Source organism: Manis javanica, chromosome 8 (assembly GCF_040802235.1).
Source record: "Manis javanica isolate MJ-LG chromosome 8, MJ_LKY, whole genome shotgun sequence".
Classification (NCBI taxonomy): Eukaryota; Metazoa; Chordata; class Mammalia; order Pholidota; family Manidae; genus Manis; species Manis javanica.
The window spans coordinates 98,224,474-98,654,352 of record NC_133163.1 but is presented as its reverse complement, the minus strand read 5'-3'; the positions used below and the strand labels follow the sequence as shown (position 1 = coordinate 98,654,352).

At 39.9% G+C, this 429,879-nt stretch overlaps 2 protein-coding genes and 2 long non-coding RNA genes across 11 annotated transcripts; 1 reads left to right on the top strand and 3 right to left on the bottom strand.

Annotated features, from left to right (window-relative positions):
* Nucleotides 1–99,353: 99,353 nt before the first annotated feature.
* On the bottom strand, nt 99,354–109,747 carry LOC118973104 (uncharacterized). Its single transcript, XR_005062337.2, has 2 exons — nt 109,608–109,747; nt 99,354–99,658 (listed from the first exon to the last, which is right to left on the bottom strand). It is a non-coding gene; the product is annotated as an uncharacterized lncRNA (long non-coding RNA).
* On the top strand, nt 108,192–344,604 carry FBN1 (fibrillin 1). Of its 4 annotated transcripts, none has more exons than XM_073211771.1 (66): nt 108,906–109,101; nt 109,727–110,071; nt 138,305–138,387; nt 140,534–140,632; nt 157,346–157,441; nt 161,131–161,226; nt 223,517–223,714; nt 227,233–227,358; nt 234,454–234,579; nt 240,089–240,247; nt 244,587–244,766; nt 245,400–245,540; nt 247,190–247,309; nt 250,192–250,317; nt 253,448–253,570; nt 256,699–256,821; nt 257,608–257,760; nt 261,343–261,396; nt 262,954–263,079; nt 265,966–266,091; nt 266,652–266,771; nt 266,995–267,132; nt 267,984–268,034; nt 269,596–269,721; nt 270,699–270,926; nt 272,389–272,514; nt 272,634–272,762; nt 273,509–273,634; nt 273,749–273,874; nt 275,068–275,190; nt 276,299–276,424; nt 278,403–278,528; nt 286,445–286,567; nt 286,719–286,841; nt 288,235–288,360; nt 290,442–290,564; nt 292,254–292,376; nt 292,678–292,842; nt 294,948–295,016; nt 295,110–295,235; nt 296,435–296,557; nt 297,144–297,302; nt 299,660–299,731; nt 302,975–303,100; nt 306,397–306,519; nt 310,173–310,298; nt 312,211–312,327; nt 313,146–313,274; nt 313,916–314,035; nt 316,365–316,490; nt 320,360–320,509; nt 320,905–320,970; nt 321,242–321,358; nt 323,075–323,194; nt 324,806–324,928; nt 326,237–326,368; nt 328,639–328,764; nt 329,341–329,547; nt 331,175–331,300; nt 331,605–331,727; nt 333,170–333,286; nt 333,568–333,696; nt 334,450–334,569; nt 339,157–339,388; nt 341,907–342,081; nt 343,299–344,604. In XM_073211771.1, the coding sequence occupies exons 2-66, from the start codon at nt 109,908–109,910 to the stop codon at nt 343,686–343,688; spliced, it is 8,616 nt and encodes a 2,871-aa protein (XP_073067872.1). In that variant the 5' UTR covers nt 108,906–109,101; nt 109,727–109,907; the 3' UTR covers nt 343,689–344,604. The 4 variants fall into 4 exon arrangements, with proteins under 4 accessions (XP_073067874.1, XP_073067872.1, XP_073067873.1 ...); XM_073211772.1 differs by lacking the exon at nt 108,906–109,101 and adding an exon at nt 109,170–109,612; XM_017680284.3 differs by lacking the exon at nt 108,906–109,101 and having other exon boundaries at nt 109,170–110,071.
* A 34,489-nt stretch (nt 344,605–379,093) lies between these two features.
* LOC140843286 (uncharacterized) lies at nt 379,094–391,798 on the bottom strand. The gene is made up of 3 exons (XR_012120912.1): nt 391,552–391,798; nt 390,981–391,080; nt 379,094–379,333 (listed from the first exon to the last, which is right to left on the bottom strand). It is a non-coding gene; the product is annotated as an uncharacterized lncRNA (long non-coding RNA).
* Nucleotides 391,799–406,699: 14,901 nt separating this feature from the next.
* DUT (deoxyuridine triphosphatase) lies at nt 406,700–419,015 on the bottom strand. Of its 5 annotated transcripts, none has more exons than XM_073211767.1 (7): nt 418,857–419,015; nt 417,706–417,844; nt 415,641–415,732; nt 413,909–413,953; nt 407,658–407,732; nt 407,428–407,498; nt 406,700–406,983 (listed from the first exon to the last, which is right to left on the bottom strand). In XM_073211767.1, the coding sequence occupies exons 1-7, from the start codon at nt 418,879–418,881 to the stop codon at nt 406,927–406,929; spliced, it is 504 nt and encodes a 167-aa protein (XP_073067868.1). In that variant the 5' UTR covers nt 418,882–419,015; the 3' UTR covers nt 406,700–406,926. The 5 variants fall into 5 exon arrangements, with proteins under 5 accessions (XP_073067868.1, XP_073067867.1, XP_073067870.1 ...); XM_073211766.1 differs by lacking the exon at nt 418,857–419,015 and adding an exon at nt 418,355–418,703; XM_073211769.1 differs by lacking the exon at nt 418,857–419,015 and adding an exon at nt 418,229–418,369.
* Nucleotides 419,016–429,879: the final 10,864 nt, after the last annotated feature.

The following is a 429,879-nucleotide window of genomic DNA, read 5'->3' as shown; positions in this document are numbered from 1 at the left end:
CTATAGAATCATTACTTGTCTTCTCTGTATATACTGCCTTTCCAGTGTCCCCCCTCCGCACATTATACTTGGTAATCATAATGCCCCCTTTTCACCCTTATCCCTCCCTTCCCACCCATCCTCCCCAATCCCTTTCCCTTTGTTAACTGTAAGTCCATTCTTCGGTTCTGTGAGTCTGCTGCTGTTTTGTTCCTTCAGTTTTTTCTTTGTTCTTATACTCCACAGATGAGTGAAATCATTTGATATTTGTCTTTTTCTGCCTGGCTTATTTCACTGAGCATAATACCCTCTAGCTCCATCCATGTTGTTGCAAATGGTAGGATTTGTTTTCTTCTTGTGGCTGAATAATGTTCCACTGTGTATATGTACCACATCTTCTTTATCCATTCATCTACTGATGGACACTTAGGTTGTTTCCATTTCTTGGCTGTTGTAAATAGTGCTGCGATAAACATAGGGGTGCATCTGTCTTTTTCAAACTGGGCTCCTGCATTCTTAGGGTAAATTTCTACGTGTGGAATTCATGGGTCAAATGGTATTTCTATTTTGAGTTTTTTGAGGAAACTCCATTCTGCTTTCCACAATGGTTGAACTAATTTACATTCCCACCAGCAGTGTAAAAGGGTTCCCCTTTCTCCACATCCTCGCCAGCATTTGTTCTTAAATCTTTTCTGTGTTGGCCATCCTGACTGGTATGAGGTGATATCTCATTGTCATTTTAATTTGCATTTCTCTGATGATTAGTGATGTGGAGCATCTTTTCATGTAGTGATGTGGAGCATCTTTTCATGTGCCTGTTGGCCATCTGAATTTCTTCTTTGGAGAAGTGTCTGTTCAGCTCCTCTGCCCATTTTTTAATTGACTTATTTGCTTTTTGTTTGTTGAGGTGTGTGAGCTCTTTATGTATTTTGTATGTCAACCCCTTATCAGATATGTCATTTATGAATATATTCTCCCATACTGTAGGATGCCTTTTTGTTCTACTGATGGTGTTCTTTGCTATACAGAAGCTTTTTAGTTTGATATAGTCCCATTTGTTCATTTTTGCTTTTGTTTTCCCTTGCCCGGGGAGATATGTTCATGAAGAAGTTGCTCATGTTTATGTCCAAGAGATTCTTGCCTATGTTTTTTTCTAAGAGTTTTATGTTTTCATGACTTACATTCAGGTCTTTGATCCATTTCAAGTTTACTTTTGTGTATGGGGTTAGACAATAATCCAGTTTCATTCTCTTACATGTAGCTGTCCAGTATTTTCAACACCAGCTGTTGAAGAGGCTGTCATTTCCCCATTGTATGTCCATGGGTCCTTTATCATATATTAATACCTCTGGCGATATTTTTTTTTTTTGAGAGGGCATCTCTCATATTTATTGATCAAATGGTTGTTAACAACAATAAAATTCTGTATAGGGGGGTCAATGCTCAGTGCACAATCATTAATCCATCTCAAGCCTAATTCTCGTCAGTCTCCAATCTTCTGAAGCATAACGAAAAAGTTCTTACATGGTGAACGAATTCTTACATAGTGAATAAGTTCTTACATGGTGAACAGTACAAGGGCATTCATCACAGAAACTTTCGGTTTTGATCACGCATTATGAACTATAAACAATCAGGTCAAATACGAATATTCGTTTGATTTTTATACTTGATTTATATGTGGATACCACATTTCTCCCTTTATTATTATTATTATTTTTATTTTTAATAAAATGCCGAAGTGGTAGGTAGATGCAAGATAAAGTTAGAAAACATAGTTTAGTATTGTAAGAGAGCAATTGTAGATGATCAGGTGTGTGCCTGTAGACTATGAGCTAATCCGAGCTGGACAAGGGCAATAAAACATCCACGGATGCAGAAGCTTTCTCTCAAAACAGGGGGGGGGGGAGGTTCTAAGCTTCACCACTGTTGTTCCCCGATTTCTCACCTGATGGATTTCACCCCCTGCGACTGTGCCTGTCTTAGGTTGTTCCTCCCTTGAGGAATCTTACCCGTCTCTGGCTAACCAGTCATCTTCCGGGGCCATACAGGGAAATGTAAAGTTGGTAAGTGAGAGAGAAGCCATATTGTTTGCAAAGGTTAGCTTTTTACTTCTTTGCAGATTTATGCCCTGTGGCTTCTATGCCCAGCACTTGTCTCGAGGTATTTTTACCACCTGGAGGAATTATGATACTCGGTAAATTCGATATGAGGCACATTCTATTTAAGGGTTGTAATTAGGAATGAAGAAGAAAAGCTATAGAGGTAGCATATGGAAGAAAACATGGGAGGATTGATTATTTCTTTGACATATCTTCTTGTAGAGTACCTTAAGCATGTATAGGTTTTAAACTAACTAACTTACGCACACATATTAACATAATAGGAATACGGTGACATAAACAAAGCAAACCTATAATTACCAGCCATCTCCAGTGAAGCCAAGAAAACCATTTAGGCACCCTAGGCATTTGTGAAAATTTGTCTATGATATGATGGATATTGTCCAACTGTACTTGAACAGTCTGAGAGAAATCAGACAAATTAAAGCAACCCATTTCTGGGATCTGTTCACATCCCATATGTTCTTTTAACCGTAGATAGTCTATAGTCGTAAGATTTTGGAGAGCTACAACTTGCACCCCTCCCAACTCCTGATTGAGTTCCAACAGTACAGATCCGGTCAAATTCATTGTCTCACTGTATGCACATGCCAGCCTAGATATCTCCCTCCTCATTCCAATGGCAAGTCCAGGAAATGGTGGGGTGGACGCAGCCACAACTGCAGCATCGCCTGGATCCCTGTGGAGGCTTTTTGATGATCATCCCCTGGCACGCGTCCTCCAGAGAGTGCTGATGCCGGAAGCTCCTCCTCATATCGTATCTTAGTTCATTTTCTGGGTAGCCAAGCTAGGCCTTGATCTGCATAGAAACAAACAGACCCTTTGCCCACACTTTGACATGCCCTCTATACCACTGTGTAGAACTCATTGGAGGTCAGCACACAGGAGCTGCTTTTTTTTTTTTATTAAAAGAAAGGCATATTAGAAAAGAGTACCTCCATACCTGATCATCTGACACCCTTTAAGTGATCAACATTAAGTATATTTAAAGCATGTGTTAATCTTTGATATACCAATAGTTTTATCCTATCAAGGAGTAATCCCCCTTTTCTTTTTTTTTTAATCTTTAATCTACACTTACATGAAGAATACTATGTTTACTATGCTCTCCCCTATATCAGGTCCCTCCTAAAAACCACATTACGGTTACTGTTCATCAGCATAGCAAAATGTTGTAGAATCCCTACTTGTCCTCTCTGTGTTGTATAGCCTTCCCTCCCCTTTCTCCCTCCCCCCCATGCATGCTAATCTTAATACCCCCCTTCTTCTCCCCCCCTTATCCCTCCCTGCTCACACTTCCTCCCCAGTTCCTTTCCCTTTGGTACCTGTTAGTCCATTTTTGGGTTCTGTAATTCCGCTGCTGTTTTGTTCCTTCAGTTTTTCCTTTGTTCTTATACTCCTCAGATGAGTGAAATCATTTGGTATTTCTCTTTCACCGCTTGGCTTATTTCATTGAGCATAATACTCTCCAGCTCCATCCATGTTGCTGCAAATGGTTGGATTTTTCCGCTTCTTATGGCTGAGTAGTATTCCATTGTGTATATGTACCACATCTTCTTTATCCATTCATCTACAGATGGACATTTAGGTTGCTTCCAATTCTTGGCTATTGTAAATAGTGCTGCGATAAACATAGGGGTGCATCTGTCTTTCTCAAACTTGATTGCTGCGTTCTTAGGGTAAATTCATAGGAGTGGAATTCCTGGGTCAAATGGTAGGTCTGTTTTGAGCATTTTGATGAGCCTTCATACTGCTTTCCACAATGGTTGAACTAATTTACATTCCCACCAGCAGTGTAGGAGGGTTCCCCTTTCTCCACAGCCTCGCCAACATTTGTTGTTGTTTGTCTTTTGGATGGCAGCCATCCTTACTGGTGTGAGGTGATACCTCATTGTAGTTTTAATTTGCATTTCTCTGATGATTAGCGATGTGGAGCATCTTTTCATGTGTCTCTTGGCCATCTGTATTTCTTTTTTAGAGAACTGTCTGTTCAGTTCCTCTGCCCATTTTTAAATTGGGTTATTTGTTTTTTGTTTGCTGAGGCATGTGAGCTCTTTATATATTCTGGTCATCAAGCCTTTATCGGATCTGTCATTTTCAAATATATTCTCCCATACTGTAGGATTCCTTTTTGTTCTATTGATGGTGTCCTTCGCTGTACAGAAACTTTTCAGCTTAATGTAGTCCCACTTGCTCATTTTTGCTGTTGTTTTCCTTGCCCAGGGAGATATGTTCAAGAAGAGGTCACTCATGTTTATGTCTAAGAGGTTTTTGCCTATGTTTTTTTCCAAGAGTTTAATGGTTTCATGACTTACATTCAGGTCTTTGATCCATTTTGAGTTTACCTTTGTATATGGGGTTAGACAATGGTCCAGTTTCATTCTCCTACATGTAGCTGTCCAGTTTTGCCAGCACCATCTGTTGAAGAGACTGTCATTTTGCCATTGTATGTCCATGGCTCCTTTATCAAATATTAATTGACCATATATGTTTGGGTTAATTTCTGGAGTCTCTAATCTGTTCCACTGGTCTGTGGCTCTGTTCTTGTGCCAGTAACAAATTGTGTTGATTACTATGGCTTTGTAGTAGAGCTTGAAGTTGGGGAGTGAGATCCACCCTACTTTATTCTTCTTTTTCAGGATTGCTTTGGCTATTCAGGGTCTTTGGTGTTTCCATATGAATTTTTAAATTATTTGTTCCAATTCATTGAGGAATGTTGCTGGTAATTTGAGAGGGATTGCATCAAATCTGTATATTGCTTTGGGCAGGATGGCCATTTTGACGATATTAATTCTTCCTAGCCATGAGCATGGGATGAGTTTCCATTTATTGGTGTCCCCTTTAATTTCTCTTAAGAGTGACTTGTAGTTTTCAGAGTATAAGTCTTTCACTTCTTTGGTTAGGTTTATTCCTAGGTATTTTATTCTTTTTGATGCAATGGTGAATGGAATTGTTTTCCTGATTTCTCTTTCTATTGGTTCATTGTTAGTGTATAGGAAAGCCACAGATTTCTGTGTGTTGATTTTGTATCCTGCAACTTTGCTGTATTCCGATATCAGTTCTAGTAGTTTTGGAGTGGAGTCTTTAGGGTTTTTTATGTACAGTATCATATCATCTGCAAATAGTGACAGTTTTACTTCTTCTTTACCAATCTGGATTCCTTGTCTTTCTTTGTTTTTGTCTGATTGCCGTGGCTAGGACCTCCAGTACTATGTTAAATAACAGTGGAGAGAGTGGGCATCCCTGTCTGGTTTCCGATCTCAGAGGAAATACTTTCAGCTTCTCGCTCTTCAGTATAATGCTGGCTGTCGGTTTATCATATATGGCCTTTATTATGTTGAGGTACTTGCCCTCTATTCCCATTTTGCTGAGAGTTTTTATCATGAATGGATGTTGAACTTTGTCAAATGCTTTTTCAGCATCTATGGAGATGATCATGTGGTTTTTGTCTTTCTTTTTGTTGATGTGGTGGATGATGTTGATGTACTTTCGAATGTTGTACCATCCTTGCATCCCTGGGATGAATCCCACTTGGTCATGGTGTATGATCCTTTTGATGTATTTTTGAATTCAGTTTGCTAATATTTTGTTGAGTATTTTTGCATCTACATTCATCAGGGATATTGGTCTGTAGTTTTCTTTTTTGGTGGGGTCTTTGCCTGGTTTTGGTATTAGGGTGATGTTGGCTTCATAGAATGAGTTTGGGAGTATTCCCTCTTCTTCTCTTTTTTGGAACACTTTAAGGAGAATGGGTATTATGTCTTCTCTGTGTTTCTGATAAAATTCTGAGGTAAATCCGTCCGGCCCTGGGGTTTTGTTCTTGGGTAGTTTTTTGATTACGGTTTCAATGTCTTTGCTCGTAATTGGTTTGTTTAACTTTTGTGTTTCTTCCTTGGTCAGTCTTGAGAGGTTGTATTTTTCTAGGAAGTTGTCCATTTCTTCTAGGTTTTCCAGCTTGTTGGCATATAGGTTTTCATAGTAGTCTTTAATAATTCTTTGTATTTCTGTGGTGTCTGTCGTGATTTTTCCATTCTCATTTCTGATTATGTTGATTTGTGTTGATTCTCTTTTTCTCTTAATAAGTTTGGCTAGAGGCTTATCTATTTTGTTTATTTTCTCAAAGAACCAGCTCTTGGTTTCATTGATTTTTGCTATTGTTTTATTCTTCTCAATTTTGTTTATTTCTTCTCTGATCTTTATTATGTCCCTACTTCTACTGACTTTAGGCCTCATTTGTTCTTCTTTTTCCAGTTTCGATAGTTGTGATGTTAGACTATTCATTTGGGATTGTTCTTCCTTCTTCAAGTGTGCCTGGATTGCTATATACTTTCCTCTTAAGACTGCTTTCGCTGTGTCCCACAGAAGTTGGGGCTTTGTGTTGTTGTCATTTGTTTCTATATATTCCTTGATCTCTATTTTGATTTGTTCATTGATCCATTGCTTATTTAGAAGCATGTTATTAAGCCTCCATGTGTTTGTGAGCCTTTTTGTTTTCTTTGTAGAATTTATTTCTACTTTTATACCTTTGTGGTCTGAAAAATTGGTTCGTAGAATTTCAATATTTTGGAATTTACTGAGGCTCTTTTTGTGAGGTAGTGTGTGGGCTATTCTGGAGAATTTTCCATGTGCACTTGAGAAGAATGTATATCCTGTTGCTTTTGGATGTAGAGTTCTATAGATGTCTGTTAGGTCCATCTGTTCTAGTGTGTTGTTCAATGCCTGTGTGTCCTTACTTATTTTCTGCCCGGTGGATCTATCCTTTGGAGTGAGTGGTGTGTTGAAGTCTCCTAAAATGAATGCATTGCAGTCTATTTTCCTCTTTAGTTCTGTTAGTATTTGTTTCACAAATGCTGGTGCTCCTGTGTTGGGTGCATATATATTTAGAATGGTTATATCCTCTTGTTGGACTGAGCCCTTTATCATTATTTAGTGTCCTTCTTTATCTCTTGTTACTTTCTTTGTTTTGAAGTCTATTTTTTCTGATATTAGTACTGCAACCCCTGCTTTCTTCTCACTGTTGTTTGCCTGAAATATGTTTTTCCATCCCTTGACTTTTAGTCTGTGCTTGTCTATGGGTTTGAGGTGAGTTTCTTGTAAGCAGCATATAGATGGGTCTTGCTTTTTTATCCATTCTATTACTCTGTGTCTTTTGATTGGTCCATTAAGTCCATTTACATTTAGGGTGACTATTGAGAGATATGTACTTATTGCCATTGCAGGCTTTAGATTCGTGGTTACCAAAGGTTCAAGGTTAGCTTCTTTAGTATCTTACTGCCTAACTTAGCTCGCTTATTGAGCTGTTATATACACTGTCTGGAGATTCTTTTCTCCTCTCCCTTCTTATTCCTCCTCCTCCATTCTTCATATGTTGTGTGTTTTGTTCTGTGCTCTTTTTAGGGGTGCTCCCATCTAGAGCAGTCCCTGTAGGATGCCGTGTAGAGGTGGTTTGTGGGAAGCAAATTCCCTCAGCTTTTGCTTATCTGGAAATTGTTTAATCCCACCATCATATTTAAATGATAGTCGTGCTGGATACAGTATCCTTGGTTCAAGGCCTTTCTGTTTCATTGCATTAAATATATCATGCCATTCTTTTCTGGCCTGTAGGGTTTCTGTCGAGAAGTCTAATGTTAGCCTGATGGGTTTTCCTTTATAGGTGACCTTTTTCTCACTCGCTGCCTTTAAAACTCTTTTCTTGTCCTTGATCCTTGCCATTTTAATTATTATGTGTCTTGGTGTTGTCTTCCTTGGATCCTTTCTTTTGGCGGTTCTGTGTATTTCTGTGATCTGTTCGATTATTTCCTCCCCCAGTTTGGAGAAGTTTTCAGCAATTATTTCTTCTAAGAGACTTTCTATCCCTTTTCCTCTTTCTTCTTCTGGTATCCCTATAATACGGATATCATTCCTTTTGGATTGGTCACATAGTTCTCTTAGTGTTGTTTCATTCCTGGAGATCCTTTTATCTCTCTCTATGTCAGCTTCTATACGTTCCTGTTCTCTGGTTTCTATTCCTTCAATGGCCTCTTGCATCTTATCTATTCTGCTTATAAATCCTTCCAGGGATTGTTTCACTTCTGTGATCTCCTTCCTGACATCTGTGATCTCCCTCCGGACTTCATACCATTGCTCTTGCATTTTTCTCTGCATCTCATCCCATTGCTCTTGCATTTTTCTCTGCATCTCTGTCAGCATGTTCATGATTTTTATTTTGAATTCTTTTTCAGGAGGACTGGTTAGGTCTGTCTCCTCAGGTGTTGTCTCTGTGATCTTTGTCTGCCTGTAGTTTTGCCTTTTCATGGTGATAGAGATAGTTTGCAGAGCTGGTACAAGTGACCGCTGGAAGAGCTTCCCTTCTTGTTGGTTTGTGGCCTTCCTCTCCTGGGAGAATAGTGACCTGTAGTCGCCTATGCTTGGCAGCTCTGTGCAGACAGGGCTTCTGCTACCTGCGCATTTGCTATGGAGTTTATCTCCACTGTTGCTGTGGGCGTGGCCTGGCTGGGGCTGCTCCTCCAAAATGGTGTAGCCCCGTTGAAGAGGGAGTGGCCGGGAGGCTATTTATCTCTGTAAGGGGCCTCTGTGCTCCTGTTGCCCAGGGGGTTAGAGTGCCCAGAGATCCCCAGATTTCCTGCCTCTGATCTAAGTGTCCTGTCCTGCCCCTTTAAGACTTCCAAAAAGCACTCTCCAAACCAAAAGAACAGCAACAACGAAAGAGGGAAAAAAAAAAAAAGGAAAAAATGTGTGATTTTCTTTGTCCTCAGGCACTGGTCCCTGGCACCCACTCACCAGTCCTGCTGCCCTGCCTCCCTAGCACTGGGGTCTCTGTCCCTTCAAGGCTTCCAAAAACCACCCGCCAAAAAAATAAATAAATAAAGGGGAAAACGTGCGATATTGCTTGTCCTCAGGCACCGGTCCCAGGCACCCACCCAGCGGCCCTTCCGCGCTGCCTCCCTGGCACTGAAGTCCCTGTCCCCCTAAGGCCTCCAAAAAGCACTCGCCAAAAAGTAAAAAAGGGGAGAAACGTGTGATTTTCTTTGTCTGCCATGCATCTGCCCTCTGGTCTTGCTGCCCTGCCTCCCTGGTATTGGGGTCCCAGTCCCTCCAAGGCTTCCAAAAAGCACTCGCCAAAGAAAAGGGAAAGACGCGTGATTTTCTTTGTCCTCAGGCGCCGGTCCCAGGCACCCACTCACCGGTCCTGCAGCCCCGCCTCCCTGGCATTGGGGTCCCTGTCCTTTTAAGGCTTCCAAAAAGCACTCGCCAACAAGAAGAAAAAAAAGGGAAAAATGCGATATTCTTTGTCCTCAGGCGCCGGCCCCAGGCACTCGCCCACCGGTCCCGCCACCCTGCCTCCCTAGTATTGGGAAAAACGCACGATTTTCTTTGTCCCCAGGAGCCGGTCTCAGGCACCTGCTCACCAGTCTTGCTGCCCTGTTTCCCTGGTATTGGGGTTCCTGTCCCTTTAAGTCTTCCAAAAAGCACTCGCCAAAAAGAAAAAAAAAGGGAAGAACGCGCGATTTTCTCCGTCCTCAGGTGCCGGTCTCAGGCACCCTCCCACCGGTCCCGCCACCCTGCCTCCCTGGCTTTGAGGTCCCTGTCCCCTTAAGTCTTCCAAAAAGCACTCGCCAAAAAAAAGAAGGGAAAAACGCGATTTTCCCTTTCCCCAGGCACTGCTCACTGGTCCTGCCGCCCTGCCTCCCCAGTACTGGGAAAAATGCGCGATTTTCTTTGTCCTTCAGTGCCGGTCTCAGGCACCCGCTCACCAGTCCTGCTGCCCTGTTTCACTGGTATTGGGGTCCCTGTCCCTTTAAGGCTTCCAAAAAGCACTCGCCAAAAAAAAAAACAAACCGCTCCTGTCTCTTTCCACCTGCTGGGAGCCAGGGGGAGGGGCGCTCGGGTCCCACCAGGCCTGGCTTGTATCTTACCCCCTTCACGAGGTGCTGGGTTCTTGCACGTGTGGGTGTGGTCTGGATGTTGTCCTGTGTCCTCTGGTCTCTGTTTTAGGAAGAGTTTTCTTTGTTATATTTTCATAAATCTATGTGGTTTTGGGAGGAGATTTTCACTGCTCTACTCACACTGCCATCCTGGCTCCGCCCCCCCACCTCTGGCAATTTTTATCAGTCTGAAGATTGATACCAGAACAAAGGAGGAGCCCCATAGATTTCCTGGTCATGTTAATCCCACTTCCTCGTGGTGTTTAATCTTTTGTATGTGTTTCTGTGTCTCATTTGTTAATATTGTGTTAAAAATTTTCGTGTGCATGCTCATGAGGGATATGTCTCTAGTTTTCATGTGATATATTTGTCTTGTTTTGGTAAAAGGGTACTACTGGTTTCATAGAATGAGTTGAAAAGCCCCCCTCTCTATTTTCTGAAAGAATTTGTGTAGGATTGGTATTATTTTTTCTTTAAATATTGGATAGAATTCACTGGGTGAAGCCATCTAGCCCTGGCTTGTGTATATGTGTGTGGTAGGAGGGGAGGGGCCGATTAAGTAATAGTTCAATGTATTTTTTCTTTTAGATTTTCTATTTTTTCCTTTGTCTTGGTAGTTTGTGGTTTTTAAGGAACTTGTTCATCTAATGTGTCCAATCTGTTGACATAAAATTAGTCACAATATTCTCTGGTATTGATGTCCACCCTTTCATCTTTGATTTTGGTGTTCTGAGCCATCTCTTTTTTCTTTTTCAGCCTAGCTTAAGGTTTATCAATTTTGTTGATTTCTTTTCCCCGAAGAACTTGCAGTTCTTTAATTTTTCTCAACTGTTTTTTGGTTTCCTATTTCCTTGATTTCCACCCCCACCCCCCCTTGGATCCGTATTTCCTTCCTTCTGGTTGATTTAGGTTTAATTCGCTCTTCTGTGTCTATTCTTAAAGTGGAAGTGTCGATTATTGATGCGAAACCTATCTTTTCTAAACCTCTGGATTTCCCTCTAAGTGCTGTTTAAGCTATACCTCATGCATTTCCATGTGTTGTGTTTTTGTTTTCATTTAGTTCAAATATTTTCAAATTTCCTTGTGATTTTTTTTTTTTTTGACCCATGAGTTATTTAGAAGTATGTCATTTCTCTTCCAAGTACTGGGAGTTTTCTGAGTTTCTTTGTAGTTTATTTTTAATTTGTTGTTAGAGAATATACTTTGAATGCTTTCATTCCTTTTAAATTTCTTAGGACTTGTTTTATGGCCTAGCATAAGGTCTGTCCTGGAGAATGTTTCACAGGCATCTGAAAAGAATGCATAGTCTCTTCTGGTTTGATGGGGGTATTAAAAAATGTTGGATCAAGGTAGGTGATAGTGTTGAAGTCTGCTATAACCTTGCTGATTTTCTGCCTATTTTTCTGTTTTAAGAGTGGGACATTGTAATTGTCAACTGAAATTGTTGTTTATTTCTCCTTCCAATTCTGTCAGTTTTTGCACCATGTATTTTGGTACTTTGTTTTTAGGTGTATATGCCTTTGTATTTGTTATATCTTTCTGATGTATTGACCTTTTATTTTTATAAAATACTTCTCTCTTTCGCTAGTAATGTCTCTCGTCTTCACATCCTTTTTGTCTGATATTAATACAGCTCTGCCAGCTCTCTTATGATTACTATGTGTTCATATCTTTTTCTGTCCTTTAACCTTTTCATTTGAAGTGGGTCACTGGTAGACAGCATATTGTTGGATCTTGCTGTTTTTTAAATACAATCAGACAATCTGTGCTCCTGGATTGGAGTTTTTAGTCCATAAAATTTAATAAAATTATGGTTGGATTTATATCTGCCATTTTCCTTTTTGCTTTCTCTGTATCTTATGTCTTTTTTGTTATTGCATTATTCCTTCACACAGCCCTCTTTTGTGTAAACAAATTTATTAGGGTACCGTTTTAACTGCTTTTGACTTTTTACTATTTTTTGAGATACTTTCTGAGTGGTTGCTCCAGGTATTACAACAGGCATCTTAGCTTTTTACAGTCTACTTCAGACTAATATTGACTAACTTCTGGCAGAATGTGGCAACTTTGTCCCAGTGTAGCTTTATTTCCTTCTGTTTCCGTTATGCTATTAATTGTCATGTAAATTACATCTATATATTATGACATATATATAGCAATAATTACTAATGCTTTATATAAGGATACAGTGTCTTCTAAAGAATTTAAGTGAAGGGGTTTGGGGGAGCAGAGGAAATAGGAAAGCCGGGAGGACAGTGTCCTGGTAAAGTCAGGCAGGAACAAGGCCAGAGCCAGGGTAGAAATGGTAGGGATGAAGAAGTGACAAGATTGAGAATATTACAGCAATAGGTCTGACAGGATCTGCTGCCTGAATGAATGCAAGGTCAAGGGTAAGAGAAGCACCAAAAGCGGCTTAAAGCCTGAGTGATTGTGAATATTACTGTGTTATCAACAGGTATTGAGCAATCAGAAAGAAAACAGGACATGGTGGGTGCCCTCCATCAACTACCACAAAGCCTGGTCCTTTGATGGGCACGCATTAGTGATCACAGCTAATTTACAGACACGAACTTCATGCTGAGGGTCGTGCCAAGTGCTTTATTAGCTAAGTTAATCCTCAAGTCTTTTGAAATAGGCTCCATATGGACACTTTTTGGGCAAATGAAGTTGAAGCTTAGAGGGGTTAAATAATTTGCTCAGCGTTAACACTGCTAACACGTGGCAGAGCCAGAAGTCCCATCCAGGTCTTTTTTTGTTATCCTTAATGAGCTTTTTCACTTAAAATATTTTTGGATTTGTAAAAAAGTTGCAAAGATAGCACAGGTAGTCTCCATATACCTAATACTCAGGTTCCCTGTTGGTGACATCTTACAGCACTGTGATGTATTTGCCACAACTGAGGAATCAATTTCGTTTGAGTCTTTTTTTTCCTTTTTCTTTTTTTTAACTTCAGAGCCCACAGTCTTAATCCCTGTGCTGTCTTTGTTTGGCTTGGTTTATAGGTGAGCTGGATTTCATTTTAAAATGGGGTTCTTTCCTATTTCTTCTTCTACTTCTCCTCTTTCCCAAGGGGGCAAATGAGTTCAGCAGGCTTCTCCAGAGGTGAAATTGACCCAACTTGCTTCCTTGGTAGGATGTTGGGAAAAAAAACAGATCTTACTCTTTAGAGAAGGTTTATAGAACAGGCAACTAGGAATTTACCAACACAACTGGAAAACCTCTAATACAATAGAATCAACTTTTGTAATTTAAAATTTAACCAGTAATGGTTTATCTAAAAAGAAAAATTAAAAGACATTTATACATTCCTAGTAGTAAATAAGCCTTTCTAAAACTCCCTGCTAGTCCTATAGCAACATTTTTTCTTAAGGGCAGAACGGAAATCAATTAGAAATCAAAATAGTAAATGTCATTAAAGAGAAAGTTCTTTATTTTTAAAAGTAACATACATGGAATGGCTTCTTTCATGAAGTCCAGCAATAATTTGACTTTGAGATCAAATTAAATCTCGCGCTGTTAAGAATGTTTTCTGATGAGTACATTGAATAGAACCAACAAAAGCGTGGTTTTAAAATTTTTCTTTGAGTCAGGCATGGTTCTTGTCTGAAAGGTTGTTTCCTCACAACAAATTTGATCTCACAATTTTGATGATTGTGTTACACAATGTACTGGACAAGATTTTGCTTTCCTATACTGGCCCAACCTTATGAACCCTAGAAACACAGCTCATTTGTATAAAAACGTAGGGTGAACCCAGTTCTTGCATTATCACAGTGGCCCTGGAGAGGTTAACAGTCTTGTTGGCTGTAGATGAGTTTTCCTGAAGATTTTCTAAAATGTGTTACAGTTTCACAGTCTCTTCTGCAAAGTCTCCAAGACTTTGATTATTAAACAAATAATCTTTGATATTTGGATGCTCAAGTAGTTATGTATTAATAGTTTCTAATATTCCCATGAATTCAAATTTCCATTTTAACTGGTTAAACATTTTTCAAAGTTCTTACCTGTTAGGCTTCCCCCCACAAAATATACATAGATGCTATAGTATCATTAATAAGAGGCCTTCATGCTGAAAATAGGAGTTGCTGCCCTGTCCTAAAGAAATGCCTTCCTAAAACTGGAATAGGTCTGTGCTGAACAGCTCAAATCCAATTAGTACAGACCAGATTTTTTTCTCAGGTTAAGAGACCAAGGAAGTGGCTAGGATCAGATTTTGGAATCAAATAAGGTTTGAATCTATCCCATCACTTACCAGTGAGCATATATTCCATATCTGAAAAATGGGGTATGTATATATGTAGATGACACTGTTGGTTGTGTACCCAACATTATTACCTACTTGTTGGTAAAGCAAAGAGGTGAGTATATCTGTCCTTTCCCCTTACGACTCAGTTCCAACTCTTGTTTGTCATTAGCCAATCATCATGGTCCCAGTTCTTGTTGCCAGTGATTGGTTTAAGGGTGCGCATATGACTCATCCTTGACAATGTGATGGGAGGGAAGGGATGGAAGCCTTCTGGAAAATTTTCCTTCCTAAATAGTGTCTCCTTCCACCCTAGAAAGGAGAACTGACCTACAATGATGAATGTGTAACTTCTAGATCGGTAGCCACTGTCTTGATGTCTCACCCGTTGAACGCAAAGTGTCTTCAAGTCATTTCCTGAATAAATATTGTAGGAAGTTTGCTTTCAAAGATCTCTTCCCTGGAGCAAATCGAGTGCATATTTACATGCATTTTCCCACGCCAAAGCAAAAATGAACACCAGAAGAATTCTGAACTTGCTCAAAATCAAAGTATTTAAGATTAACTAAAGAGGCTTCTTTAGGAGAAATGAAAAGTTTTGTTGCGCTTGGAAGAAGTCTTCCAAGATTACAGAATCAAACACATGGATATGAGTACCATAAGATTTTAAAAAATCCCCCCAAAATGAGGACGTTTTGTCTCTAAGTCCCTCAGAATAATATGTTGCTGTAGCTGACAAAAATCTATGGCCAAATAGATAGAAACCTGCAAGTTGAGAAATTTGGGATCCTCTGACTTTGTACAACTCCAAGACCATGAGCAAACAGCTGTTCTGCCCCTTCCCATCAGCCTGTGTAAAGAGGTCGGGTCATAGTCTCCCAGAGAAGGTGCAGAGATAAGTGGCAGAGGGACCAAAGCCTAGTGCCTGACAGCTTCCAAAATGTTCCCTATAATGGAGGCATGCTCGGAACTCCAGGTGGCGAAAGAAAGGCTTTTGGAAACAGCAGAGTGATTGACATTCTTCGGTGCTCATTTTCCAGCAAGGACAAATATTTGATTGTATAATGAAGTTATGTCTCCTGGCACCCAAAGAACCGACCTACAATGACAAATGTGTAACTTATTAAGCAAATTCCACTGAGCCTGCAACACATACTAGTTGTTTTCTCAAGACACGTAGTTGCTTTACCACCAAGAACCCTTTCCTCTATGGTTCCAGCTGGCAAATCTCACCCTCATTCAGATCCATTACTTTGTAATCACACAAAGCTTCACTGTGGGTTTTTCAAAATACAAAATAATTAGATGTGCTCTCATTCCCCTTTGCTGCCATCATTCTAGAGATCATAGATAATTGTTTAAGCCCAAACCCATCATACAAGTTTCTGTTGGAGACACACTAGAGAAAGAGGCCCTCTGTGATGTAGCTCACACAGGCTGTCTTCTCTGGGGTGGGGGCGGCTTTGTTTCCTTGATCGAGGTGCCCGTCCTAAGCAGAGATACCTGGTTTCCATTTAAATGGGTACAAAATGTATTGCCTTTGTTCTGGAGTGTTCACTAAAGCTAGTCCAGAAAAATTGACTCTATATGTTACTGGAGTTTCTCTTTTTCCCACAACGCTCACAGGATGGGTGGTTGTGCCAATGAGCATAATCACTGCAGCCCGTTAGGTTAACTAATGTAAATCGCGTGTTTGCTGAGGAGGAATGGAATCAGGTGGAAATAACGTCCAAGAGTGTCACATCGCTGTCAACAGGTTGAGCTTCACAGAGGTTTAGGAAAGAGGTAATAGCAGTGGTGGCCCACTACTCAGTGCGTTTCACTTACACCTGTGTAACAATGATAATCTATATGGTGAGAATTCATTCACAAATGAATTGGTATTGTTTTTTAAATTATTGATGTTAACAATTGGTAAGTTAAATGTTACAAGATGATGTGTAATGAAAAGCCTCTTTCCAACCTCTGATCCGTAGCTCCCTAGTTCTCTACCCTTGAAGTAATGTGTTACTCTGAGTCTATATAGGTACATATGGCCCTTATTTTACATAAATGGTAGTATATTACACCCACTGTTGTATACCTTACTTGTACATCAAAAAAATTTAAAACAAGCATATGAACAAAAAATTGTCATGCTTTTTTAATGATAAAAATTAATGAAAACCAGAAAATAGTGAACACTGGATTAAAAAAAGATCAGTCATTTTTAAGTATGGGGTGGTGTTTTACAAATAATTTGTAATTGAAGTATAGGGTGACCTTCTAGTGGGGACAGCCTTCCTCATGCCAAGGAGGGGATGGAGGCAACCTGGCAAAGGAGGGCACAAACACAGGTGTCCGCTGTCAGCCTCCTTCTCCTCCTTACTGGCCCACTCTGTCCCTTCCTCCAGATCCCTGTGCCTTCCCAGGCTGTCATCATCCTTCCCCAACCCTCTTCTTCCCTTTCTTCCTCTCCCTTCTGCAAATCACTCCCTCAGTTGTTTGTACCCAGTCTTTCTATTGCCATTCCTTCTACCTGGCCATTCTTCTGGATTCCCAAACTATTGTCCTGCTTTGCCTTTGAGATCTTCCTTCTTTATTTGGAATGGATACCTGTGGTATTGGGGGTCATGAGTAGGACAGTAAAGGTCACAGCAGGCTGGGTCTGGAGAAGATGACCCTGAGATGGTGATGGTGATAGGGAGGTGACCCAGGGGCAGGAGTCAGGACTGTCTTCCATTGCCTGCTCAGCTGGGGGAAGTAGTGTTATCAGCCAATGTTCAATGAGAGGCAGAGCCAGTAGGGGAGAGAGAGATTAAAGGGTTTATTACAAGGAATTGCTTATGCAGTTGTGGAGGCTGCATAATCACGTCCAAAGTCAATAGGACAGGCAGTCATGAAGAGAAGAACACAAGTGGGCGGGAACCTCATGGGCACAGGCTAAGCTATTGTCTACAGGTAGGGTCTTTCCTGTAAGGCTTTGCAACCTATTAAGTCAGGCCAACCCAGGATAACCTCCCTAATTTAAAATCATCAGATTAGGAACTTCACTTAAATCTGCAAAATCCCTTCATGGCAGTACTTAGCCTAGTCTTTGATTAAATAACTAGAAAAAGCCATGTGAATACAACATTCTGCTATTTTTTCTTCCATCTTCCATGTCTTGCAAGAGAATATTTCTTATGCCCACCTTATCCAGAAACATGTTAAGAAAGGGAATTTTTTGTAATAGTTTAACCTAATCAAACTGAAGCACTATAAAGTCATCACAAATAATGTGCTGGGCACTTGCTGGGCAAATGGCCCAGTCCTGCCAGGCCATACTCATCTAGAACTTGCAGCTCTGTATTGCCTCATGCTGACTTTGTGGTGTCCTCAAGAAACAGCACAGATGGAAGTAGGACATTCCATGTGCCCGTTACCCTGTCTCAAAGAGCTCCCCAGCCCTTTACCATAGTCCAAGGAGCACCTATTTAAGGGGAAAATACTTCTGCTAAGAAACATAAACTTCCTCTCCCATGCCAGAATTGGAATCTAAGTCAAAGTAAAGACAGCGGAGACAGTACAGGAATAAATTTGGTTTCACTTGTACTGGATATCTTCAGTTTGCTTCTCCAGACCTTCTCCTGGCCCTTTTCCACCCTGTTCTTCCTTGGGACCCTGAAAAGTTTGGGCAGGTTTGGACTGCATCAGCATTATCCCCTGGCTTCCAGCTGTGTTTGGCTAAAAATGGCTGGTACTGGCAGGAAATAGGAGGAAAGGAGTGACGTCCAGGCGTTTAACTCCCTGGTTCCACCCCTCAGATCACAGAGGCTGCCTGTGTCCCTTAACTAAAGGGAATGCTAACCTCAAGGCAGCTTCTCTACCCCACCACTCCTCAAACCATGCCTGGTGAGGGATCAGGTTTTGTTTTCATTTTCAGTTTATCATGGACTCATCTTCTATGACAACGTATCTCAGCTTAGATGTTTCAGGGATGTCAAATTGTTATAAAAGTTTTGAAATACTTACTCTCTGTTTGTGCTCTCATCTCATTACAGACTGATAAGTTTACAAACTGGAACCAGTTCACAGGCCACACTTTGCGTATCATTGTTTTCCATGACTCTCTGGGTCTGAGTAATCTCTCCTCTTCTCTCTCACAGCCTGAGGGTTATTCTTTTGGGGTTATTCTGTTTTCTCTTATGGATACAATATTTTTTAAAATACAAAACAGTCAATACTTTAATCACATTAGTAATAAATCACCACATGCACCTCACAACTGACCCAGACACACTGGGCTCTGGACACCCCAGAGGACAGGTGTTGCTGCAGATCTCCATACTTCTATCAAGTCAACCATTTTTCATTCAATAGTTAACTTACATAGCTTATTAAATTGATATGTTGTTCTTAATATACACAGTGTCATTGAGCCTTTTAGATCATCAACTGGAATATTAAGACCATGCCCTGAATAGACAGGCTCTAAATCTGAGCTCTCTAGAGGAGAGTGGCTTTCCTGAGGTCTGTTTGCAAGAGGGATCTAAGTGCCTTCTAGGAGAAAACTCATCCTGTTGGAAGAGAGAGTCACCATGGCAGAAGAGAAATTCTGGATATGGCTTGGTATTTGTCTCTCAGATTGGTCTCCGGGCTAATGCCTGAGGCCTTTAGAAGGGAGTATAGATCTATGTGATGACTAAAAGTTGATTCATGAAAACCTCTTCAAAAATCGGCAGTACAAGCCAGCACACTTAACTACTCCCTCTAATAATATGCAAAGCAAAGGAAGAAGTAGATTGCACAGGGGTGTGGTGCCATGGATGCTTGAAGTTCTGCTGATGTGATACAAACCATGTAGGCATTGGAACAGTGTAAAGAAATTCATCTAACATGCATGTGAGTTCCTGGGTTGTCCTATGTTTGCTCACATGCAAGTCCCATAAGTATATTCCAAATATCAAGTGGTATAATTAGAACTATTATCTAATAACAGATATGTCCCAAATATTGGACAGCACAGACACTAAAAAATTATTTGTTTTTCATCTGAAATTCAGATTTAGTGGGGTATCCTGTCTATTAACTGGCAGTCACAGCCACTAATCTCTTCCTGTCCATAAAGGCTGGAAAATGACAGAGGCCTGGATCGAGATGGGCAGAGGACTCAAGTTACAGCATCCAGAGTCTGTCTCTAGGATTTTACAAGTAGTTATTGAAAGACAGAGATGCTGTCTTTTGGGGATGATATCAGTTTTGAAGTCCTCCTCCATTAGCTAAGTGACAGAAACAGTGTTACTAGAATGAAATGCAGGGACTCCACAAACAAGACATAGACAGATGACAGGTGACAAATTGATAGGCAGATAGATAGGTGGTAGATGATAGACTCACGGATAGGTAAGTGATAGATGATAGATAAGTAGACAGACAAACAATGATAGACAGACATAGATAGATGATAAACAAATGATTGATAAATAGATGATAGATAGGTAGATGGTAGACAAATGGATAGGCAGATAAATGTTAGACAGACAGACAGGTGATGGAGAGAGGCAGACCTGATAACGTTGTATACTCAACCTAATTTTAATTGGATTTCTGCCGCTTGGAACCAGAGTCCTATTTCATATATTGTGACTCAGAAAAGGTTACACAAATAGCTGCAGGTCACACAGTTAAAAGTCAATTCATCTATATAAGATGTGTCCAATTGACTCCAAAGTTAATGCCCTCTCTACTTTATCATTATGAAACTACTAAGAAACAAAAAATTAGAAAAACCTTCCAGAAACAAAACTCAAAGAACAACTATGTGACTGGATTCTCCTAACACCTGGCCCTCGAGGTGATCCGTAATGGAGCCCCCCCAGGCACCATGTCCCTTCTCTTGCCTCTGTCCCCCCTGAAATTGGCTCCCAGAGAATAAGAACCCAAGGCTCAGATCTCTTTTGAAAACTTCACTCTGAAAGAAAAAATGAGCTAATTATGTTAAAATTGTATTTCTTCCAAGTACAAGTATTGAACCAATGGGCCTGGGGTCTCTAATCATCTTAATGTGAGGGGACCTCCACTTAAGGAATCTGATCTTTCAGCCTTCGGGGTGCAGAGGACTTGGAACACAGACAAGATTCCGAGGTCTCTTTAAATATTGAACCATTTAAGGGTTGGGAATACTGCGGCTGTTCTGGTCTTTCAATAAGAATTAGCTATCAGAATGGAGAAACTCTTCTGAATTAAGGATGAGGACATCTTTCTGGTCACTGGGAATTCAGCTGTACATAGAAAAGCTAGAAATAGAATAGGCATGCGCATTCTAAGGGATTGCTCTCGTTCCATCAGTGAGCAGCCTGCAGGAGTACAAAGACTCCCAAGCCCCAGGTTTAAAGCTTAATTCCACAGAGCAGAAGACTTCCACATGGAAATGGTATTTCCCTCACATCTTTGTATTTTAAGGCAATTAAGTGGGATTGATTGAAAACAATAGACATTAGGCAACAGCTGCAAATATAAGTTATGCCCGATACCCAAGTTGAGCTGTGGTATGCTCTCATCTAATGTTTTACTCCCCTCTAGTGGATTTTTATATAGCACATGATACCCCAAGTATTGTATAGGATAGATCTTAGAAGAAAAGTAATTTTGAAATGTATTTAAACCATGTTCATGTTCTGTAGAATTTCGAAGATAAAAAAGTTAAACTTAATGTTCTATTGGTTGACTCTCCTTATTTTGCAGGTGAAGAAACCAAGACCCAGGAAGGGGGACATGACTCACCCAGTATCACAGTTGGTTTCTAATAGATCCTCTCATCACTAGCGGCAATACTGAACGTATAAACCTGTGCTTCCCATAGAAATAGAAAGCCTATCTGTTTACTTAGATGCTTATCAGATGAGGAAAGAATTTATGCCATGGTGGAAATTGGAAATCAAATTCAGTAAGGATATCATGGGCTAGGGGTATTTGGGGAGGGTAAGTGGGGGCTTGCACTGGGAAGGGTAAGTGTTATTAAGGATACCTGGAGATGAAAATATTGACCAGGCAAGCTCTGGTTTGGCTTTTTGTTAGCTACTGCTGATGAGTGCAATACCTGCTCAGAGGTGTCCATTGGCTTGAAGACTGTTTTATCGTCTGAATTCTTGCTGAGTAATTTTCAGCTCTGCTTCATTCTCCTAAAACTTTCACTATCATTCTCCAAAGAATTTCTACTTTTCCCTGCTCTCCACATAAATGTAAAGATTCATTTTTTTTGTAAGTAAGGCTTTCATTTATGATACCACACTAATATAATTTTTAAAATAAATTATGATTATTCTCGATAATTCTTGTTCAATGAAGACAATATATTAAACAGGTAAGAAAATTAAAATCTCCCACAATGGTGGTTCACTGTACGAATATCTGCTTAAGCTTCTACTAGACTGATCCTCGCACAGATAACAACTACAAATGTTGGGCAAAACAAAACAAACAAACAGAAAAACAACTATCTGGAGCAATAGGCTGAACAAAATTAAACAGATAATGGGGTAAAGTTGGCACTTGAAAGAAGAAAATGACAAAGGGTAAGTTTTCTTTCTCTTTTTTTTGTTAGGATATCATTGATATGCAATCTTATAAAGGTTTTGTATGAGCAACATTTAGGTTACAACATTCACCCATGTCATCAGTTCCCCACCCCCACCCCATTGCAGTCACTGTCCATCAGCGTAGTAAGATGCTATAGAGTTACTACTTATCTTCTCCGTGCTGTACCTACTTACCTACCTACCTATATTATGTGTGCTAACCATAATGACCCTTAATCCCCTTATCCCTCACTTCCCACTCACCGTCCCCAGTCCCTTTCCCTTTGGTAACTGTCCATTATTGGATTCTGTGAGTCTGCTGCTATTTTGTTCCTTCAGTTTTTGCTTTGTTGTTATACTCCTCAGATGAGTGAAATCATTTGGCACTTGTCTTTCTCCACCTGACATATTTCAGTGAGCATAATACCCTGTAGCTCCATCCATGTTGTTGCAAATGGTAGGATTTGTTTTCTTCTTATGACTGAATAATATTCCATTGTGTATATGCACCACATCTTTATCCATTCATCTACTGATGGACACTTAGGTTGCTTCCATAGCTTGGCTATTGTAAATAGTGCTGCGATAATCATAGGGGTGCATATGTCTTTCTGAATCTGTGATCTTGTTTCTTTGTATAAATTCCTGGAAGTGGAATTCCTGGGTCAAATGGTATTTCTATTTTTAGTTTTTTGAGGAACCTCTGTATTGCTTTCAACAATAGTTGAACTAATTTACATTCCCACAGCAGTGTAGGAGGGTTCCCGTTTCTCTGCATCCTCGCTAGCATTTGTTGTCCCTTGTCTTTTGGATGTTGGCCATCCTAACTGATGTGAGGTGATATCTCATTGTGGTTTTAATTTGCATTTCCCTGATAATTAGCGATGTGGAGCATCTTTTCATGTGCCTCTTGGCCATCTGAATTTCTTCTTTGAAGAAGTGTCTGTTCAGGTCCTCCACCCATTTTTGATCTGATTACTTGCTTTTTGGGTGTTGAAGCATGTGAGTTCTTTATATATTTTTGATGTTAACCCTTGGGATGCCTATTTGTTATACTGATGATGTCCTTTCCTGTGCAGAAGCTTTCTACTTTGATGTATTCCCTTTTGTTCATTTTTGCTTTTGTTTCCCTTGCCCGAGGAGAGGCAGTCTGGAAAAAGTTGCTCATGTTTATATTAAAGAGATTTTTGCCTATGTTTCTTTCTAAGAGTTGTATGGTTTCATGACTTATATTCAGGTCTTTTTTCCATTTCAAGTTTACTTTTGTGTATAGAGTTAAAAAATAAACCAGTTTTATTCTTACATGTAGCTGTCCAGTTTTGCCCACACCAGTTGTTGAAGAAGTTGTTGTTTCCCATTGTACGCCCATGGCTCCTTTGTCTTATATTAATTGGCCATATATGTGTGGTTTTCTAACTGGGATCTCTGTTCTGTTCCATTGGTCTATGAGTCTGTCCTTGTGCTAGTACCAAATTGTCTTCATTGCTCTGGCTTTGTAGTAGAGCTTGACTTTAAGTTGAGGAGCATAATTCCCCCAGCTTTATTCTTCCTTCTCAGGATTCTTTTGGGTATTTGGGGTCTTTTGTGGTTCCATATGAATTTTAGAACTATTTGTTCTTGTTCATTGAAGAATGCTCTTAGTATTTTGATAGGGATTACATTGAATCTGTAGATTGCTTTAGTCAGGATGGCCATTTTGACAAGATTAATTCTTCCTATCCATGAGCATGGGATGTATTTGCATTTACTGTTGTCTTCTTTAATTTCTCTCATGAGTGTCTTGTAGTTTTCAGGTTTTTCACCTCCTTGGTTAGGTTTATTCCTAGGTATTTTATTATTTTGATGCAATTGTGAATGGAATTGTTTTCTCTTTCAGCTAGCTCATCATTAGTATATAGGAATGCAACAGATTTCAGTATATTAATTTTGTATCCTGCAGCTTTGCTGAATTCAGATATTAGTTCTGTAGATTCGGGGTGGATTCTTTAGGTTTTTATGTACAATATGATGTCATCTGCAAACAGGGACAGTTTGACTTCTTCCTTACCAATCTGGATGCCATTTATTTCTTTGTGTTGTCTGATTGCCATGGCAAGGACCTCCAGAACTATGTTGAGTAAAAGTGGGGAGAATGGGCATCCTTGTCTTGTTCCCGAACTTAAAGGAAAAGCTTTCAACTTCTCGCTGTGACATATGATGTTGGCTGTGGGTTTGTCATATATAGCCTTTATTATGTTGAGGTACTTGCCCTCTATACCCATATTGTTGAGAATTTTTATCATGAAAGGATGTTGAATTTTGACAAATGCTTTTTCAGCATCTATGGAGCTGATCATGTAGTTTTTGCCCTTCTTTTATTGATGTGGTGTATGTCAATGGATTTTCAAATATTTTACCACCTTTCCATTCCTGGAATAAATCCCACTTGATCATGCTGGATGATCTTTTTGGTGTATTTTTTAATTTGGTTTGCTAATATTTTGTTGAGTATTTCTGCATCTATATTCATCAAGGATATTGGTCTGTAATTTAATTTTTTTGTGATGTCTTTGTCTGAATTTGGTATTAGAATGCTGGCCTCACAGAATGAGTTTGGAAGTATTCCCTCCTCTTCTACTTATTGTAAAACTTTAAGGAGGATGGGTATTAAGTCTTCTCTAAATGTTTGATGAAATTCAGTGGTGAAGCCATCTGGTCGAGGACATTTGTTCTTAGGTAGTTTTTTGATTAACAATTCAATTTCATTGCTGGTTATTAGTCTGTTCAGATTTTCTGTTTCTTCCTGGGTCAGTGTTGGAATGTTGTATTTTTCTAGAAAGCTGTCAATTTCTACTAGGTTATCCAATTTCTTAGCATATAATTTTTCATACTATTATCTAATAATTCTTTGTATTTCTGTGGTATCTGCTATGATTTTTCCTTTCTCATTTTTGATTCTGTTTATGTGTGTACACTCTTTTCTTGATAAGTCTGACTACGGGTTTATCTATTTTGTTTTCTCAAAGAATCTGCTCCTGGTTTCATTGATTCTTTCTATTGTTTTATTCTTAATTTTATTTATTTCTGCTCTGCTCTTTATTATGTCCCTCCTTCTACTGACTATGGGTCTCATTTTTTCTTCTTTTTCTAGTTTCATTAATTGTGTGTTTAGACTTTCATTTGGGATTTTTCTTTTCTTTTTTTTTTTTGAGAGGGCATCTCTCATATTTATTGATCAAATGGTTGTTAACAACAATAAAATTCAGTATAGGACGGTCAACGCTCAATGTACAATCATTAATCCATCTCAAGCCTAATTCTCGTCAGTCTCCAATCTTCTGAAGCAAAACGAACAAATTCTTACATGGTGAACGAATTCTTACATAGTGAATAAATTCTTACATGGTGAACAGTACAAGGGCATTCATCACAGAAACTTTCGGTTTTGATCATGCATTATGACCTATAAACAATCAGGTCAAATATGAATATTCGTTTGATTTTTGTACTTGATTTATATGTTGATCCCACATTTCTCCTATTATTATTATTATTTTTATTTTTAATAAAATGCTGAAGTGGTAGGTAGATGCAAGATAAAGGTAGAAAACATAGTTTAGTGCTGTAAGAAGGCAAATGTAGATGATCAGATGATCAGGTGTGTGCCTATGGACTAAGTATTAATCCAGGCTAGACAAGGGCAGCAAGACATCCATGGATGCAGAAGATTTCTCTCAAAGCAGGGGGGGTGAGGTTCTGAGCCTCACCTCTGTTGATCCCCAAATTCTCACCTGATGGCCCCCCTGCGACTGTGCCTGTCTTAGGTTGTTCCTCCCTTGAGGAATCTTACCCGTCTCTTGGTAACCAGTCATCATACGGGGCCATACAGGGAAATGTAAAGTTGGTAAGTGAGAGAGAAGCCATATTGTTTGCAAAGGTTAGCTTTTTACTTCTTTGCAGATTTATGCCCTGTGGCTTCTATGCCCAGCACTTGTCTCGAGGTATCTTTACCACCAGGAGGAATTATGATACTCGGTAAATTCGATATGAGGCATGAATTCTATTTAAGGGTTGTAATTAGGAAGGAAGAAGAAAAGCTATAGATGTAGCATATGAAGGAAACATGGGAGGATTGATTATTTCTTTGACATATCTTCTTGTATAGTACCTTAAGTATGTATAGGTTTTAAACTACTAACTAATTTGCACACACATATTAACATAATAGGAATACGGTGACATAAACAAAGCAAATCTATAATTACCATCCATCTCCAGTGAAGCCAAGAAAACCATTTAGGCACCCTAGGCATTTGTGAAAATTTATCTATGATATGATGGATATTGTCCAAATGTACTTGAACAATCAGACAAATTAAAGCAGCCCATTTCTGGGATCTGTTCACATCCCAAGTGTTCTTTTAACCGTAGATAGTCTATAGTCATGAGATTTTGGAGTGCTACAACTTGCACCCCTCCCAACTCCTGGTTGAGTTCCAACAGTACAGATCCGGTCAAATTCGTTGTCTCACTGTATGCACATGCCAGCCTAGACATCTCCCTCCTCATTCCTATGGCAAGTCCAGGAGACGGTGGGCTGGATGCAGCCACAACCGCAGCATCGTCCAGATCCCTGTGGAGGCTTTTTGATGATCATCCCCCGGCACGAGTCCTCCAGAGAGTGCTGATGCCGGAAGCTCCTCCTCATATCGTATCTTAGTTCATTTTCTGGGTATCCAAGCTAGGCCTTGATCTTCTGCATAGAAACAAACAGACGCTTTGCTCACACTTTGACATGCCCTCTATACCACTGTGCAGAACTCATTGGAGGTCAGCACACAGTAACTGCTTTTTTTTTTTTTTTTTTTTAATTAAGAGAAAGGAATATTATCAGAAAAGAGTACCTCCATAGCTGATCATCTGACACCCTTTAAGTGATCAACATTAAGGATATTTAAAGCATGTGTTGATCTTTGATTTACCAATAGTTTTATCCTGTTAAGGAGTAATCCCCCTTTTCTTTCTTTCTTTCTTTTTTTTTTTTTAATTTTAATCTACACTTACATGAAGAATACTGTGTTTACTATGCTCTCCCCTATATCAGGTCCCCCCTAACAACCACATTACGGTTACTGTCCATCAGCTTAGCAAAATGTTGTAGAGTCACTACTTGTCCTCTCTGTGTTGTGCAGCCCACCCTCCCCTTTCTCCCTACCCACCATGCATGCTAATCTTAATACCCCCCTTCTGCTTCCCCCCCTTATCCCTCCCTGCCCACCCATCCTCCCCAGTTCCTTTCCCTTTGGTACCTGTTAGTCCATTTTTGGGTTCTGTAATTCCGCTGCTGTTTTGTTCCTTCAGTTTTTCCTTTGTTCCTATACTCCTCAGATGAGTGAAATCATTTGGTATTTCTCTTTCTCCGCTTGGCTTATTTCACTGAGCATAATACTCTCTAGCTCCATCCATGTTGGTGCAAATGGTTGGATTTTTCCACTTCTTATGGCTGAGTAGTGTTCCATTGTGTATATGTACCACATCTTCTTTATCCATTCATCTACCGATGGACATTTAGGTTGCTTCCAATTCTTGGCTATTGTAAATAGTGCTGCGATAAACATAGGAGTGCATCTGTCTTTCTCAAACTTGATTGCTGCATTCTTAGGGTAAATTCCTAGGAGTGGAATTCCTGGGTCAAACGGTAGGTCTGTTTTGAGCATTTTGATGCACCTCCATACTGCTTTCCACAATGGTTGAACTAATTTACATTCCCACCAGCAGTGTAGGAGGGTTCCCCTTTCTCCACAGCCTCTCCAACATTTGTTGTTGTTTGTCTTTTGGATGGCAGCTATCCTTACTGGTGTGAGGTGATACCTCATTGTAGTTTTAATTTGCATTTCTCTGATAATTAGAGATGTGGAGCATCTTTTCATGTATGTCCATGGCTCCTTTATCAAATATTAATTGACCATATATGTTTGGGTTAATTTCTGGAGTCTCTAATCTGTTCCACTGGTCTGTGGCTCTGTTATAGGTCTTTCACTTCTTTGGTTAGGTTTATTCCTAGGTATTTTATTCTTTTTGATGCAATGGTGAATGGAATTGTTTTCCTGATTTCTCTTTCTATTGATTCGTTGTTAGTGTATAGGAAAGCTACAGATTTCTGTGTGTTAATTTTGTATCCTGCAACTTTGCTGTATTCCGATATCAGTTCTAGTAGTTTTGGAGTGGAGTCTTTAGGGTTTTTTATGTACAGTATCATATCATCTGCAAATAGTGACAGTTTAACTTCTTCTTTACCAATCTGGATTCCTTGTATTTCTTTGTTTTGTCTGATTGCCGTGGCTAGGACCTCCAGTACTATGTTAAATAACAGTGGGGAGAGTGGGCATCCCTGTCTGGTTCCCGATCTCAGAGGAAATGCTTTCAGCTTCTCACTGTTCAGTATAATGCTGGCTGTGGGTTTATCATATATGGCCTTTATTATGTTGAGGTACTTGCCCTCTATTCCCATTTTGGTGAGAGTTTTTATCATGAATGGATGTTGAATTTTGTCAAATGCTTTTTCAGCATCTATGGAGATGATCACCTTGCATCCCAGGGATGAACCCCACTTGGTCATGGTGTATGATCCTTTTGATATACTGTTGAATTCTGTTTGCTAATATTTTATTGAGTATTTTTGCATCTACATTCATCAGGGATATTGGTCTGTAATTTTCTTTTTTGGTGGGGTCTTTGCCTGGTTTTGGTGTTAGGGTGATGTTGGCCTCATAGAATGAGTTTGGGAGTATTCCCTCTTCTTCTATTTTTTGGAACACTTTAAGGAGAATGGGTATTACGTCTTCTCTGTGTGTCTGAAAAAATTCCAAGGTAAATCCATCCGGCCCGGGGGTTTTGTTCTTGGGTAGTTTTTTGATTACTGTTTCAATTTCTTTGCTTGTAATTGGTTTGTTTAACTTTTGTGTTTCTTCCTTGGTCAGTCTTGGGAGGTTGTATTTTTCTAGGAAGTTGTCCATTTCTTCTAGGATTTCCAGCTTGTTGGCATATAGGTTTTCATAGTAGTCTTTAATAATTCTTTGTATTTCTGTGGAGTCTGTCGTGATTTTTCCATTCTCATTTCTGATTATGTTGATTTATGTTGACTCTCTTTTTCTCTTAATAAGTTTGGCTAGAGGCTTATCTATTTTGTTTATTTTCTCAAAGAACCAGCTCTTGGTTTCGTTGATTTTTGCTATTGTTTTATTCTTCTCAATTTTGTTTATTTCTTCTCTGATCTTTATTATGTCCCTCCTTCTGCTGACTTTAGGCCTCATTTGTTCTTCTTTTTCCAGTTTCGATAATTGTGATGTTAGACTATTCATTTGGGATTGTTCTTCCTTCTTCAAGTGTGCCTGGATTGCTATATACTTTCCTCTTAAGACTGCTTTCGCTGCATCCCACAGAAGTTGGGGCTTAGTGTTGTTGTTGTCATTTGTTTCTATATATTCCTTGATCTCTATTTTGATTTGTTCATTGATCCATTGATTATTTAGTAGCATGTTGTTAAGCCTCCATGTGTTTGTGAGCCTTTTTGTTTTCTTTGTAGAATTTATTTCTACTTTCATACCTTTGTGGTCTAAAAAATTGGTTTGTAGAATTTCAATATTTTGGAATTTACTGAGGCTCTTTTTGTGAGCTAGTAAGTGGTCTATTCTGGAGAATATTCCATGTGCACTTGAGAAGAATGTATATCCTGTTGCTTTTGGATGTAGAGTTCTATAGATGTCTATTAGGTCCATCTGTTCTAGTGTGTTGTTCAGTGCCTGTGTGTCTTTACTTATTTTCTGCCCGGTGGATCTATCCTTTGGGGTGAGTGGTGTGTTGAAGTCTCCTACAATGAATGCATTGCAGTCTATTTCCCTCTTTAGTTCTGTTAGTATTTGCTTCACATATGCTGGTGCTCCTGTATTGGGTGCATATATATTTAGAATGGTTATATCCTCTTGTTGGACTGAGCCCTTTATCATTATGTAGTATCCTTCTTTATCTCTTGTTACTTTCTTTGTTTTGAAGTCTATTTTGTCTGATATTAGTACTGCAACCCCTGCTTTCTTCTCACTGTTGTTTGCCTGAAATATGTTTTTCCATCCCTTGACTTTTAGTCTATGCTTATCTTTGGGTTTAAGGTGAGTTTCTTGTAAGCAGCATATAGATGGGTCTTGCTTTTTTATCCATTCTATTACTCTATGTCTTTTGATTGGTGCATTAAGTCCATTTACATTTAGGGTGACTATTGAGAGATATGTACTTATTGCCATTGCAGGCTTTAGATTCGTGGTTACCAAAGGTTCAAGGTTAGCTTCTTTAGTATCTTACTGCCTAACTTAGCTCGCTTATTGAGCTGTTATATACACTGTCTGGAGATTCTTTTCTTCTCTCCCTTCTTATTCCTCCTCCTCCATTCTTCATATGTTGTGTGTTTTGTTCTGTGCTCTTTTTAGGGGTGCTCCCATCTAGAGCAGTCCCTGTAGAATGCCCTGTAGAGGTGGTTTGTGGGAAGCAAATTCCCTCAGCTTTTGCTTGTCTTGGAATTGTTTAATCCTGCCATCATATTTAAATGATAGTCGTGCTGGATACAGTATCCTTGGTTCAAGGCCCTTCTGTTTCATTGCATTAAGTATATCATGCCATTCTCTTCTGGCCTGTAGGGTTTCTGTCGAGAAATCTGATGTTAGCCTGATGGGTTTTCCTTTATAGGTGACCTTTTTCTCTCTAGCTGCCTTTAAAACTCTTTCCTTGTCCTTGATCCTTGCCATTTTAATTACTGTGTGTCTTGGTGTTGTCCTCCTTGGATCCTTTCTGTTGGGAGTTCTGTGTAATTCCATGGTCTGTTCGATTATTTCCTCCCCCAGTTTGGGGAATTTTTCAGCAATTATTTCTTCAAAGAGACTTTCTATCCCTTTTCCTCTTTCTTCTTCTTCTGGTATCCCTATAATATGAATATTGTTCCTTTTGTATTGGTCACATATTTCTCTTAGTGTTGTTTCATTCCTGGAGATCCTTTTATCTCTCTCTCTGTCAGCTTCTATACGTTCCTGTTCTCTGGCTTCTATTCCTTCAATGGCCTCTTGCATCTTATCCATTCTGCTTATAAATCCTTCCAGGGATTGTTTCACTTCTGTGATCTCCTTCCTGACCTCTGTGATCTCCTTCCGGACTTCATCCCACTGCTCTTGCATTTTTCTCTGCATCTCATCCCACTGCTCTTGCATTTTTCTCTGCATCTCATCCCATTGCTCTTGTATTTTTCTCTGCATCTTTGTCAGCATGTTCATGATTTTTATTTTGAATTCTTTTTCAGGAGGACTAGTTAGGTCTGTCTCCCTCTCAGGTGTTGTCTCTGTGATCTTTGTCTGCCTGTAGTTTGCCTTTTCATGGTGATAGAGATAGTTTGCAGAGCTGGTACAAGTGACCGCTGGAAGAGCTTCCCTTCTTGTTGGTTTGTGGCCTTTTCCTGGGAGAATAGCCACCTCTAGTGGCTTGTGCTGGGCAGCTGTGCGCAGACAGGACTTCTGCTTCCTGCCCAGTTGCTTTGGGGTTTATCTCCGCTGTTGCTGTGGGCTTGGCCTGGCTGGGGCTGTTCCTCCAAAATGGTGGAGCCTCATTGGAGGGGGAGCAGCCGCGGGGCTATTTATCTCCGTAAGGGGCCTCTGTGCTCCCTGCTTCCCAGGGGGTTAGAGTGCCCAGAGATCCCCAGATTCCCTGCCTCTGGACTAAGTGACCTGTCCTGCCCCTTTAAGACTTCCAAAAAGCACTCTCCAAACCAAAACAACAATAGCAACAATGAGAGAGGGAACAGAAAGAAAAAAAAAGGAAAAAACACGCGATTTTTTTTTTTTTTGTCCTCAGGTGCCGGTCCCAGGCACCCACTCACTGGTCCTGCTGCCCCGTCTCCCTAGCACCAGGGTCCCTGTCCTTTCAAGGCTTCCAAAAAGCACCCACCCACCGGTCCCGCAGGGAAGGAACGCTCGATATTCTTTGTCCTCAGGCGCTGGTCCCAGGCACCCGCTCACCAGTCCCGCCGCTCTGCCTCCCTAGCACCGGGGTCCCTGTCCTTTTAAGGCTTCCAAAAAGCACTCGCCAAAAAGAGAGTAAAAAAGGGGAAAAACGCGCGATTTCCTCCGTCCTCAGGCGCCGGTCCCAGGAACCCGCTCACCAGTCCCGCCGCCCTGCCTCCCTAGCACCGGGGTCCCTGTCCCTTTTAGGCTTCCAAAAAGCACTCGCAAAAAAGAGAGAAAAAAAAGAGGAAAAACGCGCGATTTCCTCTGTCCTCAAGTGCCGGTCTCAGGCACCCGTCCCCTGGTCCTGCAGGGAAAAACGTGGGATATTCTTTGTCCTCAGGTGCCGGTCCCAGACACCCGCTCACCAGTCCCCCACCCTGCCTCCCTAGCACTGGGGTCCCTGTCCCTTTAAGGCTTCCAAAAAGCGCTCGCCAAAAAGAGAAAAAAATAAAAGGGGAAAAACGCGTGATTTCCTCCGTCCTCAGGCGCCGGTCTCAGGCACCCGCCCGCCGGTCCTGCAGGGAGAAACGTGGGATATTCTTTGTCCTCAGGCACCGGTCCCAGGCACCTGCTCACCGGTCCCGCCACCCTGCCTCCCTAGCAACGGGGGCCCGTCCCTTTAAGGCTTCCAAAAAGCACTCGCCAAAAAAAAAAACCGCTCCGGTTTCTTTCCACCCGCCGGGAGCCGGGGGGAGGGGCGCTCGGGTCCCGCCGGGCCGGGGCTTGTATCTTACCCCCTTCGCAAGGTGCTGGGTTCTTGCAGGTGTGGATGTGGTCTGGATGTTGTCCTGTGTCCTGTGGTCTCTATTTTAGGAAGATTTTTCTTTGTTATATTTTCATAGCTCTATGTGTTTTTGGGAGGAGATTTCCACTGCTCTACTCATGCCGCCATCCTGGCTCCACCCTTGTTCTTCTTTCTTGAGTTGTCTGTTTTGCAGTATATTTCCCTCTTAGAACTGCCTTCACTGCATCCCTCAGGTTTTGTGGTGTTGACTTGTTTTTTCATTTTCTCTATACATTGCTTAATCTCTGTTTTTATTTGGTCATTGATCCACTGATTACTTAGGAGCATGTTATTAAGTCTCCATTTTTTGGTGGGCTTTTCTGTTTTCTTTGCATAATTTATTTCTGGTTTCATACCTTTGTAGTCTGAGAAGCTGGTTGGCAGTACTTCAATCCTTCTGAATTTACTAAGACTCTTTTTGTGGTCTAGTATGTGATCTATTCTGGAAAATGTTCCATGTGCACTTGAGAAGAATTTGTATCCTGCTACCTTTGGGTGGAGTGTAGATGTTTGTTAGGTCCATCCGTTCTAATGTGTTGTTCAGTCTGTGTCCTTACTTATTTTCGGCCTGGTTGATCTGATACAAGTATTGCAACTTCTCCTATTTGCTCCCTATCATTTGCATGAAATATCTTTTTCCATCTCTTCACTTTTAGTCTGTATGTCTTTGAGTTTGAAGTGAGTCTCTTGTAGGCAGCATATAGATTTGTCTTTTTTTTAAATCCATTCTGTAACTATGTCTTTTGATTGGTGCATTCATACCATTTACATTTAGGGTGATTGTTGAGAGATATGTACTTATTTCCATTGCAGGCTTTAGATTCATGGTTACCAAAGGTTCAAGGGCAGCTTCTTTACTATCTAACAGTCTAATTTAACTTGCTTAATGTGCTATTTCAAACACAATCTAAAGGTTATTTTTTTCTCCCTTTCTTTTTCTTCTGCCTTCATTCTTTGTATATTAGGTGTCATATTCTGTACTCTTTGTGTGTCCGTTGGCTGACTTTGTGGGTAGTTGATTTAATTTTGCATTTGCTTAGTAATTAATGGATCTACTTCCTTTACTGTGGTTTTATTTCCTCTGGTGATAGCTATTTAGCCTGAGGAGCACTTCCTTCTAGAGCTGTCCCCTTAAAATACACTGTAGAGATGGTTTGTGGGAAGTAAATTCCCTCAATTTTTGCTTCTGTGGAAATTGTTTAATTCCTGCTTCAAATTTAAATGATAATCTTGCTGATGAGAGTATTCTTGGTTCAAGGCCCTTCTGTTTCATTGCATTCAATATATAATGCCACTCCCTTCTGGCCTGTAAGGTTTCTGCTGAGAAGTCTGATGATAGCCTGAGGGGGTTTCCTTTGTCTGTGATCTTATTTTTCTCTCTGGATGCTTTTAATACTCTGTCCTTGTCCTTGATCTTTGCCACTTTAATTATTATGTCTTGGTGTCATCTTCCTTGGATCCCTTGTGTTGTGAGATGTCTTCATTTCCATGGTCTCAGAGACTGTTTCCTTCCCCAGACTGGGGAAGTTTTCAACAATTATTTCCTTAAAGAGACTAACTATCCCTTTTTCTCTCTCTCTTCTTCTGGTACCCCTATAATGTGAATATTGTTCCATTTGGATTTGTCACACTTCTCTTGTTATTCTTTCATTTCTAGAGATCCTTTTTTCTCTCTGTGCCTCAGCTTCTTTGTATTCCTGTTCTATAATTTCTATTTCATTTACTCTCTCCTCTATCTCATCTAATCATTTAAATCCCTCCATTGTATGTTTCATTTCAGATTCTGTATTTTTCAAATTTTCTAACTCTTTCTTGAAGCCCTCCCTGAGATCTTGAATATTTTTCTGTAGCTCTGTGAGCATGTTTATAATTTTTATTTTGAAATCTTTATCAAGAAAATTGGTGATTTCAGTTTTGCTTAACCCTCCTTCTGGTGTTTGAGGAATTCTGTTTGTACAAAATTCTTTTGCTGTTTCATATTTCTAATGATTTCCATGGAATAATAGGTGGTGCCCTCTAATGCTCAGAATCTCTGCTCTATGGATCTTCCCAGCACCTGGAAGGAAGGCAGGGTTGCAGGCATGTGACACTGGCATCTGCTGGGAAGAAAGAGCTCTTTTCTGTTTTCTGGCTGCAGTGCCTGCCTCCACTGCCAGATCCAGTGGGCTGATTATGCAGGGAGGAGCTTATGCCCCTGTAGCTGCCATAGACAGGGCTGCCTTCCAGCTTGCCTGTCACAATGACAGGGCCAGCAGGTGTGTGGACTGGTGTCTGCTAGGAGAAAGGAGTGGTAGGCTGCATATTGCAGTGGGGGACCTCAGTGTTGTGTTGCCAGCCATGGAATGGAGCATCTGTAGCTCCTGAAAATTTCCAACCTGTTGGACTGAGTGTGCCAGGACAATATTTTCCACCTGTCCTTTCTCCTGACCAGCAAGCTCTGTGTAATCCTTGCCCCTTCAGTACCCCTCTCACTATTGGGAATTGTTTCAAAATGCCTGCCTTTCTTTTGTCCTGGAGCCACTGGTGTGGGTACCTGTTCTCCACAAGTGACTGGAATCTCAGTCTCTCTGAGTATTCTGCCTGTCTTTGCATTCCAACCCCTTTAATCTCCAGAGCACCATGTAATGTGTGTTTGGGTTCCCAGAGCAGATCTTCAGAGGTGGGTGTTTAGCAGTCCTGGGCTTCTACTCCCTCCCCACTCTGTTTCTCTTCCTCCTGCCTGTGAGCTGGTGTAGGGGGAGGGCTTGAGCCCTGCCAGATCACAGCTTTGCTATTTTTTTCCTTTTCTGTGAGATCTTCTCTTTTCCCTAGATGTAGGCAGTCTGTTGCTATCTTTGGGTCGCTCTTTCAGGATTAGTTGTATTTGCTGTATTTTTGTGTTATGTGTGATTTTTGGGAGGAGGTTTCTGCCTTACTTCTCATGCTGTCATCTTTTCCCCACTTCAAAGTATGTCCTTTTTTTTTTTTTCTTTTAACAGTTTTTAGCCTAAGGCAGACCAGATTTGGCCACATGGGGCAGCTGAAATGCCTATAGAAAACCAATAGTATATCTGGCCTAAAAAATAAGAGAGCAGAGTTTAAGACAACCATAGCCACTAGAAAGTGTGGGAAGATTCCTGACAATGTGAAAGCCAGACAGAGAAACTAAAAATTCTGTGTAATAATTCTGCTAAAATTTATGCTGATCCCTCCACTCTACATGGTTGGGCCAAAATCTAAGTAGCTTAACTAAGGATAAAATAGCTGAACTGAGATTTGGGATGGTGCCCAGAAGACTAGAGTCAGCAGTTTAAGTCCAACTGAGTTACCTGTTAAACCAAAACAAACAAAAAACAAATAAAAAGTAATGGTCTTCAGAGGAATGCAACAGAATATAGAGTCTCCCCATAATGGGATAATGCTCACAATGTTCCGTAACAATGCAAAGTCACATAACATAAGAGAGAAAAAAGTCTACTCTTGGTAAAAATTACAATCAACAGACATAAAATCCAATATGACCCAGCTATTGGAATCAGCAGACAAGGATTTTAAAGCAGCTATTATAAGATGCACAACAATGTAAAAGAATATATGCTTACAGTAAATGAAGAGATAGGAAGTTTCAGCAAGGAAATAAACTATAAAAAGATCAAATTATTAGACTGAAAATTGTTTCCCAAAATACTAATTTACTTAACAGCAGAAAGAGATGACAAAAAGAGCCAATGAACTTGATGATAAATCAACAGAGTTATCTGATCTGAAGTACAGTGAGCAAAAACACTTAAAGAAATTACAACCTCAGGAATTTGTGGTACAATACCCAAAGTACCAATATGTATAATTGGAGGTCAAGAAGGAAGAAGAAAAAGGGAATGGGATATAAAGAAGAACTGTGGATAAAGTGCTAAGAGGTATATAAAAATTTTGAGAAAATAAAAAAGAAGAAACAATGTTTAGTAAGGGCAGGCAGAGTATATGAGTTAAATCTTTATTTTCCATAGTTGGAAGTAAATACATAAAATAAAAACCAAGAAGTAAGAAAAATCAGTATAAACATGTTATTTAGAAATATGGAGGTAAATATTAAAAGACACATCTAAAGGAATTGAAATTTGTTTTACTTGGAGGTCAAGAATTAAGAGTAGGTAAGGATGGGGTAGGATGCTTCTGTTTTTCTTTTTAAGTTTTAAAAACTCTCAATGGAATATGTGTATATATTTTGCTAGTCCAAGCTGAGGTACATCAGGTTGCAAGAAGCTCTGAGTGGGGTTTACATAGCCTGAGCACATTATCCTGAAACTCCATATAATTGGCTTGTATAATCACATAACTGCTTTTAGTAAGCCCTATCTCCTACACGTGGGTTCTGGGTAGAATTACTTATGTCATCACCAGACTCATCTTGTCACATTGTCGACAGACTCTAAGACAATGACCAGTTCTCTCAGAGGTACAGTTGAATTGCTGCTGTGAAAAAATTATTCATTTGCAGGCATGTCAACTGGTTAAAGGCTGGGAGGGGTTGGATATAGTAGGGCTGTCCAGGGACCACCAGTTTCTCATCATGGAGAAGTTTAAACAGAAGCCAGATGAAGGCTTTAGGGGAATGCTGTGGGGACTTTTATATTAGGCATAGAGTTGGAATAAACAACTCTGGAGTCCCTGAGATTCTGTGAAGGAGTTTCTTTTTTATTTAGAATGGCTACTAGTTAATACTTAGGGTAAGGAGTAACACCCAGGAAGAGGTGTTAAGTATTTTTTTACTTCTTTTTCTGTCAGCATTTATTTACACTCAATATCTTCCCATTTTTTTGTCAAATGTTCTTTGTGTGTTGTAAAAGAATGTATATTCATTTTGGAGGTCCACATTCCATATGTGATTTTGATTAAGTTTGACAAATATGTTTATTTAAGCCTTCTGTGCCCTTACAATTTTTTGCTCACTTAGTTCCTCAGTTATTTTAAGATGTAAATGAAATTTTTCACTATGATAGTGAGTTAATCAATTTCTCCTTGTAGTCATCTCCATTTTTCTCTATCTATTCAGAAGCTACCTTAGTATGTTCATACACATTTAGAATTCTCATTCTTTCCTGGTTTATTAAAACTAAAAATCTACCCAGTGGCATTCATTATTTTTAGTAATGTTTTCCTCCTCCATTTAAAATTAATATATCTATGATTAATTTTTTCATTGGTATTTGTCTGGTATATCTTTTTCATCTTTCTGTTTCATGCTTTTGTGGTGCAGAACTTTAGTTCAGTTAAAAGGTAATCCCACAAGTTAGAAATTATTATTATTGTTTTATGCAGCTATTGTTTGTTGAAATTTATCCATATTCTTATTATTTTTCTTATTAATATTTCTTCTTGTATTTAGACTTTCCTTTAGAGATTATCTTCTTTCTTCCTGATGTACTTACTTTAGACTTTCGTTTAGTAAAGAGGTTAGAAGTTAATTCCTGCAGTTTGTTTGAGAATTTTTCCTTTTGATGTATTTTTTATTTCAATATTAAAAGATAAATTTTCTGGGTATAGATTTTTTAATTAATTAATTTCATTCAGCATTTTGAGACATTATCCCATTTTTTTGCTTTTATTGTTATTGAGATCAACTTTTGGTTTAATTGATGTTCTTTTGAAAGTAATCTGTTCTTTTTTTCTCCCTAGCTGCTTTGTTTTGGGGAAAGTAATTTTAAGATCACCTTTTAAACTTGCTGTCTTACAGTCTTACTACAGTGCATCTAGGTGAAGATTTGTTTGTGTTTACTTTGTTTAGGATTCATTGGAGTTCCTGAATATGATTATTCATGAGTTTAATAGATTCTGGAAAAGTCTCAGCTATAATAGCTTCAAAATGTTTTCTCTCCCCATTACCTTCTTCTGGAAAGAACTCTGATAAGGTATAGTTCAAACTTCTCAATCCATGATCTGTGACTCTTGACTTCTTTTTCATACTTTCTATTCCTGTATCTCTTAAGTTGTAGTCTAGTTAATTCTGTCTTTCCTGTTATTCACTTCACAAAGTCTTTTCTCAGCTGTGTCTAATCTGCTGTTTAACTCATCATTGAATTTCTAATTTCAGTTTATAAACATTTTATCTGGTTTTCAAAAATGATTTCTAGCTTTTTTTGGTAAGCTTATTCCTTGCCATATTTTTGATGGCTTCCATTATTTTCTTCAAATATTAAACAAGTATTTTATATTAGTTTTTGATTGTCCTAAAATATCCAGTCTTTATAGGTATAATTCTGAAGTCTATTGTTTCTTCTGTCTCTGAGTCATGGTGTTTTGTTTCTCTAAGAATTTGGTGATTTTTAAAGTGAAACACCAAGTTCTTTGGAACTTTATCCTTAGGAATTCACCAAAGCCTGGCTTTAATTAAGGTGTGCTACTCTGCAAAGAATTGTGTTTGCTTCAACAACATGTCTGAGGCCAGCGGGGATGCGTGCTTTCTAACCTGAGTTTAAATTTTAAAAACTTTGTTTGCACTCAATAAAAATTCAACTACACACCATGGTTTTGGTTAGAAATTTCAGGAGAGAATTTTTATTTCCTTTTACCTAAGGCAAGTATGAAGTAGGCAAGTGCCTTTACAATTTGGGGCTGTTGTTTCTTAGTTGTACATTTTGCCTACTAAAACTGTTACCTTCCAGGGTTATCTCTTTATGTGGGAGTCTCTGATCTGCCTCACTTCACATGGACCCTGTGCTGTATCTTCTATACTCCCATAGGCCACTAGGGACTGACAGATGTTTTTAGTGCAACCTTTGACTTCAGTGCTGGCTCACCCTCTCAATCATACTTTCCTGTGATTTGGGGCCTTTGAGGCTTTTCCTAACTTTCTTGTCATAAAAACTATTCATTTAATGAATTTCTTTAAAAATTCCAGTCTTTTAAAGTGTATTGTACCAAAAGAAATTTTATAGCTATTCAGTTCAGCATGTTGAGGGAAATAGAAATATCTTGCTTCCTTTCATTTTGATTTGTTTTTTACTTTTTCTTTCCTCTCTCCTCCTTGCTCTCTTCTCTGTTGTCTCTCTTGTTTTTTTAATTTCTTTTTCATTATTCAGTTTTTCTTTTTTGTCATTCTAGTCACTTGTCCTTGACATATTCTTTTTCCTCTTTATAGTGTCTTTATTCTTAAGTTTCTTTTCTTTCTTTGTTATCTTTCTTGCCCTCCCATTCTTTTATTTTCCTCTCCTTTTTCTGTCATTTATGAAATTTTTCAACAAACGTCAAAAAATTATTCTTGGTCTAACAGAATAATACTTTAATACTGTCTTTAGAAAATTAGTTTAGCCATCACTAATTAGAAAAATAAAGTTCTAAGTCATTGGAATGAAATCAAAATTATAGTGACTTTCACATAGTAGGTGCTCAATAAATGTTTTTGTTTTTGATTGAAACTTATTAAATGTTCTAACTCTACTATGGTTAGCACATTGTGAGATCAAAATGTTGCCAAGTAGACGGTACCTGTGACTCAGTCAAGCCTAATCCAAGCTGACAGAAAAATTGAAAGAATGTTAATTGATAGCAGCTGGGTGACTGGCATGCATGCAGCTACAGGGAAGGGCCAACGATCTCTCAGGGAGCATAAAATTTGCATTTAGCGAAGACCCCGGAGGCTTTTTAATGAGGATGACCTGTGGTTAAAATTAGAGTAAGGGAAATAAAGATAATAATTTGGGGACTAAGTCTTAGCATATTTTCCACTTAATAGCTCCTGACTTAAGAAAATGAAACTCATAGAATTCTCATAATAGTAATGACTTTACCTTAATGATCTCAAAACCCTATTCATGACTAGTTGGTTAGCAACATTATACTAAGTGGAGAAAACATGAGTAAGTCCCCAAATTTAAAATACTCTCATCAGTGTCGTGGCTGATAGAAAACAGGCTGTGATGATTGGATTTGCTTCTTAGAGTAAGCTGAGAGGGATTGCTTACGCATTGGAATTGAAAGATATTATAGATGGGTTTGAGCAGAATAGGAACAGAGTTTTTATAGACCATTAGCTAGCTGTATAAATGTAATGACCTTCCACTATATGAAAAGTCCTAAGTTGATACTGCAATAAAGCGACAAGGCTAGATCTAACTACAGCTTCTAAGATATGCTTTGGTGGGGGGCCCTGGGCAATTTCCTTTTGGGGCTTGGATTCCCCCAAAGTAAATTAGTAATCACTCTGTCTACTAAATGAGGCCTCTGGGTCATAGATATAAAGCTGGTTGATGCAACTAGATTGTAATACACTAATTTGACTTTGGGCATATTTGTAATGTGAAAATATGATTAGTGTTTATATAATGGTGAGTTGTTTTTATCTATTTTACCTTCTTAATACACACTTTTATTTTCTGGAACATTTAAAGCAAATCTTGACATTTATAGTATTTCATCTATAAATACTTTAGAATCCTGGATACTCCTGGGAAGGGTCTGGGTTATTCCCAGCTGGTACAATAGAGGAGGCCACAAGACATGAACTTGGTCTGTGGTACTTCCTCCTCACCTGCTGATTTTCTATGTATAGGTCAGGATGCTTTATATTTTTTAACCCATTTAATGTCATTGAAAAACTGGAGGGAGTTGATTTCCTTGAGGACCTACAAGCTGTCAGACCGACTCTGCCACCAAATCCATCATTAGTGCATGCCCTCTAGGTAAGAAGTGCTGGGAACTGTGACCCCTTGGGCCCCTGTAAAGCTAGGGTTTCTTCTTTCTTTCTCACTAAGCCTCAGAAGGACGGAATTAACCTTACTGCTTGCTAGTGTTTTACCCATATGTGAAACTCCATTTTTTCTCTGAGTAAAAGACCATTTATTCAAGAGACAAAGAGCTACTTTCACCCTTGGAACCTGAAAGGTATTCCTTCATCAGACTAATAGTCAATGTTATCTTTACATTTTTACTATTAAACTGTTCATTTCAGTATGGATTCTGCTTCTATGTGACGTTTATGAAGAAATGTAAGAAAGAATATTGAACAGTAAAACTTACTTTGGAGTTAACCAGCTTGCTTCTCCTCAGAGGCTGCAGGAACAGTAAATAAATCAATAGGGTATATTACTATATCCATTTGCTATAATTATTATTAACTATGATAATCTTTCAGGTGGGAATATTTTAGGTTGAAAAAAGGAGTCTTTTCCAACCCTGTAACCCAAGGAAGCTTTACTACTTGCATTTTGACTTAAAAATACATTTTGAAAGTTATTTGGGTGTTTTAAAGGGTCCAGATGAAGAAATTGTATAATGTTTCAATATATTATTTCATAGTTTACAAATTATAAATACAAAGTCTTGTCTCTGGGAATTCAGGTGTACAAAAGAATTTTTTCATTAGGGAGAGCCCCTAGCAAGGTTCTTTTTCCAAGGTTATGTAACCATTTTCATAAACAACTATTTGTGTGTATGTATATCCTTTTAGCACCCTTAAGGTTCCATTTTAATATTTAATTTTTAGTCTTGGAAATGTTTTTGGTCAGTACATTTCCAAGTAGTCAGACTGTAGTCACAATGTTTTATACTGAATAATCCATCCTTTCTCCAAAGGTATAAAATCCTGCTCTTTTTATTCTGTTCCATTAGGGTCTATACTTCTGGTACTATTATAATTCAGATAATTTTAAAATAAACTTTCATGTCTGATAAGGAAATTCCTCTGCATCAAAAGTCCCTGGAAAGTTTTGAAAAAATTCTGATTCCCAGGCATATTCCAGACCTACTGACTCAGACTCTCAGGGGATGAAGTCCAAGAATATGTATTTTTGGAAACCTCCCCTGGTGATTCTGATGTTCAGCCAGTTCATACACAGCTATATCATGATATTTAAAGGCCGTGTAATATTCCACTATATATGCATATATTTTGCTTTTATAGGCAATATTGTAACAACCATTCCTGACCTATAGACACTTGCCCAACTATTTATTTAGAATAAATTCCCAGAAATAAATTTTCTGATTCAAAGGGTGCATATATTTTTATGCATTTTGATGTCTAATTCCTATTGGCATTATAAAATTGAACAACTTAATATTCTCTCCCCTTATTATTACATGAGAGCACCCATTACTTCAGATCAGTCCCAATTCTGGGCATTATGTTTAATTTTTGCTAGTTGTATAAGTAAACGTTATCTTTCTGTAGTCTTAATTTGCATTTATTATTACACATATTTATATGTGGACACACACCAGTTTTAGATTGGATTCTAATAATTATTTCTCCTTGGAAGATGTGTGTGTGAGTGGAGATTGGAGGACCTTAGGCAGAATGAGGAGGAAAAGCACATCTTCAATTCACATTGATATGTAACGCTGAGAAAGATGGGATTTAGAGCAAGAATACCCCTGTTGCACTGTTTTCCTAAATCCTTCCATGTAGGGGAAAAATACTTCTGGAAATTACTGAGGCCTAGAGGTTATTATCCTAGGGTGGGGTGGGGCTAAGGATGGAAGTCCTGTATATAGTAAGTGGAATTTTCTGTAAACATGTGGATATTGTTCTGAAATGGATAGGACATCTAGGAGAAAAAACTTTTATGATAAATCCAGATTTTCCTGTGCAAGAAACCATACAAGAGTACATTTTTTAAAAAATTCCAAGAAATATTAACTATAAGACTAGCTTTCTTATAATTACCTACTTTTACAATTGTTTTTATCATAATTATAATTATATATATTATAATATATAAATATATAATTATAATATGTATTATAATTATAATTACCTACTTTTAACAGTCTGTACTTTTACAATTATTTTATTTGTACAATTATTTTATTGTATATACTGCAAATATTTTTCTCAGTTTGTTGTGTACCTTTTTAATATTAATGGTGGTTTTTTTTTTTGACATCTAGGCATGTTCTTTTCTTTTACAGTTTCTATGTTTGGTGCCTGGTTATTATTACTACTTTTCCAGATGAAAGTTTTAATCATTTGGTTAAGTTTCTTAAATGACTAATTTAGGTAAAATTGGCATTTTCAGTTTCGAATTTTCAACTTGAAACATACATCTGTCCTTTTAATTTTTTATGTTTTCAGAAAATTTTTCTTGTATTACTTTTGTTTTTTTGTTATGGTCCTGCGTATTCTGTAAGTTATTCCTAGACATTTTGTGTCTATAGTATATTTTTGTTGTTCTATAGTATAATTTCTAGTGAACTAATATTAAAATATAGGGTACTTATTGATTTCTATGTATTAATTAGTAAAATTCTGGTTTCTTACTAGTTTTAATAGTCTTCCAACTGTTTTTCATGCCTTGGCAATCATCAGCAGAAATAATGATTTTTGTCTTTTGTTTTTCAAAATATATATCCCTTGTTCTGTTAGCTTCTCTTATTGTATTGGCCAGTACCTGTAGAATGATTTTAAATCATGGTGGTGAAAGAATCTGTTCTTGTCTTCTATCTGTTTGAAAAGAGACTGTCTTTGTAGCAGTTCTCAAAGTCACTTCTGATATTCTTTAACAAAAGAACTCAATACTCATATATGTTTCAGAAACAGATATTAGTAAATTAAAGACTCTGAAATATCTATTGTAAACGTACTTGTTTAAATTAGTTTAATATATACTTACCATTTCCCAGAAGTATTTGATAATGAACCATAAACCCCTCATCTCTTTTTTTTAAAGCAGTAACTATAATCTTACCCACCCAGTGCTCTACGTGTTTGCACCTGCTATTGGACATTGGCTTGAAACAACTTTAAGAGAACTTTACATGTTTCTTTTATTCTTACTTTACTAGTAATTAAGTGATAAATTTTACCAAATACATTTTAGCATTTAATTAAGATGATTGAAATGTTTTCTTGTGATCAATGTGATAAATAATATCAATAGATTTTTGGCATTATACTATCCTTCAATTCCTAAAATAAACCATTGCATCATCATGGGGTTTCATATTTTTGGTGTGTTCAACTGTATTTGTTTGCTAATGTTTTATTTAATATTTAATATTTTATTTTTGGATCTTTTGTCAGAGATCCAAATTAGAGATATTCACCTCTAATTTCTTTGATATGTTGGTATCAGCCTTATTGAGCTTAATAAAATGAATTAAAGCATTTCCTACTTTCATTACAATCCCTAGCTAGTACTATAGCATAGAAATTCTCTTTCTTCAATATTTGAAAGACCTTGCCAGAGGAGCATGTTGGGTTTGACACATATTTTGGGAGCAGTTCTTTGACAACCCTTTAAGTGTCTTTCGTGATATATTAAGATTTTCTTTTTAGTCAGTTTTTGGGGTACCTTGATTACATGGATGGACCCAGTTCATGGCCTTTTTGTATCCATTCCCTTTGCAGTGTGGCTTTGTAGCTCTTCCCATCAAGACTTAGATTCCATTTCTCTGAATCATGAGTCTGGGCTGGCCTTGCTTTGGCCAATAGACTCTGTTAGAAGTGACAGTGCATCATTGCGAAGCTTGGGCCTCGAGTCAACTTGCATAATTCTGCTCTTGCTCCTGGAATCTGCTACCTCTAAGTGAATAAGCCCAAGCTAGCCTGCTGGAGAATGAGTGAGCACCTAGAGGAAACTGAAGTCACCATCCTAGACCAGCTTATGACCAGTCATCCCTTAAACATGTGCAAGATCCCAGGCAAGATCAGCAGAGCTTACAGCTGACTTCAAATTAATGAGTGAGCCCAGCAAGACCAGAAGCACCATCCAGCGGACACACAGACTCATGAAAAATAGTAAATTGTCTTAAACTCCTGCTCCTGAGTTTGTTCTGGAACAAGGTTAATAATACAGTTGTATTTCCTTAGAAAATCATCCTTTACAAGAAGATTTTTCCATTTATTATAAGTTTTATATGACATTCTCCTATGGATTTTTTCTATTTCCTTCCTTTCTATAGTAATACTTCCCTTCTTAATCCTAATGCTTTTACTTGTTGCCTTTTATGTGTAAGTATGTATTTGGTTAGTTTTCCCAAATTTTTGTCTATTTTATTGGTCTTTTCAGATAATCTACTCCTAAATGTACTTAACTCTAATGATGTTCTAGTATATAATTTTCTTATTTCTTCTTATATTTTCTTCTTTGTGCTTTCCTGAAATTAATTTTGTTGCTTTTTCTCTGAATTTTGGGGTTAAATGCTACTTCAGTTTTTTGTTATTTTTATATTTAACAAAAATGCATTAAGACTATGAATTTTCCTCTTAGTTCAGCTTTGGTAGAATCTCATGTTTAAAGGTATAATGTTATTACCTTGTAACATCATATTATATCTAGGTTAGTAATTATAACCAGTTTTGTTTCTTGTACTACAAAATTGTATAAAAAATGAACTTTTAGTTTTTAAGTATCTGACTTTTCCACTTACCCTTTATTTATAAGCTTCCAATTTTATGGCATTATGATCAGAGAATATGGTCTTTACATTTTTGAGAACTTGAGATTTTGTGTGTGTATGTGTGCGAGTGTGTGTGGCCTGGGACAGTATTATTTTCTGAAAATAAACCCCTTGATTTCCAACCAAAATTAAACTTTGATATTTTGCTTATGGATCAGTAAAATGTGAGACGTTTTATAGGTTGGGCGTTCAGGGATACTTTGAGTAATTATAGAGAAAAATTATAAAACAAAAAGAGGTAATGGGCAATGAGCACAGGAAATATTGGTATAGAATTCCCAGGAGAGGCAGAAAAAGAAAAGAAGTCCTGAGTAGCCTTAGTCTCAGTTGATAATGTTGCCTTATTGTTTTAGTTTAGTTAAAGGAGACAGAGAGCAGGGGTTTTTTTTCTTTGAGTGGGCCTTTATGTAGAGAGCAGACTTGGGATTGTGTAAATCAAGACATCTGGAATGTTTTTCCATCACTTGTCCCTCCCCCCAATTCATCCCTAGTCCATGGGAATATAAGGAATATAATTTTCATCACCTGGGGAAGGGCAACAGTTTTGTCAGCAGGTATCAATAGGTATAACAGTCACGGAGTGGATCTGTGTTGACTTCAGTCACATAGACTGTCCTGGGGAGAAAGCTATGGGATTCCCCCATTGGGTGGCTAAGTGCGAAGTCATGGTTTTAATGAGAAGAGCCAGGCACTAATGATCTAAGATGCCTAGATATGAGTAACCTGCCAATGCTTTCTAATGATACTACCAGCAATAAACAAGATATCCATGTCTAAATTCAAGCTACTGCATTATATTCAAGTTATGTTCTTGATATATAGATAAGAACCCAGCTAATATTTTTTGCTGCTATATACATCTTTTTCAGCCAAAGACTGGAAGTGATTTTTTTATCAGAAAATCAAAAAGAATTTAAATTCTTTTCACTGTCAAAAATATAAGTACTTTCTTTTTATCTTGGACATTAAAAAAACTACATATTCCTCTGATTTTGTTAAATTTTAAAATTAAAAGGAGAAGAGGAGGGAATTAATTATGGTTTTTTAATCAGCTGGGGTAGACCAAGCTTGTGAAATTGGTATTTTGAAGAATGAAAAGTACTTTGGGAGAAATAAGTATTATGTAACAATAAATCCTAACTAGACTGAAATAGATAATGGGAAAGTAAAATAATTCAGATTTCTTTTGGGGGTTGAGAAGAAACACTGCACATTCAAGGAGGAAACCATGAGGGGGCATCTAAAAAACTGGTGTCTGGAGTTGTAAGGGATCTTCGCATCCTAACACATGGTGGAAGGATGAGGCATATTAACCTCCATGTCCAATTTACCAAGATTTTCATTGTTTTTATTTTTTACTAAATGTCTATGAAAATTAACACAAAAGCCAACACATTTTAACAAAATCCTATATCTGAGATAGAAAATCTAAAGTCCTAAGTGCTGAACCTAGACTTTTGCTTAATAATGATTACATATATGATGCCAATTCTGGAAACAATCTATTGTAGTTACGGGTTCAACTTCAGTAGCATTATTAGTGCGGGTGACAACAACCTAAATGACAATGAATATAAATGAATAATTAGTAACTTGTGAACTTTTTGCTGATTTTATTTGTCATTGATAGCTGTTACAGAAACATTCTATAGAGGAACTGTCCTCCATGTACCTCCTAGGTCTCTATGGGTCCCTTTTAATGTTTCTGTGTACCTGTCCCCAGTTTTCTATAGGCCTTTGCTTTTAACAACCTACACCTCTCCAAAGGACTGCCCTCATGTTCTTGGAGGCACTTTGTCTCCTCCATTGCCCCGCAATGTGGCCCAGAGCCAGTAACAGGCAGAATGTGGATATGAAAGCCCAGTTGCCTTGCCTCAGTTTAGGCCAATCTCTGAGATGTAATTTACCCCAGAGTATTTCTGTGAGATCTGGGTGAGACTGGAACCATACCTAAAACTGCATCCTCACTTAGCTACATCCTTTCCCAGTTCCAATTTACCTACACCCGTAATGGTTTCTTCTGGAAACACTTCCTTAATAAATCACTTGCACACAAATCCTCATCTCTGGGCCTGCCTCTGGGAAACCTGACCTAAGACACAGCTTAAGTATTTAAAGGGATTTAATGCAGGGAATTAGCTGTTTTCAAAATCATGGAAAGGGAGCAGAAATTAAGAATATAACGTCATAGCTGCTACCACCACAGGCACAACTACCTCTCAGCAGCCAAAGTTGGTGACTACATAGCAGAACCCTGTGCCTGGCCACTGTCATGTAGATTCCATGTTCTTAAGACCTTGCTTCCAGCCAGAACTATCTAAAATCTAGAGCAAGTTGAGTCTGACTCAATTCCAATTCTTTAATCATGATACTGCAGCTAGTTTGCAGAGCCTATTTCAAATGTAGAACTTAGCTGCAAGAGAGTCTGGGAAATGGAGTGTTTACTTCCCAGTCTCAGCAGTACAGGAAGGCACCCTAGAAGGAAGTGGAAACAGGAGTTGGTTGCCAACTGACCGTGTTCACAACTCGAGGAGTGAGAGGAAATGAATTAACGTACATTCACTTCAGGGACCTTGTGCATTGTATTTTTTGCCTGGAACATGTGTCTGCTACTCTCAATCCCTATTGTACCCCAAAGCTGGTTAACTGATACTCACCTTTTGTGTTCACTTTAGATCAGTGTTTTTCAAACTGCAGGTTATCACCACTTAAAGGGTCATAAAATCAATGTAGTAGGTATTTATTAAAAAGGGAAAAATATAGAATTAAATGAAATAGAATACAAAAATTGTGTTGTTTCAAGAAATGTCAGTTTTGGTTTTGTGTAATATGTGTGTGTGTGTGTGTTGGGTTGCCCTCTAAATTGTGTTCCTTAGTATAGGTCATGGTCAAAAGGCTTAAGAATCTTTCCCTTAAATGAAACTCCCTCAATTCTCCAGTACTGAAGTCTGAATGTGTGTTTGCAGAGAACTCTGTAATTCACTCTTAACAGTTCTTATTAGACACATGCACACACACACATCAAGGTCTGTGTTCCTCATTAGGCTCTGGCTCCCAGAGGAGAGGTCGGATTCTGTGCTTGTCTTGCTTTCTGTTAACTTGGCATGAGGTCTGTCACATAGTAGCCTTTTTGCACATCTGTTGAATGAATAAAGGAGAAAGGGATTGTTATGGACTCATGTATCACTTAGCTTCTGTTAGGATTACTAAGACAACTCAAGACTCAGAGAAGACTCTGAAGAATTACATAAGCTAGAAGTAAGATTAGTAACAAGAGAACTGAACCAAAGTAAAAGATATCCCAGCACAGATCAACCAATAATACAGAGCAAGAGTTTCACTGAACCAACCGAGGAGAAATTCTGACCAGATGAGCATAGAGACTCTCTTCTAGCCTCACTGCAAAAGCTTGTCATCAGCTCCTTGGTGCAGGGGAATAGGAAGCATGTGGGAAACACTTTCTAGTGGGTATGTATAGTGCATTGAATAAATATCTCATATGAATGTGGATTCATTTATTCTCAAAAAGTCTTCATGTACTCCTCAGTAAGTCTTGAATTAAAAAGCCCCTAATAGTATATGAAGATGCCTGTGCTGGGTATACTTATCTAACCATAGAGTGAAGAATCTTGTGAGTAAAGCTAGTAAACAGTCCCTTACCCCTTAGAGAATTCTGATGGAGCACATGTGTGCACGACTGCTGTTACTTAATGAAATATACTGGTGGTGAGTTTAGTAGTAGTAGTATATAATAATGTATTAAAAATAATAAATGAATAAAGCCAACATATATTAAATGCTTATTCTGTGCCAGGGACTGGTTAAGAACATTATGTCTTGTAATTCTTAGAGCTCTGTAAGGTTTTAGCCATATTAAAAAAATCAGAACACTCAGAGTAACTAACTTGCTCCAGGTGGCACAGCAAGTACGTGGAAGTGAGGACGCAAATCCAGATCTGTCTCACGTCTAAACCTATGCTCTCAACCACTCTGGCAAAGCAAGTGGTAACTAATTGCCAGATCCTTTTTCTGGCCCTTAATTATTGCTTTCTGCTTATTTTTGGCCAGGCAAAATGACTGAGAAAGAGTGGTCAGTGATGGACAAGGAAAACCAAAAAGTGTGGCATTATAGCTAGAGCCACATGAAGGAAGTGTTCCATGAAGGAGCAAGGGACTAATCACATTAAATGTGGCTGAGAGATTGAAGACAATGAGCTAGATGATTGAGGGTTAACCATTGGATCTGAGGACGTTGAAATCACTGACAATTCTGACAGCTGTTTAGGGGAGTAGTAGCCTTGAATGAATGAAATAAGAGGGCTTGGAGATAGTAAACAAAGATAGCTCTTTCTGGGAGTTTTGCAGAGAAATGGGCCAGAGAAGGATACTGTTACATGAATTTTTTAAAATTTGGTTCTTAAAAGATGGAAGATATAACAGCATTTTCTTTAAATGGAAATGACCCAGTATAGAAAAAAATTAGCCTTAGGAGTGCAATTATCCATCATAGGAATGGGAGGGGAGGCAATGTCCAGGGACAGAGGTAGAGTTAGTGGAGGGACAGCCATGGAAATTTGCCCTTCTGACTGCTTTTATTTTCTCTGTAAAATAATAGCCATATAAAGGTTGACAATTAAGAATTAAGGAGGAAGGCAGGGGGTTGCAAGTTTGCGAAGAGGAGAAAGGATGAAATTGAGTTGAACAGGAAAATGTAGGTGTTCCAGGCAGTACTGAGGGCCTGCTCAAGGTTTGTTTGCTATGAATTCAAACTAAGACAAGTCAACATTGTTGTAGAAGTTTCTCCAGTACTCAGCCATTTGGGTGCAGGCCTGGGGCAATAGGTGGAGAACTGGATTTGCCAGGGTTGTGGTTAACCAGCACAAGAAAGCTTTTTCAGGCAGAAAACTTGCAGAGCAACAGAAGGGGAAGGGAGTTGGGTAAATGTAAGGGACTAGTTATAATGATTATTCACAGTGTCTAAACTGAATAAGAAAGGAAGTAAGATTCAATAGGATTTATAAGCAGTAAAATGGTGAAAGAATCAAATGGATGATATTTTTGTAGATGATACTTTTGTGAAAGAGGTTTTCTCTGGTTTTCAAGGATTTTTAATTGCTCTTGAAATTAGAAGATAAAGCAAACAATTGTTGCTATTTTTAAAATACCACTTTTGGGAGTAACCCATATCTGTTAATAATTATGGTCTGTGTATTACTTGGTTCTTCCCTTAAGCTTGAACAGAACAATTTATCTTGTTATTTTTAGTTTGATTAGGGCTCCTAGGTCTATAGGTAGCTCAACTTTATATTCTTAGAACAGTTTTTAAGCTTCTATTTCACCTGATAGATTTTTAATGGCCATAACTTTTTTACTCTTCTATTTCTATCTATCACTTCACATGTGGCTGGAAAAAATAGTGAAGCCATAAAGACGTCAAGTAAATTTAAATGGCATATCTAAAGTAAGAAATCTTCTTGCTCCTTTTCTAATCATAAAGAGATATCTTCTTCTTTAAAAAAAAAACATCTTATTTTCCTCTATCATCAGATATTTAGCTGATGAAATCTTCCTGATTGATTTCCTGAATGTGAACACAACTGGCATCTTGCCAACAGTGATTGCAGACTTCCAGATCATTTGCAAATTGGACTCTTTTAAGAGATCTGTCTCACTGTCTTTTATGGAAACAAGCATTTAAAAACCATATTTAATAAAAAACCAACCAACCATCATTTTATTTTCCATTTAAAGAAAAGCTAACAATTTCTTAACAATCTCATTGGGTTGTCATAAGGATCCACCAACTTATATTCAAAGGTCTTGTTTGTTTCTCATTCTCCTATTGCTTCATGTCCTGGGGTATAGAGCCAACTGCATGTTTTCAACACTCAACTATTTTCTCTACACCCCAGGAAATGTGCAGTGTGTGCTAAATGTCCTGAAAGATGGTGCCTTGACCACGGATTTTTCCTTATTTGAATATCTACTTTTTGTTTATTAGTGTTAAAACTCTTTATTTCCTTGCCCAATCTAAGCAGAGTAAGTAGACATTTTGAGTTCTTTATTCTTTTTTTTTAGATAATTATTTTTTATTGAAGGGTAGTTGACACACAGTATTACATTAGTTTCAGGTGTACAACACAGTGATTGAACATTTATATACATGATAATTCCAGGTACCAGCTATCACCATACCAAGTTGTTACAATATTTTGACTATATTCCTTATGCTATACATTACATCCTGGTTACTTATTTATTTTACAATTGGAAGTGTGTACTTTTTTTTTTTTTGGTGAGGGCATCTCTACTATTTATTGATCAAATGGTTGTTAACAACAATAAAATTCTGTATAAGGGACTCAATGTTCAATGTATAATCATTAATCCACCCCAAGCCTAATTTTCGTCAGTCTCCAATCTTCTGAAGCATAACGAACAAGTTCTTACATGGAGAACAAATTCTTGCATAGTGAATAAGTTACATGGTGAACAGTACAAGGGCAGTCCTCACAGAAACTTTTGGTTTTGATCATGCATTATGAACTATAAACAGTTCAAATATGAATATTCATTTGATTTTTATACTTGATTTATATGTGGATACCACATTTCTCTCTTTAATATTATTATTTTTAATAAAATGCTGAAGTGGTAGGTAGATGCAAGACAAAGGTAGAAAACATAGTTTAGTGCTGTAAGAGAGCAAATGTAGATGACTGGGTGTGTGCCTGTAGACTATGTGTTAATCTAAGCTAGACAAGGGCAATAAAACATCCATGGATGCAGCAGATTTCTCTCAGAATGGGGTGGGGGGCGGGGAGGTTCTAATCCTCACCTCTGTTGATCCCCAATTTCTCACCTGATGGCCCCCCTGTGACTGTGCCTGTCTTAGGTTGTTCCTCCCTTGAGGAATCTTACCCGTCTCTGGCTAACCAGTTATCTTCCGGGGCCATACAGGGAAATGTAAAGTTGGTAAGTGAGAGAGAAGCCTTATTGTTTGAAAGGGTTAGTTTTTTACTTCTTTGCATATTTATGCCCTGTGGCTTCTCTGCCCAGCATTTGTCTCTGCCCAGCATTTATCTTTACCACTTGGAAGAATTGTGATACACGGTAAATTCGATATGAGGCACGAATTCTATTTAGGGGTTGTAATTAGGAAGGAAGAAGAAAAGCTATAGAAGTAGCAGGCGGAAGAAAACATGGGAAGATTGATTATTTCTTTGACATATCTTCTTGTAGAGTAACTTCAGCATGTATAGGTTTTAAACTACTAATTAAATTGCGCACACACATTAACATAATAGGAGTACAGTTACGTAACCAAAGCATACCTGTAATTACCAGCCATCTCCAGTGAAACCAAGAAAAGCAGTTAGGCACCTTAGGCATTTGTGAAAACTTATCTATGATATGGTGGATATTGTCCAACTGAACTTGAACAGTCTGAGAGAAATCAGACAAATTAAAACAACCCATTCCTGGGGACTGTTCACATCCCATATGTTCTTTTAACAGTAAATAGTCTGTAGTTGTAAGATTTTGGAGCGCTACAATTTGCACTTCTAATTCTTGGTTGACTTCCAACAGTGTAGATCCAGTCAAATTTGTTGTTTCACTGTATGCACAGGCCAGCTTAGATATCTCCTTCTTTATTCCCATGGCAAGTCCAGGAACTGGTGGGATGAGTGCATCTACACCTGTAGCAGCATGTGGATCTTTGTTGGGGTTTTTTGATGATCATCTTCTGGTATGAGTCTTCCAGAGAGTGCTGATGTTGGAAGTTCTTTTTCATATCATATCTTAGTTCATTTTTGGGGTAGCCAAATTAGGCTTTGATCCTCTGTATAAGCACAAACAAATCCTTTGCCTACCCTTTTATATGCCCTTTATACCATTGTGTAGAACTCATTGGAGGTCACCACACAGGAACTGCTTTTTTTTTGTTGTTGTTATCATTAATCTACACTTACATGATGAATATTATGTTTACTAGGCTCTCCCCTATACCAGGTCCCCCCTATAAACCCCTTTACAGTCACTGTCCATCAACATAGCAAAATGTTGTAGAGTCACTACTTGTCTTCTTTGTGTTGTACAGCCCTCCCCTTTCTCCCAGCCCCCCATGCATGCTAATCTTAATACCCCTCTTCTTCTCCCCACCCCCCTTGTCCCTCCCTACCCACCCATCCTCCCCAGTCCCTTTCCCTTTGGTACCTGTTAGTCCATTCTTGAGTTCTGTGGTTCTGCTGCTGTTTTGTTCCTTCAGTTTTTCCTTTGTTCTTATACTTCACAGATGAGTGAAATCATTTGGTATTTCTCTTTCTCCGCTTGGCTTATTTTGCTGAGTATAACACCCTCCAGCTCCATCCATGTTGCTGCAAATGGTAGGATTTGCCCTCTTCTTATGGCTGAGTAGTATTCCATTGTGTACATGTACCACATTTTCTTTATCCTTTCATCTACTGATGGACATTTAGGTTGCTTCCAATTCTTGGCTATTGTAAATAGTGCTGTGATAAACATAGGGGTGCATCTGTCTTTCTCAAACTTGATTGCTGCATTCTTAGGGTAAATTCCTAGGAGTGGAATTCCTGGGTCAAATGGTACATCTGTTTTGAGCATTTTGATGAACCTCCATACTGCTTTCCACAATGGTTGAACTAATTTACATTCCCACCAGCAGTGTAGGAGGGTTCCCCTTTCTCCACAGCCTCACCAACATTTGTTGTTGTTTGTCTTTTGGATGGCAGCCATCCTTACTGGTGTGAGGTGATACCTCATTGTAGTTTTAATTTGCATTTCTCTGATAATTAGCGATGTGTAGCATCTTTTCATGTGTCTGTTGGCCATCTGTATTTCTTTTTTAGAGAATTGTTCAGTTCCTCTGCCCATTTTTTAATTGGGTTATTTGTTTTTTGTTTGTTGAAGCATGTGAGCTCTTTATATATTCTGAACGTCAAGCCTTTATCGGATCTGTCATTTTCAAATATATTCTCCCATACTGTAAGGTTCCTTTTTGTTCTATTGATGGTGTCTTTTGCTGTACAGAAGCTTTTCAGCTTAATAGAGTCCCACTTGTTCATTTTTGCTGTTGTTTTCCTTGCCCGGGGAGATATGTTCAAGAAGAGGTCACTTATGTTTATGTCTAAGAGGTTTTTGCCTATGTTTTTTTCCAAGAGTTTAATGGTTTCATGACTTACATTCAGGTCTTTGATCCATTTTGAGTTTACTCTTGTATATGGGGTTAGGCAATGGTCCAGTTTCATTCTTCTACATGTAGCTGTCCAGTTTTGCCAGCACCATCTGTTGAAGAGACTGTCATTTCGCCATTGTATGTCCATGGCTCCTTTATCAAATATTAATTGACCATATATGTCTGGGTTAATGTCTGGATTCTCTAGTCTCTTCTGCTGGTCTGTGGCTCTGTTCTTGTGCCAGTACCAAATTGTCTTGATTACTATGGCTTTATAGTAGAGCTTGAAGTTGGGTAGTGAGATCCCCCCTACTTTATTCTTCTTTCTCAGGATTGCTTTGGCTATTCGGGGTCTTTGGTGTTTCCATATGAATTTTTGAATTATTTGTTCCAGTTCATTGAAGAATGTTGCTGGTAGTTTCATAGGGATTGCATCAAATCTGTATATTGCTTTGGGCAGGATGGCCATTTTGATGATATTAATTCTTCCTAGCCACAAGCATGGGATGAGTTTCCATCTGTTAGTGTCCCCTTTAATATCTCTTAAGAGTGACTTGTAGTTTTCAGAGTATAAGTCTTTCACTTCTTTGGTTAGGTTTATTCCTAGGTATTTTATTTTTTTTGATGCAATTGTGAATGGAGTTGTTTTCCTGATTTCTCTTTCTGGTGGCTCATTGTTAGTGTATAGGAAAGCCACAGATTTCTGTGTGTTGATTTTGTATCCAGCAACTTTGCTGTATTCCGATATCAGTTCTAGTAGTTTTGGGGTGGAGTCTTTAGGGTTTTTTATGTATAGTATCATGTCATCTGCAAATAGTGACAGTTTAACTTCTTCTTTACCAATCTGGATTCCTTGTATTTCTTTGTTTTGTCTAATTGCCATGGCTAGGACCTCCAGTACTATGTTAAATAACAGTGGGGAGAGTGGGCATCTCTGTCTGGTTCCTGATCTCAGAGGAAAAGCTTTCAGCTTCTCACTGTTCAATATAATGTTGGCTGTGGGTTTATCATATATGGCCTTTATTATGTTGAGGTACTTGCCCTCTATTCCCATTTTGTTGAGAGTTTTTATCATGAATGGATGTTGAATTTTGTCAAATGCTTTTTCAGCATCTATGGAGATGATCATGTGGTTTTTGTCTTTCTTTTTGTTGATGTGGTGGATGATGTTGATGTATTGTTGAATGTTGTACCATCCTTGCATCCCTGGGATGAATCCCACTTGGTCATGGTGTACGATCCTTTTGATGTATTTTTGAATTCAGTTTGCTAATACTTTGTTGAGTATTTTTGCATCTACATTCATCAGGGATATTGGTCTGTAGTTTTCTTTTTTGGTGGGGTCTTTGCCTGGTTTTGATATTAGGGTGATGTTAGCTTCATAGAATGAGTTTGGGAGTATCCTCTCCTCTTCTATTTTTTGGAAAACTTTGAGGAGAATGGGTATTATGTCTTCCCTGTATGTCTGATAAAATTCTGAGGTGAATCCATCTGGCCCGGGGGTTTTGTTATTTGATAGTTTTTTGATTACTGCTTCAATTTTGTTGCTGGTAATTGGTCTGTTTAGATTTTCTGTTTCTTTGTGTGTCAGTCTTGGAAGGTTGTATTTTTCTAGGAAGTTGTCCATTTCTCCTAGGTTTCCAAGCTTGTTAGCATATAGGTTTTCATAGTGCTCACTAATAATTCTTTGTATTTCTGTGGGTTCCATCGTGATTTTTCCTTTCTCGTTTCTGATACTGTTGATTTGTGTTGACTCTCTTTTCCTCTTAATAAGTCTGGCTAGAGGCTTATCTATTTTGTTTATTTTCTCAAAGAACCAGCTCTTGGTTTCATTGATTTTTGCTATTGTTTTATTCTTCTCAATTTTATTTATTTCTTCTCTGATCTTTATTATGTCCCTCCTTCTGCTGATGTTAGGCCTCATTTGTTCTTTTTCCAATTTCGATAATTGTGACATTAGACCATTTATTTGGGATTGTTCTTCCTTTTCTATATATGCCTGGATTGCTATATACTTTCCTCTTATGACTGCTTTTGCTGCATCCCACAGAAGTTGGGGCTTAGTGTTTTTGTTGTCGTTTGTTTCCATATATTGCTGGATCTCCATTTTGATTTGGTCATTGATCCACTGATTATTTAGGAGCATGTTGTTAAGCCTCCATGTGTTTGTGAGCCTTTTTGTTTTTTTTGTACAGTTTATTTCTAGTTTTATGCCTTTGTGGTCTGAAAAGTTGGTTGGTAGGATTTCAATATTTTGGAATTTACTGATGTTCTTTTTGTGGCCTAGTATGTGGTCTATTCTGGAGAATGTTCCATGTGCACTTGAGAAGAATGTGTATCCTGTTGCTTTTGGATGTAGAGTTCTGTAGATGTCTATTAGGTCCATCTGTTCTAGTGTGTTATTCAGTGCCTCTGTGTCCTTACTTATTTTCTGTCTGGTGGATCTGTCCTTTGGAGTGAGTGGTGTGTTGAAGTCTCCTAGAATGAATGCATTGCATTCTATTTCCTCCTTTAGTTCTGTTAGTATTTGTTTCAGGTATGCTGTTGCTCCTGTTTTGGGTGCATATATATTTATAATGGTTATATCCTCTTGTTGGACTGACCCCTTTATCATTATGTAATGTCCTTCTTTGTCTTTTGTTACTTTCTTTATTTTGAAGTCTGTTTTGTCTGATACCAGAATTGCAACACCTGCTTTCTTCTCTCTGTTGTTTGCATGAAATATCTTTTTCCATCCCTTGACTTTAAGTCTGTGCATGTCTTTGGGTTTGAGGTGAGTCTCTTGTAAACAACATATGGATGGATCTTGCTTTTTTTTCCATTCTATTACTCTTTGTCTTTTGATTGGTGTATTCAGTCCATTTACATTTAGGGTGATTATTGAGAGGTATGAACTTATGGCCATTGCAGGCTTTAAGTTTGTGGTTACCAAAGGTTCAGGGTTTGCTTCTTTACTATCTTACTGTCTAACTTAACTCACTTGTTGAGCTATTATAAATGTGGTCTGATGATTCTTTATTTCTCTCCCTTCTTATTCCTCCTCCTCCCTTCTTCATATGTTGGATGTTCTGTTCTGTGCTCTTTTTAGGAGTGCTCCCATCTAGAGCAGTCCCTGTAGGATACCCTGTAGAGGTGGTTTGTGGGAGGCAAATTCCCTCAACTTTTGCTTGTCTGGGAATTGTTTAATCCCTCCTTCATATTTAAATGATATTCGTGCTGTATACAGTAGTCTTGGTTCGAGGCCCTTCTGTTTCATTGCATTAAGTATATCATGCCATTCTCTTCTGGCCTGTACGGTCTCTGTTGAGAAGTCTGATGATAGCCTGATGGGTTTTCCTTTGTAGGTAACCTTTTTTTTCTCTCTGGCTGCCTTTAATACTTTGTCCTTGTCTTTGATCTTTGCCATTTTAATTATTATGTGTCTTAGTGTTGCCCTCCTTGGATCCCTTGTCATGGGACTTCTGTGTACCTCTGTGGTCTGAGAGGCCATTTCTTCCCCTAGTTAGGGGAAGTTTTCAGCAATTATTTCTTCAAAGACACTTTCTATCTCCTTTTCTCTCTCTTCTTCTGGTACCTGTATAATGCATATATTGTTCCTTTTCGATTGGTCACTCAGCTCTCTTAGAATTCTTTCATTCCTGGAGATCCTTTTATCTCTCTCTGCATCAGCTTCTCTGCGTTCCTGTTCTCTCTTTTCTAGTCCATTAATGGTCTCTTGCATCTCGTCCATTCTGTTTTGAAGTCCTTCCAGAGCTTGTTTTATTTCTGTATTCTCCTTCCTTAGTTCTTGCATATATCCCTGCAAGTCCATCATCATGGTTATGACTTTTGTTTTGAATTCTTTTTCAGGAAGACTGGTTAAATCTATCTCCCCAGGTTCCTTCTCAGGGGAAGATGTAGCAGATGCCAAAGCTGTCTGGGTTATTCTTGTCTGGATCATATTTTTTTGCCTTTTCATGTTGACATGTGCTATTGACTGTCAGCTGGGAGGGCCAAACTTTTCACTTGCTACTGGCCTTTCTTTACTGGGATAACTGCGACCCCTAGTGGCTTGTGTTGGGTAATTGTGTGTAGACTGGGTCTTTTTGTCTTGCCCAGCCCATATGGAGAAAACTCCCTTTCTGAGGGCGGGGCTTGCCTTAGGCTGCTTCTCTGCTTTAGCAGTGCCTGGAGGGGTAATGGACAGGGGCGTTTGTTTAGTTGTTTACCTCCGTGAGGGGTTTCAGAGCTGTTGCCCAGGGGGTTAGTGTTCCCGGTTTTCCCTGTAATTTCCAGCCACTGGACTGTGACCTTTGTTGTTTCTGTCCAGCTGTTATGTCCCTGTCCCTTTAAGACTTTCAAAAAGCACTTGCTTTTCTTTGTCATAGGGGCATCAGCTTCGGAACCCGCTCAGAGGTCTTGCTGCCCTGTTTCCCTAGTTTCCAGCCCTCCACGCATGCACTGTGTCTGCGCTATGGTGCGGGTGGCTGGGGCTGGGTGTTTAGCAGTCCTGGGCCCCCTCTCCCTCCTGCCGGGAGCTGGGGAGAGGTGTGCTCCGGTCCCACCTGGCTGGGGCTTGTATCTTACCACTTTCACCAAGCGCTGGGCTCTCGCATTAGTGGATGTAGTCTGGCTGTTGTCCTGTGTCTTCTGGTCTCTCTTTTAGGATTAGTTGTATTTGTTGTATTTTCAAAAATATATATGTTTTTGGGAGGAGATTCCCACTGTCCTACTCACGCCGCCATGTTGGCTCCACCTCGAGTTCTTTATTCTAATACTGGATTTTCCATACCGAACTTCTTACCAATGTACTTATCTGTATTTAAATATGATGTGAAATTTTTACTGTCCTTGTTGCTTGGTTTGACACATTTCCTGTATTATAAGCAAGATTGAAATGGATGTGCGTATGTCAGATTTGTTTCACATTAATGGCTTAGTGGACAAAAAGAATGAAGTAAAATTTGCACACACTTACTGGAAGGCCATCTATAATAAGACAGAAGTTTTATGAACATGGTATTAGATTAATAATTCTTTTATTTGATTTGACTAACTTGTGAGTTTCTTTGTGTGTGTGTCTATTATTTCTATCACCAGCTGTACATGCTTCCATTTTTTAAAATAAAAGAATTGTTAAGGCAATAGTTTCATTTTTCTGAATTCCCTTCTACCCAGATGTATTAATTTGAGCAGAGCTATAATCATACACATACACCTTTAAAATTAAATATATACTATGTCATCACAAATGAAAATGAATTGTGGAAAAGACAATTGTGAATGAGTGGAAAATTTGAATTGCAGAATATTTAAGGAACTTGTTTCAGAGACATTGAATTAAGTCTGCTTAGTGATGTTCCCCAGGGGTTTTGTTTTACTGAGCAACCAAGATGAGTTAGTTATAATAAATTTCTCAAGTGTTTGTTGGTTGTTGTGAAAGTGAGGAACAGTGCTTTAAAAACTCTGGCATTTCTTCAGTTGGAATCTGTTGGATCTGTGATATACTTATTAAAATTCAGCTTCTACTTCCAGTTGTAGGTCTGGTAAAGAGCTTGGAAGTTGTCACTTCTGTCTTTACAATAAGAAAAAGCTGAAAAACTAAAAATCATTGTTTCTTGGGCCCACTGGAGAACTGAGTTTGCAGGACACATCACCACCCTGAAATCTGGAGAGACAGGCAAATCCAGAGAGTCATAGCTGGAGGCTGATTGTGGACTAGTTTGAGAGTGAAAGCCTCCTGTGGGCTGTAGTGTTAGGGGCTGTAGTGCCTTTATATTTGGGATAAAACCCATGAAATGTAGAGACACTATAGGGGAGAACAACTACTGTGAAATGTGACCAAGCTTTCTCCATTACAAAAGCCTACTCTGGAGGTGGGGGACATTACCAGAGTCTTAGCCCACCTGGGAGAAGAGTATTTCTCTGACAACAGACTCATGATCCCTCCAATTTCATATAAGCGCGATAGAGGATATAAGAAACAAACACTGATGAAGGTTCTAGCCCAGGGACACAGACTCACTGAAAGACAGATTAATTATCTAGCCACAACACCAATGGGATTCCAGTGGATTCCAGTGGAAAGAGCTGCAAGATTCCAACTTTGAGTGGAAGTTCTTAGGGAATCCAAAGACAACAGGGGAGACATAAACAAGGACACTAGAGAAATTTGAAGCTGTTGGCACATATAGTTACAGAAAACATTATACAGCCTGATTCCTAGCCAGATAAGCACAAAACCTCACACTAATGGCCTATATACCTTAGTTCCTACTACCCAATACTGTATGCTTTCAACAAAAAATTACAATGCATGGTAAAAGGCAAGAAAACCCACTACCTGAGGAGGCAAAACAAACATCCAAACCTGACGTAGACATGACACAGATTTGAGATGATCAGATAGTGTATTTTCAGTACTATGATTAATATGTTAAAGACTCCAATAGTAAAAGTAGAAAACATGCAAAAAGAGATAATGTAAGCAGAGAGATGGAAACTCTAAGAATAAAAAAGAAATGCTAGATGTCAAAAACATTATAACAGAAAAGAAGAATACCTTCCATGAACTCATCAGTAGACTAGACACAGCTAGGAGAGAATCAACGAGCTTGAAGAGATGGCAACAGAACTTTCTGAAACTGAGATGCAGAGAGAAAAAGGAATGAAAACAAAAAGAAAACCTAACTTGAACAAAACATCTAAAACCTGTAGGACAGTTTCAAAGGGCATAAATGTAACCAGAATATCATAAAGAGAAACAGAAGAAATATTTGAAGTAATAATGTACAAGAATTTTCCAAAATTAATTACAGACATTAAACCACAGAATCAGATGCCCAGAAAAGAAGCAGGATAAGTACCACGTGACTGCACTTACACAAATATTCCAACTACAGGAAAAGAGAAGATCTTGAAAGAAGCCAGAGGAGAAGAACTCTAACATATAGAGGAATGAGGATAAGAATTACAACAGATTTATCAGAAACCGTGCAAGAAGAGAGTGAAGCACTTAAAACAATGAAAGGAAAAAAACCTACCAACCTAGATTCTATATCCAGTGAATTTATCCTCCAAAAGTAAAGGAGAAATGAGGCTTTCTCAGGAAAAGAAAACAGGGATTCATTGCCAACAGACCTGTCCTGCAAGAAATGTTGAAGAAAGTTCTTCAGGGAGAAGGAAATTGATATTTCAGCAACTGGGATCTACATAAAGAAAGAAAAATCGTCAGAGAAGGAATAAAAGAAGCCATATTAAAATAATTTGTTTTTCTTACCCTTAATTGATTCAAAAGATAGCTGTTTGTCTTTATTAATGATAATAATGGTGCTTTGGATGATTATGTCATATGGATAAGTGAAATGAAAGACAGTGATGTCATAAGGAACAGGCAGGAGAAAGTGGGATACTCTGTTTTCCTGTACTACATGTGAAGTAGAATAATATTATTTGAAGGGGGACTTAGATTAATCATAAATGTGTATTTCAAAGTCCAGGCCAACCATTTAAATTTCTTTTAGAAGTATATGTTAAGAAAAGATAAAACAGAATTATTTAAAATAGTCAATTATTACCAGAAAAGGCAGAATAAAGGAGGAGAAAAAGAACAAAGAACAAATATAGTGACTAGAAAACAGTTACTAACATGGTAAATAAGTTTACATTGTATTCTTCGATCAAAGTAGAATGTTTAGAGGAAATAGAAGATGGCGGCGTGAGTAGAGCAGTGGAAATCTCCTCCCAAAAACACACAGAGCTATGAAAATATAAAAAGAAAAATCTTCCTAAAATAGAGACCACAGGACACAGGACAACATCCAGACCACATCCACACCTGCAAGAACCCAGCGCCTTGTGAAGGGGGTAAGATACAAGCCCCAGCCCGGCGGGACCCGAGCGCACCTCCCCCCGGCTCCCGGCGGGTGGAGAGAAACCGGAGCGGTTTTTTTTTTTTTTTTTTTTTTTGGCGAGCGCTTTTTGAAAGCCTTAGAGGGACAGGCCCCTGTTGCTGGGGAGGCAGGGTGGCGGGACTGGTGAGGAGGTGCCTGGGAACGGCGCCGGAGGACAAAGAATATCCCGCGTTTCTCCCTGCGAGACCTGGGGGCGGGTGCCTGAGACCGGTGCCTGAGGACGGAGGAGGTCGCGCGTTTTTCCCCTTTTTTTTTTTTTTTCTCTTTTTGGCGAGCGCTTTTTGGAAGCCTTGAAGGGACGGGGACCCCAGTGCTAGGGAGGCACGGTGGCAGGACTGGTGAGCGGGTGGCTGGGACCGGCGCCTGAGGACAAAGAATATCCCCCGTTTTTCCCTGCGGGACCGGTGGGCGGGTGCCTGAGACCAGCACTTGAGGACAGAGGAAATCGCGCGTTTTTCCCCTTTTTTTTTTCTCTTTTCTGCGAGTGCTTTTTGGAAGCCTAAAAGGGACAGGGACCCCAGTGCTAGGGAGGCAGGGCGGCGGGACTGGTGAGCGGGTGCCTGGGACCGGCACCTGAGGACAAAGAATATCCCGCATTTTTCCCTGTGGGACCGGTGGGTGGGTGCCTGAGACCAGCACCTGAGGACGGAAGAAATCGCGCGTTTTTCCCCTTTTTTTTCTCTCTTTTTGCCGAGTGCTTTTTGGAAGCCTTGAAGGGACAGGGACCCCGGTGCTAGGGAGGCAGGGCGGCGGGACTGGTGAGCGGGTGCGTGGGACCAGTGCCTGAGGACAAAGAATATTGAGCGTTCCTTCCCTGCGGGACCGGTGGGTGGGTGCTTTTTGGAAGCCTTGAAAGGACAGGGACCCTGGTGCTAGGGAGACAGGGCAGCAGGACCAGTGAGCGGGTGCCTGGGACCGGCACCTGAGGACAAAAAAAAAAAAAAAAAAAAAATCGCTTGTTTTTTCCTTTTTTTTCCTTTTTTTTTTTCTCTTTGTTTCTGTTCCCTCTCTCATTGTTGCTGCTGTTGTTTTGGTTTGGAGAGTGCTTCTTGGAAATCTTAAAGGGGCAGGACAGATCACTTAGACCAGAAGCAGGGAATCTGGGGATCTCTGGGCACTCTAACCCCCTGGGCAGCAGGGAGCACAGAGGCCCCTTACGGAGATAAATAGTCTCCTGGCTGCTCCCCTCCAACGGGGCTCCACCATTTTGGAGGAACAGCCCCAGCCAGGCCAAGCCCACAGCAACAGCGGAGATAAACCCCAAAGCAACTGGGCAGGAAGCAGAAGCCCTGTCTGCGCACAGCTGCCCAGCACAAGCCACTAGAGGTCGCTATTCTCCCAGGAAAAGGCTACAAACCAACAAGAAGGGAAGCTCTTCCAGCGGTCACGTGTACCAGCTCTGCAAACTATCTCTATCACCATGAAAAGGCAAAACTACAGGCAGACAAAGATCACAGAGACAACACCTGAGAAGGAGACAGACCTAACTAGTCTTCCTGAAAAAGAATTCAAAATAAAAATCATGAACATGCTGACAGAGATGCAGAAAAAAATGCAAGAGCAATGGGATGAGATGCAGAGAAAAATGCAAGAGCAGTGGGATGAGATGCAGAGAAAAATGCAAGAGCAGTGGGATGAAGTCCGGAAGGAGATCACAGATGTCAGGAAAGAGATCACAGAAGTGAAACAATCCCTGGAAGGATTTATAAGCAGAATGGATAAGATGCAAGAGGCCATTGAAGGAATAGAAGCCAGAGAACAGGAACGTATAGAAGCTGACATAGAGAGAGATAAAAGGATCTCCAGGAATGAAACAACACTAAGAGAAATATGTGACCAATACAAAAGGAAAAACATTCGTATTATAGGGATACCAGAAGAGGAAGAAAGAGGAAAAGGGATAGAAAGGGTCTTTGAAGAAATAATTGCTGAAAACTTCCCCAAACTGGGGGAGGAAATAATCGAACAGACCATGGAATTATACAGAACCCCCAACAGAAAGGATCCAAGGAGGACAACACCAAGACACATAATAATTAAAATGGCAATGATCAAGGACAAGGAAAGAGTTTTAAAGGCAGCTAGAGAGAAAAAGGTCACCTATAAAGGAAAACCAATCAGGCTAACATCAGACTTCTCAACAGAAACCCTACAGGCCAGAAGAGAATGGCATGATATACTTAATGCAATGAAACAGAAGGGCCTTGAACCAAGGATACTGTATCCAGCACGACTATCATTTAAATATGATGGTGGGATCAAACAATTCCCAGACAAGCAAAAGCTGAGGGAATTTGCTTCCCACAAACCACCTCTACAGGGCATCCTACAGGGACTGCTCTAGATGGGAGCACCCCTAAAAAGAGCACAGAACAAAACACACAACATATGAAGAATGGAGGAGGAGGAATAAGAAGGGAGAGAAGAAAAGACTCTCCAGACAGTGTATATAACAGCTCAATAAGCAAGCTAAGTTAGGCAGTAAGATACTAAAGAAGCTAACCTTGAACCTTTGGTAACCACGAATCTAAAGCCTGCAATGGCAATAAGTACATATCTTTCAATAGTCACCCTAAATGTAAATGGACTTAATGCACCAATCAAAAGACATAGAGTAATAGAATGGATAAAAAAGCAAGACCCATCTATATGCTGCTTACAAGAAACTCACCTTAAACCCAAAGATAAGCATAGACTAAAAGTCAAGGGATGGAAAAACATATTTCAGGCAAACAACAGTGAGAAGAAAGCAGGGGTTGCAGTACTAATATCAGACAAAATAGACTTCAAAACAAAGAAAGTAACAAGAGATAAAGAAGGCCACTACATAATGATAAAGGGCTTAGTCCAACAATTGGATATAACCATTCTAAATATATATGCACCCAATACAGGAGCACCAGCATATGTGAAGCAAATACTAACAGAACTAAAGAGGGAAATAGACTGCAATGCATTCATTGTAGGAGACTTCAACACACCACTCACCCCAAAGGATAGATCCACCGGGCAGAAAATAAGTAAAGACACACAGGCACTGAACAACACACTAGAACAGATGGACCTAATAGACATCTATAGAACTTTACATCCAAAAGCAACAGGATATACATTCTTCTCAAGTGCACATGGAACATTCTCCAGAATAGACCACATACTAGCTCACAAAAAGAGCCTCAGTAAATTCCACAATATTGAAATTCTACCAACCAATTTTTCAGACCACAAAGGTATGAAAGTAGAAATAAATTCTACAAAGAAAACAAAAAGGCTCACAAACACATGGAGGCTTAACAACATGCTACTAAATAATCAATGGATCAATGAACAAATCAAAATAGAGATCAAGGAATATATAGAAACAAATGACAACAACAACACTAAGCCCCAACTTCTGTGGGATGCAGCGAAAGCAGTCCTAAGAGGAAAGTATATAGCAATCCAGGCACACTTGAAGAAGGAAGAACAATCCCAAATGAATAGTCTAACATCACAATTATCGAAACTGGAAAAAGAAGAACAAAGGAGGCCTAAAGTCAGCAGAAGGAGGGACATAATAAAGATCAGAGAAGAAATAAACAAAATTGAGAAGAATAAAACAATAGCAAAAATCAACGAAACCAAGAGCTGGTTCTTTGAGAAAATAAACAAAATAGATAAGCCTCTAGCCCAACTTATTAAGAGAAAAAGAGAGTCAACACAAATCAACATAATCAGAAATGAGAATGGAAAAATCACGACAGACTCCACAGAAATACAAAGAATTATTAAAGACTACTATGAAAACCTATATGCCAACAAGCTGGAAAACCTTGAAGAAATGGACAACTTCCTAGAAAAATACAACCTCCCAAGACTGACCAAGGAAGAAACACAAAAGTTAAACAAACCAATTACAAGCAAAGAAATTGAAACAGTAATCAAAAAACTACCCAAGAACAAAACCCCGGGGCCGGACGGATTTACCTCGGAATTTTATCAGACACACAGAGAAGACATAATACCCATTCTCCTTAAAGTGTTCCACAAAATAGAAGAAGAGGGAATACTCCCAAACTCATTCTATGAAGCCAACATCACCCTAATACCAAAACCAGGAAAAGACCCCACCAAAAAAGAAAATTACAGACCAATATCCCTGATGAATGTAGATGCAAAAATACTCAATAAAATATTAGCAAACAGAATTCAACAGTATATCAAAAGGATCATACACCATGACCAAGTGGGGTTCATCCCAGGGATGCAAGGATGGTACAACATTCGAAAATCCATCAACATCATCCACCACATCAACAAAAAGAAAGACAAAAACCACATGATCATCTCCATAGATGCTGAAAAAGCATTTGACAAAATTCAACATCCATTCATGATAAAAACTCTCAGCAAAATGGGAATAGAGGGCAAGTACCTCAACATAATAAAGGCCATATATGATAAACCCACAGCCAGCATTATACTGAACAGCGAGAAGCTGAAAGCATTTCCACTGAGATCGGGAACCAGACAGGGATGCCCACTCTCCCCACTGTTGTTTAACATAGTACTGGAGGTCCTAGCCACGGCAATCAGACAAAACAAAGAAATACAAGGAATCCAGATTGGTAAAGAAGAAGTTAAACTGTCACTATTTGCAGATGATATGATACTGTACATAAAAAACCCTAAAGACTCCACTCCAAAACTACTAGAACTCATATCGGAATACAGCAAAGTTGCAGGATACAAAATCAACACACAGAAATCTGTAGCTTTCCTATACACTAACAACGAATCAATAGAAAGAGAAATCAGGAAAACAATTCCATTCACCATTGCATCAAAAAGAATAAAATACCTAGGAATAAACCTAACCAAGGAAGTGAAAGACTTATACTCTGAAAACTACAAGTCACTCTTAAGAGAAATTAAAGGGGACACTAATAAATGGAAACTCATCCCATGCTCATGGCTAGGAAGAATTAATATCGTCAAAATGGCCATCCTACCGAAAGCAATATACAAATTTGATGCAATCCCTCTCAAATTACCAGCAACATTCTTCAATGAATTGGAACAAATAATTCAAAAATTCATATGGAAACACCAAAGACCCCGAATAGCCAAAGCAATCCTGAAAAAGAAGAATAAAGTAGGGGGGATCTCACTCCCCAACTTCAAGCTCTACTACAAAGCCATAGTAATCAAGACAATTTGGTACTGGCACAAGAACAGAGCCACAGACCAGTGGAACAGATTAGAGACCCCAGAAATTAACCCAAACATATATGGTCAATTAATATTTGATAAAGGAGCCATGGACATACAATGGCAAAATGACAGTCTCTTCAACAGATGGTGCTGGCAAAACTGGACAGCTATATGTAGGAGAATGAAACTGGACCATTGTCTAACCCCATATACAAAGGTAAACTCAAAATGGATCAAAGACCTGAATGTAAGTCACGAAACCATTAAACTCTTGGAAAAAAACATAGGCAAAAACCTCTTAGATATAAACATGAGTGATCTCTTCTTGAACATATCTCCCCGGGCAAGGAAAACAACAGCAAAAATGAGCAAGTGGGACTACATTAAGCTGAAAAGCTTCTGTACAGCGAAAGACACCATCAATAGAACAAAAAGGAACCCTACAGTATGGGAGAATATATTTGAAAATGACAGATCCGATAAAGGCTTGACGTCCAGAATATATAAAGAGCTCACACGCCTCAACAAACAAAAAACAAATAACCCAATTAAAAAATGGGCAGAGGAACTGAACAGACAGTTCTCCAAAAAAGAAATACAGATGGCCAAGAGACACATGAAAAGATGCTCCACATCGCTAATTATCAGAGAAATGCAAATTAAAACTACAATGAGGTATCACCTCACACCAGTAAGGATAGCTGCCATCCAAAAGACAAACAACAACAAATGTTGGCGAGGCTGTGGAGAAAGGGGAACCCTCCTACACTGCTGGTGGGAATGTAAATTAGTTCAACCATTGTGGAAAGCAGTATGGAGGTGCATCAAAATGCTCAAAACAGACCTACCATTTGACCCAGGAATTCCACTCCTAGGAATTTACCCTAAGAACGCAGCAATCAAGTTTGAGAAAGACAGATGCACTCCTATGTTTATCGCAGCACTATTTACAATAGCCAAGAATTGGAAGCAACCTAAATGTCCATCTGTAGATGAATGGATAAAGAAGATGTGGTACATATACACAATGGAATACTACTCAGCCATAAGAAGTGGAAAAATCCAACCATTTGCCGCAACATGGATGGAGCTGGAGAGTATTATGCTCAGTGAAATAAGCCAAGCAGAGAAAGAGAAATACCAAATGATTTCACTCATCTGAGGAGTATAGGAACAAAGGAAAAACTGAAGGAACAAAACAGCAGCAGAATTACAGAACCCAAAAATGGACTAACAGGTACCAAAGGGAAAGGAACTGGGGAGGATGGGTGGGCAGGGAGGGATAAGGGGGGGGAAGAAGAAGGGGGGTATTAAGATTAGCATGCATGGGGGGGGAGGGAGAAAGGGGAGGGTGGGCTGCACAACACAGAGAGGACAAGTAGTGACTCTACCACATTTTGCTAAGCTGATGGACAGTAACCGTAATGTGGTTGTTAGGGGGGATCTGATATAGGGGAGAGCATAGTAAACATAGTATTCTTCAGGTAAGTGTAGATTAAAAATTTAAAAAAAAAAAAGAAAGAAAGAAAGAAAAGGGGGATTACTCCTTAACAGGATAAAACTATTGGTAAATCAAAGATCAATGCATGCTTTAAATATCCTTAATGTTGATCACTTAAAGGGTGTCAGATGATCAGCTATGGAGGTACTCTTTTCTGATAATATTCCTTTCTCTTAATTAAAAAAAAAAAAAAAAAAAGCAGTTACTGTGTGCTGACCTCCAATGAGTTCTGCACAGTGGTATAGAGGGCATGTCAAAGTGTGGGCAAAGGGTCTGTTTGTTTCTACGCAGAAGATCAAGGCCTAGCTTGGATACCCAGAAAATGAACTAAGATACGATATGAGGAGGAGCTTCCGGCATCAGCACTCTCTGGAGGACTCGTGCCGGGGGATGATCATCAAAAAGCCTCCACAGGGATCCGGACGATGCTGCAGTTGTGGCTGCATCCAGCCCACCGTCTCCTGGACTTGCCATAAGAAGGAGGAGGGAGATGTCTAGGCTGGCAGGTGCATACAGTGAGACAACGAATTTGACTGGATCTGTACTGTTGGAACTCAACCAGGATTTGGGAGGGGTGCAAGTTGTAGCACCCCAAAATCTCATGACTATAGACTATCTATGGTTAAAAGAACATATGGGATGTGAACAGATCCCAGAAATGGGCTGCTTTAATTTGTCTGATGGTTCAAGTACAGTTGGACAATATCCATCATATCATAGATAAATTTTCACAAATGCCTAGGGTGCCTAAATGGTTTTCTTGACTTCACTGGAGATGGCTGGTAATTATAGATTTGCTTTGTTTATGTCACCGTATTCCTATTATGTTAATATGTGTGTGCAAATTAGTTAGTAGTTTAAAACCTATACATACTTAAGGTACTATACAAGAAGATATGTCAAAGAAATAATCAATCCTCCCAAGTTTCCTTCATATGCTACATCTATAGCTTTTCTTCTTCCTTCCTAATTACAAACCTTAAATAGAATTCGTGCCTCATATCGAATTTACCGAGTATCATAATTCCTCCAGGTGGTAAAGATATCTCGAGACAAGTGCTGGGCATAGAAGCCACAGGGCATAAATCTGCAAAGAAGTAAAAAGCTAACCTTTGCAAACAATATGGCTTCTCTCTCACTTACCAACTTTACATTTCCCTGTATGGCCCCGGAAGATGACTGGTTAGCCAGAGACGGGTAAGATTCCTCAAGGGAGGAACAACCTAAGACAGGCACAGTCGCAGGGGGGCCATCAGGTGAGAATTTGGGGATCAACAGAGGTGAGGCTCAGAACCTCACCCCCCCTGCTTTGAGAGAAATCTTCTGCATCCGTGGATGTCTTGCTGCCCTTGTCTAGCCTGGATTAATACTTAGTCCATAGGCACACACCTGATCATCTGATCATCTATATTTGCCTTCTTACAGCACTAAACTATGTTTTCTACCTTTATCTTGCATCTACCTACCACTTCAGCATTTTATTAAAAATAAAAATAATAATAATAATAGGAGAAATGGGGGATCAACATATAAATCAAGTACAAAAATCAAATGAATATTCATATTTGACCTGATGGTTTATAGGTCATATTGCATGATCAAAACCGAAAGTTTCTGTGATGAATGCCCTTGTACTGTTCACCATGTAAGAATTTATTCACTCTGTAAGAATTCGTTCACCATGTAAGAACTTGTTCGTTATGCTTCAGAAGATTGGAGACTGACGAGAATTAGGGTTGAGATGGATTAATGATTGTACATTGAGCATTGACCCCCCTATACTGAATTTTATTGTTGTTAACAACCATTTGATCAATAAATATGAGAGATGCCCTCTCAAAAAAAAACAAAAAAAAAACAAAACAAAGTAGAATGTTTAGGACTGTACATATCATTGCCTGTTTTAACAGACTTTTTCATTACCCTCCACCAAACAGCTCCAAACAGGTCAGATGTGAGGGCTCTCATGGTGTTTGTGGGACACAAAGCAATACGGTCCTCAGTTTGGGTTCCTTTGCCTATTTCTGAACCTCCTTCTCCTTTGCTGCCTCCTTTGTGCAATTGACCTGAATGGAACCCATGGAATGTCAGACCAGAGGAAATCCCTGGGCCAATTTGGGGAGTGTTTTTCCTACCAGAAGGAGACTGTGCTGACTGTTCTGCTCATTGCTCTGCCTGTAGAGCCCTCAGGAAAGAAATCTTACTTGGAATTTTCTGATAAGCAAATGTAGGTATTACTGACAACAAACCCTTAAGGAAATAATTATACACTTTATACCCTGGAATTCCATGACACCATCAACTCATGAGAATAACAAATTCTGGCTTCCCACCTCTCCTAATGGAGTAGTCTAATTTCCAGATACATTTACCAAATGTTAGTTTTGCCTTAAGGCACATAATAAAGCTTCAAGACTTGATATTGATCTAATAAGTATCATTGGGTAAATCTAATCAATTGACATAATATTAAATTTGGAGGTTCACACAGAGTAAGTAGAAGGGCTCTTGCCTGTGCATGGTTTTCAAAAATATTTCCATGCTTTTTCTCATCAGGCATATCCTTCCCATGATTTGTTTCCATCTCATCATCCTCTACTAAAATTCCATTTTAGCTTTTATTTTCAATGTGAAATTGACATGCGCTCACTTTGTCACAAAAAATATGCAAGCAATTCACTCTCATTTTTATTTATCACTGATTTGGGTCCATTCTGCATGTCCTATATAGAATTAGCACTTAACTTGATCACAATAAATATGCTTTCTAGTACTAAATGATGATTGCCTAGGGTTACAACATTCCTGAGTCACAAAAGATCCAGCTTTCACCATTCAATTTTTCTTAGGGATTTCAAGAATGTCTGTTAAACAAAAAAAATAGTATCTACTTTTATTTTCCCCACTCATCAAATACTGGTCAGTTTATTTGCCTTCAGGGGTCCATCAAATGTTTATCATTGTAAATAATCACTTAAATTACTACAGCTTCAAGTTCCCAAGAGGACATTTAAAATATTTTCCCTATTTTAATGTATTTAGATGCCTTAATACAATTAGACTAACATTTCCTGAATTGGTGTTCCATGGATGTCAATAGCTTGCCATAAAACTTTTGTGCTGAAATATTTTTGAGAAATTGTATTAAAATAACTTTGAGAGATTTAAAATATACTAATATACATAATAAATTAATTTAGAGTGGTATGTTATGAAATGCTTGGATGATGTTTAAAAGGATACTTCCTAAAAGTCCCTGCATGATGAATTTTACTGTAAACAGAATTTTATTAATTTTTAGTAGACGTTTTCAAGGGAAACCATGATGATGTATGTCTTGCCAATGGGTTTCAGCCCCAAGCAAATTTGCTGTGGATTCAATGTGACCAAAGAAATTAACAGAAAAACGTTCTTTGGGGTGAAAGGGTTTATTACCTGGCTTGTTCTCCTGGCAGTAGTTTGAGCACTAGAGTCTCTGTGCTCTGGGCCAAGCTCTCTATATAGTGCAATAATAGCTTATTGCCTAACGGTGTGGAAGCAGTAGCCTAGCAACAGGCCAGTTACATCATCAGGTGGTTTAAGTTCAGTGAAGATCCTGGCCATAGGAACCCCAATTTCCCCACAATGTACTAAAAATCAGGAAGTCCAAACACACACACAAAACCACCTTAGTAATATTGTTTGTGTTGTGTTTGTTTTTGTGCATGAGGCAATCACATAGGGACTGAGTTTGAAGATAAGATGATAAGGTTTATGATACAACCAAAACTGGATTATTAGAAGAGATGAAGAGGCTCTTAGGAAAGATCAAGCTTAGAGTGGGAACTTGGTGAGGGGGCGTGGAATCCTTGATTAAGAACTTGGGAGTTGGAAATATATCAAGAAGTCTGTGAAAGGAAGAAAAGAAAGACTGACATCCCTGAAGCTATATGAAAGATGAGAGAACCTGGATCTATAAAGAAAACATCCAGATATGAAGTGGTAGCATCCACTTCTTGCTCTAAGATATTAAGAAGCCTTCTCAGGTATTGGCAGTTTATGGAATCCTATTATCCCAGAGGAGGAAGAGTGTGGGGAAAATGGAAGTTCCTATGGCCAAGATCCCCACCTAACCCTAAACTACTTGATGATGTAATTGGCCTGCTGCTAGGCTACCACTTCCACACCTGAGGCAATAAGCTATTGCTGACTGAGTCACTATATAAAGAGCTCTGCCCAGTGCTCTGGGAGGAGGCAGAGATGGAGGATGATTACAGACCTGCAGACTGTTGGATACAGACACGATTCTAGTGCTGGATCTCTCTCACCAGGAGAATAAAGCCAGGTAAAAAGCTTTTTGCCCCAAGAACATTCCATTGTCATTTCTCGGCCCCACTGAATCCATAGTGAACTTCCCCAGGGCTGAAACCCACTGGCAAGACAAAGAGAAACATCCATGGCTGTTGGTGCAGACTACTTGCTGAGTAGAATGAAGTCAGCCAGAAAGAATATGCACGTGGTGAGTAGGAAAGAATGCATTTCTCTTGGATTACATTTCCAAAACAAGATGGCCAGTGCTAACCCAAGTTGCTGCTATACTCTTCTGCAGGTTCACGTGGAATGAATTATGTTGCCTCAGGAGACATGGACTATTGAACTAGTGGTTACATTCCTGAGGAGGAAGCTAAAGGGAAAATAATGAGCTTTGAAGTAAAAAGTCTCGGTCCCAGTCCTAAGACTGTTGCTCACAAGTAGTGTGATTTGGGACAAGTTATTTAGACTTCCTAAGTCTTAGTTTTCTTCATTTCTAAAACAGGATGATGTCTGCTGCTTCAGAACATATTAAGACATTTAGGATAGAATTTTGCACATATAAGCCACTTACATAAATATATTTTTGAAGCTCCAAACATATTTAATTCTGTTTTGATTAAAATTTTTAAAAGAGACCCACAAGTTATTTCAAGCAAGAAACTTTAGAGACTAAAAAGCAACATGTTTAAAAAAATAATAACACATGACGTTGTCAGAAAGGAAAAACTATGGAGACAGTTAAAGATTAGTGGTTGCCGTGGGTTAGGTGGCAGGTGATGAATAGGCAGAACAGAGAGAATTTTTAGTGGAGGGAAAATACTCCTTATGATGCCATAATGATGAATACGTCATTATATATTTGTCCAAATCCAGAGTGTACAACACCAAGAGTGAACTGTAATGTAAACTATGGACTTTAGGTACTAATGATGTGTCATGTCAGCTGTAATGAAGGCACCACTCTCAGAGGTAGAGGGGGTGGGTGCTGTTAGTGGGAGAGGCTATGCATGTGCTGGGTGGGGTAAAAGGATCTGGCAAATGTCTGTACCTGCCCCTCAATTTTTCTGTGAACCTAAAAGTGCTCTAAAAAGAGTCTTAATTAAAAAAATTAAAGTACTAGGTTAGTCACTGGACTTTGTTTAGATAGAGAAAAGATAGCAAATATTTATGAGATAGCAAATACATATATATCTTAAAATGTAATTTAAATCTGTATCTTGTCATCATAATGTTGAGTTTCTAATTAAATCTGTCTGCAAAAATATGTTTAATACTTTAAGGACTGTTGATTGTGACCATGAATGCTTATATAGGAAACCACACTTGTTAAAATGTACATGTGGAAAACTATTCACTTAAACTGGTAACTATATCTTAAGAAGCTGATTTATCCTGCCAGCCTAGTGAAAATTAACCCACTAACCATGCTTTGTTTGACTGGCTTATTGTATGAATTAACTCAACCAGTAAAAAATACTATACAGACTCTCTTAGATTTATAAACAGATTTAAAGGGATTTCCTTCTTGAAAAATCTACCTTATAAAATAAAAGTGGCTAAAACATGTTAACTTTAAAGTATAATGCAGAAACTCAAATTTCTCAACACATGTAAATATTTGCCCAAATCAGTCAAGTCTGCAAACTCCTCCCTTTTCCTTGAAAATTCATATTCCATATAGCCTATGGTCTGGCCAAACCAAAAAGAATTCCAAATTAAATATTTTAAATTTGAGAGATAGGATAACCCCAAGTTTCCTCATTATGCCAGCCAGGTCCTTGCCTTCAAACCCACCAGGCTGGCATCGTCACTGGCTTAAGAGAGGAAGGACAGGGGAGAAGGGACATGCAGATTCTGGGAAGTCATAGCCAACCTACCTCTACGTAAAGTTTTCATTATCTCTGGGGGTGCTGCTGACCCTGTTTGACAGAAATCTTCTGTATTGATGTGTGTGTGTATGTGTCTAGAGTGAGAGCAAGAGAATGATAAGGCCAATTGGCCAAAATGTTAACAACTAGTGCATTTCAAAATAAAAGATTAAAAATGAAAAAGAAGCACTCCCCACATTCCATATAGGTATCTCCCCAAACACTTCACTCTGGTTGAGAGGTTGGTTTGCACACAGATCTCTGTGGGATGCTACTGCCTAACTGCCTGTCGTCAGCTCTGACTCGGCTGACTTGCCATGGTATGTACAGATGACGAATTAGTAACCCAGAAAGAGAGATGACTTACCTAGGAAGACATACTACATCTCTGGTTTTAAAAACAGTTGGGGGCATAATCTAGGTTTCCTGATTCTGATTCTATGAAGGTAATAACAGACTAGAAAGATCTGAGAAATGTGCCTCTGCCACCCAACTTCAAACCCTGGTAAGTTTTCTTACAGGGAAGAGAAAAATTGTGTGTGTGTGTGTGTGTGTGTGTGTGCGCGCACGTGTGTGTAGGGGGTGGGCTGACCATTTTCCCACAATGCCCAGCCTCATTGTCTTAGTTCACAGTCCCTCATCCCTGCCATACTGGCTCTGGCTCTGGACAATTCCACACCAGCATAGCTCAGGCCTTTATACTCTGAGAAGCCTCAAATTTCACTTAGAAGGGAGTCAGCAAGGACACAAGAGTGAACACATGTAGCAGCCCTGATGCCAGAGCCTGGGCACAATACAGGGTGTGAGATGGCTGTGCAGCAGGGGAGGCCTGATGGATGTTCTCCATGGCTACATCGTTCTCAGAACTCTGCCAGGGACACTTTAGGCAGAACTCTCTTATTTCTTTAGGCAAGTCTATTGATTGGCATCAAACTTGGGCTCATATTTGACCAATGTTTTTAAATATAGTGTATTAACAGAAAATCTGGAATATAATAAGACCAATATATCAGGAAGTGATTACCACTGAAAAGATAATTCATTACTCACAGTTCCCAAGAGGAGGGGGCAAACCATGCCTTGGCAGAGGTGGGGTGAGGTGACCTATGAGGAAGCACCAGGCAGAGGAAAAGGGAGGAACTGTTGGCCAGAGCCTTCATTGCAGTTTCCACAGGGATGTAATTTATAACTTGTATAAAAAGCATGGTCATATCCTCCACCTAACTGGACTATTTGTATTACATTCCCATTGCATCATTGGTTTCTTGATGCACTGTAATATTAAAAATGATGTAAAAGATTCTAATTAGAGTTAGCATAATCTGCATAATGGCTGACTATGAGGAGAATTCTGAGCTTACTGTGGAGTTATAAGCAGTTAGGGTTCTGAGATTTCAGATGATAGGCTTGACACATTTGCGGTCTCCGGAGAGGAAGCCATACATGAATGAGAGTTTGAACTTAATAAATTCTATGCATCATAAGATAACAGACAGAGCAGCTCCAGGAGAAAAGACAATAGGCCAGCAGGGTCCCCAGGTCAAGTCTTAGTTTCCATGTCATGAGTTACCAGGCCAGGCCACAAAGAGTGAGGCACCACTGTGGTCACAGCAGAGCCAGAATGTTTGCTGTGTCTCCACAGAGGTAAGCTGCTGCTGAAGACAACCCCAGCATGCCTTAAATAGGGTGGCCAAAGGGCCCCAGGACAAGACTGGGGAAACTCTGTGGAATGAGCCACAGCAGGAAGTGAGCAGAGGCAACGGGGGAATTCTGTGATAGAACAGAGGGTCTTAAAACAGTGCAGACAATGTTCATGTTGGTATCCCCAGCATGGGGCGTTGCCCCATGGCTTTCTGGTATTTTTGTCACATGGATCCTCCTGCAGCACTTTGCCATGAAGAGAAGGCTGAGTGGGTGGGCTCCAGTCCCAGTGCCTGCAGGGGAGGTCTCTTACTTCTGACTTTGTGAGTCCTTGCCGTGGATCCTTGTCATTTTGTCTTCTGAGGCTGCCTCCCAGTTCCTCATATTTCCCTAATAATATCTGACTTGTAACTGGCCCTCTAGAGAGTTTCAGAAACATTTTATACCAAGTGCTGGTATGAGTCTGTGAGATCAGCCAGGGGCTTTGCAGTAGGGGCTCACTTGTTTCCATGCTGGGCCACCTAAGAGGGCACCAGCCATCTTGATCTCTAAGTTTCCACTTTCCCCGTGGTGTGTGGCTCCAATCTTCTTGTGATACCTCAGAGTATATCCCCTTTAAATTTGTTTTGACCACCCAACTGCCAGCTAGAACCAAGACTTAGACATCCTGAGTGGCAAGACTTAATGAGTAGATTTTAATTCCTAGGTAATAAACTTTAAAAATAAATCTTCAGATGCATTTAAAAATATGTCATATATTATTTTAGGCATGTGAGCTGTGAAATAATGGCAATAATGATGTGTTCAAACCCATTAAATCATGTAGCTGGCTGAAAGTGTTCCATAAAATAGAGTGAGAGGAATAACTGTCGGTGGAATTGAATTCTGAAAGATGACCACACAGGGCCAGGCAGGATCAGGAACATGAATATCCTCTGAGGCAGAAAGGGATTTAATGGGCTTTCCTGAGGTTCACACGGAATATATGTAGTTTATAAGAAAAAGATAGTATGAAGGTCCAGATATTCACTAATTGAATGCAAAAGTCAAATTGGACAGCCTGTCCATTAGCCAACAAGTGCTCGACCAGTTCTGTGTGTGCAGGAACATAGAGGCACTAAGGAATCCACAGCTGACCTGCTCTAAGGTGCTTTCTGCATCCCATTCAGTTCTCTCATGAAATTTACTGAGGTAGTGGAGCAAATAGATGTCTTCCCTTCTCACAGATGAAGAAACTGAATGTGTCTTCTCTCAAATTTTAATGAACATACGATGCAACTGGAGTTTCTGCTAAAACATAGATTCTGCTGCAGGAGGTCTAGAATGCAGTCTGAAATTCTGCATTCCCTACAAGTTTCCAGATGAGACTGACACTGCTATGTGGGCTGAGATCTTACAGGACATCAATGATTCCAATTGGTCTGGTCGGGAAAATCAGAAAGCTTCAAGGTATAGTGGAGAAGTTAGTGGGCATCATGTTTGTGGAGTAAGTTGGAACTCTGATGCTATTGGCTAATAGTTGAAAAAAAAATTTTAGTGCAGACCTCCATTACAACTTGCCGTGATGAATTTTACCTTACTGAATCCTGGGCAGCTCCCTCAAGCAGCCTGTAGGTTCCCTGAGAGGTACTAATAGTGCTGATGGTGGTGGTAAGGGGATGAGGTGGTAATAAGTAATGACAGGTTTACAATCCTGAGAACAGGAGCTAAAGTTCATGTAGCACTTACGTCGTGTAGGACATTGCATAAAGTCCTTCACATTTCTGCCCCAACTTCTATCATGGGATAAGTACTATCAAGTCTCTAACTTACCTAAGAGGAATTAAAGGGCTAGGGAAGACACATAGCTTAGAGCTGGTCATTAAATCCAGGTCTGTTTCATTCAAAACAGGGGCCATATCTTACTGGGCTTCATCTTTTGACAACTGACATAGAACTGGCAAGAGGTGGCTTTTGTTTTGTGAAAGGGATGTTTTGGGACCCAAAGCGTTTGGGCTTCCTCATAACCATCACACCAGTAGAACAGGCTGCCCTGGTGGAGTGAGTGTCCTTATTCTAGGGATTCTTGAACTCAAGTGTTTTTTTCATTGATATACACTCTTATGAAGGTTTCCCATGAAAAATAATGTGGTTACTACATTCACCCATATTACCAAGTCCCCCCACATTCCTTTGCAATCACTGTCCATCAGAGTAGTAAGATGCCACAGAGTCACTACTTGTCTTCTCTGTGTCAAGTGTTTTTCAAAGTGTGTTTTAGAGTTGTTTCAAAGGTGACCTGAATGGGGTGAAGCATAGGCCTAAAGGGCAGGCTCTGGACCCCCCTCTGCTTTATATCTGACTTATATATTCAGACACTGTGTAGGGCTATGTTTGAATACAGGTTTCTTATGCTATTAGCATGTTCAAAGCCTTCAGACTAGGACTGAAGAGCTTATCTTAAATTAACATTGTATAATTTGGTCAAGTCTCATGCCAGTGAGTGGTCTAACACACTTATTCTACCTCACTTTGGACTAGACACTTTCTGGTACATTGGGAATATGATGGTGAACAAGGCAGACAGAATCCCAGCTCTTGCCAAACTCACATTTAAAGTGTTGATACAGAGGACAAAAAAAAGTAGATAGAAAAACAAAATAATTTCTACTGCTAAGGACCACCACACACACAAAGATAAAAAGGGCAGTATCAGACAGTGGAAGTGAGCGCCCTGGAACAAGGGTTGATCTTGGGCTGTAGCAGTCTGGCTCATGAATTAGCTCTTTATGTCTCCACTTTCCAATATGAGGGAAAATTCTCTAAACAAAAACAGAAGGAAAAAAAAAAGAAAAAGGAAATCCATGTCTCTTCCCAGATGGCTCCATCCTTTCAGTGTTGGCTGACCCTTACTCAATGGAAGGATCAGATATGCTTGCCTCTTCTGAGGCACCTCTTCAGAAGGCCTGCCCAGGGACATGGAGGAGCTCAACAGACACTTGAGTAGGACCAAGAAAGCCCCTTGTGTGGTGTTGCAGGTCTCCGTCCCCTCTGGGTTACACAGCCTGCTCAAGCCACGAGCAAATGTCTTAAGAAGCAAACATGGCTTCCCGGTGTTTCTGCTGGTTCTTCCTTTTGCCTTGTCTCGGAGGGAGTTCGCTTTGGTGAAAAGCATACTCCACCAGGAAACCTGAACTCCAGTCAGAGATTTGTCAGTAACTAGTCGGGTGACCCAGGGACTCCTAAAACTTCAGGAAACAAAAAGACCTTAGGTGAATTCTTCATTTTGCAGACAAGGAAATGAGATTCTAGGTCGTTTGGTGCATGCAGTCAGGTCTAGGACCTCTGGTTCATGATTTCCAGTGCAGTTCTTCCTACTGCAAAATGGCCTCCCTCCTTTTCTGGGCCTCAGGTAAAAGGAAGGGAGTGACTTGGCTCAGGCACCTGGTCAGGGCACAGATGCGCTTTGTCCAGCCAGCACGGGATTGTAAAGGCCTTCACTATGAGTCCTTGGGGTGGGTCATCAAGCCTACAGTTTGACACAGACCCTGTCATTCCCATTCACCATTCTCTGTCATCTGCTCAACCCCAGTTTGCATGAGTTTAAGGCCTTGGACCATAGGACCTGTACAATCCCTTCTAATCTTGAATGTCTGATCTCTCGTCTTCTCTCTTCATATTTTTAGACAGCAGGCACGGTTTCTGATGGGAAAAGAGAATCCTTTGGACCAACTTTGTCCCTTTCTGGCAGAAGTACCACCCATCATATCAGAGCAGAGTGAGAAATTACAAAGTTTAGTCATCTCAACTCAGGCCAAAGTCTGACTAAAGACAGCCTCAGCTTATTCAATTTAACTCACAGAAAACCACCCAGCAAGATCAAGAGGGTGGACCCCTCAGAGCTTAGGAATAAAGGGCCCCTTGTAGCTGAAGCTCCACCCTTTTGGGGAGACCCCTGCATCACACATGCAGAAAGTATGTGAGACTAGAGCACCGTGTTTCTGGGATGGCAGAGTCCCAGTGGATCCAGTCTGGCGCTTAGGGCTGGGAGGAGTTGTTGGCTGCAGATATTGGCTTCAAATGAAACAATGACTATGCATGCTTCAGGGAATTTTACTAAGTATGAGCTCACCCTGGCTGTATTGGGGTTTCTTCACACAACCTATTATCTCCAGCCGGGGAGTTAGAAATGGCAATGACTTTAAATATCCCAGGGAGCCTCTCCCTGCCCACAGACTGAAGCTCCTTCTTCAGTCCTGTTATACCCCTGTTCACAGAACACTAGTCTCAGATCCAGGGAGGATTTTACCTCACATGTCTCTCAAGCAGAGATGCAAATTGCCATGTGCCTGGCTCTGTCAAAGGACCTGTGTGCCCCGCCCCACCTTTTGTCTCATCTTCCTGATCTCTTCATGCATTCATTTACTCAACAACTATTTATTGAACACCTACTATGTACCAGAGATTATTCAGTGCTTGGGCTACAAGAATGAGAAAATCAAGAAAAAAGTTTCTTGTGCTTACAGTGTTTATAGTCTGTCTATGCAAAAGGTGGTTATTCTGTATGGATACTAAAAAGAGCTAAAGTTTTATGAGCATCTTCTTAGCTACCTGACAGTCTCTTCAACGGCATTTTAAGGGATACTAAGTAACGGTCTAACACACTTTTTCTTCATTCACTCTTCTCCTTATTCCCACATTGACTGTGAGGAACAAAAATACAATTTCCCAGATTTTATGGCTCTTTTTCTTCCTGCAATCCTATAGCCAGTAAGAGCCTGAGGCTTAATTATCATAGCCTCAACTTCCGTCCTAGATTTCTGAATGCTGAAAATGGGCTTTCCAAACCCATGGTTTATATCTAAAGTTCAAAGACACTTCTTAAGTGTCCATGTGAAAACTCAAGATGTCTACAGATGAACTAGTCTGTCTACAATGAGCTACCCATGCTGGTTTGGATATCTCTGGCATCGACCTCTGGTTTCCTTCCCTCCTCTCATTTTCTAGGTTTGAAACTCTGTCTTCACTCACTTCAGTTAGCTCTGATACTCAGCTACTCTACTGACTTCTTTCATCTTGTTCCTTGTATCTGTTCCTGTCTTTTTGTTGTCAATCCCTCTCCCCCCAGCTCCTCTCCAACTTATTCTTGGATCAGTACATCAGCCTCCCAGGGAACCTCCTTGACTTCAGCCTCCCCAAACTCCAATCTCTCCTGCACGTGGACACCAGACAGATTTTTATTAAACATTGCTTTCATCTCACCACTCCCTACTCCTATCAAACATAAATCCCTTGCCAGGTTTCTGGGGCCTTTCATGGTCTGACTCCCCTCTACTGATCCAACGGCTTTTTCCATTTTCCTCTACATGGACTCTCTGCTCTTAGGCAGGTGGACCTCTCAATGTCCCTCCAGCACACAAAACTCATTCCATTTCCGTTCATACTTTCTCTCCTCAGCCTAGGCAGTCTTCTCTTCTTCCCTTAGCCTGAACAGGTCACACACCTATCATCTGGAATATAACTCATATGGCACCTCTTCCATGAAGCTTTCACTTGACCCCCTTCCTGTGAGCCTTCACAGGAACTACAGACTGTACTGTAACATATAAACTCTATTTTGTACCTCACAATAGCACCCAGCACTACACTATGCTATAGGATTTTGTACCCAAGCTTTTGAGACTAAGCTTTTTATTTAAATAGACTCTACCTACATTTTCCCCATGAAATAAGAAGCTGTTGCATTTCATTGTCCCCTCATAACTCTACTGTGTCAAAGATAAATTAAAGTTGATTTTTTATTAAGAAAAAAATCTACAACTAGACATGTTTATCCATCTTTAAGAATATTTTTTTAATGCACAGTTACATTAAAAATTTTCAGGCAGGGTTTATTCTGGTGTTTTTGCTGCATCTTTCACATTCCATTGAAAATATCTAAATGAGAGTTAACTAATTAAACTCACCACTTTGTTTTAATCCCCTAGTGATCTGATCACAAAGGAGAAAAATAATTTAAAAATACTGCTGGAGAACTTCACTCATCTTTGAAACAGGTGTTTTCCTGTTAAAGAGCTAAGCTTTTACCATCATTCATGTAGAAGAGAAATCATTTTATATCTGTCAACATGAAAAAATAATTTTCCTTCATAAAAGGGGGTTGTGTATCCTTTGGCAATACATGCAGTTTCAAATTCAATTAGCTGAATATCTGTTCCTTTCAGAATATAAATTGACTGTAAAGAATCTGTGTACCAAATGATAATGTGCTGCATAGCTCTCTTAATTCACGCACACAATGTACTGTATAACATTACCTCATATGCTGTAATCATCAGGTCACATGCAATATACATAAAATGTATGATGAATGTCCCACTAGATACCAAACTTCCCAAGTCTTATTTTATAGACCCTTTGTAGTTCTTGTCCCAGAACATACAAACATCAGAAATCAGAAGTCAGTCTAAATGTTTGAATTTAGCTCTATTGTAGTAAATCATAATATCTTAGTTTGCTTTTCTTTGGTTATCTGTACATTTAGTCTAGATTTCTTTCAAGTGTACTTCTTGTCTTTTAACACCACTTTGGAGCAATTAAAAAAAATGATACAACCAGGAATGCCTTTGCATATTGAACAGGCTCAGGGACTGTGAATCAGTCACAATTTTAATCTAATGTAGGTTTTATCACAGTCAGAGGTTATATACTGTTTCACTACAGAACAAAAGTTATACTGCTTTTCTCAGGAAGGTCCAGAGGTGATAGAAAATTCTTCAGAAGAGAACAGAGCTAATTTTCTTCACAAATCTCATGGAGATATTAAAGTTTTCTAGCCATTTGGGATCTGCACGACCTCAGAAGAAGATATTCCTCAGAACCTGGAGGGCACAGAAGGAAAGTGCATAGTGCAGCTTGGCCTCAGAAGACAGTCTTCAGGGCAGGGTGATTGTATCCACAAGCTCAGACACAGAGAGTGTGAACTCTGACCCATGGCATTGTGCATGTCCCTGTTACCAAGGGCACAAGCCTTATAAACACATTTCTTCATGCCACCTCCATTCCCCTCTTCTTCTGACACATACTTATATACCCTCTCCTTTGCCCATATGCATCAGAGTCTGTAACAACATTGGGGTAGTGTTGGCCAGGCAGGTTGGAGAGATTCTTGGTCAAGAACAGTTATGTGCCCCTTGCTGGCCTTGGAAGAAATAGAAATTTTTCCTCTCAAGAAAACTTGCTGTATTCAAACAAGAGAAGTAAGAATAAGAAGTAGTCATTACTCCTTAGTGACCGTCATCCGTTCCTATTTTAAAAAGCAGGAGCTTGTGCTTCTTGAAATAAACTCTCAGGTCAAGAGTTAAAAACTGGGGTTCAAGCAGTCTGTAGTTCTGAAGTTCACTTAGATACGTGTTGCTATCCAGGATCAGTGGCTGCGTATCAGGTTCACCAACCATCTTGCCCGAGATAACCGGCCGTCTCCATATTCACCTGGGTCAGGCGTGCTAGGAGGATCCCGTCTCAAGGTAGAGGAAGCCCTGAGCCTTCCCAGAAGACCACAGAGGAAGGGAAAACTCTTAAGAAATTTTGCCAGCTTTGATTGTAATTTCAGGATGATTTTAACAAATTCTTATAGTGTTTACTCATTTCCTTAATTTTTTTTCCCCAGAAAAGGGTATACATCTCTGCCTCCCAGGGTTTGTGAAGTAATGCTGACACATTTTTGTAGCAGCTATCATTAAACATTATTTACTTTTCTCCTAGTTTTCATCATGAAGTTAAAATTCATTGAAGTGGGACATATGAAGCAGTTTTTCTGTGGTTTTGAGACCATATGGAGACAGCAGCAATAAAGGAAATGGGTGGGGAATCCTACTCTATTGAACTTGAGTTCTCCCAAACTGAACACATTGTCTTTTCAAGAAGTTACTCTGAGCTCCCTAAACATGAAATTCTTTTTGTAGTCTCCAAACTTATCTCCTCTCTTTTTAGTCAATTTGAACTGTGAATTATTTTTCCTAGTAAATGACAGAATAACTTTGGAACAGTGCCTTGCAACTATTATAAGTAGTCAATAACTTGTGTCAAAATGAAAGAATTTCAATTGTGGTTTTAACTGTCATGCTTAGGAGAGATGAATTTCAACAAATCATTCTTTTTCTGCCCTTTACTTTTTTTTGATGCACATTCTTTGTAGTAAATTACATAATATAAATGAGAAAATAAAAGATCACCCATAATCCCCTCACCACAATGATAATATTTTGATATCTTTTTTCTTTTGAGGAAGAGCTTATTTTCTGTTTTTTTAGCTTTTCATTATATTGTCAGCCTTTTCTCACATCATTAATGCCATGATTTTTAAGAAGAATATTATATCACATCACATATTCATATGAATATATCACAATATATGTAATCCTTGACATTTTTAGAAATGAACAAGATTATTTCTCATTACTATAAATATTGAAATGAAGATGTCGTGACCATTCCGATAAAGAAACCTGGTTTTAGTTCTGACTGGTTCGGTACAGCTGATTTCTGGAACTGAAATTACTGGTTAAAGGTACATTGGCATTTTAAGACATTTTTATTATGGGCAATTTAAAGCATAAAGGAAAGTGACAGAATATAAAGTGAAACCCACGTATTCATCACTCACCTTCAATAATGATCAACTTAAGAGCCATTTAGCTTCTTCTTTACCACTACCCACCCTCCACCTCCTGCCCTGGGGTATTTTGAAGCAGATTCCAGGCATCGCGTCAGCCTGAAGCTCATCCTTTGACTCCTTTCCCTGGTTCCACACAGTGAGTCCAATAGCATGTCTCACTGGTTTTATCTCCAAAATGTAAATTCTTTGACTGTACCCATTCTTCTCCATCCCGTGGGAGTCACTCTAGTCCAGGCCACCATTATCTCTCACCTGGGCCACCCCAATACTCCCTTAGTTGGTTTCCTTGCTTTTATTCTTTGCCCACTCATCTTAAGGTAAAGATCCAATACTTCTAATAACTATTTTAAGACTATTTCTGATAAAATTCAAATTCATCTTGTCTAATTTTTAATATTTTTCTGTTGAGCATATTATTTTTTAAAAGGACTGCAAAAAGTTTCCAACCTATTTCAAAGAGATCATCCTAGGTGTAGCTCCAGCAAGTAAGCTCTGGAGAGAGAAGGGAATGGGGAGATGGGGAGTGACAGGTGGGATGCGCAAGAGAGATGGACCATTTACAACGGCTGTGGAAATCTGTGCTAATTCTTCATACTAGGAGACTCAGTTTCTATCTCTTCAGTATTTAGAGCTTAGACTATGTCAGACGGATCTTATGCAACACTTTCTGCCTCTCTTGTCTCACCAACTCTATGGAAACTCCCTCCAGCTTCACGCAGGTGCAGTGGTATAGCCTTTCTCTCAAGGTGGCCCCGTGGCTGCTTCACACACCTCTCACCTCCCCCACACACACCTCTCACCTCCCTCACACACCTGCATCCCACTCTAAGCCTGTGCTTGGCAGAATGAGAGTTAATAACTTGTAGGGCAAAACTTCAGTGCATAAACTCTCCTTCCCTTCTTTTCCTGGATAGTTCTGAGGAGGATTTTGTAGGGCTCTGTGTCTACTTGCTAAAACATACTGACTCTCCCCCTTTCTCTCTGCTGTGCCTCCCCCCCTCCTGCACCCCCTACTCTCCCTCATTCTCCATGATGTGCACCCCCATGCCAGTCTCTAAACATCTCTGATGTCCTGTCTCATGGAACTCATGTCTGTGGGTAATCCTCTCTCCTTGAGTGTGAGTTGAACCTAGTGACTTTTGTAAAAACATAATATGGCAACAATGGTAGAACGTCCCTTCTGGGATTAGGTTATAAAAAGACTTTGACTTGCTTGCCCTCTTTTGCTCTCTTTCTCCTCGGTGCCCTGGTTCTGGAAAAAGCAACTGGCCCTGTTGTGAGCCCTGTGGAGAAGTTCTTATGAGAGACCCTGAGTGACAGGCACTCCTCTGTGCTGCTCCTGGATTCCTGACCCACAAGAACTGTGAGATAATAAATGCTTTGTCTTTCAGAGTTTTGGGGTGTAGCAGAGTATTTGTGTACAGTAGTAGATGACAAATGCACCCATTCACTGCATCACCCTATTCTTCACACCTGTTTCCTGGGATCACTCTCCCTAACAAAGTGCCCACAGATGGCATATTGTCTCATGCTGTGCTTTCTGGGGGAACCTCTGCTAAGACACATTTTCATCATGCTCTCTGGTATTTATTTGTTCATTAGCTCTTTCTTTATATTACATGCAAGTTTATTGATTTAGCCTAGAATAAGGTTGATTTGCTCACTCCCCTCTTTCCTCAGCTCAGTATAATTTTCCTCAGTGGTGTTTTTAGTTATTGTTTCTGTATCAGGTTTTCTCATTTCTCTCTAGGGAGAGTGTACAAGGCTTGGGCATGCATCTCCTTGCCTTTGCTGCATCTATCTTTTCTTTCAGCTCTCTTTTTAAATTTTCCTTTGTATTCTGAAGTTGGGTTTTCACATTTCTGATTCAGTTTTCAACTCATTTTCATTACTAGCTCTGAATGATAGTGACTTTTCAATTGATAAAGATACCACTTATGAAAACTTTAGGTATTTCTAATTAAGTTTTACATTGCCCTTGGGTTCATAAATCTATTTTTGAGATATAGAAGATTATGATAATAGCTTAGAACCCTGGGGAACTCAAGAGAAGGGCAAACCAGTGCAGGACCAGGGGTATGGTGATGACTTGTGGACCATGTAGAGAGTGAAGTGGGTACTTTTAGCTTGCTGTGGTAACAAACATAGCTGTATTATGATCAGCCTACATGTTTCTCATGAAATATCACCGTGAGAAGCGCCAGCCAGACAATAACCATCCTCTATGTGTTCTAGCTGCAGGTCACCTTTCTGCGATTTCTTACCTCCTTCAAAACTACACTTGATCTTCACTTGAATTAGGTTTCATTTAGGTCAGAATACTTAGGGTGAGACCACAATACTATGATTTATTAGGTCAGAATATTGAGGGTGAGACCACAATATTATGATTTATTTCTCTCTCAGGAATGGCCTTGGCAGTAAGCAAGCTGTGTCTTTATTTCATAGCTGGTAAAAACTGGTTTATAGAGAAATTAATAATTTATCCAAGGTCAGAAATCTGCAGGGATAGCAGAGAACTTTATAACATTCTCCTATTTGCAGAAATTATTCATTTTAATAATGGCCCTGTTTTGAAATCAGGTATTTATGAGTTTTTTGTTTTTTAATTTAACTTGGGGCTTTCTTGTAGTGACATCCTCAAAAGTTATCTTTAATACGATTTTCCATATCCGTGGTCTTTTCCTCCTTCCTTTTCCCCAATCTCTGCCTAGTTATAATATTTTAACCAAGGAACACTTACCAAAATTTAGTCTCAGAAAAGGAACTGAATCTATGCCCTCATGCAACAGATATATTTATTAATGTTAAAGGTATTATTTCTCCGTAAGAATTACACATAAATGAATCCTTAATCATGGAATCTGAGGACTCCAAAAGTTAGGGTGGAGGGTTGGAGAACCAAGGTGAAGAACGCAGAAGGAAGTTTGGAAAAAATTGCTCTGCTTTGGTCTTACAGGTCACTATGTAAGTTCTGCTACTTTTCCTATTGTTGGGATGTGCCTGGCAATGACTGGCAGGATGTACCAGAGTACATCATAGTTATCCTACTTGCTCAGGCTTACATAGTAAAAAAAAAAAAAAAAAAAAGACTTTATTTTCGAGAGCAGTTTAAAGTTCTCAGCAAAACTGAATGGGAAGTACAGTTCCCATGTATCTCCTAGCCCCTTCCACTCCCCTCCCCTACTATCAACATCCTACTCCAGAGTGGGACATTGTTACAATTGATGAGCCTACACTGGCATATCATAACCACCTAAAGTTCATAGTTTACACTAGGGTTCACTTTTGGTGTTGCACATTCCATGGGACTGGAAAAAAGTATGACATGTATCCACCACTACAGTATCACACAGAATAGTTTCACTGCCCTAAAAGTCCTCTGTGCTCTGCCTGTTCTTCTCTCCCTCCTCTCAATCCTTGGCAACTACTAATCTTTTTACTGTCCCATAGTTCTGTCCTTTCCAGAATGTCATATGGTTGAAACCATACAATACATAGCCTTTTCAGATTGGCTTCTTTAACTTGGTAGTAGCATTTAAGGTTCCTCCAAGTCTTTTCATGGCTCAATAGCTCTCTTCTTTTTAGGGATGAATAAAAGCTCCTTCCCAAGGGACTATACTCAGTATGCTCCACAGTTTATTTATCCATTTCCTACTGAAGGACATTTGGTTGCTTCTAACTTTTGGGCCATTATGAATAAAGCTGCTATATATAATATATATAATAAAGCATGTGCAGGTTTTTGTGTGGAGTAAGTTTACAAGTGGAGCATGACTGCTAGATTGTATGGAAAGAGCATATTTAATTTTGCAAGAAATGCTGAACTGTCTTCCAAAATGGCTCTACCATTTTGCATTGCCATGAGCAATGAGAGTTCCTGTGGCTCCACAACCTTGTCAGCATTTGGTGTTGTCAGTATTTTGGACATTATAATAGGTGTATAGTGGTATCTCATTTTGTTTTAACATACAATTTGCTAATGACTTATGAAGTTTAGCATCTTTGTGCTTATTTGCCATCTATGTATCTTCTATGATGAGATGTTTGTTCAAGGACTTTGCCCACTTTTTAATCTAGTTGTACATTTTTCTTACTATGGAATTCTAAGAGTTCTTTGTACATTTTGGATAATAGTCTTTTATCAGATAGCTCATCTGCAAATATCTTTTTCCAGTCTGTGGTTTGTCTTCTCATTTTCTTGAGGCTCACAACTTTTATGCAGGCATCCTCTGCTTTTGAAAGTTATCTTACGCCACTTCACTTTTATGAAAGAGTAGCCTTAGTACCTGTTTTTGCTGACTCAAAGAAATCCAAAGAGGATTTTCACTTTTATGAGAAAAGCAAAAACAGTGTTCCATGTTCGTTTTGCAGTAAGCCCTTACAGAGGCAGCACGTGTGGTCCCTGAGCAGGGAGAATGCCATCGCCAAGCTCCTCCCAGGAACTATACTCAGTATCTCAGCATCAGGCTGCCATACCTTTGAATTGTGTCTGTTAGCATACGTGATTCATCTTGAATTATTTTGTGTATTGATAAGCAAGATATGTCCTAAGGTATCAGAAAAACCTCAGAGAGGTTATATTTTGGGTCTGGGAATGCTCAAAATACTCTTCATATAAATTAATGGTAATTGTTTCTTTACTTTCACCATTTCAGCTTAGGAAAGGGCTCACAGGAATGTCTCTACTGTTGGATAGCAGGGGAAATCTGTACATGAAAAGTGGTTTCTTTTTCTCATTTATTTACTTCCTGGTTCCTGAGAAGCAGCCAACAGAGCTCAGGTGATGTGAAAAGAACATTATGGTTTGGTATCATGGGGTAGGGAGATCCTAAAGGCATAATTTATTTCTTATCTATTTGTAACTGCTGGATTCCAAACATCTCATCACTAGAAGCTTGTACAGAGGGACTAAGGAAAGGAGTTGGTGGCACTTGGAACCAAAGTCACCCCTGGGGATTCCTGCTGTACTGCTTGGAACTTAAGGACTTTGTTGCTCTTGGTGGTTTCAGATCCCTGATCGGTGCCTGTATATCATACTGGCTGCAGGATCAGCCCAGTCTCACAAGGCTATTTATCAATGAAGTGGGTTAGTTCCTGCAGTGTGTAGTGATCTCAGTGTGGTCTTAATTTGCATTTCCTTGGTAACTAATGATGAACATCTTTTCATGTGCTATTTATGTATCTTCTTTTGTGAAATTTAAATATTTTGAAAGTTAAAAAAATGGGTTTTGTTATTACTGAGTTGTAGGAGTTCATTATAAGTCCTATGTCAGGTATATATATATATATATTATATATATATTATATATATATATATATATATTACAACCATCTCTCCCTTTGCCTTGGCATTTTCTTAAGTGTCTTTGATAAGCAAAAGTTTTTAATTTTGATGAAGTTCAATTTATCAATTTTTTTCATTTTTTTTTCTTGCATGATTACTGTATCAAAAATCAATGGCTCATATACCTGTGGATCTATTTCTGGGCCCTCTTGCTTATTCCATTGATCTATAGGATATCCTTTAACCAGTACCACACTATCTTGATTACTGTATTGATAACTTAATTATAGTATAAATCCTCTAATGTTGAGATTTCTGTTTGAAGTTGTTTGGGGAACTTCTGGTTCATCCAAGAATGGGTAGCCCCATTTCTCCCAGCTCCTTTCCCTTACAACTAAAAATCCCTGGACAAAGTACAACTGGCAGCACAGGAAGTCTCTGAATGGCAGAATGGAGAACATGGGCTGCCGTAAGACCTTAGGACTTAAGGATAAGGCGGGGAGTTTCTGGTTTTCCCTGTAGCCACTTGTACATCTTGAACAGGTTGCTGCAGAAAACTCCAATCCAGCACTGCTAACAGGCACAGACAAAAAAAGCACCAAAAGAACCTGCCAAATAAATGACATTATCTCCCCTTTGTCAAAAAAATGGGGAAAATGGTGGCCAGACAAAAAAAAAAGCATTTTTGGCAATACTAGTCCTATTCCATTCAAACATCAATGAAAAAACCACAGCCCCTCTCACCCCACAAAAATAGACTCTGTGCTTCAATTCCCCCCAGTAGGTAAGCCGGGCTGAGCAGGAAGCCGATCTTCATTCCATGCCCAGGGGAAGCAAACAATGCTCTGACTTCAATGCCAGGCTAGTGCCTGCAGAATCCAGTGGTGAGCCAAGCATTCATGTCCACTCAGAAGCAACAAGAATTAAGGAGACAGTGAGAGGCAGTGATAGTCTCTACTAAGTTAAAGAGGAGATAGACAACTCCACCATTATAGTTGGAGTCTTCCACATCCCTCTCTCAGCAGTTGATAGAACTGCTAAACAGAAAATTGTTTTGCCTATTGTTAACAACTTTTTCTCTACAAATTTTGAATCAGTCTTCCAATTTCTGCATAAACACTCTATTGAAATTTTAGTTGGGATTATATTTATCTATAGATTATGTATCCACAGATCAATTTAGAAAAAAATTGACTTCTTAACAATATGGAGTCTTTGGATCTGTAAAATAATATCTTCCCATTTATTTAGGTCTTTAATCTCTTTTAGCAATGTTTTATAGTTTTCAGTGTGTAGTTTAGTTTAGTGTATAGATTTTTAGTGTACAGGTTAGTGTATAGTATTTTTGCACATATTTTATTGACTTTATTTCTATATATTTCATTTTAAGTAGTATTTTAAATGACTTTTAAAAATAAAAATGCCTTTAGCCATCAATTTGGAAGATATTTTTGCTGGATATGGAATTTGGAGCTGACAATGTTTTTTTTTCAATTCTCTAAATGCATTGTTCTACATTTTTCTTGTCTCCATTGTTTCTGATAAGAACTCAATATTCATTTGTGTCATTGTTCCCCCATATATTGTTTGCTGTTTCTGTATCTTATTTCAGGATATTCTCTTTATCTGTGGTTTTTATCGGTTTCAGCAGTTTTCTTCATACTTATTCTTCTTCGGGTTTGCCAATCCATAAATATACCTTTCCTTAATATGTAAATATAACTTTCTCCAAAAAAGGGAAATTTTTGGTCATTATTAGTTGAAAAATGTATGCTTTCTGCTCCCTCGCTCCTTTCTTATAACATCAAATACATGCATGTTAGACTTTTATATGGCCTTGTAAGTCCTTGAGGCTCTGTTATTTTTTCCATCTTTTTTCCTGTGTTCTTCATATTGGATAATTTTTGTTAATCAATGTTCAACTTCCCTGTTTTTTTTCTCTATCCGTTCAATTCTACTGTTAGTCTCATTTGGTACACTTTAAATTTCAAATGTTATATTTATCAGTTTTAGAATTTCCCTTTCGTTCTTCTTACAGTTTCTGTTTCTCTGCCTTTTCATTCATTATGGGCATATTTCCTTTACTTCACTGACCAGAATTATTACACCAGCTTTAAAAATTCTTGTCTGTTAATTCCAACATCTGTATCATATTAAGGTTTGTCTCTATTGATTATCTTTTCTCCTGAAAATTGCTTGCATTTTTCTTTTCTTCTTTTTTAATGTTCAGTATTTTGGATCATATCCTGGCCATTGTGCACGTTGAGTGGTGAAGACTTTTGATTTTGTCATATTTCTCCAAAGAGAGTTGCGGTTTTGTTTGGTCAAATAGGCAATTAACTTTTGTTGGATTCAAAATATGAATTCTGTGTCTTGGGAAGTAGTTCAAATTACAGTTCTTATATCCTTAACTGGGTTGACTGCAGTCTGTCCACCTATGCAGATTCAAGGATTAGGCAGATATTTCAGCAGATGGGTTGCTTCAAACTTTGTACTCTGTTTCTTTAGTCCAGAGAGATTGGATTTTTCTCTCCAAGTTTTAGTCACCCTGCACAATGCTCATTGCAGCCTGTCTTCAGGCTTAAAGTTATAAGAAATGGGATGCACACTCTGTGCCATTTCCTTCCATTCTGCATCAACTCCTCTCCACAACCTCCCTTCTCTGGTTCACATTCTACTCCATTAGATAATTTTGATGTTACTGTTTGTTCTGCCAAGGAGCAAACAAGTAAATCTGGAGATGTGTTTTTCCAGAGTTTATTGTTACTGGTGGAAGGGTAAGTCCAAGAGGAGACTATTCAGTCAAACTTAAAGTAAAAGACCCAATAGTACTGTTTAAAATTTTTAAAAAAATTCATTCTATAATTTTTTTGTTTGCAAATAGAATTATATTGGATTTTTGTATAATGACTTTGTATCCTGTGTCCTTGCTGAATTTACCACATAGTTTTAATCACTTTTTTTGTAGATTCTTAGTGTATTTTGTATACATGATCTGTCAATGGCAGTTTTACTTCTTCCTCTCCAATCTGTATGTCTTTTATTTATTTTTCTTACCTAATAACATTGGTTACAACTGTTATCAGTGTTGATAACAAGCAGTGAGATTAGTCACCCTTTCCTTGTTCCTGATCTAAGGGCGACAGCATTTGGTCTTTCATCATTAAAGGTGCTGTTAGGGTAGATTTTTTTCATAGATGTCCTTTATCAGGATATTCCCTTTTATTTGTAGTTTGCAGAAAGCTCTTATTATAATTTGATGTTTACTTTTGTCAAATAGTTTCGCTGTATCTCTTGAGATGATTATAGGGGTGTTCTCTTTTAATCTGTTACTATGGTGAATTTCACTGATTTTTGAATGTCAAAGCAACTTTACATTCCAGGGATTAATTCTACTTCTTCATGATACATGTTCCTTTCTATATGCTGTTTGGTTTAACTTGATGAAGTTCTGTTGAAGATTATTGTCCCTGTATTTCTAAGGGATATTAATCTGTCCTTTCTTTTCTTGTAATGCCTTTGTTTGGTTTTGATATCAGGACAATGATGAGCTTATAAAATAAACTGCTAAGTGTTTGCTCTTCTTCTATTTACCTAATGAGTTTTTGTGGGAGTATTATTTGAGTTAATATTTCTTTCATAAATGTTGGACAAAGTATACCAGTGAAGCTATTTGAACTTGGTGTTTTCCTTGTGGAATTATGTTAAATTCTGAATTTAATTTCTTTAATAGTGATAAAGTCTCTTCAGCGTTCCTATTATTTTTGTGTCAGTTTGGTAATTTGTGCCTTTCAAGAAATTATTACATTTAATTTACATTGCCAAATTCATTGGCACAAATTTAATCATAACATTTCCTTAACCTTTTAATGTCTGTAGGATTTTTAATAATTTCTCCTCTTTTATTCCTGATAGTGGTAATTTACACCTTCTCTCATTTTATCTTGAAGAGTGCTGAACTTATATTACACATAACAGGCTTTTAGGAACATTGAAAATATTGGACCACACTCTGGGAAGGGGTGTCACTTTGGGCTAGGCGTTTCTCTGTGGCCAAGGGCAATGCTCAGTTAGGGACACAGCTGCGAGCTGTTAGCAGTTAATTCCCAGCAACAGGGGGATGGGTGCACTGGCCCAGAAGAGGAGATCTTGGCAAAGAACATCATTATCCACTTTGGAAACACATTTTGAGTGTGAGATAAAGTTTGAGCAAAAGCAGTGTTAAATAGCAAGAGATCTGCAGAGACAATATGGAATTTGGCTTGATGGGGGCCAAGGGGCAAAGAAGTAAATGTGGAAATAGCCCCAGACAATGCCACCAACTTGGGTTCCCTGGGTTCCTAGAGGTCTAGGAAAGCAGTAATGTCTATCCTAGAAACAATGGTAAGTCCACCCAACTAATGATATTAACTTTATTTTCTAATGCTGTTATCTGGTGCTGATGATCACCTAAACCACTGGAAATGGATATTCATTATTAGTCAGTAAATACAGAATAAAATCTTTCAAAGCATGGGTCTCTGGTGAAAAATTAGTATAGGAAAACTTTGGTGGTAATGGTAAAAAGTTGAAAGTTACTGGCCTAGAGCATCAGGTGAAAGCATTTTCATTTAAAATCAGCAATAGGCATGTATTTCTAGGTTCTTAGGTTAGGGAGGTTAGGTTAGAGAGTAATGCAATTCTCAAATCTTAAGTCCAGAGCTGCAAATTTAGCTCTAGAAATGTAAATTCATGATTGCATATTGTGGACAGCTTTTAAAGAAAGAATTCTCTTTTCTTAAAAGTACAAAAACTCATTTCATAGAGCTTTCTTGATGTGATTTGAGTATCCACAATGCAATTATTCACAAATCAACCAGAAGTGAATACATGCGTGGAGTTTCTTAATCATCCCCCAGATTCTGCCCACCATTCTAAACGGTTATTTGTACATCTTTTTGCTCCTGGTGTTTGCCAGGAGCAGAGCCCATTTCTAGTATTAAGAGGGTGTCCTTGCTTTCCTCTTTAATTAAAATTCCTACGCTTATTGTATCAGAATCTGTTCACAAGAATATATGTTAAATTCAAAAAACAAATAGTTTAAAAAGATGGTCATCTGTTCTAGGTTGATTTGCAAGTTTATTAGGAATCATAACTTTAAACTATAGGAAAATGCAATTTTAATTAGCTGATAAATATAATTTCTTACAGATATTTACCGATCTAAATTCCAAGTGTCTTCAAAACAGCCCTCTGCCTCTCTTTTGCCTACTGGCTACTCCACCTCCACGGAGCTGTCTTCAGCACTGGCACATATAACAGGTCAGACTCACCACTTTCTCACCAGTCGCCGGGGATCCGTCCATGGAGTTCCTCCCAGAAAGGGCAGGCAGGAGAGGAGAGTGTGCACCATGGAGGCAGGGGCTGAGTGAGAGACTGAGCTGTGAGCAGTAAAACCCATTCTCCCAACCTGCCCTTTCCCTTGTCCTCCTTTGGTTCCACCAGATTCAGAGGGAACTTGTCCTGGGTGGGGAGCCTCCTTACTCTCGGAGCTGCACTGTAAATACATGAGAGGTTCAAAGGCAGGAAGGTAAAATGAGGCATGTGCACCATCCTGAGCTAAGGAATGATATGGAGTTCGAGGGAAGGAGGGCAGGTTACAGGGCAATAAGCAGAGCAGATGTTTGGTAATTAGAGATTTGCCCTGCCACACAGATGGGTCTCTCAGATAAAACTTCTCTCTGGTAATAACTCTTATTCTGGGAAAGATCTCTAATTTAGATTTTTCTAGGTAGTTAAGGCAGAGGCACACGTTTCTCTTGAGTCTGCAGGGTCTCCACTGCCTTCAGCTTGAAATAGTCCACATGCCAAAGTGGCACATTTTGGGGCATTGTTCTCAACACCTTCAAGGTGCATGCATGCCAGTGATTATGCAAAGAGATCCATTAGGGTTTGGGAAGAAGATAAAATGGAAAAAAATAAAAACCACTATAAGGAGATATCCTGATTTATAAGAAATACATATTTGGTCATTCTGGTGACCAAACTATATTTCTCATATATATTTAGTTTTGGCCACAGTTCCTGGCTCACTGCTCCCCAAACCCTTGGAATTCTCTGAGCGATAAGAGAAAGGGGAGTGTTTTTTGTTATAATATTTTGCCTATTGTCCTCAGAGCCATAAAGGTCAAATGAGTGTCTTGCTATCCCTAACAAGCTCTTTCTCACCATGACTGGGTTTATATTAATAAGGCAGCTTTGGGACACACCTAAGGATGGGGACAGGTTGCCAGGGAACCAACCACAAATAGAGGGGTGGAACTTTTAGTCTCTCCCCCTGATTTCTGGGGAAGGGAGTAAGGATGAAGTTTGAGTTAATCAGCAATGGCCAATGAGTTACTGAAGCATGTTTATATAATGAAGCCTCTGAAAGTGCCAAAAAGGAGGGAATTTGGAGTTCCCAGATTGGTGAACATGTTTAGATCTGGGTAGAGAGGGATGCTTGGAGAGGGCATGGAACTCCACACCCTTTCTCCATACCTTGCCTTATGCATCTCTTCTGTCTGGCTGTTCCAGAATCAGATCCTTCTATAATAACCTGTGTTTAGAAAGTAAAATGTGCCCAAGGAAGGGGTGATGGGGTCCTCTGATTTACAGCCATTTGGTCAGAAGCACAGGTGACAACCTGGACTTGGGACTGGCAACTGCAGGTGGGGAGCAGCCTTGTAGGAGGGGATTGTTGGCATCTCCAGTCTGTAGTTGGTGGTCAGAAGTGCAAATGACAACCTGGGCATGTGATTAGCATTTGAAGGAGAGAGCAGTCTTTGTGGGGTCTGGGTGCTACCTCCAGGTAGATAGTGTCAGAACTGAGTTAAACTGTAGGACACCCAGCTGGTATCAGAGAATTGCACTGTGGGGAAACCCTATGACCACAACACACACACTGGAAATGATGCTCAGATCCCCTTTACACATACATGTACGCACACAAAATCATCCCTCAAAATTTCAATTTTTGTATCTTTTTTAATGTACATGCAAAAAAGAATTAGCATATAATAGGAACTGCTTGGCAATTATAGCATTTGAGTTGTAAATATCCTTTAAGAGGATCTAGTTCAGGATTTCTATACCTGGATATACTTCAGGGAGCTGGTCACTTTAGAAATACGGATTCCTAGGCCACATCTCAGACCTCCTGAATCAGGACGGCATGAGAGTCAGGGAGAGGAATCTGATGTTTAACAAGCTCCTTAGTTCATCCTGAAGCAACCCACCCATGACTCTTTTCCACTGAAATTTAACCCCCTCATGTTCTTGAATAAGAAATCGAGGCCCTTGCAAGTAAGGTGACTTGTCAAGAACACAGTGCATAAGTAGCAAAATCCAGACTAGGCCTATGTCTTCTGTCTTCTAATCCCATGCTCATTACATCCTTATTTATATGGTTGATTTTCAAGCTACAGGAGTGGTTTTCTAGAGTTTCCCAGACTCTCCCTCCTCTTATTCTATCACTCCAGACACTTCCCAGGGGTTTATTATCTGTGGAAAGATATCCAGTATGATGTCATTAATATTGTTGCGAGCAGAATCATGCTGAAATTGAGAAGGTTCAAGCTGTAGCATGTTATGTTGCACGAATGGCTTGATTTCCAGATGGATCTCACAGGAGCAAATTTCAAGCTTACTAAGTCATGTCAATTGTGATTGAAAAATTCAAACTCATTTGGGTTTTTGTAGATGTAAGAAACACAAAGGAAGGACCTCTAAGGAACCTATTGTCAGCATAGATGAGTGGACACATGGTGGTCCTGGCAATAAGAAATAGAGCATTTTGGGGAAGGAATAGATTGAGAGAGTTTGCTGATAGAGTCGTTATTTATTTCTGTGGAACAAATCACCTCGAAATTTCGTGACTTCAAGCATCACACCTTTATTATCTCAGTTTCTGTGGGTCACTATGGGTACTGCTTAGCTGAATGCCTTGGACCCCATGCCTCTTGTAGCTGCAGTCAAGGTGTTGGCTGGGGTTGTGGTCTCTGCTGACTTCCGAGTTTACTCATATGATTGTTAGAAGAGGTGAGTTCATGCAGGGCTGTTGGACCGAGGGCCTTGGGTCCTCACTGGCTGCTGGCCTTCCTCAGCTGCTTGTAGGGGGGCCTCTCTGTGGGGCAGATCAGAACATGGGGATTGGCTTCCAGCAATGTGAGCTAGAAGGACAGAAGGAGAGCAAGAAAGGGCAGGCGAGATGGGATCCAGGGTCTTTCTGTATCTTAATACCAGAGATGACATCCCATCACCTCTGCCACAATCTGTCTGCTAGAAGTAACCAGTCTAGCCCACACTCAGGTGGGGGGTTATCCACGGGTGTAAGAGCCCGGAGGTGGCAACCCCTGGGGGCCCTCTTGGAGGCTGCCGACCATGCTTGGGGGAGGCCTAGGTGGAGACACCCAGCAGGAGCTTGGACATGTGAATTCCAAGCTCTAGGGAGATACCTGGGGCTGGAGATACAGATCTGGGGGTTTGTAGCATTTTATGAGCAGGAGGTAAAATCATGGGACTAGGTAAAGTCAGCCAGGAAGAACATTTTTAAAGATATCCACTAATCAGTCACTTCTTAGAGAAAATTCAGATTGAAAGTAAAAACAAAAATGTGTAGAAAAAGATAAATGTTACTAACCAAAGCCATTTGTTACCTAACTCAGGGTCACAGACCGACCATGAAAATTTGGGTTAGGGCATGTGGCATTTTCTGGTATGAGCAGAATATTATTAAGATCCTGGAAAAGCTTGTTCTCCACAAAAATTCCTTAAAATAGGCCACTAATTAAAACCCAGAAAGTCTCCTGATTAAGAAAAATAAAAATAAAGTCTAGTTCGCCCTCCATCAGCTTTAAACTACAGATCCAATGGATTTCACCATTTCCAGTAATTTTTGGGTGAAAAGTATTATAAACATTCATAGAATATGATTAATCATAGTCATTTGAAGGCCTACTCCCTTAGGTCCATAGTACCCCTCCCCTCCGTAAATACCCAGCCCAGGGTGTGTCGGAGAAGCCTTGGGAACTAGGAGTGTGTCACACAGAAGGATGGGAAACACCTCATATGTCTCCTTTGGCCTGTGACCTTTCCTCCCTCTGTGCCTGTGCCTCATGTTCGTTGCTTCCACCTGGATGTTCTCCCCAGATTGTTCTACACAGCCAAATCCTACCCTCCCTTCAAGGCTCTGCCAAATCCCATCTCTTCCACCAAGTCTTACTGACTGGAAAAGACCATTCGGCCCTGCTCCACCCCACCTCTGTCTTCTCTGGAGTCCTGTTGTAGTGCCATCCATTTTGGAGACTAATCCCCAACTATTTTCTGTGCTTGCTCTTCTTACTCAGAAGTGGTTGGCCAACTACGGCCTGTGGGTCGAATCTGAGCCCCCTGCCTATTTTTATACAGCCTGCAGGCTAAGAATGGTTATTGCATTTTTCAACTGTTGATAGAAACTCCAAAGGAGAATCATATTTTGTTACACATGAAAAATATATGAAATTGAAGTTCAATGTTTGTAGATAAAGTTTTATGATTATCAATAAAATACTTGTGAAAATTTGTTCCATTTTGCTTCTCGGCCCACAAAGCCTAAAATATTTAGTATCTGTCACTTTAGAGAAAATTTGCTGACCCCTGCTCCAGGCACTTGATTTCTTTTTCCTGAGAGAGGGCAACCCTTCGGGGAGGACACAGTACTGACACCTCCCCGGTGGCTTCAGTGTTTGGTAAATACTGTTGAATGGAGCTGAGAGAGAATGTGTTTTTAATTTGTGATGGCTACAATGTTATGTCCTTTCTTGCTGTCCAGACCTTTTCTTCGTTCTCCTCTGCTGTTGGGCTGGTATCTGTTATGTCTGGTAGGACAAATGACAGGGAATACCAGGGTGGGTCACACAGCTCATGGCAAATATGAACAAAATGAAGTCTGGGAACCAGAGCTTTTGTTTTGGGTGGAGAAACCAAAGCTGTTTGCTTTGGGGGATTGAGGTAATGAAAGTTATTTCAATAACATAATTTAACAGTTGTACATGCTTTCTGCCAGAAATACAGCTAGGCAAACCTCACCCAGGGGCCCTATCTGCAAAATGCAAAGGTTAAACACCACAGCACCAAACAAATTCTCTTTCCTCTTCAGTAGAACACAAAACCATACACACACCTTGATTAGACTACATAAACTGTACCATATGGACAGAGACGAGGGGAGAACAGAACACGTAAAGGTGTGTTAGGGTGGTAGGATACGGCAAAATTCTTTTTTAAGAAAACTTTTCTTTAACATTTCTGCAACATATTCTTACATATAAAACTTCTGAAGATTAAAATTTAAAAAAACCTTATTCCTTTTCTAGCATGTATAAATCTTTACCTGTTTTATTTTTCTCTTTTTCACCTTTCCAACTCACAAAACCCGAATTTCACATTGAAGTGGAAATTTCTTAGGATTCTGAGTATAAAAATAGGCAAACATGCACAACTCTTCCCTAAAAGGAATAGCTATTATATCATTCTAAACTGCTCTTCCTTAACTGTTAAGCTCTCTAAAACTGTAAAATGGAAAGAGTATTGCTAACCTCCCCCTTAACACAGCACCTGCACAGCCAAGGCTTAATAAACGGCAGGTGTCACTGTGTGGCTCCCTTCCAATGCCTTAGACCTTCTTATTCTACAGCAGGAATGGCCCCTCCTTAATAGTTGAAACCTCAGCTTCTGGCACAGTATCTGGCTTACATAGTGCCTGGCTTACAGTTAAAATTAGTTAAATGAGTATGTGAACTAAACAATAGTGGCAGTTAAAAAAAGAATGAGACTTTCATAGAGGCATTCCACTATCAAGCAGGCAACTTAATTCTACCTTCAGTTCTTTTTCAAAGTGAAGATCCATTGATTCATATCACCTCCCAAGAGGCACACCCAGGCAGCGCAATGTACCAGGACTCGGCTGTGGCTGGGGTGATTTAGGCCTTTCCTTCATACACGGAGTGATAAGGAAGAATGGGAGGAGGTTTTCATGTTACCACCATATGCCATCTTGAAAGGAAGTTTGTTCATTCATCTTGGCATTCAACAAATACCCTTTGGGCACCTGTGATGTACAAGGAATTGTTTTATGTGATGGGATGTGACTGGGAACTAGAAACTGAAGCAGAGAGGCAGGGAAGTTGACTACAACAGCTGTTTTGATCCCTTATTTCTTGGGGAGATCTTAGTGACTGCAGCATGAAATAAAGGCAGCTCTCAAATAGGAGGCAATATAATTTCAGCTTGCAATGACACTCAGAAGATGAAAGCTTAGTTTTCCAGAACACACTAGAGAATTGTTTTAGATACTGAGAGTGGCTCCAGTCTATACCAACCCTAGATCTTGACTGAGATTTTTGTGACAGATAGATGGCTTAATGGTGATGCAATGGAAGTGTACTTGACTTGTTAAGGGCATGGTTTTGAATCCAGCCCTGGCTCTAGTACTAGTTTTATGAATTTGAACAAGTTTCTGGACTTTTCTGAGTACAAGTTTATTCATGTGTAAAACTGAGACAGATGTATTTTCCCTCAAGTATGTATTAGTTATCTATTTCTGAAAAATAGATCACCCTAATAATTAAGTGATTTAAGACAATAATGATACATTTACTCTTGTGTGTTCACTGCGCAATTATTCTGCTGATCTGCAGGACTCACATATGTGGCTGTATTTAGTTGGTGGCTAGGTGAGAGGCTCACCTTAGCTGGGACATAATTTTTCATTCTGGACGTCTTCAAGGCATGGTCAGCTCAGGGCTACATCTACAATTCAGGGCTACATCTTCAGCCAACAGGGGCTGGAGAAGGAAGCTGCCTGGTCTTTTAAAGCCTAGCTTTGAAAGCCACACACTACTCCTTCTACCCTATTTCTATTGGTCACAGGAAGTCACAAGACCAGTTCAGATTCAAAGGGTTGGGAAACAGATTTTACTTCTTTATGGAAGATGATGGGAAATATTGTGGCCATACATCAAACTGAAAAGCTTCTGAACAGCAAAGGACACCAACAGCAGAACAAAAAGGCATCCTACAGTATGGGAGAATATGTTTGTAAACAACATATCCGACAAGGGGCTAACATCCAAAATATATAAAGAACTCACACACCTCAACACCCAAAAGACAAATAACCTGATTAAATAATGGATGGAGGATCTGAACAGACAAATAATGGGTGGAGGATCTGAACAGACACTTCATTTTTGGAGTGTGAACACACTCCAAAGAAAAAATTCAGATGGCCTATAGGCACATGAAAAGATGCTGCACATCTAATCATCAGGGAAATGAAAATTAAAACCACAATGAGATATCACCTCACACCAGTTAGGATGGCAAACATCCAAAAGACAAGGAACAACAAATGCTGGCAAGGATGCAGAGAAAGGGGAACCTTCCTATACTGCTGGTGGGAATGTAAATTAGTTCAACCATTGTGGAAAGCAGTATGGAGGTTCCTCAAAAAACTAAAAATAGAACTACAATTTGACCCATAAATTCCACTCCTAGGAATTTACCTTAAGGAAACAAGATCACAGATTCAAAAAGACATAGGCACCCCTATGTTAACTGCAGCACTATTTACAATAGCCAAGATAGGGAAGCCACCTAAGTGTCCATCAGTAGATGAATGGATAAAGAAGAGGTGGTACATATACACAATGGAATATCATTCAGCTATAAAAAGAAAATAAATCCTACCATTTGCAACAACATGGATGGAGCTAGAGGGTATTATGCTCAGTGAAATAAGCCAGGCAGAGAAAGACAAGTACCAAATGATTTTACTCATTTCTGGAGTAGAACAACAAAGCAAAACTGAAGGAACAAAACAGCAGCAGACTTAGAGACTCCAAGAAGGGACTATCTGTTACAAAAAGCAAAGGTTTGGGGAGTGTGGGTGGGGAGCAAGGGAGAAGGAGATTAAAGGGCATTATAATTAGCACACACAATATAGATCGGTCATAAGGAAGGCAGTACAGCATGGAGAAGACAAGTAATGACTCTATAGCATCTTTCTATGCTGATGGACAGTGACTGTAATGAGGTGGGTGGGGATTATATAATTTATAATCAAATTATCATTGATAATATGGGTGAATGCTGAAACCACAATGTCGCTTATGTGAGACCTTCATAAGATTATATATCAATGATAACTTAATTGAAAAAAATACAGCTAGGAAATAGAAAATTAAAGAAAAAATTATCCAGAAGACCAACTGAAATATGGATTAACATGAACCAGCATCAAAATGGAATCTCAGCTAACGTAGGGATGTTTTAATATTAGCTACAGCCAGTATAAAGCCATCATAATTAACAAGATTAAGCAATCAGAACTATAATTAATAACCTTTCTTAGCAAGGTAAAGAAGTTCTGTGCTGTTAATAAAGAAAAAAGTGAACTGTTAAAAATACATATTGTGGCCATATTTTTCAATATACCATAAGGTCATGGTGAGGATTAAATGAGATTATATATGTGAAAGTATTGTTTTCTGATATAAGTAGGTATGGTTTCATATACACATTATATTTTTGTCTTTGCAAAATTCTATAATACTTGCTAAGAGTCAAAGCTAGTTTTCGATGAGCTAGCTGGCTGTATTATGAACAATCTATTTGCCACCATCAATGGAGGAAATTGGGGCTATATAAGAATCTAGTTTACTCATTTCATGAAGTAGTGTTTTAGTTTGCAATGAAAGACCTGATTTTAGGGTATGCTTCTGAAGTTTTGGGAATGTTTTATCTCAGGAAATTCTAAGCATCCTCGTAAGTTCTTGAAGTGATGTAAGGGACATCCGGACATCTTTTGTGTGTGTCTGCATTCATGCCTTCAATTTTTGGTGATAGTGTTTGGAGCATCCTTTTCAAGGCATGCATTCTTGTCAGGACCATCCATCAAGACGCTCTGTCATTCCCTGGCCAGGATTGTGGGCAGGTTCCTTAAGTTAGGCAGGTCAATTGGACCCTAGCCTTTGGGTTTGAACCCTGTTGGGTTGGTAGAAGGACCAGAATGGTTAGAATCTATTCACCCAATAGTATCACCCTGAAGGAGTTCTCCATTTGTTTTTGCTGCCTCTACCCAGAACTGCACGAGTCCCACTTTATCCCAATGGCATCTCATAATCTGATAATGCTTCAAGCATTTTTTTTTTGCTTAAATTTCCGAGAGTTAGTTTTTTTGCTTGCAGAGAACCCTTGCTGATAGAGACATTTATTCAGTAGATAAAAAGTAATTGAGAGAGTAATCTTGAAGCTAAAATGCCAGAAGATTCCAGTTGATTAAGCAACAGACAACAGACTAGTTATCTTTTGTTAAGAGTTTTCAGGTCACTGTACAAGTTTCCTTGAACAAGGAATGCAACCTTGTCCTTAAGGATCCATAATCCATAAGAATCCATAATCCAGCAAGGGAGAATAATTTTACACTAAATCTAGAAAAAAAAAATAGTTTGCCATATATAATGAAATCCCAATCATCAGTGCTTAACATAGGACTTGGCACATAGTAGGTATACTATAGTTATGTATTAAAATTAATAAATTTATTAAATGGATGATTCAGTTAATACGTGCAATGAAGTTCGAAGCAGAGAGAGGCATCATGAACAAAACTCATGAACGAGGAGAAATTTGAAGCAGATCCTCTTAGGATGGGTACAATTCTTTGAAATGAAGAGGAAGAACAAGGAAATTCTAGCCCGTGGACTTATTTGATAGTGTTATAAACTGTGGTAAGTTTAAAGAGATGCTCTTGATGCTTATGGATCATCTGGCATCAATAAAATCTTATTGCAAAGACATGGATTTTTTTTATTTGTTACTGAAGATTGTTTACAGGTAGGCACACAGTTTTAATATATGTTGATGGCCTACATAATGGGAATACTTCCTACATATTTGGAAGTACATTTCCCTCTCAGCAATGAGGTCTCCTTTCCATCCCTTAAACTAAGGCTAAGCCATGAGATTTACCGACCAAGGAGTGGAGTATGTGGCCTAGAGCTCCCTGCAGTATGAAGAGGAAGTAGAAAGTCTTTTCTCTGTTGCAGTAAGGGACTAAAGAAAAAAAGAGGAGGAAAAAACAAAGGGGGCAAAGGCCAGAATCAAGCCATTTAATTAAAATTTCTTCCTTGGATGTGAAAACCTGGAACCCAGTTGAGGGTTGCATTAGGAGGAATAGAAATGTTCTGCAGTGCTAGAAGGGGACTTGCAGGGCACCAAGGTTTGCTCTTTGCTTTGTGAGCAAAAGCCTCAGAAAAAGCCCTGTGTTCAGTTGCTGCTGCCCAACATGATACTCAGAGAGAGTACAGAGGGTCTCACATGCTGCTAGAATATAGGGAAAGCAGGCAGTGTTTCTGGGCTCCCCAGAGGGTGCAGAACAGTCCAGAAAACTGGTGTGGAGGACAAAGCCTTCCTGGGTGTCTAACAGCCTGGCTTCTCCTGAGTCATGGTCCCTCTTCTTAGGCCCTTTTCCCAATGTAAAAGACCCTCTTACCTCTGCCCACCTGGGGAGCTTTAAAAAATGGCCACAGCAAGGCTTTCCTCCAAACTATTTAAGTCAGGACCTCTGAGGGTTGGGTCCTAGTGTCAGATTTCTTTTAAGCTCCCAGGTAATTCTGTATAGCTAGGAGTGGAAACCAGTTCCCTAAGTAAAATCCAGTCATGTGTTTGGACTTAAGTTAAATCACTTCCTCAGGATCAACCCCCAACTTAGGTCAAGTACTGCCCTTATATATTCTTGAAGCAAGCACACAGTACTTCTCCTTGGCATTTAACAATTGGGTCATACTTTCAAGTTTGCCTTTCCCTGGAGTCTATCAGCTGTGTGAAGGAGAACTATTTCTGCCTTGCTCACCAAGGAGCCTGCTTTAATCATGCACCAACTTAGACGTAATTGCTGCTCAGTAAATACATCTTGCATGAGTGATATCCTTTACTCAAGGGAAGGTGTGTGATGGAAAGCTCCAAGGCATGCATCTGCTAAGAGAAGTTTTGCAGGTGAGACTTTAAGGTAGACCACTTACTTATTGGACTATGGGTTTAAATGGGTTTTTGTTTTGACAGTTTCAATGTTTTCAGGTATCACAGAAGTTCAGCAGGCTCATTATCACCATGTAACCCTGTGTAGTCAACATTAGTGCTCCCGTCTTGCAATGGGAAAGAAGTTAGATAACTTGCACAGGTCCCTATACCGTATTATCTGGCCACAAACAATTGCAAACAAGGAAAACCCCTTCAACAGGATTCCTGTTTGTGCTGGGCGCTTATCTTATTTCTGCTTGATAGCTGGTGGTTGCTCTATGGGGATTTTCTGGGGGTCTCCAGATCCAGCGGCCAGGGCGCAGGGTGCTATTTCCTGCCCCCCTAAACCATTGCAGGGTGCAGACAACGCCCACCTTATCCAGATAAGGATGCCATAAAGACTATATTCTCCAAAGTCACTGTGCCTTGCTGGTCCTGGAGAAGCGGCCGTGTGTGTGTGTGTGTGTGTGTGTGTGTGTGTGTGTGTGTGTGTGCGCGCGCGCGCGTAGGGTCGTCTAGGAGTAGCCCACTCTTAGCTGTGGGTTGGGGAAGAGTACCATCCCTTCACCGCCCGCATCCCATATCCCAGGTTCCAACATTCACAGGCCTTTTGGTCAGAATCCCACTCAGACTCTTCGAGCATCTGGATTCAGCCTGGGTGGCTTGAACCGAACCTCAGAAGAACTGCGCCTCGAGTGGGCTCTCGACGGCCGGGCGGTGAGCGGCAGGGCGCAGACGCCCCCCCGCGCCCGCACTTCAGCCCGGGCCGCGGCTGCAGCCCGCGACGCGTCCTGACCCAGCCCCCGGCCTCCCGCCTCCGCTCCGTGCCGGGCCAGAGAAGGGCAGTGAGGCGGCGCCGCGGAGGCGCGGGCAGCTGGGACGCGCTCCTCTCGAGCCGGGGCCGCTGGGGCCTCCGGGGCCGCGGTCTCGGCGCGCGTTCTGCGATCTCGGGGCAGGTGGCACAGCTTTCCGCGCCTGCCGGGCTTCCCAGATCACCGGGAGGCTAATCTCGGGTCTAGACCGCCAAGCCGCAGAGCGGGCGAAACCGCTCCTCCACCTCTGCCCGTCCCCTCAACTCCTCACCCCAGAGCGAGAAATGCCCGGCCGGGCAGGACCGGAGCACCTCTGCCTCCTCCCCCTGCGCCGGTCCTGCGAGCGAGGGAGGCCCCGCGCCGAGGCGGTGGCTGGCAAAGGGGAGTGGAAACGAAGGATGGATGGGGCCGAGGGGTGGGGTGGTGATGAGGGGGATGTAGGAGGGGGTGTCATTTTCTTTTTCTTTCTTTTTTTTAAAAAAGTATTTCTCTCGCGAGAAACCGCTGCGCAGACGATATTTGAAGAGGTGGGGAAAGGAGGGGGCCGCGGGAGCCGCCGCAGAGACTGTGGGTGCCACAGGCGGACCGGCGGCCGCAGCTGGGACGGCTGCGGGCGGAGCGGGGCAGCGGCTGCCGCGGCCAGGAGCGGGGAACAGCTGCCGCCGCCTCGGGAGCCGGAGCCGCCGCTTCTCCAGTGGGTGCAGCCGGGGTCCCGACGGGGGTCGGGCGGCCGCCGGCGCTGGAGTTCCAGCCACGGAGGCTTTGCGTTTGCGCCGCGCCGAGGGCAGGGACAGGGACTGGGGTGAGGGGCTGTCCCGGAACGTCCACAGCTGGCGCCGGCCCTCCCCTGCCTGACAGCTTCCTGGCCCGGGGCTCCCGGTGCCGGGCTCCGCGTCAGATGCTCCGGGGGTGGTGGCAGCGCCCGGAACCGGCCGGGGACTGCGCGGCGGGCTTCCAGCCCCGCGGCTTGGCGGAGAGGACAGGCTGGGGAGCTGGGGCGTTCAGAGCGCGTCGCGCGCAATTCGTGCCATTAAAAAAATAGACCCAGCGAACTCGCCGCGGGGTTTAGAAGCGTTCGGGACATGGATACTTTGCGCGGCGCTTTTCAGGAGACGTCGGGAGGCCGAGGGGTTGGCAGGAGCCGCTGCTGCCGGGCCCTGTGCTTTTCAGCCAGCTGGGGACCAAACGGTCTTCACTTACCCAAAGTAACTGCGCCACGCGCAGGCGGCACGCGGGTTGGGCTGGGGCTGGGGACCCCGAGGCTTCAGCATCCCGAGGTCCTGAATGCCTCTCCCGCCTCGGCGATTTGTCTGTTGCAGCTGGCAGGGGACGCCTGAAGTGGGAGCCGCGCCTGGAGAAGGCGGGAGGAGCCCGGCCCGGGGGACGGGCGGCGGGAGAGCGGGACCCCGGCGGCGCGGCGCGCTTCAGGGCGCAGCGGCGGCCGCGGACCGAGCCCGGGGCGCGGCGAGAGGCGGCGGAGGCCGGCGGCCGCGCGGCATCATGCGGCCGGGGGGGCTGCTGGAGGTCGTCCTGGGATTTACCGTGCTCTTAGCGTCCTACACGAGCCATGGGGCGGACGCCAACTTGGAGGCTGGGAACGTGAAGGAAATCAGAGCCAGTCGGGCCAAGAGACGAGGCGGCGGAGGACACGACGCGCTTAAAGGGTAATGGAACGGCCCAGCTCCTTGGGTGCGGGTCTCCCCTCCCTCTTCTCCCGACTGTCAAGATCCAGATTCTCGGCAATAGAGGATCGTTGACAAGACTTCCCGGGGGCACCTTAAAGGCGCAAGGGTTGCAGTCCTCCTCGCGTTCTAGGCTAAACCACCTCCCTCCTGTTCTTGAAGGATTTCTGCCCCAGAGGAGAGGTCATGGTTAAAAGGAATCTTGGGCCATTGTCGAGGCAGATTTTGGGAGGCAAGAAAGGTTTGAGGAAGAAGGGGAGGAGCTGCGACTGAGAGAAGAAAAACCCATTCCTTTCCTTCAAACCAATTCCGGTTGTATTTAGGGAAAGTGCTTGCCTTGCGGGCATCTTTGCGGACGCGCTCTTTGTAAGGGAGCATGGAAAGAAGGGATTTCACTGACAGTCAAAGACACAGTCACTGGTTGCCTCTCCTCTAAATTATGCTTATTAATACTAGGGACTGAGTTTTTGGGTGATACTTTCAGATGTCTATGCTGGAAACAGCAGGACAAGTGCTTCTCAGCACTGGTTTCTGGGTTGTGAGGAGCTCTTCATTTCATGGGGGCAGTAATGCTGCTTGGCCGAACTTGGGTGTTTTAGCTAGTGGTTCATGTGTTATTTACACGCAGCTGAACATTTCACCAGCTTCCTATGCCCTGATTACAGAAGGTGTTTCAGCAGGAAATATTTAAGTTAGGCAGGTTGGACTGTATGAAGATTGTCAGTTTCTTGAATGAAAGAAGTGTGGGGATACACTTCCCTTAAAACTGTTCGGACTGAAAGAGAAATTTCTCTTTCGGAGACCTTTTAAATTCAAGCTTCCATAGAAGCAGCAGGACGGACTGTAGATGACCCATTTTATCCCCTTGGAAGAGCCTGTTAAATGAACCCGAAGAGTAAATATACAGAGGTTTCCTATAAAATTCTTATGATTCTCATTGTTGCTCTTCTTTGAGTAGTTGTGCAGCTCGGTTACATGGCCCTGAGTGATCAAGTGATGGTGTCCGCGAGGATATGTGTCTGAACATTTCACTTGCTCCTTTTTGTTTTGGACTGTTTTGAACATATATATATATAGTGAAATTTGTGTTTGTATGGCCCAGGTATGGGCAGAAAAAGGACCAGTTTTTGAGTCCTGTGTAGACTCAGGGACAAGATGATCGCCAAAGCTGGGCACTTAGGCTGTGGTAAAATATGTATGGTTTTCTGACCTCAGGAAATAGTTATGCTTACATTTAGTTCCATCTTGGCCTTTTGGAAAATAAATCCGGTATTCCGACACTGCTGGAAAGGAAATTTGCTTATGTTAAGCCTGATACTGATCAGGCACCAGACATTTCTTGCCCTGTGTATAGGCCCATGTCAAGGCCCCTAGATGAACTGATCTCTGATTTCCAACTTCATCAAAAGGACCTGATTTAGCCTAGTATTTTTCCTTAAAAAATACATTTCTGCCACATATGTGGTCTTAATAGCTAAGCTTGATGGCATTGCTCCTTTATATAGAGAGACAGGAGTGGTGGTTTAATTCTGTGAATGAAAGTTTGCAGGGAGACATTAGACCTGGCCATTTGTCTCATCTCTGTGTGCTATCACCAACTAGAATGTTTCATCCAGAGGCACAAACTGTGAAAACAGGAACTGAGCTTTACATTGCTGCTTAACAGGATGTCCATACTTTTACTTAATACTACCACTTATTTCTGTTCGATTTTACTTTTTTTTTTAGTGATTATAGAGAAACGCCTCTCTGTGTTCCTCATAATATTTGGTCACTAACACAGATATTAACCAATTGCAAACTATTTATAAAGCCTTCCTAAAAGCATGGAATTAATAGAACAGTAATTATGAGTGTTCCTAATTCTCACGTTACCTATACGATTTTACATGTATAAAAAAAGGTTAAAATTAATTATGTTAACCTTTACAGTATAATAAATTATATGCTAATATCATGTAATAACCTTTATAATATAAAGCTTTTAATTTTTATATTCCCATATTATCTGCAGGGTTTGTTATATGTATTTAGGGAGGTAAATAATAATTCAAAAATATGTAATTAAAAGTAGCTCACTCTTACTTCTTAGAGACCATTTTTTTGTGTATTTTTCTAGAAATACAGGCACATATATACACATATATTCATAATATATATACCCATGCATATATATACACATACGTTTATCCTTTTTAATACATGGAATATACCATACATACTGTTGTGAACCTTGATCACTTTTACATATTGTTAGTGCATCCATCATCTTTAAGCTCATATGGATCTACCTCACGCATTCTCTTGGCATATAGAATCCCATAATGAGACTGGAACAGTTCCCGAATGATGCTTCTTTATATTATATTAAATTTTTAGCTATTGCCAATATTCTTCTAATTGTCTATGTGTGCACATGTGCAAATTCACAAGTAGGATAAATTAATAAAAGTAAAATGTTTGAATCAAAGGTATTCCCACAGAATTTAAACAAATGCTAATTCTGATTTTAAATTTAAAGAGCATTTAAAATGTATTCTTTCTGCACATTCCTATCACAGTCTCACATGAGTAAGTCTTTTAACCATGCCCTGCTATATAAATCATTGGGAAAAGCAATTGTGTGTTAACATGTTTCCAGTTATTGCTTACAATTTCTATTTTTTGCTAGTTAAAATATTACCAGCTTCAAAACTTACCTCTTTGACTCCAGTAAAACCTGTTCTCCATTTTGATGGAAATGCAGTTTAGGAAGTGAAAGTGATTTGTAGCACCTAAGTGCGCCTGATGCCCAGTTGATGGCAGCAGCTTTCAGCACCTCACTAATATTTCCTCGAGTTAAAAGGTGCTTTAAGCTCTTCAGTGTCTGCCGTGGACTAGTCTAGTCCCTCCCACAGGTACTGCCTTCTTGTCCTCCTGGTATTGCTATCAGCTCCCTTGCTTCACAGACTAGAGACCTGCTTAGTGTTTCCCTCTCTGGGAGTGTAGGTCCCAGCTTGTCTTCCTCTCCTCCCATCCTACTGCAGGTGTTTTTTTTTTTTTTCTTTTTCTTCTTCTTCTTCTTCTTCCAACAGGCAGCAGCAGTTGTTCCACAGTGGAAATTTAAGCATCCTCAAGTTTCTTCCCAGCTTTTGCTGTGTTTTCTTAGATTAAGTTGCCAATTTTTGTTTTTACAGGAAATCCTCTTTTTTTATGTAGTGAGTGTGCTCCCCATTCACTCTGCAAAAATGGCATTTTTCTCTACTTAGAAATGAAAATTTTACAAGTTTCGAAAATGTTTTCAAGTAGTAAATGTATAGTAGTTTTCCTTTGCCTGGGCATTGCTTAACATGTGTGAAATAACTTTATGAGAAATAATAAAATTCTAGCTTTATTGTTTGAATTTCAGTTCACAAGACTTTTTCTCAGCTAAATTCTTAACTTCCGTGATGAGACAAAAAGTGTGGGAGACGGTCCAATTTAAAAAAAACACACAACTCTACTTGAATAGCAGTAGTTATGCACAATTTATGATAGCCTTATTGTTTTAGCGCCCAAATAAGAAAATATAACAATTTCCTGTCGAAGGAAAAAATCCTCCTCCCAAATTTCCGATAGGATGGATTGAGAATTTATGTCCTGAATTTATGTCCTTGTTGCCTGGTTTATAAGTTTATAAGACCAGTTGTATTTCATATAGTTTGTCCCCTTGTGCATGATTCCTCTTGGCCTTTGTTTATTTGTTTATTTTTTTCCAGAGGTCTTGTTACCAGAAAAATACACACGGAACAGTTCACACACAGGGTAGATTATGTGACAGCAAACTCCAAGGGATTAATTACACAGAAGTCTGTTATTAAAGAACTTTAACAGGGAACACAGTAAAAGTTCTGTAGACTTTATAAAGTCCATTTTACTTTACAAAGAGAACTTTTAAGACTTCATCTCAAGTCAGAAAGGGTAATAATTAAATATGGTCACTAAATATGGAAAAAAGGCTCCTGCAGGGGTAAAGTTTGCTCTTGCATTTATTGAAAAGACTAAGCTAAAATATTGCAACACATTAAAATAGATATATTCCTAAATAGGAGGTTGCATCAATTCTATATTTTAAAGAAAAAGATGGCAAAAAATGTTTATTTATGTGACTCTATAACATTTAAGATATAGAGGTTGTTTATGAAAATGCCTAAGTTGTTGGTATTACGAATTAAAACATATGTGTACCTACAATGAGATGAGGTCAGGGCTGATGGACATGGAAATACAGACATCCCTCCAAGCTTATTCAGAATTTTAAAGGATATTGAAACATTCCTTTGCTGTCTTGTGTAGCAGATTCTTAAAAAGATTGTAGTACTATGCTAATGATTATAATCAAGCAAAATACCAAACAAATTATTAGGGTATTCATACACAGTTTGTTTGCATTTTCCTATAATAAACCAAACAGTGAACCTAACCAATCTGAATTTTAGCCTTAATTTTTAATGTACAAATAAGATTTTAAATGTTTTCTTAAAATAGAAATAAGCTATATGAATGTTTTTTCTAGAAAGTTACTCAACAAATGGGCCTATTTAAACACTTAGAATTTTTTTCCATGAAATTTTTTAAGAAAGCTGAAATCAATACTGTAACAGGCCAGAGTTATGTGGCAGGCATATGAGAGTTTAAAGTTTCAAGTTTGTTAAACTTGATTTTCCCATTAGATTGTAAAGTCATCAAAGGCAAGAATCCTATCATAGGCGTTTTAACACTAACTTATCATCAGATGTGATTTCAAAGAGTTCATTAATTCAGAAGCCTGGATTGAATGCCAGCCTGCATTTAGCTCTGTGGAATGCTAGAGTCATACAGCTAGTAGCCTCGGGGGGCTTAATATTTGGTAGGAGAATCATATGCATTACAGGAACCAGGAGACAGCAGAGGGCATGGGGTCTGGGATTAAGTAAAAAGACATAATAATAATTGTAGCAGTGGTAGCTGATGTTTCAGTGACATTTACATGACATGCACTTTTCTGATTATTTTACATGTGATAACTCATTTTATGCTCACAATGTCTCTGTGAGGTGGGTCCTTTTATTAGCTTCCTTTTATGCTGTGAGAGCTGAGGTATGCAAAGGTTAGATTTTAAAGACAAATTCTTAATATTACGTTTTCTTTCTCCATTCATTTTGGTTATGGGTTTGGTTTTTCATTCCACTGGACAAGAATGCAGGACTAAGACATTGGTAAAATTCCACTTAAAATTCCTAATATTCCCTCATGCTAGTTCCCAAATCCCATGTATAGTTAATAACATAGTAATATTTTGTCAAACAAGAAACTTTTTCTAACATTTCTGTAAAGAAACTAATAAAACAAAGAATTATAGAATGCTAGAGCTGATGGGATCTTTGGATGGCACATCTGTTATACTTTAGTTTTGTACTTGGAACTTTTATTGAGGGTGGTAGGTGACCATCACAGGTACCCTCCTTCTGCATTGCCCGTGCTTCTGAGCAGGACATGTTCCTTTTTATGTCATTCAGAATTTTTTGCTCTTTTGTCTTATGTGAGAAATTTCTCTCAGAACAGAGTTGTGAGAGATGTTTCTCTTTCCAGGGGAAACTGGTGTGTGTAACTTAAGTTTTTACCATATGACTGACAAGTTATTGTTTCATTTTTTCTGTTTGTTTCATTTTCATTTTTTCTATTTACTTCATCTTTAACCTGATTGACTGTAAGCTTATTATATTTAGTGAAATTTTTACATTAACTTGCAGCAGATATGGTAAAGAATAGCAAGCTCTGATCTGTCATCCACTATTGCACTTTACATATATTTGTTCATTTGATAAATAGCTCCTTTATGAGGAAGAGGATATCTAAATGTTCATTTAACAGGAAACTGAGAGATGCAGAGTTTCAGTAATTCCTCCAGGGACATACACTAGTGAGAGAATTGGGAAAGCTGGCTTTGTAATAAAATAAGTTGGCTCCTTATTTTTTATTTTACTATTTTACTGCTTCTCAATTATAATAAATCTTATGCCTGGTCAGTTAATTTTTTTTATCCTATACTCTTTATACCTTCATTCTCCAGAATCTTCTCCTCCCATTTCTATGGGGAAAAACTGAACATTTACTGAAGGCAGATACAGTCACATGACTAGGGGAGCATCATATGGATTGGGATTAATCAGAAAAGACTTCACAGCAAAAGTTTGCCAGAGGTTGGCAAACTGTGGACCCAGCTGCCTGTTTTTGTAAATAAAATTTTATTGAAACAAAACCATGCCCATTTGTTTACGTATTCTTTTTGTCTGCTTCCACCTACAGCCAGTGGCACAGTAGTTGGGATACACACTGAATGACCAGCAGAGCTGAATTGTTTACTATTTGGCCCTTCACAGGAAAAAGTTTGCCAACCTCTGGTCTATGTGATAGATAAGTGACTATCTCCTAGGACTGAAAATTTTTTGAAGTCAGAGGTGTTGTTTGTTTTATTTATCACGGGGCATACCTAGGAACTGGGCACATGGTACATGTTCAATAGACAATTTTTGATTGACCAGTTTTGATTAAGTGACTGACTGGGTAAGATAAATTACATCAATTAGAGCTTAGAGGAAGTAACAGGAGAGAAAGAAGGAAAAGTATTAGTGAAAAAGATATGAAGTGTTTGGGATTGAGAGACATTGGGTACAGTTGGGAAGGGCCTGAGGGGCACAATTCATGTGTAGCCTGTGTCAGTAGAGGTCCTGGAGTTGTGCAGTGTACACCGTGTGTGCCTGTCCATGGATAGTGATGTTGGCTGAGAGATAAAGGACACATAACATTACTATCTGATTGTTGCAAAAGATGAGGACTCCAAGGTGGGAACATTACATTATCAGATCTTTGGATCTTTGCCTCTCTGGCAGAGGGCTGAATGGTGTATGCTTTAGAGTCTGGAGACTCAAGGCAGAGAGATTTGGGAGGCTGATATAGGAGTCAGGGTGTGACTGCATCATGGTCTGAGCAATGTCAGCGTGGGGGTGAAGAGGAGCTCAAGTGAGGCTCCGGCATTAACACGAGCAATATTTGACCACTTGGTTGTGAGATGCAGGGGGTAGAGGCACCTATGCTGACCTCACTCCCATATATATTAAAGCCTGCTATACATGAAAACATTATGGCACCATCAATGAGAAGCTAAAGAAAAAATTATTCCTAGTTCCTCTACTGCAAGGAAACAGGCTATTTTCATTTGTGAGTGTTTTGGTTAACTTATTGCTATGTAACAAATTACCCTAAACGTAGTGGCTTAAAACAACAACAATTTTATTGTTTCTTATGATTCTGCAGGCCAGGAATTTGGACAGGGCACAGTGGGAATCTTGTCTCTGCTTCCCACAGTGTCTGTTGGGGCTGGAATGGGCAAGATGACCTCTTTACGTGCATTTCTGGTTCTGTGGAGGGGCACCCTCAGCCCTGTTTACTTTGGTGTGGTTGATATAAATGGTTGGGTAGAGGCTGGGAGTAAAGGAAGTAAAGTACCACTTGTATGGCTCTGCTGGGGACCTTCCAGGTTTTAGAGCTCTGTGCAGTCTCCTGCCTGGGCCTGCCCTTGGGGATGGAGCCATTGAGTGTGTTTTTTCAAATGAGCAAAATGAGCCCCAAATGCAGTGACTAGGCCTTATTCAGGGTAAGTGTCTCCTGGGGCTGGGTCTTAAACAGTAGCCTCCTGACCCATCAGTTGACCCCATCAGTTGACCACAGAAATAAGTTCAATGGCTGAGGGCTGGCTGGAAGGGCTCGAATGGGCTCCTGTGTTATCAGTGTTGGCTGGAGAGCTTGGTTCTCCTCCATAAAGTCTCAGATCGTCTCTCTCTCCACATGGCCTCTCCACATGGACTCTCTAGCAACACAAGCTGACTTTTCACAAGGCAGTTCAGGATCCCAAGAGCACAAAAGTAGACACTACCAGACTTTTTTTCAAATTCAGCCTGGAATGACATGGCCCAGAATTCCATGCAAATCACAGGCCTCACACCAATTCGAAGGCCTGGACTAATGAGCCCTACCTCCTGATGTGAGGAGGAGCATTTATCTGCAGGGAGGGGAGGGATGTGGGGGACATCTTTGGAGACCAGCTATCACAGTGAGGCAGTGAGTGTTTGGGAAGGATAATCATGTTTTAATTATAACTTGATCAAGTCTGATTGACATAGTTCCTGGTGGAAGATGCTTCATTGTATGTTGCTACTCTGACCCCAGAATGGTAAGTGCTGCATGAACAATGTGTCTCCATGATCTTTTAGATTAATGTTAATGGCGTTGACCTCAGCTTATCCACAGCTTCTCATTTAAAGAACTTGCAAACCCCAGGATAAGATGATAGTTCCTAATAAATCAGCATATTTTGTTTTTCCAAATGTAAGAATTATAAAGCTCCTAACTTTCCACCCTTTTCTAAGAGACTCAGTGACAAATTTAATGCACAATCATTTTATTAACTGAGGTATTTGGTATGTTTTGCCTTCCTTCTATATGGGACTTTTCTTTCAGTTTCTAATAATAGCCCCATTTCTACATATCTGTTGGTGTAGTTCACCTCAAAAACATTCTTTTTGCATCAGGGATTATACTTAGTAAATAAAAATAGATGTGCGATTGCCAAAAGAACTGGTATTGTAGTGAACTGAATTCTATTGTTTTTGTCACCGACGGAGGATCCACATTGTTAATAGAATAAAAATTGGATTAGGAATACATTAGAGTTGGGATTGTGGTTCCAGTACTCTATTATATCAAACCCCAGTTTTAAATTCTTGTGACTTTACCACTTTCTCAAGTGGCTTTTTTTGTTGAAGTTATCACTGAGTCTATTTATTCAGCCCCCTCAGAGCGGAAGGGAGAGAGGAAAATTCCCTATCTCCACCATTCCCAGCCGAAGATGTATTCCAGACGGCAAGCAGTCTCAGAGTGGGAGAATTGCTCCATTAGACAAGTGATTTGATTCAGTGTTTTGAAGGGTTGTGAATTCCTAGACCATCAGTCATACTTACATTCAAGTATAAGTATCAAAACACATCTAAGTCCAAATATAGTACAACCATTTTATGATGTTGGTGTTGGGAGATGGGATTTATGTGGGCCCTATGGACACATTATGTCTACTGTTAACTGGTTTTGAACTGAAATATAGTAATATCTATATTAATAAAGAGAATGTATTCCAGAGACAGGTTTTTTTTGTTTTGTTTTTATGTTTCTTCTCCTTTTCCTCTTTCCCTTTCTCTTCTTTTTCTTCATCTCCATTTTCTCCTTTTCCTTTTTCTTCATTGTTGTCTTATTAATTTCTTCTAATAACTTCATAAGCTGAGCTACAAACAAAATAGGGATAACAGGAGTATCAAATAAGGGTTAAAACACTAAGAAAAATAAATTCCAAGTGGAATGTTAAATTTTTACCTGTAGGTCTTGGGATGTCCAAAAAGAATAACCAAAGTAAGGTTTTTGTTAGGGGAGGGAAGGAGAAACACTGAGGGAGGCAGGGGGAGAGAGTGGAGAGAAAGCTCTGGAAGGGAGTCCTGTCAGCCAGTGGACCTGGGTTGGATAGAGGAGGTGCCAGTTTCTGACAGATACTAGTAGCAACTTTCTCCCCTGGAAGCATTGGTACCAGTTGACCTATGGCCTTAACCAGCCTTTTCAGGGAACCCAGGGCTCTGGGAGGAGAGTCAGGGCAGGAAAGACACTTGTATACCTGAAAAGAGTCCTGTAAAAACATTTGGAGGCATTCAGTTGGGAAGCAGGCTAATCTATCATTTGTTATGAACCGAGGTATATGGCATTATGTAAAGTTTGGTGCATCCCTCTCTCCTCATTGATTATGGTTTATTATCTATCGTTTCCTCTACCCATTTGTTGGTAATTTCTAAGAGTGTGTAGTCAGACCCTAATAGGTTGGTGCCCTTTGATGAATAACTTTTAAAGACTTATTATTTTTAAATGCTTTTTTTGCAAATGAAATAATGACTCAGCTCTTTCTCTATAGTCAGACCATCCATCTTTACAAAAATAACACAAATTAGATTTATAGAGGGACAGACTTTAGAAATGTATAGATTTTGAAACAGGCCCGCAGACAGTGCATTAAAAAGTGTTGCAAGTACTTATTTTCTTCTCTACTTCATAAGTGCAGAAGCCAAGAAACAGGGTGGCGAAGCTGATTAAGTGGAAGTGTGTTTTGGGGTGAGGAGATTGTGCCTCCTCTTTGTCTTCATGCCCTAGTAAGGGTGACTGGGATTTCTTAAGTCCTCAGCTGTGCTGCAAATGAGCAAACCTCCTGTGCCATGCCAGCATGGACATTGCCTTTGTTCTCACTTATTTGGTCCTAGGCAGTGCAGTCAGTGTCTTGGTGGTCATCCCTGATGGGAAGCTGGCCTCTAGTTTTAGCCTTACGATCCTACCTTTAGAGGCAGCCTCCAGATAGGGGGGTTAGCAGGAGGGGCTTTTAAAGGGAGATACTGTTGTCAATGAGAGTAGCAGGGAGTGGGTGGGAGAACGAGAAGTGGGAGTCGTGTCTGGGAGTCTGAAGGGCAACAACCCCATCCCCTCCCCACCACCACTCACATACATTCACACACACTCACATTTCTAACTACAATTAGAATGTCAGATGGCCTGGAATGGGCCATGGCAATTCTAGTTCTGTAAACTCGGGTACTTATCTTGTAACTTGCCTGACTCAGTGATCCGAACTACTCATTTATACATTTAGATCCCACGTAAGAGGCATGCCAATGAAGAAAAAATTTCTCAAACTCTTGTCTTTTCTCCTGTGTTATCTACCCCAATAATGTTGCAGCACATCTGCCTAATCCAAGTGACAACTATTTTTTGAGCATTAGCTGTGTTTGAATTGGACCTAGTACTTAGTTCTCAGAATGAACAGGCTCAGGCCTGTTGATGTTATTATCTTCTTTCTAGTGATTCTGGGCAGAACTACATTTGGAATATCTTTCTCTCCCTTTGCTGATGGGGTTAATGTCCGAGGTAATGTGGACAAGTGCTTTGCAAGGAACGACTGGATATGCAAACCTTCAAGTCGACAAATATTTTTTAATCTTTCATGGACTGCTGCTGCTTCACACCCCAGAGTTTGAGGCCACTGACCTCAACTTTGCAAATTTTATATCCCATTACCACCCTGTGAGCTCTATACTCCCCAGAGCCACATAGTTGATGTTTTAGCTGGAATCTGAGAAAGTGTCTGAACATTTCCTGAAGAGTTGGCTAGGAGCAGTTTGGCAGCTCAGTCATAAAATCCCAGAGCTAGTGGCTGGGGTATACGTTATAATTACCTCACACTGTTTCCTCTCTGAGCCTGGTTGTGGGTAGCTGGGGTAGAGTGGTATTGCTTGTGGGACTATCATTTAAAGGCCTGAGGAGTCATTTTCAATGAACACTAATAACCGTTGGCCATATTTTCAGGGAGGCTTGGAAGTGTGGACATAGACATGCTTGGGGGCAAATCCTGGCTCCACCGCCTACTAGGAAGGAACCTAGTGGCTTGTCTTGTGTGAACCTCAAGTTTCCTCACTTGTAAACAAGATTCCAATATTCGCTTTTCTTAGTGCTTCTCAGATTTAATGAGATAATACATTTGAAGTTCCTAGTACAGTACCTGGTGTATTTAGCTATGGTGATGAGGATGATTCTAATTCTGCTACAGATAAGGAAAATGAGGGGGTGGATCATACTGAGAGGCTGGATTTTTATGGCTGAAGCAGAAAGTCAGATAATCTTTACTACTGGAGATGCAGTCTCTATTTTCTCATCTTGGAACCAATTATTTTCAGAAACAGGAAGCAAGCTTGAACTTCAAAAATTATAAAAATATAATTTTAATTAATTATTTTTATTAAAATAGAAACTCCATAGAAACTCACTTTCTATGGAGATCTGATCATACCCAGGCAGGGTGCAGGTAATATTTTTATTTTTGAGTTTCTCTATCCTCTCAGTTGTGTTGCCTTTATTTGGAAATAACTTACCGAGTCCTTATTAATATAACCCCTCAACACCTCCAGTGAAGTGTGCATTTTTTTATTGAAAGATGTGGCAAACAGGCCTTGTCTCCTCCTGATGGGCACTTTTGGGGGCACTGCTTCTATCACTTGCCCATCACTGTGTCCAGAGAAATGGGGCACTTGGCTGGCCAGGCCTGAGCCATGTGGAATGAGCTCATCTGAGGAAAGAAGAGTTTTACTAGCAAAGAAGCAGAAGGGATGCTGGGTGGTTAAACACGGCAGATCTGCAGCTGAACCAGAAAAGCTCCCTTTCTCATAGACCCAGTACTTCTTCAGTTCCTGCTGTCATTACTGTTCTCTCTGGATGCCCTGTGGGCAGGTCTTGCTCACGTGATTTAGAGCCAGGCTGACTCAGATTGGCCTCCTTGGAGAAGAGCCATGGCCTTCACTTTCCACCCGAGCAGCCCCTTCCTTTGGCTCCATGCCGCATGGCAACGCAATGCTCATTTGGCACAAAGGGATTCTTATTTGTTGTTGTTTTTGTCTTCTGTGCCCTATTTCTCTTGAGAAATTCAAAATCTTGATTTTTTCATTTTCTTTTAATGATTCCCATTTCGATTTTAATGAGAGTTCACTTTCAAGAGATCTTAAACGATTGAATATCCGGGAAAGTGGAACAAAACATACATTATCTTAATTTAGGTAAGGCTGTGGTAGTGTTCCTAGACTGCACTATTACATGCCGACCTGGTTAACTGATTGGCAATAAATTCTAAGAAGTTGTGGTTGCTTCATGTTCATTCACAGCCTATAAAAATGAGCATTCTTTAAATAAGAAACAGTTTAAATGGATAATCGTTATGTTTCTATTTGTCATTAAAATTTTCAAATCACCTAATATCTCTCATCTCCTTGGGCTATGTCACACCACTCACTACCAATACAATCAAAGTTTACAAAAGAGCAAAAACATAAAATCAAACAAATACTAGGTACTTTTTTCTGCTCTACTAACTTCCCAGGAAAGAAAGAAACCTCCAATAACAAAAGAAAGTTTTCTTTTTAAAGTTTTGAAAACCTTTTAGAAATTTTACAAGAATATTGAAACCATTCTTTCTTTCTTCTTTTTGTCAGTAATTCTGACTTAAGATAGATATTGTAAAACATATGACAGAATCTAGACAACAGGGTCCAACTAGATTTGGAACTAATTCATCTGCTCCTTTGCACTGGGGCTCTTCCTTGGCAGTAGGTTGTTTAACACACATCTTACACCTTGAGGAGTCAGAATACTGAAGAGGGTTCTGGGCTAAATGATTTGCTTCTTTTGTCTCATATTTCCCGTGACTGTAAGAATTCTTCCATTTATGAACAGAAAAGCCAGAATTCATCTCTTTTATGGACCTGATACAAATCAACCCCTTTTTCATCAAACTCATCTTTTATTCACTGATGTGTTTATGTGGGTCATAAAGAAAGACGACCCATGAAAATGCACCATGTCAAAAAGTACTTGTAATGACCAACTCAACCCAGCTCAACCCATACTTACTAAATGGCACATGTGTGGTTAAGTCATTTATCCTTGGATCCCTTGTCTAATGAACATTAATCTTATGTAGTACCAGCCTACTTGTGATTCATAGAGACACTTTGATTAGTTCTTACTGCTTATTTAAGTTGGTAAACATGTGGGGACTAGACTGTTAGTATTTCTAAATGGGAGTCCCATCCGGCTTAAGAATGTTGATTAGCATAACAGATAGAAGTGGTTCTTCCAATGAATGAAAAGAGAAAGGTGAAGTGTGGTGTCATGACACATGTAGGAGAATAAGGCTATCAGAATGAACTAGACCAGATGCTGCTGCAAATCGTTGTTTTTAACTAGAGAGAATATACAATCAAGTTGTAGCAGTTATCAATGAATGGTCACTCTTGTTTGATCTTCTTTCCCCCCACTGAAGATTATTTTAAAGTAAATACCAGAAAAATCATTTAATTTGTCATGAAAATTTTGGTATGTATCTCTAAAAGATAAGGACTCTTTAAGAAACGTTAACACAATACCACGATTATGTTTGAAGTTGCATTAGTTCTTTTTAATATCATCAAATATTCAGTGAGTATTTACATTTCCCTAATTAGGTTATACATTTCATTTATTTTTTAATAGTTTGCTCAAGTCAGGATCCAAATAAAGTCCATGTTTTGTAATTGGTTTATGTCTCTTAAATATTTTAAAACATGTATGTTGTCCCTCTGTATATAGATTTTTTTCCTTGTAATTTACTTATTGAGGAAATTGGCTCATGCTACATGAAATCACTTATATATAGAATCTAAAAAAGCTGAACTCAGAGAAACTAGAGTAGAGTGTAGGTTACCTGGGGCTGGTGGTTTAGGGAAATGGGAAGATACTGGTCAAAGGGTACAAACTTCTAGTTGTCATATAAATAAGTTCTGGGATCTAATGTTTAGCATGGTGATTACAGCTAATAATACTGTATTCTATACTTGAAAAATATTGCTGGAAGAGTGGATCTTACATGTTCTCACCACAAAAGGAAATAGTAATTATGTGATGGGGTAGAGGTGTTAGCTAATTCTATAGTGGTAATCATTTTGTAATGTATAAATGTATCAAATCAACATGTTGTCAACCTAAAACTACACAGTGACATATCTCAGTTATATTGCAAGAAAGCTGAAAAACAAAAAGAAATTGGTTCATGTCCTGTAGAACAGTACTACTTAAAATGGCAGTCCATAAACTGTGTTAAACCAGTCTGTGATGAGATGAGAAACACATAGCAGAATGTAAATCCAGTTTGTTGCTAAATATGTTATTTTGCTCAGCTGATATTTTCTCATAGCAAGGCTTTCTAGACAAAGGAAGCAATGAGATGATTATATCCAGCTTAATAAACTCCTTATCTTACCAGTAATATAGAGTGTTATGGACCAACATTGGCCAGTCCTTGTGCCACACTTGGAGTCCAGTGCTGTAGAATTTCTCAATCTACTAATGACTACATTCCAATGGTGGTGGTGCTTATCCTGCTCCTCTGTCCCCAGTATTGTTGTGAGTTGCTCTTTAGAGCTAGAGGATTGATTCGATTCAGAATTAACTTTTTGGTAAGAAGACTTAATAAGTGGTATGTGTACTTCCTTTAGGAGGCTTATCATGCCTGCTAGTATCTCTTGTGATACTACTAACCACTGATGACCACTATGTAGATCATTAATTTATTAGGGTAGCAGAATGGGAATATTTGAATTCTCTCATTTCTTATTAATGCTATAAAGTTTTACACCTACTTCTGCCCTGACACTCCATACTTCACAGCCAGCAATGCCTGCAATGCTGCCAGGTCCACTTTCTCCACACTTGTCTAAACTGATCCACCACTTTGAGAATTTTGGGAAAATTATTTAATATCTAATACTAAGGATTAGCTATTATCATGTATAAAGTTATGGAAAATTTACACAGAAGGAGACTGGCACTTGGGGGCAGACAAGGAAAGACAGTTCTGCAAGGATCCATTCCCCTCTCCTCATCCCATGATCTTTTCTGAGAGTCCAGATGGATGAACAAAGTTAGTTATTTTTATTTTGCAGTAAGAGTTTCAAGCAAGGGCCTGTGATAAGTTGGTAAGATTTTGTACTATAGGTGGAAAGATGATATTTGCAGATATTTTAAGATTCAGAAGTTAATGTTGGTACTCACGTTTCAGCTTTGCTTCCGTGGGGCATGCTTTTTACAATTTAAGAAATAGAAGTCAGGCAACTTTAGTGATGATTCTAATGAAAGATTCTAAGCATTACTGGTATATCCAGCTCCCCCTGGGAAAAGAATGTAGGGACAAGAGGTACCCCAGTAGCTTCACCTAAGTGGGTGTGTGTGTGTGTATGTATATGCATGTATGTGCATTGTGCAAATTGCATCTCCTGTCTGAGTTTCATTTCAGTGAAAGCTGTATGCTGTTCCTTGGGGACTGATGTATTTTTACTACCTAGTGTCAAACTCCTAGGTTAACTGACAGGCTTTTAGAACAGAGGCTTTGTGTTTGGGAGCTACTGCAGAGATTTGGAAGCCTTTTGAGTATGGGTTGGATGTGTTTTACTCTGTTTTGACAGCATCATCTCCTTCTCAGAGGTTGTCACTATGTTGAAGCTTTGTGCTCGAGTCAACTTAATTGTAAATCTTGAAACTCAAATCCTATCACACCTTCCCCAGAGCTCAAAGGATGTTGAGAGGCCACTGCTGGCATCACAAAAGGGAAATCTTTTGGATTGAATTTCAGGGAAGAGCTGTGCTGGCAGGTGGAGTGAGAGTTGCCACTTTCTCTGTGTAATGGACCCTGTGCCCACAGCCTCTGAATTAAGCCATAGAGACATGAATCTGGAGGGTGTTTTAGAGCATCATCTGGATCACCCTGGCCTTTGTGCTGCTCATTGTCCTCTTAAGTGGCTCAGATAGTTGCCTGCAGTACCTAACGGTTTTGCTTGAATTTACTTTTTCAAAGACAAGACACAGCCATGTTCAAGTGCATGTACAAAACATATTCTGATGGAAGCTGTGAGCAGGTTTTGATGTACCCAGATTTTGAATCTTTATATTGCTCTCCACCCATCCAGTCACTTCTCCAAACATGGAGCATGTTAAAAGCTGACATTTTTACCAAAGGGAAGAGGACAAGCTATTCACCATGCAGAAGTTATGTCAGAAACAGAAGTAGCAATCTGTAGGAGTGTTCCGCAAATGCATTCCTGTTACCATTGCTTTTCTTTTGCACTATACCTTGTAAGCTCTAATCTCAATTTTTTTTTGAAGACCTAAGAAAGAAAAACCAGTGCACAAAAAATTATGCACAAATTACTTTATGTGAAGGGGCACATTCTTTCTGGGGTATTTATGGAAATATCTTTCTCATATCTAATCTAAAAATTTTTAGTACTAACCTTGAAATTCTTATTGGAATTAGAATATTAATATTCCAATTCCAATAAGAATATTGGAATATTAATAAATTCTTTGGGTTTTTAATTGATTTATAACGTGTTTCTATTGTGTAGTGTTTGAACAATTACTTCTCAGAATTTCAGTTTCCTCATCTGAAAATGAGCCCAGCAATATATTTTCTTGATTGGATTGTGGGGAAAAGTCATGTGACCACTTTGTAAAGAATAAAGCTCTCTGGAAACTGCAATTTACTGTTTTGATTCTATAGTGTGACTTCACATGGATTAAACTCCTGACAGTCAAATTCCCTCAAATTTAAATTAGACTATTTTTATTTAAAGTTTTCCAGACATCTAAATATTTAGAAATAGATGCTTATAACTTTGCATCAGTTACAAAGTTTAAAAAAAACTTCTCAAGTTCTTGATCCCTAATGTTGCAAATTGTTAATCTCATCAACAACTGTATACTTTTAGCTAACTTCTCTGACTTTTTAGAAACCTAAACTCTATCAGTGATTTATTTTATATTTTTTGTTTCTTAGCAACAATGTTGTTTCTTTTCTGATAAAAGAGTTTGGAAGAGAAATGTTTTAAAAGACTCATGGCATGTTGATTCCTATGAAATAGATTTTGAGATACAAGATCTCTGAAGCTTTTGTAGCTATAAAATGTTTCTAAGTGGTACATCTGAAAGATGGAAAAATTTTATTCTCATTCCCCATGAATTCCATTTATAGGTAACTTTTGTTATGTATTTAACTTTTCATTTATAATTTAAAAAGTTTTTTAAAGTAGATGAAATGATACTGATTTCTTAGTTTTTTTATTTTTAATTCCTTTATGCTATTATCTAATTTCTTATGAACATATTTACCTTTTCAATAAATTAAATATTCTCTACTCTGACAAAATTCTCTCTAACTTATGTTGTCTTGCCTGGAAGTACATTTGAAACACTAAGCCTTCATTTATCATTCAACATTCAAGTATTGTGCTAGGTGCTGGGGTTGGAAGAATAAATCTGAACTTCCTATCTATCTTTAAGAAACTCACATTGCAAAAAAAAGTAGTAAGTATTGGGGTCTAAGGGATCTGAAATGCTCCAGTAACTGAAGTACGAGATTGAAGCCGCCAAATAGAGTTCAAAACTGACCTTTGTCCGTGCTCCATGTAAAAGCCATTCTTTCTGGAAATAGCTCACTGAACCCTCGATCTGTGAACCAGTCCTGGGTGCTGATTTTATATTACACTTGTTGGTGGGGTGGGATCTTATGGTCTCAAAAAGAAATCTGGTACTTTGAGCATTAGAATATCCAATCAATCCCCAGTTTTTAAATCCTTGATTTATGGACTTAAGGATATCCCATATTAGCTTTAAGGGTCCCATGCTGAGGGTGGGGGCAGGCACTGGGCCTGAGGCTGGGAAATCTTTGGTTCCCACTGCCATCTCAGGCCTGGGTAGAGTGGCCTCCGTTTAGGTGTTCAGTTCCCACAGCCCACTGGACAGCTTACTGTAGCTACAGGGACCATGGGTTTGAGTGGCCAGGTTTCCCTCGGTTGCCTGCCGTGGAATGTGTTTTCTCACTGAAACAACATTTTCAGTTGTGGTCAGGTTCCCAGACCAGCCTACAATAGCCTGTTTAGCTAATAGAGACTGCTGTTTGAGTAGCCTGGGGACCAAGCCACCACCTATTAATACTCTTTCTATTGGAAGAGCCAGTTCTAAATACCAATATAGAAATGACATTTTGGAGCCCTACCTGTTTGTCATCTGGGAGCTGCCAGTACTCCAAGCTAGAATATCCAATCACTCTGCACTGCAGTGCCTGAAGGACCCCATTCTTCCCCCTAAGCCTGACCCCACTGGCTGGTTTTCCCGTCTTTCATGGGACTGCCAGTACATTCAGAAGATATTATCTCCCTGGACAGAGCTCTTGATTTAAATTTCTGGGAAATTGTGAGACTCATGGTTTCTTCTGGTGGTGATAAAGAGGAAGGAAGGGAACAGCTGGAGCTGATGGGATGGTGAATTCCCTGGACACCATATGGGCCTGCATCTTACTATGAAGGTTCTGGATCTTTAGTTTACTTGTTTGCATTTCAGTCATTCCTATAATTTTGTTTACCCCTTGGAAAAGTACAGTGTGGCTTTGGCTTGAGTCAGTGGAGTGAATATCCCAGTTGAAGAAATGTCACAATTGCCTTGAACTCACAGGTAAAGCCCAGGGTTTGCAGAGTTCTGGGAAGCAACATGCGTTTTCACTGTGTTGTCGGTTAAATCCTCTAGATGCTGGGGAAATGCAAATTTGAGATGTGCTAGATTTTCTGTGTTGAGGAAACACCTCCTCATCCTTATGGAGTCAGGTAGTAAAATTCCAGCTTCATAAAAATATATACTTTCCCCATGTTTAGATGGGAGCACCTATTATACAGCCAACTAGGGATATGATGGCAGGAGGCCAGGCACAGATCCAGAGCAATAAGTCTGGTGCTGTGACAACTATGACAGCAAGTTGGTCGAATCATTGCCTCCAGATGCAGAGGGCTGGCCTTCAGGTGCTTTGGTCATCTCAGCAGACTTCTGCGTCCTCAGTGTTGCTTGATCCAGAGTACCAGAAGCAGAACATGCCCCGTGCCTCAGTGGGATCCACATAGTGAAGTGCTTCTGGTCTTCCTGGCTCAGTGTCTAGGTTCCTGTTACAGTGCACCCCAGGGCTTCAGGTTCTTCCTTATATTTTTTTCAAAAAACATGTGCACATGCATACATACACAAACACACACATTCCAGTCAACTCTAAAGGATTCTGACAGGATTTAAATCAGCTGCCAGTCTAAAATGACCCCCTAGATTTGGGGAACTGCCTTTACAGTTTTCTATTTCTTTGGCTTTCTTAGGCTGTGTGTGTGTGTGTGTGTGTGTGTGTGTGTGTGTGTGTGTGTGTGTTCCTGACATGGTGACTTAAATCCCTTGACTCTGAAGTTCTTGGGTTTTTGCTTTTGATCAACACAAAAACCCCACCAAACATAGTTTAGGGTACACAGCAAATGAAACTGTGGCTGCAACACCCTCCCTGTCCTGTCTGTGCTGTGAGGTACCCCACTCAGTGTGCAAAGAGTGTTCACCTGAGCAACACGTGCAGACTGTGATTGTCATGATGGTCGTCTTTAGGAGCTGGCACACGTGTCTGACTCCATCATGGCCTTGATCAGTTGCCACAACCTGCTGTAATAAAATACATCCCAGTGTGTGAGCTGAAAACCTTTGTTTAGTTGCTCTTGGATATTCATGTAGGAATATTTTGTCTACAAATATTTTGTCTACAAATATTTTCTTGAAGAACTGTATTGATCCCTGAGTCATAAACACTGATAACTTCACTATCAGAATAAATGAATGATCAGCATGTCTGCAGAATGAACCAAGGCATGAAACCATTATATAGCTTACAGTTTAACTGCCTATAGATCTTCAAGTAGGCATGAAATATTCTTCCTTTAAATTGTTCAATTTATAAGAAATAGTTCTATTAGTTTTCCACATTGGTGGCATTTATGGCTGGCTTATTTATGACATCAAAGAGATGGCATTAATCTTTGCTAATTGTACGTTGTACTTCCTAGGGCATTTAGTCAATGTTACCCTGTGTACCTTGTGTAATGCCAGGACATTCTCAGGCATTACAGACATTTTTCTCTGCTGGGATCAGCGGGGATCGGGTAGGTTTCAGGGATGAGCATCTGGACATAAAGGTTTTTAAAACAAATAATTACAATATAGTATCTTTAGGTTTTTGAGAGGTATGTCTGGAATTGTGTTGGAAGGTTGAAAAGTGGGTGGGATTAATCAAAGAGAGAGAGTTAACACTACAGCAAGTGTGGATTACACCTGTAAAGAGAAAGAAGGAAGAGCTAGTATAAAGATGGAAGGAGAGTCTGGATTTAGCATGTGTGCACGGGGGAGGGGCGTGTGCAGGAGTGAGGCTGAGTCAAGGGAAAGGAGGGTGGATGCTGGTGTCGGTGGAGATGAGAGCGGCAGGTAGGGTGGGTCTGCGTGGTAGAGATCTGAAGCTAACAAAGAGATGTTTCACATTTTGTGGAGGGGAAGGTCTGTCTCTGTAGAACAATAGAATTAAGCATGATGAACATGAAAAGATACTTAGCTGCATTGTCCTAAGGAAGAGAGAAACTACGAAGCCAGGAAGAAAGAAGGTGGTGTTAGTGCCACAATGAAACACTAAGATTTGGGTGAGGGATTTGGTAACAGAGTTAGAGAATCTAAGAAGAGTTGCAGCAGTGGGATGAAATAAAACTAGTGAATCTTCTCAGCATCTGGTGAACATCAAGTCACAACTCAGAGAGTGCCCTTCTGAGCCTACCCTGTGCTGGATAATGGGACTAAAAGCCGTTGCTCTGGACTCCCCGGGCTCCCCAGGCTATCTTTGATAGGGTGTTTTACCTGTTGTATTGACACTCTTTTCATACATGCCTGTCTTCTTTCAAGAGCAGAGACTGTATCTTAGTCACTTTTTAAAAAATGCAACTGTTTATTGATAATTGCATGGTTATAGTATTATTTTACCTGTAATAAACTTTTTACTTTAGAACAATGTTAGACTTACAAAAAATCAAGAGGGTAGTACACAGTGTTCCCATATACCTGAACAGTTTCCTCTGTTCTTAGCACCTTATGCTAGTAGGATGCATTTATTACAATTAATGAATCAATATCAATACATTCTTATTAGCTAAAGCCCATTCTTTATTCAGATTTCATTAGTTTTCAACTGAATGTCCTTTTAATGTTCAGGATCCCATTCATGATAACCATGTTATACTTAGTTGTCAGATCTTCATAGGCTATGGCAATTTCTCAGACTTTCTTTGTTTTTCATGACCTTGACAGTGTTGAGGAGCATGGGTCAGGAATTTTATAGATTGTCCTTTAATTGGAATTCCTTTGGAAGGAAGTCAGTATGCATAGCCCTCATTTAAGGAATGGGGAGTTACGTTCCACTTCCTCAAAGACAGAGTATCTACATAAATTATTAGGAATTTTCCAGCACAGGAGATTTACCTCTTCTCTCCTATTTTTTAAATTTATCCAATCGTTTGTTTATCAGTATGAACTTGTGGGCATTTATTTTATACTTTGGATTATAATCCAGTATACTTCTGTTATTTCTTTGCTCACATGGAGCACATCACAAGCTCTTTCATTTGGCTCCCGTGTTCCTTGACATGCTTTCTTGACTGTGGGTAGTGGTTCAGCATGTCTTTACTTTCTTATTTTCTATCACTATACGATGCTCCAGGCTCATCTTGTATATTTCTTGCCCAATCCTAGAATCAGCCATGGATCTCAGGAGCCCTGGTTCCGTTTATTAGAGAGGGTATTTGAAACCAAGATTTGGGATTTGGTGTGCTTGTCTAGTTGCTTTTCTTTCCTACCTAACAGAGCGCTTGGCACATGCAAGATTCTCACTAAGTATTGTTGAATGGCTTTGTGTTTATGGGTGAGGTGATGACTCATGTGCCCTGTTGTGTGTCCAGTAATGAAGTTACTGGCTACACAGGAATATGAGCTGTGTGATCTTGGATAGATGGAGTTTGAGGTAGTAGTAGAATGTTTGATTCTAAATGCCTGAGAATAGAAAGTGAATAGAGAGAAACAGAAGGATAAAGGAAGAAAGGGAAGGAGGGAAAAAGTAGGGAGGGGAGGAGGGAAGCAGGGAGAGAAAAACAGGCAGAGACATTTTCCTTTGGAGGAAAAGACAATGAAGTCACTAATCTACTAGAGATGAGAGAAAGCAATAAGCTCTTGCAAACCAGAATACAAACTCTTTCTTTTTGAGATTATTTTTAGTAAGAAAAACTTCATGAAGTGGGTTAGCAAGATTGGCTGGCTTGTGTCTTCCAAGGAGGAATCAGGAATGTACATGTGCCAGTCAGTGTTGACGCAGACAATTCAGAAACCGTCCCCGGGTCTGGAGAGCCCAGCTAAAGCTTGAGGAGGCCATGGAAGCTGTTTTCATTACCAGGGTTTGAAGTTTCATTACGTGAGTTGTTGTGACTGGCAGATGGACTGGAACAGTCACATGTGGTATTCAGATCACCGCTGGGAGGTGTGACCTCTGCCTGCAGTGATGAGGGCCAGAATAAAGGCACTCTAATAAGGGAGGGCATGTTTGCAAAGATCGTCGGAGCAGTAGTGAATCCTTCATCAGATTGTACTCATGGTTTTTCTTTTTGTTTTCATCTTGAAAAAAATTTATTGAAGATGTGAGAAGAGCATGATTTGTAGTTCACAGTGTATGTAGCTCATTTGTGTAGTTTAGTTTTTTCATGATCTCACATTTTTAAGAGTGAAAATTGTTACTTTTTAAAATTCTGGAGCAGTGGGGTATCGGGGTATTGCCTTGAGGCATGCTGCATGGGCAGTTGGGCACCCTTCATTATGTGGGGGCATATGCCTTCTGATACCCCTCCACAATTATGTTCAAGAGGACTATATCATAATTTTGTCCCCCAAAGTTCATAAATGCAGGCAATTCATGGAGCAGGGTCAATGTCATTAACCTTTTCCTAACCCTAGTATTGTCCATGCCTGAGGATTTAATCACTCCACAGGCTGAGAATCTCATGCATATGAAATAAGAGCCCCTAAACTTATTTTTATTATCCCAGTCTTGTCTGAAAAGAAGTTTGCACTTAGGATAGGAAACAGAAAGGCTATCCTGCTATAAGAGAAGCCAGACTCACAGAAGTGGGCTCCGGCTAAGAAATCTGGATGCACTGCAGACGTCTTGCACAGAGGCCAATTCCTGCAATGATGTGGTCAGATGTGGTAGAGCCCAGCTGTTTGCTTCATTGAGAGGGGCTCTAGCTAGCCCACACAATCTCTGAATGCTGTGTCTGAACTGGATCCAAATATTTAGCCTGCTGGGGCTCACCCATCCCCCAGAGTGATTGGGGTTGGACCACTGTAGATATTCAAAGCAACTGGTAAGAGAAGTTGCAGATAAAAACTCAACAATTAAAAAAAATTGTAATATACAGCGGTGAAGTAGAATATAAATGTGTTTACACTTTTCTCCCCTGAATTATTAAAAACACTTTGTGCTTTTTCTTTGGTCCATTGATACACATTTTGTGAATGCTGTTGGGTGAAATACCATCTTGTCATCTATATGCATCCCTGCCTTAACATAGGGGTTAAGAGAGTGTACTCAAACATCAGGCTTCCTGAACTCAAATCTCAATCTTTTACTTCCAAGCTGTAGGACGTTAGTAGTTTAGTTAACCCTCTTAAGTCATAGTTTCCTTAATGTTAAAGACAATAATAATAGAGTTAATCTCAAAGGGTTGTTATGGGGATGAAGTCAAGAAATGTGTCTTTGGCACTTAGCACAAAGTTTTTTCCTTTTGAATTTTACCTCTAATTTGCTGAATGGTACTGTCACTCGCATGGAGCTTTAGCTGACTTTTTTGTTGGTGGGTTGGTTGGTGGGTATGGCTGATGTAGTGAAAAGGAAGAGAAAGAGGTATGAAGGCTACACTTTCATTTGCACAAAAAGCAACTTCATTAAGGATTTATCTTCTTTGTTAATACTTTTTGGTCTAAAACCTTAGAATAAAATCTTTTATAATTTGGAATAGCCCAACATGTCTACTTTAGACTTTACATGTCTTAGTGCTTTCCAACCTAAATAAGCCACTCATTTGTTTCTAGAATTAGAGCTGTTTTTCCTGTGCGTGCAGAACAAATACCACCCAGCTTGTCTGAATGAGTTCTGTTAGTTTGTAGTTCTCAGAGTCAGCAAGGAGAAATCTTACATCTTTCCAATATCTTGCCATAAATCATATAACATAGTATTACTTAGTGTGGTTAAAGAAAGAATGTTTTAACAAGATTAAAACAATCCAGTCATCTGTTTGGGGATTTTGAAATTCTGTAATATATTACCTATTATAAAAGATAAAGTTATTAAACTAAAAAAAGTAGGAGCACGCAAACAAAATAAATCCCCATTCAACGTGATATAGAATTTTAAGAAATTGTGATAAGTAATGAAAGGGAACTGTGAATAAATGAAACAGCTCAGACTGTTTCATTTTAATCTAGCAGGAAATACCCTATTTAGGAGATACACTGTTCTTACTTTTAATGTAAACTTCTTGCTTTTAATAAAAGATGGTGATCAAAGTATAACAGCACATATTTTAAAAATGAACACTATGGATGGACATTAAGTGAGAAACCTCCCCAGATCCTCATCTCTTAAGGTGACCTGTTTTAACCATTTCTGTCTTTAGTTCCTCTCATATTTATCTCTGTGACACCATCTACTGTGCTTGTATCTCTGGGTCTAGATTTAAACAGTATTATTGCCTCCTTGCCATGAGAGCTGGGGACATAGCTTACTTAGATATCTATACCTTTTCACTCTCTTCTCCTTCCCATTTTAAAAATAATTATAGTATGACTTTTAGTTGTTGTTATTTTAAAATACCATGTAATATACTTAAATCTATTTCTTCCATCAACTGCTTTATTTCTCTCTCCACCTTACTTTCCCAATTTATAACAGTTATACCACTACTCTTACTGAAGGTTTGAAACATTTACATTATTTGTTTTGTAACCATTGTAAATTGTAACGTCTTCCATGTTTTGTCTGTAGGTTGATTCCAAATGTGAAAAAAACAATGAAGACTGTCTGTATTGCTATGACTTTTCAAATACCTCAGAAAATCCTATGAGTATCTTGCTTTGTAGCGCAGAAATTACTGATTCTGGACTCTTTTTTTCTTTGTCTTTTCCCTCTGTTATATGTGTTGTTACTCCATAAATACACTCATTCTTGTCAGACAATATGTCCTGATTTTTGTTTAAAAAACATAGTTACTGCAACCGCAGGACACTCTACAAAGGCTCAGGGGTCCTCTGAAGCTATTCCAGGGTTTGGTTTAGGGTTGGACTGGATCCAGTGGAGTTGTAATGGGCTGTTGGTGGGGAAGGTTTGGGGTGGTTGACTTTGGCCTTGATCATCGTTTTCAAATGAGATAACTTTTATGAAGTTTGGAAAGTATGAGGGTTGCCCCCACCCCTGCCCCCTAACCTATCTTCTTTCAGCCTTTCCAAGATTCTGAGTTGCCCTAGGAAGTTCTGGGGACTCTGAGCTGAAGTTTTGGGCACGACTTGGCCACAGGAGAGACAAAGGATTGAGAGCCATTGGCTTAGACTGCCTAATAAAACTTTTCTCTCTTTAACATCTTATAGTTACCATGGCTTGAGTAGCTAATTTAATTCAGAACATGATTCCATCAGGACAGTAATGCTGTTATGCTTCTGTTGTCCTTTTCCTGTGTGCTTTTACTGTCATTATTTCATCATATATATATATATACACACACACACACACACACACACACAATGTGGTCAAGGCAGACATTGCCTTATCTCAATGTGTAGAAAAATAAAATAGGGCTTAAAGAAGCCCTAAAATCATGCACATATTGAGTCTCTATCCAATCAATTCTGTCTAGCTTTGGAGAAGCCCAGGGTTGCTGAATATGGATTTAGGGCCCTTTTGTTGGCTCCTCCATCCTTCTTCCTACCTCTCTTTCTGACCTCGGCATCAGCAGTCTGAAGTATGCATTTTGCCCTGCAGAATGTTCCAGTTTCTCTGGGGCTGTGCAAGGAGTACAGGACAGGCTGAAGACCTGACCTTGGTTTCCAATCCTAAATGTGCTTGAAGTACTGAATTCACAGGAAATATAGGAGGGTTTTGTGCTGTTACATACATATGGTCTGTTTATGCAGGGAGAGTATGTGAGTATACCCAAAGCAAAAGTACATTTTAGCTTTGCAGTTGTTTTTAAAGGGTTATACTTATGCGACTAAGATTTATACCAGCAAGCCTTAGAATAGCTCCTAGTTTGTGCAACTGATTGCAAAACACTTAACCTTCTTTCTCAGCCCCTGAACTTGAGGAACTAGCATCAATGTTTAGGCTCTCAGATGTGGCAAAATAAAATGAATGGTTTCTTTGGGTTCTCCTGTATGTTCTGACTTCTGCCTTAGTTTCCAGTGTAGATTTCCCTAGATCCTTACCCAGTTGCTTCCTTTAACTGTTAAATATTGATCATGGATTCTGAATGGAGGTTTTGCTCCAAGAAATGGGATGAACTGTCTGTAAATAAGAAACCCTAAGTGACACTGATGTTATTTTCCTGCAACTGCCGCTATCAATTGTGTTTCCAAACTTTGGCTACAGAAATATTTACATGTTTTGGCTTTTTTTTTCCTGACTCATGTCAGAGTTGCATTCCTTTAATGCTGGTGAAAGGAAGAATGAGATCACATTTGAGAGGTGATTGAGCCATAGAAAAGAGTAGACACAGTGTCAGTGAGTGAAATTTAAAACCTTATATGCAGAATTTCTTTTTTATTAAAGTATCATTGATATACAATCTTAGGAAGGTTTCACATGAACAACATTGTGGTTTCAACATTCACACATATTCTCAAGTCCTCACCCCCACCCCCACCCATTGTAGTCACTGTCTATCAGCGTTGAAGATGCTGTTGAGTCATTACTTGTCCTCTCAATGCTGTATTGCCTTCCCCCCGTGACCTACCTGTATTGTGATTGAGAATTACTGCGCTCCTTAATCCCCTTCTTCCTCCCTCCTCACCCGACCTCCCCAACCCCTCCCCTTTGGTAACCACTAGTCCCTTCTCAGAGTCTGTGCGTCTGCTGCTATTTTGTTCCTTCAGCTTTGTTCTGTTTTTATACTCCACAAATGAGTGAAATCATTTGGTACCTGTCTTTCTCTGCTTGGCTTATTTCACTGAGCATAATACCCTCTAGCTTCCTCCATGTCGTTGCAAATGGTATAAAACCTTATATGCAGATTTTATCATGACCTTTGTCAACTAGATGGGTAGGAGGCTTATTGTTTAAATTAGACTCATATGGTCCCATCAATTTTTATGTCTGCATTTTGATAGAATACACTACATTTTGCATCTCTGGTTTACATTATTCTGATGTATGCAGAGGTGACATTAAAGGACATCCTTACTGGTGTCGTGTTAAGGTGTGCGAAACGCTAAGCCGTTGTCTCATGAGTTCACTTGTTTCTGTTTGCAAATATCCATCCTGTTCTTATAACTCAGGAACTTTTCTCCTTTTATTTGGTTATATATTCTTTTTTTTTCATGGAATTCTTGTGATCAGATTTCCTGTTTTTGTTGCAGACCCAATGTCTGTGGATCACGTTATAATGCTTACTGTTGCCCCGGATGGAAAACCTTACCTGGTGGAAATCAGTGTATTGTCCGTAAGTAAAAAAGACAACCTGTCATACTTCATGCCCTTCTTTTGTTGTTTTGGTTGCATGGTGATTCTTACTATTTGTCCCTTTGTGACTGCGTACCACTGATATGTTTATAGCAGAGCCTTCCAGCTCTCAGATTTTTCTGCTTCCTCTGAATCCAGGTTTTGGGAAACACACCAACTTGGTTAAACCCACTGTCTTACTTTCATTTAGAGTATTTCTGAGATACAGGGACTAGAGCCACAGGTGTACTTTCCTCAGAGTTACATGTCCTCACATATGTTGTGCCTAGGTGCATAGACTATGTCATCACTTCGATGTGATTTTGAAAAAGGATACCATTGCTGCTTTCTTCTTGTAATTTCTAACTTTGTTGCCACCCACAAGCTCCACCCACACCTTGGAGGCTGAATTTGGGTAGGCTGAACTCTGATATGTGCAGAGGTGATATTAAGGGATCTCCTATTGGTATCATTATGTTAAGGTGTCCCAAACAACTAAGCCAGCATTGAATCTTGTGAGTTTACTTTTTTTCTGTCTGCAAAGATTCATCCTGTTCTTACAACTCAGGGATTTCTTGTGTGTTGAATGGGGGTGGTCAAGGCCAGAGGCAGACCCAAAACTTAGACAAAGAGAAAAGTAAGTAGACAGAGCATCCAATGCAGGTAAGTGGAAAGGCTATGGAAGAACTGAAATGGTACCAGAGATTCCTCTGTTGACTCTGCCACCATGGCAAACCTCCAGATTCTCATCATATCCTGTAAATGTTGAATGACAAGCCACATGCCAGACGAGGTACTAATTAATGGACATACTAAGTCATGTTAGTTACAGCGTCTGTCCTCCATGAACTTTTACTGTCAGACCTATGAAATAACTTTCAGTTTTCAGAAAACTCAATTAGTATAATGAGGAAATTTAGAGCTGAGAGGACCTGAAGGAATCATTGAATCTACCTTCTCACTTGGCCTAGACTGGTCTATTCAGAAGAATAGAATATTTCAACCAATATTCTCTTGGTGATCTGAACAAGTTAATCCCTTTACCCATTCTTGATTTTGACCAAAAGCAGCTTATTGATTTGTCACATTGTGGTGTATTTCAGGATCAAAACTGAATCCCTAAGAGAGGGGTGTAATGATATTTGAGGTTTTCTAAATGAACTTGACAAGAGAGCCCTTTCCCTGGTGTTCTGTAGAATCTCTGATAAATGCTGCCTTCAGGTATTTAAATAAATGTTTATAGGATCCTTTGACAGCTTATTTCTTAATAGTTTTCAATCTCCATCCTAAGCTTTTCTGATGTTTCAGTGCACTTTCTATCAGGTGTATTATTTTTAGCTTTGCACATCTTGTTTGGCTATTCCAAGGTTATAGGGGCATTCGAGGAAAGGATCATGCCCAAGTATAAAAAACAGTGACCAAATCCTAGTCTGCTGATTAATACAAATCATTTGTCATTTAAAATTACTCCTCTGGCCACTAACGGAGCATATGGTACCAGTAAGATCTTAGTCTCTGGTTGGCATGAAAGTGTTAATATTTCCCTGAAAGATGAATGGCTTCCTGACTGTAGAGTCAGTATATCCCAGTAGATTCCAAACTTCTCCTCTCAGATGTCAGTGTAATTCAGAACAGGACTAAAATGTTAGTGAAAAGCTGCTCCACAGACCCTGTGTTCTCAACTGGCAGGATCCGATCTAGACAGAGTCTTAGCAGGGTACAGTCTCTTATAAAAATGATTAAACAAGCATTGACAATGAAATAGTCTCCCAAGAATACTGCTGCAATTTTTATATCATTAAATCTGAAAGTTAATATAAAAACCAAATGCTTGTAGGCATAGAAATATGTTTAGATCCAGGACTTTTGTTTGTTTTGTTTTCCCTTCATAGGCTGTCCTGGGCTTTTGACAGATTGGGTGCTGTGGAGTGAGCAGAGAGAGGCTGAGAAGCACAGATAGGAATAAGGGAGTTGCCAAATTTTATAGCCAGAGCTTGTGTAGTCCAACAGATTTTGTTTTGCAAATGAATAAACTTGAGGCCTAAAGTCACATAAGTCATGCTGGGTTTCCTCAATTGAGGATTGGGCACCTGTAAATCCTCATGCTTGGAGGCCATGTACTAACAGACCTCTGGTTTTATTCACAGCCATTTGCCGGCATTCCTGTGGGGATGGATTTTGTTCTAGGCCAAATATGTGCACTTGCCCATCTGGTCAGATATCTCCTTCCTGTGGCTCCAGATCCAGTGAGTATAACATGTCATTATATATATAATATTATTTTATGTGGTTATGCCCTATTTTCTCCAAAATTTGCTTTTGGCTTTTCTCTTGCCTGCAATACATTTTATCACTAGAACATCTGCCTTCTCTGTTCTGCCCAAAATACTTGGACTGTCTTTCCCCAGTCTGGCCTCCCATTTCTCTTCTTCCCTCTTTATGGGGAAATTAATTATGGGACACAGTTACTATGAATAATACAAAGATTACCTCCTGTGAAGGTATCGCTTTGTTCATCTTTCTATCTCCATTGTAAACACCATAAAAGATGCTTAGTGAAATGATTATTCAGTGAAAATTTTTGGCTCAAGAAAATTAGGCATTCTTCCTTGTATTAATGCAATATGAATCTGATTTAACCCTTTTTAAAAATTCAAGGCTGTGCCTTTGCAAGAAGAAAATATAAGGAGTTGTTAAAGATAGTTTCTGGGGGCAGTTGATCATGAAGCACAAACATATTTTCCCTTTCAGAATGTTGCCACTTTGTTTGTTCTGTGGTGCCAAATAAATATCCACAGTTTATTCTTCAGAGCCATTGCTTGCTTGGTCTATCTTTTTTTTCTTCCATATGGGGTCCTCAGCAATGAATTAAGAGAAATATGGAGGTTGGAAAGGAGATGAGTCATCAGTGGTTTTTTAAAAAGTTGAGGTTCAAGTCTTTATAAACACCCCTCAACACCTTGATCATCACCAAGGCAAAAAACTGAGACTCCTTTTCTACTTCCCATTTTGGTGAGAAAACGTACTCCCCTTACAGTGTGTTGTTTTTGACAAGGTTTTAAGGAAAGGTATGAGGAATAAATGCATTCTCTTTTGTCTGTTCCAAGTAGAGGCTTCAGTGGTGTCAAGATTGACGACCTGTCAAAGAGTCCTAACATTTAACTGCGGCTGTCATAAGCCAATTAACAGGATAGGGCATGTAGTCCTGGGCAGCAGAGCTCCATGGCACTCACTCATATGCCTTGGCATTGTGTGCCTGAGAGCTCTGTAAAACTTTTCTGGCCAGGGAGCATGCAGATCTGCATGAAAGGCCAGCTGAACATGCTGGTAGGCTAGTAGCCCTAGTAGCGATTTTTAACTGACTTTTAACTGGTGTTGAATAACTGCCCCAGTTTCCAAGCCTCCTGGTTGACATAACTGTGAGGTGTGTTTCACACTGTCTCCGAAAATTCCCTAGTGGATGGAGCCCTGGCTGCCCACAGTGGTCATAGGCTTGATCATGTGTTTATCAGCTTCCCTCTCTGCTGTCTTACTTCCTTACTCTCCTATTAGTGTTTTATGAAATTACTTCTAGAACAAACTACTTGCATTTAAACTATTTTCTCAGGATCTGCTTCAGGTGGACAGTCTAGTACTAAATACGCCAGTTGTAGGCTGGGACAGAAACCTGCTCATGCACTGGAGTATTTGCTTATGGCACAAAGTGCAGCATGTTCTTACTTGATCTCAGCTTAGTTTAATGTGCATTCTCTAAGCAACAGCAGGTTCATTTTACATGTCAAGGGCACCTGAGCAGGAAGACTAGCAAGAGGCAGACAGGTCAGCTGTTGGATATCTCCATCTCCATCAAGATGACCCCCAGGCTGCCACTAAGGAGTGAGAGCCTGAGGGGTGGGGAAGGAGTCTAAATATGAAGTTGGGAACAGATCACATGTTTCATATTGGCTCTTGAATCAGCCAGCGACACTGCACTCCTCCTGCAGGGAGAAAATATAGCCAGATGGCAAAACTAGGTTTCCAGCTGGAAATGTCTTCGATGATAGTGTGAACTGCTAATGATTTCTCTGTCAAGTAAAAATCATGAGATGTGTAGATAGGATGTTAGCAAGTTGGTCCAAGTAGACTTCAGGATAGCAGTGAGGAGGGAAGAATGTAGGACATGTCCTGTTTCGCCTAGAGACTGAAGTCCAAGATTTGTGGTTGGTACTTTCTGAAGAAGTTTGGGTACATCTGTGGCACCTGGACATTGGACAGAGTCCCTAAGGAGCTTGTGGATGTGAGTAGTGTGAGGAAGAGGTTCTGATTTCATCAGAATCGTTGAGGCATTTGGAGTCTTTGAAATCAATGGCTTGGACTCTCCTTGCTAATACTGTCTAACAGCTTGCAAAATGAAAGATGGCAGAATGTTGTACACTAAGGGTAGCTGGGGATCATCAGAATTCATTTCTGATCTTTTGAAGTGATGTCCTAGGGAGCACCTATGCCATCCTGTAGAACTTCCTGCCACCGTGTGGTAGACAATACATGTAGATAGACCACTTTGCTAACTTTCCCACTAGTGGAAGGATACATAACCCAACTCCATCAAATGTTTGCATTTGTTAACTGTGGTTCTACTAAAAGGAGTAAATTTAGATCATTTCACCAGTAATTTCTTTGTTTTTTTTTAAGGTGTCCCTGCTTTATTCAAATGAGGAATATGCTTAATGAATTTTAAGATGTGGAAATGTAACATGTTCCATGACTGTGCAGGCAAAATATTGCAGTAGTGCTGGTCTCGAAAACGTGGCATGACACTGGGAGAATCCAGGGTGAAGAGTCTGTTAGAACCACTGAGTCTAAATGGTGATGATAGGGTCTTTTTGAGGATCAAATGAGGAAATGTATATAAAGCACTTAGGACAGTGTTTGGCCCATGATAGGTGGCCATCATTAAAGGCTGCTTGCTGCCCGATCTTTTACACGGTGGCCACAGAATGTGGATCCTGATAGCCTGATAGGGTGCACTCTGTCCCTCTTGATGTTACGGCAGGCTTACTGTTTTCCCTATGCTGTTCTGCTTTGCGGGATATTTCACTTGCATTTGTCAGGATAGTCTTTGTATAGTTGTCTTGATTGAGGTTTTGTTTCCCCCAACACACCCTCAATCGTCTGCGTGTCTCTCTTTTGTGTGCTCTGTTTGCCTCCCCTGGGATACTGTGTTTCTTGCGTGGTGCCTGTATCATCTTCCTGGATGCTGTTAGGCTTTTGGTGTTTTACTGCTTGACCATTATCAAGTACAGCTATCATTAGAATCTCTACTATTATGACTTGATACAATACGGCATAGGGTATGACTTTGATATTATCCTGTCCTGTCCTTGTTAAAAGCTGATTTGCTCATGGTCTCCCATGCAATACAACATTAGGATGATTTGTCGATCTTTACTTGCTATATCATTATTCTTTCCAAATAATCAGAAGAGGAAGAAGTTAAGGATGTTACCTTGAATATCTGGCGTCCAAGACAATTCTTTTAAGACACAGTTGAAAAATGATGACTACAGTTTTGCAACTGCAATTGTTTTTCTGTGTATGATGAACTTGGGTAGCTGTTCGCTCCATTTTAATTATATCTCAAAAGTTGGTGTCTTGGATATTTAAAGAACTAATATACTTCAGATTTAGGAAACCCTCAATACATTAAATCTTTGGTTATACTAGAGTCAATGATGAAATTATCCTTCTCTTTTGCCATTTGTGTTGTCATTCTCATGCTTCTTTTGGACAAAAGATTTCTTCTAATATACTTCTCTCTAGAAATGCCTCTTCCAAATGGTCTGGCAGAAATTATGGTGAAAAGCTTCACTTAATGTGAGTGTCTTCTCTTCAAGTTAAAAGAGCAGCCATGCCAGAAATAACTCGGACTTTTGATGCTGACTGTAGTTCCTCAGTGAAGTCAGTCTTCACTGTTTTTTAAATTTTTATTTATTTATTTGTTTGTTTGTTTATTTATTTATTTTGGTATCATTAATACACAATTACATGAGCAGCATTGTGGTTACTAGATTACCCCCATTATCAAGTCCCCACCACATACCCCATTACAGTCACTGTCCATCAGTGTAGTAAGATGCTATAAAATCACTACTTGTTTTCTCTGTGTTATACTGCCTTCCCTGTGCCCTGCCCCCACATTATGTGTGCTAATCGTAATGCACTTTATTCCCCTTATCCCTCCCTTCCCACTCACCTACACCCAGTCCCTTTCCCTTTGGCAACTGTTAGTCCATTCTTGGGTTCTGTGAGTCTGCTGCTGTTTTGTTCCTTCAGTTTTTTCTTTGTTCTTATACTCCACAGATGAGTGAAATCATTTAATACTTGTTTTTCTCCTCTTGGCTTATTTCACTCAGCATAATACCCTCCAGCGCCATCCATGTTGTTGCAAATGGTAGGATTTGTTTTCTTCTTAGGGCTGAATAATATTCCATTGTGTGTATGTACCACATCTTCTTTATCCATTCATCTATTGAGGGACACTTAGGTTGCTTCCATTTCTTGTCTATTTTAAACAGTGCTGCGGTAAACATAGGGGTGCATATGTCTTTTCCAAACTGGGATGCTGCATTCTTACAGTAAATTCCTAGGAGTAGAATTCCTGGGTCAAATGGTATTTCTATTTTGAGTTTTTTGAGGAACCTCCATACTACTTTCCACAATGGTTAAACTAGTTTACATTCCCACCAGCAGTGTAGGAGGGTTCCCCTTTCTCCATCCTCACCAGCATTTGTTATTCCTAGTCTTTTCTATGTTGGCCATCCTAACTGATGTGAGGTGATATCTCATTGTGGTTTTTTAAATTTACATTTCCCTGATAATTAGCGATGTGGAGCATCTTCTCATGTGTTGTTGGCCATCTGAATTTCTTCTTTGGAGAACTGTCTGTTCATATCCTCCACCAATTTTTAATAGGGTTATTTGCTTTTTTAGTGTTGAGGTGTGTGAGTTCTTTATATATTTTGGATGTTAACCTCTTGTTGGATATGTCATTTACAAATATATTCTCCCATACTGTAGGATGCCTTTTTGTTCTGTTGATAGTGTCCTGTGCTGTACAGAAGCTTTCTAACACAATGTAGTCCCATTTGTTCATTTTTTATTTTGTTTCCCTTGCCTGAGGAGATACATTCAGGAAAAACTTGCTCATGTTTATATTCAAGAGATTTTTTGCCTATGATTTTTTTCTAACAGTTTTATGGTTTCATGACTTACATTCAGGTCTTTGATCCGTTTTGAGTTTATTTTTGTGTATGGGGTTAGAAAATAATCCAGTTTCATTCTACATGTAGCTGTCCAGTTTTGCTAACACCAGCTATTGAAGAGGCTGTCATTTCTCTGTTGTATGTCCATGGCTCCTTTATTGTATATTAATTGACCATATATGTTTGGGTTAATGTCTGGAGACTCTATTCTGTTCCACTGGTCTGTGGCTCTGTTCTTGTGCCAGTACCAAATTGTCTTGATTACTATGGCTTTGTAGTAGAGCTTGAAGTCGGGGACTGAGATCCCTCCCACTTTATTCTTCCTTCTCAGGATTTCTTTGGCTATTTGGGATCTTTGGTGTTTCCATATGAATTTTTGAACTATTTTTTCCAGTTCATTGAAGAATGCTGTTGGTAATTTGATAGGGATTGCATTAAATCTGTAGATTGCTTTGGGCAGGATGGCCATTTTGATGACATTAGTTCTTCCTATCCAAGAGCATGGGATGAGTTTCCATTTGTTAGTGTCCTCTTTAATTTCTCTTAAGAATGTCTTGTAGTTTTCAGGATATAGGTCTTTCACTTCCTTGGTTAGGTTTATTCCTAGGTATTTTATTCTTTTTGATGCAGTTGTGAATGGATTTGTTTTCCTGGTTTCTCTTTCTATTAGTTCATCATTAGTGTATAGGAAAACCTCATGTTTCTGTGTATTAATTTAGTATTCTGCAACTTTACTGTATTCTGATATCAGTTCTAGTAGTTTTGGAGTGGAGTCTTTAGGGCTTTTTAGGTACAATATCATGTCATCTGCAAATAGTGACAGTTTAACTTCTTCTTTACCAATCTGGATTCCTTATATTTCTTTGTTTTGTCTAATTGCCATGGCAAGGACCTCCAGTACTATGTTGATTAACAGTGGGGAGAGTGGGCATCTCTGTCTTGTTTCCGATCTTAGAGGAAAAGCTTTCAGCTTCTCGCTGTTCAGTATGATGTTGGCTGTGGGTTTTTCATATATGGCCTTTATTATGTTGAGGTACTTGCCCTCTATACCCATTTTGTTGAGCGTTTTTATCATGAATGGATGTTGAATTTTTTGAATGCTTTTTCAGTATCTATAGAGATGATCATGTGATTTTTGTCCTTCTTTTTGTTTATGTGGTGGATGATGTTGATGGATTGTCGAATGTTGTACCATCCTTGCATCCCTGAGATGAATCCCACTTGGTCATGGTGTATGCACCTTTTGATGTATTTTTGAATTCAATTTGCTAATATTTTGTTAGCAAAATATTTTGCTATATATAAAAAAATATTTTGAATTCAATTTGCTAATAATACCAAAACCAGGTCTTTGCCTGGTTTTGGTATTATTGTGATGCTAGCTTCCTAGAATGAGTCTGGAAGTATTCCCTTCTCTTCTATATTTTGGAAAACTTTTAAGAGAATGGCTATTATGTCTTCCCTAAATGTCCGATAAAATTCAGCAGTGAATCCATCTGGTTCAGGGGTTTTGTTCATAGGTAGTCTTTTGATTAACAATTCAGTTTCCTTGCTGGTTTTTGGTCTATTCAGATTTTCTGTTTCTTTCTGGGTCATCCTTGGAGGTTGTATTTTTCTAGAAAGTTGTCCATTTCTTCTAGGTTATCCAGTTTGTTAGCATATAATTTTTCATAGTATTCTCTCATAATTCTTTGTATTTCTGTGGTGTCTGTAGTGATTTTTCCTTTCTCAATTCTGATTCTGTTTATGTGTGTAGACTCTTTTTTTCTTGATAAGTCTGGCTATGGGTTTATCTATTTTGTTTATTCTTTTTGAAGAACCAGCTCCTGGTTTCATTGATTCTTTCTATTGTTTTATTCTTCTTGATTTTATTTGTTTATGGTTTAATCTTTATTATATCCTTCCTTCTACTGCTTTGGGCCTCATTTGTTCTTCTTTTTCTAGTTTCAGTAATTGTGAGTTTAGAATGTTCATTTGTAATTGTTATTCTTTCCTTAGGTAGGCCTGCATTGCAATATACTTCCTTGTTAGCATGGCCTTCACTGCATCCCACAGATTTTTGCGGTGTTGGGTTACTGTTGTCATTTGTCTCCATATATTGCTTATCTCTGTTTTTATGTGGTCATTGATCCATTGATTATTTAGGAGCATTATTATTATTAAGCCTCCATGTGTTTGTGGGCTTTTTCATTTTCTTTGCATGATTTATTTCTAGTTTCATACCTTTGAGATGTGAGAAGCTGGTTGGTACAATTTCAATCTTTTTGAATTTACTGAAGCTGTTTTTGTGGCCTAGTATATGATCTATTCTTGAAAATGTTCCATGTGCACTTGAGAAGAATGTGTATCCTGTTGCTCTTGGGTAGAGTGTTTTGTAGATGTCCATTAGGTCCATCTGTTCTAATGTGTTGTTCAGTGCCTCTGTCTCTACTTATTTTCTGTCTGGTTGATTTGTCCTTTGGAGTGAATGGTGTGTTGAAGTCTCCTAGAATGAATGCATTGCATTCTATTTCCCCCTTTAATTATGTTAGCACTTGTTTCACATATGTAGGTGATCCTGTGTTGCATGCAAAGATATTAATAATAGTTATATCCTCTTGTTGGACTGACCACTTTATCATTATGTAATGTCCTTCTTTGTCTCTTGTTACTTTCTTTGTTTTGAAGTCTATTTTGTCTGATAGAAGTACTGCAACTCCTGATTTTTTCTCCCTATTAGTTGTATGAAATATCTTTTTCCATCCCTTTACTTTCATTCTGTGTTTGCCTTTGGGTTTAGTGAGTTTCTTGTAGGCAGCATATAGACAGGTCTTGTTTTTTTATGCATTCAGTGAGTCTATGTCTTTTGATTGGTGCAGTCAGACTATTTACATTAAGGGTGATTATTGATAGGTATGTACTTATTGCCATTGCAAGCTTTAGATTCATGGTTACCACAGGTTCAAGGGTAATTCCCTTTCTATCTAACAGTCTAATTTAACTCACTTCATATGCTATTACAAACACAACCTAAAAGTTCTTTTTTTTCCCTTCTATTTCTTCCCCCTCCATTCTTCATATATTAGGTATCATATACTGTACTCTTTGTCTATCCCTTGATTGACTTTGGGGGTAGTTGATTTGATTTTGTATCTGCCTAGTAAATAATTTTTCTATCTTGCTGTGGTTTTATTTATCCTGGTGACAACTAGCCCTACGAATACTTCCATCTATAGCAGTCCCTCCAAAATGCACTGTAGAGGAGGTTTGTGGGAAGTAAATTCTCTCAGCTTTTGCTCATCTGAAAATTGTTTAATCCCTCCTTCAAATTTAAATGATAACCTTGCCAGGTAGAGTATTCTTGGTTTGAGGCCCTTCTGCTTCATTGAATTAAATATATCATGCCACTCCTTTCTGGCCTGTAAGGTTTCTGTTGAGAAATATGATGATGGCCTGATAGGTAATCCTTTGTATGTGATCTTTTTTCTCTGTCTAGCTGCTTTAAAGTCTGTCTTTATTCTTCATGTTTTCCATTTTAATTATTATATGTCTTGGTGTTGTCCTCCATGGGTCCCTTGTTTTTGGAGATCTGTGCACCTCCACGGCCTGAAAGACCACCTCCTTCCTCAGATTGGGAAAATTTTCAGCAATTATCTCCTCAGTGACACTTTCTATCCCTTTTTCTCTCTTCTTCTTCTTCTGGTATCCCTCTAATGTGAATATTGTTCTCTTTAGATTGACAGTTCTCTCAATATTTTTTCATGCTTAGAGATCCTTCTTTCTCTCTGTGCCTTAACTTCTTTGTGTTCCTCTTCTCTAACTTCTATTCCATTTACCATATTTTCTACTACATCGAATTTGCTTTTAAATCCCTCCATTGTATGTTTCATTTCAGATATGGAATTACTTAATGATTGAATCTCTGTCCTAAATTTGTTCCTGAGTTCTTGAATATTTTTCTGTATCTCCATGAGCATGTTTATGGTTTTTATTTTGAACTCTCTTTCAGGAAGGTTGGTGAGTTCTGTTTCATTTGGCCCTTTTTCTGGTGTTTCTGAGATTTTTGTTTGAACCAGGTTCCTTTGATGTTTCATATTTCTATGTGGCGCCCTCTAGTGTGCAGAAGTACTAGTCTCTGGAGCTGCTCAGCCCCTAGAGTGAGGTTGGGGATCTCAGGGGAGCTGCGCTGGTGCCTGGGGCAAGGAAAGAGCTGTTTCCTACTTCCCAGCTGCAGTGTCTGTCTCCTGTGTCAGAGCCAGAGGGTCGAGCACACATGTGCAAGCCTTTGTGCTTTGCATCTGTAGCTGTCGTAGACGGGACCTGCCTCTGACTGGCCTGATGCCAGTGCAGTAACTGTCAGTTTGCAAGCCACTGCTGTCAGGCCAGGAGGAGGGCACAACTAGCTGCCTATCACAGTGGGGGTTTCAGAGCTGAGTGGCCAGCCAGGGGGATGGAGTGCCTGAAGCTCCTCAAAGTTCCTAACCTGCCTGGCAAAGCATGCCCAGACAACTTTGTCCCCCTATCCCTTCTCCTGCACAGCCAGCTCTGTGCAAACCCCGCCCCTTCAGCAGCCCTCTCACTGCTGGGAAGCCTGTCAGACTGCCCACCTTTCCTTTGTCCCAGAATGGCCAGTTGTGGATCCCTTCCTCTACAAACAGCTGGAATCTCAGTCTCTCAAGTATTCTACCTGTCTTAGCTTTCCAACCCCACTAATCTCCAGAGCAGCATGCAATGTAGGTTTATGCTCCCAAAGCAGATCTCCAGGCCTGGATGTTCAGCAGTCCTAGGCTCCCACTCCCTCCCCACTCCATTTCTCTTCCTACTGCCAGTGAGCTCTCATGGGGGAAGGGCTTGGGTCTCACTGGATCAAGGCTTTGGTATGTTACCCTGTTTTGTGAGGTCTGCTCTGTTCTCCAGGTCTATGCAGTCTGGTACAGCTTTCATTGCTGTTGCTCTGTTAGGATTAGTTGTATTAACTGTATTTTCATACTATATGTGGTTTTGGGAGGAGTTCTCTGTCTCACCTCTCACATCTCCATCTTGAATTGATCTCTCACCAGTATTATAAGACATTTTGTACTTGTTAGGTGATAGGGGTCAAGGAGGTCTAGGCAACTTGTGGGACCTCTGAGGCCTTAGGTTATCATTTGAAAATGAAAAGAATAAAAGGTTTCCTGTTGTCTTGTTTTCTTCTTGAGTGTCTTGTGACTCTGAGAATAGAAAATGATCTCTTAGTGGCCCAAATGAGACAAGGCATTTTCAGAAGGTCCAAACTATCAGCCAGCAATTCTTTTGGGTGCTAGGAAGACATGGCTTCCCTTAACCTTTTGGGACTCTTGTCACTGGCCTTGGGACACCAGGGCAAAATAAGAAGATTGGTTAGACAGGGTCAGAACAGTGGGTTTTATAGACTTTAATTCTAGCTCTCTTAGGACTGTTCTCACTCTATCAGTCTCTGAGGCAAGAGATGGATCCTGAATAATCCTAATTCTTATAAAGACCTGTCATGGAATTTGCTCAAACTCTTCTTAAATATGTATAAATATAAAATAGATCATTATCTTCTTAAGTAACATATAATGTAATATTATAAAAGTTGTTCATAAATTTCAGAATTTGGAGATCAATTTCATGCTCATCCAATTTCATTCATTTTTAAATGAATTTTTAAAGGATTTTTAAAACACTTCTTTTTTGAGATAATTATAGATGCATATTCAGCTGAAATAATAAAAGGACATGCTGGGTGCCCCATTTTTCCCATGTTAATATCTTGTGAAAGTGCATTATAATATCACAACCAGGATATTGACTTTGATATAGTCACAGTACAGAAGAGATCCATCACTACAAGGATGTTTCTCTTTTCCTCTGGCCCCTATACTCCCTTTAATCCTGACAGCCACTAGTCTATTCTCCATTTCTACAATTTTCTCATTTCAAGAATGTTATATAAATGGAATCTCATAGTATGTAACCTTTTGGGATTGGTTTCTTTCACTCAGCATAATTTTCTGGAAATTCATCCAGGTTGTTGCATTTTGATCCCTTTTATTGCTGAGTAATATTATATGCTATACCACAGGTTTTTTAGCCATTAGCAGTTGAAAGGCATCGAGGTTGCCTCCAGTTTTCTTTTGTTACTTGAACAAAGCTGCTCTGAACTTTAATGTACAGGTTTTTGTGTAACTTTAAGTCTTCCTTTCTCTGGGATAAATACCCAGAAACACAACTGCTGGGATGTATGGTAGTTATATTTCTAAAAAGAAACTGCTAGGCTGTTTTTGGAGTTTTACATTGTCAGTAGCAAAGTATGAATGACTCAATTTCTCTGCATCCTCACCAGTTTTTGGTGTTGTCACTATTTTTAATTTTGGCTCTTCTGATGGGTATATTATAATACCTCATTGCGGTTTTAATTTGCATTTTCCTGCTGACTTGTGATGAACGTCTTTTCACGTGCTTATTTGTCATCTGTATATCTTCTTCAGTGAATGTCTCTTCAGGGTCTGTGCCCAGATTCTCATTGGATCGTTTGCTGGTTTACTATTTTGAGAGTTCTTTATATATTCTAAATAGTAGTTCTTTGTCAGATATGTGATCTGCAAACATTTTCTCCTACTCTTAGCTTGCTTTTTCATATTTTTAATAGCTTTTCACAGAGCAAATTTTGAAAATGTGATGAAGTGCAGTTTTTCAGTTTTTCTTTTAATGGATCATGCTTTTGATGTCAAGTTTAAGAATTCTTTACCTCACCCTAGATCATGAAGATTTTCTCCATTTTTTTCTTAAAAGTTATATAGTTTTGCATTTACATCTGTGATTGCTGTTAAGATTTTTTTTTTATAAAGTATGAGGTTGAGGTCTAGGTTCAGTTGTCATATATAGATGTACAGTTGCTCTAGCAGCATCTGTTTCTGAAAAGACTACCCTTTGTCCATTGAATCACTTTTGCTTCTTTGTCAAAAATCATATTTGTGTAGGTCTGTTTCTGGTTTCCTGTTTTATTCCATTGGTCCACACATCTGTCCCTTCTCTAACACCTACAGCCATTATTATTTCAGCTGTATGATTAAGTCTTGAAAATAGAGTAGACCAATTCCTCCCACTTTATTATTCTTTTTCAAAATTGTTTTAGTTATTCTAGTTCCCTTGCCTTTCTGTATAAGCTTTAGATTAATCTTGTCTATATGTACAAAAACCCTTTCTAGAATTTTGATAGGAATTATGTTAAAATCTTTAGGTCACATTGGGAAGTACTGATATCTTTACTATGTGGAACTCATGCACTTTGATAAAATTTCATCACTTTATATTCCCTTGAATTCAATGAGAATTTGGAATTGCTTCTTCTCCAACAAATCCAAGCTATAGGGTGTAAGAGGGCCATGGGAACAATTCTAGAACAGTGTGTTAGCAAGTTTGAGAGTGTGGTACAACCACATGTTCAAAGTATGAGTACATGGGAGAATGGGAAGGTGATACTGTTTTGGAAGAAGTGACCCTTGGAAAGGTTTCTCAGGGAAGTGTGGGTTTTATATGGACAGAGAGGAGAGGAGTGTTTGAAATCTGCTCAGGCTTGTCCTTAGAAATAGTTGAGTCCTTTTCTTACTAGTCTGTCCTCTGTATAAGCACGTTTATCATTTAACTTATCTTTCTTTGAACCTTTTCCAACCCTGCTAGGGTTTTTTTTTTGTTGTGGTGGTAATATGTGTTATTTATTTATTTATTTATTTATTTATTTTTGAGATACTTTAGTGAAGTCGTTCTTCTGAGTGGTTTATCTTCAGGCACCACAGGATATTTATGCACTTAAGGAACCTGTCATTGTTATCTCTCCAAATGAAAATTATTTTTGTCCTGCAGTGACACAGGCTTCTCCTGTGGACTGTTGTCACAGGTGTAGAGTCCAGGAGTTTGTTTTTGCTTTTCCTAGTGCCTAACTTAAAAGCATGTGCTCGCTATACACATGCTTATTTGCAAATTGTTCCCCATGTTCTTTCTGCCCTTGTGCCTACCAAGACAAGGGCAGGTCTTTAGAATCATTGCCAACCTAGCAGCCCAAAGACAAGCATTGCCTGAGGTATTCAGGCCCAAAGCACAGCCCTGCATCTCTCATTCCCACAGTGCGCTCACTTTGTGCTTTTGTGGTTGGTTTTTTTAAGAATTAATTTGTACTGGGCTGTAATCTAAAATTTCTTCTACTCTTCCTGATGCCTAGCAAATGGAATGCAATCAAAAAGTATTTGTTGAATAACTGAAATGACTGGCTGACATCTAGAACACAAATCAAATTTATTTGGGATCCTGTATGGATAGAGGTATATGGTAACACTTTTCTGTTAGTTCTAGGGTGTTGAGCCTTACTTGAAATCCTTTGAGGCTGTCTTTCCATCTTCAAGGGAAGTCCTTGTTGGGCCTTTGGGTTAACTACCTGGGCAGCAGAGACGCTGACTCTTAGACTCTCCTAGGATTTTCAGTTCCTGGTAAAATTTTAACACAGATTGAGTTAGTAATATATTCTGACTTGAGGTATTTAGACATCTAATAAATTTAGCGCATCTTAATTTTTAGCTGGCTTTTGCTAGAGGTATAGAACTTGTCCTTGTTATGCTGGATGCCAGAATTTCTTTTTTAAATCAGTGTTAAGTTTAGAATATGCAACAATGGTCAGACTCAATAAAAATAAAACCAGTTGGTGTATAGATACTCTCTGAGCTGTTCCTAATGTGTTCGTGAAGCTGCATATCTGGTTCCTTTATTCCCCCTCCAGACATCCCGGGTGATTTAAAGAGATACATTTTTCCCTTAAGATCTGAGACTCACAAAGAATGAGAAGTTTCTCTGGTAAACATGTTTGTGGCAGAGCAGGTGATTCAGATCCAATTATCTGTTGATTAGCTTGCTCCCCAAGCCCAAGGATTCATAGTTTCTCAGTTTATTTGGACTACCCGACTAATCATGCTTATTGTTTCATGAGTCTGACCAAGTGATTTTGTATTTTTGAAGAAGAAGGAATATTTTATGCTGGAAAAGGTTCACCTGAAAGAGTAGCAAAAATATAAAAGCATATCAGGGAGAGTTTTATTATATTGTAGTTAAGTGTAGACATCATTCTTCTGGAAAGAAAAATTCGTTCTATTTTTCAATTTGAACAAATAATGTAAAGTCATTATTTAAATTACCATTAGCTTTTTAATCTCAAAGTGACCAAATGGCTTTGTTGCACATGTGGGAATGGAAATTAGCTTTTGGCATGAGCCACTTTAATTGAAATCAGTTTGTGGGTTGAGTTCCTATGCTGCTTGACAGATGACATCATTTCCTGTGCTTTTCCCAATCCTTACTGTTTTTCTAAGATAGGATGAAGCTAAGTTTAACTTCAGATTTTAAAGCAACTGTACACCTATTCCTGACCTACTTAGAATATTATCCATGTTTTTCACTAAATCATGCCTTTTGTATACTTGTAGTTTTTTTAGTTTAAAAGCATTTTAGCTGAGATGTTTTAATAGAAACATGGGAGCCTAAAATAATAGTTTGTTTTAAGCAATTTCCTGGGCTGCTTGATTTCTATAACAATGCTCCAACAAAAGGGTTATTTCTGCTTTTATACGTGCAGAAATGAAGATAAAATATTTTTAATAATCTACTTAGGACTGTGTAAGTGCTTAGGACACAGTGAGCAACTTCTTAGTCTCAGTTTTTGAGCCTGGATTTTGATGTCCTTATCAGGTAGCAGGAGTTAAATAAACAGAAAATAATTTAGCAAAGTTTTTTACAACACCTACAAGTAAGCAAGGTGCTACTCTGGGCACTTAGGGGGGTAGAATTAATAACCATGATGCTCCCCACTCTCAAGGAGCTTTTAGAAAAATGGGTTGGGGGTAGGAGAAATAAGTAACTGAACAAGTAGGTTAGATGATGTGGTATACATTTCCAAAGAGAAGTATAAGGTACTCTGGAGTCAGAGGCAAGAGGGCTCCTATCTAGTGGGGGAGGGAGGAGAGAACAGAAATCAGAAAAGATCAAAAGAAAGAAGGGACATTTGCAACAGGTCTTGAGATAGGCAGGAGTTCAGTGTTTGGTAAAGACGTGTGTGTTTTGTATGGGAGCAAAGAGACGAAGAGATGGATTAAAGAGGAGACTCCAGGAAGAGACAACATAAAGTTTTTGGCATTTTGTATGGTACATAATAGGCACTCAGAAATATTTGTTGAGTAAGTGAATGACTGATAAGTAAACGGGGGGACTGAGTCACAGAGCATACAAGGAGTATGCAGGGAGCCCTGAAAGGCCTGTGGGGCCATGCTGAGGAGGGCTTTGAATGCTGAGAGATGGAGGTAGTTTCTTAACATAGCAGAGACAGGGAGCCTTGATGGTGTTTCAGAAAGTGTGTGACTTGTTCTTGAAAAGGGGCATCGCTTTCAATGTGACTTAACTCTCGAGTACTCTGTGTGGGCATAGTTAAGTATTGAATTCTGAAGCCTTTCATTTACTGTTGTCCTGCTGAGATTTGTGAAGCTCCTTGTGAAGGCAGCCCCTTCTCGTGAAGTCAGCAGCCACTTTTTAATACTATACAAAGAATCCCGTCCAGAGATACTGAAAAGGGTGGCCCCTGGGAGGAGTCTTCTCTCTGCTCATAGATTTGTCCCCTGTGTTCAGGAAGACTGAGGCGAAGAGCAAGCACAGCAGCTGATTTCTTCTGTGGCATGGAAGAAGGGGTTCCCTTCTTCTTATGCAAAATTGCTAAATGTTTTTCCCTAGGAATTTTCCTCCACAGCTTGGAGGGCAGGTGGAGTAAGACAAACTTCCAAAACCTGTCCTGGCCTCCTCATATAGGGATGTGCAAACAAGGACTAATGATGAACTCATTTAGACAGGATTAACTCAGTTTAGCCTGTAGTCTTTTCCAAATAGGGGAGTTACTGTGTCTGTGGCACTAAGGAACAGCCTGGGATTTTGAAAGTGTTATTAGCATGCCTAAAATAGTGAAGTGGAGACAGCCTTAACACTAGAGAAACGAGAGCACACTCTGTGCTGTCAGTCTGTTATGGGTGTGTTTATTCTGGTTTCCCATCTTGGGTCTAAGTTGTCCTGCCCAGGGTCCTGAAGCTCACACTTCTGTAGGTGACAATGTGATAAAGAGTGGAATCCAAACTCTGTGGGTCTTATTTGGGTTAAGGTTACAGTTTAGACAAACAACTCGTTCTGAGCCAAGTCCAGCCATCTCCATTATTAAAGCAGTCTTGTTATTGGATACGGTTGTAGGTATGCTTTTTCTTCTTTTTGTTGCCTCCAAAATTTTAACAGAATTCCTTGGGATTTGTCACTCTGACTGTTTTCCTGGCCACCTACCTGGGACTCCAAATCTTTTAACAGGAAAAGTGCTTGCCATCGTAATCTTGTCTTATAGGGTTATTCAAGGCACTCTTTTCTTGTTGGTGTAAATTATAGAAATGGCATTGGGTGGTAAGTTCTGGTAAAATAGGGAAGTTATTTAGCACTTTTAAGTAAATATCCAAGAAACAATTACATTGTATTGTAAATCATTTTTTACACACAAAAGATAGCATGCTTAGCATTGTCAGTTAGGTTATTTCTGCATAAGTATATGAGTCTTGATAAACCATTTTATTTTTCTCTTCCAATCAGTACAAATCAACTCCTGTGAACTGTTGAAGTCTATGTACTTTAATTGCAAAACTAAATCATTCTTTTTTTCCATTCCTTGTCAAGTTCAACACTGTAATATTCGCTGTATGAATGGAGGGAGCTGTAGTGACGATCACTGCCTATGCCAGAAAGGATACATAGGGACTCACTGTGGACAGCGTAAGTAAACCATAGCTATGAGTATTCTGGATGTAAACCTATATAGGCAGATATGTAAGCAGATACACAGACAAAAATAATATGGAGATAAGCGCTGATGGGTTTCCTTTGATTACATGGGGCATAGCATTTTTAGAGACATCCAGGGACTCTTACAGATGAACAGATCACGTACTCTGACTGGAATTTCTGATTGGAATCTTGGGAATGGTTTTTGATTCATTTTCCACCCATTTACCTTCATCACCCCACTTACCTTATCCCTTTGATTTATAATCATGAGCCAAGGTGGAGAATTCTTGTTTGTTCCAGATGTATGCCTTCCATTTGATTCCTGAACATCTCCATCTGGATTTTTAAGACACATCTCAAATAAAATATTTCAATACTTGACCTCATTTTTCTCCTCAAATGTCCTTTCTCTTGGTTATTGAAATCTGCACCTCTCAAGCTTCCCAATCTAGATGCTACTGTAATAGCAAAAATTCAGTTTATTGGTTATTCATGAACACCATTTATCTGCCTTCTGTTAGCCCCTGTGCTTTGCAGAAGATGAAAATTCCTTTTAAAAAGCTTGTTTTTTATTACACTAAGGTGAATATATATATCCTGCAGAAAATTTGGAGAAGTTAAAAAATGTAAAAGGAAAATTATCCACAATCCCATCATTCCAGCTGTTAACCTTCTAGCCTTTTAATGCACGTTTGGAACATGAGATCTTATTGTATGCATTATTTTTCATGCTACTTTTCACTTAATATTTTATTAGAAGTATACTCCATATTACTAAACATTTAAAAATACGTTTTAGTGGTATACAATATTACATGAATATGTTACTCTTTATTTAATGAAGCCTTAGTGATGAGCATTTTTTCATGTTGTTTCTAATTTTTGCCATTGTATATGTATTTGCTATGATGGATAATGCTATTATAAATATACCAAAATTTGTAGAGTGTCCCTGTGACTGCAGTATGGTAAGAATAGTGATTGAGTTTTGTGCAGCCCAGAGCAGTAGCATAGAGAGGAGAGGCAGCACAGCCTCCCCAAGTGGGAGACACTTGAGCTAAGTCTTGAGGGGTGGGTAGGAGTTTACTGCCAGATGATGGGAAGATGGGCTGTCTAGGCAGCTGGCACAGCCTGGGTCAAAACACCAGATCATCACCCATTAGCAGGTGCTTTGGTGTTGCTTGAGTTTAAGTGCTGAGGGATGCTGGGAAGGGAGGTAAGGTCAGAATGGAAGCAATGGCCAGGTTTTGAGTGCCTTTATGCATACCCAGTTTCCATCGAAAGGAGAGGAGAGGGAGATAACAATGAACAACATTCACGTATTGAGTTATTTGTTTACTGTATTCTAGGTACATTTTCAAACTCTTTACATGTATTAACTCCTTTAATATAACAACAGCCCTTTGAGTTAGAGGCCCTTATTACTTTCTAACAGATGAGGAAACTGAAGCACAGTGACTTCCGTAACGTATCTAAGACTTGACAGGGAGGAACTGGCAGGGTTGGGATTTGAACCCAAGCAGCCTGACTTCGCAGCCCATGCATTTAGTGCTGTGAAATGCTAGCCTTACGCAGTTCACTTATCGTGGTTTATAATGATGTCTTCCCAGTGGGTTTCAGCCCTGGAAAAGTTCACTATGTATTCAGTATGACCAAAGAAATGACAACAGAATGTTGTTGGAATGAAAGGGTTTATACCCAACTTTTATTTCCACGGTGGCAGGTCAGTCACTAAATCCCATTCACTCAGAGCAAGCCTGCATGCAGCAAGCCAGTCTCTGCCTCTGGTCCTCTGTCCTCAGCACTGCCACCACTCTAGCCTCTGCTCTGCTCTCCTGCAGCTGTGCCACTGTATCTCCCAGAGCACTGGGCAGCACCCTTTATATAGAGTCAGTAACAATGCATTGCCCACATATGTGTAGTGAGCCAGCCGACAAGGGCCAGGTGAGAATTCTGGCCACAGGAACCTTCACTTTATCCACATTGAGAACCACAGCATAGAGGCTGAACCTGGAGAGGGGAGGGGGGGAAGAACAGGGAAGCAGGAAGGGTAGTGCAAGGCTGTGGCTGCAGGGACAGTGAGGTGGGGGTGGGTTACAATGCACTTTTGGAAGGGGAATCAGGAGGTGCAGCAGTGTGTCTTCAGTGCTGCCTGAGGGAGGTTAGCCCAAAGCCCAGCACACACAGGTGCTCAGTTAGAATTAGAAAACCTTTCCTAGACTTCAGTTTTCTAACCTGTAAAATGGGGGAGGGGGCACTGGCTTAGATAATTTCAAAATTTCTTGTTTGCTTAAAATCTCTTCATTTTCCCATTAACTGTAAATTCTGAAGTAAATCAGAAAAATTAATATACATAAAGCTCTCTAATTTTGTGATGAGAAATGGACTTCTGCTGTAATTTTTGACTATACGGGTTGTCTCAGTTCAGTTCCTCTGATCCCGAGACAGAATTAGATGCATGAGAGATTTATTGAGGAAAAGCCTGTGAAGAATAAAGGGGAGAGAAAGCAGCAATAGGAGTGCAGGGCCTTCATGCCACAATGCAGGTCTGACCCCTGCCTAAGGAGAGAGGGAAGATGGCATGATTGTTTAGGAGTCTCAGACTTTAGCACAGCTCCAAGAGAGGCTTGGCCAGGCTGATAGGGAGTCCAGAGCAAAGACTGCCCATTAAATGAGTTCCAGTCTCTAGCACCCCACTATGCTTCGCTGTTGAGTGGAAGCAGCAAGGGGATAGTGTCCTAGGTGTGAACACTGTAGCAGAACTGAAGGGGCAGCAGATGGAGGCTGTCAGCCAACTCATCTCCTTAGAGTAGGTTTTCTTCGAGGGAGATCTGAGTGGCTCAACTCTATGACTGCCACAAATGTACAGGCAAAATGCATGGGACATATATGAAGGAGGAATTAACTTGAAGGGAGGTGTTAGGAAAGCCTCATGGGAAGTGAGGTTTGACTTGGGCTTTGAAGAGTAGGTAGTAGGACTGACAAATTTGGCAGGGAAGAGCCTGCCACCCACGGAGAAGGATGCCTAGAAAGAGGCCATGTACGAAAGAGTCGTACCCAATTGTACAGAGAAGAGTTGCTCAAGGCATGAGCTTTCAGTTCTTATTTTAATGCCTTTTCTGATAAGGAAAATGTCCCTCCCTCAGCATCTCTGGGCTTATCTTGGACTTACCTTGCCACTGATTTCCATGTTATAACATTCAACTGGTCCTTCATTATAATTCATAAATTACTGAGTGTCAGTATTAATGTTTTGATGTTTGCAGTTAATTGTGTTGATTGAACATGCTGCATTTCTGTAAGGGGGAGGTAGAGGGGCCAAGTTTCCCCTCATAGGAGCCCTCTGGAAATTAAATATAAATCTTAAGCAAAAGAGTCAGCTTGCTAAAATCCAGTTCTAGTCTAGTGATGCCTCCACTAAACCACCACTGTAGTTACAGAACTGAGAGCTTTGCTCAGATATTTCCCAGAAGGAAACTGCCCGTGTTAACACGGGTACAAACTCATCTATTCTAGGCAGGTGTACCTGAGTTGACTGAGGAATGTCTGTGGAGCTGGAACTGTAGATTAACTGTTTAAAACGAACGTCTGGGTGATTATTTAGATTTTTTTGTTGTCATCCTTTCAGGGAATTGTTAAGTGTGAAACCTCTCAACTTCTCTCTCCTTATTTTACAGCTGTCTGTGAAAGTGGCTGTCTCAATGGGGGAAGGTGTGTGGCCCCAAATCGATGTGCATGCACTTACGGCTTTACTGGACCCCAGTGTGAAAGAGGTAATTAAAAAAATGAATTAATATAAAGATGTCGGGGTGGCTAAAGCTACTTTTGATTTAAACACGTCAGAATTTGTGGTTACGTGATGAATTTTTGCTGAGCTTTGAGGGGATTCCTGGATCATCAAGTTCATAGGAAGACAAGACAATGGCCCTTAATCTATGCATGTTATTTAGTAATTTCTGCCAGTGGGGTGTGGGACTCAGTAGTGAGCATATACATCAATACTGGTTAGCATCAAGATAAAAAGAAGAGAATTTTCCCTCAAGGTAAGGAAAGATTGAGCTCATTTTTATCCTAATACATTCGAGAAGTGGCTTCAAAGAAAACATCTGCATGGAAAAGGAAAAATTTGGACTGAAGAAAAATACAACTACGTATCTATTAGGACCTATTGGGGGCTGTAGTGGCATACAAGTTTAGAATTCAAAATTCACTAGAAATATCCATCACCTGCTGAGAAACTGCTTTTATATATATGAAACCCACTGATGTCCAAATTTTTCCATATGGGAAGACCAAGGGTCTGGGAGCTCAAGGGATCTGCCTAAGGTCACACACATAATCATAAACCTTAATCTGAATATGGATTTTCAGTTTTCAAGTCTAATGCTTACTGCTGCTCGTAATTAAAAGACATGTTCTACATGATTTGCCTACCTATAAAGACAAATATGATACTGAGATAGATGTATGTGTGTAATATTCTTAAGTTTTCCTTCCCACCCCAAAACTTTGGCCTTATTGATCTTCTGGTCTCTATATTCATAGCCATTCTCACATTGTTCCTGCTTGTACAGTGGAGGTTTGGGAGGTTCATTTCATAGAAAACTGCAAAAATGCTCATGAAAAATGGCCACTGACAAATACTTTAAAGACTTTTTAAACTGCAATTGTCAGTTTTATTCAAAGGTATATAAAGATATCTTTATTCTAAGATGAAAAAATCAAAATTTGGTAGCAGCTGTTGAATATGTTATTTAAAAACAGAGCAGAGTGTGGTATGTGAGAAATTATTTTTTGTTTCTATTTTTACAAATTCATCTAAATTCAATTATTTGCTGATAAAGTAACAATACATATTTTAGCAAGTAATCCTGGGTCAATTACTGTTACTGCTGGGTAAGTTATATTGTATTCCTGTTCGTAAGACTAGTCCATGGTATTGATGTGTAGTGCATTGTGGGCTCTTGGCCTTTACACTGCATTTGGCATCATTTTAGAGTCACTGTTTAAAACTGTTCCTCTTTTCAACTTGATGTACTTTTATTGACTTGGAGTTAATATATATCTAATGGTATCCAGACTAATAGAGACAACTGTTTCAATTAGGTAATACTCAGTGAAGATGACATAGGCTTTAAATGGTTGAGATTAAAATTGTTAATGTACAACTTGAGGAGTTTGTGTGAAAATAATTTCCCAGATGATAATACTGGGTTTAATTTGTTTAAGAAAAGTTACTAGTAGGCTGAAGTTTAGGCATTTTACCTCCAAGAAAGTGGTTAACAATTTTCTGCAAGGAATATTGATATCTGCAGTTCAGGTATTGATGACAACATAGTCTAAAATAAAGAGGGCATGATATGTAACCATCCATAGTTATTTCTTCAAAAACTTGATCTTAGACTAAGATTAAGAAATGAGGTGAATGGGTTAAGTTACCAAACTACTAATTAAAAGTGGCATAATTACTCAGGGTATTTTCAAGGTTTGGAGTGTCTTAACTGCCCCTTCCATCATAAGGCTAGCCTGGAGTTTGCACAGAAGTGTCAATATATTTTGGTTCTATAGAATCTTCACAGTGCATCTAAGTAAAATTCATCCTCTGGTGGCAGATTTTCAGGCATTTGCAGTTGTGGAGATTGGGGAGGAATCAGTTCTCTTTAATCATTACTCTTTGCCTCTTGTACCCATGAATATAACTCCAGGATTTACGGAAGAAGGGAAACCCAAGGGTAATTTCCCTCACCACATGGGAGAGGGGAGTGGGAGTTCTTTTGATTTCAGAACTCCATTTCCATTTATAAAGTCTAAACTGTTTTCTGCTTTTATGGGTCACCTGCCTCCTTCTTTAAAGAGTAAGAAGCAATATATCCCTTTACTGTAGTGTATGCTTATGATTTCATGAGTGATTAATGAAAATGAATAGATCCATCCTAAAGCACAGGGAAGTATTCAGTGTGTCTTCTCCTGATGGTCATTAGCATACTTACTAAGTTGTTTATTACCTAGGCTAGTTTATTAAGTTTAACTACCAAGACTAGTTGCTTTGTGTTTTAATTGAGATGTGATTTTTTATTTCTAAACATGAACTTCCTGGAATTCTACTGATTTTCCTTCTCCCTTCCAGGAAGCTGAACTCTGTTTCTTCCGCATTCTCTTAGCACTCTCTCCAAACCTCTTTCAACAGAACCTAACACATAATATTGAAAAATCAGGTTTCCATGCCCATCGCCCCTACTAGAATGTAAGCTCTTCAGCAACAACTATGGTTTCATTATCTTTTTTAATTCCTACCCCAAACTCAATGACTAATGTATAAGTACATTGCCCAGAAGTGTTGAACTGGACTTATTTTGGAGCATTAGGAAATTTGGAGATAACAATGATCAGATATGAACAAGTATCTCCTGGAAGTAATTGCTGTTTGCCTACTTGTGGAAAATACTGGATATTTTTCATTGTTTTCATTTTATGCAGAGCTTACCTAATTGAATGTGGCCCCATTTTTCAGAAGTGTGATCTTTCAGGGCCACAGACTGTCACATTTCAGTTGGCAGGGATGCAGGAAAGAAGGTATGTTTTGATGCAAAACAGGCAGCAATAAACAAACAACTTCTATCGTGATGCAATGCGCATGGAAGGGAACAGTTCAAACATCAGTTTCAGGTACTTCTCAGGATGAGCAGCTCTGTTCTGGGGAGATCTTGGAACTTTTATACATCTGTAACTACCTCAGAGAGCCAATACGAGAATGGAATAACCTTTGTGAGTGATACTGGCAGAATTTGGATCATTTTCAACTAACAAGTGAATTTTAATAATCCATGAACATAAGTGTTTATTTGTGGTGGAGACAAGCACTGGATCCTTGTTTGAATTATGAGTCATAACATTCATTCAACAAATGCGACCAGATTATGAAGCAGATTTGTCTCACTTGTAGCTTTTATCCAGTAAAAAATAATGTGTTTTAAAAATTTCTTGGCTGGTCAGCCTTATTGGGCAGGTGGCAGTGATACTATTGCTTCTCTCTACACTCAGAGGAGGAAAAGTAGGGACTGTGACTTGTTTGGCCTGTGGTGTTTACTTTTAAATACTGAATGTGAATACCTTTGGTGACGCTCTCTAGGTTGCCACAATCCCCACCACTTCCAATTGTCATACATCCTGTTCGCTGCATTTATTTGGCTTCTTAGCCCCTGTGGACACTTGGGTTTGCTACCTCCTACTACATTCTGTATCAAAGATTGCATGCATCTCTTTGTGTTTTTTACATCCCAAGTTTTTTTCATTGTTCTTCTTCTTACATTTTTTTTCTGTAGATTTACATTTATGGTTTTCCTGATTGTTCCTTCCCAATCAGGATGGGGCAGTCCCTCTCTGCTTACACCTTAAGTAACCAGTGAAAGTTATCATTGCCTCAGGTCAGTGGTACAATATGTAAGCATTTATTAGAATATTGAAATGAGGTCAGTGCCTATTTTGGTATTGCATAGTACCATAATTACTGCCAACAAGACTACATGGAACCATGCTTTCTCTTGTTGTGCCTCAGAATGTAGACTATTTAAAATCTTGTTAAATGCTTTTGTGAATCATGAGATACAGTGAATCATGAGAGTGGATGAAACTTCTCAAGGTAATGAAAAAAGAGAAGAATGGTGGGGGTAGATCTGAACTGGGAGATGGGGAGGGGGTATGCTGAATAGGGCTGGGGAAGAAGAAAACAAAAGGTAGGTACTGAGAAAACACAAAGAGAAGCCAGAGAACCAGGAGAGCACTAAGCTGAAGAAAGTCAAAGCAAGGAGTAGCTTGGCAATTGTTAGACTCTTCAAAGTGTGGAGAAATAAGAATGCCCGCGAGACCCTTTGATGTCATAATAAGTGATGTATACTGGGTGCTTAGAATGTCTGGCAGTGTGCCAAATACTTTACTTGGGTGATTTGCAACAACCTTGTGAGAAAAGTCCTATAAACAGCCCCATTTTATAAAGGAGTAAACAGAGGCAAAGAGAAGTCAAATAGCCTGCCCAAGGTCAGACAGCTTTTAAGTGGTGCAATCAAAAACTGAACCCAGCCAGTCAGGTTCATAAGCCAGCACATTTAACCATTGTACTCTATTTGGGTTTCACTGAGAAGAAGCCATTAGTAACTATAAAGAATTTTCTGAGGAATTAGAAGAATAAATCTAGGACTATGAGGTTCAGTGTGGAAATAATAGATTAAAAAAAGAAAACCAGAAAACACCCTTCAAGAAATTGACTAGGTAGGTAGCTTTCCTCCCTGGTATGGCTGAGCTGAGTTTTAGGTCTTTCAAAGTTGAGCTAAATTTTAAATCATTAAAAGCCAAAGGAAAGGAGTCCTGAGTGTTGCTTGGGTTTAGCTAAGGTAGAGTTCTGGAATATTTCCTTGTTGATTGATTTTAATATTTTAAAGATAAAAATCTACTCCCAGTGAGAGGGTGATTCCTGTCTGTTCGCAGTTCCTATAGATTGACTTCACTGGACTGAACCAACATTCTTAGAGGTAGACATACAGTATAAATTAATATTTTCATTTAGGGTGGTTACCATGGAAGGTTATATTGTTTTCTTGCAATATTACAACTCTTCAAACCATATATGGAAACAATTTTTTTGAATTACTTTATAGAGTCAGCCCTACATTCAAATGGGTATGTGGCCATTTTTTTCCCCTCTCTGGGAGGTGTTTGGGTTTTTAGAAACAACCTAAAATAGTGTCATTTCTAGTGACTATAGTGGATACTCAAACACTTTAGTAGTTTTGGGTCAAAAATTGACTCAATGAAAAGAATTATCTCATGTAGCTCTTAAAGCATATGGAATTGGATTGTGTTTTAATGTCAAGCTTTATGTAAACCAAAGGATGAAGTCATTTGGAAGCATAAATGTGAATAACAAGGAGCTTTCTATGATTATTTCATCTAGAGATCTTCATCATGTACTGTGTAAATGTAAGCATGGACATAGATTCTTTTCAATCCTGAATCGTTTGTTCAGTTTTAAATTCTTACCCAAGTCTAAACTGTGAAGACAATACTGGGAATTTTGCCAAAATCAGAAAAGTCTTGTTGGCTGTACTGCTGGCTATTAGTGGATAAAGTATAGGGAAAAGCATTATTATTGAACTGAGAGCTTTAAGAAAAGGAAAAATGGGGAACAAATATGGACTAGAATAAAAATGGAACTATGATGATGATTCATAGTCCATCAGAAAAGTGTGTCAATGGAAAGTGAATTAATCTTCAGTCATCATATATGCCTCCTTTAGGGAATTCCAGTGTTAATGGAGCTGGAAACGGTGTTTAGCTTAGTTATTTTGTTTGTTTTTTGTTTTGCACATTAATGGAAGAAGAGTAGAAGACAGGTTGGTTGTAATTCCACTTCTGTTATGTGCAGTTAGTATCTGAGAAACTCTATTATTCTCATAACTTCTTTTCTCTGATGACACAAATATGATGATTTTGCACAGATTTTTTTTAATGATTTCATTGAATAGTTTTCAAAAAACCTGTCCTGAAAGCAATAGGTAAGCATTTTTTTTTTTGTAAATCCTGGAAAGCAGCATCTTCATTGTATCTAATGAATGGAAAGGACTAACATATAATGATCCAAGTACATAATAACCATACATTTGTAGGTATTATATTTTGGATATATTTGCCTCATAAAAAGAAAGTAGAGTGATGTACTCTCAGAAGCCTGTCTAGAATGATTCATGGAATGAAGAGCTGATTTTCTCATGCTTTTTTTTCCTGGAAGGCATTGATGAAATGTAGATCCCACCTCCTCCCTTCTCTGTTTGGAAGTAAGTTTTGCAGTGCTGTATTTCTGATACTAATTTAACATAAATTTTAACAACATTTTAGATGGCTGTTAAAGTTCCCAGAGTAAATGTCACAGGCTAACTTCCATGCTTAAGTGCCTTTGGAAGACAGAGCTTTGTGAACTATGCTTATTTTCTTTTTTGTAAAAGGTAACAAGCAATAACTATTGTTACTAACGTGCTGAAGCCCTCTGTTAGCCTCGTTTTTGGTATCAAGCGTAAATGGAAAGTAAATACCAATGTGTAGATAGAGAGGCAGAACTCCCTAAATGTTACAATGCATCTAAAGTGGTATTGCAATGTTTGGCAGTTGGTGGATCATGAATTAACTTGATTTTCCTACAATAGTTCCAGGAAATCTGTTGACACAGACACTCATTTTTTGTGGTTGAGTAACTGTATACATGTAGGGAATATACGCTGCCATGCCTGGTATGAACAAGCAGGTCCGGTGGCATGCAATCATAAGGTGGGTTAATTTTTGTCTCCCACTCTGTGTCCCTCTGAGCTCAGTCAGTGGGCTAGTGTTTCCCTCTCTCGTGGATGCAATTTTCCAGTCCCTTTCAGAATTTCTGCCTTGCGGGTCCCTTAGTGAGCAGAAGCATCTGTGTTCATATTGGTTGCTTATAGTTCCTTCCTCAGCCCCTGGGCATCCAGTGGTACCTCCAGCCATTTGAGGCCTCATTGCTGCTCCAGGCAGCACTCTGAGAAAGAGTGTGAGCCCACTGCACTGCAGCTTTCTCTTGCAGTGTCCCGCAGCTGGAGAGTGGAAAACACGCATTTTTTGTCATGATAGATTGCCAGAGTGCAAACCGACTTTGACATAGCAACAAGCTCTCCCTTGAACCATGTCACAGCATTTGGCCAGCCAGTTTCCAGGCACTAGAGACTCCCCAGTCCCCAGTCCTGCAAACTGCAGTGGGTGCATGTCATGCAGTCTGAGCAGCCTCCCTGAAGCCTCTTTCATGACTTGTCATCATAATGTGGTCCTCCACCAGTTTCTTAGCTAGTGACAGTTCAGCCCTCTCCCAAGTAACCCTCTTCTCATCTCTTACAGTCTTGAACATTTTGATATTCTTGATATTCATGAGGGTTTAAGAGCCCTGTGATCAGATTATCATCACCTTCTTTGCAAATTCTGCATCATAGTGTCACACTTGACTTAGAATGTGGTATCTGTTGTCTTGGTGCTTCAACTGAAATGTCCATTTTAGCATCCTCTAATATTATCAAAGCAAATAATTTAATATAGTTATTGAATTGGATATAAGTTCTGGTGTCCTGGTTTCATCTTAAAATATATTAAAGATAACCTTTATTACCTTTATTTTCTTCTTTTTTTTAGCTGTTATGAACTTCAAAAAAAAATGAAACTAGCTTTTATAAGTTAGTAGCCCCCATTTAATATTTGGACTACTTTTCAGTTTTGGATGCTCAAAATAGTAGAACAGTGCTGACCAATAGAACTATAATGTGAGCTACATTTATAACTCAACTTTTCTAGTAGCCACATGAGAAAGTGAAGAGAAACAGTTAAAACTAATTTTAATAATACATTTTATTTAACCCAATCTATTCAAAAGTTTTATTTCAATAGATATTCAATATTAAAAATTATTAATGAGATATTTTGCATTCATTTTTCCATACTGTCTTTGAACTCTAATGCATCTACTGTGCCACATCTCCGTTTGGGCCAGCTGACAGCCACATGTGGCTGGAGGCTACCATGTAGGAAAGCACAGCTCTGGACCTTTGCTGCTAGGAATACACATCGACACTTCACCTAAGGTCTCTGTTACGTCTCTAATTTTCCTTCTTCCTGCTGCTGCTTCAGCTTCTAAGAGAATCAGGACCTGTGTTGATATTTAAACTAATTTTTTAAAAACCAATCCAGGGGTTTAGATGAGAGTCTAATTTCTCAGAATATCTGTTTCAGTGGAATTTTCTTCAAATCTAAATGACAAGCGAAATCTCTTGTAGTCATGTCAGTTAGATACAACTGTAGCAACTATTTCATATAGGCTCAGCCCCAAGCTAAGCACTCTAATGGAAGCAGAAGGAAGTATATGGTTCTTGTTATCAGGGACTTAAAACCATTTTTTGGGCAGATAGAAATGCATACATGAAATAGTTGAGTGACCAAGTAGGGCAAAGATTTAGCTAGGCAGAGCAGGTGAGGGAAAGGACTAGTGAAGGAAGAAGATGGTACAGAGATGCAGAGGTTGGAACTGAGCAGGGGGAAAGGAGGACACAGTCACACTTAGGTGATCTCTGCTATGTCATCTCTCAGTGTGGGAGACCACCTAAGAGGAGAGGAGGGGGCTGGATGTCAACTTGCTGAACTCCAAAAAAGGGAAGGTCAATTTCGAATCTCTCTGTGATACTCCTTCTATTCTACTGTATTCTGTATGTGACAGAGTATCGGGATTTAAAATTTTTTCTCCTTTGTATATATCAGTTAATGGGTAGACTGCTCTACTTCTGAAACTGTTTTAGCTTGACCTATAGATAGCAGTCTGGAGACCCTTACCAATTTAAATGCTCAATTGAGAGTCCTTGAGAAAACTAAGTGTTTCTGTTCCCTAGTAGCTATGACCTCTAGAGAATCTGTGTTGTTTCTGGTCTGTAAATGTTTATTGGACAAATATATCCAGATGATGAGCCAAAGTATTTTTTGTAGAACATTAGTCCCATGGGGGTTCCATGAAATGAAGTTTCCATGGTCATTAGCATTTTGAAAACTCTATAGCATGTCCTTTTTATTAGAGAAGCACTGGGTATATTAGCCTGTTGGCTCTTGGGAGTCCCACAGGAAGGTAACCATTTTGACTTAGTTCAACCCAGCACTTCCAAATCCATTAATTTTACACTCCCCACCTTCCTTTTTTCTCTTAACATCTTTAACATTCTTATCTTGGAGATTCAGACTCTGATTATTTTGACATTTTAAAAATCACTTGATATTTCTATGACAGCACCTTCATGTTCTAGATAGATGTTTTAAATCCATATATGGTTCTCATCTAAAGATGAATATGTGAATGTCTGAAGATTTTTCGAGGAAGAGCTTCATCATGTAACTTACCTTTGTATTCTTAACCCCAAATTAAAGTGTAGTATGAAATACCTATTCTCTGAGTTTGGTTCTCAAATACTCTGAAGTATCACCTAGGCAAGGTGGACTATCTCATTCAATAGTGATAAGTTCGTGGTTCTTAAAGGTTTGATGTGATTGGCATGCATGCCATCTGGCTCTTGTCAGCCCTTGGGGGGTACTACTTACTGGAAATAAGAGTACCAGATATTCTTGGAGCTCGAGCTTCCTTTTCTAGATTGGTTCAGTTTTTTTCTGTCAAGGTCACGTTGTAAGCTTATTCTTTTCCAAGTCCTTTCCTAACCCTAGAGAGCTCCACCACCCAGCTTCCCATGTCACTTTGCTGACATCGCCACCTCTGGTTACCTGGACCCCATCCAAATTTCTGTTTGATGGTGGTTGCATGTGTTAAACTTTTGGTCCTTGCCATTCACCTTAAGCTACAACAACCATTTTAGTATTGTTATTCCTCTAATTTAGTTTTGTATTTTACTACATTTTAAAATAATTGGGTGACACAGTCCTTGTCCTGGGGGATATGTACTGATGGTTTTTAATGGTGTTTACAAAGAAGAGATGAGCATAGTCACCTTGTCAAAAAACTGTTTTCCATGTACATTTGGTGTTCTTCTTTTGAAATACTTATTATCATCATAAAAATACCTAGAATCCTGTTTTGTGGCTTTTAGGGAGTCTTACAAGCAATTTAAAAATATTTTAAGTTTTCTTAAAATTATTTTCTTCACTAAATGAAACACAGATGACTTATTAATTTTAAAATATGAATATATGCAAAACACAAATATGACCATATGTTTGACAATATATATGAAAAAGTGTGTGTATATATATATATTCAGTATTTTCTTTAAAAATTAAATTTGATCTGTCAGACACTATAATTTGGGATTATAAAACTTGCTAATCTAGTTTTAGTTTTGAAGCTAATAAAATGCTGATTTATGTATAGTCTTCCAGCCAGGCTATGGTACTTCCCAAAGAACAAGTCTCATGTCTGCTTTGATGACCAAGCCCAGTGCTGAGAAGAGAGTAGGTGTGTATTAATTATATCTTTGTTGATTTGTTTAGTTTAACTGTGGGATCTTGAGGTTGATGAGAGATAGTTTTTAAATGTTAAATATCTTTGTTTCATGGAATATTTTTAAAAAAGGTACTCTGAACAACAGCACCTACAAATGCATCTGTATTTCATATGGAAATATGAATACAAGTATTAATAATTAGAATATGTGGGAAGTGATTTCTGTGAAATGTATGAAAGGAAATGTTCTCCAAATTTCTTACCATATACCCTTACTATCAATCCCTTTTCTCTGAACTGTGTCAGAAGAACTTTATAACTAAACAATAGATTGGGATATTTATTTCTCCAGGAACTAAAGAATGGTCCAATGGTACAATTTATAAAATAAGCCTATTTCTAGCTCTGTCCCTGGGGCACTCTTATCCTCCTGCCTGCCTTCTCAAAGGCTGCATTGTTGACCTTCACTGTTGTAGGACCTCAGTCAGGCAGAAAGAGAAGGCTTTCACGTTTGGTGGCAAATTTTACCCAAATTGAAAATATTTTTATAAATATACATTAGCTCTTAGGGATAATTTTTTCCTAATATCCCAGCTGAAAAGCTGATATTCTGTTGGGATTCTAGTGATTTTAGTCTTTAAATTCAAGCTAGTGAGCTTTAAAAGACAAAGGCAAAGCCATGGTGCTGCAGAAGTAAATTTTATTTCTTTTTTTATATAATCATTTGTAAACTTCCCTTCCAAAGTGGGAAATATTTTGGAACTTTCTTGTTGTGCTATGGGAAAAAAGACAAAGCAGAGGCACATATATATTGTAAAGATACAAAACTAGCTTTGGATAGTAATGTGCAATAGAGGTTTGAGTTGCCCTCTTTGAGGAAAACAACCTTTCAATACCACAGAAAATTCTCAAATTAAAAAAAAATTGCATAATTTGGAGTTGGAATGGGCTGACCTTATTTAGGCTTCATTTCTTTCTACATTGTTTTTCTACTCTGCAAGCAGAACAAGCTATCATAAAGCCAAACAAAAGCCAGCAACTCTTGAGAAGTCATTACATCCCTTTACCAAGCCAACTTGGAGTGTGCATTGAGCTCCCCTGTTTTCATGACTCCTTGGTTGTTATTCTTTTTTATGAATGAGAGGAAACGATAGGGAAATTATTTTCAAAACTGAATTTTATTCCAAAGGAGGCTGTATTCCACCTTGTCAATATCACATAACAATAATTTTAGTGTTTTAACTTAAGTTGCCTAATTAGGAGATTCAAGATGGAGGCGTGAGAGGTGAGACAGAGAACTCCTTCCAAAACCACAGTGCAAAAATATAGTTAATACAACTAACTGTAAAACAGCAACATGAAAGAAGGCTGCACCAGACTGCATACAGACCTCAAGAAGAGAGCGACGTCATGAAACAGGGTAATGTACCAAAGCCTTGATCCAGCAGGACCCAGGCCCTTCCCCCACCCTAGCTCACTGGCAGGGGAAGAGAAATGGAGCAAGAAGTGGGTGGAAGCCTGGGACTGCTGAACGTCTGGCCCTGGAGATCTGCTTTGCGAGCAGAAACCTACACTGTGTGGTGCTCTGGAGGTTGGAGGGCTGGAACAGGCGGAGTGTCTGAGAGACAGATTCCAGCCATTGTGGAGGAGGGGATCCACACCCTGCTGCTATGGGTTGAGGGAAAGGCAGGAGGTTTGAGAGACTTCCCAGCAGTGAGAGGGCTGCTGAAGGGGCAGGGTTTGCATGGAGCTTGCTGCGTGGGAGAAGGGATAGGGGTAGAAGGTTGTCTGGGTATGCTCTGCCCAGCAGATTGGGAACTTTGAGGAGCTTCAGGTGCCTTCTCAGCTGCCTTCTGGCTGCCTTCTCAGCTCCGAGGCCCCCCACTGTGATATGCAGCCTGCTGAACCTTCTTCCTGGCCTGACAGCACCGGCTTGCAAACCAGCACTCACTGCACTGGTGTCAGGCCAGCCACAGGGAGGCCCTGCCTACAACAGCTAGAGACACAAAGCACAGAAGTTCACACCTGTGTGCTCAGCCCATTGGCTCTGATACTGGAGACAGGTACAGCAGACCTCTCCTCCCCTAGGCACCAGCTCTGCTTCCCTATGACCTACAACCTCACTCTAGGGGCTGAGCAGCTCCATAGACTGGAGGTTCTGGGCACTAGAGGGCACCACACAGAAATATGAAAGTCAAAAGAACATGGTTCAGAACAAAATCTCACAAACCCCAGAAAAAGGGCCAAATGAAACTGAACTCACCAATCATCCTGAAAGAGACTTCAAAATAAAAATCATAAACATGCTCATGGAGGTACAGAAAAATATTCAAGAACTCAGGAACAAATTTAGGATGGCGATTCAATCATTAAGAAATTCCATATCTGAAATGAAACATACAATGGAGGGATTTAAAAGTAGATTAGATGCAGTAGAAGAGATGGTAAATGGAATGGAAATTAGAGAAGAGGAATACAAAGAAGCTGAGGCACTGAGAGAAAAAGAATCTCTAAGAATGAAAGAATATTGACAGAACTGTGTGACCAATCCAAATGGAACAATGTTCACATTATAAGGGTACCAGAAGAAGAAGAGAGAGAAAAAGGGGTAGAAAGTGTCATTGAGGAGGTAATTGCTGAAAATGTCCCCAGTGTGGGGAAGGAGATAGTCTCTCAAGCCATGGAGATACACAGATCTCCCAACACAAAGGACCCAAGGGAGACAATATAAAGACATATAATAATTAAAATGGCAAAGACCAAGGACAAAGACAGACTTCTAAAAGCAGGTAAAAAAAGAAAAAAGATCACATACAAAGGAAAACCCTTCAGGCTATCATCAGATTTGTCAACAGAAACCTCACGGGCCAGAAGGGAGTGGCACGATATACTTAATTCAATGAAGCAGAAGGGCCTTGAACCAAGAATACCCTACTTGGCAAGGTTATCACTTAAATTTGAAGGAGGGATTAAACAATTTTCAGATAAGCAAAAGCTGAAAGAATTTATCTCCCACAAACCACCTCTACAGTGCATTTTGGAGGGACTCCTATAGATAGAAGTATTCCTAAGACTAAATAGATGTCACCCAAGGGATAGACAAAGAGTACAGAGTATGATGCAGAAAATACAAAGAATGGAGGAGGAAGAAAAAGGAGGAAAAGAAAGAATCTTTAGGTTGTGTTTGTAATAGCATATGAAGTGAGTTAAATTAGACTGTTAGATAGTAAGGGAATTACCCTTGAACCTTTGGTAACCACGAAACTAAAGCCTGCAATGGCAATAAGTATACCTATTGATAATCACACTAAATGTAAATGATCTGAATGCAGCAATCAAAAGACGTAGAGTCACTCAGTGGATAAAAACACAAGACCCATCTATATGCTGCCTACAAGAGAGTCACTTCAAACCCAAAGACATATACAGACTGAAAGTAAAGGGATGGAAAAAGATATTTCATGCAACTAATAGGGAGAAAAAAGCAGGAGTTGCAGTACTTGTATCAGACAAAATAGACTTCAAAACAAAGAAAGTAACAAGAGACAAAGAAGGACATTACATAATGTTAAAGGGATCAGTCCAACAAGAGGATATAACTATTATAAATATCTATGCACCCAACACAGGATCACCTACATATGTGAAACAAGTGCTAACATAATTAAAGGGGGAAACAGAATGCAATGCATTCATTCTAGGAGACTTCAACACACCACTCACCAAAGGACAGATCAACAAGACAGAAAATAAGTAAAGAGACAGAGGCACTGAACAACACATTAGAACAGATGGACCTAATGGACATCTACAGAACACTCCATCCAAAAGCAACAGGATACACATTCTTCTCAAGTGCACATGGAACATTTTCAAGAATAGATCATATACTAGGCCACAAAAACAACCTCAGTAAATTAAAAAAGATTGAAATTGTACCAACCAGCTTCTCACATCACAAAGGTATGAAACTAGAAATAAATCATGCAAAGAAAATGAAAAAGCCCACAAACACATGGAGGCTTAATAATAATAATGCTCCTAAATAATCAATGGATCAATGACCACATAAAAACAGAGATAAGCAATATATGGAGACAAATGACAACAGTAACTCAACACCACAAAATCTGTGGGATGCAGTGAAGGCCGTGCTAAGAAGGAAGTATATTGCAATACAGGACTACCTAAGGAAAGAATAACAATTCCAAATGAACAGTCTAAACTCACAATTACCGAAACTAGATAAAGAAGAACAAATGAGGCCCAAAGTCAGTAGAAGGAGGGACATAATAAAGATTAGAGCAGAAATAAATAAAATCAAGAATAAAACAATAGAAAGAATCAATGAAACAAGGAGCTGGTTCTTTGAGAAAATAAACAAAATAGATAAACCCCTAGCCAGACTTATCAAGAAAAAAAGAGTCTACACACATAAACAGATTCAGAATTGAGAAAGGAAAAATCACTACAGACACCACAGAAATACAAAGAATTATGAGAGAATACTATGAAAAATTATATGCTAACAAACTGGATAACCTAGAAGAAATGGACAACTTTCTAGAAAAATACAACCTTCCAAGCCTGACCCAGGAAGAAACAGAAAATCTGAATATACCCATTGCCAGCAAAGAATGTTAATCAAAAGACTACCTATGAACAAAACCCCTGAATCAGATGGTTTCACTGCTGAATTTTATCAAACATTTAGTGAAGACCTAATACCCATCCTCCTTAAAGTTTTCAAAAAACTAGAATAGGAGGGAATACTCCCAAACTCATTCTATGTGGCCCATATAACTCTAATACCAAAACCAGGCAAAGATGCAAAGACACCATAACAAAAGAAAATTGCAGACCAATATCCCTAATGAACATAGATGCAAAAGTGCTAAACAAAATATTAGCAAACTGAATTCAAAAATACATCAAAAAGATCATCCATCATGATCATGTGTGATTCATCCCAGTGATACAAAGATGGTACAACATTCAAAATCCATCAGTATCATCCACTACATCAACAAAAAGAAGGACAAAACCCACATGATCATCTCCATACATGCTGGAAAAGCATTTGACAAAATTCAACATCCATTCATGATAAAAACTCTCAACAAAATGGGTATAAAGGGCAAGCCCAACATAATAAACACCATATATGACAAACCCACAACCAACATTATAATTAACAGTGAGAAGCTGAAAGCTTTTCCTTTAAGATCGGGAACAAGACAAGGATGCCCACTCTCCCACTTCTATTCAACATAGTTCTAGAAGTCCTAGTCATGGCAATCAGACAACACAAAGAAATAAAAGGCATCTAGATTGGTAAGGAAGAAGTCAAACTGTCCCTGTTTGCAGATGATATGATATTGTTCATTAAAAAAACCTAAAGAATACACTCCAAAACTACTATATCTAATATCTGAATTCAATAAAGTTGTGGGACACAAAATTAATACACAGAAATCTGTTGCGTTCCTATACACTGATGATGAACTAGCAGAAAGAGAAATCAGGAAAACAATTACATTCACAATTGAATCAAAAAGAATAAAATACCTAGGAATAAACCTAACCAAGGAAGTGAAAGACGTATACTCTGGAAACTACAAGACACTCATGAGAGAAATAAAAGAAGAAACCAATAAATGGAAACACATCCTGTGCTCATGGATAGGAAGAATTAATATTGTCAAAATGGCCATCCTGCCTAAAGCAGTCTACAGATTCAATGCAATCCCTATCAAAATACCAACAGCATTTTTCAATGAAGTAGAGCAAATAGTTCTAAAATTCATATGGAACTACGAAAGACCACAAATAGCCAAAGTAATCCTGAGAAGGAAGAATAAAGCTGGGGGAATTATGCTCCCTGACTTCAAACTCTACTACAAAGCCACAGTAATCAAGACAGTTTGGTACTGGCACAAGAACAGACCCATAGACCAATGGAATAGACTAGATAGCCCTGATATAAACCCAAGCATACATGGTCAGTTAATATACGATAAAGGAGCCATGGATATACAATGGGGAAATGACAGCCTCTTCAACAGCTGGTGTTGACAAAATTGGACAGCTACATGTAAGAGAATAAAACTAGATTATTGTTTAACTCCATACACAAAAGTAAACTCAAAATGGATCGAATGTAAGTCATGAAACCATAAAACTGTTGAAAAAAATCATAGGCAAAAATCTCCTGGACATAAAGATGAGCAACATCTTCATGTACATATCTCCCAGGGCAAGGGAAACAAAAGCAAAAATGAACAATTGAGACTATATCAAACTAAAAACCTCTGTACAGCAAAGGACATCATCAGTAGAACAAAAAGACATCCTACAGTATGGGAGAATATATTCATAAATAACATATCTGATAAGGGGTTGACATCCAAATTATATAAAGAGCTCATGCACCTCAACAAACAAAAAGCGAATAAGCCAATAAAAAAACGGGCAGAAGAGCTGAACAGACACATTTCCAAAGAAGAAATTCAGTTGGCCTACAGGCACATGAAAAGATGCTCCACATCGCTAATCATCAGAGAAATGCACATTAAAACCACAATGAGATATCACCTCACACCAGTTAGGATGGCCAACATCCAAAAGACAAACAACAACAAGTGTTGGCGAGGATGTGGAGAAAGGGGAACCCTCCTACACTGCTGGTGGGAATGTAAATTAGTTCAACCATTGTGGAAAGCAGTATGGAGGTTCCTCAAAAAACTCAAAATAGAAATACCATTTGACCCAGGAATTCCACTCCCAGGAATTTATCCTAAGAATGCAGAAGCCCAGTTTGAAAAAGACATATGCACCCCTATGTTTATCACAGCATTATTTATAGTAGCCAAGAAATGGAAACAACCTAAGCGTCCATCAGTAGATGAATTGATAAAGAAGATGTGGTACATATTCACAATGGAATATTATTCAGCCATAAGAAGAAAACAAATCCTACCATTTGCAACAACATGGATGGAACTAGAGGGTATTATGCTCAGTGAAATAAGCCAGGTGGAGAAATACAAGTATCAAATGATTTCACTCATCTGTGGAGCATAAGAACAAAGAAAAAACTGAAGGAACAAAACAGCAGCAGACTCACAGAACTGAAGAATGGACTAACAGTTGCCAAAGGGAAAGGGACTGGGTGTTGGTGGGTGGGAAGGGAGGGAGAAGGGGAATAAGGGGCATTATGATTAGCACACATAATGTGGGGGCAGGGCACAGGGAAGGCAGTATAACACAGAGAAGACAAGTAGTGACTCTTACTACACTGATGGACAGTGACTGTAATGGGGTATGTGGTAGGGACTTGATAATAGGGGGAGTCTAGTAACCATAATGTTGCCCGTGTAATTGCATATTGATAATATTTTTAAAAAGGCTTAAAAAGATGCCTAATTAGTAGGTGTTGTCTTTTTTAAATGCCTTACCATTTCTGGAAAATTGGTTAAGAACTCAAGACTCTGAAGAAAATCCTGCCATCTGTTGGCTGTAAGGCCTTAGGCAGTTATTGCATGCCTCTCAGCCAGTTAATTTAATCTTTACAATGGGGATGATAATAGTACCTATCCAGTAAGATTTTTGGAAAGATTGAATGAGATAATATGCAACAGACTTAGCATGGGACCTGGCACATCCATACTACATGTATTGTATTAAATAACTGCTATTAAAATTTTTATTCTCATGAAAGTGGGAGTAAAGTGGCTGAAAATCATTGTTTCATAAACAGTATCATGAAACTTTCATCTACCACCAAAATTAGACCCAAACTTAAAGTCTCCATTGTGACTGTTCTCCATTTGCAGGTTTTGTTATTTTACGGGATCAGCATATTTTTTGGATCTTCTATGCAGATAAAGCCCCAAATTCTTATTTGGATGTCACATCAACCATATGCTTTTCTTTAAGACATGCCCAATTTTTGCAGTTGAAGCAAAAGCTAAAACTGCAATAGTGCAAATAGTAATAAAGGAAAGAGGACATGAAAGGGTGAGTGACAAACATTTCCATAAAATGTAGCAACTATAGCAGGAAAACATTTGTTTTCACAACAACTGACCACAGGTTACTAAAAGCTTTTGTTTGCTTACATTGACACAGACCACAGATACAGAAGGGGGACTGACCTTGTCTCTTCATAAAAGGACACTGGTGAAATGTAAGAGGTACTTAGCTATTTAAGAAATGCAGCATTCTAAAATTAAAAGGAGGTAATAGAAACTGTTCCATCAGCAAAGTAAATGTAACACCTATACACAGTATATACTCACCTTTATAGGTGGCTGCATGAACTTGCATCTGTAAATATGGCCCAGTCAACGTCGGTCTGTGTGGTGAGGTGCTTCCACTTGTAGAATCCACATGCCTTTCTTCTTCAGTTGTAAAGGACTAAAAATGTTAGTCCCACAGGACTAAAGCTAGAAAAGCCAAAAGATTGGGTGTTTTAAAGCTACAAATTTCAAACATCACTCGTTAGTTTTGTTAAGTGTATCCATAAAAAGGTAAGATATTAAACTGAAAAGAAAGTGTTCTAAGAAGAGATACGAATTTATCCATCATGCATCAGTTATTTCCCAGGTACTATGCTAATGACTGGAGATGCATAATAGTACAGGAAACACACTTACCCCTGCCTCCTGGAGTTATGTTCTAGTGGAAGAAGTAGAGATTGAACAGATAAACCCACAACGTCTTAGTACCAATCTGGTGAACACCATGAGGGAAAATAGAAGGTATGAGAGCAGAGAATAATGAGGTAGCATGTGGATTGATAGTTGAGGGTGCCTCTCTGAAGGATGAGAAGTCTCCAGCCACGTGAAGAGTGAGGGGAAACTCTCTAGGTAGAAGGAAGACTATGTGGAAAGGTCCTAAGATGGCCAACATGTAGGTTTTGGAGGAAGTGAGAGAAGGACTTTATGGACAGAGTTCAGACAGTGAGGACAAGTGCTGGGAGATAAGGTGGGAGCAGTGGTCAGGAGAACACTGCACGTGGCTCTTTAAGGCTGTGACACCCACGCTGGGAAATAAAAGAGCACTGTGGACATTTCTATGGCTCATTAGAAGCCTGGTGGCTCAGGTTGTCCATGAGAATCTACCTCAAAGAACCTCCAAATACTGACTCAGGGCGGGAAGCTTCCTGTAGATTTCCAGTGTTCTTCAGAACCAGAGGGATCTTGAGTTTTGTTGCTTGTATTGCCTTTCCTCTAATCCTTCTGCTTCTATAGAGACTCTGACCCTTAGCTTCCCCCACCCCCCCAGGAAAATGATTGAACTGGAACTTAGATGGCCTTAAAATTCATAAAACAAGTACACCATGAACATGTTTTGTTCAGGCATTAAGCATTTTGAGATAATGCATGCTTTTGAGTGGACACATGCAGACTTGTCCCTGGGGAATGCCTTTGGATGTCATAATAGCAATTGTGGTATCAATAAATCATTTACTATTTGGACAAGTCATGGCCACTACCTCAGGCACTAGATACATTTGTAATGGTTTATGTGAACAATAAAAAACAACCACCTAGCAACATAGTGTTTGGGTGTGTCATTTTCATAATACCACATGTGGTTTTATAGGCTTTGGATGGATAAACTCTTACTGTGTCTAATACATCTTGAAAATTAAACAGCCAATATTGTTGGAGGCCCACTATGCACAATACATGAAATCAGGCTGCATGGCATGGGGCTTTATATAAGAATGCTATTGCTAGTTTTTAAAATCATTTTTCTGTTCCATGAAGGGAGGGACTTTATCTGTCTTGTTTACCATTTTATCTCCAATGCTGGGCACGTACTAGCTCAGTACATTTTTGTTGACTACATTAATGAATTAATGAATAGTTCTTAGGCACAGTTTATTTCTTGAATGTCTAGGGATTCAAGTAAAAAGTGAGTGATCTACCATCTCCACTTTTAAATAATAGTTTTCCTCTTGACTTTTTAAAACCACGAACAGTGTCAGATACAGCCCAATGAATTCTACAGGCTGTTAATATCCCAGAGAAGCCAAGTTATGTGATTCCTTTCCATCTTTGCAGTACTTTATAGACATACACACTGCCTCACTATGGTCCTTAGACCAATCTTGTGAGAATGCCCATATTTTATAGTCAAGTGAACAGGTTGGAAGGCTTCTCTGTTTCTAACTTAACACAGGTGTTTAGGAATGAGATCTTTGTTTTTTAATTCAGCCTAGACTATGGTGCATTTATATTCTCCAGCAAATATTTGCCTAGGTCTTAGAGCTACAATCATCTCTAGGATTGCTTTTTAGCTATTATTAATTATCCTTTTACTTTAGCTCTGTCTTCTTTTCTCTCCATCTCATGTACCTCTTTGATTCTCAATTGGATGGCTGACATTTAGCTATTTCCATTCTCTGTGTCTCTCAGTCTCTAGATCACTTAAAAATACTAAATTTCAGGTGACTAGGCAAATTGTTTGGACTGGGTTTGATGGGGACAGCTTGTCTTTAATTTTAAGTGGATGTTGTTTGACCAAAACACTTCTACCTAGGAAAAAGGTGAATCTGGCGATGAATGTGGGAGCCTAGCTATAATTGAGCTGTGAATAGAGTAAGAGAATGTGGTCCCGATGGAGCCTTAGAACACACAGGCACCGAGAATCTGGACATAGAAATGAATATACTGCTGCTGTGTCATTCTTCTCTGATGTAATTTCTGTAAGCCTGAAGTTAGATTCAGGTGTACTGCAGTGTGTGTTCAGGGAAGGCTGAGAACTGGTTTTCTTTTATGATCAGTTTTTGTCTTCTTGATGCACGTATCAGGAGACTTGTAGTTTCATAGTTTCATGCTTATAAAAATGACTGGGAATTAAGAACAGGAGAACAGTCTCCTCTATAGCATGAACTCCATGAGAATAGATATTTTTGTCTGCTTAGTCACAGTGTCTACAGTAGTGCTGACACATAGTAGATGATCAGCAAATATTTGTTGAATAAAAAGAATGGGTCTGACATACATCCAGCCTATCACTTTAAGCAAACAGGACTGGGTTCAGAGGGGACTGAATGGTTTTCTGGTGTGTTGCTGTAATGATTTCTGGGCTACCTCGGCCTCACTCAGTGGAAGCAAACAAGCTGAATCAGTGGTGTTTGATTCTTGTCTGCACCCCTGTAGGAGGGCATGAAGTTCCACTCACTGCTTCAGTGGTAGCCTCCTACCTCTCTGTTCTTGATTATGAAATTATAACTAGCTTTAGTTTAACTCTATAGGACAGAGTAGTAACTGTAGCTAATCTGAAGCTAAAAATAGGGGGGTAAACATGAGAAAAATTAAGATGGATTGCTTTGGGTTGCCTGAAGTGACATGGATTAATATGCTATCAATTTTCTTACCCTGAGAAACATTTGGTCACAAGAAGATCTGGCTTTCAGAAGAAATTCAAATTTGGGTGTGTGGCTTTTGGCATAGTCTAGCATCATTGGAATGGTCTAAGTAGATTTTGTTTCTTTTTTCCCAGGCCTTACAGTGGTTGCCCAATTCAGTGTGTTGACTGTAGGGTTATCTGTCATCCATAGGCTAAGCACTATCTTGCCAAATCCCATTGAAGAGCCAATTTACAGAGTGCACTTGGGACAGTATATAATACTATGCAAAGCATCTCAGAAAGCCTGAAACGCTAATGTCAGAGGGGACATAATGTGAAATTTTCAAGGAGAGGCTGAGAAAGAGACAGATTGATTGATTGATCTCTGAAGGTCAACAATATAATTCATGTTTCATATTGCTAAGAAACTGAAGACTTTTAACAGATGCTTTTCAGTTGCCCCAAGAAATACAAATGTCATGTTTGTTAGATTTTCAAGAATGAATGGTCCAAAGGACTGTGTTTTCTTTTAGCCATGATGCGTGCATTGTGGCTGTATGTTCTCCTTTGACAGCATCACAGTATGGGTAGATATGAGGATCTGTTGGCCGAGAAGCAACTGGGAAAAATGGAGGGGAAGAAGAAGAAAATTAAAAGAAGATGTTGGATTGAGAAATAACAAGAAGTGTGGATATTTCAGGCTTTCTCTTTTAACTTTAGTTATTGCAAAAAAAAGAAGAGAGAGAAAAAAAACAGAAGTGTCATAATCTATCTCTTCAATTTCAAAATTTACATTTTGTAGTTATCCACTAATTCCCGTTTCTTTTTCAAACTATAATTTATACAGTTGTAAACATATTTCAGAAACTTCACTAAGTAAGTATAAAATGTTATCATGAGATTTGTAGCAAGTATTCTCATGCAAAATATTTCAAAGCAGTTACTGGGCAGGCAAATTACTGTCTTGAGAAACACGGATGATTCCTTCCATCACAAGTTTATCCTTAGATTCTTATTACTTAGGCTCTTTCCCCCTGTTATCCTTTAATTCATTCCATCTTAGAATAACATTTGTCTTAATATAGGACTGATTTTAGAATAAGTAACTTATTTATTTAATGGGCTCCTTTTTACCTTCAGGAAGCTAATTCTAATGATAACTCTCTTAGTCCTAATGGTTGTTTAAAAGATACGCACTCTGCCACACTTAGAGAAATTTAAAATCATTGAATCTAAATATGCATGGACTTGATTAAGTATGAAAGAGGTATTCACTGACGAGGAGAACTTTATAGGATATGGAGCCTGGAAGAGTCTGATTTATAATTTAAGTTTTCTTTCCTTAACACTTTGTGAAGGGCTAGGGACAGAGCGCTCTTTTCTTACATAGTTGTCTGGATCAATGTGGACTGAGATAAGACCTGTAGATGAGTCTAAGAATTATGCATCTAAGTCAGGAGATTGCTAAAAATATTCTCCTCATTGTTTTTCAGAGTCCTGAACTATTCCAAACACCCAGAGGTTTCAAGAGGCTAGCTTCTGGGAAGTTGAGACTCAATAGAATATGAAAAAAAACAGCTCTCCTTCTTCCCTGCTTTTTTGAGAGGGTGGTAGAAATCTATGTTTAATTTTATGTAGTTAAAACCACAATTAAAAGATGAAAAGAAGAGCCATTATTAAAATTAAACAACAGACCTAGAAGTAATCATCTATTTTGCTTCCTGCATGGAATTAATCCTTAAATTCAATTAGCATGGTATTTTTAGGAATTGATTTTGCCAGGAAATTGTCCATTACAAGCATGTAAAGAATAACTTTTTTTATCATTCCCTGCTGTGAGTGCTACATTCAGACATTTATCATTACAACAGGACTTTCCAGTGCTCCCCTGGAGACCTCTGGTTCCTCACACTGTGTTTTCCCTGCCTGCCCTCCTTTCAAAGCTGTGTCACCACTCACATACATGGTCTCCGAACGTGTCTACAAGCTTTAACAAGGTGGAGATGCATTTTTGCAGCCGCCATGTTTCACTTAAAAATAAATCAGAGGATGCTTTTTGGAGAGCACAGGTCTAGGAATAGAACATTAACAAAGGATATATCAAACCGCAAACACTCCTAGTCAGTCCAAATCACAGTGTTTCCATATAGCCTAAAAAATAACATCATTACCAGCAAAAGTATTGTCTTGTCCATAACATTCAGTCATTATCCCTTTGAACATAGTTTCTGAGCATGCATGTTGGAGGTAGGTATCTTGTGCTTCTTTCCTTGAAGATTTTAATTTTCTTCCCCATTTTTCTTTTTTAACAAATGAGCTAACAATGAATTTGAGCCATTTGCCTACCTTAGTAGGTTTTATTTTAAATATTTTTTTTTCTTCTCAAATCTTGAACTAGCAGAATCACTTCTGATTCCCTTTTGCTCATCCTTGGCCAAAAATACATATTCAAATCTTCAAGTTCTTATAGACAGTGTGTTCTGAGATATTTGTTGGCTTAAAGAACAATATTATTTTAGTAACAACTATGTAGTAACAGCCTAATTTCTTTTTGAATTGAGTTGTTAAGCTGTACAAATCAGTCATTTGGTGCCACCTGAAGACTACTTTTACAACGAAATACATGCCATAAATGTACTATTGCATAAATGCAAGCAAGACGATCAGGCTGTGTTAGCCAGCTCACTTCCTAAATTTCTTTAATTAATTCATGCATTATGGAGAGTCACCAACACATGAAATATAAAAGTAAAAGTAATCACAAGCTGCTTCCCATAGAAATTTCCAGGGAAGGAGAGGCCATGAGCATTCTTAGGTCCACTTGATTCAAGAAAGAACAGGCTTTGCTTATTTAAGCGGCTTGTTCTGCTGTTTCCTGATTGCATTCTTATTGTGAGACTGCCAGAGTGTATTACAATGGGCAAAAAGGGGAAAGAATGAAGTATAATTTAAGGGGGCCAGGAAAGAGTGGTGGAAGATGTTTGAATGTTCCCTTGGAATTAATCAGTGGTTCATAAACCTAAAATACTTCTTTATCTCGAGAACTGAGTTTTTGGCCCAGTTACACAGGAGAAAATTTTAGTAGGCTTGAGAAAGGAAAAACCTTGGTTCACATAAATTTGTACACAAATTCCTTTATCATGGGAGAATTGTAATTGGGGGTCAGAATCTTGAGAATATGACTGTGACCTAGTTACTCCCGCACCGCAAGTGCTCATAGGAGGTACTGGCTAGACCTGAAAATAATAAATTAAGAGATTCCAGCTGGGATATGATGAAAGCATTTTTGGGGAATCTCTGTATCTTGGCTGGGCCACATGGGTTATAACTTGGAGAGGCCTAAACTAGTAGTAGTATGTGGCAGATTTATAGCCCTATTGTGTTGGGCATCAGAAAAAAAGACTGAGGTTAAAAAAATGCCTTGAGAGTTATGAGGTTTGAAAGCATTGCCATTGGAAGGGAGGCTGAAGAAGGAAAGCACGAATTCCTTATAAGAAGGAAAATAGAAATAATAAAGATGGGTGGTGAGTCATTGAATGGGAAGTGTGGTGGCTTGTTTTTCACAGCAGTCCCTTCCTCTGAGCCCCCTCATCCACCTTCTCTGTTTCCTGGTTCTCTACGCCACTTCTCCCACCTAGCGCACTGCATAGCTTGTTTATGATCCAGCTCTCCCACTTCACTAGTAAACTTCAGGAGACAGGGATTGCTTTCTCTCCCAGCTACTTTGTGGTGTCCTCAGCTACCATGGCGGCGTCTGACATGTAATGCACTCTCAAGTTAAAAAAATTGCTGAAGGAATGAAAAAATGAATGATATAACTTTAAGCCAAAAATTCACATTAGTCTGTCTTTCCTTCCTCCCTTCTTTCTTCACTCTTTCCTTTCCTTCTCCCAGCAAGTACTGATTAGGAGGTGCTGGGGCACAAAGACCAAAAAACAGGACTCCTGCACCTCCAGAGCTTACAGTCCACCAGGACAAATCTCATCAGGTAAATGAGGGAGTAAATGAGGAAATGAGGGAATCCAGTGTAGGGTAACAACATATGCACAAGGTGTGATGAAAGGAGAAAAAAAGTATTAGGTCAGATTGAGAAGTTGAGGAAGATTTTTTGGAGGACTGGAAAATTAAAGATTTATAAAGTCTAGAAGGATTTCTATGAGTTGATGAAGAAAACGACTTGACAGGGAAGAACAAAACAGCATTCTGGGGAACTGTAGGTAGATCATTGTGAATGGAGAGATGATATCAAACAGATGGAGTTGGATGGTAAGCAAAATGAATGATGATTTAAAAATCATTGGCTATACAAGGTGTTTTCATTGAATGACTCAAATACACTGAGACTTTATGATACCTCAGACAAATAGGTGAGGTCATTCACTACTGTCATCTTACCTTTTCATTTCCCAGCTTCCTATTACCCCTTCTAACTTGACATTCTGGGCTAAGGATTAAGCAGGGTTGCTGTTTTCCTGCCTGCACATTCTTTGGAATGTGGAGATTTTCATCTTAGTTCATAATCACTGGTTGTAAGGCTGTAAAGTCTATGTTAGGACGATGGCTCTTTCAGCCCAATTCCGTTATCTATGTTTGTGGGCAGGGGTTATCTCTGAGAGAATATTCTTGCCTTCTATGTTATTTACACACGAACTCTTTCCAACCTCTAATCTGCAAGCGTTCTCTTCTGGAACCTGTTTTTATGTTTAGCCTCTAGGAATGCCAAGCTGTTGAGTAAAGTGGTAGTTCTATGTTAATCTGATCTAATATACCCTCCAAATTTGAGCAGTTTTAATGTTAACTTGTCATCTGTATTTGTTCATTTAAACTGACATTTAAAATGAACAAAGCAGCAGTGATTTTCATAAAATTGGATGCTATTTTGTGTCTTACTCGAATTTTCCAGTGGGAGACTTTTAATTGGCCTGTTCTGATGTCATATGGAAGCCACTGCATAATCTTCAACTTTCCCATGTTCTTAATCATTTCAAATTTCTTAGAATATTTTCTAGCTCATTCCATTATATTTTTCTTTTTGTATAATGATAAGAAGAATGGGATATGTCTAGGGTGTAGATGTATCTGTACATGTGCCTGAACAACATAGATACTTAGTATATATATATATTTGTCGAATGGGCAAATGAGAGATTTTTAAAACATACATCTGACCATTAGCAGCTTCCCATGTCTTTAGGAAAAAGTCCAGACTCCTTTGCAGGAGCCTCCAGCCCATTTACAGTCTGGAACTGGTGGACATTTTTTGGCCTTATCTCTTGCTGTCACATCAACAATTCATGTTGTGCAGTATACGTTCACAGCTCCCTATCTTTACTTGGTCTATCCCTTTTGTCTAACAAGTTCTTACTGATCTACCAGATGTGAAAGCTTCCCCTAGCCCTACTGCAGAAGAATCACTTCTTTAGTAGTTCCCAAACATCTTGTATATACTTCCATAGTAACACTCATTGTGCTATTTTCATTTTATGTACTTACCTCCTGATCTAGGTTGTACACTCAAAACAGAGCTCTGCCTTATTTACATTTGTGTTTTAGGGTCTAATACTGTGTCTGACAATGGCAAGGACTCAGTAATGTGTTTTGAATGAATGAATGGGGTGATTAAGTCAGTGCCGGGGCTTTAGGATCACCCAGGTCTACAGCCCTTGCTCTACACCATGAGGACAAGAGTCCTGCGTTTGGAACAAGGCAGACAGAGTTCACAAGCTGAAGAGTCCCTGAATGGCACTGATCTTGGTTCCTTGTTGACAAAGCCTTTCCCAAGAGATCAGGATCAGTCAGAAGCCTGAAGTCTAGTTCTCAGAGTTTCTTTAGTTTTTTGCCAGGCATCTGGCTAAAGAAAAGTCTGATAGACTTCAACGGACTGACAAGAACCTGAGATCTCTTTGCTCGGTCACAAATCTTAATTGAGAGCTATGTATTTGGAGAGTAATAGAGATTATTTTCCTTAGAACTATTTTACATTTGCTGAATCTCATTTAATATTGGACTACCCATCCAGTTAGTCTTGTAAAAGCTGCTTTTATAATAAAATAAAATTTTATAGTGTAATAATAATAGTCATTGTGCTTTTTGTTTTTGTTACATTATAATCTATATTGCTTGGGATTTGTTAGATTCTGTTAAAATATAATGAGTAATGGTGGTGGTGAGTATGGAAACAGGATTAGGTGTCATTCATTGTGCCATGTGAGACAAATGTGTTCATCACACATGCTAAAGATAAGCAGTTCCAGCACATAATTTGAATTGTGCTGTATGTTCAGAGCCATAATTGTCACATAATTCAGACTATGTAGATATAGGTATATATGCAAAAATAAGAACTTTGAAAACTCATTTAAGGCAATCCCAAAAGAATGATCTCAAAGGAAGTTTCCTTCATTATTTGAAATATTTTATTAGCTTCCTATTATCAGATAAAGGCAAAACTTAATTCAGCAGACAAGGTCTCTCCTGATCTGGTACTTGCTTGCCTCCCCAGCTGCTCCCGGCTGCTTGCTGCCCACAGGTACTTTTCCTTTGCCTGAGGAGCCCCACCCATTCCTGCCTTTGTCCTGCTGCTCCACGTGGGTTTTTCCAGCACAGGTTGGCTTTGTTTGCTTCATTGCCCTTCGCCTATTTGAAAAAATTTTTGAAATGCAGAAAAGTACACAGAATAATGTGATAACCATATGTAAACTCTCCACCTGGGACTAATACATGTTAGCATTTTATGTATTCGTGCCTCTATGTGGAATACACAAACCAACACATCTCAGATAAAGCTGATGACTCTTTTGTTCCCCTTCCTTGGCAGTTCCTCTCTCCAGAGGCAGTTGTCATCATGAGTTTGTCCTGTGGTTGTCATCTCTACGCCTTACTCTACGGAAGGGCTCCTGGCCCTTTGTAAATGTGTAGATTTGGCCAAATACTTTCTCCCAGCTTTTGAAGAGTATGCTCCTCGGAGCTCTCTGCTTCCTGTGTGGTTTGAGGGTTCTTTGTTTTGTTTTTTGTTTTGTTTGTTTTATAACAAACAATGTCAGTTGTTAATTTTTTCTTTCTAAGTTTTCTAAAATTTGGGGTCTGGACAGGAATTTTCTAGACAATGTTAAAGTATTTTTTATAAAGTCAGAAAAATTCAAAGCAGTTGGAAAAAATATGCATAGGCTGATGGGCAACTATTACTAATATTTAATATGTTCATTTAAGGAAATTTGAAAAGTGAAAGGAAGTAGGGGCAAAAATTACCTACCATACTAATATATCCATAGGGAATATTTGCTTGACTTTCTCTCTAGTTTGTTTTTCTTTACATAGTCATTTACTTTGCAATTAAGACATAAATGCAGTTTGTATTATATGTATATATCTACACATGAACATTTAAAAATACATCACATAGCCCTGTGTTCACATTTTGTTGAGCATTTGGGCTCTACCTTTAGTTTTACTTAGCTTTATTTTTCCTGTTATGTCACCATAGCTTTGTACATCGAAGCGTTTTCTGCATTTAGAATAAAGTGAAATTATTGAGACACCGATAGGGGCACATTCAAGCTCTGTATGTATTACCAATGTGCTTAGACCTGCTTCTGAGTGTCTGAGTCCTGGTTGCTCCTTGTTCTTAACAACAGATGGGCTTTTTAAATAAAGAGAAAATAAATCCTTGCTTATCCCTACTAGTAGCTGTAAGATAAATTCTAGCCGAAATAAGCAGGCGAAGAGAGGCAACAAAGGGCCTGGTAATTTATTTGAACGCAAACACCCGGGCGAGATTTCCTCAGTCTACAGAAATAGAGGCTGAGGAATTCACGCGCATAAGCAGACAGGCAGCGAGTTTTTAAAGAAGGTAGAGGGAGGCAGAGCTTAGATTTACAGCGGTGCGAGAATTGGCTAACGTATGAGGTTGGGAGGGGGCAACAGCCGGGGACTTTGACACGTCATCAGGGTCCGACGTGCTTGCTCCTCCCGTCAGTGCTCTCAGCCTTACAGTAGCCATCGGCTCTACAGGATGAAGTTCTTAAATCTTTGATTATCTTATTTACTTTAAATATTTTTCCAGATATTTTTGTTTTTTATTAGCAGATAGTTGTACCTAATGTTTCATGTGGATCATTTCCTTCCAATTTCATCTGTGGCTTTTGAGATTAAAAACCCCTCCTGCTTCTAAAGACTTGATAAATATTTTATGTTCTTCCAGTCTTCTTTATGTTTTCATTTTTAAATATATGTGATGCTTTAGTCCAATTTGGATTTGTTGTAGGTTGAACTCAGATGCTACTGAAGTATCATTGTTCTGCCATGCCTAGTTTAAACCGGTGATAAATGAATGCCGTTATGGGTAGACAAATTCAAGGTTCACCTTGCGCTCTTTGTATCTGACTCTTATTAGAAGTATTATTTAAATCAGATGATGGATGTGTTACTAAAAGGTTGGGCAACCTGGGACCTCCCGTACCCAGAATGCCCATCTGTGGCTCAGGGGGAATCTGACATTTGTCCCTGAAGTGCATTGCTCTTGTTCCTGATTGTCCTGCAGCTAGTTCAAGCTAGGTCTGGCCTTTCTCTTGGACTTGTGAACTCTGCCTTCCAGCACAACTCAACAAATCCATTTTCCTTGGGCTCTGGAAGGTCTAAAATACAAGGTCATTCATCTGTAGGATGGATCCCTTCCAAGCACCTTTCTGCCAGGATCTGCTCACCTATCTCCTGTAGACCAGCCAGCACCTTCAGGCCAGCTCTCCCTCCTCAGCTGGCTGGAAGGCTTTTATAGCTCCACTGCTCCAGAATAAACACATATTCTGTTTATAGCACCAACATTGTTTTTTGTTTGTGTGTTTGCTTGCTTCTTTTAAAGGAATGAGTACGAGGCAAGTGGTTTGATAACTGATCAAGAACTAACTTTAAAATAAACAAGACTTGAGAGTAATTTAGCTTTTGGAACTTCCCAGTTTGAATATAGTAAACTCCCTATCCCTCAGAGTCTTCAACCAAGATGGGAAAATATTTAAGAAATGGTGTCAAGGGAAGTTAAGCATTTCACAAGCAGGACTTTTTCAATAACCTTCTCACCCTACTAAAGTTATAGGAGCATCTCACTTCCCACTCCCTTTGTTTTTCTCAAAGTTTTTTCCAACATTTATAGTATCAGAGGCCCAAAACAAATTTTAAGGTCCTAGCATCTGTTTGGAAAAAATGAATTTTAAGAAATACAGGAAAAATATGGTTGGAAAATGTGTTAGTTTTCTGCCCCAGGTGGTAAGCTTACTCATCTAGTAAATCAACCAAGCAACCAAACAAAAAGAATACCAAGCTCACATTGCTGAGAGAACTAGGACATCTCATGCAGATTTGTAGGGTTTAGTGTATGGACGTATCATTTGGCAATAGATACATCTTTCAGGTAAATGTAAGAATAGATGAGCCAATTGGTTTTTAAAAACAGCTTTATGGAGGTACATTTTCTATACCATAAAATTCATCCATTCCAAGTGTACAATTTAACACTTTTTAGTAAGTTGAGAATTATGCAGCCTTTGCCACAGTTTTACATCATTGATATCACTCCACAAAGGATCCCTTGAATTTACATGTAGATAATCCCTTGCTTCCACTTCTAGCCCCAGCCCAGCAACCACTCATCTACTTTATGTCTCTATAGATCTGCTTTTTGGAACTGTCACATAAATGGAATCTTGTGTAGGTAAGACTTATTTGTAGTCTTTTATATCTGGTTTTTTTGCACATTATAGTAGCATGGGCAGCTTGTATTAGTAGTTCGTTTTTATTGCTGAATAATATTCCTTTGTATGAATATACCACATTTTGTTCGTCCATTCACCAAATGATGGACATTTGGATTGTTTCCAGTTTGGGTTATTATAGTAACTCTGCTACAAACATTCATGTATAAGTCTTTGTATGGCCAAATGTGTTAATTTCTCTTGGGTAGATACCTAGGTATGGAATTCCCAGATGGTATGTTAAGTTTATGTTTAACTTTTTAAGAAACTGCCACATAGTTTTCCAAAGTGGTTGTACCATTCTACACTCCCATCAGCAGTAATGAGGGTTTAGTTTCCCCCTGTATCCTTACTGTCACTTTTACTTGTCTGCCTTTTCCTTTTAGCCATTCTAGTGGATGTGAAATTGTGGCTTTAATTTATCATTTCTTAGTGACTAATAGAGTTAAGCATTATTTCATGTGCTTATTCATGTATTTTCCTTGGTGAAATGCCTAGTCACCAATTTTAAAATTGGGTTATTATTCTTTTTATTGAGTTGTTAGAGCTCCTTATTTTATTTTAATTTTTTTTATTATTCAAACTTTTTATTATGGGATATACATAGCACTATTACTGTTAAGACACTTTTAAAAAATTTTTCATATATTTATTTGTCATCTTCATATCTTCTTTGTTGAGATGTCTTTTGCTCATTTCATTTTTTTTATTTTGGTATCATGAATCTACAATTACATGAGGAACATTATGTTTACTAGACTCCCCCCTTCACCAAGTCCCCACCACATACCCCATTACAGTCACTGTCCATCAGCGTAGTAAGATGCTGTAGAATCACTACTTGTCTTCTCTGTGTTGCACAGCCCTCCCCATGCCCCGCACCACATTATACATGCTAATCATGGTGCGTCCTTTCTTTCCCCCTCCCCTCCTTATCCCTCCCTTCCCACCTATCCTCCCCAGTCCCTTTTCCTTTGGTAACTGTTAGTCCATTCTTGGGTTCTGTGAGTCTGCTGCTGTTTTGCTCCTTCAGGTTTTTTTTCTTTGTTCTTATACTCCACAGATGAGTGAAATCATTTGATACTTATATTTCTCTGCCTGGCTTATTTCACTGAGCATAATACCCTCCAGCTCCATCCATGTTGTTGCAAATGGTAGGATTTGTTTTCTTACAGCTGAATAATATTCCATTGTGTGTATGTACCACATCTTCTTTATCCATTCATCTACTAATGGACACTTAGGTTGCTTCCATTTCTTGTCTATTATAAATAGTGCTGCAATAAACATAGGGGTGCATCTGTCTTTTTCAAACTGGGCTGCTACATTCTTAGGGTAAATTCCTAGGAGTTGAATTCCTGGGTCAAATGGTATTTCTATTTTGAGTTTTTTGAGGAACCTCCATACTACTTTTCACAGTGGTTGAATTAATTTACATTCCCACCAGCAGTGCAGGAAGGTCTGTTAAGACACTTTTATATCAGTAAACTCTTTATTATGGATTCTGTATAGTTCTGTACTGTAATCAAGATATTTAGTTCCTATGGTTTTTGATGCAAGTCTTTATCAGATACTTGCTAATATTTTCTCTGTAATACCTCCAGTTTTGTTGTTCTTTCTCAGGATTGCTTTGGCTATTTGAAGTCTTTTGTGGTTCTATATAAATTTTAGGATTATTTGCTCTAGTTCATTGAAAAATGCTGTTGATATTTTGATAGGGATTGCATTGAATCTGTAAATTCCTTTGGGAAGGATGGCCATTTTGACAATATCAATTCCCCTTATCCATGGGATAGATTTCCATTATTGGTGTCTTCTTTAATTTCTGTCATGAATGTCTTACAGTTTTCAGAGTATAGGTCTTTCACCACCTTGTTTAGGTTTATTCCTAGGTATTTTATTATTTTTGATGCAATTGTAAATGAAATTGTTTTCCTTATATCACCTTCTGCTAGTTCATTGTTAGTATATAGGAATGCAACAGATTTCTGTGTATTAATATCATATGTGAATTGATAGTTTTATAAAATATAATAAAAATAAATCACTAGAAAAATTATACAAAAATATGCAAATATAAGCTTTATTTATGAAAAATTTAGCTTATATAAAATTACTCTGTCAAATCGATACAAACATTCCTCGAGGCTTTATTACTTTTTTTAAAACCGTGGTGTGATGGACATATTATGTTAGTTTCAGGTGTACAACATAATGATTCTATATTTATATATAGTCAGATGATTACCACAGTAAGTCTAGTTAACATCCATCACCACACATGGTTACCATTCTTTTTCTTGTGAGGAGAATTTTTAAGAATTACTCTCTTAGCGACTTTCTAGATGCTTGGTAGTCTTAATTTCTGTGCTTACCTCATCACAGACTAAACATAAACAGTTCTTAACAAATCTGTGAAGAACTTGAAGTAGCAGTGGTAGAGATTCATGCGTCTCAAACTTCAATGTGCACAGAAATAAAATACGTAGGTTCTGGTTCCATAGGTCTGGGGTTGGGCCTTAGGTTTTGCATTTCTGTCAAGCTCCCAGGTAGTGTAGTCTGCTGGTCTCCAGTCCACACTTTGAGTTCTGAGGCTATGAAATATAATGCAGACAGTAAGATAAATGTGGTATTGTTTATAGCCCTGTCATAAATTCCTTTAGGAAATATTTTGTGTTTTCAAAGATTATTGGGTTGTTGCTTAACATTCACGATTCTCTAGATATATCTAATCAGTTGTTTTTCTTAGCCTCTAACCTTTCTGGGCCTCCAGCTGCTCATCTGTAAATCGAGGAGGTTGAACTAGAAGATCTCTGAAGTCTCTTCCAGATCTCACAGTCTGTGTTTTTAAGTGTCCATGTCAAGGGAGAATTATGGTGGCATTTGTATTTCTTTTTATATAAACCTAATAAAACATGAACCCAAAGCCTTATGTTACAACGGTTTTCAACATGATGTTAACAAATAACAGTAAACATGCTTTACTAAATGTTGGATGATACAGAAAAATTAATATCAACATTCAAGAATTTTTCCATGTTGAAGTCTTAAAAAGTGGGTGGGGGTCTTGTTTAACCTTACAGTTGGAAATCCAATTAGAAAATAATTGACTTGCCTAAACTGTGGAAAGACAAGTAAAATAAGTGTTTATCTTATGAAATTCAAGTTGACACAAAATAGCTGAAAGGCTATAACTTCAGCCAAGTTACAATGATCTCACTTTCCTTTATATTTCATTTTATTTACTAAGATACTTGACACATTTTCCCTGTTGCTTAAAAGCAAATGAAAAGGGTGGTAAATCAGTGGTAGAAATGTGTTGTCAAAACCTCCAGGGACTGTATCCTCCATCTTCAGCACATATTAGTGTAATTCTGCTATTCTTCCTCCAGATGATTACAGCTAACTGCAATGAAGGGTGGAGGTGGTTGGCCTGCCTCCAAAGAAAGAGACTAATAACTGACCTAATGTACAGAGCACATGAATAACATATTCTTTGGGTAGAAAAAAATATGGTTTACAGGGTGTGCGAGAGTTCACATCCCTCTTTTAGTTCTTCCAAAAGATTTAAGATACTCAGCTGCTTAATTAAATTTTTAATTCCTCAGTCTCAAATGCAGATTATGCATTAGATGCCTCTGTGCAATTCAACTCCTGCCCCCAGGAATTTTTTTTTAAAAAGTCTAGTGTAGAATTTTGAAGAGAAATAATATCTATTCTGTTACATTTAAGTTTGCAGTAGCCTCACACTGTAAAACAACTTCATTTTACTTCTATACATGGTTAAATAACTGTTTCCCTTGCTGGTAAGATATGAAGTGTCCAAAATATATAGGAGTTTTTATTTTCTGAGGAGATGAGTGGAAAGTTAAAATTTTCTTTTTTTTTCATTTACATCACTTGAATAATACACTTACTGTATTTCTGTTATTCTTGGCTTATCTGCAAGATATTTTATTTGGTGGATTTCCTTTTATTCATTTAGTAATAATGGGGTCAGCTCAGCAGACCTTTTTATTTTTATTTGACTAACCCTTTATTGTGTTATGTGCTAAGCCACATCCATTAATGTTAGGAAGGACATGGATCAAAAAGAATAGTGTTTTTTTCTGGGTGGTGGGATTATAGTTGGATTTCATTTCCTGCTTTCTAGTTTTTTGTGTCTTTTGAATATTCTACAAAAGCCATCTCTCTCTTTTTTTAACTAAAATGAACTTAAGTACAAAGATTATAAAAATCTAGAAATTTCGTGCTTTCTCTGGAAAGACAACTTCCCATGTAAGTATTTAACATATATGGTGCACTACCGTATTCCAGGCACTTCGGTGGGCCTGGGGCTATAAAGCAGGTGACACTCACCTGTTATCCTGGAGGGGCTCAGGCTCTAGGCATCATCTCACTAAAATGAGTTTGGGGGAAACCAATAAATGGTACCTCCAATAAATTATTACCACCTATAAAGTAGTAATAATTCCATGCCTCTCCCCTGGGGTTTTAAAGAGGATTAACAGAGGTTATGTATTTAAAGTGCTTGGTCTAGTTCTCTGCTTGGACAGCTTAGGGAGAAAGTGAGACCATACACCCAGGTGAAATGGGTCTCTGGGGAGACTCCCTGAGTTCTGTAGTTGCTGCTCCATATGGAATCCCTTTAAATACCACTACTAGCAGTTTGGATTAGTCCCTTTCTTGCAAGCCAGGTTTCTGTTTGGACTTTTTGAAGAATGCATCTCTATTTGTAACATGAGGGATAGTGGGATACTAGGATTTATTTGGTAGTTATGCAACTACACGTAGTTATTATGTAGATATTTGAGGGCCACGTGGGTTTTTTGCCTTTTAATTTAAGTAAATTAGTTATGTTATTGATACATAATAAATAAGCATTTGAGAAGACAAAGATATAATTAGGAAAAAATATGTGCTGAATCACCTAAAGCAGTTCAGGTGAAGACTTGGTCCAGAAACTTCAACTCAATTCCCTCCAAAATATCTTTTCTCTGACCTCTCAAACAAAGGACACATAAAATCCCATTGGCTTTGTATCACAGAAATGCTTTTCTGTTCCAGCAGATGATTCTAATAAGTTTGCTTTATTGATCTGGTTGCAGGGGGTGCTGTCCAACAAATAATCCTGTACAATAAACAGCCTGTGGGGGATCGTTTACTAGTCAGGGTGGTGTTGATGTATCTCTGTGTGACGAAGAGGATGTTGGGTGAGCAAAGTTCAGCTAATCACAGGTTTATTGTTTTACAGTTAAGCAGCCACAGTGTCACTCTTGAGCTTTTTGAATGCCTGCCTCCCATACCAAACATTACAGCCTTCCCCTAAAATTGCCAGACCACCCACTGTAACAGTATAGTGTGTAAAAGGATCCAGATGCTAGGAAAAGAGAACCGGTGAAGTGTAGAGCACGCGTGATACCTTCTCATTTGCCCTTCTAGATTTGAGCACTGTTTAGACATAGCTGGCTCTCTAGAGAGATCAGACTTCAACTCTCCTTTCCAGAACATTGAAAAAAATATATATCTCAGGATTAAATTTATCACAAAAATATGTATTTTAAGACTGTACTTGATTCAGAGGTCTCTTTGCACTTCATTTTACTATTCCCTAGAGCACAGGAGAGAAGTAAATTGTAGGATGTGTACATACATTGAGTTCTAAAGACAGGACATAGGGAGTAGAGAAGAGAGTGGAGAGTGTCATGCCAGAGAGTGATAACCGTGAGGAAAGAGTACCAGATATATGTGGAGTATCAGTTTGCAAAATTGGAGAAGAGAACTGGCTAAATGCAGATAACTTATTGCAGTTTAAGACCTCATTGCTTGGAAGTTTTAAAAATGCTTCATCTTATACATACTCGGGCAATGAATATATATTTGGAACTCAGGCCACTTGACAGCTTTGTAATGGTTCAGTTGGTGGTCAATGGCTTTGCAATAGTTTATTCAAAAGAGATTTAATAGATGTGTATACTCCACTTCAAACACTCCATTCAGGACAGGTGATGTATAAGAAGGAATCTTCTTATGAGACTCTTTAATTAATTTATTTATCTTAACCCCTTTATTTTATCTGACTATCCTGTCTCATATTGTTTCCACAGTCCTTCTTATCACCTTACTGTATTTAAAAAAAATATTTACCTAAGCTGTCTGTCTCCCTCTAGGAAGTTAGCTTCAGAAAAGCAGGAGCTGGCTGTTTTCTGCGGGGTCTTCAGGGCCTAAAATAGTGCCTGGCACATAGTTCGTCCTCAGTACGTACTGATGATAGAACTTGGTCAATCAAGGTACTCTAGACAGGTCTATGAGGAAAAAAAGATCTCTGTGGTTCATTTGTTTGTTCCCTTGTCCATTCATTCATTCCTCAAGCATTTATCGAGGACCAGGTATGTGTCAGGGACTGTAGTGTTAGTTACTGGGAAATCTTGCTTTAAAGGAATTTAGAAATAGATAAAAACACATAGAATATAATGCCATACAACCACTTCATAACTAAGGAACACTATATTTAAAATACCTGATTAAAAATTTTAGAGTCTTTCAAAATATTTATTACAACAATAAATTGTTTTAATTTACTATTCTGATATAAATGCTGTAGTCAGAGAGATTATGAGCACAGGGCTTGTGTGGGCTGCTTTCTTTGCCTGACTGAGCCTGGGTACCCCCGGTTGCAAGGAGGATGCTCTCCCTAAACCAGGGGCAGAGCTCTTCTGCCTGTTTGCAAGTTGGCGTGCCAGTGTTTGAGTGGTGATCCATCAGTGGGCCATCACTAACTAAGTGACATCTCTAAAAATAGCACAACTTTATCCTTGAAAATGAAAATGCTTTGGTTTTAAAAACATGTTTCTGTTTCTGATGAATCCAAGGCTTGGATTTGTTTAAAGGCATGCATATTTCCCTTTGCTGGTGGCAGAAAGCAAAATTTTCATGCCTGTGCATGAAGGGCTATTCCATTTAGAGTCTCATGTCATTGACTTAGTTCTCCATTTGTAATACACAACTTGCCCACATTTGGAAAAAATAATTTACTAAAAGAAAGAAAAAACATAGGTTACTAGGTTTCATGCTCTTTCAGAATGCAGTAGTCCCCCGTTATTTGTGGGGATATGTTCAAAGGCCCCCCGAGGATGACTGAAAACATAGATAGTATCCAACCCTCTGTGTACTAATTTTTTCCCATCCATCCATACCTATGATAAAGTTTAATTTATAAATTAGACACAGTAAGAGATTAACAACAATGACTAATTATAAAATAGGACAATTATAATAATATACTGTAATAAAAGTTATGTGAATGTAGTCTCTCTCTCAAAATATCTTACTATACTATACTCACCCTTCTTATGATGATGTGAGATAACACAAATGCCTATGTGATGAGATTAAGTGAGGGGAATGACGTAGGCTTTGTGTTGTGATATAGTGTTAGGGTACTATTGATCTTTGGACTAAATGTCAGAAAGAGGATCATCTGCTTCTGGACCTTGGCTGACAGTGGGTAACTGACCTGCAGAAAGTTAAACCATGGATAAGGGGGGGCCTACCATATGTAAAGTTTCTCTGAAGTGGACACATCACAGTAACCCATGGGCTCTTGGTGGCCTCCTGTCCATCAAAGTTGCCTACGATGTTTCGCATCACAGCACGGACCTCTAGAGAGAAATTTCTGACTATCTGGCCCAGTTGTCTGCCTTGTGCAGAGTCTCCTATGAAGTTCCAGTGACCCAGGTTACTAACCAGGGGTCAGTCATACAGCTAACTGATGGGAGTGTGGGCTTGAATCTAGCCTCCTCACTTCCAGTCCTAGAATGTGGTTGGCGTCATTATTGCCAAGGTTACTTAGTAACAATGTCATTCCTGTTCTCAAAGGAATCAGAATTGTTGGGGGTTCAGTGCAGGAATTTGCATTTTAATAAGATCCTCCATTATTCTTATATATACTACAATTTGTCCTTAAACGAAGCAGCTTGCTTGCCCAGAACAACCTGCCTTCATGTTTTACTCTACTGAGTAAATATCAACAATTTAAAAATGAGCTTCATGGACTTAAGAACATTACTATAGTTTGGGAGGTGAAGCCTCTAATTTACGGAAGGATTGTTTTCCCATAGTGTAAAAATAATAAAATTTGTATTTTAAGGTTGTTGATTTAGTGGCTCAATTGATAATTGTTGGTCAAGTTGAAAAAGATAAATGTGATTCTTTGAATTGAGTCTAATGAAGCTTAAGTTGACATTTAATACATTCACATTTGCTTGTGTTTTTGTAAAAATGTCGAGGGTGAATGTTGAGGGCACTAAAAAAATGGTTGCCTGTTTGGTGGGAAGAACTGAGCAGAGGGTAAGTCAAGGGGAAAGGAGGCTTTTCAGTGAACACTTTCTACGCTTCTTGAGCGTTGAACCTGTGAATGTACTGCCTACTTTGAATTTTAAAATAATGAAAAGGTTTAAAACATTGGCATACACTACAGACTTTAGCAGGTGATTAACCCTGCCTGGGGTAATGAACACATGATCTGGAATCTAGATCTTTCTGCAGCAGAAGGTAATGAACATTTGTAAAGGTCAAGGCCAGGAAGGGAAAGACTGCAGATTAAGCTAATTTTAAGGAAATCACTAATTGGCTTGAAAAGATAAGCCGTAATGATTGCACACGTATACCCATGATTTTAAAAAGCCCCACCCTGACAGGTCATCACTGGTAATTTGGGTGACCTTAGGCAAATCAGTCAATCCTCTTGAGACTTAGTTTTGCCTTCTGTAATAATGATGAAAACTCACAGCTTTTCAATTTGCTATTTCTGAATACATTATTTTATTTAGCTTTTACAGTAATCCTTCAGGGCAGGTAGTATGGTACCATCTCTATTGTCCAGATGAGGAAATTATGCCCCAGAGAGGTGAGTTGGTTTAGGGAAGGGTCACATAGGGGTGCGATATCTAACTTCCACTACTGGATTCTCTTCACTGTGACAGGAAGTGGCATGGATTGGACAATTTTCAAGGTCCCTTCTAGCATTAAAATCCTTGAGCATATGAGCTATTCAGGGCTTAGTCAACTTTGGTTGAAATCTTTTGGGGAAATCCAAAAACAATTGAAATCATGGATCCTCAGTTTTAGGAGCTTGCATTGTAATTAGTAATCAGAACATACCCATATGGAGAAAAGCAAGGAATTCTTACAAATCTAGTACATTCCAAATGCAAATTATAAATATACTAGAAGTTCTCATATGACATAGCACAATCTGTGCACCCAACTGCCAAGAAGGTGGGGAATTTCAATTCCCAGGGAATAACCTTCTGCTCTTTCACCCCTTACATAAATGATAATGATAGCAACTGCTCTTTGAGCACCCACTGGGGTCAGCATTTGTTATGTATTTTCTCATTTAATCTTCACCACAATCCTCTGAGAAAAATATTATTATCCTGCTTTTATAAATAAGGGAAGCAAGACTTAGATTCCTGTGATTTGAATAACTATCTGGTAGGCAGCAGAGCCTGCTCACTGGCCAGGATCCTTTATTGGTTTTAGGTGTGTGAGCCTCACCTCAGGCCTGTTGCATCTTCAGGTTTGTGAAGCCTGTAGAAGGGTTTTGGATAAACATATGTTGTAGAGGAAGCCTAACTGACCAAGGGCAAGATTGGTTTCATACAATGGCAATTTAGATCACCTTTTGTGTGACCATCAGTAAAGAAGGGCCCATGAATTCTGAATTTTTTGCCTGAAAACTCTTTATTATAAGAGCATAGCTTCTGTTACCTCATTTTGCCTCCCACATATATGATTTAGAAATAAACGAACTTACCCTTGCAGGTGATGGATGACTGAAAGCAAATGATCAGCATATTAAGTAATCTGACAGGCTTTTTAGGCTAAAGAACTTACAGTGTTGTGTTCAGTATATTTTGTTCATTATTTCTCTGCTCCTAGATATGAAAATTTTCCTTTATCATCCTCACCTTATGTGCCATCTTTCAGTCTTCTGCATTGCCGGAGTGATCCATTCTGTGCTTGAATGCTGCAGAAACCTCTTGGCAGCTCACAGTCATTTACCCAGTCATTCTGGGAAGTCAGGGGAGTTTACATTGTTTCTTTAGTTCACATGGACACAGGCAAGGTTCATAGCTTGCCTGGGTTGGCAGACAGTGTTTGAGGATTGTAAAAACTGTGCTTTGCCTGAGACCCTGGCTCCTTGCAGAGGTCTGCCTGCCTGTCCGTGGTCTGTGTCCTCGGCAGGCCTTTTAGTGGAGGCAGACTGCTCTAATGAGAGAGTTCTTGGGTTTCAGTCTGGGGGAACCCAGCCTCCACCCGCCAGACTTCCTGGAGAGCTTTCTGCGATGCTGAAAGTGCCTGGGGCCTTGAGGATTGGATCGAGCTCCCTTTCGAAAGGGGTCTCAAAATTCCTCAGACATAATATATCTGTGGCTACAATTTGTTAAGAAAGGAACCAGGCTGTTCCAGCCAATAAATTGTCAAAGGAACACATACCTAAGATAGAGAAAATGGTTTGCAGTACACAGTCCTCTTACTCCCTTTTAATGCTCTGCATTCAATATTTCCAGTAACTAAGTAAAACTTATTTCTAAGCAGACCTCTGGCTTCTGCTCTTTGCATTTATCAAAACCCTTGGGACATATATTGAGTTAGCACAGGCCTTTTTATTCACCTGCTCTCCAGTCTGGACTTCAGATAATCAGCGTTTCTTGTTCCCAGTGTGAATTCAAAAAGCTCTGAAGCAGCTTTCTTTAAGGAAAATCAGGTAAGTTTCTCTATAAGGATATGTACATGCCTTGCTCCACAGCACACTGAGTTAGCACTAACCGGAAAATCAGAGCCATGTAGCACCTATAACTACTCCCACATTATTTCAAAGATCACCATGGCTTTGTAAAAATGAGCTATTAGAAAAGCAGACTCAGCCCACAGGCTTTGCTTCTTTGAAAACACATTTGATGTCCATTCCTACCTAATCTTCTCTCTGAATCTGATCCCTCTGCTATCCATATATCTCTGTTTTTATATTAGTCTATACTGTAACCAGAAATTTTATATGATTTTTTTTTACCTTTTCATGATTCCACCCAACTTAGGTATAGAATTTCCAAAGCTTGTTGTCAGTGTGCCAAAATAGCCTTAACTATCAAAATAACTTTATGCTTTCTTGACTGGGCTATAAGATGACTTAGATAATTTATGCTTCCCTTTACCACACATTAGGGAGTACCTGCTTAGAAAGGGTTTTATATTCTGGCTGGGACTAGATCTAATAATTTAAACCATCCCTCCTGGAATTACCAAGATATCAAAAAACTAAGCTTCATGATAACAGTGTGAAAATGTTCAAAATGATACTCAAGTATTTATAATTTTTTATATTCTGGACTAAATTATGTAGATGAACTGGGGGAAGATATTCTGGGATGGAATAGTTGAGGGAAACCAAGGCATATGCATAGAAATGTGTTGTAGGATCAAAGACTGAGCAATTTAGATGGAGCAAAGAAAATTCAAATAGGGAGGTGGGAAATGGGCTTGGCATAGCTGAGAGAAGTTGGGGGTGCTTTATTATTTATGCCCAGCCTGTTTAAGGGCTCTTTATAAGAAACATTTGAATGAGGAGAAAGTCATTCTGACTTGCAACTTAGCCACTAAAAGGGAAACCTGGTTATTCTGACCTCAAAGCCTCATTCTTGGCAAATGCATCTCCTGGTGGTGGCTTAATTGTATTTTAGGCATAGTGCTCAAGGTGAATGTTAAGTTTTATTTTCAAGTGAGAACCTTGCAAATGCAAACATATCAAGTGATAAGCCAATGTCATAGGGGCCGTCTACAATCAGCTCAGAGCTCCCCCAGCGGAGGAAAGAAGCTGTAGGGGAAAACACATCACCTAGTTCGTTTCCTTAAGCTTTCACATGATCCTTTGCTCCTCTCTTCCCCAACCTGGACCCATCATGCCCAGCCTTCTCAATGAATACTTGGCTTGAACTTAGTTCACTAGACGTTGTCGCTGACACACCCATTGTACTGATGGAATCCTGGCTTGAATGGAGCTTGCTCAGCTGTGCGTTAGACAAACCCTTCTGGCTGACCTGGTTTAAACCTGGCTTTCTTGACGCCACCGCTGGCATGTTCCAAGCTGAAAAAAGACTCTGCTGCCCTTTCCATTGCTCCCCTGGAGGGGAAACCAATTGCCACTTGGCACCAGAGTTTATCAGGCCCGCATCCAGAGTAGTAACATGATTTAGTGAGAAAAGCACTGGACTAGGAGACAGGAAACTTGAGTTTTAGTGCTGGCTCTGCTTTTCAACAGCTGTGTTACCTTGGGCAAATCATTTCCTTGCCTTAGCTCAGTTATTATCATCTGTAAAGGACAGGTAGGATCTTTCTGATCCTAAAAGTCAGGGATTCACGTAGTATTAACAGACTTGAATGGAGATTTTAGTTGCACATGCTCAGCTTCCCACTCACCACACCCCTTCTTTCTGCAAAACTTGGACCTTTGTAGTGTGCACTCACCCCACCTCTTAGTAGGGCTTAGGCCACCTCAACGTCCCTCCTTAACTGGAACAGTCTGCTGCAAAGAAGGGCATCCTAAAAGTTGCTAGGTTGGGGGGCCAAGTGATCCTGCTTAGTAATTTGTCTCTTTTGGATGTCTTCCATTACTTTAAGAAGCTTTTTCTTAAGTTTAGCACTCAATTATCAGCCCCTCTCTATGTGAAGATTTCAAAATATCACTGATAAAAATTATGTACTTGCAATACTTCTAGGTATTTTTATATTTCACCTGAACCTTAGCAACTCTATAAGGAACTGTTATTATCTCTACTTGAAGTATGCAGGAATCAAGGCTCTCTGAGGTCACAGCAGCACAGTGCTAATAATGAGCGGAGCTGGAATTCAGATCAGATTCATCTGTGTCCACAGCTGGAACTCACCCACTATTTTTGCTCTAAGTACCTGCCATTGACATAAGAAGTACCAGGTATTTTGTGCAAGAGATCTCAGGGAATCCCTCTTATTAAGGTCTCAAAAAAAAGATCTCTAACTACACTTCAGATACTTGGAATTTATGCTTTGCCAAGCACTTTTCCACTTAATTTTAAATCCATGGGTATTTCAAGGGGAATTTAACCCATATGTTTCTGTTTCCCTTATACTTAATTCATCAAAGAGGATTGTTTTGTAAACCTTAGGCTCTTCTTAGGAGCACTTTTGAGTTCATATTTGGCGGGCCTTGGTTGGATTTCAAATCTGCCATGGTTGAAGCCTGATTTAAATCCTTATTTCCAACCACTATTAATGGTGGTTTCACCCTGTGAGTGATGGAAATTGAAGGTGAGTTGTGAAGGCTCTTTCAGAACTGCACCAAGATTCCACTGGTACAAAAACCTTTCAGATTAGTAGCTCTCTTTTTACCTAAAGCTTTACACCACTGAGTTGTTAAACTATGCATGGGTCTGTTCTATAAGGGCAAAAACTTAAATTCATGGGTTTACTATGGGAACTCGGCAGATGATATGTTCATTTGGATTGGTGAAGTTGGACAGGCTTTCCCCAAAATAAAGTGTGTAAGTTTGGGCTTTTGAAGTGGGGAAGGGCATTCTGGAATGAGACACCCAGACATGTTCTTGGGTATTACAGACAATGGCATCCCTAGATCTTTGCCCAGCATCTAAATTCATAGATGCTGCATTTTGTCCTGAAATGATGTAGAGCAAAATTGTCTTTGAGAGATAAGATATTTATTGGGATTAGGTATATTATTACCTTGCAAAAGCCTTTTAGCTTATGATCTTCTATTTGGGAAATACTTGAGTTATACAGCTGGTGGAAAGTTTCTTTCAGAGACCACCTGCTTATTATTGTCTTAGCATGTAGATGAGTTGGGTACATTCAGTTCTAATAACCTGCTGAGTTGGATAATTAATTAACTTCACATGAGCTCATCTAAGGAATGTGCATTGTGCATGATCCAAAGGGAAGTAAGAACAGTTTTTGTCCTGGTTGGTATTTGGTTCAACAAGTAGGTATATTGAGTGTCTTCTGTTCTGGCACTTGGGGATAGAAGATGAGAGTTCAGAGATAAACAAGGTACTGTTGCTTCTCCTAGAGAACTTACCACTCAGTAGACTATGACTTTTATGTGTAACACAAGGCCAGATGGTGTGAGTGCCAAACAGGCAATATAAAGGTAGTGCACTATGGGAACTCAGCAGATGATATGTTCATTTGGATTGGTGAAGTTGGACAGGCTTTCCCCAAAATAAAGTGTGTAAGTTTGGGCTCTTGAAGTGGGGAAGGGCATTCTGGAATGAGACACCCAGACATGTTCTTGGGTATTACAGACAATGGCATCCCTAGATCTTTGCCCTGTGTAAATGTGGGGTGAGGTGAGTCTGTAGAGAGGAATCAGAGCTCTAGAAGTTCAACAGGGCTAACGTAGATCAATGCACCTTCCTCAGTAATGAGCAGCCAGAATTAATATGATGGCCTCTAGCTGGGTGCAGATTTTCAGTGCTGGAAGTCTTTAGTCTTGGATAAAGGAGAGAACATGGGAAAGGAGCAAGAAAAGGAACAAGACATGAAGGAACAGTGTTTGAAATTGACATAAAATTAATAAATTCCATATGTAGGTGAAATTAACACATTATATGGCCTTGTGTTTGAATAATGCACAAATGAGGGTCTATTATATCTGATGTGGAAGAAACCAGTCAAATGATGCAACTTGTGTAAAAAGATCTACTCACAATATTATTGTCATAGAACAAGAAGAGCTTCTGTTAGACACAAGATTAACTGTTTTACATACTTTATCCCATCTCAGTCTTACAACACCCTGTCTGTTATTATTCCTACTTATAATAAGAAAACTCAAGATCAGTAAATAATTTCACATGGTCACATAGGTGTATAATGTGTTTCCATCTCAGTTTGCAGATACAGTTCATCTACAGGTATGTGGGTGGCTTAGTCTTTTCTATTTATAATACTTTTTCAATGTAATATATGACACATTTAAAGAATATATGTCACATATTTGTTATTTGCAAAGCTAATGAAAATATACACACCACTCAGCCTAAGCACTAGAGCAATGCCAGTATGTATTTGGGTTTCCCCACCCCATCTCCTGCTTCATTCCATAGAGGTGACACCTCGGTTGTAAATTTTAACAGAGGCATTTTTCAAATGACATAAAAATTGCTTCTGTGTTTTTATGGTTTAGGTTGAATGTATTTATGAAAACAAAATTGGAATAATTTGCCTTTTATGCAAACACTTCAACACTGTACTAAGGGTTTAAATAGAGCTCAAGAGTTAGAAGTTTGAGAAGTAGGATACTGACACTGATACAAACATTGCTTTAATCTTGAGGGTTGTGATTCAATCCTGAGATACAGGAAGACAAAATATGTGACCAAAGATGAGGTATGAAATAGCAGTCAGGGTCTGATTCAAGATCTGAGAGCTCCAAGTTCTAATTCTCTCTCTCACTAATTTGTTTTGTAACAGTGAGAAAATTACTTCACCCCTCTGAGTTTTAATTTACTCTTGTATAAATTGTCTGATCTGTTTGAGATAGGCAAAGTAGTATAGTCAGAAAAGCACAGAGTGTAGAATCAGAAATACCAAAACTGTACTTTTTATTCTGCCACTGAGTCTTTGTATAGCCTTGTGCAAGTTTCTCATCTTAACTCTGAGCCTCAGTTTCTTCTGTAAAGTGCAGGAAAAAAATCTCCCTTGGAGAATTATTGTGAGAATTAGATGATACAGCATGTGTGAAAATAGCCAAGACAATGCTGTACAAATATATGTTTTCTTTTCCTTCTTCTATAAGTTTATTTCTGATTATAAAATAGCAGATTCCAACACTCATCTTATGCATAAACTTTTGAAGAACAACCAGCTCATAATTATGGAATTTCCTGTATTAAAGGGCTAAGCAGTTCTCTCAAATCAGACTTGTCATCAGAAGACTTTCCAAGGACTGGATGAATCTTTTCGAATTAAAAACAACATCTGGGATTTTAAAAAGACAAACCAGAGAATAGTTGCTCTCACATTCACGAGAGTTGAGGGAAGAGAGTTGAGGAAGAACAGCGTAAATGAAGTCCGTTTACCGCCCTTTCCTTCCCCTTCTCTGACCTACAACAATAGATTTGAAAGCTGACTTTATTTTTATTGGTTGTATAGACCATTTGTGTCTGCAGAAAGTATCAGTACCATCACCCTATTTCAAGACTGAGTAACCTGTGTGTGAAAGCAGTGCCTTCCAGACTTTCCCTGCCCACAGAGCACCTTGGCACTTAGATTGTTCTTGCTTCCTTTTCAGTACATTCTTATTGACATATAGTTTGAAATTGCCACTGTTTGGGAATAGCTCCAGAATTCCATTAGTTCCAGATGTTCACTGTATTTGTTTATATTTTTGTGATTGTTATGGTAACAAATCAAATATATATAACAATTGGGAATCTGGGGGAAGGAGAGTGGTCTTTATTTTCAGTTAAGAGTAGTAGATGGGGCATGTCACATTAAAGAATATCTCATCTCTTTAAAAAGTAAAGAAACAGGGACATCAAGGCATTATTGAGATTATTTTTTTTAATTGAATGTATTTTACAAGTGAAGGCTGGAAGTAACTCTTGTGATGGTGATGCATATGACCATTTCTATGTTGATTAATTAAAAAAATGTGTGTACATCAGAGAGCAGACTATTAAGGCAGGTTAGCAGAGGCTAGCATGTCTCAACATTAGACACCTTTTCCAATCTCCAGGAAGGAAAATTAAGTTGATTTTTAGAATATGAGCTCATGAAGGAGCATTATCTGGAATTCTCTTTTGAACTTAGGTGATGTTTGCTTATGCCCTAGACCTGCTTTGCTCAGTGTTTCTGTTCTCACTCTTTAAAGTACATGCTACATAAAAATTCCAGAAATGCAGTATCTTACTCTTGGATCATTCACTCATATATATGTCAAGTGATAAAAATATCCATATACTGGCTTCTCAATTAGGAATGAACGTGGACGACGTAATAGAAAACTCAACCACAGTAGCTTAAACAAGTAGGCGTTAGTTTTTCTTATGTCACAAATGAATTGGGAGGTATCAGAAATGTCATCAGGGACAGAGGCTCTTCTTTTTTTCTGCTTTAACATCCTCAGTGCATGGGCTTTTGTCCTCATGATTGCAAGTTGGCGGATGGACTTCCAGGCATTATATCTTTCTAGAAGGGTGAAGGGGATAAAGACAAGGGGGTGCCCCGGATGGGTGTGTCTCATTTTATAAGAGGTGAAAGCTTTCCTTGACTCTTCACTTCACTCTGTAGGCTTCTGCTTCCTTCTATTTACCAGATCAGGGAACATGTCCTCTGCTAGCTGGAAGGTGGCTAAGGAGAAAGGGAGTGTAGAGGGGGGTGGATTAGATGCCCATCTGTACCTTTCAGCCTGCCTAGAACAAGGGCTCCAGGATCTGTGTGGCTTGGACTTGATTTGTATACCAGCCTTACTTTTACTCTATTTTGCAAATTCCAACTATTGTTCTCAAGAGGGCCAAGCCAGAGAGCAGAAATGACTTGGTACAAAGCTTAGCTCTGCAGTACACATTAAAAAGTATATGTCCTGTCATTTTTAAGTTAGTGGCATTATCTGTTTTTCAGAATAGCACATGACATCAGTAATCTATAATCATGGTATGTATGGGAGAAAGGATAAATAGAAGAATTAGTAACTGTGGTAGTTATTTTATGTCCGTGGTTCCATTTACTACTCATGCAATCCCAGGAGGTAGAGGAAACTGATGTGAAGGTAACTGCTCACTGCCACTTTGACAATGAGAGTTTTAGGATTCAAATCAAATGCAATAGATTCAGGGTGTAATAAGTAGTAAACACCAAAGGGCTGAGCAAAGGGAATGAATAGTGCAAACAATTATGGATTTAGACTAACTTGGAAGATATGTAATTTTTCATATTCATTCATTCATAAGTATTTGAGTGCTTATTATGGACCCACAAACTATTCTAGGCCCTGGGTGATTCAAAGTTTAATGAGATAAAATACCTATCCTCAAGGCTCACAGTCTAATGAAAGCCAATCATATAAATCAGTGATTGCTGTGGAGTTTAATTAGTTTCACAAAGGAAAAGGAGGCAAGTGGAGAGGGAAGATTTCTGGAGGAGGAATTTGCTGGAAATTAGGGGAGGAAGGGCATTCAAGGCAGATGGAACAGCATTTGCAGAGACATGCATATTGAGCATCTCATGAGTCGAGGAACAGCAGCCTACTCAGTGTTGCTGGAGAGGGACTGCACTTAGGACTCCAAGAGACGAAGCTGGGTAGGATGATTGTGCCTTTTGTTCTAACTCAGTTAAGTTCACTCCTGCAGAGTTAGAGGAGATGGGGTCCATAGTAAAGCAGTGACAGTTGGGTTACAGATGATGGGGGACTAAGAAGCTGTCTGATGGTCAACTGTACCCTCCCAGTTTGTGGGCTGCATGATGTGGGCTGTGGTGATGCCCTCCATCAAATCTGGGAGAAGCAAGTCTGGTAGAAAAACGAGCTTCTATCAGACACATCTTTCTACTCACTGTCCTCCTTGGGCTATGGAAATGACCCTCTCCCCCTAATCTGGCTGCTGTTGTTCTGACACAGACCAGCTGAAGGGCTACCAGGGCTTCTGAATGCCTCATGGCTTGGCCACTTAGAGTCTTGTTAGACAGGTTGAGTGTCTGACTCAAGATGCACAGCAAATTGGTTGCTGAGTTGATATCAGAAAGTATGGCCTCCTGGCTTTTCAGGCCTACTGCCTTTCAGTGCTATTGTATTCTGCCTAAATATTGAAGTGAAATCATCAATAAAGGCCTGCTGCCATTTGGGGGAAAATCAGCTAGAAATTTGTGTGTTAGTAAGAGTTAGCTACCAATTTACATATGGCTGTGAAAACTCCTGCAAATTTCTCTGTTTCTCTGTGCCTTGTCTTGAGTTACAGTTGAGATAAGAGGATGAGCTGCTGAAAATGCTTTTGTTACTGACAGGGTGGAGTTTTGTATTTTCACTTATCTTTGAGAATGAAAAGTTTTATCTTTTATACAAGTCTTTCTGGTAAACTCGAACAAGTTACCAAGAAGTGCCATACTCTTGTTGATAACTTATTATTAATTATAGTGCAGTGCTTTTTTGAGCCATGAATACTTGTAGGAATCTGCAGAAAACTGCAGACTCTCTTCCTCCAAAAAGGTACAAATGCAGTTTCCAGTTGGTTGTAATGAAACTAGCTTAGGCAGAAAGGGAGGTTTATTATAAGGAATGCGGGGTGTCCCAGGAACTCAAAGGCAATGATACAGGCAGGGCTTTATCTAGAGCTGGAAGCAGGAATCAGCTGCTCTCTCCACCTTTCCCTGGGGCCTGCAAGGTCTCTGTCCTTGACCCTCCCTGTAGACACTGCTCCTCCCCCATGCACATGGCCTGCTCTCTGCTTCTTCAAAGACACACAGGCCCATGGCTTCCAAGGTAACATCGTCTGAGGTTCCAGCCACCTGCAAAGATGAAGACCAGTGTTTCTCAATCCCGGTTCCAAATGTCTGGAAGAGAACATGTGATTGCCTCACTTTGATCTGGCACTCGGATACCAGGTCCACTTTACTGTGTCCAGAACTATCATATTGGAACATGATTTCTGTGCAATTTTTCAGGGCATCTTTGGAGTTCCAACTGTGAACCTCAGTGTAAGAACCTTGGACTAGAGAAATCTGAATGCTGATAGCCCAGCAGCACTACCTTTTAGCTGTAGAACTTCTGCAGAAACACCACATCTGCATCTGAGTAGAGGCTGTTTGCATGAACATAGAGCCTTAGAACACTTGCCCCACTCAGTTGTGAATTTTGAATATTAGTAGTTAAATCCTGGAATGGCGAATATGATGTCGATTGAATTATAACACCCTCCACAGTCGTTGATATTATATTCCTAACTTTTACCCTTAAAGGTTTGGAAATTCAATTTTAATTATTGTTAACATGCTTTGGAAATATCCAAGGGAATACAGTATAGACCTGTTCTGACATAAAGAGAGCCAAAATCCGGCTCGGGTTTTTTTTAGTTCCACAGTTGGAGAAAATTGTGGTGTTTGGCTTGCCTCTTGGGGCATGTTAAACCACTTTTAATGCTGTCTTATTATTTTCTAACCATATGCACTTTCCACACATATCTAACTAGCTGCCTCAGATGAAACCCCAATGTCTGGCCAAGCTGATGTAAATCTTTAGTAAGTGCTAAGAGAGAACAGAGTAACACAGCGCTCCTTCAGCGGTCAGACAGTACACGATTTAAAACTTGTAGACCTCATAGTCTCAGGAGCAGCTTTAGTTTCTTTTTCCAGTTTTATAGAATGAAAATTTCTCAGCCATACACTGGTCTTCCACTGGCTGCAGTAGGCAAAATTTAGGGAAACTATATTGGCCTATATAGTATATCTTTCAGGGTTCCCAAACGCGATTCCAGTGTGTGGGGGGGTCCCCACACCAACAAGCAATTCTCAGAAAGTTCTCAGTTCTACAAGACTGCCCACACCCCTACTTCAGAGGCTGGTCCCAAACCCTAGGCTGTTACCTGTGCTTCTGAACTACCAGCTGCAGATCGAAGACTTCAGGGACCTTCTCCTTAGGTTCAATTTATTTGCCAGAGTGCTCACAGAACTCAGGGAAACACAGTTACCAGTTTATTAAAGGATATGATAAAGGATACAAATCACTAGCCACATGAAAAGAGACATAGGGTGCGGTCCTGAACGGAGGAGCTCTGTCCTCAGGGAGCTTGGGACCCAGCCCAGGGGCACTGGATGCATCCTGGTTCCCCAAAGGGTGGGTGCTCTATGAAAAAGAGGGCCAAAAAACGACTCAGTTTTTGTGGAGGCTTCATTACATAGTCATGATTGACGGAGTCACTGGCCATTGGCCAGTTCAGCCTCCAGCCCCTCTCCCCTCCCCAGAGGTCAGGGGGTGGGACTGAAAGTTCCAGTCCTCTAACCACTTGGTCCGCCCTCCTGGTAGAAGCTCCTGCCCTTGGGTGGGGTCCAGAAGTCAGGGTCATTCATAGCAAGACACCTGTTTCACCTTTGTGACTTCGAAGCATTTTGAGGAACTGTGGCTGAAGACCAAATATATCCGAGAAATATATTTTGATGATTTAATAACCAAATATGTACTTCTCATAAATCATTATAGTGCAGGATAGTGTTAATATTAAGCTCTTGAGATCATTTACCTGGGATACCTGGGACATAATTATTACTTGCAAAGAGCATGGTACATATTTGTGTAACTGCTATTCTATGCTGTGAAAATAGTTGTCACATACAATACATACAAGTGTCCCAAAACATCAAAATCTGTCTGTTACCAGTGAAGCTGCCAAGAGGGCACTATGACTGTCCAACTGAGGATGCATTCTCGGTCCACGTGGTAGGTCTTAAAAATGGATGACTGTAAGGTGCTAGTAAAAGTGCAGTTGTGAGGTTCTAATGCTTTTAGTCCTTGGTCTCTCAGAAAATCGACCTTCTGCCATGTTTTGATACCTGAGCAGGCACGATTTTTGTCAGGCATCCTCTTTGGCTGATCATAAACGTCTATGATTGGGTCGGTATTGTTGCCATGCCCTTAGCTTCTGTGCCTGCCTTCTGCACAGTTCACTCACATGTTCTGAGTAATGCTGTACGTTCTTCCAACTTGTCTTTCTTCAGTTGAGTTCATTGCCAGACCCCAGGCCAGAAGCAGACTCAAGAATTTTTCATTCATCAGGTGTTTTCTTCCAAAGACACATTCTGAGAATAGGAGGGTCACCTTAAGAACTACTCGATAGTATATTAGCTTAGGTCTGGTGTGTGTGTGTGTGTGTGTGTGTGTGTATGAGAGAGAGAGAGAGGGAGAGAGAGAGAGACTGGGAGAGAGAGAGAGAGAGAGATGAGCACCCTATAACATACCCATAAGTAAAAAAATGCTCGGTAAAAAGCCATTTCTAGAAATAACACTTTCCAAACAATGTATCTAAACTATCTCACTGTCATTTGTCTATCTTCATACTACAGAAAGTCCATATTTATATGAGGCACTTCTTGGTTGTAGTTAAATGTCTGAACTTTTGTTCTTGCTTTTAAGTTTTTCACCAGATCTCTGAGAACTGATAGTATCACTGGAATGTGGTATGTGTCTGTTTCCTGTAGAATGAACTTGGGGCTGGCAGCAAGAGTGCCAGTGGTCTTGGATTCCATTACCCTGTCATTTTATAGAAGCAGCAGTGAAGTTCCTCTGGAGGAAATCCCACCCACAACGCCAGGATTCCATCACATACTGTTCGTCTGAGCCATGTGTCCTTAACACTCGGTTTCTGTGAGAATTGGCCAAACATATTTGAACTAAGAATTTCAACTATAGAGTTTATATATAAATATCTGAATGTGGTACCTCTAAATGCCTGCTCATAAAGAGGAAGGGAAGGACAAGAAATTTAGTGAAGAAGCTAAAACACACAGACCAAGATATAATTTCATGACATACAGGTTTGGTTTGGTTTTGACAAGATCAAGATTGATAGGTAATGTGCATTATTTTGTGCAGAGCCAGCCTCCTCAGTTCAAATCACCTGTGCCATCTGAGGGTACCTGATTGTGAAAGCGTGAAGAATTTCTATCCTGATTGTTGGTAGGCAGAGCCGAGGCCTCCTCCCTCAGTCACCATCTCAGTGAATGGCTGGCCATACATCCAGCTCCCGAAGTCAGAGCAGGAGTCGCCCTCGTCTCTCAGTTTCCCTCGCCCTTTGCGTCCAGTCCATCTTCGGTGTTGGTTCTTCCCCCAAGGATGCCCCACGTGCCAGCTGCATTTCTGCACAACCACCCTTGTCTAGCCTCCATCTTTGTTCACCTCAGATCCTTCAGGAGCCTCCTTGAAAGCCTTCCTCTTCCACTATTGAACCTCTAAGCCATGCACTTTAAAAATAACATATCATGTTTTCAGTGGCTTCCTGTTGAACTTAGAGCCAAATCCAAACTTCCTACTGTGGCCTGGAATGTGCTGCGTAATCCAGTCCCTGCCTGATGTTCCAGCCTCATGGCATGTCCTTCCCCCTTGCTCTCTAAGCTCTGGTCATAGTGGCCTTCTCTTGTTACTGGAGAAGCCAGGTCATCTCCCAGCTCAAAGCGACTGTTCTTGCTATCTCTTAAACCTGAAAAGCACTTACTCTCACTTTGCACCACTGGCTTGTTCTCATCATTTAGCCTCAGGCTAAATGTCACCTCCTCCAAGAAGTCTTCCCTGGTAACTCTTACCATCTAGGTATCCCCTATTTATCTATCTTAACAGCATGCTTAATTTCATTTGTAGATTGAATCACAACCTCAAATCTAAAATAATTATTAATGTATTTACCTATTTATTGACTACATCTTCTATCATACTGTAGACTTCATGTGGTCAGGGACTTTATCTTATGCTGCTACCCGACACAGCACAGTAGCTCAATAAATATTTGTTGAATAAGTAAAGAAACCCATTCCTCCCCCCCCCCAAATGTCTGATAACCACCATTCTACTATCTGTCTCTGATTTTGCCTAGTCTAGATACCTTATATTAGTGGAACTTGCAGTTTTACTGCCCCTTTACTAACATAGGCATTAACCCTCTATATATGAAAATTGCATTTATAGTAACTTTTAAATTTTAACGAGGGAGAAGGGGATTGTGGGGTATCATGATTAGTGCACATGGTTTGTGTGGGGTCACAGGGAAGACAGTGTAGCACAGAGAAGGCAAGTAGGGACTCTGTGGCCATCTTACTACATTGATGGACAGTGACTGCAATGTGGTATGGGGGGACTCGATAATAAGGGTGAATGTAATAACAACATTGTTTTTCTTGTGAAACCTTAAGAGTGTATATCAATGATACCTTAATAAAAAAGTATGTATATACCAGTTGATGTAAGAATGTGTTGGCCCTGGAAATGTTGACATTTGATATCATTGCTCATAGAGCCCTTTACTGTTATGTCATTAATCTTGCTTTTGGATTGTAGAGAATGTTTTGTACTTGGTGGCTTTGAAGAAAATATAAAAGAACAAATAAATCAAATTGTTATATAATACTATTGTTTTTGTCTTGGTGTTCAATAACTGATGCTCTGTGGTGAAACTGCAGTTTGGTTTAACGTGGCACTCACACAAGCCATTTTAAAAGTGAATAAACCAGGGCCAGCTGGTTCATTAAAGGGCAATTTGCAGACCATTAACAATGAAGACACTCTCTATGATTTTACTGTCTCATGGTAAATGTATCACCAAAACGAGAATTTGATTTCTATCTGCTCCCATCCATTTTTTTCCCTAAGAGGTTGTTTAGGGAGAACTTTGGGAGAAATGAAAATCAGTAATGACTTGTAGGCCATGCAGTGAGGGAGCAAAGAAAGTCAGGTAAATGATTATTCAGAAATGAGATATTCTTTTCCCTGAACAAGATTGCTTACTGCTTTCTTCATCATGAAGCAGAATAAAACGTGGTAACAATTTTCTGTAGCTGAATTGCTGACACACATAATTGGGTCTCACAGAATTATGGCCTGGATTTGGTGAATTGCATAGTCTGCATGTTAAATTGAAAGGTGTATAACAAATCACCTTGTTTCTGGAGTTTTGAATATTTATATTAAAACTCATAATGGTAATACTTTTATGAATTAGAGAAGTTCAAAGGCATGGAAAATATCAACATGCAAATCATTTTGTGCTTTTTCCTACCTATGCTTTATTTCTCAAATGCTTTTAAAAAAAAAGTCATCACAATTAAACCATACCTCAGATCCAGTTGCTTAAGATAAAATTTTGCATAATGCAGTTTAGTACATTTTGCCAAAAGGTCATATTCTTTAAATGATATTGTGAAGATACTGTATTCAGTACGTAATCTTATGTGTAGTATTTTAGAGAAATGCATGGGTTGGAAAGTATATTTGAAATTTATTATGTCAGTTGAAAAAAATACATTGCTTGAATGAAATAGGAGAAGTAATATTGCATAATAAAAGTAGCCCAGGAAGGAATTCCCACCCCCTGCTAGAATTCTTATTATGGAAAATCTCAAACCTACATTAAAGTTGAAATAATAATCTATAGTATACCCATATAACTTCCATTTATAATATTTATTAACATTTTTCCACTCATATACAAAATACTCTCTTGTGTATACATTAATGTGTGTGTATATACATAAACATACATTTCTATATAATATGTATATTATATATTACATAGCATTATATAATATACATTATATATGTATATATATGTTTATATATAATTACATATTTGTATGTATGTACATATATATATATACTTGTTATCTGTTTGTTTTGCCTTATCGTTTGAAAATTACATACATTTCACTGCTAAACAAGGACCTTCTCATATATAACCATAATACAATGATCACACCTGAGAAAACAATGCCACAGATTCATGGGAATTATCCAGCCCATATAAAATTTTCTCAGTTGTCTCTTTTTGAAACAGTATCCAATTAAGGTTTGGTTATTATGTCTTTCTAGTCTAAAATAATCCCTTTTCTTTTTATTTTTTTTAGGGGTGTGTGTGTCATTTGCTTTTGAAAAGTTCAGGACAGTTGTCTTTAAAAATCACTCATTCTGGGTTTTCTGATTATTTCCTCATGCTATCATTTATTCTATTGCTCTACCCCTGTACGCCCTCTCAGCTGGAAGTGAGGTCTGGAAAGTTGATTTGATTAAGGTTTTACTGTTTTCTGCATAAAATTCATAGATGATGGTCAGAACTTTATATTTCATTAAATCAGGAACCATGGAAGGATTGCAAAGTGGTCTGTGATTGTGCAATTCTCGAAGAAATTAAGAATTGCCTTTTGGTGTTATGCTCAAGTTTGATCTGTGTGTTTGGAACCCGGTTAGAGAATTCCCCTGGAATTTCTCTCGGGTCCCTGCTTGAGGACTGGGCGAGGAAGCTGAGCATGGGAGTTCATAGTACTGGAGTGATATCCTGTATATAATGTGCTTTGTCACGCTGGGAGGGAGGAGCTTGGGAGCTTGTATCCAGTTGACTGTGAGCACGGTGGAGTGGTAGGTGGTCATCCTTCTTCACTTCTTATTTGTTGTTTGGTTTAGGGAGTTTGTGGTTAGTATAATTAATAAAGAACTTAATACTGTGTCATATGACTGGTCAACACTATGGAAATGAATACTATTTTTCCATGGTTAGAATGTTAGTCCTGACTGAGAGTTACTGGGTTATGTCAAGTGACAGTGATCCCAGTTTATGGGCTCTCTCACATTCCTAAGGTTAGACAAACAGGTAAGTGGTCAGGTATCTTGCATATACCTCCAATTAATAACAGAACATAAACACTCCTCAACAAGGTTTTTTAAAAAGAGAGGCAGACACATACAAGTGAGAATACTAGAAGACAGAATCACTTTGGGGGGATTTTGCAAAATATGAATGCCCAGGCCCCAGGCCACATCAACAGAATCAGATTCCGAGGGCGAGGCCTGTTGGGGAATAGAGTGAGGCCCAGGCATCAGGATTTTGCAAAACTTCCTCAGGTAATTTGGCTATGTCCTAAGGTTAAGAATGATTGGAATAAGAAGAAACAGCAAGAGTTATGAGACTTACTATGACCATGGAACTTGGCCTTAATTTTCCTCAGACTGAAAGTTACTCGGAACTCCTTCCTTGGATGGTTGTATTGAAATTCCACACATTAGGAGCCTGAGGTGTAGGCTGCAGGAGCCAGGTCAACCTACATGCAAAGGAGAAGCATGCTGTGACCCTCTCTATCCTAGATAAATTGATATCTCATTCCTTTATTTGTAATTTTTATGAAAAGAAGGATTTAAAATAATTGGAGCCTAGTGCCAAGATTATATCCTTGTGCCTTCCCTGGAGTTTGTGGTTTAGCAACTGGGCAGGAGTGGCAAGGCTTCATTGTACCACAGAATATTCTTTCCCTGTAAATGATGCATTTGCTTCAGTGTGAAGTCTGGTAACAAAGTGAAATAGTGCTGTAGGTCTCAGCATTCTGAACTGTAGAGCCGGGAAAGACCTGGGGATCAGAGGCTGCAGACACATGTTAGTTAGATCCCATGTCTTGAGGCCAAATCTGTTGGGACTGGGGAACAATCTTTGAGCCTAACCACTCAGAATGGGAACACAGAGATGCAGAATTTCCCATGAACTAACCACACTAGAGTAAGCCAGTTAAAAACAATTAAATTGCATTTTAATTTCGGAAAGGCTTGGCCTGTTGCCCAAGTTCATGGAGGTTTTATAGGGAAGTGATTGTACAGCAATTTGCAAACAGAGTATTTTTATTACTATATCATAGTTGCATTAAGAATAATGATTTACATTGAGGGAATGAGTCCACATTACCCAGCTATTGAATTAGGCACATTCCCTGTCTAGTGCTGGAACTACTTGAAGAAAAGAGTATGTAAATTTAGCCTAGTATCTTGTAAGTGCTATGGGAATAATTGTAAATAGTTGGATTATTAGTAAGAAATTGGGAGTATGGACAGATTTTTTCTGTGATTGGAGTATTGGACTAAAAACAGTAAAACATTGGCAATCTAAATGAAGCACAGGACAAAAAGCACCTGCTGACAAATCAGAATGACATTTGAAAACCATGTCAATACAGCATGTACCTTCTAAGAGACTTTTAGGCCCAATTCTTTTTAATCCAGATTATGCTTCTCCCTCTGCAATCAGCAATTTTTCTTAAAAATATGGCTCTACAAATATATTTATGTCCACTTACTAATCTTCAACGGTCAAATGGGCTAGTTCTTTGTAGTGTTAAGGATCTAGCATGGAAATGTGTTAAGTCCATCGATCCTCTTATGCATACTCAAACTGTGTGCCAAATATCCATATGTTTAATAAAGATGGGTCCTAAGGGCTCTAGAGGTGCCTAATGAATATTGTCAGAATAAACAAGTGCCCTTTCTATTCCATGTGTTTCATATTGATGAGCACAGAAGTGTTTGACCCTGGAAAAGTCTTAAGGGTTATTTTTCTCTTTATGAAAACCTTCCAACAAGGAATTCCTGTCTGAAGTCATGAATCAACGTTAGACAGAATAAAATTTCCTAGTATTTTTGTAGTGTGCTTTGAGTTTACTGGTGTCATTTATAAAACACTTTATTTGCACCTACCCTGAGTGTTTGAAATCCTCATATTTAAGATAATTCCATAGGATATCTTGGCAAAATGAGGAGGAAAACTAATCCAAGTCCTGTTGAAGAGAGGATTGTAAATTAAAACTCATGTTCCATTATGTTTTTTTAAATATTGAAAATGACATGCCAACATGAATCTGATTAAAGCATTTGCACTTATCTCAGTAAATTAAGAGGTAAAAAAACCCACCCAAATTTCCTCCCTTGTTGCCTAATATAGAAAGTTTTGTTTATTTTTTAAATGAAAGATTATATTGCTGTTATTTTTCTAGTCTCAGAAATAAGATGTGTGTAGTCATAAAAATCTTGATAGCTTTTGAATGAGATTAAACATTTTTCATCCTAAAAGGAATTCATTAGTACTATATACTGAATGTTGTGTGTAATAATGAATTGGAAACAATTTAAATGACACACAGTAAGAAAATGATTGACAGAACTGTATTATAACTAGATGGAAAATTATGTAGCAATTAAAAAAAATAAAATTTAGAACAGTGTTTATGTGGGAAAATGCTTTTGGCAATGTTAAGTGAAAAACAGCAGGATTCAACATTGTATAATTAGTATAACTCCTATTTTGTACATGTATATAAAATTATTTAAAATAATATAACCAGTATATTATCAAGGGTTTCTTCAAGTGCAATTACATGTGATTTTCATTTTCTTATTTATATGTTACTGCCTTTTCCTAATTCTATAAAATGTTTGTTTATGCTAAATCAGAAAAATATATTTTAAAATATTAAATAGAAAAGAAACACTAGGTATCAGAGAAATATTTATTCAATAGCCTATAGGAAATATTTGGAAGAATTGAGGCAAAGAAAGAACAATGCCTTCAGCATACACTTTGTCCATGTAGTTAGTGTGTTTAAGAGCGATTTTGTTCTGCCATGGCACTGAATGACTTTTTCTTTATTAATAGAATGAAATAAGGGCAGAAATTTTATTCAACAGCTCGAGCATTTAATTTTTATATTCTTGTTTGAGCTCAGTATCTATGGAAAAAGGTAGCATATTTTGAATACATCTGGCATATTGTGAAGAATTAAATGTTAAAATATACCTGGAATTTGATTATACAAAAGTAAAAAAAAAATCAGTAGGGTAAAAAAAAAGCATAAACTAAGTAAAAAAACAAATAATAAACTGAGAAAGTGTCAGGAGATAGGGCTGGAAAGATGGGCAGGGCCAGAGTATGTAAAGATTTCATGGGGGAAAATGTCTAAGGTTAGTCTTTTGGAAAGCTAAGGCTGCTAGCATTTACATACCACCCACAATTCTTGGCCTTTTACATATCCCATATTAGTATTTACTTAATATTTTTCTTTAAATTGAATTAAGAGGATTTTTATTGATCCTTATCAGGCAAACATCTGTGAATTCATGAATCTGGTATATTTATACTTGCCAATGAAAATATATTAAATTAAGTATAATTTAAAATTATACTTAAAATTAGTACAATTAGTTAAATATATTTTTAAAGTTTAAATTAATGCAGCTGACCCTTGAACACCATAGGTGTTAGGCGTGCCAACCCACCACAGAGTTGAAAATCTACATGTAACTTGGCCCAAAAACTTAATTACTACTAATAGTCTACTGTTGACCAGGATCCTTACTGATAACATGAATGGTTGGATAACACAATTGTGTATTTACAAGTATTATATACTATATTCTTACAATAGAGTAAGTTAGAGAAAAGAAAATGTTCTCCTTTCAAGTTTTTTCAAACTGTCACAGAGCTCCAAAACGTTTTCCAGTATATTCACTGAACAAAATCCACACGTAAGTGGCTTTGGCCCTCTGTGCTTGCTGCATCTTAACCTTTCTTGCTTGTTGGCTGCTGAATCCAGACAGACTTTCTCCCCTGAGCAAAAAAAAACCCTAAACAAATAAACAAACAAATAAACAAACACAGAGGCAGGTTTTGTATCCAGTGAGACTACTTGGGAATTCTCCTGTGGTCTTAGCATGTCCCTGTTTGCTATAAGGTGGTCCTTTTGCCCAGGGGTTGCAGTGATTTCAGACCAGTGTCTTCTCTCTTCCTGTTAAATACCTGATGTCTTTATATGGGTAAATGGTTTTTATGCTTTATTGCTTGATTGTTTCTTGTGTTTGAAATAAGATGGACCCAATCCAAAAGAAACAGGTAACTATTTTTTTTGTTCAAGGAACTACCAGGAGGAAGGTCTAATGATTTGTCTCACTGAAAGTTTTAAAATTTCTCCAGCCTGAATAAGACTAGACTGTAAGTCCTGTGAGGGTGGGTATTTGGTCTCTTTTAATCACTGAAATACCTAAATCAAGCAAAGGGGCTGATTTACAGTAGGCACCAATGCATTTTCTTATATGAATGAACATGTGGTATATTATTATGTTCTATGTGTACAGCACATCACAGTTGCAAAGTATTTTCCTTTGGCTCATGTGATCTTCACAACAGCATCTTCAAAGTGGTTGGGAACTGGTGTTTTTATCTCCACTCTTTAGGAGGAAAATGGAGTTCAGAGGTAGAGTGTCTGCCTAAAGCTTCACAAGGAGTTGGGGATGTGTGGTTCTGTTCCTGAAGACCACTTCCCAGCCTGGAGTCAAGCAAGATTGGGGCACACCTGTTCTTCGGCCTGATGGTTCCTGCTTTTCTGGACTTACATGGAATTCTCCTTCTTTATTTCCAGATTACAGGACAGGCCCATGTTTTACTGTGATCAGCAACCAGATGTGCCAGGGACAGCTCAGTGGGATTGTCTGCACAAAAACGCTTTGCTGTGCCACAGTCGGCCGAGCCTGGGGCCACCCCTGTGAGATGTGCCCTGCCCAGCCTCACCCCTGTCGCCGTGGCTTCATACCAAACATCCGCACAGGAGCATGTCAAGGTAAATCTCAGGCGGGTGGAATTATTAATGGGTTCATCTTATTTACTCTGGAGAGCCATTCCCCAATGAAGTTGGAGAGAATGGAAAAGCAGTGTCAGAGACATAACTTCACGATTTTGCTGACGCCATATCCAGCTCAAGCATTAGGAGCATGGTTCAAGAGAGAGCAGCTGGTTTCTAGACTTTTCTTTGCCAGTAGTTCCCACCTCTGACCCCAGAGGTGTTCCCATGGAGTGGTATAATTCCGCTTACAGTAGTGCTGCAAATTAGACCAGTGTTGTGTATACAAGCACAAAGCAAAATCTGTGAACAATGTAGTTTGCTTAATTTTTTTTCCTTCATTAGAAATTGTTGAAGTTCCTCTGTCTCATGTGTTGTACTTAGATGACCTGAAGAAAATTATTCCTCTTTCCATTTTACATGCTATATTATGCTTTTTTTTTTTTACAAGTCAGAAATAAATTAGGATTTGTTTCACAGTTTTAAATATCCCCAGATGTCGCCTGCTTGCTTCTTCTCCTGCCTCCCATAGAAGCCCTAAGTCTGGTTTTGGCTTTTACTCCTGTTCTTCCAGCTGTACAAATTCTTTTATTGTCTGGATGTCTGGCAAGAAACAGGAGGAAGTGAACAGAGGCAGTTCCGCACTAAACTGATGGGATTGAAAACTCCCAGGCTGTATCTGTTTCCTCTAGACATCTTTAGTGCTTTTTCAGTGCTTTTGGATTTTTGGGGTTTTCTTTCCTAAAATTCAGGATAGGCTTTTTTGAGGCAAATAGATACTAATTTGGTTTTTTTTTTGTTCTGTATGTTAATTATAAGGCTAATAGACAATAAAACAGAATGTGAGCTTAATCCCACAGTTCTGGGGGTCTCCATTAAATAATACTTGCATAAATTACACTTGTGATAACCACTGTTGGTCCTGGCCGCTGGCTTCTATGTACAGCACGCACCTCCGTGGCATGCCCTTCAACGTATCCTTCTGAATGTCAAGAGCAGCAAAAAGTCACTTTGAAACCATACAATTACAAATGGGTAGATTGCATGATTTTTTTTGTTGTTGTTATCATTAATCTATAATTACATGAAGAACATTATGTTTACTAGGCTGTCCCCTTCACCAAGTCCCCCCTACAAACCCCATTACAGTCACTGTCCATCAGCATAGCAAGATAAAGAGTAAGTGTAGTTCCTCTTTTTGTTTTTGTTGGTGCCTTCTTATTTTTCTCATCCTTAGAAAGTCACAGGGAGTTTTGAAGAAATTCTCGGTCTTGGTGTTCTGAAGTCAGCTAATACCCACGAACTCAGAGACAGTGCCCAGAAAGCTGGGTCTGGAGTGTCCAGTTGCCTGTCCATGAGCCCCACTCACAGGGCGACACTAAGACGACAGGAGGGCAGAGCTTGAAGAGGGAAAGGGAAGACCGGCTGCTCTGTGGCTTTGCTATGCATCTCATACCATCTAGACTTTTCCAGCATTTTCTTTCTGTCCCTTCCTGACTGCTACTCAACATTCAAGAAAAAAAAAGTTTTTATAAGAAAATTTGTGAAAACCATTGAGAATTGAATTCTTCACGTTTTGGGCTCTGTTTCCTTGCTGGTATTTTCACTCCTTGGGCCCAAGGTGAGGGGCAAACAGATTCATAAAGGGAGCCTATTGTATCTTCTGTCTAGAAGCAGAAGTGCCCTCATCTATAATTTCTTGTGATCAACAAAACTGTTTCATTTTGTTTCTATGTACAACTTTAATTTCAAATAACATTTCAGTAAACATTCAATATAGCAAAAGGATGGAAAATTCTGGTCTAATATAAAATTGAGATTGGTTATAAAACAAGCCAATTATACTTCACATATAGTCATGCATTTGTGGACCAGGACATTCCATTTAAAGCAGTTAAGTGACACTTTTATATAAAATAAATATTTTCCTTTATCTCCTGAATGTAGCCTTTTCTCAAGGACCTGGGTTATTTGAGATTGTACCGTCAACAATTGCTTTCTTGCTTCACACAAGAAATGAAGAATAAAACTAAAGAGTAAATGAAGCTTCCAGATTTATGAAACAACTCTCCAAAGTGGAGAAAGAAATTAGCCTGGTTTCCTGGGGGTTCCTTATCGATTTTTACATGTTATGTCTGAAGAGATGGAGAGAATGTGCATATATTTTTACAGTCTTTCTAACTGAATGTGATGAGTCTGGAATGATGGATTTTTGTTCCCAGAAAGTTCATATTTGGGATTCCATGTGGGGCCACAATTATTCCTTAGGTGTGAAGGTTACATCAGTGAACAAAATGGAGAAAGAGTCTGCTCTCTGGAAGCCTATATTGAAGACAATCAATTCATAAAACAAAACAAAGCTACCAAATAATAAATATTAAGTCAGTTAGTGGTATGTCCTATGGAAAAAAATAAGCAAAGTAAGAAGGGTGGGGAATGATGGTTGGGAGGTGAGGGGGGTGTCAGGTGTTGATATCAGCTTGGCCAGGGAGGGGCCCGCTGCTACAGCACAGCAGAGACCTGATGGATGGCGGGGGGAGGCATGAACCGCGCAGCTCTACAGAGGAAGAGCAGTCCAGACAGAGGGGCCACCACTGCAGAGCCTGAGGCAGGTGCATCCTTGGTGTTTTGGAGGAATGGCAAGGAAGCCATTATGAATGGGGAGGAGAGAGAGAGGGAGGAGGTTAGAAGAGGTCAGAGAGTAGAGGGGGCAGCTAGAATCTTCTAGGACTTAGTGTGGACCTGAATTTTGAGTTGGAGAGAAACTTGCTCTGACTTTCCTTTAAAGAGGGTTCCTCTGGCAGCTACTTTGCCAGCAAGATAAGTCTGTAATTGGGACTGCACATTTATGTGAGTCTCTCTCTCACTTCTTGGCCTGATTTCCTCTGGAAAAATAGGTTGCTTAATTTTTACTGTACAAGACAATTCTACAGATGTAAGGTGCACATTTTTCATTTCATTTATATAAAAACATTAGCTGTCTTGTGATCTCAGTGACTGTATTTAAGGAAATCCTGTTTTAACTGAATCTTTCACTACAACTCTTAAAAACAACTTTATTTTGGGAATGGGTTGCATTTTGTATTTTGATTCTAAGGATTTATTGGATAACTCTAGTTATTCCTGTCAACCCTTTCATCATTGTGCTCTTGCACTCTGCAGCATGCATAATAAAACCCACAAAAGTTAGTACATTTCTTCTTCTTTACCTGAGGAAAGATGGAAGGTGGGGAAAAAGAATACTTATGGCTTCTTACAGAACACTAGTGACCAAATTATGTTACTCAAATAATTTGTTTTACATAACATGATTATTATGTAAATAGAAACTAGAAATAGTTTCTCTCATTATATTCCAAACATTGTGATAGACAACTCATTGATATAAATATGGCACTATAACTGTGGGCAAATAGTCACATTTTCTTCTGCAATGATTTTTGTATGAATCAACCTCTCTCTCTCCCCTCTCTCTCCATCTCTCTCTCTCTCTCTCTCTCACTGCTAAAATATGACAGATGTGGATGAATGCCAGGCCATCCCTGGGCTCTGTCAAGGAGGAAATTGCATTAATACTGTTGGGTCTTTTGAGTGCAAATGCCCTGCTGGACACAAATTTAATGAAGCATCACAAAAATGTGAAGGTAAGAAATGTCATGCTTTCCAGTTGAGGGGTGGAGGGGTAGGCAAAACCCAAATCAGTGACAAGATTTTTTTTTTTGTAAATTGTTCCTGAATCGTTCTGCCTTTGTCATTCCTGTGAATGTGTAAACATATATTCTTACCAGGAATAATATGCCTTTGTGCTATTGAACCAGAAAAACCCTGCAGCTTTTTCCACTTTTATAGACCCAAAATAAGAGATCCATCTGAATCCAATTAAATATTAAAACATGAAATAGTTTTGAACCAATATTTGGGTTAAAATGTTCAAGACACATGTTTTTGCATAGTTCTAGAGACATGAGTTTAAATTTGATCATTACGTATCAGTCGGAAAGACTTATCTTCTGATGTTTTTCTGGTTAAAATGTATGTTTGATTTTTTTTGGAGAGATCTCATATTAATATTTGGAGAACTCTTATATTTAAGCTCTTAGGATGAGTTGAGTATTTTCTTTTCTGCCTATCAAATGGAAACCTTTTAATGTTAATTAAATAGGAAAGTAATGAAGTAAATTTATATATTTACATTTAGTTTATAGATTGAGTTTATAAAAATGTGTGTTTCAGGGAATATGTTCATATTCACCATTGCTGCTATTTGCCTGAAAGAGGCCTGGTTTCCAAGGCCTTAATAAATGCTTTTTTTTTCTGAAAGTGAAACATACAGGAAATAAGTAGACAGCACCAGACTCTCTTCACTTGATAAGTGCATGTACCTTATATATGTAATGTCTGCTGATAACATAACAGCATTCTCAAGGCTACATCTCTTAGCAGATGACAGAGACAACTTTTTCCTTTGTTCTCAATTCACTTTACATGATGTGATATGAGGTTTCATTTAGATGCATGTGTTTTTGTGGAAAGCAGTTGCTGTTGCAAGCATTTGTTGCTGTATCTATACTCCTAAATCCAAGCAATATAATAGTTCATTCTAGATGATTTGTCCAGGCTTAGATCACTCAGATCTCTTTTTGATGATAACCACAGTGTATCATATACTTGAAACTTGAGGTGCAATTCATAAATAACAGATAGGAAGTTGAGTGTCTAATTGTCCTGCAACTGAAATAACCTAACTCTGGTAGAATTGTCTTTATGGGCTAGAGTTGCTTTAAAGTTACTAATCATTATAGAATTTATAATGATGTTCTTGAACATTCTATAAACAGTTGAGGTAGCTGTAAAAAATACTTAAATTCTTTTTAAGAAAGTAGAGTTTCTTAAAAACACTGTAAGTTTCAAAAAAAACAGTAAAGCTCACTCTCATAGGCCAGTGTGTTTTAGAAGTTATGTTGTAGGTTTAAGTTAGAAGCCGAGAATGTTGATACTGCAAAGAGGGAAGAACTTACTTCATTCCACTCTTTTACATTATAAATTAAGGAACTGTCTCTGGTGGGTTAAGTGCCCTGAGAGCATTCAGGTAGTGCTTAAAGTTTACTTCTTTTGATTCACTCTCTGGTGTTTGTGGTGGTATATTATATTTATCTTCTTTCCTGCATATAAGGCATTCTCCCTACATAATTTAATAAGTATATTTCCTAATGTTTAAAAATATTTAGCATAGAATGGTATAGATTTTCAGGTATTACCATATATATCTTTTCATGACATTGATAAGCTACTAAGTTTTATCACATGCAAAATCCATAGCAGCAATGGGTTGTGTCTTATATTTTTAGGTTTTCTCAGCTTAATATATTCACCTTCAAGAGATACAGTCAGCTTCAAGATCTCAGGCAGTATGTTCCATATGACTTGCCCGGCTTGAGTTTTGTTTTCTGGAATTATAATCGCTTCCAGCTTGGACTGGAAAGTCCCTTGCCTTTCACTCAGACCAGTCAGTCAACATCAGTCAGGACTGATCACCTTCCATGGTTATGAGCTAGACAGAAGATGCACAGATTTAATACTCAGACTGAAAGAAAAATGATTCTAAATTCTCTTGTTAATACTAAGAATCTATTATGGTGGTGTATCCAGTGGACTAGAAATTCAGCCTGAGAATTACTTAATCCTTGTCCACAAATGGTATTTTTTTTCCTGCTACATATTGAAGTCAGTAGCAAGATAAAAACAGAATGCTTTCAGCCAGACTTTTTTTTCCCCTTTGTCATCTACTGTTACATTATATTCAGATTATGGTTTTTTCCCCCCTTCCTTTTTATTTTTCTATGCAAATTCTATATTGGAAGAGAATGTCCTGTTAGTACCACATGTCCAGTTGGGGGCCTGTTTGCACGTGGCCACCCTGTCTTACGTGGGTAGGAAAGTAACCAGAAAGCCCTCCGAGAATGCCTGTCAGCTGGGTCCCCTCCTTCAACTCCCTTGGGTTCCTCCAGCTCCAGGGCCTCACTGTGGGACTGGTGTCACCTGGGTGTAGGATAATCTCCAGATGGCCAACAGAAGGACTTCCAGAAAATCTGGCCCATACAACTGTAAGGATGAAGAGACCGTCTCTGTGTCCTAGGGAGACGGTCAGGCACAGTGGGGTTTGGTGCCCTTGTGAAAATTGTTCTGGGGCCTTTGCCATTGCTTTGAGTGCCTTTTTAAATGTCTCTTCCTCTTGTCATGGAGAGGAAGGAACTGGGGACCCGGAAGCCCACAATAATTTTTTTTAAGAAACCAACTCAGTCAAAAATTGGTTTTAGCAAATTTACAGGATGCAAACCTTCACTCCCTCAGTGAGGGTGAAAGCAGCTCTTTGTGAGATCTTCCTTTTGCAGAATTCTCCCTTGCTTCTTAAAATATCCCTTTCTCCCAAATTAAAAAAGGCATATATCAAGTGCTCTATCAATACATGTAATTCAGGTACATTTGAAATATAAATTAATAAGTTGAAGTGATTAAATAACAATTACTAGATTTTCATAAATTAAAGAAAAAAGATTGAGATTTATAGCTGTGATCTGAGAGAAAGGGAGACAGAGTTCATGCCCACATTCATTGTTGATTTTTCCAATGACTCTGGAGTGTACGCACTGAAAGAACACATGGGCCCTGTCTTTTTGGAAAACAGGTCCATATTTGCATAGGTTACTGTGGGAGGAAATTAAGAAATAAAAAGTGTAATTAAAGGATCAAGTTTTATTTGTGGAAGAAGTCCCTTGGATTCCTAATGAACCACTAATATTTTGGGATTTAGATTATCACCAGTGCCGCCTTTAGCAATTACAATAGCACTGCATGATGCAAAGGACTTTAAAGGAAAAGTAGTTTTTAAGTCCATGCACTCCCTAATATGCGAGCCAATAACCTTCAGACTTCCCCATTCTAAAATCATAACATACTTATCTGATGGCTATTTGCTGCTGGGGCTCTTATCCTCTCAGGCACCAAGAAGAATTCCTGGGGCTACTTACTCAATCACTACAGGGGGGCTCCATTCTCGGCAGCTAGCTGTAGCCCTTGAATCTTACTGTTCAAGGTCACTAGCTTCCTGTACAGTTGCAGAACAAAAATCTCTATGGTACAGGTGTAAGAGCCCTTGGAATAAGGTACACCTAGCCCAGTCCTGTTAACACTCCTCATCCTCTGTGTGATCTGGGACAGGTCAGTTACCTGATCCTTTCAAATGAGGAAGTTGATATCTGGGTTTTTTTCCAGTTCCTCAACTCAGACTCCATCTCCACATTTCTCATTGTTTCCCGGTTGTGATCAAACAGCTGGTGCTGGCATGCATAAGAAGCTGTGCAAACTGGCTGACACAGTGTGAATGTAAAATAATATGGCTGATGTTTTTTTGACATGACTTGAAGAATCAATCAGCTTGTTTACTTTTCGGTCAGGTGTCTTACACTGGATTTCATGTGTCTAATAAAACAACGTCATCCCACATTCTGTGGCTTTCATAATGATTAGCTGCCAATTTTTAGTTTGCTTTTTTTTTCCCCCTGTTTTTTGTTAGTAATCTAGAAGGGATCTAGGTAGTCAGGTTAACTGGTTTCTCCCATGCCGCGCTCATATCCACGATCTTGGGTGGAGCTCCTGGACAGCTGAGTGTCCCAGAAATACCTGTCCCAGAACCTAGACTGTGCTCCATGCCCTTGCACCCTCCACACTCCTTCTGCCCCTCCTGTTAGAGGAGCCCCTGGGGAGGGAAGAGGCTGAGGGGTGGAAAGCATGCCCAGGAATTGCAGAGGAGGCTAAAGGGTGAGAGGGAAGAACAACAAAGGACAGGGGCAGCGAATCTGGAGGGATGGGACCTCCCATTTGTGTCCTTTCTCAGGCCCGCAGCAAGAGCCAGTGAGGCCATGGGCACAGCTCCATACCAGCAGCTCGCCTCTCACTCTTTCCCCATGAAAACAAGGAGGTGTCCAGAGCACAGAAGTAGCTCTTCTCAGCCAAGACCCATTTCCCACCAGGCCCCCCCAGCTGATTTACTTTTATGGTAGGCATTTGATACAGACTGACATACAGAAATGCTGGGAAGTCCACTCATCTCCAGTTCTCTCCTCCATGGGATCCCTGAGATTCTATTAAAGGAGATAAACACAGTGTGTTGAGAGCCTAGAACAATAATAAAGTAGTATAAATGAGTTTCAGAGTGTCAGTTATTGTGATTCTAACGCTTTATTCTGGTCCTTTACCATCAGGGACTTCCACCACAGCCTGGTCAGGAAATCAGAGCCTTGCTCCCATGGCTACCAAGCAGTGGGACTGAGGAGCAAGCCGGTCCAGGAAAGTAGAAAGACTCCAGATGCACGAAGGAAATGGGTGTGTCACTGAGGAGGAGACAGTGAAGGGACTTCAGAGCCGTTTAAGCTCCTTAGAATTGAACAAGTTGGCTGGTCCAGTTTACCTTTATCTATGTGAAAATTAGGGTGCATGCTACCATGTATTTCTGGACCCGTTGCCCTTTGAGGACATGCACCTAAGAGTAAACCCTGTTCCCTTTCCCACACCCAGTCCCTGGAAGTTGGAGACCTGTGTTTAACAACACTTTATAAATGGATCTCTGTGCTCCTGTTTCAGGTCTTACATGCCAGTTCTCTGAGGGCTTCAGGGTAATGCAAGAGCCATGCTTGGGCACCAGAATTATGGAAGTCGAGTCCTAGATCATCCTAGATCATACCTCTACTGTGAGGCTTCCGTTTGACCATGCCTGGCACTTAGTGTATGTTAATGTACATTCTTCTCATTGTTGCTGTCTGCAGTGAAGGGTCCAAATCTAACCTAGCCAGCACATGGAAGATGTTTCCTCCACCCTGCCAAAGTCAATTCTTTCTTAGATAACCTTTTCTGACATGTGCTATCACCTGAAATAACCCCTTTAGATACTGAAGTATCCAAATATTGTATTGAATAGTAATACTGTAAATAAGGATAGTAGCAGTCATTGATACTAACAGGTAAAGAAAAAACATTTCTTTTAATAGCCACTATTTCCTCACCTGACTGATCTTTGATAGGAGTTACATGACTCAGACATTAACTTTTAGGGACACTTTACAGAAGCTACATTTTTATTAATACCTTTGCTTATAGTTTTGTCCTCCTCTATCCTTAAATGGCATTAGTGGACTCCCTAGGCTCTTTGACACACTTACTTGGTTTTTGGTTGGTTTTTAAGTAGAAGTGTGGCTGGTGAATACAGGAGGACTGACTGATGTTAAAGAACTGTCTTAAAATGTGCCGTGAGATGTTGCACCAGTTCTAGAACATTAGGCTCTGTCCTTGGCTGTTTCTTTGCCTGAATTTTGCCAACTCAAGTGAAGCATACGTCTGTTGGGATAGGAAAAGCATCTTTACCACTAAGCAGCTTCACAATGACAATGCTGTTTATGTTAGCATTTACTTAATATAAGCAGTGGGATAGTGTTTGGTTTAGCCACCAGCCTTGCACAGAAGGATGGGTTTTGCTTTCAGGAAGGTCATACTGCATGTAAACAGCATCACTGCTGCCTTTCCAACTAACAGGGTGAACGTGAGTCAGAAGACACTTGAATCTCATCCACTGAGAAATCTATTTTGCTTTATAAGTGAAGAGGAGTACTTACACTGGAAAACAAAAGTCCTTGTTTCTAAACTTCAAGGCCAAACTGAGCGCCAATGCTGTTAGTCTGGCCTTTGCATATTCTCAGGAGGCTTCAGTCAAACCACACCTGTCCCCCGGCCAGTACAGGAAGCCCACTCCTCTTGGAGATGAGGCCAGGTGGATACCCTGTGCCCTGAGTTCATTTTAGCCTAAGCAGCAAGTTCTCAATTTCTTCTGTCACCTCACTTGTGCTCCGTCTATTGCCATCTGTCGGTGTCTGACTTCTGCTCTCGAAAAGCTCTCCTTGAAGGAAATGGTCAGATTTGTTCTAAGGGACTTTTACTACTTCCTTGGAGGAGAGAATGGCCTCAGGCCTGAGGGCTAACCCCAGATGTGGCTTCACGGACCCCACAGGGAATAGGAAATTGGAGCAGTTTTCACAGTTCTCCCCACTGGGCAAGATGACTAGACCATTCTCCTTCCTCCACAATCGATCACTGGGTGTGGGCTCCTGGGAAGGGTCTGGCCTTGGGGTAAGTGGCTCTTGGCAGCTCAGGCAGTCCCAGAAGGAGATGAGAGCCTACAGCCATGTGCTGACAGCACCCCCAGTGCTGGGACCAGTCCTCCTTGTGGGTGTTGTGGGTGGAACATTCCAGTGTCCACAGCAGTTCACCCACTGACCTCACAGAAAACCATCTTAATGGAGTATGAATGTCCTTGAGAACACCAAGTTGGCCAAGGCTTGGTCAGCACTCATACCATGTGATCTTCTCTATAAGATTTCTGTATCTGCTTTCTGGAGAATCAGACTGAAAAGCAATGCAGGAACTGATGCCAAATATGAAGCTAAGAGAAAGGGAACTTAACTCAATTTTTATTTTTGCTTTAATTTCTTAAATTTTGTAAATTCCTTGGGTAAGCCTGTGTTGAGAAAATCAGCACCCACTGTGCATTGAATGTTTGTATGCAGCTTTTATTATACAAAGATTGCTGTTTCTGCGGACATGATTTGACTAGTGTTACATCTGAATCCTTGTAATGATGAACAGTTTTATACTGTATTCTGCAGACACTGAACCTTTTCTTTATGTTCCAGACATTGATGAATGCAGCACCATTCCTGGAATCTGTGATGGGGGTGAATGTACAAACACAGTCAGCAGTTACTTCTGCAAATGTCCTCCCGGTTTTTATACCTCTCCCGATGGTACCAGATGCATAGGTAGGTTTAATTATCATCAGTGTGCCTGGTTTCTGTAAATCAGTTCCATAATGAACATCTTCCTAAACAGGTTTGTTAAGTGGGACATAGGATATCGCAACTTGATGTAAAATGTGCATTTATGGAAATGTTACACAGTTGAGCACTCTCTTGAAGAACAGAGGCATCTTGTAGTTTTGTTTTGGAAATTTTGCCTCTCATAAAGAAGGATGACCCAGGAGACCCTTCTGATACCCTCAGTCTATAAAATGGCTTTGCATTTGAGTGTCAAGCCTTCAAGCCATCCTTGACTCCTCCCTTTTAGCCCCACCTTCAGTCATTTCCTGGGACCTATGTTAATTTAGGTCTGAAATTTTGCAATCATCTCTTAATTGGTCTTCCTGCAGCCTGGCTTCTCTACAGTCCATCTTGTCAGATTTATCTTCCTAAAATAGTGCTTTGATTAAATAACTCTCTTGCTTAAAAACCTCCGGTATTTTTCCATTAGGATTTGGAAATCTGTGGTTTTCCGCCTGTGTCCCATGGATCCTTCAGGTACTGCAAAGCCCCCGAGGGCTGCTGGAGGTTGGGGAGGGGGGACAGAGAAAAGGGGGTGCTGAATGAAAAAGGCTCCTGCCTCCAACACCTGACATGCACACACTCCAGGCAACTCTGCTTCAATCTGGTTAGGTGTTAAAATATCAGTTATTATTAGGGCAAAGCTAGGAGGCCTGTAGCCCATGGCTTTGGAGAAAAATGAAGGCTATCTTTTGATGTTTGTTCCTGGCCCATATTTTCAGACACTGAACTTCACATCCTTACCACAGTTCATGAATTTCAGACCAAAACTGAATTGTACTTGAAATTCTAAATTCCTTTCTACTTAGTCACATATAATAAAAGCAGAGGGCAGTCTCTTAAAGTTGACATTTGAATAAGTACAACTAGTGAGGGAAGCATATCTGTACTTTTCCTCAGAAACAACAGTGGTGCTCAAATTGCCTGGTTTTCCAGGATCCGTCCATAGATAATGAACTACAGTGGAAGAATGGCAAGTGCAACATGTCACTCCTTTTTCTTCCCAAACTGTCCCAATTGACACATGCCCTCCAGTAGATATGCTTAGCAGAGAGGTGGATCTGAAGATCGTTCCTGGCCAGATAATAGATTTTTTTTTAACCTTCAAAGAGAGCCCCAAACTACATTAAAATGATTAAAACACATTTTCATGTCAGATGGTTTACATTTTAAAAATTATCTTCTTTTTACCAAATATGACCATACTAGCTTTTTGCAAAGGAAGAGGGTGGGGAGGGAAGTAAGATTCATGGGTCACCTCCCGGCTATGAGGTATTTTATGGAAATTATTTGACTTAATGTTCGCATGGAGGGAAGAAGCTGAGGTTTAAAGAGTTCAGATAAATAATCTGGCCTTATTGTTTAAGCAGCTAATAAGTGAGGAAGCTGGGCTTCCAGCTTGGGCCTGAGTCCATAGCCCGGACTCCTCCCATCGCTTCCTCCCAGATGAACACCGGACGCAGTAAACTTTCTTGCCATAACCCTACGCAAGCACTGTGTCCCCTTCTTTGGAACTTTATTGTACCCATAATTAGCAACTTGTAATATAACTTGATCCAAATGACATTGCTGCCATTCCTAATGCTGAGCTTTCCTGCCATGGTACACCACAGAGGCCCCCGAAATTATTTTTACTGGCAATAAAATACATATGGCCTCCAACATATAAATAAATCCAAGGTTTGTTGATATGTTAGTTGTTTGGAATGAGCAAATCTAACCTATAGAGAAACCTGCATGTAGATAGTGGTACATGGTGTCTTCCTTTTATATCTCTTCTGAGCATGAAATTCTACCTCTTACTTCTGTGACCACATTTGGAACCCTTCAATTCTCCCCAGCTCCAACACTCCCTCCATCCTATAAGCTCTTGCAGTCTCATTTTTATTTATTTATTTAAATGAAAGTATCATTGATATACAATCTTATGAAAGTTTCGCATGAACAACATTGTGGTTTCAATATTCACCCATATGATTAAGTCCTCATCCCCCACCCCCCATTGCAGTCACTGTCTATCAGCGTAGTAAGATCTTGCAGTATAATTTTGTCTTAGTTTTTGTTCTGTGATCTTCCTTTGATGCTTTGTAATATGCACGTAGGCTTGTCTTTAAATGTTTGTGGGTCACCAATTCCCAGGAGTCCTACGATACCCTGTTCCTAGTTTGGGCCTCACAGATCCCAGCTCCTGGTGGGACACACAGTGCTACTGATTGGTCAGGAGAGGCCCATCAATAGGCTAGGATGACCTGAAAACACCTGTTTAGCCTGTGATGTATTTGTTTTCATGTAATGTGATTTTGGGGTCCTGAATGGAAGGGCCAAGTGATTCAGAAGGGGGAAGGAGGAGAAGTTTCCTACTCCTTTTCTACCAGATGTCTTGGCTTGAGCAGATTTAAAATAGATGGAGGTGTCTGTGGTTCCTCCTGTCTCCCTTTGTCTCCTCCAGATCCTGATATTCTTCTCCCTTGGCTCCAGCAGGCCTCCAGATGATCTGAGTCCCTCCTTTCCCTCTGTGCAAAGTGATCCAGCACTGCTGGGTCCTTCCTTTGGCACAGCTGCCTGATGGCATGGACAGTTTAGGGCTGCTGGACACAGGGGACAGTTCCTCTGAATGGCCCCTGGTATTCACAACTTTTCCCTTCCTTTACTAAGAATTCCATAGGTTTTCTTTTAAATTGTAAAGTATGTAAATATGAATAATTTTAACTGACGTTCTCCTGCAAAAAAATAACTCAGCAAAAAGATCTTGTAGGTTCAGGTGCCCTGTGTTAAATCAGGGACTGCTAACCACCCAAATGTGACTGGTAATTTTTTCAGCACCAATAGTCACCATTTTGATCAAGAATCTCTAACACATGGATCTAACCTATACGTCAGTCAGCTGCGCAGTAAAATATTTTCAGAGTTAATTTGCCAAATAGTAAACATTGCCCCAGTAAGTGTTTGCTGTTGGCCACTGTAGGTCTGTTTGGCTCTGAAAGATAGCCCATGCTGAAAATTACATACACACATTTTCAACTGTTTACACTGGGTTTTGACCATTAAATTCATGTGAAGCCGGGATGTAAGCCAGTTTTGAACATCTCTTCCCATTCTTAACAGCCTTTAGTTTCCATGTCCAAAATATTTACTCATCCCCAAGCATATGAAGTATTAGTGGCTTTATGGCAATGAAAATCAGTGGGAAGTTCTGTTTCTCCCCCTTCGTTGCAGGGGAGGTGCCACCATGGCTTACAGAGCATACCTTGTTTGCACTCCCCTCCCAGACATTTACCCTAGACCCAGCTGGAATAAAACTTGTTCTGACTCTTTCCTGAGACTATTAGTCTGACCAAAGGTTTGGGAACTGGGACCACAAAAAATTTCTAGAAAGCACATTAATACTTGCGAGTGGTTTTAAGTACTTTTTAGAAAGAATCTTGTATCCTTTAACGCTGACCCATAGTTTTCTTTTATGGTTTGTCTCTTACAGTTTCCTCTAAGACTTATTGTAGCCTTCCTCACCTTGCTGTTAATAATGTAAATATCTCTAAGTTATCCTTTTTTTTAAAACAAAGTATCATTGATATACACTCTTATGAAGGTTTCATAAGAAAAATAATGTGGTTATTACATTCACCCTTATTATGGAGTCTCTCCCCATACTCCATTGCGGTCACTGTCCATCAGTGTAGTAAGATGCCACAGAGTCCCTATTTGTCTTCTCTGAGCTAAACTGTCTTTCCCATGACCCCACACACATCATGTACACCAATCACGATACCCCACAATCCCCTTCTCCCTCCCTCCCCACCCGCCCTCCCTCATCCCTTCCTCCCACACCTCTCCCCTTTGGTAGCCAGTAGTCCCTTCTTGGAGTCTGTGAGTCTACTGCTATTTTGTTCCTTCAGTTTGCTCCATTATTATACTCCACAAATGAGGGAAATCATTTGATATTTGTCTTTCTCTCCTGACTTATTTCACAGAGCATAATACCCTCCAGCTCCATCCATATTGTTGCAAGTGGTAGGATTTGTTTTCTTCTTATGGCTGAATAATATTCCATTGTGTATATGTACCACATCTTCTTTATCCATTCATCTACTGATGGACATTTAGGTTGCTTCCATATCTTGGCTATTGTAAATAGTGCTGTGATAAACATAGGGGCACATATGTCTTTTTGAATCTGAGTTGTTTTCTTTGGGTAAATTCCTAGGAGTGAAGTTACCCTTGTTTTTTTTAGCTCATTTCATTCTATTGATTTGTGGCAACCCTCAAGTGTGGATGGCTCTGTGTTCTTAAGAATGCTGTACTTGAAAACAATTACAGATAGGACTCCTCTCTAATCAAACTCTGATTTTTAATATTTAGAATTACAGGAAACATAAGGATAGAGGTTTGACTATATAAAAAAAATTCTTTGCTTCACAAAAGGATTTTCCATTTGTATTCCTCCAAATGACAAGCATATTTAACATACTATTTACTTTTCACAACTTTATTGTGTATGGAGGATATGGAGAGAGATTCTACTTGAAGAGAGGTCCATCTTCAACCTACATTGGTACATCAAGGTGTTCTGCACAGGGCCCTCTCTCTTCTAGTTCCTGCCTCAAAGGCCCATGAGGCAGTTAGGTATCTACCAAGTCACAGGCGCTTTTTTAGGAGCCCAGACTTATACTTCAGTGTGTCAATGTCATGAACAGGCAGGCATGAAATACCACAATAAAGTGGTATATAGAAATATGTATTTGAGAAGATGCCTTTCCACCAAAAAAAAAAAAATCCTTCAGGAGCCATTGTATCCCATAGTAATAAGAACTTGGAATCATGTACATTTGGAACTTGTAAATCATTAGTGCCTCATAAAATCTGTTAGGGCCTCAGGACAAAAGGAAATCTTGATTAACAAGCAATGGATCTGTCTACAAGGTGGCTCATGCCTTTAAAAAAAATCTCACAGGTCTGACTCACAGTTTCTGGCTGAAAAATAAGAAAGATCTTTTAGAAATGTAGACTATAGTGCAGACTTAATGTGGTTTTAAAATAGATTTATATCAATATTTGCCCAAAATATCTCAAATTAAGGAGTTTGAAACCAAGGACAACACCGTCTCCGTTAGTATAGAGACATGCCTTTATAACTAATTAACTGTCACTGCCAGTGATTTTCATAGTCTCTCTTTTCCTATGGCACATGTGGTTGTAATCATTCGCTCCCACCTTGGGGATGGAACGTGGGACGTGGGCCAAGTGCACCAGCTCACAGGGGCGAAAGGTGTGAGAAGAAGGGATTTCTGACTGAGCGTTGTTCCTGCGCTGGGCACGCAGCTTCCCCTCCATGGGGAGGGAGCATCCGTTCATCCTGCCAGAGCCCGAGTGTGAAGTGTCTGGTGCTGGGTCAGGAGAGTGTCGTGACAAGTTTGATCTCAGTGATGTGTATGTGTATGTTTCACTGTTTTCTCAGATGTTCGCCCGGGATACTGTTACACGGCTCTGGCAAACGGGCGCTGTTCTAACCAGCTGCCTCAGTCCATAACCAAAATGCAGTGCTGCTGTGACATGGGCCGGTGCTGGTCCCCGGGGGCCACCATTGCCCCTGAGATGTGTCCCATCAGAGCAACGGGTAAGAGCCCTTCTGCTTGTCTGCATGGCAGCCCAGCTCAAACCCCATGAGCCCAGTGGTAGCGTTCGTGAATGCAGATCTAGGGGAAATCCAGGTAAGTGAAAAAGATTCCAGAAGACAAAAGAGATGAATCCAGGGAAATTTCTTTGGATAACAAATAAGGAAAATACAGAGCTCTATGCAAATAGTACTGTTTTCTGGTACCGTGTCTCACTTAGCTTGCTTATTACCGCTAGAGAGCAACTTTTGTAAGAGGTCCTGATTCCCTCTTATTCTTGGATCTCATATAGTTCTTAAAAGCTCAGTAGAATAAAACTCAATTCTCTCAGAGCCTCTCAGGTGAATTATGCTGGATACGCATTTCCTCCTCCCCTAATATTTGGCATGTTCCTCTTCCTTGTTGTAATTCCTGTTCATTTTTTTTCTTCACAATATCTCTTTTATCTGTCATATTCCTTTCACTTCTATTCAAAGCTTTCTTTTTCTCATCTGGATGACTGCAATAGCATCCTAACTGGTCCCCAGGAAATCCACAGCTGCCACATTATGTTTCTCGAAGCATAGCTCATCTGCAGTTCAGTTAAAAAATTATGTCTGGGGAAAATGTAGAAAAAGATATCTAGAAAAATTTTCCCAGAATGAATTTGGGCAATCTAGTGGTCCAAGTCACTCCATTTCTTGAAAACAAAATGTTCCTACTTACTGTAGAATTAAGAGTACCCCAGTCTGATCCCAGTTCATCTTTTAGTTCTTGGTGTTTGTGGTAGCTTTGTTTTCTAGTTAAATCATACAAGCAAGCTTTCCTTGAACCCAGTCTGAGCACTTCTAAAGTCAGATGTTCTTTTTCCTGAAACTTGTCTCCAGTTCAGTTTCTTCCTCCCTGCTCCCATCCCTGCCACCCTTGCCTAATATGTACCTTCTTGCCTGTTAGGGATCCTCTCAGATATGACCCAACCCATGCCTGTCCCGAGATAATGACAGCTGGAGATGCCTTCTTTCCCAGGGCTCCAGTCTGTGTTGCTGCAGCGGCACGGATCCCACCCATCTGCTCTGCTTTGGGCCGTTACGTGTTCATGTGCTGCTCTTTCCCTAGCTGATTAATCTCATTAGGAGGTCTCATGCATCCTTACAGTCCCCTATTTCTTAGGCTTTTGTAACACTTCCACAGTACCTAGCAAAAGCTTGCTTATGGAGGCATGCAGTTTGGAACAACTTATCAAGTGGCATCTTTCCCACCAAGTAACGCATGGGATTACATCTCCTCTTCAGTATGACCCCTAGAAAATGTGTTAAATCAGGGAACTTTAGGAGAGAATGTCACGGGGAGAAAGGATAAATACAGAGTTAATGAAATACTTCAAAATGTGTCATTCCTGGAATATGATTTCCCATTATCATGGGTTATAGACCTACTTATAGATGTTACTATAAAAGTTCTGTTTATTGCTGAGAATTATATATGTGGATTAAAGAAGCAGTAAACTCTTTCAATGTATTTTAAAACATAAACAAGTCATGTATTTTGACTAGTCTGCTTACTGCCTATGACCTGAAATATAACCCACCTCCTTAGGTTACTAGGGGGGTCATTTAGGAGGTCACTGTTTAGAAATACATGACTTCCTACTGAGACATATGGCCTGGATATCAGGAGAACCACTATTTAAATGCACCTGGTAATTTAGGACTCAGCAGCGCTGATGTGGTTCCTTCCTGTGTTTGAGGTCTTGAATAGAAGAGAAAGGACCAGAGCTGGTTTAGGTGCTAAATACTATTTTAGGACGCATAGAGCAGAAAGCCCTGTTCCCCTGTGTGGCTTTGCGGAGTGTTGCTCTCTCCTACATACCCCTGAAAGACGCCCAGCCTGAGAGAGTAAAGTCAGCATGCAGGTGAGTGTGCTTGACTGCCCCAATGTGCCAGCACCCTTGCAAAGAGCTCTGGGCTCTTAATTTGAGGTGACTGACGACACAGGAAGGATTATTTTAGATTGGTCAGCTTTTCACTCTTTAAAACAAAATCAGTACTGTTTCTGAGTTAAATGGAGATAGGAAAGATGGGCATCAGCTGAACAAAATTAGCCCCAGGTTGCTGATCCTGAACGTTAAGGGACTCATTGGAAAGTTATTAAGCTGAAGAAAGTAAGAGTACATACAGGACACAGTCTGATACACTTTCCTAGAGAGGTGAAGCTGAATTCAAAGGCATGCTCAAAGTAATATACCTGCCTAATTAGCAGAAATGATAAGCTATTCAACTTCTTTTATACAAAATCTTTCATTCAACTTCTTTTATACAAAAAGACTAAAAGAAAAAGGCTTAATTGGTGCTTGGAAGCAAGGTGAGTTCTTTAATATAACTGCTATTCAATTAAATCTAACACATAGTTAATGAATTCCTTTTATGTGCAATTTGCAGGGCTAAGCTCAGACTAGGAATTAGTCATGGGTTAGATATGATCCTTGATTGCACAGTCTTAGCAATAGACATTTGGTGGAAAGCAGATAGCCAGGAAATGATAGATATGGCACATACAGGTGATAATTCTATAAAAGTATCATTGTTATTTGACAAGAAGGATTGTAGCATCATGATTTAGGGAAGCATAAACAATATATAAATCCTTTCAAAGTACAGACAAGTACTAAAAAAATCTCTGTGGGTTGAAATTTCAGATAAATAATAATTAAAATGTGGTTATAGAATTACCTGAAAATGTAAATGTAACCTGAGTTGGAAATGTCAAATATGGTTGAAGAAGTTTTAGACTGGAAAGGTACATGGAAGATAGGTGTATTTAGCCACATGTAAATTGGCAGATTTTCCCTTGAAGTTGAAATGTGAGTGAATTTCTGTAAGACATATTACTTGGTCTTAGAATAAACCAGATTTTAGTCCACAAGAAAAAGAAAAATATCGGCCTGATTTCTGTTAATGAATGAAACTGGTATAGAAAATATTGATGGGAAAATCCCTGTGTGTCAGTGGTAACAAAATGATCAATATCTGGCAAGAGAGAAAAAATCTAAAAATCATCTTGTTTAACTTGTAGAAGGGAACTATGACAAAATGTGGCTATTTGTAGGAAATGTGAAAATGGTTAGTTAAGTAAACACATTCCTGAGAACCTGGGTACTGTTTAAAAACACCTTTTTGAAGCCCAGAAAAAAAAACAATCTGTCACAAATCTAGAAATAATTTATTCTAATAAAGACTTGGCATTGTAAAAAATAAGAATCAGCCTGTATGTGCAATTGTAGGGAAATAGTTGATTAACTCAGGTGTGCTAGTCCAGGGGCTCATTGTGCAGCATTAGCACCAGCCCACCGGCCTGCAGGGCATCTTCTTCCCTATCGCTTTGTTGTCTGGTACAGAGGGGTATTCCTCAGGGCTCTGTCTCCATCCTTCCTTCTCTTCACTTTCCACACCCTCCTTACGTGAGCTCATCCATCCTCATGGCTTTATACCCCACCTATCAACTGATAACTCAAAAACTTATATCCAACCCCGACTTCTCCTCTACCTGCTATGTGCCATCTCCACTTGGATGTCTGCCGTCATAAAAATCACACGTTCAAAATGGAGATTGGCTTCTACCCACCAAATCTGTTCCCAACACAGTTTTTCCCATCCAGGTAAATGGCACCAACATCTACCCATTGCCCAACCAGAAAACTGTAAGTCATTCTTAATTCCCTGTTCCCTCTACTTTGACATTTACTCCTTCACCAAGCACTACCCATTTATCTCTAAAATATGCTTCCAGTGTGTCCACTTCTGTCCAGTTTCATCTCTTCATCCCTTGTCCAGCTATTGTTACCTTGCCCTTGGTCTTCTGCAACAGCCGTGTCTCCTCTAGTGCATTCTCCAGGTGTCAGCAAGACTGATGGGTGAAAGCGTCCCTGTGATCACACCCCACTCTCTGCTGAGGACCCTCAGTGGCTTCCCATCGCACATAAAATAAAATCCAGTCTCTTTAGTGTGCCCTTTAGAGTCCTGTGCCATCTGCAGATGGGACTGAATGGAGAAAGTGGCATTTTATTCTTCTTTGAGGTGAATTGTGATACAGGCAAAGACCTCCGAGATTTGGGGAAAGGCATGTGGTAAACACTTTGGGGAGTTTGTTTTAGGTTTTGTATTTAGTGTTCCAGTATGATTGCCACAATAGGTATTAGGAATAGGAATGAAATCAGTTGGCATCTTTCCTTTTCTCCAATTGATCTATGTGGTTTGAACATCAGTTTTATTCAACGATTTCTCTAAACAGTAAGAGAGACTTCCATGGATGTATCACATATGCTACAGCTCAGCTGTTGTGTTCTGTTGTGTTGTGTTTTTGCAGAGGATTTCAACAAGCTGTGCTCTGTCCCTATTGTAATTCCTGAGAGACCAGGATATCCTTCCCCACCCATTGGCCCCCTTCCTCCAGTTCACCCTGTTCCTCCTGGCTTTCCTCCTGGACCTCAAATTCCAGTCCCTCGACCACCAGTGGAATATCCATATCCATCTCGGGAGCCACCAAGTAAGAATTCAAAAGTCATCGAGGTGTTTTCTTTGCATTAATCAGGTTAACTTTTTTTGTTGTTGTTTACACTGCCTTATTTGTAAGTTCACCAATTCTTAGCTTAAATGTTCGGTTTACATAGTATAGTATATAACTTTCTCAATTTGCCTGTTGCACAGAGAAAAATGGGGGTTTCATATTCTCCAGAGATTAGTGTCTTTTGTTATTGGTATTTCAGCCAACTGTGGGAGAGGTATGAGAGAGGGTTAAATCTGGTTCACAGGATGAATTCATAGAGGAGGCACAACATTATACTCTGAGTTGTCTGTCATGCAGTGCAGTTTTGCAAGTAGTTAAATATCGGTAATTCACTACTGTTATTTCCCCAAACTGAAGGCTTGAGAATGAGGCCGAGAAAGGGGTAGGGAGAAGCTGGCAGAGGAACATACTTGGCGGAGTGCACCACAGTGCACAGGTGATCTCTGTAGGCAGGAATGAAAATATGCTTTATTGGCGCCAGACGAACTCTGCCCAAAGAGTATCCTCCTTCCTTTATGATCCAGCATCTTGTCCGTTATTACTGGACTAGGTACTGATGAAGGACACCCTAGTTATAAATAATTTTAATGCGGTTTAATGTTACTACTTTAGGAGTGCTGCCAGTCAATGTCACTGATTATTGCCAGTTATTTCGATATCTCTGTCAAAACGGACGCTGTATTCCAACTCCTGGGAGCTACCGGTGTGAGTGCAACAAAGGATTCCAGCTGGACCTGCGTGGGGAGTGCATCGGTACGTGATAGGTTGCTAGTTGGCACCAAGAGGCTATTGGCTGGTCTCTTCCGTTTCCTAAGGCTGCTGTAACAAACTACCTCAAGTTTAGTAGCTTAAAACAACACAAGTTTATTATCTTTTAGTTCTAGGTGGGAAGTCCAACATAGGTCTCAAGAGGCTAAATCAAGGTGTCAGCAGGGCTGTTTTCCTTAGGGAGGTTTTTAGAGAGCATCTGTTTCTTTGCTCTTTCCGCCTTCTAGAGGATGTCTATGTTCCTTTGCTGAGGGCACCCTCCTCCATCTTCAAAGCCAGCAGTGCGGCATCTTCAAACCTCTAACTCTCCAGTTCTCTCTTACAATCCATTCCCTCTTCCATTTTTAAGGACCTTTGTTTCTACGCTGGACCCATTTTGTGATCCAGGGGAGTCTCCCTGTGTCAAGGTCTGCTGATTAACAACCCTGATTCCCTTTTGCCATGCAGCACATTCAAGGTTCTGGAGATTAAGACATGAACATATTTGGGGCACCACTATTCTGCCTATTATGTATGACTTCTAATTTTCATTGTAAAACATTCAAGTCATTGCTGGTAAGGCCAACTTAAGTTGTCTTATCAAAAGCCTGACCATTAAAAAAAAAAAGTATCCCCAAATTATGAAATTTTACATGTTATACCAGTTGAAGTGGAAAACTTGCCATCTTTCTCTAGTTAGTCATTAAAAAAACAAGAAAAAAAGCTTTAAGTTGTTGACAAAGCAGTAAGCTAGTAAGGATGGAAACATAATAACAAATAATTTGTTGAATTAGATAAGAACACTCAGTGGCCACCTAATGTTTTACAAATAAATTCCTCTTAGTTCTGTCACAAATCCCAATTCTGCAATTATGACGCAGGCAGAAGTAGTTCTTGGTGTCTCCCACGATGCCGTTACCTCTGGCAGCCCATCAGGAGAGCATCGCTCAACCATTACAGGTCATCCGGAGCTGGCAGAAGAGGGAACACCCAGCTCAGGGCTGGGGAGCGTGATAGCAGACCTGTACCTGCTGTAAGAAACATGTAACTCTGGACAAGTGGATTATCTTCCCTAAGCCTTAGCTTCCTCATCTGTACAAAAAGATTATAAACTAGTTTATCTTTAAGGATACTGATAGTTCCAAATGACCCCGAAACTAGTGGGAGTCTGTCTGGAAATGGGGCAGGGGTAGGGGTGTGGTAGACTATGTTTGCTGAGAATTACCCTGGAAATGACACTGGCTTCATGTTTTTAGTCGAACTCAGCAGGGGATGCTTAGACCTGGTTAGGCCTGCCTTTTTTAACTGAAAAATAGAGAGCTTCAAGACTATCCAGAAGCCACTTCTGAAAAGTTACTCTGTTTGATTCCCTTAGGCCAGACTCAAAGAAGAGAAAATGTTTATTAGCTTGGAGCATTGAGTTGCTATGTCTTCTGCATTTTTCTCTTTAAAATGACACAAGAAAATAATACACTTTAACTGCTCAACCAGTCTGGTGACACTCTATCATAGTGGAGAGAAAAAAGATCCTTCAGTTATACTGTTTGTTTCTTAAATGGGAAGTGTTGTAATATGTAGAGGAAACCAATAAAATGGTCCTAGAGTTGTAAGTTACTGGTATTCGATTTCTTACTAAGACATACTGTGCTTTGCAGATGTTGATGAATGTGAAAAAAACCCTTGTGCTGGTGGAGAGTGTATAAATAACCAGGGTTCCTACACCTGTCAGTGCCGACCTGGCTATCAGAGCACACTCACCCGGACAGAGTGCCGAGGTATGGTCCTGGTTTGGAATGGGGGACGTGGGACGTGCGTGTAAAGGGCCTGTTTGGATGGAGTTCAATTGCAGTGTAAAGAAACCTTGTCAGGACAGGCTAAAACTCTCCCATTGCTTTTTAACCCCAGACATTGCCACTCTGAATGAAGGACAGTGTCATAAAATCTGGCAAACATTCAAATTAGGGTGCCTGTGGGAATCTCTAATATTCATTACTCTTTTTGCCTAATCATTATTGCCTCTGAATTTTAAATCTGAAAGCTAAGGAATTGGGTTGACTTTTGTTGACACAGAAACTGGGGACATTTTCAGGTGAAACTATATGCAATTAATTTCTTAATGGAAAGGGCTAAAGGGTCAGGAAGAGCCTGTAAGGCTGGCTGCCCATCACCGGCGGTTGTCAGCAACAGTGGGGAGCTGTTTGGAAATAGCAGCTTAGGTCCCACCTCAGACCTGCCGAGTCAGAGTTAGCATTTAAACAAGATCCCCCAGTGATCCATATGCATTTTAAAGTTTGAGAAACACTTCATGTTTCCTCACGGAAAGTCAGGTTTCTTTATTAATTAATTTTTAAGTTATCCAATATGCCTTTTATTAGACGACTTTGATGTACTAAGTTTCTGGGACAGAAATAATTAAGATGTACTTCCCACCTTCAGGGAACTCACATATCTGTATCTCTATTAATTTTTCACAGAATGAACTGTATCACTGATACAGGAAAGCTAGTTAAAAGCATGAAAACTGTTAAAATGAAAAACTAGGAAAAGTTTATCAGCCATTAATAAGAGTTCATTTTATTTGCCTCTTTTAGGAAAACCTCTTCAAATGAGTTGAAGACATACCAAAGTTTTTATTTTTATCAGTGACTGGTTTCAAAATCTTTGAATGTGGTTTGAACTTAGAGATTTCTTGCCACTGGTATATTTTAGAACCCTATTTATAACTGGCAATTTTAAGCAGAAACAAACTGGAACACAGCCTTTTACCCTGCTGATATTTCTGTGAATGATCTACTTACTGAATTGTAAATATGGGTAATTTGAATATTTAACTGAGTTTGGTACTTTCTTAATATTATAACTATTATTCAAAATAATTAGCATGTACAGCATACCAGTCATTTTGCAATAGTAGAAAATAAACTGAAACCAGTGTCTAGAAAACTTCACTGTTAAATAAGCAAGTCGAAGAGACTACTGAGAGCGCTCAGCTGGGGCAAGTGCCAGCCAGGGTAGATGGCTGTTGTCATCATAATTCTGAGACTTAATTTATTAGACACAGAGGGTTACCTAGAAGCCTCAAGCACTGCCTTCTTCAATAGCTAGTTGCTGAGCTTATCCCAAACATAAGAAGTTGGTAACATGCTCATACTTTTGGGTGTGTGAAAGTTCCACAGAATAGTAAGAAAGGCTGTGTAAATAGCTGAGAAGTACGTGCTGGGCTGAACAAAAGGGACAGAAGAGACAGAACACAGGAGAGAACTTTGACAAGCTGTTAATTTATCTTGCAAGGCGGTGGGGAGACCAATAGCATTCTGAAATTAGTGAGCAGAGAAAACGCTGAACTCTTTATCCTGTTTATTTTATCCCTGGGCTTCCAAAGATTATAGAATCCGAAAGAAAAAAAAAGTCTGCTCAAGAATATGTGGCTTTTACTAGTTTTTTGGAGTATGGAGCAGGTCAGATTTTTGCAAGGATTAAGAAATAAATGAGAGAGAAAAAGATCGTGGGTTCTTGGCACCAAGATCAGACAGAAGAAAAGTCCAGACTGGCTCAGCTAGTCCAATGACTCGTGTGGAAACCACTGCTGGATCTGCCCAGAAAGAAAGTGCGTCTGAGGGTCAACCACAAGACACCATGCAGACGCTAGGGAGACAGTCAAAATAACAGAGATGCCATGAGTGTACATTCTTGTCATCCAGAGGATGTTTAGGGTGCTTATGCTCAAGCACATGTGGCCTAAACTGTGCAGAGATAGATCTGCTCCCACCCAGCTCTGCACAGTTCCCTTGTCTCTGTCTTCTGGGGAATAGGCCCTGGCAAAGATTGTATGCCATGTAGACAAGGCAGTTTGTGTTCATCCTGTTCATCCTCTTTGATGTCCATCCAGGTTATCTAGCCTAGAAGTGAGGGGAACAGATAATCCAGAGTGCCATGGTGTCCAGTTTGGGTTAATTACTAATCTTTGAATGAGAGATCAGATATAGATTACTCAAGTTACTGCCATTTTTAACACTTCTGTATTGAGCTCTTTTGTTTACTTTGGCATAATATTTAACACAAGAGAAAAAAAGGGGATATGCCCCCACAGTACCAATATTTTATTTGGTAGATAGAATACTCATAAAATTATAAGAGGCTAAGAACATAAAACTGTACTTGGACCAGAACTCCCATAGGAAAGGTAAACATTTCAGAGGCATGTGATTGACAATATCAAATGGAATTAAGTTATTTTTTAATTGCTTTCCTGTTTTATTGTTCTGATACAGCTATAGGATCTGCCTTTCTGATCATGTGTTGAAAGACACAAGCCAAAGTTAGATATAAATAATGATATATACTGGCATATTAAATTAGCCAGGAAGATGGTGAAAAAGATCCATTTTGTTAAAAGAATTAGGATTTAAGTCTCATTAGAAATAAGAGTTAAGTTGAATGCTACTGTATTGGCCTTTTTTTCCTGCCATGTCTTTCAAACTCTAATTAATCATCCTAAATCTCATATAATTTGAAACCAAGTATGTATGGAAGACTATTATTTAGTAATTAAAACTCAAGACTAAGAAGATGAGTTCAGAGATGGAGGGAGGCTGAAATAAAATAATTTAAAATCCCTCAAGTAAAGTTATTTCTTCTATTTTAACTTTGATTTTAGACATTGATGAATGTTTGCAGAATGGCCGTATCTGCAATAATGGGCGTTGTATCAACACAGATGGCAGTTTCCACTGCGTGTGTAATGCGGGCTTTCATGTTACACGAGATGGGAGGAACTGTGAAGGTAATAGTACTATGATAATAATAACAGTATAATAATATTATTTGTTTTCTTCCATTGTAGTTTTGCTATCAAAAGTCTCTAACTAGACCAGCCAAACATGGAGCGAAAGATCGAAGTATCAAATATATTTCACATATTGTTACCTGAGAGGCAAGCGTAATTTTCAACAAAGTGCAGGTCTTTAATTCACATTTCTGTGAGTCCAATAGCATTTCAGATACATGAGAAGAGTTTGCCATTTAAAGATCCCTGGTGGTGATGAAACTTTTGTGGCATAAGTCATTACTTCTTAATTTTATACAGTCAGAATTTGTAGATATTTTTTAAAAAATAGGACATACCTAATCCCACAGATTCTTAAGCCATTTTATTATTTTTTAATTACATTAATTTTGTCATACCAAAATTAAAAATTAATTTTTAAAATATAGACATGCAATATTATATTAGTTTTAGGTGTACAACATAGTGACTCGACATTGATATATATTATGAAATGCTCACCACAATAAGTCTTTGTATCATCTGTCACCATACAAAATTATTCCAACATTATTGACTATATTCTCTATGCTGTACTTTATATCCCATGACATAATTATTTTATAACTGAAAGTTTGTACCTCTTTATCCCCTTTACTTATTTCACCTATCCTCCCACCCACTCTGGCAATCACCAGTTTGTTCTCTGTATTTATGAGTCTGTTTCTGTTTTGTTTGTTGATTTGTTTTGATTTTTAGATCCCGTGTGTAAGTGAAATCATACAATGTTTGTCTGTCTTTGTCTGACTTACTTCACTTAGCAAAATGCCCTCTAGGTCCATCTCTATTGTCACAAATGTCAAGATTTCCTTCCTTTTTGGGAGTAATATTCCATTGTGTATATATATACATACATATGTATATGTATGTATATGTACCAGATCCTCTTTATCCATACACCCATTGATGGATAGTTAGGTTGCTTCCATATCTCGGCTGTTGTAAATAATGCTGCAATAAACATGGGGGTGTTGAACCTGACACCCCCCCTCCCATAGGCACCACTTTGGAGGGGTACCCGTTCCAGCTGAGGTCACCCACTGGGTGTGGCAGGGCAGGAGACACTTTGGTGGGGGTGGGGGGTTGCTGGTCCTGACTGAGGCTACCTTCCAGGTATGGCAGGGTGTAGGCCACTTCGGAGGGGTGCCTGCCAGGGCAGATGGGTTAGGTTACATGGGTTTGCAGGTGAACACCAGGGTGAGGCGAGCAGTGCTAGTAAGTTGGGTGGAGAGTGTCAGAACTGGTGCCCATCTGTGTGGGGCGAGCCAGGTAGAAGGAAGCCAAGAAAAAAGGCACCTGCCACCACTTCCATTCCTGGATAAAGTTCCTACAGATCTCTGCCCCTCAGTTACAGGCCCTAAAATGAATCAATAAATGCCCTTCACAGATGTCCTAGGCGCTTCCCATGGTGTCACCCTGTGGCGGGTCTCAGAGTGAGTGAGTTTGTGCTTAGGCCTTTTAAGAGCAGAGTCTCGGTTTCCTACAGCCCCCTGGCTCTTCCAGAGTTAAGCCCATCTGATTCTCTAAGCCAGACGTTGTGGGGGCTCACCCTTCCCTAGGGTGGGGGTGTCTGATGTAGGACTTGAGCCCCTCACTCCTCAGTGAGGACTCCCCACCTGTGACATCCCTTCCATTTATGGGTCACTTCACCAGGGGTGGGGCTCTGAGAAGACCATGTCTCTGCCCCTCTTGCCTATCTCATGATGGCTTTTTCTTTACATATTTAGCTATGAAAGAGCTGTTCTGCTGGTCTTCAGGTCATGTGCAGAGGGAATTGCTCCCTATGTAGTTGTAGGCTTCCTGTGGCCATGAGAGGTGAGCTCAGGAGCTCTTCCCCTCCATGCCCATCAGGGTCCTCTTTTGTATTTATAATCCTTTTTTTAAAAAATGTCTCTCTAGTGATAAAATACTACAGAGCATCTGAAAATGTAAAATTTGAAAGAAACTTTCAAATTGACTACCGAGAGCCAGCCATAATTTTATATTGCCTGTTGAATTAATCACCTTGTTTTGAATTGGGCTGTTTCAAACAATTTGTCCTTTACTTCTGCCATTTTTTCCTGAATAAAAATTATGACAGTTATTGATGAGTTTCCACTTCATGGACCGTTAGCAAAAAATGAAGAATGCTTCTTATCGTCTTTCCCAACATCTTTGGGAAAGATCCCAAGAATCTATTCATACATTAAAAGAATTTCAAAATTGTTCTTAGAAACATTGTTGGCAGAATATTATCTCAGTGATTCAATTCAAAGACTTAATGCCAAAATTCTCAGTTTGGATAGAATCCTGTTTAAAAAAATCATAAATTACATTGGCCTGACTAAATCCTGGAAGTGAAAACATACCATGTCTGAAAGAGCAAGTGCCTCTCAAGACAGCTGTAATACTAAATAAAATAACACACTGATAAATTTAAAGAAATATCCACACAACCAAGGAACCCTAAAGGTTAGCTGGCACTACTGTATTCTATATGCATTTTTAAAATAGTTAAAATTGCTTCTATTTAAAATTAAAATTAAAAAGTGCTTCAGACCACAAGCTATCCTTTGGTTTCTGTTTTTCTGAAGAATCAGGAAGTAGTCTAATTCCATCATTCTTAGTTTTTATTTTGTTTTTATTTTCAGTATATTAGAACTATATGGATCTGTGAGGTAAATATAACCACCAGGCAATTAACACACTTTTCAGTATTTGCAAAATCCTTTTCTTAAAAAAGAGTCCTAGTAGCTTCTAGCAAGTCAAATTTCATATGTGTGTGTATATATATATCTTAGAGAAGAATTTCATAATATATGTATACATATTTACATATACTACACATGTACATACATGTCACAAGATAAATTTAGCCCTATAGTTTGCATGAACATATCAGAAATTGAGAACTTGAGATCAATATTTCATATGTATTTTGTATAATCCCTCTTCTCTTTGTATGCTACTATTTGAATGAACATTTGCCTTAAACTATAATAACAAAAAAGAAAGAAATGAGAAGAAACAGAATTATATTCATCCAAGTTGGCTTCCTTTGTTAGCTTACTCTTCTGGTCATAAGAAAATGTATCTTTTGTATTTTCAGATATGGATGAATGCAGCATAAGGAACATGTGCCTTAATGGAATGTGTATCAATGAAGATGGCAGTTTTAAATGTATTTGCAAACCTGGATTTCAGCTGGCATCAGATGGGCGTTATTGCAAAGGTTTGTGCTATAAAACTCTAAATCATATTCTTTACCTACTTTTTCTCCTTAGAATTGATTAGAAGTACCACTTTTCCTTAATGATTCTCCCTATTTAAAGTACCCCTCATTCTGGTTTAGCAAACCTGGCAAGAACTCCATAAGTCCAGCTATCCAGAGAGCTATGGTTTATGCCCCCAAAGCTGGTCTTATTTCAGAAAGAGTGTTGGGGGTCTTCTCAAAGGAGCCTGAAAGGCTACATAGCAAATGAATGAGAAGCTGAACCCACCCAGTTAGTCTACCAACAGTTGTGAGCATCTTTTTAAGTAAGCCGAGTTTTGTCTCTTCCTTGCAGTTGGGGAATAATGGAAGTTAGGCTTCTTGATGGCTGTCATTTACTGCTTCTGACATTTTCACCTGGACAAAAGACTGCAGACTCTTATTGCCGTGAACTCTTCATAATTTCCTTCAGAAACAGAAAATTTTTCATGGACAATTTATTTAGGCTTTATCAAGTCACATAGCAAAAAGGGAAACAGATTTAAGCAGAAGAAATAAATGAACCAAGAACCATTGTTTAGCTTGGTAGCTTCTGGAATAATAATCTCATTGATCCAAGTTTTGAGGAAAAAATGGGAATTTTTATTTGTGCTGTTGAAGATGGGGGTCTTAACAAGAATCAACAGAGATAAATGTGTGCTTAGTGTCTCTTGTCTTATTTAGTGTTCAGGATTGGTGATCATTGCACTTGGGCCAAAGTTCTGAGTTGAATCCAGACTGGAAATTCATACTCCAGACAGGTCCAGGAAATCTAAAATTCTGCAATCAAAGGTTCCCGCTTATAGTTTCAGATGCAGAAGAGTAGAGCTTCCACCTATTCAAAATCGAGAAGGTGGGATAAAGCCCTGTGGTCTCCTCCTCTGGGTTCCCTCGGTCAACAGCTTCAGTAAAGGTGTTACGAAAGAAAGCCTGGTATTCAGTCTTTGGCAAGATGTGCATTTTTCTCTAGGCTTAAAAGAACTTCTAGCTTTTGGTTGTTTACCTACATTTTCTATGACCTTCACATCAGTGGCTCTTAATATTGTGCAAATCTGTCTTCATAGCAAGATGTAGTTTTTCAAATTTGAAGTAGGAAATTGGTTTCTGTATTTCTGAGCCCTACGCTGGGAAGAACTTACAATAGGAAAGGCATGATTAACACGTGGAAATAGTCCACAATGTAAGATGGCATACAACAAAGTGCCAGATCATGTAGATTATGTGTTGTTCAAGTGAAAAAGAAAGGGGAAGGGAATGACCACTGAAATATTTGCAATTAGGCTTCCAAACAAAATAGCAGAAGGAACTGTGAAAGCGCCTTTGTGAGCAGATGTTTTGCGAGAACACATACTCCTCTTACCTATCCACAGAGCACAGCAGGATTCACTTTCCATGCCTATAGGCAGCTCGTGACCCAGGCCACAGGCTCTCAGCCGAAGTACGGCCCATAGATAATGCTGCTGTAACTATTTCAGAAGATGTTATGACCTCACAGATGAAACCAGGTTTTGCAGGCGTTTGCAACCAGTGAAGTAGTATCTTATCAATAAATGGATTGTTTCATTCCTTTGAAAGTGCCTGATGATTCAAAAGGCATGCTCTGACTTTTGGCTTAAGAATCAGAGCCACACAGAGAGAGAGAGAAAGAGGGAGGGAGAATGTTCTATATTCTTATGTATGTCTTCTTTTTTCTAATATATAGAGAATATTGAATACACATACTGTTGTAAGAATAAAGGAGGAAAGAAAAAAAAGAAATCCTTTGTGTACCAAATTTATTCTTTTCCATAAGTTTTCTCTTGACATCATGGGATAAGATTTTCTCTTAGTGCTGAGCCCTTAGTTCAGAGCCCATGAAGCTATGACTGTTCAAAGTGAATAAACAATGCTAATTTAATCTCCACAGTTAACTCGTTCACGAACAGCATGGACTCCCTCGATCACTCTCGAAAAGTTGAGTCCATTCACATTGAGCAATGCCCTCTGGATCTATGTGACATTTCTGTTCCCATTTAAAAGCCGTTGTGTTTTTCAGGCTATAGTCACCAGTGTTTTACTGTAGATATCAAGTTGAACCAAAAGGTGACCTGAGTAACTGAACCAGTTTGAGTTCATGTATTTAAATGTAACTGCTGTTTTAAAATACAAACATGGAATCTTGGACCATCTGAATATATTTTGTGCCAATAACACAAGCTAAGTAAAACACAGAGGTGTTTCAGTCTCAATTTGCCTTTTTTAAGTCAGAAGAAAGGAAATAGTCACATACACTAGTTGTATATTATAAAAGAAGTTGCTGTAGAATGACCTGCTTCTAACTGTTCTGTGTTTTCCAAAATACAATTTTGGTACCATTTCTACTTCCCTAATATGAAGGGGGAAAATTTTCTGCTGTTATTAGTATATACCCAGTAAAGTCTTTCACCAGACCTCCCTAAGTATACACATATGATACTAGAAAATATTTGTAATACTTAAGAAAGATTTTTCTTTGCTGGGTTCCAATTGCTTGCAGTGCTCTTTTTGGCCAGCAATGGTCATCAAAATCATCTATGTTCAATTTCTGTTCCCTTTCTGTGGTGTTCCATCAAGGCTTTTAGTTCTATGTCTCTTAAAGCCATATTGATTATCCCAGAAGCATAAGTCATGAGTGGCACTGAAATGGACATGGACTGACTGGGTGTTAAAAGCCAAAAAGAAAAGTGTCCTGCCTGGGTCAAAGATGCAGTTTATTATCTAGCTAGATTTCTGACCATCCTGGCAGAACTGCCATGTGGAACATTACCCAAGACCCTTTGTCTTTTACCTATCACTTTCCTTCTCCCAGTTGTTTTGCCTTTGTGATTCTTGTTTTGGGTAAAAAAAAAAAATCTCAGGAGAAAAGTATTGAAATGGCTTTCCATGGAAAAGAAATAAGCTCTCAGTTTACCTCTAAATTTTCGTTACTGTTCTCTCAAAGGAAATTAAATGCATCTCATTGAGTTTTATTTTGTCGATGTTGCATATTGCTTCCCATCTTCCCCACTTTCAAGTGTTAACATAATTGTTAACATGTTATAGTTTTAGATAAAAGTCACTTCATTTTTAATGAGTGCTTTTCCCCACCACAGATATTAATGAGTGTGAAACACCTGGGATCTGCATGAATGGGCGCTGCGTCAACACCGATGGCTCCTACAGATGTGAATGCTTTCCTGGACTGGCTGTGGGTCTGGATGGACGTGTGTGTGTTGGTAAGATAAAGCCATGACTAGACAGACATCCATCCTCTGACATCAATAAAACCCACGGTAACAAATGCTATTGTAACACATATGACATAATTAAATTTTCAGAGCAACAAACTAACAAGATCAAGAAACTGATATGGATAATCAAGAAACTTATATGAGAATGGTTTTATGTGGCTTTATAAGAAGTTTGAGATTTGTCCAAGTTATTTTTAAGAAAGGTAGTCAGTAAACTCTTTGAACTGGGAGAACATTGGGCATGGCTGGAAACCCCCTTTCTGATGATAAAGATGACACCACTTAGTGGACCAACATCTGGATTTATATAATGAATCTTTTATGGATTAAATGTCCTCATTTTTCAAAGTACATCTAATTCAGATGTTTAATAATTTCATGTGTATTTTGAGGTAGGCCACATTTCTAATAAATATTTATTGTGGAGTGAGATTCAACTGTCATCCATCATTCATTCAACATTTATTCAGTGCCTTCTCTGTATAGGTCTGGAGAAGACAAAAATCAATGAGATATAATCCTAGCACTTCAGGCCTCACAGCTGGGCATACCATGAGAGTCCCTAGAACACTGAAAGCCGGCTGTTAGAAGCTGAATGTGGTTTGTTTTTGTTTTTGTTTTTGTTTTGTTTTTTCTGCTGAGACCTAATACCAGAGGCATTCTCTGTGAGTTAGAATAGGGATGATGGTTAAATAAAGCCAGCTTCCACTTTGACATGGGGGTTCTCATTTGTTTGAAGTGATAGTGTGATGACAGATGCTTCTTATTTAGACACACACATGCGGAGCACATGCTATGGTGGATACAAGAGAGGCCAGTGTGTCAAACCCTTGTTTGGTGCTGTTACAAAATCTGAATGCTGTTGTGCCAACACTGAGTATGCATTTGGGGAACCTTGCCAGCCGTGTCCTGCACAGAATTCAGGTACGTGGTGTCATGGGGATACCCTCATTCTGTCAGCCTTCTGCCACCATCTGCAGTCTTTGCATTTATGGAAGTCACAGGGAAAGATTATATTATGCTCTTCAGGTTCATCATGTATCTTCCTGGGGTCTTGGTAGGGTTACTTAGGATCTGATGACACATTACTCACCAGCCCTAACAATCATTTGAAACAGGCAGCACATTTGTGCCTCCCATCTGAATTCTTCTACCTCAACCATATTCATGCTCTCTGTAGTGCATGCAGCTTGTCTTGTTTTCTGAAGTAGTCTCATAGTGTTTGCATTTTGCAGGAACTATTATAAAAGCAGAATTTTACAGAGTGTAAAAGGAAATAATTTTCACATTACCTGAATACATCCAACTTTTTTCCAAAAGGCCATTTGTGAATTTTTTTCAAATCCCGCATGTTGATTTAGGTGTGCTTTTCCTAAATGATTTTATTCAACCCTGGGGAAAAAGTATTTTTCCCAGTTTGAAGTGACATGGCATAGTCAGAAGAAAACTGGCTGGTGAGTCAGAATTCTCCCCAACCACAGGCAGACAGATTACTTAATTGGAGCTTTAGTTTTTAGTGGACCTTTGTTTATTTAGGAATTTTTCTCACCTATTTTCAGAAGGATTTGAGATGGTTTACCTTAGTAAACATAGAATGATATGACCACGGGATCCTTGGTTTTCTCATCTACAAAATGAATTATTTTAGGTAATCCAGAAAATACTCTCCAACTGTAAATTATTTCTATGTATTAAGGCAAAAATAGTTTATTGAAGTTAAAGCAATAGAGTGTCAAAATTTGAACATAATTTTCAGGTAGCTTGGCAAGTTGACTTCTAATATCCTAAAATAGATTTAGGGGTAATATTGAAAATATGTAGCTCTGATAAGTGGTTTTATATCTAAGGTTCAGTTAGTTCATTTCTGACCTAGATATAGTCCATTAAAGATTAACTCACAGTTTTTAAACATTTTCAATTTCAAATATGAAAATTAGAGAAAGAGAAATTTAAATGGGAAACTTTAAAAGAAGTGGGGATTATTTTAATGGCCAATTTAAAAAGAAAGTTTTATTCTGATTGATTACTTCACCAAGTGAATAATATGTATATTATTATTTTATATATGATAACCAATTGGTTAAATGTTTACTATAGTACTTCAATTATATAGCATACAAATATAATTCTATCCAACAAATATATTTCAATGCAGTTTTATGTTTGTATATTGTTAATATCATCCTTTTACTCTAACTTTTCAAAGTATTTTTCTTATATGAATGGAATTTACAAGATAGGTGATTCATGAAAACCAGTACACAAGAGTATAGTTAATTTGTTCACATCTTGAATGAGTGGAAGAACCAAAACTTAAACTCCTGGACATAGAGTTCTTTGTTTTTTACATTTTTCTCTGGACTAATCACATCTCCAAAGGATTCTTCTGGTACATAGGAAAGTCAAGTTGCTTTATAAAAAGACCAAAAGAGACCACATTTTTCTAAGCAATAAAGCTGAAAGAGGGTTAAATTTGAGGCTCAGTTCCACTATCTTCTGTTTTATATTTTAATGAGTTTGCCTAGAAGAGGTCCATGTGCAGAAGTGGCTTCGTACTATCTGATTTCTCCATATCTTTATATGAGGTGGCATTATTATGAAAATGCCAAATTGTGAAGGCTCTCACCATAGAATATCCCTCATTTCAGGACAGAGAAGGGAGATTTTTAAAGGTACTGAAGAGACCCAAAAGGAGTTTCTTTTGTCAGTTTAATGAGAAACTCCAACCACACAACATCTAAAGCTCCTCTGTGCTCTAGAAGTCAAGTGAGACATATATGGAGATACTTCTCACTGGCCATTAAGCCTTTACTCCTTATAGAGACCAGTCAGCTAAACCCACACAAGTGTGATTATTAGGAGTTGTCTCATCTCTCCCCATAACTTTGTCTCCATGGCACAACATTGTGTTAGCTCAGCAACAACCACAATTAAGTGCTTGAGCTGTGTCAGTCGTGCTGCCCTTACTTATCCTCTCATCACATCCATAGAGCTACTTCTGTGTGAGTTGCGGATCATTATCTCCAATTTATAGAAGAAGGAACCAACAGAGGGAAAGGCTTGCTCCCAAGAACCCCAGCAACAGGCATGGTCATGAGCATTTAAAACCATGCTGCTATGAATTCACTACAAAGAATATTCTAGTACCAGATGGAAAAGGACAATGACAATAATTTGCTTCCATTTAGGCCAAGGATCGGCTAACTTAGCGCTAACTGTAAAACCACTTTTTACAAAACTGCCATGATTTTGGTTTTCCTGTTTTATTACCTGCAGTATTTTGCGAGTATTTCAATTAATTGCTGATGTGAGAGAATAAAGCAGATATACTTCTTTTTGCTCCCAGTCGCTGGCTGTCAAACACACAATGACACTCACCTTCCCATTTGTTCTTTTTTTTTTTTTGGTCCCTTTAAGACGATTTCAAAATTAAGGGATTTCACCACTTTTCTGAAACTTACCTTTTCTGAAAGGCAGAGGCTATGAAGGATTCGATCTTCTTTTTTTAATCTGTACAACTCATTTGCATCTGCTGTCATCAGGGATAAAATTTTCTAGAATGCAGAAGTTTAAGAACTATTTGCTTCAGTCGGGAGCCTCTGTAGGGAGGTGCAGCTGGCCTCTGTAAAGAGGCCAATCCCTAATATCCTGTTCTCCCTCCCTTAAGCACAAATGAGTTGCATTTGACCCTAAGACTTTGGTTGCCAGAAACCATGGGCAACTAAGGGGCACATTTGTGTCTTTTCCTTGGATGAAGTATGATTCCAGTTAGTTCTTCATCTTCATCATTCACTTGTATGTTCATCTAAATAGTGTTGGAATTTATGTAAAATGGATTAATTTTAAGAAATAGAAATTTGATCCCATCACAAATTTGGGAACACATTCTGTATACCACCATTTCTTTTATAAGACCTCACAGTTTTAACATTATGCAATATTTGCCCTATTGATTGATCTTATAGAGGGAATCTAGTATCTTGATGAATATTAACTTTAAAAATACACTTAAATGCAAGTATAGATATCTTGTGTTGTTCTTGTGAGTGGAGGCTAGAGAATTTGCAGAGAAAAATGAGAAAATGTTAAGAACTTGATTGTACTGAAAAAAAAAAACAGCTTACACTGAGAAACAAAACTATTCCCAAGAACATGGGAGAAAGTTTCATTAACCGTTAAGAAACCACATTTTAACAGGCGCATTTCACTTTAAGTGTAAAGTGTTCCCTGGTGAACAAAATCAAATAATAGGAAAAACACCTTTTCCGAAAGTGCTTGCACAAGGAATTGCTATAAGTTGCTTATACCCTTAAAAGTCCTTTTCCATGGTGATGCAGAATCTTTAAAATGTGAGCCTGGTGACTCCCCCGGGAGAGGCCTCCTTTTCCGTTACCACTTTATTTCAGTTTCACTCACTTAGGAGGAAATGATGTGTGCAAAGCCAAGGGCAGGATTGACCTGTTCTGCAAACATGGGAATCATTTACTATCTGTTAATTTATTGCAGCGGAATATCAGGCACTCTGCAGCAGTGGGCCAGGAATGACGTCAGCAGGCAGTGGTAAGGACTTGTTTTGACATTTACTACCTTAAGCATGTGCAGAGGCAGTACCAGGCCTTCCTGTGGGTTTCCAGTTGGTCCCTTTACACCAATCCGGTCCGACAACTTCTCTAGCCATTCCCATGTGAGGTCCCTGGGGCATATAGAAGCCCTTGAGAGCAGATCGCCTGCTGCAGAGTGGGTCCTGGCATTGCCGGGTGTGAGTGTGGGCTTGGCACTGAAGGGTTGAGTGCTGTCCCGGATGACCGAGGGAGGCCTGTGGATGAGGTAAAGTGTCCGTGGTTGCTTGTTCATGACAAAGGGCAGCCTGGCCCTCCTTCGAATTTTCCACTGTCAAGTGCAGTTCAGGGTTACAGCCTCAACTAAACTGTTATCAGTCCCCATTTTAAACGATATCTTAACTGTCACGTGCTCAGTCATTATGAGATGGCAATAGGGAACCATCTTTTAAGCAGAGACAATTAACCGAGCTAAAAGGGAATGAAATATGTAAGTGGAGGAGTTAGAACTAGAGAAATATTGGTGGCATAGAAGGAATTAAAGTTGCAAGGGAGAATTGGAACAAGTGTAAAACTACGTGACAAGAAAGAGGAAGGAATTATTTTATTAATGTAAAATTCAGTGATTTGATTCAGGAGAGTTCTGAAAAAATGTGGACTGGCTGAGCTGACAGTTTATTCTCTTGATTGATTTCATTAGTGGATAAAGATGGGGAGGAGATATTTGGAGGAGAACAGAAAAGTAAGGACATTTATAATAAATAGGAGTTAGTGGGGAGTAAATAAGTTGTGATAGGGACCTGGAGAGAAGCAAAATAAATCAACCCTGATTTATGAGAGTCAGGCACCAAGATTTGAGACTAGCCGTCCCCCCACTGTCATTCTGGCTCACCACTGACCGTGGGAGCGCCCCTCTGTCTGCGAGCACTTGGAAGAGGAAGGACGCAGCCTTACCTGGGCAGAGGAGCAGAAGCGTTTCCAGAGCAGGTGGTGTTTTAGTGGGCTGTGGACCAATGAACAGGTCTGCCCCTGCCATTCCTGACACAGGGTGAGGAGGGCATTATATGTCCATGGAGAAGTGAGAAATGGAAAGTAAATAAACAGAATTCATATTTTGAATTAATCTTGAGGATATTATTGAACGTACCGAAGTTTGAGAATGAGAATCACCCTGTTTTTAGGCTGTCTGGTGGCAGTGTGGGAAGTAGATTGAAGAGGGATGGCCAGGGGGCAGGGAGACCAGTTGGAGGGACTTGGGCTCTGCAGTTGATCTACTTTGCATCTTGATGTTTGGACTAGAAGTCCAGGAGTTCTCCTCCAGCTTAATTACGGATTGGTGATCTTGTAGCTCCAGCTAAGATGCCAAGTTCCTTTCAGGGAAGGAAGATTTGACAGAATATCTCATAGTGAGAAAAAGAGATCAAGTTTTCTCATTGAGGTGAAACTTTATTTTCATGAGGTCCTAAGGGGCTTACATTTATTGTAACGTTATTTTTTGACAGTTCATATGGTGTTTACTTTAGAATGTTATTAATTTAGAACTTTTGTTGTGGTGCAGATATAAATGAATGTGCATTAGATCCTGATATTTGCCCAAATGGAATTTGTGAAAATCTCCGTGGGACCTACAAATGTATATGCAATTCAGGATATGAAGTGGATTCATCTGGGAAAAATTGTGTTGGTAAGAAATGTCACTTGTTTGCTAAGACATTTCGTGTGCCATGCATTCCTTCATTTGTTGCTTGGAGGGAACTGCTCTTCTGTAGCTTTAAGGACTGAGCAAATGGATGCTGTAGACTTTGGATGGCAGCATGGCACACATGTGTCTTGATTAACTAAAATTTACATAGCAAAATCCTGACAATTTATGAGTAATCATATATCAAATTCACTCCACAAGAGAAAAGCTCCTTAGATATATAATATGCAAAAGTTGTGAGCCACTCTTATGTGTCACCAAAGGCATCCCTATTTTTACCCTTCTCCCAACCACTTCTTAGATTTAATCAGAGAAAACCCAGCAAAGTTTCAGTAGTAACTGCTCTCTGTTAAATTTAACAAACACTATTTTTGATGCTCTGACAATCCTTAATGAAGCTACTAGCCAGTAATTAGAGAAAAAAGGCTCTTTGTTGGGAAGAAAATGGCCAGAATGGGCACCATTATTGTTTCTTCAGTTTTCTCCCATTGCCTAGACTAACATTTTCTGAAATGTACTGTCCATTCTGCAGTGTAGCAACATACTACTGCAGATTCCCTGAAGTTGGGCTTCTAAAACTGGAATATTCATACTCAGGGGAATAGGCCAGAGTATGCCAAAACCAAAATATAAGATGTTGCATCTTTTTGATTTGGAAGCAGAACAGTTTTACATTAAAAAAACCAAACATACTTTCATGGATGATTATCAATAGGCTTTCAGACAAAATGAGGATATATTTTTTACTTTCTGAGAGCCATTTAGGGCTTAGGGGTTAGGAACTTACTCTCTTCTGCCATTAGTGGCATTTTAGTGATTGGGTTTGAAAGGCACTGCTCTAAGGCAGCCAGTCTTTGGAACATGTAATAATTCAGAGATGCTGCAGACTGAAATAAACATAAATGCCCTTTTCGGGCATTTCAACACATAATCTACGTAGTGTCAACTACTTGTCAGGTACTGGACTCAGCTCTCTCCTGTCCAGCCATCAGAGAGTTGCCATATGTTCTGACCCAAGAAAGAACAGCTCCTTCTCCCATTTGTCCTTGGGTATCAAGCTGTTTTATTTGTCATGGTCCCTTACTTTACCATTTGAAGTCCTTTGGTGTTGGGAAGCTTGCAGAAATACTTGGACCCCTTCAAAGAAACTTGTTGATTTTGATTGGACAAATAATGCCTTAACTTTAAGAGGAATGAGATTAAATTATATCATATTATAGAACTTTATTGCCTTGAACAAGGACAAATGGCCATGTCAGTTAACTATTTTCAAGTTTACTATATACTATATTGAACCATTGAAAAATGACCATCTCTAAAATACCCATAAGCTGTCTCCTGACCTCTTATTCTTGTACATTTTCTTTCCAAAGCTCCTCCAGCCTAGTCAGGTATGTATATCTGACTCCTTTCAGGAATCTTTGTATCCTCCAAAAAAGTCTGGTTTTCTACAGTTCTTTTAATCTTTTGCAATGACTGTCATCAAATTCAGCTTTTTCATACTTGACCTTTTCTTTATTTTCTTTTTTTTCCTAGCTTCTCCTCCTACAAAATTCTGTGTTTATGTTGACACTTTGATACTAATGTTAAAAAGAATGTGGGCACCTTTACCGGTGACACGTAATGAAGGTCTCAACTCTATCTATGGCTCTATCAGTGCACACAAGAAGAAAAGGGAGTGGATTATAGAGACAATAAAGAGGGAAGCTCACCCCACACATCCTAAAGCAAGCCCTCAATTGCTTTGTCTCCTCTGGCTCTCTGGGCGTCTCTGAGCTATTTCTGTAAGTGGCCTGCTCTCACACCCTGTAGCAATCTCTTCTTCTGCCCTGTATTTCCACTATTCATCATAAGAAATTTTCACTTTTGTCTTCAGTTTAACTACTTAAAGGACAGAAAATGGCAAGAGTACTAAGCCGCTCATACAATGTACAGTTCTCTAATTTTGCAGGTTGAAGCAGAGTGCCACACTTAATAAATGCTTTTGTTGTTAGGGCTGTTGATGATTATGGACAAAGTGGAGGTAGCAGTTATTTTTGAAAAGGCATAGATCTTACTTTGAATATTTTTTACCTGCTTTCCTTCTTAAAATGTGGCCTTTGCACACACATGAAAAGAATTAACAGTACATCCAAGTATATTCTCTGCCCCCATTTAAATCAGCTTTCATCTGAATTTCAGGCTAAACCAGATTTTAAGAAAACAGAGGATAGTAGCAGTTCAGGGAACTACAAACTTACCATAAAACCCCTTTTCTTTGACTACAGGTTTATCTTTCTCCTCCTGATTTTCATTGCTGGCCCAAACTTGGCCCTTCCTTCTTGGCAGTCTACGTTGGCTTCTGAGAAATGAATCCTTCCTGTCTCACACCCTTAATTTTAGGGCTCCATTTTTTTAACAATTGCTATTTGAGTGTATGTGGTACCTTCAAACTAGACTCAGTTCTACTATTTTTTTTAATAGTAGAACAAGTTTTACTATTTCACTTTTCTGTAAGAGCCTCTCTTTACTGGCAGACACACACACAAAATAATTATTTATTTGGTAAGCCAGAAGGACACAGAGATGTTTTTGCTTCATCCAAAAATCACCCCATGGGAAGCAAAAGGGGAGGTTTTCTTCCTGCTAAAGAAAGAAGTGAATAGAATAGTGTCTGGTGAATTTAGATTTTGTAGATACCTAAAATAGACAATCAGATCAAGCCCCTGTTTTCTTAAAATTAGGTACTTTAGGCAAAAACCAAAGGTAAGAACTTTGTGCTTGAATTAATCATATCACTGTGACCTTAAAAAGTTAAACCTAAAAAAGCGAAGAAATTACATGCAAGGTATGGGCTCTTTTAAAAGTTCATGTTCACTGGTTTTCCAGATATCAATGAATGTGTATTGAACAGTCTACTTTGTGACAATGGACAATGTAGAAACACTCCTGGGAGTTTTGTCTGTACCTGCCCCAAGGGATTTATATACAAACCTGACCTAAAAACCTGTGAAGGTAAACTATATTTTTGTTCTTATACCATCTATTTTACTGTCTTTTACACCACCCCTAGAAAAGTGTGAGAATAAATTGGAGTTGCTTCTATTCTAGACAACTATGTCACTTTTAGTGGAGATTCTGTAATCCTAAATGACACTTTTATGCACTCTATAATCTTCTGGTGGTACTTACCTGCAACTGGCCCTTCAGTTGCCCATTTACTTTATATCGAAATGCCGTTTAAAGGTATTCATTTTGTATTTGCCTGCAACTGGCATTTTATTTGCCATCATTTAATAGATGAAGAAAATATTGCAGATATGCTATTTGAGTTAGCATTTGAGAAATCACACTTGCATTTGCTCCAGATTTTCTGAAGACAAAAATTCAGTCATGCGCCAAATTCTGTACTATAGAGATATGCTCCATTGTTATTTTTGACATTCCCTCTAGTCTAGGAAAAAATCTATCTAGACCAGCTTTACTGTCTAATGAAGAACTGTCAATTGCGATGGCTAGCAATTGAGGCCATCGTTTGCATATTCATTCATGCCCAAGATCTGTTTTTGTTTCAGACATTGATGAATGTGAATCAAGTCCTTGCATTAATGGAGTCTGCAAGAACAGCCCAGGCTCTTTCATTTGTGAATGTTCTTCTGAAAGTACTCTGGACCCAACCAAAACCATCTGCATAGGTATTTATCTTTCCGAGAATGATTTTCCTGTGCTTATTCATGCTGCTGTATCTAATATCAGCTCTTCTTACAAAAGGGTTTAAGTATGGAGGGACAGAACATAAAATGATCATTACCCCTTGTTTTCTGATGCTATTCTTGTGATAATTCCAGTGCACATGTTTGGATTTCTGATGTAGATTCTGTTACATGTCTAGTAAGTGTCATCCTCCACCCCCTGCAGAAACCATCAAGGGCACTTGCTGGCAGACTGTCATCGATGGGCGGTGCGAGATCAACATCAATGGAGCCACTTTAAAGTCCCAGTGCTGCTCCTCCCTTGGCGCTGCCTGGGGGAGCCCATGTACCCTGTGCCAAGTCGGTAAGAGGAAGGCGTGCTGCAGTTCCCGGGGCCACCCCACTGGTCCCTTTGCTTAGGAAGGGCAAGCCCAGGGCTTGGTTCATTTGGGTTCACAGGGGAGTTTTAGAAGATTTCATTCTGATGACTTCAATGAAACATTAGAATTCCTATTAACTAAATAAGAAAACTAAGAGAAGTGTCAGGGATGATGATTTTATGTGATTCGGTTAATTTGTTGTTTTCTATCACCACATTATAATGTAGTTATCTGGTGTTGCTTTCTTGGATCAGCAGTTCCTATCAGCTCTGTTGGGAACCTACTGACTAGGGGTCCTCAGCTTTTTAGAGGTGTGGATTTTCTTCCAAAAAGCTGATTGACGTAAAGGAACCAGTATTCATGATTAAACTTTTAAATCTATTGTATATCTGAGGTTTGAGAGCCTTGCTGATTCAACATTTGGATACATAAATGTGTGAATTTATACAGTGTGACTGCTGCAGGGCATCACATCTTTAAGTTGTAGACTTTGTTTTCCACACTCATGTTACAGTAGTCCTGTAGTGTGATTCCTATTTTAAGTCTCATATCAAGAGAGAAATATAGCCAGTTTCCTTCTTAGTTGTCACTTTAGCATGATCTTTAGGGCACCTTTGGGTCTTTTAGGGTGTCTCAGAGGAACTGAGCTTTATTCAAGGAGGCATTTCATTGTTCCTCACCTATGCAATCTCAGGACCACTTTGTTATCTTAGACGTCCTGGTAGCAACAAAATCTAATTCACATTCCAGGTCCTTTCTCATGTTTCTTATACTGTCATACAAAGTCTGGATATTTGTTACTTCAAATTTTCGTTTTTGTTTGTTTTTTTCACAGATCCCATATGTGGTAAAGGCTACTCAAGAATTAAAGGAACACAATGTGAAGGTACTTATGGTTCCTTATAAACTATAGATTTCTGTGTGCATGAAAATGCTTGCATTAACTTGCATTGGATAAAGCTATCATGTAACTTCCTAATGAGAAATATACAGCAGAGAAGAAAATGATACTCACTGCAGAGCAGAACCGACGTATTTCACAAGCACATACACTGCTATGGCCAGTGTCAGGTCACTATGGCCAGAGGGCAGGGGGACTACAAATCTTTTAGGCTGACCACGGTGTAGAGTGACTTCATTTTCAAAATGTTATCTATCAGGAAGAGAAGAAAGAAAGTTTTTGATGAGGCTATAAAATTGGCATTCTTCTTGGTTTGTCCTGTTGTTTGTTTGTTTCACGGTCATGGATGATTTAGACGGACACACTCTCTTGCCTCATTTTTGAAAGTCTGTGTGGATTCTCTCCAGTTTGCCGTGATTCTTTCTCACGGAGTACCAGATAGACATAGGTCAGGGTGACTAACACAACCTGACATGACACAGCAGCTGAAAAATTTTAAAAACAGCAATTAGTCCCATATGTGGAATGAAATGAAGTCTTATTCCTGCTAAAGTAGAAAGGAACATTACAACCCCCACCCAAGGTCTTGCTTTCCAAATGATGACTGAATCCTTTGGCCTTTCTCTGGTCCAGACCACTGTTACAATCTTATCTGACCTCAGCAACACATTTTGGTATACCAGAGACAAGAAAAAAAAAAAAACCAAAGAGGTAAATTTCTCATTCTTCATTTATCTCTCTTACATGGTAAGATTAAAATATTTTTTTTCACTGGCTTGGAAAGTTACCTCTTCTAAATAGACAGTGTTTGTGAGTTTCTCAACTAATGCTCCCCTTTTTTGGCAATGGCAGGCAAGTGACTTGATGGTGAATATTTTGCCAAATTAAATGCAGAGATCATAGTGCTCTTCATTAAGCAAATTGGGGAGGACTGGTACATTTAAGAGAAATTGAGGGAATGATGAATGAATGAACATGAGCATCTTTCAATTCCCCAAATTTGGGACCACCAAGACTTTGACAGAACAGCCTGCTGACTTATATGCACTTTCCAGGGACATCTTAGAACTTCTCTAAAGAGACTCTTATGACTGGCCCCCTATTCCTCAGTGGGATTTTTTTCTATGCTCATCTTCAAGTTATTTCTCCTCTGTTAGTTTGAAAAACCAGGCTTCTGTTTCTCTACTTACTTCCAGGCATCTGGTCTCCAGAGGCTAATTATATGGCCCCTAGGGGCTTTACCCAGTCCACAGTACCCAGAACTGTTTCCAAGAACTCACACCAGCTCCTGGTCTCTGCAACTCAAGAATGACTCCCTGAGACCAATGGAGAAACTCTTATAAATCTTTGGTATCAGGTGGGCTCAGTCTGGTTGCTATTCAGACATCCCAGAAATTCTACATGAGCTATTTGCAGGCACACTTGGTTTTGTGTACTTATCAGGTTCAAAATAGCCTTTTCTGCTGTGCAAATAGTTGTGATTCCATGAAATGAAAGAGACTGTTGTTGTAGAGATATGTTAACTTCATGTTTTTTTCCTTCATAGACATAGATGAATGTGAAGTATTCCCAGGAGTATGCAAAAATGGCTTATGTGTGAACTCTAAAGGATCATTTCAGTGTCAGTGTCCCACTGGGATGACTTTGGATGCCACGGGGAGGATCTGCCTGGGTAAATACTGAGCTCATTATTTTTCTAATGATCATTTCTTAAAGATTATTTAAAAACTCAGTTGATAAAATAGAGTTAAATATTTGGTTCAAAGCATAGACACACATACCCCAAATTCATCATTTTGAAAAGGATCCATGGTGGTTTCCTCAACAAAATAGCCTTCCTGATTTAAGCTCTTTGTTTATTCTCAATAAAAAGAGTAGAGAAGTTGTTAGTGAAGAGAAATTTAGTTCTTCATTGATATGTAGCTATTCCTTAAATTACTACCGTCACAGTTACTATACCAGAGCTCTTAAATCTGCCACCCTTAAGCCATGGACTACAGGATACAAGGTGAATGGTAGGCTGGGGGCTAAACGTATCCCATGTGTATCCAGAAGAATGAGCACATATGCACCTGTTAAGATAAAAAGGAAAAATACTTGAGGAATGAATGGCCTTTCTTCGCCGTTTTTCCTCTTCAGCCTCGAGTAGGGCAGTCTTCATTTTGGAATTTACTGTTGTGCCTCTCTAGAAATGACGTGGATCTGAGGAAAAGGTGCTGGAGCTAGTTCAGGTGTTCCCCCTCAATAAAGAGTGCAGTTTGCTTTTAGCTAGAGAGACGTCAGGACATCGTGGAGTGCATGGTCGGTAATAGGCATGTTTGTACAGGACGATACATCTCCCCAAAAAGCACTGTGGGCTTACTCAGAATCCTGCTCCTTATGTAGCGTCAGCAAAAAGGCTGAAGGTGAAAGTAAACTTTCTACAAATAGGAAGTCTGACTAAATATGGGCTGCCAAAGAGAAGAGAGTCTTTATTTGGTGGGAATACCCTTCCCAGCCTGGGTTCCTTTTGAGGAAAAAATTAATTCCAGTCAATAGGTCCATAGGGAATTAGTACGTGTGTTGTACTTTGCCTCACACAACTGATTGGCAGTTCGGTGCAGAGAAAAGAGAGCAGTGGTCCTCAGTGTCCCTGTGCTCCTCTGGCAGATATCCGCCTGGAAACCTGCTTCCTGAGGTACGAGGATGAGGAGTGCGCTCTGCCCATCGCCGGCCGCCACCGCATGGACGCCTGCTGCTGCTCCGTGGGGGCGGCCTGGGGCACCGACGAATGCGAGGAGTGTCCTGTGAGAAACACGCCTGAGTACGAGGAACTCTGTCCCCGGGGGCCCGGGTTCGCCACGAAGGAAATTACAAATGGAAAGCCTTTCTTTAAAGGTACGGTGGCTTCTGTGGTTGACTGCTCTTCTGTTTGATCAGCTGGATGTTCGACTAATGGAAGATTAGCTGTGCAGATCATCAGTGTGGTCATCCTCATCTCAGCATACATTCTCGGCTTTCGGAATCATAGAACAAAATGTTCACTTTCTAATGGATTGTCTTTTTCTGCATTTCAGAACTTCCTGAGGCCACTTGCATCTCTCATCTAGCCACTATGAAGTGTTAAAGTAGATACCAATACTATCTTAAGCCAAACATAAACAAAGGGAAAATTGTCTTCGGGAATTTTTGTGCCATCTGCTAAAACCATATGACCTTTTATCTGCTGACTTGATCCATGTCATAGAAGCTTCTGTGACTTGTGATATTTCAAATATTACTTCAGTTTATTATATTGTAATCTAAAATCCATGTAAAAAATAAGAAGTTACAGATTTAACCTAATCCCAAAATGATTTAACATGTTATGAATGAGCCATAACGTGTTTACTTCAGCATATTAAAAAATCATAATTGGCATCTCAGAATTTCAATTATTCAGAGAGACCTAGTTTATGCTCCCAATATGGAGTTTTGTTTTGGTTGCCCACTGCGTCTGGACTTAATTATTATGCTTCATAACTAATCAACTTATCAAAATGGGAAGTGGGTATATAAATATCACTTAGTTTTTTTGAACATTTGGTCCCAGAAGCCCTGGGGACTAAAATTATGTGTAGATAGGCACTCTCTAGATGGTCCTCTCTTAGGTAAATACAAAAGAACTTGAATGATTTGCTTCCAAAGGATGTGGCAATCATTGCCACAGAAGGACTTTATCTTGAGATTTAACCTACCAGTTCTGTCTTACAACATTTTATAGAAGTGAACTTGTATTTCTGGAGCAGTAGGTTTTGCTTTGGAAAAGCTCCCTAAGGGGAAACTCAGATCAGATGTTATATATGCAGTCTTCTTTTATTAATGAAACCTTAATATGAGTTGAGAATATATTTTAAATAGTATACATTACTGCAAATGATTTAAATTTTAAGCAAGATCTTTGAAATTTTTGTTAGGGATATCCAAAAAAGCATCAGAATCATAAATGAATATCTCATTCCACTACACACTCAACTGATTGCTATGGGGCAATATATCCCAATAATCTCCTATGTGATTTAAGTATAGATGCCAGTGGTTTAGAGTATTTGTGGTTTAGAATGTTTGGTGTACATCAAGCAGTGTGCTGGTATCTGGAAGTCCAAGTCAGCACATGCTTTGCTTTTGTAATAATGTTGTGTAAAATATGGACGTTTAAGAGACTAGAAATGTTTACAAAATCCTATTTCTCATGGATCACCACACATTCTTTAAAATGCCAAGACCTTAAATCAAGACCCACCAACTCGTGGGTTTAAAATGACCATTAAAACCTCTTAATTGTATCATGAACTTTTTGCACATTTTATTTATCTTGAAGATATCAATGAGTGCAAGATGATTCCCAGCCTCTGCACCCATGGCAAGTGCAGGAACACCATCGGCAGCTTTAAGTGCAGGTGTGACAGCGGCTTCGCTCTTGATTCTGAAGAAAGGAACTGCACAGGTCAGTGAAGGGGCCTCCCTTGGAGGGACACCCTTTGGAACCCTTCATCTTTAACATGTTGCCGCAGGAATTAAAGCTACCCTAACACTGATTTGCTGCCACTCACTGCTTCTGTGCAGACATTGATGAATGCCGCATATCTCCGGACCTCTGTGGCCGAGGCCAGTGCGTTAACACCCCAGGGGACTTTGAATGCAAGTGCGATGAAGGCTATGAAAGTGGATTCATGATGATGAAGAATTGTATGGGTAAGTGTGTGACCTTTCGATCAGTGCAGGAAAAAAGATTCCAAGAAGCTTCGATGACTCATAGACTATTTCCCAGGTTCCTCCTGCTCCCCCAGGGCACGGGTCTCCTGGCCAGTGAGTCAGGAATCAGTCTGTGGCAGAGAGAGACTGACATGCAGAAGAAATGAGGGAATTTACGCCATGGGGGGAGGGGTGGCTTTGGACACCAGTTATGGGTCCCTGAGAAGTGAGCTTAACATATGGAATAGACACCCCAGGGGAGACAGAACAATTGAAACATAAGCTATATTAGGACTCACATTATAGGGTTTCTGTCCAAAATTTCTAGAAAAAGAGATTGATTAAACTGGTTATATTAGATGAGGTTCCCTAGAAACAAACCTGAGATGGGGACTCTTGAGGGAGTGCCGGTAAGGAAGTGAGGGAAGCAGCTCAGGGTAGGGTGAGAAGAGAAGCAGAGTCCCGCTGCACTTCAGCCTTCACCTGCTCCCCCAGGGGCTCAGGAGTGTGAAGGCCACCTGAGAGGTGTCCCACCTTGAGGCAAGGAGGTCAAGATCTTATATTCCCATGCTCTCACCTCCCAGCCACTTGTGAGTGAAGTGGACAGCAGTTCTCTGAGAAGGGAGCCTAAGAGCCATGAGCAGCTGGGACTCTCAGCAACTGGGCAATGCATGCCCTGGCCTGACCATGGGGATCTGGGCAGGACACCACCACCATCTTCAGCACGGGTCATTTCCATTTTGCAGATATTGATGAGTGTCAGAGAGATCCCCTCCTATGCCGAGGAGGCGTTTGCCTGAATACCGAGGGAAGTTACCGCTGTGAATGTCCTCCTGGTCATCAGCTGTCCCCCAACATCTCAGCGTGTATAGGTAAGCAGGAAGACTCTAAGACCGCTCGCTTACTGTGGTTAGTCATTTGATGCACTTCTCTGCTACAGGCAGAAGCTTATGGCTGGATGTTTGCTGTTCTCATTTTCTAAACAGACATCAATGAGTGTGAGCTGAGTGCAAACCTGTGCCCCAATGGTCGCTGTGTGAACCTCGTCGGGAAGTACCAGTGTGCCTGCAATCCTGGCTATCATTCAACTCCCGACAGGCTGTTCTGTGTTGGTGAGTTCTCACTCTTATTTTATATAGCCTCTTTCTGAAACACTCAAGCAATGTTTTCTTGAGTTCTCTTTCCATCACTACTTTTACTTCATCTTTCTTGTGTCCCTGTAAGTAAAATCCTTTTCGAAGTGGGTCAGTCTTTGGATCTCACCTCCCTTGTCTGTTTAAAGAACCAGTTAACTGAAGGATATAGAATGTTTTAGCTCCAACAAGTATAATTTGACCCATGCTGCTTTGAAGAGTAGCACATGCTTTGTTTATGCCCATGCTTACCCAGACAAACCAGCAAGTGATTACTCACCACCTGAAATAAACAAAGCATGATGAGTATAGGGGAAAAAGATAAAAAAGCCTTACGTGCAATCTCTGCCCTTAGCTGGTTTGAATGAGCAAAAAGATTTCAAAGAATAAGTATTGGAAAGAAGACCATGATATCTTCATATGTTACACTGAAATAGAGGCCAGGTCTGGCACTCCCCAAAGATGGGATTTTGTGGCACTAGCATTTTGCTCTGTGGCTCGCCCTCTGTAGGTTAGTCGTGCTGGGAAGAGCGGCACAGCAGGCCCTGTGGCTTTACTGTGTCCAAAGTCAAAGTGAAACTTTGTAGAAACTGCCAGTTTGGGGCTGGTTTGGGGTGTACATCATGTGGAACTGCCAAGTCTTAGATGGTTTCTACCCAGAGCCATGAATCAGCCTAAATTCTTCTGAAACATGGCCCAGGACAGCTCAGAACTCCAACTCAGATTCCTGAACAGGATTGGAATCTCAGCCAATCAAACTGAATATCAAGTCTGTTAACTGAATCTGTGAAGCAGAGAATTTCGCCCCTGTGCCCATTGTCATAACTGGGATATATTCCCCTTATGCCTAGCATTTCCCCCACATCGCCTGTGGCACACCAAGTATTGTGTAATTAATTGTTCATCCAACTCCCTGGTTGCAATGTGAGCATTATGAAAGCAGAGATAGTGTGTCTCTCATTCACTATTAGATTCAGCTCTCTAGCACATAGTAGGTATATACTTAATATTTACTGAAGGAATCAAATAATGCAATGACTGCCAGTTGCCCTAGGAGGCTCGTTTTTTGTTGCTGTTTGTTTTTTGCTTTATTTGACCCACGTGTAGAAACTTTAATCACACTCCATGATCATAAAAACAGAGAAAAGTGATATTATTTTTATTTTTCTTAGACATTGATGAATGCAGCATAATGAACGGTGGTTGTGAGACCTTCTGTACAAACTCTGAAGGCAGCTATGAATGCAGCTGTCAACCAGGTTTTGCACTAATGCCTGACCAGAGGTCATGCACTGGTAAGTAGGTTTTAACTTCCTATGAAATCTCTCAGTAAGAGAACACTATGTGGAGTGGTTCAGGGCCCAAATACTGAGTTCAAATCTTTGTTTTGTTGCATATTTTAGCTGTGTATCCTTGATAAAGATCCTTAGCATCAGCTTCCTTGTCTGTAAAATGGTCTCAGATTGCTTGTGTGGAATAGCATTTAGCACAGTACCTGGCATATGCTCAATAAATGGAGTATAAAATACAGTTTCTTCAATGATCAGAATTTTGAAGAATCTGATCCTTTGGCTTACCTCAGTGCTAATCAGGGTGTGTTCCCTGGACCAGCAGCAGCAGCCCTGAAAGTGTATTAGGGATGCAAAATCTTGGGCCCCACTCTAGACCTACTCTATCAGAAATTTATGGGTGTAGATTGCAGGAATCTGCTTTCACAAGCCCTCCAAGTGATTGTCATGTGTACTAAAATTTGAGAACTGCTGGTCTAATTTATACTTCCTGTTCTATCACCCTGGGCTAGAAGAGCCTTGTAGCCAACTAGGAGTGAGAAATGAGGTAGGTAATAACAGGTTTTAATTATGGCTCAGGTTAAAGGGGAACTTGGGTTTAGGAACTAAAATTATTTTGTCTGAACTAGAAAAATCTCCCTTAAAAGCCCTATGTATAAATTTGGCTATAAAAATTAAATGTTGGAAATAAATATTTTTACTAAAATTGCATTAAGAAGATATACTTATTTCAAGCAATTTTTGCCTTAAGATATTAGTAAAACAAAATACGATAGATCTGAGGCATGTAAATTTGACAATGAGAAAAATAAGATTCATAGTAATTTCTGAATGACAAATTCATATCAGAGAAAAAATTGCTAATTAAATGATGGACTTCATGAGGGTATGGGCCTCGACCCTGAACAGTATGTTGTGAATCCTGAAAATAGTTCTCTTCTTTTTACCTGGAATAACCTGACTGGGTAGTTTATGTAAAGCTTCATTCGGATTTGAAAGCTGAGTGTCTTATGTGAGTATGCTGTTTGACTGACTTGAGTCAGTTAGCTTTTTCATCACTGAATAGTACAACCAACATCAACAGCATGTTGTTGCTATTTTTTTTTCTCTGCAGACATTGATGAGTGTGAGGATAACCCCAATATCTGTGATGGTGGTCAGTGTACAAACATACCTGGAGAGTACAGGTGCTTGTGTTATGATGGATTCATGGCATCTGAGGACATGAAGACTTGTGTAGGTAAGCAAAAAACCCCCACAATTTCCCATTTTGTCTGCTATTTACCAGCACTTTTAAATTACATAAAGATTAATTTGGATAATTAATAGACAGATCCTAAGGGAAAAGTAAGGGTACTTAAGGGCATAGTACTAATATTCCAAAAACAGAATTCCAAAGGACAACTTTCTTGTGACAGTGATACAATGCTCTCGTGAGATATGTTATGTGGACTGAGATAACCATTGGTCAATTCCAAATGAACCTTTATTTTATGTCTATGCATTATTTCTGTGCACTGAACCCTCCTCTACTATGACTACACTTCAGGCTTTTAAAATGTTTGTCTAAAGGCAAGCAAAATTTATTTCTCATAAAAATGCAATAAACTCTAGAATTATTTGTATTTGTTTTGGAGTTTCTATTGGTATGTCTTCAAGTTTATTAAGTTTTTCTTCTGTAATATCTAATTTGCCTTTAATCCTATTTACTGTATTTTTAATCTCAGGCATTGTAGTTTTCATCTCTAAAAATTTGATTTGGGTCCTTTTTCCTATCTTCTGTGTCTCTGTTTAATATGTCCAATCATTCCTCTAGCTTTCTGAACATATGGAATATAGTTGTAATAACTGTTTAAATATTCTTGTTTACTGATTCTATCATCTGTGTCAGTACTGGGTCATTTCAATAAATTAGCATTCCTCTTCATTATGGGTCATATTTTCCTGCTTCATTGAATGCCTGGTAATTTTTGATTGAGTGCCAGACATTATAAATTTTGACTTAACAAATGCTAGATATTTTTGTATTCCTAGAAATATTTTTGAGCTTTATTCTGGAACCCAGTTCAGGTATTTGGAAACAGACTGATCCTTTCAAAGTCTTGCTTTTAAGTTTTTATGCAGCAATTAGTCTAGGGCTAATTTTGCTCCATTACTGAGGCAAAGCCCTTCTAGATACTCTACCCAATTCCTGTGAATTATTTGATTTTCCCGTCTGACTGGTAGGAACAGGCACAATTCCAAGCCTGTGAACTCTGGTGACTGTTCCCTCTAATTCTTTTAAGTGGTATTTCCACCAGCTTCTTTCCATGAATGCCCCGATCACTACTCATCTGAGTACTTGACTGGGACCCTCTGCAGATCTCTGGAGCTCTCTGTCTCTGCAGCTTTCTTCTGTCCTTCACTCTGCCCGGTGAACTCCGGCCTTGGTCCTCCAGGACTTCCAGCTTCATCCCCCAATGCTGAGACACTGTGTGGTTCCATCTGTCATCCCCTTCCCTGTGCCATGACCTCAAAACTCTCCCTACACAGTAATCTGGGGCATTCTGACAACTCACCTAGTTTGTTTCCTTTCTCTCAGGGATCACCACCTTTTGATTCCTATCTCTCACCCTTTTGTTGTTTCAGGTGGGAAGGTAAAGTCAGTCCCTATTACTCCATCTTGGTCAGAAGCAAGAGCCCGGATTGAAAATACTTAAATTGTATCACATTTATATCTTCTGAAAACCCTTACTGAATATTTGTGAAGTCCTAGAAATTAAAGGGAATGTCATAAAAAAACAGATGATTTTTAATTTGGGAAGAAGTGAAGTTCGTAATTACCTACACTAAAGCTACTAATTCATCTATCCTTTCTTTCAAAAAATGGAAACTAAAATCTTGGCAATTGTAGACTGTATTAAAATTTTCACCTTGCAACAAAATATGTTGTTTTAAAAAGTTTTCAAGACTGCTATATAAACAGGCTCTATATAGAGTTAGTCGATTTGACTACTGACCTCCTGCTTGTGGTTCACATAAAAAAACCAGTCTGCATGGTAGCCTACAATATAGAAAGCAAATGTGGCATGAGCTCCGTAAGTGTGATACTTTATTTTTTGAGTGAAAACACTTCATCTTTTAAATTTATTTGTGATTATTTGTTTTATCTCAGAGAAAATGTTTTCAGTGGTATCACACCAATGGTTATATGTATTCATAATATCAATATTTTACAGATGTCAATGAATGTGACCTGAATCCAAATATCTGCCTAAGTGGAACCTGTGAAAACACTAAAGGCTCATTTATCTGCCACTGTGATATGGGATATTCAAGCAAAAAAGGAAAAACTGGCTGTACAGGTATGTTTTCTCAATTTGGATAATAAAATGGTAAGTGGTTAAGAGACAGCTACTATAATTATAGAGTAATACAAATTTTTAAACTAACATTTAAATATCATTATTAAGTGTTTTGTATAACATTTTTTCACTAGCTTGCACTTCTTTGAGATTTGTTATTCTTTAGAATTGGATTGGATCTAAACAGGTTTTTCTCCTTTACCTGTGAAAACAGGCATATTGGATAAATTACCACTGTAACTATCACTCTAAATATCACATTTTTATGAGGTTAGAATTACATTTTTATATCAAAGTAATTAACATGCTAATTGCTAATTACCAAACATTCATAACCCTTCATTAAAGCAAGCTTTTCCCAATAGCCTCCATTGCCAACACTTGGTTTAATGTTTTATAACTAAAATTACTTTTTGAAGAAAGACTTCCTACAATTAATATATTTTATCAATTCTCAGCAGTCTTCCAGCACCTTAAATTAGTGTCCTTTGGTGTATTAAGTTGCTTTAGCCCAAATAAGTCTCTATTCCTAGGACTCAGCCAATTTTATCAAGTAATAATTAAGCCATTTGTAATTTTGTTTATCTAATGGCAATATCACATAAGACAGTCTTTTCACAATATTTGTAGGAGATTATTCTATTAACCATCAAATTAAAGAAATCACTCTGCATGAATGATACTGTTTTTAAGTGTTTAGTTGGTATTTTAAAATCGAGGCAATGATGGTAAGTATGTGAATAATATAATAAAGTCTTACTGTAGTTATTTAATTTAACTGTATGGCATATAACATAATTTAAAACATAATGGAGAGCATGGTGAGCTTGACTTAGGTAACTGCATGATTTCTTTATAAATAACAGACTTCAATTCTGACACACAGTTTGGCAAGCCCCTGTGACTTAAAATGAACATTAAAATATTTGCAGGTTGGCAATATGATAAATGTACAGATCTTTGTCTTAATTATATCAACATTTTTTGAGAAAACCCCTAAATATGTTGGATAAATTGGTCATTTATTATTTCAAACTGTCCGAAAATGCTGTTTCAAATGCAGAGATATATAGGCTAATGCCAAGAATATTACAATATTACTATTGGTTCAAAAGTGACAAATCCTAGCCAAATTACAAAAAGAAGCATGAAGCTAGAATGCTTTCATGCTTGTTCTGTTACACCTGATATGAAGTATAGGTAGCAGTCCATTCTGATAAATGGCACAGTGTTTAAAATCCTAGCCCCTTATATGGCCTCTGGGGTGCAAATGATGCTTAATGTCTTATGATTTAAGCTTTATTGTTTGCTTCCAGTATAAATACAGAACTTGGGGTAAGGGGTGTTTGTCTGGAAGTAATGAAGGGGAAGGTAGGGCAGTTCCATGTTGCATTTTACCTAATAGAGGCTAATAGCATTGTTTGGCTCAGTTGAACTCACTGAAACTCAACCCAGAGAACCAAAATGCTTATGAAGAGAGAGATTAATCTAATGGCACAGTCTTCATTCCCTATAAGAAAAAGATCTGTAGAATTTCATGCTCCAGATGCCAGCTAACAGAGGCATGTGCAGAGGCCAATTATTTTAGGCCTTTTACAATGAAGAAAGCTCAAATTTTCATACACTGTTAATATCATTTTAGGTAGATGAGATATAATGTATATAATGCCCTTGGCACAGTTCTTGGTGTATAACAGCTGGTCAATAAACAGTAGCTATTGTTGTCATTATAAAATGAGACATATAGACACAGTGTTTAGAAGCCATTCTAATTAAAGATGTGACTTCTAGACTAGCTACCATCTATACTGCTATTTACTGCCACATACTTGAAATTAGTTTAAAGAAGGAAAATCTTATTCTGTATATTAAAAGTCTTGTTTTTCATAATTGAATTTGCATAGACACAAACTGTGGTGACAAGAGCTGTGTGCTCCATGTAAAACGAGATGTCACCAGTTTTATATTAAGACCAGCAGTCTTTTAGTTAATCACATGAACAGAAACATAGATTTAAAAGTCCAAGAAATATTCTACCCTTTCCCATTGGCCAACTTTTAAACTGTAACCTAAAATGATTTTTTTCAATTTCATGAAACTCAGTATAGGAAGAAGACTTCAGTTTCACAGTCCCTTTGATATCATGGTAGCATGACCTGATATTCTCAAGTAAAGGAACAGAACTCCGGATTTTATTCCTAGTTCTTCCACTGGTTCATGAGCTTGAAGAAATCACCAGGATGCTCTGTATTCATGCAAGTGTTCTCTTTGGGTAGACAGCCCTGCAGTGAAATATGGAAAGAGGGAGTGTATTAGAGAAAGAAAAAAAAAGGTCCTCTGTAAATACTGTTATTAACAACCAAGGCTATCACATTTGATTAAAAATGACTTACACAAACAGGAATTGGCAGCAAGTTTAATACACTTAAAAACAAATGTTAAAATATCTGACCCAAAATGTTTGTTAATCCCATGTAACTAGGGCTCCTTTAGCTTGCTCTTAATTTAGAATTAGTGTCACTCACAACTTAGAACCATGATGATAGCCATGTTAAAAACAAGGGCTTATAATGTCCCAGGCAACTAATGTAAATGGAGATATGTGTCTTGGTGCATGGAATAAGCCAGCCACACAATAAAAAACAGTGAAGAACAGACCTGGAACTATGTTTTGATGATAGACTATGCTTTGATGACAAATAAATCTGTATGTATTTCTATACATATAATATATATACACACACACACACACATATATATATATAATATGTGTATACCTAATATGTATAACATACTTACATATACTTAAATGAGCACCCTATAAAGGAATTATAAACATATGTATGCTGTTCCATAGTGAGGAACTTTGTTTTATGAGGACTAAAAAACATGTCCTCTGGGTTCCTTTACAGCTTTGTCTAAATATTTCAGCTCCCTTGTCATGGCTGATTGTTTCCATTTTAACAAATAAACATGTTTTTTTCCTCCCAATCACTTTAGCAGTGTTCATAATCCACCCACTGGCTTACATTCCCAGCCCACACAGATGTTAAGGGTTTCTTTTTTCTCCTTAAGCTTTGTCCAAATCATGGGTATTGCTGAGGGGAATGTTCACTTTAATGGAGGGAAGATGTACATTTGCCTGAAATCTAGAACACAGCTCTTTTGTCCTTGGCTGAAGGGGGCTGGGCTACAACTTTTCTATGTCCAACATATAAAGCTTCTGCTGCTCATCTTACATAATTGTAATTGGACAACAGATCAGAAGAAGAACAGACTAGGTTGCTGCTAGGTGCCATCCTTGCTGGGTCCCAGCTTTTCCAAGCTAATTTGAAAGAACCTACCTCCCATCATGTGCTCACTCAATCTGTTAGTGAATAAGGCATACCATTAAAATTAGAATGATGTTCAGTTATAATAACAGGATTTCTGGGTAATTCCATTTTCAGACTTTCTGCGGCTTTTCACATGAAAAATGTTGCCTGGTGGGTCTTAGTCCATGAGAGAGAATCATATACTTCAAAACCGCCAGCCATCAGTGAGAATTTGCACCCATTCCCTCCCAGCTTCTTATCACTGCTAATTGTCCTCCACTGGCTGTCAGCCTGTGAAAACTCTGTGGGTGTTCAGTTAAATAGTCTCAACTCAAATCTGAATCCAAATTAAGAAATCCAAGTAGCCTTCATATTTGGTCTCTCCATTCACTCTGACATCCTCTTCCCTAGTGCCTAGTGAAGGCGATCCCACAGTGGGCCAGCTCTGCCAGCTTGGGGTACCCGTGACTGAGGCCCAGGGGCGGGAAGGCAGGTGCTTGTGTGGGTGATACAGCCTCTCCCTGTATGGCTGTCAGAGGGGCCAGAGCAACGCAGAGCACAAGCCCTCACTTGAATGTCAGTGGAACACACCCAGAACCTGTGCCCGGGGTCTGCTCAGAACACACCCGTGCCCTTCAAAAGAGCTGTGCAAGTAGGACCTTTGAGTATTTGTGAAGGATCTGTGCTGGGGTTAAAGAGGTTGCAGTGTCAGCCCTAAATTTGAATTTCTTTGCTTTTCTTGGCTTGTGCTTATTCTTAATCTTAAAAAGGAATTTTCTGTTTGGAGCAAACTTGTGGGGGAAAGAGAACATTTGTACAGAAAGATGTTCTTGGCAAGTGTGTGTACTGTGTTTCCTTCACATTATTGAAGAGCAGAGAGTTTGAATGTAGTATTTTTGTTTGCTTGTTTTCCTTAGGCTCAGTTTCCCCTTCCATTTGCTTTTATAATGAAGGGCAGTCTTAGGCCTAAGTCTGCCATGGGAACACTTAATGAATAATATTTGGCACATTCATGCACATCCACACACATGTGCAAAAACCTTTTATTCAGAGATGAATTTATTCTAATTCACTTGTTACATACCAAGAGTGCAAATCATTGAGATAAAGACTTATACAACTATTCACAAAATGGAGAATTAAATATTGGCTCCTGAGTTACTCTGTTCTGGTATCTTAAAGCTAATGGTACACAGCCTCCTGCAAATCTAATTTCTCTTCACTTTGAAAACACAGCAGTAAAATTGCACTTATTTTCTTGAATTTGAAATTTATATTAGCACATTGTTAATGATTTTTTAAAAATGAGAAGACTCTCCTTTTAAAAGAAATGGTAATTTTCTTAATTGCAAGGATAGATACGGAAGATAAAAAATCTGTATGAAAGTAAGGGAGCTTTTGATGATTAGATTTGGAAAGAAAAAGATTACAGAATTACTAGATTGACAGGCTGTGATCATCTTTGAAAACTGTACTACATAAAAAAGATCGTGAATATTTTTGTAAGTTTGCTAATAACTCATTAAGATTTTTAAAATTCCATAAAGCAGGCCTTAGCATAAAGTCCTGATGTGGCTAAAGAAATCAGCTTGATTAGGCTGCTGTGTCCCAAGGGAAAGAGTGCCAAGCGGCAGACAGAAAAAAATGAGATCCCCATGACTCTGCCCCTCACTGACCTTGGGGTCCTGCCTTTGGGGACCTGTGCATCCTCCTCTGAGAAGCCAAGGATTTAGGAGAGTATAATTCTAAGTTCTTTCCACTTAGAAAATGACTTGATTTTATAACATTTGGAGGTTTCAGTACTTAAGCCATTGAAGCACATTGTTTTTACCTAAGAAATCATGACAAAAAAGGGAGTGAAACAGAGTCTGAAGATAGGACCCTGCAGAAGTGGTTTGCATCATAAACTCTGTGGGGAGTGGTCATCTGAGGAGAAAGCAGTGTCAATGGCCCTGCTTGGGAGCTGTTAGGTCAGGCTTACTTTTGTCAATTCCCATGTCTCCTCACCACGGTTACCCCTGGGCTGGCCTTCCTCCTCATTTCTTTGGAATGTGCCTTGCTCAATTACTCAGTTGGTTAAAGTGCCCAGTCACAAGTCTAAAGCTGCCTGGTATGTGTTTCCCTTGACCTACCTTAATAACTCAACAGGTTCGTGTGGCTGCCAAGGTTGCATTAAAATTCACCCATACAGTATGTAATTGTAAGAACATTCTTCCAGGCATGTTTTCATTTCACAATTATTAGTGATACTAAAAAATACTTTTGTAGGGAAAATGTCATTATGGTATTTTTGTTCGTGTTTGCTCTAGAAGTCATGAAGTAGCCAAGGAGCCCAGGACCATCTCAGAGCTTCAGGTGGAACATTTGGCAAACAGCATGTTTCCAAACACTTTCAAATCATTTAATTGGGTTTCCTCAGTAAACAAAAGTGTAAATATAAGTTGCTTGCCCAGTTTCTCTTTCATGCCACTATTCAAGTGATCACAGGAAACTCTTGCAACAATTCATATGCCAGAATCATCCTTCCTAACCTGTTTTTGTTAGACTTTGGTTTCCATATACAGTCGTAGTGTCCAGACCTGTGAGTTCTTGTTCTTAGTTAATGAAAAAGTTGATTATAAGGTTATGTGCCTATCTTTCATTATATAATGGATTAATCTTGGGAAATAACATTCTGGTATGAATTCCAGTTGATCACCTACTGAGTATCTTACGATTCAGCTCAGTTTCACAGATGGAGCTCAGTCCCATAAAACAGACCCCACTTCAGATGGACCAACTGGCTATAAATTCTCCATATCAGAGGTTCCTACTACCCCTTCCTTGTATTCAGTTAATTTCCTAGAGTGGTTCACAGAACTCAGGAAACCAGTTTAGTCACTAGATTACCAGCTTCTTATAAAAGGATACAACTCAAGAAAAGCCAAATGGAAGACCTGCATGGAGCAAAGTGTGGAGAAGTGGTGTGGATATTCCATGCCCTCCCTGAGCATGCGTCTGTCCCTGAATCTTTGTGTTCACCCACGTGGAAACTCTCTGAAAACCCCATCATTCTGGATTTTTATGGAGGCTTCATTACATAGGCATGACTGATCAAATCATTGGCCACTGGTGAATGATTCCATTTCTAACCCCTCTCTCCTCCTCAGACGTCAGTGGGGTAAGACTGAAAGTCCCAACCCTCTAATGGTTGATTATCCTGGCAATCATCCCCCAGGTTAGTTGCAGGTACAAAATCCACCTCATTTACATAACAAAAGACACCTTGATTGCTCTCAATGCTTAGCAAATTCCAAGGGTTTTAGGAACTCTGCCAAAAAGAAGGATAAAGACCAAATATATATTTCTTATTTAAATCACAATATCACAGGAAAGAAAACATATTTCACTTTATACTTTCTATTCTTTTCTACAACACTTTTATATTGTACAAGCTACTTGGCTAAATTAGGAAATGAAATTTTGGAGAATGGAGAATTTTCAAGAATTTGGAGTCTTTTAGGAATGTTAAAACATGAAATTCAACTTGAGTAAAATGTAAAGATCTCATTAGCTTTATTCAACAATTCTTGCATTGGGCAGCATCTCGTCTGGGGTATAGAAAGGAGCTCCACGGAGCTGTACAGAATGAAAGGCTTTCATGGTCAGAAAAGCAGGGGGAACAAGGAGAGAGCAGATTGTCTCAGCAAGGTCACCTTCCTATGGGGAAAGGAAGAGATGGATTACCTCTTTTGGGCTGACTGGGTAATTCCAGATTGATGGGTCAAAAGCTGCATTCCTGAGAGAGGCTGTAACTGTGATAGGTATTTAAAACTTGCTTTGCTCTCCAGGCTTGGCACAAGTGACTCCATCTTGGGCCTTTTGTCTCTCTTTTAACAGTAATGTGACCTTAATCTGGTACTCCTTTTCCTAAAAAATCCCCATTGGATTGATTTGAGTTTTACATGAAATATACGAGAAGGCTTGGTTCTCCAACGTGCTAGAACTCTAAGAAGCTACAGAAAAGATGGTTTGCACACTGCTTTAAGGAGACTTTGCTGCAAATGCTTGAATTAGCAACACTTAAAGTAAAACTTTTCTAAAAATAAAGCATAATTAAGTAATACAGTATTTTACATTGAAGAATAAAATGTATTTATATAGAGAATATGAGTGAAAAAAATTTTTTGTAATATGCCAACAACATTGTATTCCCTTGTCTGTGTGAGATATGAAAACAATTGCATTACTTCTTTATAGTTGACTTAATAAAAATATTGGGACAAGAAACATGAGTGTTAATACTATTAAACATTAGGCAAATCACTTTTTAAGGTTTTTAGCTGGAAAGAAGTTCATTTTGTTTTGCTGTGACAGGACACTTACAATGAAATAATGGAAAATAATTAGATTTAATAAAAGGAAGTAGCATCATATTGTTCTGTCTTTATAAACTGAAACTTAAAGTTGTTCCATATATGTGGAATATATATGTGAATGCTAAGCCGATCTGTGTGAAAGTGAGTCAGATTTTGAAATGCTAGTTGCTACTGCTAAGCTGCTTAAAATACCAAAAAGTCATCTGTGCTAAACTTTTTTTTAAACCACTGGTTATTTTTCCAGACATCAATGAATGTGAAATTGGAGCACACAACTGTGACAGGCATGCTGTATGTACCAACACTGCAGGAAGCTTCAAATGTAGCTGCAGCCCTGGGTGGATTGGAGATGGCATTAAGTGCACTGGTAGGTTGGAAAATAACAGAAATTGCTCACCATAAATTGCATAGACTATAAATATGAAAATACTAATTCTGTAAAGAAAAACTTAACTTGTGTATTATTGACTTTTAATGCCACATTTCCTGCTCCTAATGATGGGACTGTTTTCCTTAAGATCTGGACGAATGCTCCAATGGAACCCACATGTGCAGCCAACATGCAGACTGTAAGAACACCATGGGCTCTTACCGCTGCCTCTGTAAGGAAGGATACACAGGCGATGGCTTCACTTGCACAGGTAGGCTTGTGTTGGAAGCAACTGTGTAAATGTAAACAGCAACTGAGGGAGCAAGGTGTTCTCCATCTTTCAGACCATCAGTTCTTTTCTGAAGTCTGGGTCAGTTACAGACAACTTTTAACAGAAAAGATTAGTTATGCGAAACTATATCCCTGTGGAATGGAAATTTAGAACTAGGTTCATAAAGGAGACCTCAGAAGCTAAATATACATACACATGTATGTAGTTGTATAGTTGACATATGTATCACTATAATACTTTAAAATAAAGTGTACCTCCTTTTATAATCCTTAGCCTTTATATTTTTTTGTTTCTATTTCTCATTGAGTTGTTTTCCATACTGAACCCCAGAGTAAACTCACCATAGGAATTTAAGGAAAAGGGATCAAGATGTTCTGGATTAGGTTAACAGTATATATTTTTCTCCCTCTAGCCACCATCTTTATCATATCTCACATTGGGATAAGCAAGAATTTCATAATTGCTTTGTAAGGAATTCATTCATTTCTGGTTTCACAATATGTTAATGACATTGTTTCTCAGCTATAATTAATAATCATAGAATTAACATGAATTGCTACTTACATTTAAGTATGATTAGACATGTGAGAATATAAATGATACACATACTTAACATGAATATGTGTACACAGACAGCACTTCTTATGTCAGAAATATCTTATTAAAGAAGATAATGAGGTCCATTTCTCATTGACTATCAGGTAGCATAGCTGCTCACATGACTTGAAACATTAATTTACCAAAAGTCCAAGACCCAGTTAAGTAATTTACCTAAATTTATTTTAACTCACTGAAAGTTTTATAGCTGAAATTGTTTTGTGTAACCCAGTGAAATTCTTTCTTCATAAACCTCCCATTACTTTATAGAAGATGTTGAGTTTCATGTATTAGGTATGTACGGCTCATCTGTTTGATTTAATGCCTGTGATTATTAACAAAACTCAGTAGCAATTAAACAGACTCTGGGTTTATTCTGTAGTTGCTGTTCTAGGCCTTCTGCTGTTCATTTGAGCTGACCCTGAAGCTTGAGAAATAGGCACAAACCATGATATTCTATTTCCTGCCACGGATGTGTCCTTGTGTGGATGACCCTGCCTTGAAAAGCCTTAGGTGGAGCAGTTCATCTGACTTCTTACTCATTTTACATCACTAGGGGTAATTCGGCATTTGGGATTCTGAATCTGACCCTCACGTCAGGATGATTATTCAATATTAACGTTCAAAAGAGCAAAACAAATGAGTTTAAGTGTGTCATGTAGAAATTATGATGAAACACTGCTCCATTCAGGAAGTTGGCAGTTAGAAAAAATGTCAGACCTGAGAAATCAGAAACTCATAACTTAAGAAGAGTAACCTGCATTTCTTTCTGTAGATCTTGATGAGTGCTCTGAGAATCTGAACCTGTGTGGCAATGGGCAGTGTTTAAATGCCCCAGGAGGATACCGCTGTGACTGTGACATGGGCTTTGCGCCCACTGCTGATGGGAAAGCCTGTAAAGGTAACCGACAGGGCCGGAACAGGTTAGGTTACTGAAATAGTCCTGATTTTTTTTTTTTTTAACTGAGGTATGTTTGGGCTTTCTGTCTAACCTGGACAATTCAGTTTGAAGGATTAGGTCTCCAGCCAGACCATTTCTCTGTGCAGAGAAAATCTGAGCTTCCTGGCCATGAGCTGCACATCCAGCCTTGGCCAGATGTCTGCAAGGGCACACCCTTTGGTCACAGAGAGCATAACCAGGTGTGGCTGGCTCAGTGCACCCTACTGATCCCCGTCGCTGGCGGAAAGAGGTCAAAGTGTGGGTCCCTTGATAACGTCCTATTGAGGGATTCTCTTTAAATAAGGAAACATGGCTTTTCATCTCTGCTATTGTTTGGTTTCTAGAAATAAAGGCTTTAAAATAAGAGCAGAGCAGGCAGTCTTGTCCATATGTAGAATAATATCCTGCATATATCTCACATGGTATCTAAATATCTAGTATATATGAACATGAGATAGTCTTTCACACACCCATTCAGTAGGGGATCACCTAAGGAAATATTTTATGTGATGCTGGCTCAGGGCACGAGGTTCTGTCTTTCTGACAGGTGTTGGTCAGACAAGAAGAGCCCTTGGAGCCTGTTGACTAAGGATGGGTCCCACTAGGAAACAAGACTTTTCTCTTTACCCTCGCTTTTCCAGTAATGGCACATTATCCCTCATTGAGAAGAACTAGTGACTACAATGAACTAACAAGATCTCAGTAGAAATAAACAAATGATAGCAATTGACAGTAGAAGTTTAAACAAGACCCTGATTAATACCTTCACTGATAGTTGTCGCTTGTTAATAGAACATTAACTGAAAATCAGTCTTTAGCTATGAGCTGTATACTAATTCCCTCATATAGTTCTATGCAGATACTTTCCTTGTTATGGAACCATTTGGTGTTCTTTGAACAGTTTATATTACATATGCAGAGTTTGATATAAAATTCCTCTGTGGCAAGAAACCAGACTGTGCTCTTGATCATGTGCCTAATGCCCTGTTTACTTTTATTACTCTGAACATCCAAGGAAAACAGGTACTGTGCCACCTCGGGTAACATAAATAGTCACAGCAAAAGTTTGGCTTCTCTTAATGCTATACGGGAAGGTTCTGTTTGTTTGTTTGTTCTTAATATAAATCATTGCTGGCAGAGTCATCATAGCTATTTAAAGCCAGTCTCAAGGCTGAAAGTGTGCCCGCATGTCAGTTACACGAGGAGAATGTTCACAGGCAGCAGGGACGGAGCCTGAAAGAAGTGTCTGCAGTGTGTAGATCTCCACGAGCAAAAGCAAACACACGCCATAGTATCAGGGACACAGAGGATTAAAACACTGATTAACACGAAGCCTTTATGAGGCCTAAAATTTTAATCTACAATAAAAACTGAACATATAGATAAGAACAACCAAAGAAGTTAGTCTGAGGTGGCCTTTCGGGCTCTTAACTCCACGAAAGTGATGTGGACCTGCGTGAAACACAATTGCTGAGAACATATATGCATGTAAAATGCTTAGTCCACTGCTTGGCATGTAATAAAGGCCAACAAAAAGTTTTTTTTCTCACTTGAAAGACTTACTTATACAGTTGACCCTTGAATAATGCAGAGGTTAGGGACCCTGAATATCTGAGTATAACTTTTGACTCCCCAAACTTAACTAGTAGCTTGCTGTTGACCAGATATCATAGCTTTACCAATAACATAAACAGTCGATTAACACATATTGTATATGTTCTGTGCATTTCATACTGTATTCTTATTATAAGGTAAGCTAGAGAAAAGAAAATGTCTCTTCAGACTGTCACAAATTTCCAAAAAGTTTTCCAATATATTTATTGAAAAAAAGTCTGCTTCTAAGTGGATCCATGCAGTTCAAATCTGTGTTGTTCATGGGTTAACCATACATGGCAAATAATCTAAAAGCCTGTAGGAGAAGTACATAGATTGATGTGCAATAGTCTTCATTCTCTTAGTAACAATAGTTGCCAAAATTGGCATTAGGCTGTTTCTTTAGCAAAAAATAAATTTGATTTCTCCTCTTTTTATCCCTCCCCAAGATATCGATGAGTGCTCCTTTACAAATATCTGTGTTTTTGGAACTTGTCACAACCTTCCTGGCCTGTTCCGCTGTGAGTGTGAGATAGGATACGAACTGGACAGAACTGGTGGGAACTGTACAGGTAAGGCATCCACTCGCATTGAATTCTGCTCCCAGGTGTCCTGGGGGGCCTGGCTGATGGAGCCTTGCTGGGACCACACCAAGATATTCACAGACTCTCAAAAGAAAGGTGGGGATGAAGCATCAGGAATCACAGAATTAATTTCCTATAACTGGTTAGATATGAGGATGCAGAGGAAAGAGTCAAAGACAGTTGAAGGAGCTGAGTTTGCAATCTTACAATCAAGATGTGGCCACAGAGGAATGTTCCAGGGATGCTCCAGCTGTCAGACCTCCCAGCTGGTCCTTTTCTCCTTGGGTACATTTTCAGAGACTTTCCTTTTGAAGGCCATGCCCCGGAATCATAGGCTTTCACCTTGTACTTCTCTGTTGTAACACCTGCTCCTGCCTGTCAGTGGTCACCAGAGAACATGGTACTTAGAACTCAGCCACCCATTTTTAGGTGGAGATTATCTTGGACAGCAGGAGACTCTGGGAACATAAGAAAAAGAAGAAAAGCTATAGGGACTCAGCGGACCGTTAATTGGTTCACTTTCACTCTGAAAGCCACTGATTGGTACAGTTCTCCTTCCTAGCCTACTGTTCCATCGAGGACACTGAGGAAACAAGTTCCAGTGTATAGGTGTGGGATTTCAATTTTTTTCCAGCTGCCTAAACAAGTAATGCCTCAGTGGCTCTCCAGATTATGACCACCACCTCCCTGAAATTAGTCTGGACTAGGCTGTTCCTCATGCACACATTCTTCTCTTGGTTTTTCTGAAAACTATTATGATGCCAAGCCGCTGTCTTAGTTCCTCTAGCATACCTCAGGAAGTTGCCTCCCCATGGCCCATGTCCTCTCCTCAGTGCCCCAAATTACCATCAGCATCATTCTAACCTCATTGTTGTTAGTCTGCCCTGTCCCTCCAAGTTCACCTGCAACTTGAGCAATGAATTTTCTGCAGTGGAACCTACAGAAGGGTTACCAGATCCAGGGTGGAAGACTGAAGTAACATCCGCATTCCCCAGTCTCTCCTTTCTGGATCAGTCCGTCTGTTCTTGAGAATTTCACAAGGATTGCATAAGAGTGGAATTTGTCAAAACCCATGTCCTAAATTTGGAATGCTGTACATATTTTCGGACTAGAAACAGAAAGGGAAATATTCAACCTAGCATCAATGATGGGGCAAAGACCCTTAGCAGGCTTGGAGGAACACACCAAGCCTCGTGCCTGAGTCTGTGCTTGCACCCGGCTGCCCCAAAGCCAGCACAGCCAGTGGGAGAGGCAGCAGAAGTCGCCTGTTCCTGAGGGTTCCTTGGGACATCTTGCTCTACTTTGATGAAATAACAAGCCACACATATGAAATATATTTTCTTAAAACCTGTGTCTGAATTTTTGGTTGACCGAGGTCACAGCAGTGTTTTGTTTTCAGTTACCTTAACTGGAATATTTTTCCTAGTTCCAAAGTTGTATTTTCTCCTGATGACAAATTTGAAGGCTAAATGTGTTCCAGGGGAAAAAGACCAAAGACTATGACATATTTCCTTCCTGAGGGGTTTTATTTCAGAAGTGGAAGACTATTTCTAGGTGTGATTATAACTAATAACTCTCAAAATTCTTGTTGGGAGCCCTAGCTGCGGTTGTGCTACTGTTTTATGGTGATGTCTGCCCCACGTTGGCCCCGCTGTGATTCTGCCTCTTTGGTTTTAGACGTCAATGAATGTCTGGATCCAACCACTTGTATCAGTGGGAACTGTGTCAACACTCCGGGCAGCTATACCTGTGATTGTCCACCAGATTTTGAGCTGAATCCAACTCGAGTTGGTTGTGTTGGTAAGATCTTAAAAACTCTACAGATAAGTATACTGTATGTTATTTTTAAATCCGTTTTGAACATTCCATTCTCAAATTTTTAAAAAGTAATAATATAAAAACTTAGACATGGTCAAAATCTGCTTTCTACTTTTGAGTACCCGTTTTATAGGTAAATTCTCAGTATATGTGTTTGGGCACTTTTTCGTTTCTTGGTAAAAGTATATTGTGATTTTTAAACAGTTTCTGAAATGGGTTTGAATTTTCAGCCCTCACACAGAAAGAATCTGCCTGACACCTTTTGTTTGTATGTGATAAATAGATACCCGTTCTGGAAATTGCTATTTGGATATTCGACCCCGAGGAGACAACGGAGATACAGCCTGCAGCAATGAAATTGGAGTTGGTGTTTCCAAGGCTTCCTGCTGTTGTTCTCTGGGTAAAGCCTGGGGTACTCCTTGTGAGCTCTGCCCTCTTGTGAACACATGTAAGTGGACATCCTCCTGTTTACTATTATTCCAGCTCAGGCCAGTTCTCCTTTCTAGATCCAGAGTAACCGCCAGAGAGGGAGGGAGCTGCTACTAGTCTACTCTTCATCCAGGGAAGGGAAATCAATCCTCTCAGTCCTGTTGAGGGACCCCACTCCCAAACTGGGAGTCAGAAAGTGACCTTTTTGGCTTGCCATAAAAGGTCAGATGCAGCAGGTAACATCTCACTTCTCTCTCGGTGAAAAGCAGACAACATTATTTTAAAGAAAGTTTTTCAGGCTAGGTTATTTACAGCATATTGCTTACTTTCCAGGGGCACATTGATTGATACCTCCTTTTGTCATTTTTTGGCTACTTTCAGAAGCTCTAAGACAGACTCAAGGGCCCTGGGGTGGAAGAAAAGCAATTAGTTAAGCAAATATGAAATGGAAGGTTATTCTGTCTTATGGTATGACTTGAGAGAAAGCTTTGCAATGTGATTTTAAGGACATAAAGAAGTCTTCTAAAAAAATAAAATAAAAGGCTTCCCATTATTCTAAGTGGGTCCTGTATTATGACTTAGGGTCAGATACAGTTTCTTGGGCATAGGTCAGTGGCTGCTGCTTATAGGGTATATTGGGGTAGGTGTGGATTCTTTCCTTGTTAAAGGGTCATTTATTCACTTTTCTAAAACTATCTGTTGAGTATCAAGAATGTGCACTTTGGGTGTGCAGAAATGGATTAGACTAGGTCCTGCCCTCCAGGAGTGGAAGTCTAGCAGAAAATGACCCAAACATAAATTCACTGTAGGCCTCAATAAGAGCAGAAAGAATTGCCATGATTGGGAAAAAGAGCACACCTGGTTTCAGTTAGGGATCTGTCACTTTGCCCCCCCACCCCCCCCCCACCCCCCCCCCCACCCCCACCCCCCACCCCCGTGTAACTTCGGACAAGCTTGATTTTCCTCATTCATAAAATGCCTCCTGGGATTAAATGAAAGCACTCCTGTCCAGCGCTCAGCCCAGGGGTGGATGCTTAGCAGGCCCCTCCTTCTTTCTTCTCTTCAGAAAGGGAAGTCTGTTCTGATTGGCAGAGGTGTGATGACTTTGTGCATTTGTACATTGGGCCTTCAAGGAAGGGTGTGACCTGAAAGAGGAGACTTAAAAAGAGCAGATGATTGCAGACAGAGGAGGAAAGCAAAAGTGAAAGAGGATAGTTAATTTCACTGATGTTGAAAGAAGTGGAGCAGTCAGCTCTATTCATTAATAGTTACTAGCATGGCAGTAGAGGTCCACCCTGCCCCCAACTGGATCACAGCTAGAACTGAAATATGCAAATTTATGCAAATATGCATAGCATCTCAGAAAGCCAGGAGAGGACCTACCAGATTGGGGAAGACTGTGAGGATAATGAAAGAACTGATTCTTACCAGTACTCTCAGGGGTTATACCGCAGATCAGGGTCACTCTTACATGCTCCTGTGTGTGTCACATCGCTGGTGCATGGCACTGATTACGTGTTTTTGAGTGCAATACTTGGATGACAGAATTAATGGGGGGAATCAAACGACACTGTAAAAAGTTGGTTTTAGAAACCAGGGGAATCAGCATTGTCCACAGAAACACGGGGTCAAGAAAGATCTCTGGTCATGAAAGAGAAAAGTGAGATGGGAACTAAGAAGGAACGGTTCTTCCTGAGGTTCTTTTTGGAAAGGGTTTGTTTCAGGGACAAGCTGATTCCCATTAGTAAGGGAAGCTGTAATCCCAGGAGGAAAGGCTGGACAAAACATAAAGAATGGAGGTGTTTGTTAAAAAAGTAAAAAGGGAAAGGAAATCTTTAAAAAGAAATAATGATAGAGGCAGGGAATGAAATGCTTCACAGGAACATAAGACCAGGGGTAGGTGGACTGTCCTCAGACTCTGAGGACATTCGGGCACATGTAAAAGCCACTTGAAAATGACAAGAATACACAAAGACGTTAATGTGTTCTGATAGGCGGGATAACTGTGCAAGATTCCTGAAACCGAGTATTTTCAGTTAGATATGTCAGTATTTCTTTTGAGGATACTTTTTTCAGAAATTTTAGATTCCAAACAGCTCAGTTTGATTTCTTTTGTTTCAATAGCTGAATATAAAATTCTTTGTCCTGGAGGAGAAGGTTTTCGACCCAACCCAATCACTGTTATCCTGGAAGGTACTTCTGTCTCCTTTGTCTTCAAGTGAGCACATTTCGAACTCCCTTAAATTTATAAACAGTGCTGAAGAAATGCTGTTTTCATTCCGATAGATATTGATGAATGCCAGGAGCTTCCAGGGCTGTGCCAAGGCGGGAGATGTATCAACACCTTTGGTAGCTTCCAGTGCCGCTGCCCAACGGGTTACTACCTGAATGAAGATACCCGAGTGTGTGATGGTAAATGGCTCTTACAGGATGATAAATTCTTTCAGATGTTGAGAACTGACCTCAAAAAACCAGCACACAGTTAGCAGGAAAACAATTTAGCAATATAGCACAATGGTCTAAATGTGACCATAGCCGGGTAAATATGCTGCACATGTGGCAGTTACACTAATGTTACAGACATGATATCATTTCCAATAGGCCCTAAGTCTCCCTCTTTTCTTGAGAAGAGTGAAGTTTTGTTATCTTGGGCCTTAATCCCATTTATGCCTACCAGGCCTTTCCATGCTCTTTGGAAAACCCATCTTTAGTGGAGTAGTCCAGGTCTCATTTCAGTACATCATTCCTTTGTTCTGGGCAGTTCTGGACACCTCTTCTTCTTGTCCTTCACCATTTATAATCTTGGTGTAATGAAATGAGCTTCTGTGAAAAAGGCAGCCCTTTTGGTTGTGTGATACATGTGATGACTCCTGTTCATCGTGTGTCACAGAGAAGATGGAGAGTAGTGACCACTTCCAGCTCTCAGAGCCCCTGGACCATAGGCCAGCATAGGAGAGATGGCTTTCATCCTCCTGCAGGAGTCACACAACTAATTAGGAAGGAGACCTTCTTATATCCAGTAGAATTATTCTTTTGACTCTGCAGAAGTCATACTAGGCGAAATCAACCATGACAATCTCACTGAATATTAGTTGAGCATCACAGTGTATGTGACACAGCTCTAAGACCCATGGAGATAATAAAGATTAGAATCAACCCCTGTGTTTGAAAATGGGGACAGAAGTGTGAAATACTTTCTTCCGTATTGCCTTACCAATGCAGATTAATGAAGCTAGGTGCTGGTGGCCTAAGGAATGTATCATATCCTCCACAGACTTCTGAACTTATGAAGTACATAGTTGTCTTTCTGATGGATATTTGAGAATTATATTTTCCCTACATTTCCATTTCTGCCTGCCTTGAGGATGTTATGGACTCATTTATTAGGAAGTTATATCGGAAGACAAAACTTCCTTTGCTAAAGTCTTTCCCGAATATGCACACATTAGCATAAAGTACACAGATGAGTAAACATCTTTTTCTTATCCATATTTCAAAGTGCCCTGTAGACTTTCTCCTCCCGTGTCAACAATTATACAGACACTGAGCATCAGGCCATTCCAAAGAGTGATGTTTTCATGTTCACAGACCACTCTCTCCTTGTATTATAGATGTGAATGAATGTGAAACTCCTGGAATCTGTGGTCCAGGGACATGTTACAACACTGTTGGCAACTACACGTGTATATGCCCTCCAGACTACATGCAAGTGAATGGGGGAAATAACTGCATGGGTAAGTCCAAACTTTTCTTAATCATTCATGTTTGGTCCTCATATGCAAAGAGAAAAAGCTGATAAGTCCAGCACTTAGCCCTTAGCCTTAGGTTACTGCCTGCCTTTCACTGTCTTTGTGAGAGCCTTTGGCCTTATAAACCATAAGCCTGGCCTTTTCACCACCTTCTGTGGTGGTTGGGAATTTTCTTTAAAATGTGATGTTGGAAAATCCCAAACAACAGTTTAATAATACTTCTTTTGTTTGCCTTTGGGTGTATCTTCACACAATTATATTTACAACACCGACCTACAGTATTAAAATATTGTGAGTCGGAAATGAGAAAATTACTGCCAAATAGTAGAGGAGAATTGTTGTGAGGAGACTGGGTGGAGAGTCACGTAAAGCTTATTAATGTTACAGCTACATAATGACTTAGTCCTGTGGCACAGAACACCAGGGAATACATTTCTCAAGATTCTTTTTCTAGTTGGGGAAGTCCAGGATGTTCCTGCCCTTATCAAAGTCAAGTCACAATACAATGTAAAGGAAAGTTAACTCCTTGAGAACCACAGCATCACCAATCCCTGTCTTCCTCCTTCCCCAGACATGAGGAGAAGTCTGTGCTATAGAAACTATCACGCTGACAACCAGACCTGTGATGGAGAGCTGCTGTTCAATATGACCAAGAAGATGTGCTGCTGTTCCTATAACATTGGTCGGGCCTGGAATAAGCCCTGTGAACAGTGTCCCATCCCAAGTACAGGTGAGGTTGAGTTTTGCCAAAAATACAGGTTGATAATTTTCCCATGAACTGTTGGGGAAAGAGTCTTGGCAAGGGGAATAAAAATTTACATTGTTTATCTTAATAAGAAAAAAAAATTGCTCACAAATGCCAATATTTAAAATCAGAGTTGATTCTGGTCCTTCCAGCTGAAAACTGAGTTAGAATATGCTTTCTAATTTGTAGACTAGTTCATTCATCAGACTTTTAGACTCAGCATATCACAAAAATATAAACGTTGTTATCATTGTTACGTAGTTTGCTATGTAACTAAAGGACTGGAAACATGAGGCAAAGCAGCATGGCAAACAAGTGAATCATATTCCTATTATTTTTACTTATTTATAATGAGTCTTGTTCTGAAAGGAATTTAAGGCAGCCCACAAAGATTTGAATGTAAAATAAGAAGGCTGAAGGCAAATGGCAAACAAAGGTAAAAAACTTGGAATGAGAAGCAAAGCTAATACACAAGACCCAAGCTGGGAATTTCTCCACACTTGCCAAAGAAGAGCAATAACTTTGGCTCTGAAATTTCCAGCAGCTGTAACATGAAAAGGGAGAGATGATCAAGTCTTGGAGTCTCAGTGACCACACAGCAAACCCAACACTGATGGAAAGCATGACTCTTCTTGATACTGAGACCTGAAAGGAATTTCTTCCTGTATTCTCTCAGAGAAAAATCTATTTAATGTTATTCGTTTAAAAAAATAGTCTAACTTGCATCCTTAGAGTAAATGATATGAAGACTTTGGTGTACTGTGCTTATATCAATGACATCATTTACTACTATTATGATTTAGATAGAGTGAACTATCATGCAAGTATTGATTACTGTATAGTACCTACTCCATTCCCCACAGTGATCTGTAATATATTAAATCTGCTTTCATTGGATAATTGAATAGTTTTAAGAGAGATTGTGCAACCTGCAAACCTTTGTGTGAAAGAGTAAAATACTTAACTCTTTAGCCCATTAAGAAAATAATTCCCTGTTCTTTACCAATGGTCCTCAAACCTTTTGACCATACATACCTGATAGTGAAAACCTTGGGGGTTACCTATACTTGGTAACCTATACCTATACCTATATTTTTGTTTACCTATAAAAGTATATGTGTGTATGTCTATATGTATTTTTCAGATATGTTGAAAATACACTTATTACTTGCATAAACTGTTCTATTATAAAATATACACAATTATTTCTTTATTAGATTTTACAAAGATTGATAGAAGTCTTAGTATTTTCTTTTTGGTCTTAATGGATCACTGTTCATTCCTCTGGAGACTACTTTGGAGACTCCTGTTGAAGACTAGCATTTACTTCCAAAAATACCTGTTGGAGTTTTAAGAATTTGCATACTCTTAATATAAAATGCCAGACTTCTGCATGGTAAATATTGGCCAAATCCAATCATGGCTTTTCATCAGGTATGCAGTCTGCACACATTTTAGGAGTCCCTGAAATTTGTCTGGTTGACCAGTGTCAGCCGGCATGACACTTGTTGAAAGTGGACACTCACATACTAAGGAAATAAAGCATTAGGACAAGAACATGCTCATTTTGATTAAAGTACTTCTGAAAACCTTTTACTAATTTCAATGGTTTTACCAATAAGGCCTTGGTCATCTTGAGCTCGATTTGATACCATGCTATGTCAGTTAAAGTCATGACCTGGAATTATAGAATTGCAGAGTTAGAAGGAACCACAGATGACATTTAGTTCATCCTTTATTATCACCTTTGATGAACTCAGGCAAGAGAGAGAAAGACAGAGGGGTCCTGTGGAGAGACAGAGAACAAGAGAGCTGCACCAGAAGAAATCCAACTCTGACAACTCAAATAATGACCTAAGTTGGTTGTTTGAGCCTGATTAGTCATTAATAGACCTGATATCAAGAATTTGTCTAGATTTGCCACGGTCTTCCCCAGTCTACTGAGGGGATGACTTTTGTAAGCATTCCTCAGATTCTAGACCCCCTAATGCAGAGTGGAAAGTGTACTCTTGCCAGTCCCCGGGTTCAGAGTGAACCACACTCTTATAGAAACTCAAATTCCTACAGGCAAGTACACACAAATGAGTGGTGTATGATGTAGGACCTCTGCTTCTCCCTCATTATTATGTCAACATAAGGTCACTTCTCCTTCAGTGTTTGTCTTAAGGACAAGGTCACAACATCTGTAGGAATTTTCAATTTATTTTTTATTTTAAATTCTTCAAGATGCAGATTAATACCTTCCAAGAAAGTTTACAAGGGATTTTCTTTCAGCCCAGTCATTGCTCTTTGCTGACCCCTGTTCCCACCCTTCTCACCGCACCTTTTTTTAATTGCTGCAGATGAATTTGCTACCCTCTGTGGAAGTCAAAGGCCGGGCTTTGTCATTGACATTTACACTGGCTTACCTGTCGGTGAGTTCTGACACCCTTGTTGTGACTTTTTGTGTTTGACTTTGTGTTAAGAAAAGGGAGTACACACTGTGATATTCTGTTTTTGGTTTTTGTTTTTTTCTTTTAGAAGGAAAAATCGTTAAACAGTGCCATTTAGCTTTACTGAAACACTGATTCTTAGTTTGAAATAAACTGTGCAAACACCCTGTGTAACTCCACCTAATTGGCAGCAGTATTTGTTCCTCATGATTAAGGAGACTGGAAAGCTTTTCACAAAATTACAATCAAGCTTAGTTAAACCAACCCTAGGCATCAGCAAAGAGATTCTGGGAGTAGGGCCAGTTGACGTTCGACTTGACTATAATTCCCAATCCTTCCGTCTAACTAAGACATGAGTTTACTATGACTTTTCATACCAATCTTTATGTGTAGGTTGTTCACATAAAATACTTTCTTTTGTGGATCAATTTTATCTCACATGGAATCTCCTCAGGTCATCTGCTCGGGGAATTTCAGATGTGAAAAAAAAAGTCTGTCCAATCAGAGGCCCCATCTGGTAACTGGAGCAGAGACCACTATACTGCTAAAGATGCTTGTGCAAGATTCAGAAGTATTGTGCAGCATTCAGCCTACAGAGGCAATGCCTTTGTGGTTTAAAAGCAAGTAACATAAAAGTAGATGGAGAGCTATTGCATTCTCAGAGTTTTCCCCCAGTGTGATTTATATGCATCCTTAGATGCCCCTCTTATTGTGTCTAGTAGCAAACATCACCACTTGCTTTGTTCCACCTTATTCCTAAGAAACAAACTGAAATCCACATCAGCCTTTCCAATGACCTTGTTTAAGAAAACAAGGTTCTGGTCCAGCAATCAGCCTGGCCCCCTTAGTGCCAAATCCATATGGCTCCACAGTCTAGTCAACGTCCAAAGAAACTTCATGGTTTGGAAAGAAAAACTGCTAAATGACATTGGCATGAAACACCTGGCCCCAGCTGCTTTGTTTTTCTGCTTCCCAAAACAGATCTTTTCATCTCCCTAGAATCTCTGGTCCAAAGATACGTGGTCTTTTATAGTAATGATTCTCTATGGACAGATCAGGTCTGTATCCCAATAAGGCCTGCCCTCCAAGGTTGGCAGCATTACATTACATTGTCCTAAAACATTACATTGTCCACTAGTAGAGCTGGAAGGGCCTCAGAGATCATCTAGTCCTAGTGCCTTGCTCTACAGTTGAGGGGACAGAGGCCCCGAGAGGGAAAGGGACTCCGCCAAGGTCACCTAGCTAATTAATAACAGAGCTGGGACCAGAATCCAGTCCTGACTCACCACTTGCTTTGCCTCTAGCTCTTGAGAAATGGAAATGTGATAGTTTGCAATGTACTCATTGTTACCAAATTCCACCATTACAAAATATTCAGATGACTGAGAAACTTTGTTTTATGTAAGCTTTGTACTCTCCTTCTGAAAGGTCTTAAGATTGTTGGCATGTGGACCCATTCATATGGGGTTAAACTATAATAAGCTTATTAATCTTGTCTTAAAATATAAACTTCTTCAAGTTGAAGTTCAAATAAAATCCAGACAGGGAAAGAAAGTATAATTTTCAACATATCCTTTTGCTTTTTTATACCTAACAATGGCTAGAAACTTGACCCTGTCTGTTATTGTTAAACTTGATAATATAGCACTTATATTCCAAACAAATGAATGTGCGTATTTCATGTTTTAACCCCTACTAAAACAATGTCCTCTGAATAGGTTTTTTGTTTGCCAGTGTTACATACTTGTGATGTTACTTTGCAAAACTTTGTAAGAACATGAATGACAAATTCATGTCAAATTTCCCCTTTAAAAAAAGGTTGGCTTTAGAGTGTGATTATTCTGATACTGTAGTGGTACCTGTAGGCTCTATTCAAGTCTTTGGCCATCTTCTTACAACTTACCCAAAGAACCTTGCAGAGGCTCCCAGCTGTAATATCTAAAAAAAAGTGTCTCAACAAAGGTACCAGAAGCTTAGTGGATTGGAAAGACCACAGCATTACATCCCCTCCCAGCTTCTGAAATGTTTTGTGAAACTCCTCCAAAGGGCTGGTGGAAGCACTTTGATCATGGTTTGTTAAGATTGTATGACTGCAATATGGAAAAGCATAAGGGAGGCAGGGTAGCCTATTAGCAGATTCCTGATATCGACTCCTGGCTCTGCCTCTTATTAGCCATGTGGTCTTCGGCAAGCTTCATGCTCTGGCTTGGCCTTAGTCCCATCATCCCTCAGTGAGGATAGTCATAGTGCCTAGAGATGGTCTCATAGGGTGGCTGTGATGATTCAGTGAGTAATTCGAGGCTGAATGCTTGAGGAACGTACCAGGCATAAAGCAGTTGAGTTATTGTGGATACTATTATTATCCTGGAAGACAGTCAGTAGCTGGGAGTTGAGAGCAGGTCCAACAGAGAGTGGACCAGGCAGCTGGTGAGAAGGCAAAACTTTGTGCACACGGCTAGCTCACCGGCTGGCCAGCTCTGCTTCAGCAGTCTGGGTCCTGGCTCTGCTTTCACTTCTACTTTGGCCTTGTTTTAATGCTCACCAACCCCGCTTTCAGATACTGATTCTTAATTTAACAAATTCTAATTGACACAATATTTGTAAGCGTGCTGTAGGGCAGCCAGGCCCCACCCCAGGCCTTAAGAAGCCACAGTCTACTAGGCCTTCCTCAGTGCTCGCCCTGTCTTTCTCATCAGCCCAGGCGCAGATTACATCCCCAGTCCTGACTTTCCTCCTTTCAAAGCCATGAGAAGGAGGAAGGGGGTGTTGAAGTAGAGTCTGAAAGCTCAGAGTTGGCTATGACTGTGGGCTCCTCGCCTGTTCTTCACTAGCTCCGCTTTCCCATTCCAGACACACACCACCACGCACTCGGGGTAGAGGGCATTGACGCTCACTTTATCCTGCTCATCTGGGACACAGAGATGACCACTACCTGGACAGAGCTGATGGTCTAAAGCAAAATCAGAAAGATATATAATAAATCCGGTTAGACATGTGAGTGTCTAAAAAGCAGTTGTTTCAGTTTGAATTTGTTGATGTCCTCTACTTTCATCATCACCACCCCAATTCACACACACACACACACACACACACACACACACACACACTTTCTCTTCTTTGGTTTGGGACTTGATATAGCATATGAGGTTAGAAGCAGCTGACTTCCCATCCTGCACAGGAATCATGTGCCACGCTGTCGCTCACCTGTGGCTGCCCTGTTTCTAGATATTGATGAATGCCGGGAGATCCCAGGGGTCTGTGAAAATGGAGTGTGTATCAACATGGTTGGCAGCTTCCGATGTGAATGTCCAGTGGGCTTCTTCTATAATGACAAGTTGTTGGTTTGTGAAGGTAAGTGATGCTGTCACTATATCATGTCCAGAAATAAGCTGACTGATGAGCTACTTACTCAAACACACACTCAGCCAGTTTCATGACTCTGGAATTTCAGAAATCCATCAAGTGCTCACAATAATGAAGGGCATCATGTGGAACAACATGAAATCTCATGCAAAAAAATTCCCTAACTCCCCATGGACAAAGCAGGACATCCATTCCCCAGCCCCTACTCCCCAACCCCCTCCAGCACACAATGCTTTAGATTTCCCGGCCGATATGAAAAAGCCTTGAGTTCCTGGGTGGGTCACATAGATTGCTTTGTTTCAGTTGCTTGGAAGTGAGCGTAAGTGGAGGGCAATCTTCTTTACTTCAATCTTAAAATCAGTGTTCTCTGCCAGACGGAGCCTTTGCTACTCCCAAGAGAAAACAAGGCTAATGCAAATACTCCAAATGCATGAGAGAATTCCAAATGGCAAGAACAGCAAATTCGATTTTATAGGAAGAATGTTGGCATGCATGCAAGTGGTATTTTTTTCATTTTCAGATTACCTCCCCTCACCATGTGTATGTACTGTGATTCTCTGCATTCCTCACAGCACTTCATATTTTTCCTCCATCTGGGGAAGATAGTGTTCTTTTACATTTTAGTAAAAGGGACATTACTGGTTAGGAAATAGACCATGTGCCCTGGGATAGCTGGAATAATTTTCTATTTAATACTTAAACTTGGGGCCTCTAGCAGAATTTTGTTCTAATAACCTCTAGAAAAGGTTATTACCTCTAGAAAAGGTTATTACCTCTTAGACCATGTATTAGAGCAAATATTTGAACATTTTAAGGTTAAAAAAACTTTTTTCTCCTACACTCGGGACAACTTACCAGCCATGAGTAAAGGTATAGACCTAAGCACATGCTTGTTAAGTTCTCTCTTTTTCTTTTTCCCTAAGAAAAATCATACTGATATATTTTTAATTAAAGTATACTTGATAGACAATATTATATTGGTTTAAAGTATATAACCCAGTGGTTCAACAGTTATACACATTATTAAACCTCACCATCTGTCAACACAGGAAGATATTACAAAACAATTGGCTAGTTTCTCTGTGCTGTACTACCCTCCCCTTGACCAACTTACATTATGATTAAGATTTTTGGGCTCCTTTCTTCCCACCACCCTCCCCATCCACTCACCCCAACCCCTCCCCCATGGGAACCACCAGTCACTTCTCAGTGTCTGTGAGTCTATTGCTATTTTGTTCATTCTGTTTTCTTTTGTTTTTAGATTCCACAAATAAGTGAAGTAATATGGTATTTTTCTTGTTACATTCTCTTTACCAAGCTTTCGGTTACTGTGGCTCAGTGGTCATGTGTCCCTTCCTCTGCCTGCTGTGTGGGGGAGTAGAAGTGGGGCAACAGCCATGCAGAGCCTTCCTCAGGAGATAGTCCCTGGAGGCCCTGGCCCCAGCCCCTGGGCTTTGAGAGGCCACGGAGGGCCAGGTGTGTGGAGAGGAAGCGCGGTGCCGGACGGGAGAAAGGAGCCCACAGCAGGCGAGCCCGTAGAGCCAGGGTGGGCTGCCCTCCCCCAGCCGCAGCCTTCTCCCCTTCAAACATGCCCCAGGATGCCCGCCACCTTCTTGGGGCACCTCCCCTTCTCTTCTGTTCGGAGGTCTCTTTGATGGGTACTTCACCCAGGTGCCCCTTTGGTACTGGTATTTGCTGAAGCGGCAGCCCTTGGCCAGAAACCAGAGGCAGGGCCACCCATGACCCCCAGGTCACTCTAGACATTGTTACCCACATGAGATTGAGAAGCTCCAGCTGTGCCAGCATGGGGCACGTTGCTGTCGGGGTAGTATTCTGCAGGTAGTGAGATTACAAAGTGCCCCAGCTTTTGGTTTCCCTTTCTCAGGATATCCATCTTCAGAGTGAAAATTTAATCCCAGATCAGCTGCTTCCCAGCCCTTGGCTCTCAGGATCAGAAGATGAAGGTTGGCCTAATACACATGACAGCAACCCTGCAATTGGAATGGATTTCAGAAATGATTCAGGGAACATCCATGTGTCTGCTCTCCCCACATGTGTGTGTCCCTGTCATCAGATGTTAGGCTGATGCATGGCAGACATTCTTGTCTGTGACAGCATGTGGCTTCTCCAGCAACGCAATCTGCCCTCTCTGTTTCTGTACAGCCTTAATTAAGAGCAGCGCAAACCTCACAGGCAAGGGGTTGCTGTGTCGTGGGCCCATTGTAGCCCAAGGCAGGCTCCGTGTCTATTGCAGAGAGAGACACACCGCACCCCACATAGACAGAAACCCCCCTGACTGACAGTAGTCCTAAGGGTTTCCCACCAAGAAAGCACTGCCTAAGAGGCATAGGTTGATGTATTTGCCGCCCCCTTGTGGGAAAAACTTCGTTGGCTGAGCCAACTTCTGTGTAAAACCCCAGTACTAGTGCTCAGAGCGAACTCCCACCTGTGTCATGGGCTATTTATTCTCTTTACTGAGCTTAGACCGAATTAGACTGTTTTATAGGTGCAGGGGCAGGGAACATATATTTTGCCCCATGGTATAGCCTGGACTGTGCAGTAACTGCTGCAGTGCCATGAATTTGAACCTGGTTTTTGTTTTTTGTTTTTTTATTTTTTTTTAAAGATACGCCTTGACCTCTGGAGCACACAATATCTGTTTTATTTTTTGATAGTGAGTGTTGTGTTGTTTGCAGTAGTTTTTGTGCAGCATGTCATGTTAAGTTTCATTGATTTGACTGCTTTGTAGCAGTAATGTAAGAAGAGCCCAGCAGCCCTGCAGCTCAGAGAGCTGTCTGTGGGCCAGGAGCACCAGCATTACCTGGGAGCTTATTGGATATGCAGAATCCCAAGCCATTCCCCAGACATGCTGAGTCAGAATCTGCCTTTCAAAAAGATCCAGAGTGAGTCTATGCACAGCAGGGAGTGAGATGCCCTGCCCTTCAGACCTTATAACCCTACAGACAAAAACAGCCTGACTGAATGATAAAACCCTGGGGCTTTGAGCAAATACAGGATTTCCTGTACACATATCAAGTCCTGGCCCTGGCAGCTGAGATTCATACCTTTCTTTTTAGACATGTGTATCATATGTGGTCACAAATTCAGTACTTGCATTTATGAAAAATATTAGTAAAATGGAAAAATTAGATAATACATGTTCAGTCCTCCATTGCCTGTTCACTAGAACTGATCTAAACAAGACAATATAAATATTTCATGGGAGAGGCTTCATCGACGACACCAGATGCTGTTCTCCTGATTAAGTTCTCATCTGCTCACAGATATTGACGAGTGTCAGAATGGTCCTGTGTGCCAGCGCAATGCGGAGTGCATCAACACGGCAGGCAGCTATCGCTGTGACTGTAAGCCGGGATACCGCTTCACCTCCACCGGGCAGTGCCACGGTACGTAGTTCCCGCTGCTGGACGCGCCCACCCAATGGGTCCTCCCCCTCAGGCGGCAGATCCGGGGCTTTTTTGAGATGGTCAGATTGAAGAATCCATGAGTTAAGATCTAGACTGCTGAACTCTAGTCACTACACTGGAATAAAGAATAATTGTTCAAATCTCTAAACACTTAAGTTTTTTTCCCTTTACGGAGGTGATGTTTTCAAAACCAGAAGTACATCATGCACATACCTCGTATTTGCCCATCTGCTGCCCCACTTGGCAAACACCAGCTCTCACAAAGACACCCACACACGTGCACACACGCACACATGCTCTCCTGGGCAGCAGTCAGGTGCAAATGCTTTTTCCTTTTCACATCATCCCCCTTAGGCAGGTGAGGTGTCACCATCTCCGCCACTCATCCCAAATCTAGACCTGCAGCTGTCCTGAGCTGGGCCAGATAAACCTGCATAAAGAGCAAAAAGACCATTTTACAGATCTGAGGGCAGCAAACATCAACAGCCTTATATTAACTAGAATTCAACTGCAGTAAAATAAGAAACTGTCCTTTAGAGGTGAGCTTTCTTTGTTGTTTGCTCTGTCAGGGATGTGGTAGAAATAAGAAGGATGCATACGTTAATGAGCTTAAACTGACAGTAAAGTTATTAGATATTGGACGGTGTCTTGTAGCCAGTGGTATCAAAATTGAAAAACTGGTGTTTCAACCCAGAAGCAAAATAATACCTCAGAATGATTTTCATGTGAGTTTTTGTATATTAAGCAAGGAGGTCAGGAAGAATGTGTTATTTTGCTTGTGGTTCATTTCACAGGGAGTTTCCTGGATATTTTATACATTTGTGAATGAAACAACGCAAGGAAGGGAATGTGTCAGATTCCTTGGATTTCCTTGCTTACCAATGATGAAGTGGTAGGAAGTGCTGTGCTCTCTGTAGGGTATTTTGCATTGTTTTATGAGACCTTGGTGGGAAGGGGATGTAATAGCAGAACAAAAACTCACTTTGAGAATCAAGACTTGTTTTGTTGGTCTTCAAGGAACATTTGCAAGTGTTTAGGATTTTGTCAACAGAGCAGTTGTTATCCATGTATTAAAAAAACAGGACAGGAAAAATTCGGACGTCTCTGATATGAGTCACAATACCCTACTGAAACTTGGCATTCATAACACTTCCCTGCATTTTGCTCTTAATTTATATTTCTTTGAAACTGGGTGAAATAATTCCAATCAAAATAAGGAATTGCTGATAATATAGAACATGCCATTTCACACCATTTCATGCTCAGGCAAGAAGTGGGACAGGCTATTTATACACCAAGATAAGATATCCAACCAGGAGCCTGCTGGGGCTTAAGCCCTGTCAGATTTTCTTGTAGAAAATTAACACAAATTAAACTCATACAGCGTGAACCTGAGATAAGTGCTGTGAATGAGTGTTGTTGAAGGCCAGAGCTCACTTCCCCTCATTCATTGGAATCCTCAAAAGGAAGGGAATGTACTTGAGTTTAGCAAGTATTCAGCCTCTAGGGCTGAAGACTTCACTGTAGAAATGTCTTCATTTATATCTTGCTTTAAAAATCTCTTCAAATGTCTTTGAATGCAATCCTATGGCATTTCCCTGACAGGTTGTAAAATACTTGTGTGTGTTTACAATGAAAAGAGCTAAAATTTTCTTTCCATCTTAAGATTTTTATTTGCATCCGTAAGTATATCTTTTCAAACCCCAAATCACAGCTGGCACCATTCTAGCTACATTGTTGCTAAGAGATCTGAGAGGACAATCAGGTATCTAAGCCCAGGGTGCTAGTCTGACCTCAGGAGCTGTAGAGTCAGAGCTAATGCAGCAGCCCCTTTTCACAGTGTCTTGCCTGACTAGAGACAAGAGACATGTTCTTCCCAGCTACCTCCTCACGGTCTCTTCTCTCTCCGCTGACTATGTGCATTTTTTCCCCCAATTCCCTCTTTAAACCTCTTATCGCTACTTCAGACATAATCTCCTAGGAGTACAAATCCTGGTGCGTGTAGCGACCTCACTTTCTGGTCTCAGACAAAGTGAACTTCATGTTTTAAGTTCTCTGGAATTATAGATAACTTTCTGTTTCACCAACAGAACCTCAAAGTACTCTGTGTTTCCTTTTCTTAGAACCATCATGAAATAGGCAATGTAGGAAAGATAGTTCCTCACTAGGGTTCCCTTTTAAGAAGATCCTTCATGCTCTACTTACCCAGGCCCCTAGATACTGCCAGATCCAGTATTTCCTGAGGGTGCCCAGGGTTTAGGCTAACCATGGTAGGCCCTGAAACATCTTTCCTCAAAATCAGCTCCTTCACAGGGCTTGGCAATGGAAATCAATTTCCTTTACCTATCCCAGGGAGCAGTTTTCTCACTTTAAATCCGTTTTCCCATAATCATAATTTGTTAGGTTAGCTAGCGTTTCTGCTTAGGCTAGCAGAAGCCCTTAAGCTGCTCTATCCCAATGTCCCCTATTAGTGACATATTCAAGCTCACTTGAGACTTTTAGACAGTATGGCAATTCACCAGCTCTACCTGTTCTGTATATTGGAAGGAGGAAGTCATAAAAATGGCTGCCTGAGCTCATGGAATGGAGGGGATTATCTTCTCTTGTGCCGTGGTACGACCACTCTGTGTGGCAAAAAGTGCCCATTCCCAGTCGCTGTCTTCTCAGTAGACAGGGTGAGCAAACATGCAGTCTAGATTATTCCGCAGGAAACAAAGTGCTGCTGTGCCCTACAGCATTCGCCCTCAGGTGGGCATTCCGCTATTTGCCTTCTTTTGTGATGACAGGAAAATCAAGATAACACAGTGCTCTAAATTACATTTACCCCCTAGATGTAGGAAACTGAGAACTTTAAGAAATTAAATTATAGGCGTAAGTAGGTATGTCACTGTCATTTGTGGATTCATACAATAAATTCTGCCCCTCAGGTCCTCAGATTTCAGGAGGGCAACAAAGAGTCAGTTGCTCATGAGTGTAACTTACAGCCTCAGACTGGCAGAAACAAGATGACAGGGCTTTCCTTTGAATGAATCTGAATAAAAAGAAACACTGTTAGGATCATCAAGTGCTAAAAGAAGCCACGTTGTAGCCGTGAAGAACTTGGCTAAGAAGGGACAAAAGGTCATGGGAGGGAGACGAAACAGTGAGGCGGAATTCGAACTGGGGACGGTGTAGGTTGTCCGTAAGGAAAACCTATCATAGCCATGGGATTTGTTTGAATTTGGTACACATTTCCAGAGGAAGTCATGAAGGCCCATGACTTGAGGCACCAGATCTTGACTAGACAAAAATACTTCAATTCATTCCACAGCCTGTGACACTGCTCAAGCAGATAATCAAAAAGATTATCTCCCAGCTTGGGTTTTTCTCCCTCTTAAATTTTCTCATTTTGCAGAACATTTTTTTTATACTGCCCTGGTTTTTCATTGCATTATGTATTGCTAACATACTGGGAATATGCCCTGTAAGTGAGAGATTGTAACCAGTTTTGTGATGAAAATAACTTCTAATGCCAGCGTCTTGGTTTCCTGGCATAGTTTAGAGCCAGGATTAGAGCTGAGAATAATACCTAGAAGTTATTCAGTTCTGTTTGGTCTTCTAAGCTTCACCCAAACTATGCTTTTTGTCTACAGATCGCAATGAATGTCAAGAAATCCCCAATATATGCAGCCATGGGCAGTGTATCGACACAGTTGGAAGCTTCTACTGCCTTTGCCACACTGGTTTTAAAACAAATGCTGATCAAACCATGTGTTTGGGTGAGTATGTGATGATCATTTCATTTCTTATTTCATATCCTATTGGAAAATCCATTTGCATCTGAATGTATATAAGAGCCAATGCTAAACTTTTCATTAGGTGCTTTGCTAGTTATAAAATAAAAACATAGACATGTAGTATTAACATCCTTTAGTAATCTGGCAATATGAGCATAATAAATCTCTTCCTTGATATTCATTTGGCTGTCAGCTCAGAAAAACTTTTGAGTAAGGGAAAAATTGAGGAAGGCATTAAGACAAAAAATGACTTTTTATTAATGTTAGTAGCCTATTATTCTTTTATAATATCCATGTGGGTTTGCCTTATTGCAACACAGTGCAGCTTTTGAGTGTTTCAGAATGAATGTTTATTGAGAAGGGTCTTTAGTTTGCACCAGATTCTCAGAAGCAAATGTATAGATTGTATAAAGGCAAAAAATATTAAAGAAATATTTTCTTAATGGAAAAGAGCCCAAGATTTTAAATCTCTTCCTTGGTTTCAGTACTGAATCAGGATGCTGATTCAATATGTAATCAATCATTTTTTCTTTTCTTTCCTTTCTTTTTCTACTTTAAAGCAACATCCATTAAGTCTTTTGGGTACTTCATGAACATGAATCAGTTTCACAGCTGGAAAAGAACAGTCTGTAAAATAATGTTTAAAGTGCTTGCCTTTGGCTCTAATTGGATTCATCCATCAGGGAACATTCTCATAAAGGTTTGTCTTCTTCAGAGCAGATTACAAGTTTTAGATTGAAGCAGGATAGTCTGCCTTGCTCATCTCTGAGAAGCTCACCCTGCACGGCCATGAGACCCTGCCCAACTCTCTTTCTCCCTCCTGCATCTAAATTATCTAGAATCTCCTACCAGAGAACCTGCCTAGCCTGGCTAAAAATGAATGAAAGCAGAAGCTCTTGATTGCTGGTTGGGTGACTCATCTGGATGCAGTCTTCAACCAGCTACACCTTGGGATCACTTTGGGGTCAGCAACATTTCTTGATTTAGGATTATAGATAATTTATCTTCATGTCTCAAATTTGAAAGGAAAGGAGATCCTAACTCTGACAGTCCGTGTTGCTAACCCGAGATGTTGCCTTCCAATCCCTCCTCCTCCCTTCACCCTGGCCCTCCTACTTCTGTCTGCCTCTCACAAACCAGCAGTATCAACTTTCTTTCATTTAAACTTTTTATTTTCTCCTTAATATTGCACATCTACTCTTCAAAGAAAGATGTTAAGTCTGTACAAGGTAGTAAAAGAGAAAAGTCATAGACCAATAAAAAGACTAACAGCAACGCAAGAGTGAATAGGAAGCGCCAGAGTAAGTGCCATCACACTGGGACAGTTTAGAAGAGTGACATAACAAGTCACCATTGGCAGGAGTGGTCATGGGTTTTTAAGGGGTGGACTGCAAAAAAGGAAAGGATGTCTAAAATACCAGGTATGTTAGAAAGCTAATTTATTGTGTTGTTGTTTTTGGGGTAATACCAGGTGACTCACCACTTTTTGGTAAATTGCAGTGAGAATCTTAAAAGCTGAAGTTTGCCAAAAGTGGCAGCAAATCCAGGCCCAGATGCACACAGAATTTTCCATTTCCAAGTGAAAATATTTGAGAAAAGTGGCAAGGGCGGAGAATTCTAGAAGTACATAGAGTAAAATACTTCTTGTCCAGTTCTCATGTCCTTAGCTTGCCATCTTTCATATGCCAACCAAAGAAATTGTTTATTCCCAAGGCTGAGATCCTGGTCTCTCGGCTGAATCTTGCAGGGAGCTGCCTCCATGGAGCTGGTACCACATCACAAAATTCTCTACGGCTGACACTTTGTGAACCTCAAGTGCCCTATGAACCAGGGAACTGCCAAACCTCTTCTTCTGTTAATAATGATTTTTCCCTATGGCCTTTGCTCCTATTAGACATAAATGAGTGTGAGAGAGATGCCTGTGGGAATGGGACTTGCCGAAACACAATCGGTTCCTTCAACTGCCGCTGTAACCATGGTTTCATCCTGTCTCACAACAATGACTGTATAGGTGCGTATGCAAGAGTGGGCCACGGAGGAGGTCAGTTTTATATGTGTTATATTAGCATCTTCTCCTGTGTGCCAGCTGTCTTTTTTTAAATATATGCCATCACATAACAGTTGGTTAAAAGACTTGTCAAATATAGTGTGTTAATTAAAAGTCAAATATAGTAACTGCAGCCATTACTTTAATTAAAATGCTCATTAGCAGCTATAATTTTTATGTATACTGTGTTGTGAATTAAATAAATTTCAAAATAAATCGATTATGTTTTAAAACATGCAAAAAGGATTCTTTGTATAGAAATTATATAATTCAGGAAAAATGTGGACCTGCTTGTCTAGATGTGTCATGATAGCCTCTCTGAAAAAAAGTAAATAATGGAATCTATGAAATCCTCCATATAAAACATGCTAGGTTATTCATAAGTGAGAGATGAACCAAATTTTATATTGTGCTAGAGACAAATTTTATATGCTTCTAATTATGAGACTACTTAATGATGCCTTCAGCTATCTTGTGTTTTAGTCATTTAATTTTAACCTTTAAAAATGAAGCTGAAAGGAAGATCAAAATGAGGCTCATATCAAATTCTAATATAAATTACAAATCTCCAATTCATAGAATCGTGTTAGGTTTTGACAAATGAGTCAAGGCATGCCTATTAGGACAGACTAACTGGCCCCTGGCATTTCTTACATTTGGCTGAGGGAGCAAAGGCCCCTGAAATTCAGAAAAAGTATTGTTCCCTCTAAAGGTTTTGATTATTGCTGGGACTGTGGCATTTTCTTTGGAATATAGCAAAGGATTGTTTTCTCTGTTGGCAGATGTGGATGAATGTGCAACTGGAAATGGGAACCTTTGCAGAAATGGGCAGTGCATCAATACCGTGGGGTCCTTTCAGTGTCAGTGCCACGAAGGCTATGAGGTGGCTCCGGACGGAAGAACCTGCGTGGGTGAGTGTTGCCCCAGAGTGTCCCTCCGGAATGTGCGCAGAGCCCACTCAGAGGATCACATATCTCCACTACAACCCTTCCTCCAGATCCCTGCAGGAAGACACTCAAGAGTAGAGCTACACTGATCTTGCCTGTAAACTGTGTGTGTGTGTGTATGCACATACATATATATACATATATATATGGTATACATGCCACTTTTCTCCCTATTTTTAAAAATTAAGTTATTGTACCGACAAAGAACAGTTAAATGGTTAAATTTGACAGTTAGATTGTTCTATAAACCATTGTAATTCCCTTTCTTGTATTTTTTTCTTCAAAATAACTTTCTAGTAAACTCTAATGTAATCTTTTGGGTTCCCTCAGAAATCTTTATACCCATTGACTTTTCACATACTCTACTTTTCTGGAAATATTTAATTTATGGTAAGTCAAATAAAATATGGTTTTTATATTGCACACATCTGAAAGGTGGTAGAGCTTGTTTTTATTACATCATTCATTTTTACACATGGTAGAGTTTTGTGGACTTTTGTTTTTTTGTATTTCTTTGATATGATTCCCATCTCTTTGAATTTTAATTGCTTGGTGGAAATCACGTCAGTAGGAACCTCTTCTTTCTGTTTTCCTTTTCTTGGCAGATGTCAATGAATGTCTTCTAGAACCTGGAAAATGTGCACCAGGCACCTGTCAAAACTTGGATGGGTCCTACAGATGCATTTGTCCACCTGGATACAGTCTACAAAATGACAAGTGTGAAGGTAGGGGGCCTGTCAGTGTTTGGAAATGAGCAGTATTGTTCACTGCCCTGGCACTGTCAAAGTCAAAATTTCTGTGATGTGAGATGGTCTTCATTTTGGAATACTTAATCCAAAACAAACCCAAGGGCAGAAGCCGTGACTTACAGCCTCATACTTAGGTGATAAGATAAGAACTGGACTTCTCAGACTCACTGATGAAGCTGATTTGCTCTGTGCACATGGGTGGTCATATGACCCTGACCCTTTTCCAGTGAGTTTTTATGCAACTTTGAAAAGTCCTGGATTACATATTTTTAAGTATCAGTAGGTTGCAACTAAAAATAGCTTCTTGTTTCCAGTTAAAATCTTTAAGTGACCACATTCAAGGTTAGATAAATGTGGCTGTGTAACTTGTCTGTGTTGTTCTGGCCTATAGAGTGATGGAAATGTGTTAATACAAATACATTCTCAGCAAATTTTATAGCACTGCATTCTATAATATGTATGTCATTGAACTGAATGAAAGATCTTAATTGCCAGAACTTCATAAGTAAGTAGGTTGAAAGGATTTTAAGAAGTCACCTAGTCTATGCTTCCACCTATGAACATGTCTGTATCTAATTCATAATGAATAAGCATCTTCTCCACTTTTAATATCCTCAATGAGAAATTTTATTATATAGTCAATTCAAATTACAATCAGGTGATAATATTCTAAACGGAAACATTTAATCAAAATTAGGCCTAAATGCAAATTATTATGAGTTATTTTATGTTTATTAAAGATTGGCTTTAGTCATTCCATAATTAATGCAAAACTCACCTACACTGAATAGAATGGAAATGTATAGAAAGAAAAAACAACTTCCCAAATAGTCAATAAATGTGCCCACTCTACAATCTTTGTCCCCACCCTTATGAAGTCGTCACCTAGAGGTTAATTTCCACCATGGAATCATAACAATCACAAAACAACAATCAAAAATAAATTCGTGAGCATTTTTACAAAAGTTGGCTTTTGTTTTATGAAAAGATTGTATGTGGGTGTGGAGGGGGTGTGGAACAGAGCAATTCAATCACCACCAGCAGTTCAGCTTCGTTAATGCATTACAGGAAACATGCTGTAATTATAAATGCAACATAATAGTGTGGAGTGAAGAGGCTGGTTTCGCACTGTACAGGAAGATAATCACTTGATATTGCACATTTCTAGAACATATTGTAGGGGTATTTACAATATTAAGTCAAGATAGCAGAGTTAATTTCCTAACTCTTCCTTAGTTAGGCCTCTCGGAAATAAAGTTGTATAATGAGAATCCATTTTGGTGTGCGTAGAACTCTGCACGAATGTGAAAATGAAGAGCCTCAAGATATAAAAAAAAAACATGTTTTATTGAAAAAAGTATTTCCATAAAAATATCATGGCTTAGAGTCAAGGCTTAACTTTTTCACTACAAATTCCTACTGAAAGTCAGGATAGGTAAGTCTGTTGGAAAGAGTGGCCATGCTTTTTTCATACACAGGATAATCATGTAATTTACTGATCACCCTGAGACAGTTTTCAAGAGGGTGCTATTAATAATGAAGCCAGGACAACAGGCATAAGCTAAGACTCTCCCAGGCAAAAACTAGGGTACATGGTTACCCAAGCCATTCAAACTTCATTGCAGACCACCTATAATCACCCCTTCCCAGTAGCCGAGATATGTTAATACACTAAAGAAGACATGTCATAATTATAAGTGTATCAAATTCCTATGTGCTGTATGATAGAGAAACTACAACCTGTATTAGGAAGTATTTTTGTGTCTTCAGAAATTAACCTGCAAATGAGAGTTAGGAGCCCCATCTCCCATGATATCTTTAGACTGTATTGCATAGGATTAATTTCATGAGTAAAATTCATGGTTTTAGGACTGTAACGTGGGGTATTGTGGAAGCATTGTAAATGGTTGAAAGGGTCCAAAGACCTTGATCTTTCAACTAAGTGTCAACACAATTAAAATTTCAGAGCTTCTGCTTACTGTGCAGTGGTGAAGTCAGACTGGAGTTTCTTACTTCTTTCCTAGCTTAGGACAGCATGAAATTACTCCAACCTTTTCTAATTATCAAGCAACTCAGTCTGGGTAAGAAATGTCTGTCATTGCATCCTGTAGAAGGCACTTGCAGACTTTATTTTTACATAAGAAATGTCAAAATTAATTTTTTAAAACACACGACTCAGAGCCTTATGCTGTAGGAAAGATCTTCCTTACCGGAAGAGCCTTGAAATTCAGTCGCACTTTGTACTTCGACACCTTGTGTTTGGTACTGGGTGGTGTTTTGACTGTGACATGTGTAATTCTCTTAGATATTGATGAGTGTGTTGAAGAGCCAGAAATCTGTGCGCTGGGCACATGCAGTAACACTGAAGGCAGCTTCAAATGTCTGTGTCCAGATGGCTTCTCCTTGTCCTCCACTGGAAGAAGGTGCCAAGGTAAGTGCCTTTGAAGGCTTTAAACCTTCATTACTCTGTGTTTACGTGTTGTGGTTTTAGTTTTTAAACATGGCAAAGCTTTGATTCTTTGTGAGAGACAAGATGAAGAGTTTTCATTCACCCAGAGGTCTAATGCTTACCGTATGTCAGAACGTTCATTTTTATTCATCCATCAAGGTATGGTTGCTTATATGACAACTCTCCTGGCACTTACACCTGTCTCCCCCCTAAGAATGTAGATGCTGACAGGTCGGTCAGCAGACCACCAGCTATGAGCACCAAGGATAGCAGACTGGGCGAAGGTCAGCTCCATGGTCTCTGCCTCTGAAGAGTAATTGGTGTAAATTTGGGCCAAAACTTAGGCTTTCAGTCAAAAAATGCAGATGACTCCATATGTTCCCAGGATATAGTGCCTATCCCTTACATCACAAGTTTTCTAAGAAAACAGAAAAGTAAACTTGAACTGACCAGGATTCTTGCTGGGCCATAGTCTGTTTTCAGGAATAATACTTGTGAACTTAAAAAAACAGATCATAAGGGAACCTGAATTCAGGCATAGCACTGCGGACTATGTCCCAGAAACCTGTTCATAGGTACAGAACAATACAATTGTATGTGTTTATCTACTTATGCAAACTAGTTTAGTGAATTCAGTACCAAAAACCCACCTGAGCACACATATTCCCCTCCCTCAGCCCTCTGTGCTTGATTTTGTGTTTTATTGTTCAGGGGTTATTTTGTTTTGTTTCATTTTGCTTCCTTCCGTGTAAATAAGAGGCAATGGATATCATTTAAGATTCTAGAAATTGGGTTTGAGGCTTTGGCACTGCCGTTTTTAGACTAGAGCAAGTCATTTAATCTTCTGGAAGATCAATTTCCTCATTTTAAACAATAATAATACCTGTCCAACCAATCTGATTGAATATGTAACACAGCTTTGTTTTGTTTTAGGTTCTGAGTTTCTGAGTTCTTCATAGGCTCTCGCTATTCTGCTGATTCCCTCTATGCTTCATCTGGCCTTTTTGTCACCTGGTATTTAAGTGTGAAAGGGGAGTTGAGATTGTCTGGTTTGTTGGATCTTAGAGGTGGCTCTCAGGGCCTGTGTGGATTTCAGGGGTGTGGGTTGGGTGGTGCTTGATTTGAGCAGATATTCTGTCCTCATGGTGCAGACCGGCCAGATAACTTCTAACTCCTACTGCCTTGTTTTCATGTGCCTTTGGCTTGGCCTGAGTTTGGAAAGAAAGTGGGGAGAAACCAGGTATGAATCTGCCGATGTGGCAGGCCGTAGGAAACTCATAGGCTATTAATTCAATTTGCACTGGCCTGTCACAGAGCAAGCTAACACTGCAGGAAGAATCAGCCCAGCTGTGAGCAGTGCTGCCACATGCTCAGCTCCAAGAGGCAGAGCCAGAATTGAGGAATGCAAGCAGGGAAAGTGAGTCTTGTAGTTCTGGTGAAATTTCAGAGGTCATGAAGGCCTCTTTGCAGATGGATTGGTAAACAGGCATCCTAGCAAGCCCTAGTTAAAGTGTGGGTGAGCACAGCTCTCTTTCCCAATCCAAGGCACCTTTGATTAATAAACCAATTCTAGAGAATCACCACAAGCAAATTAAATCCCTCACAGAGCACAGATTCTGCTGGAGCCAGGGAATCAAGAGCTGGGTTAAGAATCGTGTAAGATTATGAATTAGGAGTCAGGCTTCTGTTGCCCATAAACTGAGAAAATTATACAGAACCACCAATAATGTTTCTGGAGGAACAGATGTGATAGGACTCAGGTGAAGGGAACCCGGCGTCTGAAGGCTGGCCATTGTAAACAAGCCACACCCACTGGCTGAGTTCATTGAAGGAAATTTGTCACTTAGTCTCACTCTAAACTGCATGTGTTTGAGCCTCGATAATGCCTGGATTTTTTTTCAGGGGATAAGGTGGTAGAGTGGTGTTGGGGAAACAGGGCTGGGGTATGGAATGGGGTCAGTGATGAAAGGAAAAGGGAATGAGAATTTTAGGAGACCAGTATGAGAACATGCATGTATCTGGGTTTAAAAGAAACATGACTAGCTGGAAGACAAAGGAGAAAATTAAGTTTTGATATATTTGTTGAGACATTTTTGTGAATAGTCACTAGATTATATCTTAAGACAGTTATAGGCATAAATAATAAAAACAGCACTGATAAATACAACACATTGTATGTGACAATGAACTTGAAGAGTAAGGCAAATCAAAAGGTATCCTACAAGAAACTACTATTTGTTAAATCCTGAAGCTTCACAGCAAAGCCAGCATTTGGATGGCAGACACACTGCAGGATGGGGGCTGGCTTTTATTGTTCTTGACCTTCAGAAGAGTAGTTCACCAAAATGTTCCTGATTTTAACAGATGTAGAAGTAGAGTAGAAACTAGCAAGATAATTTATCTGAAAGAGTTGGTTAAAGAAGTTAAACAGATGTGATAGGGCTCAGATAGGGCTTCACAGATGTGAAGGGATCTAAGTTCATAAGGAAGGACAACTGAATCTGGCTTTCCAGAGCCTGGTAAATATGAATGATGATGGATAGATAGATAGATAGATAGATAGATAGATAGATAGATAGATAGATAGATAGATAGATAGATAGATGATAGATAGATAGATATTTTTACTTTTATTCATGAAAATCTTCTGCTGTGATCTTTGGCAACTCAGTTAGTCTTACATTGTCTCCTTTGTTGTGAAATAAAAGCTGGTGAAATTGTTTTAACAGAAATGCATGGGTGACTACAGTAGTATGCTCCCTGGGATTGAAAAACAGTGACAGGAGAGAGCAGGCCTGGTCAGAAACAGAGAAAAGGGAATTGTACAAACTGGATAGGAAAGCATTTCCTTTAAACCTGCAGATTTTGGCCTCTGTGTAACTAGAGAGGAATCTGCGAGGCTTTGGGAGTCAAATTTGAGGGAAAACACACTCCGGGCTCTTGGATGAACTCACTTTATAGAGTTCCCCAATTTACTCTGTAAGAAATGGAAAAGTCAGTTTCCAAAATTATCTCACGCAGTGTTGGAGAACTTTGTAGGAATAAGAGTCCATCTTCTTTGTTGGAGTCATCAAGAAATAATTGATATTATGTATGTTATAATATATAATATATTCTTTGGAAGAAAGATTATTCTCATTCCCATCCACCCAAGTCTCTGCCTCCCCCTTTACTTTCCCTTTCTCTGTTGAACCAAACAAGCTTCTGTGTGTGTGTGTGTGTGTGTGTGTGTGTGTGTGTGTGTGTGTGTGTGTGTGTAGAATTGAGTAGCTGCACAGGGAATGATCATTGTGTTGTATTTTTGCCATTTCACAAAATTGCCACATTTTTTTTGCTCTATGCCTGGAATCGTGGGTTTTATTTTGGTTCCAGGGAGTAGAGGATATGAAACCAACAGCCTAGTGTGATATCAGTGAGTACTAGACCTGGGAGGTCTACCGCAACCTAGTGTGCTGGCTAAATGTTATCTAGCACATGTGTAAGCAGAGCTATCAATGAAGGGATCTTGTGAATAATTGCATTTCTGAATGTCCCCACCTGAAGTCACTGATACCAGTTTTAAAATGTGACAGTGTTGGATTTTATTATTCACATCAAATTATTTTGGAAAATTGGCTAAAATGAGGAATAATAAGGTGAAAACCCCAGAGATGTATTCATCAGATTTCACTACAAAAATTACCTATGACTTTACAGATCTGAGCTCAGCTATTATTATAATTGCTTAAGGAGCATTAGTATAGGAATGAGACGAGAACACATTCAGCAAGATGGATGATTTCTTGTTTCCTATTATATAGTTATGATTTAGTAGGAAAGCAACTAAAGGGTCTCTTGAATTTATGCTGTAGATTTGCGAATGAGCTACTGCTATGCCAAGTTTGAAGGAGGAAAGTGTTCATCACCCAAATCCAGAAATCACTCCAAGCAGGAATGCTGCTGTGCCTTGAAGGGAGAAGGCTGGGGAGACCCCTGTGAGCTGTGCCCCACTGAGCCAGATGGTATGTCTACCACCTGCATCTTTCTTTGGGTCATTCAAGGTGCAGATCGGCATGAAATAAGAAAGACTGTAGGCCCTCAAGAAAATAAAACAATTTCATTTAATTATAAGTCTAAGTAAAATGTTGATTAAAATGATTTTATCTTGGGAGCTGGGTCATTCTTTTCTTTTGAACTATGTTATGAATCATAGCGGCCCAAGTAGGAAGCACACCAGCTCTGGGGATCTTGGTAACCTCCTCTGGTATCCAGGCTTGTCTTGTTCATCATTTGCCAATTTCTTCAGCAGGTGGTAATTTGGCCATCGCACAGTGCTTGGGGAGGAGGCTGTAGCTAACTGCCTATCATTAATTATATAATTGGTCTATCTATTAATGAGTGTGCATCTCCACCACAGAGGCCTTCCGCCAGATCTGTCCCTATGGAAGTGGCATTATTGTGGGACCTGATGATTCAGCAGTTGGTGAGTGGCCTGTGCTGGATTCTCAGCACTTCTTAATACTCTCAACCAGCTTCTTCCTTGCCCTTTCTCCAGCTGTTCTTAGGTCTCTGCGTTTACCTTAGAAAATTCAGCTCCTTTTGTCTTTTCATTTTGATGCCAATTATATTACTGTACTGCATGCTAATGTATGCTAATATAAGATATTTCATTGATTAGACATGGAAATGATCATAGTTTACTTCTGTGTTTAAAAAAATACCTTGTTATTCACTTTCTTCCTCCTTTGCTTAAGATATGGATGAGTGCAAAGAACCTGATGTCTGTAAGCACGGGCAGTGCATCAATACGGATGGCTCCTATCGCTGCGAATGTCCCTTTGGTTACGTCCTGGAAGGGAATGAATGTGTGGGTGAGTAATAAGGCAGTTTCCTCCACTGGGATTTTAAAGATTAGATTAAGCTATACAGCACTCACACTAGGAAGTATAAGTACCAAATGGGGCAGAAATCAGTTTCATCCATTCACTCATTCATCTTTATCTAGCACATGTCCCGGGCACTGTGTTGGGCTTTACAGTTATAGCAGTGAGCGAAGCCCACACGGTCCTTCCTTGCATGACCCTTACAGTCTAACGGCAAAGATGCAGGACATGTTTGAAGAGGGAGTGGAAAGAGCAACATCATAATGAAAGTCTTAGTGAAATTTTTTAAAAAATTGGTAATGGTCATAATCTTGCATTTCCTCAATATGTAAATTATAAAATTATAAAATAGTAATATGAAGGGCTGTGTACACAGTGAAAAATTCCTCTTATTTAACCCTCTTAGAATTTCAGAGAATGGTTCCTATGGCTAACCTCCATACTAACTCCAAATTGAATCCACATATTATGTCTATTTATCTGAGCAATCCAAATCAATTCAAGAGACCTGAATTAATAATGGCATAAATGCTGAAGGTCTGTCTATGTACATTAGAAAATATTCTTTCCACTCAAGGGATCAGGGCCTGAAGACTTCACCTGCAGTTGTAGCTGTAGAAGATAAGCAAGTTCTTTAGTCTTTTTAAGCCATAGAATTACAAAATATTATGCAGATGAACTAAATTATTTCTAATTACTGTGTAGCTCTAAAAATAAATAATAACTGATTTTTATGAACTTGAAGGAAATGTAATATTCTTAACAGTGGAATGCAACCTCATAGCAGAACAAAAGCAAAGTTGTCAAAGTTTCTCTTTGCAATCTTCAGTTAGTTGTTACTATGTACTCAAGAAAAGTATCTGCTCACCCAGGTCTCTCTACCCTACCCTCCTACCTTGATGATAGTCCATTACTCTTCTGTGCCCTAGATAGCTAAAATTACAATATTATTTGTCCAAAATTTTCCTTTCTCATAGGAAAATATTCCCCCTAAGAAATGTGTCAGATTAGGAACAGTCCGTATACTTAGTACATGGGTTAGGAGGCATATATATTTTTTAGAACTCCTTGGTAAGACTGTTCTCTCTCCATAGTTGTTTAGAGAGATCATACATTAAACATATTTCTTTGTAGCCTTTATTCTGCCTAATATAAACCATCTGGTTTCAACAGAATAACAAAATCTACTTGAATCTTGATTTTATCCAGTGTATTAATTTTGCTTAACCTCTGGTCTCTTATTTTGCCTAAGCTTAGTCTTCCATTTTATATCTGGCAAAAATCCATCATATTTAAGGCTTCTTAGAGAATGATGTAATGTAAGGCCCAACTGGAGATATATTTCTAGCTTTAAATAAGTGAAAAATTTTGCCTTGTGAGAGAAGCCTTGTTTTAGCCCTTTGAGCATCTATTCCCAGTAGATTTACTTTTTCAGAATGTGGGAGGCTGGAGACATGGAGGAGGGCAGCATAAGGGCTAAAAGTCCAGGTATTGTTACTGACACTGACACTTACCAAGTCAAATCACACAGCTGCAAATCTGGGGAAATAAGACATGTGCACTCCTTTCTTGCAAGGACAGAATGAAAATAAAACAGGGTGTTACAGATAAAAGTACTCTGATAGAATGTAAGGTATTATATGAGTCCAAGCCCATTTTTCCCTCAATTCTTCATGTTTTGAATATGCTCCTGGTCACTTGCAGATACTGATGAATGTTCTGTGGGCAATCCTTGTGGAAATGGAACCTGCAAGAATGTGATTGGAGGTTTTGAATGCACCTGTGAGGAGGGATTTGAGCCTGGTCCAATGATGACTTGCGAAGGTAAGCCTCTTAAATACAGAATAGCTGGTTACATGTCCTAATTAAAGAACAACCATTGATTAGAATTCTTAATATTAAATTAAAATTCTTAACTTTAATATTTAATGTTTACATATTATGACATCATATTTAATATACACCCATTCATGGTGTGTAGAGGAAAGAACACTTGGCCCTGATGGGCTATCCCATCATTCCTTCTGTGTGGCCTTTGCTCTGCAGGTAGTATCTAAAAAAGATGTAGGTGGTTCAATGCACACATTATCATGCAGCGTCCCTGTTAGTGTCTCCCTACTCTGAGTATTTGGATATGACTCCTGTCTTGTTTATTACCTTCTTTCTTATTTTCTGGTTTCCCCTTCTTTTTTTCCTTCACCTCCCATGCTCCCTTTCTTTTTCATTTTTCTTTTCTACTCATAGAAACATTTATATTTCTGATAACTACCAACATCCTATAGCCATCTGGGGGCAGTCACGACCAAACAGTTTGCCTATACTCTGTAAGCACCTGTCAGTATGCCTGCTAGGATGTGGAAAGAAGGGAAGGGAGCGTCTTGAGCAGTGGTTCTCAAAGGGTGATCCCTGGATCAGCCAAATCAAGATCACTGGGGAGCTTGTTAGAAGTGCAAAATTTCAGGCCTTACATCAGACTTCCTGAATCAGAAACTCTTTAAGAGTGGGTCCAGCAGAACTACCTGGAGGCAATTCTGATGCACTCTCAAGTTGAGAACTACTGATCTAAGAAAAGGATGAAGGGGAGGTAAAGGTAGAGGGTAAAGCTGGCATTAAAGTGAGCCAGCTCTGTATTAAAGGCATTATTCATCAACACTCATTGTCATAGCTGTTGGTGAATCTTGAAAGGCTGTGATGAAATCATGATCTGGAATCTCATTAATGTTCTCAGTCTGCATCACTGGCTTTAGAGAGAAACATGATAATCAAGATGGTTTGCTTAACCTTGCTTTCCCAAAACACATTTTGATGCTTCCAAGCTATGAAATATACAGAAATGACTTTTGTCTATTAATGGTAAAGTCACTCCATCTGTTTAAGGTGTAACTTGAGCATCAGTATGAACTAAGTATCTCTGTAAGTGTAAAATTATTCAGAACACCATTTGCTTACACATAAGAATCACTGTTATTTCCTTAGAGCCTCTTTCATAAGGGGAAGGGGCAGTGCTTAATGATATTGGACAGGTCTGCTCTGTTCTTACCATAGTTGGCTTGGCAGTTTCTTTGGGTGAGTGGGGTGCAACTGATCCCGACTTTATGTGACTTCAGGGAGCACATTGTCAACTTGAAGCTTCAAAGCCAGAATTTCAGAGAAGTTCCCTACCTGTAGGATGACCTCTAATTTCTCATCCACCTGAATGCCCATTAATAATTATACCAGGACAATAAACATTAACTAGTATTTTGCTGGGAGAACCCTACATATACCAATTGTAAAATAACCAACTCATTTTATGACTCCCTGAAAATGAGAGAGAGGCTACTTGGTCCATCCATATTTATGGCAATGAAGCATTTCAACTTTTGGTGAAAGTAGATTCCTTTTTTGGGGGTTCATGCCAGTAATTCATGGTTTTCTAACTACCTTCTGCTGCAGATATAAACGAATGTGCCCAGAATCCTCTGCTCTGTGCTTTCCGCTGTGTAAACACTTATGGGTCATATGAATGCAAATGTCCCACTGGATATGTTCTGAGAGAAGACAGGAGGATGTGCAAAGGTGAGACATCCATGTTCAAAGTCACCTAAGCCAGGGAGTGCTAACTCTGATGGGAGATGGCCCTCCGAAGTTTCCGCTAGTAAAGGAGGGCTGGGAATCGGGGAACACTGCTATAGTCCATGGACAATATGGGGGTTGCCGTTGCTACCTTTCCTCCTAAACTGTAGCTTGAAACATCATCAAGCTGAGTCAAGGGCTGTTGCAGATCCTTTTGAGTTCATTCAGCATTACATGTCTATGCCATGCCCACCATTTTGCAGGATGCGAAGCAATAAAGAGAAAGGGACATTTTGCCACATTCAAGAAGCTCAATAGTAAGAGGTTGAGACAGAGATATAAATAATCATATCACAGTGTCACATAACTGAGAACTGGGAACACAAAGGAAAGAATATGATTATTTTTTTTAAATCCCCATCACTAAGGGATAATATATTCCAAGAATGGAATAGCACCTGGAATCTACATTATTAAACAGTTTCTATTAAACATGTTTACTGAACGTCTGCAATTGCCTAAGCACTGGACTAGACTCTGTTATACGAAGGTGAATGAATCTGGGGCTCTTTGAAGAGCTCTGATTTGCTTCTCCCAAGGTCTTAAATGAGCAGTTACCTATTCTCTTCAGATGGCTTAAATAAAATTACGTCTTGAAGGTGGGAAGCCTGCTTAAGTGAGAGCTCACATTCAGGATAAAGTCCAAGTCTCTCAGCTCGCACCATGTAAAGGGGAAAGATAGAGGAAAATGTAACAGGACAGAAAATGAAGCATGAGGAAGGCCCAGTACATTCTAGAAAAAACAAAAAAAGAACCAGTAGAGAATATTAGTGGATGCCTCTTTTTTTCTCAAAGTATAAAAACCAAAACTTTCATTATAAGTAATTATTATATCATGTTGATTAATATTATATTAAAATATCCTATTATAATATTTTTATAATTATTGTATACTGGAAGCTTTGGTTCGTTATTTTGTGATTATAATACTGTTGTTATAATTATCATTATACTGTATTATGAAAGCATTATAAAAGGCCTTTTTAATTCAATTCATCAAAAAGAATTAGAAATCACGCTTCTTGCTTTTGAAGAGGTTACCAGTTAGGGAGAAACTTCTTCATCAAGTTCAAAGGTTGTTATAAGACTCCTTGTCATTCTTAAGAGGCCATCACCCAAAAATGCAAAAGGAAATAGGTTAATGCTGAACAGTGTAAATGAACGATACTTACTTAATTCCATTTTATGTTGAAAAATCAGGAAATTAATGCTGCTTGTTTTTGTAAATTCGTGGTTGTACATTATTTCCAGATGAGAATGAGTGTGAAGAGGGAAAACACGACTGTGCTGAAAAGCAAATGGAATGCAAGAACCTCATTGGCACGTACATATGCATCTGTGCTCCTGGCTATCAGCGGAGACCCGATGGGGAAGGCTGCATAGGTAAGGGCATCCCTGCTGAAGGCACTGGGAGTGAGCTGCAGGTGGCCAGGGACAGAGGGACATGGGTTCTGAGTTCTTGTGGTGCTGTGTCCTTCTCTGCAAGAGACATTCTGCCTCTCTTACTCACGTCCGGTTTTCTTGGAGGTCTGGATTATGTAGGAACTGCACAAGCACTGTCATTCTCTCCCTGCACTCTGGCCTCTGCCTACTTCCGAGGCCCATTTTGCTGCTGGGATTGGAACACCACGTGCTTCCTTCGTTCCCTGCCTTTACTTTGTATACTCCTTTGTTGTTTGAGGGTCAGTTTTCCCCACCACATTAGAATGCCTCCTGTAACTCTGGGGAGGAGGCGGGTAGATATTTTCCCAGCCCAGGGCAAAATACCTTTGAACTGAAATCAGTCAGAGAAATAAAGTGGGAGAAACACGTTTATTGCTTACAAGCAGTCGTCCACTTCTGCTCGCCCATGTCGCTCACAACCCGGCTGCAAAAAAGGATCCCATCCAATCTCTCTGGTCCAGATATTCCCTCACTCCCCATTGTGATCACCTATTGACATGGAAATGGACTACTTCCCTCGCCCCTTGGAAACACCTGTTGATACTGAGATGCACTAAGGCCAGGCAAGAGGTTCTGGAAATACTGCAGTTTTGCCCACACCTCCCTATTGATCCAGCTTCTCTGCTAGCACCCCGACATTGAGTAAAGGTGCCAGGTACTGAACCAGGAATATCACTAAACCAGTGTGTTCTACCTCCAGAGAATCAGGTCTTACCTAGTAGCCCAGGCACTGGTATTTTTTAAAGCTCCTCAGGTGATTCAAATATGGATTCAGCACTGAAAACTAAAGCTTCAGACCAGAGGCTGTAAAACCACAGCCCAAGGACCAATCCAGCCTGCCAGCCTGCCGCCTATTTTTGTAAATAAAGTTGTATTGCAACATATCTGTAACCATTCATTTGCATGTTGCCCACAGCTGCTTTCATGCCACAATAGCAGAGTAGAGAAGATGCAGCAGAGACCATATGGCTTGCAAAATATTTACTTTATCCTATATAGTAATATTATAATATTATTATTACTTACAGAAGAAATTTCCTGACTCTGCTTTAGACAATAAACATATGAGAAAACTATTAGAAAACTTTCACATGCTTCCTTTTCATTTTTAATAATCAGTAACATCAGAAAAATTAATTGCATGTTCTCAGTTAAGAAGCTTAAGAACATCATTGTCCCTTTACTCTGTAAGATACAGGATCAAACAATAATAGAAGAGCAGATTCTAAAAGGGCAGAAAAAGTCTGTGGATTTGTGGTCACACACTGATCTGCCAGGATCACTGGTTTCCAACCTCAGCTGTACATTGGAATCACTGGGAGAGCTCAGGTCCCACCCCAGATATTCTGAGTTAATTGGTTTGGGGAGGCCTGGGCCACAAAATATAACATAACACAGTTAAAATTAAAACATAACACTGCTCTAGATATCACCTTCCAACTCTTTGCCTCTCATGAGGAGATCTCTACCTAAGGGGCTCGGAACTATTCTCGATGGGATACCCCTGCGCAAATTACTTTATTTATGATCTTTATCAATAATCATCAGATAATTCTAAGAATCTCCAGCTATTTTAATGCTTTTTTTAAGCACAGGAGATAATTATGGTCTATTGTTTCTTAATCATATTGTTGAAGTATCACTATAAACATAATCTCTATCAAATCAGAAAATTAGTATAGACAAACTTCCTCAGGTCAAAACTGGTGTTCAGAGACATTATTCTGATGAAGTTTTATAATATTCCTTTAACAAGTTGATCTTAATTTTTTTTCCTTCACTTGAAATAATCCTTTGGGAATCCTCTTTATGTACAGATATGGACAGTTTTAAATTTTAAGTAAAAAAAGGTAAGTGTACATAAAATGCTATCATCTATGTTTAAGTATATGAAAATGCTATCAATTGTTTTTAAAAAGGCAGAGGTACACACATATATGTGTGCTTTGTTTGTACATGCATACTCATCTCTAGAAAGATCCTTTAGAAATTAGCAATAGCACTGGTTGTGTCCCAGGAGGGGAGTTTGGTGGCTGGGGAATAAGGTAGAAGGAGCACTTTAGCTGAATACTCTTGTATCTTGTGAATTTGGAACATGGAAATAGGCTACTTATTCACAAACTAAATTTTAAAAAAAAAGAAAGCTTCTATCCTGTACCCAACGGTCAGGTGACACCTCTTGTTTTCGGTCCTTCCATTAAACCACACAGATGAGAATGAATGTCAGACCAAGCCGGGGATCTGTGAGAATGGGCGCTGCCTCAACACACGGGGCAGCTACACGTGTGAGTGCAACGACGGCTTCACCGCCAGCCCCGCCCAGGACGAGTGCCTTGGTGAGTGGGACAGCAGGATGCCCTCCTGGCCCCTGACGCCACACCGCACACTTGAAACCCAGACCACTTCATTGGAATATCAGCAATTGTTAAAATTTGAGGGAGGGTTAAAAATGTTCTTGTTTTGGGAGTGACTCAATGACTCTGATTGTCCACGGGGTTTAGCACCACCCTGCCGCTAAATTCCTCCTTTGCTAATCGTATCACTGAATCACTTATTTGGAATTTCTTTCTCAGCTGCTTTTTTAAGCCCCTGGTTTTCTGGATCAGTTTCTGTGTGTTTATCTGCCCCCTCTCTCTAGAGCTTGACTATTTGCCCATATTTCTGGGAGCATACAGAGTTACAACCTTGTCTAGGCCAATGCGTTCCTGCCCACTTACTGAATTTCTTGTCTTGTTTCCCTCAGATGTCATCCTTTCTCTCTTACTGCTGTTTCCAGCTTTCTCTTCTCGCTCCTCCTCACCCAGGGTAAAGTGTTACATCCTTTTTGGGTTTTTTATCTAACCAAATTCTTAATGCCTTGTTAGCTCATAAAACTCCCTAAAATCTTCTGTAAAATGGAATGTCCCTTCCAGACAACCGGGAAGGGTACTGCTTCACGGAAGTGCTCCAAAACATGTGTCAGATTGGCTCAAGCAACCGGAACCCCGTCACCAAGTCTGAATGCTGCTGTGATGGAGGGAGAGGCTGGGGTCCCCACTGTGAGATCTGCCCTTTCCAGGGTACTGTGGCTTTCAAGAAACTCTGCCCCCATGGCCGAGGATTTATGACCAATGGAGCAGGTACTTCACTTACAGTCCAAAAATACTTCCAGGGAATGTGTAGTCCAAAAATACTTGCAGGGAATGAAAAACAGAGGAGAATATGAAATCTACAATGTGGGCTTAGGCTGAGTTGCATAGTTTAGGTGGAAGACCATGAGATGCAACAAGGAGCTATCATGAAATTCACCATCATGGTGTTTTAGACGTTAAAGGCCTAGTTTCCAAAGTGTCCTTGATCCATCTGAGTAGGTTGTGGGTGCTTGGGTCCCTGCCTCTGCATTACAAGGAATCCTCAACTTTTTAAACAAAAATTTGTTATATCACTTATAGGTTACCCAGAATATAATCTTTTAGATTGACCTTGGAATAAATGAATCACTAAATTCCTCAACTAGTCCACCAATATTTTTTTACTCATAAAATTGGCTGAAATATATTGCACAAAAAAGTATAAACAATGCTGATGTCATGGCAATTAAAACACAGTTGCCTCTGGAGAAGTGCTAGCTGCTTTAACTGGAGAGGGATGAGGACGATGGTGAGGTATCTGAGGAAGGCTCTGAAGACTTCCAGGGCTATGTTCATTAAAGGTAACTGCAGTTGTTACTTAGTCTCATAAAAGAGAAAGGAGAGAGACTTTTTGAGCTCCAAGGGAGGGAACTGAAAGTAAGAGGGTAAGAAAGAGAATAAGTAGGATTTGAGTTCATTTTAGAAAGATGTGGCTGAAGGTGGAATAACAGAACAGGATGTGGTCAAAGACAGGATTGAATAGATTAGATGGAGTGACCAAAAACAATTTATGATTCTTTGGAGGATATAAAATTAAGATGAGAGAAAAGACTCATTTCTTGAGACCAATGAGGGTATACTAAATTTCATTTCAGAATAAACTTGAAAAAATCAGGAAAAATGACACCTGTTGATATAAAATGATTATTTGGCAATCAGAGATTAAGAACTCACTTGGTATTGACATATGGGCACTCTACCAAGCAGTAAGAAGATACATGGGTCAAGATGCAGAGGACAGTGGCTTTAATGCTCAGAAGTGACCAAATCTTTCTCCCTGTGATGGAGCCATCAGTGAGGGTCTCTCTTCCTTAGCAGGCTGCAAAAAGCTTGCCCAGTGATCTACCCCAGAGCCCTGGTGCCTCCTTCACCAGAGGAGGAAGTTTGGTCCCATTTTCCCAATACTGTGCAATTTGATGTTTTCAATGATTAACCTTAAATACAACAAAAAGAATAGAAACAAATCCTCCCTTTCTAATTTTGGACATGTGATATTAGAAAAAATATGGGATTTCCTTGTCAAAGGGATCCACAGCTGTGATTCATTTATGAGATGTCAGCAGGAGGCAAGCTTGATGTCATGAGATGCAACAAGGAGCTAAATATGTCTAGAAGACCACTTATTTTAAAAGTTTTCCCCTAGCCTCATTGGTTTACCAGTATAGTCTAATAAGGTTATTCATTTACCTTTCAATAGAGTTATCATTACATAGGAAATTAATACTGTCACCCCTATTGGTTTAATTTCTCATGTCCATAATATAGTAACACAGTTTATTAATATTTACAGTGAAGGACCCCTGCATATTAATGCTGTCTATTTTCTTGTTGTAATTTCTGCATTACTAAATTACAGATATTGATGAGTGCAAAGTTATTCATGACGTTTGCCGAAATGGGGAATGCATCAATGACAGAGGATCGTATCATTGCATTTGTAAAACTGGCTACACCCCAGATATAACTGGAACTGCCTGTGTGGGTAAGTGCTCTGTTTCTGGCACTTGGATTTACTGACAAGTAGAAATTGTACATTATGACAAAAACCAATCTCCAAACTAAGAACCTAAAAAGCCTATGTAATTTCATAGGAAAACATCAAATAGTGATCAAAGACTTCACAGAGTTGACCTTCTCTTTTCTCAAAACTGAAATTCTTTGTTAGATTTTATGGGAATTGCACATTTAGGCATCTTTTTGGTAACAAACTCTAGAAATGACCCCTGAAAGTATAGTCTTTCAGTATCTTTTTAGATGGGCAGTCACACCTATCTCTTTGATCACAGATCTGAATGAGTGCAACCAGGCCCCCAAGCCCTGCAATTTTATCTGCAAAAACACAGAAGGGAGTTACCAGTGTTCATGCCCAAAAGGCTACATTCTACAGGAGGATGGACGGAGCTGCAAAGGTAAAGTAGAATTTGCCTTCACCCACTCACCTGCCTTCTGGGCACATCCTTGTATTCCTTGTGTCTTCTACAAATCAACAGACAAGCTGACAGACCTTCTCTGCTGGCAAGAAGTGCTCTCCTGGGGTTAGTGCCTCCCTGCAACACACATTCTATGCTAGGTGGAGGGAGGCTAAGGCCAGGGAGAAGAGGAGAAAGAGGAGAAGAGGAAAAAACACATTCTTAGAGGCAAGAACAGCAAGTATTGCTGTTCTTAATGTATTGTGGCTATAAAGTAGCGTTGCAAGAAATCCCTGAGTTAGCTCCCTCCCCTGTCCGCAGGTAAGCTTCAGCAAACATGTGGCTGTGCTCTAGCAAGGCCCCGTGGGTCAGAGAGAGGACAGGCCACCCTGCTGGCTGGAGGCACAGCTGCCAGTAAAGCAGAAACCCAACAAGCAGAAACAGTAACCCCCCAGCAGTGGAAAGGGCCAGGATTGGCTCCATTTTAATAGAAGTCAGCACCGGGAGAAAGATGGGGGAGTCCTTTCACTTTAGGTCCACCCCAGATGTTACTCTAGTCAGGAACTCGCACTGATCTGCAGCTCCAAACAGCTCTGTGTGCCACCAAGAAAGGACACAAGAAAGAAAGGGAGGGAAGGAGGGAGGGACGGAAGAAGGGAGGGAGGTTCCTGAATACACAGTGATTTTTTTAATTAAAATTTATGTAAAAGCTGGATTACACATTGTATCTCCCGATGTTTTTAAATAGTAATGGAGTTGAGAATAAGCCTAGAAGTTCCAGCATGAAGTAAGATTCCTGGTCAAAGTGGAGGGGTCTGTTGAGATATGAAAACTAATATTGGATAAATACAATAAGCAGTTTTTAAAAATGCTATTTATTAGCTTGTCAGAATGAACTTTTCTCTTCCCTTCCTTTCTTTCCTGGTTGCTCAGTTTTGTTTTGAGCAAAGGAGACCCCCTAAAAGGAAGAAGTATGTTCTGGCTTGCCTTGGTTTGGCTGACCACCTCATTGAGCACATTAAAAACAGCAAACAGAAGAGAACCAAGCAAGCAAATTCATTTCTCACCTTGATATTTTTTGTGTTTCAACCTCAATAGAGCTTTTCAGTGCTCTGGAAAATTTTGAGAATCCCTAATCATTTTCTTCATTTTATAATATATTTAAAAGTATATCATTTATTTGTAATTCCTTTGTTAGGAAATCCCAGCATTCCTCTAACCAAAGGGAATTAGGGTTTTCCTCAGATCCCCCAAAGAACTACATCTTTGGTTTACATTGAAACCTTGTCTCCTGGGTTTCTCCTGGCCATTTGCTGTTGCTCTGTTCTGGCTAGGGCTCATTCAAGATGCAGATATTAAGATTCAGAGCTGCTTCCAAGGGCAGCTTCCAGGCATCTGTGCTGTCAGCTTAACTCCAATGCCCATCTTGCATGCTCTTGTAGATCTTGATGAGTGTGCGACTAAGCAACACAACTGCCAGTTCCTGTGTGTTAACACCATCGGTAGCTTCACATGTAAATGTCCTCCTGGATTTACCCAACACCATACTGCCTGCATTGGTAAGTGGGAGATGGGAAGACCCCATATGGAATGTAGCTATTCCTGTAAGGAACTGCTTTCTAGCTCCTCTGCTCTTGGACTGAGAAGACAAAAACAAAAAAGAATGTGAGTCTGTGTGTGTGTGTGTGTGTACGTGTCTGTGCAAGGCACACATGCCCATGAAAATTATAGGTCTTATTTGACCTTTTCTGGATGAATCATCCATCTCTCTTCCTTTTCAACAACACAAGGAGAACTAAGGGGAATTGTAATCCCCTCTCTCCCCCACTGCTTCTTGTAGATAACAATGAATGCACTGCTGACATCAACCTGTGCGGGTCTAAGGGCATTTGCCAGAATACTCCTGGAAGCTTTGCCTGTGAGTGCCAGCGGGGATTCTCACTTGATCAGACCGGTGCCAGCTGTGAAGGTGGGTAGGAACCTCAGTGTGATCCAGCTGGGGGGGGTCCTGGTGGAGGTGGTCTGTGTGACTATCAGCAACTTCATCATCACCCTCCATGACACCAGAACCAAGTGCAGGGCAAACACCCAACTGAGGAGAAAAGATTTTTGCCTGGTCCCATATCTCAGACATCCATCTTTTGTCTCCTGCTTGATCGTGTCAATAACATATGACTTTCCTCAATATATAAAGACTTTTTCTGCTCAGTTATTATTTTAATCTAATAGAGATTGGGCCCACTCAAGAAAAATCACTGAATTCCCACATCTGATTGATTAATTTTACAGTCATTTGATCCAGAGTTATAAAAGAATTCTCCTAATGTGGATTAGATCTATGAGGAACAACTCTTCTGATAATACGTGATTAGGGCTAAAATGATTGTTTAGGGTTTTGTTTTTGTATTGACATCATTTGGTTTCTAATTCTGGCACAAATAAGGAAATACAAATAATTTAGACAGCTATCCCACAGACTTCTCTTGTGCCTTGCATTAATTTCATCATTTTTATTTGTAAGCTTCACCAGAGACATCTGAATGTTTTACTCCTTGGACTTAATCAAAAGCTCCAGAGTAGATATTCTTGATGTTTTGGGTAGTAGGATAATTTTAAGGGTTGGATTTCTTACTAAAATTGCCTTTCACTCTAGCATAACATATAAATGTTGCTTCAGAGAACGTCTTATATGGCTTAAAAGTGACTCTCCCTTCTATTTCAGATGTGGACGAGTGTGAAGGAAACCATCGTTGCCAGCACGGCTGCCAGAATATCATTGGGGGCTACAGGTGCAGCTGCCCGCAGGGTTACCTACAGCACTACCAGTGGAACCAGTGTGTCGGCAAGTGGTTTCCCTTGTTAACAGGATGCATTGCTCTCCGTTCCTTTGAGTCAAAATACTGCTTTCTTTTGTAAATTTTAAACTTGTAACTGAAGCAACCAATACTCATTTAAAATTGCCCTAACCTGGTTGAAACCAGAGGAAAGTTAGAACCTTTGTAAAATAGCAAACTAAACAAAAATAGTGCTAAAGGGTACCTTTGAGAATATTTAAAATGAGATGCCCCTAGAATTTCTTGACTGCCTTTCTGCTGCACTGTTGTCAGCAGCCCACACTGTGGTTCTGTTAGGTAGGATAAGTGGTCAACAGTATCCTACTTGTGCCTGAAAAGTGTCAGCTAACCAGAGGCTATTGTGAGCCCCTTTGTGAAGGCACAGAATCGGTTCCATTTAGCTCTATACATCTTTAGGACAGTATATAAGCAGCAGACACAGCAAGTTTTATCAGGATTGCCAAGTCATTTTGAAAATTAAAGGGAGAGCCACAGACCATCATTAAATTGAAATTATGTCATTTTTGATTCCACAATGTCATGGGGAAATAACTCATACTGCACATCAGAGAATCCTAACATTGTACATTTAGAGGGACCCCAGATCCATCTAGCCAGGGCTTTGTGTTTCCTGATGAAAACATGGAAGCCCGGGAGGAAATGGAATCTCCTTTGTGACATGCCTGGGACTAGAGGCCAAGGCTCTTAACTTCTTGATTTGGGGCCGCCTTTCAGTTGTCATGCTGCACTGTTGAGCACCACTGTAAGCCTGGTGCGTGGGTGACCTGTCTGGCTGTCACGCTTTTGGGTACAGAGCTCCCCTTAGCAAAGAGGCACAGAATACTGCTTCCTGGGCCACTGCTCTGCACTTTACTCCAGACGAAGACACATTTGGTGTGTTTTCATTTAGCAAAATTTTGTCTCTGTCATCTGTTTTGATTCCTTACCAAACAATTTGCAGAAGTGAGGGGGCTGGCTAAGATGACCCCAGTGCTAGAGGAGTTTAAACTGCACAATTTGCTGACTAGCTCCCTGGTTTGATAAAATGCCTTTGTTCATTAGCAGCTCAGGGAGGTCTCAGATTTTAATCACCACTTTCTGATACTGTTCACAGAATATGTACAGTGAGCATTGTCTACCCTTATTAAATAGATTCCTTGAATGAAATTGGAGCTGTGAGAAAAAAGTAAAAAGGGCGAGGTCTACGTCTCTGGGACCTCAGCATCCTCTTTACCTTCAGTCTGGGTAGTAGAAATGGCCAGGTCATGCCCTGGCTAACTGCAGATTCTGCTTTGGCCCATCAAGGGCATCTCCTGGCTGGGTGTTCTAGAAGAATAAGTCAATTAAGAGGCAGGAGGAGGTTTGGAGGGTTTTGATGCCCCAAAGATACCAGTCTAAGTTGGACTCATAATTCTTGGGCATCATAGTTAGCCAGAATGAGCGTCGCCTTGGCCAGAGTGGCTTCCCCAGGGCCAGGCAGAGCAGGGCAGATCTCTTGAACCAGCCGTCTCCGAGTCCTCACTCCTAGACACCCGGAAGTTCAGTCTTAGAAGACGGATGGATTTGAGGTCAGGGGCCATTGGATTTCATTGTTTTCCAGGAAATATCGAACTTCCAGCTTGCAGTTGGAGTTGACCCACTTTGACCTAGAGAGAGTCAGCAAAAGAAAGCCTGTCCTGTATTTCGGAATGCTCCTAGTGGGTCTCCTACAACGTCACAGCCAGCACACACTGGGCAAGCTTAGTCCTGAAGCCTTTGATTTTTGAAGACAGAATGGATAAGTTTCAGTCTGCTTTTAAGGAGTGTTTTATGGAGACTGTAGTGCTGTTTGAATAAAATTAGAACTGTCCATTTTTATAAAAGGAACAAAACCCTCACCAATTTAAGTACTAGCTGAAAGAATAAAACAAAGATTTTGGAATGTAGAAAACATTCCTTGTGGAGCTCTTAGCTCCAGGGCACACAGGATGAAAAAGGTCAGGAAAAGTGCAAAATATGTTGAACAAATTGCGGTGTTTGTATATTGATAAAAAGGGTGAGTGCACAAACAGACTATTTTCAAGCTGTAAACATTGGACATTTGCCCATTTCTTATCTTAATCCTTGTTCCATTCTACCCCACCTCTCCAACCAGATAAGCAAGTTTAATTTAAGCTTTATTAGATTCTCAGGGAGGAAAAAAAAAGTAAAATAAAATGGAAAAGGATGTGAAAGGAGAGGAGAAGTGTTTCCAACTGGAATAGATATTTATAGTACAACACAGACAGATGCTCAAAGTTGAAAAGAACCTTAGAGATTACCTAGTGTGACTTTACTCTTAATACATATATCCTTCTCCAACCTCCTAGTCATCCAGGCCTGACTTGAGTACCACCTTCAGGGCCCTCACTTTCTCCTAAGATAACCCAATCTATGTATAGAAAATGTTGAGTTCTTAGAAATGTCCTTTTCATAGAGATGAACTTTTCCTCCCTGTTGCTTCTATCCATTTGTCCTATTTCTGCCCATTGGAATGAAACAGAAAAGATCTAAGCTGTATACTTACAGGTCTTTCCCCACATAGCCCATGCCTTAGAGGTTTTGTCAATCAAAGTCCTGGCAGGAGTCAGATAGCTGAGCCCAACCGAAAGCACAGGACAAGGGAGAGGAGCCTGTCGAGGTCCATACGGCCAGCCTCCTGGGGCTGAGAGCAGGGTGGGAAGTCTGGAGGAGAAGGAGAAGACACCCAGCCCACGTTATTCTCTCCCCCAGGATAAATACCCTCAGTTCTTCATTCAGTCTGTAGTGCCTGCAGTCTCCATTGGTATCTATCACACACTTCATCTCTAATTTAAATAAGAGAGACGAGCACAGACAATGGCATATTTAATTATTTCTCCTCTAGGAACCCTGGAGCCTATGTGACCTGTGGTGGCACTTGAGAGTCCTTAGATATGAAGGACCCTCAAACAGGCCTGAAGCGAGGCACTGAGCCACAGCAGGCGGCTCAGCGAATGGCTTTCTTATTGTGTATCTAGTCCTTCTTCCTCCTGTAACCACACACAGGAGAGAAGGAACAGGGGAGGGAAAGAGAGAGGAGAGGAAGGATGGAAGGCGGTCAACATGAACAGTACACACACACACACACACACACACACACACGCACAAGCACATGCAAGCACCCTGCCTCCACCACTTTCACCTACATGTTTTCCTCATTTAAGAAACAAGTATTTTCTTAGAAAAGTTTATTCCTTCTAAATGAATCTACCTCGCAAATAAGGTAAAACCAATTAAAGGAGAAGGGAATACCAATTTTGATGGAGGAGCCTCTCTTGAGAGACCCTGTGGTACAAAGGAAAGCACATGACTTTTGCAGTCAGACAGACCTGGGTGTGCATCTCTGCCCTGCAGCTGCTGCTGGGAGTCTCAGAGAGGCTTTCTGAGCCTCACTTTCTTCATCTGTAAACAGGGATTATAATGACGACCTCCCGTGATTGATTGTTAGGAAGGTTAGCTAAGTGAATGTGAAGTGCCTAGTATCCTATTGTGCTGTAGACATCTAATAAATGCTGACTACCTTTCCACCGCCCCCTTCCATATTCACTAATTGAGGAGACCAGTCTACCTGTGTTCAAACAAACATGTCTGAAAATAGGCTGTAGCAATTAAGAAATGACTTGCCAGCAAGCTTCCAAACTGCCTGGTCTACAAAAATATACTGCAGATTTCAAAAAAGTGTAAATCAGAAATAATGAGAAACTTGAGGTTTTCTCCTTTCAAGTTGATTTTTTAAAGTTCAATTTCTTTTCCCTGCTTACTACCATCGACTTGGCAGGGCCCCGCAGGTAGCTGGTCCTGCAGCGGTTCTCTCTCTCATGGCTTTTCCCCAATTACTGCTCGTGAGGTCTGCACTGAATCTCCTCCAGCCATACTTAGCTTTAGACATGGCCCAGACACTCCAGGCAGGAGACTGGTTTGCATAGGGGAGCCCATTCAGAGATGGGAGCAGACATACCAGAAGGCACTATTCATCCCAGGACAAGCACCTGGGGGGTTTTGCAGATTTTTGAAAAGGAAGTCCAAGAGGAGCAGACACTCACTGAAGGATGTCGGCCCCACTGACCCTGCACATTCTGAAAGACAAGAGCTGGACAGCAGCCTCCAGGGTTCCTGTCCGTCCCTGCTTTGGAGATAGCCGTGCCATTGCACGGAGCATGGCATGATTCCTTCCCTCCCAACCTGAACTCTGCACGTCAGCTACACTCCAGCCCCATGTCCTTCACAAGATGCTCAGGTGGAGCAGGACATACTAGTGTTGGCTGCAGATGAGAACTGGAGACTGCTGGTCCTCAGAATGCCGTTCTCTGATGCACTCCACCTGGGGCATTTGACCTCATCAGCCACAGTGGCACACCATGTGGCAAGAAGCCCCATCTCGTCCCACACCTTTCTCTCTTGCTCCCCACCCACCCATCAGCCACCTCCGCCTGCCTTACCTTCCCGAGAGCCTCACTGAAGGCCCAGTGGCCAGCAGCAAACGGCCTGATCCCAACTGCTCAGTAGAACCCTCCAGCCAGTGTCATATCTGTGGTGTCTTCTGGTTTTCCTGGCAGATGAAAACGAGTGCCTCAGCGCTCACATTTGTGGAGGAGCCTCCTGTCATAACACCCTGGGGAGCTACAAGTGCACGTGTCCTGCCGGCTTCCAGTACGAGCAGTTCAGCGGAGGCTGCCAAGACATCAACGAATGTGGCTCCTCACAGGCCCCCTGCAGTTACGGCTGCTCCAATACTGAGGGCGGCTACCTGTGCGCCTGTCCCCCCGGTTACTTCCGAATAGGCCACGGGTAAGCACTGCGGTCGTGGTGGTGTGGGAGGCTCTCCCGTTCATAACATAATTAAGTGTATTTAACTGAAAATGACCTATCCTAGTGGAGGAGAACCATACTTTTTATAATCCCTGAGTTGGTTCCAGTTAGCTCTGCCAAGGTTTTAGGCTGCTTTATTGAGAGCAGAAACCTAGATTTCTGGGAATTCATAGACCGTCAAACAAAATAATGAAACTACGTTGCGATTACCTTGGATATATGGCTTCTCCACCTCATTGTCTTGATCTTCACATCTTGTTGGAAGGTGATTCATTTCTCAGGAAATTCGGCCGACCTGTGACAGAACTGGGGGCTCGGGCTGCACACCGCTGATCCACACTTCCCCTGGGGCAAGCAGGTGTCTATCTTGACTTAAAGTGCCTTCCTGCCTAGCTCCTATGAGAATAAATCAAAAAGATACCTTTTTGTGGTATCCTTTAAATTTTTAAAGTATATGTTACATTTCAGATTTAAAACTTACATTAAAAATTACCACAAGAGCATTAAATAGGAGAGTTAAAATAATTATTATATTTTCTGGGTAGAATACTTCCCTGCATTGTATGAGAGTTGGAACAGGGAAGATATATTTTTGTTTCACTCAGTGATCTAAGAGTTTAGTGTGAGCTTTCAAAGTGTAGCTCTTCTTCCCTGCTAAATTAATCTGGACTTGGATGTCTACTGATTGTTAATTATCCTCAAATTTTAACTTTTTAATTAGGAACACACAGACATTAAATATACAAACACACCCCACACACAAAAGTTACATTTTCTACAATACATACATACACATATATTGAATTATTCCTTTAGGGGTATTTGATTTCTTGACATACAAATGTCAAGACATTCATTTTGGGTCTGTGTAGACCTGAAGGTAAAAGAATGTTTCATGGGAAGCATAGGGAATGCCAGCAATAGGACACGAATTCCCAGATGTTTGTGTCTGGCTCTCTGTAGACTCATTCTTTATAAGTTTAATGCCAGAACCATTTTCCCAGCAAAAATTGTGACACTCCAAACTGGCTTCTGGCCAGTGGGACTTTGGAGTCACCCTTCTTGTAAATGGTGTTCCAGGGATATGAAAATACTGGAAAGGAGTTCTGAGAAAGAAGCCAGAGGCTGCAGATTTAGGATTTGCCTTCCAACAATGTAACCATTATGCAAATGCACACACACACACACACACACACACATACACACACACACGTGCACATGCGGGATGTGCATTAAGTATTTCATCCATTTTATTGTTGCTACACATTTCATGTTACAAGATAAAGGAAGAGAAGAGGAAATGTATTGGGCTTTGGCAGGATTGCAAAAAATAGTAAGAACCCATAAATTGCTGCAAAATGCAAAAAATATTCTGCTTATTGGCATTCTATTTTGAATCTAAAGGCCAAAAAAGAAAATGGGCTATAAAGAGTAAGCCAACTAATATAGGAAAAGAGATAAATAATATTTGGTCTACATTATAACCCAGTAGTAGAAACCTACCCATTTATGGTATGAATTTATGGTATTCATGAATCTCTAGAGTGGATTCTACCCCCAAAATAAATATTCTTTTAAGATCATTCAGATATTCCAACATATTTTGAAAGAGGAGCCTGGTAAATAAATACATTCCAAGTGGCCGATGGAATAGTAAGCAGGATAACAAAACAGGGCACTTGTGAAACAAGCCTCCCTCCATAACTTGGCTTTGATAACTGAAAGGCAAAGAAAACAGCCAAATGACTATTCTCCTGAGCATGGATTTGTTTACCCAGCCTCACATGAGTCAGAGCCAATGGCCCTAGTGGTCTTGAATGACTTGAAACAATTTCCCACAGTTGGGCAAGCTCTCATATGTATATTTTACACATTGCCTATCTTCACAATTTATTTCTAAATCAATCTCTGGTATCACCTAGAGCTCTTTCCCTATCTTCAGTACCTTCAGCCAAAGTGAGAGGCTGGATAGTAGGAGAGAGTGCTCAGAAGCTGGAGTAGTGCTGGCGGGGTGGTAGAAGTGGAGGCAGCAGGGGATCAGCTAGCTGGGAAGAGGGCGAGAAGCTGAGCAGCGATGTCTCCTGCCTTTGCCATTTCCCTGGAGCTTGTTTCATGAAAAGAAGACATTTTCATTGACCCACTCAAGTCACATGGACTCCCTCGCCCCACCTTCTTCTCTTGTTTCTACTCTATGTCCCTTCCTCAGAATAAGAAGAGCACAACGCCTGCCACATTCAGTTTAGGAAATGAAGGGGCAAATAAATATGCAAGCAGGGCCTAGAGAGATAATAGAAATCAACAAACTCAGGGAACTGGGAATCAGAGCCCAAACACAGAGGACTTTTGCGTGGCCCTCAGAACCAGCTGGTCATCCAGTGGGCAAATAATCAAGTGCTAAACGTCACCGGGCAAGGTCCAGACTTCATGAGAACCCTCGCCCCTCCTCCCTTCTCTCCCAGTCCTAATGAAAAACGTCTACACTTCCCTTCTACTGCAGGCACTGTGTTTCTGGAATGGGCATGGGCCGAGGAGGCCCGGAGCCACCTGCCAGTGGTGAGATGGATGACAATTCACTCTCCCCAGAGGCATGTTATGAGTGTAAGATCAATGGCTACCCCAAACGGGGCAGGAAACGCAGAAGTGCCAATGAAACAGATGCCTCCAGCATCAAGGTAGGTCAGAAGGTGGTTTCTCCTGATGTCCCTTGTTGCAGAGAGGCCTTCCAAATTCCTGTGGTTTCCTTCAAGGATGCTCCAAAGTGTGAAAAAGCTCCCTGGGGAGAAAATCCAGACATTCCCTGAGCCGTAGGCTGCATTTTACAAGAGTCGGTGGGGCTCTCTGGAGTTCTTGCTGCTTTTAGGGAGTGGCCATATGGAGGTTTTCACATACTTGCTCATTTCCTCTGTCTCGCCAAAAAGAAAGTCAAACACCCACCCAAAGTCTGCTGAGAGGACAAGGTCTGAGACCCAGGACAGCAAGTGGGCAGAACAGTGAAGTGACATAGTGCTATCTCCACAGAGACGCCAAGTTCTAAAAGCTAGAGGCTCCTCTACTGAAAAGAACCATGTGGAGTGTGAGGGAACTTGGATTTTAGACAAAAACAACATGGAGCTCGAGCAGCCTGGTTTTCTTTGCCTACGGCTGCTGCAACCTTTCAGTCAACTCAGAAATGCACAGATATTCACCCAGTCCTCTGGCTCCAGGCCCAGAGAATCCAGCACATGTGGTCCCAGAGAGGCAAGCAACAAGCCAGGTGAAAAGCAGTGAGCATTGACAGATCGTCAGAGTCAGGAAGTAGGTTCATAGGTGTGTCCTTCAGAGGGGTTGGTTTTGTGTCATGAGCAAAATCAAAGTAGACTGGTTCTTTCTTAGCATCAGTGCTGCATCCCATCTGCTGTGGTCTGGGAAATGAGGTACATCCATGGAAAAAAATAGTCTATTAAAACAGTGGTTCTCAAACTTTAGCATGCATCTGGATCATCTGGTAGATTTGTTAAAATGGATTTCTGGGAGCCACCTCCAGGGTTTATGGCTCAGTAGGTCTCAAGGTGGCCCAGAGAACTTGCATTTCTAATGGATTTCAGGTGCTGCTGAAGCTGCTGGTCCAGAGACCACCCTGAGGCTCAGTGCACTGAAGACCTCCAAATACAAGCGGCTTCAACTTGGCTTTCTTCTTGACATTGGTTTAATATTTTTTGATGTTATAAATATGTGCCAATTTAACATGTGTGTGTTTAAACAAGGTGTTTTACAAACATGCATTTTCAACATAGTATTTATAATGTGCAGAAAGCTATTATTAGTGTGAGATTTGAGTCACTTTTTCTTTAGAATGGGCATTATCGGCATGTTTATATTTTACTGAACACATTGCCACATGTCTTCCCAGGATCAGCCTGAGATAGAAGCCAATGTGAGTCTTGCAAGTTGGGACACTGAGAAGACAGCCGTGTTTGCCTTCAATATTTCCCACATCAGTAACAAGGACCGAATCTTAGAACTCCTTCCAGCCCTCACGACTCTGACAAATCACAACAGATACTTGATTGAATCAGGAAATGAAAATGGCTTCTTTAAAATCAACGAAAAGGAAGGGATCAGCTACCTCCACTTCACAAAGAAGAAGCCAGTGGCTGGAACCTATTCATTACAAATCAGTAGTACTCCACTTTATAAAAAGAAAGAACTTAATCAGCTAGAAGATGAATATGACAAAGACTACCTCAGTGGTGAACTGGGTGATAATCTGAAGATGAAAATTCAGATTTTGCTTCATTAATTCACCCTCCAGAGACCAAATAATTAAAAAACAAAGATAGATAGGTAGAACTGAATTTTTCCCCTAATCAGAGTTTTCATATCATAGGTACAATCTTTCACCAAGTAAATTTCTATAAATAAGCACTATTCTTGTATTACAAAAGAAAAAAGGTACAAGTGACTGCCCTAGTACAAACAACCACTTTCTCAGGCTTCTCATGTATGTAGCTAAGCTACCTTGTCATATGTGTTGATTGTTGGAAACCGGGACATGTATTTCCACTGGGGGTTGGCCCTCCATGCTGATGAGCCAGCCTTCCAGCCTATGTACAGGAATGTGCTTTCAATGGATGGACTGTTCTGTTTTTTCAAAATTTTAAACTTTGCTTCTCCAAATACAAGTATTAGGTTGGCCATTTATAGTATCTATTTGGTGCTAGTAAATTCCCAAACTAGATTTATAATTGCACTGTAACATTTACACAACTTAGAAACCAAATTACCAGTATTCAGTTCAAATACTTCATTAATTTCAATCAACCAAAGTTAGTTCAGTAGCTTATCTCAGTTATGAGTATAATACATTACATGTAAATTAAGTGTGTGTATACTGTAATCTTGCTATTTTTTATCATTGAAACATTTATAAACTAGAATAATAATGCCCTTAATGTGAGGGTATGTAATGGTGCTTATTAAGACCAAAGACTTGTTAAATGTATACACCAAATGGTTATGAAATTTCTGTGACTGGCCCACACATGCATGGAGGTCTGGGAGGACCAGGAAACACCCTCAGCAGTGAGAGGATAGATTACCAGCACATCTTTCATCACACCTGTGCAATAGACCAAGATTACCCTCAGCCATTCCTGTCAACAAGGGGTCCATGTCATAAATGTCACAATAAAACAGTCTCTTCTTTTTTTAGTGTACCCCTTGGCTTTGTGTTCTTACCTGGATCTGGGATTGGTGGGTCAGTCTAGGGGGTAAGTAAAATCTCCTGAAATTAAACTATCCTGGGCACGATGGTTACAGCTTCTAAAGTTGCCTAATGTACACTGACATTTTTGAGTTAATCCCTTGTCTGATTTATGAAAGAGAGCTGAGTTATTTCTCACCAATCAGAAACTCAGATTGTAGCATCATGCTTTAAACATGACCTAATCAATCCTGTGACTTTCAAACTACTAAATTTAAGTACTTTTAAGATATCAGGTTCAGTCATCTTAGAGTGCATGCATTTCATTATCAAAGATTTATCACACCTCCTTCCCCTCAGTGTTGGCCAGCCTGAAGTGTTCAGCCATTTTCCCCCTAAACATCTGTTGTTGATAGTCAGTAGTAGCCTAATTACAAAGGGATAATTCCAAATTGAATCCAACTGAATGCTAGAACTCTCATTTTCTGGATGTCATAATTTGAAAATCCTGCTTTATTTGAAGTACAATATTGAATATTTACCAATGAAGCACACTCAAGTGACATGGAATAATTTCTAAAATCCCTAAGGGCGAAAATAAAGGTGAAAGATTTCAGGAAGAAACATACAGGATTTAGGAAAGTCCTCTCCAAATCTTTGAAGAGCTAGATGAAAGAAGCTGGAGTAGGTGTGTTCCCTGTTATTCCAGAAGACAAAACCAAGGTAGTGGCATGAAGCTCAGTTTAACACACACCTTCCTAATTATCAAGCTACCCGCTGAGTGAATGGATTTCCTTGCAGTGTGACGAGTTTCCTGTCACTATCCAGAGGTTTTCAGTCCAGGCATAATGGCAGACGGAAAACAAGAATCCTTTCTTACACCAACAGGCCATGAACATCTTGAAGTATTCTATCACTTATTTTGCCACCCAAAAAATCTTGCTCATAATAGGTGCTCAATAGAAATGAATCAAGTGACTGTTTGGAAGGGATTTGTACCTTGATTAGGAAGTTAAAATATGACTCAAAATTTCCTTCTAACTCTGCACCTACAGGTCTAGGATGGAAGTGTACTAAATTGTTAGAGAAGCATATATAACGTATGGTAGACAACAGTTTGCATACAGAAAATGTCTTTGCTCATTTAACCAGAAGTGCATTATATTCAATAATGAGTTTTCTTTATACCAAACAACAGGAGAGTACGGCGTTGGCACATAGTGGATCACTTTGATATTTTTAATAGTTTCAGTCTGGATTTTATTTATTTCAGAGCCAACAATTTTTCAACAGCATATTTTCCATGTTTCTGACTGTAACAAAACATTTTTCTCATTGTTCCATTGTAAATATTCCTCTTGTTGGAACCCTTTTTAATCCTGAGATTTAAACCTGTACCTTTTAATTATCTGTGACCTTTCAATTTTACTTTCACTGGTTGACAAATTTGGTTTTGTAAATCTCTCAGAAGCTTGAAAAAGTCTTGTCTCTATCCACCAGCCCATTTCATTGGCCAATAATTATTTTGTAAGTAAGGTTGAAATGAACTCAGCTGGCCTTGTGAAATGTTTAAACTCGCACAAACAACTGCATTTTTGTTCGACAAATAGCACTTTACTCAGCCAGAATTGCTTTGGACATTGCCATTACAAATATAGTTCAACTTCAGAATCATGTTTGTAAGTTAGGAGAGCCAAAATAAAGGACAATTAGGTTGATACTATATTAGTATACTTAAAAGTTATATGCCTATAAACTGTTAGAGACTTTAAAATCACAGTCAGCTTTGTCCACAGAATGTACTTTTTCCTATTTTAACTACAATTCCTAAAGATATATTAGACATGTGATTATTAAAATGTTTAAGGACATTGTTTTTAAATGCTAAAAAGACTATTACTGGGAGAAAAGTTAGTTTTCACATACACAGCTGAAGGCAAAGTTATTTCCCCCCTTGCCAATTTTAAATAACACTTTGTAAAAAAGAACAAAACAGTGAACCAATTTGCTTCATTAAACTCTTTGAAACCCAATGTGAGCCTAATATTATGTACTGTTAGGAAAAGATTCTCAGTATTCTGAGTTTAATATTGGAGAGAAACCAAACAAGGCTGTGAATTTGATCTTGCAACTTCCCATGTGTATCCGTGACTGGGTTCGCTTGTAGGATCAGGTCTCAATGAAAGATTCTGACATTCTCACAAATGTCTGTATAAACATGAGGGCCTTGTACATTTGACATCCGACAGACCTGAAAATATCACAAAATCTGTTATTTCAGCTAACGGCTAATGAATCCAAAATGGGTTTAATTTTTTATTTTTTTGGCAAACAAAGCCCCAGACCTCTTTTTAGGACATGAGCTGTTTTGCATCCTTAATCCAAGCCTGAATTATGACCTCTACAAATGGATGTCAGTTTTGTTTTTTACTACTGGAGAGTGGAAGGTGCATCCTTTCTTACTGAATGAAGTCACAACAGGTAAGTGGGTATAGTTTCCTGCTAGCTCAATTCTCTACTATTGATCCATTGTTATTTTTGTAATTATTCCCATTTCATAAATAAATGCAGCATTACTGTCTGCTTTCTTTTGTCACTTATGGGTTGGTTATTGTGTCGGCTAGAAGGTATCACACTCAGTGTTTCTGGAATCCTTAGCTCAGGTTCAAAGTTAAGCAACACTGAGGCAGAGACATTTAGCAGAAAGCAGCTGTTCCATTCAGCGATTCCTGTGTGACTTCCATACCCCACCTGATGTGTTCTTCACAGCTGTGCTGGGAGTTGTAGAAATCAGAAGAGGTCTGTTCCTTTTTAATGTAAAATTCTCTCTGAGGAAAAATTAAACCAGACCTAAATGATTCAGCTTTTTCCTCTCCTGGAAACAGAAATGTTTGCAAACATCCTAATGATAATCACACACCCCACTGATCCCCTCAGCCATTGACAGAAAGAGGTCTCAGCCTGTGTATTTGCATCTGCTTGGTGCTCTGCTTGGGAGACCCCCAGTAGCTCTGCTGTGAAGAAAGCCAGACCTGTTGGGAAAGATTAATGGGGACTTGATACAGCAGAACTTCAAGCTCCTAACAGGCTGGGCTGGGTTTGTGTCCGTGTGTTTTTGTTTCAACCTGAAATCCACGTCGTGTGCTGCTCAGCCTTTCTGTCTCTGGTCACACCAGGATTATCTCCCTTCCGCATATTCACTGCACGACTCTAGGGCAGTCCCGTGACCCACCTCCAGTGACCCTGCAGGATCGCAAGCTCCTCTGAGGCCTGCTGCTTCCTACACGTTTGTAACATCGACCACAGCAGGCTTGCTTGCAGGTCATTCACAGAAAACATTGAGCCTGGGAGTCAATCTGCTGCAGAACCAGCTCCCCGAGAGGACAGCTCCTGGGCAGGCCCACCCTGGGTGAGCACAGGCCCACCCTGGGCACATCCGCCCGCCTCCACTTCCTCTTCCTTTTCTTAAGTTTTGTCAACACACATGCTTTGGGCACTTGCCTTGTTTTACCTGCATGGGGCATTATGCACAAAGACGAATGCCCCATGCAGTTACTAGCCTCCTGGAACTTTAAAATAAAGAGCAGATTGCCCCCAGTTGTATCTCTGTGGGGCCTTGGTTAGACTTTGCAGGCTCCTGGAGGGAGTGTCAGGACGGAGGGGCTGGAGGGCCAGCTATAGTTCTGTAGTAAATTCACCTTTGACATCTGCAAGGCTCTGTTTAGATCTTTATAAATCACCAAAATTAGAAACCCTAATTCTAATTAAAAATAAGAATTAGAAAATTCTAGGATATCTCACCCCATAGTGCTGAAAAGTGGAGATTTTCAGTAGTGAGCTCACACTTAGTTTCCTTAGTTTAAATGAAAATTACCTTGAAACCTAACATAAGGCAGAGCAGCTTTGGTTAAAGCAGAGCTAGACAGCCTAGAGTCTTTCCACTCCCTCCCTCAGGACAATTCTTGCTGGAAATTATAACTGAATGATCCTTTTGAGTCTTACTGAGTCTATAAATGGAAGGCAAATATCATTTATAATCTTTATTTTAAATGTTGACACAAACTCTGCACCCATGGTACTTAAATAAGGGTGTTATAAATATCATGTCAAATAAGGAAGTTATACACATTTTCATAGTATTTATATGTGGTAGACACTGACTAGATACTCACCAACCTGGGCCTACAAAAAAGACTACATCTCCTAAATTCCTCCCCAGTTACATTGGTGCTGTGTGATGGATTCTAAGCACTGAGATGTCATGAGATTATGGGATGTCAGTATATGCCATTGCCAAGTTTAACCAAAAAAAATCTAATACAAATCTTTCACACTCCCAAAAAATAAACTTTATTGCAATAAGTCATTGACATTTTGGTATTTGTTATAGCAACCACTATTAATTACCCTAATACAATTATACATAAATGTATATATATAAATGTACATTTGTATGTCGAGTTGTATTACTCAGGGTAATTACTATATAAATGTTTTTTTATTAGGGTAATTTGCACACACACATACAAGCACATCAATTGTTCTCAACCTTAGCTACATATTAGAGTGACTCAGGGAAGTTTAAAAAAAACCTCAGTATCCAGGTTGTGCCCCAGACCCATCAGTTCAGAATCTCTGGAGCTGAGGCTCAGCCAGTATGAGCTTTGAAAGCTCTCTGAGTCATTCCAATCTGCAGCCAAGTTTGAGAAGTGCTCTAAATCTTCAGGTCCATTGTGAAAGTCAGGCAATTGGGAAAATTCACCGGGCAATTCTGAGATGCACCCCATCTGCTGTTGACACTGCTGACCTACAGGACATGGTGTTATCACATGAGAATGCTAACCATAACATATCCTGACTCTGCAAACTGTACCTCTTGCCTGGAGTGTGGGGTATGCATCAGTAGAGGACAATCAGGCAGCAGTGAGGTGTGGATGTTGTCAAGTGGTCGCCTTACACTCATTCACCAACCCCGTGACTGTCATTCACACTAGTCTTGGGGTAGAATGGCAGTTCTTGCCTCCATAGTGGGTAATTCCCAGGAAGTTAACATCTCCAATGTGAGATCTGTGCATAAAAAAACGTTGGGGAAACCTCCTAAATATATCTAATCAAATAATGGTTTGGTGAATTCGTGTTTCCTCATACTGCTCTTTACAAAACTGGAAAATATAAATTAGTTCTTTTGAAGCAAACGGTTCTCCAGGGTGAAAAGAGAAACTTTATTTTCAAGAATTGATCAGTTTCTGCTAAAAGTGTGCAAATTATATGGTGGGGACTCGGGTCAGGCCATCCCCCAGCCCACTGACTGCCTCTGGGCTCACGTCACTCCCCCCATGAAGTGCTGACCCGAGGGCATGGTGCCATTTACTGCCAACGGGGGAGGCGTTCGTTCTGTTGCCTAAAATTTAAAACGAACTTGCTTCCCAAGACGTTTCCTGGTTCAGAAAACCACAAAAAAGAAACTGAAGACAAAACAAGAGTTACAGAAAAATACAATGTTATCGCCAATTGGAGAATCAGAAAAAGGAACTTCGAAATGTATTTTAAATAAGAATGCTCAATTATATTGCTGTGTACTTCAAGGGTACGGGACTATCCAATTATACATGATGGGAAAGATAGGAAATAAAAAAAATCATTACAAATAAATTCAAATGTTTTGTTACATTCAATGCATGTAATAAATTCCCCATGTTGAATATGAAGACGTCCATTTTAATTAAGAAAAATTAATCTGTTTCTTCCTGTCCTTACTAAATGTAAATCATACTCAAACAATGTCTGCTTGAAGGCATCAAATTATTAGCCTGCCCAGAGCATCCGTATATCAGTCTAGTCCACCCTAAAATATACTAGAACAGTGCTTCTCAGGCTTAACTGACATCAGGTGAGGATCTTGTTAAAGTGCAGAGTACGAGTTTGAAGGTCTGGAATGGGGCCTGAGTCACCCTCCCTAATAGCCAGTGATGCCCATACTGCCTTAATAAAACTTTATTAAAACAGGCAGCCAGCTCATAGTTTGTAGTTTGCAGTTGGAATTGCTAAAATATCGTTTATGTTGGTCACTGATTATTGTGCACTCGAGAAGGGTGCCTCTCTTGCCTCGCCCTGGGCCCCGGCCAGCCCTCCTAGCAGCCTGCAGACCCCACTCCCAGTCCTGGCATCCTGCCAGTTCCCTCATTCTTCCTGGCATCTCGCTTCACTTCCAAATCCATCAGTCTGCCTCCCAGCCTGCCTCCACGCCCTACCACCAGTTCCCATCACACGTAACGTGTGTTCAAAAGCGCAAAATTTCAAGAAGATACTGGAATGTGTATTGACCATATATGTTATCTCTGAATTTACAGCTCTCCCTAAATGAAATTCCAGTATCAGTGAAATAATTTTTTAAGTGCTTTACTATAGTTGTAGATGTGATATTTCCTGATGGTGTGTGTGGGGGGGGGTTACCTGTGTGTGTGTGTGTGTGTGTGTGTGTGTGTGTGTGTGTGAGTGAAGTCCATACATTAAAAAAATTTCTTTGAGTGGGATCTCATGAAAAAAGTTTGCCTCCAACGAGTTGGGTATTTATAACCTATCTACTATCATCAGAATATTCTGGTATTATTTCCTTTCTTACAGGGCTTTTGTCAGAAAACTTCTGGAAATATATTCATATATAAAAAGCCTGCCAAACACTGTCAGACTTAAAAGGAGCTTCAACTGCCTCTTCAGTAGTGGGGGAGACTGTCTGATTTTTTTAAGATATGCTAAACTGTGTCGGCTTAAAATAACTTCAGATAATCCATCATTCCTTTATTGCTTTAATTCTTTAAATATGTGTCCATTTTTTAAAAACAGATTGACACAATTCCCAAAGTCTCAACATACCAATCTGATGAGATGGTTGATCCTCATCAACTTGATATTTAATAAAGTGCTTAACAACAGCTTCCAACTTAAAGATTTCATCATATGACTCTTATCTACATCTCATTTATAAAAATATGAAACAGGGTCACTTCCAGCATGGTTTCTTTACTACCTATTTCCAAAAAAGTTTAATAATTGGTGCCCTCTCCTCCCTGTCTGGCCTCTGCTCCCTTGGTCACAAACCGCAAAAGCCCTCTTATCCAAATATATACACCCATTTACTCACATTCTGAGCAACAAGTAGACACAAAATATTTCCTGTCCCTCCACCTTAAAGGGTAGGTCAGTGGGAAGCCAAGCAAACAGGACCAACAGGACAGCAAATCATATATAACTGATCCCTTCTTATCTATGGAGAATCTGAGGCTCAGGAAGGTTAAGTAATTTTCCCAACATCACACAGCTAAGTAGTGACAGCAATGGGATTCAATCCTAAACTTACCTAACTCTGTTTTGAAGAGAATAAAAGGAGGTGTGTGATGGGATGAGTGGTGCATGGTCTAGGAGGGGAGATCACCGAAGATGGTGTAGCAGAGGACTTTAAGTTTGCTTATATTTAACCCAAGATGGTGTTTACCTACTAGCAAATATTTATTGAGACCTTCTATGTGCTTTGCCCTATGCCAGGCTTTATAGTGAATGCAGGTGAGGTCTACACCATTGAACTACACTACTCAAGGGGTTTAGAATCCAGTAGCAAAATTAACACAAATGAAGCCACTGCATGGGAATGTGCATGCACACACACAATATACAGAAAAGATTTGGTGTCCATAATGTCCCAAGCACTTCAGAAGTATCCTATATAAACCTTACAACCATCGTGCAAAATTAGGTACAATTAATCTCTTTTTATTGATGGAGAATCTGAGGCCCTGGAGAGGTAAGCAATCTTCCCAACATCATAAAGCTAATAAGTGGCAGAGATGGGATTCTGTCCTGACTTTATCTAACCATGTTTTGGTCAGGGAAAAACCTCAGTGGCTCAACCTTATAAAAGTTTATTTCTTGCCCAAAGCCTGCACATGTTCCTGGTGGTCTGGGTTTTCCTGGGAGGTCAATCTCCAGGTGGTGACCCAGGAATCCAGGCCCCTTCCATCTGAAACTCTGCTATTTCCAACCTCTGACATCTGACACTGCCAGTAAAGAGGAAGAGTGAGTGATGATGGACATGCAATGCTGTGACTCCCCCCACCCACAAGCGACATAAATCACTTTCATTTCACTGACCCAGTTTCATAGCCCCAGTAAGATGCCAGGGAACTGGGAAATGGAGTGGCTGGCTAGCTGTGTCCCAGAAACAACTTGACCTCATGGAAGGAGAGCAAGTATCTCTGGTGGTCAGCAAGCACTCCGCTCCACACTCCAAAGCTACTAAATATCACATGAAGAAGAGCTAAATTATGTGGTGTTAAATTACAAGTTCTAGAAAGAAGTTCAAATGAGTGGGAAATCATAAGGTTGGAGCAGAAAGAAGGGAACCTGAGTAAGGTGAGAAAGCATTGCTGGCAGAACAGAACCAGAGTGAACATGCGAAGTTGGGAAGATAAGGATGTGCTCATGGTCATGTTGCCAGACGCAGTGGTGGGTGTTCCAGGCTAAGCTCCTATGGGAGGGCAACTCTGTGAGTCCTGTTGTGCTTCACAGCTGTGCAGGCTGTAGACTTCCAGGGCCCTCTCAAAATGTAAACTCACAGAGGCCAGGGCCCATGTCATGCATGTTGTATTTTGCTATTCAGTGCCCAGAACTTGGCAGTTGCTCAGAAAAGATGAATTGTGAATGTTCTACGGATAGGAGGGGGCTTTCAAAAAATGTGCTGAGAAGTAGATAATCCAAGGTCTTCTATTGCCATTGTCTACTGTTGGGCTTTTCCTCACCTAAAAGGAGTTGTAAATTCCTTGGATCTTGTAAAATATAGCTCTGCCACACAGAAGTCCTAAGGTTCCGTAAGAAGTATATAGTGGAGGCGGTGGAAGATCATTTCCATTGGAGGTGTTGCAAAGCTTCTTGGAGCGGCAGCAGCCGAGCTGGGCTTCTGCAGAGAGAAAAAGCCTGAGGAAGGGCACTGCAGTGGGCATGGACAGAGTGGGCAGTAATGCCAGCTGGCGGGGGTATAGGGTCCTGAGATTGTAGTCACAGAGAGGCTAGAATGCATCCCCCCCGCCAGAGCAGTTTTAATAGAGCAGTTGCTTAGGGGCACATTAGAAATAATAATCCAGTAAGGAGTGTATAGGGTGTCCTGGGAAGTGGAGAGACTGAGGCAGTGGGGTAAATCAGATGCCTCTGACTTCGTTGCTCTTCCGCAGTCACACGGCCAAGGCCCCTTACCTCACTGAGCATGCAGGCATGAGGGCGGGGGCTATTTCTATCTCAGTCATCGGCTGAAAGAATGAAATCCTGTGGGAGTCTAGGCTGGAGGCCTCAGCAAGGCAAAGATTTGGGGAGTAGAAGGGCAGAAAATGGATTCAAGGGTCACATGAGGTGGGAGGCCCTTTTCCCTGCTCTGCTGTTTTGTCAGGTGACCAGGGAAAGTCACTTCTTGTCTCTGCTTTTCTGCCTTCTCCCGGTCCCCCAGATATGAACCCTGAGGACCTGGGATTACAGAAGAGTTTAAGGAAGACTGAAAGTAAACAGGCTCGTTAAGACCTTGTGAAAAGGAAAGCAAGGTGATGCAAGTGTGACCCTGGGGCACAGAGCTGCTGTGATTGGTGACATCTTAAGGTGGTGGGTGTCTGAGTGGCCACAGAAGACAGGACCCTGTGGGAAGAGGGGAGACTGAGTTCATTATGTGTATGTGGAATAAGTGGGTGTGGAAGGTGGTTTTGCCTTGGTGGCTGGAAAATAATAGTAACTTATAAGATGTAAAGCTCTTTTAAGCCTGTCAAAGGCCACCAGGACAAACGGAGGAGACCTCTGGTGGCAGGAAGAGGCAGCAGGTTGGGTGGTGGGTCCGGGCAAGCGAGGGAGGCTTTCTATGCTCCCATCAGCACATCTGTATAAGGAAGATGCTATGTCTGTGTCTGAAAGCTGCCCTGGGCCACCCCCCTCATCGGATGCTCCCTGACCTCCCTCCTCCGAGCCTACATTCTGTGCTCCCACTGTCATTCTAGGAGTATCCATACCCAAGATGGCGCAGCCCAGGGCATTCTCCATTCTTTTGGCCTCTTTAGGGATGGGGAAAGGTTGCTGGAAGAACGTGAAACTCAAGTCTTGTAAAGTGCAGTGGCTCCACCCCAATGTGACTTAAGTGAAGTGAATCCCCTTTGGAAGAGAATTGACTCAAGATGCAGTGCTCCAAGATTTGAAAAGTCCTATAGCTAAACTCCAGGCTGAGGTCTTGTACATGTGCAATGGCCTTTCTGGTTTGCAAAGCTCTGTCATGTGCACATGTTCTCCCTGAGACGAGGACGATAAACAACACGATGAGCCCATGAGCTGGCTACTGCCTGTTCCAAGGGAGGGGAGGCCTTCCTGACCACGCGAGGTGCCCCACACCCTCTCCCCTCCCTTTCCCACAGCCTTTCGACCCCTCAGGGAGTGCTGAAGGAGATGAGCTAGTGCTCAAAGCTCCCAAATCTGGGCAAGCATCGGACCACCCCCTCTGCCTTCCAACCACAGCAGACCAAGAGGAAGGATGCTCCCGGCTCTGATCAGTGGCTGGAACCAGGGAGTCTCAGGAGAAGGGCTGAGCAAATTGGGTCAGACTTCTGTGCCGGGATGGGAGATTCCTAGGAGTGACTGGGTATGTGTCAGCTGCGAAATGATTCCACACTCATCTCCCAGCAACTAAGCCGCCACCGCCCTCCCCTCAGGGAGCCCCAGCTGCCAAGGAGCACCACTCTGTCCTTTGGCTGCTGCCGCACGCGTGCTTAACAAGGAGCATCCTTTGTGGAGCCCGTAAAATGTGCCAGGCAGAGTGTAACCACTTTACAAATAAATGTAACCGATTTGCCAGCTCAGGATATCAAATGAGGTCACATTCTCTCAAATGTGAGCATTAAATGCCTCTGTGTACATGTTATGTCTATGTAAGAGCTCCAAGGTCCAGGAAGTCTTATTCTGTCCAAGAAGTCAGTCCAGATTAGCATTGCCCAAAGGCATTAAATCCAGAACCTTGCCTAGTCTGCCAAGCAACCTCATTCTTTCTAGCTGTGGTCACCACAGCCAGCGGTCACTCCTGAGATGCCACACAATGCCCCTGGAGACAGCCCCTCAGTGGATTCGGTGACCTGGCATCTGAGGTGGCCCGTGCCCCTTCCAGGAACCAGGGCCCTTCAAATAGGCATTTCCAGTACAGGAACAAGTTCAAAGCACTGTGGATATCAGAACGTGTGCTCGCTATGCTCCATTGTCCTCTGCCCCTGTCACCCCAACTCAGGGGCCCTTAGTCACCAAACACCAAGGGCTAGGGCACAGCTCTGCTCTTTATACACAACATTCTGAGTTCACACACACAGAGTTATTTTCCCGACCCAGCTCCCCACTATACTTTCTACTGAGCTCTGAATCTCATCCCTTAAGTGATGAAAAAAGGACAACTTCTCCATATGTGACATCAACCCGATTTCCTGTCTCAGGATGACTAGCATATTTCTCAGGGAATCACCCACCTTATTATCAGTGGGTTACCTTTTTTAAGTCTCACATCCCTTTGCATTATTATGAGGAATCAGGTAGAATGATGTTAAGGCTATTGCTCAAGGTCACACAGCTAATTAATGGCATAACTGGGATTTAAACCCACACCCTATTGACAACCCAGCCCTCATCCATCTCACTAAAGTGTTCTTGGTTGGGATGTTCATTCAAGTCAAAGCCAAGGGAAGAGACTCCTTAGGTAGGCAAATATATTTCTTTGTGGAGCCACTTCAGGAAAATAGGGAAAATCATGTGGACACAGCCAAGCCAAAAGCCTTTATCTGAACTCCACTGGAGATGAAACACCTGAGTAATTTGTAAGTAGCCAGGACATCACGCCACATGTGGTTGTAGCAGTTTAGCACACGTGTTAGTGTTGGACTGTGGTCTGGCCTGTCACTCTTACTAGGCCAACAGCCTGGGTTAAGAAGACCTAGGAGAGTGAGTGTGTGAGAATCCAAAGGCTTATGTGCCAGCTATGAGCCTCTATCCACTCCTAAGCTGGTTTTTGGCCTCCAACTCAGCCTCCTTGGTCATAGACCCTCTTGGGCATGAGGCTTTTTGGGCAGAAACCCATGGAAAGAAGGGATTTATCTCATCTTGAATAAAGTTATTTGGATATATGAACTTGACTTTTGCACTATGACCCCCATCACCCTCTTCTATCCCAGTAAAGGCCCAACCACAGTGAAATCCTATCTGCTCCAAACAGGAAGTTCAGAGGGAAAATATCTGAGCAGACATTAGATCTGAGTCCCAGGCAAGAGCCAAGTAGCTGATGGAGAAATCAGAAAGTGGAGGCTGTGGGCACAGAGGAGAGGAGGAGCAGGTGGCTCTGAGACAGAGGCACGATCTCAGGTGCGCGTGGAGGAACGTCAGGGGGAAGCGAGCCGCAAACCACCAGACCAGAGCAAATGCAGGATCCACAGCTGCCCGGTGGCCTGTCCACAGGGAATGTTGCCAAGAAGGGACACAGCAGGGAGGAGAGGAGTGGAAGATTCTCGGCACCTTGCTGGGCAGCCAGCAACTGGGGGACGTGGTGCCAGCTATGCTTCCTGGGCTCCACCTCTTGAGCAACTCATTTGGGGTGTTTTTGCCCCTTAGATCTGGGTACATGAGGCTCGAATCCTCTCCCCACCTTCACCCCCACCTACACTGTGGAAATTCAATACTCCGCCCAGGATTTCTATGAATTCTTGAAGGTTTATATTATCGCTGTCTTCTCTGCCACTTAAGCTTCTAGTTCCCAGCCTGTTTTGTCTGTTGTACACCATATCGACTCAGATATCAAGTACAACACCCTCCTTCCAGTTTCTACACACCTCTGCCCTCTCTTCCAAAGCAGACTTTAAAGGATTTTGGTTTAGAGGAGAGACGCCGGAGAGTATTCCTCGTGGAGGTGTGAAGCAGCTGTCATGGAGGGCAGTCTTTTACTATTTGTCTGCTTGCTTTACACTTTTTCACGAGTGAACATTTTGTTACTACATGTGCCTAAACACATGGTTTCTCTTTCATGATGGTGGGTGGGTAGATAAGCATCAGGTAACCGTACATAGAGCTAACATTTATTGAGAAGGTACCATGTGCCAGGCGCTGTTAAGAAATTTATATGGAGCAATTCATTTTATCCTAACAACTATCACCATTTTAACAACTAGGAAACTGTCATTAAAAGATAAAGTGGTAAAGTAATTTCTCCAAGGGTACTCAACTAATAAATAATGGGACTGGGTTTTAAACCCAGGCAGCGTGACTCCAGACCTTCACTCACAACTAGTGTCTATCTAGAGCCTCTGTCTGGAGCCCAAACATCATTTGAGAATGTGAAGAACAGCTCCAGGAGTGACTGGACCTTCTCTGTGGGAAGCCAAAGATGAAGAAAGTGGGGAAGGAGATGAGAAAGTCTAATTATTAAATGGCTAATTGAATGTGGGCAATGAGAGAGAATGATCTCTTTCATAAAGAGGCTGATTTTCTCCCAGAGTCATAGACTGTGGACCTGGATCCTAGCAAAGCTCAGAAAAAAAAAAATTCATTACCCAGTGTGGTAATGAACATGTCCTAAAATTGATTGTGGTAATGGATTCACAACTATGTGAATATATTAAAAGTCCTTGAGTTGTACATCTTAAGTGGGAAGAAAGACGGCATGCTCAAGTGGCTCAGAGCGAAGAGAGGTTCACAGAGGGATCGCTTACAAGGGCGGAGCAGGGTTCAAAGGTCCACAAGGCTGGTAAACCACCGGGGACAATGGGAAGCTCTTCCCACTGCTAGGCCTGAGGCGGCAGAAGGGGGAAGGAGCCTTACCGCAGCTCTGTGAGAGCTAGAATTGGGGAAGGAATGTGGGGCAGCCATTGTCAGAACTGCTGGCAGGCGGACAGAACCTCAGCGGAATCAACACTCCAGACACTCTCCTTTCCCTCCCTCTAAGTTCGTGCTGCTGCCTCCTGTTTGCCAAGCCCAAGTAAAAACCAGAGGCAAGGCAGTCTGGTTCATAAAGGGATGTAGAAACAGAATAACCAGTCCCTTCCAGGACCTTGCAAGTGCACTTAGAGGTTTACCCAGCAAAGAAGTTCCCTGCACCGTGTACAGTGTGCACGTACAAGAATGGTATTAGCCCCATTCTCTGTAGGAGACCCAAACTGGAGACTCCTCAAGTGCCCATCCACAGCAGAATGGCTACATGAGTCGGCTTATATTCCTTCACATAGAGGAACCGTGGAGCAATGAAATGAATTAACTACAGCTGTACAAAATGGCAAGGACAAATTCCACAAACACAATGTCGAGCAAAAGAAGCAAGAAAAGTGTGATTCCATGTATACAAAGTTCAAAATGGTGCAAAATTAATTTATATTGCTTAGGAATACATACAGGTGATAAAACTATATATTTAAAAAAATGATTGGCATAGAAGTTTACCTCTAGGAAAGAGAGAGAGAAGGTTGTAACACATGTTGCATGATGAGCGGGGACAGGGCAGAGGAAGCCTTTGTGGGCTGGCAGTGTTCTATGCTTGATGCGGCAAATGGTTATATAGATGTTTGCTGTATACATAGTCACTAAAAATATATTTTAATCTGCATGTTTATATTTAATAAGAAAAATAGAAAGGAAAGCATTTTGGTATAATTTTCCTATGTTATTTAGGCATACACATATACATAGTGTATTTAACATTATTTCTGCATTTGCAAATTTTCTCACTTATCATGAGAACATTAGCATTTTCCAACATCAATAAAACTCTTTTCCAAGTTCGTTTTAGGTCTATATAATACTGACAAATTGTCTATATTATGAGTACTTAACTATTCTCTTATTGAGAACATCTAAGTTTTACCAGTACTCTTTCATTTATGACACTTCTTGCCTCTTCTAATGAGTAGTCACTTTAAGAATTTCTAACCCATATTTTCATATCCAGGCTTCATTTGGCTGATGGGAGAAAAATAAAAAGAGTCTTAAAGGTTATAACTGACCCCAGTCTAGGTTATGTTTCCCTTTGATTAGCCTTTGTCACCCTTTCTGCTTGTCCTTCATGACATTTATTATCTTTGTAAATACTGTAATTAGTTATCCATTGTCTTGCCAATAGGTTTCAGTCCCGGGCAAGTTCGCTGTGGATTCAGTGTGACCAAAGAAAGTGACAGCAAAACGTTCTTGGGGTGCAAGGGTTATACCCAACTTTTTTTCCAGGTGGCAGGTCAGTCACTAAAATACCATTCACTCAGGTCGAGTCTGCATGCAGCATGCCAGTCTCTGCCTCTGGGCCCCTCTGCCTGCACAGCCGTCCTCTGGGCCTCTCTGCACAGTCGTCCCGCACAGCCATCACCTGGGCCTCTGTCCTCAGTGCTGCCACCACTCCAGCCTCTGCTCTGCTCTCCTGCAGCCTCGCAGCCTTGCCACTGTGCCACACCCAGAGCACTGGACAGAGCTCTTTATATAGAGTCAATAGTCATGTATTACCTACAGGTGTGCAGTGAGCTAGTCAACCAGGGCCAGGTGAGAATCCTGGCCACAGGAACTCTCATTTTATCCACATCTATGCACCTACTTGTTTAATGTCTATCTCCCCTCCTGGAAGCTGCATGAGGACAGAAACCACATCTACTCCATTGACCTCTGTCCTCAGAGCCAACACAAAGCCTGCTTGGCATGAAGAAGATGCTCAACAAATATTTGTTGCAGAGATGAGTCAATGCATGAATGATCATATGACTTTGCATCCAGTTTGTCTGTTCATCTTTGAAAATGAGTCCGTCTCCTACAGAATATAGCCTCACAAAATAGAGACATGGCTGGGTGTCCAAGTAGAGGCCTCATGACCCATTGGGAGGGATGAGGGTATGGATGGAATCCCTTCAGTGGCTGTGGTTTAGAATAGATAGTCTTGAAGGCCCTTTCCACTGCCCAAATCCTGGGCTTCAGTGACCTGGCCAGAGCCAGGACTTAAAGACAGGAAGATCAGAGCCCCAAATCTTAACAGAAAGAATTTGTTTAAAGTGACTAGAGAGTTATTAGAAGCCATTTTCTTTCTTACTAAAAATAAAGTCATTTTCTTGAAATGCATGCCTCTGGCTGCACAGGTAAATGAACTTCAAGGGAGTGACAAAAATGGAATCTAAACTCCTTCATGCAAAAACCTTTACTAAGTAGAGATGCAATTTTCAATAGTTTGTCTCCAAAAATTAGGCCAGTAACTATCCATGGCTTCTGCTTTATTAAACTCTGAATTGAGAGGGGTTCAGAACACTGAATATCCCCCCTTTGTTGGAATTAGGAATAAGCAACTCTTCTTATTAGAATGTTAAACAGTGAAACATAGTTCACATATGTTACATAAAATTATTTAAAAAAAGAAAGACTCCTCGGGGAAAAAGACAGAACTGTGTACAATGGAAAATTGAAAATTCTCCAATTTCAAGATGAGTCAGCAAATAACTTCTCCGTGAGAGCCACCTGGGAACCCTGCCGACTAGACAGACCTACTTTAATGGGAAATCAGCTCTATTTCCCGGCTTGCAGGAACTATTGTCAGTTGAAGACCTTTTTTAGGTGATACGTCTCTCTGAAATGTATTGGGAAGAGAGCACAATCTCCAGGACAGGATTTACCCGCAGGAAAGGACTCGCACTGAGTGGAATGTGATTGCGTCAGGCCTCCTTGTCCCACCCAGCCCCCTCAGTCCTTGCTCTCCCACAGGGTGCAAGCTGTTTGGCGCGGCTGCCAGCTTTTAATTAGAAATTATCACATTTGCAGGGAAATCATCAACACCTGGCCTTATGCTTCCACCTCCCCTACACCTTCCACCCCTCCCCACCCCAACATTAATTTCCCCTTGCTCCAAAGGGAAATGCTTTTGCCAAACATTCCTGATCCTTAGCAACTTGTTCACTCAAGGCATGGAGATGGGGAAGGCAAGGAAGAGAAAGGAGAGAAGAGATGGTGGGGTCCCTCCTTTCAGCTCTGGTCATTCCAGTAGTTTTGGCATTTCCTGGTGCTTTATTTGGTGCCGCCTTGTTTCTGAGATGACACTGCACACTATGCAAATTACCTATATAGTCTAAGGTGATGGAATGGACACCCTCTGTTCTCAATGGAATTGGCATAAAGACGGAGTACTTAAGTGTTTCAAGATGCGGAGGCAGTAACACCAATCTTATAGTAACTCCTTGTCTTCCTCTTAACTCTAAATCCATTCAGCTGTTGCAAATTTCATTCAGCTCAAAATTAATTTTCCTATAAAAAATGACACAAATGGTGGGCAATGCCTAGTTTTCTGCAGTAAGAATAGGACCAGCTGGAGTTGAAATAATGATTTTCCTCTTCTCAAGAGCCTGGAGCTAGCCAGCCATAGGCACATTTTTAAATGAATTGGTCACCTTTCATTTGTCTGCCCAGCAGCTCTATTTTTCTGGGGCTAGAGATGCCCTCTCTTTGGGGAACTGCCTCTCCATTTCTCTAGCGAAGTAGATCTTGTTGGGGCAGAAAGGATGGCGCCATGTGAGCCTCTGCCCAAGGTTCTGATACCTTGAGAAGTTGCTATTTCTCTAGCAGAAAGTCACCCTGGGACAGATTATCCTTGATATTTGCCTGTAACACTTGGATGGTCTGTTAAGAAGACGTGGTTGCTCTGCAGGAAGACGGGTGTGTTGCACACTCCAGTCTCAAAACCACTGAGATGCTTGTGGAGGTTAGCGGGATGAAAGCCTCTCCAGTGGATCAAGCTGGTCTGGCAGAGTTCACTGGGACAAGTGCCCCAAAGAGGAGCTCCCTGTGCGGGAGGCAGGAATGTGGGTCTGTGAACAGGGCTACTGTTTTATCAGAAGAGCTAGTTCAGGAGAGTAGCTGGCTTACAATCTTACTTGCTCATCCCAGACCAGCTACCCTGGGGTGCTTGCTGTTTGGGAAGCAATGGCTGATCCTCTGCATATAACCAAAGACAGCTTAAACCTTGGAGCCCAAGGATGAAGTATATCCAGAGCCAGTGCAGGACTTATGAGGACTCCATTACCAAGGATGTAAGAATGCGATGGACACAGCAAACCACACCTGAGCATTGGCAGCATGAACAACCTGGAGTGTGAAAGATGAGCCAACCCATCTAGACTGAAAAGAGTCCCTTGGATTTCTGTATAATTCAAGTTGTGGTAACAGGCTTCAGAAAGAAATACCAAATTTCCTGCTAATATGGGCAGGTAGAGAAGGTTGTCAAACAATTAATTGGAACAAATAAAAATATAGGGGTCAGATAGGCACCTATATCTGTTAAGTGAGCCATATTAGTGACATTTTCACACTCACCTGCATACCCAAATATTCACTCAAAAGATCCATTTTTTGTTTTTAATATCCTCTTTTCTGTCAATGATGTAAGGATTAAAAAAGAGAGGGTGCCTTTGTATGAATGGTTTGTCAGTCAGGAGGTACTTGCAGAACACTGAACGCACAACACATCCCCCACCCTGACGTGATCAGGTATTTAATTGTGTCTATTATTTCAAGATGAAGGCTCAATTCCTATTTCAGTAGAGATATGTCTATAAATGAAAAATGGAGATGGAGCACCTGAAATAAAAACTTAACAAGGTCATGGTACTTCATGGTGTTCATGCTTTAGCAGCGTGGTTTATGAGCAGGAATCCTAAAACTAAACTGGTTCAAATTCCAGCTTGACCACTTACTAGCTGTGCGACTTAAGGAAAGTTATTTAGCTTCTGTGCCTCTCTCATCATAAAATAGAGGTAACAACAACATCCATTTCATAGGCTTGTAGCAAGGATTAAATAATGAAACATAAAATTATTAGACCAGTGCCTGCACACAGCAAGCACTCAATAAAAGATAGCCAATATTATTATAAGCAAACATACTCACCTCCATGAGATCAATTGTATTGTGGTCAGTAATAATAGCAACAGCCAACAGACATCTATGGTTTTTGCTGCCCAAGAAAATTCTTCCATCCTCTAGTAATACTTTTTTACTTTGTGGAAAGTATTGGTTAAGGGAAGGACACTTAGCTAAGTCCATCCAGTGAAACTCAGCCTAGCGAGTTTATGGTCATTTTGGGGAAAGGGAAGCTCTCCACTAGAATTGCTAGCTGAGAGGATAGTGTAGGCCTGAGACTGCCGAGAGCTGCATCAGACAGACCTGCCTGCAAGTGAAGCCATTAGAGTAGACAGTTGCATTAAGTATGTATTGCTGCATTAAAAATTACCCCAAAATATAGCAGCTTAACACAACAAATGTCTCACACAGTCTCTGGGGGTCAGGCACCCAGGAGCATTGGAGCTAGGTAGCTCTGGCTCTGGAGCTCTCATAAGGTTGCAGGCAAATTGTCATCAAGGGTTGCAGTCATCCGAAGGCTTGACTGGGGCTAGAGGATCCACTTCCAAAATGACTCATTTATGTGGCTCTTGTCAGGAGACTTCAATTCATTACCATGTGGGCATCTCCAGTGTGCTGTCCACAACATAGCAGCTGGCTTCTCCCAGAATGAATGATGGGAGGAAAGGAAGGAGAGAGAACGACATGAAGAGAAAAGCCACAGTATCTTTTATAACATTATCTCAGGAGCAACATACTATCTCTTCTGCCATATTCATTGGTCTCACATCCCAACCCCAGTACAATGTGGAGAGGACTGCACAAGGGTATTACCAGAAGGCAGGGGTCGCTGGCGGGCATCCTGGAGACTGGGTATCACAACAGCAGAATTAAGAGAAGGTGGAGGAGAGTTCTTATTGACATGGCTTGAGCCCCTGGAATGTCCAGGCCTTATATAAATCATTAAATACTTTTCTGTGCTTAAGTTGTTTTGGGTTCATTGCAACCAAAAGGTTCTTGACTAATACAATGGCTAACTCTGAGCACTTACACAGTGACATGCAGTGTGCCAAGTCCTTTTCACAGATTATCTCATTTAACCCTCACAACAACTCCATGAGATAGGAACTATTATTTTTAATCTTCTTTTCCAGATGTAAAAAAGGGAGCCTGAGAGGAGTTAGATGGCTTGGCAAAATATCATGCACCTTGTAAGTGGTAAATGCATTTCAAACCCAGGCAGTCTTATTCTAGAACCTACTCTCTTGCCATATAAAAGGTTATTCTTTATGCATGTCTCCCCTTGATTCTGTTCTCATTGAGATGAGTTCCAAGCCTGGAGTCTCCTGTAGGGTGGCTCACACACAACCTGAAATTAGGCTCACACCCATTTAGAAGAACTAGGTCCATGGCCCAGGACCAAAGCTGCCTGAATCACAGGAGAGAAAAATATTACTCTGATAAGCCATTTCCACTGTGGCACCCATGGTGCATGTCCAACAGAGAGCAGAGGCCAACTAGTCATCCATCACCAACCCAAAAGGTGCCTTCCGGTTCTGATCCCAGGAATTGAGGACATGTGTTTCTCTGCAAACAGTCCGGATGGGAAATGGCTAATGGTTCTTCCCCTCTGAAGCCTGGGAAACAAGAAGGAAGAGGAGAGGGGAAGAGAGGAGGCCGAACATTCTCATTTTCTTATGTTAACAGCACTAAGTGATTAAGGAGAGGAAGGGAATGGCAGTAGAATAATAATGCCCTGTGTAAGGCTCACACTTATTCACACTTTTAACTCCACTGTGGCTTATTAGTTCATGGGAAAAAATGACAGAAAGGAATAAAAACTTGACTATGAATCCAGTATCAACAATTTGCAGCCATAGTAACCAAGAACTTGCAACTCATGAATTGAAAAAGGAAAAAAAGAAAAATGTGTGTGTGTGTGAGTCCATCAGGAGGATGTCAGGAAATGTTGAGGGACCAATGCAGTTAACCTCTGGAGGCTAAGCAGGAGAGTGGGGTCAGGCCGTGTACAGCACCCTGGCCACGATGCATATCAGGAGCTGGCAAAAAAAAGTTCTAATCCTTATTTGATAGAGTGTCCAATTCAGCTGTAAAAATTCACTCAGGGATAAAACAACATAAAAAGGCTTGCCTAACAAGAATTTCTTGATTCTTTTTTTCTTTGGGTTAAATCAAATTTGGTTTGCATTAGCTCAGCCCAGTTTCATTACAGGAAGACAATAGGGTGTGTGGCTTCTCATGTGTTTCCATAGCTAGCTCCGGAGTGACTTGGAGCTGCCTTACAAATACAAGTCTGGATGAAGTACAGCAACTCAGGGCTCAGAACCCCACCCCATCCTCTTCATCCTCTTCTTATATCCCTTTGTGTAGCCAGATCTCAGCAATGCATGGCTCTGGACCTGGAAGGAAGGCAAGCAAGGGCCAGTAGTTTGGGAGGTCCTGGGACAATCACCCAGATAGAAGCTGTGGGAAATTTAGGAACCATCAGATTATCAAATTCATGGCTGGAAGCATCTTTAAAGGTCAGTCAGTCCAATGAGCCATGTGATGTGTGCATTCTCCTGCCCCCCAACCTTTGTGCCAAGAGGCACAGTCTCAGATGCCACCCTTGAGAAGGAACTCCCCTCAGGGCAATCCTTATAGTTTTAACTGCAAAGGACTCTTAAATTTAACAGAAATCTTTCTCCCTGTAAATTATCACCCACAGCTCCTTAAAGAGGTCAAATATTCTATATTTGAGGATGAGTGGCTATTTTACCCTCAGAAAACTTCTCCAATCTAAACATATAGGGTTCTTGATCATTCTGCATTTAACTCTTCTCTGAACATCTCGAGGACCTCTCAAATTGTAGTTCCTCAAACAAGCAAACACTCAAGAAATATGCTGTCCAGGGAAGGGAAATAACACCATTATTAGCTCCATCATTCTGACATTTCACTTCTATTATACAGCCTCATATTTACATGTTCCTAACAGTCTTATTTTGGACTCATAATGAATTTACTTCCCACTAAAACTTGTGTGATAGTCAAGTTGAAGATACTTCTAGTCATCAACTGCCAATTTTTCTCTACTCCTCAGGCATATAAGAGGAATACATGTCCCATCTCTGGAATTTGTCTTTGATCATGTGACCAGCTTTGACCAATCAAAAACTAGCAGAGGTTTCATATGCCAAATCAGCGTGGAAGAATTTAAGTACTCATTCTCAACTTTCTGCCCACTTTTTCCCTTCACAGCAATTGTCAACATATGTGTTGATTAGGAAGTTTCATAGATTGAATCAAGCTGGAATGCTTAGCCAACACACGGAGGACAGATGCCCTGGCACACTGCCTGGACATGCCCCGCACTTTGCTTGAGTAAAAAATACACTTTTGTTACATTATGCAGAAGATTTAGGGGTTATTTGTTATTGCAGTATAAACTAAACTTTCCTGACTCAATGTGTAAGTTATTTTTCATAAGTAGAATCAGATTTCCCACCTGTACATCTCCCTACACAACCTTTTTATATGTTAATAATTTATTTTGGGGTCTGATTTATAGGCTTTTATCTGATTTTCTCATAAATGTTAGTTTTAATCATTTTAGTCTAATTCCCAGTTCTACTTATTTTTTTGTATTTTCATTTCATCGGACAAAGGTATTCACCCTCCCTACTTGTTCCTACATCTGAAACTCTAATAAAAATATTCCTATTACATTTATTTAGAATATATCTAAAAGCAGATATTTCTGATGACATGCTTTTCTTAGTTCTCCATCTCACAATTTTTTCCAATCCCATTGAAAACAGTTCCAGGCTTTCTTAACTCAGCATAGAGGTAAAAAAAAAAAAAATTTCACTGAGAGACCAGTAACCACTGGAGATCTTGCTTTTATTAGTTCAATGACATCTCAGTTCCTGTAATGAAAACAAGACATAACTATGGGAAAAATATGATCGCTTTACTTTAGGCGATTACAAAATCATTCCACTTTCAGCACTTTTGGAGGACTCTAGTGATAAGTAAGACCCTGTTACTATTCTCTAGGGGTCTAAAACACAGATTGTGAACACTTTAGGCTGAAGTCAGGTCGCTTACATTGAGAGACAGGTCGAGCAATATCTAAACACTGGCTGATATCGTGACTGACGTTGCTGGCTGTGTACCTGATGTCCATCCCCCCAGTTCCTCTCTGGGAAACCAAACCCTGACTTTGCTCAGGAATGAAGGGTGCACAGGCTTTGGAAAGGATAAGCCCCTTCACCCCAGACCACTGGCCCCTGAGAGGAAGGTGAAGTGTGCAGAGAACTTTTTGGAAGCTTTCTCACACTCACAAAAAGGGGCACAGGGAAGGAGGATTCTTCTCTCTTCCAGCCTTAAGTAGGGATGTGTGACAATGTGATGTGTAGAGCTGCCTCAGCCATCTCTGACCATTAGAGAATAAGCATGAGGGTAACACACTGTTAGCCCAGCAGATCAAGATGTATGGAAACAGCCATGTTTCTTATTGCATAGCTTAGATGCTGAATTAACCAGTCTGAAACTACCTCACTAGACTTCTACTGTGAGATAATAAATCTCTTTATCACTTAAGCTATTTTTAATTGGGTTGATCTTTTATTGCTCTCTGTCAAAAGCATCCTGATTGGTATTATCATTATGAATTATTTCACTATACATAGTATCATGCTATTTTATAGAAAGTAGAATCATAGGAGGAGGAGGATAGGAGTGAGAGTAGCAGTAACGATAATACTGTCTTAAAATTATGAGAATCTACTTTGTGTGAGGTATGATGAGCACCATTTTAGACACGTTTATCTTTCTGCTTCCAGTCCCAGACCATGCATCATCCTGAGTGAAGGGGTGAGGCTGCCCTCTCTGCATTCCCCAGGTGCTGCACCGGGGCTCCCACCTCTGGGGCTTGATGGAGGAAGGTGGGGTACAGCAGTAGCACGAGTTCCAGCGGCCACCTCACATGCTCCCAGATGCTCTCTGAGCTAACAGCTCAGGAGCTTTCAGAGCAGGGAGGGCCCAACAAGGGCATAGCTGGCTCCTGGAAGGTCATTCCCGGCACTGACGGGCAGCAGTGAGCTTATGCAGATGGACAAGACACAACAGTGAATTTGATGAACACAACACAGTTGTTAAAAACGTGGATTCAGGAGCTGGACAACTACCTGAATATCGGGTTTCACTATCAGCCCTGCCACTTCTAGCTCCCTAAGGTAATTTAGGGAGGCAATGCAATCCCTCTAATGGTCAGTTTCATCATCTATAAAATGAATGGGGCTGGCACTTCATAAAGGCTCGATAAATCATACTTACTGTGATTGAATATCCTATCCAGAAAGAAAATGTACTGCCTGCTGCCTCTGTCACATTAAGGAAAACCCTCACTAGTCTTCCTTTGCCTAAACATAAAAGTAAAGACTAAATCTTATTGATTACATCTAAAGGTAGATGATTTATGGATGTACAGTTCCTTTTTTAGGGGCATTTGAATTGGGTTTCTGTCACTTGCAGCTAAGACACCAGATTAATACAGCATTAGTGAGGATCAGCAAGGACCAAGTCTCCCCCCTCTAAACCTCCCTCTCCAGCACCCAGACTACAACACAAGGCAGCTCACAGACTTCTACTCTTCTAATGTCTACATGGAGCAGCTGAGTACTTGCTCCTCCCTCACATGGCTTTTCTAACCATGTTGTGTCTGTTTCCCCAACATGTTTTTAAGCTTCTCAAGGCAAGAGCCAGGTACTCCACTCATTTTCTGCCATGGAACCAAGTGCACTCTGGGCACTTAACAGGCCCGTGATGAACACGATCAGCAAGTTTTCCCTGTAATCTACGCCAGGTTTGCTACTGGATTTAGGTATTTCCGAGCATAACTGGTGGCCTGGCAGGATGCCTTCCAGGAAAGGACCAGAGTAAAAGAGGAGTCAGGCACACAAGCTCCGTCCAGCAAAAATGCATCAGTCAACATAGAAAAAGGGAATCTAAGTATAAAGTACCTGTCAGATGCTGGGAACATCAGGCAGAGCAGTAAAGGGGCCACCTGAGGATGGTGTGCCCAGGCACAGGGCCACCTCAAGGACAGGCAGCTGCAGTCGAGGTGCTATAGTCTGATGGTTGCATCTCCCCAGATTCCTATGTTGGAACCTAATCCCCATGGTGATGGTATGTGGAGGTGGGCCTTTGGGAGGTGAGGGAGTCATAGGGTAGAGCCCTCAGGAATGAGGTTAGTGCCCTGATAAAGGAGACCTCAGAGAGCTGCCTTGTTCATTTGGCCATGTGAGGACACAGCAGAGAGGTGGCCGTTTAAGAACTAGGAAGTGGGCCCTCACCAGGCCCTGAATCCGCTGGTGCCTTGATCTTGGACTTCCCAGCCTCCAGAACTGTGACCTCACAGGAACCACAGCTGGAGGAGAGGCCCAAATCTAGCCACTCAGTGGGAGTCACGCAAGACATCCTTTGAGGTTTCTCAGGAAGGCTAGGGTACACTGTACATTGTGAGTGTCCCGTGCCCTCTGAGAGCAGCATACCCCAGGGAAACATCAAATACACCCGCCAACTAGGTTTTGGGGGGATGACCGCAGGGCCACGTCCAGATGGCCATTTGACTGCCCCCTCTCACTACTCAGGCCTGTCCTGTTCTCCGGCCAAGCTCACGCCCTGGCTGCTTTTTCTCCAAGTGCCCCTGGATGGGCAGAAGCTCCATCACAGTGGGATTCAACTGTCCAGTTTCCCCCTCCGTTAGGAGGCCTCATAGTCAGATACTATTTTTTGGCTTCAGTTCTATTTAATTTTCAGAAAATGAATTTCTATCTAGGGGTTTGTGGCTCTGTAGTTGTTTTTCTCAGAGTTTTTTTTTTTTTTAACCAGACTCTTAAATACCTTGCTTCTCATTTCTCTTGTCCTCTAAGAATGGGTTTAATGATTGAAGTCTGAAGTCATTTGGTATGAAGTCCACTCTACAGTGTTCTAAGTTCTTTGGCCAACAAGCACATGTTAACATGAGGTGACTCAGAAGTCTGTGATGGCTTCAAAGGATATAAGATCAGTTTACTTAATCCTGCACTTCTCATTCTGTGGTTTGTGAAATATTGAACTATGTGTAGAAATGATTCCCTTAGAGGAAGTTAGGGATTTGTAGAAGCAATGCTAGCACTTTAGACCTCCTAGGGTACTAATGACTAATTCAGAGTTTTGGTAAGTGCCTGCCCCTCTCTGCCTGCCCCTGGCTTCTAAAGTCTGCGCCTGTGCTCACCGTTCGCCTTACTGCCTTGACTAGAAGGGCTGGTAGCTGTCAGTACCTGGGCTGTGGACATACACAATGGGGGGATTGCACGGTGTGGTCACGACATGACCTTCAGGGTTCTGTGAGGGCTTCCACGCTCTCTGATGCTCCTCAGTAGTTTCTGGACTGAAACAGCAGCTGAACTGAGGCCAGCGCCCAGTGGTCATTGCACAGCAGTACCTGATGCCCTTCTGAGTTGGTTCCTCGGAGTGAGAAGAGGGAAACCAACACTGTTGCTTCCCATGTTCTTCTCCACGCAGACAGAGCTGCAAAGACACAGGAAAGCATGGGTAAGTTGCTGTTTATGGTTTTTCTTCTACATTTCAGCAAGGAGGCCATCTGTGAAAACAGAACATTCTCAGTTTCATCACCCAAGAAAAGAAAATGAAGGCATGTGGGCATTTGGGACAGTGCTTCCTGGCCCTCTTGTTCAATCCAGCCACACTGGACCTGGTAAATAAACTGCTCTTCCAAGGGCAACAAAAGCAAAAATGAACAACTGGGACTATGTCAAACTAAAAGGCTTTTACATAACAAAGAAAACCTCAATAAAACAAAAAGGCAGCCTACTGAATGGGAAAAATATTTGCAAATGATATAACTGATATGGGGTTAATATCCAAAATAAATAAAGAACTCATACAACTCAATATAAAAAAACAAAAGCGCCAACAATTCGATAAAAAAATGCACAGAGGACCTGAACAGACATTTCTCCAAAGAAGATACAGATGGCCAACAGGCACATGAAACAATGCTCAACATCACTAATCATCAGGGAAATGCAAATCAAAACCACAGTGAGATATCATCTCAGACCTGTCAGGATGGCCATTATCAAAAGGACAAGAATTAACACGTGCTGGCAAGCATGCGGAGAAGGGGATCCCTTGCACACTGTTGGAATGCAAAATGGTGTAGCCACTATGGAAAACAGTACAGAGGTCCCTCAAAAAATTAAAAATAGAACTACCATATAATATAGCAATTCCACTCCTGAGCATCCAAAGAAAACAAAAACACTAATCTGAAAAAGTATATGCACCCCTATGTTCATTGCAGCATTGATTTACAATAGCCAATATATAGGAGCAACCTAAGCTGTCCATCAACAAGCAAATGAATAAAGAAGGTGTGGTACATGTACACAATGGAATATTGCTCTGTCATTAAAAAAAACAATGAAATCTTGCCATTCGTGACAACTGTAGAGGGCATTATGCTAAGTGAAATAAGTCAGAGAAAAACAAATACCATAAGATTTCACTTATGTGGGGAATCTAAAAAACAAAGCAAATGAACAAACAAAAACTCATAGGTACAGAGAATAATCTTGCAGTTGCTAGAGGTGAGGGGAATATTGGTGGGGGGCTGGTGTATGCAAAATAGGGGAAGGGGATTAAAAGGTATAAACTTCCAGTTATAAAATAAATAAGTCACCGGACGTAATGTATAGCATAGGGAATACAGTTAGTAACATGTAAGGATTTTATATGTTGGTAGATGGTAATGAGATTTATCGCGGTGATTATTTTGTAACATATTTAAATGTTGAATCACTATGTTGTACACCTGAAGCTAACATAATACTGATGTCAACTACACTCTGAAAAAAGTTGAAAATGAAGTGAAATAAAATAAATAAAATATAATAAACCATTCTTCTAGCTGGTCATAAAATTCCAGCTTGGAAAGGGTCATGTTTGTTTGCTAAGCAATGGCATCCAGCACTAGAACTCACCTCCTCAGCCGTTTCACTGAGGGAAGTGGGGGTAAGAAAAAGGAAAGTGAACAGGTAATATGTGGTAAATGTAAATGAAGAAATTAATCCCCAGGGGCTGTTGAGGATTCTCTGTCCTGAATAGACACAAATACATAAAGTGGGGCATGATTTAATTTAATTTAATGCTTAATTCAAATAGAGGTGAGGTTTACAGCAATAGTCTTTCTTGATACCCTTCTCAACCTTCACCCATGCCGTGCCGCCGAGACCACCACTCCCACGGCCATACCCTGTGTCATAAGGAGAGATTTCTATTTCTTGATCTATCAATGCTGACACCAATTTACTCCTAAAATGACAGTTTAGCTCTGTTATATTGTATTATCCTTCACCTTCCCTCCCCCTTATCTTCCCAATGTTTAATATGTTCAGTTATTCCATCAGCTACCTTTGTGACTTTAACTAACACATTTATATCATTATTTCATTCTCTATCAGCTGTAGTCAACATTTCAATTCTTCTTTTTGGAGGATAAACTATAACTATAGACATAATCTTTGCACTACCAAACCTGTTAACGTTTATTTATGCTCCAGTGCCAGGCATGTACATTTTGTTCATTAATTTTCAAAGGTAAAAGTGAACGCACAGTACATATATTGTGGGTGAATAAATACTGCTTACTGCTGTGTGAAGTACACTACTTCATTCAGACTGTATTTCTCTTCAACAGTCTTCCGGGCTGTGTAGGAGGAAATATTTTTAGCATCAAGACCAAAGGATTACTCTTCTCTTACACATTATCAATTGTTTAAAATCATGCCTCTTTATTATTTTTGTTGTGTTTGGGCAAGACTTTCTTGCATATATTTTTGTTTTCCCAGGAATTTCTAATGTCGTTTGCCTTTCTTCTTTCTGACAAAAAAAAAAAAAAAATAACGTGCTTTTACAATTTCCTCAAGTGTTTTCATCCTTCAGTCTTACTGCCAACTGCAAGGCCGCCTCTCCCCACAGCCCAGCCCTGGTTTCATGATGAACATCCAAATCCTCCCTTTCGGCTCCTGGGTTACAGCCTCTGTGTCCTGAGCCTCTTGTTTCCTCTTCCTTCGTTTCCTTTCTCTTTTTTTCCCCTCACATGCGTCTTTAAACAGCTTCCGGCAAGGGTGCCCTTGTCTGGAAAGAACTTTATTTTGACCTCGCGCTTACTGGCTAGTTCATCTGGATTCAAGATTCAAAGTCCTCAGCCTCACACTCTGCCCCCAAGCACTTTGCATAGGCAGAATTACCTCATAATGATTTCACAGATTACTTCGGAGTTAACTTTGTTGGTGGAGTTATGAGGACACTTTCAAAAACATATTTCCCCAAACTTCCATCACAAATGAAAAAGTGCAATTTCAAATAAACCTTCCAACTCTCCTTCTGTCCTGATTACTCACGGACACGGATGGCTGGAAGATCACAGGTAACTGCCTCACTTAGCAAGCTCTCTGCCACCAGATGGCCTAATGGGGTGACCAGCCTGGAACCTTTGGAACGCACACGCGCCTTCCAACGTGCAGCCAGGTCAGGTGCTCCAGCGTGGAGCGTTTTGAACGGGATGGGGGAGGAGGGAGAGCACCAGAGCAGGAGACAAGTCAGGGCTAGACAAGGTGGGCAAGAAACCAGGGGAACCATTCGAAAGAATATTTTCTTTCCCTCCCCTTATCCTCTAGATCTCTAATGATCGTATTACTTCTTTCATTTCTTCTGTTGGCTACCTTTGTGCCCTTAAAGAACACAATCACATCATATTCAGAGAGAATTATATCATTATTCAAAAAGCAAAGCAGAGGGTCTGGCCTTTCTCTGAATTGGTTGCAAAATAAATAAGTCACGGGGACGAGAAGTACAGCACAGGGAATATAGTCAGTAATATTGCAGTAACTTTGTATGGTGAGGAGTGGTAACCAGGCTTACCGTGCTGAGCATTTCATAATGTGCGCAATTATCTAATCACTATGGAGTACCCCCGAAACGAATACAATGCTGTATGTCAACTATTCTTCAACTAAATAAAGGGAAAATTCTCAGCGTTGTGATATTTAAAATGAGAAAGATGGCTAGAGGAATGAATATAACAGATGAGAACTCGGTGCCCCAGGGAGGGTGGAACTCAGGGAAGGAGCGAGGAGAATGCAGCAAGCAGATGGGGTGGGGGAGAGGACCGGGCGCAGATGCTGCGGCCAGAGGAAAGCCAAAGGGCGCGGCCGGAGAGTGGCGCCTGGGGAAGGGGAGGCAATCGCAGCGTGGAGACAGGCAGGGAGTGACCACGCGGAGGGACTTCACAGTCCATCCGGGGAGGGGCTGGGAGGAGGAGAGAGGATGGCCTGCGTCCAGACAGGCCCACACGCAGACCTCTGGGCAGTGACTCACGGTCTCCCATGCGGGAGACGCTGCACAGTCCCCGCGTTGTACACCTCTCACTCAGGAGCTGAGCAAATTAAGAAATTCTCAAAAATACTAAGAGTAAAGCCATCTCTTGTTGCCAGTTTGTACAATTAGCGTTACAGTAGTCACTTTTCAGTTCTGCCGGGTCCGTCGTGGCACTGCCAAACCAGTGGGTTTAGCATCACCCCCCATAGAACAGGTGCCTCCCTTCGCTTCACCTCACAGTAAACTGACTGAGCGGTCAGTGACTTCAGCATGGTGACAGCGAGTGTGCTGAGACAGGAGATGTTCTCTCGCCTTTGAAGGACCATGTCACAGGAGGTGAGACACTACACGGTCACTCTGCAAAGTGGATGTCAGGTCGCTGTTTCTGGTCCTGCGAGTCCCCCTCGGCAGTGCCATTCAGCGGACAGCCCGCCTCTCTGTCCCTCGGTGTCCTTTTCCTTTAGTCACAGGATGAGGTGCAGAGATGGCAGTAGGAGTTGAACTAGATCAGGATTGGCCCCAGAGTTTCTTCTCGAATCTTGGAAGTGCTGTCCTCTAATACTGGGTGAAAGGGGCTCCGACACTGTATGGCTGCTGAGTGGGGAGTGGAGTATGGGTGGCTCGGTGGGGATGTGGGAATAAGAGCAGTTGGTTTAGTGTTCTGTGCAATCACTGCTCTAAGCAATTTACATGGATTATCTCATAATAATTACATTCTCTACATAGGAATAATCATGGAAGATCTTGATTAGTGGTGTCTGCCATGATCTTGAGAAAGATAAGAGGCAGCAGCATAGATACCCTGGGTTTCTGATTTCTGCACCAAATGATCTCTAAGTTACTTCAGTGTTTTCTTTAAACAGTCTAATAATGTCAGACTCAGATTACTGTCCTAACAGATGTCCCTTTTTGCCACGGCCAGTCCTCATCACCCTTCTTTCCAGGATCCTAAGGCCTCTGCTTGAATTCACTGAAGCAGTGAACTCGGTGGCAGCTTTCAGACTGTGGACCCAGGATAGGTGCTGAAACCTGCCTTACTCTGTCTGCCTGCAGCCTTACACAGGTGCCCAGTCAAACATGCTATGCTAGTTGTTCAGGAATTCCACTGTTTTCCAGTGCTGCAGAGACCTGAGTTTGACAATGTCTTCTGCCCTGTGGCACATTACTGGTGGACCTGCCCATCTTCCTCAATTTCCTTCTGGCACATGCTGAGATTCATGGCCATAAGCTATAGGTCCGCTCTGCATCCATAACACTGGGAGGATGCTGGAACCAAGCAGATGGATTTTCTCCCTAAATTTGTATCCTCTATGTGTGCTTCCAGCACCATTAAGGCTTTAAGAATGATGATTACCATCTAACGAAACCTCTTTGGTGATCTCTCTCATCTCCAGCACTCCAGTGTATGTATCCATAATAACTTAAAAAGCATACAAAATGCATAGTTCACACAATTCTCTTATACAATTAGCTTATTTTGATTTTCATCGTTGCAACAAGTAGTTATTGTTATCCCTATCAATCCAGGAAGAAATCAAATCTTAGGGAGTTAACGAGATCCTCTCACAGGGTGGAGAAGAAGCAGAATTGTAACTGGAATCTAGATCCTTAGACTCAAGGCCCACAGAATTTACAAGAACAGGAAGTTGGTGAAAAACTTGGAGAAGAAATTGAGTAAGGGGATGGGCAGCTAGCTTTAATATAGGTTACCCACATCCCTTGCTCTAAATAGGATCCAGGAAGCTTGGGTTCAGAGGCAGGTCATGGGAATAAAGCTGTAATTACCGAGTAGAACAGCTGTTGAAATGAGCCACAAACGTTTTGGCTTCCTCTCCCCTCTCAGAATCCTGTATGTTCATGGTTACCAATCCATGTCTTGAGGAGCATTGAGTTTGTGAAGGTTCCTGAGGGTTAACATGATAGCATGGTGGGACATCTCCACGGTGCCACATTCACCTGCTTTAGATATTGGACATCTGCATACGATTTAATTTCAAGAAAAAACATTCTGCAACCTAGGAAAAAAAATCTTTGAAAATCAGCCTTATACAGGACTATTTAACCTCTTGTCCATTTAGTTCTCCAGGACATCTGGGTATTTTTCAGCCAAGGAATTTTCCATTAATAGAGGTGCACTGTGACCTGTGCTGACGGAGGCAGCTAGGAGCTGGGGTAATGATTAGGATTAATAAGATTAGAAGTCACGGGGAAGTGGTCAGCCAGGGTCAGAGGATGTGGCCCACCAAGGTTGTGATGGTGGCAGCTCTGAGCTGAATGGGACCATGTCAGGGAAGGTGTGTGGTGCAAATAAGAATTGAAAAATAGGTGTAAGGAGTCAAATTCCAGATCTCTCTTATTTACACCAGGGGTCTACTAGTTTCTAGCAATCCAGGTTGGGCTTCACTCCTGGGCATCTCAGTGCACTAAGTTCAACTGGAAACACCACCAACCACCTTATATAGAGTTGGGTCTTGCCTTCTAAACCTCCTTTTACCTGTCACTTTCATAAATGTGTGAAATCAACAAGTGTGAACCCTGTCATCCGGCCAGACTTGCTGAACTCCATAAATTCTACTAGTAAGCCTGACTCATTCCAGCTCAGGATCTGGGATTGGGCAAAGAATTAGGAACAAGAATGCATACAGGTTAAAGTTTGATATAAAAACGATTACATTTAATGCCAAGCCATCATCATCGCCATTCTGAACCTGTGAGAGACAACCAACAAAACATATTTTTCATGACAAAGTAGAAATCAGAGATCTTGTCAAAAATCATTGTGGGGATTCTGAAATAAAGATATTGATCGAAAATACAATAAAAATATTTTAGAGGCATGAAAACAAGACCAGCCGTGCAGCTAAATGCTCTCCTTTCTTTCTCTGACTCTTGTTTCATAGGAACAACAGCTGATACATAGTATTATCTTGGAGAGGAGGGAAAGACCTTGGAAAGTTTGATGGTGGATATCCTTGGCCGGGGATGGGATACGGAGGTGGAGGGTTGGCCTGCCCCTGAGCTGTACGTTAATTCCTGAGTACGGCAAGCGCTCGCTCGGCCCAAGCACATCCCACGGAGGCGCCCCATACTCACTGTTACATGAGGTCATTGTGGCAAGCCGGTAACCCGATAGCAGCGCATTATGTAGTTATGTGGGAACTCTGGTTCCTGGAACAGATCGAGGTTCCCAAGCTCCCGTCCTGTGCAGTTGGGGCGTGTCTTTGACGAAACCCTCTTTATGTAGAAAACAGACTGAAATACTGACACCGTTGCTGGGATGTTTTTCAATAGTTAGCACGAAACACCCATTTCTTTCAAAAGATTCTTGCCAGAAAAAGAGAGACGTTGCTAAAAACATTAAGTAACTCCTTTTTCTGTCCGACATCTGTCACTTCACTTTTAGACTTTTAATTTATTTATTCGTTTAAAGACTGCTCTTTGGGGTCATTTATAAATTATATTTTTTATAAACTAAAATGTAGTAAAATAATTCTTAATCATCAATGGTAGCAGTACCCTAAACTCGTGTTTCTTAAAGAATGCACTGAACCTAGCAGGAAGGCTAATGTAACATTTCAGCTTTGATGAATGAAATTGAGTGAGGAAAAGAAATGAGGGTTTAAGTCCCAGTTTTCATGCTTGTAATAAGAACCAAATTCTCTGTACCTAATCACCCACCCTTTACAAAAGCTGGCGTCCAGAAAAGAGGAAGGAAAGGAGAAGGAGCAGAGCAAAGCATCTTCATTATTCATCCAGAGGGACTTGCGGTCAGGAACTTAGTAAGAAAAGAAAAAGGAGACGCTAAAGGTCCCATCCCAGTGGGGGCAACATTACCAGTTGGGGCCCCCCAGCTGTACTCCCATGTTCCCAGAGGGAGTCAGATGGCATATGGGGATTTGGCCCCACACATCAGCTCTCCTTATGGCTGCCTTCTGAAGCCAGGCTGCGGGAGTTGGAGAATGTACACTTACATGGCCAGGTGGAAGCGGGGGCTTGGAGAAGAAGAGAAAAGCAGGGAGGAGAGATGAAGACAGGGAGGGCTGCTGAGAGAATTAGGCTAGGAGGAGGAACTCAGACAAGCCTGGGACCTTACTGTCTCAGGTGGATAGAGGAGAATTTTAGGCATGTCTTGAAGCATGAGGCATGCAATCTGAGGAAAGGGAATTTCAAACAATATATTTAATGTTTGTGTCAACAATTAGGCCTGATCACACACAGGTGAGTGCCAGGCCCCCCAGCCCAGTGGGCAAGCCCCCTGCTGACCCACTTCCCTCGGGAGCTCCCAAGTCCAGCATGAGGGGCCTCTCTGAGAGGTGAGCAGCTGGCACGCACGGCGCTTGCTTCCCGTCAGGCTGTCTGGGCAGGTAAGCTGGCTCAGTCACGGCGCAGGCCCCTGGGCCACTGTCCTAAACGAGAGAGGGAAACAGCCCATGGTGCTGCCTCTTGGGAGCTTCCAGAGGCTTTAAAGCTTGGGATGATGTCACTTCAGAATTATTTGCCAACGGCTTTCGCATAAAGGAAGGAGAGTGATCATTGAGGTGTCCGAATTTTTACGAGGGGGAATTTCCAAAAACACTTCATATCAAAGGACATTGTCTTTTCCTGACATGTTGGTTGTATTTTTTCAAATTGCTCACTTGATATCAGCAGCCTGATATTTATACCTTTTATCAAATCCAGTGCACTGCTGTGTTTGGACCTATAAACCCTGGCTCTGCTGTCTCCTAAGAGGCTTGTCCTTCAGCTGGAGGGGACAGACCCAGGAAGCCACAGACGTCCCAAGTGGTGCTGCCCTGCCTGACAGTGTCCCCTTAGGCCAGAGTGGCCTCTGGTGAGGGACAGCTCAGCCACAGATGGACCAGTGCCCTGCGGTCTGGTGGGGAAAAAACAACAATTGGTCTGATTAGATTCCCTTCATGAAATGTTTGGACTTGAGAAACTGAGATACTGATTTCACAGCTATAAGAAGGTCATGTAGACTTGGGGGTAGGGAAGGCCATCAGGCCCTGTGCTCAGTGAGAGGAGAGCAGAGCAGATATAGAGAAAGGGAAGGGGTAGGGAGACAGGAGAGTGGTTTGGGTTCCCAGCAGCACCGTAGGCCCCATGAGTTCCCCTGGTCCTTCATTTCTCTCTTTTTTTTTTTTAATTCCTGTGACTTGTCTTCATTCCCTAACCATCACTTTCCTACCACCATTCCCAGCAGCCCCCCATTCCAAACTGCCACCACCTCTACAAGTAGGCTTGCCTGGATGTCTGTTTCTCCTAATCATGAAGATGACAGCCTGAAAAACAAAACAAAACTCTCAAGACTCCATCTGGGGTAACCTTAAAATCCACCAAGTGCTAAAGAGAAATTCAAGGGGTCAAAAAACAAGAAAGGACATGTCAGTGAAAAAGACAGAAATAATCACAAACTAGATGTAAGAGATCTGACCAAAATTTCACTACATTTTGTTCACTTTAAACTTCAAAAGCTGCAGTTTGAACTAAAAAAATGTCCACCCTGAAAGAAAAGGAGAAAGAGGACAGTACAGTGAGTAGAACAAGATGGAAATTTTTTAAAAGAGCGGACAGCAAAAGGAAAAGCTAGAGAGAACTCCAAAATTCTTTCCGAGAGGAGAAATGCCAAAAGTGATGCCTACTGTGACCTGGTTGCTTTACACACATCATCCTGTTGGATTCTCACAACCAGCCCTCTTTGAGTGGAGCATGAATAACAATGCAAAACAGTTTAGCAAGCTGCCCAAACCGGAACGCCAAAAAGGAGCAAAATCCCATGCCTGGCTGGCTCCACGGCTAAAGCTTTGAGGGTGCACTCTGAAGGAAAATGTTTTTCTGAACCATCTCCAGCCAGGCAACTGTCAGAAGCTCCTGGGCATGAGATGCAGTTCCCTGACAGGGACCATCTTCAGCAGGTTTGCCCACCTGAAAGCCTCAGCAACAGAGTTGAGGATTCTTTTCTATTGAGTGTTTGCAATTGTTGGGACTTTCCGTACAGCTGGACCTTTTACAAAACAGATCCTGGCCTGAGACATGATTATCAAGAGAGACAGCTGTGGGGTGGGGCTTCCATGTAGTCTCATCTGAGGTCAGTATTGAGCAAACGGATCAGGCAGAAAGGGAGCTTTTGTAAGGAGCTTTGGTGATAGCTACCAGAGGACACTGCTGATGAGAACGCCAGGGCCTTGCTGGGGGGCTTAGAGTGCCTAGATATGGGATGTTCACCAGTGGGGGTGTCCTGGCTTGCCAGGCATTTGGAAGGAAGGACCTTATCTAGCACAATTAGGAAAACAATTCAGCTATAGACTTTGCAATAGAGGTGCCTCTGACTTTGATACAGCTGGCTCAGGAGTCTTTCAAGCTCAAAAAAGTTTTTTAAAACCTCTCCAAAAAGTGACGACATTCTGTGAGATATCCCTGTTTCACAAAGGAGCACATCTGAGAGCAGAAAGATGGAGAGAGTTATGATAGGTTCTTGTATGATCTCCTCCTTCATCATTGGTCCCATATATAGTGAGATATATATGTCTAAGACATGAAGACACTATGCCAAGTGCTAGAAAATTCAAAGAAGACACAGTCTTAGCCCTGAGGACTGGTATTATGTGCAGCAGTCTTCCATTGCAGGACTGGAAAATAATATATATAAATTCTCCGTTGTAGTATTGGGAAAATAGAAATGATTTTTTACAAATGTAGCAAGTGCTATGTGAACACTTCTGTGAGAACTACTTTGCTCTGAGGAGTCAAGGAGTACTTCAGAGGGGAGGTAAATAATTGGTAGATGCTTCTTAGGAAGAAGAAAAGCAGAGTCCAAGTAACAGAAACAGGCTACACATGGCTCTGAAAACAAGAAAGAGCAGGCATCTTTGAAAAAAAAAAAAAAGACCTGCATGCTGGATTATTGGGTTAAGATTAGAAAAGTTATCAAGATTCAAATCATGAAAAATAGTGCATTCATACAAACTCCCTCTACAGCCTATTAAAAATGTCAGTGTGGAAATTAATAAAGGTATAAACTCTTAAGGACAAAAGAACTGTAGAGGAGACATCAGACAAGAACTGTCAACTGCATTTTGGAAGCAAAAGAAGAGGAGCTGACCAAGCAGAGTAGAGAAAGCTAATGAAACCCAAGAAAAGGAAGCCAAAAAGAGGCAAGATGAGTTGCTCTAAAGAACTTTGGAAGGGTCAGGAACTGATGGTCCCTGGTACTTATAAAGATGAAAGGAACAAGTGGAGCAAAAAGCAAAGAATTTGTTGACAGTCCGCATAAGAAACAGATCCTTTCCTGTGCCCCACCACCAGGTATTTCTTGCCTGCTTTGTTAGAAAGCAAGACGTCAGCTCTCCAGAGATGTTGAACCAGCAGGTTCTGGACTCAGAGCTGGACAGAAATAGGATTAAGTAAAAGTCCACATTCTGAAGAGTGAGACTTGGAAACCTTCCCATAGCTCCATGAATGCTGACATCCAAGCTTATACTCCCCATCGAGGAGACTGGCAAGCTGGTCTTTGGACAGAGTAAGCAGCCCCAAAAGCACACACCTGTCATCACTGACACTGGAGTCCCCCAACAAAATGCCTGGGTCCTGCCTCATCTCTCTACTTCCTAGGCAGTAAGTCCTACCCATAAACAAAGGGCGCCCAATCAACTTTTTACTCTTTGACACTTAAATGTAAACAGGCAGCTAAAGATCTCCAGATATATGAGGAAATTCTCTAGTATAAGAGAGAGATTTAACCACAGGCAACTACAAATAAATGGGAAAAAATAAACCATGGAGAAAAGAGAAGAATTGGAGGAAACCTCAAAATAACTTTTATTAACAGTTACTGCATCCATAAAACAACAGGATGAACTAAAAAGGGAAAAATAAAGGAACAAGAAAAATCTATTGAAACTCACAAATATAAAAGTAGAAAACACTTATTTTAAATCACTAGAAGAATTAGAAGGTAAAGCTGAGGAACTCTAGAAACCAGTACAAAAACATAATGATGAAAAAATAAGAAAGCAAAATACCTACCCTGAGGTATATCATTGTGAAATGTCCAAATACAAGGGATAAAGAGTAAATCCTAAAAGCTTCAGAAGAGAAAAACAGTTCCCACATAAAGAATCTAAGGGTGCTGGCTTTCTTAAAGATAACACTGGAAGCTAAAAGACAATGGAGAAATGGCATCAAGATTCCAAGGAAAATAATTACTTTCTACCTAGAATGTAACACTTGGCCAAACTTTCATTTCAGTATGACATAAGAACGGAGGTGTTGCAGACATTTCCTCATGCTCACCAATACTTATTTCTCCTTTCCTTACTGGTACACAGAAGGCTGTACTTCTCAGACCTCCCCTGGTTAGGCAGGGCCGTAAGTTCTGACAACTGGCTGTGAGCACAAGTGATATATGCCACTTCCTGGCCGAAGCACTGGAGAGAGGTATGAGCTCCACACTTTCTCAAGAGGCTTCATGTCGAGAGGGCAGAGCCACAATATTGAAGTAGTGTCGACTGCCAAGTCCCTGCGGGAAAGTCAGCTGCCCTGGAGAGTTACCTGATCTCCAGCAGACACGTCTGAGCCAGAAGAGACTTGATATATTAAACCGTAAAAAATGAGACGTATTTGTTACTGTAGCATAGTCTAGCTTAACCTAATATGCAACCTATCAAAAATATTTCTAATTGCACCATCTCAGGAAGTTAATAGCTACCCTCTGACTCAGCAATTCCACTCCAAGATGATATACCCAAAAGAAATGAGTGCATGTGTCCAAAAAAAGAGATACAAGCCTATCTGTAGTAGCTGTTTTATAATATACAAATACTTTATATACCACATAGCATAGCAAAAAGCAAACAAAAGGATAGACTACTAGCGCATGCAACGACATGGGTGACTTTCCCGAGCACAGTGAAGAGTAAAAGAAAGCCATTTATAAAGAGTACATACTGTACGGAAGGAGCACCTTCTTGGGTGCAGTGCGATGGCAGATGGTGCAGGCTGGGAAGCGGCGTGAGCGAGCCCTGTAGAGCGCTGGAGATGCTCAGCATCTGATGGCGGTGACATGAATGTGTGTGCATACAAAAATGTATTGGGCTGGAAAATTTATTATACTAAACTTAAGTTGAGTACACTTTATGTTTCTTGTACCTTGATTTTTACAAAATTGTTTTGAAGAAACTACTGGAGACTGTGACTCACCAAAATGAGGACATAAGCCAAAAATAGGAAAGCATGGGATTCAGGCAATAGGAAGGAAATCCCTAGGAGAAAAGAGATGAAGGGAATTTCTAAGAAGATGGTGAGTCCCAGGATGGCAGCTGTACAGCAGGCTGCAGAGCAGGCAGCCATGACTGGAGCGGGAGGCAGAGGGGTCAAAGGGAGAAGCATCTAGAAAAAAGAAAAAGAAACCGATAGATTACCTTAGTGTTGGACTCTGTTCAAGGGAAGGTTACTATCCTATCAAAGAATTGGGGGAGGAATTAATGACAAACACATGAAAAAAAGTTACATAAATAATGTTACCATAGTATACTAAATGGCTGAGCTATAAATTTAGCCAGAATATTTTTATACAATTTCACTGGGAAGGATGGGAAGAAGGAAAGTGGGGTGAGAGGAGTGAGCAGCAAAGAGGTGTAGGAAGAAAGCTGAATTCTAGTCAGCTACAGAAGAAAACCAGTAGACAGAGCCTAAATTTGGGGGCGGGGGGAAGGAAAGAGCTGCACATGCATATTATTTAGAAATATGAAAGCAAAGAAAATAACAAACAGTTGAAAATGTTTGGACTCAAGATGGAGAAGAGTAAGTAGGCAGAGGACTGCTATTTTTCACTCAACGCCTTCTTATATCATTGGCTTCTAAAGCTACATACGTAAAGTATTTCAGCACCATGCTGAAGCCATTCAAAGACATCTCAGAAAACTCAAGAAATCTAAAATAAAATAAAAAACCTCATCACAAAGCATATTTTGATTCCAATTAATTTTTTAAAAGACAGATTTAAAATACCTAGTAATTTTCATTGTTCGAGTAGTTGTGAAAGGTTGTAAAATCACGCTGTAATACTTTAGGACTCTAAAACTCTGAGCCAGCAAACGCTGTGAATCACAGAGGTTTGTTTACTCCAAAGAAAATAGGGTCATGAGAAAATAAGTTCTATCAGCTATGAGCTCTATCGCAGCTAATAGCATGATATTTACCAGGGTTTAGAATTTGTAGATGTAATCATTTCTGGTCACTATTTTAAATCCTGATTGTGCAATTTAAATGTTTTTTTAAATTAGGTTCTGTTAAAGGGAACATGGTCTCATTAAACCAAGGCAACCTGAACCTAGAAGGGGCTAGTCCTGCAACTTCTGCAGGCCTCCTAGAGCCACCAATGTGGAAGAAAAATAGGTATGTACTGTGTAAGATAAGGTGCTGAAAGTAGCAAGTAATGAAAAAAATCAACTCAAAGTGGCTGACACAATAAACAGGGGGAATTTATTCAATCATCTAAAATGCTTGGGGCTAGAGAGATACCAGACCAGGCTGCCTCAGGGACGTCGCCAACTATCTAGTTCCCTTCCGCTGCTTTCTTCTTCACAGGTCAGCTCCATTCTAAGACTGGCACTTTTCTTGGTTTTAAGATGGCTGCTGTTCTGGGCTGGAGCTGATGCTTCTTCGTTCAAGTCCATGGGAAAAAGTGCGCATCTCAGACTGATAATTCCCAGCGGGAGCCTCCAATTTGCTTGCATTGGACCAACTTCGATCACATGCCTACCTTTGAACCAATCAGCCAGGAGATGAAACTCACTGGAGCACCAGGCAGGCACTACCTCCCTAGGACCACACCGATGTTTAAATGAAAAGCTAGAGTGGCTGGAGGGAAGATGGATGGAGAAACGACCATGCATGTCCCCAAAGGCACTTAAAAAGAAAGGAAGCTCAGAATGTATTGGCAGTTGTGAAAGGACTGTCGTAAGATGGTCATGCAGTTCATTCATCGCTACCTCAGAATTCTTACTTTCTAAATTCTTGACACTTGAAGAGAGAAAGAAAGTCAAGAATTACAGGATACTTGGGAGAGTGAGTTAGGACTTTGCCATGAGGAGCTGTATATAGAGAACAGCATGTCTTTCTCACAAGAATAAAGACTAGGATAATGTAATGCTATAATGAAATAAAGGCTAAGTTTTTGTTCAGATCTAGTGCTCTCAGAATGATAGGCAAACCCTCAGAAAGTCCCTGTATCAACTCAGGCTTGGGGGAAATCATAGGACATCAAACAGGAATATAAGAATATTTATGGTAACAGTTCAAAGAGTTTGTTCAAAAGGTGAAAAGATGTGGGAATAGATTCTCCTGAAATTCCTAGGTTGAGTTATTTCCAGTATAAAATGGATAATGTCCACCTTACATAATGGTCATGAGGATTAAAACAGATATTTTTTGCTTCAACTATGTATGAACAGTAAGTATGAGAATATGAATAACTGTTAAAGATTGAAAAAGCTGCCTAAATTCATAATTTGAAATCTTTCTCTATTTTTGATACAGTAGGAAGTCTATAAATCTTACACTTAGCTGTACCTGTAAGGCACTTAAAGTGTAAAATTGTGTTTTTCAGTGGAAAATTACACAATTGTTGACTCCTTTTATTACTCCTGAGACAGGCCTGCCTGTGTGGACACTGGCATGATGATTCAGTGGGCACCACTCCATCTATAGGGTCCATTGGCATTGCAACCCTAGTCCCAGGAGAGAATAAATCACATCAAGGCTGGCTTTGCAAATTCAATGGGTGATGGAAATGTCACACAGTGGAAGAAAAACACACAAGGATTCCATAATCTCAACAAATGTGAAAAAACACTGTTCTAGTGTGCATATGGGTTCAAGAGAGATTGAGTGATCCTTTTGAAATGTCTAAATTTTGTCATTTTTCTTGTTTTTATTAGTTTGCTCAATATGTTTGCTGTAAATACTAATGTTGAATATTTGATTAGCATTCATGTTTAGGCTGAACTGCTGCCACAGTAGAACCCTAGTACTTAATTTGCTCTACTATTAATCACATTATTTATAATCATCATATAACCCTTTAACCCATTGGAATTAGGAATGCTAAACAATCTCAAATATAGTAGTAATAAACAAGATTGTTCTGTAAGTATGGATTGTGTTTACCACTATTCAGTGCTTTACAAAATAGTGGGGATGTTTTAGACTAATTTTTACAAAGGAAAGAACAAATGGTAAGTGAATGCATTTTATTTTGCCCAACATCTCATTGTATCCTCTTAAATGGGCAAATATTTAACAACTGTTTTGCAGAATGTCCTCTATATTTAGATGTTCTAAAGAAATTTTAAAATATTTTTATACCTATTAAAAATATGAAGAATTTATAACAAGCAACTTCATTGATTCTTGTGTTTGTATTAAGGTGGTAGAACCAATCACAAACCAAATTTAAGATGGATTTTCAGTTGCTTTAGTGACATAGCAAATTTGACTCCAAACACTCAATTTGCAAAGTTCCCATCAGACAAATATGACAGATGATATAAAAATAACCAGAGTTTGTAAGGATATAACTGCTTGGCTTTATAATAATGATTATGATAGTAGATCCCATTAAACATTTACCAGGAACTAGGCCCTATGCTAAGCATTTTGTAAATGGAGTTTGCTTACTATTCCAAAAAAGTAACAAAAGCAGTATAATTTCCCCATTTATCAGAGAAGGATACTGAAGCACAGAGAGGGTAATTAACTTACCCAAATCCAGAACTAACAAGTGGTGGAGCTAAGGTTGGAACCCAGGCAGTCTGAATTCAAAGCCCATATCCACAACTACTCTATAACATAGCAAAGACTGCCAATAACTTACAGGTTTTACTCTGGATTTTCCTTTTTCTTTTTCTTTTTCTTTTTTTTTTACTTGAAGGCTGTTTTTTTAGAACATGCTGGCTTTTAATTGTTTAAATACTTTTCATCTTTTTGCATCATATTATAGCTTTACATTAAAAAGCTTTATATTAAAAATCAGTTTCTCAGATTACTGTATGGACGGACCCCAAAGTTTGATGACTGAACTTACAGCTTTTTGACATTACAACAATGCAAAAGTGATACACACAGGAGAAACCATGCTTCGAATTTTGAATTTTGATCTTTTACCAAGCAAGTGAAGATCCTCTGAGGATGCTGGGCAGCAGTGAGCCCCAGCTCCCAGGCAGCCACGGGACCACTGGGTGAACAAGCAACGACTTCACAACCACTCTGTACCCAGACAACTGTTCTGTTTTTCACTTTCAGTACAGCCTTCAGTAAATTACGTGAGATATTCAACACTTACCGTAAAACAGGCTTTGCCTTAGAAGATTTGGCCTAATTGTAGGCTGATGTAAGTGTTCTGAACATGTTACGGTAGGCGAGGCTAAGCTATGATGTTTGGTAGTTTAAGTGTATTAAATGCATTTTAAGCTTATGATGTTTTCAATTTACAGTGGGTTTATCAGGACATAACCCATCATAAGCCAAGGAAGATCTGCACTTCATTTTTATTTCTATAATAAGGAAGACAATAAAATAGCATTTTGGACTACACTATAGGAAAGCATATGTGTGTGGTATGAATGCAATGCATTTTCCTAATACCATTTAAATCTCCTTAGATTCAGCTGTAGAAAAGAAAAAAATAACCAATAACAACAAACAATAGAGAGAAGTTTGATGACAAGTTTAAGATAATCTTAAATTGAGTTTACAGCTCTGGCTTCAGACCTTTAGAGAAAAAGAATCCCAGATCAGGATAATAACTATACCTGTTAGTCCTCAATTTTTTGTTGTTACTGCCTATCACACAGGTTCTTTATTAGAAAGAACAATATTTCTAGACTAAAGATAAAAATAGAGAACAGCTTGATGGTAGTATTTTACTCAAATTTCATTTACTTCAGACATTTAAACAATTTTTGTTAGCTGAGACAGAAAATTAGCAGAATTACTGCTATGTGATTAAGAAATTTATTCTGACATCTTCAAATGTTTACTTTCCTTATGTTCCAATTAGTTCTCAGTATTTCCAGATAAATATTTAGCAGTAGTCAATCTTTAAAAGCAAGAGATCTTCCCCATAGTTTTTATTCTCATAATGAAAAATAGAAGATAAACGAAAGACAGAGAATGCTATCAAATAGCCTCCCTTAAAATATGAGGTCGGGGTTGGTGGAGACTTCTGATTTGAGTGGTTTTTATGTTATGAAACCCATTTGACAAACATTTTAGACCTGAAGACCTGCATATGTAAAATTTAGGCAACAAAGATATCTCTGCTCTTCTTTTACTTGGAATAGCAATACCTCCTCTGCCACACCATGTGTGTTGCTTTGAAATTTTTAAAAAAATGAATTATTTAGACAGGACACAGTAAATAGAAGCATTCCATCAGAATGCTAGGTCAGTTCGGGGAATCATGTAAGTTAAGTAGCAGCAATATGTTCATGAAATATTCACTGGTTTGATCATTTTAGTAATTTAGTAAAAAAAATCTATTCCTATTTATTATTTGTGGTGTTTGAGGAGTAAATATACTGACAATTCTTTCACAATTCTAACATGTGTGCAACAGGACCCTTTTTAAGATTGGGACACTATGAGGTAGTAAAGCAAGCATTCACTTCTCTCACACTTGAGGTCACCAATTTTTTGCAAGTCAAAAATGTTGAGCATGCCAAAAACATCATGCCACACACTACCAAATAAAAGAACACTGTTATTCTTACAAGGAAAGGTTTGACAAGACAGGAAGTAGGCAGGGTCAGAGAAGTTTACTTAATATTGAGACTTATTTAACCATCGTGAAGCCAAAATACAATGACAGTTTAAAAAAATAAACAAATAGCTGTTATACAAAACAAAACCCCAGGCTACATGGTCTCTACTGGAACCGATTATTACATTTTTAGCAAGTACAGGAAGTGGATAACCCCAGGAAATCCTCATACAATTTCTCGACGTCTTCCCCATGTACTTTTGTCACATGTACTTCACTGAGAGAATGTGGATTTCAAATGCTTTAATTTGTGGATAGAAATTTGAACAAAGAAAAATGGTCTTGATGCTGCAAAATAACTTCATTAAAGGACAATCATTTTAAAAGTTGCATTCTCTCAAAAATGGGGAGGGAGAAGGAAGAAGAAAGAAAATGGAAGATAGGAAAAATCTAGCTGTTCATTACAATTTTCCATTTTTTGTTTAAACACAGCAGGAGGGCAAAGCTGCTGGCTTCTCTTCATCCTTGCAAGTGCCAGGAGGGATTATGCAAACCCCGTAACCACCCAAATCTTATTTAAAGTTATAATCATTGTTCTCATTTAATGACTTTTGCCTGCTTTCACTCAAATATTGCTGCATCTTGTTTTCTGCCAGTTTGGACCCACTGGGAGTCGTCAATTCTTAATTGCAGATAAATCTTTAAAAAAAAAAAAAAAGAAATATGCTACCTTCCCAAAAAAGCTAACATCAAGTGACACCTAGTGGATGTCTGGATCTTATTTATTTTCTAAGGCCTCAATAGCAATATTCTCAACAATATATTGTCTTAAGAGTGCTTGTGATTTTTTTTATTCAAGTATAGTTGATTGACAGTATTATGTTGGTTTCAAGTATGCAACACAGTGGTTCAACAGTTACCCACCTTATGAAATCCTCACCCCACCAGTGCAGTTGCTATCTATCAACGTAGAAAGATTTTTGCTTCTCAGATAGAGCCTCTATCTTTTCATAACACAGGAAGGCAAGTTATCAGGTAGGAAAGCTGATTTTCTTTCCTCAAAGAAAAAAAGTCTCTTTCATTAGCATATGAGTAACAGTTCTGAAGATACAGTACTCAGGAAAGAACTCACCAGTAACCCATGCTCTGCACAAAATGTCACAATATATTCAACATTGAACATATTTGGGCAATCATCAACTGTGTAGATGGTTTTAAGAACAGGTGACATTTCAAATCTTAAATTCCTCTGTTTACCTATAAACTTAAAGAGCATTATTAATTTGACAAACCTCCATTCAGACCAACTTCTGTTCCTATTTTCCTGGAGAATGCTGTGAGAGAACTGCACAGGTATCCAGGTCCACTTTCCACAAACTTTGGTAATTTTTGCTGCAAAATTTAACCAGCAAAATTACCACAAGTTACTAAAGAACAGTGACTTAACCATGGCTACACAGAAAGCAGTTGAAAATGTAATTGGGGTTGGGATTGCTTAACAACTCCTCTCCAATGATTTCATGTGTCTGAAGGCTTCATGGGGAATAAATGCCTTGCACTGATGTTTAGAGAATGCATTTATTAAAGAGACATAAAAAGAAATTATTGACTGAGAAATTGAAAGTTGGTGTTTAAATTTAGTATTTCCTTTCAAGGAAAGGAAACTTGGAATAAGCAACTGTAACACAAATGCCAGCTGTCTGGCTGACCCCAGCTCTTCCAGTTTTTAGAGTCACTCTTCATTTTAATCACACACACACCCCCACACCCCCACAAACACGCCTGCACGAAGCCCTCACACACACACATACACACACACACACACACACACACACGCCTGCGCGAAGCCCCCCTCTGACTTACTGTAGAAAATCTAGCATCCTCTTCTCCATTCTCCAATGATTTCCAGAATTCTTGGGAGCTCTGCTTGTTCATTTCAGCTCTGCATCAGTCTTCAGCTACTGTCTTGTTCTTTACGAACATTGGCCCAAAGGCAAACTTTTTGCTTTTTAGTCCTCCTCCAAATTACTACTGATGCTAACTAAAGCAGTGTGCGTAGTCAACTTTATTGAAGTTTGGGTATAGGAAGAAAGCTACAGCAGTCCACTCCGTAAACAAATTAAAATGTTAATCTAGGCCATGATACAATGTCTGGGAATTGTTTCAAAATAATTCTTTGGGGTTGGGGATGGGGAGTAGGTGGGGATGCAGGAAAAACAGAATCAGCTATGAGTTGATCATTATTGAAGTTGAGTGAAAAACACACGAGGTTCATCATACCACGCATTCTACTTTTGTGTATTGGAATTTGGATAATAAATACTTAAAAGACTAAGCCCCTCAGTGATCTCTGAGGCAGGAAATTTCTCACCGGCTCTGTCCCTTCTCTGCTTATCCTTCTGCCACATCTGGGAACCCCTTCCCTCCACTTGAGTCTTGCTGCCTCTCTTCTCAGGCTGCCCGTGCTAGCTTTGAGCCCTGGGACCCCAACCTAATGCCTGGGTGGAGCCCATCAGGATGGCTTGCTGATACCCTAAAAATAAAGAAGCCAGTTTATCCCTAAGAGAAATGCTCCAGCTTTACAAAATACCCCATTCAGGTAAAAGTGATACAGCCAGCGTCTGGAATATATGGCATTTTAAAAGTTTAGTTCTCTTCCTCCTACTATTTATATTCTAATTGAAAGTTCTGACAATTGATTCTAACAAAGGTTGACAAAGGCAATTATATCAGGACGAAGCAGTTTAAAAGATGATATTCCATGCCTATAAACAAGTTTTGGGGAGAAAGCTAAGTAAAATGTGGCAAATGGGTGATTACTTTTACTCTAAAGAGAAGATACTCAATGTAGACATTGTCTCTACATAAATAAAACTATCTTTTTATCTTTAAAAATGAACAATATATATTTCTTTCCTGCTCAGCTATACTGCAGCGGCCAAGGGCTGGGCGACCATTCTAGCAGGCTCAGCAGAGGTGCGCTGTAAACCTGCCCAGTCAGAACCCCTCTCACCCCACCGTGAACTTGTGGTAGAGGGGAGGGAGTTGAGTGGCTATGGTGGGGAGCACAAATAATCAGCTTCTCTCCTATCTTAGTCTGCATCAAAAAGCAACTGCTCCTTTAACTTAACTTAGTCTACTTCGGTCTAGAAAATGCAAGCTTTGCCTAGGGCAGCCCTGAAATCAGCTGAGGTTAATGGTCAACCCCCAAAAGAGGGGTGCTTACAAGAGAGGAATGAAGTTATGTAAGGAATATTTTTCACTTCAAAATACATGTGCGGAAAGAACAGGAGAATTCATCTGGATGACTATGTTAACAGCACAAAAGTGGAAAGTGTGCCATTTGCCCCCTTTTACACGCCCCAGAAGTTGACGAGAGATTTTGACTTTCGGGGATAGGGAAGGAGAAGTCCCTGTGGCTTCTGCAGCCACTTGCCAAACACCTTTGAGCAAGTGACTGGGGAAAGCAGGCATGTAACCGTTGGCATGTGCCATTGTCCCCAAACACATGTGAGACGATGTCAGCACTTACTTCTGGCTCTAAATTGAAAAAACACTTCCTCTCCTTCTGCCAGCACCATTTCCCCTCCCACTCACTCCCAGAGTCCGACACAGTTTCCATTCCAAGGAGACTGTCATGATTCCAAGGAGACTGGGTAACATACTCCAGTGAAAAAGCTGGCAGGCGGCTTGAGATGGGCACTGGGATAAGAACAGGCTGAAATGAATTAGGAAACATTTTTAAGTTACCCTTTGAAGTTTTTATTGCCTTATCATCAAACAGCTTCTCTTCTTTGGTTGTATATTGATTTTTTTGACTATGAAAAAGTGTTCCATGTTTTCTACGATAATCAAACACAGTCTCTGTCAATAGGCACCTTCTTTCTCCTGAATCATATTATTCCACATACTGTGGAGTTATCCTACACTCCCCACCTAACCAGACCCCCATACAACATTTGTCTTTTTCTAACATTATTTTCCCTATCATCCCTAACATGTAACATTTCCTTTCCAAACATATGGTTGCAGAGGATTATATCATAATTTGCCTTTGCTCTAGTCAAAGAATATTTTATGAGCTTCTTGTCATTTGTCCTTATCTATGCCACTATTTATCAAAACATCTCTGAAACTGCCTGCTTCATTAAGATGCCAGAAAAAAGAAAATTCATGTCAACTAAAAGTTTAGGCATTATAAATCCTACAGGGCTCCCAAAATGGGCCACACTTGGGCTTTTATTTTCCTCTAAGTATAATACCTTTTCTAATACTCAAAGTGAATGAACTTGTAGAAGAGTATTTTGTCACCTGTCCCCTTTAGACTCTGGCACATTAGAAAATGGTCACAAAAAGTTTGTTTCTGTCACATTAACTTGTACAGTATGATGAAGCCAACCTCATATTAAGTTCAGTGTTCATACATGAGTGAGAAGTTGCGTCACCATGTTTTCTGGGTGCAGAAGGGTATTAGACCCCAAATCAGGAACCCTGGAGTCTAGTCTTAACAACTGCATGGTTAGATTGGTTTCATGACCCCAAGCACCTTAGCTTCCCTTAGTCTCAGGTAGTTCATTTGTAATCTAACAACATCTTGTCATAGCACAATTCCCTCTTAACTTCATTTTTGTAGTTTTTCAGCATTGCTTCCATCCATTTCTGCTTTGCTGTCTTCGGTGTTCATTACCTGGCTGTGTTGGCAATGGCCTCTTAACCTCATTATCACAGACATTGGCATAATACCCATTTTGGAGCTCAGTGCTGGTGATGTTATTCTTTGCCCCAAACTCTTCCATTGACGGCCATTGCTTTCCTGATATTTAGGAAACCTCCAAAGTGGACCCGAAACCTACCATTCCAGACCAGTTACCAGCAATTTCCTACATGCCCTTTATATTCTACTCTATTTGCAGTTCAGTTTTGCCATTTCCTAAAAATATGCCTTGTGCATTCATTGTACTTTCAAGACATACCACATACTGTACAGAATTCTAAATTTGTCTTGTTTTCCCTACTAGGTGGCAACCTTCCTAAGAATAGCTGCTATCATTTATTGACCAATAGTCTTTGACATTGACTGTGTGAGATAATTTACATCCATCATCTCCAAACTTTCTAATAATGTAAGGTGGATGTTATTATCTTTATTTTTTTCAGCTGGGAAGACAGAGGCTCAAATGTGATTAAATGATGCCCTCAAGGTAACAGAATGTGACGTCTCATGAAAAAAACACTAAATTGAATGAAGGATGATGTGGGCACTTGCCCAGCACTTACGTACTAGGTAAACACTCTACAAACATAAATGACTGAAAGATGAAGATTTCATACCTTAAATACAGCCACCTCATTTTACATAACTGCCACCAGGTGGCAGTAGTTTACCACAGCCGCACAGTCTGGTCTCAAAATTCACTAACAGGAAGAGCAGAGGAGCAGGGACTCTGCAGATTATCTGATTAACTCTCCTTATTTTATTCTAAGAAAATGGAGCATCCATAAGGTTATTTTATTTATTCAAGATCTTTTGGTTAGTAAAAGAGCAGAACTTAAACGCAGGTCTAAAACTCGCAAAGCTAGTGCTTTAACATTATACCAGCCTGTGTATTTTTTCAACTTGTATATAATATGTATATATAATTTGTATGTTTACAATTTATAGTCATAATTTCCCCACATATTTTCAAGATCAAAATATTTATTAAAATAGTAAATGTGATAAAAATTAAATATATTTTATAATGTTAAGCTTTTTTCTTAACCAAGTAATATTTTATTAAAAAATGCTAAAATATACATAATGCAAAAAGGAAAATACTACCAGCAATTCCAAGCCAGAGATAATCATGATTTTTGTATATTCTCTCCCAGATGTTTCCTTACTCATCTTTAAAACCCATTTTTAAAAAGTAGGCTCAAAGCAGGACATAACTTAGTAATTTTTAATCCCAAATATTATCTATATTTTACTTTCATAAATAGTTAATAGATATTTTCTTTAGGAGACCCCCTGGGTCTTTAAGATTTTTCCCAACTTAACCATGTTGAATTGCTAGTAAGGAGAGACCATTTTTAATATACCTTTCTTCCCTTCATATACTTCTTGAGATTCCCTCAGTGAAAATTTGTTTCACTTATATTTTTCCCTTTTCTCATTCTTTCCCGTGAAGAAAAGAGCAATGTCAAAACACTGTGCATATAATCCATCTCCAGGTGAAGATACGTCTTTTTAGCAAAATGCATTTTATTTTCCCTTTTAAGAAGTTATTCTTCCCTACCTTACCTCTCTTCTTAGAAAGATGATACAATATTAGAGGGTATTTCTCAGCTAAAAGGATCAGGTCAGTTACATTACATAAAATAGTATATTTCACGCTAATGAGAAGATAAAATGGTTTGAAATGTCTGATGAGAGATCACAATGTTATCTTTCTAGAATGACTACATGCCTCTTAGCATGGATTTGGCATTCAAAGCTCTCTCTATCCAGGGATGCTTTCTGAATGTGTAAGTATTACTACTAATGTTACCATTGAATTTTGGCCCGATTTCTGTCCTCTGTAATTTGCAGTTTTGTGACTGACAGTCTCTCACTGTTACCTTCAGGGTATGCAATAGAGGTTAGCAGTAAGGAAAGGAAGATGAGGGACAGAAACAAGGGCAAACTATTGGTACTCCCCCAACAGGGGCCACTGCTGGAGTTGAAGATGCAGGGAGAAAGGGCAAATGTGGAATAGGACTAAAAGTGACTTAGGATATCAAACCAAGGTGATTGGGGTAGGAGCCCTGCTGCGATTTGTCTGTATGATCACTTGGATGCAATACACACATAATTATGCCAATGTATGAGATCTATCAATCCCAAACGCTGACATATTTTCATAAAACCCCAGATGTCTACATATTTAGCCCTCTAGCCTTCCACCATTAGTCCATTGATAAGATGTATAATGAATGTGAGGAAATAATCATTTGATATGTCCTGCCTCGTTTGACAGAGATGGTCATGTGGCAGGAACTACTGGGTAGGGAAGGTGCTCTGAAATCCAAATCTTGGGCCTTGGCGCCCCTCCCCACCCCTCCCGCCATCCACCTAAGACAACTGTGTAAGTACTAATATGTAGCTTCCTCTGCAGGCAGCCAGAGATGAATTAGCTGGCACGGCATTAGACTGCTTTGTAGGAGTCTCCCTGATTGTTTCTGATGTACATAGTGAAGGACAGGAGTGGATAGTGAGCATCAGCAGCGATGGAGGCAGAACTGTCAAGGAAGAGGGAAACTGCCTGGTAAGTTACTAAGCTTATACATTGGTAACTGCTATTGAATTTACAGTTCATCTGAAAATCACAAAGTGTAGCCATACACATGAAAACAATGCTTCTCTTTGGCCATCAGTAAAAAAAAACTTTGGTTTCCTTTCTAGTGGGAAGAACCTGCCCTTAAAAGGGGATACTCCTGGTTTCCCCATGTCACCAACCGAATCTAGCTGATGGCAATCTCACGGAGTTCAGCAAAGCAGAAATAAGCTCAGGAACCAAGCCTTAGAAGCATGACTTTCACCTTCTGGAAAAGCCAGTCCAGACCATTTAGGCATTCCTAATTTGTAGTTATTCACTATATTGTACACTTTTGTATTATATACTTTTATAAATGTCATACTTCACAACAGAACAAAGTGAAAATACTATATTCAAATTCTGCACACTTAACATTGAAAACGTCTCCAATAACCACAATCCAAGTCCATATTATATATACTCTTCCATATGGTTTATTCTTCGCTTTTTTTCATTAAGTCTGGTGTTTTAGAGAAGTTCCAGAGTCTGCCCAAATGCAACTCACTGTAAAGGACAAACTCAGCTTTTTCCCTTGCCATGGAGGGAAAAACAGTTCATCCTTACTACATCTTTCTTCCCTTTGAGTCTTACAATTCTCATAGAACACTTGTCTGGTCACAAAATATGTGGAGGCTTCTCCCTAGCACCAAGCATTTCTCTGACACCAGGTGGGTGTCCTACAATTTAACTCAATTTTGACACTAACTACCCAGACATTGTGTCAGATCTCACAGGTTAGGCTCACTTCCATGAGATTCACCCCTCCGCACACCCCATGGATACACACACACACTTCAGATGCTGGTTACAAACCTGGATTCCACCTGTGTTACCAACCAGCTGCAGTTCACAGGTTCCCCCTTCTTGAGCTCAATTAATGTTAAAAGCAGCTTTCAGAACTCAGGGAAACATTAATTTACATTTACTAGTTTAAGGGATATGATAAAGGATGCAGGTGACGTCCAGCCGGGGATAAATAGGACAAGATGTGGGGAGAGGGGTGAGGAGCTCCCTCGGCACCTCCAAGTGCTCACTAGCCTGGAAGCCCTCTGAAGCCGGTTCTTTTGGGATTTTTACGGAGGCTTCAGCTCGTAGATATTATCAAACATCATTCCATTTTCAGCCCTTCTCCCTTCTCAAGGGAAGGTGGGGTGGGGCTGAAAATCTTAAGCTTCTAATCATAGCTTAGTCTTCCTGGTGACCAACCCTCACCGAGGGGTCTAAGGAGCCCACCCAGTCACCTCGTTAGAACGTCACCCACCACCCAGGAAATTACAAGGGTTTCATGAACTGTGTGAGGAACAGAGGTCAAAGACCAGCATTAGAACAAGGAATGTTCCTAATGTTCTCATCAATTAGGAAATGTACAAAGGTTTTAGGAGCTCTGTGCAGGAACTGCGGGCAGAGACCAATAGATTTTCTATTATCTCACAGCCACCATCTTCTACAGATTCCATCCATTCATCCTAGTCCCAGTCCGTCGGGTCGCTTGAGACAAGCCTGACTCCTTTCTCAGTCTTTAAAATCTAAAAGCGTCTACTCAGGGCCCTTCCCTAGCAACCCCTTTGGAAACCCATTCCTCCCACTCCCAACACATATACTTCTCCACACAACCTCCTCCCTGTCCAGGTTTTTCATCAATCTCCCAGATATGGTTCCATGTCTCTACTTTCAGAGTAGCTTCAGATCTGAGCATCTTTCTTTAGGTTTAGTGCCCAGATGAAAACATATTCCAGGTATGAGAAAACAGAGGATTTTCATTAACCTTCTTTTCCATTTTAGTCTCTTCCACTTGCATGACTGAAGACAGTGCAAAGAACATGGCCTTTGAAACCACAAGACCTGAGTTTATTAATAGCTGTCATCATTAGCTCAGATGTTAAATTAAGCAAGTTACTAAATGTCTCTGAGCCTCTTTGTCATCTATAAACAGTGTTTTATCTACTCTCCCACAGGAATACCTCAAGAAAGGAGCAGTTTGTAGAAGTGCTTACTTAATGTAATGGCCTTTCAGTAAGTGGTAACTAATGTCAGGACAATATCTCTTGGTAATCATATCATATTATTTGTTCTTAACTGCTATTATGAATTGGTCAGGACTCAGAGCATACAATCCACTCTGGCTAATTTAGCAGAAAAGGATTTAAATTTTACTCACTGCAGAAATCACTTATACCATGACCCAGTATGCACATATTTAATTCAATCTGCACAATATTTACCCATCTGACATGTTGTCCTCTGCTGTTCTTTTAAATTTTCAAAAACGCTAGTTATAACCCACTGAGTTGATTTTGATTCCCTAATGAATTGCGACCCACAGATGGAAAATACTACATTGCAGCATATTAAAGTGGTCTAGAGCCTCACTGGAAAGACAGAAGAAACTCTAGCTGTGCTTCCAGGTCCCAGGTGGCCAAGAGAGCTGTCAGCTCCAGCAGCATCCCCTCTGTATGACCCACTCACAAAACTGTGCCTCAGGGTCTCACTCAATTGCATCTGACTGACAAGGCCTAAGGGATATGCGGTGCCAAAGACCCTGGGAAATGGAGTAAAGGAAAGCACACCTAGGAGATTGCATTAGTTGTTATTCAAGCTAATCTACAGAAATCAGCCTGTATGCAATGAAATGCTGCTCAAACATATTTACTCCCAAGTACTTGGGATGGACAAACTGAGTGGCCTAAACACACATTACCACATCTATTTTATCCCTATTAGAGTGCATATTTTCTTGGACACTTACAGCCTATTATTGCTTCGTCAGTGAGAAAACACAAAGAACTACAACTCATACAATTTACTTGATGCACTGAAATTCAGAGGAAAAAACCAACTGGAAATCCCAAAGTTACATTTCCTTTCACATACATACCTCCTCAGTCAACCCAGCATCTACCAAAAGGAAGATTTAAAAAACTGAAAAATAAAAAAATAAACTGAGGATTCTCTTCCTTCCACCCTCAAAAAGAATCTTTAGATTAAAAAATATATATTTTTATTTTTAAGACCGATGAAGATAACTGAAGAACAAGGAATAATTCCTTTTAAGAAAGAATTCAGGCCATCAGGTGAGAAACTGGGGATCAACAGAGGTGAAGCTTAGAACCTCACCCCCCGTTTTGAGAGAAATCTTCTGCATCCGTGGATGTTTTGTTGCCCTTTGTCTAGCTTGGATTAATACTTAGTCTACACGCACACACCTGATCATCTACATTTGCCCTCTTATAGCACTAAATTATGTTTTCTACCTTTATCTTGCATCTACCTACCACTTCAGCATTTTATCAAAAAAAAATAATAATAAGGGAGAAATGTGGGATTCACATATAAATCAAGTATAAAAATCAAACAAGATCAAAAGCCGGGATTAAAGATGGCGGCGTGATAGGAGAGACAGAGGCTTCCTCCTAAAACTGGATACAATTAGAAAATTTAATTGGCACAACTAATCCTGAGAGAGCAACAGGAAAGAGGACGGCATCAGACTGCACACACCTGGAGAAAAGAGCAGACCTCAGCGAAGGGGGTAACGTACCAGAGCTGTGGGTCCATTGGACCCAAGCCCCTCCCTCACCCCAGCTCACCGGCGGGAGGAAGACAAACGGAGCAGGGAGGGAGTGGAAGGCCTGGGACTGCTGAACACCTAGCTCCGGAGATCTGCTCTGGGAGCACAAACCTACATTTCATGGTGCTTTCATGAGACTCGCATGACTACCGGGTTGGAAAGTTAATACAGGCAGAGTTCCTGGGGAGACTGGGATTCCAGCTGCTTGTGGAAAGCAGGGATCCATATCTGGCTGCTCTGGGACAAAAACTTATACCTGTGTGATGAGCCCACTGGCTCAGGCAGTGGACACAGGCACAGGAGCCAGGAGGAGGGGAACAGCTCTTTCCTCCCCCCAGGCACCAGTACCGCTCCCCTGCCACCCCCAGGGGCTCAGCAGCTGCATAATAGAGCTTCTGGACACTAGAGGGCGCCATAAACAAACATGAAATGCCAAAGGAACCTTGTCCAGAGTAAAATTGTTAATACAACTCCCAAGAAAGATTTAAATGATATGGACCTCGTGACTCTTCCTGAAAGGGAGTTCAAAATAAAAATAATCAACATCCTAATGGAGGTACGGAAAGACATCCAAGAACTCAGGAATGAATTCGGGTCAGAGATCCAATCGTTAAAGAACACGATGGAGGGTATTAAAAGCAGGCTGAATACGGTGGAGGAAACAATAAATGAAATAGAAGCTAGAGAAGAGGAATACAAAGCTGAGGCACAGAGAGAAAAAAGGATCTCTAAAAATGAAAGAATATTGAGAGAACTGTGTGACCAATCCAAGTGGAACAATATTTGCATTATAGGGAATACCAGAAGAAGGAGAGAAAAAGGGATAGAAAGTGTCTTTGAGGAGGTAGTTGCTGAAAATGTCCCCAAACTGGGGAAGGACATAGTCTCTCAGGCAATGGAGATCCACAGATCTCCCAACACAAGGGACCCAAGGAAGACAACAGCAAGACACATAGTAATTAAAATGGGAAAGATCAAGGATAAGGACAGACTGTTAAAAGCAGCCAGAACAGAAATAAGATCACATACAAAGGAAAGCCCATCAGGCTAACATTAGACTTCTCAGCAGAAACCTTACAGGCCAGAAGGGAGTGGCATGATGTATTTAATGCCATGAAGCAGAAGGGCCTGGAACCAAGATTACTTTATCCAGCGACATTATCATTTAAATTTGGAGGGATTAAACAATTTCCAGATAAGCAAAAGCTGAGAGAGTTTACCTCCCAGAAACCATCTCTGCAGTCTATTTTGGAGGGACTGCTATAGATGGGAGTGCTCCTAGGGTTGGATAGCTGTCACCACAGGTAGTAAAATCATGGTAGGGTGGGTGGAGCAGCTGACTGTGAGGCAAATGCAAAATTATACTGAATAACCCCAAAGTCAATCAAGGGATAGAGAAAAAGTATAGAATCTGATACCTAATATATAAAGAATGAAGGAAGAAAAAGGAGAAATAGAAAAGAACCTTTAGATTGTGTTTGTAACAGCATACTATGTGAGTTAAGTTACACTCTTAGATAATAAGGAAAGTAACCTGGAACCTTTGGTAACCCCGAATCTAAAGCCTGAAATGGCAATAAGTACATATCTTTCAATAGTCACCCTAAATGTAAATGGACTGAATGCACCAATCAGAAGACATAGAGTCACTGAATGGATAAAAAAACAAGACCCATTTATATGCTGCTTACAAGAGACTCACCTCAAACCCAAAGACATGCACAGACTAAAAGTCAAGGGATAGAAAAAGATATTTCATGCAAACAATACGGAGAAAAAAGCAGGTGTTGCAGTACTAGTATCAGACAAAATAGACTTCAAAACAAAGAAAGTAACAAGAGATAAAGGATATTACATAATGATAAAGGGCTCAGTCCAACAAGAGGATATAACCATTATAAATATATATGCACCCAACACAGGAGCACCAGCATATGTGAAACAAATACTAACAGAACTAAAGGAGGAAATAGATTGCAATGCATTCATTTTAGGAGACTTCAACACACCACTCACCCCAAAGGATAGATCCACCGGGCAGAAAATAAGTAAGGACACAGAGTCACTGAACAACACACTAGAACAGATGGACCTAATAGACATCTATAGAACTCTACACCCAAAAGCAACAGGATATACATTCTTCTCAAGTGCACATGGAACATTCTCCAGAATAGACCACATACTAGGCCACAGAAAGAGCCTCAGTAAATTCAAAAAGATTGAAATCCTACCAACCAACTTTTCAGACCACAAAGGTATAAAACTAGAAATAAATTGTACCAAGAAAGCAAAAAGGCTCACAAACACATGGAGGCTTAACAACACGCTTCTAGTAATGGATCAACGACCAAATTAAAATGGAGATCCAGCAATATATGGAAATAAATGACAACAACAACACAAAGCCCCAACTTCTGTGGGACGCAGCGAAAGCAGTCTTAAGAGGAAAGTATATAGCAATCCAGGCATATTTAAAGAAGGAAGAACAAACCCAAATGAATAGTCTAACGTCAGTTATGAAAATTGGAAAAAGAAGAACAAATGAGGCCTAAAGCCAGCAGAAGGAGGGACATAATAAAGATCAGAGAAGAAATAAACAAAATTGAGAAGAATAAAACAATAGAAAAAAATCAATGAAACCAAGAGCTGGTTCTTTGAGAAAATAAAATAGATAAGCCTCTAGCCAAACTTATTAAGAGAAAAAGAGAATCAACACACATCAACAGAATCAGAAATGAGAAAGGAAAAACCACGATGGACTCCACAGAAATACAAAGATTTATTAGAGACTACTAGGAAAACCTATATGCCAACAAGCTGGAAAACCTAGAAGAAATGGACAACTTCCTAGAAAAATACAACCTTCCAAGCCTGACCAAGGAAGAAACACAAAATCTAAACAAACCAATTACCAGCAAAGAAATTGAAGCGGTAATCAAAAAACTACCCAAGAAAAAAAAAACCCTGGGCCAGATGGATTTACCTTGGAATTTTATCAGACATACAGAGAAGACATAATACCCATTCTCCTTAAAGTTTTCCAAAAAACAGAAGAGGAGGGAATACTCCCAAACTCATTCTATGAAGCCAACATCATCCTAATACCAAAACCAGGCAAAGACCCCACCAAAAAAGAAAACTACAGACCAATATCCCTGATGAATGTAGATGCAAAAATACTCAACAAAATATTAGCAAACTAAATTCAAAAATACATCAAAAGGATCATACACCATGACCAAGTGGCATTCATCCCAGGGATGCAAGGATGGTACAACATTCAACAATACATCAACATCATCCACCACATCAACAAAAAGAAAAGACAAAAACCACATGATCATCTCCACAGATGCTGAAAAAGCATTTGACAAAATTCAACATCCATTCATGATAAAAACTCCCAGCAAAATGGGTATAGAGGGCAAGTACCTCAACATAATAAAGGCCATATACGATAAACCCACAGCCAACATCATACTGAACAGCGAGAAGCTGAAAGCTTTTCCTCTGAGATCGGGAACAAGACAGGGATGCCCACTCTCCCCACTGTTATTTAACATAGTACTGGAGGTCCTAGCCATGGCAATTAGACAAAACAAAGAAATACAAGGAATCCAGATTGGTAAAGAAGTTAAACTGTCACTATTTGCAGATGACATATTGTACATAAAAAACCCTAAAGACTCCACTCCAAAACTACTAGAACTGATATCAGAATACAGCAAAGTTGCAGGATACAAAATTAACACACAGAAGTCTGTGGCTTTCCTATATACTAACAATGAGCCAATAGAAAGAGAAATCAGGAAAACAATTCCATTCACAATTGCATCAAAAAGAATAAAATATCTAGGAATAAACCTAACCAAAGGAATGAAAGACCTATACCCTGAAAACTGTAAGACACTCTTAAGAGAAATTAAAGAGGACACTAACAAATGGAAACTCATCCCATGCTCTTGGCTAGGAAGAATTAATATCGTCAAAATGGCCATCCTGCCCAAAGCAATATACAGATTTGATGCAATGCAATCCCTATCAAATTACCAACAACATTCTTCAACGAATTGGAACAAATAGTTCAAAAATTCATATGGAAACACCAAAGACCCTGAATAGCCAAAGCAATCCTGAGAAAGAATAATAAAGTGGTGGGGATCTCACTCCCCAACTTCAAGCTCTACTACAAAGCCATAGTAATCAAGACAATTTGGTACTGGCACAAGAACAGAGCCACAGACCAGTGGAACAGATTAGAGACTCCAGACATTAACCCAAACATATATGGTCAATTAATATTCGATAAAGGAGCCATGGACATACAATGAGGAAATGACAGTCTCTTCAACAGATGGTGCTGGCAGAACTGGACAGCTACATGTAAGAGAATGAAATTGGATCACTGTCTAACCCCATACACAAAAGTAAATTCAAAATGGATCAAAGACCTGAATGTAAGTCAGGAAACCATAAAACTCTTAGAAAATAACATAGGCAAAAATCTCTTGGATGTGAACATTAGCAACTTCTTCATGAATATATCTCCCTGGACAAGGAAAACAAAAGCAAAAATGAACAAGTGGGACTATATCAAGCTGAAAAGCTTCTGTACAGCAAAGGACACCATCAATAGAACAAAAAGGTACCCTACAGTATGGGAGAATATTTTCGTAAATGACAGATCTGATAAAGGCTTGACATCCAAAATATATGAAGAGCTCACGCTCCTCAACAAACAAAAAGCAAATAATCCAATTAAAAAATGGACAGAGTTGCTGAACAGAATTCTACAAAGAAATTCAGATGACTAACACACATGAAAAGATGCTCCACATTGCTAGTTATCAGAGAAATGCAAATTAAGACAAGATATCACCTCAAACCAGTAAGGATGGCCACCATCCAAAAGACAAACAACAAATGTTGGTGAGGTTGCGGAGAAAGGGGAACCCTCCTACACTGCTGGTGGGAATGTAAATTAGTTCAACCACTGTGGAAAGCAATATGGAGGTTCCTCAAAATGCTCAAAATAGACTTACCATTTGACTCAGGAATTCCACTTCTAGGAATTTACCCAAAGGATGCAGCACTCCAGTTTGAAAAAGACAGATGCACCCCTATGTTTATTGCTGCACTATTTACAATAGCCAAGAAATGGAAGCAACCTAAGTGTCCATCAGTAGATGAATGGATAAAGAAGATGTGGTACATATACACAATTGAATATTATTCAGCCATAAGAAGAAAACAAATCCTACCATTTGCAACATGGATGGAGCTAGAGGGTATTATGCTCAGTGGAATTAGCCAAGAGGAGAAAGGCAAATACAAAATGATTTCACTCATCTGTGGAATATAAGAACAAAAGAAAAACTGAAGGAACAAAACAGCAGCAGAATCACAGAACCCAAGAATGGAATAAGTTACCAAAAGGAAAGAGACTGGGGAGAATGGGAGGGTAGGGAGGGATAAGGGTGGGGAAGAAGAAAGGGGGTATTATGATTAGCATGTATAATGTGGGGGGTGGGAGAAAGGGGAGGGCTGTGCAACAGAGAGAAGACAAATAGTGATTCTACAACATCTTACTATGCTGATGGACAGTGACTGTAATGGGGTTTGTGGGGGGGACTTGGGGTAGGGGAGAGCCTAGTAAACATAATGTTCTTAAAAAATAAATAAAATAAAATAAATTAATGAAAATCAAACAAATAATCTAACTTGTTTATAGTTCATGGTACGTGATCAAAACTGAAAGTTTCTGTGATATGACTGCCCTTGCACTGTTCACCATGTAAGAACTTGTTCGTTATGCTTCAGAAGATTGGAGACTGTTGCGAATTAGGCTTGGGGTTGATTAATGATTGTGCATTGAATCCCCTATACAGAATTTTATTGTGGTTAACGACCATTTGATCAATAAATATGAGAGACGCCCTCTCAAAAAAAAAAAAGAAAGAATTCAGATTTATTGAATGAAAGACATGGCTTATGATTTATAAAGCAATTAAATAGTTGCTGAAGGGGTAGCATTTAGTATATTAAGTTAACAATTTTTTGACTTGTGATTGATGTACATTTGATTAAAAACAGAAACTTTGCATTAGGTCACCACACAGATTTATTCAACAATCAAATACAGAAAACACAGAAGGGCAAGCGTCCAGGAGATGCCCACAGTGGTACCCTTTACTTGATCCTAAGAGCCAAATAGTTTCAGAAGCTAAAGCTATTAAGTTTACAAAGTGTGAAACACCAAAACACTTAAACAAAGACTCTTTATTTCTAAGAAAAGAAGTATATTCTCACATTCTATTCTTGCCTTAAATTTTAATTCTTTCCAGTGGAACCAAACCCTCCTGAACCCCGTTCAGTGTCATCCAAAACCTGACAAGACACAAAGGTGGTGACACAGTATTAACTTCAGATCCTCTTTCAGGACTCTCCAACAACTCATCTGTAAGACTTTTATTCTTGCTAAACCATCTTTTCAAAAAGGAGGGTTTCTTAAAAATTAAATTTTAAAATGGCTATGTAAATTAAACCATTGGAAAATTTTTTAAAAAGCTAAGGAAATAACAGAATTTCAGTGTATTTAAAATGACTTATTATCTGTAGTAATGCTATATAACCGATATGGAAAAGATTTCAAAATATTAAAACTAATATTTTAATTCTGCTTAAAATAAGACAAGTCCATATATGCTACTATTTAGTTACAAATGGCATGTTATATTCTCAAAAAAAATTTTTTTTCTTCACTAAAGATGTTATAGCATTCCTTACTAGGCTTTTTTTTTTTTTCCCTTACTAGGCTTTTATAATACTTACTTGAACTTCCTCTATTTCAGGATAAAAAATCCGTTCACAAATGAGCTGTGCAATTCTATCACCCTTTTTGACTTGAAAGGAAAAAAAAACAAAAGATTACTGGTATTGCATTTATGCATTCTTTATATCCCACCCTGCAGAATGAGAATTGTAGTAGTATGTGTTATTTAGACATACATAACTCATAATTAACTCACTGCATTTATGTGATTGTTATGTATTTAACATACCTTGAAACTTCTCTTTGCCAAAATTAAATAGTACAACACCAACATTTCCTCTATAATCTTCATCTATGACACCAGCTGGAGAAAAGAAAAATGACATTAGCTTGGTTTGTGCTACCAAAATACTGAGGTACGTGTATGATTACCTCACAATCATTCTTGTGTAGCTCCTGAGATTTTTACACTTGGAATTGAATAAGGGGATCTTGCTCTAGTACGATGTAAAGCCTCCAAACTAAGAAATGATATTACTAAAATGCAAATAAGAATTTAGAAAACGGCCCAAATTCTTCAACCTGTCAGCTTTATAAATGACCATTTCCTACTCTAAACTGGAATCAGGCACTTGGCATCTCAGATGGGTGGCCCTGAATCACTCTCTCCAAACCTATCACCTATCTGCTGCACATCTGCCAAAAAGACTAGAAGAAAATTGTGATTTGGGTTTTAAAAGCTTTTCCTGGGAGCAGCTTCCCACTAAAAGTGTCAGAAAACCTGAACATCTACAGTGGAGTAAGTCACTGCTGACACTGTTAAGCAGGAGTCTAGCAAATACCAGAACATTCTGTTTTTATAATAAAAATAGAGCTCAACATTTCAGTTTATATTCTTCCTCTCCTTTTAAGTCACCATCCTTTCTTACAGCACAATTTCTCAGAAGACATTAGCACATAAGCTTAATGATGAATACACTTTTACATAGAGCTTGTGTAATTAGTATCTGTTTGAGATCATAAACACAAGGGCAGCAAATCTTTGCAGGAGAGAAACTTGAGCCAGGGCCCTTCCTGCCTTGGCCCGGACAGGTATATTTAACAGACTTGTTAGCATTTATCTTTGGGCCAAGAATTTAAAACATTTCCATAAATACAAGTGTAGATAATACAGGTCCACCAGGTCTTCTCATTTCCTTTTCTAATATTGAGACATAATTCACAATTCAGTGGTTTTTAGTGTGTTCTAAGCTATGTAACCATCACCACAATCAATTTCAGAACATTTTTATTACCCCAAAAAGAAACCCCCTACCTATCAGGAGTCACTCCTCACCCCCCACTCCACCCCACTGCCAACTTCCTTTTATATGTGTTCATTCTTTCCCCTCAGTTTGTAAAATGCTGGATAGGATTCATGTAAACCGAATTAAATGTAGCTCCATGTTACATCTTCTTATCAACACTCCACTTCCTTAAAAAACTCTTATCAAAGGAAAAAAAATGAAATAAAAATAATCAGGCATTTAGCCCAATGGGTGCTATTGCTAGTTTACCAGACTCAAAATTATTTGAAGGTCAAGTGAAAAAAAAAACACATTTTTTTTAGAACAAGGGTAAACAATCTCTTTCAATTTTCTCATACAGAAAATAAAAAGCTTTTAAATAAAGTCCCACAATGGGGAAAATATCAGAAAAACCAACATTTTAGATTTTCCATTGGATTACAGAAGTTTAAATGAATCCCTGTGCTTTATGAATGAATTACTAGGGATAAACGAAATTGAATTCAAGCACTTTTTTAAAAGGTTCCTGACACAACACTTGAGAGTTTGAATTAAAGATCTATAGATGTTTAACAGTGAGAAGGGCAAGTATAGAAGTTGCTAAAAGGCAGAAGTCGTTCCTATTATGTCTAGACTGAAGGGAACAGTATTTTTTTCTAGTTACTGAAGGGAACAGTATTTTTTTCTAGTTGCACAGCAAAAAAAAAAAAAAAAAAATTGATCAATTCAAATACCAAAACTTGGTTTCTTTCTTCACTGCCAGTTAAATTAGTCATTAATATTTTTTGAAAGAATTGCTATAAAGACAGGATCAGCTGTTTCCTATGTTATCAATATGCAAGAAGCTTTGGCTACAGAAAAACTTAAATCAGATTTAATGAAGAAATCCCTCAGTAGATCATGCTATTCCATGCCAGAAAAAATGACCACAGAAGGCCATACAATCTCCATGCTGGAAGATTTGAAGTCAGGCTAGTACTCAGTTATTTTGAATGCCTTAGATAAAGACAATGTGGACTGACTTCTCAACTCTTCTGTTTCTACTTTAATAGAAAAATTTTAGATTACACAAAAAAGAGTACAAATACATATAAAATAAAAACTAATAATGTTCCCCTACTCTCCTCAAGTACTCAGGTAGCCAATATTATGGTAACATTTTACTTATTACCCTCTTTTTCCAATTAAAATACCAAATATCCTTTGGAATTAATATATATAAATCTTAGCCATCCCTTTTAAATTCTAGATATGGAAATACAGTACCATTATTTCTTAGTAACCATTCTCTTACATATTATTAGACATTCAGATTGCTTTTACATTTTCACTTATAATAAACAAAACAGCCCTTTACATATGTCCTTGCATATTAGTGCTTTTTATTCTCATCAGATAGTTTCCAAAAATCATTCTCCTGGATCCAATGGTGTACACATTTTAAATTTTAATGGATATTGCCAGATAAGTCTGCAAAAAACGTGTAGCAGTTCAAACTTCTATCAGCGATATTTAAGAATGCCCATTTCCATGGTCCTTGCCAGCAAAAGATGGTAGCAATGTTTTTAATTTGGGCCAATGTGATGAGTAAAAAATGGTATCTCATGGTTTAACATTTCCCTGACAACTAGTTAGCTAGAATTTTTTTTTCTCCATGTGTTTGCTGTACTTTTGCATGGCCTCTTCTATGTTTCATGTTATTTCCCTTAGCTATTTGGGTATTTAGCTCTTTTTCATGACTTGAAAATATTTTTTTATTTATGGTATCTTCTGCCATACAAAACACTCCTTTTTCGTAAAGGCCTTTGCTATCGATCTGTAAAGCAGTCCTATCAAATTCAAATTGTTGGGTGTCTTGAATTCTGCAAAGCCAGGTGATCTACCAAGATTTTATGCTTGACTCAAGGAAATGTGAAAAGCCCTCAACTAACTAAAAGATATGAAGTTGTATGAAGTCAATTATAAAAGGCATGGCAGCAATAAAGGCCTTGATTAATACTTTTTTTTTTTTTAGTATGAATGCCAGCAGTATAAAATTTCTAAGTTCATTTATTATTCAAAGCTGATTATGACTTTCAAGGAAAACCCAAGACTTATTTTCTATAAAGGACACAAGCATTAGGGATATTTCTCTTCATGAGAAAGCAGAAAGTATTTTGAAGTTATCACTGGAAAAACCATGCATTGGAACTGGCAGAGTAATTAACTGACTTCAGGCAAAAGTTTTACTGTGTCAAGACTTTGGCATGTCATTTGTTGGAAACCTTCTTCAGTGCAAACCATCCACACCTACCAGATGTGCATTCTGAACAGAATCCTGCATACTCAACTTTTCCCTTTGACCCTTATTTACAGTCTGCGATTTCTAACAACATCTCTTTTCTGAAAAACTGTGGCCAACTATGATAAACTTGTGCCTAAGAGACATTTTTAAGATATGGTGTATTCAAGAACTCACCACAATGTGATTTTATGAATAATACCACACCAACCACCAGGCAAACTAACTTTCCATTTCTTTTACATGAATTGTTTTTTTAAGACAGTTGTTTTAAACGGAGCAAAAATTAGTAACAGTCAGAAAGAAAAGTTTCTACTTTAAAAAAAAAATCTGTAAAGCCCTAGGGAACAGGAACTTTAACTTACAGGGCCTAATATATATCAAGCAGTGTCATACATTTTCACTTAATCCTCCCAAGCTTCTGAGGCAGGCAAACTAATTTTAATTTTATAGATAAGGAAACTGAGGTTCAGAGAAGTTAAGTAATAACTAGCTAGTTACTGACAAAGCTGAGACCCAAATCCAATTGTTTCTACAAAGCCCATGTTTCTTTCACCTTTTCAAATTTTTTTAATACATCTAACAATAAAAATATAGAGAGCTCACACATCTCACTAAAGATAAAGAGCTCACTAAAAATAAAATAAAATAACTCAATTAAAAAATGGGTGGAGGATCTAAACAAACACTTCTCCAAAGAAGAAATTCAGATGGCCAACAGGCACATGAAAAGATGTTCCACATCGCTAATCATCAGGGAAATGCAAATTAAAACCACAATGAGGTAACACCTCACACCAACTAGGAGAGCCAACATCCTAAAGACAAGGAACAAATGCTGGCGAGGATGTGGAGAAAGGGGAACCCTCCTACACTGTTGGTGGGAATGTAAATTGGTTCAACCATTGTGGAACACAATATGGAGGCCCCTCAAAAATTAAAAATTGAAATACCATTTGACCTAGGAATTCACTCCTAAAAATTTACCTAAGGAAAACAGGATCCTTGATTCAAAAAGACATATGCACCCCTATGTTTATCACAGCACTATTTACAATAGCCAAGAACTGGAAGCCATCTAAGTGTCCATCAGTAGATGAATGGCTAAAGACATGGTACATATATACAATGGAATATTATTCAGCCATAAGAAGAAAACAAATCCTACCATTCGCAACAACATGGACGGAGCTAGAGGGTATTATGCTCAGTAAAATTAGCCAGGCGGAGAAAGACAAGTACCAAATGATTTCACTCATTTGTGGCGTGTAACAACAAAGCAAAACTGAAGGAACAAAATAGCAGCAGATTTGCAGACTCCAAGAAGGGACTAGTGGTTACCAAAGGGCAGGGGTGTGGGAGGGCACGTGGAGAGGGAGGGAGAAGTGGATTGAGGGGTAGTATTATGATTAGCACACATAATACAGGTGGGTCATGGGGAAGGCAGTATAGCAAGGAGAAGATTAAGTAATGACTCTTATAGCATCTTACTATGCTGATGGACAGTTACTGCAATGGAGTGGGGAAGGTATTTGATAATATGGGTGAATGTTGAAACCACAATGTTGCTCGTGTGAAACCTTCATAAGATTGTGTATCAATGATACCTTAATTAAAAAAATACATACAATCTTTTATATCCTTAAATTATAATCCTAAATTACCATACTTGACCTTGTAAAGGTATTTTTGAAAACCAAGCATAGCTCAACCCAGGCAATCCTCAACCACCCGAATGGGCTATCCATCCCTGCTATGTCAAACTTAGCAGTCTTCAGTCCCTAAGAACTACCTTTGGGATCCTCTCTTGCCCCACAGCACCACCTAGTGACACCATGGGGAAACAGCCAAGGACAGGCCTCATCCCAAACTCTAAATCCCTGCAGTGCACATGTAACAGTGAGCTAATTCAGGACAGTGCTTGGTTGGTGAGGGGATGGGGTGAGGTGATCCCCAGCACCTAATTGCAGTGGAAAGAACAGAGGGATTGGAATTATTGATGAAGATCCTAGTTTTTAACATGTCAACTTGAGCTCATTTAAGTCACTGTCCTCCTCCTTAAAAAAGCTTTATAAAAATGTCTGAAGTGCAGAACCTAGCACACCCACTTATCAGAGGGCGAAGACAGCTAGTTAAGCGAAGCACTCCCCCACTACTGATGGGGATAAAGAGAGTTCAGGATTTATGTCCATGGGTCTGTATTCCAGTACAGAGAAGATCCGAAGCATGGGAACCATATCAGAAAGGTGAGAATTTCCTTACAGTGAGGAGCAGTTAGGGAACCTACAAGGGTGCCTAGCAGAGGACTCTGGGGCTCCTCCATGAAAGGGGCCTCACTAGGGAGTTGTTGACTTTGGCAGACATGAGTAGGGCGTTGTTATCAGGGAAATAGTAGCCACAGTGAACTTGCTTGGTAAGAAATGCAGAGAGGAGCACAGTGTTTCCTCTCCTGACCTTAGGGAAAGATTCTCTTTTAATATTTTGCCAAACATAGATGGTGCTCTAATGAAGTTAAGAAAATTCTTATTAGAAGACAGATATGCATTTTCTAGAACCTTTTGTTTAAATAATTTCTTAATAATGATTTAAGCAAAATACAATTGCTTAAATAATGACATAAAAGCTTTACTTCCCCTATAATAACAAACTTTCTTCTTAGAGTCATTTTTTTGGATTAAATGTGGATTATCACTAAGCCAAGGCAAAAATCCTACCTATCAGATAGTGTCTAATTGGCCTATTAGTAATATAACATGCATCTCACATACTGATCATTTAAAAATTAAGCATAATCAAATGGTATTTGAAAATATCTTAATTGTCTATTACTTCAGATATGTAAATTTCAGATATGCAAATAATAAAATCCATTTCCTTTCCTTGCAGATAAAAATAAAATTTATCATTTGTTTACAACCTCTTAAGACAAAGTAAATATTTACAAATATTTATTGAAAAATGTAAATATATTACCTCCTACATCTATGAAGTGTTTTGCAGCCAAACCAGAACGTGGAGCTAAAAAACAAAAAAGGATATATTGGCTATTTTAAGGGGGAGGAGTAATAATGGACACAGTTTACATAATTGAAGCATGTCACTTTCATCTCCTATAACATCAACATCTTCATCTTAACCTTTGCACACGGTTCTGAATTAAAGGATATATTCATTACACTATATTAAGAAAGTAGAAAATAATTTTAGAAAAATCGGACAAGGTTTAATTGAAAACCAACGAAGCCAATCCCATACAACTTCAGTCAATGGCGGATCCATGGTGGTATAGCCCTGGACTGCTGGAGGGATCTGCAAGGTGAGTAAATGGGAACAAACACAGGCAAGTCTTCCAAGACGTATGGTCACAAGGGAGAACTGCAGCTGCCAGGGACATGGACTGAGGAAGAGGACTTTGTTCTCAGATGGGAAATTGGAGCACACTGGAATGCAGAGGGAAGAAGGCAGACCGAGAGAGAGTCATACACCTAATCAGTGAGTAGCAGAGCTTAGTCTACAATCTGGGACTCCTACTCATGACTCAGGTACCAAAAGGTACGTCTGTATGAACCAAAGGAACAGGAATAAGAAAAAAGACCTAATATTGGTCAAGCAAAATACCAAAAACCTTAAGATATCAATTCCACTATGCATTTTACTCTTACTATACTTTTTATTCTTAAACTTAAAAAATAAAAAGCTAAGTTTACACCTTATACTTGCTGGCTTGAGCATCACACCTACCATTATCCTAACTTCCAGTATTTTATTCCAGACCAACTTAAATCAGGTACTTTGCCAATAAATGCTGCTCCTTCCTGCCTTTACTTTTATTTCACTCCCTCTCCTGATTTCCCCCCACCCCAAAATATTCTAACGAATATTTTGTTGCCAGAGATAAGAGAGCCCATCTCATTTTTCTTGGAAAGGCGGAAATACTAGTTTTCACACTCATGGTTAACAAGAGTGGTGGACAGCCCTCTCTCCCAACACAGTTCTATTTGCTCCTTCATGTTTACTCTGAAGTTAGAGAATCATTATGTTCTTGAAAGGTTTTGAATTCTCTCTCCAGTGACAACTGACTCACTCCACAGAAGTCAAATATGTGGAATTAGACTTTTGTCCTAGGCCCTCCCACTACGAGGCGTTTCCCTGTAGGGCACTGAAGAATATTCCTTCCCCTAACATACCTCATGGGAGGAGACCCAGATACCCAAAGGGGAAAAGGCTAAGTGGCCTGATATACTCTGGGACCAATAGGCGTAAGAAGTTTTACTCTCATAATATAAAATCCTGTGTGCCATTATCCTAAGCCTGTTTGTCATATAACAAATATTGGCTATTCTCATCGCTGTCTTCAAAAAGAAATCTGACATCATATGCAATTTGATCATTGAAGTGGGGGGCTCCAATTAAAAGTCAGCTGTATTTTCAGTTTTTCTCACAGTTGTGAGAACAACCTCCTGAGCCAATGGGAACCTCCTAAAAGCTCAAATAAGGAATTAGAAAAAAAAGAGGCAAAAGCAGATACGTAAATAAATCAAAGTTTTCCACTGGCTGCATTTGCCATCACAAATGGCACTTCTATACTTTAGGAAACAGGCTGAGTAATATCCTTCCCTTCATTTATATCCCCAGTGAAACTGAGATGAAGGAACATAAAAAGGAAGAGCTCGACAAGTAGTTACCTGTGTCTGAAATCACTCACCTACTCTCCCATAGCACCCGTAAGGAAGAGCGACCTGAATGTCGGTCTTCACAAGGGCTTTCTCCATCGGTGGTACTGAATAATCATAGGCACTGCAAAGATATTGAAAGGAAATAAACAGTATTTATTCATAAAATTGTTTTTGTATTTTCTTCCTTGTGACTAAGTGTATAGAATTGCTTCAAATGTTTCATAAAATAATAAAATCTTAGGTCTCAATAATCATCTTACCAAGAATTCAGTACACTAAATTTCCCATTCATATCTTTAAAAAGTTTAGGAAAAAGGTAGAGGTAGGTATTTTCCTTTAGTCTATTATTAAAATGGTGACAACTTTAGCTATAGTCAGTCTCTGAATTTTTTTGGTGAAAAAAGCGTCAACATGTAAACTTGTTCTCTGAACAAAATTTTGTTGGGAAACTAAAATACATATTAGCAGAAAAGGGCAGAATCTAGCAGACTTTTAAAAGGTGTATGCTTCATGGTATAAAAAGAGGAAGATAAAGACAGACCAAGAAAGAAGGGTAAATAATAGCTAATGATAGCTGACATTTAGTAAGTCCTCTACATGACAGGCATACCTCTAACTGCTTTATATAACTCATGTTATTCTCACAACAATCCTCAATTAGGGAAAGAGAGCAGAAGGAAAGGGAAAAATGGGTGGACAACGTAAGGTGAAGGTGGGAGATAGAGAGAGCTGTGTCATATCTGTTCTACTGGTTTTAGTAGTTGACCAAGCTTACCAAAGCCGTGGCCATGAACTTCACTGGTGGTGGAAAAAAGCTGATCGTTGTAAACAGGCCCCGAGGACACTGCTAAGAAATTAATTCTCTAAGACCCACCCAGCAAATCATGCTTGTTGTTATTCCTGTAGTCCCCTCCTTAACAGAAATTTAAGAGTTTTTTACAATGAACAGAACTGGAAGATACTTCAGAGATCTTAATTAAGACTGGTAAAGCAGTATTATATATTGGAATATAAATATTTCATATATTTTTCATTGAAATTTCCTCTCTTTAGTTAAACCCTAATTTATTAGAGATAAATTATTTCCATGTCTATGTCAGTATATAGAAAATCACCTGTTTGCTAGGAATGTTTTAAAGTACCTTAAATCTATCTACATCAACTCTACTTCTATCCATCAAAGTTAAGGGACTGAACTACATCCCTTTGGGCTGTAAGAGTCTATACCTCACTTTTCTTTTTCTTACTTTTCCCCATTACTGTCAACCCACACTCCTTTCTCCCCTTGTCCCTGTACTTACCACTTAGACCAGTGGGTCTCACATTAGAACTACCTGGGATGCTTTAAAATAAGTCTAAGATTTAGTACTGTGGTAAACCCTCCTTCCCCTCACATCACTTTCCCCCTACCGTAATGGTTCTAACTGGACACAGACTGTTGTGACGATTAAATAAAATAGCAAATGATAAACATTTTAGTACAGATATGAGTGCTGTACAAATGAAAAGGTGGGAGTATAGCGACATGCCTGCTTTTCATATTCAGGCCCTTTCTGAAATTCCCAGCCTTTGGGTTAACTTAAATATGGATGTATAAAGAAATTTTACTAACTCTTTAAGACACAAAGAGCCTTCATTTAATCCATCTTAGGTATTTTCATACTCAGTACCTAGACTGCCACTAAGGCCTTTCTTTCTGTTGAGCGCAGCATCAGCAGGTTACTGCGTGCTGGCCAACGTGGGCCTTACTCATGTCTACTTTCCACTTGGAAAGGGTCCAATAAAGGTTGCAAAGCGACACCTGTGTGGACATTTATAGATATTTAGTCACTACTCTGCACTCTTGGCCCAAATACCTACTGAATATATGCTAAAAAGGAAAACTAAAATTCTCAACGTAAAAATAAGGCAGAAACCCTACATATATGCAAAAAAGATTTCTGTAATCTTTTAAGTGAAAGTTTCAAACTGTGGCAGCAGACGGTCAGAATATAAACTAACAGGTCTGAGAGCTCCGTAACCCCGGAGTTGGGCCTTCTTCGTGGGGCGGTAGCGATGGCGGGGGCACGGGGGGAGTACTAGGTCCCCACTCACCTGTACAGGTCATAGCCCGCGGCGCGCGCGGACCCCCTGGTGGGGGCGGTGGCGTTCTCGGACAGCCGGGCAAAGCGGAGCCGCATGCCGCCCTCCAGCGCAGCCCGGGCCCGCTTGCTGGGGGAGACGGCGGGGGTGTCTTCAGAGCAGGGCATGGCGAGGGACGCGAGCCGAGGGCGAAAAGGGGAACAAGAGAGCCCACAATGAGCCGCAGCGCGCACACCGAACTTTAATTTTCCCGCCAGCAACTCCCCGCCCGCGCCGTCTCCCGCTGGACCAGCCCATAGCTCCGGCTGAGAGGGGAGGCAGATCCAACTTGTGCGCTGGAAGCCCTTTCGGAAAGCAGACTGGGGATCGGACACCATTGCGCGTTTTTAGGCTTTCTACAGTCAGCGCACAGGTCCAACGTACGGGGCAGCTTCGGTGGCCTACCCCGATACGCACACGAGAAAACAAGCGCCTCCCCCATTTGGCGGCCCGAATGGACTCGCTGCAGCGCCGGGGGGGCCGCGGGCGCTCCCACCTCCCCGGGCGCCTACAGCTGGGGGCGCTCCGCTTCCGCTCGCCCGCCTTCACGGGCCGCTGGCGGCGCCCCCGACCTCCCCAAGTCTGGGAAAGCGTGTCCTTCCGGTGTGGGCCCCGTCATTACTGGCGCCGCGGCGGCCTCGGCCCAGGCAGCGAGCGCTGGACAGCGGCCGGAGCAGCGCGGCTCCTGGCGGGGCGGGGTGGAGGGGCGGGCCTGGCCAGGAGAGGCCCGCGGCCTGCGCTCTCGGCCGGGCGCTGCACGCAACCCTAGGCACTGAGCGGAGCAGAGGCGGAAGGAAACAGTAGCCGAGCGCGGGGAGAGGGCAGAGGGGAGTCATTTGCTCCGGCGTTGGGGTGCTAGTTGCCGCGTCAGGTCCTGCAGGCACGCGCCGGTTCCGCTCCCTAAAGACGCCGCTCGGTAATGTGACCTCGGAAGCAGTAAAAGCGGGCATCGGACGGGACGTGCACGGAGGCGGTGCCTGGGTGCCGGGAAACGCAGCGCGTCCTGACCGTGGCGGCCGCCAGGGGCTCCTTTGCCTCCCTCCCTAGACCCTCATCATTTTTCTGGCCTCGTATTCCGGGACTGTTTTGAGACCCGAAATTTGCCCCAGCGCTCTGCGGTTTACCTGGGGCGGCGCCGCCCGCCGCCATGACGCCTCAGGTTCTAATGTCGAGGGCCTCAGAAGCCACGGAACCGCATCACCGTGCCCGTCACTCACCGCGCTCAGTGCTGCGCCCTAGGCTGTGGGCATGGCAGCGTGTTCGACTTCCTCACACACGTAGAGTGCAAGGCACTGGGTGTTCGCTCTTTAAGCGGGGCGGGGGTCTTCAGGACCCTTCAGTTTAATAGTTTTGGATGACGACACAAGCACTTGAAGGGTCCGGTACCTCCAGTCGAAAATTCCGTCTCCCAGCCCTGAGCAAATTACCTTTGAGACTGAAATCAGTCAAAGGGAGAAGTAAAGTGGAAGAAACCTGTTTATTGTTTATAACCAGTCGTCCACTTGCCTGTATGCAGCAAAAAAGGGACCCCACCCAACCTCTGGTCCAAATCTGCCCTCGGTCCCCCTGTAATTACCCGTTGATACTAATTACCTGTTGATACCCTTGGAAACATCTATTGATATGGAGATGCAGTAAAGCCAGGCTAGCGATTCTGGAAATAATGCAATTTTATCCACAAGACTCCAGAGGCGATGATTCCAACAAAGATCCTGAGCCCCGCTGGTTTAATTGTCAGTGGAGAGGAGTATAGGCAATTGTACACTGATTTTTCTAGGATTCACTTTAACTCGTTACCTCCGGTACTGACACAAAACTCTGGAAACCAGGTTGTATCTTCTCAAAATGAATACAAACTGTAGAGCAGTTTTAGAAAAACGGCGAACGAAAGTGTTAGGGTATTATTGGGGAAGTTGGGAGTCCATACACACCCTTTGGTTTAGGCTTTGTGTGTTTCAAGTCTCAGAAGACCTTACCTGACAAACAGCTAAACACCTTGACTAAAGTTAGGTGCCCTGTCTTTCCCTCACCACCATTTTCTGTCCTAGTAGTTAGCTTTTTTCTATTCATGTCACTTATTACTGCAACCTGTACTGTGTATTTTCTTGTTCACTAATTGCTCTAGTACCCATATGCTCGGTGAGGGCAGGCACCATTTCTGTCCTCATTCACTGTGTGTTCTTGGGGCCTACCTTAGTGTCTGGCTTAGCATGGTGCTTGAGAAAAACTTGTTATGAAAGAGCACACCGGGACCGACTCCATTTTGTTCTGTGTCCTCCATCTTGAAAAACTATGTTCCCGACATGACCCCTTTCCGGGAAACTTCCCTCGCCAACCTCCGTGGCCAATCAGCCAAGACCCGCAACCTCCCCGGCCAATCAGCTAAGGCCACAACCGTCACCCCACCAACTGCCCCTAGACCCCTACAAAACCTTTGTGCTTTTGAAACTCACTCGCTCCCTCCAGCATCTCGCCGCTGAGCCCTGTGCAGATAGGAGGTTGAGCTCGAGCTAGCTCGAATAAAGGCTCTTTGCTTTTGCGTCCGACTAGGCTCCCTGGTAGTCTTTGGGGATCACGAATTCTGGGCACAACAGTTACATGAAGGAATGATAGAGATCTGATTGCTTAGTCTATCAGGACCCTGTGTATGATCACTTCTCAAAGTCTTGATTTTTCTGTCCACTCCTTTAATTTTTAATCAAAAGTGTTTTTCCATATAATGCTTTTTCAAGGCCTATAATGAAAAACAGTAATCCTTGCCCTGCCTCTTCACAAATACCCCCCAGGTCTCATTCCTCGGGAGCCATACTGCCAATTATTTTTTGGCTGTTTCTACTGAAATTTATATCCCTGTTTCTAAACTACATGTTGCTATTTTTTTTTAATGACACAGAAATTATCTTCTGAAATTGGGTAATTGAGGCTTAGGTATATTGCCCCTCTCACTACTCCATTCTGAAAGTAGTTGTAACAGTTTTTGGATGTCAGCAGTTAGTATTTACTTTATCATGATTATGTAAATATCATTCAAGGCTGAGACAAGTAATGTAGTATGATCATTTCCTTTTTTTACACCTATCCCCATCAAGTTAGTAACTGCCTTGTTTTTGCATTTGTTTCTGTTAGAGGTGGTGGTTTTGATTTACCTATCACTTGTTTTTTCCAAATACTCCCAGGGGATCCAATACCTCAAATATCTGTCACACTCACTGAAACACCAAGTCCCCTGTCAGTTCCAGCCTCCCCTCCATCACTCTTGTGTTCTTGCTCCAGTCGGTGCAGCGACCCTCCAGTCCTGCTGCCTGGCTGTCATTCTGGGACTTCCCTTTGCCCCTCTCTTGTATTGGAGCCCTGGTTTTATAGATCTAGTGTCTTCTTTTTGGTTTACTCTGCCATTTTGCCGAAGGACTTTTTCTAGTAATTTCCTAAGGAAGTCCACATTAGAGATAAATTGTTTGAGTCCTTGCATATCTTAAAATATAATGACTATAACGACTCCCTTTGCCCATATCCAGATAAATCTCACTTCACTCATGAAACTTTCTTACAGCCAGTAGTGAGCTCTGCCTTGTCTTATCTCTTATAACACTTTCTATATCATCCATTAGCCATACACTCCCATTGTGTAATCTTTTCATGCATGTGCATTTCATCTTCCACATTAATAAGTCATAAACTTTTATGAATCCTTCAAAGCACCTACTTCAGTGTTTCCAACAAAATTATTTGGCTCCTTACAATACCTAGCCTCAAGAAAGTATTCTGCTATATCTTCGATTAATGTGGATACAGAAAGTATTTATTATTGTCACTTTTCATCTAAGGTTATTTTAGATTGAAAAGAGAAAAAGTTCACAATCCTGGAAAAGAGTAAGAGTATGCATTTAATAGGATATTCCCTATGACATAACTGGATATGAAAATGTGTAATTGATATATAGCTTGATAAAAAAATATACCTTAAGTTCAAGGTACTATAGTAAAGAACAAGACCACAGTTTCTTTCATTCTGTTTCTTTATTAAGATCCATCAAGTATGCTGATTAACTCAGTTATGTAAGTCTGGTGTGAACAGGTTGAGAGCAAGTTGGTACACTACAAGCAAACCTGACCTTCCTATCTTTGCCATTATAGAGCTTTCTAACAGACTTACATAGTGATTACTTTATGCCAGGGATGTTCTAAGTGCTTTATTAACTCATCACAGCAACCAGAGAAAACAAGTGCGGTTATTACCCTCAGATTACATGTGGGGAAACCGAAGCACAAAGAGGTTAAATAAAGATGCCCAGATCACAACAAAAGAGATGGAGCCAGGGTTCAGCTTCCACTAGTCTGGCTGCAGAGTCCTTGTACTTAGCCACTCTGCTCGGTAGGTGTCTGTGGGCCTGTTGAAGCTGTGATAACTCTTCTGAATCCTGAGCCTGCTACTGACCATGTTCTCCAGGTCTGGGAAAGACATGTGTGGTAAATAACCAGGCATTCCCAGCTAGTCATACCCTCCTTGTTGAAACACTTCTTCACCAGGCCGCACTGGTTTTCCTCCCCACCTCACTGACTATGTCTTTTCAACTTCCGTTCTTGCTCAAGAGAAAAAGCCTTGAGGTCTCTTGCTTTCTCTCAGATCTTCCCTCACCTAAAATAGTCTCCTCCTAGGCATCAGTAAATGCTTTATTTACCCTATTTGATTTTTCTTCATAGTTTGTACTGCTACATGAAGTTACATATTCACTCATTTCACTTCTTTTCCACTAGTCTGTAAACTCGATGATAGACTTAATCTATCTTAATTTGGGTTCTTTTCTGATATTCTGTTTCTTTTTACCCTTTACCTTAAAAATTTTTTATTTTAATTAATTTTAATTTAATTATTATCTCACATTTCCTTCTGCTGACTTAGAAGTTTTACTCTGATCTATTAAGTAAATAAAACATGGAAGCTTAATTCATCAGGGTCTAAAATCTAAAAAAATTAGTACCTTTCTCCTGGATAACACAAAGACCTTAGAATGCTTTGACTCCATTAATCCTTCCTTTGACATATATACAATTATATAATTACTATCTAGTATTTTAAGTGTATCTTTTCTTTGAATCTCAATAAACATTATTATTATCATCACTTTTTGTAGTCACTTTAAAAAACGTTTACCCAGACTTTCACCACTTTCTTTGCTTTTCTTTCTGCGTCTCAGATTTCCATCTCAGATTACTGTCCTGTTGCTTGTACATCCTATGAAGAGGTTCTCCACAGGTGAACTTTCTGTTTTTGTCAGTTTGGATAAAACTCCTGAACTTGTCCTCAGGGGGAATACATTCTTTGACAAGTATTCAGAAATGAAGGAGGTGAGAAAATTAAAGGAAAATTACCATAATTGCCCCAAACTGCACAATTTTAGTGTATGTGAATTCAGAACATTCCAGTGTGGTCCAAGATACCTCATTTTTTAATGCCACAGTTCACCTTTACTAGAAATATGTGTAAGTCAAGAAGACAGAAGCTATCCATTGGGTTCTGGTACCAAAATCTAGACATTCTCCTTTGTTTCAAACCCAGAGTATTTTACACAGAGGATAAAGCACCAGCACACAGCTAAGGATGGGTGAGACATACGCCTGTCTTTTGTAAAAGGGCAGTTGAAATAAGGGAGATGGGAAAGAACTAGTTATATATCTGTCTTTTGTAAAAGGGCAATTGAAATAAGGGGAATGAGAAATAACTAATATACAGGCAGATCAATTTGAGTGAAAAGTCCATACGTTTGTTGACTACCTGGAAGTTCATTCTTTGAACCAAGCTTTCTAGATAAAAAGCTTTCTAGATCACTGTTTGGTCCAGAAGACCACCAGGGTGCCTCCTGGAATGGTTTGTTTCCCCAGGAATATCAAAGCCCAATTTGAAAACACTAAACTAGCATATAACTTGTGAAACCCACAAGAATGCTCCTGCCAAGCTCTTGGGAAGAGCACAAAGATAAATACATATAGCCTTTCAATTTCCCAAGAGTAGCACGTAGATTTTAAGCACATGAGTAGCTCAAGAGATTGATACTAAATTGAGTGGCAGTTAGATGGGTAAAGAGCTAGCACAGAGTCAACAAAACAAGCATTTGTTGCTAGAAAACTATTTTTAACTCACAAATAACTGCGGCATTGTATTACAAAAATTCAAGGGGGATCAAAATAGTTAACATAAAAACTCAGGACTATAGTTCTCATTAAAATATTGAATAGCTGAACTCTTAACACAATCATCGTGAAAACCTGACTCTGAATTATGCTAGTGTGTGTTGGAGTACCAGGAGGTGAGATTTCTGTAATTACAATCCAGAGAAGGTATTGTTATTTCATTTTAAAGCATCATTGGCTTTTCAGGAAGTAAAATAAAAGCAAATGGCTTAAGAGCCAAGTACGTATGAGAATCATCTAGAAAGCTTGGTCAAATACCCATGCCCAAACCCCACTACAAACTGACTACTCAGAATATCCAGCATGATTCTTGTTGCCCACCCTGGTTTAGGACCACTGCTTTGGGGGATTTATTCCTAGAAAATCTGCTGGGATCAAGACATGCTGGAAAGAATTCCTTCACATGTAACCAATATTATGAGCTTTACCAAAGCCACTGAACTCTGATAAAGACTCCATTACTTGATAGAGACTTTTGATAAAGACTCCATTACTTGTAATACACAGGCAGGTTATATTAGTTAATTATATAGGCAGGTCCCCAGGGCCTTGGTTCTTAGCAATAACTTTGTAGTATAATTTCACTAAGAATAATTGCAGACAAGCCAGCATTCAGAATATATGCTTGTCTCTTGGTTAAGCCAAATAGAGACCATTAAAGCAAGTCACAAAAGGTGTCCCACCAACAGTTAAATAGGACTAACAGTCGAAAACTTACTGTAGAAGGTAAGATGAATTTTGAGCAATCAGAAATGTGATATAGCTGACAGTTTTAACTAAGATTAGGCAAGGGGAAAGGCTTAGGGAAAGGGGGATTATAAGGGCTAAACTGGAAAGCTGTTCAAGAACTAAGTCAGCTCTAGACTTCTACTGTCTTTCCTGGCTCATATGATCTCTTTCAAATCATGTGTCCCTCTTTCATCTTTGAAGGGCATCTGATTAGATAGCCATATAATGTATTGTAATGTGACCATCCCTACTGACTAGGCCCTGGTGCAGAGATTAATTCTATGATCCACCCTGGGCAGAGCAGCAGAACTGGTTTCACTCCAGCATACCAACTGTTTTATCAGTAGGGCAGTGTAATTGGCAAACACCACAAGACTGTTAAACTGCCCAGTGTACTCCCATTGTTAAACATATTTGGTGATAAAATCCCTGGAAAATTCGGTTGACTAGTCTCTCCAGGGAATCTTTTCTGGTCATTTCCGCAATAGCCACTAACCTTCCAACCTAACCTTTAGTGAGTCCACAGAAGGCATGTCCAGAGAAGGAACATCAGAGAAGATCTGATGTTCAGAAGAGGTTAGTTTGAAAAATTGCCATTTGTGGACTCTTGAACAGAGTAATCAAAAAATAGAATGATATTTGACAAGAGTCGAGTGGCATAAAAGTGTCTGGGGGGTTTGTAACCCATGTCTACAGTTTCCTGGTATGTTCATAATTAAATTTTTTTTCCTCCTACTTAAAAAAAAAATTCTCTGTGGTGAACAGGAGATTAGAGAGGCTGGAGAAATCAGAAGTTTTCTACAGTGCTAATCCAAGCTTTGGGTGATAAAGACTGTGTAAGTTTCCTATTGCTGCTATAACAAATGACCAGAGCAAATTACCTTAGTGGTTTAAACAAAACAAATGTATTGTTTACAGTTCTTTCCAACATGGGCTTCCCTGGGCTAAAATCAAGGTGTTAGCAAGGCTGTAATCATTTCTAGCTTCTCTATGAAAGAACCATTTCCTCGCCTTTTCCAGCTTCTAGAGGCTGACCTCCACCTTCCACCTGCAAAGACAGCAACAGCAGGTTGTCCTTCTTATGCTGCCATTTCTTTGGCTCTCAGATGATAGCTGGGAAAGTGTCTCTGGTTTTAAAGATTTATGTGATTAGATTGGGCCCACCCCAATAATCCAAGGTAATTTCTTTATCTCAAGGACAGTAATATTCATCACATCTGCAAAATCCCTTCTGCCATATAAGGTAATGCATTCACAGGTTCCTGGGATCTTTGGAGGCTGTTACTATGTCTACCACAAACACTGAGAACAGATATTTTAAGCAAGCAATAGGACTTAACTTTTAGCTGGCTTGATGATGCATAAAGTCAGTTTGGTATGGAAATGGGGTGGAAGAGGTGGAAGACAATATTGGGATCAAGCATTAGTCATTTGACTAATTTCACCCCTTTACAACCATTCTAAGACATGTGAAGGTCTGTCTTCCTGCTGTCTTCAAGAGGAACAACCTGATAGTTATGAAAGCATGTGTGTCTTGGGGAAGCTTCTAGATCTAGGATCAATAGGCCCTACAAAAACAGGCCTGGTCTGCTCCTGAGTGTTCTCAGGGATGAGTTTATTTTCTTACCTTCCCTGCGAGCACCGGTGCCTCTCACATTGGCTGCCAGTTGCCAGGAACCATCTGCCTCCTCCTGCTCCTCTATTCTGATGTGGACCCCATTTTGTCAGGTCCACTTTCTGGGTGGAGCAGGTGGGGCCAGGGAGCAAGTTATGGAGAATGATTGTAGAAACAGATGGAGATGTCGGGGCCATACTGGAATCGGTGCATGAATGGAGACCCAGTGAGTGGTTGATTTGAGTGCAGGCAAATCTTGTGGCAATGATTCCAAGCAGAATGTGAGCTGAGAGCCTTCCTGTACAACTGAGGATAGGGGATGGCTTGAAGAGAAAGGATGCCTAGTTAAGACATAACCTCAGACAGTTTTGATATCTTTATTTCTCAGTCTCATTGGTTGCACATGATTTCCTCCATGACATCAAACAACTGTTGTATGATTTTTCTGTTGGTAGCACACAATTTTTCCAAATTAAAAAAAAAGAGACAGGAACAAAAAGGTTATGCTTTTCATCCATGTCTGTGTAAACAAACCCAGTAATTACCATAAACTCAAATTGTCGCTGAAAGTCTCCATATTTGAATGTGCACACTGTTGCTATTGCTACTAAATCTCTGCATACATATATCCTGGGAGGTTAATCCTGAATTAGGAATCAGAAAAACTGATTAAAATAAATTGAGCCACATCCATGATTTTTATATTCATAAAATTCAGAATTTCTATGAGAAAATGTGCAATGCAAATTGAATTATCTTCCAGAGCAATAACAAAGAAAAAGAAAAAGAGAAAGAAATTGAAACAATGGTAAAATATGGGTATCCATGCAGAGAGATGTATGAATTAGGCTTGCTGTGGTTTCGGTTGATTGTGATTCAATATTCTGCCCCTCTGAAACAACCTTTACTTACTAGGCTGCACAAACTCAATTCTCTTCAGTCTAAAGTGGATATTATCCATTTTTCATTTAGTAACAGTTCCTCCAATTTTACATTTTTATCAAAAGAGGTTTTTCACTGAATTTTGAAGATAGTATTATTTATTCTCATAATTATTTTAATCACTGTCTTTCCTGATTGCCTTTTGGACAAAAGAGCAGTTGTAAATAAATATTCAAAGAAAAGTCAGGAAGGTGAAACATTGTTTTTGTGCTAGTGAAGCAGACAAGGGCCAGAGGAAATTGAGTATTAAAGAAATAATGTAGAAATTCAAGATTCCACATTTTAATGAACTGGACTACTTGGAACTTGTATGGTGTATTATCTTTTCTTTTTCCCTCCTGACCACCCTCCATCCCTCTCTACCCTGTCCTCTGCCCTGGGGAGGCTGCCCTGTATGGAACATGTCACCGCTGAGCTCTCCTGTCCTTTGGCTTCCATTTGGCTTTAACAATAGAGCCCCAGCTGTAGGTCAGAGGGAGAGGAAAGGGTAAGGTCCCATCAGAGGATAGGGTCCCCTCTGGATGGCTGTGCCCTTCCACTGAATACCACTGCTCTTGTTAAGGTTGTCCTTTCTTCCAGGCTCTGGAAGCTCCTCTCCTCTCCTTTCCTTCAGGCCTGGGCACTATTATAGACTTCAGGACACTGCACTCTCCTTTGTGGTTTTGGCTTCCCATATCTTTCCCTTACCTTTTAAATACCCCCTTTATAAGCCCTCCTCAAACCATCCTAATTTGAATGTGCTCTGTTTCATATTGTAACCATTATGAAACAGAATATGGTTCACCCAGTCCTATATCTAAATTCTTTCCATATTTGGGGGCACGAACATCTCTTACCAGGTCTACTAAGTGATTTCCCTACTTCTATTCTTTATGGCTCAAAATCTTCTAAAGGTGTCCCATCACAAATGGAATAAAATTCAGATTCCTTATGATGGCCCGAGGCCCTGTTTGCTCAGGCTCTTATCACTCAATTTCTTCTTAAGTCACACTCATCTCCTAGGTTCTGGAACATACCAAGTTCTCTTTTGCCTGAAGATCTTTGTCCATATTGTATGCTGTACCTAGACTGTCTGCTCCCTGCTCTTCTTATGGTTAGCCCTGTCAAAGACAAATACTCAAGATGTGAAGAGACAGATTTCATTCAGGCTACTGCAACAGGAAAAGCACCCTGGATCTGAAGATTAGTATGTATTAGTTTCCTCTGGTTGCTATAACAAACTACCACAAAATTAATGACTTAAAACAATAGAAATTAATTTTCTTATAGTTCTGGAGTCCAGAAATCCAAAATGAGTCTTACGTGGCACAAATCAAGGTACTGGCAGGTTGTCTTGCTTCTGGGGGGTCTAGGGGAGAATCCATTTCCTTGCTTTTTACCACATCTAGAGCTGAATTCCTTGGCTCATGGTCCCTTTATCTTCAAAACCAGCAGCGTAGCATTTTCTATCTGACTGTATCTCTGCTTCCCTCATATGGCTGCCTTCTCTTCTGTCTGTAATCAAGTCTACTTCTGCTTCCCTTACATGGATACTTGTGATTATATTTAGGGTCCACCCAGATAATCAGGATAATTGCCTGGACTCAAGCTCCTCAATCAAATCTGCAAAAGCCCTTTTTCCATGTAAGATAACAGTCATAGAGTCTAGGGATTAGGACTTGGGTGTCTTTTAGGGGCCATTATTAGCCTACTACAGTGTGTCTCAACAGGGTGGTTTTACCTTCTTATAGGGGAAGTGGACAAGTTACAGGTGGGGTTATTTACAGCTGGGATTGTTTTTCAATCAAAAGATGTTTCAGTGAAACAGGAAATGTTTATTCCTGTATCTACCTGCCTTCAAGGATATAAACTATTCTCATCTCACCTAATCATCTGTAAAACAAAGAACAGAATTAAAGGGTTTGTGTGTGACCTTCTCAGCAGATTCAGGCAAAAGAGGAACAGTCTGGCTTTGGCCTTGATGCAGGTGAAATATAGGGGTCATCTACAAGTCTTAAGGCAGTCGTGAGAAAGAGAGGACAGTCAGTCTCCTCTAAGCCACGTGGGGAATGTTGGTTCATTACAGTTAGCCATTTTCTACAACACGAAAAGGTGGAGAATTTGTTTAAAAAGAAAAAGGTTGGGAGATCTCCTAACCATCGCTGTGTTCTGGGAGCCTAGGGCTCAAGTCATGTTCAACACTGTCAGCACCTTCTCATCCTGAAATATGTTTTCTTAGATGCCCTCACTGACCACACTCTCTAATCACTGCCTTTTCCATTATTCTGTCATAGCTTCCTCTTTTTTTCCTTCAAGGTATTTTTCATAATCCATAATTTTCTCTACTTGTTTGCTTGTCTATCTAAACCATAAACTTTTGAGGGCAGGGAACATGGTTGTACTATATCTTAAGCACTTGAAACAATGTGTCTTTATATACTTAGAGGGCCAGCACATTTTTGTGGAATTGACAAGAGAAGCCAACACCAGGTGGCCCATAAACTCACAAGAACTGTCTAGTAATTACCACATAGGTAGTAAAATAAATGATAAAAATAACATCTTTCCAACAAATATTTGTGGAATGTGTCCCACATGTCAGGCATGAGTCTAGACCTTGGGAGCATAGCAGGGAACAGAACTGTGTTTCCTTCCTATATAACAATAGTGTTATACTGCAGAAATTAATAGTA

Coding starts and splice junctions, on each gene's coding strand:
- DUT (XM_073211766.1), bottom strand. CDS start 418,682: ATGCCCGCTTTTACTGCTTCCGAGGTCACATTACCGAGCGGCGTCTTT. Junction 413,954..415,640: donor CGGGTGCTATGGGAGAGTAG/GTGAGTGATTTC, acceptor TTTGTTTTTTAG/CTCCACGTTCTGGTTTGGCT. Junction 407,499..407,657: donor TGGCAAAGAGAAGTTTCAAG/GTATGTTAAATA, acceptor TTTCCTTTCAAG/TCAAAAAGGGTGATAGAATT.
- FBN1 (XM_017680284.3), top strand. CDS start 109,692: ATGCCTCTCCCGCCTCGGCGATTTGTCTGTTGCAGCTGGCAGGGGACG. Junction 313,275..313,915: donor GGACGGAAGAACCTGCGTGG/GTGAGTGTTGCC, acceptor TTTTCTTGGCAG/ATGTCAATGAATGTCTTCTA. Junction 316,491..320,359: donor CACTGGAAGAAGGTGCCAAG/GTAAGTGCCTTT, acceptor TTTATGCTGTAG/ATTTGCGAATGAGCTACTGC.